At 43.3% G+C, this 482,216-nt stretch overlaps 4 protein-coding genes across 17 annotated transcripts; 3 read left to right on the forward strand and 1 right to left on the reverse strand.

Moving 5' to 3' along the window:
• Nucleotides 1-11,429: 11,429 nt before the first annotated feature.
• TRHR (thyrotropin releasing hormone receptor) lies at nucleotides 11,430-35,618 on the forward strand. Its single transcript, XM_030190205.1, has 2 exons — nucleotides 11,430-12,215; nucleotides 35,193-35,618. The coding sequence occupies exons 1-2, from the start codon at nucleotides 11,430-11,432 to the stop codon at nucleotides 35,616-35,618; spliced, it is 1,212 nt and encodes a 403-aa protein (XP_030046065.1).
• Nucleotides 35,619-97,726: 62,108 nt separating this feature from the next.
• NUDCD1 (NudC domain containing 1) lies at nucleotides 97,727-316,816 on the reverse strand. Its single transcript, XM_030218074.1, has 11 exons — nucleotides 316,716-316,816; nucleotides 302,939-303,098; nucleotides 271,843-271,997; nucleotides 226,166-226,351; nucleotides 208,532-208,715; nucleotides 202,112-202,279; nucleotides 175,707-175,914; nucleotides 162,771-162,912; nucleotides 143,110-143,235; nucleotides 114,827-114,986; nucleotides 97,727-98,177 (listed from the first exon to the last, which is right to left on the reverse strand). The coding sequence occupies exons 1-11, from the start codon at nucleotides 316,731-316,733 to the stop codon at nucleotides 97,882-97,884; spliced, it is 1,803 nt and encodes a 600-aa protein (XP_030073934.1). The 5' UTR covers nucleotides 316,734-316,816; the 3' UTR covers nucleotides 97,727-97,881.
• An 89-nt stretch (nucleotides 316,817-316,905) lies between these two features.
• On the forward strand, nucleotides 316,906-349,142 carry ENY2 (ENY2 transcription and export complex 2 subunit). Of its 7 annotated transcripts, none has more exons than XM_030218097.1 (6): nucleotides 316,969-317,064; nucleotides 317,169-317,321; nucleotides 320,473-320,558; nucleotides 323,254-323,324; nucleotides 323,931-324,005; nucleotides 348,891-349,142. In XM_030218097.1, the coding sequence occupies exons 3-6, from the start codon at nucleotides 320,491-320,493 to the stop codon at nucleotides 348,965-348,967; spliced, it is 291 nt and encodes a 96-aa protein (XP_030073957.1). In that variant the 5' UTR covers nucleotides 316,969-317,064; nucleotides 317,169-317,321; nucleotides 320,473-320,490; the 3' UTR covers nucleotides 348,968-349,142. The 7 variants fall into 7 exon arrangements, with proteins under 7 accessions (XP_030073982.1, XP_030073964.1, XP_030073974.1 ...); XM_030218130.1 differs by having other exon boundaries at nucleotides 316,977-317,060; nucleotides 317,169-317,323; XM_030218088.1 differs by having other exon boundaries at nucleotides 316,981-317,068; nucleotides 317,173-317,323.
• A 13,180-nt stretch (nucleotides 349,143-362,322) lies between these two features.
• EBAG9 (estrogen receptor binding site associated antigen 9) lies at nucleotides 362,323-446,478 on the forward strand. 8 transcript variants are annotated; one of them, XM_030218154.1, is made up of 8 exons: nucleotides 362,323-363,007; nucleotides 365,119-365,223; nucleotides 376,328-376,428; nucleotides 399,046-399,124; nucleotides 404,393-404,548; nucleotides 424,315-424,425; nucleotides 432,408-432,499; nucleotides 445,011-446,478. In XM_030218154.1, the coding sequence occupies exons 3-8, from the start codon at nucleotides 376,346-376,348 to the stop codon at nucleotides 445,129-445,131; spliced, it is 642 nt and encodes a 213-aa protein (XP_030074014.1). In that variant the 5' UTR covers nucleotides 362,323-363,007; nucleotides 365,119-365,223; nucleotides 376,328-376,345; the 3' UTR covers nucleotides 445,132-446,478. The 8 variants fall into 8 exon arrangements, with proteins under 8 accessions (XP_030074014.1, XP_030074033.1, XP_030074050.1 ...); XM_030218173.1 differs by having other exon boundaries at nucleotides 365,122-365,223; XM_030218164.1 differs by lacking the exon at nucleotides 362,323-363,007 and adding an exon at nucleotides 363,049-363,086.
• The last annotated feature ends 35,738 nt before the right edge of the window (nucleotides 446,479-482,216 follow it).

Consider the following 482,216-nt stretch of genomic DNA (forward strand, 5'->3'; position numbering starts at 1 on the left):
AGGCGTGTGCTCAGACACTGACATCATAACGCAACTTGAACGTGTTACAGCCTTGCTTACTGAAAATAACTCTGTGGTAAAATCATTTCAGGAAGACATATCTACTACTACTTAACATTTCTAGAGCGCTACTAGGGTTACGCAGCGCTGTACAATTTAACAAAGAGAGACAGTCCCTGCTCAAAGAGCTTACAATCTAATAGACAAGTGAACGGTCGGTCCGATCGGGGCAGTCAAATTGGGGCAGTCTGGATTCACTGAACGGTAAGGGTTAGGTGCCGAACGCAGCATTGAAGAGGTGGGCTTTAAGCAAAGACTTGAAGATGGGCAGGGAGGGGGCTTGGCGTAAGGGTTCAGGAAGGTTGTTCCAAGCATAGGGTGAGGCGAGGCAGAATGAGCGGAGCCTGGAGTTGGCGGTGGTGGAGAAGGGTACTGAGAGGAGGGATTTATCCTGTGAACGGAGGTTACGGGCGGGAACGTAAGGGGAGATGAGGGTAGAGAGGTAGTGAGGGGCAGCAGACTGAGTGCATCTCAAATGAAAGAGAAATTTAACTACATTGAGGGGCGCTTAGAAGAAGCTAAAGGTAGGATCGGTAGTCTTGAAGACAACCGCATGCTGTGCTTTAGTATCCACAAAATGGCGCTAAAATTTAAAGCAGCTCTGGAAGTTGCTGGTAACAGGAACTGCCACAACAACATCTGAATTTTGGGCTTCCCTGAGGGAAGTGAAGGTACAGATTAAATTCCTTGAATTTCTCATTCCTTTGATCCTTCAGATTGAGTTTACCAGTACATCAGGCTCAGTCTCTGGCTGTCTTCAAGTCTAGGCTTAAAGCCCACCTCTTTGCTACTGCTTTCGACTCCTAACCATGACTCTCTTACTCAACACCCTCACTTATCACCCCTACCACTGCAATTTCCCCACCCCTAGCTGTCTGTTTGTCTGTCCAATTTAGATTGTAAGCTCTGTTGAGCAGGGACTGTCTTTTTCATGTTAATTTGTACAGCGCTGCGTAAGTCTAGTAGCGTAATAGAAATGTTTAATAGTAGTAGTAGTAGTAGTAGTGTTTGAATTAGATAGGGCCCATAGGGTGCCTTCTCATATAGGCCTGAATCAGAAAGGCTCACAGCCTATTATTGTAAAAGTTCTTCGGTTTACCCAAGCTCAAGAAATTCTCCAAACAACCAAAGCTAAACACCCAGTTTAATTTGAAAGACAACCACATAACATTTACAGCTGACTTCTCCAAAGATACTACTCTTAAATGGAACGCATTTCTGAATCACAGGCCATGTCTTAGAGAACTAGGCGCAAAATTTGGCCTATTCACTATAGCCATCATGAAAATTATATACAAGAACAATACAGTCATATACCCGACCCTAATGATCTAGAAAAATGTATCAACGGTCAAGTCTTCCAAGATGGTACCCTCTTGGAAATTTGAATATCAGTATCAGCATTGCACCTGATTCAGCATATCTGGGTTTTAAAAAGTCTTACACAAGTTCCTAGAGGAAAAGTCCATAGTCTGTTCTTGAGATGGACATGGGGGAAGCCACTGCTTGCCCCAGGATTGGTAGCATGGAATGTTGCTACTCATTGGGTTTTTGTCAGGTACTTGTGACCTGGATTGGCCACTGTTGGAAGCAGGATACTGGGCTAGATGGACCACTGGTGTGACCCAGTATGGCTGTTCTTTTTGTAAATCCCTGCTGCTTCTGTCCTGTTTAGGTGAGTTTATCAAATACTGTTTGTCGTTCAACCGGCTGCTTACCTTAAATCACCAAACAGTTCCAAATAACTGGGTACATTAGACTAATCTCATTCTTTTAGTTCAAAAACCAAGAGAAGGAAAGAAACTAAATTAATTTTAAGACAAGAACCAGACAGATGTTATAGCAACAAATGCCATTTTTTATTATTATTAACAGGTCTAGGAATTTTTAAATAAACAAATTGTTAATTACTTTGAACAATTTTACTTTCAATGTTACCCTTATATAACATTTTTACAGGTGCAGTTAGACCTTCCAGTCAAAAACTGGGTACAGAACCAGAATATTAGATGAGTATTACTAGTCAATTGATTTTCTATTTTACTGTTAACTTTCTCTAAAAAAATGTTTTCTTTCTAAGAAATGGCTCTTTCAGGCTCATTTTTGAAACAGAAGGACACCCATCTTTCGACACAAATCGAAGCTGGCTGGTAACATAGTAGATGACGGCAGAAAAAGACATGCACAGTCCATCCAGTCTGCCCAACAAGATAAACTCATATGTGCTGCTTTGTGTATACCTGACCTTGATTTGTATCTGCCATTTTCAGGGCTCAGACCGTAGAAGTCTGCCCAGCACTAGCCCCGCCTCCCACCACCAGCTCTGCCACCCAATCTCTGCTAAGCTTCTGAGGATCCATTCCTTCTGAACAGGATTCCTTTATGTTCATCCCACGCATTTTTGAATTCCGTTACCGTTTTCATCTCCATCACCTCCTGCGGGAGGGCATTCCAAGTATCCACCACTCTCTCCGTGAAAAAATACTTCCTGACATTTTTCTTGAGTCTGCCCCTCTTCAATCTCATTTCATGTCCTCTAGTTCTACCGCCTTCCCATCTACGGAAAAGGTTCATTTGCGGAATAATACCTTTCAAATATTTGAACATCTGTATCATATCACCCCTGTTTCTCCTTTCCTCAAGTCTTTCAAAAGCTTTCCTGCAGCACTCCATTATTCACCCTCCTCCATTGAGAGAAATGACCATTTAACTCTACCCTCTGTTTTCTGTCCAATAACCAATTCCTAATCCACACCAGAACCTTGCCTCCAATCCCATGCTCTTTAATTTTATCAGGAGTCTCTCATGAGGAACATTTTTTAAAACTACATCAACTGGCTCACCTTTATCCACATGTTCATTCATGCCTGAATGAAGCAAATTGGTGAGGCAAGAGTGCCTCGGCTGAACTCATGCTGATTCTGTCCCATTAAACCATGTTTGTCTACGTTGTCTGTAATTTTATTCTTTATAATAGTTTCCACTATTTTGCCTGGCACCAACATCAGGCTTACTGGTCTATAATTTCCCGGATCACCCCTAGAACCCTTTTTAAAAATCGGAATCACATTGGCTACCCTCTAATCTTCAGGTACTACAGATGATTTTTAACGACAGGTTACATTTTACTAACAGCAGATCAGCAATTTCTTGCTTGAGTTCTTTGAGTACCCTTGGATATATGCCATCCAGTCCAGGTGATTTACTACAGTAGGATTTATCAATTTGGCTCATTACATCTTCCAGGTTCACCAAGGTTTCTTTCAGTTCCTCTTCATCGTCACCTTTGAAAACCATTTCCAGTACAGGCAGATCTCTTACATCTTTTTCTGTAAAGACAAAATGGAGGTGTTAACTTTCCTAATTTTGAATAATATAACTATGCTTACAAAAATGGTATGGAATTTGCATTGCAAACCATACGAGGAGAGACTTGCCGACCTGAACATGTATACCTTAGAGGAAAGGAGAAACAGGGGTGACATGATACAGACGTTCAAATATTTGAATTGAAGAAGATCTGGAAGCACAGATACATTACTCTCCATTTCCAGAGGAATATACTGACATATAGTGATATAGAGATGCACTGAGGGATGACTGCCATCTCCTTATCAAAGCTCAATGAGTCCAAGAAAAAATTGTCCAAGCTGTCTGAGCCAGATGACTCATCCCACTGGTGCCCTCTATTTCCCACACCTCACATGGTGCATCCCATTGGGCTTGCTTCCTCTGTGACTTACTCCTGACCTTCCATGCCTTATAGCCTTCTTTTCCTTTTGCCTCACTACCTTCCTGGATGACCCTTCCCTGGCAGGATGAACATACTCACCAGAGCCCTAGCTTGCCATGGTGGAAGACAGAACCAGAGTCTGCTGAGTGTCATCTCCTGGTACTGTATTCCCAAACTACTCCCTCACTGCCAGCTCTGGTCTCCCCAGATTGTCCCTGCTACATCCTGAGCCTGTAGGCAAGTATTTCTTGCAGTTCTTCCTGCAAAAGCCACAGAGTGGATAGACTACCTGTGCCTGTGGCCCCTTGCCCCCAGGACTGCTGTGAGCTAGGTTCCTGCACTGCCACTGTATGTAACTGGTGCCATGTAGTAAGAGTATCTCCTGTGTGGTAAATGTAGAGCAAATGCTGGACATGTTCACTGCATTTACCATGGTGCTAGATTTTTCAAGTAACACACAGTAAATGCAAAAACTAAGGGGTCCTTTTACTAAGCAGCAGCAGGGCTAACGCGTAGGTAGCATGTGTCGAATTGACCCTACCGCAGGGTAGCGTGGGCATTCTGCGGTAGTTTTGAAGTTGGCACGTGCTGTTTCCAGTAGTAGAAAATATTTTTCTATTTTCTACCACGGGGGCGTTCCCCGCGGTAATAAGCAGTGTGGCCACATTGGCGAGCGCTACCCGATTATCGCACAAGTAGCTCATGAGCCCTTTCTGCTAGGTCAATGGGTTGCTTAAAGTGTTCAGGCAGTAAATAGTCACGTGCTACTTTTAATTTTAATGCACAGCCATTTACTTCACCATTAAAAATATCCCTTTTTCCCAGCCATGGTAAAAAATGGCCCAGCATGCGCCAATTTCACACATCCAAACTACTGCAGGCCACTTTTTACCACTGCTAAGTAAAAGGGCCCCTAAATTAGTTGAATAAAAAAGGATCATCAACAACTTGGTTGTTGACCCTTGTTTCCACATATCAAGTCCAAAAATATTTACTGGTAGCAAAATTTAAAGTTCTTTTAGATATAGCTTGAGAGAAAATTATGGTGCACTCCAGTGAAAGTCCAAAGAGAATCCACGTGCGTGGAGAACTCAAAAAGTCCCATGGAGAAACTCAAACAGAAAGGGAAGTGGGGGTGAGAACCAGGCTATACAAAGACAGGACCACTGAAGTGGTGAAATGAAGCAAAGTTTATTGAAAAACAAACTGACTTGACACAACATTGTGTTTCAGCCAGAAGGCCTACATCAGGAGTCTTAAAAACTTGGTTCAAAAATGAAAGTCCAGAAGTAATAACATTGAATTGCAATGGTCTTCAAAAAGACCTTTGTTGTGAGGTGTAGCTGGATCATGAATTCTACTCAGCTGCAATTCAATGTTATTACTTCTGGACTCTCATTTTTGAACCAAGTTTTTAAGACTCCTGGTGTAGGCCTTGTGGCCGAAACACAACGTTGTGTCGAGTCAGTTTGTTTTTCAATAAACTGCTTCATTTCACCACTTCAGTGGTCCTGTCTTTGGATAGCCTGGTTCTCACCCCCACTTCCCTTTCTGTTTGCACTCCAGTGAAATGCACAACTTCAGGACTGAAGTTCGATTTGTACATAACCAGAGCATGCACGCAATCGATGTGTTCCTTTCTGAGCTGTCTCCGTTACCACACGCAGCCAGGGTAGCACCATTTATTTATTAATAGGGGCAGTAGACAATTTGTTAAAATGTCAGTTAGGCTAATCACGCATAAATGTAATCAAACCAGTGTAGCATCATTTATGAATTGGTAGCACAATAAGGGTGGAAGCACACAAATGAAAGGACACTGAGTGGCCAGGGCAGTTGAACTACCTGAATGTGCACATAAACGGAGTGCCAGTCAAGTGCGTGTATATAAATGGGATCAGTCAAGCAGAACAACACTTATAGCTGATGTGTTTAATGGAAGAATTGCTCATTAAAATTTATGGTTTAAAAAATTTTGTGTAGATAAACAAAATACAGCACTAATTTTTGAAGCAGATAAACATCTCAAAATGGCCAAATAACATTCATCTGCCAAACAGGTACACATCACAATTTTTAAAAGGCAGAATTTGAACATTTTCCACTGCAGTTTGGTAAAATAGCAAGGGTGGGGGCCGTTGGAGGCGTGTTTCTGGTGGAACTCCAGGGCGGGCCCAAAATGAGAATGTCTTTTAGTGATAACAGAATGGGAAGAAACATCTAAAGCAAAAAAAGATGATGAAACAATGTGACAAGGCAGTGGCCATGGCCAGAAGGATGCTAGGCTGCGTAGAAAGGGGTATAACCAGCAGAAAAAAGGAGGTGCTGATGCCCCTGTACAAGTCGTTGGTGAGGCCCCACTTGAGTATTGTGTTCAGTTTCAGAGGTCACATCTTGCTAAGGACATAAAAAGATTTGAAGTGGTTCAGAGAAAAGTGGCAAAAATTGTATGGGGTTTGCATCGCAAGACGTATGAGGAGGACCTGAACATGCATATCCTGGAGGAAAGCAGATACAGGGGTGATAATATACAGATGTTCAAATATTTGAAAGGTATTAATTTACAAACAAACCTGATCCAGAGATGGGAAGATGGTAGAACTAGAGGATAAGAAAGAGGTTGCAATGGGGGGGGGGCGACTCAGGAATAATGTCAGAAAGTACTTTTTCACGAAGAGATTAGCAGATACCTGGAATGCCCTCCCGTGAGAGGCGGTGGAGATGAAAACGGTAACAGAATTCAATAATGCATGGAATAAACACCTGTTTAGAAGGTGTGGAACCAAACAAGCTTAATGGTGATAAGATGGCAACACCAGTAATTGGGAAGTGAAGCCAGTGCTGGGCAGACTTCTATGGTCTATGCTCTGAATGTGGCTGGACAGATTCAGTTTCCGTAACTGGGGAACAAGGCCAGTGATATGCAGACTTCTGTGGTGTGTGCTCTGAAAACGTCAATGGCTAATCGAGATCAAGTGTACGTATCGTACCCTATACTAGTTTATCTTGTTGGGCAGACTGGATGGCCTGTATAGGTCTTTACCTGCTGTCATCTCCTATGTTATGTTATCTACACCTGTTTAAATCATGTCCAAGGTACAAAAAGGTGCCCTGATTTAAGCAACTGACCACTGGAAGGATGAAGGCATGAACCCCCCCCCCCCCCTCCTTCATCCCCCAGTGGTTACTGACACCCCACCCCCCTAAGAAGTGAAAGTGACAGTGGATACCAGGCTCTATGACAACTTCAAGTAAAATGGCCAGCAGCAAGCAAGTGCAAGGAGTAGCCTAGTGGTCAGTGTAGAGGACTTTTGAACAACAGGACCCAGGTGTAATTCCCACTTTAACTCTTTTATTTCTGTACAAATATGTAAGCCCTCATTGAATATAAAAATATCTACTGTACCTGAATTTATAAGATACCTGTGTGGTAGCTATTGTAGTGGTGTACCTTTAGTTACAGCAGTAGGTTTCTATCTGTTCCTGGAGGGCTCATAATAACATATAAAAGAATTAAGGTGGGAATTGTACTAGGGTCCAGTAGTTTAAAGTCCACTGCATTGACTACTAGGGTGCCCCTCTGCTCTGCAGGGACGTTTGTGTGGCCATTTTTGTACAAATGATACCAGGCAGACTTTTTGTGTCTGCTTTTAGGGGAGGTTCATATTTTGGAAGTTTCATTTTAGAAAATGGCTGTTCATTTTGGATGTTTTCAGCACAAGAACATCTGCCTCATGTATTTTCGAAGACGAAATCCCATTTTTCCTGCTTGAAAATGGTTGTCAGATGGATGGATTTTTTGGATGTCCCAATTCTGACTTGGACCTTCTTTCGAAAATGCCCCTCAATGCATTTATCCAATGTGCACATAAGTGGAATGGACTGTACTACAATTTTCCTTGGAGAGAGAGCCCACTGGACTCCCCACCATCCTCCCCACAAAACTGAACTGCTGATTACTTCTGATTCCACATGGTCCTCTGAGATCGTTGAGATCTGTAAACCAAAATCAGTCAGTCATGCGTCCTTCGTCTATAGCAAGGCTTGACTCTAATCAGGAATCTGCTTTTTATTACCTTGCTCCAGCATGATAGAGTTCCCTTCCTGCCCATTTTTGACTAGAACCAAGTCTCGAAACTTTTAAAAAGGGGCTGAAAATTTATTTTTTTTATGTTTGCCTTTTCTTAAATGTGGGTTACTTGATTGTTTTCAGGTCAGATCTGCTATATGTTCTCCATTCGTTTTTGGTTTTATTTTGTGGTTTTTTTAATCTACTGATTGGTTGTATGGATAGATTATAAACTAAACCACTGTATTGTAAACTGCTTTCATGGGTTTCTTTCCCAAAGGACAGCATATCAAATGTGATATATAAATATATACTAGCAATCTAGAAAGCACATATGCCAGACTTATCCCTCAGAAATCTGGTAGCCTTAGAACCCTCCCCCCACCATCCCATCAGTAGAAAGGCAGCAGCACTTCTTTCCTGTGTGCTGCTGGCTTCAATTTGATATTTGAATGCATGGCCACTGTTCCCTCTAAGCTAAGCAGGATTTCTCCACTTACAACCCTGCCAGTGGGTGGTACGGTTACCCTATCACATTTTATTTTCAGGAGTGAGGAACAGGCAAGCTCTGCAGGATTCCAGAGAAGCTGCCTGTCCCTTGCAATTGAAAACACAATATTGGAGCATCACTGCCACCACCACTGGCAGCAATGAAGTTAGAAGACTCCCGCTCAGCTTACAGGGAACAGTGTGCATGGAACCCCTCATCTCCTGCTGTCCTCACATGTTCAGATGTCAGATAGAAGCCGGCAAAAGGAGTCACATCCAGGTAAAAAGTGCTGCTTTTGCCAGTGGGAGGAACTGTGCAGTGAGAACAATGCAAAATTTTGATTATGTGCTGTGAGGACTGAATGAACTCAAAAGTGTGCCGGATAATAAAAAAAGCTGAGAAGCGTTGTGTAAGGTTCAGAAATTTTATGCAGATCTTAATTGGTCTGGGGAACGTCTCATTAATATCCACTCCTTGCTGAGTACACTAAAGTAACAAATTCTACCAGACAACTAAAATCTGCTAATTGTTTTCTTGGTGAATGTCACTGGTTCCTTGCATTTCATTCTGATATTTTCTATTGCTTGTGAAGACTGAAGGGATGCTTTTCACCTCACTAATCATATGCAGTTGCATATAGTCACTTTTACACACTGTTATAAAACTACATTTCACCAGTTAGTTCCTGGTGTTTTAATGAGAAGTGAAGAGTGACTGTTCATCCTTTCTGGGAGGAGTGATGCTGTAGGAGACAGAGAGAAAAACCCATTCTGAAATGCAACACAGTCAAAAGACGGTGCACAGATATTTCAGGTGCTTCTAGACTGGAGAATGTTTCATGGGTTTCCAGTGTGGCTTTCTGGTGAGAGCTTTCCTAGCCCCCCTAAATTGAGAGTAGCACCTAGTTGCATTGGAGCACTGAACTAAGAGAGAAAAAATAAATACATTTCCCTCTGTGTTCTTATCTAAGTCTTGGCAGTTTTAATACTGCGTTGTGATTGGCATGTCCAGAGCATGCAAAGGTGTTGTACCATCTTATTGACTGTGTCCTTGTGAAGCATCCTGATTTTGAAAAACAGCTGTCCAGGGTTAGGCAAGATTTTCTTCCAGTGCTGGGCTTATTTTCCTTCCAATAATCCTGAAGCAAAAGAACGGTTTCCACTTCAAGGTAAGAAAAAAAAAATCTTTGTGTTTTGAATTGTGATGCTGGCAGTTGAAACTGGAGCAAAGGGGCTATGTTAAGAGAAAGCTGGAGAAAGTACAAAACAGTAGAAACCTCTGAACATTTTTCTGTTGTATTTTTGTCAGTTCTAGTATTTGGTAACTTGAGAAATATCAGTTTGTGAAGAATCCAGCTGCCTCCAGGATATCCAGTATTTAGAGTACTGTTCTGCTTGCTCTAGTCATTCACAACTTCCTCATTCCTGTAAGTTAAGTTTATCGGTGCTAAATTGTGAACTAACTGCATGGCTTCACTTATTTCTAAGAAGCAATGGTGTATTTATACCAAATCTGTAAAGTCTCTCTCTCTTCTGGGGGATTTATTTCCCTTAAGAGGGAAAGGTTTCATCTGCTAACAAAATTATCTTTTTACTTCCATAATCCATCTGTTGTCCTTCCCCTGCCTTTTCTGTAATATATCCCAGAGTAATAATATTTTTGGCAGACTGTGGAAAGATCAAATGGATTAAAGATTTTGTGAGACATTCAGTAAAGCAGGCAGAGCTTAAGTTGTTTAAATTCTGCTGAGATAAAATGGACAGCAGTTTCCATAGTAAAAGATTTTCAACAGGAGTGAACTGGTAAAGCAGCTGATAGATGTTAGATGAGTTCTTGGTCTGTATGAAATGGTGAATGTCCTCACTTCAAAAAAAAGAAAAGAAAAAAATGAGATTGTGTTCTGCTCACTAGCATGAAGTGAATTGCAAGATCTAGCATTTCTAAGTGTACGTTTTCTCTCTTGCTCTATTATTATCTGTGTGCAAATTAACATATTTTCTTACATGTTTACCATGTAAATGACTACTACTACTACTACTACTACTTAGCATTTCTATAGTGCTACAAGGGTTACGCAGCACTGTACAAGTTAAAACATGGGGAAGGACAGTCCCTGCTCAAGAGAGCATACAATCTAAAGGACCCACTTAATAGGGCATGGTGCTATTGGCAAAGCAGGTATCAGCAATTGCCTGGTCACTAGGGTATATTTATTTGTTCCATGTCAATTTTCACTCTACTGTCTGTATGCTCCTAGATGAATCATTAAATTAAGCTTACTTCATTGTATATTAAATATGCGCCTTTGTAGCATATATGTGCAATGTGTTTCAGTGAAGCTCAAATAGAGTTTGGGGCAGCTGAGGAAATGCAGTAGGTAGTGCTTTAATTCAGCTCAAAAAGCACAATTGCTTAACATTGTATTTTGTTACCAGATTTGCTATACATTTTTGTAAAAATTCAGACTTAGTAGATGTGCTTATCCAGTTGTTATGCTTATCACGTTAACTTCTTTAGTGTGCTTCAGAATCTGAACTGTGCTACCATGTAAAACTGTGACTAAATCAACGCTATAATACAACACCCAAACGAGAGTGATAGAGCAGGCTTTACAACTGTATGTTTCTTTGCTACAGGATAGTTGATCACTATATTACAGAGATTTTTAAGTGCACTCCTACAGTATGAAATATAGAAAACTAATTGTGCCATCCTTAAAAGTTAAATAAAGCGATAAAAACATGTTTCATATTGTGGCTATCCAATTAGCTTTTAGTTGATTATCATTATTCTAATTTAACACAAATTGTAGAACAAGATATGATCTACTAAAAAGAACAACAATTCTGGCATAAAGATTATTGATAAAGGAGATATTATAATGCCATGCTAATGCTAAGTTCGCAGAGTCTGTACCATACTGTTGATACTACTTTATCACTTTTTTCTTCCAGGAAGAACTATTCTTTGTTTTTTGTTTTGTTTTGGGGGGGTTTTTGCACAAAAGTACTGGGCCGCACAGAAAAGATGCCTTATTGATAAAGTCCCATTTCTGAGAACGCTTCAAATCGGTGAAGATGGACAACGAGACTGTAATGGAATTCAACAATCAGACACTACTTCAGGACAGAAAAGGTCTTGAGTACCAAGTGGTCACTATTTTCTTGGTCATCCTGATCTGTGGACTGGGCATTGTGGGCAACATTATGGTAGTTTTAGTTGTTCTCAGGACAAAACATATGAGAACACCAACCAACTGCTACCTTGTGAGCCTTGCAATAGCTGACTTGATGGTATTAGTAGCTGCAGGTCTACCTAACATCACAGACAGTGTCTACGGCTCATGGGTGTATGGATATGTTGGATGTCTCTTTATTACATATCTTCAGTACTTAGGCATCAATGCTTCTTCTTGCTCGATCACTGCGTTCACCATCGAAAGATATTTAGCAATCTGTCATCCAATCAAAGCCCAGTTTCTATGTACCATCTCCAGAGCCAAAAAAATCATTATTTTTGTCTGGGCTTTTACATCTCTTTATTGTTTGATGTGGTTTTTCTTGCTTGATCTCAATACAAGAATTTACAAAGACGCCATCGTTGTGAACTGTGGTTACAAAGTGCCCAGAAGCTACTATTCTCCTATTTATTTGATAGACTTTGTTGTATTTTATGTTGTGCCAATGACATTGGCCACAGTCCTCTATGGACTCATTGCCAGAATATTGTTCTTGAATCCCATCCCATCAGATCCTAAAGAAAGTTCTAAGACTTGGAAAAATGAGTCAACTCATCACAGCAAAGCTTATAACTCCAAGATGTCCAGTAGGTGCTCTAATAGCACTATTTCTTCTAGAAGGCAGGTAAGAATGTTAGGCAAACTATAAATGAACATGAAATCATATAATTTTGAGCTTGTGTTTTATATAGAAAAGTAAAAAAAAATTGAAAAACATTTTAAAAAAATCTGTATCCAAACAAAAAGCACTTGGCATTTAGAGTAAAAAGTACAACATTTATTTATTTATAACAACCACAAAATCATGTACTTATTAAAAACAAAAACAATGAAGGTACAGAGGTACATTGACGCAATATACTTACGACCGTAGAGCAGCCATTCTCAACCCAGGCCTCAGGACACAGCTAGATGCTTGGGTTTTCAGGATGTTCATGATGAGTAGGCATGAGATAAATTTGTATACAATAGAAGCAGTGCATGCAGATCTGTCTCATGTATATTCATTGTGGATATTCTGAAAACCTAGTACCAGTAGTAACATAAGGCTGCTGCTAGAGGTCGCAACAGCCATTTTGAGTAAGGATCCATGACAGGCGGGAATGAGTGTGCAACTTCCTGCCCATAGGATCCCAGTAGACCACCAGGGATGCTAATCATCATCTGACAGTCCCTTATACATTGGGTTTTTCCTTTAGGGGTCCTTTTACTAAAAAAGTAGGCCTGGTGTGTCTGGGGTTTACTGACTTTGAAGGAGCGGGAGGAGACCTGTTTGTACTTGTGGGTCCCATCTGATATTCAGCTGGGACCCGCATAGGTTCTGGCAGCTCCATATGCTGAATTAGCCCTGGATATTCAATGTCAGTGCCCGGACATGGCCCAGCATTAAATATCCAGGGCTAATTGTACCCTTGGCAGTCAGCGTTTAAAACTATGCCCATTGTCACAGGCTGAATATTGACTGGATTAACTTAAATGCTGGTGCAGATGCTTAAAATATGCTGTTCACTACGGCTGCTGAAAATGACCATCACTGAAGGCAAGTTCATAACAGGGTGCACATTAAAAGCCTAGTCTATAAAGGAACACAGTGCCTATGTTCCTTTATAGAATATAATCACTTGAAAGGGTACTGCAAGTCGAAAATGGTAGCACATCCCAACACCACACACAACTCTAAATTAATAACTCAAGGTATGACGGACCATCAAAAGGTGACCAAGAATATATACACCAAAACTCGTCATCAATCCCAAAAAATGCTTGCAAACTTTACCCAAATATAATAATCTTATCTCAAAAATTAATGTTTATCAAATTGTATATCAATTACTGAATTGTAAAAATGCCGCATTTAGGAGTCCTTTTACCAAGCTGTGTTAGAAAGTGGCCGGCACTGCGATTAGCAGGTGGGTTTTCCGCATGCTGCAACCACTTTCTAGCGCACCTGAAAAATGGTCGTGATCGTTTTTGGGTTTTTTTTGGCCACGTGCTAATTTCCGATTAGTGAGTGACCATTACTACCGGGAGCCCTTACCACCACCTATTTAAGAGGCGATAAGGGCTCCCAAGCTACTCCTGTGCTAATTGAGTAGCATGCAGTAATGTGCCCGCACTACCTGATTAACTCTTCCGTTCTCCGATTCCCTAATGTGGCTGTGCCACATGAACTTGATCTTACCACAACATCACCCTGCATTTGTTCACACCGGAGCCTGCAAAGGCCTCTCTGGTACTATGTAAGCCACATTGAGTCTACAAATAGGTGGGAAAATGTGGGATACAAATGTAACAAATAAATAAATGCCTACTCTCCGCCCCCAAACATGGTTCCTGCAGGAAAAAATTTAAAAATAATTTTACCACAGACGTAGCGCCTGCTGATGGTCAAACTACTGTGGGACGCCTCAGCGCATCACATGGTAGTGCCCTTTTACCATGCGGTAGGCCCATATTAAGCCCACCGCGCCTTAAAAAAGGACCCCTTAGAGAGATGAGTTGGAAAATAACCATAAGGTGACCAATTTACAAGTTGTACTACAGGCCATAGTAACTCAGGTGGACTATTGTAATGTTGTTTTGTTTTACGTGCCAAGCAATTGCATAGACTTAGATCATACAAAATGCTGCTGCCAAATTAATCTTAGGAGGCAAATTTACTGATCATGCTACTCCTTTTCTGATAAAAAAAAAATACATTGGCTTCCAATAAAAGCAAGAATCGAGTTGAAACTATTGTCTGTTTTTAAAATTTTGTATGGACTTGATTTTGACTATCTCCGTTCTTTGATCTCTTTATATTCTCCAAGCAGATCCTTATGTTCATCTCAGGAAATTTGTCTGCTTATTCCATCAAATATTCTTTATTTATTTAAAATTTTGTAGCCCGCACATCTACCATTCTGAGCGGGGGCCAATTCTTTGAATCTTTGTTTTTTCCACACTGGTTTAGGTGATCGCCTTGAGCAGTAAGATGTAAGAGTGGAGGAGTGGCCTAGTGGTTAGGGTGGTGGACTTTGGTCCTGAGGAACTAAGTTCGATTCCCACTTCAGGCACAGGCAGCTCCTTGTGACTCTGGGCAAGTCACTTAACCCTCCATGGCCCCATGTAAGCCACATTGAGTCTGCGAAAATGTGGGATACAAATGCAACAAATAAATAAACTACCCTCATGCAGGATAAATGAAACCTGATTCATGTTGGCAACTGGTTACCTGATTTTTGCCATTTGAAAGCTACATCTTAAGTTAAGTTTTTAAAATTCAATAATTGATATATAATTGGATAAACATTCAGTTTTTGAGGGATGATTATTACATTTTAGTAAAATTTGAAAAACATTTTTGATGACTGATCACGGGTTTTGGTACATATTTTCTCTTGCACAAATGAGTTTGAAGAGCTAATCATCTTCTGACGGTCCCTCATACCTTGGGTTATTCCTTTAGGGATCTTTTTACTAAGCTGTGGTAAAAGGAGGCCTGTGCCAGCATCAGCGCATGTTTTTTGACATGTGCTGAGACCCCCTTTTACTGATTAAGTTCCAGCACTACAAAAATAGGACATATTTTTGTAGCGCCGGAAATAGCACGTGCTAGGGTTGGGAACTACTGCCAGGATCCTGCTGTAGCCCAGCGGTAATTCCAGATTGGCGCACGGTAAGCCCACAGTGGGCTTACCGCTGCTTAGTAAAAGGGCCCCCTATAGAATTCAAGCATAACCGGGTATCAACAAGCCTAGTAATGATCACTTACGCCAGCCGTAGAGCTAGTGCAAATGGCTAAGTAAAGCAACAAACTAGATGACTTTCAGTATTTTCTAAGTTCTGCATGTAAATGGAGCCTGCCTATGTCCTGCCCGTGTTTTGCCTTATTTAACTGCACCTGAATGTTACACACTTCCAAACTAAGGTCGGTCAAGGCTGAAGAGTCACCATGAAAAATATCTTTCAGACTCAGTATCTCCTTCATATTATTTTGAAAAGAAATTCCTTGAACATCTTGTGATGACATTCTAACTGAGAAGAAATGTCTAATATAATATAATATAATATGGACATTTATATTCTGCTTTACCCAAAAGGCTCTAGGCGGATAACAGCATTTATTAAAAATGAGACAGAACTCATTGAGTTACAGTTAACTTGCAGTAATTTAAAATCAACAAATATTCATTACTTCATACTGAATAATCCTTCAGATATTGAGCAAACAGGAAAGCCTTAATCACTCTCCTGAATGCTGAGTAACAAGTGATGTTTCTAATATCTTTTGGTAAGTTATTCTATAACTCTAGACCGCTTCCAATTCAAGATCTGTGCCTTGTAGCCACCTTTCAACAAACTGTAACAGGAGGAATATTAAATCTTTCCTCATGATTAGGATGCAAAGTTCTGGAAGATGAATAGAGAGAGACTATATTATGAAGGTCATTAGGGACTAAGCCATGTAGAATTTTAAAAACAAACAGTGACTTGAATTGAACTCTTGCCCAAACTGGCAACCAGTGCAACTTAACCAAAGATCCAATTTAGGTTGATTATTAGCCAGTAGCAGACTTAATTTGTATCTTGGGTGTTAGATTTTAAGGACTTTTTCACACTCGTATACTTTGGTGTTATTGATGAGTTTACCTCCCCAAGAATTACTGATTTTATAAAACAATACCAGGAATTTCCCATTAAGGTAGCCGTCTTCACCAGCATTCACAAGTGCCCCCCTTCTTTTCTGGCTCTAATTGCTTACTTCCATTACTCCTTTTTATATATATGGCATTTCCGGTCAAGTGAAATCCACTGATAAGCTGTACTACTGCTAGAAATTAAATTCATTAAAGCAAGACAGCACATGCCAATCAACGTTATTATTCAAATGTGTGCATCATGAATATCCATTATTGCAGTAATCTATTAATAAAATCTCCTCCATGAAAGCCAGCCTTATATAGTACATTTCAGCTCATGTTTAATCTCTAATGTAGAGAATTTGAGCTGTGCAAGTTCCAAGGCTTTTTTGTCCTCTAAAGATACATACAGTGTTGCTAGGATTAACAAATTGGTTACTTGCGTGGAGAAATGCAAGTCATATGTCACAGCAGTAATTAGTGTGATCGTTTCTTTTTCCATGGGAAAGAAATTGTTTGTGAAAAAGATACAGGGCCCAATATTTAAAACAATTTAACAATGAAGAAGAAACTCCTGCCCATTTAAATCACGCGAACAGGTTAGGAGGCGATATTCAATAGAACTTAACTGGCAGTGCCACTGAATATCTTCTCTGACTGCTGCAGCACTGTCCAGGCAGGACCGCAGGAAGATATTGAACAGAAGAGGGGAAAGAGGAAAACCCTGGAGAACTCCACAGAGATTGGATCATGCTGAAGAGAGAACATCTTTTGCAATGACTCTATTGGACCTGCTAGTCAGGAAACCACAAAACCATTTCAGACATTTTCCAAAATACCAATTTCCTTCAAGATCTGTAGAAAAATAGCATAAGCTACCAGATCAAACGTCGAGGAGCAATAAGGCGCTCTTTCTTTCACTTAGTAAAGCCCTGGCATGATCCAATAAAGAGCCTATTACTATTTCTGTACTGTAGGTAGAACGGAAACCTGATTGGAAACATGCTGGATGTTGAATGTATCAAGGTATTGTTCTAATTGCAGAGTTACCAGTCCCTCTATTAATTTAGTAAAGAGTGATATTGAAGCTTGGGGCCTATAGTTGGAATCAAGGGTATCGGGTTGTTTTAGATCCTTCAATATTGGGGTAATTACTATTTCACCAAGTGCTATCTTTGCCCAGTTAACTAAGTGGGTATGGCTCTGAATATTGGGTGTACCTGCCACTCACTTCGATATTCAACACATGGAAACAATCACAAAGAAAGTACAAATACACTATAAGACAGACCAAAAGATTATAGTATAAAACTAAAATAGGGACAGATTACAAAGACACGAAGAAATTATACCAACTCATGAACAAACTCCTAGACACCAATCTGGGCACCACATTGAATACAGATATCCCATCTGCAGATAAACTTGCTAAGTATTTCAATGAAAAAATTGTAAACCTACGCAACACGCTACCTCAGGACAACATTGACGTCGAAAACTTCCTTAATGAGTTGGACCCAACCACTGGAGAATACCCGGCTGACCGAACCTGGTTAAATTTTGCCCTCCTTACCGTCGATACAGTTGCACAGGTGATCAGCAGGTTCTCCATCGCTCACTGTAAACTAGATACCTGCCCCAACTACCTAATGAAATCTGCCCCTAACCGCTTCATAGTAGACCTAACATCCCACCTAAATTACATGCTACAGCAAGGTCTCTTCCCTAAGGAAAATGGCAATATCCTACTCACCCCTATACCAAAAGACACCAAGAAAAAAACAAATGAAATTACCAACTATCGTCCAGTAGCATCCATCCCGTTGTCAGTCAAATTGATGGAAAGCATGGTAGCCAAACAACTTACAGATTATATAAACAAATTCTCAATATTACACGAATCACAGTCAGGTTTTCGCCCCTTCCACAGCACAGAAACAGTATTATTCACTCTCCCAGCTAAATTCAAGCAGAAAATAGCAATAGGCAAAAACATCCTTTTCCTCCAATTCGACATATCTAGTGCATTTGACATGGCAAACCACAACATATTAATAAGACTACTAGATCAGTTTGGGATTGGTGGAAACATACTTAGCTGGATCAAGGGCTTCCTAACCACAAGAACATATCAAGTAAAATCAAAATCAAACATATCATCACCATGGAAAGCAGACTGCAGAGTACCACAAGGATCACCACTATCACTGATCCTCTTCAACCTAATGATGACCCCACTAGCCAAGTCCTTATCCGACCAAGGCCTTAACCCCTTCATCTATGCAGACGATGTCACAATATACATTCCTTACAAATCTAAACTGACAGAAATCACCAATGAAATCAAGATCAGCTTGAACATCATGGACTCTTGGGCAAGTGCATTTCAACTAAAACTCAACAAAGAAAAAACACACTGTCTTATCCTCTCATCCCAACACAGCGCGGATAACCCCACAATTATCAACACCTCAGATTACACCCTCCCTATCTCATACAGCCTGAAAATCCTCGGTGTCACATTGGACCACTACCTAACACTAGAGAGCCAAGTGACATTCACAAAAAAGAAAATGTTCCACTCAATGTGGAAACTCAAACGCGTGAAACAATTCTTACTGAGGCAAACATTTTGCAACCTGATACAATCAATGGTACTAAGCCATGTAGACTACTGCAATGGAATTTATGCGGGATGCAAAGAACACACATTAAAGAAACTTCAGACTGCTCAGAACACGGCAGCTAGGCTTATCTTCGGAAAAACGTGATTTGAAAGCGCAAAACCCCTCCGCGAAAAACTACACTGGCTCCCAATCAAAGTATGCATTGCTTTCAAAATCTGCACCCTGGTTCACAAAATTATCTATGGTGAAGCCCCAGGATACATGACAGACTTGATCGACCTACCAACTAGAAACACATCCGAATCAACACGGACGTACCTAAATCTGCACTACCCAAGCTGCAAAGGACTCAAATACAAATCAACTTACGCATCCAGCTTCTCCTACATAAGCACACAACTGTGGAACGCATTACAAAAAGCCTTGAAAACTACGTACGACCACCTAAACTTCCGGAAAAAATTAAAAACTAACCTGTTTAAAAAGGCATACCCTACCAATCCAACATAAATGCCTGATCTCTGCAACAAAACTAAAGTACGTAATGGACATAACACAACTCTTCCGTTGTACGATTCCCTAATGTGGCTGTACCACATGAACTTTATCTTACCACAACATCACTTTGTATTTGTTTACACCGGAATCTGCAAACGCCTCTCCGGTACTATGTAAGCCACATTGAGCCTACAAATAGGTGGGAAAATGTGGGATACAAATGTAACAAATAAATAAATAAATGCTGGTACCTGGATATAACCCAGCACTGAATTTCCAAGTCTAAATTAGCCAGTTGCAGTCCGCATTTATTAAAATGCAGACTGCCACCAGTTCAATATTGACCCAATGGTAAATATTTGATATTTGTGATAAACTATCCAGCTTATAATCGAAAGACAAAAACGCCTATATTGCGACCTAAATCGGGAGATAGGCGTTTATCTCCCAAAAATGAATAACGCGGTATAATCGAAAGCCGAACTTGGACATTTTCAACTGCACTCCATCGCGGAAGCGTACAAAGTTGACGGGGGCGTGTCGAAGGCATGGTGAAGGCGGAACTGGGGCGTGGTTATCGGCCGATCAGAGATGGGCGCCTTTCGCCGATAATGGAAAAAAATATGCGTTTTTAGCGAGAATTTAGGGCACTTTTCCTGGACCCTGTTTTTCCACGAATAAGGCCCCAAAAAGTGCCCTAAATGACCAGATAACCACTGAAGGGAATTGGGGATGACCTCCCCTGACTCCCCCAGTGGTCACAAACCCCCTCCCACCACAAAATATGCCGTTTCACAACTGTTTATTTTCACCCTCAAATGTCATACCCACCTCCCTGGCAGCAGTATGCAGGTCACTGGAGCAGTTATTAGGGGGTGCAGTGGACTTCAGGCAGGTGGACCCAGGCCCATCCCCCCCTACCTGTTACAATTGTGCTGCTTAATGCTTATTAGTCGTCCAACCCCCCAAACCCACTGTACCCACATGTAGGTGCCCCCCTTCACCCCTTAGGGCTATAGTAATGGTGTAGACTTGTGGGCAGTGGGTTTTGAGGGGGATTTGGGGGGCTCAACACACAAGGGAAGGGTGCTATGCACCTGGGAGCTCTTTTACCTTTTTTTTTTTGTTTTTGTAAAAGTGCCCCCTAGGGTGCCCGGTTGATGTCCTGGCATGTGAGGGGGGACAGTGCACTACGAATCCTGGCCCCTCCCACGAACAAATGCCTTGGATTTATTCGTTTTTGAGCTGGGCGCTTTCATTTTCCATTATCGCTGAAAAACAAAACCGCCCAGCTCACAAATTGTCGAATAAAACATGGACGTCTATTTTTTTCGAAAATACGGTTCGGTCCGCCCCTTCACGGACCCGTTCTCGGAGATAAACGCCCATGGAGATAGACATTTTCGTTCAATTATGCCCCTCCACGTCATCCATTTCTTTTCTGTTCTTTTTTACCTATTCCTTATCCATTCTTTAGTACTGTTCTCAGTTCAGACCTTGTGGCAGTTACAATTCAAACAACCTTACTGGCCAGACTGGATAGACCATTTCAGTTTTTATCTACCGCTATCTAACCCAAACATTCTGGTTTTCACGATATCAATATATTTTTATTTATTTATTGAGACTTATTAACCACCATTATGAAGACATTCACCTAAGGCAGTGTACAGCAGGTATAGTTTAACATAAAGTTTACAATTTTGTTAACAGCATAATAGGAAAAATGACCAAACATAAACAAAAATACAATAAATGAGGTAAACATGGAAACAGCAAATTGAAACATAATAGGACTAATATGAAACAGGATCAGAAATATGCATATTTAACAGCACTGTAGAACAATCATATAACAGAAATATGAAAAATGTCTGTATAACACAAACAATGCCATAATAGACAGCATGGAAGAACATTCATTTAACATAGATAAATACAATGTCAGCATGATACCAATGAAACATCTACTAATCATGCATTAGAATATATAAACATCATAACATTTGAATAACATAGATATGATGCTAATGCTTTTCCTACAATATAGCATAGTTGAGGGGCCAAGTGCAATAGATATATGGGAACAAGATGGGTAGTACAGAGTCAATTGGGATAAACAGAGTGGTATAGAATGAATAAAAGTGAATTGATTTTTTTTACTCTTTCAAAAAGTACAAAGACTAGGGGACAGTCAATGATAATACTTTTAAGATGAATAGAAGGAAATATTTCATCACTCAAAGAAAATTTAAGCTCTGGAACTCATGGATGTGGTTACAGCAGTTAGTATAACTGGGTTTAAAAAAAAAGTTTCAGCAAGTTCCTGGAGCATGTACTGCTTCCCCAGGACTGAGTTGAGAACCTGTGCTTGGGGAGGTGAAAGGCTGGAGTCTTTGAACATCATCATGAGTTTCAAACGAAGTCTCCTTGGACTGTAGCTGGTATAGGAATCTTGGATCTGAGATTAAGGAGGATAGTCACTGATTAGAGTGAGTATGGAATAATCATATTCCTTTTATCTGTCACATTCTCAACCTCTCACTTTCCAGTGAAACTGTCCCTACTGCCTTTAAACAATGCTGTGGTCACACCTCTCCTTAAGAAGCCTTCACTCAACCCTACTTGTCCCTCTAATTACCGACCCATCTCCCTCCTCCCTTTTCTCTCCAAATTACTTGAGCTGCCTTGATTTTCTCTCCTCACATGCTATTCTTGACCCACTACAATCTGGTTTTCGCCCTCTCCACTCAACCGAAACTGCGCTTACTAAAGTCTCCAATGACCTATTACTGGCTAAATCCAGAGGTCAATATTCCATCCTCATTCTTCTTGATCTTTCCGCTGCTTTTGACACTGTCGATCACAGCATACTCCTCGATACCCTGTCCTCACTTGGATTCCAGGGCTCTGTCCTTTCCTGGTTCTCTTCCTACCTCTCCCTCCGCACCTTTAGTGTTCACTCTGGTGGATCCTCTTCTACTTCTATCCCTCTGCCTGTCGGCGTACCTCAGGGTTCTGTTCTTGGTCCCCTCCTCTTTTCTATCTACACTTCTTCCCTTGGTTCATTAATCTCATCCCATGGCTTTTCCTACCATCTCTATGCTGATGACTCCCAAATCTACCTTTCTACCCCTGATATCTCACCTTGCATCCAAACCAAAGTTTCAGCATGCTTGTCTGACATTGCTGTCTGGATGTCTCAACGCCACCTGAAATTAAACATGACCAAAACCGAGCTTCTCATTTTTCCCCCCAAACCCACCTCCCCACTACCCCCCGTTTTCTATTTCTGTTGATGGCTCTCTCATTCTCCCTGTCTCCTCAGCTCGAAACCTTGGGGTCATCTTTGACTCTTCTCTCTCCTTCTCTGCTCATATCCAGCAGATTGCCAAGACCTGTCGTTTCTTTCTTTACAACATCCGTAAAATCCACCCCTTTCTTTCCGAGCACTCTACTAAAACCCTCATCCACACCCTTGTCACCTCTCGTTTAGACTACTGCAATCTGCTTCTTGCTGGCCTTCCACTTAGTCACCTCTCCCCTCTCCAATCATTTCAAAACTGTGCTGCCCATCTCGTCTTCCGCCAGGGTCGCTTTACTCATACTACCCCTCTCCTCAAGTTGCTTCACTGGCTCCCTATCCATTTTCGCATCCTGTTCAAACTTCTTCTACTAACCCTTAAATGTACTCACTCTGCTGCTCCCCAGTATCTCTCCACACTCGTCCTTCCCTACACCCCTTCCCGTGCACTCTCCTCCATGAATAAATCCTTCTTATCTGTTCCCTTCTCCACTACTGCCAACTCCAGACTTCGCGCCTTCTGTCTCGCTGCACCCTATGCCTGGAATAAACTTCCTGAGCCCCTACGTCTTGCCCCATCCTTGGCCACCTTTAAATCTAGACTGAAAGCCCACCTCTTTAACATTGCTTTTGACTCGTAACCACTTGTAACCACTCGCCTCCACCTACCCTCCTCTCCTCCTTCCTGTACACATTAATTGATTTGATTTGCTTACTTTATTTTTTGTCTATTAGATTGTAAGCTCTTTGAGCAGGGACTGTCTTTCTTCTATGTTTGTGCAGCGCTGCGTACGCCTTGTAGCGCTATAGAAATGCTAAATAGTAGTAGTAGTAGTAATCATAGAGCTATTATTCTAGGGCCCGAATTTTAGGGATATCATATTTTCTCCCCCCAAAAAAGAGAACACATGCCCCGCCCCTGCCACACCACTGATCCACCCCACCACACCACCACCCCCTGTCACATACCGCCCTGCCCCTTTCACACCCCAGCGCGCCCCCCTGTCACACCCCTAAATGTGTCCTATCCTCCCCTTACCTTACTGTACAGCCCTGGTGATCTAGTGACCTCTTTGGGACAGGAAAGAGCGCCCTCTTTCCTGCCCGGAGCAGCTGCAGATTGTGTTGCTGCCTCCCGTACTGGCGCCATTAAAAATGCCCACAAATCTGGACAAACGGGTAGGCTGGCAAAACCCACCCGGTTGCCCGGCTATGTCCTCAAAGAGAGGACATGTCTGGGTAAAACCAGACATATGGTAACCCTACCAATATTCAAAACTCCTGGCTGGTTATATAGAGGGGTATAATCAAAAGGGACGCCCTCGTCAGGGACGCCCTTTTTTTCCATTATGGGTCAAGGACGTCCATGTGTTAGGCAGGCCCAAGTTCTGCCTTCGCTATGCCTCCGATACGGCCCCTTGAACTTTGGTCATGCCTGCGACAGAAAGCGGTTGGGGACGACCAAAATCGGTTTTCGATTATATTGATTTAGACGACCCTGTGAGAAGGACGCACATCTTCTGATTTGTGTCAAAAGATGGGCATCTTTCTCTTTCAAAAATTAGCCTGATAGTGTTTTAGCACCTAACTGCAGATATTCAATGGGAAATAACCACTTATCTCCTGCTGAATATCCGTGTTGCTAGCTCTCTAACCAGCTTTATTGCATGATATAGCTGGTTAGGCATGGATATTCAGCGTCAAACTGGCTAAGTTTAGTGGTTAAAATAGACCGCATAAATAGCAGGCCTATCTTTAACCGCTAAGCACTTAAGCAGCTAGCGCTGAATATCTGCTTAACCAGTTAAGTTTCCACAGGCAAAAATGAAACCATATATTCAATGCCAATTGCTGGAAACAGTCTGGCATTTAACACCAGCAGTGGACAGCAAAAGCGCTGCTTGCCACCAGCTGAATATTGGGGGGGGGGGGGGCTAGTGTTTTTTCTAGTTTATTAAGTTCGATACTATTTTAGCTTCTTATCTATTGTGGGACTGCAGTACTATTGCAAGATTAAATAAAAAAAAAACATTAGCTGAATTAACAAGAGACATTCCTATGTCTGGACATTGATAAAGGGAAGAAAATAGCACACAGATCTGATTTTTGAATAATTTCCAACCATTTTACACCTGATCTACATCCCAGAATGTGAGGGAGTCTATAGGACATTGTCATATCCCCTTAAGAACAGTCCCTCACAGAGTCAAGGCCACTTTAAAACTCTAGTCCAACCCAAAGGGGGAGCCGGGACAGGAGGGCATAGTCCAGGAAGTATAAAAGGTTGGGCCAGAGCTAGGTTAAGGAGGCCCAGAGGAAAACACGTAAGGTGTCAGAAACAGCTGATAACGCCAGGAACTTCCTTGAATGAAGGCGCTACTCCGGTGCTGAAGAACTAGAGGCTCTCTTCGGCTGGCGGGCCAGCAAACAAGGTACCTGAAGCGGGGGGGGGGTGGCAATGGTGGGGGAGGGTTGGTGGTGGGAGGGGGTTCAAGGGGGTCGTCGGGAGGGGGATGCAATATGGCGGTGGCGGTGGCAGCTGGGGGGGCGGCGGCGTGGGGGGGCAGCTAAACAGTGCCCCCCCCCACCTAGGGCTGTGGCCCCCGCTCCTGGCGAGGTCTGGCTACGCCCCTGGTGTTTACAGAACTAGCTTTGAGTATTATTTCCTCCTTTTCTGTGAAGTGAACAGGAGCCCTTACCCGATACCTTTGATAAATATTATTTGCTTTCATTGTACTTTGCTGAGTGTGTGTGGCTTGTGTTACCTGGTTCCATGGCTCTTCCTCGCTCATGTTACCACACAGAAAAACAGAAGGTGCAAACATAGTATCTGTTTTGTTCAACTGAGACATCTACAAAGCTTGTTTTTTATTTTTTTGATGAAGCACATTACCATCCTAATGCATCATTGACACTTCCTTTTTTTCTCTTCATTATTCAGACCACCATTTTTTCATACTCTGCTGCCTTGTGGCATAACTCACTGAGAGTACTGTCCATACAAGTCACACATCAACACATAGGTGTCATAAATGTCATTTTTTATTATCCCATTCAGTTGTGCAAAATAAGATCTTAAGAGGCAATTTGTGTAGTTTATATGCATTATTTTTCATAAATAAGTTTGCAGCGACACATTCTGTATTTTGTTTTGACAGTTACCTTTGATTCTGTTTTAATCAATTTTGCAATTTGTCTCACTTAAACGTCATGACTTTTTATGCCTTTATAATTTTTAAAGCTTTGGCCATTCAGTGACGTCAGCCATACTTGCTGACTTCAGGCACTTATGCAGAGCATTCCTCCAGTGAATCTTCAAAACTCAAAACATTGAACGCTGTCTGTGTCGGCTGGAGAAGCTGAAATAAACGTCTCGCTCACTGGAAATTGAAGATTTCTATAGCAACCATTGAAAGACTATTTATACAGTCTTTCTATAAAGGTTTTGTTTCTTTTTTTTTTTTTTTTTTTTTAATTTCTATTTATTAATTTCAAATATACATTCATATAAAAATAAATGCAGAAAATCAGGAAATAAAAAAAAAAAGAAAAAACATAATAGCATACACCCTGGCTATCGTTACCGTAGTCAAGGGTAAATAGCAATGTTATAGTTACTTAGACCACAATAATATTTGATCAAGATATAAGGTAATTAATCACAAAAGCAAAAAGAAAAAAAAAGTACAATAAGAGAGTAAGAGCTAGATCACTGTCTGCGGTTTTAGCTAACTTCGGTTGCTATCAAAGCAGATTCGCCGCCGCTTTCTTTTACTATTATGAACTGCTTTAACTTTTCTGGGTCAAAGAATACATAATAAACCATTCTTGAAGAAATAAGGCATCTACATGCAAATTTTAACTTAAAAGTTCCACCTAATGCGAGAATCCGGGGCCTAAGTCCCAGAAATTCCCTTCTTCTTCTCTGAGTAGATTTACTGATATCAGGAAAAACTTGTATCTTTGAACCCAGAAACAGAAGAGACATAAATTTGAAATATAGCCTAAGTATATTGTTTCTATCTGTTTCGAAGGCAAAGGTTGCAAGGAGAGTCGTGCGTTCTGTGATGGTTTCTAAGGACGTTTCAAGGAATTGTGTTAAATTCACTGGAGCCTCCACAGAAGTAGTTTTGGCTCCAGTAATATAATACACTTTTACAATTGGAAGTAAATCTTCTTTTGGAATTCCTAATACATCAATAAAATACTTTTTTAGCATTTCCATTGGAGGTGTTAAAGGACATTTAGGAAAGTTCAAAAATCTTAAGTTGTTTCTCCTTAGTTGGTTATCAAAATGTTCAATTTTTCTTTGAGCATTGTCTCTATCAGAAACTAAATTACCAACAATTGTTTGCAGTTTTTTGATTTCAAGTGAATTAAACTCACTCTTGTCTTCTTGCTCTTTAACCTTCGATTCCATAGTATTCTGTTGTTGTTTAAGGCCATGTAGTTCAAAGTTGAAAGAAGTTGAAGCTTGAAGCAGAGACGAATTCAATGCCTGGATAGCGTCCCAAAGAACCTCTAGGGTAACAACTGCCGGTCTTGTAATAGCGCCAATATTCACTGGTGGAGCCATGATAGGAGAGGGCGAGGAAACAATACTTCCCGACCTCTCGTCTGATGTATTCCTATCTGGCGTCGAAAAAACAACAGGGCCGCCTGTAGCCTCGGAAAACACCAACTCTGGCTCTCCCGTCGGTCTCGAACCACCACCAGGTCTCGGCGGAGCAGTCTGTTGGGGCGGGCTTAATGACGCCCCTTCTACGCTAAGATCCCCCGGATGGTCTGGGGATCCAACCATGGCAGGAATCAAAGCGCTTCGCGCCTGGAGTCCAAACGCTTCCAAAGTCGGTTGTCGGAGAGTTAAAGTAGAAGCGGGGCTAGAAGCGGCTTTAGCCCCGCTTTTTCCCTTTCTTTTCCCCATTGACTGGGTTCCGGAAAGATAAACACTCCGAAAAAAAAGGACTTGTGGTTCGGAGCTCTCAGGAAGCGTTCCCTCTCACGGACGCCATCTTGATCCGTCAAGGTTTTGTTTCTTAACAAGGTTCCGATTGATAGAACATTCTCAATATAAATATTCAAACGACAAGAGAATACACACATGGTGTAAAGACTCCTGATGCAGGCCAGTTTGGCCGAAACACAGCTGTGTCGAGTCATATCACCTTTCAATAAAACATTGAGTTTCAATATATATATTTTTTTGTGTCGTCTTGATTTGTTTTGTACTTTTTTAGATTCCTATTTTTTGAATTTTATTTTTTAATTTTCCTATTTTTAATTTTGGTATTTTGGTATTTTATTTTACTCTTTTTTTGTTTTTTTATTTTTATTTTATTATTTATCATTTTTTTTGTGTCATCTTCGCTGTTTTTCGCTATTGAAACTGTTTATGAACAACTTTCAAAGCTGAATGTGAACAAAACCATGGGGCCCAATGAGATACACCCCAGGATACTGAGAAAACTTAAGATCTAACATGCGAGTATGAGTAGAAACTTGAAGACATAATATGCATTACCTAGAAGAGAGGAGGGACAGGGGAGATATGATACAGACATTTAAATACTTGAAAGATATTAATATACAAACAAATCTTTTTCGGAGACAGGGAAGCAGTAGAACTAGAGGGCATGAATTGAGGTTGCAGCGTGGTAGACTTACAAGTCAAACAAAGAGAGTGGAAGGCACCAGGACAAAGCCCAAGATAAGCCATAAAGACTCAGGGGCCCTTTTACTAAGTAGCGTAAGCGTCTACACACACCCAACGCGTGCCAAAGTGGAGTTACTGCCCAAATACCGCGTGGTTCTTGCGGTAATTTCATTTTTGGCGCATCTCCGATACGCACATCTGAAAAAGATTTTTTATTTTCAGGCGCGCATAACGGATGCGCGCCAAATGGCATTTGACACCCGTAGGTCATTACCACCCAGATTCTTTACTGTTAGGTCAGTGGCTGGTGGTAAGGTCTCAGACCCAAAATGGACGCACGTCAATTTTGATTTTGCCGCACATCCATTTCTGGCAAAAAAAGGCCTTTTTTTACAGGCACTCTAAAAATGGATCAGCGCACGCACAAAACCCGCGCTTACACTACCATTTTTCAGTGCACCTTTGTAAAAGGACCCCCCAGTTTATTCCTTGAGAACAATAGATGTATGCACAATACAGGCTTCGCATGCAGTATACAGGATGCACTTAACCACAAATTCTCAACACAGGCCGTATTCCGGTACTTATGCCTTCATCAGGAGACCTCATAAGAATATGAAAATACAAATCACAAAATACAATTTATGTAAACATGGAAAAGTTAACGTGGAAGCAGCAGAGAACATGTGATGCTGACTAAATAAGAAATACATAAGTCAAAAAACAAAGTATAAAAGATGAGAGGAAATGTGAAAAATAAATACTAGCAAACCAGAAGCAAACAAGAGCCCAAACCAGGTATTGAACAAAAGAGTGTTGCACAATGTATGTAGAATGTGTGAGAAACCAATAAAAGTGGAACCTGTGTCCTAAAAATAGCTTTACTCGAGCTAAATCTATGTGATAACCAAGTAACATCAGGAAAATGTTTTTCACGGAGAGGGTGGTAGAATGCCCTCCCAGAGGAAGTGGAGGAAACAAAATAGTAACAGAATTCAAAAAAGTAGGCAATAAAGACAAGGGAAAGAGAGTGGTGCTTCCACTAGAAGCCAAAGAAATATTAAGGGGTAAATATTCATACTAAAAGGGTGTTATCTAAGTGCTCGACTTTTTGTCATTACTAAAATAAGCAGGGTGTTAGCTAAGGGAATGTTTTCTTCTGGGGAAAAATAAGAAGAAAATAAAGAGGAAGAAACATATATTTTTAAATTAAGGATTAATACATTTTAAAAAATTTTGAATAAAATAAGAAAATTATCATGAGATTTTTAGACCACTGATGAATACTACAACCCCAGTGAAAGACACTAAAATTTAAGCATTTGGGTGTTTTGAGGCCTTTTCCTCGTTTTAAGAAAAAGAAGTAATATATGTCTTTGTAGTATTACTGGACTCGTCAATATTGTGTTCCATTTGATTTTTAGAGCCACAGTTATCTTTCTTACTTTTTTTGATCATTTTTTGGCCAACACTGGCATTATGCCTGGATATCCAATGCCAGGCCATGTCTGCACACCAGTGCTAAATATCCATGTTTATGCAGCCACTATCTCTGATGCAGTTAAATGTGATATTAACCGCCTAAGCAAAACTGGATAAAGATGTTTTATGCAATCTGATTTGTCCAGTTAACTTAGGGCCCTTTTACTAAGCTGCAGTAGAAAGTGCCCTACACTAGCGGCAGGGCCATTTTTGCCATGCGCTGAGGCCCTTTTTACCACAATGGGTAAGAAGGCCCCAAAAGAGACATGGCCATGTGGTAAGATTGCTCTTAGCGTGTGGCCATGTGGGGGGGAGCACTTACCACCACCCATTGAGGTGGCAATGAAGGCACCTGCGCTAAACCAGCGGTAACCCCTAGTGAATATATTTTTAAAATATTTCCATTAGTGCCAGAAATGCCATCCACTGGGGGTGAAATTACCGCTGGTGCCTGCGTTGGGCCAGCGGTGTTTCCGGAATGGTGAGCGGTAAACCAGCATTGGGCTTATCGCTGCTTAGTAAAAGGACCCCTTTGGTGGTTAAGTGCTGATTATCAGTACTTAGCTGCTTAAGCACCAACTCTGTCCCTGGACTACCAGTTTTCAGTTTAGCAGTTAGTACGATATTCAGCGGCATTATTATGCACCACTGAATACAGGCAGATAGCCCTGCACAAACAATTTAACAGTTAAATCTTTTTGAATATTGACCTCTAAAAGAATAATAATCTTCACTTATAAAATTAAAATTAAATTGGACACATTGCAGAGTATTGTAGTAGGTAAAATATGCTTTATTCTCATTGTTTGAGTATATTTTCCTGTGCTAAATTTTCAGTTCTTAACAGTATATTTGAAATTCTTAAATTGCATTGACATTGTTTTGTCATGATCTTGACATCAAAACAAGGTTTCTAGAGATTTAAAGTGGAGCATTTGTTCCATTTTGACACTGTAATAGGATCTCTGTAGATTGCAGCAAAATTGTGCTATGCTGTACTGACAGTGCAGTAGAATCATTAAGGTACTGGAATTAATATCAATTGTTTTGACACTCTGTACGTATTTGTTTTGTGATTGTAATTTTTTACAGAAATAAAGCATATTGTTTGTAAAATAGCACATGCCCAGAAGAGATGATAGTGTAGGTAACAGGCTTTTTATATTTAAAAGAAATCATTTTTGAGTCTAGATTTATTTGATTATTGTGTTAATTTGTTTACTCTTTCCTGTCATTCTTTTGTGGTGCAATCTGCTCTGGACCTAATGAACTAAAGTGGAATATATAAGGATGGAGTTAAGTTACATTAAATGTACTGCAATGTCCCAGGAAGATAGAGAAAAAAACAAATAATAGATGGTGAAATATGGTTACACCCAGCTTCAATCTATACAGGAAGCACAGAAAAGGCACAAAAGGAGGAGTGGCACTATATACGCCTAGTTTTAGGTGGTCATTAAATTGTTAAATAAATAAATAAAATGTATAAACACAACAGAATGAGGACTTACATAAGTACATAATTGTTGCCATACTGGGACAGACCGAAGACCCATCAAGCCCAGCATCCTGTTTCCAACAGTGACCAATCCAGGTCACAAGTACCTGACAAGATCTCAAAACAGTACATTTTATGCTGCTTATCCCAGAAATAAGCCGTGGATTTTCTCCCAAGTCCATTTTAATAATGGTCTATGATGTAAGGAGGAGGCACTGGAGGATAATCTAAAAAAACAGAAATGAAGCTTTGAGGGGCCCTTTTACTAAGTGGCGGTAAGCACACCGCAGGCCCAAAGTGGACACTGACTGTAGTTCCACCCCCAGCATGCAACATTTCCAGTACTAGTGGAAATATTGGAAAATATTTCTGTAGGCACTAACCCGGCAGTAATAATGCAGTGTTGCGCACTACCCGGTTACCGCCGGGTTAGTGCCGTAGCCCTTACCGCCACCTCAATGGGTGATGTGTAGGACGTCAGACTCAGAAATAGAATGAAGCCTTGTGCCGGAAGAAGAGGACCTCGGCTGGTGGGGGTTGGGGTCCCCCGCCAGCAAAGGTAGGCGACAGCGGGTTGGCGGCGGGAGGAGGGGGGTCGAGAGGGTCGTCGGCAGGGGGCGGGTCAAAGTTGTTGTTGGTGGTGGTGGTGGTGGTGGTGGTGGCGGTGGGGGGGTCAGCGGTGCTGGGGGGGGGCTAAAATGTGCCCCCTCACCTCGGGCTCTGGACCTCCCTCCCGCCGAAGTCTGGCTACGCCCCTGTAAAATCAGCAGCACTTAAATAAACAGTGCCACTGAAGATCAGCTGTGAATGCTGAGGTGCTATCTGGGTAGTGACGGTGTAGTCTGTGAGCAGAGTTAGAATTGAGCATGGTCTTACCCATTTAGCAGCATTTTTCAATCTTTATGCACTTAGGACCTGTTTTACAAAGCTGCGGTACCGATTCCCGATGTAGCAATGACAGGAAGCCCATTCAATTCCTATGGGCTTCCTCTCATTTGCCACGTGGGAATTGCTAGTGCGGCTTTGTAAAAGAAGCCCTTAATTATCAAGGCATCGGATTAGGCCCAGCATTAAATAACCAGGTATAATTCAACTCCTGCCTGTCAGCAGCTTTAAAATTGCTCACTGCCATGGGCTGAATATGGGTCGGGGGGGGGGGGGGGGGGGATGATAAGATACTTCCATAATCAGGGAAGAGATCTAGTAAAGTGTATCTCAGTAGGGTAGCAGGAGCTATGTGGGAGAGTATATGAGGAAATGTCCCCATAGGTGTTAATTTTGTGCATGCTATGAAAGAAATGAACATCATCTCCATGCCAGAGTATATCACATATCTACCCCTGAGTAGTCCAGTGCAGTGTTGTGAGGGACTAGGGATATGTATCTGTAGTGTGCATTTGTATATTAATGTGACTTGAAATATTTAGGAGCCTTTTACTAAGGTGTGGTAGGCCTAGTGTGCAGTAAAAGGGCACTGCCACAAGATGCGCTGAGGTGTCCCACGGTAGTTTGGCCATCAGTGTGAGCTACTCCCACAGTCATAGGAGCCAACTTTTCAAAATTATTGGGGGTGCTAAGCCTAATGGAAATAACCCCTCCCTGGAACCATACAAGGAATTTTCTCAATATTGGGGGTGCTCAAGCACCCACAGCACCCACAGAGTTGGCTCCTATGCCCACAGTAATTTTTTTTTCTCCACAGGAGGCATGTCTGGGGGTGGAGAATAGGCATGCCTACACCAATCAGATAGCGTAGGAACATTACCGCATGCTACCCGATTCACATGGGAGCCATTATCAGGCTTATTTTCGAAAGAGAAGGATGCCCATCTTTCGACACAAATCAGAAGATGGGCGTCCTTCTCACAGGGTCGCCCAAATCGGTATAATGGAAAGCCGATTTTGGGCGTCCCCAACTGCTTTCCGTCACGGGGTCGACCGAAGTTCCTGGGGGCGTGTCGCAGGCATAGCAAAGGCGGGACTTGGGTGTGCCTAACACATGGGCATCCTCGACCCATAATGGAAAAAAAGGGCGTCCCTGATGAACACTTGGAGGACTTTACCTGGTCCTTTTTTTCTTACGACCAAGCCACAAAAAGGTGCTTGAACTGACCAGATGACCACCGGAGGGAATCGGGGATGACCTCCCCTTACTCCCCCAGTGGTCACTAATCCCCTCCCACCCTCAAAACATTTTTTAAATCTTTTTTTGCCAGCCTCTATGCCAGCCTCAAATATCATACCCAGCTCCATGACAGCAGTATGAAGGTCCCTGGAGCAGTTTTAGTGGGTGCAGAGCACTTCAGGCAGGCAGACCCAGGCCCTTCCCCCCCTACCTGTTACACTTGTGGTAGTAAATGTGAGCCCTTCAAAACCCACCAGAAACCCACTGTACCCACATGTAGGTGCCCCCCTTCACCTATAAGGGCTATGGTAGTGGTGTACAGTTGTGGGTAGTGGGTTTTGGGGGGGGGGTTGGGGGGCTCAGCACACAAGGTAAGGGAGCTGTGTACCTGGGAGCTTTTTCTGAAGTACACTGCAGTGCCCCCTAGGGTGCCCGGTTGGTGTCCTGGTATGTCAGGGGAACCAGTGCACTACGAATGCTGGCTCCTCCCATGACCAAAGGGCTTGCATTTGGTTGTTCCTGAGATGGGTGTCCTTAGTTTCCATTATCGCCGAAAATCAGAAATGACCAAGTCTAAGGACGACCATCTCTATGGATGACCTAAATGTTAAGAGTTGGGTGTCCCCGACCATATTATCGAAACGAAAGATGGACGCCCATCTTGTTTCGATAATAAGGGTTTCCCTGCCCCTTCATTGGGACGTCCTGCGAGGACGTCCTCAGGAAAACTTGGGCGCCCCTTTCAAATATGCCCCTCAAAGCCTCCTAAATAGGTGACAGTAAAGACTCCTAGTGGTAATGGCCACGTGCTAATGGGGAAATAAGCACTTGGCCATTAAAAAAAATGAATGCAGCCATTTTACTGCCACGCTAAATATGACCACAGCACACACGGCTTAGCAAAAGGACCCCTTAGTGAGTGTTAAATCAATTTACTATATGTTAAATTAGAAATTAACTTATGTTAATTTCATTAATGCACATTAAATAAGCTGGATAGCTAACCTGCTTGCATGTAGGACAGCTTTTTTCTATCCTAGATTATGTGAATGCTGATCTAGATAGCAGCACTGGAAAATCACCACCATATGGATAAGTGCCAGCTGTTCTCCAGCACTATCTAGAGAGTCCTGTTGAATATTGGGACACTAGAACTTATCCATTTAGCAGGTTCTCCTAATGAAAATGATAAAGGAGATAGAACAACCCCTCTATGAAGAAAAGCTAAAGAAGTTAAGGACTGTTCAGCTTGGAGAAAAGATAGCTAAGAGAAGATATACACTTAGAAAATCATGAGTAGGATGGAACTAGTAACTAGGAAATGGTTGAGGATACACTACATGAAATTATAAGATAGCACATTTAAAACAAATCAGAGGGGAAGTCACTGCTTAGCTCTATACATGAGGAATAAGTAATGGATCTACTCCTTGGGATCATGCTGGGTATTTGTGTGTGGGCTCTGGAAGAGTTTTGCACTTACACATGTACTTTAAATTTTCAAAATTGTGCGTACTTTTTAACTTGAAAAAAGTACATAATTTATGTGCAAGTATTTTTCCTGGGGTTACTTTCAAAGTGGAAATACTCATAAATATTCACTTGAAAATCTTGGAAAGTCCACGGACTAAAATGTACTTTCAACCAGTGAATTCGGTTATAAATTTACTCCCATAATTATTGCCCCGTAAGTTTTTTGATATATGTATCAATGCATTTAAATGTTCTTTATAATGTATTTCAAACATACACGGAGTAACGTTTATAAGTTCTCTTTCTGTTTTCCCCTACAGGTTACCAAGATGCTGGCTGTCGTCGTAATTCTGTTTGCATTTTTATGGATGCCCTACAGAACGTTAGTGGTAGTAAATTCATTCTTGTCTAACCCTTACCATGAAAATTGGTTCCTGTTGTTTTGTAGAATTTGCATTTACCTAAACAGTGCCATCAACCCTGTGATTTACAATCTGATGTCCCAGAAATTTAGGGCAGCTTTCAAGAAACTCTGCAAATGCACACAGAAACGATCAGAGAAGCCCACCAACTACAGTGTGCCCCTTAATTACAGCGCCATCAAAGAGTCATCGAATGGAGGAAGTCCTGACCATTTCAGCACTGAACTGGAAGATATCACTGTCACAGACACCTATTTGTCTACGACCAAGGTATCTTTTGATGATAGCTATTTATCTTCTAAGGTAACATTCAGCAGAACTTAAAGAAAGAAAGAAAGAACGACAAGAAACTGAGCCAGAATATTTGTGGAGGAAATTGTAGATGGGTGCAAGAGCAAGAGTTGCTTTTTCTGAATAGTGCTCATGATCAAGCTAGTAACAGAAAAGGTCTTTTTACAGGAACATTTTAATCATTTGTTTTGGAAGTGACTAATTACTTCTAGATATCTGCTTTCCATTCAGGTTATGGAGGGTGCGGAGGACATTTCAATATCCCCTCTCTATATATCTGTAGAATCACAAACATACTATATCTAAATTGTGGAAAGAGGTCAAAGAATACCTGATACACCACTGATTGCTAAAACTGCTGTTCCATACAAGGTATCACCACCACTATGGCATCTTAAGAAATGTACAAGTCATTTCATTGTTGTTTTGAGTAAAAGTGCCCAATGCTTGGTTTACATCATCTTGCTGTTTATGGATCTTCAGTGTATATCCTAATCCTTTTTCAATTCTACCACCATTTTTGTTTCCACCACCTTCTCTGGAAGGGCATTCTGAGAATCCATATCCCAAAATGTGGCTCCAGAGAAGGTGACTGAGACAAAAACAGTGATGGAGTTCAAAAAGGAGTACAATATAAGATATAGGATCCCTAGAAGATGATGGAGACCAGGCTTTGGGCACTTCGACTCAAAAGAGAATTAAAGTGATTTTTGCATCAAGGAATATATAACAGAGCAATAATAAGAAATAGAGGGGTCCTTTTACTAAGGTGTGCTGAAAAATGGCCTGCGGTAGTGTAGGTGCATGTTTTGGCTGCGTTCAGCGCACCTGTAAAAAATGCCTTTATTTGGGAGGCGCCGAAAATGGACGTGCGGCAAAATGAAAACTGGCTTGTGTCATTTTGGATCTGAGACCTTACCGCCAGCCATTGACTTAGCAGTAAGGTCTCACACATTAACCGGGTGGTAATGGTCAACCCACATTCAAATGCCGATTACCGCCCGTGCGCCAGAAAATACAAATATTTTGTGACGCACATAGTGTACGAGCATAAAAAATGATGCCACGCAGTAGCCGGGCGGTAACTCAGAACTGACACTTGTTGGGCACGCATAGGCGCTTACGTGGCTTAGTAAAAGGGCCCCAAAGTACTTAGTATGGGCATCCATACCCTTCACTGCCCCCTTGCCTAAATCCCTTACCCAAACAATATGCAACAGCAAAACAAGGTTCCAGCTCTATTACATTTATCCAGTATACAAGAATCTGTGAACACAGAACTTTTTATAAAATATGTATGGTCCTACAAACGTATATATTATGGAGCCATACACAACAAACACAGCCATTAAGAAAAAAAGTGTGGTCAAAAAAAGAGCAGCATCACTAGGCAGTTTGCATGTGTAAGTTTTGATTTATGCTTATATATGTAAGGCGTACCACTGACTCATTCAAATCATGGATTTTGGAAATCTGCACACCCACAAGGAGATGATTAGGGAACTGCCCTCTAAAGCTGATGCATTTTGCAATTGGAAGTAATTTTGAACACCAGAAGGTACGCACAGTTCCACCTCAATCTCTTCTCCAAACTCCAGGTTTCAACGAGAAGTTTGCCAAGTGTCATGAGTGACTCAAACAAATGTAAAAGCTGGTAGGAAATTTTTCCAGGATATACAAATATTGCTATTCTAAAATATACATTTTATCTACTATTTTAACACTTTGAGTGGCCTTCCATAATCTTCTTCAAATAATCAGTGACCATACCAATCAGACAAACTGCAACCCACAACAAAATAGAAGAAAACCCTTCTGAATCATCTGGATGAGGTCCACACTTTTTATACAACACTAATCATCCCTCCCCTCCATGAATCAACAGTGTATGGGGGAGAACACCACCTCTTGAATAGAATTTATTTTTTAGTAGGAGCTGTTCTCAAAGTATTCTTCTGATGCTTAACCACCAAATCCACACTCCAGAAGATGCCAGACCACGGTGAACCTCATGTCAAAATTCTGCAGCTCTCTTCTGGGGTCTCAAAAAAAGAATGACTGCGGATCAAATGTTCACCTCACAGCTCCTTGGCACTGCTAAGAATCTACAAAGACAAACTGAAAGCTCTTTAAGGGGAAACCATCTGCATGTATCAACCATGATAAACTACTTGGAACCTTAAAAGACAATTTGCTGATAAGGTAAAAACCATCAGCTCAATGGATCAAACTAAACATCAGATTATTACTCTGAAATTAAATTCTAACTCGGAGGGATAATATATTCTACTTCTTAAAAACCATTGAAAAAAGCCAATTCTTCAGGTCTAAAATCTTCCACAACTTCATCCCTATGCCCTTCCCAAGTTGATCAGTCTTACAACAGTGCAAATAGAGAAAGACTCTTGTCTCTGATAAGCAAATATAATCATTTAAAGAACCAGTATCCACTTGGGCCTTCTTTGATGAAGCAATTAATTCACTGATTCAGAATACCCCCAAAGAACAGCAAAAAATTAAAACACCCACAAAAATGTAACTTCATAGTCCAAAATCCCAGAGGTAGGCAGTGCTCCAAAGTTTCAAAGTATAGATTAGTTGATGATGCAAGGAAGAACTTTTATGACTTTCAGTTTGTTAAGAACTGGGAATATTTGAGAAAAGGGTGACCCTGTTCCAAAAGGATGTGTTCCACCTTAATCAGTTTAGAACTAGGCTGCTGCCACTAATGTGGAGAGTCACCCAGCAACATATGGTTCAGAGTAAGGACTCTTCAAAAGATACTAGTAAACTGCCCAAGTTCTGATATTGAGGCTATGGCAAAGGTAGTAGTAGTCTAGGTATAGACAAATGAATAACAGAGATAAATGATTCCATATCTTCCCCATCAACTGCTAAGTAATTTGTGAATACAGATTATATAAAAAAAAAATTGAGATTAAATTGTCTGTATGCAGATGCCGAAGGTAATATAGGTGGCACACATTAGCAGGGCAGTTGCTAACATTTTAATTGTGTTATATACTGTATCTTATTCTTTCACTGATTTTGATGATGCAACCCACTTTGAATCCTATTGTGGAAAAAAAGAGAATATACTGTAAGTGCCAAATTTAAAAATATATTAGTGCAGCTTGAATGGATGGCACTAAATGTAGATTTAGATATAACAGACATCTCAGATACCTGGTGGAAAGAGAACAACCAATGTGACACTAGAGTACAAATTACATTAAAATTATAGAGTGGGTCAAATTCATTGCACTATACATTGTATAAAGTCAAAAATCCCCATATTCAGCGCTATTTAACCAGCCAGAATGGCTGCTGACCGGTTAAAGAACGCTTAACAGGCTATCCACCGATGTTCAGCAGGAGATAACTGGCTATCCCCCACTGAATATCCCTAGTTAGCGGCTAACAGATAGCCAGTTATATCGGCCAACATAACTGGTTATCCACTGATTTTAAAATCTGATTCAGCAGCCATATTTGGCTGCGTATAAACATGGGATATCTTTGGTTGGTTTAAAGATAACCGGCTAAGGGCCCTGTTTACTAAGGTGCACTAGCGTTTTCAGCTAGAGGTAAAAATTAATGTGTGCTAACACTAGAGACACCCATATATTCCTATGGGTGTCTCTACCGTTAGCATGCACTAATTACGATAGTGCACCTATAGTGTAGCTTAGTAAATAGGGCCCTAAGTCTGAATATCAACTTAGCCGGTTGTCTTTAAATCGGCCAAACTTAAACCAGATATTCAGTGCCAGTCACCGGTAATGGTCCGGCTAAGGGAGAGTATAGCAATGGGAGTGTACTATCATTTTCTTGGACAGGATGAAGAGAGAGACAGTGAAAAACTAACAGAAATTAGGACAGTTAACTAGCTTGGTTTGGTTACACAATAATGATGAGAGAGCTATATTGTCTCAATATTGATTGCATAAATATCTTATCAGAACATGCTAGGGATATAACATTTCTAGATGCTGTAAATCGAACCATGGAAACATGATATCAGATAAAGGCCAAATGGCCCATCCAGTCTGCCCATCCTTCGTAACCACTAACTCTTCCTTTTCCTAAGGGATCCCATGTGCCTGACCCACGTTTTCTTAAATTCTGACACAGTCATCGTCTCCACGACCACCACCCGGAGGCCATTCCACACTTCCACCACCCTTTCCATGAACGAATACATTCTTAGATTCCTCCTAAGCCTATTTCCTCCTAACTTCATCGTATGCCCCCTCATTTTAGAGTTTTCCTTCATTTGAAAAAGGCTCACTTCTTGTACATTAATGCCCCTGAGATATTTAAATGTCTCTGCTTCATGGAGCAGCTAGTCCTAGAACTAATAAGAGAAGAAAGTAGTACATTTTTCATTGCAGCGTATTCATTAGTTGCAAAGCTGGCTAAATTGGCTAATCTTTGACAAGCTTCTGTAACCAATTTTTCACATATTAACCTGTCTCAATTCCAGAGATCTCAGAGAAGCTGTAGGCAGAAGACAAACCCCGGGGAGAGGGAACCAGCTCCCAGGCAGACGCAAATGGACAGTAGGGTGAATCTAAAACACTTTTGTCATTGCCTATGTCGGTTGCAGATTATCCTGTCAAGTCATTTACAAAAATAATTCAGATGAGTGATTCTAAGGGTATCCAAGCTTCTTACACGTCACCATTGAGGTGTAGTTTTAAAACACAGTTGTTTTTTATTCTAGGAAATAGATGTAAAACAAACTTGACATGGTGCATATTGTAGTATGATGTCAGGCATTCAGACATTTCCTGCTGCTCTCCACTTAAGCATACAATGCATTATTATACTCTAGTGCAAACCCTGGAAAGTTAGATTGCATAAAGTATTCATGCACTTTATAATACTAAAACAAATAGTGTCATACTGTTTGCCCTTCAATGGTTAACATCACCGATGCTTTTATGACTTGAATTTGAGTACACCTCTAACAAGAGATTTTGTTTTTCCTTTGAAGAGTGGAGTACTATTTATAATGTTGCTCAGTGTGAAACACTTTCCACTGCCAGGAATCCAGGCTGTTGCAATAAAAAAAAGTCAGGGATTTCTGTAGTAAATTGCTATGCTACTGCTAAATTTAATGATACCATTTGTAGTTTACCTCAGCTGTATCATTCTTACTCATACACTGGGGAGAAATGGTCTCAGAATGAAAGAAGAGAACTGGGTTTGTGTAGTATTGTGCTGGTCAGAAAGATGAATTGATCTTGGGTGGTTTTCTTGTGGAATAATCCAAGGCTAAATCTGAGCTCTCAGATTCATACAGATCATGGTGCAAACCATCATGATAAGAATGAATTTCTCAAGAAATAGTGCTAGGACATTTCATTTCTTTATAAGGGCTTTGAAAAAGAAGTTGACATGTTCTTAAGATACAGCTGTGTAAAATTTCACACTAAACTGCTTTCTTCGTAAGAATATAGAAAAAAAGAGTCCACAAATTCAATGTGTGAGTTTAAAAACATGGACGCCCACCCCACTGCCAAAACAATGTTAACAGAAGTTGAACAGTAAGAACTTATTCAGTACTGAATCGGGAAAGAGATGTGAAAAGCAGCACCAGGGGTCAGTTTTTACATATGCACCCACTCCAACACACACACACATCACACCACAGCACAAAGACCCCATGATTGCTTTTGCTTTTGACCTTCTAGCTTCTTCTGCATCGCCCTCCACCCGCAGGCTAGTGCCTGGGAGCCATGGCCACCTCTAGCCCCCTCCTTAGCAAAGGTTTTAGAAATATTTATTTATTTATTTATTAGGATTTATTTACTGCCTTTTTGAAGGAATTCACTCAAGGCGGTGTACAGTAAGAATAGATCAAACATGAGCAATAGGCAATTAGAGCAGTAAAAATATTCGAACAACAATACAAAGTATGGCATGGTATACTACTTGCAATGACAACACAATATGTACTAGAACATTATAATTGGTACTAAAGGGTAAGGCAAAGTTGTAACATATAGATGAGTAAGAAAGCAGGAAGAATTAGAATTAGTAAATGGCGCCTAAAAATATGGTGCTGAAAACCCCCCATTTAAGTGTCATTCTATAAGTCATGCTTAAAGTTCAGCATGGTTTATAGAATAATGCTTAAGCATTATGGTCACATGCAAATGTAGGTGTAACCATTTGCACCAATGAAAATATGGTTCAAATGCCTGTGCTAGAGCACCTCAATTCTGCAATTATTCATGTAATTCCCCTGGGGAATAGATCTAAATAACAGCATCCATCATTTTACATATACACATTTATGTCAGCCATTTTAGAAACATACGGGTCAATATTCAGCTAAATAGACTCGGATATTCAATGCTGGGCCATGCCCAGGTACTGGCATTAAATATCCAGATCTTAATTGAACCTTGAAGTTATTCAATGCCGATATTCACATACTTAATCACACAAAAGACTGGATTGTATTTATATGGTCCCATCTATCCAGTTAGGTATGCAGTCACCAGCACTCAATATGTCCAATGTCTGCATAACTTCCTGGTCTTCCCAACTTCACCCTGTACTGCACTGGCAGTGCCCACATTGTGCCAGGGCAGTCAGAGCCAATATTCAGTTGCACTGCCCAGTTGGTACCACTGAATAATGGCAGCTGGCCAGCTCAGCATGATTTAAATGAACAGGAGTCTCTCCTGCTCACTTAGAACATGCTGAATAACGACCTGTAAACATTTATTTTGCCTATGCTGTCACAAAGTTTGATATCCCTTGCCTGTTTTGTATTCGGGGGGGGGGGGGAGGGAGGGCATCAACCACTGGGGGACAGGAGTGGTGCAAGCTGCAGATGCACCCTTTTGCGACAAGCCTCCACCTGCTTCTATCATGCTTCCACCCCACCCACTCTTTGACATCAGCAAGGTAAGCCAATGGACGCGCACAACTTTTGTGCCCTGTACAGATGCACCATCCGCACGTAAGGGGTCCTTTTACTAAGCTGCAGGAAAAGGGGCCCTGTGGTAGTGGCGGAGGCCATTTTTATTTTTGTTACATTTGTACCCCGCGCTTTCCCACTCATGGCAGGCTCAATGCGGTAGGCAATGGAGGGTTAAGTGACTTGCCCAGAGTCACAAGGAGCTGCCTGTGCCGGGAATCGAACTCCATTCCTCAGTTCCCCAGGACCAAAGTCCACCACCCTAACCACTAGGCCACTCCTCCATTTTTCCTGTGTGCCAGGGCCCTTTTTACCACAGCCAGTAAAATGCCCCCCCAAAATTGCCACGTGGTAAGATAACTCATACTGCGTGGCCATGCAGAGGGGGGAGTACTTACCGCCACCCATTGATGTGGCAGTAAGAGCTCCCATGGTAACCCAGCGGTAATCGAGTAGTGCGCGGCGATGCACGATTACCGCTGGGTTAATGCCACACTAGGGAAAATAATTTCCCCATATGCCGGAAATGGCATGTGCTCCAGCTGGAACTATCGCCAGTGGCTGTGTTGGGCCAGCGGTTGTTCCATTTTAGTAAAAGACCCCCATAGCTATCTACAGCTCTTCTAAGGGATTAAGGTGGTGACCTATCCTAATCCTTCCAATGGTCCACTGCTCAAAATAAGCGCTTTTCTGAAACCTAGATGTCCTGGGTAGTAGGTCTTTTCAGATGTGCATTCCTCTTCTGAAACAGGGAATACACATTTATTTTTAATCCCACCAAAAACATGCCCAGTCCACACCTATTGCCATATACACATTTTTCAGTTTTAGACTTGTATATCCTGGATTTGTACAATTGGGATTTAAATATTTTTGCAGGGCTTTTTTTGAGGGGGTACTTGGGGGTACTGAGTACCGGCACCTTTTCCATTGGCTGTTAAAATTGACCCATGGACCCAAAGTTTTAATGAAAGAGCTCAGGCTCTATACACCAATTCTGCCTTGTCATAGACTCTGTGCCTGGTTGCAGGGGACCTGGCTATTGTGGGGTGAGTCCCTCAGTGATCACCCCACCCCTGAAGGGTGGCCTGGCATTTGAGTACTGGCACCTTTTTTGGTAGAATAAACGCACTGTATTTTTGCAATATAAACATCTAAATGCCAGTTTACGTAGATCTAAAATATTAATGGTGCTTATAAAATAAGCACCTTTAGCTCATATTTTTACATTCAAACCAGAAGAATACAGAAATTATTTGGTTATTTTTGTAAAATACCCAATTTTTGCCAATTAAAAGCCTATGATCTAAAGAAACAAAGTCATAGTACCATTCAAAATATAATATACTTCAACTTAAATTTCAGCTACTTTCTCTTTCTCAAAATTGATCAATAATAGTTTTTTCAATTCATTTTCAAGAAGGTTGGGTTGACTGCTATCCCTTGTCAGTACTGGTTTGTCAAAGCTCTGTGATCAGCAGGTATTGAAAGACCCTCCTTTACCTCCAAAAATGGCACGTGCTGCTTGTTAACTCAAAAACCAATACAATGGAAAAACTGTAAATAATTAATTCTGTATAAAAAAAGAAGGGTTAAAATTCCAAACTTTCCTACATATAAAAAGCAGGTTTAAAGGCACCAGTACCGTAAAAAAAATCTGTTAAGCAGCAGAAGTTTGGGCCGCATGCTCCTCATAATATTGAAGATTTGGCTAGCTTCCCATGTTTCCATGAAGTGCACTCAGTAAAGTTTACAGTGGAGGATAAAAGGGTATAATGAATTTTATTTCAGCTTTCTGATGATTAAAAAAAACAACAACTCAAAGGAGCAGAAAACCAAGCCCTGATGCATGATTTGCTTCTGCTTCTTCCAGGAGCATGTCAAGGAAGCACAAAACCGCTCAAGGCTCAAGGGCCTTGATTTTCACTCCCAATCCTCAAGGCCACCAACAAGTCAGGTTTTCAGGATCTGCCCAATGAATATGCATGAGAGATATTTACATACCTAATACCTCCATTGTATTTGTATGCAAATCTCTCTCATGCATATTCATTATGAGAATCCTGAAAATCTGACCTGTTGGTGGCCCTCAAAGATTAGGTGACAAGACCAAGGGTCTAGGCAGTGGCATAGGAAGGGGGGGCGGTGGGGCGGTCCACCCCGGGTGATGCCGCTGGGGGGGTGTCGGCTCCGCTGGTTCACTGCTCTCTCTGCCCCGGAACAGGTTACTTCCTGTTCCGGGGCAGAGACAGCAGGGAACCAGCGAGCCGACGCAGCTCCCAGCGACGTGCACTCGGGGCGGAGCAGCCCTCCCGCCCGTCTCCTTTGGTAAGAATGCGCTCGGGGGGGTGCACGCTCCGGGGGGGGGGGGGTGCATGCATGCACCGAGGGGGAGTGCGCCATGCTGCACCTGGGGGGGGGGGTGCGCAGAGGCGAACCACCCCGGGTGTCAGCTGCCCTCGCTACGGCACTGGGTCTAGGGCAGGGTTGTCCAACCTCAGACCTCGAGGGCTGCAATCCAGTCAGGTTGTCAGGATTTCCTCAATGAATATGCACTGCCTCCATTGTATACAAATAGATCTCATGCATATTCATTGGGGTAATCCTGAAAACCCAACCTGGCGAGGGCTGAGGTTGGACACCCCTGGTCTAGGAGATATTTTGTGGCTCATCAGTAAGCTGTTCCTCAGAAAATTCCTTTCATTAGATGAATTAGGACAAATTCCATATGCTCTTTTAACCTCCATTACAAATGTTTTTTTGATTTGATGTATTTGTAGACTTGTGAATCAAAAGTGTACCTTTTGGCAACTCCCTTGTGGTTCTTAACTTCTCATAACACCCAGTGATGACCGTCGCCTTTTGTATATTTTTCAACCGAGAGGAGCTACATGCTGGCTTTTGTAAAAGAATGGGTTTTACCTCTTCTTTAGGATTCTACAGGAGGAATGAGAACATAAGTGAATTTACAGACTCAACTCGCATGCTAAATCCTATTTTCATGTTCTTATGGGTTGGTTCTTGAGAAAGTTACAACATAATTTATAGCAGTAAATGAAGTGACTTATTGAGTTGTTTCTATGTTTGTGCTTCTGTTGCATCGACTGAGTAATTAAGTCAAATTGGTCAGCTTTCTGTTTTGCAAGCTTACAGCACACAGCTCAGACACACATTATTATCTGACACTTCACCTTGTTTCCTGAGCATTGAGTTTAACTATCTAATAAGTTGACCACTGTTGACCAACAGAAATCTTTAATACTGCCTGTTACTAGTGGGGTATCTATCGTTACTAACAGTGAACTCTGTTTTCCTAGTAAGTCGACTTGCCTTCAGTTTATAGGTATATCAGTTTGGATGTATATAGAAATAACATACAGTAATTAGCTTTCTACTTTTCTCACGTGTTTTCTCTGTTGTGAAACATGCTGGTATTGGTGATGGAATGCTCACTTTTTGAATTGTCTGTTTGAACCAGGAAAAAAATAGTCATACCTTAAAAAAAATGCATTTGTACTCTTTCTAGAATCATTACTGTTCTAATAAAGGTATTTTTTTTTAATTATCAGATGACCAAGGTTAATGGGGCTGTATGTCCAGGAGGAAATTTACAGAAATGAAATGCCCCCCTTAGGATGAGGTTAATAATCTCAACTCTCAGATTTTTTTTTTTTTAAATCAACAAATCAGCCGTAAGTTTTAGATTGCTTATTTTAGGAGACATCTAAGACATAATACTTGGGGGGGGGGGGGGGATGATATGTGTTTTCAAAGCAGGAATATGACAGAGCACAGAAATTCCAGCTCCCACTAATTCCAGCTCCACTCATAAGCACAATAGCTCCTCTCTCTCTCTTTATATATATATATTAGTATTAGGTCTCAAACTAAAACATGAAAAGAAGTAATCTCCCGAGTTCAGTAGTGAATAAACATTATCAAAAACATAGTGGGGAGATAATCATATGTGGCGTCGTTTAGCACTATTTGTTAATCTTAATATTTATAGAGAGAAAGTGCTTATTTAGAGGAAAAAGCCTCTAGAAGCCTCCAGTAAATACTGTCAGTTTAGTATTTTACTATGGAAAGCTGGGCTTCATCATCATTGGCTTCAAAAAAACCTCTATTCGTTCATTTTATTATGTTAGAATATCGTTATTTCTCATAATAGCAAGAACTGGCACTAGTATTTATCAAATCAGCTACTTAGCTTAAAGCAGAGTCAGTCGTTCTTAATTGCTGTTGGGCTTATCGAACCCCGACCTACGATGGCCGTCGTTTCGAAAGACCTGCTTCAGGGTACGGTGGTTCGTTATATCTAAAACATCAAATGGAAAGATTACTCTTAACATCTATTCATTTAAACATTCTTTAGACTTTGATAATGTTAACATACCTCTGCTATAATGTGCACTAGAACTGCTTGATAGAGACCCAAGATGGCTACTCCTTTTAAAGACTACGTCAGACGCCTTTAATTCTCATGACCAACCAGCTTAGAGTTTTAGGGGGCATGTCTCATTCAACTTCGTTAATTTAAAGAGATATTGTTCTTTAAAGGATCAGTTTTTTTAGTGTACCAAAAATTATTTTGATTTTCTAACACTATAATTTCAAGATGGTGTTTTCGAAAAGGGTCATTTAGAAAAGATGATTTTATTCTATTTATTGGTGTTGATTATTAGAAAAAATGGCTCCACTCTATTTTACCGTTCAGTCCTTTAGGTATCAAAGAACTTAAACGGAATATCCAACGCTGTTCGTTTTGTAACAATATAAATCTTTTATTTCTACCTATCTTGTTTCTTAATTCTGTAATTTGTTGTAACACAAAACATTTTAATTGTTCAAACGTGTGTCCTTTCTGGGTGCAGTGGTTAACTAGAGGTGTGTTGATCTTCTTAATAGTTATTGTGCTCCTATGTTCTATTAGACGGACTCGAAGAGAACGTGTAGTCTGACCTACATAAATTTTGCCGCATGGGCAGACTAGACAATATACAACAAAGTCAGATTTGCAATTCGTGTTTACTTTCAGAGTATATTCTTTAGCTGTCTGTGGGTGCACAAAACTCTTAATTTCTAGCATAATAGGACACATATCGCAATTATTGCATCTTTTATGTCCATTCCAACTTTCTATTTCGTCATTGCGTGCTGGCAACACTGATGGACAGAGTAATTCTTTTAGATTTTTTGAACGGCTATATGCAAAGCATAATTTCATATCGGTGAAAACTGGTAGAGTGCCTAGAATGTTCCAATGATTCTTTATAATCTTAGTAACTCTGTTAGCTCCGTTAGTATGCCTCAGAATGCAGGTCATATAATCTGTATCTTCTATATCTGATTGTATATTTACTTTCGGTTGAAGAAGATGGTCTCTATGATTGTATTTCGCTCTCTTGTAAGCTCGTTGTATCGTTTTTTTTGGGTATCCTCTATCTTGCAAACGTTGTCCTAGAAGTTTAGCTTTTTCCTGGAAGTCTTTGTTATCTGAGCAGATTCTGCGGTATCTCAGCATCTGGAAGAAGGGTAGGCTGTCTTTTAATGGTTTTGGATGACAGCTCCTATATTGTAGTAGACTGTTTACGTCAGTTTTCTTTCGAAAAATTGTGGTCTGAAAAGTCGAATTATCTTTTGAGACATTGACGTCTAAACAATCAATTTTGTCTTTGTCACTTTGGTATGTAAATTTTATATTGGGGTGACATTGATTTAAATATAGAACAAATTGTTTTAGTTGAATTTCTTCTGCCTGCCACAATAAGAATATATCATCGATAAATCTAACCCATAGTCCCACATGTTCCCAGAAAGCACTCAAATAAACAAATTTCTCTTCAAAATATTGTAATAACTGTAATCCCGGTAGCAAACCTTCAGGGGTGGTAGACTCCCTTTAGCAGTCCACAAACAAAGTCCTTCCAGACAACACAGCTTTTAGTTCCAAACCGTTTGTAACGATAAAGATTTTGACATCCATTTTAACCCATGTGAGCTTTCAGCTGAGTATAAATTGATTCTCTTCTATGATATGTAAATAAACCACATACAATATTGGTAATGAACTGTGTTCTACTGGAAATTATTATTTTGTCCTTTGTTCAAACAATAGAGCACCGATGTATTAAAGAGCATTTATTTGACATGAAGGGTTTTTAACTATTTCTGGAGGGAACTACAAACCATTATGCTATAGGTAATGATTCCAACCAACCTGGGCCTAAATGTGTTATTTCTCTCTTGAAGCTAACTTGTCAATGATATAATTGCATGACTTTGCACTGAGTCTGCTATTTTTCACTGGTCCTTTTACAAAGGTGGGCTAGTGATTTTAGGGCACGCTAAATGCTAGCAACGCCCACAGAAATATATAGGCGACTCTAACATTTAGTGCATGCTTATTTTTAGCACGCGCTAAAAATGCTAGTGAGCCTTTGTCAAAGGACCCCTTAAAGTTTCCAAAAATCAGTCAAGTTTCTGATTGAAATATTGTAACTTTGATTTTTAAAATCACAGACTAATGTAGTATGGTTTCTACGGGGTCATACATACTACTACTACTACTATAAATCATTTCTATAGCGCTACCAGTCGTACACAGCACTTCACAATTGAACATGAAGAAAAGACAGTCCCTGCTCAAAAGAGCTTACAATCTAAATCAGGACAGACAGACAGGACCAATAAGGATAAGGGTAAGACAGACAGAAGGACACTTAGGGAAAGGGACTATTGAAGAGAGGAAGACAAGATAAAGGTTACGAGCAAGTGGCAAGTTAGGAGTCAAAAGCAGCATCAAACAGGTAGGCCTTTAGCCCGGATTTGAGATCAACAGATAATTTATTTTATTTGTTTTACAGGTTAACCAGACATATTAACCTGTTTGAAATTTACAGACCTTAACTTTTTACCAGAAAACTCATTCAGTCAAATTTTATTTATTTAAATAAAAGATGGCCAAAGGAAATATCAGGGGAATGGCTTAAAGTTTTCAAGAAATCAAATTTTTAAAAAAAATTCCAAATTTGGATTCATGATTAGTTTTTCCTTTCAAATTCAGAAATAAAAGTTATACTTAGCTGCAGGTAAAAATTCTTAGACATTAAGGGGCCTTTTTATCAAAGGGTGGTAGGGGTTGCGCCGGCTTGGTGTGCAGTGATTCAGCCCTAATGTCCGATTCATCTAGGAGCCTGGCGATAATTCCGGCTTTCCCAGCACTACAAAATACACTTTAATTTTCTAGTGCCGGGACTGTGCCCGGTTGTAATCAGGATTACTGCTGAGTTACTGCCAGAGCCCTCACCAGTAAGGGCTCCAGCAGTAAATGATCGTGTGGCATGTCCATTTACTGCCTCCTGTGGAAAAAGCCACTTTTACTGGTGGCGTTAAAAGGTGACCTCAGTACGTGGCAATCCCACGTGCTGACACCACCGCGGGCCATCTTTAACCGCCGTTTGGTAAAAGCGTCCCTAAGTATGAGGAGACCAGGTTCCAGGGTTCATTGCACTCTAACTCCAGGAATAGTTCTGAATTCATTCTGTAACAGTGTGTGGCTTCTAAATATCTGTGTAAGCTGTGAAAAACTTCTGGAATTCTTTATGCTATTTTAGAATATATGTTGATTTACATATTACTTTCATCTAGAAGAAAAATGATCTGTTCAGACAAGAATGCTTTTCTTCTAAAAATACAATAAATGCAATTTGTTAAGATTCTTTGTGATAGGCCCTTTTTGTCTGTTTTAAAACAGTTTGTATAGTTGGTAATAAAGCATGCAATGAAAATGGTCCACAAAGGTGTTTTAATCTAAAAATGTTCATTTAAAATATATTATCTTGATTTTTAATTTGCCACTAAACTATCACTTTAAATTGGCCAGAAACCCTTGACACAGACCTGTATATTTTGGAAAAGCCATATAAAATATATGGAGGTACTTTTATAAAAAATTTTCAAATTGTAGATCATGTTTTACGCACAGGGAATGGGTCTTATAAAACTGTAAAGTATAAAAACCAAGAGGTCCGGAATGCTACAATCCCAATATATCTCAAGCACAAAAAGCAGCAATGATGAGCCAGTAGCTATTTCTTAAAATCCTTTAATAAATCCAAAACAACCTTATAATAAGTGGAAAAACTAACCCTCCTGTTTACTAAGCTGTGTTAGCGGCTGCCGTGTGCTAATGCCGACACAGCCCATTCACTTTGAATGGGCTATGTTGGCATTGCTGCACGGCTTAGTAAACAGAAGTCCAAAAACCTTTTTCATTAGTCCATTAGCCCAACATATTTTAGCTACTGCCTGCTTCATGGGCAATTTTAAAAGGTACAATGGATAAACACTCCGCCTAGGCAGGTGCCTATAATTCCTCATAAGGTTGTACTCACATGGATCTTCAGCCTTCAATACAGAGCTCAAAACAGCTCCCCAATGATACGCAAGTGCAAATCTTTTTTTTACTTGATTCACACTTGTGTATCGTTGGGGACGTTTTTTTGAGCTCTACATTGAAAGTTGAAGATCCCTGTGAATACAATCTTATGAGGAATTAGAGGCAGTCACCTAAACATGTTGTGCTAATAGACTAATGAAAAAGGATTTTGGACTTAGCATTTTCACTTATTATACGGCTGTTTCTTATAAATCTATCATAGAACAGAAAAGGCTGCGAGCTAAATTTTCATTTATAGTAATGTCTGGATTAGTCCAAATGTCAAACCACTCCTATGGCATCCAGTACCACCACATTTAGTATAGCATTGTTTTAACATATGGACCACCATCAGCTCAGTCATCCTAATATAATTAATTTCTTCCACTTTATTCATACACAAGATTCAAAGCTTCTAATATTCTTCTTTTTTTCAAAGTTTTATATCAAATAGTCATTTAAAAATCATCTTCAGCTCAAAATTTGAACCAAAAAGTTGCTTATCTTTACATGCAGAGGGGAGTTGATGCTGATACAAATTCATGCTTTGCCCAGATGGGCTGTTTGAGGGCTTCCCGTGCAATGGAGATTGAATCAATATACATTCACAACATGTATTTTTCACAATATCATAAAAAGATGGTATATTCATATCAAATATCCTCCCTAAAATCACCATACCTTTTGCCGTGTTAACCACTGGCAATGCTTCCCCTGCATTCAACATGGCCATGGTGTTTTTTTGCATTTAAATCCACAAGTTAATATGACAAAGGACACTGAATCCAAAAACGTGTCAAAGCAGTGTCATCCACTCTATCTCCCAATTGAGACCAGCAGGGTCCATCATATTCAATTTAAATATCCAGTTCTGTTCCTTATAATTAAGACAGTATTCTAAATTACCACCCTCCCATCCTTCAGTTATTGAATCAATGATGCACCAATGAATGTCAGCTACAGTATGTCCTTTGTTCAACCAATGGGTAACTAGCGAAGCTTCTTCATTATGATGTATAATTTTAGATTTGTATGCATTCAAGTGAGATTTTATTGCTGTACAACTTCTTCCAACATGCACTTTGTCACAAGAGCAAAGGATAACATAAACAGTATTTTTCAATGCACATGTGGTATCAACTACAGATACAATTTTTAAACCGGTCTGGGGATCAACCCACTCAGGTCCATCAAGTGTACTTTCACACCATTGGCAATTGTCACATCAACTGTGTTTTGCACCCTCAAACCAAGTATACATAGATCATCCATGTTTAATCTGTTCTCCCACAGTTTGTCCTCTCTGTAATGCGATAATAGGATGTTCCTAGAAACAGGGGTATAGTTTTAATATATACCAATGTTTATGTATCATTTGAGATATACTGCCTGAAATTTGGGAATAAGGTAATACACATGTTAATTCGTCATCAGAATTATCCCTCTGATATTGAAGTAAATATTCTCTTTGTGCGTAACAAGCTCGTTTATGAGCCTTCTTGACAACTCTGACTGGGTATCCCCTCTGTATAAAGCTAGACCACAAATCCTGGGCTTGCTGATTAAATTCTTCATTATCCGAACACATACATCACAATCGAAAGAATTGACTTATCAGAAGTCTGGCCTTAAGGGGAGAAGGATGAAAGCTATGATATTTCAAAAAGTTATTCCGATCAACTTTCTTCTGATACAATGTAGTGGACAATCTTCGATTAAAGTTTGGTAACCTGTATATCCAAAAAATTGATCCTTTAACGATCATAAGTAAGTTCAAACTTCAAATTAGGATCAAGTTCATTAAGCCGCTGTGCAAATTGTAACAGATGCTCTTCCATACCTTTCCATATGAAAAAAAATAATATCCAAGCACCATTTCCATAGATAAACATTCTGAAGCTTAGTAGATGGATATAATAGTTTCTCTTCAAATTTCGCCATATAAAGTATCGCTACGGAGGAGGCTAACTCCCCATAGCAATATCATGTACTTGTTGATAATATTTTCCCTCAAACCAAAAATAATTGCAGTTAATAACCAGTTCTGCTAATTCCATCAAAAATTCTACCTAATGCTGGGACGAGGGTTCCTTCTCTGTAATAGATCTTTAATGACAGTTAAAGCAGAAATTTGAGGAATATTTGTATACAGAGTGGCTACATCCGTGATAGCAAAAAACAAACTCGCATGTATATCTGTTACTTCCTGTAGAATACATAGCATTTGAGTGGTATCCTGCAAATACAATTTTAGCATTTTAACTTAAGGCTTCAAAAACTGATCCAATAGGATAGAAAGAGGTTCAAAACTAAATTAGTTGTAGATACAATTGGTCGTCCAGGTGGCTTATCAAATGGAACAAAGTAAATGTGAGTAGTTGGCGTTGAGGCCATTAAGAATGTTGCTTCTTTCTTAGTTAACATCCCGACTCTCCTCTGCACTTAAAGATAAGTAACTTTCATGTATCTATAAAACAAATCTTATGGAGAAATTGATTATACCTGTAGGAAATTTAATATACGAAAATTCAACGTTCTAGTTGAGTTTTCTATGCTCTCCAGTTTTCTATGAATCACATTTTTATCCAAAACCAAGGATGCTTGAACTTCTTTTATACTCTAATTTCTTGCTCAAGCCTTTCTACCCCTTGATTATTCTGGAGGTCTCCAATTTCACCTTATGCACGGATGCTATTCCCAGCCAAACTTCATCAAGGGTAATTTCCTCAGGTCTTTCCAGAGGAGGAACAGCCAGGATATTGATTTGTCCCCAGCGCTAACTTCAGTCTCTACAATAGCACCTCCACCAACATTCTGGGTTGCTCTCTCAACGACTGGGATGGCTTCCCTCCAGCCACGAGCTCTAACACTTCCATTGGCATTCCCAACTGAGTCTTCTCAGCCTCCTGGCCTGCAGATGGTACATTAGGTGACAACAGGCTCAGTGAGAAATCACTGCGCAAGAAGGAACTACTCTCTGTCCAGTCAGCTGTAGTGGAAATGCCCTAATCCCCCCCCCCCCCCCAGGCTGGCAAACTCTGGAATCATGCATTGATCAGCAAGAGGTAGGTGTAGAAGTAGGAAGGGGCAATTTATTCTTAATCTCTTTTCTCTTCAGCATTTTAAGAAAATTATTATGAAGAAAAACACATCAGCCTGAGGAGCTCTAAACCAGTGTGGCTATTCAAAGGCCATCTTACCCCTGCTGTTCCAAGTATTTTCTATTGCAAGTCCTGAATTAACATTCACATTAATGTGTGGTTCCTGCTCTCAGTTAACACAGAAGCACTTAGCACCTCCTATTTAGGAGGCATTAGGTGGATCCGCGTTAACTTGGCAATTAGACAGTGTAACCTTCCAAAAGATGATGAACCCAGAGGCAGGGAGGAGTAGACACTCCCCCCACCACCATAACTCCACTTCTTCCCCCAACAGTAGGGAAGATGTCAACTGCCGCATCCCCTCCACCACTATTCCCTCTAAGCTGAGCAGGAATTCTCTAACTGTATTGCTGCCAATAGGAGGTGATGCTTCAATATTGTGTTTTCAATCAAGAGGAACAGGCAGGTTCCATGGATTCCTGTAGAGCTTGCTTATCCCTCACTACTGAAAATGTGATAGTAAAACCCCATCCCCTACTGGCAGAACTGTAGGGGGATGATTCCCACTCAGCTTAGAGGGAACAGTGCCCTCCACAGCCAAGCCAATACTTCATCCTGCTAAGATCAGGTGCTCAGTAACACTGCAGGGAAAAGCACTTTCAGGTTATAGCAAAGTAGCAGTGGTATTCAGCAGTGCCCCATTCAAATTTTGTCCTGTGGAGCCACTGGGACTGCCCACAAACACTGAAACATCTGCTTGTGACTTCACTCCACAAGGTTCCAGGATTGCCTGAATCATCTGGTGCAGCTCAGCAGGTCCGAGAGGGTAAGTCCACAGCTTTACCTCCCTTTCCCCATAGGTTAAGACTCAGAATCACAGTAGAGTTTAGATTAGTTTAGTTTATTTACTTTGATAATACTGCCTTTCATAAAATCAAAGCGGTTTACAAAATGATAAAAACAAACCAGAAGGAAAAGAGCAGAACTACAACTAAAAATAGGAAAGCAGAGATTAAAATCAAGAGAGGTAAAATTAGCTAAAATAGAAAGCAAGGACAAATGTGGCTGCCAAAGCACGCTAGACCAACTCATCACAACTCAAGGCTCTTCAGCAACAGCTCCTTCCAGGCTCCATCTTGGTTCCCAGGTTTGGGATACACTGGTTTCTCCTCAGAAGCTTGTCTGATATGGATAGCCCTAAAGCATAGCTCTCCAACCCATCAAAAAACATAAGGCCCTCCACCACAACAAGGTGTATCAATATTTTATCATAAAAATTAAGAATTTATCTTTAGATTCAATATGTTTAAAAAAATGTTGTCAAAATTCTTACCGGAATATAGATGACTTCAAGAGGTCAACAGGATATCATGTTCTAAGATAGTCTGCATCAGGGTGGATAATCTCCTGAAACAAAAACACCAGATAAATCCAATTTCATTTCATCCTTAGAGGTATACTTCACAGGCATATGCAGGTCTACCCAAAGGGGGAAAGCAGGGACCTAGAAACCACGGCTCAAATATATGCAATCTGCCTGCTGCGCTTGCATGCACCATGCCCAGACATCTATCCAAAGTAACATTTATTAAGAAATGCCACACAAATGCTAGCATGGTGCCTAAGTGCTATTTTGCAAATACCCACTTAACTTACATAGGGGGGGGGGCCTTTTACAAAGCAGCGGTAGGGCTACTACATGTGTAGGGCATGCCAAATCAACACTACCACCCAGTTAGTGCAGCTTGGACTTGTACTTGATGCTGTTGCAGTTGGGATAATGAAGGGTAAGATATGAACGGGAGAGTCTGAATGTATTCCGAAACGGTAGGATGATAAGATCTATCATATAGCCAGGTACTTCACATATAGGATTTTGTGAACTATAGAGCAATCTAAGTGCTATCATTTACACCAACTCGATAGCTGATATAAGTAGTCCTGCCTACATTATAAGCATGTATTTGTGCTGCTATGCTAGTATCCAATCAAAGAAAGTAGGTATCCATTTTCCACTATGGAATTGACGTCATATAGGTGACCTAGATTTCTTCGTCACTAGATTCTTTCAGACACCCCTTGGGTCATAGCAGGCATTAGCTAGCCAGCCGCCTTATACCGCATTGCTCAGTTTCTGCAGGTTTTTCTTAGGAGAGATATATAATATATTGTGTTCATTGAACAAGAGCTGCAACAACACCAAGCTATGACAGAATTCTGTAAGCAACAGATGTTCATTTAGTTAATGTGTTTGTTATACCGCCCTTCACAAACCATATCAGAGTGATTTACAATATATAGAAAGAACTGACTCAAATTAAATGAAACAATACAAAAACAAAAATTAAAAAATAGGAAGGGTTGGACAACACAACAAAGTTCCACCAATATTTAATAATAGACAATCTGTGACACACAAGGAACATTCTCTACAAAAACAATCTTTCAACATAGAATTGTACTAGTTCCAATTAATAATGGTAACAATCATACATTAAAAGCTTGCCTAAAAAACATGTCTTTAATCCAGCTTTGAACTTCTAATAAGACCCTTCCTTCCTTAAATCTATAAGGAGTGAATTCCAAAGCATTAGAGCTACACAGCTAACAGGCAGATGCTCAAAACTCCAGTGCTGGTCAGAACAGCCCAATCAGCGCTGCAAAACAACTCACTAATGCTCAGTGCTAATTACATGCAAATTTAGGCAGATGTCAGTGCTGAACATTAGGGAGCTGTTTCCAGTTTTGCAGGAGAATTGTGCCTGGGTATGCACTCAAGGCACAATCCTTCCACAAAAGAGGTTTGACAGGTCTGGGTTTTTCACCTGGACCTGTCAAACCTAAAAGCCCTGGTAGTCTAGTGGACCCTCATACCCCTCATCCCCCCTCACCAACTCCCCCACCAACCCACCTTCCCAAACACATAACCCCCCATGATCCACCCCACAAAACACACGAAACGCAAGGGGGCCTTGAGGTCGATGGACCCCCATACCCCTCACCCCCTGCACATAGATCCCCCCACCAAAAATACCCTGGTGGTCCAGTGGAACCCTCGACAGGCCTGATGTGACTCCCCTGAAAGCTAACCCTGGAGGTCTAACAGTGGGATCCCCTCCAACCCAACCCCCTTCCCTCATACCTTAAAGTTGGAGGAGGGAACTAGCACTCACTCCCCTCCTCTGCATGCACCACCTCAAAATGGTGGCGCCCTGCCTGATGCACCTTAGGATGCACTGGACATGGCTTAACTACCATATAAGGGTAGATAAACCCCACCCAGCACATCCCAGGATGCACCAGGTAGGGCGGAGTGCTGCCATTTTGAGGTGGCACCTGCAGAGGAGGGAGGGAGTGCTAGTCTGTCCTCTTCCAACTTTAAGGTATGAGGGGAGGGGTTGGGTTGGGGGGACCCCACCGCACTGCTAGACTACTAGGGCTAGCTTGGGGGGGTTCATGTCAGAACTGTCAAGGGTCCCACTGGACCACCAGGGAATTTTTGGTGGGGGAGCTATGAGCTTGGGGGGTGAGAGATCTGGGTGTCCATGACCCCTTGTGTTTGATGGGGTGGATCAGTGTTGGGGGGTTATGCATTTGGGAGTGGTTCACTGGGGGGACTATGTTTTTCGGGTGGAAGAAGGATCTGGGGGTCCACTGGGCCACCAGGGCTATGTCGGCCAGTCTCCACCATTCCTCCCCTGCTTGGCAAACAATAATGCCAGCTTGGAGCTGGCGTAGGGGTTTGCCACAGGAGCACTGCACTTGTTTGCTTTGCTGCCTGCTGAGCTTTTGGGAGGAATGTGGGAGACCTTCTTTTGCATGTATTTGCATGCAATTAGCGGTCAAGGCTGGCAAGCTCATTGTTTCACACACTCACCAGCTCTGATCGTCGGGCACCAGCAAATGCAGACACTAGTCCAGCACTAATGGCCTCTAGCGCCCACATTTGCTTTTGAGCATTGGGCCCTAAATACAGTATTTTGGTATGAATCTAACCAAATTCTCTTATGAGATGGAATGGTCCTGGAGAAGATTGCAGCACATGAGAGGGTTGATAAGGCAATAATAGGGTATGGAAATAATCTAGAGTCTCTGTATAGTAAGCCCTGTGAGAAAGCAATAAAAGTTTGAATTTGATCCTCTCTCACACAGGAAGCCAGTGCTGTCACCTCTTACAGGATTCAATCTAAGCCTCAAAAAGAGCTCAATTGGATATCAAAATAAATTTCATGGTACACATAACAAGAAATGATATCCCTAAATGATTCTGATGTAAACAAACAATTTTAAATAGGAGGAAAAAACCTCAAATTACAAGGGAACACTCCGTCATTGATATCACCAACATTAGGGAGGTCCCTTAAATCATCATGGGTAAAAAACCTCCTTCTGTTATCTCAAAAATGAATTTATATATAAGGCTTCTGCTCTACTTCTGACAACAAACCGTCTATATTTATAGTACGGATCACTGCACTTATCTTTAATCTACCTTCAGCCCAACACCCTCCACGGCCCGACTTTGGCCTCAGTTTCGAATCCTTCCTCAGGGTCCGTGGTGTCTGACTGGCAAAATCTGTAGATAAAGTGCACAATATAACACAACATCAGCTAAATTTTCTCCATAACTTGGCTTCAAAAATTAGTACTTAACTCAGTGATCCTTACAAAGTGCTCTATTGTCAGTCTGCTCACGCTTCACAGTCCAGTGAAAAAATGGCTGTGATTTATCTATGTCAATCAAATGATGTCACTCTGTAGTTGCGTGCTGATTCAAAAAAATTTATTCCATCTTGGTATTCATACCAAATGGATATAATGTATGTAACCGAAACATCCAGCGCTGTTCTTGTCTCAAGAGGAGGAGTTTTCGATCACCTTCTCTCATCTGCCAACTCAACTGTTGAAGTACAAAACATCTTAGACTCTCAAAGGAGTGTCCTTCTTTGTTACAATGAGCTGCTAGAGGTGCTGTCGTTTCTTAATATTAATGTCACACTTATGTTCAATTAACCGAATGGACAATCTTCTAGACGTTTGCCCAATGTAGAGTTTATTGCAATTGCAAATAATGCAATAGACCACCCAATCCGACAAGCATGAAGTGCTTTGTTGCAAAATATATTTTTTTCTTTGATTGGGGATCTACAAATTCATTAATATCCAGCATAATGTCACACATATTACACCCTCCACATCGTTTGTGTCCACCTTCTTTCTTGTCTACACGACGGTTTTCTTAAAGCTGAAGGGGCCAGAATTTCTTTTAAATTTCGACCTCTGCTATATGCTAATCTTAATGTGCTGTGTTCGAAACCAGGTAATGTCTGAATGACATGCCAATGAGATCTCATCACTGCAGCAACTTTATTCACCATTGTAGAATGACGTAACACACAAGTCATAATATCCTGTTCTTCTTCATCATTAATCTTTTTGGGTTCAAGAAGGTATTCTCGATTATTATATTTGGCCCTTCTATAGGCTTCTTGTATCACTTTTTTAGGATATCCCCTTTCTTTCAATCTAATACTTAAATCTTTTGCTCTACTTTTGTATTCTGATAAATCTGAGCTAATACGCCTATAGCGTAAAAATTGAGAGAAAGGTAAACTCTCTTTTAGTTTTTTTGGATGGCAGCTATCATAATACAATAAAGTATTTCTATCTGTTTCCTTCCGGAAGATAGTCGTTTGAAATCCTGTATCCACTTTATTAACCAAGACATCCAAGAAGGACACTGTCTTGGATTTAATGGTGTTAATTATCGATAAAACACGAGACACAATGACACAAATAAAAAAAAGATATAGAGGTAACTGAAGTCCTCTTGAAACAGAAAGAATCTCTAGAGATGTTTAACAAACAACAAGAGGAGATTAAGCATAAGATGGATCATTTAAGATATGAAATCCAGCAAATGAAAGTAAAAACGTTTCGTCGGGATGAAAAGGATTATGAGAATAAATCAGTATATCCATGGCTCTATAAAGACAAAAGCGAACAGAGACCTGCCTTTGAAGGAGGTAGTTTCAGGTGTGGGGGAAGAGGTCATATACCTTGAGACTGCCCAGATATTCCATGGATGTGAACCTGGTAGCCACTCACAACTGCAATTTTGTGGAAGCTTCCCATCCGTGAAGTAGAAATTGTGTACTGCAAGCTGAGCTAGAAGGAGATTGGGTGGCAGAGCGGAGATTGGGTGGCAGAGCCGGTGGTGTGAGGCAGGGCTATGGATTGGGAGGTGGGGCTAGTGCTGGGCAGACTTCTACAGTGTGTGCCCTGAAAATGGCAGATACAAATCAAGGTCAGGTATACACATAAAGTATCACATATGAGTTTATCTTGTTGGGCAGACTGGATGGACCATGCAGGTTTTTCTCTGCCGTAATCTACTATACTACTATGACACCCATACCAAGCACTGCAGTGGTAAGACCCTTGTCTGGAGAGAGATACTTGATCGCCTGCAATTGAATTACAAGCGAACTGTGACCCACCAAAGCGCTGATAAGGAAGGCTAAGAGGGATTTCGAAAAAAAACATTGCGTTGGAGGCAAAACACATAGTAAAAATTTTTTTAGGTATATTAAAAGCAGGAAGCCGGCAAAAGAATCGGTTGGACCACTAGATGACCGAGGAGTAAAAGGGGCGATCAGGGAAGACAAAGCCGTAGCAGAGAGATTAAATGAATTCTTTGCTTTGATCTTCACCGAGGAAGATTTGGGTGGGATACCGGTGCCAGAAATGGTATTCGAAGCTGACGAGTCGGAGAAACTTAATGAATTCTCTGTAAACCTGGAGGATGTAATGGGGCAGTTCTACAAGAGTAGCAAATCTCCTGGACCGGATGGTATTCATCTCAGAGTACTAATAGAACTGAAAAATGAACTTGCGGAGCTATTGCTAGTAATATGTAATTTATCCTTAAAATTGAGCATGGTAGCAGAAGATTGGAGGGTGGTCAATGTAATGCCAATTTTTAAGAAAGGTTCCAGAGGAGATCCGGGAAATTATAGACCGGTGAGTCTGATGTCGGTGCTGGGCAAAATGGTAGAGACTATTAAAAGAACAAAATTACAGAGCATATTCAAAAGCATGGATTAATGAGACAAACCAGCTTATAATCGAAAGACAAAAACGCCTATATTGCGACCTAAATCGGGAGATAGGCGTTTATCTCCCAAAAACGAATAACGCGGTATAATCGAAAGCCGAACTTGGACGTTTTCAACTGCACTCCATCGCGGAAGCGTACAAAGTTGATGGGGGCGTGTCAGAGGCGTGGTGACGGTGGGACTGGGGCGTGGTTATCACCCGAACAGAGATGGGCGCCTTTCGCCGATAATGGGAAAAAAGGATGCGTTTGTAGCTAGAATTTAGGGCACTTTTCCTGGACCTTGTTTTTTCACGAATAAGGCCCCAAAAAGTGCCCTAAATGACCAGAGTACCACCAGAGGGAATCGGGGATGACCTCCCCTGACTCCCCCAGTGGTCACTAACCCCCTCCCACCACAAAAAATGATGTTTCACAACTTTTTATTTTCACCCTCAAATGTCATACCCACCTCCCTGGCAGCAGTATGCAGGTCCCTGGAGCACTTGTTAGGGGGTGCAGTGGACTTCAGGCAGGTGGACCCAGGCCCACCCCCCCCCTACCTGTTACAATTGTGCTGCTTAATGCTTAGTCGTCCAACCCCCCCAAACCCACTGTACCCACATGTAGGTGCCCCCTTCACCCCTTAGGGCTATAGTAATGGTGTAGACTTGTGGGCAGTGGGTTTTGAGGGGGATTTGGGGGGCTCAACACACAAGGGAAGGGTGCTATGCACCTGGGAGCTCTTTTATCTTTTTTTTTGTTTTTGTAAAAGTGCCCCCTAGGGTGCCCGGTTGGTGTCCTGGCATGTGAGGGGGACCAGTGCACTACAAATACTGGCCCCTCCCACGAACAAATGCCTTGGATTTATTCATTTTTGAGCTGGGCGCTTTCATTTTCCATTATCACTGAAAAACAAAAACGCCCAGCTCACAAATTGTCGAATAAAACATGGACGTCTATTTTTTTCGAAAATACGATTCGGTCCGCCCCTTCACGGACCCGTTCTCGGAGATAAACGCCCAGGGAGATAGACATTTTCGTTCAATTATGCCCCTCAAAGTCAACATGGATTTAGTGAATGGATATCTTGCCTTACCAATCTACTACATATCTTTGAAGGGGTGAACAAACATGTGGATAAAGGTGAGCCAGTTGATATTGTGTATCTGGATTTTCAGAAGGCGTTTGACAAAGTACCTCATGAAAGACTCCAGAGGAAATTGGAGAGTCATGGGATAGGAGGTAGTGTTCTATTGTGGATTAAAAACGGTTAAACCATAGAAATTGTAGGGTTAATGGTCAGTATTCTCAAAGGAGAAGGGTAGCTAGTGGGGTTCCCCAGGGGTCTGTGCTGGGACCGCTGCTTTTTAACATATTTATAAATGACCTAGAGATGGGAGTAACTAGTGAGGTAATTAAATTTGCTGATGACACAAAGTTATTCAAAGTCATTAAATCGCTTTTTTCGGCACTGATTTTTTTTTTTGTATAAGTGCTCATGCCTAAATTTCTCCTGTGTTGAAATTTTGCTGCCAGCTAAAAGATAAGTGATGTCCTATGCTAAATGGGAATTGTTGACTGTTTGAAAAATGCTTGAAATGAAGTTAAATACACTGAAGCAATTTAAAAATTACAAGTGGATCAATGACAATTTGCGCCGCAACCATTGTTTCAAAAGAACGTATGTTCATATGGTGTGAGCTGCAGTAGATTCTGAAGATCCCCTTAAAAAATGTATATAAAAATGTATAAACAAAAATAATATATTGATTGCACTCATTGATACCGGCATGAAGAAGTTCTGAGATGTTAAATACTACATAGAAGTTCAAAATATTACTTTAAAGGTTATTGTTTGGGACAATGTATGCACTATGCCTAAAGTTAGGCATGAAAATGTAGGCAAGCTAGAATTCCATCATGGCAGTTGTGCGCACAACCTACCATCATAGAATTCACTCTTAGCGTGCATTATTCCAGCGCCTTAATTTTGGTGACCTTTTGAGAATTTACCCCACTGGGTTTAAATAGTACAAACTCATCTAGGTGTTAGGTTGTCTGCACATTTTAGTAGAGCTCTGTGAAAGGAAGTACGGGGATATACAGAGATAGGACAATAATTCTTTCCAGTCTTTTTGGTTTAGTTTTCAAAATGCTTACAGGAAATTTCAGAACACAAGAACATGGATAAAAAAATATATAGGGGCCCTTTTACTAAGACACACTGAAAAATCGCCTGTGATAGTGTAGACATGTGTTTTGGGTGCACGCAGAATCATTTTTCAGCACACCTGTAAAAAATACCTTTTTTAAATTATTGCCGAAAATGGACGTGCAGCAAAATGAAAATTGCTGCACATCCATTTGGGGTCTAAGACCTTACCACCAGCTAGTGACTTAGCGGTAAGGTATCATGCGGTAACCGTGCGGTAATCGTCTACACGCGTAAAATGACAATTACCGCCCGGTTTTTGCCTTGCGCCAGAAATTGAAATTATTTTCTGGCTCATGTAGCGGACGCGCGTCAAAAATGAAATTATCGCAAGGGCCACACAGTAGCCGGGCGGTAACTCAAAATTGGCGCGCATTGGGCGTGCGAAGGCACCTATGCGGCATAGTAAAAGGGCCCCACAGTTAAGGCTATAAAATATATTTAAGATTACTAGCAAAGGAGCAGCCAGGAGTCCTAAAATCCATGGATAGTTCTAAAATTATTATTTGGCCAGTATAATGTTATTTGAAACACTCACGTTACCACACAGGACTGCCAGTACTTTACTCACAGAACAGTATGAACTAGTTGCTCTGATTAGCACTCAGGCATAGAAGAGTCCTCCTGCTTTGATTACCAGCCAGTACCAAAGGGGACTGTAATTCTAGTGAACTCACCTTTTCTTTAAGAAAGACACTGATATCCAGTGCAATTTTTCTAGTGAAAAAGGTGCCGGTACTCAAATGCTAGGCCACCCTTCAGGGGTGGGGGTAATCACTGAGGGACCCTCCCCACAATAGCCAGGCCCCCTGCAACCAGTCACAGAACCTATGACAAGGCAGAATTGGTGTGCAGAGCCTGAGCTCTTTCATTAAAACTTGGGGACCATGGGTCAATTTTAGCAGCCAATGGAAAAGGTGCCGGTACTCAGTACCCCCAAATACCCCCTCAAAAAAAGCCCTGCTGATATCAAACAAGAAACTTTGATTTGAGAACTGCAAGGAATGTGAATTGCCAGCCTCAGGTAGGAAATTATTGTATTATACATATCTTTCAAATCAAGTACTTTGAAAAACAGTTGGCAAGAACAGTCAAAAACTTTAGTTTTAACTTAATTCAAGATTTATGATCAGCTTCTTCAGCTGTAGGCTGTGCAAGGGAGATAAGTGCAGGCAGAAATAAAGCATATAGACATTAAAGAGAAAAAGCAAGGGATTGTGATTACCCTGCTAGTCCACTTGGATATGTGGAAATAAAAATCCAGCAACCAAGTTGCACATGACACCTTTTTTACTGGACTAAAGGTTTCTTTGACAAGCTTTTCAGAGCTATCTTCTCTCCTTCAGGTCAGTGAAGAAACAATGCAATAACACTCGGTTTAAAGAGTACAAACTCATCTAAGTTTTAAATTGTCTGCATATATTAGTACAGCTCTGTGAAAGGAAGTAGGGGGAATATGCAGAAGTGATTAATTTTCTTGACATACAGATATGGTTTAGACCAGGATAGACTGCTGACTTCTGTATATCGTAAGGCCACGGATTGAACAGTACAAAAGTTTTCATCCCAAGCGTTTGCGTGACAGTATCCCTGTGGGACAATTTCTTAGTGTAAAGCAGCTGTGCAATGTCTCTATTGAGTCTTTTTGTATCAGTCTCATTCTTATTTCAAATGTTTTCTGAAAACTATATTAAAAAAATTCAATATATAAACCTTAATTTTATACAGTTGTCTGTGTAGGATTTATTTGTTGCATTTGTATCCCACATTTTCCCACCTATTTGCAGGCTCAATGTGGCTTACATAGTACCGTCAAGACGTTTGCCCAGTCGGTTGATAGCAAATACAAGGTTGTATAGTGATCGAATGAGGTATATGTGGAGGGTCAGAAGGGATGAAGATTGTGTGTTGTCCAGTACGATCATTAGGCATGTTGTGTTTCTGGGTGAAGAGGTTTATGTAGGATCGTTGGGGTAGGCCTTTTTGAAGTGGTTGGTTTTTAGTGATTTCCTGAAGTTCATGTATTATTTTCACAGCTTTTGGGAGGCCATTCCATAGTTGTGTGCTTATGTAGGAGAAGCTGGATGCGTAGGTTGTTTTGTATTTTAGTCCTTTGCAATTTGGGTAGTGTAGGTTTAAGTATGATCTTGACGACCTGACTCTGTTTCTTATTGATAGATCTATGAGGTCTATCATGTATCCTGGGACTACACCATATATAATTTTGTGGACTAAAGTGCAGATTTTGAAGATGATCCGTTCTTTGATTGGGAGCCAATGCAACTTTTCTTGAAGGGGTTTGGCACTTTCAAAGCATATTTTGTTGAATATCAACCTGGCTGCTATATTTTGGGCGGTCTGAAGTTTTTTTGTTAGTTGTTCTTTGCATCCCGCGTAGATTCCATTACAATAATCTGCATGATTTAGGACCATTGATTGAATTAGGTTTCGAAAGGTTTCACTTGGGAAGAAAGGTTTTAATCGTTTGAGCTTCCACATTGAATAGAACATTTTCTTCATTACAGAGTTTACTTGGCTCTCGAGGGTAAGGTTACGGTCGAGTGTGACGCCAAGTATTTTCAAGCTGTCTGAGATAGGGAGGGGTGTGTCCTGGGGTTTTTATCATTGTGGGATGTATAATGTAACATCATCAGCATTGATAAATGGGTTGAGGCCTTGGGTGGATAGGGTCTTGGCTAGTGGAGTCATCATGAGGTTGAAAAGGATCAGGGATAGTGGTGATCCTTGCAGTACTCCGCAGCCTGGTTTCCACGGTGACGATATGTTTGTTTTTGATTTCACTTGATATGTTCTTGTGGTTAGAAAACCCTTAATCCAACTGAGAGTGCCACCACTAATTCCGAAGTATTCTAGGAGTCTTAGCAATATGTTATGGTTAACCACGTCGAATGCACTTGACATGTCAAATTGGAGGAAGAGAATGCACTTGCCTATTGCTATTTCCTGCTTGACTTTGGTTAGGAGATTGAGTAGTACTGTTTCAGTGCTGTGTAGGGGTCGAAATCCTGATTGTGACTCGTGTAGTATAGTGAATTTGTTTATGTAGTCATTGTTTGTTCACCAGTCCTTCCATTAGTTTGACTACTAATGGGATATATGCTACTGGGCGGTAGCTGGTGATGTCGTTTGTTTTTTTTTCTTGGTGTCTTTTGGTATAGGGGTGAGCAGGATGTTGCCTTTTTCTTGAGGATAGATACCCTGTTGAAGCATGAAGTTTTAGTGGGATGTGAGATCCATTATGAAGCAGTGGGGGGCAGATTGTATTAGGTGGCTGGGGCAGGTGTCCAGTTGGCAATGGCTGTTTGAGTATTTTTTAATCGCCTGGGTAACTGTGTCGACGCTGAATAGAGCAAAATTTGACCATATTCAGTCAGCAGGGTATTCACCAGGGGTTGGGTCTAGAACATTAATGAAGTCTTCTATGTCCATATTGTTCTGAGGTAGGGTTTTGCATAGGTTTACGATTTTTTCATTGAAATATTTAGCAAGGTTGTCTGTAGATGGGATGTCAGTGTTGGTTGTGGTGACCGGTGTTGTGTCTAGTAGTTTGTTCACGAGATGGTATAGTTTCTTCGTGTTTTTGTAGTCCGGCCCAATTTTAGTTTTGTAGTACGACCTTTTGGTCTGTCTAATTGCATATTTGTATTACCTTTGTAGTTGTTTCCATGCGTTGAGTGTGTGTTCGTCTTTTTTTTTCCACGCATGTTCCAGTTTCCTAGATTGTGTTTTTAGTTTTTTCAGTTCTTCATTGAACGACGGTGTCGAGTTGTGTCTACGTGAAGTTCTTATTTGCAAGGGTGCTATTTCATCTAGTATGTGTCTGCATCTTTTGTCCCATTCCCATACTAGTGGGATAGACACAACTGGGTGGTAGTTGGTGAGATCGTTTGTGCTTTTCTTGGTGTCTTTTGGTATTGGGTGAGTAGGATGTTGCCATATTCCTCAAGGAAGAGACCTTGTTGTAACATGAAGTTTAGGTGGGATGTGAGGTCTGCTATGAAGCGGTCGGGGGCGGATTTTAGTAGATAACTGGGACATGTATCCAGTTTGCAGTGGATCTTGGCGAACCTGTGAGTCGCTTGAAGTGCCGTAGCGAGGGCGGCTGACACCCGGGGTGGGTCGCCGCTGCGCACCCCCCCGGGTGCAGCACGGCGCACCCCCCCTCAGCGTGCACCCCCCAGATCACATTCTTACCACTGGCATAGGAAAGGGGACGGGTGGGAAGGCCGCTCCGCCCCGAGTGCACGTCGCTGGGAGCTGCGTCGGCTCCGCTGGTTCCCTGCTCTCTCTGCCCCGGAACAGGAAGTAACCTGTTCCGGGGCAGAGAGAGCAGGGAACCAGTGGAGCTGACACCCCCCCCCAGCGGCGTGCACCCGAGGCGGACCGCCCCACCGCCCCCCCCTTCCTACACCACTGGTCACTTGTGTAACTGAATCGATGTTGATGAGATTAAATGTTGTCCAGATACGGTCAGCTGGGTAACCATCGGAGGTTAGGTCCAGATCGTTGAAGAAGTTTTCGATGTCGATGTTGTGATGGGGAAGTGTGCTGCGTAATTTTGTTATTTTTTCATTAAAGTAGTTAGCAAGTTTGGATTTTGTTATTTTTTCATTGAAGTAGATAGGAAGTTTGGAAACCTCAGAGCTGTATCAGACTTTATACAACTCACCTGTCAACCACCCTTGAAAATATAAACACAAGAAAACTCTTCTCTCTTAATTACTATAATCAGGATAAAGTGGTAGCCATTAAGAGAGGACATAATTACCAAATAAGCTTAATGAGTCTGATTTTAAAACATATGCAGTGGATCTCTCAGATTAGTGGAGTTGAAGGATACCCCGGAGGCCAATGAGTAACATTATTTGTAGGGTCTGTGGCCAAAAAATATATAACTGTCCTCAAACTCTTTTCCTATAACAAACAGCCAGTAAATGTCCCCTTACAATGAGCTGATAGTGTTAGCTGTTAATGATAATTAGGCACAGTGATTCAAAAGTCAGAAAGGTAACCGGGAGGCTTATTAGCTATAATCAAAATTCCGTTTGAATGGGCTTTCTAACGATGTACACGTGTATACAAAAGAAGGGATAAAAAAAGAATAAGACAAATAACCCATAGAAGCAAAGTGAAGCAGTTACAAAGAGAATCAAATAGTTTCATTGAGTTGATAATTTCTTTGTCTCCTCTGAGCAGTAATTTGCACTGAATAGTATAGTGGTAGAAATCCCCACCCCCTCTTATAGTGCCTTTCTTCTTTCTTTGGTGTTGGTCTGAAACACCTATCTCCTCTAATGGATAGTGTGACCCTGTGGGCAAGATTTTAGCTCAATATTCTTCTTTTCTCTTTCTTGCACATGGCAAACAGTCCCTCTATGCTCTAATTCCTTTAGGTTCACTCTATCACTCCTTTGTGACTCCATTTTTCCAGTGCTATTTTTTTCTTTTTGGACAATTGGGTCCTATCTCCTGTTATTTAAGGTGGCAGCACTAACCAGCAACATTACTTCTATCTTTGTGGTCCTTTCCCTGACAAGACAGGCAGCATCTTCACTTTGTTTGTTTCTCTCTCTCTCTTTGGAGGATTACGATCAATTCTCCCTGACGACCAGTTCCTCCTTCTTTAAGGCACCTAGTACCTCAGGGGTTCAGCTGTGGATCAGACTAGGAACCCCTGTTTTTCTCTCCTTCCTCAGCAGGCAGTCAAGGCTCAGATGAGCCCCAGTGTGAGGTAACCTACCTACCCCTGTTCTACTTGCTGGACCACCTCCAGGGAGGAGGAGACAACACTCTTCCCTTGACTCAGTTTTACACTTCCCTCCAAAAGCTTGAGTTTCAGTTCTATTGAGCCGTTTCCTCAGAATAGACCTCCTATTCAGATTTGATTGGCACCTTTCTAGAGTATGGACCCAGAACATTCTTCCTGAAATGACAAAGGAAAGTAGATGCTAGCTTTCTGGAAACCCTCATATGATGCATTATGGGACCTGCAGTATGGATTTTCAATAGGTAGAATCATGGACTATAAATCCCACCGCTGCTTTGGAGTATAAGATCAAAACCAGGATTGGACAAAGTCTACCTCCTGGAACTGGGTCACTTAGCATTCCTGCACTGGATAGTCTACTAATGAATTGCTTCCAGTGGTTCCTGACATACCCACAGCAGTTTCTTATAGAAGAGACCCAGGTGGGCTTTATTGCCTCTTTCTGAAAGGAAAACCCTCATGCAGGATTATACCCCCTGATGGACTAAAGCATCCCCTTCTTTATAATCTGAAGAAGTTTGTAAATGTCATAATCTTCAGGTTTGGGGTGCTCTCACATGTTCCAGATATTCCTAAATCTGTGGCTTTAATCTGAATTTCAAAGCCTCTTGCTTTCAATTCTCTAACTTCTAGTATTCCGGTCCAGGGGCTACAGCTACTTATGTTTAATTCATTTCTAGCCCGCCTTGGATAAAGGCGGGTTACAACATAACATACATAATTAAAACAAACAAATTACAGAACAACAAGAATGCAGTGAAATAAGAGCAGTCAGTAAGGCTCATACAAGTCAGCACATATCATAAGCTTTGCCCAGCGAATACTATTTTAACATTGCCTTAAAAAAGGTAACATTTGTTTGCAATTTTAGGGCCAAAGGCAATATGTTCCATTCCATTGGTCCTGCCACAAGTCCCTGCATGCAATGGGGTAAGGCCAAGACTGGATCAACACTGTCAGGCGAATCTGGATCTAGTTGCTGGCAAAGTTCATTAAAAATTGGTCAAGGCTAGCTTCACACTACAGTGACAAATGTTAGACATTTTTAGAAGTTCTCTTATGCCAACGCCTGCTTTATCCATATTGATCTGTCAAAGACCCCAAGTAAACCTTCTCCTCTTCTGATCCATGAAAATCCTCATACTCCTTTCTGGTCCATACATCAGAGCTGGACCTGATCTTCTATTGCTTCCTCCTCTCTGGAGTAAGGTTGCCAACTGGATCCAGATTCACCTGACAGGTTTGTCCAGCCTTACTTTAGTCTGTTGCGGGGGCGTAGCCATACTTTGGCGAGAGAGGGGTACAGAGCCCGAGATGAGGGGACACATTTTAGACCCCCCAGCGCCACCGCCCTTCCTCCTTCCCTTTCGACCTCCCTCCCGCTACTGCCAACCCTCTCCTGCCACCGTGCTGGTGGGGGTCCCCAACCCCCTGCCAGCTGAAGTCCCCTTCAGCGCTGGTCTCCAAGTCCGATGCATTCATTGATCTGGATTCTGTTTCTGTGAGTCCTGACGTCCTGCACGTTCCTAAGTGCATGACATCAGGACTCACAGAAACAGAATCCAAATCAGCAATGCGCCAGAGACCGCTGCTGAAGAGGACTTCAGCTGGTGGGGGTTGGGGACCCCTGCCAGCAAAGGTACCTGTTGGCGGCGTTGGGAGGGGGGGTCGAATGGGGCAGGGGAGGGGTGGCGGCAGGGGGAGTGAAAGCAGGGAGGCCAGGGCCCAATCTGCAGGGGCCCATGCCCCCGTGGCCCCACCTATGAGGCTCCTCAAGAACCCAATCATCCCTTCTACTCCCTCAGCCTCTTGGGAGTTGTAGTTTTTCCTCCCTTTCTGCTTGCTCAGGGCCCAGTATTTTCTCACCAGTTCTTTTGAATTCCTTTAATGCTGATGGAATGGGAACTCTATCTCAGTAAGAAGTGTTAAATATATCATAAAAATAAAATGATATAAATCTCAGAATGCATTTAATAAATGCAATAGTCAACAAAAATGTATAACACTAGAATATTTAATAAGTATAATTACTTAAAGATTTAATCATAAAAATACAAAAATATGGGTTCTACTATAATGCCTGATAATACTTGCAATTAATAAATCCTCCCTACCAAACTTCTTTCTTTCAGTAAATATCAGGCCCCTACTCAGAGCAAGGCAAGTTAAATGATTGACAAATGCCCTAACAATTTCTTGGCATGACTATAGAATGAGGGAATGTTGAAAAAAACATGCCTTGCATTAATTATATGCATTGCACTTGTGCCTCATCATGAAAGCAGAACTGTAAAATAACCTAATTACAGGCAAGTGCATAGCCAGATCTGAAATTTGGGGGGGGGGGGGGGGGGGGAGCCTGAGCCTAAGGCTCCCTGCCCCACCCCCCACCCCCCATACCTGGGCTGGAGAGGATCCCCAAACCACACCAGCAGAAACCTTCCTCCATCACTGTTCACCGCCATACCACATGCCCTGCTTCCCCCCCCCCCCCCCCTCCATGGCGCGTGCATGCTCAATTTCACTAAAACTGAGTATATGGGGGGTGGGGGGAAGCAGGGCAGACAGTATGGTGGCAAACAGCACTGGAGAAAGGCTTCTATTGGTGGGACTTGGGGACCCCTGCCAGCCAAACCAGCAGACCTTGGGGATACAAATCCAATTTGGGGGGGGGGGGGCAGGCCCCTGCAGCTACACCATTGATAACAGGAAGGAGACATTTTGGCCCGTCCTGGTTTTGAATTTGCATTCCCAATGCTTTGTATTATTTGTAGACCATAATTCTACCATTCAAATCAGTGCAGGTCCAATAATGCACAAAAATAAGATTCTCAGAAATCCAGGACCAGCCCTCCTGGAACTGGGTAACTTGCAATGTTTGTAAAAGGGGGCTCAGATGTGTACTGGAATAGGAAGCACTATCACTCCCTTAATGTACAGGTCGTCTGTAACGGCAACTTAAGAATACTGAATATGGTAACTAGGTTCCTAACATCTTGCCACAGTTTTGCATATTTTGCATTATTCCCAACATAGATAGTTGCTAGGTACCTAGTGGATAGGTGAAACAAATACAGTGGTGGAAATAAGTATTTGATCCCTTGCTGATTTTGTAAGTTTGCCCACTGACAAAGACATGAGCAGCCCATAATTGAAGGGTAGGTTATTGGTAACAGTGAGAGATAGCACATCACAAATTAAATCCGGAAAATCACATTGTGGAAAGTATATGAATTTATTTGCATTCTGCAGAGGGAAATAAGTATTTGATCCCCCACCAACCAGTAAGAGATCTGGCCCCTACAGACCAGGTAGATGCTCCAAATCAACTCGTTACCTGCATGACAGACAGCTGTCGGCAATGGTCACCTGTATGAAAGACACCTGTCCACAGACTCAGTGAATCAGTCAGACTCTAACCTCTACAAAATGGCCAAGAGCAAGGAGCTGTCTAAGGATGTCAGGGACAAGATCATACACCTGCAAAAGGCTGGAATGGGCTACAAAACCATCAGTAAGACGCTGGGCGAGAAGGAGACAACTGTTGGTGCCATAGTAAGAAAATGGAAGAAGTACAAAATGACTGTCAATCGACAAAGATCTGGGGCTCCACGCAAAATCTCACCTCGTGGGGTATCCTTGATCATGAGGAAGGTTAGAAATCAGCCTACAACTACAAGGGGGGAACTTGTCAATGATCTCAAGGCAGCTGGGACCACTGTCACCACGAAAACCATTGGTAACACATTACGACATAACGGATTGCAATCCTGCAGTGCCCGCAAGGTCCCCCTGCTCCGGAAGGCACATGTGACGGCCCGTCTGAAGTTTGCCAGTGAACACCTGGATGATGCCGAGAGTGATTGGGAGAAGGTGCTGTGGTCAGATGAGACAAAAATTGAGCTCTTTGGCATGAACTCAACTCGCCGTGTTTGGAGGAAGAGAAATGCTGCCTATGACCCAAAGAACACCGTCCCCACTGTCAAGCATGGAGGTGGAAATGTTATGTTTTGGGGGTGTTTCTCTGCTAAGGGCACAGGACTACTTCACCGCATCAATGGGAGAATGGATGGGGCCATGTACCGTACAATTCTGAGTGACAACCTCCTTCCCTCCGCCAGGGCCTTAAAAATGGGTCGTGGCTGGGTCTTCCAGCACGACAATGACCCAAAACATACAGCCAAGGCAACAAAGGAGTGGCTCAGGAAGAAGCACATTAGGGTCATGGAGTGGCCTAGCCAGTCACCAGACCTTAATCCCATTGAAAACTTATGGAGGGAGCTGAAGCTGCGAGTTGCCAAGCGACAGCCCAGAACTCTTAATGATTTAGAGATGATCTGCAAAGAGGAGTGGACCAAAATTCCTCCTGACATGTGTGCAAACCTCATCATCAACTACAGAAAACGTCTGACCGCTGTGCTTGCCAACAAGGGTTTTGCCACCAAGTATTAGGTCTTGTTTGCCAGAGGGATCAAATACTTATTTCCCTCTGCAGAATGCAAATAAATTCATATACTTTCCACAATGTGATTTTCCGGATTTAATTTGTGATGTGCTATCTCTCACTGTTACCAATAACCTACCCTTCAATTATGGGCTGCTCATGTCTTTGTCAGTGGGCAAACTTACAAAATCAGCAAGGGATCAAATACTTATTTCCACCACTGTACACCACAACATGCTGTGAAGTGTTCCTATAACTATTAAGGATTATATTTCAAACTGATGGAACAATGTAATCAGGCACAATGGTTTATTAACACTACATGGAGTCTTTGTGAGATGTTATTGAGTTTCTGCAGTAGGTTGTGAAAAAGGTGGATATAGCCAAGAACTGTGATTGTGGGAGCTCAAAAATGCCTGGTGCACATTTTCACAGAACACACCAGGGACATTTTATGTAGCTAAAACTAGGACTGTCTGGCGGCTAGTGAATGAACAGGAAAATCTGTGATGTCATCTGACACTTCAACAGGATAGTTCCTTTCTGATGTCATCTGTCACTCCAGCAGGGTAGCTCCCCTGGGAGGATGGCGATGAACCTTTAATAATAAGGACAACATTATAACTGCAGATGACAGCAGGTAAAGACCGAAATGGTCCAGGTAGTCTGCCTAGTTACGGCTGTAACTACTACTCTATGCGGTGTTCCTCATCATGCCTCTTCTGAGGATTGTGACTGCCTCCTAGGCGCCTGTTACTACTCAGTGGAGGAGTGGCCTAGTGGTTAGAGCACTGGTCTTGCAATCCAGAGGTGGCCAGTTCAAATCCCACTGCTGCTCCTTGTGATCTTGGGCAAGTCACTTAACCTGCCATTACCTCAGGTACAAACTTAAATTATGAGCCCTCCTGGGACAGAAAAATATCCAATGTACCTGATTGTAATTCACCTTGAGCTACTACTGAAAAAAAAAGTATGAGCAAAATCCAAATAAATAAATAAACTTAGGGACCCTGTTACAAAGGCACATAAAAGCCTACGTGCATCCAGCGTGCACCAAATCAGCATTACTGTGTGCCCTGGGTGGTAATTCTGAATTTGGCACATGCCAAAAACACACAGTAGAAAATATTTTCTATTTTCTACCGTGAGGTGCTTACCCAGCAGTAAACAGCAGTGGGCGCATGCTGCATGGCTATTGCCCGGGTAGCATGTGAGAACTTACCGCTAAGTCAATGGGGGGGGGGGGGGGGGTGGTAAGGTTTCAGGCTGAAAATGGACACATGCTGGTTTTTATTTTGCCGCATGTCCTTTTTATGGCCCCTTAAAAAAAAAGCCCTTTTTCCAGGATACGGTAAAATCTGGCCCGGCCTGTGCCCAAAAGGTGCGCTCGTACTGCTACAGGCCACTTTTTGCCACAGCTTAGTAAAATGGCCCCTTAGAGTTACATTTTAACTGTGGAACGCATTACCAAAAGCCTTGAAAACTACGAACGACCATCTAAACTTCCGGAAAACACTAAAAACTAACCTGCTAAAAAAGGCATACCCTACCGATCCAACATAAATACCTGATCTTTGCAACACAACAAAACTAAAGAACGTAATTGGACATAACACAACTCTTCCGCTGTACGATTCCCTAGTGTGGCTGTGCCACATGAACTTTATCTTACCACAACATCACTTTGTATTTGTTTACACCGGAATCTGTAACGCCTCTCCAGTACTATGTAAGCCACATTGAGCCTACAAATAGATGGGAAAATGTGGGATACAAATGTTACAAATAACAAATATAGCCAGGGGGGGAGAGGGGTAGATTTCTGGCATTGAGGCCCCACAGTAGACATCAGGGCACAGCTCTGCATGCTATGTGGTAGCTTAATCAGCTATTTAGCATGTATTTTAATATGCTGTGCCCTGATGTCTACCTCTAATGTCTACCATGGCTCCACAGAAGCTCTTTCAGCATAGGGCAGCCATTAACAAGCATTAAAGGAGTGATGTAGCCTCCTGCAGTAGCTCTCTGCATGGACCCCATTGTTTGTCATGTTCACGGGATTCCTGACACCATTAATAGGCTCCTACCCAGTGAAACAGCACCTGGGCTTAGATATCCCTGAAACTCACACCCACTGTCTGCAGAACTGTAAATGAATCCAGTCAGTGACTTGGCCCTCCTGTCTGCTCCCACAGCAAAAACAAAGGTGAAGAGAACTGTGTTTAACCCCTGCTAGGAATTAGAAGATGAGGAAAATGAAGCATTGTTGATAAAAGAAATGAAGTACTTTGTAAATAAACTGTGATACTGTTGCTGTTTTGTTTTGCTGCCTCTGCCACTTTGAAACATTGTGATCTGTATTTTGAATAATTTAGGGAATACTTGATTCAAAGAATGCAATATCTGGATTCAACTGAGTTACTGAGTGGCGTATTTTAAAAATTTGAGAACTACATATTCAGTCTCCTGGATTATTCCAGTCCTTGACCTGGTCCTGTTCTCTTCCTGACAACAAATAAATCTGTTTATGTAACCACTTGGGGTATGAATTAGGCAATCATCTAGGTGAGTACACAAGCTGGTTTAAATGTAAAAGGGCCTATTCATTCTTAAAGGATGATCTTTGAGGTAATGCCTTTGTATCACTCCATGGTGCGACTGCACCTTGAATACTGCATGCAATTCTGGTCATTGCATCTCAAAAAAGATATAATGGAATTAGAAAAGGTACAGAGAAGGGCACCAAAAATGATAAAGGAGATGGGATGACTTCCCTATGAGGAAAGGCTAAAGCGGTTAGGGCTCTTCAGCTTGGAGAAAAGGCAGCTGAGGGGAGATATGATACAGGTCTATAAAATAATGAGTGGAGTGGAATGGGTAGATGTGAATCACTTGTTTACTCTTCCTAAAAATTCTAGGACTAGGGGACACACAATGAAGCTGCAAAGTAGTAAATTTAAAACAAATTGGAAAAAAATATTTCTTACTCAATGTGTAATTAAACTCCCAAATCTGTTGCCAGAGAATGTGGTTAAAACAGCTTAGCGGGGTTTAAAAAAGGTTTGGGATCTTGCAAAGTACTTGTGACCTGGATTGGCCACTGTTGTAAACACAGGATACTGGGATTGATGGACCTTTTTATCTGTCCCAGTATGGCAATGCTTATGTTCTTAAAATAGTGCCAGAAAAAGACATGAAGACTTGTTATGCATTTTGATTTGTAGAAGCTTTACTGTGTTGAAAATTTTATTGAAAATTTTATTATATGCATTGCCTTATGGAAACGTTTAAGAATAAAACTGTTTTGAAGGCCTAATATCTTTCTTTAATTCTATCTTCTTATATCAGTAAAACCTAGCAATAGAGAAACTTTTTTTCCCCTTTGTAAAGATTATTCTCTGGGCACAACATAGTCCACCTTGCTCTTGACCAAAACTTATGCCAAAGTAGGTAGGGTACCAGCACAAGGTGATGAGCCACATTACCAATGAGAAATCTCACTGTGAAAAATGATGCTTTCTTTCTTCACTGATCTTTCTGCTTTTTTTTCACAAGGAAATGTGGAGAATGAAGAAACAGAATTAATTTTCCCCTGCAGTTAACACTGAGTCTTTCAGTTAATAGTGCTTCAAAAAATATCTAAAATCCATTCATATCATTCAGAAAGCAATATTATATTCAGTTTCCAAGGACAACAATGTGCAATGAAGCATGACACCATATTAATGATGCTGCTTATGAAAGTGAACAAATATGATACTTTTACAAGGTTTCTCCCCAGTCAAAAGGTATTAAGCTCAAGTGCCGCCAGGAAGCCATAGATCAAAATTCACAAAAAAGGTCATTTCACCCAAGTTAGTTATTTTTTCGGTTTCTGGAAAACAAAAGATCACATCCTTTATTAAAAACCATAGTTCACATGCTATGTAAATATCAGAAAAGTCACATAAACTACTCTCCTCAACTCTTAGTCCATCTTTCACTCTCACTCCTATAAGAGATCTGGTTTGTAACAATATGTATGACTTGCATTCTTTCTGAATATGCAACTACTTTTTTTAAAATAATTATTCTTTTTAATTTTGCAGTAGTAATACAAAATATTGATTACTGAGGGGTTCTTTTAATGGCTTGTGGTAGTGTAGGCGCGGGTTTTGGGCACGCACAGATCCATTTTTCAGCACGCTTGCAAAAAATGTCTCTTTTTTTGCCAAAAATGGACGTGCGGCAAAATCAAAATTGCCGCGCATCCATTTTGGGTCTGAGACCTTACCACCAGCCATAGACCTAGAATTTGGGCAGTAATGACCTACGCACATCAGATGCCACTTGGCGCACGTCCGCTACACGTGCCAGAAAATAAAAAATATTTTTCATACGCACGTACTACTACTACTACTTAACATTTCTAAAGCGCTACTAGGGTTACGCAGCGCTATACAATTTAACAAAAAAGGCCAGTCCTTGCTCAAAGAGCTTACAATCTAAAAGACAAATGTACAGTCAGTCAAGTAGGGGCAGTCAAATTGAGGCAGTCTAGATTTCCTGAAAGGTATAAAGGTTAGGTGCCGAAAGCAACGTTGAAGAGGTGGGCTTTGAGCAAGGATTTGAAGATGGGTAGGGAGGGGGCTTGGCATAAGGGCTCAGGAAGTTTATTCCAAGCATAGGGTGAGGCAAGGCAGAATGGGCGGAGCCTGGAGTTGGCGGTGGTGGAGAAGGGTACTGAGAGGAGGGATTTGTCCTGTGAGCGGAGGTTTCGGGTGGGAATGTAAGGGGAGATGAGGGTAGAGAGGTAATGAGGGGCTGCAGACTGAGTGCATTTGTAGGCGAGAAGGAGAAGCTTGAACTGTATGCGGTATCTGATCGGAAGCCAGTGAAGTGACCTGAGGAGAGGGGTGATATGAGTATATCGGTTCAGGCAGAATATAAGACATGCAGCAGAGTTCTGAACAGATTGAAGGGGGATAGATGGTTAAGTGGGAGGCCAGTGACGAGTAGGTTGCAGTAGTCAAGGCGAGAGGTAATGAGAGCGTGGATGAGAGTTTGGGTGGTGTGCACGTAGCGGATGTGCGCCAAAATTGAAATTAATGCAAGGTTGTGCGGTAACCAGGAGGTAACTAATAACTAATGGACAGCTTATACAATTTGCTTAATTTAACAATGAATACAACCTACACGTGTCTGAAAAATATTTTTTATTTTCTGGCACATGTATCATTGCAATATGTTTTGTCAGGCGGCGTTAGGGCCATTTAAGTCACTTAGGGGTCCTTTTACAAAGGCATGCTGAAAAATGGCTTGCGGTAGTGTAGGCGTGGGTCTTGGGTGTGCATCAATCCATTTTTTAGCGCAACTGTAAAAAAGGCTTTTTAAAATTTTTGTCAAAAATGGACGTGCAGCAAAATCAAAATTGCCACATGTCCATTTTGGGTCTGAGACCTTACCGCCAGCTATTGACCTAGTGGTAAAGACTCACGTGGTAACCGGGCGGTAATGATCTGCGCGCGTCCGATACACACGTCCAAAAATAAAAAATATTTTTTGGGACGTGCACCAAAAATGAAATTACCACAAGAGCCTCACTGTAGCCAGGCAGTAACTCCATTTTGGCATGTGATGGGCACGCGTAGACGCTTACACAGCTTAGTAAAAGGACCTCTTAATGTGACTTAAGGCCCTAATGCCTCTTGATGAATTTCCCCCTTAGCATACTTCATTACACGGGCAAGCATGTCTTTGGGTTCTTTCTCCTTAAATGTCAGTAAATGCTCTCTATGATTAAAGAGGCCCTCTTCCTTGCTTGTTTCATAAGCTTGTGAGGTTAACCTCTCTCAAGTAGTTTCTATTCTAATAGCAAAGAAGAAGATCGATACTCATTTGCAGAGTGGCAAATTCTGCTGTAGCTCAAAAAATTGAGAAAATGTAAGGCTCAACTTTGAATGAGTAGGGTGCATGCTACTAAAATGGAGCAACGTCTTCCTATCTGTTTATTTTGTGAACACAGTTGTAATAAATTATTTATTGCATTTGTACCCCACATTATCCCACCTTTTTGCAGGCTCAATGTGGCTTACAGAGTGTTGTTATGATATAGTCATTACGTGATCTTAAATACAGTCGATAATAGGCTGAAGTTAGGTGATTTAGATGCAAGGTGCTAGGTAGGGTATTGTGAAAGGTGTTTTTTGGTGCACCTGAGTAGTTTGAGGAATGATTTATTAAGGATGACTTTTGTAGGCTTTGTTGAAGTGATGTGTCTTCAAAGATTTGTGAAAGCTGGTAAGATTGTCCATAGTTTTCAGGGCCAAGGGTAATGCATTCCATATCTGTGTGCTTTTATACGCAAAAGTAGTAGCGTATGACTGTTTGTATTTAATTCCTTTACAGCTGGGGAAGTTAAGATTAAGGAATTTGCGGGCCGATCTTTTGGCGTTTCTAGGCGGTAGGTCCACTAGGTTTAACATATAGAGTGGGGCATCTGCGTGGATGATTTTGTGGACGGTTGTGCAGATCTTGAACTCAATTCGTTCCTTGAGTGGTAGCCAATGTAGTTTCTCTCTTAGAGGTTTCGCCCTTTCGTATTTAGTTTTTCCAAAGATGAGTCTGGCTGCTTTGTTCTGGGCTGTTTGGAGTTTTTAATGGTCTGTTCTTTACAGCCTGCATACAAAGTGTTACAGTAGTCCAGATGACTTATCACTAATGACTGTACTAGGGTACGGAAGATGTTTCTTGGGAAAAAAGGTTTTATTCTTTTGAGTTTCCACATCAAGTGGAACATTTTTTTCGTTATATTCTTCACGTGGGTATCGAGTGTGAGGTATCGATCGATGGTGACTCCAAGAATTTTCAGATTTTCTGAGATAGGAAGTGTGCAGTATGGTGTGGTTATGGTAGGGTAGTTGTTTGTGTTGTATTGGGAAGTGACTAGACATTGAGTTTTTTCTGCGTTCAGTTTTAACTGGAATGAGTCCGCCCAAGAGTGCATGATTTGGAGGCTCTGGTTGATCTCATTGGTTATTTCGTTTAGGTTATTTTTGAACAGGATGTGGATCGTGACATCATCCGCATATATGTATGGGTTAAGGTTCTGATTGGCTAGAAGTTTGGCTAGTGCTATCATCATAAGGTTGAAAATAGTTGGCGAGAGGGGGGATCCCTGAGGAACTCCACATTCCGGTATCCAAGGTGGTGATCTGTCATTATTCATTGTTACTTGGTAGGATCTGGTGGTGAGGAATCCTTTGAACCATTTGAGAACTGGGCCTCCGATTCTGAAGTATTCTAACAGGTGTAGTAATATTCCATGATCCACCATGTCGAAAGCACTAGACATGTCGAATTGTAGTACGAGTATGTTCTTGCCGGTTGCAATTGTTTTTTTGAATGAATTCATTGCAGACAGTTTCAGTACTATGATTTGATCGAAATCCTGATTGGGACTCATGTAGAATTGAGTGTTTGGTTAGGTATTCCGTGAGTTGTTTCGTCACTATGCCTTCCATCAATTTTGTTATGAGCGGGATAGAAGCAACTGGTCGGTAGTTGATTAGGTCCATTGTGCTTTTCTTAGCATCTTTTGGCAGTGGAGTGAGAAGGATATTTCCCTTGTCCATGGGGAATAGACCATTTAGGAGTCTGTATTTTACATGGTTTGTGAGGTCTTTTTTTAATTGTTCGGGGGCGGCTTTTAATAGGTTAGTAGGGCAGATGTCAAGTTTGCATTGAGATTTGGCATATTTTCTGAGCCAGTGTGTGAGTTCGTCTACTGAAATCAAGTCAAAGTTGGTCCATGATCGATTGGCTGGATATTCCCCGGGTTTTGGGTCTAAGCATTCAAGAATGCTTGTGTACTCAGTGGTATTGCTTGGTATCATGCGTCGGAGCTTTATGATTTTTTCCTTGAAATAGTTCACTAGGTTGGTTGCCAATGGGGTTTCTGTGCTATTCGAAGTGACCTGTGTGGCGTTTAGAAGATTGTTTACAAGTGAAAAGAGTTTATGCGTATCCTTATAATTTGGGTCTATTATAAGTTCTGTAGTACGTTCTTCTGGTTTGTCTGATTTTGTATTTGTATTTTCTTTGTAACTGTTTCCACTCTTTGAGTGTGTGTTCGTCTTTTTTTTTTGTTGCTCCAAGCTCTTTCTAGTCTTCTAACCTGTGTTTTTAGTTCTTTTAGTTCTTCGTTAAACCATGGGATTGAGCTTTTCCTATGTGAGGTTACTAAATATTAACCCCCACATCTAAATAAATAATATTAATACAGCACAGAAACTTTTTCCAGATCACTTCCTCCCTTCCAGTGACTAGAGCTGCCTTGCAGTGCTCCACCCACACTGTCTTCCCATTGGTTGGATCCTACTTACAATTTCTGAGAGATTTACATGGACTTCCTCCCATTTTCTGAAAATATCTCTCATGCATATTCCTTGTGGAGAGCCTGAAACCAGACTGACTAATGGTTTACTCCAGAACTGCCTTGAGAAAGACTGCTCTATGGCCTCTAATGAAAGAATCAAACAAGCGAAAATGCTCACAAAGTTTGATGAAACCACCTATCATGGAGAACTCATTGATAAAACATGGCCCAAGCCAGAAACAGCTTCAGAAGCAGCAAAGGAAAACTTATAAATAAGAATACAAACATTTCTTAAACCTTGTTTAAGAAGACTGTTAAATACCACCATATAATATCCATCTGAATTTGTAGATTAACCACAAGTAAATTGTAACAGGAGATGCTCATTATTCTTCTTCGTGGAAAAAAAAAAACTACTTGATTGTGAATGAGCATTACTCTATTGTGATTTTTTTTATTTGCTCCCACCAGCAGAGAAAGTTATATATCAGTCAGCCTAGTTAATTACATTTTCTGACAAGCTCTTTGTTAAAAACCAGCCTCGTAAGCATTTGCCAATTTACATTTCTCAAGGTATACTGCATGATTTAATTTAAATGATACAGTAATTCTAAATGTACTTTGTAAGACAAATTCTAAGGGGCCCTTTTACTAAGGCATGGCTCCCTGTCCGCTTCCGCATTCAGTTTAAACTTCTCATACTGACCTTTAAATGCATCCACTCTGCAGCCCCCCATTACCTCTCCACTCTCATCTCTCCCTACATTCCTCCCTGTGAACTCCGCTCACTGGACAAGTCTCTCTTGTCGTCCTCCTTCTCCTCTACTGCTAACTCCAGGCTTTGCTCCTTTTGTCTCGCGGCACCTTATGCCTGGAATAGAGTTCCTGGACCTATACGTCTAGCTCCATCTCTACCTGTTTTCAAATCTATGCTGAAAACCCACCTTTTCTCTGCTGCTTTTAGCTCCTAGCCACAATTGCCCTCCCCTTGTCCCTTCCTCCCTTCTCACCCATTACTTCCCTCACCCGTAACTGTCTTGTCTGTCTGTATTATTTAGATTGTAAGCGCTTTTGAGCAGGGACTGTCTCTTTGTATCAGGTGTTCAGCGCTGCATGTGTCTGGTAGCGCTATACAAATGCTAATAATAATAATAATAGGCGCTCTATGCGCGTACAATGTATGTCAAATTAGAACTACCGCCCAGCTACCACATTCCCCGGGCAGTAATTCTAATTTTGACATGTGTCCAAAACGTGAGACAGAAAATAATTTCTATTTTCTACCACGTGGTACTAACCAGGCGGTAATCGCCAGTGTACGTGCTCTGATTACCGCCCAGTTAACGTGTGAGATCTTACCACTAAGTCAATGCGTGGTGATATGGTGTGTGGCCCAAAATGAACATGCGCTGATTTTTATTTTGTGACACCTCCATTTTCGGGCAAAAATACAGCTTTTTTTGCAGGTGTGCTGAAAAATGGACCTGCACGCGTACAATACACGTGCTTACACCAGCACAGGCCATTTTTCGGCAGGCCTTAGTAAAATGGCCCCTAAGTTCTTCATTTTCACTTTTTTTTTTTTTTTGGTAAATGGGTAACTCATTAGACATTTTTTCACAGGCCTTCTGTCAGTTTCCCTTGAACTACTGTACAATGTCGCTAATGACATTTCTGTCTCATTAAGCTGGGCTTTGACTATTTTTTCTCAGAACCACCATTTGAATGTCATTCTGCCCAGGGATCCAGCTAATGTCGAAGCTCTGAAAGTTTATAATATTGTTAGCTGCAAGTTTTATAGTTTACCTCAGCAGCTTCCTTCCCTTCAAAGAGACAATTTTGACTGTCGAAATATAACAACTTATGAAAAAAGGATTAATAAACTGGTTTTACTGCAAACAACTTTGCAGTAAAACCAGTTTATTAATCCTTTTTTCATGTATAAAGCCTGTTGTACATGTAGGAAAGGATTACTGTATAGTTATCCAGTCAAATAAACACCATAAAAAGCAAAACAATTACAATAAAAATGTATATTCCGCTACAAACCATTCTTGGATCGGTGTAGATTACAAATCAAAAGTACTAGACCATCACTAGGAAATTTACAACATAAAATGACAATAACACTTTATCCACATTATTAAAATCATCAAATATTTAAAAGTACAGAGATATTTTTTTGAAAATAATAGGCAAGGAAAGAATGCATCTACTTTTAGGAGATCTGCACATACCATCCCCAAGGGTGGAGTCTGGGCAGAGCAGAGTTGGAGTTGGTTTATAAAATACCCCAGAACATGTGTAGAACACACACACACATTTGCATATTTTAAACAGGGCTATAAATGTATATTTTACATTAGCTTTCAGTGACTAGTGGAAGAGGAAGGCTTTGAGGATGCTCCAGTGAGGGTGCTTCAGTCTGTTTTATTTGGTTGTATTATAATATGTATTGCAAATCACTCTGATATTTTCAGGAAGGGTGGTATAGCAAATGTTTTAATAAACTTTTTTTTTTCACAGCTGGTGTAAATTTGCGCATAGACATTTGTTTGCTTTGGAGCTGGTTCTGGGTGCCTAGTTTATAAAGACACGTCGAGGGACATAATCGAAAGGGATGCCCAAGTTTTGCTGAGGATGTCCTCGCAAAACATCCCGTGGAGGGGCGGGGAAACCCATATTATCGAAAGATGGATGTCCATCTTTCGTTTCGATAATACGATCGGGGACGCACAAATCTTGAAATTTAGGTTGTCCTTAGAGATGGTTGTCCCTAGACTTGGTCGTTTCTGATTTTCGGCGATAATGGAAACCAAGGACGCCCATCTCAGAAATGACCAAATGCAAGCCCTTTGGTCATGGGAGGAGCCAGCATTCATAGTGCACTGGTCCCCCTGACATGCTAGGACACCAACCGGGCACCCTAGGAGGCACTGCAGTGGACTTCAGAAATTGCTCCCAGGTACATAGCTCCCTTACCTTGTATGCTGAGCCCCCCCCCCAAAAAAAAAAACCCACTCCCCACAACTCCCCACTACCATAGCCCTTACGGGTGACGGGGGGGCACCTAGATGTGGGTACAGTGGGTTTGTGGTGGGTTTTGGAGAGCTCACATTTACCACCACAAGTGTAACAGGTAGGAGGGGATGGGCCTGGGTCCGCCTGCCTGAAGTCCACTGCACCCACTAAAACTGCTCCAGGGACCTGCATATTGCTGTGATGGACCTGAGTATGACATTTGAGGCTGGCATAAAATATTTTAAAAGATATTTTTTGAGGGTGGGAGGGGGTTAATGACCACTGGGGGAGTAAGGGGAGGTCATCCCTGATTCTCTCCGGTGGTCATCTGGTCAGTTCAGGCACCTTTTTGTGCCTTGGTCGTAAGAAAAACAGGAGGTAAAGTCATCCAAGTGCTCGTCAGGGACGCCTTTTTTTCCCCCCATTATGGGTCGAGAACGTCCATGTGTTAGGCACACCCAAGTCCCGCCTTCACTATGCCTCCGACACACCCCTGTAAACTTTGGTTGTCCCCATGACGGAAAGCAGTTGGGGACGCCCAAAATTGGCTTTCAATTAAACCGATTTGGGCGGCCCTGTGAGGATGCCCATCTTCCGATTTGTGTCAAAATATGGCCGTCCTTCTCTTTTGAAAATGAGCCTGATAGGGTCCTTTAACAAAGGTGTGCTAGCATTGTTAGTATGTGCTACAAATAAGCATGCGCTAAACACTAGAGACGCCCATATATACCTATGGGTGTTTTTAGTATTTAGTGCACACTATAAACGCTACTGCGCCTTTGTAAAAGACTCCATAGGCGTTAATGCTACTTTTATAAAATGGCTTTTTCCAGCATTGACATAGGTGCCCTAAAAGTACAAGTGTACTTTTCAGCTATGTGGGCTACTCAAAAGTTCCCCCAAATATCTTGTATAAAACTTTAAAAATGTATTGTTTATCTGTAGCCTGGGTGCCTAAAATGTGGCACCCAATATCACCTCTGGTCAGACTAACCACTGCCACTTCAGCATGATGAAGAGCTCCTGATGCCAAGGCCAACCTGGACCCATGAACTGTAGGAGTATTTACCTGCGATCTCACCTTTGCTGGTCTTGGCCTATACAAGCCGAACCATTCTGTTATAACAATATGAACACTTCTGCCTGTGGCCTGCATACATCTGTATTCATCAGAAACCAGCTTTGCTACAAAAGGAAAATTACTGCTGAGCATACCATGATGACTTCATCCAAGGACATATTTGTTGCAAACTAGCCCAGTTATCTCCTGGGAAGAATGGAGGAGAGACACACTGCTGGCTCCAGGAGTATGAGATCCGACAGGGAGGTTTGCATGCCATCGATAACAGTTTCTTTGCTATAACAAAGGCCTCTCTTCATGACCATGAAGCTGGCTGGACTTTATTACACCGTCTGTGAAGGTATCATCTAACCCTTGGATGCCAATGTGGGCAGATGGTAAGACCAGAAGACTTGCAGGAGGATAGAAGGCTCTGAGAGAGCAAGAGACTGATTTCCTAAACACCAGTCAACAGCATACCTTGTAACAAACTCACAAGGTGAGCTCAGCTACAATATATGGTTTGATTGACCGTGTGTCAAAAAGTTTCAACATAGTGGTAAAATGTCTTCTCTCCCACCAAATTGGACCCACAACACAATTGCAGATTTGGTTCATTCCAGGATTGCAGTCAAATGGTTCATTTAATGGTACACAAACAGAAAATGGTCTCACTTGTTGTGTCTACCATTAGGTTTTAAAACAAATACAAACCCCTAATATTAAAGCACCATTCACCTGATATTCATCCTGCAGCATCTGAACTGCTCACAGCCGCGGGCCACACTGACCCTGGATGTTCAGTGATGGGGCATGCATGGCTCCCAGCATTGAATATCCAGGTATCAACAGTTACCTGGAAGTTAACCAGGCACCAGTTGATATTCAGACTAGTCCCCAGTTAACTTAAGCGCATAATGTTAAGACAACCTTTTTGTTGTCCTAACTTTATGTGATTACTTAGCCAGTTAGCAGACTGAAAATGACTGCTAATCAGTTAAAAAGGTGCTCCACCCCTAGCCTACACCTAACCTAACAGATTAGGAGAGGACCAGTTAGCAGCAATATTCAACGGCACTAACTGGTTAAGGGGTCCTTTTACTAAGGTGTGCTGAAAAATGGGCTGCGCTAGTGTAGGCGCGTGTTTTGGGTGCTCACAGATCCATTTTTCAGCACACCTATAAAAAAGGCCTTTTTAAAATTTTTGGCAAAAATGGACGTGCAGCAAAATAAAAATTGGCGCGCATCCATTTTGGATCTGAGACCTTACCGTTAGTCATTGACTTAGCAGTAAGGTCTCTCATGTTAACTATGCAGTAATTGCATACATACATCAAGTCACAGTTACCGCCTGATTTTCAGACGCACGTCAAAAATGAAATTATCGCATGGGCCATTCAGTAGCCAGATGGTAACTCCAAAATGATGAGCACTGGGTGCAAGTAGGCACCTACACAGCTTAATAAAAAGGCCTTTAAGGGGTCTTTTTACAAAGGCGTGCTGAAAAATGGCTTGCAGTAGTGTAGGAATGGGTTTGGGGGCGCACCAATCCATTTTTTAGCGCAGCTGTAAAAAAAAGGCTTTTTAAAATTTTTGCCAAAAAGGACAAGTCCATAAACCACTACTAAATGGACTTGGGAAAAATCCACAATTCCAGGAATAACATGTATAGAATGTTTGTACGTTTGGGAAGCTCGCCAGGTGCCCTTGGCCTGGATTGCCCGCTGTCATGGACAGGATGCTGGGCTCGATGGACCCTTGGTCTTTTCCCAGTGTGGCATTACTTATATACTTATGTCCATTTTGGGTCGGAGACCTTATCGCCAGCCATTGACCTAGCGGTAAAGAATCTTGGTGGTAATGACCCACGTGCATCAAATGTCACTTGGCGCGCATCCATTACACACACCAGAAAATAAAAAATATTTTTCAGGTATGCGTAGCGGATGTGTGACAAAATTGAAGTTACCACAAGGGCCACATGGTAACCGTGCAGTAACTTCAATTTGGCGTGTGTTCGGCGCACGTAGGTGCCTACACGGCTTAGAAAAAGGGCCCCTCAGTGTTGCTGAATATCAGTTGCCAGGTCACTAAGCAGGGTTTAATGAGGCAGGAGTCAGCTAATGCCGTAATTCAAGGACTGCACAAATTTAAATCTGTTCCCTACATTTAGTCAGTGTATCTGGGTTTAAAAAAGGTTTGGACAAATTCCTGGAGGAAAAGTCAATAGTCTGCTATTGAGACAGACATGGGAAGCAACTGCTTGCCCTGGGATTTGTAGTATGGAGTGTTGCCACAATTTGGGTTTCTGCCAGGTACTTGTGACCTGGCTTGGCCACTGTTTGGAAAACAGGATACTGGGTTAGATGGGCCATTGATGTGTCCAAGTATGCCTACTCTTATGTCCTTATGTAAGCCCTAACACAAACTTAGCATGTGGGGAAAATGCTTACTGTAAAATGCATTAAAGTGTTTTGTGGTAATTTTGCCATTTCTGCCTGCTAAGCATGTGTTAATGAATTTTTTTTTAAATATTTTTTGGAAGGGGGCGAGCTATAGGTGGGGAATGGGTGTGTTTCGTTAACCAGCTAGCATGTTCCAATTACTGCATACTAACTGGTTAACGCAAAGGTAATGTGGGAGCACTTAGCTCTGATGAAATAGGAGGTGGTAAGTGCTCTCAAATTTTTTTTTTGCAGGTCTTACATTCTTACGGAAAAATTAGCATGCGACCTGCAAAAAAGAAAAAGCCCTATTTTAGGGCAGCATTTAAAAAAAATAGGCTTAGTGAATTGAAAAATCTCGCATTAAACAACAGTATACCCATTTTCTAACGCATTTTAGTAAAAGGCCTCCTTTGTTATTAAATTAAAAGATTTTGACTTGCATCAAACACAAACCAGTATATAGCAAGCATAAAAGTGAAACCTGGCCTTTGTTTCTAACTAGTGCATCAGACTGATAAATTGTATTTATTTGCCATATTTCTATTCCAACAACCCAGAAATCTAGATTTCAGCAGATTACAGTATTAGAACATTCAGTACAGTACGAACCTAAAAACACAAAATACAAGAACACATGACTAAGCCAGTGCACACGTAATGAAGATATTTCTGCAGCTCAGATTAGAAGTGAAATTAAAATAATGGGCTTTAATGTTCTCCTAGAACAGAAGATAGCTATCAACTTGGTGCAATTCAAGAGGTAACTCTTTACACAAAAAGAACAGCTATGGAAAAGGACGTCACCTCACACAGGTTTCTGGCAACCTTCACAGGCAATCTCCAAGCTGAGGCTTCAACAAAGATTGCAAAGTATGCAATGGGGTGCTACAAACTGCTGACATTTTATAAACAAGCCCTATTTACCAAAGTGCAGTAAAGTTCTGCAGTTATTTTGTATGTTAACTGCCAAATAAATTTGTGGTAACTGCTGGAGGCATTCCAAGAAACTTGCCATACAGTTAATGCAGAGGAGCTGTTTTTATTGCATATTTACTACACTGCAGGTAAAAACATGCAGTTATCTACGCCTATTCAGTAAGTGGTTAAGACATGGTTGGGCTCATTTTCAAAACAGAAAAACATCCAAAAAGTAGCATAAATCTGCATTTGGACATTTTTCTCACAAAAACGTCCAGATTGGCATTTTCAAAACCAATTTTTAGACATTTTTCTATGAAGTCCGTCAGAAGTGCGTTTAAATCACAAGGGGGCATGTCAGGGGCATGTTAAGGGTTGGATTTGGGCGTTCCTAACTCTTAAGATGTTTTTCAGCCATAATAGAACAGAACAAAACCATCTAAGACTAACACTAAGACGTTTTGAGCTAGACCTGTTTCTATAGCAAATAAGGCACAAAAGGTGCCGTAAAAGACCAGATGATGACTGGAGAGAATCAGGGGTGACTTCCCCTTACTCCCTACCACCCCCAAAAAATGTGGTTAAAAACATTACTTGCCAGCCACTATGCCAACCTCAGATGTTATACTCAGGTCCACTAGAACAGCATGCAGATCCCTGGAATAGTCTAGTGTTGGCTGCTGTGCACTGTAGACAGGTGGACCCAGGCCCATACCTCTCCCTACCTCTTACACTTGTGGAGGAAATTGTGAGCCCTCCAAAACTCACCAGAAACCCACTATACCCACATATAGGTGCCCCCTTCACCCATAAGGGCTATGGTAGTGGTGTACAGTTGGGGGTAGTGGGTTTTTGGGAGCTCAGCAGACAAGATAAGGGAGCAATGGTGAGATGTGTACCTGGGTGCATTTTATGAAGTCCACTGCAGTGCCCCCTAGGGTGCCCTATTGCTTTCCTGAGGTGTCAGGGGGACTAGTATTCTAAAAATGCTGGCACCTCCTACATCCCAATGTGTTTTGCACTTGGACGTTTTTTGTTTGAAGCTGGACTAAAAAACAAAATGTCCAAATCACAAAACCTTCTTCAAAACAGTATGTTTGAAAACAAAAGATTGACGTTTTCCTTTTTTGAAAATGACCTTATTTCCTATTCAGATTTTGGACTTTTTTGCAAAACGTCCAAAGTCGGACTTAGACGTCATATCAAAAATGCCCCTCCACATCTACTAGGGATGGACAATTGTTTTAAATGAATGTCATTCTTCATTAAGGCCACAAAAACAGGAAAACATTTGAGTGGGAAAATATCCAAATATAATGCCTTCACTCCTACACCATTCAAATGCAGTCTATTTTCTTAAAGCATACACTTATGCACAGCACTTTCTTCCATATCTATAAAAATATTTGGACACACTGAGGGGCGTAATCGAACAGCGCCGGCCAAATAGATGGCCGGCCATCTTCGGGGCCAGCTCAGCAAGGGGGTGGAGCCAACCGTATTTTCAAAATACGGTTGGGGCTGGCTAAATCGATTGCCGGGTGTAGAGGAGATGGCCGGCTTTGTTTTTCAGCCATAATGGAAACCGGGCCCAGCCATCTCAAACCCGGCGAAATGCAAGGCATTTGGTCATGGGAGGAGCCAGCATTTGTAGTGCACTGGTGCCCCTGACATGCCAGGACACCAACCGGGCACCCTAGGGGGCACTTCTAGAAATTAAAAAAAAAAAAAAAGTAGCTCCCTTACCTTGGGTACTGAACCCCCCAAATCCCCCCCCAAACCCACTCCCCACAATTCTACACCATTACCATAGCCCTAAGGGGTGAAGGGGGCACCTACATGTGGGTACAGTGGGTTTTGGGGGGGTTTGGAGGGCTCAACATTAACCACCACAAATGGAAGAGGTAGGGGGGGATGGGCCTGGGTCCACCTGCCTGAAGTGCACTGCACCCACTAAATACTGCTCCAGGGACCTGCATACTGCTGTCAGGGAGCTGGGTATGACATTTGAGGCTGGCATAGAGGCTGGCAAAAAACATTTTTAACCCTAGAACGCATGACGTTAAAAATATACATATTAACGTCATGGGGGCCTTTTAGGCCCCCATGCACATAATGTAGGAAAACACACTTAACTTTCACAAGTTTATTTCAAAATTGCTCAATAAAATATGAATAGTGGACAACATTTTAATTATAATTTTTCACAGAAAACACCAAAAAATCTTTTTTTTCCCAAATTTCACGCAAAGACATGAAAACACACAAAAATGCATAGAAATCTATAGCAAACTAGCTGCAGCTACATTTTTATTCTAACTTTCTTTTCTATTATATTAGTCTTCCAAACAATTCTGACATGTTATTTTTTCAGAAGAGTGTTCTTTGCAAACAGTTTCCTTACAAGTGGAACAATATCGCTCAGTTTTCCTCTCTATGTTTCTTGGACACATGAAACAACGCTTTCGTTTTCTTTCTCCTGGCTCTGGAGTAATCTGAAACTGTACGCCACACCGTTTCATTGCTTCTTTAGTTTTCTTTGGCAAGCATTTCAAGTCGCTTCGCTCTATCATGTGAGGTATTACAAGTTCATGACAAAGGTCCTTCAAGAATAAGCGTCTCCTGTCCTTCCTCTGTGCATGAAATTCAGGATGAGTTTCTGTATAAATAATGAATGAATTTAGGGCTGCTACATCAAGCATATTTGAAAATAGTACTACAGGCCATCGTTTTGTTTGCCTCTTACACGAATATTCTCCCACCATCTCATCCATTTTATCTACACCTCCTTTTGTTGCATTGTAATGCAGGATGATTTCTGGTTTCAATTTTTGGTTATTGCTGTCAACACTGCAATCGTGATGCATGGTACTGAGTAAAATTACAGATTTCTCCTTCTTTGCCTTGTAAGATACCAAAGTCGCTTTGTTATTGAATCCAAAGACACTCTCATAAAGTGCTCGCTGACGATTGTGTTTGAGTGCTGCTGGAATTTCTCGTCTGTTTTGCTTTATAGTACCAACAAGTGTAATAGCTTTTGCAAGCAGAAAATTGCCTAGTTCAACATTGGTGAAATAATTGTCCATGGTGATGTTTCTACCTGAATTGAATATTGGAACAGCAAGAGTTTTGACTATTTCAGACCCCAGATCCTTCTGTACTGGTGCACCAACCTCTTTGCCACAGTAGATTACGCCATTTATGCCATAATAATTTGCAGAATCACACATCCAGAAGATTTTTATACCGTACTTGGCTGGCTTGCTGGGCATGTATTGTATGAATTTGCAGCGTCCTCTGAACGGTACAAGTTGCTCATCTACAGTAACATTAGTACTAGGATTGTAAAGTTTTGTGCAATTTTTGATAAATATGTTCCAGATATAACTGATAGGGGCTAATTTGTCTGTTTCAAACCTCGCTGCACGAGTTCACTTATCATCAAAGCGAATGATCCTTCTAATTTCCTCATATCTGCCCACTGACATTGTCGCCTTATAGTGTGGATCAGAAAGTGGGTCCAGAAATAATTCTCGTATTGGGACATCATACGATTTTTGACTCCCTGCCAGCAGGAAAAGTCCAATATATGCATAAAGTTCCTCTTTTGAGATATTTTTCCAGGACTTATTTTTTGCTGAAGCGATACGTCTTCCTTCTAGGTTTGAACATAATAGGACCTCTTCTGCAATATTGTCAGAAAAATAAGTACAGAATACATCTTTAGGGGTAAAGTAACTGGGACTTCCCACAGCTCCTTGAGCCTGTCTCACAATATTGTGTATTGGAGTACGTCCGACTAATGTAGGATTACTGTCCCAAAAAACATTCGTTTTGGATGTTATACTTATCACTTCTTGAGGATCCACTAGATTCACTTCTTCATCATCAGAAGAATCACTGGATGAGGATGTTTGATTAGCTGGTGGCAGATATTCTTCATCAGACAAAGATAGTTCACTTTCATCATCGCTTTGAAACATAATCGCTTCAATCTCTTGGTCAGTCAGACACTTGGAGGAAGACTGTGCCATTGCTGACTAGATGTTAGAAAATGAAACAGATTTCCTCTCAACAGCTTATCTTATCACAGGTCCTTCAGCAATTAGCTCACAGTGTATACTGTCCTCAGTGTTCAGAGGACCTGAGGTGATGTCATGGCCTTATCACTCCCTCCAAAAATCACATGACATCCTCACATGTTATTATCCACACCCTGGCCCCTCCACCAGCATTACTGAGTACAAATAAAGTAACTTGAGACACAAACACTTCTGAGAACATGATAAAAACAGCGGGGGCCTAAAAGGCCCCCAATTCGTACAGATGTAGTTTTCACCAAACAAGCATTGTTACACCATAATGCCTATGAAAAAAAATTATATGAACAACTGGATATTATCAACAATGACATACTTGAGTAATACCTTGAGTTTCAAAATTCTAACTAAAGTAATTTTGCAGATAATAGCAAAAATGTAAGCATGGGGGCCTAAAAGGCCCCCAATATGCGTTCTAGGGTTAAAAAATTGTTGGGTGGGAGGGGGTTGGTGACCACTGGGGGAGTCAGGGGAGGTCATCCCCGATTCCCTCTGGTGGTCATCTGGTCAATTGGGGCACTTTTTTGTGACTTGGACCTAAAAATAAATGGACCAAGTGCAGCCGGCAAAATGCTCATCTGAGCCGGCCATCTTTTTTCCATTATGGGGTGAAGCTGGCTATCTCATAACCACGCCCCCATCCCGCCTTCTGTACCCTCCCTTAAAGGTTGGCCAGCTCCGCAACGAAAAGCAGTTGGGGCCGGCCAAAATAGGCTTTCAATTATACCGATTTGGCCGGGATCAGGAGATCGTCGGCCATTTCCCGATTTGTGTCGGAAGATGGCCGGCGATCTCTTTCGAAAATAAGCTCAACTGCTCTCCACTTAAATTGGTGACCTCAGCGATTCAACCTTCTAGTGTATAACCACTATTGCAAGCCTATCCTGCACCCACTGCTTCAATGGTACACCCAGCTATCAAGATTTAATATGTCTTAAATACTTTAATCTTTAATTATTTTGTACTCATCTTAAAGAAAAATGCCAGACGGGGGACCTGGCGTCTGACATGCATGTTTCACCTCCGTCCCCTATACCTGTTGTAGCGCCACTTCAGCTATAATTTTTCTTTTAAGAGGAGTACAAAATAATTAAAGATTAAAGTATTTAAGCCATATTAAAGCTTGTTAGCTGGGTGTACCGATAAAGAAGTGAGTGCCATTAAGCGCCAGATTCAGGAAGTGACGCTCAAAACTCAGCACCACAAAATGCCTGTTATAGTATAGCACTGAGTGCCGATTTTGAGCTACGCCTCCCAGTGATGATCCTAGGTCGGCTGCCACCCGTGGTGGATCGCCGAAGCGCACCTCCCCCCGGGTGCAGCACGACCCCTTCTCCTGGCGCAATGACACCCCCCACATCAACCCCCCCCCCCCCCCCCCCCCGGTGCATTCTTGGCTGCTGGGCGCAGCTGCGCGGCTCTCGGCTCCGCTGGCTCCCTCTGCCCCAGAACAGGAAGTAACCTGTTCCGGGGCAGATGGAGCAGGGAACCAGCGGAGCCGACAGGCACGCGGCTGCTCTCTGCATCCTTCCAGCGGCGTGCACCCGGGGCGGACTGCCCCCACCACCCCGCCCTTGGTAGGCCGCTGATGCCTCCTGAAACAAGGTGTCATTCTTAGCGCCCAATTTAGGCGCACATCCCCGGTATTCCATAACACTGTTGCAAAGTTTAGAAATGTCCCTAACCCACCCATACTTCTCCCATGGACACTGTAACCAGGTACCTTTCTTGTGCAGCCAAGGACAGAACAATCTCCTCCAGCCACAGGCTCCCGGTACAATGAAAAAATAGATGTCCATCAGTAACTTCAAGGACTTTTATTCCATGCAGGTTTCTAATACACAGTTCCAACAGCAGCATTCACCTTCAATCTTAAGCACATATAAGCCACCTGAAAGTGTGTGGCCAATAGTCCCCTTTAAGCAGCAGGCTATCAGCACATACCAGGATTCAATACAGGCTTACAGTCAGCTCCAGTCTGGGCTCTTTATCCAGTGCACAAGAAACAGTAGTTCAATTCCCAAGACAAACAGTTCTTTCAGTTCATCATCACAGTTCAGTCACCAAGCAGCAGTCTCTACCTTCTATCCTCTTTACCTTCAGGAGAGTTCAATATTTTAGGGACTCCCTCTACCCAAGGATTTTCAACTGCATCAGCTTCACAGTGAATTCAATACTTTTGGGCCTTCCTCTCACCCAAGGAATTTCAGCCTACTTCAGTACTTTAGGGACCTCCCTGCCCAAGGGTTTTCAGCCTGCAACTACTTCTCTCCTTCTGCTTCTCTCTCCTGAACTGAACTGCTGAGGCTCCTTCCCACCTGCCTAATCAATCCCTGGCTTCAGCTACCACAACCAATCATTCTCCTTCCATTAGCTTCCCCACACCCATACCAGCTGAGTTAAGCATTAGACTAATGAGACCAATGATGAGCTCCTGCACACAGGGTTTCCTAACTCTCTTTCCGCCTAGTGGCAGCCACTCTACACAACCTGCCAGCTTACACCCAGGTCTTCCCCGATTGCAGCTAGGAGTCCAGTCCGGGTTTTTCATCTCACCCTCTGACTCCTTGCCTGCAATGCCTTCTGGGACTTGTATTTCAGACTGAAACTGCCTTAACCCAACTACCCTGGATGTGACTTTATCATAACACACCCCTTTTTGGGTCACGCACTATGAGATTTGGGTGCACGTTGTTATACAATAGCACATAGCAAGATGTGCATGCAATTCTAAATTGGTGCCGATTAGTACCAATAAGCAATTATCTACACTAATTGAACTGTAAGCTAATTTTGTTGGGCATCCATCTTGAACGGGCACCATATATAGAATCCGGGGGCAAGAGTACATGCTATCTCCACATAGTGCACCATCCTTTGTGATAGTACACGCATGCATGACAGTTTGCACATATGCATGCTATCTGAAAAGAGTGAGCACTATTTGCTTTTAAGAAAAATACGAACTCAGGGGCGGGGGGGGGGGGGGGGGGGAAGCACACACAAAAATGAAAATTCTCTGCGTGCCCATCCCTAGTATCTACCTCCTGATAGCCGTAAGATGTATTCCTTGCCCATTCCCAGCCCCTTTTCATGTTAACTGTTAATGCGGAAATTACCATGTGCTCTGCCACATTAACAACTACTGCAGCTTAATAAATAGGTGCCCATGTTTTTATTCATCATGTCAGTGACACTTCCTTTATTTGTTTATTTTTAAGTACCTAGGGAGCTCTATTATATGGAGAAAGCATTCTGAACCTCTACAGCTTAAGTGATAGTTGATAAAATTATATAAAACAGCGTCTTTGAAAATTCATATGCATGATCATTCTTGATTAAAACGTATGCTGATCCAACTAATGGCATCAGAAATAAGAATTCCAGTTGAAAGAATGAGAATTAATCAATTTTGAAAGTACATTTATCTAGCCCACCAGAAAAATGTCCTTTGATGGCCAGATGCATCTCTCCTTGCTTCCCACCAAGCTTATAAGTACACATTTGACTTGAAATATCTCTCTTGTATTATTTAACAACAAGAGTGGAATATGGCTTAAGAAAAAAAAAAAGAAGATGATAGTAAGCAATATGAAAGAACTCCAAGAAATAAATCTTGTACATCTTTACCCTAGTAGTCAATCCATAATTTAGCACAGTGGGACAACATGAGATACGAATTTGCTTGGAACTACTTACACTGTATTGCTCAAGAATACTGCTAACCAGAATGGATTTATGTTTATTTTTCTGCATCCCGGTACACTAGCAGCAGAAATTTGGTTGTAAATGAGGAGTTAAACCCATAGAGAAAGACTGGATCATTAGAAAGTGTACTGAAAGGTGCTGAAAATCATCTTGCTTTAATTCCTCTAAAGAAGAGAAAGAGGATCTAATTGTAAAAGAGTAAAAAGGAAGTAAGGGACCAGCATGACACAAAAAGGATAACAGTGCAGAATCAGGTGCAGAGATCTGGTTTCCACATTGCTATAGAGCAACTTATCTGTCTGAATTAAGCTCAATTTAGTGAAAATGCTTATGACTTCAAATATACAGTGGAAAACTTTAATGAAAAAAAAAAAAGGAATGAAATAAATAGAGCATGTCAGATTGTGCAAACTTAGCTAGCTTCTGGCAACTCATTACAACTTAGTCTGCTACAGTATAATGAATGCATTGGTATTTTATGCAAAATACAACATAATAAAACAAGCCACAATAAATGCATGTAAAAAGATTTTATTTTGACCCTCTAAAGATCCAAGTGATAGACAGTTAAATCAATTCCACAGTAAAATAAGACACACAGACATATAAGAACATATGGTCAGAAGATTGTTCCAAATCTCTTAAAACAAAAACTTCAACCATAATTAATTATGATCTGCATTTACCTTTATAAGAAATAGGTTTTTTGCTGTTAACACAAACAATCTTTGATTTGTAGCCTGAAAGCCCAAGATAGGAGTAGTGGTTTCCAGGCTCGCTACCTGCTGCTTAGCAACCTGTCCTACTTGTCTTCCCTCCTTCCTATTATACAGCACAGTGGGCACAGGAGTGGGCTGACGATAGATGAATATCCTGCGCATACACTCACAGAGAGCAGCATAGGAGTGGTTTGGAGCACAAGTGAAGAACTTCTTTCCTTGTTTTGATGCTTGGACATAGCCTAAAAACACAAATCCACATAATAGTAAGAAATTTTACAAATCCACGTCTCTGTCTCAACAGTTCTATTTTATTTATGTTACATTTGTACCCCCTGCTTTCCCACTCATGGCAGGCTCAATGCAGCTTACATTGGGCAATGGAGGGTTAAGTGACTTGCCCAGAGACACAAGGAGCTGCCTGTGCCTGAAGTGGGAATTGAATTCAGTTCCTCAGGACCAAAGTCCACCACCCTAACCACTAGGCCACTCCTCCACTAATTAAAGAAGTAATGCGGGATAGAAGTAATAATACAGGTGTGTACCTGCAGACACTAATTCAACTTCCTAAACCACAGTTAGAAAAGTAAATCATGTCATCAGATTGCAAAAAAAACAAAAACAAACTTCTTTTATGTAATATATGGCTTCTATAGCACTAGATGCTCAGCAACGTTTTTTCCTATCCCACTGGCCCCATTGGAAAACCTCAAATTGTACAGGAGTTTAATAAAGAAGGAAGAGCACCAGATGGAAGAGAAAACAAACAGCTAAACGGAAAGACGTGAAAGAACCACTATGAGTGGAGGAGAAGAAAAAAAAAACCCCAAAATGGCAGTGAAGAGGCAAAAGGAAAGTTGGATAAAGCGGAAAAGACAGAAAAGGGAGATGAAGCAGTAAAATGAGGGTAAAAGAAAAGGACAAAGAAGAACAAAGGGAGAAAAGCAGCAGCAAAGGACATAGATAGGAACAGACTGACAAACACACAACACACACACAAAACTCTCATGAGGCAAAGAGACTACACAATAAAAAGGGGTAAATAGTGGAGAATTAGAAAAAGAGTAAATTAATGAAGGAAAATAAAGACAGAAATAGGAAGAAAATGAAGAATGAAGAAAGACTAAAAAATTAGGCAGCGAACAGAAAAAGCAAAGGAAAAAGCCAAAGATACACATTAAAGATTGGAAAAAAAAGTAATCATTTTCTGCCAGTTTATGGGGCTCTTTTATTAAGCGGTAGTAGGGCTACCGTGTGGGTACCGTGTGGAAAGACAGCACTACCACCAGATGCACCCAGTGCCCAGCGGTAGTTTTGTATTTGCTGTGTGCCATTTCCCACACCAGAAAATAATTTTGTATTTTCTAACGAAAGGGAAGGGGAGTAGCCGTATCTGATGGTAACTGGGCAGTGCCCTGTGCTTCCCGATTATTGCCAGGTTAGTGCATGAGCCCTTATCGCCTACTGTATAGGAGGCAGTAAGGGCTCAGGCAGAACCCAGGATTTGCATAGATTTAGACTCTTCATGCATTTATTTGTTACCAGCCTACCTGCCTGGTTTTTTTTATTTGTAAGATGCCTGATGTCACTGTTTTTTTTTTTTTTTACCTTGTTCCTATTATTTATTTTAGTTACACACACTGCCTTGTTTTTATAAAGAAAAGGTAGTTATCAACTCAAACATGGCAACAATACCATCTTTGATTCTTCCTGTTACCCAATTACAGAACCTGCCATCACTTTTTACACACGCTAGTTAAAAATGTGATATGAAATAGCACGTTTTTAAAATATCCCCTATTTATTACAGGAAGGTTATTGTAATACTAGTAAATAAGGCCCGTTTCTTACGGAGATGAAACGGGCGCTAGCAAGGTTTTCCTTGGATTGTGTATGTTTGAGAGAGTGTGTGTGAGAGTGACTGTGTGAGTGGAGGAGTTGGGGGGTCATAGGGTGTGTGTGGGTGATTGAGGTACATAGGTGTGTGTGCGAGTGAATGAGTTGCTGTCTGTGCATGGCACAGTGTCTGTGTGTGTGAGAGATGTTGATTTTGCATTTGACAGTTTTGTGTATGATGCTGTTTGTGAGGAAGGTTGCGCCTTTTTTGGGGGGGGGGGGGTTGAGTCTCATGGAGTGTGTAGTTGTGTGTGGGTGTGTGAGAGAGAGATGTTTCACTTTCTGTATTGAGGGGTTTGGTGGAGGGCAGTGTGTCTGAGTGTGAAAGAGAGATGCTGTGTGCGCACTGCAGTGTTTGTATGTTGTTGTGGGTGGTTGCGAGTTTGTTTTTTTGTATGGGTGTGAGTGCTTGATTCAGATTTTGCATATTAGATTTTTTTTTTTTTTTTTTGCATGAGGGAGGGATGGAGTGTGTTGCAGCTGGGTAACTTGTCTGCTTTTGCTGTGGTGTCTGGTTTTGGAACTCAGCCTGTCCTCCTTTATAGTATGCCTTGTTTTTTTCTTTTAAAAGAAAGGGGGGGGGGGGGGGTGAGGAAGAAGACATGCAAATGCCCTGTTTTTTTCCCATTCAGTACAGCTAGCAAGAGCTAATGATGGCTGTACTTTGGCTCCTGATTGCTGCTTTATTCTCTCCCACACTTTGTATTTTGTGGAGAGAGAAGTAAAGGTTTTTTTTTTAATGTTTTTTTTAAGTACTTCTCTTCTTTCTGTTGTGTTCTGCTTTGTCCCAGGGCAGTATAAGGATCGGGTTTGACGGCAGCGCTGGGGTTTTGTTAGGGGGGGGGGGGTGTTGCTGCATTGTGTGGGTGTTTGGGTCCCAGGGCAGTATAAGGATTGGGTTTGACGGCAGCGCTGGGGTTTTGTTAGGGGGGAAAGGTGTTGCTGCGTTGTGCGGGTATTTGGGGATGTTTTTTCTGGGAGTCTGTAGCGATTGGTAGGCAGGAGTACGGAAACACGCTACGCGTGTTTCCCTACTCCTCCCCCTGTCTGGGTGTTAGAATGCGTTTTCTTTTGGGTTTACGGTGTGGGTCGGCATCTCACCGTGTGTGAAGGCTGCGGCCTCCTCCGCGTCGGCTCCCCGGATGCTTCGGTGTGTCGCGCACCCTCCCCTTCTGTTCTCCTGTCCGTCTTGCTGTAGAGCGCCGTCCACGTCCCTTCACTGTTCCCCCGGCTGTGAAGGTTGCGTCTTCCTCTGCATTTGCTCCCCTGATGGTTCCGTGTGTCGCGCACTTTCCCTCTTCTTGGTTTCTGTCCGTGGCTGGCGTCCGTCTTGATCTCTTCGGCCATCCGCGTCCCTTCTCCGTCTTAGCTCCGCCTACGACATCATCATATTTGACGCAAGGGCGGGGCACAGACATGGTGTGTTGTAGGGCTTCACCACCATGAACTTACGAACCCTTGTGGACAGGGAGTGAGCTGCTGGCTTTCGAACGTTGTCCTCAGAACGTTGAGGGAGCGTTTTATTATAGTAGATGTTCATTGTGTAATATTCATGATAATTGTAAACTGGTTAATATATTCAAATCTGTATGCTACAAGTGAGTGAGAACATGGCATATGAAAGATTCTAGGTACCATAAAGCAAACAAAATGTCATTTGATGAATTCATTCAAAGCAATTTGAACAACAACAAAAAAAAAATGCAGATGTGAAACAAAGTCATGGATATATCTTTTTTATTTCCTGGACAAGAAGTTAATACTACATATGGTACATCTATAGTAAAGAAACTGATTCAGTTAAAGCTCTACTGACTATTAGGTTTGAAGGGAAGAGAAATGGGACTTGATATACCGCCTTTCTGAGGTTTTTGCAACTACATTCAAAGCAGTTTACATATATTCAGGTACTTATTTTGTACCAGGGCAATGGAGGGTTAAGTGACTTGCCAAGAGTCACAAGGAGCTGCAGTGGGAATTGAACTCAGTTCCCCAGGATCAAAGTCCACTGCACTAACCACTAGGCTACTCCTCCTCCAGGCTTCTTTTGCCTGTTCTTGGTCATCTGATAATGAGACAGGTATGGATGACTGCAATGTAAGTGGGAGACCTGTGAAACTCACACATTAAATGCATAGCCAGCCATCCTTTGACAAGAAAACTACAGGTCATGACACTAATCAATGTACTCTCAACACCAAGAACAACACTTGCAATTTTCACCAGCTGAGCAAAATCCCTTTTTTTTTCTTCTTCGTTCTTTGACTTGCAAGTGATATGCTGTATAAAAACATCAGTGTGTATGTGTGGTGACAAAGCGAATGGTCATCATTCAATACACCACCAAGGTCCTGATTGAGAACCCCAACCATGGCCCTTCAGGCTTCAACTTATTACACTAGAAATGAAATTTATTGAATAAATATCACACTGACCAGAGCTGTTGTACTGTAAACTTTCATGGACAGAGCCAGTGTCAGGACTCAAATAGTTGTGAACAGATGATAAATGCCTGGTGACAGATAAGCTACTCTGGCCAAAATATTCATGCAACAATTATAATATACAGAAAATGTTGCAGCTTTTAAAATGGCTTTATAATGCAAGAACAAATTATTGCTGTGCACAGAATTCTTCCAGTTGGAGTAACCTAAAATAAATCTCTCTGTTCATGTATCTGGGCTGGTGTCAAGGACTGTAATTTTGAAATTACATTATTACAAAAAGATGCTTAACTGAACTGTTTAAAAGGGCAGCATGAATGAGCAGCCTTTTTGAAGAAATTCTCCCATGGCAATATACAGTACGAACAAGCTGGACATAGGCAAAAGACAATTATAGCAATAAATATTCAAACAGCAGTACATATTATGGCATGGTACCTACAATGTCAACAAAATACACATTAAAATATCTTCATAGAAAGCAAAGGGTATAAGTGGTGGTGGTGGTAATGGGGGGGGGGGGCACATTTACCACCACAAGAAATATGGTTTTGATTTTTCTCCATAGTAGAAAACCACCATTGCTCTCTAGGATTGAAAGTTAAAGCAGATGCTCAAGGCTCCACACCCATGTCAGCCATGGCAGCAGAAGCCAGGAGACAACCCTGCTGGTCAGTACGGGGTGGGGGGGAAGGAAAAAAAATTTTCTGACTCAACTATAAGCCGAGACCTCAATTTATGGTGGTTTTTTTTTTTTTTTGGGGGGGGGGGGGGGGGTCCAAAAATCTTGGTTTATAGTCGAGTATATACGGGAACAGTCCATTTGTATATACCATTCACTTCACATATAGCTTCCATATAAAGAAGCTCTCACACGTAGACTTACTCAAATCAAGAAAGAAGCTTCAGGAAACTCAACAGATCTGTTTGTTTTTCTGAATACATTTACATATGACATTTCCAAATTTCTTCATACTTTCATGTTTGTTTGGGGTTTTTTTTTAAAATAATAAAGGGTCACTTCTAACAACAGTTTTCAACCAGTATATAAGTACATAAGTACATAAGTAGTGCCATACTGGGAAAGACCAAAGGTCCATCTAGCCCAGCATCCTGTCACCGACAGTGGCCAATCCAGGTCAAGGGCACCTGGCACGCTCCCCAAACGTAAAAACATTCCAGACAAGTTATACCTAAAAATGCGGAATTTTTCCAAGTCCATTTAATAGCGGTCTATGGACTTGTCCTTTAGGAATCTATCTAACCCCTTTTTAAACTCCGTCAAGCTAACCGCCCGTACCACGTTCTCCGGCAACGAATTCCAGAGTCTAATTACACGTTGGGTGAAGAAAAATTTTCTCCGATTCGTTTTAAATTTACCACACTGTAGCTTCAACTCATGCCCTCTAGTCCTAGTATTTTTGGATAGCGTGAACAGTCGCTTCACATCCACCCGATCCATTCCACTCATTATTTTATACACTTCTATCATATCTCCCCTCAGCCGTCTCTTCTCCAAGCTGAAAAGCCCTAGCCTTCTCAGCCTCTCTTCATAGGAAAGTCGTCCCATCCCCACTATCATTTTCGTCGCCCTTCGCTGTACCTTTTCCAATTCTACTATATCTTTTTTGAGATACGGAGACCAGTACTGAACACAATACTCCAGGTGCGGTCGCACCATGGAGCGATACAACGGCATTATAACATCCGCACACCTGGACTCCATACCCTTCCTAATAACACCCAACATTCTATTCGCTTTCCTAGCCGCAGCAGCACACTGAGCAGAAGGTTTCAGCGTATCATCGACGACGACACCCAGATCCCTTTCTTGATCCGTAACTCCTAACGCGGAACCTTGCAAGACGTAGCTATAATTCGGGTTCCTCTTACCCACATGCATCACTTTGCACTTGTCAACATTGAACTTCATCTGCCACTTGCACGCCCATTCTCCCAGTCTCGCAAGGTCCTCCTGTAATCGTTCACATTCCTCCTGCGACTTGACGACCCTGAATAATTTTGTGTCATCGGCGAATTTAATTACCTCACTAGTTATTCCCATCTCTAGGTCATTTATAAATACATTAAAAAGCAACGGACCCAGCACAGACCCCTGCGGGACCCCACTAACTACCCTCCTCCACTGAGAATCCTGTAACAGCTGCTGTCAGTGAGAAGGATAGATACAAGCCACAAAGGTAACTTTCTAAAACCAAAGGTGGTGATTTAATTAGTTTCAACCCAGCAAACACTAAGCCATACTTTTCTTGTGACATGCAGAAAGTTTGTTACAGTACATAAAATTCAAGTGAAAAACAGCAGTAGTGTTAAGTGACTTTTCTTTATCCCTTCTGTTACTAGCTACAAAAGCAACCATAGTTTGTTTATAATACTTAAACAGAAGAACAGTCATTACACTTTCACTTCTTCACTTTGGGGCCCAAACAGAAAACAACAGAGTACAGCCTTCACTCTACCTTGAAATTATTGTAAAAAAAAAAAAAAAAAAAGTTACCATGGCATGCTATAATCAATGAGCATGCAAATTACTGCTGTGTTAACATCATGGTGGTAATCTGCAGCTCATTGCTAAATGTCACCTTTCCTGTCAGTGCCTGAATGGTGATTGACTCAGGCACTTACAGGAAGGGTAACAATGAATTTTAAAAAAATGTCTCTACCTTTCCCCCATCCTGACAAGCCTGCCTCCGAGAGTGAAATAAACCTATCTGATGTCTAGTTGGAACCCTAATCCCCTCCCCCCCTTACCCGAAGGTGCCATCTTCAAAATGATAGTGCCCCGATCGGATGCACTGGATGGGGTCAGTTTACCATTTAAGGGAGAAATCCTAGAATTCACTGTGTGGGGCAGGACACAGCAGGATAGTTAATGACTGCACTAACATGCATTCACCCAAGCTGAAACCCTTTCTGCATTGTTGTCCTGGGATAAATCTGTGTTAAAACTGGGGTAGCTGTGTGAGAATTTTTCTGCATGAGTAAATCGGATTACACATTTAGGAAATGAAGATGGATGACTGCCTGTGGGACTATATGCTATAACAGAGTACCTCGGTAACTGCCCGCTGCAAGGCTTAGGGTGTATGTTTCCCTGTAAGACACTCTCGAAAACCTGTGTTTGGGGAAGTAAGAGAGATGAAGAAACTACCTTTATAAACAGCAGCCAAGGAAAAAAATCTGAGGAAAGGCACTGCTGTAATCCATGGGGCAGAGGTAGCTGCAAAAACTCCAGGAAGCAGACAGCTCCAGCTCTGAGGAGGCCCAAGGAATAGAAGGAAATGTAGTCCTTAAAGCCCTGTTCTTTCAGGTACACTGGAGGAGCTGTACCTAGTGAGGAAAGTCAACCCAGGGGAGGGGCTTGGGAAATTCCAGGAGCTAAGGAGGGTTGATGCTATACTCAGATGCCCACTAGAAGGAGCCTGATGACACAAAGTTATTCAAAGTCGTTAAATCGCGGGAGGATTGTGAAACATTACAAGAGGACCTTATGAGACTGGGAGACTGGGCGTCTAAATGGCAGATGACGTTTAATGTGATCAAGTGCAAAGTGATGCATGTGGGAAAGAGGAACCCGAATTAAAGCTATGTCATGCACCAAGAAAGGGATCTAGGTGTCGTCGTTGATGAAACCTTCTGCTCAGTGTGCTGCTGCGGTAAAGAAAACAAATAGAATGTTAGGTATTATTAGGAAAGGAAAGGAAAACAAAAATGATGACGTTATAATGCCTTTGTATCGCTCCATGGTACGACCGCACCTCGAAAATTGTGTTCAATTCTGGTTGCCGCATCTCAAAAAATATATAGTAGAATTAGAAAAGGTACAGAGAAGGGCGACGAAAATGATAAAGGGGATGGGATGACTTCCCTATGAGGAAAGGCTAAAGCAGCTAGGGCTTTTCAGCTTGGAGAAAAGGTGGCTGAGGGGAGATATGATAGAGGTCTATAAAATAATGAGTGGAGTTGAACGGGTAGATGTGAAGCGTCTGTTTATGCTTTCCAAAAATACTAGGACTAGGGGGCATGCGATGAAGCTACGAAGTACTAAATTTAAAACAAATCAGAGAAAATATTTATTCACTCAACGTGTAATTAAACTCTGGAATTCGTTGCCAGAGAATGTGGTAAAGGTGGTTAGCTTAGCAGAGTTTAAAAAAGGTTTGAATGGCTTCCTAAAGGAAAAGTCCATAGACCATTATTAAATTGGACTTGGGAAAAATCCACTATTTCTGGGATAAGCAGTATAAAATGTTTTGTACTTTTGGGGGATCTTGTCAGGTATTTGTGACCTGGATTGACCATTGTTGGAAACAGGATGCTGGGCTTGATGGACCTTTGGTCTGTCCCAGTATGGCAATACTTACGTACTTATGTGATAGGCAGTTGTAGATACTATGACCCTCAGGGAAGGGCCAGACAGACTGGCTTGATGATGCAGGTAAAACCCAGCCCAAAAGGAAGAGGAACTGTGAATTATGGGAAAGATAGTTCCTAATCAGGCCAGCAATAAGGGGAGCCAGTTAACTGACCTAATTCCAGAACTAGGACAACAGGATGGGGTAAAGAATCTTCCTGAAACCCAGCTGGGATGTATAATAGAGGTCAGAGGCAAGAAGGAAGAGAGTGAGATGGATTGGGCTGAGAACCTCGGGGCATGGACCCTTACATAAGGGAAAGGGGAAGCAGGACAGAAGGAAGCCTGTTTACCTAGAAAAATCCATGGGTAGAAATTACCCAGAACATTGAACCCTAAACCTAGTGCTCTAGAGCTAGAAAAGTGAAAACCAGGACAAAAGTTCCACAGACCAGATGCTGTACAAAACAAGCAGCTAAGGGTGAGCTTGATGCAAACAGAGTCCATAAGCAAGAGGACTTCTTTTTATTCTGCTGTGTTTTGATGTTTGTTGGAGGCTGAAGATATTCCCCTGTGGGGGAGGTGATTTTGGTCAGACTTAAAAGTATGGACTAAAGGCAGAGAGCAACCGGGGCTGCTTGAGAAGATTGCTCAGCCTTAACCCCAGCTGTGCAATCAAGCAAGTAATGTTACAGAAGAAACCTGCAACATGAGTTTTTGGATTAGTGCTACAGACCAAAGAAGGAGAGCAATTTACAGGATTTGCCAAAGCCTGTTTCTAAGAGGCCCGAAGAACATTATGAATCTAGACTTTTAGAGCAAGGATTTATTTGTGCACTATATTGAGAGGTATTTCTGTTTAAAATCAATTGCCAGTATCTGAATACCATGAATAGTGTACAGTGCTCTAGGTGTCACCAGCTACTCTAAAGGTTAGCTTCTTGAAAGCAGCATTTTCTCCACTGTGTACAAATTTTGTGAGCAATTCCTAGTCATCATAAATTGATGTTCCTGGAAAGGCTCTCTGGAAAAATACTATTAGAAAATACAAACTACTTAAAGTTGAGCAAAAAAAAAAAAAAGAAATACTTACATCTCTAAGGTCAACCTAAATTTCACGATTTGGGCGTCCCTGACCGCATTATCGAAACGAAAGATGGGTGCCCATCTTGTTTTGATAATACCGGTTTCCCCACCCCTTAGCCGGGATGTCCTGCGAGGACGTCCTCAGGAAAACTTGGGCGCCCCTTTCTATTATGCCCCTCCAAGTATTTCCCTGTCCCTGGAGGGCTCACAATCTAATTTTTATACATGAAGCAATGGAGGGATAAGTGACTTGCCCAAGATCATAACAAGCAGAAGTAGGATTTGAACTGGGAGCCCCGGATATCAAACCTAGTGTTCTAACCACCAGGCTACTCTTCCATTTTACAAAGCTGGGATATATACATCTAAAACTCTAAAACATGCATATATCATCTGGGCAGGCCTAAAAAATACATTTATATACCTCATTTCAGAAGTTAAAATAATGATATATTTTGATTCCTACCAGACAGAACTTAACAAGGATCTGGGTTTCCTATCACATAACAAACCATAAAAATGTACTGCTTTGTCACCTTCTGATTACTCATCCACCTCTCCCTGTCACTCCTTCCCTCCCATCTCCCAACCTATCCCTCAAGCCTGTCATTAGAATGCTTTTCAATTTTCATTATACATATTTCGATATTGTCATATTTTGCTCACAATTGACCTGAAGGCAGTGGCTCTGCCTTTGAAAACTTGTCAAAAAATTGAAAAAAAGACCAAAAACTGCTAAATCGAACCAAAAATATTTGCCTGTGTGCATCCTTAATGGCTGCTGTTCATGCATTCAGGACATTTTTGGGAAAAAAATATTTAAAATATTTAGGGCCTTGTTTACTAAGCCAGTCCAATAAAAAAGGTTATCATCTTATTTTCCGCTCTTTTGTTTTATTTCTATTTATTACATTTAAAGTGGGCAAACACAGCAACCACATTACTTTACAAAGACAGATTACAAATTACTAATAGATCTGCAAATTTATTTTTTAGTTATATCAATGCTCTCGGGTGTACACCATCTGGTCCAGGTTATTTGCTACTCTTTAATTTTCAATTTGCCCTATTACATCTTCCAGGTTAGCAGGGAATGCAAGGAATTGTTACAGTTCCTCTAATTCATCATCATTAAATACCATTTCTGGCACAGATATCTTCCTCAATGAAGACAGAAGCAAAGAATTCATTTAGTTACTACTTACTACTACTACTTAACATTTCTAGAGCGCTACTAGGGTTACGCAACACTGTGCAGTTTAACAAAAAGGACAGTCCCTGCTCAAAGGAGCTTACAATCTAAAGGACGAAATGTCAAGTTGGGGCAGTCTAGATTTCTTGAATAGAGGTATAGTGGTTAGGTGCCGAAGGTGACATTGAAGAGGTGGGCTTTGAGCAAGGATTTGAAGATGGGCAGGGAGGGGGAGGTTTGAGTAGCTTCGCCAGACGCGCTGCAGAGCTAGGAACTGTAGCCGTTGTTGAGAGTAACTTACCTATCATACGATGGGTAAGAGGAGAGGTAAAGTCCAGGAGGTTCCCTCCGTCCCAGGTGGAACGCCCCAGCTTCATCAAACGACGCTGGACCGGTTCGCAGACCTTCTGGTCCCGAGATGGCGTCCACTCCTTCTGCCGGTACCTGCGCGCTGTCGCAGGATAGCAGTGTAGATGGGGCTTCCCTGAGCCCCGTCGAACGTGCAGCGCCCACACAGCCTGGAAGGGAAACTCTTCTAGCAAGCCCTGTCACCTTGACCCAAGGAGGAGAGCAGGCTGAACAGGGAGGGAGTTTGCAGGACAGGAATGCTGGTGCAGAGAACTTGAGAGGACCGGGACAGATAACAGCCTCCGCTGTTTTGCAGAAAGCAGTGAGTACCCTGGAACAAGTATCTAAGGCCCCTCTACCAGAATTTTCAGTGGGAGTGATAGAGAAACCGGCCGTAATGACCTTAGAGTCACTTTGGGACTTAACTTCTAAGACCCAATCTGCCTTGCAAACTTTAATCGTTAAAAATATGGAGACAATTAAAGTTTTGTCTGAAACTGCGTTGAATCCGATACAAACTACTGAATTCCAAGCCTCTGAAGTTAAGCGACTGACTGGAAAAGTAGAGAGTATTGAACTTACGGAACAAATCTTAATTAAAGACAAGAACTTCACTTCAAGACACTTGGAACATTTGGAAAATTATTCTAAAAGATTGACTCTACTACTACTACTACTACTTAACATTTCTAGAGCGCTACTAGGGTTACGCAGCGCTGTACAATTTAACAAAGAGAGACAGTCCCTGCTCAAAGAGCTTACAATCTAATAGACAAGTGAACGGTCGGTCCGATAGGGGCAGTCAAATTGGGGCAGTCTGGATTCACTGAACGGTAAGGGTTAGGTGCCGAACGCAGCATTGAAGAGGTGGGCTTTAAGCAAAGACTTGAAGACGGGCAGGGAGGGGGCTTGGCGTAAGGGTTCAGGAAGGTTGTTCCAAGCATAGGGTGAGGCGAGGCAGAATGAGCGGAGCCTGGAGTTGGCGGTGGTGGAGAAGGGTACTGAGAGGAGGGATTTATCCTGTGAACGGAGGTTACGGGCGGGAACGTAAGGGGAGATGAGGGTAGAGAGGTAGTGAGGGGCAGCAGACTGAGTGCATTTGTAGGTAAGAAGGAGAAGCTTGAATTGAATGCGGTATCTGATCGGAAGCCAGTGAAGTGACCTGAGGAGAGGGGTGATATGAGTATATCGGTTCTGGCGGAATATGAGACGTGCAGCAGAGTTCTGAACAGACTGAAGGGGGGATAGATGGCTAAGTGGGAGGCCGGTGAGGAGTAAGTTGCAGTAGTCCAGGCGAGAGGTAATGAGAGCGTGGACGAGAGTTCGGGTGGTGTGTTCAGAGAGGAAAGGGCGAATTTTGCTGATGTTAAAGAGGAAGAAGCGACAGGACTCTAAGATTTATAAATTTTCCTAGGTCTCCCTTAGTTATCCCAATTCAAATGGTAACAAAATACTTAATGGAGACTCTGGGAATGCCTGAGAATGCATTGCCCCCTATAACTCGTGCTTTTTATCTTCAAGCTGATGGTAAAGCATCAGATAATTTATAAAAACAGGGTGCAATGAACCTCACCGCGTTCCTTGAATCCTCTCTTAAGGTTATAACTCAGAGAATTACCCTTTTGGTTACCTTTGCGTTGGAAATAGATAGGGACGCAGTTCTTAAACTTTCCTTAAGACATTTGGATTCTGAGTTTTTGGGTTCAAAAATAAGGGTTTTTCCAGATTTGTCAAGGGAAACTCAAAAGAGGCGAAAGTTGTTTTTAATGTTGCGCCAAGAGTAATTGCAATTGGAGCAGATATGCTCTTGAGATTCCCTTGTATCTGTAGAGTTAAATTTCAGTTAAAACAATATCAGTTTTTTGAACCAAAACAGTTGGAAGATTTCTTAATAAGTAGAGAAGAGGTCAATGTACAAGTTTAGTCACTGTATGGCAGGCTTCAGGGAACTACTCGGGAATGAAACTACTTTTGATTTAATTGTTAAGTGAAACTACTTGTTAATTCAGTATGTATATTTCTGTTCTTGGATCAATTACCTAATATTGTGGACGACAGTAGAATATACTTGTAAAATGGATTTTGTTTTCATATTTTGAATGAATTTCAAATTTGTGTAATTTCACTCATATGTATAGTATGAATGATAAAAGTAATAAAGATAAATTTAAAAGTTAAAAAAAAAATTTCATTTAGTTGCTCCACTATGGCCTTTTCCTTCCTGAGTGAATCTTTTTGTCCCTCAATAATTCATGGCCTGATTCTCTTACCATCTTCTTACTTTGAATGTACTCTAAGGCAAACTTCTTTTTAAATTCTCTCTTTGCCTTCCTTATCTAACGTGCTATTCCTTATGCTGTTTCCTACTATTTTCATTTGGATTCTTTTTCCTTTTTCTGAAAGATGTTCTTTTAGCTCTAATAGCCTTGTTCATCTCACCTTTTAACCATGCAATATGTTTGGCCTTCCTTCCGCCTTTTTTTTTAGTTCATGGAATATATCTGATCTGGACTTCCAGGATGTTATTTTTGAACCTCATCCTAACCTAATGTAAACTTTTAACTTTGCAGCCACTCCTTTTAATCTTTTTTGACTATTTCCCTCATTTTATCATAGTCTCCTTTTTGAAAGTTAAATGTGAACACAGTAATGTCCAGTTATTAAATCAATCTGATTATGTTATGATCACTGTTGCCAAGTGGTCCCAGCACTGTACCTCTTGCACCAAATCCTGTGTTCCACTAAGGGCTAGAATTGCTGTCCCTCTTGTCAGTTCCTGAACCAGCGGCTCCATGAAGCAATCCTTTATTTCATCTAGGAACTTTACCTCCTTAGCATGCTCTGATGCTGCATTTAGCCAATCAGTTTCAGAGTAACTAAAATTACCCACTGTTACTCTGCTACCAAATTTGTTAGCTTCCTTAAATTTCCACTAACATTTCAACATCTATCTGTTCATTGTGACTAGGTGGATGGTAGTATAATCCGATCACTATTCTTTAACCCTTTATACATGGGATTTCTATCCATAAGGATTCAAAGATGTATTTTGTTTCCTGCAGGACTTTTATTCTATTTGCCTCAATATCCTCCAACATATACACTCAACCAATTTGCTCTATCCTATCACTGTGATATAAGTTGTACCCTGGTATGACAATGTCCATTAGTTATCTTTCTTCTATCAGGTCTCAGAAATACTTATTATACCTACTTTTTTTTTTTTTAGTGCTAACTCTCCCATCTTGTTTTTTAGGCTTCTAGCATTTATATACAGACACTTCAAACAGTTTGTTTTGTTTCTATTAACAATTTGCTCAGAAGCTGATTGATAATTTGCTCTCTTTCAAGTCTTTCAAATCCTTGGCTCTGTGTGCCAGATTGTCAATAAAGCAAATAGAATGCTAGGTATCATTAGGAAAGAAATGGAAAATAAAACAGATTATAATACTTCAGTATCAGTTCATGCTGCAAGCTCGTTGAGTATTATGTGCAATTCTAATTACCTCATCTCAAAGACAACATAAAAACTAGAAAAGGTCCAGAGAAGGGCAACACAAATGAGAAAGGAGATGGAACAGTTCAAGGAAAGGTTCAAGCACTTAGGGCTTTCAGTGTGGAGATGAGACAGCTAAGAGGAAATACGATAGTAGTATATAAAATCTTGAGTGGGGTGGACTGAGTAAATAGGGCATGGCTTTTTCTCCTGTCAAATACAGTACCAAAACCAGAGGAAATTCTATGGAGCTAAAACAAACCAGAAGAAATAATTTTTCACATGATGCTGTGAAATTTGTTACCGGAAGATGTGGTAAAAGACATTAACATAGCTAGGTTTAAAAAGTCTCCTTGCTAAAAGTATACAGGTTCCTAGAGGAAGGGTCCATAAATATTACTAGATTGGTAGGCTTGGAAAAGCCCCTGCTTATCCTTGGGTTTAACTAACAAAGGGTAGATCTATTCTTTGGATCCTTTTGGGTGCTTCTGACCTGGACCAATATGTTGGGCTTAATAAATGTCGTCTGATCCAGTGTGGCATTTCTTCTGGTCATATAGTTATTCCACGCCCCCATCCACCCGTTTCCATTTCAAGAACAATAAAAACTGGTACTTATGTGATAGGCAGGGAATGGGACGTTACTCATAAATAAAAACTAAAAAGTTGAAGTATATTTTGTATTTGATTATGCATTGCAAACTCTATTGTGTATTCTTTGTTATGTACTTGGCACATTGCTATGTGTAATTTTGTATTGAGAATGTGTTAGGTACGCTATGTTCAGAATTAACAATGTTCAATAAAGACTTCTAAAAATTTAAAAAAAAACAACTGTACTTGTGTAGGAGAACAAATGGTTTAACATAACATGGTCTTGTCCTCAAAATTCTGTAAAACAGAAAAATGGCATTTATCTACAGTTTTAAATCATGAAGAATGATTATCTTTATCCTTACTGATCCGGCATTTCTGAGAAGGTACCTGAATCTCTGGGGCCAATTTCTTTCAGTCACTAGTACAATGAATTTTAATGTTGCATTTTTAGGAACAAGACTTCCTAGTTCTGCATCATGTTTTTCATTGGAAGATCCATATTAACCCAGTCCTATAACAATTAACATATTTTCAGAACTTTCAACTGGAACTTTAGTTAAGCATCATACATTCCCCACTCCCCACAATATGGGCCCTGCTGCAGATAACTCGAGCTATTCTTTAGTAAAAGACCCCTCTATGTTTTTAATCCTGTCTTGAGCTCACCCCTACAGATATCTCACCAGTCTGAGGTACTTCGATACATACACACTGATGGGCCAATCAGATACCATTCTATGGGCTCTGTTTACTAAGCCGTGTTGTAGGTGCGAAAACGTTTTAGCACATGTTAAAAATTAGTGTCCGCTAATGATAGAGACAACCATTATATTCCTATGGGTGTGTCTATCTTTAGCGCGCACTAAAAGGTTTGTGCGCCTACAGCGCGGCTTAGTAAATAGGGCCCTATGTAAAGTAATTTGTGCTACAAAGTTGAATATGGCTGCTAGGGATTTGTCTTCATTAGTGCATAAAAAATATGAATTAACTGATTTGCCCATGTTAAAAAGTTCTAATGATTTTGTTTTATAAAAATGAATATCTGAAACAAATTGAAAAAAAGACTGAAAACTGCAAAATCGAACCAAAAATATTTGCCTGTGCGCATCCCTAATGGCTACTGTTCATGCATACAGGATATTTGTGGGGGAAAATATTTAAAACATTTAGGGCCTTGTTTACTAAGCTGCGCTGTAGGCGCACTAGCCTTTTTAGTGTGCACTAACGCTAGAGACACCCCTATATTCCTATGGGTGTCTCTAGCATTAGTGCACACTAATTTTTAGCATGCGTTGAAAATGCTAGCGCACCTTAGCAAACAGGGTCTTTAGCACTTAAGTGTTTAATTTATACAGATGAATACTACCACAGCATGTGTACTTTATAAATATTGCACAGGACACATATGGTATAAGTTTAGTCTAATAAAGCAGGCAAAGCAAAATTTCAGTCCATACCTAAAGCATTGAATGTTGCAATATGTTCCCACATGTTGTCCTCACAGCCTGCATGGGGCTGCCACAAAAGGGCATCAACATCATGCCGCAAACAGAAACAGGGCATTTCTTCAGGGCTGGTAACAACTGAGAATAAGTATGGGTTGCTTCCAAGGTTCACCTAAAAAATGACAATATATAAAAACAACATTTTGTTTCCTTAACAAACATAGTCAGTGCAATATAATGACATCAGTGACTGGTTTACATCATTTGTCAAGAAAGATGTTTTCATATAAAGGGTAGTGGATATCTGGAAAATCTTTCCAGTTGAAGTAGTGGAAACCAAAATGATGGCTGAATTCAAAAAGTAAGGTCCCTAAATGGCAAGTGGATGGAAACCGAGCATTGAGCACTTTAGCTCAGAACAACAGTAAAATGCCTATTTGTATTTCTAAGAACCACACAGTGGCAGTTGCAACCCTCATCACTTTACCATGAAGAATAGATAGGCTATTTCAGTATTTATTTGCCATCATCTACTATGCTAATAATTTCCTTAAACTCTGGTGTGAAGTCTGGGGAACTCTTCTGTAGAGTCCATATTGTGGAAGAAATAAATTAAATGGCTTTCACAAGATCCATGCTATAAGTAGTTCCTATTTTTTGTTTTTCTTAACTACTATATGCTCCAGGAACATAAGCATAGGGGAAATTTGGACTTACCAGATAAAATTCCTTTCCTTGAGTCCTGCCAGACCAGTCCAGATGAATGGGTTATGTCCCCCTGCCAGAAGATGGAGCCAGAAAAATACAGCTCAGAGCTGACTTCCTTCCCCTTATAAGGGGGCTGATGCTACCTTTAGCTTTCCAGTATCCTATATCAAAACTTAGAATACTGAAGGCAATAGAAAAATTATGTTCTTACCTGATAATTTTCTTTCCTTTAATCATACCAGACCAGTCCAGACTAATGGGATGTGTCCATCTACCAGCGGAAGGAGACACTCCTTAAGGGTATCGTGCAGCCTGGAATGTTCAGTATTTTGAATAGCCAAGCAATGGTGCCCTGAAGTCTAGAAAAAAACACAGTCAATACCAAACGGGCAAACTCTTGGAACCAATATGCAGAACTTCACTGTTCCTGCTCAGCCGAAGGCAACTACAACCTCCTCTCACAGTAAAGTAAGCAGGAGGGAATGGTCCATACCAAGCTTGCCCAAGCACATAGAGATCTACCCCTGAATCCGTGGAAAGAACTCCGTAGCCCAAGTAACAGGAGTCATACAGAGCTGGCACAACAAGTGGCAGGAGATTGAATAGAGAAGATGAAGTAGGCAGTGCTGTAGGACATCCCACCGTATTGAAGCGTCGTGGAACAGCCAGGGATACCTAAAGGAAACAACACTCTGACAGACTTTAGATAGGGAGGGCATCTGGACTGGTCTGGTATGATTAAAGGAAAGAAAATTGTCAGATAAGAACATAATTTTTACTTCCTTGTCATCTATACCAGATCAGTCCACACTAATGGGATGTAGCAAAGCAGTTTCCCAAAGAGGGCGGGAGAAAAGAAGAATGCAGAAGGTTGAAAAATCAGCAAAGCTAAAAACACAGCAAAAACTGATCAGCAGAAAAGGATTCGAATATCCGAACCACCAGGCTACCAAAATGGAACAGAGTTAGACACTAGAAAAGGAAATGAAGCCGTAGGACATAAAACAAACGTCCTGAGCAAAAGAAAAACTATGTACCCCTGTCCCGAGAGTAGCAAAAGAAGTAGCAAAGATACTCATGCCAAAGGACCCCCCTTGGAAGGAAGGCAACAGTTGTATCCGAGGAACAAGGAGAAGGACCGTCTTTCCTAGACCAGGATCCACTTCTTCAAACCCTGGCAGGACATAGACTAAAACCCAAACCTGCCAGTCTGCCCTGAGTCAAAGATGGTCGGAGGAAGCAACCCTAACAAGTACTATGAGTACGCAACCCCAAACAGTGCGCCACACTTCATAGAAGAAAGGAAGCAAGGCCCAGGAACCACCCAGACCTGCGCCCAGAGAGAATCAAACTCCATAGAACGAGAGACTCCAGAGTCAAGAGAACCAACTAACTGGAGCGCTAGTCTCTCCAGGAGAACCATAAAGAAAAGGGCAGCAGCATACCAAGGTACCCCTAAACCAGCTCGCTCTAGACTTAGGGATGAAAGAACAGAGCCAAGAGAACAAAAGGAGACAAAAAGAAAGAGAGTCAAGAGCCACACTGTGGAGAAAAGACCTCCAAGGTGCCAAGAAGTCACAAAAGGAGCAAAGACAAATTCAAACTCCAGCAATGGAGAAGCTTTCCGCCAGCCACCAAGAGGCTAAGGCAAGAAAAGGTGCCACAGGAAAGGTAGCTAACAGGAGACAAGGCAGCCTTGTCTAGCAATCTAAACTGTGGTATGCCACAGCTGCCGAGAAGTTACTCTATCCAACCTGCAGAGAAGAGCTGGGGTTGACCAACAAGGTGAAACAGTGCCCAACAGGCAGAGGTGAAAATACGCTCCACAGTCAGAGACTGAATTGTGCTCACAGGACAGAAACGAAGATGCTCATCAGGCACAGTAGGATCCTGTTTTCAACAAGAACAAATGGATTTGCACTCAAAGAACACAAAATGAGCCACGCACCATGGGCACAGGAGTTGCACACCTTTGGCAAAGATAGAAATGCGCTGAACAAGCAGAGAAGAAGCTGAGAGTGACAGAGGATGAGCAGTGCCCCACTGAAAGCGCTGGATGTTAGAGGTACCTGCAGAACTGAAGCTGCAGTAGCGATGGAACTGTGTATAAAACGCAGACAAGGAGCTGTGCCCCAGACGCAAACAAGGAGCTGCGCTCCAAACACTGGCAAGGAACTGCGCTCCAGACACTGGCAAGGAACTGCGCTCCAGATGCTGGCAAGGAGCAGCGCTCCACATGCCAACAAGGAGCTATACTTCCTATGCAGACATGAAACTGTGCAGCACCTGCAGTCACAGAGCTGTGCTCCACATACCGCCCTGGAACTGTGCCCAATCTGCAGAGAAGAGTTGCGCTAAACACACAGAGGTGGAGCTGCACTCCACACACAGACATGCAGCTGCATTCCATATGTAGAGAGGGAGCTGCACACTACACATAGACAAGGAGCTGCGTTCCACAGGCAGATACAGAGCAGTGTTCTACACGCAGACACAGCACTGCACCCCACACTGAGACCTGCAGAGGAAGAACTACACTCAATATGCGACAATGGAGCTGCGTTCAACATGCAGAGATGAAAGGTTGCCGAATATGCAGCGAAGGAACTTCACTCAACATGCCATGATAGAGCTGTGCTGAACATACAGGGATGGAGCTAAAGCCAATCTGGAACTGTGGAAATGTGCCCACCATGCAGCGATGGAGCCGTGCCCAACACGGAACGGTGGAACTGCATGGAACAATGAAGCTGTGCTCAACATACAGCGATGGAGCTGCGCTCAACATGCAACGATGGAGCTGCGCTCAACATGCAGCGATAGAGCTGCGCTCAACATAGAGTGATGGAGCTGTGCTCAAAATAGAGACATGAAGCTGTGCTTAACATGCAGCGGAGAAGTGCTCAACATGGAGCGACGGAGCTGTGCTCAACATGGAGCGACGGAGCTGTGCTCAACATGCAGCGATGGAGCTGTGCTCAACATGGAGTGATGGAGCTGTGCTCAACATGCAAAATGCATAGATGGAGCACCGGGGAACAGCCAGAGAAGAAGGTGCTGCCAGGAGGCCAACAATAAAGGAGCACAACTTGTGGAAATGCAGACCTGGTGCTGCATTCCCCTGGCCCAGAGGGACTAAAACTACAAGAAGAGAAGGCCCTGTGCCCTAAGAGACACTCTCAGTCTCCAAGTGATCTCTGAGCAACAATGACCGCCCTCCTACCAACCGAAATGGAGCAGCAGTCAATGTAAAGAAAAAACTCCCGCCAAGAGGGAGGTAAGCACCACAGATCTGGAATCCTCAGACCATAGGAAGGGCAGCCGTAAGGCAGTGAGGAAGAAACAACTCTCGCCAGGCCAGGAACAAAGAGGAAGCTTGCCACTTACACCAAACAGAGGAAAAAACAGCTAAGGGAGAGTCGAACTCCAGACCCAGAACACAGCCACTTCCCTGCAGAAAAGTAGAGAAAAGTGCAGAGCTAAGAGGTGATAATCCAGATGCACGGCAATAGATCTCCTCAGCAGGAAAGAATTGCGCCCCTTACAGAAAAAGGAAGGAGTGCCAAATGTGCCAGGAGGCGCCTGAAACTAGAAAAGGCAAAATCCACCTGTGCCAGGCGAAACTTCCCGCCCAAAAGCAAAGGAAAGCAAGGAAAAGCTGTGGCAAACTAGTCCTAAAAAGGCACATTCCCGTAAAGAGACACTGAACTGAGTCCAAGCAAAAAAATTGGCAAGAGTGGCACTCCCGAGGGTACTCAGAAGAGGGATATGAGCTAGCAGTTGCACACCAAGGGCAACTCAGACCATCGCCAGAAGGAAAGTACCCTGCAGACAAACCAGAGCAGACAGGAGGGATCCATGGGGCGAAAGAACCAGAACCTTCCTAAGGAAGGCAGGAAAAACTTCTGCCAAAACAAGAATCAAATAGCAGGGGTGTCTCAAGCAAGATGCCTGAAGCAGCAGAGACCGGATGGTCTAAAAAGGAACTGACCAACGGCCGCGCAAGGCTGACAGGAAAGAAAAAATGGCCCTGGACTAAAAAGACCAAGCCTGCAGCCAAACAGAGCCAGAGAGACTTCCCCCACTCTGGAAACAGCAGACTAAGACCTCCGAACTGCAAAGGTTCAAATGTCCAGCAACAGGGCCGCCCTCTGAACCAGCTGCCGACTAGGACCGTGAAGAGGAGAAAAACAACTGAGTTTTGTGATCCAGACACGAGCCGTGCCCCACAAAAAATTGAAGCAACTGGTACAAGCTCGGAAGGGTCCACGATCAGAATCAGACGTCGGCCAGATAAATGCAAAGAAACTTCGCAAGTGGCCCACTAGAATACGTTGCCAAAGGCGAGAAACAGCGAAAACACTGTGAGGGAAAAAAATAGCTCAACAAAACCTGAGAGAGCAGAGAAGCGAAGCCAAACGCAAGTACAGCACCCGCCAAAAAGAAAGGAGGCCCCGAGAAGAAGGAACTAAAAAAAAAATCAGGTGACAGGCAAGAGAGAGAAGGAAAAACAAAGTTTCTTCTTTTTTTTTTTTAAACAACCTTCTTCACTAGTGACAGGAATAAATAAAGGCTTACCTCAGAGGCAGAAATTCAGATATACCTATCACCACAGAAGACAAGAACCCCACAGGGGAGACAAGTTACTCCATGCCACAATCAACCATCATCCTGCTAGAAAGACAGCCAGGGGAGGTAGGGGAGGGAACCAGGATCACTTATCATCACCCTAGCTGGCAGATGAGGAACTCAGGACCACTGAGTATCATCTAAAACTAGCCCCAACACAGCTTTCAGCACACCCCTGGCTCCACTGTCACCAGAAGAATCTGGGACAGGAGCTACCAGCCAGCAATCCAGAGCTGCTGAACGATCTGCCCACCATCCGCTAGAAGACAGAGAAAATACTGAACATTCTAGGCTTCACCATACCCTTAAGGGGCGGTTTACTTGGAACTATTTTCTCTGTCTCCTTCTTTTCATAGATGGACACAACCCATTAGTCTGGACTGGTCTGGTATAGATGACAAGGAATATTACATTTTGGGTTTTCAATTCACCCCCAAAGCAAAACCTGGTGCAATCAAAATCATGGTCACTAACCCAGGGATAATAATTCTGTACACCAAGGAAAAGACTAACTTCATAGTGGCCTACAACATACTCTTTGTTAGGTTTCTGAATTTGTCAAACTGAGAACTCTTGACTGCTTTCCATGGTTGAGGTCTGGTCTGGCAGGACTAAAGAAAAAGACGCCCATGTGTTAAGAATGCCCCAGTCCCGCCTTTGCTATGCTTCTGACATGCCCCCATGAACTTTGGTTGTCCCCGCGATGGAAAGCAGTTGAGGACGCCCAAAATTAGCTTTCGATTATGCCGATTTGGGCGACCCTGGGAGAAGGACGCCAATCTCCCGATTTGTGTCGAAAGATGGGCGCCCTTCTCTTTCGAAAATGAGCCCATAGGAATCTCAATCGTTAATTCACATAGTCACCCAAAGGAGGATCTCACTCACCTGCCTTACTTACAAAAATCACAGAGTCTGTATCGTGATAAAGGCAGCGCTCTTAAGGGTCAAGAACCCTGTACAGCTCTAGCTGGGCAAGTGCCATTGTAAAAGAGGCTATGAAGTTGTTAGTGTTACCTGGTGGTGAACAAAGTTCCTTCATGGGCTTCCAGGTGATGCACGCCGCATCGTTGTCTATAAGAGTGCAAGACGACACGGTGTATTCAGGGGAATTTCTTTTTTAAATTTGGGTGAACGGGCCTTTGGCAGTGTGAAGTCTGGAAGCCTGATATGAGCTCACACAGAGGTCTCGAAAACAGGAGGGGGAGTGTCTGTCACACAAAGCAGCAGCGCTCTGTCTTGACAGATGAGTTGGAAAGGGGATTTCCTTTTGGAGGTGTTGAAGAAACAATTAGCTCGGCTATAGGCAGTTTGATCTTACACAGGCAACCCTGTATAAAAAAAAACACTTTTTCTGCTCATACTATCCCTGTGTTGTAGAATTCACAGACCAGGATACGGCTGTGTGTGAGTGTGCACGCCCATGCTGCAGGGCACAATCTCACACAGTTGTCTCTTGAAAACAGGAGGGAGGCCAGCTCTTGCAGGCACAGCCCATGGGCTTCTGCCCCTGTGTGAACAGATCTGAAAGCCTAACCAGTCAGACCCCTATGGCTTCTTATGTAAGCTAAAAGCAAGGAGGAGGACAATGGTCAGTCTATTCTTTTGAAACCTAAAATGGCTATCATTCAGTAAAAACAGCTTTAAAAGTAAACACAAGGTATCCTTTTGAAAGAAAAAGACTTAAGAAAAAGAAAACAAAAATGTCTATTTTCTTTCCTGTGAGAAAAAAAGGTTAAGCTGAGCATGCACAACTAAATTATGCCGAGGCTGTAGGGGGCAGTGTTTGGGGTTTTTTTTTAACATCACTTTCTGTCACATGACCCTATCCAAGATGGTAGCTAGTAGTAGAAACAGGAAGTGATGTGAAACATACAGTAGTGGCCACCATTTTAAAAAAGGGACATGGTTGTGATGTCACTTGCATGACATCACCAAAAGGGGCAGGGTTTGTGGTGGGACTGCAAAAAGGGGTTGAGTTTAGGGAGGGGCTATGCAAATAAGGTGGGGAAGGGGGGGTTATGCAAAATAGGCATTTGGGCAGTCAAAATGCCATATCCAGTGACATCATCTAAGGGGGAGGGGACTGGGCATGGCTTGGGCATGTCCTCATTTCTGATTGACTGAACATTTGGAAGTGGGTGTGTCACCTGTCAAAATCAACTAATTTTGATAAATGCAGGTGAAGTAACACTACTGACATTTTTCACAAACTGGCCCAAATCTGACTTAAACATCATATTGAAAATGCCCCCCTATGTGTTTTTGCCTCCAAGGCAATCTTCTTTTCAAAGCCTCTCTTTGCCTTCTATATCAGTGCTTTGCATTTGACTTGCAATCCTTATGCTGTTTTCTATTATTTTCAATTGCATCCTCCTGTTTTCTGAAGGATATTCTTTTAGCTCCAGTGGTGTTCCTAGCTTGCTACTACTGTGCCTCCTCCCAATGCATCCCCCACCTCCCCCCCCCCCCCCCCAACCTTTCCCCATCTTGTTGGTTGCTGAAGCAGCCCCTCCATAAAGCATTCATTCATTTCATCTACAAACTTAACCCCCCTAGCATGCCCTGGTGACATTTATCCAGTCAATATCAGTTTTAGATCCAAGGCATGTCATCTGAAAGTTTAAAATTTGTCCCATCTGTCTTCAGCTTGCTAGTATAAAAGAGGAGGGATGGTGCTGGAGAATGGCGGGAGGGGAGAGAGAGGGGGACCTAGAAGGGCAATGCTGGAAAAGAAGTCAAATAGGGATATCGAAAGAGCAGATGCTCAACCTGGGAGAATGATAGGGACAGGGGATATAGAAGGGAGATGCTGGATAGGATGAAGATGGATGGCAGAGGGAAGATGGATGGTGGTTGTTGAGAGAAAAGAAATGAACAGGAGACCCTGCAAAGACAGGGGAAAAAAAACAGAAAAAGCAAAAAAGAGACACTGCGAATGGAAAAAAATGAAAATGCTCAGACAACAAAGGTTTAAAAAATGTATTTTATTTTAAATTTGTTAATTGGAATGTTATCTTTTGGAAATGAACATCTTTTGCTTTATGAACTCATAGACTCACCTTACACTTAGATTTTGCTGCTACATATGGTTCTTTCATTGTTTGAATTTGACTTTGTGCTTTTATTACATATGGTTTTTTTTGTCCTTTCCGCCTTGGATAAAGGCAGTATATAAATGAATATTCTAGTCTATCTTTGATATCTTGCATTTCAGTTTCTACTTCTTTGTTTGCTGTATATGCAGAATCTGACTTTCTGAAGTTCTAGTTCAATCTTTTACCTTAAACTCTCTATCTGTGGTGCTTTTTTCATATTTGTTGAGGGTCTATCTGTGTTTTGTGTTTTCTACTAAGGTGCAATGTTCTGTTAGCATATGGGTGGGAAACTTTTATATACAGAGGATCACATGAATATCGATACTATCCCTAGCCGGCCACAACAGAAATTAACAAATGCACCATATAATTCACTGATGAATGAAAGAACATAAGTTGTTACAAGAATGGTCTGTCTTTCCAAACAATTGCTAATACTGTCAAACAAGTCTTGTCCCACTGTTTCTTTCAACAGTTCCACTGACAACAAAACCCTGGTTAATGATGTTTGTATGGGCCGTTTTTTATGCATACTTCTCGTGGTCTCGCAGGCCACATAAAATGTAATGACGGGGCCGCATATGGCCTACCTTTGTGCTAGAATGTAGTTTATGCGTACAGATATGAAGCAGTTCCGGGTTGTTCTATTTTCTCACTAGGCAGTGTACTGGTGTTTTAGGGCACAGTGTAATACTTGCAGTTCTGTCTCTGCGTGAATAAGATTGCTGCTCTTTGAGTTCTGGGAGTTAGTACTATTATGAGATGGTAAGGTTCAAAGTATATTTTTCAACCCATCTGTGCAATAGCAGATGGGGTTTTAGAGATTTTGCAGGATCTGAAGTGTGTTGAGGTGGTTATTTTTATAGCAGACTTGTGTCAGATCAGGTTTAAGTTATGAGACACTGCCTTGAGGGGTCCTTTAAATACTGCTGAATTATTTCTATAGATCTGCATGTTGTCAAATGCTTGAAATAATAAAGCTGACAATATGTAATACATCACTCATGATATAGAAATCCATGTTTAGTTTCACTTGAAGGCATTACTAGTCAATAGGGCAGCCTCAGTCCCTTCATCACCATGCCAATTTTATATTCCAAATGCACGAGAAAAACCTCACTCATTGGCCTTCATTTTCACTGTTTAGAATGAACCACCAATAGCATCTTTGCACTCTGGTCCAGCATCTTCCTTCCTTCCTCCTACCACCACTGCTTCCAGCCCCCCCCCCCCCCCCCAAAAGAAGAAGACAGTACAAAGTGTGAAGCTGCTAACTAGGCTACACTGTTGATGGTTCTGCCCCCTTCTGATGTGGGCTTCCTGTTTGTGAGGGGTAGAACCAGCAGCCATCAATGGTGTTACCTAGACAGTGGCTCCACACATTTATGCTTGTTATTTTTATTAGGTCAGAAAGTGGCTTGGTTAGCAGGGGACTAAAGGGCTGCTGGGCTGCAGGGGGGGGGGGGCATCCACAACACTTTTCTCAGGACCCCATAGGTGGTTAAAGCAGCCTTGGTCTTACCTTTGACTTGTACAAAGAATTATCACATTTTTTCCCCTATTGGTTATGGCTTTGGCCATCCCCTTATGAGAGTGATAAAATCTACTATTTTCAGATCAGCAGCTATCAACCCCTGAGGTATCTCTTCCAGTTAATACACATCAGTATCACTTCCCTCATTATTTAATACCTAATTGAACTGCTGCATCACAAATGCAAAATTCTGGACTTTTTAAGTTAAACCTTAACTGCTAAGCACTTGATCACCCAGCAGGCTTTTACACATTACTTCTCATTCTGGTTTGCAGATCTTAGTGTCATCTGCAAAAAGGAAGAATTTTCCCACTAAACCATTACTCACAGACAATGAAGAGAACCTGTTCATGATTAATTCCTGAGGAATTACACTAATCACCTTTATTTTTTTTCTGAGTGAATTCCATTTACCAACAAACTGATGAAAAAGTTTCTATTTAATCCAATCCACCATGCTTGTCTCTACCCCCTGGGTGCTTTATTTTTAAGCTTTTTATATGGGATAGTATGAACAGTTTTGCTAAAATCCAACCATACCACATCTAGTACTCAACCATGATCAAATTCTTTGGTTACGAAATAAAAGGAATTGATCTAATTTGTCCAACAATTTCCTTTTGGTAAGCATATATGACTTCAGATAATTCCACAGAATTTCCTTTAACAGAATCTCTAGCAACTGATCTATAATTGACTTATTTACCTTGAGCCCTTTCCTACTTATCCCTTTTTTAGTTCTCTATATCTACTACTTTTGTAAATATTTCATCATATTAAATGTTAAGGTTTAGAAGTAATATCAGAGACATTTAGGTGTATTTTCAAAACACTTAGACTTAAAAAGTTCCATAGTAACCTACAGAACTTTATAAGTCTAAGTGCTTTGAAAATGAGCCCCTTTATCATCCATTATTACCACTTTTATGAAGAGGAACAAAACCTAACCGTCTCCAGTCTTTAGAATCATGCCCATCTACAAATATTGAATGAACAGACTTCTCAATGGACTTACAGAATTGTATGAGCTCTTGTAATATCTTAAATCATATCCCAACCAGCCGAATAGCTTTACCCAGTATTCTGTACATGGTGCATCTAGATCTGTCTCAACCATCATGGTCAGCAAGCTTTAAATTTTCTTACCAAAACAATGGTCCAAAAAAAAAAAAACTCAAACAAGAAAAGAAAAGAAAAGAAAAACAACACTTCCACAAACAAATCAACCGAAAACAAGAAGAGTGGAAATGTCAAGAGAACATTGTTCCAGGTTGACAATAAATTTATTCACAAATGTATGATGAAAAAATGAAAAATGCGTGCCAATGCATGTAGTAATCCAGAAGATGCATAATCACATTTCTATTAACATATGCTGTACAGATGGACCCTACGTGGGCGGTGTTTTGGCAATCAAGCATTCTTCAGAGTCCTTACTGTATATAGAATTATATAGATCAAAAGAATTATAACCAATTAATGCATGTAGTGAACAACCGTATACCCAGTGGGCTGCTCTGAATATGACGTGCATGGGAAAAAAAACTGTAGCGCAATCTGTTGCTAAAGAGCCAAAGCTATGAACATGTATATAGAGCCTTTGAGATACTTCTCTGACTTGCCTTCTTTCTACCTAACACACTGCTTTCCTTATTTTCACTGTCACAGGTAGTCTTGTGAGACTCCTATTTTTATGTTTGTCTCTACTAATTTCATTTGCTTGTTAGGGTAGACAAATTGTTTCAATTAGCAACCTCTGTCATATAGTTTAGACTCTTTTCTGAATCACTCATGTGGTGACAGATGTAGATTTCACTATAGAACATAGTATTTTATTGTTCTACAGAGCATCAGCCCTAAACATATTCCAAGCTCCTTCTTTACACCAGATCCTTAGTTGTTTATTAATGCTTTTGACATAATATAGCTTATTTTTAACTTTACAAACAATCGAGGTGAGGCACCTAAAGCATTCAGATCAGGGTAAATAAATGCTCAAAGAGTACACAGAGATCTACTTCCAATCAAGCTAAGTTTGTTTAACATAACTATTTAGCTTTCTGATAACAGAATTTTGAGGTTTTTCTGGCCGATGATGAGGAAGTCCAACCCCGAGTGACTTTCATTTTGTGTCATGGGGTTTCTCGAGGCCTTTTCCTTTGAAAGTCTCTAGCAGTCGCAGGAAGTACTTGCATATAAAGCTACACATTTGGTGGAGGACCTATTTAATATTTACCCTTATTTTTAACTTTACCACAGAGAAGCCAAACCTTGGAAAATACTATGAACCTTGTCCATTCCTTACATCAATACTTCTCAACCCAGTCCTCAGGGCACAATAAGTCTGTGAGGTTTTCAGGATATCCACAATGAATAAGCATGAGACAAATTTGCATACCATGGAGGCAGTGCATGAAAATCTATCTTATAGAAACTTATTTTAGATATCCTGAAAACCTGACTGGCTGTGTGTGCCCTGAGGACTGGGTAAAAAAGCACCGGCTTAATGCCTTGATGAAGTATGTACATATACTGATTATATGCCAGAATAAAAGAAGAACAGATGTACAAAGGATGAATGGAGGAGAGGGGGCAAGAAGGAAGAGGAATTTTGAAACACTGATAGACCATGGACCATGCAGATCTTTTTCTGCCGTCATTTACTATGTTACTATGAAAGAGCAAGCATTAAAAATGAATTAGGTATTCTGATCCTTTGTTTTTCTGCCATAGTCAGAGATGCAATTACAGCCAACAAAAAGAGCAATGCTTCTTCCCCCTTCAAACTCTAAAAATACTACTACTAAGAAACCTAAAAATTACACAGGTACTGCCTTCATCATTTGCAAGCCAGTCACCATAATTTCATGCTTTAATTTCTTTTATAAAAATACCTATATTTTTATAAAGATATTTTATTCTTAGTTTAAGAGTCATACCTCCCTGTTCACTAAGCCGTGCGGCAATGCTGACACAGCCCATTCAAAGTGAATGGGCTGAGTCGGCATTAGTGCACCACAGGGGGGGGGGGGGGGGGTTAGTTCCCATCCACACAATCTGGGTTAAGAAAAGGGAGTGAGACGGTCTGTTCTGAAACAAAAATGAATTAGCTTGAAGGAATTGTGCCTTTTTTCTTTTCTAATGTTTTGCAGTAAATTAAACTGTGCTTTAAAGTGTGGAATTTCTAATACAGAGCACAAAAAAGTAATTTTTATTGAAATGTCTAGCAGCAGTTTCTAATGGAGTAGCATGCTGGGCTGCTCTAATTTACTGCTATTTTTTTTAGCATATTATTCTTTTCATAATTCTGGGGCTTCAGGGAAGAACAACACTTCATTTATTAGAAATGCCTCTTAAATAAATAAGTACCAATCAATATGTTAGAGCGAGTAAAAGTTTTAGGATTAAGAAAAGACCTATAAAACCAGTTTTGCCATACACTCTACTGGTGTTATAATTAGAAATGACTGCAATTCTTGTTGCTTTAAAATATACTTTTTTTTTTGTAAAACCCATGACAACCCCTCCCCACCAGAAAAATAGTTGTTTCCATGCTACTCTGTAAAGCCTTTGCCTCACTTTCCTTTTAATAGCATGAAGTGTCCTATGTTATAAAGTCCAAAGGTGACTATCAGGCTTATTTTCGAAAGAGAAGGGCGCCCATCTTTCGACACAAATCACAAGATGGGTGTCCTTCTCACAGGGTCGCCCAAATCGGCATAATCGAAAGCTGATTTTGGGCGTCCTCAACTGCTTTCCGTCACGGGGGCGACCAAAGTTCACGGGGGCGTGTTGGAGGGGGAGCCAAGGCGGGACTTAGGTGTGCCTAACACATGGGCGTCCTCGACCGAAAAGAAGGGCATCTCTGACGAACACTTGGACGACTTTTACCTTGTACTTTTTTTCTTATGACCAAACCACAAAAATGTGCCCTAAATGACCACCAGAGGTGGTCACTAACCCCCTACCACCCTCAAAAAAAATTTTTTTAATACTTTTTCCAGCCTCTATGCCAGCCTCAAATATCATACCCAGCTCCATGACTGCAGTATGCAGGTCCCTGGAGCAGTTTTAGTGGGTGCAGTGCACTTCAGGCAGGCGGACCCAGGCCCACCCCCCCCCTACCTGTTACACTTGTGGTGGTAAATGTGAGCCCTTCAAAACCCACCACAAACCCACTGTACCCACATCTAGGTGCCCCCCTTCACCCATAAGGGCTATGGTAGTGGTGTACAGTTGTGGGTTTTAGGGGGGGGAGGTTTGGGGGGCTCAACACACAAGGTAAGGGAGCTATGCACCTGGGAGCAATTTCTGAAGTCCACTGCAGTGCCCCCTAGGGTGCCCGGTTGGTGTCTTGGCATGCCAGGGGGACCAGTGCACTACAAATGCTGGCTCATCCCACAACCAAAGGGCTTGGATTTGGTCGTTTCTGAGATGGGCATCCTCAGTTTCCATTATCGCCGAAAATCGGGGACGACCATCTCTAAGGTCAACCTAAATTTCGCGATTTGGGCGTCCCCGACCATATTATCGAAATGAAAGATGGACGCCCATCTTGTTTTGATAATACAGGTTCCCCGCCCCTTCGCCGTGTTGTCCTGCGAGGATGTCGTCAGGAAAACTTGGGCGCCCCTTTAGATTATGCCCCTCTATATGTAACTATCAATGTTCTATTTATTGTAGTAAAACAAAAACAGGCAAAAATGTAAAAATATTTTAAATAACTTTACATGACCAAAATCATTATATAAATTTCTAGATGGTTCAAAATTTCAAAAGATAACTATTTCAAATGAAAATGTAAAACATGAACATACTTTGTATGATGTTTTAATTTGCGGTTTTGTTGTGAACGGCAAGATTTTGGACTTGCAGATTCCTACAAATACAAAGGTTACATGAAATGTAATGCCTCCGCTTCCATAATTCATCAACTGATGGCAGCACCCATCTGCTCACTTTTTTTTTTTTATCTCATCCTTTTCCTCAGTTGGTGAGAAGTGTCTGTATGAAACAGAATCATGCAATGAGCATTTGGCAAGATTTAAGAAACGAGCTGTGAGAATTTCCGATTGTTGAAGGAGGCCCTCCAACTAAAATTCACCACCACCTGTAAGGTGTTCATGGTGATGACTGTGTTGATGCTGCGTTGCTGGGCCAAAAAATGTAAAGACTGTGGACTAGGAAAGGCTGAATTGTGATTAAAAACTGAAGTGGATGACCCGTGAACGAGTCTCATAAGAGAAAGATTGATGATCTCATAAAAAAACAACTGGAGGATCACTCAAACTTTGACACATGATTGAGAAGAATTTGGAAGCACAAGAAGGAAATTTTGTTGCAACATGACAACACTAGGCCTCACACAGCATGGAACGCCACAGAGGCAATTGCGAAAACGGGTCTCATAGTCTCACTCCATCTGTCATACAGCCCAGACTTACATGTAATTTCCATCTATTTCCAAAAGTGAAGGAATACTTCAGGGGCATATGTTCTACTTGAATGAAGAGGTGGAAAGGACTGAGCAACTGGTTGAAGAGACAAGATGTGCAGTTCTTTCACAATGGCTTCCAAAAACTTGTCCATTGTTGGTAAAAATGCATGGCAAATGGTGGTGACTATGTACAAAAGTAAATACATGTAATACAAAAAGCAAGTTTCAAGCATTAATAATAAAAATAATAATAATGATTTTTTTTATATAAGTTTTTCATTTTACAAACAAGATTATTCTTTCAAGGTTAAACACTTGAAACAGAAAAGCGTTATAGACTATCAAATTAGTTACAAGAAATAATATCACTAAAGATAATACATATACATTATAAAGCTATGAAGTTTTAGCGCTCAAGTCCACAATAATTGGATCCAAGAAGCAATACAGAGGCATTCAAAAAGGAAAATTAGCAACAAAGCTCATTTAGGCAATTATTACCTAGTACAAGACAGACATTTTAATATTAGACTCCAGTTGGATTTTTGGAGGCCATGAAGGTTGTCAAATGCGAGGGGTCCGTAAACACATATTTTATCATATTATACCGCACTATACATTTACAAGGGAATGGTAAATGGAATATTCCTCCCAACTGGAGAACTGGCGGTTTCAAAAGTAAAAATTGCTTTCTCCTTTTTTGTGTCTCTTTCGAGACATCAGGAAACATACTGATTTTTAGTCCAAGAAATAATTTGTCCTTATTTCTAAAGAACAATCTAAAAAGCCATGCTTTATCAGGTGTTAAAGCCAAATTGGCTATTAAAGTTGCAGGTTTAGCTTGTTCTGTTTCAGATGTCTCCAGTATTGCTGATAAATCTAAAGTATCACTTTGTTGTTGTTGCTGAAGCAGCTCTTTTTTTTGTGGAACATAATAAACTTGGTTAAATGGTGGCAGATTTACTTGAGGAATTTCCAAAATTTCTTGTACTGTACGTATCTTTTCAACATATCAATCGGCTTCACCATTTTGACCATCGGAAAATTTATAAACCTTAAGTTATTATGTCTCGTATGATCAGTGCTTTTTTTCTGCTGGTACGCAACGGTACGGCGTACCGGCACCTTTTTTTTTGCTCCCCCCGCCCCGTGAGTCCATGTCCCTCACGCAGTGCCAGCCCCGATTTCCGGCCGCTGCTGCTTCTCCTGTTGAGCAGCAGCGGCCGCTACACAAAGAAAAAGATTTTTTTAAAAAACTTCAAACCTGGCTGAAACGCAGCACCGGCACTGTAGACAGCCATTAGGCATTGGCTGTTGCCCCGCAGCCGCTCCTCCTCTTGCCTCTACGTCACTGTGCTCCTCCGGGGTCTTCCTCCAGGTGCAGTGACGTAGAGGCAAGAGGAGGAGCGGCTGCGGGGCAACAGCCAATGCCTAATGGCTGTCTACAGTGCCGGGTTGCCGCGTTTTAGCCAGGTTTAAATTTTTTTTTTTAATCTTCTTTTTCTTTGTGTAGCGGCCGCTGCTGCTCAACAGGAGAAGCAGAAGCGGCCGGAAATAGGGGCTGGTGTCGCGTGCGTCGTGACTTCGCGCCATTCGCGGGAAACTTGGCAGGGAGAGGGAAACCAACAGAGGGAAGAATTGGGGAGAGAGAGAAAGAGGGAAAACAACAGATGGAAGGACTGGGGAGAGAAAAAGAGGGAAAACAACAGAGGGAAGGATTGGGGAGAGAGAGGGGAAAAACAGATGGAAGGATGGGGAGAGAGGGAAAAACAGATGGAAGGATGGGGAGAGAGAGGGGAAAAACAGATGGAAGGATTGGGGAGAGGGGAAAAACAGATGGAAGGATGGGGAGAGAGAGGGAAAACAGATGGAAGGATGGGGAGAGAGAGAGAGAGGGAAAAACGGATGGAAGGATGGGGAGAGAGAGAGGGAAAACGGAAGGATAGGGAGAGAAAGAGGGAAGACGCTGGATGGAAGAATGCAAAAAGAAATAGGAGAGACACTGGAAGGATGGGGAGAGAAAGCAGAGCTGCTGGATGGAAAAGGGGAATAGAGAAAGACTGGAGAATAAGAGGAAGGGGCATGGGGAGAACAAGGGTGAGGAAAAGATGAAAAGCCACAGGTAGATGAAGGAAATGAAAGAATGGATAGTAAGAATGAATTAAATCTGGACAGAGAGAGAGAGCCTGAAAAATATTGAAGAAAGCAAAGAAAAAGGAGACAAAAATGACAAATGGCACAGAAGAGTTAAGCGAAAACAAAGGAAAGGAGAATCACAGACTGGGACCAATATGGAAAGAAAAACAGTCACCAGACAACAAAGGTAGAAACAAATCATTTTATTTTCATTTTAGTGTTTGTAATATGTCCAATTTGAGAATTTACATTGGCTGTCTTATTTTGCACTGGGTATACTGGAGCTGTAAGAGCTTACAGAGATTATTTATAATGAAAAAAAATCACGTTATTTTTTTCTCCTATAGTACTGTAATATTTTCAATGATGTCTGTTTATATGCGCCATAGCTGGTATAGGGGGTGTGGTTAATGTGGGTGTGGCTATCATAGGGGTGGAGCCACATGTGGTGACCCCACCCATAATGAGTACCAGCACCTTTTTTTCTACAAAAAAAGCACTGCGTATGATTATCATAAGTTTCCATCTTTCTCCTCAGGTTTAAAATGTCTTTCATCATAAGAGATTGTAAATTTTCCATATGTAGAATCTTTTTATCCATATTTTCTCCCTTTTTAATAACTGATTTTAAATCAACTTCATTTTTATCCAATCTTTGTTCAATCTTATTAACTTTCTCAGATGTAATATTTGTTTGATTAGTAAAGGTTTGAACAGATTGGGATATTAAATCCCATAAGGAATCGAGGGTTACCTCTGCCGGTTTTTCCAACCATTTGGAGGGAATATTCTCAGTCTGTTCCAGACTCCTCTGCTCTTGTACTACTTCCATTTCTCCTGACCCTCGTCGCTTGTTCCACAGGATTTGTCATCCCGGGGATTTGCAATTGGCTCGCTGTCTCTCCCCTAAGTTGGTTCAGCGCTTCACTCGATGCGCCCTCTAAGCTCAGTGGCGGAGGCCCCATCGATCCTACGGAAGGAGAGCTGGTCAACTGAGGTTGCGGGGGTGGAGTTCTCTGGTCGAGGCTTAACGTGATGTCTTGCCTGAAAGACGCCGAAAGTGCCTCCATCACGCCGGCGTCTGTCAAGGGTCCGCTCCCGATCAGCTCGTTCTGTCCTGGAGCCCTCAGATATCGGTCAATCAGACTGCAAGGTAAAGGGAGGGGAGGCAGGGAAGTCGGGCTGCCGCCTTTCGTCGTCTTTTCGGCATATTTCAGAGAAAAGAAAAAGAGGTACTCCACGTAGCTAGGTAATGGTGGCCATCTTGGATCCGTAGATCTGATTCCGTTTCAAGCATTATTTTCATGTTTTATTCATCACAATACCTTCATTTAAACAAAAGTTATGGATGTGGAGGATTACTTTTCATTTAATCCTCATACTTATGCTCCATTTTTTCTGCTTTAATGATTAAAATCAATGCTTTTTATGAGCATGTTCCAGCGTGGCTTATATAACCAATTTAGAAATGCATCAGTTTTACTTAAAAGATTTAGGTGTTGAAGGATGTAGAAAATTAGTACACAGCTGCAAAATTTCTGCTGAGTACTGATGAATAATTAATTTCCTAATGTGTCCAGGGATTGTCACAACTGCCATATAAGGTTCTTAGCAAAAAGAAAAGAAAAAAAAGAAAAAGGCATTATGTTTGCTCATAGGTAGTTTGAAAAGGTTTTAACATGCTGAAAGCTTTTAATGGGTTTGCTCAAATTCTATGTCACCATACAATATAGAATCTATATTTATTTAGATTTTTTGCTCACACCTTTTTCAGTAGTAGCTCAAAGTGAGTTATATTCAGGAACACTGGATATTTCTCTGGCCCAGGAGGGCTCACAATCTAAGTTATATGTATATAAACTATAATATATAATATATATAGCTCAAAGTCTTTCATTAATTGCTTTTCTGCTGTGATAATACAGAATTATTTGGCTTAGAGGGGCATAATCGAATATCACCGGCGATCTATTTTGGCGGTGGCACAACAGCTGGCCGGAACCGTATTATCGAAAAAGATGGCTGGCCATCTTTTTTTCCAATAATACGGTTTAGCCTGGCCAAATGCCAGAGTTTTGTTTTTCAGCGATAACAGAAAAAAATGCCGGCCATCTCAAACCCGGCGAAATCCAAGGCATTTGGTCATGGGAGGAGCCAGCATTTGTAGTAAACTGGTCCCCCTGACATGCCAGGACACCAACCAGGCACCCTAGGGGGCACTTCTAAAAATGTTTAAAAAATACACAAATAGCTCCCAGGTGCATAGCTCCCTTACCTTGGGTGCTGAGCCCCCCAAATCCCCCCCAAACCCACTCCCCACAACTCTACACCATTACCATAGCCCTTATGGGTGAAGGGGGGCACCTACATGTGGGTACAGTGGGTTTTGGGGGGAGGGGGTTGGAGGGCTCAACACTTACCATCACAAGTGTAACAGGTAGGGGGGGTGGACCTGGTTCTGCCTGCCTGAAGTGCACTGCACCCATTAAAAACTGCTCCAGGGACTTGCATACTGCTGTCAGGGAGCTGGGTATAACATTTGAGGCTGGCATACAGGCTGGTGAAAAAAGGTTTTTATTTGTATTTTTTTTGTGTGGGAGGGGGTTGGTGACAACTGGGGGACTACGGGGAGGTTATCCCTCATTCCCTCCGGTGGTCATCTGGTCAGTTGGGGCACCTTTTTGAGGCTTGGTTGTGAAAATAAAAGGACCAAGTAAACCCGGCGAAATACTGCTTAACACCGCTTTTTTTCCCCATTATCCGTGAAAGCCGTCCATCTGGTAGCCATGCCCATGCCCGCCCATATCCCGCCTTCGATTCACCGCCGACACGCCCCCTTGAACTTTTGCCAGCGCGGCAACGGGAAAGCAGCGATGGTGTCAAAAAAACCGCTTTTGATTATACGGATTTTGCCGCTTTTGAGAGATCGCCGGCCATCTCCCGATTTATGTTGGACGATCGCCGATGATCACTTTCGAAAATAAGCCTGTTAGTGGGTTCTAACATTACATCCGTAGAAATAAAAGGTCCAAAAATTTCCACAAAAGTTCAACGCAACATACATAGTAACATAGTAGATAACGGCAGAAAAAGACCTGCACGGTCCATCCAGTCTGCCCAACAAGATAACTCATATTTGCTGCTTTTTGTGTATACCCTACTTTGATTTGTACCTGTGCTCTTCAGGGCACAGACCGTACAAGTCTGCCCAGCACTATCCCCGCCTCCCAACCACCGGCTCCGGCACAGACCGCACAAGTCTGCCCAGCACCATCCCCACCTCCCAACCACCAGCCCCGCCTCCCAACCCCGGCTCCGGCACAGACCGTACAAGTCTGTCCAGCACTATCCCCGCCTCCCAACCACCAGTCCCGCTGCCCACCACCGGCCCTGGCACAGACCGTACAAGTCTGTCCAGCACTATCCCCGCCTCCCAACCACCAGCCCCGCCTCCCGATCCTGACTAAGCTCCTGAGGATCCATTCCTTCGGCACAGGATTCCTTTATGCTTATCCCACGCATGTTTGAATCCGTTACCGTTTTCATTTCCACCACCTCCCGCGGTGAAATTAGAACCAATTAGAAAATCATAAAGATGTTTGAAGGGGCATGCCCCTTTGTGGAGCAACTACAGTCCCTGGCAGGTAAGAAATAAAAGCATTATGGATGTGATGACATCAGCCCTCTCTCCCCAGCTGGACAATATGAAATTTGAACACTGCCGTCCCCCCCCCAAAAAAAGCATTTCTGAATATCACACTACATTTATTTTTGTAAACACAGTGTAACACAGGCCAGATGTTTGATATTCATCTAGGCAGTGCATTTTTTCTAGCAAAAAAGGTACCGGTACTCAAATGCAAGGCCACCCTTCAGGGGCGGGGTGATCACTGAGGGAACCACCCCGCAATAGCCAGGCCCCCTGCAACCAGTCACAGAATCTATGACAAGGCAGAATTGCTGTGTAGAGCCTGAGCTCTTTCATTAAAACTTGGGGTCCATGGGTCAATTTTAGCAGACAGTGGAAAAGGTGCCGGTACTCAGTACCCCCTCAAAAAAAAAAAAACCCTGCATCTAGGTATTTGCCTAGTATGGACTCAGGAGCACAAGCACTGCGTGGTACATCATAATATTTTTATTTCGGGGGCTGGGCTAGGACTGGAGGTCTCCCCAGGAGGCTACAAAGGCACACTGCATAATCTTCTCTCCCAATAATGCAGGCCACACCGCAGGATCTGCTCTGAACTATATAACTTTTATTGAAACTTATTAAAGTCACTTAACTCCAAGGGACAGTAGCAGCAGAGACAGGATTAATGGAGAGGCTTCACAATTATGTATACTTATCCTTATTACTTCATTGTTTTATCATTTTTCTCCTCTTTATGCATGAAAACCTGTGAAAATTCTTCCCTGTCTCCTCCAATAACTTTCTCCTTCTACAATGTAACAATCAGCAGCTTTAAACTTCCTAACTGGAACACACAGTTCAGTTGATATCAAGAATCAAAGGCTTCTGAATCCTTGATGGATTGCAAGATATGGGAGGACTTTCCTTTTCCCAGAAGGTTGCTGGTATAAGGCCATAAATACTTGCTTCTCTTAGCCTTAGGATGATACTGAGAATCCCAGACTGTAGCTAAATTCTCAGGATGCCCAAGGTGTGACATTAATTAAGGGACATAGCTCTCTCCCTCTCAAGCTTAGGCTGAAGCTAATACCCTTCTCATCACCTAGGAGCAGGCCAGAGGTTTGGGTGGCATTTCCAGTTCCTTGCCATGTTTGTAATCTATGAAGCTTTTATTGTGTTCGTTAGCAAGAACAGCTTCCCTTAAGGTCAGGGCATATGGCTGGCGTGTACTTCCTTACTCTTGTTCAGGTCTGGGAGAATAGAGCCAACAGATAAAATCTGGGCTCTCCGATTTATATTTTCTGACTCTTCCCTCCAGACTCAATTCCCTCTAGATTCCTAATTTAGAATTTCTAAAAATCAGACATTAGGTAATCTAATGTAATGTATCATTTATATTCCTCCAATTCCAAATGTGGTCCAAAGTGGATTATATACAAAAATATATTCACAAAAGCTATTTATATTATATGCTTCCAAACAAATTAGCCATTATACATTACTAAAAGACACTGTAAATTTGAAGACAATCCAGTGCAGGAAAATACTAGGAAAAAAGAAACTATCTGAAAAACAATTCACATTAATGGGCTCATTTTCGAGCAAAAAATGTCATAAGGTGGCAGGAGTACGTTTCTCTCTAAAAAATGCTCAAGTTGCGATTTTTGACACCCTGATTTTTGATGTTTTGCTCCACAGTTCGTCCAAATATTAAGGGGCGTGCATTGGGCGGGACATGGGCGGCACCAAAAGTGAGACTTTTTCTGCAATAATGAAAACATCTAGGGCCAAAATCAAGATGTTTTTGGCTAGACCTGTTTCAATCACGAAGTGACCAAAGGTGCTCTAAATGTCCAAATGTCCACTGGAGGGATTTAAGGCATAACCCCCCTTCCAGACCCTTAAGATGTGACAGTGACAGTACATACCAGGCTCTATGACAGCTTCACATATGATGGCCATTCCTATTAGAGCAGCAAGTAGATAAGAAGAGGGAATGGAAGGATATACTAGGATATATGAATTGGTTGGAATATGTTGTGGCTGTGGTGTGCGAATGTGCTGATAACCCTGGGGGGAAGCTGGGCGCCCCGGGGCAGGAGTGGAATGTACATGATCCTGTTCTGAATTGGCACTGAGATCCTGGCTAAGTCATCAAGTCAGACGATACATGTTGTCTCATGGAATGTGGGGGGCATAACATCCCCCATGAAAAGAACAAAAATTTTAGCTGTTTTAAAACGACATACAGCAAATACAGTCTGCCTACAAGAGATCAGACTGTTGGCGGAAGAACACTTAAAATTGCAAAGACAGTGGGTGGGGGAAGTGTTTAGCTCACCAGTAGCAGGCCGTAGAGGAGGAGTGGCCATACTATTCCATAAATCACTGGCATATCAATCAAAACTCTTATTCAAAGATTCAGTAGGTTGATATGTAGGCCTGCAAATCAACTTACAGGGGAAAAACATATTATTGGTGGCAGTTTATGCGCCAGTGGTTTTTGATAAAACATTTTATCCACGTTTATTGGCCGAGTGTCAGTGATATGGGCACCTCCCATTGATTATAGCAGAAGATATGAATTTAGTATTCGACGCAAATATAGACCGCTCAGGCGCGCGGGGAGGACAGATAGTCTCAAGCCCATCGGTTTTGGAGACTTTTTGCACTATGTTAGATCTGGTGGACCCCTGGAGACTGTTACATCCTGATGAAAAAGATTACACCCATAGATCACGAGCTCACCAGACACTTGCACGTTTAGATTATATCTTGCTATCACAACAATTGTTCTCACAAGTACACACAGCAGTGATAGGACCAGAGGAAATATCGGACCATGCCCTGATCTGGGTTGAACTTCAGCCAGCAAATGCTTATCAACAGACCAGGGGATGGCGCTTCCCAGTGTATTTATTCCATTCTGCAGACTTTACTAAATACTTACAAAATAAATGGCAAGATTACATGAAGGCAAACCAGAGCCATGCGGATGATCCAGTGTTGTTCTGGTCTGCTGCCAAGGCGGTGCTCTGCAGAGATATAATTGCCTATGTGAGTGCACGCAATAAGCGCATCCAGCAGGGAACTGTAGTCCTAGAACGAAAATTGCGAGCTGTTAAACGCAACTATACACGACGCCCTTCCCCCACATTGTTCGAAACACTTACGGCCACTAGGGTGGCCTTGAATAGTTTGATACATGAGAGGACACATATATATCACAAATACCAGTTTCATAAGTATGGTGAGAAAGCTGGAGGTCTATTAGCATGCTTAGTAAAGCACATTTCATACCGGCTTTATGTAATGAAAAAGGATTGATTGCCACTAATTTAGAGGAATTTCTGAGATTTTTCTCCGTCTCTTTACAGGTCTCTATGATTCTACCAAAGAAGATAGTAGGGAGGAAGCAAAGATACAAGCATACTTGAAGGCCTCGGGTCTACCTAGTCTGTCCTTAGAAACAGTACAGACTCTCAACCAGCCGCTGTTGGCAAAAGAAGTACAAAAGGCGATTAAAGCTTTAAAGCTTTTTTCGGCCCCACGGGCCGATGGGTTCACGGGAGAGTTTTATAAACTTTTGCAGAATCAACTAATATGTCCCCTTCTAGATTATTATGATACCGTGATAGAGATTGTAAGCTCTTTGAGCAGGGACTGTCTTTCTTCTATGTTTGGGCAGCACTGCGTACGCCTTGTAGCGCTATAGAAATGCTAAATAGTAGTAGTAGTAGTAGTAGAAGGGAACTGCCCCTTTATGCCAACACTGTCCTTATCACACTAATACTGAAGCCAGGAAGAGACCCCACACAGGCACATTCATATCGACCAATTTTGCTAATAAATGTGGACTTAAAGATATTGTCAAAGATACTGGCAGGTCGACTGGCGCTCTTTCTCCCAACATTGATTGGAGAAGATCAAGTTGGTTTTGTGAGAGGTCACCAGTCAGTGATAAATGTCTGGAAACTATTAACAGCAATGATACAGGGTCAAACGACTGGTACTCCACAGCTGGTTGTGAGTCTAGATGCAGAGCGGGCCTTTGACCGCGTGCTATGGCCATTTTTATTTGCCATACTCAGGTGGGTTGGACTCTGGGGCTGGTACTTGCAGGCAATCCTAACATTATACACAGACCCCAGGGCGAAATTACTGGTAAATGGAGTAAAGACCCCTGATTTTTCAATTGGAAAGGGAATGCGGCAGGGATGCCCGCTGTCCCCCTTTTTATTCCTACTAGCGTTAGAACCCCTTCTATGTACAATCAGAATGGCGGAGGAGATAACTGGAGCTCATATCCGAGAACACACAATAAAAGTGTTGGCATTTGCAGATGACCTGTTGTTGACATTAGAGGACCCACAAAACTCGCTCACGCATTTGCTACAGGCTATTGAGGAGTATGGAACGCTATCTGGTTTTAGACTAAATCTGCAAAAATCTTTAGCGCTTCCATCTTCTCCAGAACTAATTCGGGATTGGAAAGAGCAATTTCCACTACAGTGGGCTACCCAACAGATTAAATATTTGGGAGTTACCATTCCAATAGACCCACAGAAGCTATATGATAAAAATGTAAGGCCTTTATTGAATTCTACAAAACAATGGTTTCGCCTCTGGTTAGCTGTTGGGACGGGTTTCACTGTTTAATATGACGCTGACTCCTCGGTGGTTTTATGTATTTCAGATGTTACCATTATTTTAAAATGACGGAAGGAGCATCAATTGAACAGGGCCACTCAGACGTTTTTATGGGGAGGGAAGCACCCTAGACTACCGATTATGGTACTACAGAAACCCAGGGCGGGAGGAGGACTGTGACTTTTCAATATTCGTTATCTAACTATAGCATGCTCCCTGAGACACATACGGGACTGGCTGACAGGATCGAGCTACTTTAGTCAAAGGCGCTCTTTCACCAGGGGTACATATGAGTTAGCTTCTGCACACCATTCCACGCAGTTCAAATGTAGTGATACATCATAACCCAATTTTCCTTACAGCTAGGGCTGCCTGGAGGTGGTTGTGTAGGAGACAATTCTTCTGCTGCAGCAACTCCATATCTGGAGATATGTCGAAACCTGGACTTTCTGGTGGGCACGACTTCTTTGGTTTTTTCCCGCTGGAGGAGGCTGGGAATATTGTATTTGTACCAGCTGCTAAATGAAGAAGGGAAATTAAAACCCTTGGTGGACTTACAAAACAAATATAAATTGGACTGCAATTCACATTTTGCCTACATACAACTTCAGCACTATGTCACCAATTTAGGCTGGACGAATTTCACTGAGGATGTGCAAGATACGTTGAATGCAGCTCTCACCTTGGGGTCCAAGAATGATGTCCCCTTGCGATACCATCATAGGTACCTACAAGACTCTACTGAGGACTTGGACTTTCAAAGGTTAGCACAGGCATGGACATTAGAATTAGGAATAACACTGTCTGAAGAGCAATTCAAACATTATGTCCTGAACATATCGCGTTGCACACCTTTTAACTACTTGTGGGAGCTACAATATCGTTTTGCACTTCACTTGTACATCTCTCCCTAGAGGGCGTATAGAGCGAAGCTAAATCCCATGGGGGAGTGTCTAAAGTGTCTACATAGTCCTGCTACACTGAGTCATATGTTTTGGACATGCCCACAGGTACATAGATTTTGGAGCCAGATAGTGACAATAATATATTCTTATTGGGGCCGCAGGATTGAAATGCATCCGTTACTTTGGTTTGATGTGTTCTGATATTCTAAACCTGCACCCCCGGGGTTTAAACAATTTTTACAAAAGGCTATTTGGGTAAGAAAATGATATTGGTGTGTTGGCGGGAACCTTCATCCCCTACAGTTGGAAAGTGGCGCACACAAATGATAAGATTGTTACAGATTGAGCATTGTGGGGTTGGGGTCGCTTCCCTTTCGTCTGCGAGGGGAAAACGCTTTCGACAGACCTGAGAATGTTTTTGGGACACATTGTAGCCTCAAGCAAGAAGCAGAATTTTGAACCAGCTGTAAATAATATATATCTATCTCTTTCGGAGATACAAGGAGAAATGGGTGGAAGAGGAGAGGACGGGAAGGTATTGGGATTGGGAAGGAAGGGGGGAGAAAGGAAAGAAGGGTTGTGGGGTAAACTGGATAAGTTGTAAAATGTATGGCCATGTAAATTGCTTGTTCCTGTCAAATATCTTGTTTGAATGGTTTAATAAAGATGAGTTAAACATTAAAAAAAAAAGAAAAAAAAAGCACCATGCTTTGGCCTGGTCATGATTTTCATGCCAACAGCAGTCCTTAGATGAACCTGTGACTTTACTACAGTCTTCCAAAGAATTCTTTTGCTTAGCCATGACTTTGAAAAAGATTTACAATAACTTGGTACTATGGAATGATGTGTGTTCTGGTGGGAAAGTAAGAAAATACATTTTGCACACCTTGCAAGATGAAACAAGTAAGTTCAAAAAGCCTTTGTCAGAAGCAATATATCACTCTCTAAGTACATGATCTCTTTTGTTTGATTACTAATAAACCAAATGGCTACAGTAAGTAGAAGGGAGACCTGGGATAATCAATTTTTAAATCTTTAATTGTAACCTGTTTATAAAGTTAAAGATCCATTTGAGAGATTAATTTCTCAATCCCAATGACAACAGAATATTGAACGCTAAATTCTACAGTAAACTATATACAGAAGTGAAGAGAATGGATAAGTGGTGGGAGTTTAAGCTCCAAGGGATGTGCATGATAGGTGATTACCCATCATGCAAGGAAAAATACATGGCAACAAACGAAGAAAGAACATTTTGGAGTGCTATACGGTGTGACTTCATATTACAATTTTGGCTACTTGGAGTATAAAAATATATCAGCACACACGCAATTTCCGTAAATTCTAATTTTTTTTCCTAAATCAGGTTCTTGAAATTCTCTGTCTTAGAATATGACTTTTTTGTAAACTAGGTGAAATGTCATTTTCTTTTACCTATATACTCATGTTTACATATTTTAATCTACAGGTCTATCCACAGTCCTAAGGGATTTTCCATGACAGTTTGGCCAACAGGCTTCTCAGGAAAGAAAGCATGTAAAATTATTCTTACTAATTCAAAAGAGCTTACCACATCAGTAGGTTTCAAGGTATTGCCATCAAATCTACACAGAGTGGTGCTGTCTTCCAGGAAAATGTCGCATTCCTCTAACTCCTGAGCATTACAAGGAGGCTTCTCTTTGTTAGGGTCAGGATTCTGAAATTCATATAATGACCTTGTAAATTAAACTTCCCATTTATTTATAATGTCCCTAGACTGAAACAAAATAACCAAACTGATCTACAGCTTGTTATATGATACAGAGACTAATAAGTGATACACTAACTGGAACAGAGGTATAACAAGAATGTCCTAGCCATATATATTTAACTTACGGCATCTATACTGCAACTATTCAACTAGAGCACAGACATGAAGTTGCAAAAAAATATGAGGCAAAAAAGTATGCATATCATGATGGAACAATATATTGGTTCAATTATTTTGGCAAAAAATAAAAATTGTGCTCTCAGCAAACAATTACACTACATTTATATGTTTATATGAACTTCATGAATTATTATCAACAACCAAGTTACTTACTTGTAGTAGGTGTTCTTCATGGATAGCAGAATACAAGTACTCTCAACATCGATGATGATGTCATTGACAGAGGCTGACAAGGGAAATGCTACTCCAGGATCATTTCTAGAACTGTTTCAGGTGGCTCATCAGACATGTGTGCTACTTCACCACCTGCTGCAGTCATCTGGGAATGCTGCAGTCCATTCTTAAAGCTTATAATAGAATACAACTCCAGAGGAAGGTAGGACAGTACATGAGAGATTTGAAACCTGCTGTCCACAGAGAACACCTGCTACAAAGTAAGTTACTTGGTTTTCTGCAAGGATAAGCAGGAGAGCAAGTCCTCACAACATGAAACTCCCTAGCTACAGGGCTACCTTCAACATAAAAATGGGTAAAATAATACAACTAATGCTGGGGTTTACTAAGCCGGTATCGAGGCTGGCTGTACGCTAGTGCCAACATAACCCACTCACTTTGAATGAGCTATGTCGGCAATGCTGCACCGCTTTGTAAACAGACCCCTAATAGTGTTACAACAAGAAAACATCAACATTTGTTTAGTGTAGCAACAAGCCCTTTGAGTATTTTGTTTTCTGGTTTTTTTTTTTTTTTAAAGAAGGAAGCCTGGAAGTGAAATAAATGGGCCTATGGGGGCTGGAGTTTAGACTGTAATCTCCAAAGACATTTTGAAGGACTGACTGTCCAAACCTACTATTACATCAGGAGTTTTGTTCCATACTATACTGGGATATGATTATATGAACAGATGTTCGTGTCCATGGAGGCTGACCTTAGGTGGGCCACCAATGTCGACATAGGTCTAACATTATGAGCTGTAACATGACCCTTGAGCTTCAAATCTGCCTGGGCATAAGTGAAGCTGATACAGTATTCAGGAAAGCAAAGATGCAAATGGAAGAAAAAATAGCCAATACAGTAAAATGGGGGGGGGGGGGGGGGGGGGGGGGGAGGGGGGACAAGACATTTTAAGATATGTTAGTGATAGGAGGAAGTGCAAAAGTGGCATTGTGAGACTCAAAGTTGAAAGAGAAGAATATGTAGAAGCTGATAAAGATAAGGTGGAATTGCTTAACAAATATTCTGTTCTGTCTTCACAGCAGAAGGGCGGGGAACAGGACTGCAGAAGACAAACACAAATAGTACTGGAGGGGTAGTAGTCCCTGATCAATTTTCATAGGACTATGTTCATGAGGAACTGACTAAACTAAAGACGGAAAAAGCAATGGGGTCATAGTCTTTTCCACTTAGTTTTAAAAACACTATACCACAGTATTAACAGATAGAATCTAGTAGGCACTGCAGGATCTAGTTTAGTATTAAGGGAGAATAAAAAGAGAGAGAGGGAGAGAGAGAGAGGGAAAAGCAGGCAGGACCTAGTTTAGTATTAAGGGGGGAATAAATAGAGAGAGAGAGAGAGAGAAGCAAGCATCATTAACTAGTTGCCATAGAGGCTCATTTTCAAAGCACTTAGCCTCCCAAAGTTCCATAGAAACCTATGGAACTTAGCGTCCCAAAGTGCTTTGAAAATATGCCTGATAGTGTACAAACCCTTTTCCCATAGTTTTAAACTGAAATTTTCTCTAGAAATAGGCATTTTCCCCATAGTTTTAAACTGAAACCTTTTCTAGAGGTAGAAACTAAACAGCCAAAAACTCTTGTTCTAAAAGGCAGTTATTTTCTGTTCCTTGGCTGCTGGAGAGGTAGCTCATCCAGCGACCTCAATTAAGTGTTAATTAAGGTGTGGGGAAGTAGAATACTTGCATAGGTTGCTGAGTCAGCTTCAAAGAGCCTGTTTTAAAAAGGCAGGTGACCCTCAGGGGGAGGGATGCTGGCTTCGGCCTAACCCCTGGTAAGCCTTTCCTTGGCTGAGAGGTGCCCAGCTGTACCACTGGCTGCCTTTCAGGTGCTGTGGAGGACTTGCAGCTCATCTGCATATCCTTACAGCCTTCTCCGGGGTGACTCCCAGGTCCACCCCGATCCACTCAGGTCCTCAGCTCTAGGTGCCCAGCGCTCCCACCAGGTGCTGTGGAGGACTTGCAACCCTTCTACATATCCTTACAGCTGTATCTGGGGTGACTCCCAGGTTCACCCCGATTTTTCCAGGGCCCTCGATCCAGGTGCCCAGGGTTTCCAGGTGCTTTTTGGCAAAGATCAGGCGACCCTCAGGGGGAAGAATGCTGGCTTCGGCCTAACCCCTGGTAAGCCTTTCCTTGGCTGAGAGGTGCCCAGCTCTACCACCGGCTGCCTTTCAGGTGCTGTGGATAGACTGGGTAAATGTAACTTCGGGGCACGCTAGGGAGGTAAAATTCCTTGATGAAATCATATGATCGGATTTGATATTAGCTTTGAAGTAAGTATACATAGGAAATCAAATACATTAGCACTTAACTTTAAAAAAAAATTAGAGGAGCGACTGCGAGGGTCAAAAATTTACATCAGGCATGGATGCTGTTCAAAAACACCATCCTGGAAGCCCAGGCCAAATATATTCCACATATAAAAAAAGGAGGACAGAAGACCAAACGACAGCCGGTGTGGTTAAAAAGTGAGGTGAAGGAAGCTATTAGAGCTAAAAGAAATTCCTTCAGAAAATGGAAGAAGGAACCGACTGAAAGTAATAAGACACAGCATAAGGAATGTCAAGTCAAATGCAAAGTGCTGATAAGGAAGGCTAAGAGGGACTTAGAAAAAAAGATTGTGGAATTAGCAAGATGGCCGCCTGAGTGGACGTGCAGGAAAGAGCTCTGGAAGTCTTCTAGTAAAATTGCCAACCGAGAAACCGCGGCCCCGGAATGGGGAAACGGAAAGGAAAACTCGGAGTGCCTTCCTCCACAGGCAGGGTTGACTCACCTCTCATGCGGCAATTGACGCTTGAAGAATCAGGGCTCCGAACGCCGGGAACCGGAGTGAACGCTTTGGGAGGTCCGGGAGAACAAATTGACCTAAGCGTCGAGGGAGCGTCTTTGAGCCCTCCTTCGATAACAGTTCCTCCAAGACCGGGAAGTGAAATCGCGGGGCAGGCAGCGCAGCAAGCCGAATCCGGAAGTCGGTCTTCCGCAACTGCGAGTGGGGGCCCTGCCGCCGCGTCGACACCAGTGAGTTTGTTATCTCAGACAGGAATGTCAGAAAGAAGTCCTGGTGTACCTTCCATGTCTCTTGGAGTTTTGAATAAACCAGCGACTGTTACAATGGATTCCTTATGGGAAGCAATACAGGGACTGAATACCAACTTGCTGCAAATAACAGGTATTTTTAGAGGTGAAGTAACGGAGCTAAAGCAATCACAGCATGACTTAGAAGGAAAAATTGCAGAACAATCTACAAAGATGGAACTACTTGATAATGATCTTAAAATGGTGAATTCCTCTATGCAAGTATTGGTGAAAGATAGCGATTTCCAAAAGCGAAAAACAGAATACCTGGAAAATCAGATTAGGGGAAACAATCTACGTTTCCTTAATTTCCCTAAAACGCCTCTTATATCAGCTCTAGATATGTTTAAAAAATATCTCAATGAAGTGTTGGGTATTCCCTCTGAGGGATACCCACCTATTACAAGATTATTGTACATCTCTGGGGCTCGAGAGACTAAATTGCCTGTTAACCCCCAACCTGATTTGAACTTAACAGAATTTTTAGAATCCTCTTTGGAAGTAACGACTGAGAGAACAACGCTTTTGGTTACTTTTGCTCTGCAGTTGGATCGAAATAATATCTTTAGGCTTTATTTTCGTCACGCTAATTCACCCTTCCTGGGATCAAAAATACAAGTGTTTCCAGACTTTGCCCGAGAAACTCAAAGAAAAAGAAAGAAATTTTTGTTGTTAAAAGAAAGAGTTTTACATATTGGTGGGACCTTCATGTTAAGGTTCCCCTGTAAATGTTATATTTCTTTGAACTCTGTTAACTATATTTTCTTTGATCCTGAGAAGTTATCAGATTTTATTTCCTCCAAAGAAACTTTGCAGTAGTTCCTGATTGCAGACGCGAATCCCAGCTGCGTTCGCTTTGGTTCTGTCCACTTGATATTTACTAATTTACTTTATTACATTTGATTTGGTATTTCCTTGATCTTGGATCATTATTAGTGGACAAAAAAAAAAAAATTAGAGGTATTTTTTTTTTCTTCACATTATGTTCTATTTTCTTGTAATTGTTTTCTTTCTCTAAAGATGTATTTATGTTATTCGCATAAATGATAAAAGAATAAAATATGAAATTATTAAAAAAAAAAAAAAAAAAAGATTGTGTTGGAGGCAAAAAACACATAGTAAATTTTTTTTTAGGTATATTAAAAGCAGGAAGCCGGCAAAAGAATTGGTTGGACCACTAGATGACCGAGGAGTAAAAGGGGCGATCAGGGACAACAAAGCCATAGCAGAGAGATTAAATTAATTCTTTGCTTCGGTCTTCACCGAGGAAGATTTGGGTGGGATACCGGTGCCGGAAATGGTATTCGAAGCTGACGAGTCGGAGAAATTTAATGAATTCTCTGTAAATCTGGAAGATGTAATGGGCCAGTTCTACGAACTGAAGAGTCACAAATCTCCTGGACCGGATGGTAGTCATCCCAGAGTACTGATAGAACTGAAAAATGAGCTTGCGGAGCTATTGTTAATAATATGTAATTTATCCTTAAAATTGAGTGTGGTACCGGAAGATTGGAGGGTGGCCAATGTAACGCCGATTTTTAAAAAAGGTTCCAGAGGAGATCCGGGAAATTATAGACCGGTAAGTCTGACGTCAGTGCCGGGCAAAATGGTAGAGACTATTATTAAGAACAAAATTACAGGGCATATTCAAAAGCATGGATTAATGAGACATAGAGGCATATTTTCAAAGCACTTAGCCTCCCAAAGTTCCATAGAAACCTATGGAACTTAGCCTCCCAAAGTGCTTTGAAAATATGCCTAAAAGTCAACATGGATTTAGTGAAGGGAAATCTTGCCGCACCAATCTACTACATTTCTTTGAAGGAGTGAACAAACATGTGGATAAAGGTGAGCCGGTTGATACTGTGTATCTGGATTTTCAGAAGGCACTTGACAAAGTATCTCATGAAGACTCCAGAGGAAATTGGAGAGTCAAGGGATAGGAGGTACTGTCCTATTGTGGATTAAAAACTGGTTAAAAGAGAGAAAACAGAGTGTAGGGTTAAATGGTCAGTATTCTCAATGGAGAAGGGTAGTTAGTGGGGTTCCCCAGGGGTCTGTGCTGGGACCGCTGCTTTTTAACATATTTATAAATGACCTAGAGATGGGAGTAACTAGTGAGGTAATTAAATTTGCTGATGACACAAAGTTATTCAAAGTCGTTAAATCGCGAGAGGATTGTGAAAAATTACAAGAGGACCTTACGAGACTGGGAGTCTAAATAGCAGATGACGTTTAATGTGAGCAAGTGATGCATGTGGGAAAGAGGAACCTGAATTATAGCTACGTCATGCAAGGTTCCACGTTAGGAGTCATGGACTAAGAAAGGGATCTAGGTGTTGTCGTTGATGATGCATTGAAACCTTCTGCTCAGTGTGCTGCTGCAGCTAAGAAAGCAAATAGAATGTTGGGTATTATTAGGAAAGGAATGGAAAACAAAAATGAGTATGTTATAATGCCTTTGTATTGGTCCATGGTGCGACCGCACCTCGAATATTGTGTTCAATTCTGGTCGCCGCATCTCAAAAAAGATATAGTGGAATTAGAAAAGATGCAGAGAAGGGCGACGAAAATGATAAAGGGGATGGGACGACTTCCCTATGTGGAAAGGCTAAAGCAGTTAGGGCTCTTCAACTTGGAGAAAAGGTGGCTGAGGGGAGATATGATAGAGGTCTATAAAATAACGAGTGGATTTGAACGGGTAGATGTGAAGCGTCTGTTTACGCTTTACAAAAATATTAGGCCTAGGGGGCATGCGATGAAGCTACAATGTAGTAAATTTAAAACGAATTAGAGAAAATGTTTCTTCACTCAACGTGTAATTAAACTCTGGAATTCATTGCCAGAGAATGTGGTAAAGGCAGTTAGCTTAGCGGAGTTTAAAAAAGGTTTGGACGGCTTCCTAAAAGAAAAGTCCATAGACCATTAATAAATTGGACTTGGGGGAAAATACACTATTTCTGGGATAAGCAGTATAAAATGTTTTGTACTTTTTTGGGATCTTGCCAGGTATCTGTGCCTTGGATTGGCCACTGTTGGAAACAGGATGCTGGGCTTGATGGACCTTTGGTCTTTTCCAGTATGGCAATACTTATTTACAGACTGAACTTAGGGAAGCTCTAGTGGCTCCACTGGCTGACCTTTTTAATACTTCTCCAGAGTTGGGAGTGGTCCTGGAGGACTGCAGAAGAGCAGTTGCGGTCCCTCTCCACAAAAGTGGAAGTAAGAAAGAGGTTGGGAACTATAGGGCAGTAAGTCTGACTTCTGTGGAAATAAATTAATGGAAATGCTTTTAAAACAGAAAATAGTAAAGTTTTTGGAATCCAATGGATTACAGAACTCAAGGCAACATGGTTTCACTATGGCAGATCTTGTCAGACAAATCTGGTTAATTTCTTTGACTGGATGACCACAGAGTTTGATCGAGGGAGAGTGCTAAATGTGGTGTATTTAGATTTTAGCAATGCCTTTGACATGGTTTTGCATAGATGACTAATAAATAAACTGTGCCCTCAGTATGGGCCCTAAAGTGACTGACTGGGTTGGGAGCTGGTTGAGTGGAAGGAGACAAAGGGTAGTGGTAAATGGAACTCATTTTGAGGAAAATGATGTTATCAGCGGTGTGCTGCAAGGTTCAGTTCTTGGGCTGGTTCTTTTTAACATTGCTGTAAGCAATATTTCTGAGGGCTGTCTTTTCAGATTATACCAAAATCTGCAGACACTCCAATGATGTGGATAACACGAGGAAAGACTTAGCAAAGCTGGAGGAATGGTCTGGCATTTGACAGCTGAAATTTAATGTTAAATAGTGCAGTGTCATGCATTTAGGGTGCAAAAACCTCAGGAAGAGGAATGGCCAGTAGCAAAAAGGAGGTGATGATGCCCCTGTATAAGAATCTGGTGAGACCTTATTTAGAATATTGTGTACAATTCTGAAGACCGTACATTCAAAAAGATGTAAACAGGATGGAGTCAATCCAGAGGGCAGCTACTAAAACAGTCCATGGTCTTCGTCATAAAGCATATCAGGCCAGACTTAAAAATCTCAATATGTATACTTTGGAAGAAAGGTGGGAGAGGGAGATATGATAGAGACATTTAAATACTTATGTGGCATAAATGCACAGGAGGCATTGCTAATTCAAAGGAAGATGTGGAACGAGGGGGCATAGGATGCAAGTGAAAGGGAACAGACTCAGAAGTAGCCTGGGGAAATACTTATTCATGGATAGGGTAGTGAATTCATGGAACGGCCTCCCAGTGGAAGTGGTAGAGATGAAAACAGTATCTGAATTCAACAGAGCTTGTGACGAGTACGTAGGATCTCTAAGGGAGTGATAGGGAGAGTAGATGGCATGGATGGGCAGACTGGATAGGCCATATGGTCATCTGCTTACATTTTTCTCTGTTTCTATGAAAAACGCAGGAAAGGAAGTGTCCAAATTCTGCTGTGCCAACCAAGTGACACCACTCCTGAGGAAACCTCAAAAAGCGCTGGTCTTGTGTAGGAAAATATCAGCACCCCAATGATGTCAGTAGGCGACTTTGCAGGATGCCAGATGGAATCACCAAGAACACTCCCTACTTTAGGTGATCCATAGAGAATTACCCCCTTTGGGCAAACTGGAAGTGTGGTTATTACTACTTAATTGCTTAAATGGTGATCAGCTAGATGTAAATCAATGGTAGAATAAGCTGTACTTGTTTTAGAAATATGAGGGAGTAACAATAGCAGTTAGATACATGATTGTGTCAGTGGAGAAAAGACTCACACATACAGTCACTGAATTAGTAATCATTAAACTGTGATGAAACATCTGTTCTGTTTGCTTGTTCTTTATGTTAATTATTATGAGTTGTATATTAATAATCAATATAGAAATCTGAAATCAAAAACTCTGGAAAAAAGTTCTTGTAACTCTTAGTGCTCAGGTCCACCCAAAATTTGGGTGCATGGCCATAGGTGCCCAATATAAGAGGCTTGGGGAGGCTAAGCTTCTCAACCCCAACCATAACTTTCCTGACCTCCCTCCTGCTACCATCATTGCCACTGCTACTGCTTCTCTAGACCAGTGGCAGCAGTAGCAAAACAACATAAAGCAGTCACGGGGTCAGAGACAGAATGCGTGTGACTGCCAACCTTGCTACCTCCAATCTCAACTTCCTGTTTTGAGGCAGAGCCGGCAGACGTGCATATGCACTGCAGCCCCCTAATTGCTTTATGTTGTTTTTCCACCGATAGTGCTAGAAAGCAGCAGAGGATGCAGTGTTGGAAAACGGAGAAACAGAAGATGTTGGGGGTGGACATGGAAGTGGGACAGCAATAGAGAGAGAAGGGAGATGCTGATGGAAGGGGAAAGAGGACAGAGTTAGTGAAAGACTGAGGAATAAGAGGAAGGGGAATAGGAAAGCCGAGGTGAGAAAAAGAGATGGAAAACTATAAGTAGATGCAGTGTTTTTGTGCCGGTACACACCGGTACGGCGTACCGGCACCTTTTTTTTCTGAGGGCTGGCTCACCAACTTTCCTCTCTGCCTCCTGCAAATCTAATATTTACCGAAGTCGCAGCGCAAACCGGCAGTAATGAAGACAGCAAGCAGGCAGGCTGGCCTGAGTCCTCATCGCTTCCCTGCCCTCTCAGCACAGCTCAAGCTCAGCGTCTCGCCTTCGTCGCTTCCCTGCCCAGTCTCAGCACAGCTCAGGCTCAGTGTCCCTCCTTCGTCGCTTCCCTGCCCCCTCAGCGTCCCGCCTTCCTCTGATGTAATTTCCTTTCCGCGAGGGCGGGATGCTGAGAGGGCAGGGAAGCGACGAAGGCGGAATGCTGAGAGGGCTGGGAAGTGATGAAGGCGGGACGCTGAGCCTGAACTGTGCTGAGAGGGCAGGGAAGCGACAAGGAGGTGAGCCTGCCTGCTTGCTGTCTTCACTACCACTGGTTCGCGCTGCGACTTCAGTAAATATTAGATTTGCAGGAGACAGAACGGAAAGTTGGTGAGCTGAGAGCCGGCAGGTGGGGATGGGGTTGGAACGATCTCAGGGGCAGGTGGAGGCTGGGGCAAGTCGCAGGACATGGAAGGGAGGGTGGGGATAAGAGGGAAGGGAGGGGGAGGATGGGGGGAAGGGAGAATTGCTGGACATGGAGGGGAGGGCAGAGAATCGGTAAACATGGATGGGAGGGAAGGATAGGGGCAAAGGAGAGTCGCTGGACATGGATGGGAGGGAAGGATGGGGCAAAGGAGAATCGCTGAACACGGAAGGGAAAGGAGGGCAGAGGAGAATCCTGGACATGGAAGGGAGAGAGGAGAAATGCTGGACATGGATGGGATGGGAGGGCAGGGGAGAAAGGAGACTCGCTGGACATGAGTGGGAGGGGAGGGGAGGGCAGGGAAGAGAGGAGAATCGCTGGACATGGATGGGAGGGAAGAATAGGGGCAAAGGAGAATCGCTGGACATGGATGGGAGGGGAGGGGAGAGAGGAGAGTTGCTGGACATGGATGGATGGAGGGGAGGGCGGGAGAAATGCTGGACATGAATGGAGGAGAGGGAAGACAGAAAGGAGATGCACATAGATGGAGGGGAGGGGAGAGAGGAGAAATGTTAGACAAGGATGGAGGGAAGGAAAGAGAGGAAGGAGATGCACACGGATGGAGGGGGAGAGGAGAAATGCTGGACTTGGATGGAGGAGAGGGAAGACAGAGGAAGAAGATGCACATGGATGGTGGGGAGGGGAGAGAGTTGAATGCTGGACACGGATGGAGAGGATGAAAGAGAGAGGAAGTGAGATGAACATGGATGGAGGGGAGGGGGATAGGAGAAATGCTGTACATGGATGGAGGGGAGGGGAGAGACAAAGTGAGATGAACATGGATGGAGGACAGGGGAGTGGTAAAGGAGAAATGCTGTACATGGATGGAGGGGAGGGAAGAGAGAGGAAGGAGATGCATATGGATGGAGGGGAGGGAAGAATAGGAAGGAGATGCATACTGATGCGGGAGATGCGGGAAAGGGAAAAGAGGAGAAAAACTGCACATGGATGGAGAAAATAGGCAAAAACTGGATCCACTCTATACCTCCTCCAGTCAAGTCTGCGGAGGACCCAGCTTTTACCTATGGATGTAGAGGAAGAAATGAAGAAGAAAGGAGGAAAGTAAAGAAGTAAATGGAAAGGAATCCCTGGAAACGGAGGGAAGGGAACAGATAGAGAGCAGCAGAATCAGAGACTGGGACCGACATGATCAGAAAAACAAAGTCACCAGACAACAAAGGTAGAAAAAAATCATTTTATTTTCATTTTAGTGTTTGGAATATGTCCAATTTGAGAATTTACATCTGCTATCTTATTTTGCGCTGGGTATACTGGAGCTATAACATCTTACAGAAATTATTTATAACGAAAAAATTCAAGTTATGTTTTTCTCCTATACTGGTATAAAATTTTCAATGATGCCTGTTTAGATTGTAAGCTCTTTGAGCAGGGACTGTCTTTCTTCTATGTTTGTGCAGCGCTGCGTACGCCTTGTAGCGCTATAGAAATGCTAAATAGTAGTAGTAGTAGTAGTAGTATATGTGCCAAGGGGTGTGGCTAACATGGGTGTGGCCCCGCCCATAATGAGTACCGGTACTTTTTTTCCTACAAAAAAAAGCACTGGGTAGATGCAGTAATGGGAAACGATACCTTTTTATTGGACTAATTTGAATACATTTTTGACTAACTTTTGAAGAACAAAACCACCTTCCTCAGGTCAGGACAGGATAGCATAACAGCAATATACTATCCTGACCCGAGAAAGGACGTTTTGGCCTCTGAAAACTAATTGAAAAATGTATTAAGTTAGTCCAATAAAAAGGTATCATATTATTTTCCATTTTATTTGTATTTGTTAATTTGTAATGTGATTAGAATGTGTCAATTTTTAATTTTACATCTATCTTTTTTTTTAATTCTTTATTTATTAATTAACAATCATAATATACATTTATGAGTGATAATACACAAAATAGAAAATCTTCCATCAAAACAAGAATACAATCAATTACTCTATAATATTCTACTATCGTCCATCATATTTAGGTAATTGATCCAAGAAAAGAAATTTCCATACTTAGTTATTAAACACACAAAGAAATTAAAATAAAAAAGTAGCTTAATTCCTGAGTGGTTCACTCCAGTCTACCATACAGTGTTACATATGTGACTAAACTTGTACACTAACCTCTTCTCTGCTTATTAAGAAATCCTCTAACTGTTTAGGGTCAAAAAATTGGTATTGTTTAGACTGAAATTTTACTCTGCATATAGAGGGGAATCTCAACAGAAAATCAGCACCAATTGCTACTGCCCTTGGTCGTAACAGTAAAAACATCTTGCGTCTCTTTTGAGTTTCCCTGGACAAGTCAGGAAAAACTCTAACTTTTGGACCAATAAACAGAGAATCCAAATGTCTTAAGGAAAGTTTGAGCACTGAATCCCTATCTATTTTCAACGCGAAGGTTACCAGCAATGTGGTCCTTTGTGTTATAACTTCAAGAGAAGACTCAAGGAATGTAGTGAGATTCATTGCACCTTGTTCTTGTAAATTTTCTGATGTTTTAACATCTATTTGAAGGTAATAAGCTCTAGTTATAGGTGGCAATGAATTCTCTGGCATTCCTAGAATCTCTATTAGATATTATTTAACCATTTGAATTGGAACAACTAAAGGGGACCTAGGAAAATTTATAAATTGTAAAGTCAGTCTCTTAGATTGATTTTCTAAATATTCCAGGCGTCTTAAAGTAAAGTTCTTCTCTGTAATTAAAGTTTGTTCCACAAGTTCAAGTTTTTCAGTTTTTTCAGACAGTCTCTTAACCTCAGAGGCTTGGAATTCACTAGTCTGTATCTGATTCAACGCAGTCTCTGAAAGAACTTTAATTGTCTCCATATTTTTGAAACTTAACGTTTGCAATGCAGATTGGGTTGTAGAAGTCAGGTCCCACAGTGATTCCAAGGTCACTACAGCAGGTTTCATGACTTTCCCCACTGAGAAATCCGGTAGAGGGGCCTTAGAAACTTGCTCCAGGATACTCACTGTTTTAAGTAAAACGTGAGCAGCTGTCAATCCCGGTCCTTCCAAGTTATCGGCACCAGTTGACCTCTCCAGCAGGCTCCCTCCCTGTACATCCAATTCTCCTCCAAGGGCCATGGCGACAGGACTTGCAACGAGAGCGACTCTTCCGGGTTGTGGAGGTGCCGCACGTTCGACAGGGCTCAGGGAAGCTCAGGGTTGTTTAATTTTTGTCTACATATATTTCTATTTTAAGTTTGTGATTACTTATGCCAATGGTTCCCAAAGCTGGTCCTGGAGACACCCCAGCCTGTCAGGTTTTCAGGATATCTACAATGAATATTCAAGAGAGAAATCTGCATACAGTGGAGGACCAGGACTAGGTTTGGGAACCACTGACTTATGCTAAATGTGTTCTACATGCATGAAAGAAACTAGGTTTTCTGTTAGCACTGAATGTCTGTGCAGGATCAATCTGAAGTAATTCAGCTTCTTTAGTTTTGCAACAGGTGTTTTAATGTTCTAGTGACTGCTGCAATGTTTACGGTGCTATCTTTTCTTATGTAGGCCTAGCGGTGTGACTCCTGGAACTTAGTGCTTCGATAGTATGGTAGAATAGCTCTGTAGGCCCCAAGTGTTATTTGTAGTGTTTTGTATTACTTCACAATATTCTTGGTTCTGAATTTTAAATTTGGGTTTAGATCACACTTTCTCAATAATAGCTCAAGGCAAGTTACATTCAGGTACAGCAGGTATTTTCCTGTCCCTGGAGGGTTTACAATCTAGTTTGTACCCGAGACAATGGAAGGTACAGTGACTTGTCCAAGATCTCACAGAGTGGCAGTAGAATTTGAACCCTGGGTTAGTTGGTTATCAGCCTGCTGCTCTAACCATTAGATACAGCTAATACATATTCCAAACATGTTTGTTAACTCAACAGCAAACTAAAGGCTAGCAGACCTGAAGCCTGGTTGCCATATGGCAACCTACTAAAAACACTGATAGGTAAATTACTTTATTGTTCCCATTAACCACAGGATGTCACAAGAAGACTAGAAGCTGTACACAAGCTAACAGGAAAGCTGTGCCCAAGCTAACCAGTCATATGCTAGAAACTCACTCTAAGCAAACACAGGAGAACTAGTAAAGCTGTACACAGGCTAACAAGCAAAGCTGTGCTCAAGCTAACTAGTCATACGCTAGGAACTCACACTAAGCAAACATAGGAGAACTGGTAAAGCTGTACACAGGCTAACAAGCAAAGCTGTGCCCAAGCTAACTAGTCCCACAGACGTGACACAGGATTTCTGTTAGAGTGCTGTTTGAACACCATTGTTCACATGGCCAATAGGAAGATATTGGATTGGGGAGTTAGGGCTAACTGGGAATCAACTGTTAAAGTATCTGCATATATTTCCAGAATACTGCAAATATTTTTCTGTTTAATATATATTATTGTGGTGCATTATTTTGATATATAATTCCCGAGCATGTATTCAGTGTGCATAATATCATCAATAACAGATGTACAAGGAGGGGCAGCTGGTACAAGTGAAGGGGTCCTTCCCTGCTGCGTTCAGACGTGCCCCTATTTTCCTTTTACTGCTAAAGTGAATCTAGCTTCTCTTTGGGATTCTGCCAGGTACTTGTGACATGGATTGATTACTATGGGAAGCTGGATACTGGGCTAGATGAACCACTGGTATGACCCAGTATGGCTTTCTTATGTTTTAACATAGGTGTTGTTCCCCCCCCCCCCCCCCCCTCCACTAAATAATTTAATTTTTCCAACCATACACCATCCTATCCTGCACCAGCCCCATCCACCTTAGCCACTGATCACCTATGCTCCTTGCTGTGGCTAGCAGGGATTCCTGAGCACCGCCAACTGAAGACCTCCTCCCCTGGTGGTCAGAACTCTTTCCAGAAGTCCTGGCCACCAGAGGAGGTGGTCTTCAACCGACAGGGCTTAAAGATCCCAGCCAGCTTAAGCACCTGTATTTTGTGTTCAGGGGTGGAAGGGGTGGACAAAAGATTTTCATGTCCACCTACTTCGGGCTCTGGCCTTTCTCAAATTAGCCATTAGGCTATACCACTGCATTAAAGAAATAGATAACGTGGAATTCTGTCTGGGGTGCTCAGTTACAAAAACAGGACAACAAAGAATACAGTAATCGTTTAAGTTTTTTTAAAAATCTCACAATTTGCCAATAGCACTTATTTAATATCACATGGCAGAAAACATAAAACAAGCAGATACATCAAAGTACAAACTATTCTTGAAGCTGGCAAGTCTGAGGAGGGAAAACATGTGATAGGAGAGAGTCCCCAGCTCATTACCTTGTTGTAATGCACCTCAGAAGTCCAGGGTCAAGTTCAGCTGCCAACATGATATTAAACCCAGCTCTGACCCTCCCATACCTAAGATGTAATTACATTACTAAAAAAAATACAAACCCACTCACATCATCATCATAGTCACATATCTAATATCACCCATTTCACAAAGCCAGAGCCCTCTACACACAACAGTCATATAATTTGTATAGCACACACAAATATTTAACCAGTCACCCAATGTCTGAATTACAAATGTCACCACAAAGAAACAGGAGAACAAAAACAATGAACAACTTCCGGCATCAGTTGATCAGATGGTGCTCAGACTAAAGTCACAAAATGCTAAGATAGACCTGCCGAGGCATCACATGGACAATATCCAGATGTTCTCATAGTGTATCAAGCAACTGCTGTTATGAACAGAATCAAGAGCTCACTGTGCAAAATCATACTATGTCAGTACTGGAGCTGAAATGTTACTATGCCAGTACTAATCAAGGTCTTTATTTATTTACTAGTAAAAAAGGTCCGTTTCTGACACAAATGAAACGGGTGCTAGCAAGGTTTTCCTCAGAGTGTGTATGTTTGAGAGAGTGTGTGTGAGTGACTGTGCGAGAAAGAGAGAGTGAATGTGCGAATGTGTGTGTGTGACAGAGAGAGAGTGAGACTGGCTGCGAGTGTGTCTGTGAGAGAGAGAGAGAGAGAGTGTGTGTGTGAGAATGAGAGTGTGTGCCATGGGTCCCCCCTCCCTCCCTCCGAGTTCCAGGGTCGTCCCCTCCCTCCTTCCGAGTTCCAGGGTCGTCCTCTCCCTCCTTCCGAGTTTCAGGTTCCCCCTCCCTCCGAGTTCCAGGGTCGTCCCCTCCCTCCGAGTTCCAGGGTCGTCCGTCCCCTCCTTCCCTCCGAGTTCCAGGGTCATCCCCTGCCTCCCTCCCTTCCTCTGAGTTCCAGGGTCATCCCCTCCCTTCCTTCCCTCCGAGTTCCAGGGTCATCCCCCTTCCCTCCGAGTTCCAGGGTCGTCCTCCCCCTCCCTCTCTCCCTCCCTCTGAGCTCCAGGGTCATCCCCTCCCTCCGGGTTCCAGGGTCGTCGTCCCCTCCCTCCCTCCGAGTTCCAGGGTCATCCCCTCCCTCCAAGTTCCAGGGGACCGAGTTTCAGGTTCTCCGCTCCCTCCCTCTGAGTTTCAGGGTCCCCCTCCCTCCCTCCCTCCCAGTTCCAGGATACCCCCTCCCTCCCAGTTCCAGCACCCCTCCCTCTGAATTTTAGAAGTCATCACTTACCAAGTAGGGGTTACGGCGGCCGTCAGCAGCGGTAAAAGGCATGTAGGCTCAGCCCTTCTCTCTCTCTCTCAGCTCTGGTCCCGCCCTCATTTCCTTTTTCTGCAAGGGCGGGACCAGAGCTGAGAGAGAGAGAAGGGTTGAGCCTGCATGCCTTTTACCACTGCTGCCGACCGCCACAAACCCGACTTGGTAAGTGAAGATGACTTTTAAAATTCGGAGGGAAGGGGCCTGGAACTGGAAGGGAGGGAGGGAGGAAGGGAGGGACGATGACACCCTCATGCGTGTGACATCGCGTTCCTTTGCCTGGCAACTCTGCAGCGTTCCCTTCCAGTGATTGGTCACTGCTGGTTGTGACGAACCAGGAAGCACGCAAACATCAGGACAGGAGATGGATACAGCAGGCAGCACGAACCCTTCAAATCCTCCACTGCCACGGAGTCAGCTTCAGAACGTTGGAGGTGCTTTTTATTATAGTAGATTTATTTTATTTGTTACATTTGTATCCCACATTTTCCTACCTATTTGTAGGCTCAATGTGGCTTGCATAGTACCGGAGAGGCGTCTGCAGACTCCGGTGTAAACAAATACAAAGTGATGTTGATGTAGGATAAAGTTCATGTGGCACAGCCACATTAGGGAATTGTTTACCTGGTGGTAATTGGGCAGTGCCGTGTGCTGTCCTGTTACCGCCATGTTAGCGCAGGAGCCCTTACTACCACCTCAATGGGTGGCGGTAAGTGCTTCTCCCTGAAATGAGTTACCAGTACAGTCTTTAGCAAATAACATATGACAGCAGGTATCCAGCTGGGTCAAAGATACAGCTCTGGAATGTCCCAAGTTGAACTTGGCCTATCTGACCATTGTGGTAAACGTTCACACATATGTGGTAGAGGCATATGCATTGGGGCTTCACTGCTTCCCTCTTGGCCTCTTCAACCTAACTGTGCTCTGAGCTTTTATACTCCTTGGATCATGCCCTCCTGGCTCTGCCCCTCCTGTGTCACTTCCCCCTAGGCAGGAATGTGAGGTTTAAGATAGTTCTGCCAATGTGAGAGAGTATAATAAAAGGGGAGTGGCAGTTTCCTATAGACTCCCTCACAAGGCCCCTTATTTTGTTAGTGATTTTTACAAGTATTAGGGTGATACAGTTTTTTGCCTTGTTACCTTAAAGGTCCTAAAGTGGTTCACTTACCGCATTTCTTTTAAAAAAAGAGAAAAACAAAGATAGCTTTTTACCTGGTGTGGTAAAAGGGGCCTCAGTGCGCATCAAAAACATATCACTGTCCATTGTCTGCTAAAATGGGATATTAACAACAGTGAACTCCTCTGTCAGTGCTCGTGATTGAGAAGGTGAAAGTAACCAGTACACAACCTGGCCAACAGGGAAAGCCAAATAACTATGTTTCAGCTTCACTCCTTTACCGAGCCTTGCTGGTCAATGATGTATTCTTGCAGCTTTCCCGGATCTTCAGATATGCAGGTCTGGTTATGTACAGTTATGTACATGCGGGAAATAAAATGAATCTAGTAGTCATGTTGCTGGAGACTTTTAACCATAGTCTTAAGTCCAGCAAGATTAAGATGGTATTTCCCTCATATTTGATAGGTGCACTTTGAAGGACATGGAGAGCCTGTGGATAATGGAGGAGCTTCACACATTCAGTCTTGGGTATCTGGTCTTGCTCACCTTATATGAGGGAACTTGATGACCTTACTTGATTTCCAGAGGACAATCAAACTCAATTTTTAATAGCTTGGGGGGGAGGGATGTTGTTCCCAAAACAAGATTGGATCTGTGCCTTTTCACCTTCAGGTATGCCAAGAAAGCAGATAATATTGTGGCGAGAGCCATTGTTAAACTGCCTCTCTAGAACAAGATTTACTTTACTTCGCTTTATACGTCAGCTTTCATCTCCCTTTGTGCAGTTGTTTTTCTGCTCTAAAATATTAGCTCTTTGTGCCAATGAAGTTAACTGACCTGTGATGTCAGAGATTTTGATCTAGATTCAGTAAATGTCGCTCAAAACTCGGCGCTGAAAAAAATTGGTGCTCAGTGCTATTCTACAATGGGCACGCAAAGATGAGTGTCTGTAATAGAATAGCACTGAGTGCTGATTTCAGTGCCCAAACTTGGGTGCCAGGACTTACACCTCCTAAAACCAATTTGGGTGCACATCCCCAGTATTCTATAACAATGCACACATATTTTTGGAACGCCCTTGACCCACCTGTGAACCTCCCATGGTCATGCCCCCTTTTGGGTTGCGCACTATGAGCACACATTGTTATAGAATAGCACGTAGCAAAATGTGTGCCCAATGCCAAATTGGTACCAATTAGCACCCAATTATTTGCTCCTTTGCCAACTTTATTGGGCGCACATCTTGGATCAGCATCATGTATAGAATCTGGGGGTTTGTGCTTCATTTTACCACAGGATTCACCATTATCAGGCACCAGATAATTGACATATCTGATCTCCTGTAAGACTAAATGCAAAAGGCATCATCGGTTTTTCTTGTTGGAACCATTTTCATGCTGATGGAGGGTTTATATTAGTGCGTTTTACTGCTGAGAATGAAGAGGAGGGGGGGGGGGGGAATCATCATTCTGAGATAGTTTGGACACTGACATCATTACAGGTATTTCACCGTAGTCAGCTTCACATTAGAGCTGGTCAAGGAACAGAATTTTGCTGATTAGGGCTCTGCTCCTGAGGTGCTTAGTCCTTAAGCTTGCTACTGCAGTCTCCATGGCCATCTAATTTTATACAAGCTCTTTTCTGCATATGAAACAGGCTTTACAAGCAGAAAAACTTTTGACAGTTACACTGCATGGGTTAGTTTCAGATGTCAAAAAGCACACAACGATTTCTATAATTTAATTTCAATTACTTCATTTTTGTCCAGAGAAGGAACAAGGTGTGCAATATCATATAGATTTCCTTTACTACTTAAACAAATCAACTTCAGCTTAAGAAAGGCTGTTCATCACTCAATTCAAACACGGAAGGGCACATTTAAGTCTATTCTGAACCACTCTGAACTTTCTCTACCCAGCATTTTACATTCAGTCTGTCATAAGAATGATCATACAAATCAAGAATCTGAATAAAGTGTGCTCTGAAATATGATTAATGAACAAAAATCAGGATTTCTAACTGTTTTATAAGTTTTCTTTTTTTAAATTGAGAAGTGTAATTCTGGCAATCAGGATTCCAAGTATCTCAAAAACTCAGTTCAAAGTCTACTAAGGAGTTTTCTAAGCCCCCTGTTTGCATAATACAATCATCAATGAAGATTTCCAAAGTGTTTCTTGATTCATACACTACATACCATGTCTTCTGAAGTGAGATGAATGAGACATTCTGATGCAGCAGCGCACTTTTCAGGGCTCATAACGTACTCTCCTTGTTTGTCACCGACTACCAGCTCAGACCACTCATATCCATCTTTCTTCATGAGAGAAATCTCAACACTGAGATTGAAAACAGGAGAAAAGAAGTGAGCAGTAATAGAAAAACAGTGATGAATTCCAAGGCTGATCAATGCAACTGGTCCAAGAGATCAATAATAATCTCATTACAAATCATATGTTAACCTAATTTGATTACAGCTAAAATTATTTCATTCATTCTTAAATAAAATAAAACTCCGTGAGGAGTAGCAACAATGCTTGCCCTTCTGGATTTTACATTAAAAACTAAGTATATTTTGATTGTGGGGAGCAAAAGGGAGAAAGAAAAAGGTGGGTGAAATAGATAGAAACTGGAAGTGAGGATATGTAAAAAAAAAAAAAAAAAGCTTTTTTCTCAGTTTTGTAGTAAGACCTATGAGAAACCACAAGAATGGTTCATGTAGTACTTTGGAGGAATTCTGAGTGCAGCTTTCAAAAACACTGTATTCTTTCTCTAGTGTGTGTGCGTGCACCTGTGTGTAGAATTCCTCCAGCATAAAAGCCTGGCTCCTCTGTATTCCAGGTCTACACCCCCCCCCCCCCAATGTTCTCCAAGCCCTCCCCAGCAGTCGCACTCTCCAACAAACTTGAACCCCTCCCTAACCTTGATATCCCTCCCCCTGATTGCCCATGGCAGGTTCAATACCTAGTTTGCTCTGCCCTCTTTCCACAATGGACACTCCCTAGTCTTCTTATCTGTCTCTTCATCCCCCAGTAAGACCTCCAGTTCTCTCTCCATCCCTCTCTCAAAACCCTTCCCAGGTATACAATCCCTATAGCTCTCTCTCAAACCCCCCTCCTCTCCTGTAGGGACACCCAGAACCTTTTTCTCACACTTCCCCCACCTCCTCAAAACCTCTCCTACTCCCCAACACACACACACACACACTCATAACTTTCTCTCATAAACCCCTCACCCTCCACACATGATGCAGCACACCCCCCCCCCACCACCATAGTGCTTTCAACCCCCCCCCCCCCTACCACCACTCACAGAACAGCTCTTTCTCAAATTCACTCCTTCTCCACAAAACTCTGCTCATAGCTTTTTTTTGTGGATCCTCAAATACACCTCTCCAGCTCTCACTGCCCCCCAGCAGCCCTCCCCTATATTTCTCCCTTCCCTCTTGCACTAGCTCAGATATGCACACACAAACACCCCTCATCTGTGCCACTCAACTATTTCCCTCCTTCTCTGTTCCCCTCACCCCTCCAGTATATACATCTCTCTCCCCTGGCTTGCCTTCCTCCTCCCTTGCAGTACCTTTGCTGTGCAGAACCTACCCCTCAACTTGTCCCCTTCATTTCTTGTCTCTCAAGCGCTTTTCAGTGCAAACAGAGAAGGAAGAGAGTGACTGCATGTCATACACAGGGGCTCATTTTTGAAAGAGAAAAACATCCAAAATGTATCATAAAGCACCATTTGGACATTTTCTTCTCAAAATGTCCAAATCAGTATTTTCGAAACCTATTTTGCAGGTGTTTATCTATGCAATTCGTCTGCAGTGCATCCAAATCACTAGGGGTTTGTCGGGGTCATTTTGAAGGCAAGATTAGGATGTGCCTAACACTTGGATGTCTTACAGCCATAATGGAACAAATGTCCAGAACTAAGACGTTTTGGTCTAGACCTGTTTTCAGAACGAATAAGGCACAAAAAAGGTGCCCTAAATGACACCCCCCCCCCCCCCCCCCCCAAAAAAAATGTGAATAAAAATATGACTTACCAGCCTCTAGGACAGCCTCAGATGTTAAACTCAGGTCTATTAGAGTGGCCTGCAGGTCCCTGGAGTAGTGTAGTAGTTGGTGCAGTGGACTATGGAGTGGGGGACTCAGGTCTATATCTCCCTCTACCTATCACACTTGTGGTGGAAACTATGACCCCTCTCAAAGTCACCAAAAATCTACTGTACCCATATAAAGGTGCCCCATTCACACATAAGGGCTATTGTAGTGGTGTACAGTGGGGGACAGTGTGTTTTGGAGGGCTCAGGGGACAAGATAAGGGAGCAAAGGTGAGATGTGCACCTGAGAACATTTTCATGAAGTGCACAGAAGTGTCCTCTAGGGTGCTTCATTGCTCTGCTGGGATGTCTGGGAGACCAGACTACTAAAAATGATTGCTCCTCCTACATCCCAAATGGATGTCTACATTTTGTACTTATTCTTTTTTTTTTTTTCAAAAATGGACCAAAACACAAAACATCCAAACCACACAAAACAGTGTTTTTGAAAACAAAAGATAGATGTTTTTCTTTTTGAAAATGACCTTCTTTCCTATACGGATTTTGGACGTTTTGTAGAAAATGTCCAAAGTCAGACTTCGACATTATACTGAAAATGTCCCTCACAGTAACACAGATGGCATATAAAGACCTGTACAGACCATCCAGTCTGCCCAACAAGATAAACTCATTACTAAGGTATGATGTGATAGTTTACATATATTCCTGATCTTGATTTGTCTTTGCTATTTTCAGGGCATAGATGGTAGAAGTCTGCCCGGCCCTGTCCTTGTTCTCAGGGGCGTAGCCAGACCTCAACCACTGCCCGAGGTGGGGGGGGGGGGACCATTTTGGTCAGCCGCCCCACCGCCGTCCCCCCTGCCGCCTTGCCACCCTGCCACTCCCCACCCACTGCTGCAGAAAATGCCTTGGCTGGCGGGGATCCCCAACCCCCGCCAGCTGAACCCATGTCCAGCGATGGTCTCCGGTGCCGCCATATTGCCTGCCCTGCTCTGTCTTCCCTTCAAGACCTGCACGCTCCTTTTAGTGAAATTGAGCATACTCAGTTTCACTAAAAGGAGTGTGCAGGACATGAGGGGAAGCCAGAGCAGGGCAGGCAACGCAGCAGTGCCGGAGACCGGCGCTGGACAAGGCTTCATCTGGGAGTTGGGGACCCCCACCAGCAAAACCAGGAGCCCAGAGGAAATTGGGGGGGGGGGCAGGCCCCCATGGCCCCATGTAGCTATGCCACTGCTTGTTCTAAAACTTCTGAAGTTGACTTCACCTCCTCTGCTATGCTGGCTCTGACTGCTGAATTTGAATCATGTTGTTTTATGGTACCCCACATGGTTCAAAGTCAGCAGTCACAGCCAGCACAACAGAGGAGGAGGAGGAGAAGGAGGCAGGCACAACCTGATAGTCAGCAGTTCTTTTCCTCCTCTACTTGTGCTGAGGACCACTGGAAGTAAAGAAAGGAGGAAGGCAAGGCGGGGGATGCTGAAGGATGAGTATTCGTGGTGGTGGAGGGACAACAGTGCCACACTTACAACTGCCTCCTTGCTTCCTGTGAACAATTCTGCATGGCAAAAGAAGACCTCTGCATGGGAGAATACTTTTGCACAATTCTGTATTGCTCAGTTGTGCAGAATTCTCCCAGGAGCAATGTGTATCTAAATGCTAAATCAGCTCTTTCTTCATCAAAATTCAATTTAAAATGGACAAAACACAAGACTCATATTAATGATGAACAGGTGAAACTATCTGCTCATAGCTCCTTCTGTGAGACTTCAAACCTCATGACAGCCTGAGATGAAGCACTTAAGCTTTTTACTGGTTACATTGGGGGGGGGGGGGGGTGTAAGGTGAAGGCCAGAAACTGGAGGCAGCAAGCCTAAAGGTAACCACTCTGTGTTCTACACTCACCTCCTCCCTCAACTACCTGAATCTACAGTAACATATGCCTGAAGGAAGGGGGTAGAAGCAGGAAGCAGGATTGTAGTCAGACACCCAATTTTGGGTGGGCCTGGGCCCAAGATGGGTGTGCTCCGCCTTGTACCACAAGTGATTTGGTCTCTGCCTCTCAAGCCTGCATGCCATATGGTCTCTCAAACATCCCCCCCCCCCCCCCCCCCCCCCGCATACCTTTTAAATAGCAGATTTTCACTGGCAGCAAGCAGCAACTAATACACACTGCTCATGTTAGCCCCACAGCCTTCCCTCTTATGCAACTTCCTGTTTCCGCATAGGTGGGAATATATCAGAGGGAAGGCTGTGGGGCTGGCGCAAGCAGAATGTATCAGTCACTGCTCATTGCAGGCAAAGATCTGCTATTTACAAGGTATGCAGGAGGGACAGTTGTTGGGAGTTTTCAGCTGGTGGGACTTGGGGATCCCTGCCAGCCACATAGTAACATAGTAGATGACAGCAGAAAAAGACCTGCACAGTCCATCCAGTCTGCCCAACAAGATAAACTCATATGTGCTACTTTTAGTGTATACCTTTCCTTGATTTATATCTGCCATTTTCAGGGCACAGACCGTAGAAGTCTTGCCTAGCACTAGCCCTGCCTCCCAATCACCAGCCCCGCCTCCCCCCACCGGCTCTGCCATCCAATCTCGGCTAAGCTTCTGAGGATCCATTCTTTCTGAACAGGATTCCTTTATGTTTATCCCACGCATGTTTGAATTCCGTTACCGTTTTCATCTCCACCACCTCCCGCGGGAGGGCACTCCAAGTATCCACCCACTTATACAGGGGCATTAAAACCTCTTTTCTTCTGCTGGTCACACCTCTCTCTATACAGCCTAGCAACCTTCTAGCTATGGCCACCGCCTTGTCACACTTTCATCGCCTTCAGATCCTCAGATACTATCACCTCAAGATCCCTCTCCCCGTCCGTACATATCAGACTCTCACCGCCTAACACATACGTCTCCCGTGGATTTCTACTCCCTAAGTGCATCACTTTGCATTTCTTTGCATTGAATTTTAATTACCAAACCTTAGACCATTCTTCTAGCTTCCACAGATCCTTTTTTATGTTTTCCACTTCCTCCCGGGTGTCCACTCTGTTACAAATCTTAGTATCGTCCGCAAAAAGGCAAACTTTACCTTCTAACTCTTCGGCAATGTCACTCACAAATATATTGAACAGAATCGGCCCCAGCACCAATCCCTGAGGCACTCCACTACTCAACTTTCCCTCATCCGAGTGAATTCCATTAACCACCACCCTCTGGCGTCTGTCCGTCAACGAGTTCCTAATCCAGTTCACCACTTCAGGTCCTAGCTTCAGCCTATCCAGTTTATTCAAGAGCCTCCTGTGGGGAACCGTGTCAAAAGCTTTGCTCAAATCTAAGTAGATTACGTCTATAGCACGTCCTTGATTCAATTCTCCAGTCACCCAGTCAAAGAATTCAATGAGATTCGTTTGACACGATTTCCCTTTGGTAAAGCCATGTTGTCTCGGATCTTGCAACTTATTGGCTTCCAGGAAATTCACTATCCTTTCCTTCAGCATCGCTTCCATTACTTTTCCAATAACCGAAGTGAGGCTTACCGGCCTATAGTTTCCAGCTTCTTCCCTATCACCACTTTTGTGAAGAAATACCACCTCCGCCGTTCTCCAATCATAGGTATGCTGCTACTGGGTGGGCCTGGGCCCACCCAAGCCTACCCTTGGCTATGCCACTGGCAGGAAGTGTTCGCTAAACTTTCTTTTGTCCCTCCCCCATCCCCACTCTTCCAGACAGACCCACCCTGGACACCTCTCCAGCCTCCCTTCCATTGCAACTCAACTATGGACACCTCCCCAGGCTCCCCTCTACTGCACCCCCACCCTTCCTGGCAAACTGTCCCCAGACACCTCTCTACTGTCCCCTCCATTGCATCTCTCCTCTCCCTGCAGATCCATTTTGGACATCAACCCAAGCTCCACGCTTTGCACCCCCTTCCTCCCCTCCCTTGCACCCCAACATCCTCCCTGCAGATGCACCTCTCCCTAGTCATGTCACCACCTCAGAAGCCTTTCTCAGACCACGCCCATTCCATACCCTCACTATGCACCCGATACCCCTCAACTTTGTTTCTTAAAAAGGCACACATATGCATCCTGCCTTGCACACTACACCACTGCCAAATCCACCCTACCCTGACATGCCTCACTTATACATACTCCTACACATTACACCACCATTTTGCCTCCAACATTCACAAAGCACAAGCTCTCTCACCTCAGACATCTCACCCACAGCAAACATACCACACTATCTTAGGTATCCTCTATACACCTTACATGTAAACTACTGCTACTACTTAACATTTCTAAAGCGCTACTAGGGTTACGCAGCACTGTACAATTTAACATGGAAGGACTCTGCCCAATATACTAAAACCCAGGTCCTTCAAATACTCCTACCACTGATACCAACGTACACATTCTTTCCCAGATACTCTTCTATTTCTACACATATCTTCCCTTCCACCTCCCTAATCTAGAGCTCTGAAGGGAATCTTCCCCCTTAGTTCCCACTACCTAGGAAGTGATGTTATATGTTTTCTACCTAGGGCCAATTCAAACCTAGATTCACCACTGTTTATTCTGTTTGTTGCCTTTTAGTCTTTACAATCTGACGGAATGTGGGCAAACAATTATATATAAGGGGTCAAGAATGTTTATCCAGGTGGAAAATAACTCTGCAAAAACTTAATGGAATGATAAATTTGCATAGGGTAAAAAGCAAGGAAAAGATATACTGGGGGCAATCTTATCTATAACCATTGCTAAAATGTGTGTGTATTTGTAATCTTATCGAAACTTGTGGCATGCTTTCAGTATGTACTTACCAATTGTTTATCATTGGGTTATTAATTATTTTAATGGTTATTCTTTTATTTTTACTTTATTTACTTTGCAGCTCATATTTAAGCTGTTCTTTTGGGTTGTTGAACTATGATTATTAAGTGTAAGGCAAATAAATGTTTTTGGTTGGGTAAAATTAATTATTCATATTAACTGGAACACATTATTCTCTTTGTTGAAGCGATAAGATTACCTAATAGGCAGGGAAAAATTTAATGTGGATGTGGAGAATCACTGGCCAGCAGAGGTTTCATACTTGGCTACTACTCTCATCTACTACACAATTTTCACTCAATCACTGCAACATAAAATTATTTTAGTCTTCTGTGGCAGAATTCGGTGCTGGAGGAAAAGGAAGTTAGAGCGAGAGAGAGATAAATTGGAGGAGGGAGATGGCAAAAGTTGGTGACAGTCACAGCACTCCACTTTCTAGGCCACACTGGAACACAGTACATCAACAAAAATGGAAGCCTTTGCTTAATTTTGTGAGAAAGCAACACGAGAAAAATCCCATTTAGCAAACATATTAGCAAAATAGGGAGTGAAAGATTTTCCAGGAGACATACGAGATAATGGAAAACTCTTGGAAAATGTGCAACAGTGTTCTGGAAAATCACAGAAAATCAAGAGTTGCAAATCTCCTGAAAAAAAAAAAATGACAGACATATGGCGAGGGAACCTGGGATTGATCACAAGTGCATCAGACAAACCACAACAGCACAACATGAACAAATGGATGTTGCTTATAACTGGGTCTGAATTTGTATTGTTGCAAACATACAATTATTTAAAATGATCACTCTTCTGTTTGCCAGTTTCTGAACCCTACAGTGAAGAATGATGGTGCAATAATACGAGATTACTAACTTAAGATGGATATTTTACACTGAGAGAAAAACTTAAGAACAAATTAAAGGACAAGTACATTTCCGTTATATGTGCTGAAATGCCCGACAATGAAGGTCACTATGCACTCAATAGTTTATTCATACTACTGATCCACACAGATACTGCTGGAAAGGCATTCACCTATCTTGCTGATTCACACTTCAGGAGAAAACAAACCATTGCATAGTGTCTCAAGCAGCCATTTTGATTGTGTCAAATGTTAGGACATAGCTTATAACAACTTTGTCTTTGCCAAGGAAATTGCCGCATACATGAAACAAAAACGAACAAAAAAAAATCACCGAGGGGTACTGTATGAACTGTTTCGTGACAGCATCATCAATCTAGTATAGGAAAGTTTTCAAAAGCCATTTGGGGCCATCAATGCAGTGGTACAGTGTTTCTCACAAATGTTTAAATGACAGGGTTTAGGAAGATGAGGTACTGTGTACAAACTGAGCACCAAATACATTATATGAAACTCAAAAGGTGGCTATCAGATAAAACCCAAGGGGTCCTTTTACTAACGCATGCTTGCTGCAAATTAAAATCCACTACCATGGGGTATGCTGAGATGTCCTGCGGTAGTTTTGTGTTCAGCACACACTAAAAATAGAAAATATTTTTTTAGCATTGGGGCCATGTTTTATGGTGGAGAGTAGATGTGCCCAGAACTAATTGGTTACCTCAATTTCATCACCACGCGCTAACTGATTAGCACGAGTCCTCACCGCTTAGTAAATAGGTGGTGGTAAGGGTGCCTGCACTAATAGTCACGTGCTAATTGGGAAAATAGCGTGTGGTCATTAATACAGAAAATGGGAAATGCGGCCATTTCACAGCCACACTAAAAGTGGCTTCAGTGCACAGAAAAGCTCTGTGCCACCAATACCGCAGGCTACATTTTAGTGCTTCTTAGTAAAAGGGCACTCAAATGTTTTATGGTGAAAACTACCTTGTGTTTCACAATGATATTAGAAACATAGAAACATGATGGCAGATAAAGGCCATATGGCTCATTCTGTCTGCCCATCTTCTGTAACCCCTAACTCTTCCTTTTCCTAAGTGATCCCACATGCTTATCCCATGCCTTTTTAAATTCTGACACAGTCCTCGACTCCACAACCTCCACTGGGAGGCCATTTCATACCTCCACCACTCTTTCTTAGATTACTCCTAAGCCTATATACCCTCTGAACTTCATCGTATGTCCCCTCGTTCCAGAGCGCTCCTTCAGTTGAAAAAGGCTCTCTTCCTGTACATAAATGCCCTTGAGATATTTAAACATCTCTATCATGTCTCCTCTCTCCCTCCTCTCTTCCAGCGTATACATGTTGAGGTTAATAAGCCTGTTGCTATACTTTTTGTGTTCAAGACCGCTTACTAATTTTGTAGCTGCCCTCTGGACTGACTCAATCCTGTTTATATCTTTTTGTAGGTGCGGTCTCCAGAACTGCACACAGTACTCTAAATGGGGCCTCACCAGAGACTTATACAATGGCACTATCACCTCCTTTTTCCTGCTGGTCATCTCTCTTTTTATGTACCCAAGCATCCTTCTGGCTTTGAACAATCTTTTTAAAAAAACACAGACCATGTACATTTGCTTTAGAGAACATGGAGGAACTCCTGTTTTTCTTTCTTCAGTTTTCATAAGATAGCAGTCAAAGGTATCTTGAGGCTAAAGATGTCAGTATAAAAACAGAACAAAGCAGCCAGTTCATGCACCTGTTCCAGACACCTGTTGCTATTTCAGCTGAAAAACTGAAAAAGTACATTAATGAGTGTAGGAAGACTGCAATTAAATTCCTGAAATATAGTGTCTCATAATAAGGAGGACTACGCTACAATTCCTGACTTTGATGATATCTCAGTTGAGAAATTTGCTTTGTACACTGCAAAAAGGGGCCCCTGGTACAATCCAGAGTGCTCAAGAAGGGGAACTGACATTGCCGTGTTTTGATCATGAACAGCTGACCTAGAGGTAGGAGTGATGAGTAAGGTAATCAAAGCTGTGGATGACACAAAATTATTCAAAGTCATTAAAACAGCTAGGGATTGTGAGGATTTACAGAAGGATCTTATGAGACTAAGAGACGGGGGTATCCAAATGGCAGATGAAATTTAATGCGGACAAGTGCAAAGTGATGCAAAGAGGGAAAAAATAATCCCAACCATAGGTACAAATGTTGGGCTTTCAGTGAGGATTCTCCAACCATGAAAAAATTATTGGAGTCAGTGTGGATAATCTATCTATATCTATACATAAAGAAGACACATGTGTGTGTTTGTTTGTTTGTTTGTATCCAGACTCCTCCAACCCCCGAAGAGCTACGGCCACCAAACCCAGCATGCAGACTCTACCTGCTGAGGTTATTGTTTAGTTTGAAGCAATTCGATTCACGGGGCACTCAGGGGAGGTGGAGCAATACCTCCATCCATTAAATGAATAGGCTGCAGTTCGGAAAGTTCTTTCTTGCTGTTGCTAAGCGACAAACTGCTTGAGACAGGGTGAGGACACAGAGACTGGTGGGGAGAAACATGTACAACAGCTGTGCAGGTGTCCCTCGCTCACTCTCTAATACACTCTTCCCTAAAAACTTCAGTACAAGGCAGGTTCAGAGACTGGTGGGTAAAGGGTAGGAAGAAAGTATTGGTGTCAGAATGGGAAGTGTGTGTGTGTGTATGTGCATGACTTCACTACCCCACCAGGGGAAAAACTCCTCAAAAAGGGTGGGAAACTGAATTACACCAAACATTCTACCAGCACTTCCTTCAAGAAGAACTGGCACTGCATACTAACTAAGCACCAAATACATTATATGACACTCAAAAGGCAGCTATCAGATAAAACCCAAGGGGTCCTTTTACTAATGCGTGCTTACCGCAGGTTAAAATCCACTACCACGGGGCATGCTGAGGTGTCCTGCGGTAGTTTTGTGTCCAGCATGCACTAATAGAAGAAAATATTTTTTTAGCGCTGGGGGCATGTTTTGGGATGGAGAGTAGATGAGCCCAGACCTGTCAAACAAGAGAGTAGATGTGCCCAGACCTGTCAAATAAGTGCGGGAGGATTGTGTATGTAGAACAGAAGCAGTTCCTGCGGTTCTAGGTCAGTTCCCACTGAACCAATTCCCACCACACCAGGGAGGACAATTCCCACTCATAACCCCAAAAATTCAAAACACACTAGGACAAGTATTCTCCCTCCCCTTTCTCTTCCAGATCATTTGGGGGACCAGTACCCCCTCACAACCCCCTACAACATTATCTTTTACACATACCTTTCCCCTTCTAGACATGCTAGGTTTCATCCTAATTCATATTTAATCTAGGATCTAAATGTCATAAACAACTAAATAAATAGATAAATACAAACTACAGTTCATGTGGGGGGCAATGCCCCCCAACACCCCTAAAATAAGTTTAACCTAATTCAATCGCTCAAAATGACACACTGATTATGATTTATAACAAATTACTTCTCTACCTATGAAACGTTATTCCATTATACATCCTCTATGTATATATGTATGCTGCTCTAACCTCCTAGTTCCAGATGCTGAAGAAAAAAAAAAAAAAAGCATCGCTAGGACTTATGGGACCAGTTACAAAAAAGAAACTATGGTCAGTTAAAAAAAAAAAAAGGCTAGGAAGAATAGGAAATAACTGGCGGTGTGTGGGAAGTCCTTGGTGGGAATTGTCCTCCTTAGGTGGGAACTGTCTGGGGGGGGGGGCTTGTCCTAGGTGGGAATTGTCTCGGGCGGAATTCATGGGTGGGAACTGTCCGGGTGGGAACTCGTTTGATACCATTCCTGGAGTTTATCAACTACTTGCAAGGTCTATAAAAGCAAACAAACAAAACTAAAGGTCAACAGTCTAATGATGGGTTCTCCAATATCCTCTAATTGCTCCTGAAAAACTGCACAGATCCCAACAAGCACCCTAAGCCTCACAAGTATTCCTGTCTTTGTTCACCACCGTGGTTGAACTCACCAGTGTTTTCGCAACCAATTTTAATTTCACTAGTGGGCAAGTGTTTTTACTAATGGCACTTTCCAGTGACAAAATACACTGCAGCCAGGCTACAAAATCTGATATTGTTTACACTATGAAAATGTGATATGACTTTAACCACTGTATTCAGGTCCTAAAGATAATTTTAAGACTAACATACGGATGATCAAAAGTAAACGCAGGTGCTAGAGGTTCTTAGCGCCATACTAGCGCCTGCGTTTGCTACCACCCCATGATCAGAGTCCCAGAGCGCGTGAAACGTGCTCACGGGATCTGAATGCAACAGGGCTCTTAGCGCAAATAGCATGCAAATGCATGCTAAACTTATTCATCCCCAATGACCAGCGCGCCAAAGATTGGCACACTGGCTGTGGCAAACCCTACCCCAGCTTCAAGCTGGCGTTAGGGTTTGCAGACCATTGGGGAGGAATGGTGAGCCCTGTCCAGCATGCATTTGCATGCTAGCAAGTCCCCATTCCCCCCAACGAAAGGGGGCTGCTGGTCCAGCGGATCTCCGGTCCCCCCCACCCCCCCCCCCCCCAGTGTTTCTAAAAAGTCCCTGGTGGCTCAGTGGGCGACCAATGACCCCATCCCCCCCAACGACAGAGGGCTGAGGTCCGGCAGACCTCCAGTCACCCCAAGCCCCCCCCCCCCCCCGACACAGTTCAGGGAGGGCTAAAGATCCGATGGGTCTCCAGCCCCCCCCCCCCCCCCCAGCATTAGCAAGTGGTCCCTGGTGATCTAGTGGGCCGCTGTCAATTCCCCTACCCCCTACCCCGCCTGCTTGAGTTGGGGGGACCGGAGGACCGCAAGACACCCAGCCCCTGTTTTGCCTTGCTCAGAGTAGGGGTAGTTGGGGTCAGGTGGTCCCATGGACCTCTAGCCTCAGTGTTTGACAGGTCTGGGCTTTTGACAGCCCAGACCTGTCAAACAAGTGCGGAAGGATTGTGCCTGAGTGCATGCTCAGGCACAATCCTCCCGCACTTCTACCCCATGATCAGAGATAATTGCGTGCTTATATCTGCAAGTCATTATCTCTGATCATAGGTCCAATAACGCCCCGATCTGTTCCACTCTATTTTTAGAGCGCTATTTGGAACAGTGCGGGGCTTTTGATCATCTGCTTGTAATTGTAGAGAAACAAAGTAATTTCTGCAGTTATTTTAAATGGCCATAGGTACTTACTTCCAAAGTGCTACCACACATATTTCTATTCCTTGGTTTTGCTAGTGATCTCTAATAGCAGCTTGCCAACTCAGCATATGTTGCTTCATAACAAGAGTTATAAAATATTTGTTGCAACAGAAGACATACAAGAATATTACCTCGCATGATTCTTCATTATCCATGTACTACTTTCATGATCAATAAGTGAATGAAGCTGTCCTTCCAAAAGGGGCTCCTGCTCCTTCAATCTCACACTGATATGATTGGGAGAAAATTGTATCTGTATATCTCCCGGTGCAGTAGCTTCAGGAAGCTGAACTGTTACTGTCACATCTTCATCAGTTTGCTGCCAGTAATAGAGAGGTTCTACAAAGGAAAAAAATATAAAGATCCAAGATCAGTTACTAAACACACTAAGATTCTCTCCCCTGCCCCCCTCCAACCAATTTGCGATTGCCCTCTCCCCCTGCCCCCCCTCCAGCCACCCCGCGATTCTCCTCTCTCCCCTGCCCCCCTCCAGGTACCCAGCGATTCTTCTCTGTCCCCTGCCCCCCCTGTAGCCACCCTGCGATTCTCCTCTCTCCCCTGCCCCCCCTCCAGCCACCCAGCGATTCTCCTCTCTCCACTGCCCCCCTCCAGGCACCCAGAGATTCTTCTCTGTCCCCTGCCCCCCTGTAGCCACCCTGCGATTCTCCTCTCTCCCCTGCCCCCCCTCCAGCCACCCAGCGATTCTCCTCTCTCCCCTGCCCCCCCCCCCCCCCCCCCGCAGCCACTTTGCGATTGTCCTCCCTCCCCTGCCCCCCCCCCCTTTGCTTGCTCTTCTTTGAACCTTTTCTAATTTCACTACATATTATTTGAGATACGGCGACCAGAACTGTCAGCAATACTCAAGGTGCAGACGCACCATGGAGCGATACAAGGGCATTATAGTATTTTCGGTCTTATTCACCATTCCTTTCCTAATAATTCCTAGCATCCTGTTTGCTTTTTTGGCCACTGCTGCACACTGAGCAGAAGATTTCAGCACATTATCTACAATGACACCCAGATCTTTTTCATGAGTGCTGACCCCCAAGGTGGACCCCAGCATCAGGTAACTATGATTCGGACTATTCTTGCCAATGTGCATCACCTTGCATTTGTCCACATTAAATTTCATCTGCCATTTGGATGCCCAGTCTTTCAATTTCCTAAGGTCGTTCTGAAGACTGAAGGAGACCCAGGTAATGATGGAACAGGGGGTGAGGGAGGGAGGCATATCTGGGGCAGGGGAGCTAGGGGTGGAGGCAGAGATGTTTTGTAGGAATATTCGAAGGGAGGCGGTTTTTTCAAATGAATACAAACTCTGGAATGAAAGGGCATAGGATGAAGTTAAGAGGTTACAGGCTTAGGAGTAATCTAAGGAAGCAATTTTTCATGGAAAGGGTGGACACGTGGAATAGCCTCCTGGTGGAGGTGGTGGAATAGCCTCCTGGTGGAGGAGGTGGAGTCAAGAAAGTATGGGACAGGCACATGGGATCTCTTAGGGGACGAGGGTGATGGTGGTTGCTGAGAATGGGCAGACTAGATGGGCCATTTGGCCCTTATCGGTTGTCATGTTTTTGTGTTTCTAGGTTTGGACTCATTGGACTTGAATGTTTCAGATACTTTGGAACCATCAGACTCTGAAATGGCTACTGCATCAACTCTGATACTGACATTTGCCTTAAAGTCAGATAAAGATTTGGTTTTGTGTTTGTGCACTGCCCAGATCTGGCTCACAACTTTACAAATTATTTATATGGGGCAGTATACAACTTGGTATTGAGAAGATTTGGGAGCAAGAACTGGATCAGGGACTGGATGTCCAAAAACTGAAAAAGATACAGTTTATGACTATGCACATTTCTGCTTCAAGGACTATTCATCAAATGTCTTATTTTCTGAATCATAAGGCATTTCGGACTCCTTACAAACTGGCTAAAATTACATCTTCAAATCATAATAGAGGCTGACCGATTAAAAGATACAGGGGCTGTTTAAATGGGACATGCAGGTCATGAACCATAAAATAACTTTACAACAGTAACTGAGAATTATGAGCAAAGCTAGACCTCTGTGAACAGGCTATGAACAGGTTAAGAGTCACTGAGAAGCTAAATAATAAGAATTACACAAATATGTGAATCTCATGTCAGCTTGCCCTTCTGTTGGAGAGACAGGCAGATATGGAGTCATAACAGAGATGTGTGTGGCAGGAGAATGAAGTAATGTAAGGGAAATATGCTGCTGACCATGAAAGCAGATAATGAAGACGACGTAACTTTGGGCGCTGGGAAGATGGTTTTTGTAAAGTAGGATACCTTACTGACCTTACTTATGATAAACAAATATGTTATGAAGAACTTTGCTTCTGTAAGATAGAATTTACTAGAATATGCTGGAATATGTTAGAAAATGCTGACTTTGTACTTCCAATACTAGTCTATGGGAGAAAAGGGTATAAAAGGAGAATCATGGACAGAGGCAATCAGAGAGCTAATGTCAGAGGTCACATTTGTGTCCCGGTTGCTGTCTCATATGCGAATTAATTAATTATATTACGTATTCTAATTGTAGTCCTGATTGGTAAGTGTAATAAACAATTACTGATTATTCTCATATTACTATAGCCTTCTGTGTCTTTCTCTCCACCTGGTGGCGTTAGGACCATAATCCCTGGAGTGCTGGACATTCCAGGTTACAGGTAACTAGTACCTTTATACCTGGGAGAGGGCAGAAAGATAAACATTTGGTAGCAGAGGATGGTTGTGTGAACAGGGAGTCAGATTTTATCCTACCCCGCACACAGGTAGAAGTGGGGAGTCCCTCTTCTAAATTGTTAGCAACTTTTGTTTTTGTTTTTTTAGCTAATTTGTCATTCAATTTTATTTTTAATTCTTATACCTTATTACAGATTAAGTGTATCCGCCTTCGGGCGAGACTAAATTTTGAGGTGTCTTTAATTATGCTTACTACTACTACTTAACATTTCTAGAGCGCTACTAGGGTTACGCAGCGCTGTACAATTTAACAAAGAGAGACAGTCCCTGCTCAAAGAGCTTACAATCTAATAGACAAGTGAACGGTCGGTCCGATAGGGGCAGTCAAATTGGGGCAGTCTGGATTCACTGAACAATAATTGTTAGGTGCCGAACGCAGCATTGAAAAGGTGGGCTTTAAGCAAAGACTTGAAGACGGGCAGGGAGGGGGCTTGGCGTAAGGGTTCAGGAAGGTTGTTACCCTTCTACTGAATATTTTTATGGAGAATTAGCAGAATTTGAGTAAACCCCATTTTTTGATTTAAAAAGCTGCTCAAATTTTTACGTCTACAGACAGTGTGAACCATTAAGTGTTGTGTGTCCAGCTTAGGGAATTGTAACAGAGAACATTTGAACACTGTTCTTCAGTGTTTCTATTATGGTACAGACTACAGAAAAAATAGATGTAAACCTAAACAGTAAGATACACTGTTAGACATATTGCAGTGAAAGATAAATTGCATAGGAGATAAATTTAAATGTGCTGCTCCAGTGTTTTGCTTCCGTTTTCTTAAATAACTGCAGTTCATCAGGCTTCCCATTTACAAAGTATGTGCTCCCTGCTCAACTCCTCAATCCCCTAAATCAAAACAATTTAATAGATTTGTTTTTAGCTCCACTTTTAATTGAATTGCACCAGTCATTCTTTCGTTATCAACTTCCTTTTGTTTATGCTTCTTGGAAGAAGTTATCTAATTTTTGCTATATGTAGGCGTACTTTTTCTCCTTCTCTCTTCTTTCAGAAACCTAGCCACATTTAACTGTTTATGTTCAGGGACTGTATATTCATTTCTATTTTACAGCACTGTAGAACATTCCTAACATCCCCGTTTTTGGATAACTAACATTAACTGTTGTTTAGATTAAGATGAACTTAACATATTTTGTGTATCTTGATTGCAGATGTTTTGTGCTGCCCCAGGACAAATTACTGGTGGAATGATAAAAATAAAAATAAAAAAAAAGATAAAATTAATGCGATAATATCCAGAGTGATGCTAGTTGACGTTTAAGGTAGGATGGTAGGCATGAGTCTATAACATGAGCAGTTCAATGATTTTGAATTAACTGCGACTCGAATATGAGACCTTGCCTTTAACCTCCACCTAAGTGTCTCTCCCATACCACTCTACTGGTGTTAAGTGTTGGCCCCAGGACAAAGGCAGTATACAACATTTGTTTTTATTTCCTTCACTTTCAACTCATTATTTTAGAAACAAGTGGGATGATTCAAAATACCATATAGACATTTTCTGAGTTCCAGTACATTGTTAAATATCTTTACTTACCTTTGATAATAAGTGAAGTTTATGAGTGATATACCGAGGAAATCATAAAAGATCTCAAGTTATATTGTGCTGAGACATGGTATAGAACCTCTTAAATAGGTATGCCCCTGCTGACATTGTAAATAATTGAATTATTGCTACTATGTACAGAGTTAGTGCTATATTTACATCACTTAGGAATTAAGGTTAATCATCTAGAAATAATAATGTCAATGACATTTTTTGAAATGTATTTAATTTATATAATGAAGGGCATAAGTTTTGTAGAAATCATGGCTATCAGTTTTGAGCTTATGCCAATAAGATTTGTGCTTATATCTTTGAGTCTTAGTGCAGTATTTTAAGAAAATTCTTTTATTTAAGGTTGCCTTAGGAACTTCTCATCCCGTTTTCCCTATATTTAATAATGTTGTCTCCTTGCCTTCTTTATCAATTGTTATTTAAGCTCAAATGGAGGCACCGCATACCAGCAATATCTTATTTTGTCTGCATGGTGAAAAGTTTTTCAATCTTGTATTTCTTCTTTTTTTCCATATTTTTATTAAAGGTTTTTTTTTTCAAAACATAAAACAGACAGAAAATCAAACAATATCAACAATCCATGGCAAATATAAGAAGCCGAAATAAAAGAATAGAGCATTATCAGCATTCCATCCTTAGATACCAGCATGAATATATAAGATCAGTTAGTGCCAGGAGGATCTTGACAAAATAAATCTAAGCGGGCCCAGGTCTTTAAAACAGACTTAACTCTATGATGTTTGTGAGCCAGAATCATTTCATATTTTCTGATCACACATACATAGCTCCACCATTCATTATAATTTAAACGTACATTATTTTTCTAATTGGAGACAATTAAATGCAAGGCAACAGCTAACAGGATGTTGAACAATTTCTTATCCGATTCCAAAATAGAGACAGTAGGAGAAGAAGCTCTCAGAATCACTATTTCATAAGAGTTTGCTGTCGACACAGGCAGATGAAAAACAAGACACATTTTTGCCTAAATAAGTTGCCAGTATGTTCTTACAGAAAAAAACCATGTGTGCTAGTGACCCATCTGGTCCTTGACAAGACCAACATTTGTAGGTAACACTTTTAGTGATCCTTGCTACTCTAGCAGGGGTCCAGTAGGCTCTGTGGAATATAAAATAAGAGGATTGGGATATCGCTGCTGATTTAGTAGGACGCATTGAATTAACTCAAAAGGTATACCAATCAAAGTCAGATGTGTCTAAACTCAAATCCTTTTCCCAAGACAGCCTTAATGGAGCAACAGTATCAACATATAAATCCTGAAGTTTTTTATATAATAGAGATGCCTTCCTTCTACCTGTTGCAATGCTACGGCAGAAGGAGACAAAATCGGAAGGAGTAGTTAAATGAGAATTAGAGACCTGAAAGGTCAAAATATATCGAGCTATGTCCTGCCACACTTGTGAATCTATTAAGGAGACATCATATAATGTAGATAAAGCATCCGGTGATAACAGATTACCAGCAATATATAGGTGAGATAATAACCATATACCCTTTCCCGTCCACTCCACCCTTTGAGACTGCAGGAGAACCGTGGGAAAGGCAGAGTTATACCAGAGAGAGACATCTTCCAGTGAGTTAGTGCTATATCCAAGACCAGCTCTAAATGTACAGATAGTAGAAGCAGAGGCTTTTAACAGCCTAAGGTGTTTGGTATATGGATACAAATCTGTGTAAGGGAGAAGATTTAAAGGGCAAGGGTGCACCAAGGCTGCCTAAAAAATATGCCACCTGGGCATGATGGAACTCTTGTTGAGAGCCTTGGATATTTGTAAGAGGGCTAACAGCTTGTCACAAGCATTTATTACTGTTTGCTTTGGAATGAAGTGAGAAAAAGTGCTGGAGTTATTGTACAGACAGGGAGACTATTTGTCCGGGTTTCTTGTGACATCTCTTAGTAGGGGAAAGAGGGATTTTAAAAAAAATTTTGTTTTTTTACAAATAAGGCACAAAAAGTGCCCGAAATGACCAGATGATCACTGGAAGGAATCGGGGATGACCTCCCCTTACTCCCCCAGTGGTCACTAACCCCTTCCCACCCTCAAAAAACATAATTAAAAATATTACGTACCAGCCTCTATGCTAGCCTCAGATGTCATACTCAGGTCCATGACAGCACATGCAGGTCCCTGGAGCAGTTTTAGTGGGTGCAGTGCACTTCAGAGAGGTAGACCCAGGCCCATACCCCCCTACCTGTTACATTTGTGGAGGAAACAGCGAGCCTACCAGAAACCCTCTGTACCCACATACAGGTGCCCCCCTTCAACCGTAAGGGCTATGGTAGTGGTGTACAGTTGGGGGTAGTGGGTTTTGGGGGGCTTAGCACATAAGGTAAGGGAGCTATGTACCTTCGAGCATTTTATGAAGTCCACTGCAGTGCCCCCCCTAGGGTGCCCAACTGCTGTCCTGGCATGTCAGGGGGACCAGTGCACTAGAAATGCTGGCTCCTCCCATGTCCAAATGGCTTGCATTTGGATGTTTTAGACATGGACGTCTTTGTTTTCGAAAATCGCCAAAAGTCAAAGATGTCCATCTCTAGGGACGGCCAAACCCAAGGACGTCCTTGGTATTTTCGAAACGAAAGATGGACGTCCATCTTTTTTCAAAAATACACTTTTCCCCGCCTCCGGATTTGGATGTTTTACAAAGACGTCCAAATCCCAACTTGGACGTTTCTTTCGAAAATGCCCCTCTATGTAGTTTAGATACCTTTGCTACCCTGGAACTGACACAGAACAAAAAGATAACCAGAACTACTCGCCTGAAAATTTCTGTCCTAGTTCCAAATAGAGACTGAATAAGGTTGTTTTGTTTTTGTTTTGTTTTTAAATTTTGGTGTACACTATCTCCCTCTGAGAGTTCATTCCATGCATCCACAATGTTTTCACTTAAGAAATAATTTTGGATGGTGCTCCCATGTCTGCCCCATCAAATTTTATACTATGACCTCTTGTTCTAGAGCAGCCTTTTCTCAAAAAATGTTTGCTTACCATGTCTTATTTAACCCCTTAATATATATATATATTTTATCATACGCAAACCCTGCACCATTTTGGTACCTTGTCCAGGGATGAAACACCATTCTCTTTATATCCATTCAGAAGAATGATCTCCAGAATTCCCATCAATGAACTGTGCAAAGGAATTATCTTATACTTTCTATTAGTTATGCTTCTCCCTATGCACTCCCTAGCACCCTTCTGGCTGAAGCCACTGATTGATCAGATAATTTAGGATGATTGCAAAGTAGCAAAACAAATCACCTTCCTAGATTGCCCTGCTGGTTGGTATATATTTGGATTTTATATTTAGTGGCTCACCTTCCCAAACAAGAGATGAAAATGAGTTATATTCGGGGAAAGTAAGTATTTCCTTGCCCTAGACATCTGTTCATCTAAGTTTGTAGTTCAGGTAATAGAGGATGAAGTAACTAGCCCAAGGCCACAAGGAATACCAGCGGAAGAGGGAAGATTCATAGCCTGACTGCACTTGTTCCCCCATATACCAAATTCTCACGCCCTATCAAGTACTGTGTTCCTGTTCAATTTTTTTTTACCTTAAATGTACTTTTTCATATTAAATGCCAAGCTTTAGATGAATCTGCAGACTTTCTTATGCCATTTCTTATAGTGTCCCTCAAGGGTATCTACTTTGTTACAGAGCTCAGTGTCGTTTGCAACTTTTCTCATATTCATCCCACAATCTCACCCACAGCATGTTGAACAGGGTCTCCATTAACCACCTTTCTTTTGTTAGAATTAATTCCATTTACTACCACTCTCTACTGTCTGTCACAATTTCTAATTTAGTTTACTATCTTGGGATCCACCCTTAGGCTTCTCAGTTTATTTATGAGCCTCCCATGTGGCACAGTATCAAAAGCGTTGCAGACATCCAGATAAACTACATTCAATGTTTGCTCATGATGGGGGTGAGAGACTGGTGTCAACAAACAGAAGACGTTCTTCAGGAGATCACAATCTGATGACCTCTAAGAAGCAAAACAGTTTGACAAAGCTTTATGAGGTAAGACTCAAAACCTCAAGAAATATTTTTTTTAATGGAAATGGTAGAGTGGACGCCCGAAAGGATCTCCCAGACATGACAGTGGAAATGAAAATGGTAATGGAAGTTTACAAAGTATGAGATCACATGAGAAAAAATGAAAAGAAGCACTAGGGAAACGTAGCAAGTTTTCTACATAGAGGTAATTTGTACAGAGCCACAGTTAGAGTCCAAAACAGAAGCCTGGGGTTAACCTGCACACTTCATTGGCTCCCTATCCATTTCCACATACAGGTCAAACTCCTCTTACTGACTTACATGTGCATTCACTCTGCAGTTCCTCAGTATCTTTCCACTCTTATCTCTCTCTATACTCCTCCCCGGAAACACCATTCATTGGGTAAACATCTCTTATTTATACTGTTCTCCTCCACTGCTAACTCCAGCCTCCGTTCCTTTTTTCTTGTTCACTATATGACTGGAATAGGCTTCCTGAGTCAGTACGTCACGCTCCGTCTCTAGCCATATTCAAATCTAGGCTGAAAGTCCACCTTTTTGAGGCTGCTTTTAATTTCTAACTCCTATTCACTTGTTCAGAACCTATGTCTGTTTTAATCATTACCACCATAAGTAATTCCCTAATCCCATGTTTGTCTGTCTTGATTAGATTGTAAGCTGCTGAACAGGGACCCTCTCTTAAGTGTTTAGTGTACAGTGCTATGTATGTCTAATAGCACTATAGAAACAATAAATAGTAGCAGTAATAGTAGTTACCAATCTAAAGAGAAGGCACAGCAGTAACCTACTTAAAATGAAAGTTACAGCCCAAATTCTCTGCTGAGTAGACTAGATGAGCCCCTTTGATCTTCATCTGCCACCATTTACTATGTTAAGCCACTTACAAAAGCCTGTTGAATGTTAGGGTGCACAGTGTGAGGCATAGTAAGGATACATCATATAAAACTCATATGCTAGGCTGGCCTTACTTATTAAGCACATAATTTAGATGAAGATAATATCAGATTTGGAACTAAACCATTTTTTCCATCTGTACTTTAACAAGAATGTTTACTTTAATTTGTCAAGAAATTCAATTTCTTACTTCATCATCTATAAAATCACTGTCAGATTATTTTCAGCTCACAGGCTTCAAATCTTGTATTGTTAAGTTTTTATAACACATATTACATTACAGAAATATTATTCTACAAGGACTTCTATCAGCAAGAGAAGATTAGCATTTCATAGACTGTGTTAGAATAATACGTTTATCTGCAAATTCTGCAGAAAGATTTTAAACCCACAGAAACCTAGAAATGCTAGTTTGACAAGTTTGTGGACTACTGGTGTTTTGTCTCCAGATATATGAGAATTGAAGGAGATGCTGTCTGTTTTATAGCAGTTTGTAACTCTTGCGGACAATATGCCCCATACTAAAAGGAAGGGGTTGACGAGGATAGTTCCCCCACCTACCTCGACTCCTTCATTGCCTCGGACGGGACTAGAGCGTTTTTTCAGCCCGATTTCCCAAACAAGCAGAGATGTGGATCCCATAGCGGGGCTCCTTGGGGAAGTGGAGGTCCCGCTGGGAGAGGATGTATCTCTTTCTCCACCATCTACTTGTAAACCTCCCTGCCCAGCATCGATGGCGAGTACCGATGTGGATCAACGCCCTACCGGAAGTGTATCGGGTGAGATCCACGGTGAGGGTCGGGAAGTTCCACAGAAGACGCTGGGAGCAGAGGTCGTAGGAACCTCAAGGAAAACGCAGGAGGTAAATCTTGAAATGATTTGGGTAAAGCTGAACAGAATGGATATGACTTTACAACAAACATCGGGTGAAGTCAGTAACTTTAATAAGAGATTTGGTGAGTTAAATGCAAAGGTAGACCTGCTAAAAGAAGAAACAGCTGAAAAACTGACTGTTATTCAAAAGAATGTAAACTCTTTACAAGAATTTAAAATAAATGTGGTGAAAGATAATGTTGAACTTCGGAGACGAATGGAACAAGTTGAAAACTTTAATAGAAGGCTAAATCTACGTTTACTGAATTTTCCCAAACTCCTAGGGATTACTCCTCTAGATCTATTTAAGAGATATTTGAACGAGGTGTTGAAAATGCCTCTGGAAGCTATACCGCCTGTTAATAAGTTATATTATATTCCTACTCCTAAAGGAGAGATTGGGAAAACTCAAGAAGCTCAACTTATGAATATAGACCCTGGAAACATTTCAGCTATACTTGAACAAACACTTGATGAGACAACAGAAAGGTCTACATTGATAGTGTCTTTAATATTTGAACAGGACTTGAATAACATAATGAAACAGTATTTTAAGAATTTAAAAACCTGTTTTGGGGGTATTAAGGTACAGATTTTTCCTGATGTTACAAAATCAACTCAGCAGAGGAGGAAAGCCTTTTTGGCATTGAAATCAAGAACTGTTGAGATAGGAGGGATGTTTTTCCTGGCCTATCCATGCAAGTGCCTTGTGAGACTGGGTCAGGTTAAATATACATTTTTTTCACCAGAAGCTCTTAAATCTTTTCTAGATTCTAAACAATTGTAATACTACAAGGGAATATTACGCCACCTAATTATTTTTTGTGAATTATTGTTATATTTTCCCCATAACTCTTTTCGTCTCCTTCAAAAATGAGGTCTAAGGAAGCAATAATTATCATAATTAATTAAGAAATTATACTATTTTTGAAGTAGATTTACTTCTGTAAGAAGTTTTCTTAAGGAATGTTATTATTTCTGTATAAATTTTATGGCTGTATTTCAATAACAAGTATATTCTTGTTAAAATGTAAAAATTTAATAAACAAATTGAAACAGCAGTTTGTGACAGAGCCTGCTGAAGAACATATTACATATTGTCACTCTCCAGGGGTGGAATCTGCATACGGATCCTGCTTAAGTGTCTGCGATGGAGGATTCCTCCAGCTTGTAGTGGTTCCCTCTGGATTCAATAGAAATTCCACGTATAAATACCTGGCTCAGACTCAATAATCAATTAGTTTTGCTGTTATTCAATCCAAAAAGTATTTCTTATTAGCCATTCGAAACCATAAGTTCCACAGTACACAAGTTAGGATAATGAAAAGGAGGTTTAAATTTCCTCCCTTCCCCTTTGATTGCAAACAAGTCCATAAAATGTTTTTCCTCCTGCAGAGTGGTTTCAAAACTCACCAAAGACCAATACTGTGCAGACAACAGACAAAGTTTAAAAATGTTCTTATGCACACAGGCTAGCAACATTATTCACCGTTTAAGTCGCACAGCCTTAGCATAAACTTATCATGAGTTCTAGCAATGGCATTCCAATCAACTGGAAAACAAACAAACAAAACCCCTGTAAGGCTGAGAATTGCTTTAGTTTTACAGTTCATTCACATAAATCTTCCCTCATTCTATTTGCCCTTTGGTAAGGATTTTCTCTACTCCCCTTGTCAGCTAAGCAAGCTACAGAGCTTCCTCGAAGCTAACAGTCTTTAAAACAAATAAACAACAACAACAACAAAAACACACCAGCTGCAAGGGGAGTTAAAAAAAACCCCAAAACAAAATTCACTACCAAGCAATTATTGTCCCCTTTCTGTACCTTGTTTCCTTGAAGAGGCAAATGGAAGGTCCTACCATCTTGGCTTCAACATACTAGCCAGGTCCTTCTACTGATCTTCCAAACAACAAAACTGTTTCTTGTACAAAACAGAAACAGAAAAAAGCAACACTGGGCCTTCAAGGATGGAGATAAATGCAGTTCTTTTTTTTTTCGGAAAATGACCCGACACGGGCCGTGTTTCAGCGTACAAACGCCTGCCTCAGGGGTCTAAATTAAAAACATATAGATATAAAAATCATAAATCATTAAAAGAAAGCAGACTTTACATATATAGAAAACTTCTATAAATTAAATGTCAATTTCACAAAAACAAGAAATGTGTTTAGACAAATGAGGACCAAATTATTTAAGAGAAAAATATATAATTCAAAATGGAAACCACTACCATATAAAATAATTAAAAGAATAATATAATACAAAGGGGGACAACTACTATGAAAAAGAAAAATAAATGAGAATCTTACCAAAAGTCCTTATGGATATAATCACAGAAAGTTGGAAAGAAACAAACAGACAGGGTATATTGCCTAATATAAAAAAGGGGGGGGGGGGGGGGGGGAAGGGTAAGGGGATTTGAGAAAAATTGTGTTGTTCAACGTAAACAGAAATAATTATTTTATTACATTAATATGTGATATTAAGAGGAACTTTAAAAAATCCAATTCTTATATGTTATTAGATGCCTTGTGAAAAAAACCCAGATCAGGCAAGCATGATGTAAACCCAAAGATTCAGTCTGACCATGTAGTCATTAACAAACGCTGTCGGTGAAAAAACCACCAATACTGAGAGCATGCGTGTTGCAGTGCTAATACTGATAAAATAATGTAAATGGAAAATCAACGTCATGTGTTCTGTAGGTCCTGGCAGCTATGTAAAATAATTTTTTATGGGTGTTGCCTATATTAACCTTTACTTATATAGGGAAAATATGAATAATATTAAGCAAAAAGGATTGAAACAAATGTGTCAAGAACACTAAGACAAAAACAATTGTATCATTTTTTCTAGACAGTATCAAAAAGAACAGATACAATGGAAGAGTGTATATAGTGTACATGTGTTTTGTAAAACACTCGAACAAAAAGTTATAATCTATGCTGGTATGTGAAAGTATTTGTGAATGAAAATAAATATGTAACAAATATAATAGGAATCTAAAACTCATAATACATGCTTAAAAAAGGTTCAATTATAAAATGTCCATAAACACATGGCATGCTGTATGTTAATAGCATAGAATCATCGATACAAACATATGTCATCCAGCAAAGTGAAAATATTGCGACTATAGTAGAGGGCTCAACATCATGTTTTATATATAAAGATAAATGAAACAAGATGATATGCTAGGCATTAGTAGCATAAAATCAGCAATACAAGCATATGACATCAGACAAACTGGGAGGATTAAGCATGTTGAATTCTGCTGTTATACTCATCAGGAACTGAACGCTGGTCTTTGTGTTTGACGTTCTTCTCATGTACAAGTCTACCAACATTTCCTCAGTTATGCAATTGATGTGTCATTTTTAACAGACCAAATCTTTGAGTTTACATCATGCTTACCTGGTCTGGGGTTTTTTTTTCACAAGGCATCAAATTTTTAAAAGTTCCTCTTAATATCACATATTGATGTAATAAATTAATTATTTCTGTTTACGTCATCCAGGGTTTTAACTTCAAATCCATTGAGCCACCGCTGATGCTGGTATCTTAGCTGAATCACAAACTCGCTGTGAGAATCATCTACCCCCTTTTGCAAAGTCTGGAACTTTAGTCTTTAGGTCTTGGGGGTAATGGCATAACGGTTCAACAAAGCTTTGCACACCTTCTCAAACTAGGAGCACGTCTCCATAGACAGTCTTTGGAATGCCTCAAGTGCTCAACCATTGAGCTTTCCTCCCAGATAGCGCACCCATTCTTTCTGAGGAATCTCATTGAGGTGGAAAATTTTTCCAAAGGCAGTTAGATAGCCATCTATGTGTTCTCTGGTATCATCAAACTGTGAAAAAAAAAGTTGAATCCAATCCAAGCTGTGGATCCTGCATCGGGCCTTGGCGAAGTGGTTGGGCTGGAGCTTTGGATGTGAGCCATTTCCATCTTTAATTTCTACAGCTGTAACTCCCGCTCCTCACGCTGCTGTTCCTGTTCCTTTCACTGCTGTCACTCGTGCTCTTCTTGTTCCACGCACAGCTGCTGCTGTTCCCGATCTTCATGCCGCAGCTGGTCTAGCCATTGTTGCTTTAGCATGTAGATCTGCCAGATCTCAGCTGGTGTAGCATCTGGCTCTGCCAACTCACGGGCCTCTGCCCACAAGGGGTCTGCTCTCCCCACAGGAGAAATCTGTGCAGGCTGGTCCTGCAGCTTCTCCCCACTTAGGTCATCCAGTTGCCCTTGTGTTAGGACAGGCATCTCCCAGTGTCTGAGAGCTGCTACCAGTTGCCATCAGCACACTCTTTGAGGCAGATGCACTAAAGCTTAATGAGCCTTTAATGACCCTCCTACGAGGAAATTTTGATCCGTTGCATGCATCAAAGGGCTTTTACCGAGGAAGCTAGCAGCTAACGAAAACGGAATGGAGATGAGCAATTAATGTAAAAACCCCATTGAAACGAGATGCACTAACCTTTTCTGATTGCCTTTACGCAGGAAAAAGGCAGGAAATCTAACGAGAGGTCTGGACCTCTCGTTAGGACAGCTCTGTGCCAGGAAAAATCGTAAAGTGAAAAAATAAATAAACTTTGAGCCAATCCCAGCGCATTAGCAGAGCTAAAAGCGCTGTGATTGGTCAAAAGGACGTAGCATTACATATGTCCAAAAGAGCTGTGTTTAAGCTTAAAGAAAACGTGTCAGAAAACACATGAAATAAAAAAAATAAAAAAAGGATCGGGAGGGGGCAAGGGCGCTCATCAGGAGCGTCCTGTATGGACGGCCATGCCCCCCCCCCCCGCTGCTCCCCACTGTCCGCCACTCCCCCCCCCCCCCCCCCCACACGAGAAAGCAAAATTCTAGCAGCCCCGGTCCCCCTCCCTTCCTGTTCTTCTGCTTTGCAAAAGCTAACTCCGCCTCCCATCATTCTTCCGCCCCCGTGCCCCGCCCCCGCTGCCCCCCCCCCTCTCTTAACACTACCAAAACAAACAACAGCAAAGGGACCCTGTTACTGCTGCACTTGGGTCCTGCAGTCCATTTGATTGCAGAAACCTCACAATCCTCTGTTTTAGAATCATTTCTATTAGTTTACTCACCACAGATGTCAGACTAATAGGTCTGCAATTCCCAACCTCCTCCTTACTCCTACTCTTGTAGAAAGGGACCAAATCTGCCCTTCTCCAGTCCTCCGGGACCACTCCAAACTCTAAGGAAGCATTGAAGAGGTCAGACAACTGCCGCCAAAACCTCCCCGAGTTCTTGGAGCACCCTCAGGCCCCATCACTTTGTCTATTTTTAGTTTAACTAGCTCCTCACAAACACAGTCTTCTGAGCATCGGCTCTGGTCTACCGAACATCCATTTCCATTAGCAATTGTTTTCTGCGACCCTGCCCCCAGCCTTTTATCCATGAGCACAAAATAGAAGTTATATAGTTCACCATGCCATTTTGGCACTTCCTCCTACCATTTACATGTCTAAAGAATGTCTTGTCCTCTAGTTTCATCGTAGCAGCTATCTTTTCTTCCATTTTTTATGGATTTTGCTCATACCTTTTTCAGTAGTAGCTCAAGGTGAGTTACATTCAGGTACATTTGACGTTTCTCTGTCCCAGGAGGGCTCACAATCTAAGTTTGTACCTGAGGCAATGGAGGGTTTAGTGACTTGCCCAAGATCACAAGAAGCAGCAGTGGGATTTGAACCAGCCACCTCTGGATTTCAAGACTGGTACTCTAACCACTAGGCCACTCCTCCACTCCATTTGTTTCTTTGCTTTCTTGACAGCTTTTCCAGCTTCTCTGAGCTTTTGCCTGTCTTCCTCTCTCTCTGTTGTTTTGTAACTTATGAAGGCTAACCTTTTTTCTCTTACCTTGTCAGCTACTTTAGTTGTGGATCTTATATGGGAATTGTCCTTCATTATGCATAGATCTCTCATACTAAGCTGTAAGACCTTAAGTTTACCATTCATCAGAAAAGCAAGAAGCATGTTGCCATGGAAACAATTTATACTATCAGAAACAGATCATTATAACCTAATTTAGAGTACGCTAGCAAAATAAAATATTCCTTATGAAAAATAATACCTAAAACCAAATTTCTTTGTGTTGCTCTGATGCAGATGAAACACTGTTTTTCTCAATACCTTGAATAATAGCAATATTTTTAAAAGGATAATTTACAGCAGCAAGGAAATCAAAAATTTCAAACTGCCTTTCAGCACTGAGTGCTTATTAGAAACAACAAGAAAGGGAATGGAACTTGATATACTGCCTTTCTGTGGGTTTTTCCAACTACATTCAAAGTGATTTACATAGTATATACAGGTACTTATTTGTACCTGGGCAATGGAGGGCTACTCCTCCACTCCAGTGGAGGTATGGGGTGAGTCTTTATATATGAATGTACTAGCCGTTGAGCCCATTAAAACGGGCTAGTATGGGGTTTTTCCAAGGCCCCCTCCCCTCGCCGCTGCCAGCCCCCCCCCCCCCCCCGAGGTCACTGCCACCGCTCCCCCCACCCAGAGTCGCCGCCGCTGCCCCCCCCTCAACCCGGCCCGGGCACTGTCGTCGCTATTGAACTTACATCAAAACGCACCAATCAGCTGATCTCCCGTCGGCCCCTCCCTCCCTCCCTCTTGGAATCATGTTCTTGTTGTTGTTCCGCCCCTTCTGCTGTCTCGCGCTCGCCGTTCCTGCGTTGCTCTTTAACATCGTGGTTGTCTTCTCTGCTTCCTAAGTGTCTCGTCACCCAAGTCTCTGCATTGGCTGATCCCCAGATGTTTTTTGCGCTTCTGGCCATTGGTTATGTTTTCTGACGTCGCCGCAGTTGCTCCGCCCACAATCGTTGAACCTCTGCCCATTGGTTTTGATCCTTGGCTCCTCCCCTGATGTTTGAGCTTCTGCCCATTGGTTAAGTGACTGCAAGTCGCCGTAGTTGTTCCGCCCACATTTGTTGCGCCCCTGCAGATTGGTTTTCGTTGTGCACGTCGCCGCAGTTGCTCCGCTCACAATCGTTGAGCCTCTTCACATTGGTTTTCGTTGTTCAATTCGTCGCCGCGGCTCCGCCCATTGACATCACGCTACTGTTCATTGGATATCATTCCTGTGCTTGTCTTTGTGGCTCCGCCCAGCATCATTTTGCTTTTTGTCGTTTGTTATGCTAACGCCACGCGAGGGGAGCTTTAACGCATGCACGGAATGTTGAGGACATGCTCTCTACTGCGCATTTGCAAGTGAGTACGCCACTCGCCATTTATATGTTTGATTTCTGTACAGTGTATACAGGCATGCATGTGGTAGGATGAATGTGTATGAGAGGGACGATACATTTTCCATTTCTCCTTCCCCATGTTCTTTCCCATTCTCCTCCTCCCCCTCCTCCTTTGTTGTCTCTCCCCTTTTTCACCAACCCCTGCAGTGCAGCACATCCACCTGTAGGTATTTCTATATCAGATAATCACTCACAGCAATTATTCTGGACTCGCTTGCTAAGGATATGCGAGTACCTAATGTGGCCCTGAGAATGTTGTCAGGCTATTTACCAATGCCAAAATGAAATATATTACTGTATTATATATACAAATAATTAGCAATATAGCCAAGCAAAATGAAACAAAAATAATACTGTGTACACTACCAAATATACTGATTATTACACCAATAGACATATGAAAAAAAATATTACATATATATGTATGTGTGTGTGTGCGCACGTAAGTGTTTAACTACATAACTATAATATATCCTGAGAAAACATTTCCAACTTAGCAGCAAAGTTAAGCTACTGACCACCAGTCCTTGGACAATCAGTCAGTCACAGGCAAAAAAACAAAGCTAACTAAAACCTGAGCCATAAAAAAAAAAAAGTCATGAATACAGTGGTGTGCTGGTAAATTTTTAACAACAGGCTCTCTCCCCCGTCCACCACTGCGCCCCCCCCCCCCCCCCATCCACCTCTGTGCCCCCCCAAAAAATTGCAGAGCTGGCTATAGCCGGGGGGGGGGGGGGGGGGCAATGCATTACTCTCTCCAGGAAAAAAAAAATTAAATGATCCCAGGTTCCAATCTAATTCATGTTTAATATGGGATAAAATGCCGTAAATAAATATAAACTTTTAACGTTCAGCACCTGATTCTCAAAGTGGACATATTCCAAACACTATAATGAAAATAAAATTATTTTTTTCTATCTTTGCTGTCTGGTGACTTTGTTTCTCTGATCATGCTGGCCCAGTATCTGATTCTCCTGCTCTCTATCTGTTCCCTTGACTCCGTTTCCAGGGCTTCCTTTCCATTTATTTCTTTTCTTTCCTCCTTTCTTCTTCATTTCTGGTCCTCCGCAGACTTGACTGTACAGTGGATCCAGCTTCTGCCTATTTTCTCCATCCATGTGCAGTTTCTCTCCTCACTTCCTTTTCCCTCATCTAATCTCCTTCCTCTATCTTCCCTCCATGTCCAGCATTTCTTCTCTCTCCCTCCCCTCCATCCATGTCCAGAATTTCTCTTGCCCTCCCCTCCATCCATGTCCTGAAACTCTCCTCTCTCCCCCCCCTATCCATCCATACCCAGCAATTCTCTTCTTTCCCCTGCCTCCCTCTACCCATCCATGCCCAGCAATTCTCTTCTCTCCCCTGCCCCCTCTACCCATCCATGCCCAGCAATTCTCTTCTCTCCCCTGCCCTCCATGCCCAGCAATTTTCTCTCCCCTGCCCTCCATGCCCAGTAATTCTCTTCTCTCCCCTGCCCCCTCTACCCATCCATGCCCAGCAATTCTCTTCTCTCCCCTGCCCCCCTCTATCCATTCATGCCCAGCAATTCTCTTCTCTCCCCTGCCCTCCATGCCCAGTAATTCTCTTCTCTCCCCTGCCCTCTCTACCCATCCATGCCCAGCAATTCTCTTCTCTCCCCTGCCCCCTCTACCCATCCATGCCCAGCAATTCTCTTCTCTCCCCTGCCCCCTCCACCCATCCATGCCCAGCAATTCTCCTCCCTCCCCTGCCCTCCCGCTCCCATCCATGTCCAACTATTCTCCTCCCTCCCCTGCCCTCCCGCTCCCATCCATGTCCAGCGATTCTCAGTTGCCCCCATCCTCCCCTCCCGCTCCCATCCATCTTTTTCTATTACCTCCGTTGAAGTGCCGCATTATTTAAAGCCCTGCTGCCCGTCTCTAGCCTTCCCTGTTTGCTTCTGATGAGTTTGTGCCCTCAGTCCCGCCTTCGCGGAAAAAGGAAATGACGTCAGAAGGTGGGACTAAGGGCATGAACTCATCAGAAGCAAACAGGGAAGGCTAGAGACGGGCAGCAGGGCTTTAAATAATGCGGCGCTTCAACGGAGGTAATAGGAAAAGATGGATGGGAGCAGGAGGGGAGGGTGGGGGCGAAGGACAATCGCTGGACATGTTTGGGAGCGGGAGGGGAGGTAAGCATGGCCTGTGATGGCGCCCTCCTGCCATGCTTACCTCGTGTAATGGAGCCGGCTCGCCCCGAAGAACAACCGGCTCACAAGATCTGTCAAAATTTAACAAGCGGCTCTTGCGAGCCGGCTCCAGCACACCACTGCATGAATCTCACCCTTATGGTCCGTCGGTTTAGAGTCCAAAGGGGATGATGAATTGGCTCTTTCTGTCCAGGCTCCAGCAGATTCCCTGTGAGCCTTTCAGTCTGGTTTTTAGTCCAATAACCCTGCTCTCTGAGCAGCCGGTTACACAATCTTTGGGAAAGCCACAGAGCTGCTTCTGAACTTTACTTTGTGCAGTGCTCATCACAAGAGTTCAGTTCACGGGTATTTGGGAAAATTAGTCTTCACCTCTTCTGAGAGAGAATTATACACCATGAAATCTTCTTCTCTTCTGCCTCTCCTTCTCTATCTCATGCCTAGCACTGGCATTCCTCTGGGTAAAGTGACATTCATGGACCAATCACCAGCCGTGTACCTCTGTCCAGCAGATTATTCACGGTCATGACAATGACGGGCCTTGTGATTCCAGCAAGCATCTCTTATCAGACATAAGCCTGGCTGTACCAAACTCCCCTCCATGGCTCACAGATATACCATAGATTCTGTCTCTGTGAAAACCGCTCCTCCCCCTCCCCAGGAGATAACTGGAGGCTAGGTTGAAGTAAACAACGTGTCCTTGGATTAAGCCAGCAGCACATCTATTGCAAGAAGTAGTTTTCCTTGATGAAAGCTGTTGTATTCAGGCCTCATGCTGCAGAATCCATATTGCTTCAGGAAAGGATAGTTCAGGCCTCAAACCAGCAAAGGTGAGACAGCAGGAAAATACCCCTACAAAGCAACAATGGTATGGCCAGATGCACACTGCAAAATGGGATATGAGAGAAAGCAAGCAAGTGCTGCATATTCTCGGGTTCCTACCTAGGGGGGATGAGGGAAGAGATAGAGGTTTTCAGCCATCACCACTGATCCTGATCCTTGGGGTGAGAGTCCTAGCCTCCCTCCCTCCTAGCTGCTCTATTTCCTGCTGCTCCTCCCCATCTTTGGGTGGGGTAGCAGGGCTTGCTCTCTTCACCACCTAGATTTTCAGTTTGATACCACTTCACCTGACTGTCAGATGGTGGGATCTGCCCTCCTAAAACCTCGTTGCTCACTTTTACCACTGGCTGCCATTTCCACCATTCTTCTGGTGGCATAGCTGCTCTCTTCATCATGCTATTGCTTCTTCTTCCACCAGTTGGCTCCCTTAAATTTTTAGGTGGCAGGCCTAGATTCCCTTACATTCCTCTGCTAGCTATTCCTGCTTTTCTTTTGTTAGTACAAATGGTCCCTTGGTAACAGGCTGCAAAATGTGTCTAATAAGGAAGACCTACACACACACACAAGCATTAGAACAATATAATGAACTTTTCTGTTCAGTTGAATTGAGGCTAAAAATAAAAGTTCAAAATCAGATGCTATTCATTTTTCAGACAGTGACTCTGATTAGAGACAGAAACTACAGCTCATAACATAACATAATTAATTTATATACTGCCTAGACTGGTTAGCTCTGGGTGGTTAAAATAAGTAAAACAATAGCAAAAACAATACATGCCCATTACAGTAATAAAAACAATATAAAGAGCAATATGAACTCTAATTCAAATATGTTTCACAAATAACCAAGTTTTTAAAAGTTTGTCAAAAATTAAATAATCTTGTTCTAATCTAAGGGTCAATGTTAAGAAATTCCACGGTAATTATGCTGATCCCTGAAATAATCTTGTATGTCTGGACACTAAGGGTCCCTTTTACTAAGGCGTGTAGGCGCCTACATGTGTACAACGTGCGTCAAATTGGAACTATTGCCCAGCTACCGTGTGCCCTGGGCAGTAATTCCATTTTTGACGCAGTCCAACACATGGTGTAGAAATTTTCTATTGTGTCACTCTTACCCGGAGGTAATCGGCACTGTGCGCGCGCTGACGATTACTGCCAGGTTAACGCATGAGACCTTATCGCTAAGTCAATGGGTGGCAGTAAGATCTCATGCTGAAAATGGACGTGTGCAAGTTTTAATTTTGCCGCATGTCCATTTTCAGCGCATCCAAAACACGCAACTACATCAGCACACGCCATTTTTTGGTGCACCTTAGTACAAGGACCCCTAAGGGCCCTGCTTACTATGGAGCGCTAGCGTTTTTACCGAGCACTAAAATTAGTGGGCGCTAAATGCTAGACACACTCATATATGGGCGCCTGACAGTAGGGGAGGAGAGTGTGGTGGGGAACTTATGGACACTTCAGCTCTAGCCCGAACACCAAGAGGAGGTAAATTGCAAGCTGTGGCAGCTGCCTTGTTTTCCCAACTGAAAGGCCCTTGAAAGAGCATGTGGGGACAACTCAGAGCAGGACGTGGAGAGAAGCCATAAGGGAACGTGGAAACTGATGTCATGTTGAAACTGTGAAGGACTGTACCTCTCGCTTCTACCTACCCTCCTCTCCTCTTTCCTCTACACATTAATTGATTTGCTTACTTTATTATTTTTGTCTATTAGATTGTAAGCTCTTTGAGCAGGGACTGTCTTTCTTCTATGTTTGTGCAGCGCTGCGTATGCTTTGAGCACTATATAAATGCTAAATATTAGTAGTAGTAGTAATATATTCCTATGGGTGTCTCTAGCATTAGCGCCTGCTAATTTTTAGCATACACTAAAAACACTAGCACGCCTATAGCACAACTTAGTAAACAGGGTCATAATTTAACAAGTTGAGTTAACAGGAGGTGCCACTCTATTCAAATGCAAATCTCATAAAATGTGTTGAATACAAAAAGAAAGATAAATCTGAGCAAAACCATTCAATGTTTTGAATGATAAACATAAGGCTTTAAATTCAATTCTGTCTAACATAGGGAGCCAGTGTAATTGTCGCAATAAAGAAGAGATTTGATTCAGTTTCTATGACTCATCACCACTGAATACCATTTCTGGCACGGGTATCTCTCCCACATCTTCCTCAGTGAAGACTGAAGCAAAGAATACATTTAATCTCTCTGCTATAGCCTTGTCTTCCCTGAATGCCCCTTTTACCCCTCGGTTATCTAGCAACCCAACCGATTATTTTGCCAGCTTCTTGTTTTTAGTATATCTAAAAAAGTTTTTAATATGCGTTTTTTCCTCCAACACGATCTTGTTTTCAAAGTCTCTCTTTGCCTTCCTTATCAGTGCTTTGCATTGGATTTGCCATTCTTTATGTTGTTTCCTATTATTTTCAGTTGGATCCTTCTTCCATGTTCTGAAGGATTTTCTTTCAGCTTTAATAGCTTCTTTCACCTCACTTTTTAACCATGCCAGCTGTCGTTTGGTCTTCCTTCCTCCTTTTTTAATAGGTGGAATATATTTGGCCTGGGCTTCCAGGATGGTATTTTTGAACAGCATCCAAGTCTGATGTGAATTTTTGACCTTTGCAGCTGTTCCTCTAAGTGGAAGTCAAGTCTAGTTGCATTAATAATGCTGCTTTTCCTTTTTCTAATATCTAAGTTCTGAAATTAATGCTAATAAACAAGTCTCATTACTGTCTCATTACAAAATACAGACTGCTTTGGGTCTAAGATATTAAGGTACTTATTTTATAAGCTCTATTCATGTTTTGCAAGTCTGAAAACTGGCATTTACACATCAATTTTATAAAGCCAGAACATGGACATCTACAGCAAGGGGGAGTGGTGTGGGTGTAATTTGGGTAGAACTAGGGAGAGGCCAAAAGATGGATGTTCAGCTCTAATTGCAGAAGGGGAAGAGATGGCCATGCTGAAAAAGATGGGACCTGCTTCCTGGCACATCCAAATTACAAAAAGGTTCTCTAATTTAGCAGTTCTCCACTGAATGGAGATAAAGGATGTCACAGTAAGTATTTTTCTGTCCCTGGAGTGCCCACAATTAAAATCAAAACAAAAATTACAAAAAGTTGCAGTGGGTCTTAAATTGGCAACTTCTGGATAACTGCTCTCTCAACTGGCTACTTTAACCATTAGGTTATTCCTGCACATGAACGTCTGTGTGGCCATTTTATAATACAGATGTTCCTGTGCTGCCCCATTCAGGTGTTCCTCGTTTTGCCCCATTCATAATCTGGACGTTTCAGTTTGTAAAAAGGATGTTCATGCTGGATGTTTCCAGCACATGGACATCCATCTCGCATGTATTTTAGAACAGGCTGTATCCTGTTCTAAAATACATGTGAGATGGACGCCCATTTGTAATGTACTGATTGGGACGCCCACATTCTGAGTTGGACGTCTTTTCTAAAATGCTCCTCTAAAGGTCCAAAGATATTCTTGTAATTGGGCTAATTTGAATAAACCATGGACAATAGTAACAAAGCTTCCTTTTTTAAACAGGGAGTCACTTGTCACAAGTCACTAGACTCCTCTCAGCTTATTTACAATAAATACTAAGCAAGGAATTTTATCTTTAAAAATGTATTCCACCTTATATATATTTTCCCATTCACTTGTGAGCTCACTAGTTCCAACAGGAACCCTCCACAATCAGACACAGTGAAGGCTGTTACTAAGTGTTCTTTACTCAGCAGGAATGTTCCAACATTCCCTGAGGGCTCCCTTCTTCCTCAAATATAAATATTTCAAAGTAGTACAAGTTTTAAGGCTTGGCAGGAAGACATTAGAGGCTGACCGAAACAGGTTCTCTCAGTTTCGGTTGAAACTGAAAATGGTACTGAAACTGTCTGAATACTGCCAAAACCGAAACTGCAGCTGAAACTGATCACCTAGTTTCAGCTGAAACCGAAAACTTAAAATATGATTGTGTGAACATGAACCAATGAGGTCTACTGGGTATATAGTCAGAGCTTGCAGTCAGCAGCCCTCTGCTAAACCCATAGATTATTTATTACCCTACAGACCCAGGAATTACAAGCACAGGCTGCCAACTGGGAAAGCCACTTTAACACGGTCTTCACAAAAAGTCTGGCAGATTTAGGTTCCTGAGTCAATGCAGATGTAGTTAAATATCCTCTGAGGCAGGACCTTTGTGAGAACATGTAAAAAACAAATCATGATTATCAGCTTTTTATGCTTACCCAGACCGTGCACAAATAACAAGAGAAAGTAGCATTGAGAAGTTTCCTGTTTTGTATCTAGTTATAAAACTGATTAAAAACAAGCATGATATAGATTCTTCCTAAAATAGGGTAAAGGAGTACACTACAGACACTATACCAACCTGATGCACAATCCAGAATCAAAACGCCCATTGATGTTACTGAATGTGATGACTATATGCTCTGAAAAATTACAATCAAGAGCAATACATTTCTTAAATTATTTTCTATTATATAAACTTCATATCATTTCCCTACTAACACTATAAGCTGACCAGTACTTGATCTTGAAAACAGTCTTCAGGTTCCTTTCTCACAGAATCTAGTTCTGCACGTTTGATTAAAACGCTGCATCGTCATCATACCCAACAGAGCATGGAAATTCTTTATATGTATAATAATTCAATAATGAAAGACCATATTTTACCTCTACACAAAACAGCCTTCACACACATGGACCTCAGTTAATGAAAACTGAAATTAAAAGCCATAGTGCTTATACAATGGCTGACTTTGTGCCATGTTTGGTGACAGCTGATTTCATAGCTCTACAGAGAGGCTAATTCCTAAGTAACATCATCCCAAATTTAGAAACTTAAATTCCTGCTAAACCTTTGTATCAAACACATTTATTAGGCGCACTCTACTTACCATATAAATTGTTATGCAAGATCATAATAATAATAATAATAACTACATTACTTGCAATCACATTACATAACAAAAAAATGGAAACAGTAGCTTCCCCCCAGACTACCTTACAATTCCTTGCGGTGTAGTCTGAGCAGGAGTGATCCCTAGTTGTTCTTGTCCATGTCAGCTCTATTCTCAAAATGGATGCTGTAACCTCCTGCGGCGGTCTTACGAGATTGCCACTAGAGGTCATGGCAGCTATTTTGAGAGCAGAGACAGCAAGGGCAGGAGCAACTGGGGATCACTCTTGCCCTGACTACACTCCTAGACTGCAAGGAATTGTAAGATAGGCCTGAGGGGTGCACCTTCAGGTGAGCAGGAGGGGAGAAGGCAACTTCTGCTTGGAGGGAAGGTGGAGGGAGGGAGACAAAACAGGACAATGTACAAATTTTCGGCTTCCACTGAAAACACATGGTCTGTTTTGGCCGAAACCAGAGCCAGTTTCGGCACTGTAACCGAAACTGAAATCAAAATTCGGTCAGACTCTAGAAGACATTCAAACACATATACCCACTCACTAAGGTGCTTTCCTGCCAACTACCTAACTACTCCAAAATGGCAGTTTAGAATATTCCCTGTCACCATCAGCTGTCAGGAAGCTCAACAGAGGCTCACGTGCCTGGCAACATCAATGTGCTCCCAGTTAAATTACATTTTCTCCCCCCAATTATTCCTATACCTTGTCACGGTCTCAGGATCTCCTTTCATACAATTTATTTGTACTCAGTCCTTGCCCCTGCACTACTTTTCCACTGTATGGTTCTGTACTTGCTGCCGGCACCAGCTCTTGCCCATGCACACCCCTTCCCAGGGTGCATATACTACTGGGTTCTCAGCAAGGCTTTAACAGCAACCTTGAGCTTCCTGGGGAAGCCTCCTCAGGCTTTCCCCACTCTGCGATACCAGCCGCCACAGCTCCCAAAAAGAAGAGTTTACTATCATACTGAAAGGAAGCTGTCTATCTGTGAGTGGTAAAGGATGTCAAGCAGAATGTAAGGTAGACAGAAGAGTATGAACTTGCTTAGCAAGAGGGAAAGAATCAAAGTCGTCAATGAACAGGATTGGAGGAAAGGAATAATCTTAAATAATATCTGCATTACAATACATCTACTAATATATGATCGGGGCACAATTACCTTTTTTTCCATCTTTGATTTCCTCAAGCTCTTCTCCATCATCAGTTATAAATCTGAAGGGCTTATAAGAGACAATCATCAAACCATCTCCACCTGATTCTATCGCTACGTAGTGTGGAACAGACTTCCCATGTAGCATTCTGTGTTTGGAGATTTCACACTTTTCAACTAAAAAAAACAAAATAAAAAAGTTAAATTCGACATTTCCAACATTTACAAAATATATGATTTTACTCCAATTTGTTTATCAAGAATGCATATTAGTAAAAATGGTTACATTGAATAAAATGGGACCTGTAGTAAACAATGAATGTTAATGCATAGTAAGATAGTTGTGCACTTTAGTAAACCAAGAACCTGGTCTAAATATGTGCTTCCTCGCCTCCCCCCACCACCCAAGAAAAGTGAGCGTTGTTTCGCCCTTAGTGATATGGCAGGAAATACTTCACAAATGCTCCCTCAATTAAGTCCCTCTGTCTGTGCAACAAGTGAAAGCAAGAGGAGTAGAAGACGCATACTTTTCACATAGTTCAACCTTGGTAACTTAGGGTGCTGCTAAGCCACTTACCCAAGGAAGTTTTTGAAGGATATTTGATTGGTTGTTAAAAAATAAGGAACAAACATTGAAGGGACCTTTGTCTCAACTATAGTGGTCTTGCAAGGAAACTGCTATTAAATTTCAGGAGCAGGATAATATGTTGTGACAAGGCTACATCCCCGATGTATAGAGTGAAGCAGCAGAACCATGAACTACATATCCCAGAATGCATTTCCAGTCCTAGCAGTGAGATCCCAGGGGATAGGCAAGCTGGCCATATACCGTCTCTGACCACAAGAGGGAGGGTGAATGAAGGAACCAGTTCCCGGGACCAGCAATTTGTATATCATGCTGCCCACCTGTAATAGGGAGGGGTGGGCTGAGAAGCAGGAGGAGGATTGGATGGAAGAGGGAATTAATCAGCCTGAGCAGGGGAAGAAAGCAGAATGGAATGGGAGCTTGAGAGCTGAGGAAGGCAGCCCCTGAAGGTTTGGAAACCTACATGGTTTTGGAATTTATTTTGGTAAACCCTGCTTAAGTAGAGAAGCCTGTTTTCTTTTGGGAAACCTGATTATTTTGAGAACCTCTGAAGTTGGAAGGCTTGTTTATGAAGGAGGGCTGCCTGGTGGGAAGAGGGGTTCAGTTCAGGAGGAGAGGAGCAGTGCAGGCTGAAATACCTTGGGTGAGGAAGTCCCAAAAGTATTGCACCTCCTGGAAGTAAAGGCTGCTTGGTGATTAACTGTCTGGAGGGGAAATCCTGCTTGTGGGACAAGTACTATTTGTTTGTTACTGGCTGGGACAAAAAAAAAAGCAGGGATTTCCAAAGGGCTCTGGCATTCCCCTCAGGGAAGGGGGCAAAGTCTTTGTGTAATTGGCTGATGTACTCAGCAAGGCAGAACAGCCCTGCCTGAGAAGCAAGTCTCTACTCTGGAGTGAAGTTTTGTTTATGAATCTGGAAAATAAAGGAATATTTTTGAAGTATTTCCTGGTGGCAGTTTTGTGAAGTTCTGGCTATTCATGGGAGGCAGCTTCCTCCCCCATACTGGAGAAGTGGGCCCGTTTACAATGTTAAAACTACTCTAAAAGTTGGAAGGTCAGATGTATGCAGATCGATCAACTGGAACTGCTACTATTAAAAATAGTTTAATTTTGCATAATTGACTGGAGACTATGGAAAACTTGGTTAGGGCGAAGAACTTGAGGATTCTGAACTTTCTGGTGATTCAGCTGCTCTCTCCTTTTAAGCTCCTGAAAAAGTATTTCAAGGAAGTGCTGAAATATTCTTATGCTGACACTCAGGGGTGGAAGGTATCACCATGGGCTACCATTATGATGTGTTTTTTTTTCTGTTAACCCTGGTTATTAACTACTAGGTCCCATTGTATAAAATGGGACCTGTGCTAAATAGAACAAGTCAGTGGTAAAATAAACTGTTTTAACTGTAGGTACTCTACATTAGTAACACCCCCTCCATTGAGTGTTTCAAATATGTATTACCGATGGAAACTTGTAAGGCAGCAGAAGAAGGGGGGGGGGGGTGCATCTATAGAGGGGGGGTGTGCATTATATCTCCTCTGTGGATGGCGTGGAGTGTCCTAAGTTCCAGGAAATTTAAAAAAACAATATTACTACCTGAGCAAGCCTACTGATTACTTTTCATTCTAAGCTAGAAAAAAATTCTACTATGAAATTGTATATTGTGAAAATTAAAAAAAAAGTTTCCTTTCTGTGGACAAAAAATGTACATGTTCACAGATGTGGCTAGAGCTACCTAACTTTGCAGGAAAGTCCAACATTATTGGAAATGGGAGTTTAGGGGGGGGGGGGGGGTTAACCAATGCATTTGGAAAACCATTGGAGAAATCTGTTTAACTTGTACATTTGAAATGTTTCCATTTTTGTAGTCCGCAGATAGTTTAAGAGGACCACAGTTTTGTTTTTCTGGTACTCCTCTCATGAACAGTTACTTACCCTTCCACTGATGTGGTCCACAAGCACACACTTCCTATCTCCTATTTCCTTAATTGAGATTATAATTCTACTACATAACATTATTGTATGTATTATAAAAAATAAAGGAAAACAAAAAAATGGTATTGTTCCATCCTCTTACCATTTTGGCTATGTTTCTCTGAACCTTTTCTAATTCCATCATATCTCTTTTGAGGTGCAGCAACTAGAACTGCACACAACATTCAAGGTGCAGTCATAGCACAGAGTGATGCCAAGGCATTATTTTATTCTCCATTCTTTTCCTAGCATTCTATTTGCTTTCTTCGCTACTTCTGCTCACTGAGCAGAGGATTTCAACGTGCTATCTATAATGATTAGTAGTAGTAAGAAATACATAATCACACCTTCAGTTCACTGTAAACAATGCAATATACAAATTCTGGAATCACTTCAGAAATAGCAACAAAACCAATTTATCAGGTACTTTTTTTTAAACAAAAAAACCCAACAAAATAAATATTCTGAACTTATAAAGCAAACCTGCCCTACTAAAACAGCATCATTCCAAATATTCCACTAGGATCCTAGAACACTAATATATTTTCTACTGTCTTTTCCATAGACAAAATCAGGCACACGAGCGGGTGATGTCATCTGATGATACCAAGGCTGAATAGCTCTGCAAGCATTCATTAGAACTAGTGTAAATTTCTCAACATGCGCAGTGCTTCCTCCATTGTGGTCACCTCAGTCTCTTAGTTCACGATCAACTCTTGGGGAGGCGGGTGACACTGTGTACCTGATTAATCTTGCTGTTGATGCTAAGCAACTCTGCTTTTTCTGTCGAGCAGGATTGAATCAGGAACCCAAGTGACTTCCAAGTTCAGGGCTATTCTAGCTTCCTAGATTTGAGGCGTTTACGTCTGCAAATCACCAAAACTGGCATCCTTTCTGTGGCCAGACCTTTGGCATGGAATAGGTTACCACTGATATTGAAGTCCCAGCAGAACACTGTATTTTTTAAACTGATGCTGAAGTGTCATTTATTGGATCAACTTATTGACTTGTAATGCTTCACTATATTTCCACTGCTCCTTTTGCACTGTACTAGTTCTATTGTGTTTGTTAGTAGTATGTATTTTGTATTTTAGATAATGTATGTTGGTTTATTACCAACCTTGGATAAAGGTGGGAAATAAAATAATGTCAGTGCTACTTGACTAAACACACTTTGGACGATATTCAGTGCTATTTAACCAGTCAGGAATGGCTCCTGGACGGTTAAATAGCACTTAACTGGTTAAGCACTAATATTCAGCATGAGATACCTGGTTATCTTCACTGAATATTAGCACTTAGCAGCTAACTGGCTATATAGCGAAAATACATACCTGTAGCAGATATTCTCTGAGGACAGCAGGCTGATTATTCTCACACGTGGGTCGACGTCCATGTCGGCCCGGGCAGCAGCATTTTGCCATAGCAAAAACAAAAATGTTTTGCTAGAGTCTTCTGACACACATGCAGCATGCACCGAGCATTTGCAGACTGACTTCCCACCCGCCGCGCGAGCGCGTACCTCAGTTAAATCAAAAAGCATAATTAAAAATAACAACTCCAAAGGGGAGGTGGGAGAGATTGTGAGAATAATCAGGCTAATGTCCTCGGAGAATACTTGCTACAGGTATGTATCTTTGCTTTCTCCGAGGACAAGCAGGCTGTTTATTCTCACACGTGGGGTATCACTAGCATCCAGGCTCACTTAAAACAATAAACATTGGTCAACTGGGCCTCACAATGGTGAGGACATAACATAGGTGGACCTGAATATATATAGCTGAGAGTGCAACCTGGAACAGAATAAAACAGGGTCTACGGGGGTTGAGTTGGATTCTAAACCCAAAACAGATTCTGCAGCACAGACTGCCCAAACCGAGTGTCGCATCGGGTATCCTGCTGAAGGCAGTAGTGAGATGTGAATGTGTGGACTTATGACCATGTTGCAGCCTTGCAAATCTCTTCAATGGAGGCTGACTTTAAGTGAGCCACCGACGCAGCCATGACTCTAACATTATGAGCTGTGACATGGCCCTCCAGAGTCAGCCAAGCTTGGGCATAAGTGAAGGAAATGCAATCTGCTAACCAATTGGAGATTGTGTGTTTTCCGATGGCGACTCCCCTCCTGTTGGGATCGAAAGAAACAAACAACTGGACGGACTGTCTGAAGGTCTTCATCCGCTCCACGTAAAAGGCCAATGCTCTCTTACAGTCCAAGGTGTGCAAGCTGCTCTCACCAGGGTAGGCATAAGGTCGGGGAAAAACTGTTGGCAAGACAACTGACTGATTCAGATGGAACTCCGACACCACCTTCGGAAGGAACTTAGGGTGCGTGCGGAGGACTACATTGTTGTGATGAAACTTAGTATAAGGTACATCCACTACAAAGGTCTGAAGCTCACTGACATCAAAGGGCAGGGGTAGGCGTGGCTTGGTGGTGACATCAGAGGGGGCAGGGCTTCGGCATGTCCTCACTTCTGATTGGCTGAGAACACGGAATTGGGCGTGCCACCTGCCAAAGCAATTCATTTTGACCAATGACGGTGAGATTCACTACTCCCTAATTATAAAAGCATATGAAAGCATCTAGACCAGGGAATCATGTTTCTTCTTGAATATGGTGGAAGGGTCTGAATATAGACAAGCTTTAAGACTACCTGCAGTGCTCTTGTTTTCTATTCCTCCATCAGCAGAAGCATCAGAGAGGATATGCTCAGCCTATGGAAGGACACATTATAGAGGCTTTCCCAGCCAATTGGCTGTCTGCCTGTTTCTCTGCCCCCCCCCCCCCCCGGCTGACATCATAGGGGCTTTCCCCAGCCAACTGGCTGTCTGCTTGTTTCTCCGCCCCCTCCAGCTGACATCATAGGGGCTTTCCTCGAGCCATTGGCTGTCTGCTTGTTTCTGTGCCCCCCCTCCATCTGACATCATAGGGGCTTTCCCCTAGCCGATTGGCTGTCTACTTGATTCTCTGCCCCTCCCCAGCTGACATCATAGGTGCTTTCTCCCAGCCGACTGGCTGTCTGCTTGTTTCTCTGTCCCCTCAGATGACATAAGAGGGGCTTTCCGCAGCCGAGTGGCTATCTGCTTTTTTCTGGTCCCTAAGCTGTTCTCTGCTCTTCCACACTGATTTGCTATTGAAAAAAATTCTCCTCCTTACTGAAAGACCCCCCCCCCCCTCAGCTGACAGCATAGGGGCATACCTCAGACAATTGGCTAGATTGGCTATCTGCTTGTATCTCCATCCCTCTAAGCTGTTCTCTGCTCTTGGACAAGTTTTGTTATTGAAAAATGCAAGCAGAGTGCTGCTCCCAAAAATTTCCCTCACATAACGACAGCTCCAGACCTGCCGGAAAATTTTGCACATTAAAAGGTAGGTGCTCCTTTCTGTGCATCAAACAGAAACATCTGTGCATCTCACGGAATGCTCATTTTAATACTAATGAGCTCTTTGTAATACATTTGCATTGGATTATCACTAGCAGCTACGGCACATGATTAAAGCCACACAGAACCTCTTTGTGCATTAGACACTAAATAATGTTTGCTTTAGACCGGCTCCAACTGGTCTAAAGAAAACGCTGCAAACACAGTAAACTTTGTGCATCGGGCCCTGAAGGTCAATAATAATCTATAGTTCTGAGGTGGCAGTGGGAGAAAAAGAGTGAATTCTGATTAAGAACTATTTTTCTGATTTCAAACATGGCTCCTGTTCAATTCCTTCTCCCACTTTTGCATAACTGAAAACCCATTAGCTAGACATAAAACAAGGACAATAGAAGTTCATTTGCAGAGCTGGTTGAGACTAAGGTGAAATGCATCTCATTATTAAATTAATTCTATATAATGCAAAAGTCCAAAACCAAACTTACCATCATTCTGCATAGTTGTAATAGAAACCCATTCCAAAGAGACATAGAATCCACTCCCTCTTGTATCCAATTCATCTTTTTCAATTCGAAGCAAAATTACCTCTACAGTATGAACATCAGATTTCACAACTGAGACACTGTGAACTATAATAAAAGGATCCCCAAGTTCCTGATTAAACAGAATCTACAACAAAAAAGTAAATAAATTAAATGAACTGTACAAACTATGAAAGACTAAGGGCCCTGTTTACAAAGGCGCACTAGTGTTCTTAGCACGCACTAACCATGTAGATGCCCATAATATTCCTATGAGCGTCTACTCAGTTAGCACGCTCTAAAACCGCTAGTGAGCCTTGTAAACAGGGCCCTAAGAATGTAACAAGTCATTTGCATAACATTCAAGCAATAACTGGAAATGAGGGTCAAAAAACAAGTTGAAGGCGATAAGTTAGTCCAACAAAAAGTCATCTGTCTAGCTTTGGAGAATTATCCTCTGTTCATCAAATCACTAAACAGTGAAGTTACACTGAAGAGAGGATAATTCTGGCAAGCTAGTAACACATGCAGTAAGTTAGTCCATTAAAACACAAAGCATCTGACACATGGGTTTTAACCAACATTTAACCAACATTTTCATACAACCAAGAGGAATAAAATAGTAAGTAACCAAGAGGAATAAAATAGTAAGTAACTATTACTCTTTGCTCAGCAGTAGCTGGTAAATTGACCCAAACTTGATTTTTTAAAAATAGGACCACAGTCTGTTGAATATGTGCAGAGAAGGAGTCGAAGATGACCCCTATTATAAAAGATTTAAAAGAATCTATTTCATCACCTGCAAATTATTAACCAATTTATTTATTTATTTATTGCATTTGTATCCCACATTATCCCACCTCTTTGCAGGCTCAATGTTGTTTCCATTCCTCTCTTTGTCAAAATCATGGAGGGGGTGGTGGCAGATCAGTTGTCACAATTTTTGGATTATTACAATACTCTACACAGTTCACAATCTGCGTTTTGTTCCAACCATAGTATGGAAACAGTGGTAGGATCTTTACTAGATAAAATTAAAGTTAATTTGAGAGAGGTTTAAAAAAGTTGTAATAATGTAATTTGACCTCTCAGCTTTCAACTTCGTGATATCCTTTTAAGGGTTTTGGATGGAAATCGGTATCACTGGATTTGTTTTGGATTGTTTTTGTGGATTCTGAACTAGAACCTACAGAGTAAAGAGGAATGATGTTGTGTCAGGGGTTTGGAAGATACCCTCGGGCTTATTTTCGAAAGAGAAGGACGCCCATCTTTGAACACAAATCGGAAGATGGGCGTCCTTCTCACAGGGTCGCCCAAGTCGTTATAATCGAAAGCCAATTTTGGGCGTCCCCAACTGCTTTCTGTAGCAGGGACGACCAAAGTTCCCGGGGGCGTGTCGGAGGCGTAGCAAAGGTTGGACTTGGGCATGCCTAACACGTGGGCGTGCTCAACTCATAATGGAAAAAAAAAGGGTGTCCCTGACGAGCATTTGAACGACTTTACCTGGTCCAGTTTTTCTTACAACCAAGGCACAAAAAGGTGTCCGAACTGACCAGATGACCACCGGAGGGAATCAGAGATGACCTCCCCTTACTCCCCCAGTGGTCATTAACCCCCTCCCACCCTCAAAAAGAACTTTAAAAATATTTTGTGCCAGCCTCTATGCCAGCCTCAAATGTCACACTCAGGTACATCGTAGCAGTATGCAGGTCCCTGGAGCAGTTTTAGTGGGTGCAGTGCACTTCAGGCAGGTGGACCCAGGCCCATCCCCCCCTACCTGTTACACTTGTGGTGATAAATGTGAGCCCTCCAAAACCCACTGTACCCACATCTAAGTACCCCCCTTCACCTGTAAGGGCTTTGGTAGTGCTGTACAGTTGTGGCAAGTGGGTTTTGGGGGGCTCAGTACACAAGGTAAGGGAGCTATGTACCTGGGAGCTTTTTCTGAAGTCCACTGCAGTGCCCCCTAGGGTGCCCGGTTGGTGTCCTGGCATGTCAGGGGGACCAGTGCACTATGAACGCTGGCTCCTCCCACGACCAAAGCGCTTGCATTTGGTCGTTTCTGAGATGGGCGTCCTTAGTTTCCATTATTGCCGAAAACCAGAAATGACCAAGTCTAAGGACGATCATCTCTAGGGATGATCTAAATGTCAAGATTTGGACGTCTCTGACCGTATTATCGAAACGAAAGAGGGACGCCCATCTTGTTTCGATAATACGGGTTTCCCTGCCCCTTCGCCGGGATGTCCTACGAGGACGTCCTCAGGAAAACTTGGGCGCCCCTTTCAATTATGCCCCTCAAAGCCTCCTTTAATCTTGCTTCAAATGTAAAGATATAGCCGCTAAGAAAGGTGAGTCCTTTTCAGTTTCCAAATTTTAGAAGTAAAATGTCAATCACATTATTTAATTCTTTTGCTTTTCAAGCTGCAAAATTGTGGAGAACTGTTCCAGTATACTTTTTGGATACCTTTGATTACAGAAAATTTAGAAATTGCTTAAAAACATTCTTATTTCAAAAACTAGTGGGGGGGGGGGGGGGTCACGTGATGCAGCCGACCTAGGCAGACGTGCGAGTGTAGGGCTCCGACACTTCCCGCCCTAAAATCTGCTTAATTTCTGCTATTATTGAGCACCACTACAATATTTTTTCCTCTTTGGTGATAGTTTTACCTCCCAGGCTCTGCTGATGTACTTTGACAGGAACCACCCACGATCAGGGTGGTATGCCAACAAAGATCCCACAGGCACCTTGTGACAAGCAAAGGCTCAGCTCCCCTAAGATGACGGAGACCCCAGCGATATTCACCATCCCCGCTGGGGAATGGGTGCAAAAGATCACACGTTCTGTGGCAGCCACTTTAGAGGACCGCCTGAACAAATTCCAATCTGCTGGAGCGATTCAACCAGAAAAGCCTTTATTGGGTCCCAATAAAGGCTTTTCTGGAGCATCTTACCCTTGAGTGTGGTGACTGATCTCTTGACATTGGGCCCTCTCCACCCCCTTTTTTCTGTTGTGTTCGATTGCTGTGGGGAGTGTGAACCCCACTCTGTTTTTCTGGGAGCGATTCAACCGCCATGGTCAACGCATTACAGAAGTAGAGAGGAGAATCTCTGACCATGAGGACAGGAAGACTCGTCTGGAGAGTCAGGTGGAGGCCTTGCAAGCGGTGACATGCACTCTTCCTAGAGTAACCAGAGGAGCAGGAGAACCAGGGGAGATGAAACAACCGGCGTTTAATCAGTCTCCCAGAGAACGTTACAGATGAGAGTCTCTTTAAGATGTTCAACACATGGCTGCCGGAAAGATTGGGCCTCAAAACTATGCAGAGGAAGTTTTCCTGTGAGCGCACTCACTGCATTGGTAGCAAGACTAAGGGGGAGCGGAGACCTCGCCCAGCTACTGCTTGCTACATCAACTGGCGTGAAAAATAACAGATACTGTGTGCATACTGGAAAGTGGGATCTTTGGAGTATGAGGGTTTACAAATCGTGCTGTTTAATGATTTTTCCATCAAGGTAGCAGCTCAACACAAGCTCATGTCACCATTTTGCTCCACTCTTCACCAGAAATGCATCCAATTTACTTTGATCTATCTGGCAAAACTACAGGTACGGCAGGATGGCCACATGATAACCTTGTAGACAGTCGATGAGGCTAAGGTTTCTATTGAGGGTCTGAATCGCCCTGACTGAAGTTCTTCCCTGTGCCTTCATTTTCTCTGCACAATGTGGATGCAGTTATTTTCTCATTTAAATCTCAGACTCCGTAGGCTGAGTGCATGACTCTCTTGGCCATTACTTGGCTATGGGACAGCAGAAATGTATCTCATTATGAGAGAGGTCCTTTGGCTTCCAGATGTAAGACCTTATGAAGCATAGGGGACCTTTTCGGTACCAGACTGTGGGCCTCCTTTGGGGTCTATACTCAGGCAGATCAGATCACAAAGCAATTTGTCAGACTTTATTTTGAGTTGTATGCCGGGAGGGAATTAGATCAGACAGGGCTAAAGAGTTTTTTTGAGGGGCTTCCCTTGCCTTGCCCACCCTCACTGAGGTTCAGACTCTTCATCTTAGTAGACGACTTACTAGGGATGAGTTTCTTCTTAGAATTCTAAATCTTAAGCTGACTAAAGCACTGAGACCTAATGGGTTTGGTCCAGAGTATTATCGCCTTTTGAGCAATCTAGTGACGGGCCCATTGAGGGACATGTGCAATGCACTGGCTATGGGAGGGGCAGAGGGGCGGGAGAACATGGTCCATGTGGTATTACTTCCTAAGCCGGGAAAGGATTGGACTCAGGTGGGTTCGTACCAGCCAATCTCTCTCTTGAACCAGGATGTTAAACTTTTGGCAGCCACTTTGGCTGGGCGCCTAAATGCCTTTCTTCCCTGGCTTGCTCACCATGATCAGGTAGGTTTTGTACTGGGCAGATATGCTTCCATGAGTTTGGTGAAGGTATTGACTGCCCTGAACGAACATAAGGAAAAGGGGGGTTCTTCAGCCATTGCGGGTCTTGACATGGAGATGGCTTTTGATAGCATATCCTGGGATTATTTATTTTGGGTATTAGGTCAATATGGAACTACGGGTACGTTAATGACCTGGATCCGGGCTCTATATAAGGACCCTAGGGCCTGCTTGCTAGTCAATGGGAGTCTCTCTGCTCCCTTTGCTCTTCAGCTAAGCACTCGACAGGGGTGCCTGTTATCCCCGCTTCTTTTTCTTCTGGCCACTGAACCTCTAGCCATTAAAATTCGACAAGATGTTGATATCCAAGGGTATCCAAGTGGGGAGACAAGAGTGTAAACTTAGCTTGTTTGCAGATGATTTTCTTCTTTATCTTAATCAAGCTCCTAGGCACCTTGAACCTGCTCTAAAATTGGTCCGTACCTTTGGCTTAATTTCAGGCCTACAGGTCAACTATGCTAAATCTGAACTTCTCCTTTTAGATGGGGGCCTGGAGTTGCCCTGGCATGGAACTCTCACTATACCACCTACTAAAAAAACAATGAGGTATTTGTTTACATCAGTACTAATATGGTGATTATGAACCGATACAATGTTCAGCATCATTTGGAGGTTATCTCTGCATTATATCTGAAATGGCAGGACTTGCCTCTCTCATTGTATGGCCGGGTAGCAATGGTAAAAATGGTCATGATACCAAAACTGTTATATCCCCTTCAAACCATGCCCCTTTGGCTGACACACAGGGGCGAGCTAAAATTCCGCTCGGTTATTTCTAGATTCATCTGGCAAGATGGAACACCTCGTATCAGCATGGCAAAGGTGACGATGGAACACTCCTGGGTGGATTCAATGTACCTGATATTAGATTCTATAATGTGGCTGCTATATTGCAAGGCATTTACAGGCACAGAGAAGTTCTTTCCCTCAGGGTAGGTGACTGGGTGGAGCGCTCCATCATGTTTTTTTAATTTGATTCATGGACAGGGTGGTCAGGATCCCCACTTACTCTAAATTTTAATTCGTGACCTCAATGCGTAAGGTGTGGCAGTGGTGGCGGAGAAAACTGGGTAAAATATAGGAAGTCTCCCCCTTCCTGCAACTAGAGGGGAATACTGACCTTCCTGCGGGTTATGGCTCTTCTGTGTTTCAGCAGTGGATGAGGGAAGGTTGCACTTCTTTGGCGGCCTTACGTGATCTGGGTTCTGGTTCTTTCCCTGCGTTCACTCAAGTACAGGAGAGATGGCACCTTCCACGTACATGTTTTGTTTCTTATCTTCCAGTGTGTCATTACTGGACTGCATTGTATCATCAATATCAGGATGTGCGGGATTTTGGGAAACTGGACGCCCTCTCCGCTGCGCCTGACACTCTTAACAAACTGTCTTACTGGTATGGAATAGTGCAAGCCACCATTGAGCTGGGAGGGTATTACGCGACTACGGGAGCAATGGTCAGCAGACCTCGGGCAGACTTATACAGAACAGCAGTTTTTGGATCTTTTTCGAACTCTATGATTTTACAAAATCAGCTGCCCTTCAGGAACTTCAATATAAGTTTCTGCACAGAACATACATTTCTATGGCCCGAGGTGCTTCTTATGGGCTGTAGCCAGATGGGGCATGTGTTAACTGTAAGCATGTGGAGAGCATGATGATGGGGTGCAGGAAGGAAGGAGGAGATGCCACTACTGAAGAGTGCTGCCTGAGGCCCCCTAGGTGTGTGAGTGCATTCTGGGAACTGTGGGACCACTGGAAGAGTGGCCTCAGTAACCTAGAAATCACTGGGGATAATTTGAGAGCAGGAGACTCACTCAGAGGTGGCTGTGACCCAGTCAGTGGGAGGAAGGTGCTAGTGTAGAGCACAAGTGGCAGGTGCAAGGAGACGTGAGCTATGCTGGGGATAGACCCTCTAAGTGGCCACGGGGTAACCCCAGACGGGTGGCTAAGCGTTTCATCACAGAGGGGGTATAGGTGTATGAATACTAGGGGTGGCTGGGATGTGTAGATGTGGGATTTTTGATTATGTCTGTAGGTTTGCTTGTTGAGGTTTGAGTCTGGTTTTCAAATTTAAAATCACAACAGTCAGGTGACACATCTTGGGATGTTGGGATTCTCTCTTGTTTTTCCTTGCCTTCTATTTGGAGTGAGTTTGCTCATGTTCCTATGGTTCTATTTCTTCTTAATGTAATTGCCTCATTTTCGTTTTTCACTGACAGTTGCAATAAGATATATTTTTATTTATTTATTTATTTGTTGCATTTGTATCCCACCTTATCCCACCTCTTTGCAGGCTCAAAGTGGCTTACAATACATCATGAGTAGTGGAAGAATGCTAGTAGTTAAACATTTAGTATTGCAGGATCTTGGTCAGCATGATGATAATAAACAAACAAAACAAACCAAACAGAGTAATAGTATACAAGCAGATATTATAAAACAGTTCTGAATATAGATGTGCGAGTTGTGTATATTCACATTTGTTGATCTTTGTGGTACGCTTTATTAAAGAGATGGGTCTTCACTAATATGCGGAAGTTCGTTCTTTCGTAGATCGATTTCAAGCTGCGCGGCAGTGCGTTCCATAACTGTGTGCTCAATGAATTTAGTTGGACAAACTGTTTCTCATTTTAATACTATATTGTAATTCCAGGGAATTTTCCCAGTTCTTTTTTATTTGCAATGAACCTGAATTCTTTTAGGCATATGAGGAATAGAATAAATATGCTAGTGGATGCGGTTAAACACAAACTCCCTTTGTATCCTGGCCCTATATGATTTACATGAAAATGTATACAAGAATGACTACAGGCCCTGTATACTAAGGTATGTTAGAGTTTTTAGTGTGTGTTAAAAATTAGCATGCTAACGCTAGAGACACCCATAGTGCAGCTTAGTAAACAAGGCCCTAAATGTAAATATGAAATGAGAAACCAAGGAGGGAGCTAGTGGACAGAATCAGAGCTTGCTGCTGCCCCCTCCCCCCCCAACTAAAAGGTATTCGGTTATAAAATCTACCCAGAAAAGGGATGGTAGATACTGGCAACTAGTTTTCCAGCTTGCTCTGATCAAGGGTGCTCTTTTCTCCAGTACGGTGCACACCACTGCTCTATTTTAGTGCTGTTGACAGCTGCCTTTCCAGAAGAAAGGCATTCACAATTTTACAATAAACAAAAAAATTACATTAAATTTAGCTTTGGCTAAATGTATTACTCTTCACAGGAAAACAGCCTAGAACAAGCTGATTTCTTCTTATACCTAAAGTTATTCCAGCATTTTCTACAATGTATTACACACTGAGATTTGTCTATCAGACTGACCCTGTGGAGAGCAGTATAAATGTGTTGAGCTTGCTAGGGAGCTTGAACTTAACTCATGTAGTTGAGACATCCAGGGAATAAAAAAACATTTAACCATGCTACATTATTTGCTTCTTTCATCCTGCAATTAGAACATGATTTAAATCTTAAATTTTATTTTAGGAATTGTTAAATATTCCCAAATATGAAGGGAATATATATCATTACTAAACAAAAACAAATGTTTCTTCAGGGTAATTTTCCACTCTGGACATGAGCCATATATAAATATGCAGATGTGGGAGAGTAAGTTGTAGATGTTAAAGAAGGATCTGTATTATTTTAAGCTTTCAAAAAAAGATTTAAAATATTTTGTATGTTTCAGCAGTCATGCAAGTTCTTAATTAAGAACATAATCTCATGTAGGTACCAGGGGCGTAGCCAGACCTCGGCGGGAGGGGGGCCAGAGGCCGACGTAGGGGGGCACTGTTTAGCCACCTCCCCCTGCCCCCCCCCCCGCCGCCGGATCAGGTACCTTGTTTGCTGGCGGGGGTCCCCAAACCCCGCCAGCCGAAGAATCTTCTTCATCGCCGGTCGACTCCGGCGCCTTCGTTGTGGGATCATCTGTTTCTGACGCCTTACACCCTGCACGGGGCTACATGCATGGTGCAGGACGTAAGGCGTCAGAAACAGATGATTGCACAACGAAGGCACTGGAGTCAACCAGCGCTGAAGAAGACTCTTCTGGCGGGCTTTGGGGACCCCCACCAGCAAACAAAGTACCTGATCTGGCAGTGGGGCGGGGCGGGGGCGGTCAAATGTAGAGGGGGCCAGGGCGTAATCTGTGGGGGCCCATGCCCCCATGTAGCTATGCCCCTGGTATGTACTTCCTTTTTGCTGCAAGTTATGTATTGCAGCAAAAAAGAAGCACAACGGAACCTTCAGGAGCAGATATAGACTGCAGTTAAAAAGCACAGACGTTGACATGGGATCCACATAAAACAATAATAGTAGCCCCAGGCAATTTCAATGGATGCTTAGCTATTAAACCATAAAGAAATATCTTCAACTCTCCTATTTCATTTCTTGTCTTTTGACTATAGAACAATCTCTGCTAATTTATTTATTAGGATAAATGTTCATAGAATCTTAAGTAAACAGGATGTATGATTGAGGTGATGTCCAAAACCTTTCACGCTTGACTGGAGCTCTTCCTGGCATATAACTTACCTTGCTTCTACTTTAGTCCTGCTGAGTAGCAAAGTAACAAATCAGCCAGTAAAAAGACTGAGACACCTAATGCACAGTGCAAATGGATTTCACTCACACACAGCTATGCACATACTTATTTGTGTTTGTTCAAGCTCAGTGTAGCTTTCTTTCAGTGAAGGAGAGTAGACTTTGGAATGATCAAATATTACTAATGTCTTTTACATTTATGGGAAACTATGGGGTCCTTTTACCAAGCTGCGGTAAAAGGGGGCCTGCACTAGTGTCAGCATGTGTTTTTGATGCACACTGAGGAATCCTTTTATCACAGCGGTAAAAGGCTGTATTATTTCTTGACAATAAATGGTTGTTTTAGGGGGGGAGCACTTTCCACTACTCACTGAGGTGGTGATAAGGGCTCCCACGAAACCGGACGCTGCCCGATTACCGCCAGGTAAGCACCAGTGCTAAAAAAATAGAAAATATTTTTGTAACGCCAGAAATGGTGCACGCAAAGGGTGGGAACTACTGCTGGGCTCCTGCAGTAGCCCAGTAGTAGTTCCGGACTGGTGCACGGCAAGCCCATTGTCGCATATCAAACCTTTAGTAAAAGGGCCTCTAAGTCAATATAACTTTTTATTCTTTGCTTATCTAAAATCATCCCTGCTGAGCAGCTTAAAGAACTAGGTAGAAGGTGAAATCACAGAAATTTTGTGCTACTAATTGATGCAAATCCAAAGGCCCTCCAACAAACTCTTTGGTTTAAACCATTGTAATTTGCTTTGATACCCAGAAAATATATTTAAGCGAGGCACTTTGATCCTGTCACTCCTCTATTTCTTGAACTGCACTGGTTACCTGTTTTACATCATGTCTAGTTTAAAATTCTGCTTCTTACTTTTAAGACACTGCATTCTAAGTTGCGGTCTAGTAAGGTTACAGAGTAAATTAAACTGCTGTAAAAATATTGATTAATAATCTGTGAGATTCTGTGTGTGAGTGGCTGGTGATGAATGCAAGTTATTATATTTATATTAAATGATTTGTAATAAATAAATAAATATTTGATATGTATATCTAGAGTTTAGTTAATGAGTTAAAATTTAATGCCAAGAAGTGCAGAGTGATGCACTTGGGGTGAAGAAATTCAAAGGAGATGTACCAGACAGGAGACAGATTCATAAGCACAGATCAGAACAGGGACCTTGGGGTGATGGTGTCTGAAGATCTCAAGGTGATGAAACAATACAAGACCGTGGCCACGACCAGAAGAAAGCTAGGCTGCATAGAGAGGGGTATAACCAGCAAAAGAATGGGGGTTTTGAAGCTTCTGTACAAGTCACTGGAGAGGCCTACTGCTTGATATACTGTCCTCACTTGGATTTCAGGGCTCTGTTCTTTCCTGGCTTTCTTTTTATCTCTCCCATTGCACTTTTAGTGTATACTCTTGTGGATCCTCCTCCACCTCTATCAGTTGGTGTATCTCAGGGCTCTGGCTTGGGACCTCTTATTTTCTCTATCTATACTTCTTCCCTTGGTGCTTTGATCTCATCCCATGGCTTTCAGGATTACCTTTATGCTGATGACTCCCAGATCTACCTCTCCCCACCAGAAATTTCAGAAGGAATCCAGGTCCAAGTATCAGACTGCCTGTCTGACATTACTGCCTGGATGTCTCACCACCATTTGAAACTAAACATGACCATGACTAAGCTTCTTATCTTTCCCCCTACACCCACCCCTCCTCTTCCCCCATTCTCTGTCTCTGTGGATAACACTCTCATCCTCCCTGTCTCACCAGCTCATAACCTTAGAGTCATCTTTGACTCCTCTCTCTTCCTCTAAACATTTCCAACAGACTGCTAAAACCTGTTGTTTCTTTCTCTATAATATCACTAAAATTTGTCCTTTCCTTTCTGAGCACACTACCAAAACCTTTATTCACAATCTTATCACCTCTCACTTAGACTATTGCAACTTGGTTGTCATAAGTCTCCCACTAAGCCTGCAAAAAGGTGGGAAAATATGGGATACAAATGCAACAAATAAATAAATACATTGAAACCTTCTGCTCAGTGTGCTGCTGTGGCTAAGAAAGCAAATAGAATGTTAGGTATTATTAGGAAAGGAATGGAAAACAAAAATGAGGATGTTATAATGCCTTTGTATCGCTCCATGGTGCAACTGTACCTTGAATATTGTGTTCAATTCTGGTCGCTGCATCTCAAAAAAGATATAGTGGAATTAGAAAAGGTGCAGAGAAGGGTGACGAAAATGATAAAGGGGATGGAACAACTTCCCTATGAGGAAAGGCTAAAGCGGCTAGGGCTCTTTAGCTTGGAGAAAAGGTGGCTGAGGGGAGATACGATAGAGGTCTTCAAATCTAAGCTAAAAGCCCACCTTTTTGATGCTGATTTTAACTCCTAACCCTTATTCACTTGTTCAGAACCCTTATTTTATCATCCTCACTTTAATATTCCCTTATCTCTTGTTTGTCCTGTTTGTCTGTCCTAATTAGATTGTAAGCTCTGTCACGCAGGGACTGTCTTTTCATGTTCAAGTGTAAAGCGCTGCGTACTTCTAGTAGCGCTTTAGAAATGATAAGTAGTAGTAGGTCTATAAAATAATGAGTGGAGTTCAGTGGGTAGATGTGAAGCATCTGTTTACGCTTTCTAAAAATACTAGGACTAGGGGGCATACAATGAAGCTACAATGTAGTAAATTTTAAACAAATTGGAGACAATTTTTCTTCACGCAGCCTGTAATTAAACTCTGGAATTCGTTGCCAGAGAATATGGTAAAGGCGGTTAGCTTAGCAGAGTTTTAAAAAGGTTTGGACGGCTTCTTAAAGGAAAAGTCCATAGACCGTTATTAAATGGACTTGGGGAAAATCCACTATTTCTGGGATAAGCAGTATAAAATGTTTTGTAATTTTATGGGATTTTGCCAGGTATTTGTGACCTAGATTGGTCACTGTTGGAAACAGGATGTTGGGCTTGATGGACCTTTGGTCTTTCCCAGTATGGCAATACTTATGTACTTCTCAGCCCTGACAGAAAGACACACACACACAGAACCAGAGGGAAGGCAAACTCAGGCAAAAAAACAGCTGCAATACCTTTGCCCTGCTGTAAGCCTATTTATATATGAAACACCTTTTTCCAATCCACACCTGCGAGTTGTATTATTGTGCTACGAAACCCACTGTCCCTAAGAAGTGGACCCAGGACCAAAAGTAAGGAATCCCAGAACCAGATGAGAGCCGCCAAAGCTGACTTCTGACCTCTAGAGAGCATAACTCATACCGGGCTCAGTGAAACATCACTGCCCAGTAGTACAGCGGACTCTACCCTGACTGCCGTAGCGGGAACACCCGGAACTGGCCGAGTCGCAGCTAAGCGCTACTCAACAGTACGCTGCCCTGCTTCCACTGAGACCAGCGTAGAGGTCGGAGGGGGATTCCTCACACTTCCCCACCTCTTAGGCATCAGAATTAATGTAAATAAACTGCGAGAAGAAGTAGTAAAAGGGAGAGGTACTGAGAGCACAGCTACAATGTGCCAGTGTCGGTAACCATCTTGGATCCCAGTAGACTTGTTACTATGAACAGATTGATCATCACTGCTCGGACAAAGGCACTGTTCTTGACTGAAGACTCGTCCAGGCAGTAGTGTGACCAGACGAGCATAGAAAACTAGCATTTCCTCTATTTAGATTTACATTTAGATATGTATTTATTTTAAAATAATTTGTTATATCGCCTCAACTAACTAGTAGACCTACTACTACTACTTAACATTTCTAGAGCACTACTAGGGTTACGCAGCACTGTACAAATTAACAAAAAAGGACAGTCCCTCTAGGCATTTTACAATATAAATAAAATATATACTAAAAAGAAAAAGAACTACAATATCTGAAAGTAAAAACATTCATTCCAACAAAAGCAAAAAAACTAAAAAAATAGGACAGAGTAAGTGCAGGGGAGGAAGGGGACTGGGGCGAGGATAAAGAAAGGTAAAAGCAGGAACGAGAAAGAGGGAGGGGAGGTAAGAAATGTACAGCAAGCAGTGGTACTAGCAGCAAACAGCCTTATGGGAGATTATATGCTTGGCAAAACAGCCAGGCCTTTATCGCCGGCTTGAATTTTTTAAAGGGAAGGAGTTCAAATGGAAAGGGGCTGCACAGTAGAAGGCATGGTGTCTGGTAGATTCGAAAGTGGCTTGCTTAGGGTTGGGCAGACTGTAATAATTGAGAGATTGCAACAGATACATGGGTGAGTAAGGGATGGTAAGGTTAGCTAAGTATTATGGAAAACCCATCCTAAAAGCCTTGAAGGTAAGGGTTAGGAGCTTATGAATGATTCTTTGCTCAATGGGGAACCAGTGGTACAACTGAAGTAAAGGTGAGACATGGTCGGATCTTTTAGCATGACAAAGTAACTTAACTGCAGTGTTTTGTAGTGTTTGATGACATTCTAAGGAATAGTAAGGGGATCCTAGATAAATTATATTACAGTAATCAATCCTAGAAATTAGTAAAGAGAGGACCAGAGAATGAAAAGTGGCATAATCAAAATACCTTCTGAGTAATCGTGGTTGCATCAAGAAGAAAAAAACAGTTGTGCACAGCTAGTTATCTGGGGGGACGATGTTGGTCGTGAATCCAAAATAACGCCTAAATAGCGGAAGGAGTCTACTGGTGAAACAGAGGTTCTGAAAACTATAGAGGAATGCCTGGTGTCGGTCAGCTACCAGTAAACCAATATGCTATCATTTTTTCTTTGTTCAGTACCAGCCTATGATCTAGCAGCCATTTTTGGACTGTGTCAAGGCAATCTTGGAGAGGATGACTAGATAGAGACAATGGGTTAGTAGGGAAGCGAAGAAGAATATCGTCCACATAGAAGTGAGAGAAAATACCACAAGATTAAATGAGAGCTGCAAGAGGACTAATGAATAAATTGGAGAGGAGAGGAGAGAGGACAGATCCTTGTGGTACCCACAAGTCAGGAGGCAAGGAGAAGCTTTAGATGAAAATGCAACCACCTGATAGGAGCGACCAGAGAAAAGAGGAGAACCAGGAAAAGACCGAACCAGACAACCCCAAAGAGGCAAGACTTGACAAAAGGAAAGAATGAGTTACCAAATCAAAAGCCAAGGATAAGTCAAGTGAGATAGCCAGAACAATGTTATGCTTATTGAGACGAGTATGAATTTATCTAAGGAGTGCTGAGAGGACAGTCTCTGTGCTTCATTGGACCCTACCTGTCCTTCCAACTATCACCCCATCTCCCACCTCCCTTTCCTATTTAAGATACTTGAACATGCTGTTCACCGCCATTGCTTTGACATTCTTTCATCTCAAGCTATTCTTGATCCACTTCAATCTGGCTTTCGCCCCCTTCATTCAACTGAAACAGCGCTTGCTAAAGTCTCCAATGATCTGTTCCTGGCCAGATCCAAAGGTCTCTATTCTATCCTCATCCTTCTCAATCTATCTGCTGCTTTTCACACTGTTGATCACAGCCTACTCCTTGATATGCAGTCCATACTTGGATTTCAGGGCTCTGTTCTTTCTTCTTATTTATTTATTTTTATTTGCACATTTATACCCCACGTTTATCCCACAGTTTATCAGGCTCAAAGTGGCTTACAATGCACTGATAGGCTATTGCCAGATCAGAGGTGACACGGTTACAATTAATTTTGAGATAATAAAAGAAACAGGACAAAAGAAAACAAGGAAAGGAGAAGTGAGACTAAAATGGTCTGTAGATATGCTGTTAGGAAGGACTTCAGGGTATATGGTGAATCCATGGGGTAGACTGAACCTCTTTCGGCTGGAAGAGATGGAAATCGACCGGACACACCAAGATGACCTTGCATGATAAGAAATGGAGTTGAAAGCCTCTCCGTATCTCTCCCAGTGTACCTTTAGTGTATACTCTAGTGGATCCTCCTCTACTTCTATCCCACTGTCAGTTGGTGTACCTCAGGGATCTGTCCTGGGACCTCTTCTTTTCTCCATCTATACTTTTTCCCTTGGTACTCTGATCTCATCCCATGGTTTTCCAGTATTATCTTTACGCTGATGACTCCCAGAGCTACCTCTCCACACCAGAAATCTCAGCCGAAATCCAGGCCAAAGTATCAGCCAGCCTGTCTGACATTGATGCCTGGATGTCTCAGCACCATCTGAAACTAAACATGACCAAGACTGAGCTTCTTTTCTTTCCCCCTAAACCAACCTCTCCCCCCCCCCCCCCTTCTCTATTTCTGTGGATAACACTCTCATCCTTCCTGTCTCATCAGCTCGTAACCTTGGGGTCATCTTAGACTCCTTCTCTGCACATATTCAGCAGACTGCTAAAACCTATCATTTCTTTCTCTATATCACCAAAATTTGCCCTTTCCTTTCTGAGCACACTACCAGAACCCTCATCCACACTCTTATCACCTCTCGCTTAGACTACTGCAACTTGCTTCTCACAGGTCTCCCACTTAGCCAGCTCTCTCCTCTTCAATCTGTTCAAATTTCTGCTGCACGACTAATATTCCGCCAGTGTCGCTTTGCACATATTAGCCCTCTCCTCAAGTCACTTCACTAGCTTCCTATCCATTTCCGCATACAGTTCAAACTCCTCTTATTGACCTATAAGTGCATTCACTCTGCAGCTCCTCAGTACTTCTCCACTCTCATCTCTCCCTACATTTCTCCCCGGGAACTCCGTTCACTGGGTAAATCTCTCTTATCTGCACCCTTCTCCTCCACTGCTAACTCCAGACTCCGTTCCTTTTATCTTGCTGCACCACATACCTGGAATAGACTTTCTGAGCCGGTACGTCAAGCTCTATCTCAGGCCGTCTTCAAATCTAAGCTAAAAGCCCACCTTTTTGATGCTGCTTTTAACTCCTAACCCTTATTCACTTGTTCAGAACCCTTATTTTATCATCCTCACTTTAATATTCCTTTACCTCTTGTTTGTCCTGTTTGTCTGTCCTAATTAGATTGTAAGCTCTGTCGAGCAGGAACTGTCTCTTCATGTTCAATTGTACAGCGCTGCGTACATCTAGTAGCGCTATAGAAATGATAAGTAGTAGTAGTATTGCTGAAGTGAGCTCTGAAACCAAATTACTTGTGATGAAGTACCAAAGATTTGTCAATGAAAGATGAAAATTGCGTATAGTCTGTCTTTTCTAATACATTTGAAAGGAAATACAGATTTGATACTGGATGGTAATGAGCCAGAAGCTGGGGGTCCAAGAAGGGTTTCTTTAGAATGAGATGGAATAGAGCAGAGTTACAGGATGCTGGAACTTGACCTGTTAAAAGACTGTTGTTTATTAATGATAACATCTTGGGGAGCAATTGTAATTCAGTAATTTTCAGCCAACCTAATGGAAAAGTATCAAGACAACATGTGGTCATTCACACAGAGCAAGTGTCTTGAGAGAGAGTGTAGGGATTGGGGCTGGAATGAGGACCATGAAGGGGAACCTCCTAGAGATGCTGTTCGTGGAGGTTCAGTAGCAGATGACTGGGAAGATGAACCCAGATAGGTGGACGAACAGAGAGAACAGGCAGGGTGCTAGCAAGTAAAGAGCTAATGAGATTCAAGATTTTAGTGGTAAAGTATTGAGAGAGATGTTCTGCTGAAGGACTTAAGGATGTGCTAGAAAGTTTCCCGCCTGCCTGTGGGCGGGACAACAAAATAATCATGGAAAACAGAAAAGATTTCCCTAGTTGAGTTTGATGACTCCCTTATATTTGCAGAATAGAAGAGGGTTTTAGCCTTCTTTAACTGACAGTTATAGTTTTTAAGCTCAATCTTAAAAGTACACAGGGCAGAAGCAGATCTGGTTTTAATCCACTTACATTCGGCCTGCCATAGCTGCGTTTTTTTTTCTCTCAACCCAATATGGTACTAGGAATTTTTATTTTGGGAGGAGGGGGTTTTAGATGAAGTTATAGGAGAAATCTGGTCAAGGGCTGTGAAAAGTGTAGTGTGAAATGAATAAACTTGATTATCTAAGGTTAGAGACTCAGTCAGAAGGAAAGGAAAACACTGATGAGGATAATGACGATGGATCTATTCAAGAAAAGTTATAGACCACTTTTGTGAAGCCGAAGGAACAGATGGGGGCAGGGAAAGTGGGAGAGAAAATTGAATAAACGAGTGGTCAGACCAAGGGACAATGGTAGGAAACATATATATTGGCTTAAGCTTGGAATCAGATAGGGAAAGAATTAGATCTAAGGTGTGTCTACCTTGATGAGTTGGGAAAGAAATCCATTAGTTGAGGCTGAGAAATGTGAAAAGTTAAAAAAGACATATGGTTAGAAAAAGGCATAACAAAAGAAAGAACAATTATCCATACAAGCAAGTCAAAGACAATCTGAAGAACAGTATTCAGTGAGCAGTGTTGCTTTGACGAAACAAAACCTAGGAAGAAGATCCAAAAAAGGATGAAAGCCTATGAAGAGCAGAGTCAATATTCCGACAACCTACAGAGCATTACTTCTTTCAAAGAAAATAGTCTAAAGCAACAAAACTGCTGGCCATTTCATTATTTTAAGTAAAATTTACATTTATAAGCAAATATGGTACCATAAATTTTACCTCCCACTTTTCAGTTGTACTGCCTCCACGTGTATTTGTTCTGAGAAGGTACAGTCTTCCTGTTCCATCAGAAAGAGTAGCCCAAGTTGAAGATGGAAAATGTATAGAGGCACAAAGGCGATCATCATATGCTGTCAAATCAGAAGGTAACCTGAATACTTCTCTTGGTTTCCCTAAGGCAGTGTCCTAAAATAAGAACATAAGAACATAAGTGTTGCCATACTGGGACAGACCGAAGGTCCATCAAGCCCAGTATCCTGTTTCCAGCAGTGGCCAATCCAGGTCACAAGTACCTGGCAAGATCCCAAAGGATAAAACAGATTTTATGCTGCTTATCCTAGAAATAAGCAGTGGATTTTCCCCAGTCCATCTTAATAACGGCTTATGGACGTTTCTTTTAGGGAATTATCCAAACCTTTTTTAAAACCCTGCTGACTGCACAGGACGATGAAAGAAATGTATGATTTTATATATATATATATATATATATATATATATATATATATATAAACACACACATATACAGTGTCATTCAATGTACTAGGTCAAAGTACTTAAGTAAAACTAATGTATGTTTTAATACTAAAGAACAGTAATGAACACATTAAAAAATTTACTTAAGTAAAAATGTTAGTGCCTAATATAATTATTTTTGAGTAAAAGTACTGAGACTACAATGAATACAACTACTACTAACATTTTTTTTACCCCAACAACTCTATTGCTCTACAATTCAATCCACTTTGCTTTTAGTATAACTAAATTTTGAAAATGACTGTCATGGGGAAAGTTCTCCAAGTGGGCTAGTTTAGCGCATACAGAGGGTCTTTTACAAAGCTGCACTTGCGTTTTTAGTGTGCGCTAAATGCTAGAGATGCCCATAGGAATACATGGGCATCTCTAGCATTTAGTGCACAATTATTTTTAGTGCGTGCTAAAAACGCTAGCGTGCCTTTGTAAAAGGGGCCCACAATGACAGGAATGAACCTCACTCCTAAGCCAGGGCATGAGGAGTATGATCTCAGTCTCTCAAATTTACTGCTAATGTTTGCCGTAGTATTTGCACTGTGCCAAAGAGAGCTTCTTTCTTGAGTTCATAAGATGTAACATGTATAGGCAACTTATCCAGGTGCGCTTGGAAGTTCTTTTTGATCAAGCCTGTCATTCATGTAGGTGCACTTGTGAGTCATTATTAAACCAGCATAGCTAAAAAGGTGTTCAACAACTGCAATAGCAGGAAGTGGCGTGTCCAGTCTGATAAAAAGTTCTTTCAAAGTGGCAAATTAAGTACTATCTAGCATGTTATGTATTATTTGGGTATTTCTGGTAAAGTTTATGCATGGTTTAAAGAGTTTTTGATTAATCACAGCTATTTTGTTTTGAAAAAGGCTCACTTAAATTTGTTGAGTTATTTGTACTACTGTTTCATGATGAAAAATATGTTATTGATTTATCTCATTTAGATTTGGCAGTATGGATATTTGCTCGTATTACACTGCTTTGAACCTTTATAGGGATGTGGCGGTAAATAAATGCCACATTAGATCAGATTATAACTAGGTGGTTTAATTAATGTCAGGGATAGGCAATTCATTTCTTTGTTTCCCTTCCCCCCCCCCCCCCCCCCCCTTCTCTGGCTTAATATAGATCTCTCAGATTTATATCCTTGGATTCCCCTTACAATGGTCTAAGATTTCCTTTTTTCTTAAATCTCTTTCTGATACTGAGTTGTATTAGAAAATTATACGATTTCTCTTTGGAGTGGAGGAGTAGCCTAGTGGTTAGTGCAGTGGACTTTGATCCTGCGGAACTGAGTTTGATTCCCACTGCAGCTCCTTGTGACTGTGGGCAAGTCACTTAACCCTCCATTGCCCCTGGTACAAAATAAGTACCTGAATACAAGTAAACCGCTTTGAATGTAGTTGCAAAAAATCTCAGAAAGGTGGTATATCAAGTCCCATTTCCCTTTAAAGATGTTTGTCTTATGTTATATGGTAAAATTGCATGAAGAGAAAAAAAGTTCCTTCAAATCAGACCAGGCAGCAGTACTACTGATGTCTTCTGACTGGATCTGCAGGTACTGATCAAAGGAATCTGTCTCAAACACTTCGTGTCTATATAGCCAAGAATGCTTTATCATCATCATTATCATCTGCATTAGAAGAAATGCACTCTAATTCATCACTCGCAATCATCATCATTATTGTCATGATGTCCAATTATAGAGAAGGCTTTCACAAAGTTATAATCATTGTCATTTGTTGTTCTAACAAGTTTTCATCTGATGGCAAACTCAGTATGAATGTTTTTGAGAACTGATGCAAGAACATCAAATGTATGCAAACCTTTCAATCTTCAAAGCCAGACAAGGAGACTTCTCTAAAGACTATCAATCTAGTGGATAGTCTCCCAAATGTAAAATTTCCCATGGGATGACCAGCAGCTTGTTGTGGTATGTCTGTTCTCCAAGAATTCCAACCAGCTTCATCTCCACTTCAGATGACACAACTCATCACTGTCCTGTTTGGCTGGACACCAGTAGCCAGTTCAACAAAGATAGGCAGTTCCACTGTTCTCAAAGGCTACATTCGCTTTACAGCAAAACTTGAAATGAGATGATCCATCGTTTGTGTAATAAAATTTGCAATAGCAAAATTGTATTCCAGTTTTTGCTGTTTTATTTGGTTTACTGAGGAATTATCATTTACATCTTGCTTCTGCTTTTATTTTTTATTTTTAACTGCAAGCATCAGACATAAGTAAATTAGCAAAAACTGGTGAACTTACTACTTTGGTAAAAGTACAACTGTTTCCTGTACTTCTTTATAAGTAACAAAACTTTTACTTAAGTACAGTAACTAGTTACATTAGTTACTAAAACGAGAGAGAGAGAGAGAGAGAGAGAGAGAGAGAGATCCAAAAATACATCTAAACCAAGGGTTCTCAACCTAGTCCTCGGGTCATACCTACTCAATCAGGTTTTCCCACAAAGAATATGTATGAGATAGATTTATTTATTTAACACATTTATACCTCACATTTTCCCACTAGTCACAGGCTCTATGTGGCTTACACAATACCGTAAGGCAGACTACAGTTCAGTAAAATACAGTTAAACAATGTAAAGTAAGGTAGTGATCGTATAGGTATCGTATAAAACAACAAAGATAATAAGAGATAAAAAAAGATCAACAAGGTCCAAAAATTATGCAGTGACAAAAAACATATTTCCTTCTACTCCTATCTCCTACCACAGGGTGACAAGGGTCAGAATAGTTTACAATGTACTATTTTAGAATTATCAGTGCTGTTTACAGGTCATTAAAAAATAAAATAAAGGAAAGAGAGACCTCAAAACTTCTGCAGCTTTAATTTGGATGTCACATATAATCATTGGTCTCCGAGAAAAAAAACTTGCATTGCAATAAGTGAAAGTGTGCACCAACTAGAAAACTAGATTTGCATACAATTGGAGGTGGTACATGCAAATTTATCTCATTCATATTCATTGTGGATACCCTGAAAACCAGATTGGTTGGAGGATTCCTGAGGACTGGAAAGTGAAAGGGAGACAGTGAAAGTGATGGGGATGGGTTAAAGGAAGAGAGCGACTGATATCTGTGGTCTCTCCATTTCTTGTCTAATATCCTATTGAAAAACCTCATATTTTAATAATGTACTTTTTACATGAAAATTCACATAACTAATACTGCCATAACAATGTGCAAAGTTCTGTATTTAAAAAGGGAACTAGGCATCATGAAATGTTCACACATCTTTAAACTTACAAAAGATTGTTTACAAAAGATCACTTATTCTAAATAATCTATGACACTTAATTACAGTATTAAGGCAAACACTATACTGCACTATTACTAGCATAACATTGATAGGCACAATTGGAAGCAGATATTTTGATAAATAACCTTGAACAATAAAAATATGAAAAAAGAAAATCTTGCTTTTTCTAGGCTCATACCAACTGGGTTTTTTTATTTTTATTTTTTTTACCACAGCAGTCAAACACTGTCCCCTTAAAAGCAAAGAACCACCTACACAGTACTGCTTGCTTCCATTCACCTGGGATCGGAAAGTCTGTTCCTTAACCAGGATCTCCAAGGTAACAGCACATGAATGGAGAAAATAACAAAAATACTGAATATTTACCTGACTGCCATGTGTACTGAATTAATTTACAGACTACTTTTGTAACTAGGCATCAATCTAATTATGAATGCACTAGAACTATCAAACAATGGTCCATTAAATTTTATTAAACCTCCTCTCTTTCTAGTCCCATTTGAATACCCCCTAAGTAATATACATATTACATAAATATACACATACATATCTTATTGTGGATTGTAACTGGCTAAAAAATACATTTTTTTAAAAAGAGTAGAATTAAATAATTACATGCTCCAAAGTGGGACCACTGCATTTTAACATATTTATAAATGATCTGGAAAAAAATACACAAAATTCTTCAAATGAGCATAATCAGCAGACTGTGAGAAATTGCACAGCAGACTGTGAGAAACTGCAAGAGAACCTCACAAGCTAGGGGCTGGGTATCTGAATCACAAAATAAATTTCATGTGGATAACTGCTAAATGATACACATAATACACATAGGGAAAAATAATTTACTATTGTACAGCCAAAATGCTTTCAAAATAAATGTAGTAAAACTTTGCTAATTACGGGTCACTGAGAACAAAAATGACGTTTAGAACTGTTTATTGTTTCTAGTTTTCAAGATATGCTACTTGGGCAGAATATATGACTCTTGACTTGTGAATGGCAGAGGATAAGTGAATTAGAAATGGAATGGGATCTCAGTTTAAACTGGAAATAACTAAAATACATCTTTGACTGCATCTGTGAATAAATCCATTGTTAGGCTTGGACAGTACTTGCTTTTTAAGCAAAACAATGAATGATGCAATCTGAATGTGTTATTGCATCATACATGATATGAATTGTATTGTGCTATTCGTAGAAGTCATGGCTGATGTGACCATAACTCAACTTACATCACTCTACTGAACAAATTGCCTTATCAGCTCCAGAGATCATCAAGGGCTCTGTTTACTAAGGTGCACTAGTGTTTTTAGCACGTGCACAAAATTAGGACGTGCTGTGAAGGCACCCATAGGAATATTGTGGGCGCCTACACAGTTAGCGTGCGCTAAAAGAACTAACACACCTCTAGAACGGCTTAGTAAACAGGGCCCATAGTGTTATGCTCTCTTTGCCAGTGTTTGATTTTGCAAAGGGACATATTTATGTTTAGTGAAAGAGATCCCGCGTACTTCTTGAACAGTGCAGATAACTTGTACTATGTTTGTGATGAAGTACCTTTTGCATCACAAAAGTGGAGTATAACCCCTGTAGTTAACAGATTCTACCACCTTTATTTTGGCTGCAAAACTGGAGATCAGGACAAGAGCCACAATACTTGTGCAACAAATCTTCACCAGTGGTTGAACAGGAAAAGAAAATCTATGGTGTCCTCTTACAAAGGCGTGCTGAAAAATGGCTTGCGGTAGTGTAGGCGTGGGTTTCGGGGGTGCACCAATCCATATTTTTTTCTTTATTAACTTTTTATAATTTACAAGATAAACTTATAAATGGCAATACAGCGGTAATTATTACAGAGGTTGCTATAATAATCAGCACAAACAAAAAATATATCCAACCTTATCTAATATTAGCATTCTCCAAAAAGTAAAACAAAACATTTTAGAAATAAATTTTGCTTTCTTAGACCACAATCCAATTTTGGAGAGGAGAAACTGATTTAAGGAGAAAGATAGGTAATATTACTTTATACCTTTCAGGAAATCTAGACTGCCCCTATTTGACTGACTGTACATTTGTCCTTTAGATTGTAAGCTCCTTTGAGCAGGGACTGTCCTTCTATGTTAAATTGTACAGCGCTGCGTAACCCTAGTAGCGCTTTAGAAATGTCAAGTAGTAGTAGTAGTAGTATTACTTAAGGATAAATGGCCTGGCTCAAAACCCCCAGCAATATATATTTATCCCTTAATTACTCAACACACACTATTTGGGCAACTTTTTACTTTCTATGAACGATTTAAGCTGATCTGGCTCAAAAAAGATGTATTTATTTCCCAAGTATTTAATACAGCATTTACATGGGTATGCCAACAAAAATGTAGCTGTACTTATTAAGAAAAAGAACCTTTCAAAAAAATGTTTTAAAAAAGAGGAGGTTTATAGAAACGCCTGTGATGATGAAGTTGTAGCCTTTACCCCATTTATATTTGTGGGAGTGGCTTGTTTTTGAGGCGTTTTCCTCCTTTAATCGAAGAACTCTGACTTGCACACTGATAACTGTGTTCTGTATTTATAAGTACAGTGAATGAATGGAACCAGTTTCCTTTTGATATATTTTTAGTTTATATCAACAAAAATGTAGCTCCCATTGCTTTAACCTCTTCTCTGTAGGTAACAAAAACTTTTCTATGGTCTTGTGTAGATCTAATCACATCCGGAAAAATCCAGATTTTTTTGACCGCAAAATGTTTTATGGGAATTTTTGAAATATAGTCTTAATAAAGCATTCATGTCCTGTTCAAAGACAAATGACACCAAAAGGGTCTTTCATATGGTTACCTCTGATATAGATTCTTCCAACAAGGCAGATATATCTTGTAAGTTCAATTCAGAATTTCGATTATTTTCAGTTGGATTCACCTTGGAATGCTTAGAGTCAGGCAGGTAATAGATTTTGTTGATTGATGGTATTGCAGTTTGAGGGTATGCCAAAACTTCAAGCAAATATTTTTTTCAGAAAATCAATTGGTGAAATTCCAATTGAGACAGGAAAATTTAGAATCCGCAAATTTAATCGTCTATTATCATTTTCAAGATGTTCCAACTTTAAAGAAACTTTAATTTTATCCTTTATCAGGGCATCCATTACCGTTTTCAAAGAAGAGATTTCAGATTTCTGAGTAGATAATTCAGTTTTAACATTTTCAAGAGCTGAAGTTAAAGAATCTATTTTATTTACCAGTAAAGCCGTTTCTTGCGAAGTTTTTGTAACCACAGCAGTAAGTTGTTGAATAGCTGACCAAATAGTTTGAAGAGTAACCACTTGTGGAGCAATATGCTCCGTGTTCATAACATCTGCTTCCTGGGGTACAGCACACGTCTGAGGGCCTCTGGTCACCGACTTCTGGTTCCATCGTGTCCTCCTCACTCGTCAGAAGGATTGCAGGACAAAGCGGCGGATTAAGGTCCGGTGGGGACAGTTTCAGTTGGCCTCTAACACACCGAGTGTGTAATTGGCAACCAACCAATTCAAGTGAAGACAGGCTAACCTATAGCAGGATGGGTAAAAGACACTGGCCTAAGGGCCAGGACAGGAGTTGCCCAGAAACAAACCCTAATGAAGGGGAAGTGGTACCTAAAGGAGAGGGTGCCATTACAAGCCAAAGAACTGTCAAAGCTACGAGAAGGTATGGTAGCAACTGTTACCTTCACTGAAGCAGAAAATTTGCTACAGAAGACCCTCCATACATAGAAGACCTGCTGTATGAGGAGTTACCTGTAGAAGTTGGTTTACCAACAGCTCAGCAACTGTTACAAAGAAGGCCGTGTTTGGATAGCTGCAGCTTTGCAACCAACGGTTGAGATTGTCTGGAAGATCACTGAAAAAATCCTTTGTATGGCACATCAGGAGTTGGAGAGTGTAATGTCTTTTCAGAGGTCTGAAGTAGAGGGTATTCCAGTAGATCATGAGTGGGATACATTTTCTTAGCTTTCAGATGTAGAGATGCAGCGGTATGTGAAACGTTTTGCTAAAGGTTGCTGTATATTGGATCCATATCCTGCAACCCTGCTGAAAGTTGTACCAAGCCACCTTTTCGAGTGGCTGCTTCCTTCAGTGAATCAGTCACTCACTGCAGAGTGGGGCCTTTATGAAGCAGATAAGATTGTTCTACCACTACTGTTGAAGAATTATATTTTAGATAATCAGTATAGTAGAAATAACTGTCCAGTGGCAAATTTAGCCTGTATAATTTTAGTCAAAGAAGGCATTGTTGATCAATTACAGGAATACCTGGGGGCCCATCACTTGTTAGATCCAATGCAGTCTTGATTTACATCACAATTTAGTACAGAAACGGTTTTGGCAGCTTTATTGACTGAGATGAGACTGTCACTTGATAATGGGTATTCCTTAAGCAACTGGATTTATCCACTGCATTCGATTCGGTCCATCATGAATGTCTGATGGATAAGCTAGGGAATCTTGGAGCTTTCAGGAAAGGTATGGACTTGGTTTTCTCTGTGGTTTTTTGTTTGTTTTGTTTTATTTTTTTAAATAGAGTTGTTCAGGTCAACTGGCAGGGACAGCAATCTCAGGACTTGAATTTGATACAGGGTGTACTGTTTTGGGATCTTGCCAGGTACTTGTGACCTGGATTGGCCACTGTTGGAAACAGAATGCTGGGCTTGAAGGACCTTTGGTCTGTCCCAGTATGGCAATACTTATGTACTAACTATCTCCCATCCTATTTAATACTTTGAGTGGTTTGGGGAGCCTACTTCAGTCAGTGGACAAGAGGATTGCCTGGTGACTTGCCTGCCTGGTGCGAAGGTGGCGGACCTCACACATCACCTAGATAGGATTCTAGATAGTGCTGGGGAGGAGTCCGCTGTCTTGGTACATGTGGGTACCAATGACATAGGAAAATGTGGGAGAGAGGTTCTGGAAGCCAAATTTAGGCTCTTAGGTAGAAAGATCAAATCCAGATCCTCTAGGGTAGCATTTTCTGAAATGCTACCTGTTCCGCGCGCAGGGCCCAAGAGACAGGCAGAGCTCCGGAGTCTCAATGCGTGGATGAGACGATGGTGCAGGGAGGAGGGTTTTAGATTTGTTAGGAACTGGGCAACATTCTGGGGAAGGGGGAGCCTATTCCGAAAGGATGGGCTCCACCTTAACCAGGGTGGGACCAGGCTGCTGGCGTCGGCATTTAAAAAGGAGATAGAGCAGCTTTTAAACTAGAAATGGGGGGAAGGCCGACAGTTGCTCAAAAGCGCATGGTTCGGGAAAAGGTATCTTGCAAAGATACCTCACAAACAGGGAAGATAGGGTTTCTGGATAGTGAGGTTGCACAACAGACCGTGGTAGGCTAGGTGCCCTTAAATACAACTAAATATCAGACAAAAGATGGCAAATCAATAGCGTCAGGTACTAAGCATCATGCAAATAGGAACCACAAACATACTCTGAAATGTTTATATGCAAATGCTAGGAGTCTAAGAAATAAGATGGGAGAGTTGGAATATATTGCACTAAATGAAAAATTGGATATAATAGGCATTACTGAGACCTGGTGGAAGGAGGATAACCAGTGGGACACTGTCATACCGGGGTACAAAGCATATCGTAGTGACCGGACTGGTGGAGGGGTAGCATTGTATATTAACGAGAGCCTTGACTCAGATAGATTACAAATTCAGCAGAACACAAGTCACACCTTTGAATCATTGTGGGTTGAAATTCCATGTATAAAAGGGGAAAAACGGTGATAGGAGTGTACTACCGTCCGCCTCGCCAGGACGAGCAGGTAGACGCAGAAATGATAAAAGAAATCAGAGACACGAACAAAATGGGCAATGTGATAATAATGGGTGACTTCAATTATCCAAATATAGACTGGATAAATATAACATCGGGACACGCTACAGAGGTACAATTCCTTGATGAAATCAAGGACAGCTTTATGGAGCAGCTGGTGCAGGAGCCGACGAGAGAAGGAAAAATTCTAGACTTGGTCCTTAGTGGAACGCATGATCTGGTGAGGGACGTTATGGTACTGGGGCCGCTTGATAACAGTGATCATAATATGATCAGTTTTGATATCGACCTTGAAGTAACTGTACACAGAAAGTCAAATACGTTAGCGTTTAACTTTAAAAAAGGAGACTATGATAAAATGAGAAGAACGGTAAAAAAAAAACTTAGGGGGGCAACTGAGAGAGTAAAAACTGTACAACAGGCGTGGACGCTGTTCAAAAATACCATCCTGGAGGCCCAGGCCATACATATTCCGCGAATTAGAAAAGAAAGACGGAAGTCCAAAAGACCTGGTTGAAAAGTGAGGTGAAGGAAGCTATTAGGGCTAAAAGAAACGCCTTCAGAAAATGGAAGAAGGAATGGAGTAGAGAGAAAGAGAGAGAGACAGACTGGACTGGGGGGTGAGGGTGGGGAGAGAGATGCTGGACCAACAGAGGGAGGGAAGGAGAGATGCAGTGGCTTGCCTTGTGAGGGGTAAAGAGAGGAAATACAAGCAGTAGGCAGACGAAAAACCCTGTGTGTCTCAGTCCAAATCTGCCTGCGTGCACCACCTGACTGACTGAAAATAAAACAAAGGTAAACCAGGCCAGTGGGAATTTTGGCTCATGTTATCACTGGTGCCCTAAACCAGTGCCTCATCAGGTCCAATGATTAAACCAGCCCTGTATCTATCTATCTATCTATCTATCTATCTATCTATCTAACTGAATGCTGATGGCTAATGGCTTCATCAGTTTGCCCTCTACAAACCTTTGAGACTTCTAAGGTCCTCTGAAGGAGCATCACTATCTGCACACTCATCAAAAGATGCGATACACCCCAGTGAGCCTTCCCAGGAGTAGCCCACACACTTTGGAACTTATTTCCAAAGTAGCTACATCTAATTCAAGACCTCTCTCTACTTCAAGAAGCAGATAAAAAGCCTGGCTCCTCTCCCAAACTTTTAATACACGTGGTGACTGACTATCCACTCACTTCACACCTGGACTAGCTTGCTGCATAACCTCTAATTTAGACCAGTTCCTCAAACCTTATTCAACTCAGCATATAAATTTGCTTTTACTTTAGCCAACTATCTATATTTCTCAATTCACCTTGCACTACTCATCTTATCCCACCTATATCTCTCTACTGTACTTGCCCCTTTGGCTACATATTAAGATGTTTCATTGTACTGTACAAACAGCACTAGCCTATCTATGTTATTTGAATGTTTTAATGCATGTCTGTTAGGTTTTTCATTGGCACTGTGCTGACACTGTATCACATCCATGTTATTTGAATATTGCTCCACGCTGTCTGCTATGGTATCATTTGTATTGTACTGACATTTATCTACAGTGCTGTTAAATGTCTATATTTCGGATACTATATCAAGTTAGTCCTAATACTAGGTTTCAATATGCCATCTCCAAGTTTACCTCATTGATTGTATTTATGTTTATATTTGGTCATTTTACTACTGTTATGCTGTTAAAATTATGTTTTCCGTTAAACTGTATCTGTTACACACTGCCTTGGATAAATATCTTTTTAAAGGCAGTTAATCAAGCTGAATAAATAAGTAAGTAATTATCCTGCATACATATTCAGTAGAGAGAGCTGAGCACCCCATCTGTCTTCAACTGTGTGATTTATGAAATTTTATGCCAAAGCACTCAAGGAAAATCCCTTTTGCCTGGAAAGAACTTGTTCCTTCCAGGGCTGTGGAGTCGATACAACAAACCTTTGACTTTGATTCCTCTATTTTTCTATTTTCCGCCTTTAACTCCGCCTCCAGCTCTAACTCCTACTGATATTATGCTTTAAAGTTCTAAAGTACTAGTAAATATAACTTTAAATTCATGTAGAAGCGCTGCAGGCAGCAGCAGAGCGATCTGCTGCTGCCTGCAGTGCTTTCACACGGAGGTGAGAGGCGCTGTCAGGTCAGTGCAGGGGGCCCGGCACGGAGGGGGGAGGGAGCGGCGGCGAGGAGGTTTGCTGGAAATCTCGCCCGTTTTAACGGGCTTAACGGCTAGTATAAGTATAAAATGATAAATTTTCCATATCCTATATAATAATTTTCACCTCCAACGTTCTAAAGTAGCTGCCTGTGTCCATGGCTCCTGGAGTTGCTGAGCCAGGCTGACGTCCTTCACAGCTGATTCCCAGGCAGGGGGAGGAGTAGGGAAACACGTGGAGCAAGTTGCTCCGCATCTTTCCCTACTCCTCCCCCTGCCTGGGAATCAGCTGTGAGTGTGCCGCTCAAACACGCCCTCGGCGCATCACCCAAGCTCCCCCCCCGGCACATCAAACACCCCCTCCCCCCCGAAGCACAACACCCCCCCCCCCCCCCCGAAGCACATCAACCCCCTCACCACCCGCAGCTGCCATTGGTAACACTGTCTGGCCGCTGCTGCTTCTCCTGTTGAGCAGCAGCAGCTGCTACGAAAAGAAAAAAAAAGCAATAAATGTTTTCAAACGTCTAATGCGGTACCGTAAACAGCCATCAGGCATTGGCTGTCAGCTCTGCAGCTGCTCCTCCTCTCGCCTCCACATCACTGCCCCTGGAGTAAGACCCCGGAGGAGCACAGCGACGTGAGAGGCGAGAGGAGGAGTGGCTGCAGAGCAGACAGCCAATGCCTGATAGCTGTCTATGATGCCATGTTTGAGGTTTGAAAACATTTATTGCTTTTTTTCTTTTCGTAGCGGCCGCTGCTGCTCAACAGGAGAAGCAGCAGCGGCTGGACAGCGTTACCAGTGGCAGCTGCGGGTGGCGAGGGGGTTTGATGTGCCAGGGGGGGGGGGGGGGGGTCCTGAGACCAGAGAGGTGGGGTACACACTCACTCACTGTCTTTCACATACACTCTCTCTGACACTCTCTCTATCACACTCTATCTCTCTGTCACACACACACAGTCACTCTGTTTCTCACACACTCTCTCTCTCACACACACACACACTCTGTCTCTCTCTCATTCTCTCTCTGACACACACACTCCATCTCTCACACACACTCTCTCTCTCAAACATACACACTCCGAGGAAAACCTTGCTAGCGCCCATTTCATTTCTGTCAGAAATGGGCATTTTTTACTAGTATTATAATGTTTTTAAACTTTTACGCTGGAGTCAGTGTTGGTACATTTTTACTGACACCAACTCCGACTCCACCCAAAATTACTTCAGATTCTGACTCAAGATTGACTCCACAGCACTGGTTCCTTCGGATAAGTGTGTGTGTACATTGATCCAAGAAGGGAGAGGACCGGGAATGTTCTGTGGGGGCCCTGGGGTATGAATCCATCGAAGGACCACCACACAATTGTGACTAAAATTATCTAAGTTTTTTTTTTTTATTGGACATTTCAGTTACCACTATAAAAAGACTAAAACTCAAGAGATTCCAATTCTTTTAAATTAAACACTGAAATCATCCCTTAGTCAGCAAATCCCATTAAAGAAGACCTACCCCTCTTCCAACCTCATATTACAATTCCCCATTTTAGAACTTTGTTTTCTATCCTTGAAGTAAGACTCCTCTTGTGATCTTAAGCAAGTCACTTATCAAAAATCATAAACTAGATGGAAGCTATTATCCCAATGATCAGTCCGCCCCTGCATACAGTTTATTCTAGCTCCAGACTCCTAGGTATACATATTTATTTCTTAAATACATCAGAAAAGTAACTTGTTTTCACTAAGTTACTTCCATCCCATTCTTTCTGGAGTTAGAAGAAAGAGCTGACATTAACTGGGTCTCTGAGGCAAGTAAGGTACCTGTCCTTGCCTGGTGGTATCTTTCCTTAAGGAGCATACAGTTTACAGTAACTATGAGTCAATAAGAGCAGGGCCTTCGAGGGCTGTACCTGGCAAAACCAGGAGGCCACAGGGCCTTCCCTCCAAGGAAAGTCCCCTCTCCCCAAATCCACCCCCAGAAACTTCTCGTGATCGAAGCCATCAAGCAGCTTTACCTGTCAAACCAGAAAGTCCAGGGTAAGTGAGGCATATCAGACCCCAGAACCAAATTAGCAGCGATTCTGTCCACCTCTTTGTGACTGATGTGGGTGCCCTGCTCTTCATCCTCCAGAACCTGTGGCACCTTGGGGTTAGCAAAGAGCACCACTATGTTTTCATGTTTTGCACTTCCTGCCTACTCTGATCAAGGGAGAATAGCAGGAAAAATGAGCTAAAATTGAACCCAAAGAAGTCTGAAATTATTTTCTCATATCAGGCATCTTCCCTTCTATTGCCCATGCTCACCATTAAGGGAACACCTCTTCCTTTCAAGGATTCTGTCAAGATTCTGCAAGTCACCCTGGCTCAGCTTACTTTTCATACCTATATTTTACATTTTTAAAATTAAATTCTTTAATATACCACCTTTCTGTGGTATAATCAGAATGGTTAACATATTGCAATCAGACTCTTTACCTATCTCTAGTAGCATTTTTTTGAGGGGGTAAGCAAACATGTGGACAATGGGGAGCCGGTTGATATTGTATATCTGGATTTTCAGAAGGCGTTTGACAAAGTGCCGCACGAAAGACTCCTGAAGAAATTGCAGAGTCATGGAATCGGAGGTAGGGTATTATTATGGATTAAGAACTGGTTGAAAGATAGGAAGCAGAGAGTAGGATTGCGTGGCCAGTATTCTCAGTGGAGGAGGGTAGTTAGTGGGGTCCCGCAGGGGTCTGTGCTGGGTCCGTTGCTTTTTAATGTATTTATAAATGACCTAGAGATGGGAATAACTAGTGAGGTAATTAAATTCGCCGATGACACAAAATTATTCAGGGTCGTCAAGTCGCAGGAGGAATGTGAACGATTACAGGAGGACCTTGCGAGACTGGGAGAATGGGCGTGCAAGTGGCAGATGAAGTTCAATGTTGACAAGTGCAAAGTGATGCATGTGGGTAAGAGGAACCCGAATTATAGCTACGTCTTGCAAGGTTCCGCGTTAGGAGTTACGGATCAAGAAAGGGATCTGGGTGTCGTCGTCGATGATACGCTGAAACCTTCTGCTCAGTGTGCTGCTGCGGCTAGGAAAGCGAATAGAATGTTGGGTGTTATTAGGAAGGGTATGGAGTCCAGGTGTGCGGATGTTATAATGCCGTTGTATCGCTCCATGGTGCGACCGCACCTGGAGTATTGTGTTCAGTACTGGTCTCCGTATCTCAAAAAAGATATAGTAGAATTGGAAAAGGTACAGCGAAGGGCGACGAAAATGATAGTGGGGATGGGACGACTTTCCTATGAAGAGAGGCTGAGAAGGCTAGGGCTTTTCAGCTTGGAGAAGAGACGGCTGAGGGGAGATATGATAGAAGTGTATAAAATAATGAGTGGAATGGATCGGGTGGATGTGAAGCGACTGTTCACGCTATCCAAAAATACTAGGACTAGAGGGCATGAGTTGAAGCTACAGTGTGGTAAATTTAAAACGAATCGGAGAAAATTTTTCTTCACCCGTGTAATTAGACTCTGGAATTCGTTGCCGGAGAACGTGGTACGGGCGGTTAGCTTGACGGAGTTTAAAAAGGGGTTAGATAGATTCCTAAAGGACGAGTCCATAGACCGCTATTAAATGGACTTGGAAAAATTCCGCATTTTTAGGTATAACTTGTCTGGAATGTTATTACGTTTGGGGAGCGTGCCAGGTGCCCTTGACCTGGATTGGCCACTGTCGGTGACAGGATGCTGGGCTAGATGGACCTTTGGTCTTTCCCAGTATGGCACTATTTATGTACTTATGTACCCTGTACCTAGAGCGATGGAGGGTTAAGTGACTTGCTCAGGGCAAGAAGGAGCCACAGTGGGAAATGAACCCAATTGCCCAGGTTCCGAGCCATCAGACTACTCTTCTACTCCATATGTCAAATCCTCAAGTTTTTGTTTCACTCTCAGTACGGTCATGACATGACTTTCCTCTCTCCATATTTTACTTCTAGCCATAATCATCTCCAATCTAGATTTTCCAACTCTCTCCTCTTAAGACACCCCAACATCCAACTACATATATTACATCTTGCCCAAAACATAGCAATTACGTTACTCTACAGTCAAAAGATATCCAACCATGTCACCCCTCTTTTTCAAAGCTTCTTTGACGTTTCAACTCCAGGAAAACGGTCAACTGCTGAGAATGAGATTTTTAATTTTGTGGCAAAATATGCAAAGAGCTTGAATTTTACCTTACTATTATGTGATGTTAATCTGCATTTAAATAGTAGAATAGATTCTAGAATAAGATCTTTTTATTCATGTTTAGATGATTTAGGTTTTTCTTCCTCACTTAATATTGCAACTCATGAAAAGGATCATCAGTTAGATCTATATACATCCACTACTTCTCTATCAAAAGACATTGGTTCTCCTTAATTTCAAGAGGCCATTCAGGTGCCATGGTGTGATCATTTCTTACTCCAGTTCTCGCTATTATGGCTTGAGAATGCAAAATATTCGTGTAAGGTTGATTCTCAAATTTTAAAAACTTCAAAATGTGGAGAATCTTTTGAATGACTGGAAACAACTGGGCACTATAATTCTGGAAAAATTAGCCCCTATTAAGACCAAGTCAAACAGAGGAAATCATAAGTACATAAGTACATAAGTAGTGCCATACTGGGAAAGACCAAAGGTCCATCTAGCCCAGCATCCTGTCACCGACAGTGGCCAATCCAGGTCAAGGGCACCTGGCACGCTCCCTAAACGTAAAAACATTCCAGACAAGTTATACCTAAAAATGCGGAATTTTTCTAAGTCCATTTAATAGCGGTCTATGGACTTGTCCTTTAGGAATCTATCTAACCCCTTTTTAAACTCCGTCAAGCTAACTGCCCGTACCACGTTCTCCGGCAACGAATTCCAGAGTCTAATTACACGTTGGGTGAAGAAAAATTTTCTCCGATTCGTTTTAAATTTACCACACTGTAGCTTCAACTCATGCCCTCTAGTCCTAGTATTTTTGGATAGTGTGAACAGTCGCTTCACATCCACCCGATCCATTCCACTCATTATTTTATACACTTCTATCATATCTCCCCTCAGCCGTCTCTTCTCCAAGCTGAAAAGCCCTAGCCTTCTCAGCCTCTCTTCATAGGAAAGTCGTCCCATCCCCACTATCATTTTCGTCGCCCTTCGCTGTACCTTTTCCAATTCTACTATATCTTTTTTGAGATACGGAGACCAGTATTGAACACAATACTCCAGGTGCGGCCGCACCATGGAGCGATACAACGGCATTATAACATCCGCACACCTGGACTCCATACCCTTCCTAATAACACCCAACATTCTATTCGCTTTCCTAGCCGCAGCAGCACACTGAGCAGAAGGTTTCAGCGTATCATCGACGACGACACCCAGATCCCTTTCTTGATCCGTAACTCCTAACGTGGAACCTTGCAAGACGTAGCTATAATTCGGGTTCCTCTTACCCACATGCATCACTTTGCACTTGTCAACATTGAACTTCATCTGCCACTTGCACGCCCATTCTCCCAGTCTCGCAAGGTCCTCCTGTAATCGTTCACATTCCTCCTGCGACTTGACGACCCTGAATAATTTTGTGTCATCGGCAAATTTAATTACCTCACTAGTTATTCCCATCTCTAGGTCATTTATAAATACATTAAAAAGCAACGGACCCAGCACAGACCCCTGCGGGACCCCACTAACTACCCTCCTCCACTGAGAATACTGGCCACGCAATCCTACTCTCTGCTTCCTATCTTTCAACCAGTTCTTAATCCATAATAGTACCCTACCTCCGATTCCATGACTCTGCAATTTCTTCAGGAGTCTTTCGTGCGGCACTTTGTCAAACGCCTTCTGAAAATCCAGATATACAATATCAACCGGCTCCCCATTGTCCACATGTTTGCTTACCCCCTCAAAAAAATGCATTAGATTGGTGAGGCAAGACTTCCCTTCACTAAATCCGTGCTGACTTTGTCTCATCAGTCCATGTTTTTGTATATGCTCTGCAATTTTATTCTTAATAATAGCCTCCACCATCTTGCCCGGCACCGACGTCAGACTCACCGGTCTATAATTTCCCGGATCTCCTCTGGAACCCTTCTTAAAAATCGGAGTAACATTGGCTACCCTCCAGTCTTCCGGTATTACACTCGATTTTAGGGACAGATTGCATATTTCTAACAGTAGCTCCGCAAGTTCATTTTTTAGTTCTATTAATACTCTGGGATGAATACCATCAGGTCCCGGTGATTTACTACTCTTCAGCTTGCTGAACTGACCCATTACATCCTCCAAGGTTACAGAGAATTTGTTTAGTTTCTCCGACTCCCCCGCTTCAAATATTCTTTCCGGCACCGGTGTCCCCCCCAAATCCTCCTCGGTGAAGACCGAAGCAAAGAATTCATTTAATTTCTCCGCTACGGCTTTGTCCTCCTTGATCGCCCCTTTAACACCATTTTCGTCCAGCGGCCCAACCGACTCTTTGGCCGGTTTCCTGCTTTTAATGTATCTAAAAAAATTTTTACTATGTATTTTTGCTTCCAACGCTAATTTCTTCTCAAAGTCCTTTTTTGCCCTCCTTATCTCCGCTTTGCATTTGGCTTGGCATTCCTTATGATCTATCCTGTTACTTTCAGTTGGTTCTCTTCTCCACTTTCTGAAGGATTGTTTTTTGGCTCTAATGATTTCCTTTATCTTACTGTTTAGCCACGCCGGCTGACGTTTAGTCTTTTTTCCCTTTTTTCTAATACGTGGAATATATTTGTCCTGAACCTCCAGGATGGTGTTTTTAAACAGCATCCACGCCTGATGCAAGTTTTTTACTCTGCGAGCTGCTCCTTTCAGTCTTTTTTTCACCATTTTTCTCATTTTGTCGTAATCACCTTTTCTATAGTTAAACGCTAGCGTACTTGATTTCCTAGTTTCACTTCCTTCAATGCCAATATCAAAACCGATCATATTATGATCACTGTTATCAAGCGGCCCTCGTATCGTTACCCCCTGCACTAGATCATGAGCACCACTAAGGACTAAGTCTAGTATTTTTCCTTCTCTTGTCGGCTCCTGAACTAGCTGTTCCATGAAGCTGTCCTTGATTTCATCAAGAAATCTTATGTCCCTTGCGTGTACAGATGTTACATTAACCCAGTCTATATGCGGGTAATTGAAATCCCCCATTATTATTGTGTTGCCCAGTTTGTTTGCGTCCCTGATTTCCTTTAACATTTCCGCATCCGTCTGTTCGTCCTGGCCAGGTGGACGGTAGTACACTCCTATCACTATCCTTTTCCCCTTTGCACATGGAATTTCAATCCACAGTGATTCCAAGGAGTGTTTTGTTTCCTGCAGAATTTTCAAATGTAGTTGCAGAAAATGAGAGAGGAAGTGGAGGAAAGATCCATCAGAAGACAATAAAACAAACTGGAGAGAGCAAATAAATAATTATAAATGTTTCTTGACTGTCAAGAAAATATAATTTTATTCTAAACTGAGAGGAACAGATCATCCAGATATTAAAAAAAAATTATTTTCACTCTTGGAAAATCTAACCAACATGAATAATGTTATGATCTGTACAGCCTCGACTACTGCATCAGCTTTAGATTTAGAATCCTATTTTGAAAATAAGATTCTTCTGAATAGAAATCAACTACCTGACAAACCACTCTGGGCCTCAGAAGAATCTTTTATTGACTCAGGTATTCCTGCAAACAGACTGCTTGATTGATTTCAGAATATTAAATCTCCAACCACACTAAGGCTGATGTTGAAATATGCTAAATCAGTGTAGATTGCTGTCTTCCATAATTATGTAAAACACCAGCCTTGAAATTTGTTGGTTAAATTTTTATTTGGAGAGAGGACTGTTTCCCACTTTAGGGGGGGATATTGTTTTGACTGCAATATTCAAGAACCAAACAGTAACCTTTCCGAGGTCAGTAACTATCGGCCTGTGGCATCTATCCCCTTGCTTATCAAAATAATGGAAGGGTATGTCACAGAGCAGTTAGTTGATTATTTGAATCAACATGAACTTCTTTATACAACTCAATCTGGTTATAGAACAAATGATAGCAGTTGTGGGCACTTTGGTGGCCCTCAAAAAGTGCATACTCAGTAAAGGACAGAATGGCGGACCTCAGTAAGCGCATATTGAGTAAAGAACAGAATGCTATTATTTTACAATGAGACCTCTCTTATGCATTTGATTTACTGGAGTGGCAGATTTTAACTGACATTTGCCAACGATGTGGTATTGAAGACATAAGTGTTGCCATACTGGGACAGACCGAAGGTCCATCAAGCCCAGTATCCTGTTTCCAACAGTGGCTAATCCAGGTCACAGGTACCTGGCAAGATCCCAAAACAATACAATACATTTTATGTTGCTTATTCCACAAATAAGCAGTGGATTTTCCCAAGTCTATTTTAATGCCTTATGGACTTTTCTTTTAGGAAGCAATCCAAACCTTTTTTAAACCCTGCTATGCTGCTTTTACCACATTCTCCGGCAATGAAATCCAGAATTTAATTACACACTAAGTGAAGAAATGTTTTCTCTGACTCATTTTAAATGTACTACTTTGTAGCTTCATTGCATGCCCCCTAGTCCTAGTATTTTTGGAAAGAGTAAACAAGTGATTCACATCTATCTATTCCACTCCACTCAGTATTTTATATATCTCTATCATATCTTCCCTCAGCAGTCTTTTCTTCAAGTTGAAGAGACAAGTCATTTCAGCCTTCCCTTTATCATTTTCGACACCCTTCTCTGTACCTTTTCTAATTCCACTATATCTTTTTTTGAGATGCAGCGACCAGAATTGCACACAGTATTCAAGGTGCGGTCACATCATGGCGTGATACAAAGGCATTATAACATCCTTGTTTTTATTTTCCATTCCTTTCCTAATAATACCTAACATTCTATTTGCTTTCTTTGCTGCCACAGCACACTGAGCAGACAATTTCAAAGTATCGTCAATGATGACTCCTAGATCCTTTTCCTGGTCAGTGACTCCTAATGTGGAACCTTGGCTGCAGGGTTTTCTAATGAACCGTTGTTACATGGTTTGGAAGGACTGAGTCTTATCCGCCAAATGGAAAGCATTAACTGTTATCCCCCAGGAGTCACCACTTATCTGATGCTATTTAATCTGTTAATGAGATCACTGGGGACGCGTCTTGATAAATCTAAATTTTTACATTTCATTTATGCAGATGACATTACCGTCTTCTTATGGTCTTTATTCTGGGCTGAAACTTTGTCTCGCGTACAGTTATGTATGTCAGTTAGTGACGCTTGGATCTCTTCCCATCGCTTGAAACTAAAGAGAGAGAAAAAACTAAATTTCTCTGGATAGGTTTAAGCGATGATGAGCGATATGTGCTGTACTTTACAGTTGATGGTACCAAGTTTTCTTTAGAAGTACAGTACAGTCAAAAATACTAACAATTGAATTTCACAATCTCTTAACATTACAACAACAGGTTAAAATAGGATGCAATTCCACACCTTAGTTCTCCGCTGGTACGGTATGAGTTGCATCAGGCTGAGCGGGAGTGGCAGAGAAACAGGGATGCAAACTGTAAAAATAGTTATATGGTAAAGTTGCAAGAGTACCGAGTGATGGTGGGTAAAAAACTTGAGTGTATTGCTTGATACTGCACTGTCCTTTTCCTCAGATTTGTTGTGTGGTGAAAAGATCATATCATAAGTTGCGTTACTTAGGAGTCCTTTTACTAAGCCACGATAAAAAAGTGGCCTGCAGTAGTGTAGATACATGTATCGAGTACTCGGTGGGCCAGTTTTTACCACATCTGCAAAAAATGGCTTTTTATAACGGGATGGGAAAAGGGCACACGGCCAAAACCAGCCTGAGCCCTTAACGCCACAGATTGATCTAGCGGTAAGGGCTCACATGCTACACGTGCGATGACCAGTTGGTGTGCGCCAACTGCCAAATAATGCCAGAAACGAAGTGTGTGGGAGGAAATAAATAAATAAATGATCCATGCGTTATGGGCACACCCCAAATCTAAAATTAGCTCCAGGGGAGAGCGGTAGCCTGGTGGTAATCTCGTTTAGGCGCATGTAGCACCTAATGCGCCTTTGTAAAAAGGCCCCTTAGTAAATTACGACAACTGATTTGTCAGAGTGATTTTTGTAGGGTGCTTCAGAGCCTGGTTCTGATTGGTTTGGACTATTACAGTATCTGTTATGTGGGACTGCCTGCTGTGCGTATACAGGATTTGCAGGTGGTGATGAATTCAGCTATACGTTTGTTATATTGACTGTCAAAGTATGATCATGTTACACCCTATTATCAGGAATTGAATTGGTTAACTATGCAAAACAGAATTAAATTTAAATTGCTGATAATGGTTCACTACGGGTGCGATTCATCTCAGTATTTGTCAGATTGTCTCCATTTATATTATCTGAAGTGAATGCTTCGATCAGACAATACTTGTTTGTTAAAAATTCCGGATTTTCCACTGTTTCGTCTAGAGGATAAGTACATAAGTAATGCCACACTGGGAAAAGACCAAGGGTCCATCGAGCCCAGCATCCTGTCTTTTTTTCTGTTGCAGGACTGACAGAGCAGAACAAATTACCTGCAACTCTCAAGACACAAAAGAACTCAGGATTGGTTAAGAGACTGCTTAAGCAACATTTGTTGGGACAGGTTAAATAGTGCTTTATGTAGCTGATAGACATAGTATAGCGATCAGTATTGTATTTGTTGATTTCTGTAATATATTATTATGTGTGTTTCAGCTGTACACCGTTCTAGGCAAGGGCGGTATATAAATTGTAATAAATGAAATGAAATGTATCGACCATTTTGAAGAAGATCTATATTGTTCTTAGAAAGCTTAGGGCCATTAAAAAATATTTTTCAGTTGAGACATTTAGATTACTCATCCAGTTGCTTGTTCTAGTCAGATAAGATTATTGCAATTTTGTTCTTATAGGTTGTTCCTCAAATTTAATTGACCGAATGCAAGTCAAGCAGAATATGGCAGTCAGGTTGATTTTTAATCTACCATGATTTCCTCAGTAAGAGATTATTATTTACAATTACATTGATTACCAATTAAGGAACATATTTATTTTAAGGTGCGCATAATGGTGATTAAACTTTTATTTGGTAAAGTTCCACCCTACATGGCAAACTTAATGATCCTGTTACACAAATCTAATGCATGTAATCAGTTCTTGTTGCAATTTTCAGCTGCTAATGGTCTGAAATCAGTTAGACACATTTTATTGTCACTTTATTATCAAATGGCTTCTATATGGAACTCTTTACCTTTGACTATACAGGACATTTAGGAAAAAATCTAAAAACATTTTAGACTTATTGCATTGGTAGTAAATATTTATGTTAGGATAACTTGTTTTTTTATGTTATTCCCAGATATACTGGATCTGGTTTCTTTGTAATTCGCCTCGAACTAAGTAGGTGTTTGGCAAGCTATAAGACATGTTATAACTTAAATTGAACACTGGCTTCTTGTACAATATATAATCCCTACAAAGTTATGACATTAAGATTATAGAATACCCTTAGTGCCCAACTAGACTTATGTATGAATCTGCAACATTCTGGCATATAAGCACTAGTATTCTATAATCTCAACATAAATGGCACATTTAGTTGGTAACGATATGGAATTAGGGGGATAGTACGCATATGCATGCACTATTGGGAAAGAGTGTGCCTTTTGTTCATATAGTACACCCTCATTAAGAAAAGTGATCACTATAGGCAAATAGTGTGCACTATTAACGACATTCAATTCTGAAACAAAAATTTTAAAAAGGAGAAAGTAAACCAACATTTTTTTCTGGCTGCCCATCCCTAGTCTATTTCTACTGAAAGTTCCTGTCTTATTTCTAGGTGATTGAGAGTTCAAATTGCAATAATACTCATGAGTCTTGTGGTATTCTTTTCAATGTGCCTCATTTCTTCCTGGTTTTCCCCTACTGTGATTTTACAATTGTTTATAAAAATAGCTTCCTGTTATCTCCTCATTTCTTTCTGTGTGCTTCATAGTTTGTTTAATATGGCTTCTTTACCAAAGCCACCATATAAAGCTTTATAAATGCTTTTAATCAAGGCAGTTTTGATTTTTCTTTCCAATTGCGAAGCTATTAAATAAAGTGCTTTAAACTAGTTGATTTCCTCTCTTTTTTGGGTGAAGGGGGAGAAGTGGGTGGCTGATTGAAGGAAATGGACTGCTAGGACTGTAAGCTTGGCAGACAGTTACGTTTCATAATTTATTTTTGTTGTTCCTTTTTATCCATTCTGTATACTTTGATTTATCGTTGAAAGCATTTCAGAGAAATCTATTAACAACACAGTCATCAAAAATTTAGGAGAAATATTTTGTTTCTTAATGGGAAGGGGATGAGAACAGAGGAAATAATGTTTACTGTAATATTAAAAAAGAAGAAAACCTGTAACAAACTAACAAAAAAACATATACAGATCTGCTCTTTAGAATAAAACTTGCTTGCTGTTAGATTAGAATGACATCCAAAAGAACTATTGTTACCAGGGTTAAAATTAAAATTTAGTTTTAAGCAAACTGAACGTGATGCAAGAGTTTAATCAACTCGATTCAATAACAGCATCCGGGAAATATCTCCCACAAAGAAGGACTATTTGCATTGGATAAAGATGAACAAAAATTTTCATTTTTTGAAATTTGGAACAGCACATTCAGTTTGTTCCAATTAGTTTCTCTTTTCTCACAGGAGATAAATGTCATCTTCCATGAGCTGAATAGGGTTCGGTATGTTTTATCACATTTCTATAATAGACATAGTACAAATCCAAGATGGAACAGGGTAGAAGCACATCATGCACAGCAAAATTGCAATCATTTGGGTGGTTATTTTAGAATTCTTATTCACAATTTACACAAGGAAACATCCACATGTAAGTGGCAACTTTTGAAAGGGCTCAATTTAAACCTAGATATCTATAATAAGCATAAAGTGGAAGAGGTGCGGTTTGGGCATGGCCTGGGTGGGTCAAAAATCTACACATCTATTCCCCATTTTATAAATGGAATAAACATGTAAGCTCTATTTCTAAATGGGAAATTACTGCTGCTCCCTGGCCCATACAGGTTTTTAAAAAGAGCTCATTTCGACCAGTCCTGTACAGGATTATCCTCAACTCCTATTTATTTATTTCCCTCCTCCAATTGAAAATAAAGATTGCAGCCTTTGGGGGTCTTTCACTAAGGCGCGCTGGCGTTTTTAGCGCATGTTAAAAATAGGCACGCGCTAAACGCTAAAGATGCCAATGTATTCCTATGGGCGTCTTTAGAGTGTGCCTATTTTTAATGCGTGTGCCTATTTTTAATGTGCGCTAAAATGCCTGTGCGCCTTAGTAAAAGACCTCCTTTGTGTTTAATTAGCAGTGTTCACAAGTAAAGGTTTGCAAAATGGCTGACTTACACATGTAAGTGCAAACACCAATTTACATGCTGCTGATTTTTCCCACGTGTTGCCAGCAAATACAAGTGCACTCTTGCAGGTATTTTAAAAAAGACTCTATATGTTGGTAAATCCTTTTCTAAAATATCACCAAATTGAGTACGTCTCAACTTGGACGTCTCAATTCTGATGTCTATGTTCTATGTAAAAATGAGGCTTATAATATCCAGGTAGGTGGCCACCTAAATTCAGAGAAGGTGGTTTAATATAAGAGAAAAAGAGGGGTGATACAGAAGTCGAAGTCTTGGACTTAAAGAGTATCAACTGTTAAAAACTCAAAATGGCACTCAAAGGGTAAAATAATCTTTGACAGGTGGAAAAGCAGTGGGCTAAACTAAAAGAAGCTATAGAAAGGACAGCAAATCTCTATACTAAGAATGAACACAAAATTAAGAGGAAAAAAATTGTATCGTCTAACAAGGCAGCTGAAAAGGAACAAATACTGAAATAAGATCAGGCATCTCACAAAGGAGAGCAGAAACTATGAGACACCTAAACTGACTGTTGTGAGGAGAAAGACTATTAAAGGAAAGGAACAAATTCAGTAAGATGCATGATTTGGGATAACATGAAAACAGGACGAGAGTTTGATAAAAATGTTAAAAAAAAAAAAAGATCCATTTCTTTGATTGATTGACCAGATTAGATCTAAGCAATGAACATGGTATACTTGAACTTCAGTTCTACTGATCCAGACCTGTACAGGGCACTAATAAACTGAACAGTTGAGGGATGGTTTCCAAAGTGACTGACTGGCTTAAAGGTTCAATGACAGACAGGTGGTGGTGGGGTACAAATGCAACAAATAAATAAACAAACAAACAGAGCTCACTTTGAAGAAAGGGTAATTGACGAAGTATCTTAATGATCAACCCTGGGGCCAGTTCTGCTTAATATCTTTGTAAGCAATATTGTATGAGAGCTATTAAGCAAAGTTTGGCTTTATGAACTAAGATCTGGAAAAGAGTAGACACTCCTGCTGGAACAGACAGAATGAAGAGCGAGTGATCCAAATTACTCCTAGCCCAGGACTGGTGCTTAGAAGATGAAGTCCGTGCAAAACCTTCAGTCATACATTTGGGGTAAAGAAATTCAGGCCAGCAATATTGCTTGGGGTAGAAGGTAAGCTAATGGGATCATTTCTCAAACTAGCTGACAATAGGTGAAATATACAACAGAATGGATCAGTTTGTCTCTGCCCAAGCTTACCCCCATACAACTGCCAAACTCACTGGTGTAACTGCATTCCTCCTCAGAGCCATGAAGATCAACTAAGCTGTTAAAAGCGCTTGCTTCATCCACTAGCTTGTGCAGGCCATTCTCATCTGAAGACGGACAGCTGAAGTCCATGACCACTGGAGTCTCTCAGCTGAGTGCACACGCACCCTAGAGCATACATATGCACCCTACTGGTTTCTGACAGACTATTTTCAGTGGGTATATTTTATGTATGCTATTTTGCAAACCCATATTTGTGAATACTGCTTATTAAATACAGAGTCTGCAACCTTTATTTTCAATTTAGATGGAACATAAAGAACAGGGGATTAAGATATCCAAGCACATTACATACATAGATTTTGTATTTGAGTACTATTCTGCCAGCTCATACTGGATTATAAATGAAAACACTTGAGAAGAAAGTAGGTATTCTCCGAGGATAGCAGGATGCATATTTTGACTGATTGGTGACATCATTCGAAGGAGGCCAGCACAGAATCACTCTCCAGTGACCATTCCAGAAGCTTTTGAGAGCGGCTCACTGCACATATGTGCGCCTTCCTGAACACCATCACCATGCAGAACCAGATCAAATACCTTATTTGACAGAATGTAATTCCAAGGAGAGGAGAAGAGAGGAAGGCAGGGCAGTCATAATTTGCATCCTGCTGTCTTCAGAGGACATCTGCTACAGGTGAATAACTTCACTTTCTTTGAAAACAAGCAAGATGCAGTGATTCTGTCTTATGGAAATTAGCTAACAGGCTGTCAGAAACAAACAAAAAAAAGGGGGGGGGGGGGGGAATAGGCCTGCATGGCCTGGAACTGTATTCAAGTAACAAATAACAATATATATTTATTTTTTACTTTTTGAGATCCTAGAATTGAAAACAAATGGGTCTGAGGAGGGGGAAGGGAAAGGTGGCATTAGATTCCACAATTCAAATATATTCTGAAGGACCGTCTGTGCAAACCAGCTATTGTGTCAGGAGGAGTTCTTTTCTAGACAGTATTGAGAGGAGAATGTATGGACCAAAGTCCATGATATAGCACTGCAATGAAAGCTGACATTGTGAGTTGTGACATGACCCTCTAGAGCAGGGGCACCCAACCCCAGGTCGGGTTTTCAGGATTTCCCCAATGAATATGCGTGTGATCATTTGCATACAATGGAAGCACTGCATGCAAACTGATCTCATTCATATTGACTAGATTGTGGCCCCCCAAGGACCAAGTCAGCCCAGCCTAAGTATAAATAAAAAAAGATGCAGTCTGCAAGCCAACTGAAGAGTCTGGCTGATTTTCAAAGCGATTTAAGTGGTCAGGAGCCTCTCCTCCCTACTTAAATCGCTTCCCACCGCCCAAGTAGAGATATTCAGTGGCACTTAACCAGAGAGTGCTACTGAATATCTCCCAGCTGCCCAACAAAAAAAGTGAACAGTTCAGGGGCAGCGCTGGGAAAGAGCCAGGGGTTATGTGTGTCCCTGCCGATATTCAGTGCTGGGGCCCGTGTAACAATCTAGTGCCTCTGCAGTCCCCCCCCCCCCCCGATCCCCTTCCTGGCACCCCACATAGCCACCCATCCCTCCTACCCCCTCACCACAGCCCACCAGACTGAAAGTGCTTCTGCCCCCTCGGAATACACCACTCCCCACCCCAACTCCTCCCCCCCCCACCCAAGGTCAAGGTAGGCTCCCCTGGCCCTACCTTATGTTTGTGGTGGTCCATGGCAGTGGTTGAAGGCAGAAGCAAGTCCCCCTAGCTCCTGTCCCTTGCAACTGGGCTTTGTAAAATGGCTGCTGCGACCTCTTACAGTAAAGTACCATGAGCTGCTGCGAGAGGTCACAGCAGCCATTATGCAGAGGCTCGCCACGAGGGGGACTCACTCCTGTCCTCAATGACCACCCATGGACCTCCAGGGACATAAGGTAGGCCCAGGAGTGGGGGGCAAGGGAATTTTAGAAGCACCAGATTACTATGCGAGTCCTGGATGATATTCAGCCAGGTCCACAACACCATGATATGCGGGCCCCAGCTGAATATTAGCTGGGACTGGCATAGGATCTGGCAGCCAGTCCACCCATATATACTCCCCAGTATTTAGTGCTGGTGCCCGGACATGGCCCAGCACTGAATATTGGGGGCTACATTAGCCGATGATGGTATGTGTTTATGAAAACAATCACCACCGCTGGCTGAATATCGGGGGGGGGGGGGGGGGGGGGGGGGAAGGTGGAGAAGCGTGCTTACTAATGGCAGCCCCCATCCTGTTAAGAGTCAAAAGAAACAAAAAGCTGGGTGGACTTTCTATGGGCTTTAGTTCACTCCAGATAGAAGGCCAAGGCTTTCTTGAAGTCCAAAGTGTTCAGTGCACTTTCACCTTGATGGACATGTGATTTCGGGAAAAATGTTGGCAGTACAACTGACTGGTTAAGATGGAATTCAGACACCGCTTTAGGAATGAACTTACGATGAATGCACAAAATCACTCTATTATTGCAAAACTTAGTCTAAGGTGGATCAGCTAATAGGGCCTGGAGCTCACTGACCTGCAAGATGACATGAGGTGCTTCAGGTGACAGGTATCAAATGGCTCAGAGGGAGCTTTCATTGGCTGAACTATGACAATGTTGATATTCCATGATATTGTGGGGGGTCAATTAAAGTCCCTCATGAAGTGAATAACCAAAGGCTGAGCAAAGATGGGCTTACACAGTGATAAGCTCCAATTGCACTAAGGTGGACCCTCACTGAATTAGTCTTGAGACCTGACTGACAGGTGTAGCTAGTATTCGAGCAGTTTTTGTGTAGTACAGGAAAAGGGACCTAGGGCCTTGTCCTCACACCTGATGGCAAACTTCTTTCACTTGAAACCATATGATCTCCTGGTGGAATCTTTCCTAGAAGCAAGCAGGACCTGAGAGACACTCTCTGATAAGCCCAAGAAGTTAACTTCTAACCTCTCAACATCCAAGCATAATAAGGATGGATGACTGGAGATCAGGATGTAGGAGGGACCCCTCATTCTGAATGATGAGAGTTGGAAAAGCATTCCAATTTTTAAGGGTCTTCAGAGGCTAGCTCCAGAAGTAGAGGGAACCATATGTGCTGTGGCCAGTAGGGTGTGATGAGAATCATGGTCCCCCAATTCAAATTGAGTTTCAGGAAATTCTTCACTATGAGATTCATTGGAAGATATAAAACAGTCTTCCCCCAATCGAGGAGAAAGACATCTGCAGCAGGTCTGCTGTGCGATCTCAATTTGGAGAACTGAGGGGGGCCTTGGTGTTGAAACGAATGGCACAAGATCTACTGAGGGGGGTGCTCCACTCTCAAAAAGATCTTCTGGGTAATGCCCATGTTTATGTTTATTAGTATTTGATATACTGCCTTATCTGATAGCACAGGCCAAAGCAGTTTACAATTTAAAATTTTTAAAAAAGAGAAAAGAAATGTCAGGAAATCTAAAATCAATAAAAGGGATCAGGGGCCCTGAAAAGTAGAGGCTTGACATATTCAGACACCAGCAACACTATCCATTACCCTAAAGGCTGGTCACCAAACACCAATTCACAATAATGTTTAAGAGATAATTTAAACTTTTTAAAAGATGTTCATTTAGAAGTGAGGGTGGCAAACTATTCCACTGTTTTAGGCCACGAAAGAAAAAAGCTGAGTTCCTAATGGATTTGTAGTGTACATAACTTGGGGCTGGGAGGACTAAGTGGTGGGCATCAAGGGATCTCAGTAAACAAGAAGGGGTGTAAGGAATAGTCAAGACTGACAGGCAATATCAGATGCCTAAGTAATAGACTTTGTGAGACCACTCATGATCCGATTCAGCCTGCCCGCCAGACAGTTAATTTTCTCTGCCAGGTAAGTGTCTCTACACATGATCCCATTGGAGATGGCCCATTTCCACAATCCAACTGCTTTCTGTCACAGGAGGTACAATCATGTGCCTCCCTGCTGGTTGATGCAATACAGGCAACCTGGCTGTCTGTTTGGATCAGGATAATCTTCTGCCCAGTGTGCGGTGGTGGCAAAAACAGCAAATAGGATGCTAGGAATTATTACAAAAGGCATGTTGAATAAGAGCAAGAATATTGTAATGCCTAAATGGTATGGTAAATAAGACCAAGAATATTACAATGTATAGCTCCATGGTGCGACCTCACCTTGAGCATTGTATTCAATTCTGGTCACCACATCTCAAAAAAGATATAGTGGATTAAAAAAGAATCAAGGAAAGATCAAAATGATAAAGGGAATGGAACTCCTCTCATATGAGGAAAGGTAAGGGCTCTTCAGCTTAGAAAAGCGATTGCTGAGGAGGGATATGATTGAGGTCTACAAAATCCTGAGTGGTGTAGAATGGATAAAAGTGAATCAATTTTTTACTCTTTCAAGAAGTACAAAGACCGGGGGACACTCATTGAAATTACATGGAAATACTTTTAAAACAAATAGGAGGAAATGATTTTTTTACTCAAAGAATATTTAAGCTCAGGAACTCGCTGCCAGCGTATTTGGGTTTAAAAAAAGGTTTGGACAAGTTCCTAGAGGAATAGTCCATAGTTTGCTATTGACATAGACATGGGGGATGTCACTGCTTGCCCTGGGATTGGTAGCATGGGATGTTGCTACTATTTGGGTTTCTGCCAGGAACTTGTGACCTGGATTGGCCACTGTTGGAAGCAGGATACTGGGATAGATGGACCATTGGTCTGACACAGTATGGCTATTCTTAGGTTCTTATGTAAGCATTCCAAATAGCTTGCAGCTCAAGGAGATTGATTTGGTGCTCTCTCTCCTGAGCAGACCACTGATCTTGGGAATGGAGCCCATCTACATGCACTCCCCATCCCAGGGTGAATGCATCTATCATAAAGACCTGTGGGGATGAGGAATTTGGAATGGTAGTCCTTTGTCCAAATTGCTGCAAATTGGCCACCAAGTCAGAGAATCCTTCAGGGAAAATGTGACAGTGTTTACACCAAGCAGGTTTCTTCTGGCCTGAATCCACTGGAAAGACAGGGTCCACTGAGGAGTGACATGGACAGTGGAGGCCATGTGGCCTAATAGTCAACATCTAATTAACTGATACCTGCTTATTCTGGCATACTTCCTGAACTACTGAGGTGAGAATGCCTCTGGGCTGGAAGGAATGCGCTGGCATGAGCTGTATCTAGTAGGGCTCTAATGAACCCCAATTATTGGGACAGGCTAAGATGGGACTTGGGTAGTTTATGACAAACTCTAGTAGCTCCAGCACCCAAATGGTTATGTGCATTGTGTCCTTTGCACCGCCCTCTGACGTGATCTTAACTAAACAATCATCTAGTTAGGGAAACACATGCACCCCCAGTCAGCGTAGTGACACTGCAACTACTGCTGGAGAATTTGTGAAAACTCTGGGTGCTGCTGTGAGGCCATTAGATCATGATACTGGTAGTGGTGTTTCCCTAATTGGATCTCAGATACATTCAGTGACTGAGGTGTATCTGTATGTGGCTTCAGGCATCCTCGAAGCCCACAGAGCATAGCCAAACCATCCTGACTTCTGCTTTACCAGGTTACTTGTTCAGGGCCCTTATGGCTAGGATGGAATGGATTCTGTTCTTAGGTGGTAAGGAGAACCCATTTACAGCCCATATGAGGGCCGGGGAAGGGCTGCCGCCCCCCAGGATCACCGCCCCCCCCGCAGAATCACCGCCCACACCCGCAGAATCGTCATTGCCCCCCGCCCACCCGAAGTACATTGGCTGGCCCTGCCAGCTGCAGGCAGCGCAGCTCCTTCCTCTGCTCAGCATGCCTGTCCTTGGGGCTACTTTCCTCAGGTCGCATGTGCTCGGTCTCAAAACTGAGCATGCGCAGCCTGAGGGCCCAGCAGCTGCTAGGCAGACAATGAAAGAGGGGCCCGGCGCCTGAGTTCTTTCTCTCCTGCTCCTGTCAGGACACAATCACCCGTGGTCCCGTCAGGAGCAAGAGAGAGACCACCGGCGCCGGGGCCCCCCTTGGAGGCCCAGGCCTGGGAATTTTGCCCCCCATGCCCCCCCCCCCGTATGAGGGGTCTTTTTCACAGTGATGCTTATTCAGTGCTCATGAGTCACTTTGAACTTAAGTATACTTTCTTCTACTAAGGAAAGCACAGGGAGGTTTCTAACCTGTTCAACTGTGGCAGCTTTTGTTCATAAAAGCTGGAGCCCCTCAAGCTGCTAAACAATGGGGGTTTAAATGTTCTCCAAATTATAATCATATAAAATTATACGATCCTGTTCAAGATCAGCCGCAGGGAAGTTCTTAAAGCAGCTATAACAGGTGATTTGGAACTGTTTCTGAATGTTCCAAATTACAGTAAATGAAAAATATTTCTGTACAAATGGAAGTCCACAAAATTTGTAGAAATATTTATATTCTTGTTATAGGTGAGTGGGTGCTGAGAAATGATGCACCAAAGAGCAGAACAGCGGTAGTTGGGTTGAAAGTTCTTTGGTAGTTGCCTGGTAACACTGGTACTTTGAAGATTGAAGATATGCAGTATAAAGAGCAGCAGGAAAACAACTCAAGACCCTTACCAAAGGAAGGGAGGATGGAAAGTCCTGCAAAAAGGATCCTCTCATCTTCACTGATTTCCTGTGCATCTGGATATACTGTTTCATTGAGTGACCCTTGCCCAGACTCAGTGACCCTGCCTCCTCTCCTCTTCCTTACTGCAGCCAAAGAGTAGAATTTCCTATGGCTGTTTATATGGTCTGAAAAATAACTTTTCTGAAATATGGTTTCTGATTACCTGAAACAATTTTATTGTTGATCAAAGATATTTCCAAATCACTATTATAAGAGATTTGTAAAAGGGGTTTTAAGATTGCAAAACCTGGCATTGGCCACTCTCTTGTGCTGCTACTGGAAAATTGCCACCCTTATTATGAGTTAAAAGTCAATCAAAATTAAATTTTACAAAATTTAGAAAGAAGAAATCTCTTATTTCTAAAAACTTTATTTTGTGCAGTTTCCTTAACTGTAACTTGCACTGGAACACCGCATTTACAGAAAAATACAACCGATTCTGAACTTTCTTTTGTCAGGAACACAGACAATTGCTGTTTTATCCTTTCTAGAATTAGTTACTCAGAACTGCCTCAGCATATTAGTACATTCACTACCTCCTCCAGAAAGTTTTAGCGATCAAAGTACATACGTAGTAGCAATAAAATATGTACACTGCCTTGAACATTTTGCTCCATTTATTGCATCAATACATCAGACTTGAATGCATTTAAAAGATTAACTTTTTTAACTCATTAACACAGCAAGATGCCACACCTTTCAAGTGAAAAATGTTTTAAACAAAGCATATACTCAAAGTCAAACCGGAATGCAACACTGGGTAAGTCTCCACCCCATGCATCATTACATGATGGAAGCACCTCTGCAACAATCGTAGCTGTGAATCTGTTAGGCTAGGTCTCTATCAATATTGCACACCTATATTTCTCAATATCAGACTATTCCTGACAAAAATGTTCATGCTCTGCCAAGTTCCTTGGGGTGCATTTGTTGGACAGCAATCATTAAGTCATATAGAACATTTTCAACTAGATTGAGATCAAAGCCATTCAAGGACATTTATCTTTTTGTACCCTAGCCATTTCACTCTATTCCTAGCTGTGCACTCCAGGTCATTGTAAGCTGAAAGGTGAACTTCTTGGTCAGTTTCAAATATCTTGCAGAAGATTCAAAAGAAACTGAGGTCCTGTGATTCTGACAGACTTCTTAGGAAAACTTTTTCATTTCAGCCATCTTAGAGAAACTTTTTAGCTAATCTATCTGTCACGAAACGCCTAGCCACCCGCCTGGGGCTACCCTGCAGCCACTTAGAGAGTGTATCCCCAGGACAGCTCAGGTCAGTCTGCACCTGCTGCTTGTGCTCTACACTAGCACCCTCCTCCCACTGACTGGATCATAACTGCCTCTGGACGAGTCTCCCGATCTCATATTATCCCCAGTGATTTATAGGTTTACTGGGGCTACACTTCCAGTGGTCCCACAGTCCCAGAAAGCACTCAGGGGTTATTTTACTAAGGTGCGCTGAAAAATGGCTTGCGGTAGTGTAGGTGCGAGTTTTGGGCGTGTGCTGATTCATTTTTCAGCATGCCCATAAAAAAGGTGGTTTTTTTTAAAATTTTTGCCGAAAATGGACGTGCAGCAAAACAAAATTGTCGCTCGTCCATTTTGGGTCTGTGACCTTACCGCCAGCCACTGACCTAGCGGTTAAAGTCTCACACAGTAACTGGGTGGTAATGACCTATGCGAATCTGAAAATAAAAAACTGTTTTCGGCCATACGTATCGGATGCGTGCCAAAAATTAAATTACCACGAGAGCCACGCGGTAGCCAAGCAATAACTCCCATTTTGACACGCATCGGGCACACATAGACACTTAAACAGATTAGGAAAAGGGCCCCTCACAGTTCCAACACACAAATCACCTGGATTCTTTATCTAAACAAGCAGAGTCAACAAACTAAACAGGTTTATTGTCACACTGGAAAAATGACCAAAAAATGTGTAATCAGCAATAACAGGTAATGGAAATATCGAACAATTATAAAGCTATCTGGACACATGGTTCTTGTGGGAACAGATGGTGTAGGTCCAGGTGGAAGCATCTAACCATGTAATGAACAAGGAGCTAGACGACTTAACTAGCCAGCTCAGAGAAACTTCCCAAAGGAGATACTCCTTCAATGAACTGAACCTCAGGGTGGAAACCAGCCTAACAAAGTTCTGAGGAGTACTGAAGAACAACCACTTGGAGCCCAGAAGCAACCTAACCAGAAGGTCCAGGTCATTAAGCCACATTGCGCCTGCAAATAGGTGGGAAAATGTGGATACAAATGCAATAAATAATAAATATCTGTATACTTCCTAGAAAGCACATGGGGAGATCAGGGCATATAGCTGTTCACCAGTTATCAAATATAACTGTTTTTTTTCCAAGGCTTCAGCAAGGAGCTCTCTCTCTCTCTCTCTTTTCTCCCGGGCTAAAACTGAACTCAAAACCAGTAAAGTCCAAATGAGATGAGCTCCTGGGCCAATCAGAGCCCAGTCAACAAGATTTCAAAATAAAAACGGTTACATCACTACAAGGCACTTTCAATTATCTATGTGCTAACTAAGAAAGAGGGTCAGTCATAAACATGCACCATGTGCTGGCCAAACTAGAGAAATACACTTCAGAATCAAATTAAGGCAGGAAAATATCCAATACATTTTACAGGCTTAAAACACACAGTTTCTTCACACTAAAAATCCAACCCATAAGTGAGCCTAACAAAGGGGTTTTTCCTCACTATATTTCTCTATCCATTTTTCTAACAAATACATCCCTATAACTTGATGCTGCCACCACTATGTTTCACAGCTGGTATGTGTTCTCTGGGTGATGACATTAAAACGGACAAAACTTTGACACATGGCTACAGTATTTTCAAAGTGTTCTCTGCACACTGCAAACAGATTCAAGATGGGCTTGGATTACTATAATTTGCATATTGGAGTTACAAAAAATTTGACTCATAACTACAACTCGTTAAAACCACAACAGAGATTATAATAGGAAGAAAGAAGCTTGAGTCTTCCTTTATTGATTCAATTATGCTAATTCGCACTCTAAGGATACTGTGTATTTATTCATTCATTCATTCAAAATGTTTATATTCTGCATTATCTTAGGATTCTAAGCTTAAGCTTTTGTTCACAGTAGAGGTACTGTGGGGACCATGGCCATTGTATTTACATAAATATGTTCCCTTGTATGTGCTAGCCTGTCTATTGTGCTCCTTAAAAGACTGGTGACTTCCATCATTTAAAGTGCAGACTGTACCCTACAGGAGTACACAAAAGGAATCAACAAAAGGAAATAGGACTAGCCTAATAGTTAGTGCAGTGGCCTGAGACCCAGGAGAACTAGGTTCGATTCCCACTGTAGCTCCTTGTGACTCTAGGCAAGTCACTTAACTCTCCACTGTCCCAGGTACAAAAAATAAGTACCTGTACATAATACGTAAACTGCTTTGATTGTAACCACAAAAAGGCAAGGCAGTAAATCAAGTCCCATCCCTTATCCCCTTCCCCATGATGTATTAGATTGAACTGACTTATATTTTTGGAATTAATTACTTGCTTTTTCCAATCCAAGCTCAAGATCAGGTACACCAGTTGCTTCCCTAGAGATTAATTATTTTAGATTTATAAAACATCTTAAGATATGGCTTTTTAACCAAGAACCTAGGTTAGAAACACAAAGTTGTATGGAAGGGATGCGAAAGATTGAGCTTCTGATTTGTGTAAGACTTAAATGCCCTAGTGGTGAGTTGCTTTTACTACAATTTTGATGAAATTGTGTCACACGGCATTCAGGTTTCACACTTTAACCAGCAACTTAGGGAATTCATAAGTAAATAAATAAATAAATAAAGTTAAGAAAATGGGAAAAAGTTTCAAGAGTTTGTATGGTGGTAAACAATCCGACACTTAAAACATGAACCTTTTACACAACACAAGAGAGATGACAAGTTACTGTGCAGTATTAAGGCCAACTTTTAATTTTGATGTTTTAAAGGTTTTATTGCACAGGAATATATACTTAAATAGAATATAAATAAAATCTGCAGCTGCTGCCAGATATAAAGTTCGCTATATGTTAAATGTTTAAAAGTGCTTCGATTTAAATTGCTGACGTATCTAACAGTTTAACAGTGCTACTAACAAATCTCTCTCGTAGTTAACCAGACTGTTTTCAGAAACTACCTTGAAACTTTCAGTTTGACAAATTCAAATCAACAGGAGATGCAATCCATGATGTTTGTCAGATAAGTGTTCTTCTTGTTTTAACCTTCAATCTTTCAACCTTTCTTATCTTATTTCAGCTTTCTTTAAGACTGATTCTTTGTGTTTTTCTATTTTTCAGGTCTCATCCACCCATCTGTATCACAGATTTTACTCTCACCAGGTAAGTATAAGTATAGTACTCCTCCCCAGCACTAACAAAGACCTTTGTGATATTCCGCTTTAGAGTGTACTTTGTGTAACGGCAAGACACTTATCTGTAGAACTCTCTTGGTCCATGTTGTGGCCATTGCTTGCGGAGGATCCTTGTTGCTCCAGTGATGTTCCTTCACTCATCGCATCTGAGGTCTGGTTCCCTAGCTCTTTAAACAACTGAAAGTAGGAAAACCAACTTCCTCTCTTTTCCTTTAAAGTCAGGCACAAAGAAAATAATTTTCTCTGCAGGAGATTCCTATCTTTACACTAGTTTTCCATTTCTATGGAGCATGTAGCTATAGTCTCGGCCCAATCATTCAACCCAGCACTCTCCACAGTTTCCCTGCTCACTGCAGTAAAATGCTTTAATCCTTTATTTAAGTCAATCCACCTTTCCAGCAAACTTTCTTAGACAATATTTGCGTTTTTAAACAAGCTCCTACATCATGATTAACACCCATACTGGTTGGACCGTTCTCAGGTTTAAAACCAATCACTGCAGATCTCTTCCTCAGCACAAATACAAGCACCAGTTAATTAAACCCAATTTAAAATAAAAGTGAGCTATTTAAACTTTTTAATTTCTGTTTTTCAAAGGCCAATCTTCTGGCCAACACACTTCCTCAGGCATTCAGCCTTATGAGGATCTCCTTTACCTTTCTAAGCACTTTTCTCACCTTTGCCCTTCACTCACTCTGCAGAGCTACACAAGACACATGTCCACTCTCCTCTTCCAAATCCGGATCTCCTCTGCAACCATCCCAATTCCCAACAACTGTTACCAAGCAACAGGGACTTAGCTGGGGGCCACCTGACCCTCCTTAACCAATCAGCCATCAGCACACAGAACTTTTTTTTTGTAATCATGGAACGCTGAGTAAATCTCCATTTTGAAAGCTATTTTCACTATTAACATTAATGGGAAAAATACTTTTCTAATAAAATACAGTAAGAACTGCACAGATTTTCAATAGAAAATAACCCAGAAATCCATGCAGTTCATAAAATCCAGATCTTCTTTTCAAAATTTAAAAACAGCTTCTTTTTTTTATATATTTTTTGCCAAAATTAACTTCAATGCACATCAAAGCTTTTCAAAATTCACAAGGAAAATTTAAATAATTTTCCTCTTGCGACCACAACCGATGGACTCCAAAAATTCACATTTTAAAGGCCCCAGACCCTTAACACCATAAATGGTGGGAAAAAAACACTTGAATATTTTTTAAAGGGTCTACAATACCTGAGCCTGCCTTTTAAAAGATCTTCAAAACCCCCAACCCACAAAAAGATTTTTTTAATGGTCTCTGGAGCCTAAGCCCAAAACACCTGTCAAAATATACAATAACAGTTGGGTAAATAAATTTGAGGTCAGGAAACCTATTAACTGGCTCTTGTGCCGCTCCTCAGGCTGCCCTCATCAATGAAACACTTCCGGGTTGACGTCACTAGCTGCCAACGTCTGCCTGTGACCGGATGCAGCAGCCCTCCGGGCAATAGCAATAACTGAGGGCCCAGCTTCATTAGATGCCTGCCGAGCCCCGATGGACATAGCTGCGGCATGAATGAACAACACACATATGTGGGAGCTTCAGCAGGCCAGGCCTAAAGCCGCCCATTTTCCTTCTGGTCTGCCTCTTCCTATTCGCTGCATTTGAAGCAGTGCGCCTAGTCATCTTTTTGCTCCCTCTAACCCCGACTCAATATGAACCTGAAATAGGTCACAACGGAACTGGGACAAGTCCGGACCAGCTCCAGATCAGCCTACAAAAATATCCGAAACTGACTCTGGACCAGTCCAGCAGTATCCCAGGATTACCTGGCTGTTTTTTTTTTAATTTTTATTTATCCTTTAAATTAGTATTAACAAACAGAATATAAATGCATTTTAAATGAAATTAACAAATAATTGTGCATACTAAAATTCTGAACTATTCCAGACATCATTATTCTAGGTTTTGTTTAATATAACTTTCCGTGAGCATAAAAAAAAATATCCTAAAAGCATCAGGCTAGCTATGTTTAGAAAACCTGCCTTTTTATGACACTTCGCCAAACTTCTGCATATCATTGGCAGTGATAGGATAATCACAGACTTAAACACATCAACAATAACAGAGATTTTCACAACAGTGACAGAGATAAATAAATTGGTATTTTATTTGACAATGCAAATCAAAACAAAATTTCTTTATTGTGAATAACAGAACACACAACATTGAATAAGATAAAACATGGGCCCTGTTTACTAAGCCGCACTGTAGGCGCGCTAACGTTTTAGCATGCGCTAATCCTAGAGACACCCATATATTCCTATGGGTGTCTCTAGCGTTAACATGTGCTAATTTTTAAAAAGTTAGAGCGCCTACAACGTGGCTTAGTAAACAGGGCCCTATATGTGACAAAGTACCAAACACCAGTAATTCAAAATAGAAAAAATTATACAAAGAAATAATAAACCCAAAATCATGCACAATATTTTAGTTCAAAGCAAATTCAACTGAAGAGCTTGCGAAAATTAAACAAAAAGAAAAAATTAAGCTTCTCCCTTAATAGTAAATTTTCCTTTTCAGTTCTAACAGAAAACAGTTAAAGAATTTCATAATCCCAGCCCAACAATAAACAACACAATTATGAGTTACACAAGACAGGTCACTCTACATGAAGGGACAATCAATTCTAAGGATCCTACTAATCCAAGATGATAAAAAAGTTCATAAGGAACCAGTAAGTCATTAAATAACTCAGTCCATCAGTAAAAGAGCCTTAAAAATCAATGCACTATAATATGGGAGAGAAAGACGCTTTAAAACGTACGGTCTCAAAGTTGTGGGAGCATTCATGGGCAGATGATCAAAAGCCCTATGGTGTTCCAAACAGCGCTCTAAAAATAGCACTGGAACAGCGTGGGGCTTTACCGCCCCTATGATCAGAGATAATAGCATGCAAATTTATGTGCACTATTATCTCTGATCATAGGGTAAAGTGTGGGAGGACTATGCCTGAGCACGCACTCGGGCACAATCCTCCCACAGTTGTTTCACAGGTCTGGGCTTTCAAAAGCCCAGACCTGTCAAACGCAGGGGCTAGAGGTCCACGGGACCACCAGACCCCAAACACTATGGCCCTGGTGCCCTAGAACCCCCACCACGAGCCAAGCGACATGGGGGCTGGAGGTCCAGCAGATCTTCAGCCCCCCTGATCACCCCCCAAAAGTTATGGGGGGCTGGAGCCCTGGTGGCCCATGAATGAACCCCTCCCCAACTTAGTGGTCTGGCCTCCCTCCTCTTCCATTGGCACCGCCTCAAAATTGGCGGCACCTAGCCTTGCCCAGTGCATCCTGGGATGCGCTGGGCGGGGCTTCACACCATATAAGGGAAAATGGTATCCAGTGCATCCTGGGATGCGCTGGGCAGGGCTCCACACCATATAAGGAAGCAAACTCCCTTATATGGTATGAGTCCCCACCCAGTGCATCCCAGGATGCACTGGGCAGGGCTGGACATCTCAAATTTTGAGGTCTCCAGCCCCCCCCCCCCCCCCCGAAGTTGTGTTGGGGGTTGGGGGACTGGAGGTCCACTGGGGGTGAGGATCGGAGTTCCTGCTCCTGTGGGGGCTGCTGCACTGGGGGGAATGGGGAGGCCTGCTAGTATGCAAATGAATGCTGGACAGGGCTCACCATTCCTCCCTAATGGTCTGCAAACCCTAACGCCAGCTCCAAGAGTAGGGTTTGGCACGCTACTCGCTGATCATCGGGGAGGAATACATTTAGAATGCATTTGCATGCTACTTGCACTAACAGCCCTGTTTTGCATGCATTTGCATGCTAGTTGCGTTCAGAGCCTGCAAGCATGTTGTTTCCCACAGGCGCTAGTATGGTGCTAACAGCCTCTAGCGCCTGTGTTTGCTTCTGATCATCAGCCCATCAATGATTAAACTGCTGTTGAAAAAAGCTGGGGGTCAAATGATGGCATAGAGCTAAGTGGAGGCCCCAAGGATCAGCTCCGTTCTGACTATAAAAATCCAAGAAAATAGCAGCTTGAGGGAACCATCTGAGTAAACACCAACTACAAGAGAGTCCTGAAGGATTAGAGACTGGAATGTGGCCCTTGGGACGACAGCTTCACTGGTAATATCACAGAAATCACAGCATGATGCAAGGGACAATGCATGGCAACTAGATTCCATGATGGCTGCTGTTAGAGCTCGGTCAACCTTCACACTGAATGAGGCAGTGGTGCAGATGTTGAGCATGAATTTAACAGCTGTCATTGAAGATAAATTATCTAAAATACAAGCTGCAATTGAGAATCTCAAAAGACACTATAGGCAGAGGAAAGATCTCTGCTGAGTCGAGGGCACAGGGCAATTCTGTTACAGTTTGATTTGTCCTGTGCCTTCAACTGAGTAGACCATGACATATTGTTGCATGTTCTCAGTTCGTTAGGAGTAGGAAGTAGTGTATTGGATTGGTTTGGAGGTTTCCTACTGTGTTCGATATAATTTTACAAAGTTGCGTGGTAATGCTGAGACAGCCCATTCAAAATGAAATTGGCATTAGCGCCCCAGCAGCCACTAGCTTGGCTTAGTAATCGGGGGGGGGGGGGGGGGGGGGAGGGGGGGGTTGTTTTTAATTTTCCCTGTAGGATGTATGTTGTATCCCTCTTTTCATATTACAATACATAGTGGATTTTTAAGCCTTTTGGTTTACCCATATGTATTTCCATTTTGTCTGTTTTTGGTGCCGTTTTTACTGCATATTTATACTTTTAGGAAACTTTCATAGGTTTTACCTAACTCCATGATTCATTTTTTTTTTGGGTGGGGGGCACAATTCTTAGTTCTGCCATATTATATCCTCATTTTGTTCATTTTTACCCTGTTCATTTTCTTTCTTAATTTCTTTTGCTTTCCTTTTCTTACTGTTTTCTTTTTACAAACTACATATACTAATTTAGTAACGCTGTGGTTCACAAAAAGCTTGTTTTTATCCTAGCCTTTGCTATTGATAAGGCCCAAGGATTAGGTTATATTTTTATATCCTATATTTATATTCTGTTAAGGCAGCATAGTATTTCTTAAATAAATATTTTTTTCATGTTGATTCATTTTTTGAGAAGTATTTCAGTATTTCTCACATTAATTTTAGCATTTTGTCTCTTCACTTATTATGTACTTGTCGTTTTCATACAGCATGACACATATAGTTCTTTTTATAACTAGTTTTAAATTACCTATGGGTTTAGTTAATATATATTTTTTTCCTTTCCATCATTTCTTATTTCTCATTCAGGGGTCTTTGGGGATCTGTCTTTATTATTGTCATTCTGTCAGTTCCTATGATTATTTTCTAGTTACATATAGTTTTTTTTCTGGTAATTCACCATTCTTCTTTAGTGTCTTTTTGGATTTGCATTTGTTATGTTAAATTGTTGAGCATGTCCTACAGAGTTTTTTTTTTTAACTGATTCATATCTTATATAACAGTTTTGTTTGGACCTCTTACAATGATATGCAATAGGCATATGGATTGTTTCTTATATGTAAATAGTATATGTGCCATTTCTAATTATGAGTTTACTTGTTATTCATTAGCCTCTCTTATTTATTCCACTGTTTTCCTTTTTATAGTGCAATTTTTTTTATTGAAAACTATAGCAATAACAAATGCAGTAACATGAAAGCTGCTCCTACAATTCTGCTGTCACCACCCACTCACTCTGTATCATCAGTTCTGGGCTGGACTGGCTGAAAAGGCCGTGTACCAAGGGGGAAGACCCTGAAGGGCCTCCCCTTTGGCATGCTCTTACAGGTGGCCTAACCTTTTATGAATTTGATTTTGAGTGCAGATGCTAACATTTGTTAATGGATGAATGATCTCTGTTAAATTCACTTATCCATGGCTTAATTTGTGGACAAAAGGAAGTGGAACTGGGGGCGGTGCTAGGTTTGGACATGAACTGCAGAGGCAGGCCAGGGCCAGCCCAACCCAGAACCGATGATACAGAGTGCGTGGGTGGTGACAGCAGAATCGTAGGAGGAATACAGGCACACAGCACTGAGATAAGAACAGCAGCAAACACACACACACACACACGAGAGCCAAAGAAATCTCTCCAAACAGATCCCCCACCAAGACAAAAATTGCTGGTTACCTGGGTATCAAAATAATTTGATGTTTTTGAGTACTTAGTCACACAAAAATAAACCCTAGTTATAATTAATTTTGTTATCAGAGTGACTTAGTGGATCATATCTTTAAATCTAGGAATTCAAGCCCTCAGATTAATGCTCTCATGGTTATCATTTAGTATTTTTTTTATATTTATGCACTGGATACCTGCACGTTTTGCAGCAACATTGTACCTCAATGTATAAAAATCAGTTTTTTGCTGCCATCTAATTGAAGACTTGTTCTTAAATATAAATAGCAGAAAAATAAATCAACCTTGCCGATACTCCTCAGGAGAAAGTTAGTGAACAGATGACATACAACAATACCAGATGTCAAAGTAAAGCAGCAATTCCTACTGCAGCTTTCATGAGATTACTAGCATAACTCTGGTCAGATATCTGTCAAAGATAAATACACCTAAACAAAGTGAATACAATTTCTATTTATGTTTTACATCTCAATAGAGGGCTATAAGAAAGAAATTAACTTTTTACCAGTAAAGAGGTGTTGTCAAGCAAGCAAAAATGCTCTAGCAATAAACAACTCTAGCTGTCACTTTCATTGACGAATGTTGCACACCGCAGCTCAATCATTTAGAAAAAATAGCACAAGAAATACTATTGAACAAATTGCATACAAGAGAAGCTAGCACCCATATTTATGTGGGTAACAGATACTACTTAACGTATACTATCCAGCGTCACTTTTTTGTACTGTTAATTACAATAAGTTGTTAGCTACATTGAACCTGATCTATTGGGATAATGTGGGATATAAATGAAATAAATAACTAAATAAATACCATTATGTTTTCTAAATCACTGCTTCCGTTTCACAGTCCTAGCAGGCTTCCTTTGCCAGAAAAAGGCCCCCTGACACACTAAGGGGGGGGGGGGGGGTAATTTACTAATACTTAACAGATGCTAATGCTGTTGAAGTGTATTTGCCACACAGCCCATTTTATGCAGTGGGCCCTAAGGGAAATAAAACATCCAGTATTAGCCCACACAGTTAGTGCATGACCCCCCCCTCCCCCTATGTTAATTGGTGAAACAGTTCCATTTTCTTACCATTATTATGGTAATGACTATCTTCTGATCACAAAACTAACTCTACATCAGAAGAATATATGGCGTTTTCTATTTCTACTGAAAACTTTCAATTGTCTTTTTAAAAAATCGACTCTGTTTTTAGAATGGTAGGGACAGTTGTGCTGCCAAGTAATACAACTAGTTTTGGAAGCTAGCCATGACAATAAGGAAACATACCACTGAGATCTTGAATATTTATAGGACAGGTAGGATGATATCTCATTAAAACATAACACCTGTATCCTATTACAAATGTAACAGTTGCACCAACTTCCAGGGGCACAGGCTCATTACTTGTGCAGAAGCTCCTATTAAGCCCCAGGTAGTAATTTGGGCAATTGTGGGTAATTAACAGATGAGGACAAGAGCAACATCAACTGCATCTGAATCTCAGAAGGTAAACACTCAATTTATGGTCAGGAACATGAGCCATTTGATTTTCCTGTTTATGACCTTCTATTAGCATTCTCTACTATTATTACAAATTTATGGCACTTCTGACAGTTTTTCAGCTATGTGCTTAGTAAGGATGTGCATTCATTTGAAACATTTCATTTGTGACCTGTCCTGTTTTATTTTTGGCATTCTTTTTTTCTAATTTATATGTTATTGTGCACTTCTCAGAACAGTTTATCAGACAGAGCGGTATATCATCAAATGTAATAAATGATAAACGATGTTGTTTCATGTTATTTTTTTTCTGTGCAATCAATAATGCACACTATTGAAGATGTTGCCCCGAAATGGGAAAAATATAAAAGAAAATCCTCCAAAAAACAAGAAACTAAACAAAATGTAAATTTTTTGCCCTGCATACTCATAATGCTTACCAGAGTGACAGATAAATTCATAACTCTCCCAAGCTGATCCACATAGTAGACACTGTCTGGGTACCATGAATCACAATGAAGGTAATTGTACATGCCGAAAGTACGCATGTGGTCCAGGGTATATTGATCATCTCGGAGATTCACTTCTGCAACAGCTGGGAAGTAAAATAAGAGAGAGAGAGAGAGAGGGAGAATAAGAATGTATAAACTTTATAAGTTGCAAGAATTTAAAAAAAAAAAAAAAAAAAAAGACGGTCATGCTTTTTTGTAAAAATGTTTCTTTCCTGCAGTAGCGTAGCCAGAGTTCAATTTTTAGATGGGCCTGGAGGTGGATTGGGTGGGCACGTGCCTCGCATTTCCTCTCCACTCGCTATCTCCCCCCCAAACTGTTTCAAACCCAGGGCATTTGGCAGTGTTCTTCCAGATGCCAAGAGCCCCCTGCACATGGTCATTTTTATTGCCCTGAAGCGCCGTTCTCCCTCCAGCACCGGCGATTCCCATAGTCAGCCTTCTGCCAGAGTGCGTCGTCGGGGCCTCTCCTCAGGCACACGTCCCACCTTTGCGGAAGACAGGAAGTTGCAGAGTAGGCGGGACGCGCCTTTGAAGAGGCCCCGATGACCCACGCGGACGGGGAGAGCGGGCAGAAGAGGCAGGAAAAGATTGGAGCCTCGCTTGGGAGAGCTACGCCACTGGTTGGGTTGGGGCTAGTTAGGGTGGGCGGGCCTGCAGCAAAGGTGGCTGGGCCTGGGCCCATCCAGGCCCGCCCGTGGCTACGCCCCTGCATAGCTTTATAAACTTACTAAAGTTGCAATGATCATAATGCATAGTACCTGTGAGAACAATAGTCAGTAGTACAGCTGAGAGGGGGGGGGGGGGGGGGGGAGGAAGGAACCATTCTACCTGTCAATCCTTGATTCACTGCTCAAACCTGACTGTGTTGAAAATTAACCAGAAGATTTTTTATCACCACTGGTGGCAGATCACTTAATTACTACACTTAACACTAAATTCTACTTTTTACACTAGGTGCCGCGTTGTTCCTTCAGCACACCAGATATTGTTTTTAACTACAAGATTCCAAATGATATTTCTGTCAGCTCTGTTAACCAAGAACTATAACACACAGTAGCACAGTACATGTCAGCAGTGACCCACATGGTTCATCTAGTCTGCCCAACGATGACCTCTGTGCAGAAACTATTAAAATTTAACAAAGTTGGGTGACCACGTGTTAGGTCGGAGCCACAGTGTCTCTTACTTACTCAGTTGCCTAGTTGTTATGAGGAAATGCAAAGGGAATCAGTCGAGTTGGTCCTCAGGAGTTCCCATTGATGAGTTTGTATCCCATGGGAGAGAATTGCGGAGAGGTCCAGTGGAGAGCCTCCTAGGGTCTAAATGCCCATGGAGAAGAAAGGGATCAATCCGTTGGGAATGAGATCACAGTCTGGACCCAAAACCATGTGCAGCGAGCTCTCCAGTCCCTGTGAACCAGCACCTGTGCCCCAATGATCAATTCCCCGCACTGTTCCAAAACAGTGCCCTAAAAAATAGCACCAGAAAAGTGCAGGGAATTAATTCTCCAATGATCAACGCTAATAACATGGAAATTTAAGCACATTATTAACGTTGATCATCCTGGGAAAGTGCGGGAGGCTCACACTTGTTTGACAGGTCCAGGCTGACAAAAGCACAGACCTGCCAAACACAAGGGATTGGAGGTCTGTGGGACCCCCAGACCCTCCTCCAAAAGCAAGGTCTTAATGGCCTAGTGCTCCCACAAGCTCCTATACACCCCCTAGAACGGCGACACGGGTGCTGGAAGTGCAGCGAGCCTCCAGCCCCCTGACCCCTCCCCCAACACAAGGGCATGGGAGCTGGAGGTGTGGTGGATCTCCAGCCCTCCCTAACCCCCCCCACACCCCAAAAAACATACCTGGTGGCCCATGTAGGATGCCGACCCAAACCCCACCCTCCCCGGTGGTCTAGTGTCTAACCTCATACCCCCACCGATACCTCCGCAATGGGAGTAGCACTCCCTCCTCCTTCCAGGGCCACCTTCAAAATGATGGCACCTTGCCCTGCTCAGTGCATCCTGGGATGCGCTGGGAGGGGCTTCCCTACCATATAAGGGAGAAAAAGGAAAGCCCCACCCAGCACATCCAAGGATGCATTAGGAAAGGCGCCTCCAGATGGGTTAGGTCGGTATCCCACTTGGGCCACCAGGTATGTTTTCTTGGATGGGGGGGTTAGGGGGGCTGGAGATCCACCGCACCTCCAGGCCCCTGTGTCACCGTTCCGGGGGGGGGGGGGGAGCTTGTAAGAGCACTAGGCCACCAGGGCCTTGCTTTTGGAGGAGTGTCCTGGTGTCCCATGGACCGCCAGCCCCTGTGTTTGACAGGCGTCCCACTGTAATTTTGTGATCAGCGCACACTTCCCATGTGCTAATAGATTTTATTTTTTAGCGCGGAGGGCGGAGAATAGGCATGTTCTGTGCTAATCGGTTACAAAATAGGTAGCAGTAGGGGCTCACACACTAATGGGAAAATTAGCATATGGCCATTAATTCAAAAAATAGCAAAAGCAGACATTTTACCCATGTGGTAAAAACGGTTTTAGCATGTGGGAATGACCCATATAAGGACTTGCTAAGGCCACTTTTTACTGTAGTTTAGTAAAAGGGTCCATAAAAAATTTTAAGCTTAGTTTGGAAGACTAGTTTCAGCTGTGATTTTTATGACATATCCTATTACGTTCTCATCCTAGACCCGTTCTTCACAACCCAGTCCTCTGGACTCACCTAGTCAGTCAGGTTTTCTGGATTTCCACAATGAATACACAGGAGATAAATATGCACGGAATGGAAGTAGCAAATGCACATGTATCTCATGCATATTCATTGTTGATATCTTGAAATCATGACTGGCTAGGTGTGTCCCGAGGACTGGGTTGAGAACCCCTGTCCTAGACTAATGAAATTAAATATCCAAATGAACATTTGATATAAGCACTACAATACGGAGACACATTTAGGTGGGGGGGAGGGGAGCTTGTTTTCCTAGAAAGAATAAATTAGGTCTTACCTGATAATTTTCTTTCCATGTGTCCTTCCCACTATTCCAGAACCTGTGGGATAGTTATGTCCATCAACCAGCAGGTGGAGAAGAACTGAAAACTGAGACATCTCTCTCTTGGCATCCAGTCCAGCTCCTCAATATTTATGTAGACAAGCAGTAAAGGACTGGGACCAGCCAAATTCCCAGACAACAAAGATAGAAATTTTTATTTAATACTTTGTAAGGACTGATATGTACCTGCTTTGTAAAATGTACAGGAGAAAATGCATTTGTTTGTTTTTTTACCAGTACTGCACTGTTTATAGAGTCTGGCTTCCTTGGACAGAGAGTGTGTGTGTGTGGGGGGGGGGGGGGGGGGGGGGGGTCTCTATTTCAATTTTTTTTGTGGCTCCCAATTCTGTACTAGATTGGTAGAGTGGAATGTTGTCACAATTGGGTTTCTGCCAGGTGCTTGTGATCTGGGTTGGCCACTGTTGGAAACAGGATACTGGGCTAGATGGACCATTGGTCTGACCCAGTATAGCTAATCTTATGTTTATATAAATGAGGGTCTGTCCATGTTTTGCATGTGTGACTGAGGTGAAGGATTCTGCTAGCATGTAGTGTCTGTGTAGGAATGTGTAACAGTGCAGTTTGTTCCAGTTTCCCAATAGTAGGTATATTGGTGCTCCACAGTCCAGTGTAATATATATAGCACCGTCTTCTGATAGGTGGGTTAGGGCTGTTATAGTATGGTAAGTTTTGTATTCCAGGGCAATCCTGGAGAACCCCTTTGCCAGTCACCACACAAACAAAAGCCCATCTGATTTAGACAAGATGTCCAGCAGTGGAAGGAATGTGTGTGCTATTCTTGAATATTTTTACATTGTAGTTAAGAAGACAGGTTGCCTGCTCTGGCCAGTCCAGGGACCTCTTCTGCATCCTGCCTCCTGATGTAACCTACTGTTTCCTTGTAGGCAGGATGCAACAGAGACAGCCTGCATTAATCATTGCCCGCCATAGCACCTGAGCAACAACACAGACACTGCTGTCTAGCTGACACCAACCGGCTTATTTTATAAAAGTCTGCTCCCCCTGAGATCAAAACCTGGCTATGCCTCTGGTATGCAGCACTGTCCCTGTCTTCCCGCTCCATTCAGCATTGCTACTGCCTATCTCTCTTTCACCCAACCAGCACTCACCCTCCATGTTCTATGCAGTATTTTCCTCCTTTCTGTCTCACTCCAGCACATCCAGCATTACCTGTCACTCTCCCTCTGGCATGCAGCACTGCTCCTGTCTCTCTTCTCCTCCCCCTGAACATTTAGCATTGCCCATGCCTATCTCTATTCGCTCCATCCAATACTGCCCCTCTCTCCCCCTATGCAGTACTGCCCCTCGCTACTGTCTTTTGCTCTCCAGCACATCTAGCATCCAGTATTTAACTATCTCTCTCCCCCTACCTAGCATTGCATTCTTTCTCCCCTTCTTTCCAGTCTTGCCCATTTCTCTTTCCCTCCCATTTCATGCATCGCCACCATACAGCATAATATCCCTCTCATTGCACCTCACCAGGTCCGTGCTAATATACAAGCAGGAAGAGGCGTAGGACCGCGGCACTCTATCTGCAACTACTGCTTCCTGTGCCGGCCCAGAGGTTTATCTCAGAGGAGGTGAGACTGGCACAGGAAGCAGTAACGGCAGGCAGAGAACCACAATTCCGCACCTCTGCCTTGCTTATTTATTAGCGTGGACCCAGCCAGGTGCAATGGGAGGGATATTGTGCTGCATGAAATGGGAGGGAGAGAGAAACTGGGTAAGACAGGATGGGAGAGGGAGTGAGTCCAGGAAATGCTGCAGTTGGGGCTGGGGAGGCTTAGCCTCCCCAAGCCTCTTATATGGGGCACCTATGAGCAAATCATTCAGAATCAGAGGCTGAAAAGTGTGTCCATCCACTTGTGGAGATAAACAATTCTGAGGAGCTGAACTGGATGGCAAGAGAGATATGTCTCAGCTCTGTTTTCAGTTCTCTACCTCCACCTGCTGGTTGATGGACATAACTATCCCACAGGTTCTGGAATAGTGGGAAGCTACATAATGGAATAAAGGATTAAAAGAACAGCACAAGCACAAAAACAAAATTGGTGTTTAAGGCACCCAAGTCTGGTCAGGAAAATATATAAGGTACGTCAAAATAAGTTTCCTATACACAAAAAACAAACTCTAAGTAAGAATATAAGATTTGCCATACTGTGTCGGTCAAAGGTGAGGGCAGAATTAATCCTTTGGCAAGCACAGGCAAACAAATAGTTGGGTCTTCCATGTGGTTCTAACTACAGAGGAAAAGTGGATAAGAAAGTTCACAACAGATAAGGGCAATCAACAGTGAAATAAGGAGAATAGACTTCTGTGACCACTCCTCTATTTTTCTATCCGACTCCTAATGATATTAGGCTTTATAAAAATGTATATACCCTCCTCCTTGTACACCATCTTGTTTGGCATTTTGCAATGCCAATCATAAAACATTAAAAACCCCAGTTAAAATATCATCAAGGAAACAGCAGCACTTGCACTGCTTTCCTAAACCACAAATCCAACTCCTTCCCTCTAAGTTCATCAGGCAACTTATTCTATTCCCATACAGCCTTTATCTTAAATGTCCTCTTACAAAAGTGCATACGTATTGCCATACTGGGACAATCAAGGTCACAAATACCTGGCAAGATCCACATAGTGGATTTTCTCTAAGTCCAATTTAATAATGGTCTATGGACTTTTCCTTTAGGAAGCTGTCCAAATCTTTTTTAAACTCTGCTAAGATAACTGCCTTTACCACATTCTCCGGCAACGAATTCTAGAGGTTAATTACACGTTGAGTGAAGAAAGATTTTCTCAGACTCATTTTAAATTGATTATTTCTCCATACCTGCTTTCTCATAGCAGCTGCATTAGGAACCACCAAAAGTCAAAAAATATATACAAGTATAAAATGATAAATTTACCATATATTATAATGTTGTAACTGTTATTCTGAAGCTAAAGTCTGTACATTTTTACCAACTTTGACTCCCGACTCCACCCAAATTTTCTTCAGACTATGCTTCACAGCCCTGCCTGGTAAGCATCAAAAAAATCTGCCTTGGATGCCAATAAATTTGCAATCTAAGAGGGCCGAACACAGACCCCTGCAGAACCCCACTATCTAACATTCTCCATTGAGAATACTACCGTTTTATCCCCCTCTCTGTTTTCTATCCTTTAACCAATTTTTAATCCACAAAAGAACACTACCTCCTATCCCATGACTTTCCACTTTCCTCTGGAGTCTTTCATGAGGTACTTTGTCAAATGCCTTTTGAAAATCCAGATAAGCAATTTTGACTGGCTCACCTTTATCCACGTTTGTTCACCCCTTCAAAGAAATGTAGTAGATTGGTGAGGCAAGATTTCTCTTCACTAAATCCATGTTGGCTTTGTCTCACTATCCATGCTTTTGAATATGCTCTGTAATTTTGTATTTTATAATAGACTCTACAATTTGCCCGGCATTGACGTCAGGCTCACCAATCCGTAATTTCCCAGATCACTTCTGGAACCCTTTCTAAAAATCAGTGTTTCATTGGCCATCCTCATCTTCCAGGTTTATAGAGATTTGATTCAATTTCTCTGACTCAATTATATCTCACTAATACATATTAGGTATACCCAACAAAAATTAAAAGCCAGAGAATCAAATTAAGAGAACTAATAACAAAAAAGGAAAAATGTTTTGTTAAATTATATAATTTTATATATATTTTTATAAAAATTTTTAATAAGTGCTCAGTTCACATATCAAACATATAAATGGCAAGAGGCGTACTCACTCGCAAATGCGCAGTAGAGACCCTCTCTGTCCCGCCCCCACGTCAATACGTGATGACGGGGGCATGACAGAGAGGGAACCGCCGTCGCCACCGCTCCCCCCCCCCCAGGGTTGCCGCTACCGCTCCCCCCACCCACCCGGAGTCGCCGCCGCCGCCCACTCTCCACCCGGCCCAGGTACCTGGCTTCACTATTCAAACCGCCGGAACGCAGCACACAGCTCATCTGAGCTGCCGTTGGCCTTCCTTACCTGCCTGTGTCCCGCCCTCGCCGACGTTACGTCACACGAGGGCGGAACACACGCAGAGAAAGGAAGGCCGATGGCAGCTCAGATGCGCTGTGTGCTGCGTTCCGGCGGTTTGAATAGTGAAGCCAGGCACCTGGCCCGGGTGGCGGAGGGGACTCTGGGGGGGGGGGCCTTTCAACCCCCCCTTCCTTTACTAGCCTGTTTTTATGGGCTCAACGGCTAGTCAGTCATATAATAAGTGACTGAGCAGAGAACCATCATTGCACCACGTGTTCTCATACGTGCAGACCCTGCAAAATCTTGTAAAGCATGTCCTGCAGTGAAAATGTTAGCACAAAAAAAAGTAGGGATGTTCAAGTAGTCTTCCAGAAAGGACCCAAGGGCTCACTCAAAAATAGATATATGGTCAATTTTATTGGTGTCGTCAATATGTCAGGTTTTTACATACAAAAAGACATGACATGGACTCGTGTTTTGGAGTCTGACCACCTGTGTCAGGAGTCATTCGATCATTTGAAAATCTTGCTCTATCACTGTGTACTATAAAACATGAGCCAAATAGCTCCAATTGCAGCAACAGGAAATAGCAGCAGCTATATCTTTACAGCCTCATGGCACATCATCGGGCACTGGTGCCAATGCAAAACATGAGTGATTCTTTTGAAAATCTTGCTGTATCATGCACATTTTGCATTGACAGCAGTGACCGATGATGTGCCATAAGGCTCTAAAGATACAGCTGCTATTTCCTATTGCCACAATTGGAGGTATTTGACTCATGTTTTATAGTACACAGTGATACAAGATTTTCAAAAGTTCGAACGACTTCTGTTGTAGGTGCTAAAACACGGATCTATGTTGAGTCCTTTTGCATGTAGAACCCTGACATACTGACGACACCATATACCTACCTTTGATTGAGCCCTTGAGTCCTTTTTTGGAAGGCTACTTGTCCATCCCTACTTTTTTGTGCTGCTTGTGCATCCGTGGGGGTTGCTTTGCCTTCTTTCTTCTGTAGTGAAAATGTTAGCAACCTATCACTGTGTAATGTAATGTGCTCTCATCTAGTTCTGGTTTCTGTGCTTGAAAGCATTTGAAATGAGGTTTACTGCTTCTGCATCCCATGTATGTGGAGTTAATTCCTTAGGGTGGGAGGGTGGAGCCTAAGCAATGAATACTATATAGCACTATGCTTACAATCTTTTTTATTTTAATCCTCTCTTTCCAGACCTAATTTAATTTTAAATTATGTGCATTATAACAGTCAATACTAAGAGAAATCAAAGACAGCTGGATGCCACCAGGCTGAGCTGTACTTAAAATCGTAAGTTAAGAAGCTGTTATTAGAAAAATAACAGCTTCCTAAATGAGAAAAACACAGAACAGGCTCAGTATATTTTAGATAATTAAGAAGAAACGTACAGATAGTTTCACTAAATTACTTTCAGAGCAAGAGAATTATTACCATCTGTTCTACATAATGATAGCTAGAAGAATGATAATCATTTTGACATAGCAACAGATTTACAAAAGCCTGTTAAGTGTCTTCACTCTAGACAAGCCTGGTCCTTTCTTTTGCAAATACTTTCTGAAAACTACTGTGTTATACCTGGAACTATGTAAACACACATCATCCTCTGATAAAAAATGTTTGCAATGTATTACCTTACAAACTAAAGCAAGACAGGAGATAATGGCACAATGACTTAATGAGACATCAGTGAAACTGATCAGACAAAAGAACTGCACAACTGTAAATTGGTTAACAAGAAAGGAGCAAAAAATGTACCACAACTTTTGGATACATGCAAAATCCTAAGAAAATATTTAACTTTATGAAGTCAGCCACTCAGAGCATATGGGCAGCTAAAATTCTAATCAACAACTCAGTATCAACTGTTGTCATTGAAGTATGATCTATCAGTTCTCTCTTATGCTCAGCTTTCCATTTTCACCCATGTTTCCAGATCTTGACCAGCTTTTAATGATTTTATCCTCTACCATATTATTCAATACAAAATTAACAGATATGGCAACAAAGTTTCTGAGTACACCAACAGCAGCCGCACTTTCTTTTTCACCAGCTATTCTTCCACCTCCCATCTGCTTGAGATCATGTCCTTACAGTTAATTTTCAGCTTTTACTCCTGGGGAAATTCTATGCACAATCTTTGAAAATTCTGTAAAACTCTGCATTGTTTATTTGTAGTGTTTCTAAACAGAATTTCACCATCATAAAACCTGAAATTTCCTTCTGTCCTTTCCCTCCTAGTTCCATCTCTCCCTCTAACTCCCAGCAAGATGCCTAATTCCCACCTCTCATTCCCCTTCTACCAGGCATTCACCCCCACTTCTTATTGTTGTTTTTCCTCCTCTATCCTGCTATCATTTTCTGTCCCACTCCACCCCTCCCCCATGGCACACCCTCAAGCTTGATTCCACCCCCCCCCCCCCCCCCCCCTACACACACAGTCTCAGCTTGTTGTCCCCCTCTCCTCACCTCCCAGGGGAAAGAGCAGATGCTGATAGCAGCTTTGCAGAATTCTGCGGGGGGGGGGGGGAATTCTACACAAATTCTGTACTGGACAGTTGCACAACCTTGGCTGACTTCTAATATCCGCTACCTACGTTCCTGTACCCGCTCTGCCGAACGCCTCTGGCAGAAATCTCGGGCCCTTGCTGATTTCTTACACTTTAAGTTCATGCTGACCTCCTTCCAATCTGCTCTTTTACATGCCAAACAGGATTATTATATCCAACTGACCAACTCTCTTGGCTCTAACCCTCGACTTCTCTTCACCACATTGAACTCTCTCCTCAAGGTGCCCCCTCCCCCAACTCCCCCTTCATTATCTCCTCAGACCCTTGCTGAATTATTTCACAAGGTTCAAAAGATAAACCTTGCTTTCTCTACCTCACCACCTCTCCCTCCACTAGTCCGTTCTCCTCTCTCTCCTTCCCCTCATTCCCTTTCCTCCTTTCCTGAAGTTACTATTGAGGAAACTACACTTCTCCTTTCTTCCTCAAAATGTACCACCTGTTCCTCTGATCCCATTCCCACCCACCTTCTTAATGTCATCTCTCCTGCTCTTATTCCTTTTATCTGTCACATTCTCAACCTCTCACTTTCCACTGCGACTGTCCCTGCTGCCTTTAAACATGCTGTGGTCACACCTCTCCTTAAGAAGCCTTCACTCGACCCTACTTGTCCCTCTAATTACCGACCCATCTCCCTCCTTCCTTTTCTCTCCAAATTACTTGAGCGTGCTGTTCACCGCCGCTGCCTTGATTTTCTCTCCTCACATGCTATTCTTGACCCCACTACAATCTGGTTTTCGCCCTCTCCACTCAACCGAAACTGTGCTTACTAAAGTCTCCAATGACCTATTACTGGCTAAATCCAGAGGTCAATATTCCATCCTCATTCTTCTTGATCTTTCCGCTGCTTTTGACACTGTCGATCACAGCATACTTCTCAATACCCTGTCCTCACTTGGATTCCAGGGCTCTGTCCTTTCCTGGTTCTCTTCCTACCTCTCCCTCCGCACCTTTAGTGTTCACTCTGGTGGATCCTCTTCTGCTTCTATCCCTCTGCCTGTCGGCGTACCTCAGGGTTCTGTTCTTGGTCCCCTCCTCTTTTCTATCTACACTTCTTCCCTTGGTTCATTAATCTCATCCCATGGCTTTTCCTACCATCTCTATGCTGATGACTCCCAAATCTACCTTTCTACCCCTGATATCTCACCTTGCATCCAAACCAAAGTTTCAGCGTGCTTGTCTGACATTGCTGTCTGGATGTCTCAACGCCACCTGAAATTAAATATGACCAAAACCGAGCTTCTCATTTTCCCCCCCAAACCCACCTCCCCGCTCCCCCCGTTTTCTATTTCTGTCGATGGCTCTCTCATTATCCCTGTCTCCCCAGCTCGAAACCTTAGGGTCATCTTTGACTCTTCTCTCTCCTTCTCTGCTCATATCCAGCAGATTGCCAAGACCTGTCGTTTCTTTCTTTACAACATCCGTAAAATCTGCCCCTTTCTTTCCGAGAACTCTACCAAAACCCTCATCCACACCCTTGTCACCTCTCGTTTAGACTACTGCAATCTGCTTCTTGCTGGCCTCCCACTTAGTCACCTCTCCCCTCTCCAGTCGGTTCAAAACTCTGCTGCCCGTCTCGTCTTCCACCAGGGTCGCTTTACTCATACTACCCCTCTCCTCAAGTCCCTTCACTGGCTCCCTATCCGTTTTCGCATCCTGTTCAAACTTCTTCTACTAACCTATAAATGTACTCACTTTGCTGCTCCCCAGTATCTCTCCACACTCGTCCTTCCCTACACCCCTTCCCGTGCACTCCGCTCCATGGATAAATCCTTCTTATCTGTTCCCTTCTCCACTACTGCCAACTCCAGACTTCGCGCCTTCTGTCTCGCTGCACCCTACGCCTGGAATAAACTTCCTGAGCCCCTACGTCTTGCCCCATCCTTGGTCACTTTTAAATCTAGACTGAAAGCCCACCTCTTTAACATTGCTTTTGACTCGTAACCACTTGTAACCACTCGCCTCCACCTATCCTCCTCTCTTCCTTCCCGTTCACATTAATTAATTTGCTTACTTTATTTTTTTTTTTTTTGTCTATTAGATTGTAAGCTCTTTGCAGGGACTGTCGTCTTTCTTCTATGTTTGTGCAGTGCTGCGTACGCCTTGTAGCGCTATATAAATGCTAAATAGTAGTAGTAAGTCCCCCAAGGGTAAGCATTCTTCCCTAACACCATATATCAATGCATACATTTTATATATACCCTTGTTACGTAAGCCCATGCTTCACTTCTGAATCCTATAGAGGTGTTACAGCAAAAGCTTTTCAGCTCACTTTGGATCATTTCCAGACTTTTTCCCAGTATTTAGATATTTTTCCAGTCCATTTCAAACTGTGTGTAAAACTGAATGTGTATAAAAATATCTTTAATGCATTTAACACACCATAGTAAACGATAGAGGAAGACCTGCATGGTCCATCCAGTTTCTACAACAAGACAGCCAGAGCTGCACCCATCACTCTCTGCGGTTACACTACTGAGATCTTGTGATTGTATGCCAAGCAGTATAGCATGTGTAACTAACTAACTTCGTGACTGAACACTGGCATCACAACCAGGGCAGTCTGCAATTTCTCATCATGCCCATCATATGTGGAGGGACATTTTCTAAAGGACATCCAAGTCAGAATAGATATGCCCAGGTCATAACGTCCAAAACGGATGTCCATTTCACAGGTATTTTCGAACAGGAAATACGTCCAGATTTCCTGTTTGAAAACATGTGAGATGGACATCCATGTGCAGGAGACGTCCAGCATGAACAGCTATTTTACAAACTGGAACATCCACATTATGAATGGCAAGAAACAAGAGACAATATGGCAGCATTCTTAGCAAATGGCCAGATGTCCCTGCAGAGGGGTAGCCTAGTGGTTAGTGCACTGGACTGTGAACCAAGGAATTTCAGGTTCAAATTCCAAATCTTATTTTGTAACTGAGCCCTCCAGGAACAGAAAAATACCTACTGTACCTCAATGTACACCACTCCTTCAGCCTTGTAGGAGAATTATATATTTTGGATCAGAACACAGAAATCTGCTCAGCCTTGGCCTTCCTTCCCAATTATCCAACTACTGAAATTGCCTCCAACCGATCCTGATCGGTCTTTGCCATTTTTGGGACACAGATCCTACAAGCCTGCTTAACACAGGTCTTCCTTCCCAACTACTGGAGTAGCCATCTAAGCACCACCATTATAACACATCAACAACCCATGAGATCATTTAAGTTTTGTTTTGATTTCATCCTCTTCTATATAAGGATCTTTTGTTTATCCCATGCTTTTTAAAATTCCGTCACTGTTTTTGCCTGCAGCAACTCTACTGGAGGCTATTCAAGGTATTCACTTACCTCTTTATAAAAAACGTATTTCCTCCTGTTACTCTAAGGTCTACTAACCAACAACCTCAATTTGTGCCCTCTAGCTCTAACACTTACTTTATACAAGTAATGTTGACTTAAGAGTATGTTCTTTATGCATATTATATGTTTGAACTGAAATTGGAAACCGAAGACACATCCCTAGTATCCTACCACTGATATGAATTAAGGACTCAGCTGCTAAGAAATATTTGTATTCCTAAGAAACTCTTTAGGGTCCCAGACTCCATAGCTAAACTGTCTGCAGATGCCTACTTTCTGACAGATTCTTTACCACATTATTTCCTTTTCTCTGATCTTTATAACTTTATCAGCAAATATAAATATAACATAGTAGATGACGGCAGAAAAAGACCTGCACGGTCCATTCAGTCTTCCCAACAAGATAAACTCATATGTGCTACTTTTTGTGTATACCTTACCTTGATTTGTATCTGTCATTTTCAGGGCACAGACCGTATAAGTCTGCCCAGACCTATCCCCGCCTCCCAAACACCAGCCCCGCCTCTGCTGTTGGTCATCATTGTATGGTTTTTCCAATATAGTCTTTCATCGTCAACAATTTCTTCCACCGTTTACAGTAAATTACCCTCCTGATATCTCTCATTCCTAATTTCAGTCGATACTTCTTACAAAAAAATTTGAAATATAATTTTTAAATTGTAAGGTACTATGGCATTTGTCAAGTTCTTCAATTTCATCATGCTTTTGGTTTTAAAGTATCTTTCTTTTGCAATTCTAGAACCTTTACAGTTTTTCTGTTTAACTCGCTATAGTTGGCTTTGTTCTCATCACTCTCTTTCATTTCCTCTCTGCTTTCACTACAGATAGACTATGTTGCTGCTTCTTTAGCCAAATTCTATTTGTGCTATTCTCAAGATTGTTCTATTCAAATCTACTTGAATGTGTTATGGAACTTATTTATACAACCAAAGCGATCTATATTTATTATATGCAGGTACTTTCTCTGTCACAATCGAATTTTCTGGATGTTCTTGAAACATTGTGTAATCCTCCATTACCCCTCAGGCAGGGCTGCTGGTTAAGCTCCCCTGGCCTGGTACCAGGATCCACAAAACAGATTGTACTTCAGTCGAGCTGGGCATAGGCCGGAGCCAGGCTAAATCCAGGTAGGTCAAAAGGCTCATGACCAGCAGAATTGATGAGTAACTTGAACTTTCCTTTTACTGAACAGCAGTGTAATATATATAGTTCAAATGCATATAGAGGCCATAAGACAAATCCAAGTAACATCACATTTATCTCTGGCCCATCCCAGATCAGGGTTCTTTTGAGCACTGGCAGTATCCCCTCTAGTGGCTCCTCCACTCTCATTTCCCTTCTGCCTTTGATGTCTTTTCCTACCAGGCACTCCCTTCTCTTAAGGCTCCCCAAACCGGGGAAACCGGCTGCAAGCACCTTTTCCCCTTGGGACAAGGATCTCATCCACCAGTCATTGCAAATTTATCCCACTGAGTTCCGGGACATCCCCCTTGGTGCTCAGCAGGGGCAGGTAAAGACCCCATTTCCACCAACTCAACCCTTTTTATCCTGTCCACTAGGGCTAGAACTCTCTGTACCCACACACAAGACTAGTGGCTTCACCCCTCATTGTCATAGTGACCCCCAAAAGAATTCTCCCATCTTCAGCTTTCAGCCAAGGTAATTTTTCTTAGGGGGGGTCACAATTTTAAACTCCAATTCTTCACCACAAAAGAAAAGTGGTAAAGTGGTGTTAAAGCCCCTCTACAAGTTGTTGATGAGGCCCCACCTGGAGTACTGTGTTCAGTTTTTAGAGGTCACATACATAGTAACATAACATAGTAGATGACAGCAAATAAAGCCCTGTATGGTTCATCCAGTCTGCCCAACAACATAACTCATAGCATAAGGTATGATGTGATACTTCTTGTGTAAACCTGATCTTGATTGGTCCTTGCCATTTTCAGGGTATAGACTTTAGAAGTCTGCCCTGCAGTGTCCTTGTTCTAAAACTTCTGAAGTTGTTATCAAAGCCCCGCTCCAGCCCATCCAAATCTGTCCAACCATGATCAGGGCACGGACCTTAGAATTCTGCCCAGCACTGGCCTTATATTCCAACTCCTGAAGCCGAATCTGTTCAGCCACAATCAGAGCGCAAACTGAAGTCTTCTTTGAATCCATTACTTCTAACAGGATTCCTTTGTGTTTAACCCGCATATTTTTAAATTCTGTTACTGTTTTCATCTCTACCACTTCCCACAGGAGGGCATTCCAGGTATCTACCACCCTCTCCATGAAAGCGTACTTCCTGACATTAGTCAGCCCCCCCCCCTGCAACTTCAATTCATGGTCTCTAGTTCTACCACCTTCCTGTTTCTGGAAAAGCTTTGTTTGTAGATTAATGTCTTTCAAATATTTAAATGTCTGTATCATATCACCCCGTTTCTCCTTTCCTCCAGGGTGTACATGTTCAGGTCAAGTATCTCCTCATACGTCTTGATACGCAAACCTCATACCATTTTTGTTGCTTTTCTCTGAACCACTTCAAGTCTTTTTACATCCTTAGCAAAATACAGCCTCCAAAACTGAACACAATACTCTAAGTGGGGCATCACCAATGACTTGTACAGGGGCATTAACATCTCTTTTCTTCTGCTGGTTATACCCCTCTCTATGCAGCCTAGCATCCTTCTGCCCATGGCCACTGCCTTGTTGCATTGTTTTGTCACCTTGAGATCCTCAGACACTATCACCCCAAGGTCCTTCTCCTGAGCTGAGCTTATCAAATTGTCTTCTCCTGGCAGCAGGTAAAGGAAAGAGCCAAACACCCCAAGAACAGAATGATGGCACAAGAAAAAAAGCACCAACAGACCTTGAAGGCGGCATCCTCCCTGCCTCCAACTTTTCAACTTCAGTGGAACAAAAGGGAGGCCGACAGAACTCTCAGTTGCTGTCTTAGATCCACAGAAAATGTTTTAAAACCAGTTCTAGATTAAAGTTCACAGTCCCAGTCTGGCACTAGCGGCCTATTAATACATGCTGCAGGGAGAAAATTCTCGTCAAAATATTCAGTCTGTTCTGCATAAAAAAGGTGACGAAGGAGAGAGAAAAGAAAAACATCTCCTACTAAACAACCTATTCACTGAACTTCTTTATCAATCATAAGATACGTACTTTCCAGAAAGCACAAAACAAAGGCTGTCAATGTTTCCAATACTCATACAAATATCTCATAGTAGAACAGAAGCACTAATTAAAAACTAAACACAATAATTATGTTTGTTGCTGTGGGGCATCCACTGCCACAGTGTTACACTTGGATTCAGCAGAAGCCCTAGTACAAGAATTCAACATTTCCCTCTGCCACCAACAAATTCCATGTTATCTAGGGAATTCACCTCAGTGGTTCCCAAACCTGATCCTGGAGGCACCTCAGCCAGTCATGTTTTCAGGATATCTACAATGAATATCCATGAAAGAGATTTGCATGCAGTGGAGGCAGGATCAGGTTTGGGACCCACTGCTTTAAATACTTCTAAAAGCAAAACACTTTTCTTAACCTGGCTTGTCAGGATAATACATTTAACAAATAAAAATAAATACAATTATTTGCAACTGACTAGGTTCCACATTCTGTTTGTTTGTTCTGTATTGCCACCAAGTGGAAGACAATAGTACTGCATAGCACTGCCACACAGCAAAGGCAGAATATCCTGTGGTAATTTCTACTTTAAGGCTAATGTAATAAAGGGCATAAGCCTTGTGACAGGCATAGTGCATAGCTCAGTGACTGATATAGGAAGGACTCCTGCACACACACAAAAAAATGCACAAATTACCAGCCTTTCATATAAAATGAAAATGAAGGCAACAACCTTTACCTTTCAATGCAGGAAAGAATGCACAAGCCCCTAAGCTTGATGCAAGCTTTTAATGCTGGGAATTCAACTTCTGAGCTGAGTAGCGTTAGTTTTTCTGTTCTGCCAGTATGATTTACCTGTGACTTCTCTTTGGCAGCATCTGCCTCTTCAGGTTGGAGCTAGAATTATAGCTAGAGAATAAAGAAACAGGAAGGAAGGGACCAGGGCAATTAAGTACAAAGGAGAAAAAGAGAGAAGGATCAGGTAATCTTGGCTCAAATCATAAATTAATCCTCAACGTTTACAGCACTTGGATCACCTTACAATGGTCTTTACTGTACACATATAGCATGATATAGAGTGACAAACTCTCCCTCTTATAAAACAAATCACAGTAAAGATTCCATATGATTTATTTGGATTAAGAAGTACAATTATGTTGAAACAGTTTTATTGGCAATAAACAGTGAGAACAAGAACCATACAAAAGGTAAACACATGTTTAAAAAAAAAAAAAAACAGCAGGACAAAGACAAACCAGCAATATAAATGCTAGCCTACCAATACAGAACAGTGTAATCACCAAGCGTTTTTAAGGGAAAGGAAAATGGGACTTGATATATCGCCTTTCTGAGATTTTTGCAACTACCCTCAAAGCAGTTTACATATATTCAGGTACTTATTTTGTACCAGGGGCAATGGAGGGTTAAGTGAGTTGCCCAAAGTCACAAGGAGCTGCAGTGGAAATTGAAGTCAGTTCCCCAGGATCAAAGTCCACTGCACTAACCACTAGGCTACTCCTCCATAGCCCACCCAATAAAATATCTGTACTTTCAATATGAGTATACACAGGTCAGGAGAGGAATCCCCCGCCCCCCCAAAAAAGAAAACAGGTGAGAACTCTCCTGTCCTGAGCTCAAATCAATCACTCTCCCTTCCACAACTACCCACCACAACTCCCCCCCCCCAACTGAACAAAATTATCATGAGATCTTGCTCTTATATCTCCAAATAGGAGAAATAGAAAAGAGAGATAAAATTCATAAGCACGAATCTCATAACAAATGCAATGTGCTCAAAACAAAGCTTCATGCCTTATGATGTAACGATTGGATACAATCATTCCAGACAGATAAAATGATTTTTGTCCTTTAAACATAAGGAGAGCATTCCGTAATTCCAATAGCATTATGCTATTGAGTTGCAGCCTCCATTGCCAAAATGAGGGAGCAACCTGTCTCACCCAATGCTGTAAAATACATTTTCCCCACCACAAGACACGCTTTCCACACAAATAAACGTTTACCCCACCCTTAGAAGATTAAATGAATAAATGAATCACACCTATCCAAATGGCACCCAAGGAGAACAATCAGTCCTATGACCCACCACCTTCATAAGGTAGCTAAAAAGGTGTTCCAAACACCAATATACTACTACTACTTAATATAGGAGGACAACTCCACAAAGCATGAAGAAGAGTAATCTGAGAGCCTTGACATTTAAGACAAACTGAGGAGGACAAGACTCCCATATGTCTCGCTTGTCACTGAGTAAAGTATCCTTGAAGGAGCACCCAAAATTGACATTCTCTCAAATCAGTGGCAATGGTGACAGATGGAATACTGGCTACAGTATGACCAAGATCCACTGTCGTCTCCTCCCCCAAGTCGGCCCTCCACTTACTCAATATGATCCCAAATCCCTCTTACCCTGTCTCTAAGCCAACTGATAATGGAACTCTGAAACTGACAGCCAATCCCCTGTAGGTGAATCCAGCCAGTTCCATAATGATCTACTAAAATGGGTTCGGAGCACTGCTCTTGAGATGACTTGATTATAATGCTGTAACTGAACGTAAGCAACTTCATCAGTGGGTCTGACGCAAGACGTTTGGAGCAAATCAGAAAAACTCAGTAAAATGCCATCTGCTGACAACGCATGAGTTAAACACTGGATCCCCCCCTCCCGTTTCCAATACAAAAACACTGCGGAGTCCACACCTGGGAGAATTACCTCAAATCGGAAGCAAATCTGAACTGTGGATCCTGGTTCCAAAATTGTGCAACATCCCTCCAAACTGCCTACAAAAGGACCTAGGATCAAACTGCATTTCAAGTGCTTGGGGAAAGATGTAACAGACATATGCAGCAAGGAGACAGACCAGGGGGTCAGAAAAGCTCATGAGATCGGAGTATAGTCAGAAGAATCAAAAACCCAGTCTTTTAAATGACACAAAAGACATGCTCTATTCTGTTGCTCCAAATCCGGTAGTCTGCGCCCTCCATCAGACCAGCGGCTTTAAAGGTATGGAAGCTTCAGCTTAGGCTTCTTCCCACACCATAAAAGCTAGTCAGGAGATGGGACAAAAGCCTAATATCCTTTTTAAGAAGATATAATGGGAGTAACTGCAACATATACAACATCTTGGGGAATAAAGACATTTTGTATAAGTTCATCCTTCACATAAGAGAAAATGGTAGGTTGTGCCATTGTATAAATTGGGTCTGAGATAATGCTAACAGCTTTTGCACATTAAGACGATATAATTGAGAAACAGCTCCCATCAAATAAATACCTAAATACTTAAAATATCCATCTGCCCACTACAACAGGAACCTCCCAGACCACCCTTGCATCATCAAGTCATCTGTTGACAATGCCTCCAATTTGAGATAATTTAGCTAAAAACCAAAAAAAATCCCCATATTCATGTATACTTTCCAACAAAGCTATCAGGGAAGCTAGGGGATCAGTGAACAAGCAAATCATCAGCAAATGCCGCAATCTTGTACACAGAATGGCCCAATTGAACACTTTGATCTCTGGATTAGTATGAATTTCTCTAATCAAGGGATCTAGGGTTAGGATAAAAAGTAAAGGGGGACAAGGGGCATCCCTGCTGAGTTTCCTGAAGAATTAGGAAAGGTTCCGATTGTAAGCCGTTTACACACAACACAGCCTGGAGACTGGTATATAAGGTATGCACAACCTCCTGAAAAAAAATGGCAAAACCATATGCATCCAAAGTGGCAAACAGAAAATCCCACTGAACAATATTTCTGTGTCAAAGCTAACAAGTATTGATGGGACATTGCGATGAGCTACCGCTTCCAATGATGTCAAAGTTCAACAAACATTCTAAACTGAACATCTCCCTTGGACAAAACCTACTTCAGAATCTGCAATTAAATGGGGTAACACCCTGGAAAGTCTATTGGCCATAATTTCAGCCAGTAATTTAGCCTCATAATTAACAAGGGACATCGGCCTATATGATTCCACTGTATTGGGATCTCTCCCGCTTTAGGAAATGCCATAATCTGGGCTCTTAAGACTATCAGAAAGCTCCATCTGGCTTATCATCTCACTAAATGCTGTCATCAGAGGGGTGGAGATTTCCTCCACCAACAGTTTATAAAATTCTGCCCTGTACCCGTCCAGACCTGGATACTTACAAAGTGCACTTTGAGTAATCGCAAGTGCCACTTCTCATTCCATAACAGGAGAATTCAACAAAACACAACCTTGAGTAGAGACAGCTGGTAAGTCTGTAGTGCACAAGTAAGTAGCACCTTCCAAGCCCAACTCTAGGGGCTGTGTGTAGAGACCCATATAAAAATCCTGAAAAAGCCTCAATATTCCCTCATCATTCCTAATAAGCACCCCAGGTCTAGTACATAAATTGGTCACCCTATGGAGCCTGATTTTTGCTGTGGCTAGGCGAGCCAACAATTTACCTGATTTATTACCAAAATTGACACAGTTGACATTTATAATACAAGATATACTTCTTAGTCTGCTGATAAAGGAGTTCATTAAGAGCAGCCTGAGAAGTCAACAACTGAGCTTTTAGCCAAAGCATTGTCTATCCAACCAGACCTGTGCCTCCAAAGTCAGAATGATCCTATCTTGCATTATCTTTTGATATGCATAATAGGCTATTATATCCCCTCTCAAGACCACCTTCGCTGTCTCCCAAAACAAACTGGGTGTAACGGTATGGGACTGATTAAACAAAACATAATCAGCCCATTTATGTTTGAGAAAGAGAGCAAACTGTGGATCTGTATATAATTGCAGGGAGAACCTCCAAGACACAAAAAGCCTTCGAGAGCCGAGACCACCTCAATTCCATCCACACCATGGCATGATTGAATACTTCATAAGGCCCAATTTCTGCCTCTGATACCCGAGACCAGAGAGCATTGGAGGGTAGTAAATAATCTATTTGAGGCTGCATGTCATGGGCTCTAGAGTGATGGGTATAATCTCTGTCAACTGGATGGAGTACATGCCACACATTGATTAAGTCCAACAAATTAAAGCATAGGGTCCCCTTTGGTCTTGTCAATGTGAACAACAGCCAAAGCCCTCTACTTGTCCATCATAGGATCAAACACCTTATTAAAATTGCCTCCCAAAATGAGGGGAAAACCCTCAAAGGCATGGAGGAAACAGTAGACATTCCCATCCCCAGAGGGTTTATAATCTAGATTTGTACCCGAGGATAAAGTAAGCAAAGTCACAATTGTCAGTAGATTTGAACCTTGACATACCTAGTGCTTCTCTAACCACTAGGCTATGGCTTGTAACATACATCAAAGCTTTACTCGTCTCACTATGCCATACTTCTCATTTTAGAATAGCTGTTTTTTCAGTATTCATACAGATCATTTTTTGTCCTTTGATACATGTACTGTTCCTGCAATTCAAAACCCTATATAGGGTACCATGCAGATCTAATCAGCTCAGTACTTTTTGTTACAAAGTGGCATATGTAGGCAAATCTGCTCCCAGAGAGGGAACAGATTACCAAATCACTCGGGAGGCACACCCCAAGCTCTCAGGACCCAGAGAAGAAAGGAGAAAAAGAAAAAAATCAGGCCACCATCCTCTTGCAACTGGGCAGGACTCTGGACTGGTCTGGAAAGACTCAAGGAAAGAAAATTAGCAGTTAAGAAGTTTTTTCTCTTTAATTATCTTCCAGACCAGTCCAGAATGAATGGGATGTAACATAGCACCCCACTGGACCTGACAACACTTAACCACCTTTGCTCTGAGCACTCCATCTGGTGAGGACATCCAGTCTGTAATGTTTGGAAAAGGAATGCAGCAACAACCATGTTGCTACCCTGCACATCTCCAGTGGTGAGACATGAACTTTAGCCCTTGATGTTGCCATTCCTCTAATGGAATGGGCCCTTCAACCTTCAGGAGGCTCTCAAAAGGTATGCTAAGGAGACTACCTCTTTAAGCCAGCATGCTATCATGACCTTTGTAGCAGGCTTACTCTTCCTAGGTCTACAAAACAGCACAAACAATCTGACTTATGAAATTCATTCAACACCTTCAAATATTACATCAAAGCTGGAGATCAGAAGTCCCACAATCCTCTTTTGGTCCTTGAATGCTTCTCATCAGCAGTCAGTGCACTGCCCATATCACGTCACTTGCACATACTGGCAGGTCCCTTTATATCCAGGTATCATCGCCATCCAGACTGCTGCAGAGGGACATGTTCCTCCTCAACATCTGATATAGCTTCCACTGTCTGATCTGGGTCCTGCTCCCCCAGGAGTGGCACAGCAAGTGAGTGAGGCATGGGTGGGTGGGGTAGAAGCTGGGGTTGGTGGAGAGAGCAATGGTTCCCCCTTCACTAATGGCAGCAGGTTCCTTTGCCTCTCCTTACTCTATAACCACTTCCTCCTCCAACTCCTCAGGCTGTAGAGCTGGGGCCAGGCCTGTAGTTGCACCTTGAGGGGGTCCTGCAGCTAAAATGGAAGCAAGGCAGGTATTAGAATCATGGTCTGTGTAAGCTATGCAGTGAAATGGATATCGTTCTTTAATAAAACAGCTGGTGTTCTGGTGCTATCCTCTCAAGTCGCCAAGACACTTATGGTAACAGTTTTAGCCACACCTTGTGCCTTGAAGCCCCTATCCTACCCAAAACAGACCTCCTGTTGGCACAGGGCAGCAATTAGCGGTGCCTTAGCGCAGGCCTATATTTACAGGGCCTACACTGCACTGCTGCTTCTTTAATCTCCAGGACAGCCTATGAAAAGGCGAAGGGGGGCAGGCCTGGAAATGGGAAGGGAAGTGAAGCTGGTGAAAGCCCAGGTGCACACTACAGCTATGTTGGAAGACTCCATATTCTCCCAACCCTGGGTGGCTGCCTGGTCCATCTAGTGACAGGGGCAGCAGAGACAGTCATTTATGGATGTCATCAATGTGTGGGCATATTAAGAGTGCATTGTTACTTACCTATCCCTCTTTCAACTGCCATTGTACCCACTCCAGATATTCAGGCCTTTGCTGCTGCAGGTACCTGTCCTTTTTCTTCACTGCTTCAAGCTGTTTAGAAAGGGAGACGAAGGAGGAGAGATTATTTTTACCACAGGGGGTCCCTTCCTGATACATGACCTGGCCCTCTTGAGGATAGAAAAGGAACACTTCTCATCTTAGCCTGTATCTGCTCTTTGCCGCCCAGTATGGTCTAATGGGATATCACTGGCACAATTAGTAGTGGTGTCCCTGGACATGTGCTGCATAGCGCTGTTCATAATGGTAGTTGTTGAGCATATATGTGTGGTTTTTTTTTATTTTTTGTTACATTTGTACCCCGCGCTTTCCCACTCATGGCAGGTTCAATGCGGCTTACATATTGTATACAGGTACTTATTTGTACCTGGGGCAATGGAGGGTTAAGTGACTTGCCCAGAGTCACAAGGAGCTGCCTGTGCCTGAAGTGGGAATCAAACTCAGTTCCCCAGGACCAAAGTCCACCACCCTAACCACTAGGCCACTCCTCCACGACTGTTCCCGTTTCACCTACCTTTCCTTTAACCTAATGGATACTGACCCGTCACCTCTCCCCCAACCCCCCCCCCCCCCCCCCCAGGCCAGTTTATTACCACTGCTTCCATATCATTTCTTCAGTTTGGTGGCCACTTTGCCCCCACATATTTATCCTCCAAAATCAGTGCTATGGAGCACAGGACCTGTATCAATTCCTATTATCTGGTGCACGGATTGACGGCCATAGTGCAGCCTAGTGGAGCAGTGAGATGGCAGAAATTTGACCTGTGCTTCTTGAGTCCTTGATGTCAGACTGTGTCCACATATATGGCATTAGTGCATATATATACTTGTGTCAGCGCTGATTTAAGAGATGTATCCTTGCAGGATGTTGCTGGGCCACATGCACCTTGTGCATGCAGGTTCTGGCCTCTCCCTTTCTCTGCCCCTGTGCAAACCTGCAATGACCTTTTTTTTTCCTCAGCACAGATTAGGTTTTGGTGATATGTCACTGGCTCATACGGTACTGCTATCCCTGTATGCCATTATAATGCATGCATACAATTTCTTACTTATCTGTTTCCCTTGCATATCAAATTTTCACACATTTTCCCAGCTCTGCCCCTTTAATTGAACTTACCTCTCTGAGAACGACTGCCTTGTTGTTAAACTTGCACTGTAGTCTGCCACTCCTTGCACATCCTCACAGCTTTGTCTAGGGTGCCTACCAGCTCTGCCCACATCCAATGTTTTGACTCACAACAACTCTACCCCCACGATCTGTATATGACATACATTGAGGCCACATTAAGGGCAAACCACACTGTTGGAGATGGACCAGGATGATGATGTATGCATTTGGGTGCTTCCACAGGACACTAGGTGCCCTTTACAGAATTGCCTTTACAATTTCCAGATATACTCCCAAAGAAACACTTTCAACGCAGACACAGATACAAACCAGAGCTACCTGTGCCCTAAGGGAAGATACAGCCTGCAACTGAAGCCTGTCTGGAGGAAGGCCAAAATCACCAAAGCCTCTGCCTGATGTGGCACTAGCATTCAACTCTAACACAAGGTTTCACTCGCCAGACCTACAAATATGCCAGAGGTCAACGTCCTATGTGTTCTCGGCAGCGTAGCTATCACTGCTGCGGAGTAGCCCTTCCACCCTGACCCTTATCTTTTAAGGGCCAAGCTGTAACCCAAAAGGGATCTGAATTTTCCATGAGAATCTATCCCTGCTGTAACAGGCCCAGAATTTAAGGAAACTGCAGTGGCTTCCTTACGAACAACCTCATCAGGTCAGTGTACCACTGCTACCAATGCCAATTTGGGGCCACCACAATTACCAGACTCCAATGTTTGGCGATCCTGCATAGGATACAGCTGAGAACTAAACATGCACAGCATCTATTCCCTTTGTCAGCTGAAAAACTGCTCATCTTTTGCATTCATGAGAGACTCCCATCAAGTCATACATCAGCGGATTCCACCAGTCCACTACCACCTGAAAGGTCTAGATCCCCAGCTCACACTCACCTGGACCCAGAACATTCCAGCTGAAAAATCCCAGATTCATAACTTCTACAATGCGTGCCACGAGCATAACAAGACAATCTCTGTACATACCTTACACTCTTGCTGACATATGTCACTGTTGTAGCATTGTCTGACATGAGGCACACTGCTGTCCCAACCACTAGTGGGAGAAAACTCTGCAAAACCAATCGAACTGCTATGTTCTCCAGCCAATAGGTAAGCAGGAAGACTTCCTGTGCAACCACCAACCCTGTGCCAGCTGTACTTGAACATGCTTCCCAACTGGATAGACTGGCATCTGTTGTGACGACTACCTAGTTTGGAAGCTCCGGGTTCATTCCTTTGAAGAGGTACGTTGGAACCCGCCACTATGCCAGCTCCCTCCGAATTAATGACTGCAGAGAAAAAGTGAAGCTCAAACTCCTGTGACCAAGTGAACTGCCTGGACAACAGTGACTTCTGAAGAGGCCTTATACGCATAGTTGGAGATAATTCCAGGCTCTCTGTGCCTCCTGGACACAAAACCTCTGCAGCTGCTTTAACAACCTAGCCCATATTTCCCTAGTCAGTTACATCTTGCTTCTTTTTTCTTTCAGTGCCATAACTTGCCTCCAAATATTCCAACTAGCAGGCAGGATTCAAACTGCTTTTTGCCATTAAAGATTAATCAAAAATTATTATATTGTGATCATGCAGTGGCACCAACCAAACAATAGCCAAATTGATTCCATTTAATCACTGTACACAAACATATCAAACAACTTAGACTATAAAGGAACTTCAAAAACTGCAAACAATACCAGTTCACCAATATTATTTTTTGGAGTACTTATCTTATGTGTTGATTGTGAATAAACAGTTTCCAGAAGAATTGTTTTCTTTTTGCTTTTTTTTGTCTGTCTTTCCTGTCTTTGAGTGTAGTCAAGAAAATAACTGGTCCCCCCTTCATGGACCATGTTTCACTTTAGTTGCTTTAGGGAGACCAACAAAAGACAACTGGAAACTCTCTCACACTACTACTAACATTAAAAACAAGGTGAACACACAGATTTTGTACTGTATATAATTTTACATTGGAGGTTTTCCTTATGTTATCACTTTTTCTCCTTTTGCTTATTATTTAATTTCCCCTTTGCCAGTGTGATTAGAAGATTATGAGCAAAGGGGAAGGGGATAAGACTTGATATACCGCCTTTCTGTGGCTAAGAAAGGCGGTATATCAGGAAAATGGTTAAAAAGAAACTGCCAGATATTTTTTCAGTACAGACTAATTTAGCTACTGTGCTACTATTTTATATTCCAGTGCTTACATTGTTCAACATTCCTCATGTCATCCTGCATTCTATTTTTAAAGGATGCCTTCTGAATATAATGGTCTGAATCAGAGTACCATGTAGCTATGCTGGATGATATCTGTTCTTTTCACCTTTTTTTCCAACTTGTGAGATACCACTGTAGAAGCCCAGATAAAGTGCACTTTTAAGCTGTCTTATGCAGACTTGTAATCCTTATTAACTGCTTAATAACCCTATAAGGAAAGGCTAAAGTGGCTAGGACTCTTCAGCCTGGAGAAAAAAAACGGCTGAGGGAAGATATGATAGAAGTCTATAAAATAATGAGTGGAGTGGAACGGGTAGACGTGAATCAATTGTTTATTCTTTCCAAAAGTACTAGCAATAGGGGGCACACAATAAAACTACAAAGCAGTAAATTTAAAACGAATTGGAGAAAATATTTCTTCACTCAACGTGCAATTAAACTCTGGAATTCGTTGCCAGAGAATGTAGTAAAAGCAGTTAGCTTAGCAGGGTTTAAAAAAAGGTTTGATGGTTTCCTAAAGGAAGAGTCTATAGACCATTATTAAAATGGACTTGATGGAAAATCCACTGCTTATTTCTAGGATATACAATCTACTAGCAATGGCACTGTTCAACTGTGACTTGGTAACAATACCTCACACAATTCAGCAGAACACATACATGTATGCAGTCAGTAAAGCATTATGTCTTAAAGTAGGGAAGTCTCATAGGTCGCTTGGGTCCACTTGCACTCTCTTCAATGCCCCTGTTTTGCGACAGTTGTAATCATCGACTTACCCTACCACCCTCCTTAGTTACTTCTAGTTTATTTTTTACTTTTTTCTCCTTTATTACTTTTATAAGTACCCATGGTATGGTTATACTGATACTGCATACTCATTGGGAGCTTTATATATGAACGGTCTAACGATTTGACAAGGCAGTGCTTATAGATATGAAAAAAGCTCCACTTAGCTTTTAGTTTGAAGTGCGAGACTATCCCCGACAGGTGCCTGTTTTGCACAACTCAGCTTTCTCAAGGGGTTGTTATCGCACCAATCAGCAAAATAGCCTGTCAATACTCGAGCTTTACTCGACTGCATACATAATGCTTTACTGACTGCATACATGTATGTGTTCTACTGAATTGTGTGAGGTATTTCTAGGATAAGCAGCATAAAATGTAATATACTGTTTTGGGATCTTGCCAGGTACTTGTAGCCTGGTTTGGCCACTGTTAGAAACAGGATGCTTGGCTTGATGGACATTTGGTCTATCCCAGTATGGCAATACTTATGTACCTATGCACTTTTCTTAAGCTCCTCATAGTTAAAATTAAATGCTACCCTAATGCAAGAATGGGCAACCACAGTCCTTGAGGGCCACAACCCAGTCAGGTTTAGGTTTGAACAATTTTTATTGATGATTCAACATTATTAACAGAACCAATAATGTAACCTTTGAAAAATACAACGCATTAGGGTATACTCATCCATATCATTTATCATCAATGATTTTATCATCCCCCCCCCCCCCCACTACTTACAGTCACCCAGTCAGGTTTAAAAGATTTCCACAATGAATATGCATGAGATCTATTCATATACAATGGAAGCAGTACTTGCAAATCAACCTCATGATAATTCATTAAGGAAATCTTGAAACCCCAACTGGGTTGTGGCCCTCGAGGATTGTGGGTACCCACCCCTGATCTAATGACTATGTAAACGTTGACTGCATTATGATGACTTTTACCAAGTGACTGCACCTTGCACAAGGTCTTGCATTTCACTAAGAACTATATGTAAGGTAGCCTAAACCTCCCTCAGAACCCCTCCCCCTCCCGCCCCCTGAATTAGATTGGGTTAACAAGCACATTTGAAAACTATATCACTTCTAATCTTTCTAGGAGATTTTTTTTCCTTATATAGTTATGCACCCACTTCCTGATGGGGAACAAATTTATAAAGGGATGGAGGTCAATGTCTATTTCTCCTCAAAAGTCTCACTGTGTATAAACCAAACATGTCCATCAGCATATCATCTCCACACAAGCCTCAAATATAACAACAAATCTACCTGCCATATTAGGAAATTGATGAGAAAATTCTACATCAATCTTGGAGCAATGGAAGTGCTTAATTATACCTGGATCAGTTGTTGCAGGCATAGGAGCCAGCGCTATGTGTGCTTGAACACCCCCAATATTAAGCAAACTCCTTGATTGTGTCTAGAAGGTGTAAATTTCTGTTTGGGGGTGCTAAGCCTATCATTTTGAAAAGTTGGCTGCTATGGCTCCAGGCGTAACCAGTGTGACCCCACCCCCATCCTGAAAAAATGCCTCTGCTGTGGATGGGAGATGCAAGGATTTTTGGGGATCATTATTTTCTTTTGTTACATTTGTACCCCACGCTTTCCCACTCATGGCAGGCTCAATGCAGCTTACATGGGGCAATGGAGGGTTAAGTGACTTGCCCAGAGTCACAAGGAGCTGCCTGTGCCTGAAATGGGAATCAAACTCAGTTCCTCAGTTCCCCAGGACCAAAGTCCACCACCCTAACCACTAGACCACTCCTCCACTGGTAGAGCTGGTCTGGTGGGTGGAAATCACAGAAATCCAGCCTTCAGAGGTGGAACAAAGAAGATACAAAAGGGACTGTGGATAGTGGCTTGAGGGCTTTGGTTGAAATCCCTGCTGAGACCCTCAGAACAGAGCAGGAGTCTCGGATTTGAATAGGTGGACTTTGGAGTGGCTGGTTGATGGAAACAGAGTTTGAGTAGGGCCCCCGTTGAGAGGACTTGTAAGAAAGAGTGTCTGGTGGAGAAAGACACCCCAGGTGGGAGGGACATGGGTACAGAGAAGCCCCTCTCCGGGTAGGATTCTTTCCAGCCAGCCAGAGGATCCCAAACCCGGGATGGGACAGACTTTTAATGGACTTTGACCAGATGTGACTTTGGATTCTTATTCACAAACTGAAGAAAAGAGGGTTGGTTTATGAACCGTTGTTGATTCATGTGACAGAACAATGTGTTTTAAACTTATAAAATTGCCTTTTTAACTTGAAGTGCATTTCTCTAGTTTGGCCAGCAGGTGGTGCATGTTTTATGTTAAAGCAGTTATAGAAAAGTGCATGACCTCTTTTAGTTTCACTAAAATTCTGTATCTTCCCAAATGAAGAACCACTCTGCGATGTAACAACGCCTTCCATTCATTATATCACCGGTTTCTCGGCAAAGTGTTGTTGCATCGCAGAACGGTTCTTCATTTGGGAAGATACGGCGATTTAAACATCAAAGATCTTGACGTCTTCTCTAAGTCAAGCATTTTCACCATAATACAACATATTTGTTTGACCCCTGAGGCAGGTCTTTGTGCCGAAACACGGCCGGTCTGGTCGGTTTTGACTTCTACAATAAAGACTCTTATTTGATATCCTTTTTGAGTCCGCCTCACTCTTTTGTTTTGTTTGCTTGAAATTACCCAACAGTTGTTGCTGGCTATTGTTTCAGCTTCAGCCCGGGAGGAGAGAGAGAGAGAGAGCTAGTTGCTGAAGCACTGTAAAGAAACAGTTATATTTGCTAACTGGTGTACAGCTATATATGTCCTGATATCCCCAGGTACTTTCCAGGAAGTATGCAAATGTCTAGTTAATGTTATAATTGATCCATATTTCAGTTACCTGTTATTGTTTGCTGATTGCACATTTTTTTTGTTAACTGTTCTAGTGTGACAATAAACCTGTTTAGTTTTGTTGACTCTGCCTGTCTGGACTGGTAAAGAATCCAGGTGGTTTGTATATTGGGTCTGTGAGTGCTTTCTGGGAACTGTGGGACCACTGGGAGTGTGGCTCCAGTAACCTAGAAATCATTGGGGATAATTGGAGAGCGGGAGGCTCGCCCAGAGGCAGTTGTGACCCAATCGGTGGGAGGAGGGTGCTAGTGTACAGCACAAGTGGCACGTGCAGGCGGAACACCTACGCTGGGGATAGACCCTCTAAATGGCTGCGGAGTAACCCCAGGCAGGTGGCTAGGGGTTTTATGACAATCCAGTAAAAGAAAGTTTGTTTACTACTGAGACTGCTGGTTGTTATTTGAAAGTGAACACTTGCATCCTCCAGGGCGGGAATACCCTTTGGCCTACCGAAGACTTTCTTCGGCCCCAGTCTGTGCTCAGCTCATCTGAAATACAATTTGTTTTGTGAATCCTAGTCCTGGGAACAGTGAGCTTAGCTGGCGGCCATGACTGAGGGGTAAACCGGGGTTACACCAGTAATAAAATAAACACAGGTGAATGTTTAAAAGTAACTCCAGCATGAAGTGTGAACGCAGATAGAAATCAATTTCCATTTAAGCGTGGCACAACTCACACCATAACAGAGAATAAAACAGAAATAAACAATGCAAAGCCAAAGCAGAAGTAGACAGATTCAGAGTCCCAAGTGGCAAAAACAGATGTACTGGCAGCACTCACCCGCTTCTAGCTCCACCTTATAGCAAGGCAGCGGGTCCAGGGACAACCGGTAACTCTCAAATTTAGGGTCCAACAGCTGCCGGTCCACAGACAATGAGCGATTTGCAGCTTCCATGCCTACCACGTTTAGCTGGGACACTGTGTGCGCCTGACCATCATCCTAAAATGAGAAAAAAAGCAGCTTTAGTAAACCAAACCACTAAACAAGCTAAGAATGAAATGAATGGTGAAATATATTCATACCTGTTAATTTCCTTTCCTTGAGTCCCAATATACCAGTGGTTTATATCTTTTCCTGACCAGCAGATGGAGGTAGAGTAATCTGAACTTCTTCAATAACATTACTAGTGTAAGGGAAGGTGCCTACTGGAATCCTTCAGTATTTGTTTTGCTCAAGCAGTAATATCCAAACAAACAAAAAAAAACAACTTTCCTTGTAGGGATAACCCTGCAGAACATTATAATTAATAACCATAATTCCCTGCTTCGAGCAAGAAAGGAAACAATCCTTAATACAGCAGTATTCCAGGAAGGGTCCCAGACTGTCTAAGTAGGACTCAAGGAAAAGGAAATTAACAGGTACGAATAAAATGTCAACTTCCTTATTGTCCCATTAGAGCAGTCCCTTAACAGTAGGGGATAAGACAAGGTTCTCTGAATGAGTGTCATGCCAAAGGAGACATCTCATATGTCCAGGTTGACTATCTTGTAATGCAACAATGGCCAGTTGTCACTCGGCAGATATCTCCATGAAGAATGGTATGAGCCTCTGCCCAGGGTGCTGCCCAGGCTCAGGTCAAGTGAGCTTGCAGCCCCACCACAACCTTGCATCTCACTAGGTAGGCTGCCTTCCCCTTATGCAGCCCCTGAAACAGGGCAAACATCTTGTCAGGCTTTTGAAAGGGATTAGTCACCTTCAAATAGCCTAACACCCCTGTCCACTCGTCCAGCTTATGGATCTTGTTGAAGAAGTCACTACCATTATTCTTCTCGAAGGCTGGCAGAACCACTGAGTGAAATGAAAAGGAGAGATCACCTTGAGTAAAACAGATGGAATAGTCCCTATCGAAATAGAGTACTCCAAGAAAGACAGGTAGGGATCCTTACAGAAGGCCAGTATGGCTGAAAAAGGCACTACTAGTAACACCATCTTCAGAATAGAGTACTGCAGGCTAGCATGCTTCAAAGGCTCAAAGGAAGATGGGAGTCCACCAAGGACACTGAGGATAAAATACGTTCCAATGAGAAAGAGCAACTCTCAAAAGTAGGGCTGAGATGTTTGACCCCTTTTAAGAACATCACCACAAGCAGGTGAGCTGCCAGGGACGAGCTCTGGACTTTGCCCTAGAAGCAAGAGAGCCGCCACCTGGATAAAGAGTTAAGGACTGATCTACTATTAGTGATCTGTAATATGTCATTACCATCATCCATGGTACCTGAAGACTGGATAATGCTCAATATAACATGTGGTTAACGGTTAGCTGGTTGATGTAGTGTATCTAGATTTTCACAAAGCTTTTGACAAAGTCCCTCATGAGAAACTCCTGAGAAAATTAACAAGCCATGGGACAGGAAGAAATTTTCTGTTAAGGATTGGGAACTGGTCAAAAGATAAAAAAATAAAGTATGGTTTAATGGCCATTTCTCTCAATGGAGAAAGATGAACAGTAGAGTACCCCAGGGATCTGTACTAGGACTGGTGATTTTTAACAAATGGAATAATGACCTGGGTCAACAGATTGCAAGACCTTACAAAATTGAGTATCCGAATGGCAGATGAAATTTAGGGCCCTGTTTACTAAGCAGCACTGTAGGCATGCTAACCTTTTAGCACGCGCTAATGCTAGAGACCTATATATTCCTATGGGTGTCTTTAGCATTAGCGCACCTACAGCATGGCTTAGTAAACAGGGCCCATAATGTGGACAAATGCAAAGTGATGTACATTAGGAAGAATAATCCAAATCATTGTTAGCTAATGCTAGGTTCTACATTAGGAGTCACCACCCAAGAAAAAGATCTAGGTGTCTTTGTGCACAACACATTGAAATCTTCTGCTCAGCGCACAGTGGTGGCCCGGAAAGCAAACAGAATGCTAAGAATTATTAGGAAAGGATGGAAAATAAGACAAAGAATATTATAATGCAAGCTCACCTTGAGTATCGTGTGCAATTCTGGTCACCGTATCTCAAAAAAAAAAAAGATATAGCGGAATTAGAAAAGGTTCAAAGAAAGGCAACTACAATGATTAAAGGGCTGGAACTCCTCTCATACGAGAAAAGGCTTAAGAGGTTAGGGCTCTTCAGTTTAGAGAGGAGACAGCTGAAGGGAGGACATGGTAAGAGGACCACAAAGTCCTGAGTGGTGTAGAAAGGTTAAATGTGATTTGACTGTTTACTCTTTCAAATAGTAAGACAAGGGGACACTCCATGAAGTTACATGGTTAATACTTTTAAACAAACAGGAGAACATTTTTTTCACTCAATGAATAGTTAAGCTCTGGAACTCATTACTGGATGATCTGGTGACAGCAATTAGCATATATGCATTTTTTAAAAGTTTTGGACAAGTTCTTGGAAGAAAAGTCCATAAACTATTAAAGGTAGACATGGGGAAAGCTACTATTTACTCCTGGGGTTGGTATCATGGAATCTTGCTACTCTAGGATTCTGCCAGATACTTGTGATCAAGTTTGGCCACTACTGGAAGCAGGATAGTGGGGTACACAGGCTATCGATCTGACCCAGAATGGCAATTCTTATGTTCTTACGGGCTAAATCAAACGCCAAACCCTACTGAAGGAAGACCAAAATAGCAGGCACGGCGCTTTCCACAGTAATGCACACCTCTCAGAGCACCAGCTTTCAAACAGTCTCCACATATAAATGCAACCGACGGGGGAACTCGGTTGTAAGAGAAGTTTAGTCAGCTTGAGACCGATACCCCTGACAGTATGATCCAACTGAGTAGTTCCTGATGAAGCCCTGTTATGGGTGAATCAAATCAGGCCCTGTTGAAAATCAACAGTTGAAATGTGGGGTTGTCAAGCCAGCATTTATTAAGCTAAGTTGATGCATGCTATGCTTTAGCTTGAACAGTTTCTGTTACTCAGTTATTCTTAAACTGTGTGCTCTATTATGGGCAATTTTGCATGAAGAATGTGCGCTCTATTATGGGCAATTTTGTATGATGCTCTTATATGGGCAATTTTGAATGAGACTTCTAGACGTTGAGCTGGACCCTCATCTACAACTGGACCTGCATGTGCGAGCGGTCACCAAGAGGATGTTCTATGCAATGTGGAGGCTGCGGCGTATACGGTTCTGTCTCACCAGAGAGCTCTTCCGCACTCTCGTCCACTGGCTTGACCTGTCTCACCTAGACTACTGCAGTGGGATATATGCGGGCTGTCAGGAGCACCTACTGAGAAAGTTCCAGACTGCCCAGAACACCGCTGCGAGACTCATCTTGGGAAAATCGCGCTTGGTTTCTGCGCAGCCTCTGCGTCTCAACCTACACTGGCTACCAGTACAAGAACGCATCGCTTTCAAGATCTGCACGTTAACACATAAAGCGAATGCTACATACCTGTAGAAGGTATTCTCCGAGGACAGCAGGCTGATTGTTCTCACTGATGGGTGACGTCCACGGCAGCCCCTCCAATCGGAAACTTCACTAGCAAAGTCCTTTGCTAGCCCTCGCGCGCCCGCGCGCACCGCGCATGCGCGGCCGTCTTCCCGCCCGAAACCGGCTCGAGCCGGCCAGTCCAGTATGTAGCAAGACAATACACTTCAAGGGAAGACACAACTCCAAAGGGGAGGCGGGCGGGTTTGTGAGAACAATCAGCCTGCTGTCCTCGGAGAATACCTTCTACAGGTATGTAGCATTCGCTTTCTCCGAGGACAAGCAGGCTGCTTGTTCTCACTGATGGGGTATCCCTAGCCCCCAGGCTCACTCAAAACAACAACTTTGGTCAATTGGGCCACGCAACGGCGAGGACATAACTGAGATTGACCTAAAAAATTTACCAACTAACTGAGAGTGTAGCCTGGAACAGAACAAACAGGGCCCTCGGGGGGTGGAGTTGGATCCTAAAGCCCAAACAGGTTCTGAAGAACTGACTGCCCGAACCGACTGTCACGTCGGGTATCCTGCTGCAGGCAGTAATGAGATGTGAATGTGTGGACAGATGACCACGTCGCAGCTTTGCAAATTTCCTCCATGGTGGCTGACTTCAAGTGGGCTACCGACGCTGCCATGGCTCTAACATTATGAGCCGTGACATGACCCTCAAGAGCCAGCCCAGCCTGGGCGTAAGTGAAGGAAATGCAATCTGCTAGCCAATTGGATATGGTGCGTTTCCCTACAGCCACTCCCCTCTTGTTGGGATCAAAAGAAACAAACAATTGGGCGGACTGTCTGTGGGGCTGTGTCCGCTCCAGATAGAAGGCCAATGCTCTCTTGCAGTCCAATGTGTGCAGCTGACGTTCAGCAGGGCAGGAATGAGGACGGGGAAAGAATGTTGGCAAGACAATTGACTGGTTCAGATGGAACTCCGACACAACCTTTGGCAGAAACTTAGGGTGAGTGCGGAGGACTACTCTGTTGTGATGAAATTTGGTGTAAGGGGCCTGGGCTACCAGGGCCTGAAGCTCACTGACTCTACGAGCCGAGGTAACTGCCACCAAGAAAATGACCTTCCAGGTCAAGTACTTCGGATGGCAGGAATTCAGTGGCTCGAAAGGAGGTTTCATCAGCTGGGTGAGAACGACATTGAGATCCCATGACACTGTAGGAGGCTTGACAGGGGGCTTTGACAAAAGCAAACCTCTCATGAAGCGAACAACTAAAGGCTGTCCTGAGATCGGCTTACCTTCCACTTGGTAATGGTATGCACTGATTGCACTAAGGTGAACCCTTACGGAGTTGGTCTTCAGACCAGACTCAGACAAGTGGAGAAGGTATTCAAGCAGGGTCTGTGTAGGACAAGAGCGAGGATCTAGGGCCTTGCTGTCACACCAGACGGCAAACCTCCTCCAATGAAAGAAGTAACTTCTCTTAGTGGAGTCTTTCCTGGAAGCAAGCAAGATGCGGGAGACACCCTCTGGCAGACCCAAAGAGGCAAAGTCTACGCCCTCAACATCCAGGCCGTGAGAGCCAGGGACTGGAGGTTGGGATGCAGAAGAGCCCCTTCGTCCTGCGTGATGAGGGTCGGAAAACACTCCAATCTCCACGGTTCTTCGGAGGATAACTCCAGAAGAAGAGGGAACCAGATCTGACGCGGCCAAAAGGGAGCAATCAGAATCATGGTGCCTCGGTCTTGCTTGAGTTTCAACAAAGTCTTCCCCACCAGAGGAATGGGAGGATAAGCATACAGCAGACCTTCCCCCCAATCCAGGAGGAAGGCATCCGACGCCAGTCTGCCGTGGGCCTGAAGCCTGGAACAGAACTGAGGGACCTTGTGGTTCACTTGAGATGCGAAGAGATCCACCAGGGGGGTGCCCCACGCCTGGAAGATCTGTCGCACCACACGGGAATTGAGCGACCACTCGTGAGGTTGCATAATCCTGCTCAACCTGTCGGCCAGACTGTTGTTTACGCCTGCCAGATATGTGGCTTGGAGCACCATGCCTTGACGGCGAGCCCAGAGCCACATGCTGACGGCTTCCTGACACAGGGGGCGAGATCCGGTGCCCCCCTGCTTGTTGACATAGTACATGGCAACCTGATTGTCTGTCTGAATTTGGATAATTTGGTGGGACAGCCGATCTCTGAAAGCCTTCAGAGCGTTCCAGATCGCTCGCAACTCCAGAAGATTGATCTGTAGATCGCTTTCTTGGAGGGACCACCTTCCTTGGGTGTGAAGCCCATCGACATGAGCTCCCCATCCCAGGAGAGACGCATCCGTGGTCAGCACTTTTTGAGGCTGAGGAATTTGGAAGGGACGTCCCAGAGTCAAATTGGAGCAAATCGTCCACCAATACAGGGATTCGAGAAAACTCGTGGACAGGTGGATCACGTCCTCTAGACCCCCGGCGGCCTGATACCACTGGGAGGCTAGGGTCCATTGAGCAGATCTCATGTGAAGGCGGGCCATGGGAGTCACATGAACTGTGGAAGCCATGTGGCCCAGCAATCTCAACATCTGCCGAGCTGTGATCTGCTGGGACGCTCGCACCCGCGAGACGAGGGACAACAAGTTGTTGGCCCTCGCCTCTGGGAGATAGGCGCGAGCCGTCCGAGAATCCAGCAGGGCTCCGATGAATTCGAGTTTCTGCACTGGGAGAAGATGGGACTTTGGGTAATTTATCACAAACCCCAGTAGCTCCAGGAGGCGAATAGTCATCTGCATGGACTGCAGGGCTCCTGCCTCGGATGTGTTCTTCACCAGCCAATCGTCGAGATATGGGAACACGTGCACCCCCAGCCTGCGAAGCGCCGCTGCTACCACAGCTAGGCACTTTGTGAACACCCTGGGCGCAGAGGCGAGCCCAAAGGGTAGCACACAGTACTGGAAGTGGCGTGCGCCCAGCTGAAATCGCAGATACTGTCTGTGAGCTGGCAGTATCGGGATGTGTGTGTAGGCATCCTTCAAGTCCAGAGAGCATAGCCAATCGTTTTGCTGAATCATGGGGAGAAGGGTGCCCAGGGAAAGCATCCTGAACTTTTCTTTTACGAGATATTTGTTCAGGGCCCTTAGGTCTAGGATGGGACGCATCCCCCCTGTTTTCTTTTCCACAAGGAAGTACCTGGAATAGAACCCCAGCCCTTCTTGCCCGGATGGCACGGGCTCGACCGCATTGGCGCTGAGAAGGGCGGAGAGTTCCTCTGCAAGTACCTGCTTGTGCTGGAAGCTGTAGGACTGAGCTCCCGGTGGACAATTTGGAGGTTGTGAGGCCAAATTGAGGGTGTATCCTTGCCGGACTATTTGGAGAACCCACTGATCGGAGGTTATGAGAGGCCACCTTTGGTGAAAAGCTTTCAACCTCCCTCCGACAGGCAGGTCGCCCGGCACTGACACTTGGATGTCGGCTATGCTCTGCTGGAGCCAGTCAAAAGCTCGCCCCTTGCTTTTGCTGGGGAGCCGCGGGGCCTTGCTGATTCGCACGCTGCTGACGAGAGCGAGCGCGCTGGGGCTTAGCCTGGGCCGCAGGCTGTCGGGAAGGAGGATTGTACCTACGCTTGCCAGAAGTATAGGGAACAGTCTTCCTTCCCCCGAAAAATCGTCTACCTGTAGAGGTAGAAGCTGAAGGCTGCCGGCGGGCGAACTTGTCGAATGCGGTGTCCCGCTGGTGGAGAGACTCTACCACCTGCTCGACTTTTTCGCCAAAAATGTTATCCGCACGGCAAGGCGAGTCCGCAATCCGCTGCTGGATTCTATTCTCCAGGTCGGCGGCACGCAGCCATGAGAGCCTGCGCATCACCACACCTTGAGCAGCGGCCCTGGACGCAACATCAAAAGTGTCATAAACTCCTCTGGCCAGGAATTTTCTGCACGCCTTCAGCTGCCTGACCACCTCCTGAAAAGGCTTGGCTTGCTCAGGGGGAAGAGCATCAACCAAGCCCGCCAACTGCCGCACATTATTCCGCATGTGTATGCTCGTGTAGAGCTGGTAAGACTGGATCTTGGACACGAGCATAGAGGAATGGTAGGCCTTCCTCCCAAAGGAGTCTAAGGTTCTAGCGTCCTTGCCCGGGGGCGCCGAAGCATGTTCCCTAGAACTCTTAGCCTTCTTTAGGGCCAAATCCACAACTCCAGAGTCATGAGGCAACTGAGTGCGCATCAGCTCTGGGTCCCCATGGATCCGGTACTGGGACTCGATCTTCTTGGGAATGTGGGGATTAGTTAATGGCTTGGTCCAGTTCGCAAGCAATGTCTTCTTCAGGACATGGTGCAAGGGAACAGTGGACGCTTCCTTAGGTGGAGAAGGATAGTCCAGGAGCTCAAACATTTCAGCCCTGGGCTCGTCCTCCACAACCACCGGGAAGGGGATGGCCGTAGACATCTCCCGGACAAAGGAGGCAAAAGACAGACTCTCGGGAGGAGAAAGCTGTCTCTCAGGAGAGGGAGTGGGATCAGACGGAAGACCCTCAGACTCCTCGTCAGAGAAATATCTGGGATCTTCCTCTTCCTCCCACGAGGCCTCACCCTCGGTGTCAGACACAAGTTCACGGACCTGTGTCTGCAACCTCGCCCTGCTCGACTCCGTGGAACCCCGTCCACGATGGGGGCGTCGAGAGGTAGACTCCCTCGCCCGCATCGGCGAAGCTCCCTCCGCCGACGTAGTCGGGGAGCCTTCCTGGGAGGTGGCCGCGGTCGGTACCGCACGCGGTACCGACGTCGGGGACCTCAACCTGGGCGATGGGCCAGCCGGCGCCACGCTCGACGGTACCGGTGGCGCAAGCACCGCCGGTACCGGAGGGGTAGGGCGCAACAGCTCTCCCAGAATCTCTGGGAGAACGGCCCGGAGGCTCTCGTTTAGAGCGGCTGCAGAGAAAGGCTGAGAGGTCGATGCAGGCGTCGACGTCAGTACCTGTTCCGGGCGTGGAGGCTGTTCCGGGCTGTCCAGAGCGGAGCGCATCGACACCTCCTGAACAGAGGGTGAGCGGTCCTCTCGGTGCCGATGCCTGCTGGGTGCCGAATCCCTCGGCGACCCAGAGCTCTCGGTGCCGACACGGGGAGGAGACCGGTGTCGATGCTTCTTCGATTTCTTCCGAAGCATGTCACCGGAGCTCCCCGGCACCGACGAGGAGGACGTCGAATCCATCCGTCGCTTCCTCGGGGCCGAGACTGAAGAAGGTCGATCTCGGGGGGGCTGTACCGCAGGAGCCCTCAGGGTAGGCGGAGACCCACCCGAGGGCTCACCGCCACCAGCAGGGGAATGGACAGCCCTCACCTGCACTCCACCCGATGCACCACCGTCCGACGACATCAGCAGACGAGGTCCTGGTACCACCGACGTCGATGCAGCTATCCGATGTCTCGGCGCCGATGCAGAGGCCCGATGCCTCGATGCACTCGATGCAGGGGCGGCCGAGGAAGAAGGTCTGGACGCTGACGACGTCGATGCACTCGAAGATCCCGGTGCCGATGCCGACGAAGAGCCCGAGAACAACACGTTCCACTGGGCTAGTCTCGCTACCTGAGTCCGCCTTTGAAGCAGGGAACACAGACTGCAGTTCTGAGGGCGGTGCTCGGCCCCCAGACACTGAAGACACGACGAGTGTCGATCAGTGAGCGAGATAACCCGGGCGCACTGGGTGCACTTCTTGAAGCCGCTGGAAGGCTTCGATGTCATGGGCGGAAAAATCACGCCGGCGAAATCAAAAGCCGAAATGGCGAAATTTGAAGCACCAAATTTAGAGGGAGAAAAAATCTCGACCGAGGCCGAAAAGAGGCCTACCCCGACGACGAAAGAAAACTTACCGGGGCAAAAAAGCTGGAAGTACGGGGAGGATTTACACGAAACCCGGCGGGGGGTTTCCGGAGCACTTCCCGACTAGGACAAAGCTTTCCCGAAGGAAAAAAACACGTTCAAAACAAATTGGACGCGCGAGGTCGACTTTCCGGGGCTCGACACGGCGAAAACACGACCGTACCGAGTGCGGACAAAAGAAGACTGGCCGGCTCGAGCCGGTTTCGGGCGGGAAGACGGCCGCGCATGCGCGGTGCGCGCGGGCGCGCGAGGGCTAGCAAAGGACTTTGCTAGTGAAGTTTCCGATTGGAGGGGCTGCCGTGGACGTCACCCATCAGTGAGAACAAGCAGCCTGCTTGTCCTCGGAGAAAATAATTTACAGATTGGCACCGGAATATATGGTCCCTTTGATTGAAATGCCACAAAGACAGCTCGCTCCTTTCTTCAACTACATTACCCATCTTGCAGGGGAGTCAAATACAAGCTTCTTTTTGCCTCATCCTTCCACTACTCCAGTCCGAAGATTTGGAATGCTCTACCTTTGCATTTAAAATCGCAAGCTGATCACTATCTTTTCAAGAAGTTGCTGAAAACGTTCCTCTTCAAAAAAACATACTCTATCAGTAACTCTGCTGTTTAGTCCTGTATCCTGCTGCTAATGTCACCACCTTATTCTTCTACAGCTTTCATGTACTGTACTTTTTTTTTTTTTTTAATTGTAAGCCACATTTTGCCTGCATTTGTGGGAAAATGTGGAGTAGAAATGAACCATAAATAAATAAATATTTACCCCATGAAAGAAACTTGTTCACGGGCACAAAGTCTTTTACAGATAATAGTGCCTTGTTGACTAGACCTTGGCAGGAGCCTTGGTTTCTGGGGTATTTCCCACTTTTCTCATTTCACACAACCCTTTGGATTGTGTTTGACTGTTTTTCAGTTCGTAACACAGTTCCCATTGGTCCGCCATGGGGATGACGTCACAGGGTGGACCAATGGGAAGTGAGAGGTAAGGGAACCCATCAGCAGACACCGGAGGTGAGTAAACAATTGCCCCCCTCCCTCCCCTTTCCGAGTTGCAGGATGCCCCCTCCCTCCATCCACTCCCCTCTGAGTTCCACGCCCCCCTCTCTTCAGAGTTCAACGCCCCCCCCCCCTGCCTCCCTCCCTCGAAGTGCAAGCAGGACCTGTCCTCCGACAGCCCCTCGCCTTCCTGCATGCCGGCTCTAATTTAAAAATTGTTACCTCGGGGTCCCGTATCAGCATTGAAGGTGAGCGGTGCTTCACACTGCCTTCCCATCTGTCTGAGCTCTGCCTCTGGTCCTGCCCACCCTCTGCTGCTCCTCTGTCTCTGCTTTGCTCTTCTGTGAAGTGAGCACTGCCGCCGTATTTTTAAAATGGCTGCCAAGACTGCCGCCGAAGTCTCGGCAGCCATTCTGAAAACCCGGCAAGATTGCCCGCAGCACAGAAGAGCAAAGGGAGACAGGGGAGTGGCAGAGGGCAGGAAAGAGTGGGACTCTTGCTTGACCCCGCAGAGGCCACTACTCCACCAGGGCAGCCTTCAAGGATCAAAGCAGGTTTTCTTGGGAGGGCTGTAGTGTAGCACAGGGTAAGCATGGCTGTTTCTGGCGCCCCCTCGAATGTTGGTGCCACCCTGCTATCCATACCCTGCTTACTGCGTTCCGCCGGCCCTGAGTCTTTTGTAGTACACACTTTATTTGTTCAGGCACTCAGAGCCAACACAAGAGATAAGCAGGCATCTGCCTTCAAGCTAACCAGGTGTAGCCAAATGTAAAACAGTATTTTCCCTAAAATACTTTCAGGGGTTCCAGTCCAGATAAATACTCTGCCCACTTTGGCAATCAGGCTAATTTCTTCAGCCAAAGCTCCAAAACGGATTGAGCAGTGCACGCAGAGCTTTTAAAGTAAACAAAAGAAAATGAGTCCAGCATAGCTCTGCAGCTGTTATAAGTTTCCTCAAAATGTAACTTCAAAGAAACATAATTCCACTGTATCTTTTTTGAGATAGTGACCAGAATTGATAATTTTGTTAACAGTATAACAACAGTAAAATAACCAAGAATAAACATAAATACAATATATCAGTGAGGTAAACTTGAAAAAAGTAGATTGAAACCTAATAATAGAACTACTATGAAACAGTATAAAAACGTACACATTTAGCAACACTGGCATTCAAATACCAGAGATATAATACAATGTTAGCATAATACTAATGATACGTCTAATAAGTATGCATTAGAACATTCAACTAACAGATATGATGCTAAAGAATTTCTACAACACGGCTTACCATACAGCTGAGGGACCAAGAGCAAATATATGATGGGAACAAGTTACTTGGTACAGAGTCAGTTGGGATAATTTGATGGTTAGCTAAACTGAAGGCAAGTTTGTTGTATATTTAAGCAAGAGATAAAGAACTGATCTAAGTTAGTGTGTGTAGCAAGCTAGTCCAGGAGCAGAATGAATGTACAGTCAGTCACCCTATGTATTAAAGGCTTGGAAGAAGAGCCAGACTTTCCCCTGCTTCCTGAAGTAGAGGTAGTCTCAAGCTCTATGTAGCCCCTCTGGGAGTAAATTCCAAAGCATGGGGGCTACTCCTGAGAAGGCTCGCTGGTGGATATCACATCATACAATTTCTTTTGACAAAGGTATAGATAGTCATGATCCTTGAAAGACCTTAAGGTCCTAAAGGTGTGTAAAGGGCTAACTTATTCTTTAAGTACTCTGGCCCATTTTGTCTAAGGACCTTGAAAATCAAACATAGAGCTTTAAATTCAGACCTGTAAGGTATTGGTAGCCAGTGTAGCTTTTGAGGAAGGGTGCTATATGGTCACGCCACTTACAGCCTTCTCTCAGTCATGCTGCAGCATTCTGAATTAGTTGGGGCTGATACAAACTCTTTTTGGTTTGGCCAGTAGTATAGTCGTGATGTTATCATGCCATGAACCACTGTGGTCAGACTCGTCTTTTCAATATATGGAGAGAGATTTCGTAGCTGCTATAGGTGATAGAGACAATTTTTGAAGGTTGTTTGAATTTGTGGTATCAGAGTGAGTGATGAGTCTAGCAGTATCCCAAGATTCCTGACCTATGATTATAGGGGGGGTTCATACTTTCCAAGAGGTATTTTGAAGTCCAGTATTTGTCCACGTGTGGTTGGTACCCAAAGAATCTCTGTTTTATTTGGGTTCAGGCAGGCAGGCAGTCAGTTTACTCAAAGCTGTGGGTAGATCTGGTTCACTGGGTATGAGTAGATGCACATCATCAGCAGAGATGTAGAATTTTGTACATTAAGGGTTCAATATAATTCTCCCTGAAGAATAATGGTGCATTACTTTGAACAAAAAAGGAGAAGTGCAAATACTCACGCCTGTCCAATCAATAATTTTTAACCAGCCAAGCCCCTAAGAGAAAAACTACACTGGCTCCCACTCAAAGAACACATCACGTTCAAAATTTGCTCCCTAGTTCACAAAATCATTCATGGAGATGCACCAGCCTACATGTCAAACCTGATAGACTTACCACCCAGGAATGCCAAAAGATCATCCCGCACATTCCTTGATCTGCACTTCCCTAACTGCAAATGTCTAAAATACAAAGTAGTGCACGTGTCAAACTTCACCTACTGAAGCACACAGTTATGGAACGCACTGCCGTGCAACTTAAAAATGACCTACGAACTAACGAACTTCCGCAAACTACTGAAGACCCATCTCTTCAGCAAGGCTTACCACAAAGATAAACCAATGTGAATATACATAAATCTCCACATGTAGTTAGAAATGTCTTATAATATCTGCTTGTCATACTACTATCATGTCTTATCATTGTTACCAAAATTTTTCTGTAACACTAAATGCCTATTTTTCTATTATTTTTCCACTATCCATGACGTATTGTAAGCCACATTGAGCCTGCAAAGAGGTGGGAAAATGTGGGATACAAATGCAATAAATAAAAATAAAATTTAAATTGCTACAGTCATTATACATGGATAAAATGGTATGATTTGCGATTGCCCATTAGTCTATTTTAAAGCATGGAAACAGACGTTAATAAATAAAAACAAACAAACCAAAAGAAAAAAGTGATACTTTTTGTTATTGAACTAACAATCTATATAAGTGGTAACTCTGTCAACTTTTATTTAATTGGCTTAAATTATATTCCGAGCAGTTTAATTTCATCCTCTACCTATAACCTAGGCTGGCCCCTGGTCTGCCCTTAACTATGCCTCCAAGTCTAAGAATATGTTTTATATATAAAATTATTTGTAAAACCGGCGCAAGTTAAAAAAAACAAAACAAAACTCCCAATGCATTAACACTTACCGCTTTGGTGTTAAACATAGCCCTGTGCAACAAGTCCTCCTCGCTTCTATAATTCTGCACAGCCGGATTTCCTCTGTCTGGACTGTGATGCAGTGATGATTAGGCGGCTCACGCTGACATACGCATGGGGTCGGCGACACCAGAAGTCATCACCTGGTTTACTGGCGCTTGGATATGACGACCTTCACGTGCAGCGTCACGCAGTCGCAGGCTGCTAGGTTTTAGTGTGAGAGCCTTCAGCCTTGCTATATATCAACTAGGGGCGGGCAGAAAGTAAGTGCGACTGCGTTGAATTATTGAAAGGAGGAGACAGCGGTGTTTGGTGTTTTGGAGAACTGAGTCTGGGTAGGTAGGTGGTCACCGAAAGGCTCTAAGTTACATTCCCAGGGGAATCCCACTACGTTCCGGTAAAGCTCTTTACTCCAACATGATTTTTTTTATTTTTTTGTTTAGATAGCCCGCGACAGGTTACAGGCCCCACGGCCGCAGCTTTTCTCTGTTTCCAGGAAGGCGGTGGGACGCCTCGGAGAAAGAGAAGTTGGTTCATAGCCAGGGGACGGGGCACCGGAGAAGAAAAGTTGCGGGATTGTTGGTGGACAACCTCTGGTGTGAGTTTGATTGGGGGGGGGGGGGGGGGGTGAGCAAGAGGTGGCTCCTCTTCCTGCGTGCCGGCTCTAATTTAAAAATTGTTATCTCGGGGTCTGGCGTCAGCATTGAAGGCGAGCGGCGCTGCACACTGGCTTCCATAGTGTTGCCAGATGGAAAAATGTCACGCCCAAACCAGCCCAAAACCCGCACAAAGTCAATTTGCATGTGAATGGCATCATTAATAAATAGTAATGAGTCAATTTGCATATAAATGCCATCATTAAAATAACATCATTGAGCCCGCCTCCGTGGGGCTTCTACTGGCCGTGGGAAAACTAGCCAACCCGAAAAAACCGCCAGCGGGGCAACAAGAAGCTGCCCAAAAATCCCGCAACCCGCACGTGGTGTGAAAAAGCTGCAGCAGGGCACAGAAAGGAGCCCAATTGGGTGGGAAAACCGCCCATCTGGCAGCACTGGTCTGAGCTCTGCCTCTGGTCCCGCCCTCATTTCATGTTTCCGGAAGGGCGGGGCCAGAGGCAGAGCTCAGACAGATGTGAAGGCAGTGTGAAGCTCTGCTCGCCTTCAATGCTGACGCCGGACCCCGAGGTAACAATTTTTAAATTAAAGCCGGCAAGCAGGAAGGCGAGGGGCTGTCGGAGGACAGGTCCTGCTTGCACTTTGAGGGAGGGAGGAGGGGGGAGTGGAACTCGGAGGGGGGTGTCCTGCAACGCAAAGGGGAGGGGGGCCTGGAACTCGGAGGAGACGAATGGAGGGAGGGGAGGGAGGACATGGAACTCGGACTATAGGAGGGGGGCGGGCCCATGGAACTCGGACGACAGAGAGGGAGGGGGGCGTGGAACCTTGCTAGTGCCCGTTTCATTCCTCTATGAAACGGGCCTCTTTTACTAGTAGAATATAGTTCCTTATGCTTTAGGAATTCCAAAAGGAAGCTCTGTTTGGCATGTTGCAATTGTTGAGGTGTGCACAGGTACTATGTTAGATTGAGATGATCTCACTCCTGGGGAAGTTCTACACACCTGCATAATGTAGAATTAGTGCAGAATTCAGCATGGTGGGCAAGGATCAGCAGCACCAGTTCTGTAGGTTAAGAAGAAGCATCAGTGTTAGCCCATATAGCTGGAGGGAGGTAGAAGTAGCAGCAACAGCAGCACCACCATTTAGGCTGGAAAGAGGGAGGATGGTATAGTGTAATGCCCCTATTTAATTTTTTTTTTAATCCTTTTTTTTTTTTTACCTCTGTTGAGATTGGTTACTAAGTGACTGAGGTCAGCAGCCTGTGGTAGAGAGAGAAGAAGCAGAAGCAATAGCAACTGTATTGGTCTGCATTCATAGCTGTTAGTTTTTGGGGGGAGGGGCATAGAAAGAACACAACATAGCCATTTGCTGCCACCATAAGGACAGCTGTGATAATAGAAAATTTAAGGACAGAGAAGTCCTGGGAGAAGTAAACCAAAATTATGGTATCACAGAGCCCCTTTACATTAGTTCTACATGAGGAAAGGAGGAGGTGACCCAGCAACATCGAGCATGGAACTGGTTAAGAAAAAAGGCTGTAGCCTGGATCATATATCTGAATAGAGGAAGAAGCACTGGTAGAGGGGAGAGATTGTGAGGGAGAGACAAAATTTAGAAACCTGAGGAGGTGGGGGCAGGAAGAAGCACAAAGCTGTGGGATCTTTCTGAAAGATGGGGGAGAGAAAACTGGGAGAGCCAAACCTGTGGAGATGCACGGCTAGAGAGTGTGGGAGTCAAGTCTCGTAGATTAGAGAGCCATGTGTTGAGGGAGGCGAGACCATGGAGAAGGGACTGGGGAATCAACGTAGTGAAGGACAAGCTTAGGTAGAGGATTGAGCCTGGGGCAGTAAGAGAGAGCTAAGGAGCAGGGAGGTAGGGAAGGAGATAGGATATGAGTTGAAAGAAGTACATCTAGTAGTGCTATAGAAATGATAAGTAGTAGTAGGGGAGATTCAGGCCAAAGTAACATATAGTAACATAGTAGATGACGGCAGAAAAAGACCTGCATGGTCCATCCAGTCTGCCCAAGACAAACTCATATGTGTATACCTTACCTTGAATTTGTACCTGTCCTTTTCAGGGCACAGACCGTATAAGTCTGCCCAGCAGTATTTCCTGCCTCCCAACCACCAGTGGGGATATGATTGAGAATGGGAGGTATAAAGTTGGGAAGGGGGGAGAGTATAAACTAGGGGCTTCAAGTCAGGGGAGACAAAAGGTTGGGATGGTGGAAGGCCTGGGACTTAAGATTGTGGAATTCTGTGTATTAAAATATTACAAAGTGCATCTGAGCAATTCTGTATTACATTTTAAATTATTACTAAGACACTGATTATAGTTTTAAGTTTATTTTGTACAGAATTTCCCCATGAGTGATCATCTCCATCATAGCTTTGCTAAAAGGGAGGTTCATTCCTGTTATGGTGTGCGTAAATCTAATCTCATTTAGTTCTGTGGTTCTCAACCCAGTCTTTTGGACACATCTAGCCAGTTAGGTTTTCAGGATACCCATAATGAATATGCATGAGAGAGATTTGCATATAATGGGAGGTCTCTTTGAAAATCACAGAAAAGTGCTCTGAAATGGGACACGGTCAAAGCTCTTTCCTCTTCTCTTTTTTAAGATTCCAGTACAATAGAATAAACGCAGAATAGGATGGTATGGGCTTTCTCCCATAATTTTCCATGGAGTAAAATAAAAATTCACCGAGTCAACATAATGACAGAACATGCCTAATAGGCCTCCTGGACTTCAGTTTTGAGCAAGAGCAAATGTGCTCAGAGCTGAGGGCTCAGGGTAGTAAATAAAATCAAATTATCTAGGCAGGTGAATAAGAGCAGTGTTTAAAAACCTTCTGAGTTCTTCATATCTTTTTTTTTTTTAAGCCCATTCAGCTTGTGAAATGCCTCAAATGGTGACTTTACTTTAAATGCAGTCAGTATTTAGGAAACCTCACTGTCTGACTGCTGTTTGCCAAACAGAGGTTTGGACCTTTTGTGGGGAGGGGGGCAGAATTGTGAAAGTGTGTGCTGAGGCAGTTCTTGCTACTGTTACTGAATTCTTGATTGTTAGGTGTTTAGCTTTGATCTCTTCTAGTGTAGTTGTAGATTATCTCTGTTTGTTTTTCCACAGATAATCCAAGTTGACAAAATGAATAAAGATGCACAGATGCGAGCAGCCATCAATCAGAAACTGATTGAGACAGGTGAACGAGAAAGGTAAGTAGTGGGACTGCATTTTGATTAAAACATGATTAAAGTTGGGGCATAGTCAGCTGTTCATGGGGGACATAGGAATGGACGGGTGGGCATGCATTTCCTCTCCCTCCCCACCCCCACATTAGATATCATACCTTTGCTGCACTCTTGAAATAGTGATTAACCTGAAACTATATACACACCGAGTGGAACTCACTGTTGTTTTCTGTGAGATTGGTAGCTAGGGATTTTCACATGTGAGAATAACTTGACCTACTTGTTCTTACAGAAAGCAAAGATACTTACCTGTAGCAGGTATTCTTTGAGGACAGCAGGCCATTAATTCTCACATACCCTCCCACTTCCCCTTGGAGTTGTCTCATATAGCTATTGTATTGTACTGAGCTCTTGCAGCAGGCAGGAAGGCCCTTGCGCATGCGCAGCATCCAGGACAGCAGGCCATTAATTCTCACATACCCTCCCATTTCCCCTTGGAGTTGTCTCATATAGCTATTGTATTGTACTGAGCTCTTGCAGCAGGCGGGAAGGCCCTTGCGCATGCGCAGCTGGGATGCTATCGTGTGTTCTTAAAGTTGTAGTACGCTGTAAACGTGTTCCACGCCGGACGACGTACATGACATCGCCCACATTTTGTTTTGGTCACGTGAGAATTAATGGTCTGCTGTTCTCAGCGAACACCTGCTACAGGTAAGCATCTTTGCTTTCCTTTCCTTAGGCAACTACAACAACGTCAACATACAACTTTCACTAAATTACATGTAGAAATAAATGCAAAGAAAGCAGGCCACATCTGATCTGCACGAGCAAAATAGTCTTTGACTCTTCTATATACTCACAGCTAGTGTGCTTCCACAGTACAATTCCTGCTCTGCTTGGAGGGGGTTGGGTACAGTTCTTTTTCAGCAGTGGGAAAAGATCACAATAGATTCTTGATTTTTCAGTATCAATCTAGTTTACCACCTCACGTTTCAATCAGATCAACCTCTGACTTGGTCTCAGATACTGCATGTCTATATGCACCTTCTCCAGGAGGAAGTTGCACTCTTTCCTCAGTCAAATGCAATAGAGGCTGTCTCGATTCAGGAAAAGAATTAGAGTTTCTACTTCAAGTACTATTTGATTCCCAAAAAGAGAGGAGAATTGTTTTCCATATTAGACTTCAGGTACCTCAGCCTATTCTTGTGCAAAATAAAATTCAAAATGAGCACCCCACCACCAACCATGCCCTCTTTTTGAATGAAGGCAGACTAGCTGTGCTCGCTGGATCTCGGAGATGTTTACATTCATCCTAGTTGCAGAAAATGCCTCCATTTCCTTCCACAGACTCTCCATTACAAATATGAAGTACTCTCCTTCAGTTTGTCATTAGCTCCCAGCTTTTTCACCAAATTTCTCATAGTATTTGTTCACCTGCAGAAGCAGAGACATCTTTCCATACCCTGATAACTAACCTAGGATGCACTGGGCAGGGGCGGGGTGCCGGCATTTTAAAGAGGGCAGGCCCAGAGGCAGGAGGGAGTAGGCATTAATGGGATGGGGACCTGCAGTAACCACGGGCACGGGGTGGGGATGGGGACAGAACCCATGAGGATGGGGACAAACTTTGTCCCTGTGTCACTTTCTACGTTGAAGCCTGTTAATGAACTGGACTGTTACTTATTATGTTTGATGCCGATAACAATATTTTTATTTTTTTGGAAAAACAAGCAAACATTACCAGCACATCTTCTAAGAAGATATCTTCTATTGCAGGAGGGACTGTGTAAGACAGGAGAGCTAGACTCAATCCTAAGATGATTGATGACTTCTTATTCATCCACAGATTAAAAAATCATAACAGTGCTTCATAGGGCATATTTCTTCCCTCTAAGGCATTCAGAACGGGTTGTATTTTGTACCCTTGGACAATTTAACAGGGTGGATTAGGATTCCTTGGGGTAGTAGAAGTCAGCTATGGTTGGGGTAGGAAGGGTAGAGGGTGATGGTGGTGGAAGGGTTGTTATAGCTGCTAGTTGTCGTTATTGTTTTCTGTTTAATTTATACACAACAGTTGTACAACATATTCTTTTTTTATACTTCAATAAAAAGATTTAAATATAAAATCATAAGTGTTCGAGGCTTCTGCAGATGAGAACAGAGCCCACAGGGATGGGATGGGGACAGGGACAGAACCTGCGAGGACGGAGACGGGGCCTACAGGAACAGGACGGGGATGGAGACGGGGCCTGTAGGGACGGAGACATAACCCAAGGAGATGTCATTCTCTAGTAGGCATCTCTCCTGCCTTCTACAGCAAGGTATATGGAGGGGTTTGGGGGGTGGGATTCCACAAGACCACAGGGCCAGAGGTGATTAGGGGGCCAGGCTTAGGGAAGGGGTTGAGAGGAAGGGGCCATGGCATGCTACAGCATGCTTTATTGTTTTTGACTTTGCTGTCAGTGACTGAGCCAGTCAGCACTCACACACTGACAGGAAAGTTAGCTCAGAGTTATGAGCAGCAAATTACTGCCGCAATTTTAATTCAGCTTGAATTTGCACGCTCATTACTCAGATCATGCTGCACTGTTTTTCCTGTGCTGGATTCGTGGTAGAAGGAATCTTTTGAGCAATCCCCCCTTTAGTCCTTTGCCACAGCAGTGCTGTGTTTTGCAACATGTGATTGAATATATATTATATTACTTAAATGTTTTCACAGACTTAAGGAGTTGCTGAAAGCAAAGCTAATTGAATGCGGCTGGAAAGACCAATTGAAAGCACATTGTAAAGGTAAATTATTTGATCCTATTCATAAAATACCGAGAAATAATAGCAGCATAGATATTTTTTTCAGTCAGAGTAACCTGAATACAGTAAATGCAACAACCTTTTTTTCTGTACATTATCTACTTAATAATTAGTCTGCCCCGGCGGTATTAGCTTGCTTTCTGTTTAATTTATTGTGCAAGCTCCTTTTTTTTTTTTCATTTTGTTGGAAATAGAATGCAAGACTTCCAAGCAAGCTCACTTAGACATTTTTACTTTCTCATACTAAAACATCCAATCTTAAGTCTTCTTCCAAGTTAAATATTAAGTTAGGCATCTGCTAGACTTAAAGAAGAAGAAATAAGTGCTGAAAAATGTATGGGGGCGTAACTTTAGATAGGCTATGGTCTGCCCGCTTTGTAATCGGGCCCACCCAGTCAGCAGCACAGGCCATTGCAAACTGGAAGCAGTACCAACATCTGAACTGCCTAGTTCCCCCCAGTGTTGTCCTTGGGCCCCCACCAAAAGAATCAGTCCTGGCAATGCCATTGAAATACATTAGATTATTTGTTCTAATATGAATTGCTGGATCATCTGTTTAATAATGATGTAAAATATTCCCCTCTGTAGATGTGATAAAAGAAAAAGGATTAGAGCATGTTACTGTTGATGATTTGGTTGCAGAAATCACTCCAAAAGGCAGAGGTAAGACAAACGATGAGTGCCTGTCTATTATATAAATCTTGCTCCAACGGATTCATTTGTAGAATTTGAAAATAATATAGGACCAAGTTTATAGGACTTTGTCAAAAATGGTAAACTAGCTTATTTTCGAAAGGGAAGGACGCCCATCTTCCGACAGAAATCGGGAGATGGGCGTCCTTCTCCCAAGGTCGCCCAAATCGGCATAATCGAAAGCCAATTTTTTTTGCATACTCAACTGCTTTCCATCGTGGGGACGACCAAAGTTCACGGGGGCGTGTCGGCAGTGTACCGAAGACAGGATGGGGGCGTGGTTAAGAGATGGGCGTCCTCGGCCGATAATGGAGAAAAGAAGGGCGTCCCTCACAAGCATTTGGTCTACTTTACGTGGTCCCTTTTTTTTTTTTTCATGACCAAGCCTCGAAAAGGTGCCCAAACTGACCAGATGACCACCAGAGGGAATCGGGGATGACCTCCCCTTACCCCCCCCCCCCCCCCCCCCCAGTGGTCACCAACCCCCTCCCGCCGTATAAAAAAATTTTAAAACATTTTTTTTCCAGCCTCTATACCAGCCTCAAATGTTATACCCAGCTCCATGACAGCAGTATGCAGGTCCCTGGAGCAGTTTTTAGTGGGTGCAGTGCATTTCAGGCAGGCGGACCCAGGCCTATCCCCCCCCCCCCCCCCACCCACCTGTTACACTTGTGGTGGTGAATGTGAACCCTCCAAAACCCACTGTACCCACATGTAGGTGCCCCCCTTCATCCCTAAGGGCTATGGTAGTGGTGTACAGTTGTGGGTAGTGGGTTTTAGGGGGGGGTTGGGGGGCTCAGCACCCAAGGTAAGGGAACTATGCACCTGGGAGCATTTTATGAAGTCTACTGTAGTGCCCCCTAGGGTGCCCAGTTGGTGTCCTGGCATGTGAGGAGGACCAGTGCACTACGAATGCTGGCTCCTCCCACGACCAAAGGTTTTGGATTTGCTCGTTTTTGAGATGGACGTCCTCGGTTTCCATTATGGCCGAAAACTGGGGTCGACCATCTCAACCTAAATGTTGAGATTTGGGCGTCCCCAACTGTATTATCGAAACGAAAGATGGACGTCCATCTTGTTTCGATAATACAGGTTTTCCCACCCCTTCGCCGGAACGTGCTTAGAGATGGACACCCTTAGAGATGGTCGTCCCCGTTCGATTATGCCCCCTCCATGTGTGTTTGATCACTGCAATGAAATGGATGTGGATGCTTGAGAAATAGTCATTTGGAAGTAAAGTGTTCATGCATTGCAAATATTTAAGGTTCATCCTTCCTTAGGATCTTTGCTGGAACAGTTCAGAACATATGGGTGTCGTGTCCATCAGTCAGTAGGAGGAAACGGAAAACTAAAAAAGGACACCATGCATTATACTTCAGTATTTTCTTTTTTTTTTTTACTTTGTGCATTTTCCATAACCTTGTACAATTAGGATAAGATCACAATTCCAACACATGGTAGGCTAGTTATATAAGTAATACTTCTCCGAGGACAAGCAGGCTGCTTGTTCTCACTGATGGGTGACGTCCACGGCAGCCCCCTCCAACCGGAATCTTCACTAGCAAAGGCCTTTGCTAGCCCTCGCGCGCCCATGCCTTCTTCCCGCCCAAACCGGCTCGTGTTCGTCAGTCTTCTTTTGTCCGTGCTCGGGACGGTCGTGTTTTGCGCCTTTTCGTGCCCCTCAAAGTTGGTCCCCCCAGGAACGCAATCTGCAGATCAATCACCTGGAGTTACGAGCGGTCTGGAACGCTCTGAAGGCTTTCAGAGATCGGCTGTCCCACCAAATTATCCAAATTCAGACAGACAACCAGGTTGCCATGTATTACATCAACAAGCAGGGGGGCACCGGATCTCGTCCCCTGTGTCAGGAAGCCGTCAGCATGTGGCTGTGGGCTCGCCGTTACAGCATGCTGCTCCAAGCCACATATCTGGCAGGCGTAAACAACAGTCTGTCCGACAAGTTGAGCAGGATTATGCAACCTCACGAGTGGTCACTCAATTCCAGAGTAGTGCGCCGGATCTTCCAAGTGTGGGGCACCCCCTTGGTAGATCTCTTTGCATCTCGAGCCAACCACAAGGTCCCTCAGTTCTGTTCCAGACTTCAGGCTGTAGGGTGAGATAAATAATACCTAGGGCAACAAGTACCCACAGATTACTTATACCAAGATTCCCTGATGCATAAGTCTGCCTAACAGACTCACTAGCTCTGTCTAGGGTGAGATACAGGAATCTTGCTTCTGGCACCTCTCCAGGTGTTTTGGTGTGTAGAGTGAAAAAGAAAGACACAGCTGATAGATATATATATTAGCTTTATTATGGATAAGAAAATAGAAATACTCTGCGCTAGCTTATGCAATAAAAATATCCCTTACTGATATGAGCACTACCGAAAATATATTGTCTAAACTACACTCTGATTATCCTGAGACTAAGTACAGTAATGATTAGAACAGTACAAATGATAACCTAATAATCCTTATGAAACTTATCACATCTTATGCAAAATACACATTAGCTGCTTTCCCTGACCAAGAGCTGACATAAACCAGTCGTACTTAGATAAAACCACTGCCTAACCCCAGACCAGGAAATATATCACTGTGATCTTACCACGCTGTCGTGATGACGGCTTCAGATAAGACCGGAGCAGAATCTCCCCAGACGCTATTTTAGCTGTCGGTGTCTTAGGTAGTGCAGGTCTTTATTAGCCCATGTAGGTTCCCGTCACTCCTTTGGTTATCAGAGCCAATATCTCTGCCACAGGTATTTGCACCAGGATGCAGGTCACGATGTTGGTATCATACAAAGTCTCTGGCTCCCCCCGAGCCTTGCTGGATCTCTCAGGTCCTCTTACCAGTTGCCCCTCTTCCAAGGGTCTCCGACTCACTTCTGTTCCCGCTTTCCCCGTACCTCCCGGTCAGGTGACGGTAGGAACCAATCATGATCTTGTCCAGTTCAGTACATGGCAAGAAGAGTTCTTTGTTTTGTGACCTTGGAGAATGGTAACTTCTGGAGCCATGTCTGCCTCCCTACTCCGTTCTCAGGGTGATAGAAGGGGGTGTTTAGAACACAGACTGTCCTTGGCTTTAGCAAGCCTGTCAGTGATTTTCCACAAGCTGAAGCTGGATCTTGCTGACACAGAGATGTTGCAGCAGCCATCTTATTATACCAAGATGTCATAGGCTTGTATAGGCCCAGACCAGCATAGGCTAGATCACAGGGAAATACCCCTACAGATTCCCCCCCTTGGAGATGGAAGTTACTACAAAGGAGTAAAAGCCTTCTCCAACCTAACTAATAATACAGCTAGACGGGTTGACATCAAGACTCATGGTCAGGACCAAAAATTAAGAACTGTAAATGTCAGTAACTCAAAACTAACACTCTGGTAATGATAACTGGAAGCAAATAATTCAAATACTTTATGAAATCATAGCAATGTTCAAAAGTATAGCAAAACTAAATAGCAAATCACTGATACTAGAACAAACATAGGGTGTTAGCAGTTATGTCCTACCACATGAAAACATAATCAAAAATCAATTATCATACTATTATAAAATGCATGGCAAAGCATAAGCAAATCAGTCCTTAATATGATAGTAGACTAAAACTGTTGCATCGTGGAGAATTACTCATGGGTGACCTCCACAAAGTCTAACAAAGTCAATGATATGAGAGTCTTTAGACTGTAAAACGACATAATGTCCAAACCATAGTCAATAGGGTGGACCGTGATGAATAATGAGGTGTGAATGGACAACTTCTCACATCAAGAAGACATCAAACAGGAACAAAATGGTCCACGTAATGGTGATGATGAAGAAAGTCTTCAAACATAAGCATTGGACACAGTTCAAAAAGAAAGTCAATGAAATGTCCCAAAAACAAACAAACACACATCCAAAACTTCACTGTCAGGAACACTGGATCGGTTGAAATAAAAATAAAACCAAACAAATTCCCCCCCAACAAGAAGAATGATTCTTGGCCAAAGAAAAACTCCAACAGTCATGACTAAACAATGGAAATCATGAGGAACAAGGGGAAGGGATGTTGAAAACCACCAATGGATTAGGAAGCAGGGCGTCAGGAACATCTTGTAGAACGACATCAGGAACAGGAACAGGATCAATCTGTTTGGCAACTGCACCGGATCTTCAAGGTTTTTGTTTTTTCTTTGTAGCTGAAAAACAAAAGAAGACGAAGCTATTCTGCTTCATGGTTAGTTTGTGTCATTTCAACAATGCATGTATCTGGAACCAAATGACTTGGATGACATGGTCTCAACTGATTGATGTGGACCCATTTAAGGTTATCTTCACCTTGAGAATTTTTCCTGAGGCGAATTTGGTAAGCCACAGGTGAAGCTTTTTCCACTATAGGGAAAGGACCATGCCAACTGGGTAGAAACTTCTTTTCTTTAACCTTATTTCTGGCAAAATTGAAATAGAATACCTTGTCGCCAATTTGGTACTCTTTGGAGGTAGTCCCTTGATCATAGTAGGCTTTTCTACCTCTAGCGCTACTTTCCAAGTTCTTCTGGGCAAAGGCAAAGGCACTTTGCAAATGTTGATGCAAATGGGTGACATACTCATGAGAGGAAGTAGCACTGGACAAGTTCACATCATTAGTCCTGTAAAGCAAATGAATTGGTAACATCATTTCCCTACCTGTCATCATCTCAAAAGGTGACACTCCTGTAGACCGATGGGGTGTGGCACGTATGGCCATGAGGACCAATGGTAACTTCATGTTCCAATCCTTACCTGAGGATGACACGTACTTCTTCAGAATGGTGATGATGGTCCGATTAGCTCTTTCCACTTGGTCTTTCACCATAGCGTCAAACTCTGAGAAAGGCTGGTTGGTTGGAATTTCCACCTGCTCTTCAATGTCCTCCTGCAGAGATGAAGTTTCAACCGCATTCACCACTCTAGACTTCTGGGGTAAAGACATCTTTCTGGACAAAATCAAGTAGTCGTCTTCCATCTGCACTTGCGAACCCGTTGCATCATATGGCCAAACAAACTCCAGCGAGATGAGGCCTCTGGGAGAGGTGAACAGACATTCAGGTGTCTCCCCCCCCTGGCAGGTGTTCCAAGAGGAAGGCAGCCTGCCAACAATGGGCAAACTTACCTCGACATCAGGAAAAGAGTCTCCCACTAGAAATCCAAAAGGGTCTCCTGCAGACACTTCTACTTCATCAAACTGTGGATTGGTGACTAACAGGTGAAAAGTCTCACCAATTACCTCTAACCATGGCAGAACGCCGGTGGACAGCCCTAGGTCACGAAAATGAGCATGAGGGTTGAAGAACACCACTTTGTCCAACAGACGCTGTCCCTGGGCAAGACAGAGCTTGATGGAAAAGTCCCTCACTCTAGCTGGAATGGTCACATTTGTATCACAGACTACTTCACAGACCTGGGGTATGGTCTGTCCAGACTTCAAGCTAACAGGCGTTACTTCAGATTCCACTGGGCTGCCATCAAGTCTACTCCACAAGACCAGGTTCACCAGATCCACATAAACTCCCAGTCGCACAAGGCAATCGGAGCCCAGATATAAGGGCTGTGGTAGGTCTCTCACAACAGAGAAGTGGTGGGTGAACGACTTCTGTCCTACAGTCAAAGGAAGGCTACACAGTCCCACGAGCGTCTTGGCACCTTGTCCAGGTACCTGCACAGAAGTGGGCGAACACTTACTGAAGTGAAGTTGCACAGACTTGCGAAGACAATAAAACAGAGTGTCACTGATGAAGGAAACGTCACTAGGCAACAGCAACGTGGACTGGAGTGTTTGGATGTCAGCTATCTGGACAGGAATGGTGTAAGCATCATCCTTCTGTTGAATGTCCATCAACTTGCGAGGATGCGGTGAGTCTGGACTGGAAGTGGAAACAGAGGCCTCGTGGGCTATCTCGGCAGCAGCATCTGGGGAGTCACCGGTATGAGTCGAGTCAGTCAAAACAATTTCCAAATTGTCATCCTGGAGAACAATGTCAGCTATCCGGTCCGTTTGGATGCGGATAACTTCACCACGCTGTTCATCCCCCCCTGGTGCACCACACAACTGGAGCTCCCAGGTGTGAGGGTCTTCTGACTTCCGGAAATTCATTAGAATTGGGGAATCCCTAAGCCCCACGGAGCTGGAACCACTGACTCTGCTCATATGCTTTACTTTCCCATATGGGAGGGGACTTGCGACTTGGGCCCAGATGACTTCATGGCGATAATCCAGATCAGTCTGCAATCTCTTCAGAAGATCGTTCCCAATTAAGAATTCTTCACCAGCACCAGTAGTAATGATAGCAGGGTGTTTGACAAACAACTCGCCGAACTGCAAGGAAAGCCAAACCCGTCCCACAGTACCGATGCTTTGATTGCCATAGGCCACCAGTGACAAGTCACACGGGGTGACACGCAGCGCCTCTCCACCTCCCCCCAGAAAAGCCTCAAGTTTCTGAAACATGCCCTGGGTGATCAACGTCACCTCTGAGGCGGTATCCAGTAGACCCTGACAGGAAAATTTCTGTTGAATCAACAGAGCTAAGGTATATCTGTACCCTTTAGGAATAAGTTTACCAAGAAAATACCTGTTTTCCTCATTCGAGTCCTGTAAGAGAGGCCCTCTCGGGTTAGAGGGCTGGGCATCAGCATCGGTCACGGAGGACTCCTCACTGTTGGACGACAAAGCATTCACATGAACTGTGGACCTGATGGTTGGTGAAGGAGGGTCCGAGTCTAGTCATGCCAGGTCTTCCTCACAAGAAACCGGATCTTCCAGTAATTCAACGGACTTGACACTCGGCCTAGGCCCTGTAATTGGCCCGGAAGATTTCTCTTTGGGCTTCTGAAAGTTGCCTCCTTTGTTTGGTGACGAGGATGGGTGGGGTGCGGCTGCAGGATTTGTTCGTTGAAGTTGCGCCATCAGTTGCTCAATCTGTGCTTGTTGGGTCTGGATCTTTTCCGCTGCCCACTGTCTCTTGTTAAAACGCTTCCTTTTCGGGTCCTGTTGTTGGCCCTCCGGCGCAGTCGGAGGCGTGGTGCCCTTTTGCTGGTAAGATTGGGTATTGCCAACCCGGGCGGGTGTAGAAGGACTTGACATCTTGTTTTCCAGAGAAAGCGTGGATGTAACAGCACAAACACTAGGTGGAGCCACTTTGCTGCGATTCTTAGGAACTACTTGGGTGGTCGCCGCATCAGGCTGCTCGCGACACATATCAAAAAGCTCCTCCGCCCGCTTTAGCAGAAGGGAAAAAGGTTCACTTTTCTTTCCTGCTAGAGACATTTTCACTTGATTGGGCAGACCTTTCACAAAAGATTCCTAAATTCCCCAAACTCAAGCTCTTTGGCCTCTGGGTCCGCCCCCCCCATCGAAAAATGTGCGCCTCAGGCGATAGGACCATTCATGTGGACTCTCATTCGGCCCGCAGCGCATATTATATGCTGCCCTTTTGGCCTCGGTGGGGTCCGCAAACAGTCCATACCGCTTTTTCAACGCTTGTTCCACGGTGGAGAAATCATTACTCTCAGCCAAAATTGCCTTTAAATACGTTTGGCACTCAGTCGCAAACGTCCACTGCAGCAAAGCTCTTTTATCTGCGTCGGCCTGAACCTGTAAGAAATTGAAAAGGTCATGCACGCTATCCAGATGTGCGTAGATTGTCACCTCAGAAGACTCTTTAAAAGGTGTAATCATCGCCCGAAGTGTTTTCATTACTTGTGAATACTGGTCCCTAGATAAAGGAATGACTTTGTGTGTTTGAGTGGAGTTCCGCTGCTCTCCAGTAGGGGACTTAAACAGTGGTGCTGTGGTGCTGCTGATGTCATCAAGAGGTGCCGTGAGCTGCGCCCTTCCTGGGCGGAGCATAGGCCCAATTGTACCGGTGCCCTCCTCAGGTGTCACAATAAGCTGTGACCTTCCTGGGCGGGGCCTAGGTGCAACTGTCCTGTTAACATCATCAATTTGCACAGTGTTCTGTGGCCTTACTGGGCGGAGCCTAGGCTCCTGCATGCTGTCGAAGGTCTCGGGAACTAGGCTGCTGTACCGGGGTGGGGCTGTCAACTGACAAGGGTTAGGCTCCAGCTCTACTTCATTTCTCGGGGACCATTCAGGCAGTTTGAACTGTTCTAGCATAGGACTGGGCGACCTAGAGTCAGCCCTATTCTGTGATTCCATGGGTGTAGCAGTAGCCTCTTCCATAGAGTCATATACCTCCTGCTGGACCGTATCTAGTTCTGTCCTATACTGAGTTAATGCCTTTACACACATCTCTCTGTCCTGCTGAGCCTGTGACAACTGTAGTGAAAGCATATTATTCTTCTCCCATAACTCCACCCGTCCTTCTTCTGCCTTGTGCCAAGCCTGCCGGGCAGAGCTGACACTCCCTTTTTCCTGTTTCAACTCCCTACTCAAGGCCGTAATCCTATCCTCATATGTTTCTCTCACTTGCTCTTGCCGGGAGTGAAAATGATCAGCTTCTTTCTTTCGCAAACTTAAAGTCTGCATCATCTCCTCCAATTGATAAGATTTAGAAGCAAGGGAATCGTTTTTCTGCCTCATATCCTTCTCCAAGGACTGGGCAGTCAGTTCCCAATGCTCTTTATCTTTCTCTAGGGCTGCACACTTTTCTTTCAACACTGCACAAGTGGAACATGGAACATTTCCCTGTGGACCTGAAGCACCCTCCCCTCCTCCAGCCGTTGCCTGAGAAGTAATGCTCTCTAACCTCAATTGTAAATCCAATCGTTCTGTTTTCAGAGCATTAACTTCATCACGCAGTTGTTGGAGTTCAGTTTGGAGGTCAAAGGTACTACAAGCTGCACTTTCGTTCTTAGCTAGTAGGGTACAGCCGAGCTCCACTAGTGCTGCCACAGTCAATCTATTTTTAACCTTCAACACTGAATGCAATACAAAATCATATGCCTTGTGACTTTCAGGCGAGTTTTTCCTAAACAATTTCAACAGAGAGTTTATAGAATACTCCGGTACTGCCTTATTAGACTGTCTTGCACTAATTAAAACTTCGAAAACAGTGACTTCTAGCGCGGAGAGCATATTGCTAGGTGACGTCATACTGAAGAACTGAAAGCTGCTAGCAAGTAACACAACTAGTACTGAAAAAAAAACCTTATCTCACTGCTAGGTCGTAAAGCTGGCAGAAGCAGCAGATTTACGACTACCAGTGTCTATAGCACGCTTCACAGACACTTTCCAGTGCACACACAGAGAGAGAAATTTAAAGTTCAGAACTATACAGCTAGGATTTCTTTCTTTCTACAGAAAAAAAAACAAACGGATTCTTTCCTCAGCTCTTTGAGATCCCGCCACGAGCTCCCATTTGTAGGGTGAGATAAATAATACCTAGGGCAACAAGTACCCACAGATTACTTATACCAAGATTCCCTGATGCATAAGTCTGCCTAACAGACTCACTAGCTCTGTCTAGGGTGAGATACAGGAATCTTGCTTCTGGCACCTCTCCAGGTGTTTTGGTGTGTAGAGTGAAAAAGAAAGACACAGCTGATAGATATATATATTAGCTTTATTATGGATAAGAAAATAGAAATACTCTGCGCTAGCTTATGCAATAAAAATATCCCTTACTGATATGAGCACTACCGAAAATATATTGTCTAAACTACACTCTGATTATCCTGAGACTAAGTACAGTAATGATTAGAACAGTACAAATGATAACCTAATAATCCTTATGAAACTTATCACATCTTATGCAAAATACACATTAGCTGCTTTCCCTGACCAAGAGCTGACATAAACCAGTCGTACTTAGATAAAACCACTGCCTAACCCCAGACCAGGAAATATATCACTGTGATCTTACCACGCTGTCGTGATGACGGCTTCAGATAAGACCGGAGCAGAATCTCCCCAGACGCTATTTTAGCTGTCGGTGTCTTAGGTAGTGCAGGTCTTTATTAGCCCATGTAGGTTCCCGTCACTCCTTTGGTTATCAGAGCCAATATCTCTGCCACAGGTATTTGCACCAGGATGCAGGTCACGATGTTGGTATCATACAAAGTCTCTGGCTCCCCCCGAGCCTTGCTGGATCTCTCAGGTCCTCTTACCAGTTGCCCCTCTTCCAAGGGTCTCCGACTCACTTCTGTTCCCGCTTCCCCGTACCTCCCGGTCAGGTGACGGTAGGAACCAATCATGATCTTGTCCAGTTCAGTACATGGCAAGAAGAGTTCTTTGTTTTGTGACCTTGGAGAATGGTAACTTCTGGAGCCATGTCTGCCTCCCTACTCCGTTCTCAGGGTGATAGAAGGGGGTGTTTAGAACACAGACTGTCCTTGGCTTTAGCAAGCCTGTCAGTGATTTTCCACAAGCTGAAGCTGGATCTTGCTGACACAGAGATGTTGCAGCAGCCATCTTATTATACCAAGATGTCATAGGCTTGTATAGGCCCAGACCAGCATAGGCTAGATCACAGGGAAATACCCCTACAAGGCCCACGGCCGACTGGCATCGGTTGCCTTCCTCCTGGATTGGGGGGAAGGCCTGCTGTATGCTTATCCTCCCATACCTCTGGTGGGGAAGACTTTGTTGAAACTCAAGCAAGACCGAGGCACCATGATTCTGATTGCTCCCTTTTGGCCGCGTCAGATCTGGTTCCCTCTCCTTCTGGAGTTGTCCTCCGAAGAACCGTGGAGATTGGAGTGTTTTCCGACCCTCATCACACAGGACGAAGGGGCGCTTCTGCATCTCAACCTCCAGTCTCTGGCTGTCACGGCCTGGATGTTGAGAGCGTAGACTTTGCCTCTTTGGGTCTGTCGGAGGGTGTCTCCCGTGTCTTGCTTGCTTCCAGAAAAGATTCCACTAAGAGGAGTTACTTCTTTTTATGGAGGAGGTTTGCCGTCTGGTGTGACAGCAAGGTCTTAGATCCCCGCTCCTGTCCTACACAGACCCTGCTTGAATACCTTCTGCACCTGTCTGAGTCTGGTCTCAAGACCAACTCTGTAAGGGTTCACCTTAGCGCAATCAGTGCATACCATTACCGTGTGGAAGGTAAGCCGATCTCAGGACAGCCTTTAGTTATTCGCTTCATGAGAGGTTTGCTTTTGTCAAAGCCCCCCGTCAAACCTCCTACAGTGTCATGGGATCTCAATGTCATTCTCACCCAGCTGATGAAACCTCCTTTTGAGCCACTGAACTCCTGCCATCTGAAGTACTTTACCTGGAAGGTCATTTTCTTGGTGGCAGTTACTTCAGCTCGTAGAGTCAGTGAGCTTCAGGCCCTGGTAGCTCATGCTCCTTATACCAAATTTCATTATAACAGAGTAGTCCTCCGCACTCACCCTAAGTTCTTGCCGGAGGTAGTGTCTGAGTTCCATCTGAACCAGTCAATTGTCTTGCCAACATTTTTCCCCGTCCTCAATCCTGCCCTGCTGAACGTCAGCTGCACACATTGGACTGCAAAAGAGCATTGGCCTTCTATCTGGAGCGGACACAGCCCAACAGACAGTCCGCCCAGTTGTTTCTTTTGATCCCAACAGGAGGGGAGTGGCTGTGGGGAAACACCATATCCAATTGGCTAGCAGATTGCATTTCCTTCACTTACGCCCAGGCTGGGCTGGCTCTTGAGGGTCATGTCACGGCTCACAATGTTAGAGCCATGGCAGTGTCAGTGGCCCACCTGAAGTCAGCCACTATTGAAGAGATCTGCAAAGCTGCGACGTGGTCATCTGTCCACACATTCACATCTCATTACTGCCTGCAGTAGGATACCCGACGCAACAGTCGGTTCGGGCAGTCAGTGCTTCAGAATCTGTTCGGGGTTTAGAATCCAACTTCACCCCCCTAGGCCCATGTCTATTCTGTTCCAGGCTACACTCTCAGTTAGTTGGATAAGTTATTAGGTCAATCTCAGTTATGTCCTCGCTGTTGCGAGGCCCAATTGACCATGTTTGTTGTTTTGAGTGAGCCTGGGGGCTAGGGATTCCCCATCAGTGAGAACAAGCAGCCTGCTTGTCCTCGGAGAAAGCGAATGCTACATACCTGTAGAAGGTATTCTCCGAGGACAGCAGGCTGATTGTTCTCACAAACCCGCCCGCCTCCCCTTTGGAGTTGTGTCTTCCCTTGTCTTTGTCTTGCTACATACGGGACTGACGAACATGAGCCGGTTCGGGCGAGAAGACGGCCGCGCATGCGCTAGCAAAGGCCTTTGCTAGTGAAGATTCCAGTTGGAGGGGGCTGCCGTGGACGTCACCCATCAGTGAGAACAATCAGCCTGCTGTCCTCTGAGAATACCTTCTACAGGTATGTAGCATTCGCTATATTGTTAGAAAGAACCAGTGTCTGCTACTAAAGCTTCCCCACCCCTGAACAGTTCGTATGGTTTTATAAGTTCACAGATGATGTAGACCAAGTATAATTTAAGTCCCATATTTTCTGATGTTGAGCTAAACGCCCTTTATTCAATGCTGTAAGCTTGGACATTAGCTTAAAGTAGTCCAGTTTTTCCAATACCACTGCAATGTCCGGCAGCCGGGGTTTTTTCCAGGAAGCTGCTAATACCAGCTTACCCGCCACAAACACCTGTGTGGCAAATTGATGTATATGTTGCTTAACTGCCTGTGGCTTGAAATGTAGTAGACAATATTTCATTTTCATCTGATATTTAACAGTAGTCACTGAGCATATAAAATCTACAATATGTTCCCATTACCTGTGTGCATATTCACATGACCACCATATATGGCACATATCGCCTTCATTTCCACATTCCCTCCAGCATTGGGCAGAGTCCGTTCCAAACATCTTAGCTAAACGGCTGGGGGTGTAGTATCAGCTATATAAAATTTTATGCCCATTTTCTATTAATGCACTAGATACTGACACCCTAAGCAATGATTTAAAGGCTCTTGCCCAAATTGTAGGATCATAAGCATTCCCCATCGCCAGCTCCCATTTATGCGTGTAATGTTCCACTGGAGAATGCCGGGACAGGAGGGCCCTGTATATTCGGGAAATACCCCCTCTACCTCCTCCACTCGTCATTCCCTTTTCCAGCTGTGTCTCAGTAAGTTCCAATTCCTCTCTTGCTTTGCGTTTGATAAAATCTTGTACCTGATAATATTGGAATGTCTGCAATGGAGAAAGCCCATACACCCGGCTAAGCTCTGAATATGAGGGGAGTACACCCTCCTCGCACATTTGTCCCAGTTCGCACAATCCCATATTTTCCCATTCCACATATGTAGTGTCCAATCCACCTGATCCAAAGTGAGGGGCAAATCTGAGGTATGTATGTTTAAAGTAGGTGTGCTCTGGGAAAAATTGGTCTCTGATCTTATACCAAATTGCCAGTGAGCTCTGGATAAGGAGTGGGCTTCTCCCCATCAATTCCCTGATTGTTCGTTTGGGCAGCCATGGTATTGCTCTAAGAGGGTATGGTTCAAGCCAGCTCTGATCTATACCAACCCAGGTTTTGTCCGGGTTCTGGAGCCAAATTGCTAGGATCCTTAAGGGTGCTGCGCAATAATAATCATAAAATGAGGGGACCCCCCCATACCCCCCCCCCCTTTCTCGGAATTGATATATCATTTCCCATCTCACCCGGGGCGGCCTTTTCTTCCAGATGAATGAAACACTCTGCCCTGCAGGCCCCGGAAGAAAGCATCTGGTATTTCGATAGGTAGAGCCATGAATAGATATAACAGCCTCTGGAGTACTATCATCTTAATGGCATTAATTCTGCCCATCCAAGACAATGTCAGGCCTTCCCAGCGCTCTAACTCCCTGAAAAGATCTCGTGATTTATTAGGGAAATTATGCTCAAATAAATCTGCCACCTGGCGCGTGATATTAACCCCCAGATATCGGATATACTTGTTAGCCCACCTATAGGGAAATTGTGTTTTCAAAGTTTCTAAAGTTGTCTTAGGTAAATTTATGTCAAGTGCTTCAGACTTGTCGAAATTGATTTTAAAGCCCGACAATGCCCCATATAGTTGTATTTCGTCTCCCAGAGCCGAAAAGGCCGACAGGGGATCCTTCAAGGTGAGCAAGATATCATCTGCAAACAGAAGTATCTTAGTCTCAATGCCTCCCCCTCTTATGCCCCTGATTTGTGAGTTTGCTCTAATCCTGGCTGCCAATGGCTCCATCACCAGAGCAAACAGTAGAGGCGATAATGCACAGCCTTGTCGGGTTCCCCTGTGTAGAGAGAACGGGCGGGTCAAAGCTCCGTTAACTCGTACCACTGCTGTTGGGGTCTTGTATATGAGATGTAACCATTCTGCGTATCGCCCTCCTATACCCGCCCTCTCCAGTACGGCAAAGAGAAATGACCAGTGAACACGGTCAAAGGCCTTCTCCGCGTCTAAACACAGTATACACAAGGGAGACTGGATTATATGAGCCCCCTGAATTACTTGTAGTGTTCTGCGTATATTGTCAAATGTCTGGCGATTGTGGACAAAGCCTGCCTGGTCTTCGTGTATAAGTTGTGGGAGGTGCTTCTGCAATCTGGTGGCCATAATTTTAGAAAATATCTTATAATCTACTCCTAGCAAGGATATAGGTCTGTATGAGCTGCATAATTGAGGGTCTCTACCCGGCTTGGACAAGACCGTAATCAGATTGAAGAGGAGAGACACGGCTAAGTGGGAGACCTGTGAGAAGCAAGTTGCAATAGTTTAAGCGAGAGGTGATAAGTGTGGATGAGGGTTCTGGTAGTGTGCTCAGAAAGGAAAGGGTGAATTTTGGTGGTGATATAGAGAAAGAAATGACAGGTTTTAGCAGTCTGCTGAATATGTGCAGAGAAGGAGAGAGAGGAGTCGAAATGACCCCAAGGTTACGAGCTGATGAGACAGGGAGGATAAGAATGTTATCCACTAAAATAGAGAATGGGGGAAGAGGAGACGCGGGTTTAGGAGGAAAGATAAGTTCAGTCTTGGTCACGTTTAGTTTCAGATGGCGCTGAGACATCCAGGCAGCAATGTCAGAAAGGCAGGCTGATACTTTGGCCTGGATTCCTGCTGAGATTTCTGGTGTGGAGAGGTAGATCTGGGAGTCATCAGCGTAAAGATGATACTGAAAACCATGGGATGAGATCAGAGTACCACAGGAAGAAGTATAGATGGAGAAATGAAGAGGTCCCTGAGGTACACCAACTGACAGTGGGATAGAAGTGGAGAAGGATCCACTAGAGTATACACTAAAAGTACGCTGGGAGAGATGAGAAGAAAACCAGGAAAGCGGAGCCCTGAAATCCAAGTGAGGACAACATATCAAGGAGTAGGCTGTGATCAACAGTGTCAAAAGCAACAGATAGATTGAGAAGGATGAGAATAGAATAGAGACCTATGAATCTGGCCAGGAACAGGTCATTGGAGACTTCAGCAAGCGCTGTTTCAGTTGAATGAAGAGGGCGAAATCCAGATTGAAGTGGACCAAGAATAGCTTGAGATGAAAGAATGTCAAGACAACGGCGGTGAACAGCACGTTCAAGTATCTTGGATAGGAAAGGGAGGAGGGAGATGGGCGATAATTTGAAATGTATGAAGTCAGAATGGGCACAGGATTTCAGCCAAAGGCTTTCTGCAGAGCACGCATAGGAACGTAGGTAGCGGATTCTAGAGGTCAGCCAAGGCTGGGCTTTGGTATACCTTACAGAACGGGGAATGGGAGGAGCAAGCATATCCAGAGCAGAGGAGAGAATAGTATTATAGGAAGAGACAGCCTCATTGACAGACTTGGATGACATAGTGGTAGAGAAGAGATTTGAAACGCTGGAGGACAAGAGTAGAAGGGTCAATAGCCTGAAGATTCCTAAATGTATTGGTTAAGATTGGACGGAACTGGGGAGGAGGGTGTTTAAGTATGAAAGTTATCAGATGATGGTCAGAGAGAGGAAGAGCTGATGCATAGAAACTAGAGAGTGAGCAGTTTGAGAAGAGGATAAGATCAAGACAGTGGCCATTCTGGTGAGTGGGGGTAGTGGAGCACTGTTGAAGATTGAAAGAGGATGTTAAAGCGAGAAACTGAGAAGCATAAGAGTCAGAGGGATCATTAGCATGAATGTTAAAATCCCCAAGAATGAGGGAAGAAGATGAAGGAAAGCCAGCCATCAAAGTCAGTGAGAAAGGAAGAAAGAGACATCAGGGGGTCGATAAATGACTGCTACGCAGAGAGGTAGAGGAGTGACTAGACGGATGGAGTGGCCTTCGAAGGAAGAAAAGCAGTGATACTGAGGTGGAAGAAGAGGTTGAAATCTACAAGAGGATGAAAGTAGTAGCCCGACACCACCTCAGCGGCCAACTGGGCGAGAAGTATGGGAGTAAAGATAACCTCCATGGCATAGGGCCGCAACTGAAGCAGAGTCTTCAGGGCAAAGCCAAGTTTCAGTTAGGGCAAGCAGATGCAGAGTACGAGAGTTAAAGAGGTCGTGGATGTAGGAAAGTTTGTTACAGACAGAGTGGACATTCCACAGAGCACACGAGAAAGGCAGGGAAGAAGGGGGGAGGAGAGGAACAGAAATTAGATTGGAGACATCACGGTGTGACCTGCACAAATAGGCTTCCAGGACTTTTTTTTGAAAGTCATGGTGGTGGCAGCAGCCTTCCTAAGGCATGAGAGGATTGGTTCATCCCTTTCTGGACAACTGGTTGATCATGGCTTTTCTCATCAGGACAGTGTGCAGGCAACCTCCAGAGTGGCACAACTTTTGCAGTGTTTGAGATGGATAATTTCAACAAGAGTAGGTTTGAGCTCTCTCAGAGCTTGCAATACTTAGGTGTCCTCTTCAGCATTCATGTGGGAAAGTGTTCCTTCCTCACCGTATGATCCAGAAGCTCCATTACCCAAGTTCCTCTACAGTTGCAGCAGAGATGTCTGACAGCCTGGGATTACATGAAGGTGCTGGGCCTCATGACTGCAACCTTGGAGGTGGTGCCTTGGGCAATAGCTCATATGAGACTCCTTCAATTATCTCTGCTCAGTCAGTGGTCTCCATGACACAGGACCATGATAACATCTGCTGTGAACCCCAGAATGACTTGGTAGCTACAGTTCAGCAACCTGTGGAAGGGAATGTCATTGGCAATCTCCGGTTGGATGGTAGTAACCACAGATGCTAGTCTGTTAGGGTAGGGAGCCCATTGCCAGAAACAAGTGACTCGGTGGGTGGTGGAGGGGGTTGGTCACCCGCTGAGACAGCCTGATCCATCAACCATTTGGAATTGAGAGCATTATACAAGAAACTGGTGGCTTTTGCCCCATCCCTGCAAGGGAAACCAGTCTGGGTCTTCTCTGACAGTGTGTTAGCTGTGGCCTGCATCAACAGGTAGGGGGGCCACAAGGCATGTCGTTAACCGTGACAGCTTGCCTTTCTTTTACTGCAGAGAGCACCATCTTATACCACTTTCAGCAGTACATATAGCTGGGAAATTGTGCAAGAAGTCCATTTAAAGATTCAGACACTCTCTGTATCCCAGGAAGTGGGAGGTCCTCTCTGAGAAGGTTCAATCTAATGATGGAAAGATGGGACATCCTAATTCTCAATCTGATGGCAACCAGGTCGAATGCCAAGGTTCTCTGCATCTTCAGCCAATGTCAGAGTCGAGTTTTTCCTTCATGGTCCTTGATCAGCCAAATAATTTGAAGAATTGCCTCCCATTCAGGTTGGATGGTACTAGTGGCTTCAAATTGATCCCAAAGATCTTGGTATATAGATCTGATAAGGCTTAAAATAAATCAACCCCTTAATTTTCCTCTGTACAGAGGCCACCTGTGGCAGGGGCCAGTTTTAATAGAGGATCTGTCCATCTTTGGTTTTATGGCTTGGATCTTGAGAAGTCAAATTTGTGGTATAAAGGGTACTTGGAAGCAGTCATTGTGACCTTGCTGCAAGCTAAGAAATGTTCTGCATTGGTAGCGTCTAGAGGACCTTTTGTAGATTGGTGCTCATAAAGAGCTCTAGATCCCACATAGGCATCCCTGTCTCATATTCTGATATTTCTGTAGCATGGTCTTGCAAAGGATCTCATCTTGGGCTCCCCGAGGGTTCAGGTTGCAGCATTACCCTGTTTTAGAGGCCATGTATAGAATGTTTCCTTAGCCTCTCACCCTGATGTACTTTGTTTCCTTAAAGGGGTTTTTGTACTGCAGTAAGGTCTGTATGCTTGCAATGGAGTTTGAATTTGGTCCTTTTGGTGCTCCAGAAAACTCCCTTTGAACCACTCAAATGGGCCACTCATAAGGATCTTACCTTGAAAGCAGTTTTTCTGTTGCCAATTAACTTTGGTTCACCAAGTTTTTGAATTACAAGTGCTTTCCTGCAGAGACCCATTCCAGTGGTTCATGGAAGTGGGAGTCTCTATTCATACAGTTCCTTCCTTCCTCCTGAAGGTTGTCTCACCTTTTCACTTAAATCAGACTCTGGTTCTTCCTTCCTTTCTTAGAGAGGATTATTGTACACAGTTTACTTACTTGAGGCTTCTGGATGTTCAGAGACTTTTGATGAGATACCTGGAAGAGACTAACGAATTTTGGAGAACTGATAGATTGTGTTCTGTTTGGTAAGGTCAGAAAAAGGTGAAGCCATATCTAAATCAACAAGAGCTTGTTGACTGAAAGAAATTATTTCATCAGTGCATATACTTACAGGCAAGCAGCCTTCCTCATCCTTGAAGGCACATTCTGCAAAGGGTGGTGCATCCTGGGCCGATCTAAGAGCAGTATCTGTCAGATATTTGTAGAGGGGCAACATGGACCCCTCTCCATACTTTTTCAAAACACATCGATTGGATGTCTCTGCTCAAACCAGCTACCTTTAGAGCTTCTGTGATTGTAGCAGGGGTCTCTCAGTCCCTCCCAGCATGAACACTGCTTTATGTTCTGCACCTCCTGAACTGATCTAACCTGCTAAGTTTCTTTCTTTTAGCCCCACCAAGTTAGTCCAGGTTACTGCACTTATTCAGAGACAAGGTTTTCCTAGGGTACAAATTGACTGCCTCACAGTTCACGTTTCTGTTCTTGTTGTTGAATCTTATGTGTTGGTTTTGGGTTGTTTGTTTTTTAATTCAGTGATATCTGATTCTTCAGTTATCTAGGGGAATGAAGGTTGGTTGGTTGGTTTCTATAGTTCTGACAGGGTTCCACTGCTTTGTTACATAAAATACTGAAGTGTTGGAGCTGCATGGTGTCCTTATAGGGCAGAGTACACCTCCATCTGCTGGCTAATGCATACAACATCAGCATGTTCTGGATTGATTGGGTGGGACTAAAGGAAAGAAAATTGGCAGGTAAAATCAAATTTTTCCTTTGCTGCGACCTCTGTACTGTCTGACCACATGAAAAGGGACATGTTTGCCTCATCTGGGAAGGGATTTTCCTTACAGTCTTACCAAAGTCATTTAGAATTGGATTACAGTGCTGAGGCCAGTTCTTTTTTTTTTTTATTATTATTATACTTTATTCAAATTTACATTTATGCAATACAACATAAATAAAGAACTGAGGCCAGTTCTTACCAAATAATATTATATCCTGAGCCAGGTGCCAACTTTCAATTGGCCCATTATTGAGAGAGAGAACATACCTTTTATTTTTCTTTTCTTTGAAAATCTTTGAGTCTTGTGACAGGCTGCATCCTTTTATTCTGGCCCATTGTATCATAAATGCTTTTTGTGGTTGTCTCTGACCTTGTAGTAGATATATTAGTCAATATTCATACAGTTCATATCAGATTGATTGCTGTTGTGATATTCTTGTCTGTCACTGTGCACGTCTTTAACCCATTCACTCTTACACATTATACATGGGGCATAGCTACCATAATGCTTCTGGCCAGCTATAAATATGACCCAGTCTTCTCTATTTAAAACCATTTTTGATATACTACTTGGCCCATTCAGTGATAAATGTTTAGGTTATGAGTTGAAATGAACACCACAAAAGAACTTCTGTACCTGAATAACCTATCTTGCAGACATTTTTAAATTTGTATATTACACTAGGGACCAAACGTACTAAGCATTTATTTTAACATAGATGTAAACTGCAAAACAGTAATAGATGCCACCATGAGGTAGAGGGTCATGGACTTGATATACTTGCTGGTGATGTCTTCTGGACGCATCCTTTGTGTCGGTGCAGTCCACCTAGCTAAGTAACCCATTTGACTCACTTCGCATGTGCGGGAGTTCCTGTGCTAGGTGCAGCTTCTCCTATCTGCTTCAGTTTCGTTCCTAGCTTCTAATTGATACTAGCAGGGATGGAAGGTGAGCAAGTGTGGCTGCATTCCCCTGCTGTCTATGAAGAACCTCCATTACAGGTAGTCAACTCTGCTTTCTCCTGAGACGAGCAAGGGAGATACAGGCACACTTGCTGTGATTTACAAGCTACAGTGATGCCTAAGTGATGGAGAAAGACTTCTGGTAGTCTTTGGCACATTCTCTGGTATATTCTGTGGTGTAGAGATCCTCAGCGAGAGTGTAAAGTCTGGAGGACCAACCGAAGACTAGATCCTAGGAAGTGGATTGGTCAAGACAGTAATACTTGGCGAAAGTGTGTGATGAAGCCAAAGTGGCAGCTTTAGATATGCCCATGGGGGGGGGGGGGGGGGGGGGTTCCAAGGAGGGTGATGGAGGAGGCCACTGCCCTGAGGCAGTGAGCGGTGACCCAGCCAGGCGGATGATGTCCCACCCAATCATAACAGAAATTGATGCAGTCTGAGACCCAGGAGGATATAGTTTGCTTTGATACTGGAAGGCCTGGGTTGTTAGGATTGAATGTGATGAAAAGTTGTGTGGACTTAAGGACATCCTCTGTTCTGTGAATGTAGTAGCGGGGGGGATTGAATGCAGTCTGGTGAGTGGAGGTCGCTTTCTTCTGGTGTAGCATGGAGACTGGGAAAAAATGAGGGCAGAATGATAGATTGGTTGAGGTAGAAGTCCATGATAACCTTTGGCAAAAACTTGGGATGGGTGTGTAGAACCACCGTCACTGAAGAATTGTGTGTAGAGGGGAATAAGTGACAAATGCCTGGAGTTCACTGACCTGTCTGGCAGAGGTGATGGCTGTGAGAAATACTGTCTTCCATGTAAGGTAGATCAATGGAACAAGGCCCAGGGGCTCAAAGAGCTCATGCATGCTGGTGTTCAAGACAAGGTTGAGGTCCCAAGAAGGTGTTGGAAGCCAAAGGAGTGGGCATACGTTGTGTTGGTCTTTTGTGAAACAAGATATGAGGAGGTGCTCATGATAGGCAGATACATCTGCGAGTTGGAAGTGCACTGAGGAGGTCTTTAATCCTGAGTCATTGAGATGAAGGTAGGTGAGCAGTACAGGGATTGAGCAGGTTGAAAGATTTAGAACTCTGGCCTGTGCTCAGTGGCTGAAATGAGTCCATTTTACTCTGATAAGATTTCCTGGTGCTTGGCTTTGTGGCCGCTAGAAGGATGGATTTCACCTCCTGCAAGACTGGAACCTGGTCAAGGATGTGGCCTTCAGTCTCCATGCTGTCAGGGAGAGGCTGCAGAGACTGAGATGGAGGAGATGACTATCCTGTTGTGTGATGAGGTTTGGGTCTATCCCTAGAGAGATGGGCTGGCATTTATCATAGAAAGGAGACTTGGGAATCGGATTTATCGAGGCCATTGAGGTGCAATCAGGGTGACGTCTGCTGAATCCTGGCATATCTTCTGAAGGACTCTTGCGATGAGGGGGAATGGTAGCAAGGCATAGAAGTTGGTGTTTCCAGAATATAGTGAAAGTATCCCAGGATATGCTATGTTCCCCACCCCCCTGGATGGATTGAGCAGTAGAGTGCAGATTTGATATTGTGTGAAGCCACAAAGAGGATGACCTGAGGGAACCTCCAGATGTTGTAATGGCAGGGTAGAGGGACCATTTGTGGGGGTTCGCGTGTTGTCCTGGAAGGCTGTTGTGGCCTGAAGGGTGGTTGGAAGGCTCAAGACTAAATGCCAGATGCGAGTGGCTTCCCTGCATAGACAGAGGGATCCTGATTCTCCCTGTTCGTTCAAGTAGAACATTGTTGCTTGATTGTTGGTTTGGATGAGGACTTGCAACCCATAGGACAAAAGCTTTCAGAGAGTGGTATACTGTATTCAGCTCCTGTTGTTTGATGTGGACAGTTCACTCTTGAGACAACCACAGTCTTTGCATGTGGATGTGTTGCAGTTGTGCCCCCTCCCCTTCCCCCACCCCATCTGAATGAGTAGATGTCGGTCGTGATTGTGAGGTAGAGAGCGAGCATATTGAAAGGGCAGGGGAATGTTGCTACCAGTGTAGGGAGCATTGGAGAAATGCAGGAATGTTGATGAGCTTGCTGAGAGGTTGCATTTGTTGATTCCAGTGACGCTTTAGGTGCCACTGGAGTGGGTGCATATGAAGTCTGGTGTGTGGCACTAAGAGGATTGTTGCTGCCATGTGGCCTAGCAGCCGTAGTATGTTGCATGCTAAGGTCCTGCATGTGGTACAGAGGTGGTTGCCAGCGGTCATCAGGCAGGCAGGTAGGTCATTGCTGACATGGTATCTAAACAAGCCCTTATAAAAGTGAGGTATTGAGTCAGCATTAGATGTGACTTTTGGTAGCTGACAGTGAAACCTAGGAATTGCAGGGTAATTCGAACAGTATGTTGTAGTTTGCTCTTGAAGTGGGCTGAGAGGAGCCAATTGTCCAAGTAAGGATAGACAGACATAAAGGCCCTGTCTTCAGAGGTGAGTTGCTACCACTGCTAGGCACTTGGTGAAAACCCGGGGAGCTGAGGATAGACCGAAGGGAAGGAAGTGGCAGCTGAGGAAGGTGAATCTGAGGAATTTCCAGTGTTGTGGGTGAATGGGAGTATGGGTGTAGGCGTCTTAGGTCGAGGAAGACAAGCCAATCGTCAATTTTGAAAGTGAGGCAAGGATGACCATTCTAAACTTGCCTCAGTTTAGGTGAAGGTTGGGGTTGCGAAGGTCAAATATCAGTCTGAGACCACCTAACTTCTTGAGGATGAAGAAAAACCTGGAGTATAATGCTGTGCCCCCAATTTTCTGGAATAGCATCGTGCTATCCATCATGAACTTTTTAAAGAATGAGACGGCAGGGCCTTGGGGTTACTTAGATGAGGGCTGCGGAGTAATGCGAGGTATTTCAGCCATTGAAGCAGCCTTTGTGTGGTGGGGGGAGCCTCCAGCGTTAGGGAGCCAGGAGCGCTTGTCTGCAGAAGTGAAGGGTTTGGAGAGAGCTCAGAGGCATGCTCACTGGATTTAGATGCCTTTTTTGGGCCTTACCTGGCTTCCCACAGTCTGCCGGTTTGTGCTTCTGCTTGGAGGCGCAGGCAGGAGGGATGGAAACTGTTTGCAATGCCAGTGCATGGGTCTTTGCGATCTGTCAATGCTGGCAGTGTGGGGGGGGGTAGAGCAACAGTCCAAGAAATGTTGGTCGTGCCCCCCTTCCCTTGCTGCTGCTGCCACTGGCAGAGAAGGAGCTGCTGTTGGAAGGGCGAGAGCAGAAGGCTGCAGGCTGATTTGGTGCATTACCTACCCTAGTGGTGCCGGCACTGTGGGGAAGGGAGTCTGTGCTGCTGCTGCTGCTTAAGCCATTGGAGTGAAGTTTGCAGTCGGGCCCTATGTGGTCAGCAAAATCTGAGTGACTGGCTTAAAAGCCATCAAAGTCAGCTGGAGTTCCGATAAGAGCTGATGTTGGGGATTCGGGTAATTCTTTTTTTTTTTTGTTGTTTTGTTTGTTTTGAGGATCCATGAAGTATTTGAAATTGAAGAGAGCTGCGACTTTTCAGAGCGGGAGAAAACAAAACTGAAGCGGATAAGGGGAGCTGCACCTAGCGCGGGAACTCCCACACCTGCCCAGTAAGCTAAAGGGCCTACTTACCTGGAGGGAGAGCACTGACACACAGGATGTGTCCAGAAGACATCACTAGCAAGTGTGCTTGCATCCCCCCTGCTTGTTTCTGGAAAGTATAAAAGATAGGAAGAGACCACAGCTCACTTCCTAAGCAAAACCTGCCACCAGCATTGAGTGAGCCTGTTGGTATCTTTTGCCATCACTTGCAAAGTTGAATGGAATAAACCATTTATTTATGTTTATAACCTACTTATCACCTAAGCAGGGTTTAAACAAATATACTTAATACCTGTTAACATCTTATCTTTGACAGTACTGCATTCTTAACTCACAAGTAAGCCTGAACAAATAAGGTTTTAGTTTTTTCTTGGTAATCAATAGAAGTAAAACAAAATAAAACATGGAAAAGAAAATAAGATACCTTTTTTATTGGACAATAATATTCTGTATTTCTCATTCCAATAATGGCGATCGCCATTGCGGCATAATGTAAGCCACATTGAGCCTGCAAATAGGTGGGAAAATGTGGGATACAAATGCGGCAAATAAATACCATTCCATTTCAAAATGCACTGAAACATGTCACTGTTGTCAGTTGTTCATTTACCCTTTCTGAATACAATTGTGTACATCTGTGTGACTAATGAACCTGGAATCACTGACTATACCTTTGTTGCAATTCAGGTTCTTCTGTTCTGATTGCTTACAGTGAAATCTTGAATGAAACTGAAGATACTTTTAAATCCTAGGCCTTTCTAATGTGAGAGCAGTGGTCATTTGAATCTTTATGCCTAAGAAACAGCTTGACCACAGAACTGACTATTTTACAGCAATTGGTTTTTTGTTTTGTTTTTTTGCCCTAGACATTTATTGACCCTACCAACAAAAATATTGAGGCCATCTGTAGGCAACAGCACATACATACATTGTTACCACCAGTGTGCTTGGTCTTCTTGAAACCAAATTAATATATTCTATGGTATTTGTTTTACTTACTGTCACTTCTCTTATTTCAGCTCTGGTACCAGATAGTGTGAAGAAAGAACTCTTGCAAAGAATAAGAACCTTTCTTGCTCAGCATGCCAGCCTCTAATTTAGAAATTAATGTCCACTTATACCATTTGTTTTTTCCTTATAAGGATGTCAATGTAAATTTGTAACTATTTGCAGTTTTTGTTTTGTTTTTTAATTCGAGTGACCTTTTTTTGTGAGTTAAAACTGTTTTCTTAAGCATCACATTTTAATTAAAAAAAAAAAAAAAGTTTGTACATCCCTGTCTGGTTTGTAATTTGATTCTGTAAAATGTAAAGTTCCTTGTTTACTCCAGAAGGACAGTTTGTAAATATAGACATTTTTATTTGAGAACCATTTGCATCACAAAACAGATAATGTTCAGTCAGTAGTATTGTTAAAGTAGCATTGAACATTCAGTTCATCTTTTAAGATGGAGGAGTGGCCTAGTGGTTAGGGTGGTGGACTTTGGTCCTGAGGAACTGAGTTCAATTTCCACTTCAGGCGCAGGCAGCTCCTTGTGACTCTGGGCAAGTCACTTAACCCTCCATTGCCCCGGGTACAAATACGTACCTGTATACAATATGTAAGCCACATTGAGCCTGCCATGAGTAGGAAAGCGCGGGGTACAAATATAACAAAAAAAAAAAACCATATTCATTAATGTTCAAATTCCACCTAATCTTAGACAGCTGACTGCAACTAAAGAAGCAGCTTTTAAAGCTGCTAATAATCCAACTCAGCCCTCAGAGTATTGCCAGCACAACACCTTGAAAGCTGCAAGCCTTTCAACAGAGTAACTTAGGCTTTTGCAGAGCTTCCAAGTTATCCAGCTCAAGAAGAGAGATTTTAGGCCATTTCTGGATTTGACTACCGTTCCTGATGCATTATCAGACCTGCTACATTGACTTCAGTGAATAGATTCAAAGACAGCGAATCCCACATTACTTTAGGATGTAACTTCAAAACTAGGACTGGCCTTTTATTCAACCAGATCACTACCACAGCTGGAGAATGACCCATTTGTGAAAAGATTAAACAATACTCTTGTGGATTGCAGACACAGCTGCTTATTTCCTTTACCACTTCAGGTGGATCAGACTCGCCATATAAGAAGTGTTACTGTTTAATTTGTGAACAGGGATCTAGCAAAGCTTGAAGAATGGTCTATAATTTGGCTGCTTAAGATTTAATGCTTTAAAAATGCAGGGTCATACTTTTTGCGCTGCAAAGAACCCAAGGAAGCAGGACAGTATGGGAGGGGGAGTGCATGAAAGAAAAGCAGGATTTGGGGGTGATCACATCTGATTATCTTAAGGTGGCCAAACATGTACAAAAGGGGATGGCAAAAGCAAGAAGGATGTTTGGGTGCTTATGGACAGGAATGGCCAGCAGGAAAAAGGAGATGATAATGCCTCTGTCTAAGTCTTTGAAACCCCATTTAGAGTTCAGTATATGGGAAGCTTGCCAGGTGCCCTTGGCCTGGATTGGCCGCTGTCGTGGACAGGATGCTGGGCTCGAAGGACCCTTGGTCTTTTCCCAGTATGGCATTACTTATGTAATTCTGGAGACTGCACCTTCAAAAAGATAGAAACTGGATAGAGACATAAACGGGTCGTATTGCTTTGGTATTGCAGCCTGCTCTCGTGATCACCATAGACTGTTCACCGAATAAAATACCACAGATTCTTTTTTTGGATTCATATTGGGTAAATGAAACTCTTTATTCAAATGGAGAGTGTATAAATCATTATTGCTTCAGTCTATACAATGATTAAGAAATATACATGCTGACTGAGTCAAATTAGGAGATATGCACACTAATTAAACCATCCAACTAAAAGAAAGACACACACACACCACACACACCACACACAGCTGGGAGGGTCCATTGCAGCGAAAGCTCAGAGTCTCCTCATTGACCAGGAACAAACCTTCTGCACGACATGTCTGCCCACAGATGAACCTCAGAGTCTCACTGCAAGGAGGACCCCTTTTTTATTAAGCTCTTAGCTCATGTCCAGAGCTAAGGAAAGTTATAGAATACTTCTAATCTTAGGTCTGTGGGAACGTGGTCACATACTCTCCCAAGTGGGAAACAAGTGCCATCCTCCCCTTTGCATACCAAATTAGTTAGAGCTGTGTCTTATCTTCTGCATTCCAACTTATTTTTGTATTTACAAGAAAAGTTATTTTCGGTCAAAGACAAGATTTCAGAGTGTATTATCGGACAAAAACAGGGTTGAAAAGCAATCCTTTAAGATAACACTTAATCATTTTTAAACAGAATTACTTCTAATCAACAATACAGACCCCGAATGCACTGGTAGTTCAAGACAGGGTTGAAAAGCAATCTTTAAAATTCACTTCCACTACCCGGGTGCCTACTAAAATGGTCAGTGATCTTTGTCATAAAGCATATGGAGATAGACTTGAAGATCTCAAAATACATACCTTGGAAGAAGCTTGCTGTAGCAGCAAGAACTAATGTTAAAACAATTTGTCAAGTACATCTGAAACAAAAAGTCCATGAGGAAGTCAGTTGGATTGCTGGATGACCAAAAGGATAAAGGAGTACTCAGGGAGGATAAGGTCAGTAACAGACAATTGAAACTGAGGATGTTGTGGTCATACCTTTTGCCTCTTTTTCTCTTAGAGTAGCCATACCCACAACAGAAGCCACTTTTGTGATGATTTCGATCTACTAAAGCACATTACTATAAATCTAGAAGATGTAGTAGATAAAAGTAACAAATTCAAAGACCAGATGAAATTTACCTCCGATTTCTGAACTAGGTTACAGGTTATTAATAACAGGATATCAATCATTTAAATGGTCTTGATATCCGAGGACTGCAGAGTGTCCAATACCACATCATATAAAATTCAATTTTTAAAAAGGGTTTGCAGTTTGGCATGATCTAGGACAATAAAGACCAGTGAACCTAATGCCAGGACTAGAAAAAATAACTGAAGCTATAATAATTTTTTTTTTTAACCCAAAGAACTATAGATAGACATAGCTTAACTGTAATAAGTCAGCATGGGTTCTGCAAAAGCAAATCTTGCCTCCAATTTATGAGATATTTTCAAAGGGTAAACAAATGGATAACAGTAAGCTGGTTGATAGTATATGCCAGGAGTGGGCAACCTTTATACACAGAGGGCAGCATAAATACTACTACTAATGATCATTTCCATAGTGCTACTAGATATATGCATAAATGTCGGTACTATTTCTATCATGCCACAACATTATATAATGTCAGAACTTGAAAAGCACAGAGCAACATAGTCCTTCTCTGTTAAATAAATAAGAAATAAGAAAAAATAATCAGCTTATTTTGAATCCATCTAAAATCATTGCCTGCTGGATTACTGGCAACTGCACTTCTCCTTCTCTCAGCCCTATACTACATGATCATCCTATTGTTCTGGTAACACATTTTAAATATCTTATTATTCTTGATCATGAATTATCATTTAATCAATACATCGCATCCCTTGCCAAAGCATGATTCATCTCTCTTCTGTCAATTCAGAATTATATGTCCATTACTTGATCTTGCTTTCCAGGATGCTATTCTCTATGCTCTCTTGATGTCACAATTAGATTACTGTAATATAATTTACTCTGGTGTTCCACAACATTTGATCTGTCATCTTCAAACTATTCAGAATACTGCTGTCCATATTTTCTCAACATATTTGACCTTATTTATTTTATTTATTGCATTTGTATCCCACATTTTCCCACCTTACTTATTCAACAACACTGGTTACCCATTTGTTCCCGCATCCATTTCAAGATTCTTACACTCGCTCATAAGGCTATCTATCCAACAATTTACTTTGGTTCGGTTTTACCTACCATCCAGGTCTCTCCATTCAGCTAATGATTTATGAGTACATGAAATCTACTACCAGACAACAAGGACTCGAGCTTTTTTTTTTTTTTTGTATTGCACCTTTCACTATGGAATTCCCTTCCTCAAAACCCGAGACCTGAACCCTCTTATCAAAGATTTAGGTTCTCTTTGAAGATCTATTTATGTGAGAGAGCTTTTAACCTATGAGTCGGCATCCTTCAGGATTCACTGATGCTTGCAAACCCCTTTTGTTCTTGTCCTGTTATTAGTTGTTTTCAGCTGTTGTCCCTATTTTCCGAGTCTCTTTTGTTTGTCAGGTCTTTCCCCATGCTTAATCCTATATTGTTTCCTTTTCTGAGTGTGCTTTTCTGTCATGACATGGCATTCTTTTCCCTTGTTTTTAAAGCCGATTTTAACCATTGTACACTTCCCTGTTATTGCCCAAAGGAAGAGCAGCAAATCGATGAAATCAACCATCAAAATTTAACTAAAAATGATGGGAACAAACTGCTAGTGTGGCTATTCTGAAATACAAAATTTCAAGTCGCCAAAACTCTGGTTAATAATATTTTTCTATGTATATTTCCCATGGTCTCGCAGACCACATAAAATTCAATGGCGGGCCATAGATTGCCTGACATTGGTATATGCAGATTTTAAGAAGGCATTTGACAAAGAGGGGCATTTTCAATATGATGTTTAGTCCAACTTTGGATGTTTTGCTCAAAATGTCCAAAATTCAAGTGGGGGAAAATAGCCATTTTCAAAATAGAAAATGTCTGGGGGGGGGGGGGGGGTTTAAATGGCTATTTTCAAGATTTTTGTGTGCTCTGTGCATTTATCTTTTTGGTCTATTAAAAAAAAGAAAAAAAGTCCAAGTGGAAAAACTGACAAAACCAAGCCATCGGCATGTAGGAGGAGCCAGCATTCTTAGTAGACTGGCCACACAGACAACTCAGGAGAGCAATGGAGCACCCTAGGGGGCACTTAAATTCTCCCAGGTATACATTTCACCATTGATCCCTTATCTTGTCTGCTGAGCCCCCCCCCCCCCCCCCCCACAAACCCATTACCCCCAACTATACAGCACTCCAATAGCTCTTATGGGTGAAGAAGTTACCTATAAGTGGGTTTCTGGTGAGTTTTGGAGAGCTCACAGTTTCCACTACAAGAGTGGGCCTGGGTCCACCTGTCTGCAGTGCACTTCACCCACCATTAGACTACTCCAGGGACCTGCATGCTGCTCTAGTGGACCTAAATATAACATCTGAGGCTGGTAAGTAATGTTTTTAATCAAACTTTTTTTGGGGTGGGAGGGGGTTAGTGACCACTGGGGGAGTAAGGGGGGGGGGTCATCCCTGATTCACTCCAGTGATCATCTAGTCATTTAGGGCAATTTTTTGTGGCTTATTCGCTAATTTAAACAGGTCTAGACCAAAACGTCCAACTTATAGCCCTGGCTGTTTTTGTTCTGTTCCATCATGACAGAAAAATGTCCAAGTGTTAGATGCACCCCCTTGTGATTTGAATGCACTTCTGATGGACTTCATAGAAAAAGTCTAAAAATTGGTTTCAAAAAATACCAATTTGGATGTTTTTGTGAGAAAAACATACAAATGCAGATTTATGCCACTTTTTGAACATTATTCTCTTTTGAAAATGAGACCCAACGTCTCTCATGATTGACTCCTTAGGAAATTAAATGTGATTTGAGACAGTGCTCACGTGTGGAGTGCAGGCTGGCTAAAAGGCAGAAAACAGAAAGTAGGACTAAAGGGTAACTTATCCATAAGGAAAAGGGTCAGTAGTGGAATGCCCCAAGGGTCTTTACTTGGGTCCTGTGCTTTTAATATGTTCATAAACAATCTGGAGATGAGTGATATGATCAAAGAGCACTTTACTAACATACGTTAGAAACTAACTCGTGCAAAATGCAGCTTAAAAGGGTTTACCACTCAGATGTCCTGCAGTAAGTTTGACACTTGCACGCGCAAAATAATTATTTTTTTTCCATTGAGGGGGTTTGTCTGGGGGGGAGGGGCATAGAGTGGGCATTTCTACATCAATCAGGTAATGCATCTACTTTACTGCACACTGATTAGTGCAGGATTAGCTCATGAACCCTTACTGCCTACAAAATGGGTGGCAGTAAGTGCTCATATGTTAATTCTTTTTCAATGGTAACATTAGTGCATGGCCATTAATTGAATAAATAGAACATTGTCCAGTTTACTGCTGCAGTAAAAGTGGGCTTGCTTCATGGGAAAAACCTGCATAAGGGTGAACTAAGGCCACTTTTTCCCACCGCTTAGTAAAAGGGCCCCCAAATTTGTAGATCACAAAACTATTCAAAGCTGTTAAAATGGCAGAGATTGTGAGGATTTGCCAAAGGACCTTGAGAAATTAGGAGATTGTAAGTCTAAGTGCTTTGAAAACAAGCCCCCCAAAGTTCCATAGATTTACTTTGTAAGTCTAAGTGCTTGAAAATGAGCCCCTATATAACTTTGTAACTTGAAATGCTTTGAAAATACACCTCTGGGTGTCTAAATGCAGATGAAATTTAATGTGAGAAGTGATGTGCACAGGGAAATCAATTCCAACCACTGTCGCAAAATGCTGAGTCCTGAGTTAGTAATTGCTGCCCAAGAAAGGCCTCAGTCATTATGGATAAGACGTGGAAATTTTCAACCCGGTGTGCCATGGTTGCTAAAAAAGCAAACCATCAGAGATTATCCAAAAAGAATGGTGAACAAAGCTAAGAATATAATTAAGCTGAGACTGGCCTTTGAACATTGTGTGTAGCTCTGTTTGCCCCATTCCAAAAAGGATATAGCAGAACTAGAAAAGGTTTAGAGAAGACTAAAATATTTTCTTTATGAAGAAAGGCTAAACAAGTTTCTTTATATTATAGAAACCTTTTTTTTTCCAGGTGTATTAAAACTATAGAATTTGTTGCCACAGAAAGTGATCAAAGTGACTAACATAACAGGGTTCTGTAGAGGTTTGGGCAACTTCTGCTAAAAAAAAAAAGCTCGTAAAAAATTTAGCCAGATAGAGTTGGAAAAGCCATTGCCCCTTCCTTGAAATGAGCTGAGAAACTCATCTTTTTGGGATCTGCAGGGAGCTTGTCAGGTACAGGATAAGATCTTGGTCTAAATCAGCATAGGTTATATTCTTACATTTAGTGTAGTCTTTTTCTTTTATATATATTTATATATATAGTTTTATTGCAGGTTGCTTTAGGCTAATAAAGAAAAAGTATCAGTATTTATTTTCAACAATGTATATCTAATCTAATATGGTTGTTTATATCTACTTGGCTTAAGGTGGATTACAGAAGAATAAGAAAGTGGGCTACGATCCTACAATTACATTAATCATATAGAGTGCCAACAATGGATTTAAAAAGTTAACAGTTTAATAAGTAATGGTTAAACAGGTGAGCTTTCAAAAGATGCCTAAACATAAAATAACAATCAACCATTCTTAAACTGTACAGTAATTTGTTCCAAAGGTCAGGTCCATTGTCTACAATTGATTTTTTTTTTCTTGTTATAGCTTTCTGATGCAGAAGATTAGAGGGGATTGTTAATCAAATTTATTGTGAATAATGCAAAAATCTAGCAGACAAAGTGAAAATTGTTGTACAAAGATAATCTGGTGCCAACTATGTAAAAATTTAAAAGCAAATAATAAAAGTTTAAAATGAATTCTGGCCTTCACAGGGAGCTAGTGTAATCTTAAAAGAAATGGAGTAGCTTGATCGGTAGATCTGCCCCCAAAGACCAATTTTGCCACTGCATTCTGCACAATCTGAAGTCTACACATCTGCATGTCTGGTATTTCCAGCAAAACAATGTTACAGTAATACAATTGACTCATAATAGTGGCCAGAAATACTGTTTGCAATTGAGATGGATCTTTAAAAAAAAACGGTTTAATTTTGATGTAAAAGTTTTAGGTTAGCAAAAGTTTTCCTAACGATTTCATTTATGTGTTTTCGAAGCTTAGTTTGAGTCTGTCACTCCAAGAATCTTAATATCTGACTGGAGGGAGATTTCAGAGGTAGCTAATTTTAACTTGGATGTTGCAATGTCAATATGTTGTCCTCCCACCCATAAAATGTTAGTTTTCTCAGGGTTAATCTTCAGACCGTTAATTAACATCCATTGGCACATTTTTGCAAATACCCTGATCATAAAAGCGAAAGTTTCCTGTAAAGTATGTTTGACTGGGAACAAAATAGAAATGTCTGCATAATAATAATACGAAATCTTAAAAGGACTGAGCACCTTAAGCAATCCACTTAAGCAAACACAGAACAGAGGGCCAGATGCACTAAACCTTAACGACCCTCTAACAACCCTTTAACGAAGGAAATTCCTAACCGTTGCATGCATTAAAGGCCTTTTTCCAAGGAAGCAAGCAGCTAAGGAAAACGGAATACAAAAGAGTAACTACCATTGTAATGTGGGCGATTCGGGATGCACTAACAATACCTACGATCACACCGAATCATTTACCGCGACATATTAAACGTATGGTCAGAGCAGTCATAAAGGCCTGAGCTGTCATCTCCCCGCTGCCCCGTGCACCATAAAAATCAAAGCTGACATGTTTAAACAGAAAAGTGAGATAAAAAAAATAAAAACACCACAAACACTGGCTCCCCACTTTCCCCTGCATAAAATATAAAAGTCTTACAAACATCAAAAAATGATCGGGAGGGGGCAAAGGCGCTCATGAGGAGCGTCCTGTATGGACGGCCTTGCCCCCCCCCCCCCCCGAGATCGCCGCTGTTCCCCGCTTCCGCCCTTTACTAAATTAAAAACAAAGTAAAAATCTAAACTTTTGCAGCACCGGACCCCCCCTCCCTTCCTGTCTCGATCTTCTCCTTTTCCCAACACTGCTCCGCCTCCTGCCATCCTCCGCCCCTTGCCCCGCCCCCTGAGTTCATCGCCGCAGTTCCCCCCCTCCGCTTTACCGGCCGTGCAGCACCTCTCACCTGTGTGTGAAGGCGCTGCACGGGTTGAAACGGATCGTCCGCTTCTGCCTCCACCGTCTCTTCTTCTTCCTGTGCCTGCCCTCCTCTGACGTAAGTTACCTACGTAGGAAACTTACGTCAGAGGAGGGCGCGCATAGGAAGAAGGAGATAGACGTCGGTGGAGGCAGAAGCGATCGACAATCTGTTGTTTTATCCCGTGCAGCGCCTTCACACACAGGTGAGAGGAGCTGCACGGCCGGTAAGGCGGAGGGGGGGAATGGCAGCGATGAAATCAGGGGGCGGGGCAAGGGGCGGAGGATGGCGGGAGGCGGAGCAGTGTTGGGAAAAGATCGAGACAGGAAGAAGGGAGGGGGTGCCCGGCGCTGCAAAACTTTAGATTTGTATTTTCAGTTTTTAATTTAGTAAAGGGCGGAAGCGGGGAACAGCGGCGATCTCGTGGGGGGAGGGCAAAGCCATCCATCCAGGATGCTTCTGACGAGCGCCTTTGCCCCCTCCCGATCCTTTTTTGAGGTATGTATAGTTTTGTAGTGATGCAGGGGGGAGCGGGGAGCCACATGTTTGTAGGGTTTTTTGTTGTTGTTCTGACGTTTGGCTGCTCTGCGCATGATTTAGGGGCCAATTACCGACGGGGATTACGAATCATTGATACATTGTACTTTTCAATACCGCACCGAACATGTGCGACTTGTTTTTTTGGTGCATGCTTCGTTTTTTTCAAATTCGTTAGGGAGTTTAACGTTTTTGACTTTTTTATATTTGGTTGATGCATCTAGCCCAGAGTTGGAGAGACTGGGGCCCCCCATGACATATGGGGGGATTTTGAGACAAGCTTATTCCAGGTAACCTGTAACATTCTGTCTGTGTATGAAAAAAAAAGCCTCAGAACTAGTTCAAGGCTTTTGTCTGAAATGCCAAGTTCAGTTAATCTACCAAACAGTGGACAAAACTGCTACTGAGTAAGCCAGGGGAATAGCTACCTTTAAGCAAGCCTGGCAAAAAAAGCCCAAGGACACCCAATGGTAGCAACTGCCTGCTGCTAGAACTAAGGTAGAGATATCTCTCTTGACATGCATTCAGCAGGTGGATTAAATATGAATAAGTACAATAAGCAAATTAAGCCAAAATATGAACATCAATGAAATAGCATAGTTGTAACATGCTTCAAACATGAAGCATCTCAAAACAAACATGACAAATCATTTGAGCAGAAGTATGAAAAGCATTACAGAGAGGATGCTGATAAAATATTTTACATTTACAAGAAGGAAAAAATTTAACAAAATATCTTTGTATTTTTTAATAATACTGTGTTCCACCACATAAAAACCCTGAACAAATAAGACCATTACACTCTGTCAAACACCTTCTCTGTATCCAGGGACACTGCGATAGTGAAAGTAAATTGCACAAAAGTCTGGAGTTGTTGGTATTGGGCCTCTTTGTCATAAATCCATTTGATCTGGGTATATTAATGTGGGAAGGATGGAAGAAAGTCTAAGGGTTATAATTTTAGTGTATATCTTATTATCCAAATTTATACGTGAAATAGGCCTATAATTGGTTACACAGGCTGGATCTTTGCCAGGTTTTGGCAAAACTACAATTTTAGCTCCAACAAAAGAACCAGCAACCTTTTGATCATTGACAATATGATCATAGAAAATTTGCAAAAGAGGAGAAAGCTCTAAAGAAAAAAATTTATAGATCTCGGCGGATAGGCCATCAGAGCCTGGTGCTTTACTTAGGGGAAAGGATTTTATGGCTGAAACAATTTCGGATAAAGTAATCGGGGAGTCTAACATATTGATTTGTGATTTAAAGTAGGATGTTTAAGTTTAGATAAAAAATTAATCAATGTCTTCTACTGATGCAGATGATTTAGATGAGTATAAAGATTTATAGAACCAGCTATATCAGTATCTTTAGTGGGATCATTTAAAGTGGAAATTCTATGCTTGGTGTGTTTGCCGATAAGAAGCTAGCATCTGACCTGCCTTACTTTGTTCTGAATTACTACGAGCTCCAATAGAAATATTAAGTTGCCCTGCCTGTTTAACACAAATAGTTATATTGCTTAAGAAGATCACATAGTTTCTGAAAGGTGACATAATTGTTTTTTTGAACATATGTTAATTCCAATTTTTTTATTTCACCATCTAAGTCAAAGTAGCATGTTGTTGAAGTTGCCATTTAATGTAGAAACTAATTATAGATCCTCGAATAGTTGCTTTGAATGCATCCCACCACATAGGAAAGATGTCACTTAGGGGGTCTTTTACAAAGCACCGAACGCTAAATCAGGACTACCGCTGACCGAACATGGCCGCTGGCAGTGGTTCCACCCCAAGCGCGTACCATTTTCGGGGGAAAAAGAAAACCCCCAAAATGGCTTCCATGGCGGTAATCGAGCATTACCACATGCTGCCTGGTTAGCGCAGGAGCCCTTATCACCACTTCAATGGGTGGTGATAAGGGCTCCCTGCCGCATGGCCACGCTGTAAGAGTTCTCTTACAGCATAGCCATGTTTGTCTGGGTGCTTTTACCCGCTGCGATAAAAAGCGCCCTGGCGCACAGGAAAAATGGCCCCCACTGCTAGCTCCATAGTAACCATTTTCAAGGATAATGAGCATAATTCTTGTTTGATATTGACAACATCTTCTTTAATCTCCAACAATGACCCTTTCTTTTCAGATATTAAATCTTTTGTTTGTGGGATCACAAACATAATGGATTGCAATGTGATTTCTTCTTCCATGTCCAGCTGTTTTTTTTTCCCCAGGAGATGAAGGTTCTGGTTTCTGGTGTTTACTTCCTTGACCTCGCTAGTAAGCATGTTTAAGTTTAGTATTTTTCGACACAGCCATGAGCAGTGAAAAAAAAAATCCACAAATTAAAAGATTTTGTTATGGTCCGACAGTAGGGTGCTGAAAAAAATTGTTGGAAGAGAGCCAAGCTGAAGCTCTTTGCTGCCATTTTCCATGCTGCTCATGAGTGACCCCGTTTTTTTTTCATTAAAGTTGGATCCAACTTAAAGAGAAAAATCCACGAAGCTGGAGACACAGCCAAGGAACCATTGGCTCTGGGGCAGACTGAGCCAGCATAGGACCCGAGCAAAGGAGGGAAAGTTGAAGCCCCATGTCAAAGGCAGCAGATTCAGGGCAGCACATAAACAAAAGCCAGATCCTTCACAGACCTGATTGAAGGAGGTATAGAAGGATCCAAAAGATGTGACTTTTGCCAATACCCTCCATGTATATGCAGCATTTTCCCTCGTTTTCCTTCCATTCCCCTCTGTCCATGTGGATATTCTCTCTTTTCTTCCCTCCCATCCCTATGCAACACCCTTGTCTTCCTTCCTCTTCCAAACACATGCAGCATTTCCCCTCTCTCTTCCTTCCCCACCATTCATATACATTTCCCATCTCTTATCAATTCTATTTAGCATTTCACTTGTCTCCTCTCTCTTCCATGCCACCCACCCATCCAGCATCACCCACTCTCAGCTCCCCACCTCCCTCAGTACAACATCGCCCTCTCCCCTAAGTCCAGCATTTCATCTAAACCTCTCTCTCTCCCCGTCTCCCGTACTTCTTAGGCCGGGCAGCCCTAGCAGCAATGGGAAAAGACCAGCACTGGCCCACCAGCGCTAACTTCTCCGCCGAGGAGCCTTCGACTTGAGCCCAGCCCATATGCTCAGTGATGTGAAGGCCCTGTTGGTACCGCCCTCTCTGACGTGTAGCATATGCAACAGAGAGTGCGGTACCATTACTACCAAGGCCTCGAGCGGCAAGCATGGTAGTTACTGCTGAATAGTGAACCTGGTCCTTTCCTTCTGCTGCCGGGGCCCAGAGGTGGCAGAGGAAGAGAAAGATCAGCCTGAGCTCGAGCCTGCAGCCGCCCCCTTTGTCCTTTCAAACAATGGTCCAAAGTGGAAGGCTAAATGCGTGAGATGAGGGGGCTTTGGCGTGTGAGATGGAGAACAGAGCTGATTGTGTGTTGTCACATGCCAAATGCGTGGTATTGTAACAGGAGACAAGAGGCAAATGGTTCCAGAGGCATGACAGCTTTTATTAGCTAGCTGACACAGTACTAAGTTCAGACTCAGGATACTGTGCCCCGAGCGTCACCTGACACTCGTTCTTATACACTCTTATCAGTAGTCATGCGCAGTTACAGACAGAGGATCTTACACAAAACCTAGGAAACGAAACTTATCTTTGGCTTTGCACACAACCCTCTATTTCCAACACTGGTCTCTTGTCTATTCACAGTTATTTAGCATTGCATATACCATATAAGGCAATATACTGATAAGCAGCACAAGTTCCAGCTGTTTCCTCTGAGCTAACTGTCAGCTTGCAAGCCTTACATTTCAGAAAAGGCACAGAAGGAGAGAAAATGTATTTCACAGAAAAAGCAAAGTTAATGGCTGCCATGTTACAAGTTACAGCTTCTTTTAGCTAAGCACAATAGATTGTCCTTTACAGCAAAATCTAACTCTTGTATAAAGTGACTCCAGTTTCAGCAAAACAGTCAAGCTGCCCCCCCCCCCCCACCCCTTTTTACAGTATGTCTGCAAATCTATGCATATCTGTTTTTATACATAAAATGGTTTGTTGAACCGGTGCGAATTACAAAAGAAAATAACCCCGGCTATAATATTTAACGCTGACCGCTTTGGTGACAAACATATATCAGTATCTTTAGTGGGATCATTTAAAGTGGAAATTCATCAAGTCCTATAAGACCATGCTTCACACATTCAGCACTGCCACTCTGTCTCTGCTCCAGTTAATAGAGCCGCTGACATAAGCATGGTCCACCAACATCAGATCTGTCGTCGCCTGATCTACTGTCTGACGCTTGCCGCTTAGGTGTGATGTGACGACGACCTCCACGTCTAGCTGCACGTGGAGGTCGCCACAAGCATGCGCAAGGTATCGTCAGCTCGGGCAGACAGTTAGTGCGGCTGCGCTGAAGTATTGAAGAGGAGACAGTGGTATTTGGACGTTTTGGAGAACCCTGGTAGCCGGTAGATGGTTACGGAGAGGCTCGTACACTCCCACAGGGGAACTACTTTCATTTCCGCAAATCACGTTCCTGTGCAGCTTTCTACTTCCCTTGAACAGATCACCTGCGACAGGCCGACACAGCTGTTCTTCTCTGGCGGCGTGACGCGTCCCGGTCCCGCCTCCACTCCTCTGACGCAATTTCCTGTTTCCGGCAAGGCGGCGGGACGACTCAGAGGTAGTCCGGAGAGAAGTTGTTTTATAGGGATCGGGGCACCGGAGAGGGAAAGCTCCGGGATTGTTGGTGGGCAATTTTGGTATGAGTTTGACTGAGAGGTGACGGGTCGCGGACAGGAAGGAGAGAGATGGTAGACCCGGGGAGGGAAAACCGGTTCTTGAATGCTTGTGACGAGGGGTGTTCTCAGTGTGAGGGTAGCCGAATGCGTGTGACATGCTATATTTGAAGATGTGCTTTGCAGTCCTTTTTTTGTTGTAATTTTCTGTAGACCTGCAACAGGGAGCTATGCAACCACTGTTTCCGTACGACAGTCTCCCTTTCCCCCACAAACTCCTACCTTGTTCCTGCAGACTCTATGTATTGTACGTGGCATCCCTCGCCCCAATTTTCTTCCCCTCGTTACATCACTTATTTTTCTTTGCCATGGATCCCCATGTATTTTTTTCATGTTCTGCTCACCACTTTGCTTTTATTGTTGTATGCTTTCCTTACCTTACCCCAATATTTTGTGGAATTCCTCCCCGCCCCCCGTAATTCATCGGCATTCCTTTTGATTCTCAATGTTCCCTTCTGAGTACTGATCCTTTTCCTCACTATGGAGGCGAGACCTTTTGTGAGGTATTAGAAGGAAAGATTGGTTATGTTTTCTTTTTCTTTATAACCCTTGTCTATTGGTCCCTTTCTTATTTACAGTCACCCACTGAAAACATTTGTGGATATTTTTATATAGTACGGTCTCTTCAGAATTGCATGCATCCAGTAGCTAGTATTTTATTATTGAATTGGCTGATATTAACATGGTCATGGTGAAAACGTTTTAAAAAATAAAACATACACTCGACTTTATGGTAATAATTTCTAGTTTATTTATACCATTCTCTCCTTTTTTTTTCATTTGTGATTTAAGAACTGGATCTTGCTTATCTGGTATCTATAGTTTGGTGTATTTATTTTTCTACTATCTTTAATATTTATATGGTTTCTCAGTATGTTGTTGTTCTTTTAGTTTAAAACAAAAAAAAGTCCTATTTTGTTTCATCCTTGTGGTTTCATATAGATCATGGTATGACCTCCTCTTAAGTATTGCGTTCAATTCTGATTGTATCTCAAAAAAAGATATAGCGGAGTTAGAAAAGGTTCAAAGATGAGTAACCAAAATGATGATAGGGATAGAACTCTCATATGAGGAAAAGCTAAAACTGTTAGGTCTCTTCAGCATGGAAAAGTTAGCTGAGGGGAGATATGATTGAGGTCTACAAAATCCTGAGTGGTATAGAATGGGTAAAAGTGAATTGATTTTTCATTCTTTCAAAAAGTAAAAAGATCAGGGCACATTCAATGAAATTATATGGAAATACTTTTAAAATAAATAGGAGGAAATATTTTTTTTCACTCAAAAAAAGTTACAATCTGGAACTCTTTGCCAGAGGATGTTAGTGTTGGAAGCTACTGGTTGTCCTGGGATTGGTAGCATGGAATGTTGCTATTTGGGTTTCTGCCAGGTACTTGTGACCTGGGTTTGCTAGATGGACCATTGGTCTGACCCACTATGACTGTTCTTATGTACAATGATAGAAGAGCAATATTATGATTCACCTAAAGTTGTTACTGTTGTTTTTTTTTTTCTTTCCTGTTGCTTGCTCAGTGCCATTTCTGTTCTACCTGTTAAGAATGTTTCTTAGTGAAACCTGGGAGACCTGGAAGTGATAACACCCTCTGATGGTGGCCCCACTTCAGTTAATCAGACTCCTTCATCAATCTTAAGTTACCAGGGGACAGAGAAAAATATCACACATACGGAAAAGGGGGGGAAAGAGATAAAGCAGACCTTTCCATAAAACCTAGAAAGGTTTTATTTTTTATTATTTTGTACTTTCTAGTTTACTTTGTTTTTGACAGTTTACTGTGGCTAGAGAGATGCAGAGAACAGACTTGTCATTGGAGTGTCTTCCATTGCTCAGCTGATCACCATCTTTATACCTGGAAGGCTCATTTAGGGATTTGATTCCCCCCCTTTTTTTCACATACTTGTAAATCATTTATGTAAAAAGCAAGTCATTCGTTTGGTTATTGCCTTATTGTTCCATTTTTGTCTTTTGATGTGGTGGCAGCAGGAAACTGTCTCTGTACATTGATGGTGGAAAGCAGCAAATTTGAGAAAATAGATGAAAAGAAATTGGATTGGATAGTGAAAGGACTTAATATTGCACAGTATTGTAAGTATATCACTTCTGTGACGCTGTAAAACTAAGTATACATCACCTGTAAGATCAGATCAGGATCAGTTTGCAGATGGACTGTTGATAGAAATCAGTGTTATGAATTGCATTTGTCCTTTGAGAAGTTGCGGAACCCTTTTTCAGCTGCTATCATTTTGGAAGTAGCTGAGCATCCAGACTAAGATGGCCTTTCCAGGACACATGCAGTCTGTAGAGATCTGTGATAAAGATATTTTTGAATCTTATGTCTCCCCTGACATACAGCAGTATCATTAGCCATCTTTCCTTAAAGAAAGTGGACTTACATAAAAGCAAAACTGGCAAATACCTGTCCATATTGTTTTTCTGAATGCACGAAGAATAACTAATTATAATAGGTAACTTGACTACCGGTTGTTAGTTGATGACTCCTAGTGTTGACAGCAGCCACCAGAAAAAGATTGTACCTCCTAGAGACTATGGTCTGTGCATTGCAGCAGTTCAGATCCCAGCCAACTTGTAGATCAAGCCATGCATTAGTTTTGCCCAAGTAGCTCTTGACTGTCTGTAGTAAAACCAGGACTCCAGTTTTCTACAGCGTCTTGGCAACTGCTTCAAATCTTGTCCCTTAGCCTACTGCAAAGATGTGGGCACTGCTAGATTCCATGGACTTAATGATGATGTCTTGGCTCCCTGCCACTGTGAGATGGATACCTTACCTCCCTACTTGATTCTTCTGCACACAAACTGGCCTGGCTTACAGTCTAGTTCCCCTACTTTTTCCCTTCCCCTGCTGTTACCATAGGGTGCCAGTACTTCTTGCTGCTTCTGCTACAGTTCTTTCTGGTGTTCGCACCACTGAACTGAGAAAAAAAACAAAAGCCATGAAACACTGGGAGGGAAACAATGATAGCAAATATAAACCCTGTCTCAATCCTGTCCTTCTTGAACTGGGCCACCATTGTATTGGGGTGTGGGGGCTAAATCTTTTACTCTTCTTCACTTAGTTTCTTTAGCCCTGAGGTGAGTTCTCCAGTAGGAAGGGGAAGGAGTGGAGGTTTAACTTCCAGATCCGGGGTGTAGAATATGTAGCTTAGCATTTTTAATAAGAATTTGTCCTGAATGATACACTATAATTTTATCATCAAAACTGGTGCAAAAACATTACACAGAATATGCATTCTCCAGGTTTCATTTTCTTTTACCTGAGATTGAATTCAAAGTTGCCAAGTTACCCATTCCAGGAGGGAGACTTTTTGGCCAGTCCTGGATGTGTGCCAACCTCATCCTAGTGCATTATGGTACCTGCAGCACTGATTTCAATGGATAGAATCATGGACTACAGATACTATGCTGCTTTGGGATATTAAAATCAGGGCTGGCAAAAAAATCTGCCCCCTGGAATGGGTAACTTGGCAGCTCTTCCAATTTGTGTTTGGTTCTCGGGAGTGTCCCACGGCTCTGTGAGAAAGCAATTTGTGCTCCATTGAACATAAGAAAAGTCAGACTAGGTCAAACCAAAGGCCACTGACTCCAGTACCTTTGTCTTGGGGACTGTTCAGTCCAGATCACAAGTACCCAGCAGATCCCAAAAAGTGAATCAAATTTTTCAAAGCTCATTTCCAAAGATAAGTGATGGCTTTCCTAAGTCTACCTGGTGGCTATTTTATGGACTTTTTCTCCATGAACCAGTTCAGATCTCCTTTGAATCCCACAATTTCGGTCATCTTGACCACATCCTCTGGTAAGAGAATTCCCTGTGTAATAAAGTGCTACATAGAATAAAAATCTTTACATTTTATTTTAGTGTTTGATCGGATAAACAACCATGATACCCTGCTCTTGAATTTATAAATTTCTGTTGTTTTCCACATTGAAGAGCCTTAACCTGTTTAGCTTTTCTTCATAAGGGACATGTTCTACCCCTTTATCATTTTTCTTTCCCTTTTCTAGTTCTATGTCCTTTCCGAGATAGCTACTAGAACTACACACAATATTCAGGTGTGGTTGTATTAGGGACCTATACAGGGTGTATTGACTCAGTTTTCCATTCCTTTTCAAATAATTTCTATCATTTATTTGCCTTTTTTTTTTTTTTTTTTTTTGTAGCTGTGGCACACTAGGATGAAAATTTCAACATGTCCACAGTAAACCCATGATATTTTTCTTGGGTGACGACTCCTAACTCAGAACCTGTAGTTGGAATTATTTTTCCCTAATATGCATCACTTTTGTATTTGCTCGCTAAGGAGCCATTGTCCTGTTTCGTTATTGTGTTTTGACTGTTTTTCTTCTATTGTTTAGTGCATTATATGCTGTATTTAAGTAAGTTTCTCTACGATTTCTTTGGTGTATGTTAGTATTTTTGAATAAAACTTTTTAAAAAATTGTAAATGAGTGAGTGAACTGTTATTAAATTTGCAGATGACAAACTATTCAACGTTGTCACAACACATGCAAACTGTGAAAAATTGCAGGAAAACCTTAGAAAGCTAGAAGACTGGGCATCCAAATGGCAGATGAAATTTAATGTGGCCAAATGCTAAGTGATGCACATTGGGAAGAACAATCCAAATCACAGTTACCTGATGCTAGGTTCCACCTTAGGAGTTAACACCCAAGGCAAAGATCTTGGTGTCATTGTAGACAATACGCTGGAATCTTCTGTCTAGTATGTGGTAGCAGCCAAAAAAAAAAGCAAGGAATGCTAGGAATTATTAGGAAAGAAATGGTAAATAAGACCAAGAATATTATAATGCTTCTCTTTCCATAAATGTTGCATTCAATTCTGGTTGCCATATTTCAAAATAGATATAGCGGAATTAGAAAAATGTTCAAAGAAGAGCAACCAAAATCGTAAAAGGGATGGAACTCATATGAAGAAAGGCTAAAGAGGTAGGGCTCATCATTTTGGAAAAGAGATAGCTGAGGGGGAAATGATTGAGATCTACAAAATTGAGTGCTATAAAACAGATAACAGTGAATCAATTTTTGAAAGAGTTAAAAAAAAAAAAAAAGTACAAAGACCAGGGGACACTCAATGAAATTACATGGAAATACTTTTAAATATTTTTTCACTCAAAAATTGCTATATACAAATAGGATTTATACTCAATGTGTAATTAAACTCTGGACTTTGTTGCAGAGAATGTGGTAAATGGAATTCACTCGGATGAGGGAAAGGTGAATAGTGGAGTGCCTCAGGGATTTGTGCTGGGGCCTCTTCTGTTCAGTATATTTGTGAGTGACTGCCGAAGGGTTAGAAGGTAAAGTTTGCCTTTTTGCAGATGACACCAAGATTTGTAACAGAGTGGACACCCCGGAGGGAGTGGAAAATGTGAAAAAAGATCTGCAGAAGCTACAAGAATGGTCTAATGTTTGGCAATTAAAATTCAATGCAAAGTGATACACTTAGGGAGTAGAAATCCACGAGAGATGTATGTGGGGGGGGGTTTTCTAACAAAAATGCCAGTACTCAGATGCCAGGCCATCCTTCGGGGATTGAGGTAATCATTGAGGCATCATCTCCACAATAGCCAGGTCCCCCTGCAACCAGCCACAGAATCTATGGTAAGGCAGAATTAGTGTGCAGAGCTTAGGTTTTTTTTTCATTAATACTTGAGAACCATGGGTCAATTTTAGTAGGCATTGAAAAAGGTGCAAGTATTCAGTATCCCTGAGTACCCCCTGAAAAAAAACTCTGCTCCGAACTTGAAAGTATTGAAAAAATCAGACAGTGGAATAGCCGTACTAGATCAGACCAATGGTCCATCTAGCCCAGTACCCTGCTTCCAACAATGGCCAATCCAGGTCACAAGTACCTGGCAGAAACCCAATTAGTAGCAACATTCCATGCTACCAATCCTGGGGCAAGCAGTAGCTTCCCCCATGTCCATCTCAATCAGGCTGTAGACTTTTCCTCCAGGAACTTGTCCAAACCTTTTATATACCCAGAGATTGTTACCACATCCTCTAGCAGCGAGTTCCAGAGCTTAACTATCCTTTGAGTGAAAAACTATTTCCTATTTGTTTTAAAAGCAATTCCATACTATCATATACATAAAAAAAGGATCAGGTGTTACCGGGTTATTGCTGACAGATGTTCTTTATTGTTCTGTCATTATTGCTCGTTATGTAACTGCTTGATGTGTTTGTCTAGATTTGTTGTTCAGCTGTATGTTGTGGGGTTATCTTTAATCCTGAATAAAAACCATTAAACCTTAAAAGCATTTCCATACAATTTCATTGTGTCCCCTGGTCTTTGTACTTTTTTGAAGGAGTGAAAAATTGATTCACTAATACCTGTTGTACATTACTCATGATTTTATAGACCTCAATCATAACCCCTCCTCAGCCATCTCTTTTCCAAGCTGAAGAGCCCTAACCTCTTTAGCCTTTCTCACTGCAGCTGTTTGTGACCTTGGGCAAGTCACTTAACCCTCCTTTGCCCCAGGTACAAAAATGTAGATTGTGAGCCCTCTAGGGACAGATAAAGTACCTGCATATAATGTATATAGCGCTGCTTATGTCTAGTAGCACTGTAGAAATGATTAGCAGCAGTAGTAGTTCCATCCCCTGTATCATTTTGGTCTCTCTTCTTTGAAACTTTTCTAATTCCACTATATCTTTTTGAAATACGACCACCAGAATCAAATCAAATGCAATACACAAGGTGAGGTCACACCATGGAGCGATACAGAGGCATTATAATGTTCTTGGTCTAATTGGTATCCCTTTCCCAATAATTACTAACATCCTGTTTGCTTTTTTGGCCGCTGCCACACACTGGCCATTAGAATTTAGCATATTGTGTACAATGTCTCCTAAGGTAGACCTTAGCATCAGGTAACTATGATTCGGATTATTGTTCCCAATGTGCATCACTTAAATTTAATCTGCCATTTGAATGCCCAGTCTTCTAGTTTCCTAAGGTCTTTTTGCAATCTACTATAATAAAACGCACCCTCAACGTTCTGAGGACAAAGGTTCTGAACTCACAGCACAACGATAAAGGGTTTGTAAGTTCATGGTGGTGAAGCCATCCCACTATGACTTTGTGCCCCGCCCTCGCATCAAACGTCATGACGTCGAACGAACCCTTTAACGTTTGCTGTGACTTCAGAACCTTTGCCCACAGAACGTTAAGGGTGACAACGAATGAATTGCAAACAAGCAGGGGGTGGAGTAGGTTTTCCTACTCCTCCCCCTGGATGTCCAACATCCACCCCCCGTGCCGCCCCCCCCCCCCCCCCCCCCACAAAGCCATCCACGAAAAACCACAAAAAAAAAGAAGCCCCGCTTCCACATGCTGGAGGTGCAACACCCACCCCCGCGCCGCCCCCCCCCCCCCCCCCATCAACCCACGAAAAACCAGGCAACAAAATAAGCCCCGCAACAACATGCAGATGAAGCAACACCCACCCCTACCCACCCACCGACACGTAGCTTTGCCGCCGGGGAACCCGAAACCCCGCAAGAACAAGTCCTGTCTTCTGACTCCGGCGTGATCTTCAGCATTACTAGCCTCTGCAGGCAGGGCTTCTGTGTGTCTGATGTCCTGCACATACAGGACATCAGACGCACAGAACCCCGCCCTGCACAGGCTAGCAATGGTGAAGATCACGTCGGAGTCAGCACAGCACACAACAGAGGACTTCTTCTGGCGGGATTTTGGGTCCCCCGCCAGCAAAACTACGAGACGGTAGGGTGGGATGGCGGCGGGTGCATCGCGCGGAGGAGAACACTCCGAGGAAAACCTTGCTAGCGCCCGTTTCATATGTGTCAGAAACGGGCCTTTTTTACTAGTTTTTTCATAATCCACATGTCTTGACAACTTTGAATAGTTTTGTGTCATCTGCAAATTTAATCACCTCACTTGTCGTTCCGAATTCCAGATCATTTATAAATGTTAAATAGCACTGGTCCCAGTACAGATCCCTGCGACACTCCACTATTCACCCTCCTCCATTGAGAAAAATGGCCATTTAACCCTACCCTCTGTTTTCTGTCCAATAACCAATTCCTAAACCTAATTCTGTATTCTTCAGTACTCCTGGATATATCCCATCTGGAACCATCACTTTGTTTATTTTAACTAGCACATGAACACTGCCTTCTGAAAACCATTCAAGGTCTACCATTTCGATTTGTGTGTGTTTTCAGCGGTCTTAAATCTGTTACTAAAGAAAAGAAATATTTGTTAAGCAGTTCTGCTGTATCCTTGTCCACTTCTACATATCTCTTTCACCTTTGACAATCCCAGTTTTGCAAATCCCACTAACAGTTGTATATCTTTTGCATCTACAGTAGATTTCCTTTGCGGGTTCATCCCAGATAGTAGTTCAGACTTGATCATGTTATGGTCACTGTTTCCCAGGGGATCCAACAACGCCACCTCTTGCACTATGCCCTGCATGCCACCAGGGATCAGATCCAAAATGGCTACCCCTCTCGTCGGTTCCTGGACCATCTTCTCCAAGAAGCAGTCGTTTATTACATCTAGAAATTTTATCTTCCTGGCACTCGTTGATGTAACATTTATTCAGGGTAATTGAAATCAGCCATTATTATTATGAGGATTTATTTACCGCCTTTTTGAAGGAATTCACTCAAGGCGGTGTACAGTAAGAATAGATCAAACATGAGCAATAGGCAATTACAGCAGTAAAAATATTTAAAAAACAATACAAAGTATGGCATGGTATACTAGCAATGTCAACATAATATGTAATAGAACATTCAATAGAAATCAAACAAAATAAAACATGGAAAAGAAAATAAGATACCTTTTTTATTGGACATAACTTAATACATTTCTTGATTAGCTTTCGAAGGTTGCCCTTCTTCGTCAGCTCGGAAATAAGCAAATGTGGTAGCTGATAGTATATATAAGGGAAACATCCAAGCATTTCATTGATAGTCTAATAGGATGGGTGTGGGTAGGTGAGAGGAGGGTGATAAACAGAAAAATACAACTTTTTGGTTTATAATGGGCTAGAAAACCCAGATCCTTGTTAAGTCCTGTCTGTTGGATGTCAAAATATTCAATCATTCTGACTTCAAAGGTCTTAACATTCCTGTACTGTTTTAAAGTTATCTTTCAGGATTCTTACTGTGAAATCACTGGTGCAGTGTTCTGGTCTTGTAAAGTGCTGGCCCACAGGGGTGGGAACCTGACTGGCACCAGCTTTCTTCATGTCATGTCTATGTAAATTAAATCTTGTCTTAAGCATCTGGCCTGTTTCTCCAATATAGCATCCTTCATTACATTTTTTACACTGAATGATATATACCACATTGGAAGATGAGCATGTGAAAGATCCCTTTATGTTGAATATCTTTCCTTTGTGAATGACTGTGGGGTCCTGTGAAATGTTTTGGCATAGCTTGCAGCTGGATATATTACAGGGAAATGTGCCCTTCTCTTCCTTTTCAGTCTGTGTTGAGAGTTTACTTCTGATTAGCTTGTGTTTTAAGTTGGATGGCTGTTGGAAGGCCAGCAGTGGTGGGGATGGGAATATCTCTTTCAGTAATTCATCCTCCTGGAGTAGAGGCTATAGATCTTTTATGATTTTCCTCAGTTTCTCCAGCTCTGGGTTGTATGTCACTACAAGGGGGATTCTGTCTGTGGCTTTTTTTTCTTTGTACTGTAGCAGATTTTCCCTGGGTGTTTTGAGGGAGGAGGCAATATTCTTGGAGATTATTTTGGGGTTGTAGCCTTTCTGTTTGAAGGATGCAGTCAGGATTTCAAGGTGTTTGTCTCTATCCCCTGGGTCAGAGCAGATACGGTGGTATGTTGTGGCTTGGCTGTAAATAATGTATCTTTTTTTATGTGAAGGATGGAAGCTGGAGTTGTGGAGGTAGCTGCATCTATCTGTGGGTTTCTTGTATATTGATATTTGTATACAGCCATCACTGATTGAGACCATGGTGTCCAAAAAATTGACTTTTTCTGGGGAGTGGTCAATTTTGAATCTGATTGTAGGATGGTATGTATTGAAGGAATAGTAAAATTGTTTCAGCGTTTCTTCCCCCTCCGTCCAAATCATAAAAATGCCATCGATGTACCGGTGATAATTGGTATTGAAGGGTAAGGCAAAGGTGTAACACATAGATGGGTAAGAAAGTAGGAAGAATTAGAAAGTATGTTGACTGATTTGAAGAAAGTTGCACATTATTATAGCGTTGCCCAGTTTGCCAGCTTTCCTAATCTCTGTAAATATTTCTTTCTACGCCTGTTCTTTCTGTCCTGGCAGACAGTAGTACAGCCCTTCAAGAATACTCCTTCCCTTCACTCATGGAATTTCTGACCTTAATGATTCCACTCTGCTATCTGTGTCATGTGGAATGTTTATTTTATTTGACTCAATTCCCTCTTTAACATATAGCGCAAACTCCCCCTCCAATTTGATTCTCTATCATTGCGATACAATTTGTACCCTGTTAACACAGTGTCCCATTGATTATCCTCTTTCCACCAAGTCTCGAAGATGCCTATTTTATCTGCCTCATCATTTAGTGCTGTATATTCTAACTCTCCCATCTTATATTTTAGGCTTCTAGCATTTGTATACAGGCACTTCAAATTGGATTTTTTCCTTTGATCTACAAGCTGCTTAGAAGTGGAAGGGGATAGTGTGCATCCTTTATCCTGCTCTCTCATTAAGCACACTTGGCTTACTTTCAGCATGGTTGAAACCCCTCTACTGGGACTCCCTAAATGTCCTGTTTCAATAGTATCCTTCAAGGATACTCCACACTGAACCGTGCGCTCCTGGGAGACTGTCTGCTCCCCCCCCCCCCCCCCCCCATTCTAGTTTAAAAGCTGCTCTATCTCCTTTTTAAAAGTTAGCGCCAGCAGCCTGGTTCCATCCCGGTTAAGGTGGAGCCCATCCTTTCGGAACAGTCTACCTCTTTCCCAGAATGTCGCCCAGTTCCTAACAAATCTAAATCCCTCATCCCTGCACCATCGTCTCAACCACGCATTGAGACTTAGGAGCTCTGCATGCCTTTTGGGTCCTGTGCATGGAACAGGGAGCACCTCTGAAAATGTGACCCTGGAGAACCTGGACGTCATCTTTCTACCTTAGAGCCTAATTTGGCTTCCAGAACCTCCCTCCCACGTTTTCCTATGTCATTGGTATCCACATGTACCAAGACAGCCGGCTCCTCTCCAGCACTATCTTAAGATCCTGTCTAGCTGATGTGTGAGATCCGCCACCTTCACACCAGGCAGGCAAGTCACCAAGCGATCCTCACTTCCACCAGCCACCCAGCTATCTATATGCCTAACCCTTCCTCCTGGGCAAACGTTCTTGAAGACGCATCCTCGGTGCAAGAGGATAGTACATCCCCTGGTGGGCAGGTCCTGGGTATAGGAGTACTTCCTACTTCACCAGGGTGATGCTGTCCTATGAGACCTCCCTCATCCAAGGCAGCACAGGTGTTGCCGTATTAGAGGTGGGACTTCTGTACAACATCCCTGTAGGTCTCCTCTATGTACCTTTCTGTCTCCCTCAGCTCCACCAAGTCTGCTACTCTAGCCTCAAGAGAACAGACCCGTTCTCAGAGAACTAGGAGCTCTTTGTATCTGGCACACACATATAACTGCTCACCAACTGGGAGATAATCATACATGTGACACGCAATGCAAAATTACCTCAGGTGCCGATAATCAGAAGCAAATGTTTGTGCTAGAGGTTATTGCCGCCATACTAGCTCCCTTGTTTAATCCCATCCCAAGCATGCGTGTGAAATAGCGGGATCGCAAGCTCTGACCGCAAGTAGCATGCAAATACATGCTAAACAGTACTATTCCTCCCCAATCTTAGTGGGCAGCAAGCCAAACGTTGACGCTGCTCCTGTGGCAAACTGTACGACAGCTTGGAGCTGGCATTAGGGTTTGTGGAGCATTAGGGAGGAATGGGGAGCTGTGTCTAGCAAGCATTTACATTCCCCCCCCCCCCCCCCCAAAAAAAAAAAAAATCCCCTCCCCAACACGCTTGGGCTTGTGATCCACTGGACCTCCAGACCCCCTAACCCCCCTCCAGATATTGTTCCCTGGTGGCCCAGTGGCCTCCTCCCCCCCCCCCCATCATGAGGGCATGGGGGCTGCAGCCCCCAACCCCTCCTGACACCCAAAAAAAAAATCTCTGGTGGCTCAGTGGCCAACTCTATCACCACGCACCTTGTTGGTCTAGCGGTCCCTGACTCCCCTCCCCCCGTACCTTAAATGGCGGAAGAGGAGCGCTGCATCCAAAATGGCGGTGCCCTGCCCAGTTCATCCAGGTGTGGGGGGGGAGTCTAGGGCTGCTAGCCCACCAGGGCGAGTGAGGGTAGGGTTGGCCACTGAGCCACCAGGGAGTTTTTTTTTTTTTGGGGGGGGGGGTGTTGGGGGGCTGGAGATCCACTGGACCTCCAGCCCCCTCTTGCCTTCATGTCGACAGGAGGGTGTGGGGCACTAGGCCACCAAGGCCTTGCTTTTGAGGCGGGGGGGGGGGTCCAGGGGTTCCCATGGACCTCCGGCTCCTGTGTTTGACAGGTCTGGACTTTTGACAGCCTGGACCTGTCAAGCATGAGAGGATTGTGCCTGAGCACATGCCGAGCGCACGGTTCTCCCGCACTTCCCCCAATGATCAACGGTAATTACGTGCCTGAATTTGCATGTTATTAGCGTTGATCATTGGGGAGTTAATTCCCTGTGCTATTCCAACACTATTTTTAGGGCGCTGTTTCGGAACGTCATGTAGAATTGATCATTGGGGCATCAGTTTGCAATGAGTTCCTTTTATAATAGTAGAGGTTTCTGTGGTCTGTAGCTCTGAAATTCTGACTCAGAAGAGCCAAGAGGATTTTAAGTATGTTGAGTAGCTGAGCTAGAACTGTTTTTCACGTAACTTCACCCAATGAATGAGAAGAGTAATAATGCATTTTCTTTTAAATATAAGATGGAAGTGTAAGGTCTTTTTGTCAAATGTGTTGAATTTGTACACATTCTGTGGAAAATTGTTTTGGTCATTGGAAGTGCTGGTTGGGACATGCCAATTCAGTAATAATTGTAATTTATTTAAATAAAATATTTGTAGATCATTGCATCTTTTTAAACTGTATTTTACTCTTTTAGCAGGCAAAGCTTTTCGCCATGACAGTTGCTCAGTTCCGCCTCTTTAAGATTTGTACGTGCCTAGCATGGGTTCTTTCTTTTATTAAGAGGCTAATATGCAGGTGAGTGACATCTTCCAGAGTCTGTCCAGCTATCCACTCTGTATATAATTAAAGAGAAAGTGATGAATTTTGAGCCAAAAATAAGAGCTAAATGCAATGATTTGCATCTGTTGTGAGAGTTTCCTACTGCTCCTGGGAAAGGTAGATATAGGGGCTCTTTTGCTAAACGGCATTAAGCCCTTAATGTGCACTCTAACTTGCACATTACCGAATGTTTAAAAAAAAATTTCAGAAGGGTGTGTCATGGGTGGAGAGTGGGAGTTCTCACGTTGTCCAGCAAGTGCATTAATTGACTTATCCAATTTGTACTCTGTCTCTCACAAAGCAAGAAGTGCTGTACTGAATAGGCTTTAGAATGTTTCTTAAGTGGACACTGTTGGCTGTTTTGAGGTTCTCTGCTTGGGAAGGGGAGGGTGGATTGTGATTATTGAGTGTTATTCTTTCAAGATGGCCAGGGGTCATAAGAACCCAGATGCCAGTCATCTCAGTTGTTTGTTTTGGTAAGAAGGGATAAGGTAGGGTGGGGGGAGAGGGTCATTTTCAATATATTCGATAAAGTTGAGCAGTGCACAGGGTTGCAAGGTTGGAGAGTAGTGGGAGGTTTATCACAACAAAAAGAGGATTGTGTTACCCAGTCGTTGCTGTAAAATGTTTTTGCTTATTATTCTGTTATGCTTGCTCATTATCTTGTAACTGTTTGATGTTATTGCTTGGACTTGTTGCTTGATGTTGGGTATATTTTATTTTGATCCTGAATAAAAACCATTAAACCTTAACTGACTTATCCAGTTAGTGCGCACAGATCCTGTCGTGGGAGCACTTACCACCACCTATGTAGGAGCCACTGAGTGTTCCCACATTAACTCTGTGCAGGTACTGTGTGCTAATGACATTGTCATACAACCTGCAGTAAACATTAAAAACAAAAGGAGGAAGTGACGTCACCATCAGAGATGGCTGCTTGATGTTTGAGCTCCGTCGGGACAGCAGTGAAAACAGCGATTTTCCCCCAGCGAAACCGCGATCGCGAATTTAGGCGGTCAGAGTCCGGAGATCGATGGCGACCCGAAAGCGCCTGGAGAAATTTAAATATAGCGCTGATCAGCGGGACGGAGCGGCAGCATCGAGTCGCACCCCGCGCAAGGCGCGAGACAAAATGGCGGACGCGGACTCGGGCTCTGATACGGAGGGGCTGATGGAGCAGCAAGAAAGCGATACTGAACTCACGAAGCAGGAGGTAACGCGCTGGTTTAAAGCGCTTAAAGCTGAAATGGCGGCAGTGAGGAAAACAATCAAGGATGCAGTGGTGGACATCCAGAAAGAGGTGAGGGAAATTGGCAGCAGGGTGGAACAAGCTGAGGAAGCACTGGAGCACGTGGAGGGAGACATCTTGGAGATGAAAAATGAGATTGGCTCCCTGCGTGCAGAGAAAGATAAAATGCAGCTGGATCTTGAGGACTTAGAAAATAGATCCAGAAGAAATAATTTAAGATTCAAGGGGGTCCCAGAAACGGATCAAAATATGGACTGCACTAAGGTGGTAAAAGTAATTTATGCCTTTATCTTGGCATCTGAAGGAGATGAGCACATGATTGGAGACGGGACTGAGATACAATTTGATAGGGTACACAGAAGCCTGGGACCCCGAAGAGATAAGCAGCCCAGAGATATAGTGGCATGCTTTAAGGATTATAAGACTAAAGATCTGGTCTGGCGTAAGGCACGATTGATGGGTGAAATTCCCTGGGACAATCAAACAGTGCTAGTATTTCAAGACCTGGCCCTGGGCACGCTGCAACGAAGACGAGAATTTCGGGACTTGACCAAGTTTCTTCAACAGGCTAATTACAGGTACAGATGGGTTTTCCCGTTTGGCTTGCAGCTTACAGTAGAGGGCCAAACGAGGCGGGTGACCTCGCTGGTTGAAGCATGGAAAGTGCTGAAGGAGCTCGGCTGTAAGAATTTGCCTCCTGAAGGAGATACAGGAAAACCAGGAAAAGTAGCAACCGAGAAGAGAGGATCGTCGTGGCAAAAGGCGGGTTCTCGCAAAGGGCCGGGCTCCCACAGGCCAGAAATGGACAGAGTACCCTGATGGAAAGTATGAGAGACTACTGGTTTCAGTTCATCACAGTTATAGGTTGTTGAGTAGCCCTGGAGGGTTGCCAGACAGGGTTTGCAATAATTTTCTTCTGTTATGAGTTCAGAGAATGGATGTCTATTACACTGTTATAATGTAATGAGTTTGGGAAAGGAGGAGCGGAGGGAGAGGGAATAAGAATTTTGGGGGAGGGGGGAAAACAGAGGGGGAGGAGGGGGAGCCAGCTCTGGCGAGGGGTTATTTCCTTACAGTACTAGGCTGGCGGCAAATGGTACCGCTCAGCAACAGGGGGGCGGGAGGGGGGTACAGGGAGGGAAAGGGTTGAGGGTGGGAACTTGGAATGTGAATGGGTTAAATTCGCAGAGGAAGAGAAATTTGGTATATCGGGAGATACAGAGGAGTAGATGGGATATAGTCTTGCTGCAGGAGACACACATTAGACGCCGAGAGGCACATTTATTACATCAGAGGGCTTACAGTGAATGTATTGCACACTTTGATAAAAGAGGGGAAAGGTGGGCGGTTTAGTCATTTATATTCGGAAAGGGATTCCATTTGTAACTGATGACATTTATAGAGATGAATTGGGGCACTGTTTAGCGGTCAGAGGGCTCTTATATGGGAAATCTGTGACAATTGTGAATATCTATGCACCTAATTCAGGTCAGGGAGAGTTTTTTGAGCATATAAGGGAGGAGCTTCTTCAATTTCAAAGAGGTGGGATGATTATGGGGGGAGATTTTAATTTATGGAATACATCTATGGATCACTCTAAGGGACACATTACAGTACACAAGCCTTATACTCGGAGTTTGAGGGCACTGGCCTCACGATTAGATCTCCTAGAGGTTTGGAGACTTAAACATCCGACCCAGAAGGCATATACATTTTTTTCTCACTCTCAGAACTCATGTACACGTATTGATATGATTTGGTGTAGCCGGGTCTTATGGGAACACGTCGTGGATGCAGATGTGGGGTCTATCTCAGTCTCTGACCATGCCCCAGTAGAACTTGACTTGAAGGGGTTGGGAGAAGAGGACAAACAGAGATTTTGGAGGCTTAATGAGGGAATTTTAGGCGATAAACAAGTATGTGAGGACTTACGCAAGGTAATTCAAGATTATTGTAGTATGAGTGACATGGGGGTGGTATCGGAGGGCACACTCTGGGATGCTTTAAAGGCGGTGGTACGGGGTCACCTAATTAAATGGGGCGCCAGGAAAAAACGGGAACGGGAGGCGAAAGAACTAGAAGCTAAGGAGAGGTTGGCCTACTGGGAGCGTAAGCATCAGGAAGGGGGGTTAGGAGAGGAGTTGCGGGAGGAACGTAAATGGAGGGCGACCTTGGATCAAATACAGGTTGAACGGGTGGAGTTCCTGAGGAAACGTCTCCAGCATAAGTTTTTAGAATTTGGCAATAAGTCAGGGAGGATGCTGGCTAACTGTTTGAGACACCGTCAACGGGACTCGCTGATAACCAAAATTAAAGGGCAGGGGGATCAGATCCTTTATAAGGATAGAGATATTAGGGATCAATTTTTGAAATTTTATAGTACACTATATACTAGCACTATCGGGGTGGAGGGAGGTGAAATTAGAAAGGAATTGTGCTCTCTTAGGTTGCCCAAGTTATCTCGTGAGGATTGTGAAAAGCTAGAGGCCCCCTTTCATTTGGAGGAAATTAGGCAGGTTATAAAAGGACTTAAAGGAGGGAAGGCCCCAGGACTAGATGGATACTCTGCAAAGTTTTATAAAATCTTTGCTGGGGAGGTAGGGCCGTTGTTGGTAAGGGTGGGCAATGCTTGTTTTCAGGGCAGCTCCCTCCCATCTAGTATGCATGACGCTGGTATATCGCTCATACTGAAACCAGGCAAAGACCCTTCCGCATGTGGGTCTTATAGACCAATTTCACTAATTAATTTGGTTGTTAAGATTCTCTCCAAGGTCCTTGCGAACAGACTAGGGGGGATATTGCCCAAATTAATCCACCCAGATCAATCAGGGTTTGTGGCGGGGAGACAAGTAGCCGATAATATACGTCGTACACTGCATATTATTTGGGAGGCTCAACAGAAGGGTCGATCTATGGCTTTGCTAAGCACAGATGCTGAAAAAGCCTTTGACAGGGTGGAGTGGCCCTATCTATGGGAGGTATTGGGGCATCTAGGTTTTGAAGAGGGGTTGATAGGATGGTTGCAAAGGTTATTTGAAGGACCCTCAGCGAGGATCAAGGTAAACGGGGGGTATTCTAATGCATTTAAGATAGGGAGAGGTACGAGGCAAGGCTGCCCACTATCTCCCTTGTTATTTGCGATATCGATTGAACCGCTGGCGCAAAGGATAAGGGAGATGGGTGACATAAAAGGGATGATAGTAGCGGGCAGGGAACGCAAGCTGGCATTATTTGCTGACGATATTCTGTTTTTTGTTACGAGTCCCCTGACGACTTTGCCAAACTTGGTGAAAGAGCTTAATCAATTTGGTAGGACTTCAGGTTTTAAGATAAACTATGACAAGTCTGAAATTTTGGGGGTGTCTATCCCACAGGGTCGACTGGTAGAAATGCTCCAGGGGTTCTCATTTCCCCTAAAGAAGGGCAATATCAAATACTTAGGGGTCCAGATACCCTCTGAGTTGAATCAGCTATATTCACTAAATTATGGACTGTTGTTTCAACAAGTACATAGAGATATGGCGGGATGGCAGGATAAATGGCTATCCTGGTGGGGGAGAATAGCTACAGTACGAATGAATATCTTACCCAGGATTTTGTTCCTGTTCCAGACTTTGCCTGTGCAGGTACCTAAAAGGGAAATAAATAAGCTTCAGGGGGAGATTATGAAATTTATATGGGGGGGTAAAGCTCCGAGAATACATAGGAAATTGATGTGGAAGTCGGTAGACCTGGGGGGAAGGGGGGTGCCCAATTTGGAATGGTACTTTTGGGCTGCACAGGTAAAGTTTGTAGTGGCATGGAGTCAGGAGGTTCCATCGGTGGTGGCTAGTTTAGACCAAGAGATGGTGCAGGGTTATAAGTTGAAGTCGGTTATATGGGCTTCAATAGAACCGAGGGTATACGGTCAAATGACAACAAACCCATTTGTGAACCATCTGTTGACCTTGTGGGCCTCTTTCAGAACCAGGTTCTGGCTAAAGAGGAAAACTTCCACACTGGCAGGTATAGGTTGGGAACCGGCTTTTCAAGTGGGAATGGGTCACCAGGTTGCAGGGTGGTGGGAAGAGGAGGGGTTGATTTGTTTCAGGGATCTCCTGGATGATGGGGAGTTAAGACCCTTGGAGGAGATCCGGGAACAGTGTGGGGGAGGTGCGGGAGATACTTATTTTTATATACAAGTCAAGCATTATATGAGCCAACAAGGGTGGTTGAGGAGGGACCCGGAAGAATATGAGGAACTTGAAAATTTGTGGGGATCATTGGGGAAAATGAGAAGAGTTATATCTATGTTGTACAAATTGATTAGAGGTAGATCTTTTGAGAAATGTGCTTATATGATAAAATGGGAACAAGATCTGCAACGGGAGTTTACAGTAAATGAGAGGAAGGCTATAGTAGTAGAAGTCAAAAAAGCTTCAAATTGTGTGTTGTTAAAAGAAAATGCTTTTAAGATATTGTCGCGGTGGTATTATACCCCGCATCGATTACATGCTATGTTCTCCTCGGCATCCTCCCTGTGTTGGAGGTGTGGAGATGAGGAGGGGACTTTCTTGCATATTTGGTGGTCGTGCCGGACTCTACAACCATTTTGGAAGACAGTAACGACAAAAATTTCAGAAAGCACGAATAAGCCGTTCCAATGCACGCCGCACTGGTGTCTTTTGGGTCTCGGTAACAGAAGAGGAACTAAATGGCAAAGACGCCTTAAGAGGATTTGTTTAACAGCGGCTAAGAGTGTCATTGCAATGCACTGGAAGAAACAGATGGCTCCCTCAGAGCTGGACTGGACTCTGAAACTTTCCCTGGTCGGGGAATTGGAGCAACTAACGGACAAAAGGATGGGAAGGTACAACCCTTCTTCTGAACTGTGGTCTCGATTTCAGCAATTAACCCAATAAGGACAGTTGAAATAGAGCTAGGAGGGGGGGGGGGGGGGAAACATGGGGGAGAAAAAATGAATGCGTTTACATTGTTGTATTGTAATGATGCTTAATAAAATATTCAAACATTAAAAAAAAAACATTAAAAACAAAAGTGGGTTTAGCCTGCAGAAAAATCCCACATTATCAATTGTTAAGCCCAGATTCCAGCACTTTTTAGTAAAAGGGCTTTATAGTTCTTTATTATAGCTGTAGATTTTGTCTTAGCACTGATATTTATGCTTATGATATTTGTGATTATGGTCTGAGTTGTGCCTGAGGCAGTAGAGAGTTGAGAGGAGTTGTCCAATGTCAAAAGGAAGTGCCAGTGGGAGAAATGGAATTTGAACCTTATCTTCCCTTATGTTACTTCACAGTATTCCAATCATGTCCATTAACCAGCAGGTGGAGATAGAGAACCCGAGCTGCTTCATATAGTCTTAGCCAGCCAGCCCAGTTCTCCAGCAGGTGGATGGAGGTACTATTCAGCTCCTGGTTCTGAGGTCCTTGCTCCTGGTCCTGTTGGTCAACTGGTTTCCCATTTGGCCTTAGCAGGTAGCACCGTGGCTGGAGTTATATCTGGTAGTGCGAGATCCCTGACTCTAGTTCCAGCGGAGCCTTTCTCTCTCCCTTTTGCTGTCTGGTGGTGCCTGTGCCACAACTTAAAGTGAATTCCTTAAAACTTAAAAAAATAAATAACGAAAAGAGGTTTGCTGGGAACAAGAGCAGGGTTGCTTCCGATTTAAGCTCCTGTGTGCAGCACTTGTTAGGGTGCTGCAAGGTAAGAGTGGAGAGCCTCGGGAGCCTTTGTGGAGAGGGTGTGCTGAAGCGGGAGGGAGAGACCCTTCCTCAGAAGCATGGTACTGGCTGAGCTGAGTGGAAGCAATAGCGATTGGGCCTCTGTGCCGATTTTTAAAAAGTGTAATAGCTCCAGCGGAGGTAGTGAAACGTTGCTCTCATTGTGGAAGCCACTCGGGCTGTTGCACTGTGTGCAAGCCATCAATGCAGAGGGGTGTAGGGGAGTCGGAGGCTGAGGTTGCTGCATGTTAGGTGAGTCAGCAGCGGGCTGGATTGACTGCATTGGGCTCCCCAGTGTCAGGGCAGCGTGATTCCCCTCTGGGTGAGGTGGGGCACGCAGCAGCAGGAGCTGCACAGTGTCCGGCTCTTCCTGCTTCTGATGGGGCTTCACAGAGTGGGTCTTTGCACTTAGCACTGTTGCAGGGAACTCCCTTTTCTCCATAGTTCATCATGTTACTGCACCAAGCTTTTCTGCTCAAGCAAGGAGTCCAGCAACCTGTTTCTGATGGGGCTTTAGCTGCGCCTTAAGCCCCTAAGAGATCATGGTTGGATTTTCAGGAGGAGCCGTTATTTTAGGTGTTTCCACTGTCAGAGGTGGCATCCCTTTGCTCAGAAGGGCCCTCTTTGACGAAACCCTTGGAGGAGGGCAAGCTCCCTCCTGAAGAACGAGACAGCTTGAGGGTGCTCCAGTTGTTTCACAGGGAGGAACTGAGCTTTTTTCTGAGGTGCTCGCAGCCCTCTTGATTGAGAAGCCCTCCCTGACACCTGTTGTTGGGGGAGGGAACAGTCCTTGACTATTATGAGGACATCTGGACATTCGGGACTTGATTTCAGCAGAGTGGATTGTTCCGGACACTAGCATGCAGGTGGGGAGGGCCTTGGCATGCCTTTATCCCATTCCAGAGGAGAAAGACAAACTGGGGCTGCCGGTGACAGCAATCAACAAGAAGAGTATGCTGCTGGTTGAAGGGGTCAGCCCTTTGAAATTTGCAAGACAGGAAGTTGGAGCATGCCTTGAAACGAGTTTGAGGCAGTGGCCCTGACGCTGCAGGTGGCAGTTTGCTCCTTATTTTTGGTTCAGGCCTGTCTGCCGTGGCACCAACGAGTAGGGTTGAAGAAGTAGACATCCCATGCCACACAGTTGAAGACTGGAATAACCTTTCTGGCAGACGACTTGTATGACATTAGCGGTCACCACAAGATGGCAACTCTGGTTGAGGAATTGGGCGAAGGATGTAGCCTCTACAACTCGCCTGGTGAAATTGCCTTTCAGAAACAAGTAGCTGTTTGGATAGGACATAGTAACATAGTAAATGACGGCAGATAAAGACCTGTACGGTCTATTCAGTCTGCCCAATAAGATAAACTCATTTTACATGGTGTATATGTATACCCGAGTTTGATTTGTCCTTGCCTTTCTCAGGGCACAAACCGTAGGAGTCTGCCCAGTACTGTTCTTGTACTAAGTTCTGAAACTAACATCGAAGCCCCTTAAAATTTACACTCCAGCCCATCCCTATCCAGTCACGATCAGGGCATAGACAGTAGAAGTCTGCCCAGCTCCCGTTTTGTTTCCAATTACCGGTGTCTCCACCCAATCTCCGCTAAGATTCCACGGAACCATTCCTTCTAAACAGGATTCCTTTGTGTTTATCCCATGCACCTTTGAATTCCATTACTGGTATCATCAACACCACCTCCCGTGGGAGGGCATTCCACATGTCCACCATCCTCTCCGTGAAAAAATACTTCCTGACATTAGTCCTGAGTCTGCCCCCCTTCAACCTCAATTCATGTCCTCTAGTTCTACCACCTTCCCGTCTCCGAAAAAGGTTAGTTTGCGGATTAATACCTTTCAAATAAATTGCTAAGCCTCAGCGGTTGCCTGAGTACAAGCTGAAGACTTTGTCTCGCTCTACAAGGCTGGTGCAGGCAAAGTTTTGGGATAGCAGAAAATACTGGCCGAGCTGGTAGGCCTATGGTCAGGAGTTCCACCAGACTTCTTTTCGGGGGGACAGGAAATCCATCCCGCAGGTTACAAGAGCACCTAGCTCCGCTCAGCAGATGCAATAATGTCATGCTGGCGCTCTCCTCCCTTCCAGTTGGAGGGTGGGGGGGGGGGTCTTCAAGTGTTCCAGGAGGAGTTGGCCACAATCACGTCGGACCAATGGGTGCCAGATGTTTTGTGAGACAGATACGAGTTGGAATTCTCCTGTCCTCTCTTCTTATAGCCTCCATGTTGAGGGGGTCCGAGGCGGCTCAGATAGTAAGAATACAATCACCTCCTTTTTGCAGCTTCATGCAATCGTGCTAATTCCTACCGAGGGACAGTGCAGGTACTCGGTATACTTCGTGATACCAAAAAAGGAGGGTACAGTATGGCCAGTTTTGGAACTCAAGGGTCTGAACCACTGCCTCAGTGTGTTTCTTTTTCTCATGGAAACACGGAAACACTGTGGTTGGTCATCACATTAGTTCAGGCAGGAGAGTTTTTTTTACCACTCTTGACCTCAAGGAGGCTTATCTGGACATTCCCATTTGGCCACTGCATTAGCAATTCTTGCGCTTTGCAGTGCTCAGCCCTTTGCCTGGCTATGTCCCTAAGGACATCTTCCAAGATGATGATGCTGTCAGCGACCTTTCTATGGCGCCAGGGAATCCGCCTGTATCTGGACAACTGGCTGATTCACATGTCCTCTTATCAGGACAGCGTGGATCGTTCAGCTTCTGAAACTCTTGGGCTGAGTAATCAACTTTGAGAAGAGCAGACTCCCATCATAGATGTTGGAATATCTGAGTGCTGTTTGACACTCAGAGGGAGCGAGTTTTTCTTCCGGACCTCAGGCGATCAAAGCTGGTGTCGTAGATCCATCTGCTCCTCAGCTGGAGCAGGCCCTGGGTCTGGGTCTATGAGCAGGTCCTGGGGTCCGTGACAGTGGCTATGGAAGTTGTGCCCTGGGCACAGGCACATTTGCTTGCATCCCCTGCAGGAATCCATGCTCAGTTGCTGGTCTTCGGTTTCTCAGAATTAGAACCTTTTGGTTGCCATGGTCAGCCAAGCAGAATATGCATTGGTGGTTGTCCCCGCAGAATCTCTGTTTGAGTTCTGTTCCCCTCATGCTGTGGGAGGTGGTGACCACAGACACCAGCCTTTCAGGTTGGGGAGCTCATTATGGTGTTCACCTGCCCTAGAGGACCTTGTTGACAGAGGAGTCTCATTGGCCCATCAAGCACTTTTGAGCTGTGGACGGTTCACAGGGCGCTAAATTCCTTTGCTTCGCTGTTGCAGGGGTCTCCAGTGCGGTTATTCTCCAATTACATGACGACGGTGGCCTACATCAACAAGCAAGTTGGAATACACAGCAGACCTGCTGGAGGTGGAGGCTGGACTGCTCATGATCTGGGCAAAAGAGAATCTTTGACTCTCAGCGGCTCATTGCGGGGTCTACTACTGCTACTATTTAGCATTTCTATAGCGCTACAAAGCGTACACAGCGCTGCACAAACATAGAAGAAAGATAGTCCCTGCTCAAAGAGCTTACAATCTAGTAGACAAAAAAATAAAAAAAACAAATCAATTAATGTGTAGAGGAAAGAGGAGAGGAGGGTAGGTGGAGGCAAGTGGTTACGAGTCAAAAGCAATGCTAAAGAGGTGGGCTTTCAATCTAGATTTAAAGATGGTCAAGGATGGGGCAAGACGTAGGGGCTCAGGAAGTCTATTCCAGGCATAGGGCGCAGCAAGACAGAAGGAGCGAAGTCTGGAGTTGGCAGTAGCGGAGAAGGGAACAGATAAGAAGGATTTATCCAGGGAACGGAGTGCACAGGAAGGGGTGTAGGGAAGGACGAGTGTGGAGAGATACGGGGGAGCAGCAGAGTGAGTACATTTATAGGTTAGTAGAAGAAGTTTGAACAGGATGCGAAAACGGATAGGGAGCCAGTGAAGCGACTTGAGGAGAGAGGTAGTATGAGTAAAGCGACCCTGGCGGAAGACGAGACGGGCAGCAGAGTTTTGAACCGACTGGAGAGGGGAGAGGTGACTAAGTGGGAGGCCAGCAAGAAGCAGATTGCAGTAGTCCAAACGAGAGGTGACAAGGGTGTGGATGAGGGTTTTGGTAGAGTGCTCGGAAAGAAAGGGGTGGATTTTACGGATGTTGTAAAGAAAGAAACGACAGGTCTTTGCGATCTGCTGGATATGAGCAGAGAAGGAGAGAGAAGAGTCAAAGATAACCCCAAGGTTTCGAGCTGAGGAGACAGGGAGAATGAGAGAGCCATCAACAGAAATAGAAAATGGGGGAGTGGGGAGGTGGGTTTTTGGGGGAAAATGAGAAGCTCGGTTTTGGTCATATTTAATTTCAGGTGGTGTTGAGACATCTAGACAGCAGTGTCAGACAAGCACGCTGAAACTTTGGTTTGGATGCAAGTTGAGATATCAGGGTAGAAAGGTAGATTTGGGAGTCATCAGCATAGAGATGGTAGGAAAAGCCATGAGATGAGATTAATGAACCAAGGGAAGAAGTGTAGATAGAAAAGAGGAGGGGACCAAGAACAGAACCCTGAGGTACGCCGACAGGCAAAGGGATAGATGTAGAAGAGGATCCACCAGAGTGAACACTAAAGGTGCGGAGGGAGAGGTAGGAAGAGAACCAGGAAAGGACAGAGCCCTGGAATCCAAGTGAGGACAGGGTATCGAGAAGTATGCTGTGATCGACAGTGTCAAAAGCAGCGGAAAGATCAAGAAGAATGAGGATGGAATATTGACCTCTGGATTTAGCCAGTAATAGGTCATTGGAGACTTTAGTAAGCGCAGTTTCGGTCTCTGAATGTAGAGGCCCCCTTCTACAGGTAGTATCTAGAACTGGGGGAGGGGGGAGGGAGTCTGGGGTGATGAGGACATCTGCCAAAGTGCTAGTTTTTCAGTTGGAGGGAGCTGGGGTCTCTGGGCCTCAATGCGCTTCTTCAGCAGTGGCCAGACATGGGGCTGCTGTATGTCTTCCCGCCATGGCCGATGGTCGGAATGCTGTTAACCCTCTACTCAGTGTGCGGCAGCAGCTAAGAAAGCAAATAGAATGTTAGATATTATTAGGAAAGGAATGGAAAACAAAAATGAGGACGCTATAATCCCTTTCCATATCATCAAGCTGATCAATCCATAGACTGGTGGGTTGTGTCCATCTACCAGCAGGTGGAGATAGAGAGCAAACTTTTGCCTCCCTATATGTGGTCATGTGCTGCCGGAAACTCCCCAGTATGTTCTCTATCTCAGCAGGTGGTGGTCACACACAGCAGCAGCTCTGGCTAGGCCTCCAAGCCTAATCCTTAGGTTTTGTTGAGGCCTGGGGTTGAGGGCTCTTTTGAGCAAGTGCAAACCTGGTGGTGCCAGGTCCCTCCTTTTCTCCCCCCTCCCGCTGGCTCCGTTTAAAAAAAAAAAAAAAAAATTTTAAACGTCTTTAAAGGCGTTTATTTTGACGTTTATTTAAACGTTCATTGCATCTACTCACTGGGACACCAGTTCGTTACAGCTCGGAGCGGCAAGCAGGTAATTTTACCTTTTTCTAGCGGGCAGGGGGTTCCCCGATTCTTCTCCTCGTGGCATATGGCGTCGGAGGGCGAGGGCGCAAAGGGTCGCTCCCCGGATCGCTGGAGCGCTTCTAGAGGGGATGCGGGGGTTTTACAGCCTGATTCGCCCTTGATGGGTGACAGTTTAGTGACCGATGAATGTCCCGGTCCTTCCTCCGGCGTGGCGGTTTTTCCCGCCATAAACGCCCATCCCCCGCTCCTCGCCTCCGCCATCTTGGCCGGCCACGCGGCTCGGACGGCTTCTTCGGGGGCCACCCTTGAGGTTGGAGACATTAATGCCATGAACGCCCTTAATTTGGGCGACGGCACAAAACCGGCTAATGTTAAGAGCCGTTCTTCCCGCGCGGCTCCTTCGCGTAGTTTCGCGCCGGACGCCATTTTGGATGCGCAGCATGTCTCTCCCCCGCTATTTCGAGCGCCGGTTGAGAGTGCGTCTAGGGCTGTTGCCCAGGCTGCGGAAGTGCACAGTCTGGGGGGTTTCTCCCCCGAGTTTGTTTTGCTGCTGCATCAGGCCTTCCTCATGCACACGCTGCCCCTGCTCCCTCGTCTGGTAAAGAGGTTGAGGTTCCCAGAGGCAAACGCCCTCGGGTTGATTCCCAGGCCTTGGAGGAATTTGTCTCCTCCGATGTAGATGAGGGCAGCGTGTCTGAGGTCTCCCAACGGTCCTTTGCGGATTCCTTGGAGGAGACGGATCCCCGCTCGGTTGGAGCGGATGACCCCTCTGCAGCGCGGCTTTTTAGCCCAGAGGATTTGCCCAACCTGTTGTTACAGGCCATGGACACTTTGAAGATTTCCTCTCCGGAGGACGTCTCTCCCTCAGCCCCTGTTGGCTCTGCCATTATGCTGGGGACGAAGCGCCCGCCTAGAACCTTCCACGTGCATGATGCCATGCACACCTTAATTTCGGCTCAATGGGATGCCCCAGAAGCGAGCCTTAAAGTGGCTAGGGCTATGTCCCGCCTCTATCCTTTGGCTGTGAGTGAGCGTGAGGCCTATCTGTGGCCTACCGTGGATTCTTTAATCACTGCGGTGACTAAGAAAACGGCGTTGCCGGTGGAAGGTGGCACGGCCCTAAAGGACGCCCAAGACAGAAGATTGGAGGCGGCCTTAAGGTCGTCCTTTGAGGCGGCTGCTTTAAGTTTGCAGGCCTCAGTTTGCGGCTCCTATGTGGCCAGGGCGTGCCTGACTATGGTGCAGCGGGCTTCCCCCTCGGATCATTCCTTGAGGGCGGATTGGCCGGCCATGGAATCGGGCTTAGCCTATTTGGCAGACTTGCTGTATGATGTCTTGAGAGCCTCAGCTAAAGGCATGGCTCAGACAGTCTCTGCGCGGCGGTGGCTTTGGCTGAAACATTGGTCTGCTGACCACGCCTCTAAATCCCGCCTGGCTAGATTGCCTTTTAAAGGCAAGCTGCTCTTTGGGGTCGAGCTGGACAAAATCGTGACCGATCTCGGCACGTCTAAGGGCAAGAAGTTACCAGAGGTCAGGGCTCGGGCTAGTGCTCGTCCCGGTACCTCCAGAGGACGGTTTCAGGAAGCCCGTCGGTACCGCCCGGGCAGGTCGGGTTCTTCTGCCCCCTCTTCCTTTAAGAGGAATTTCTCCCCCAAGCAGCATTCCTTTCGCAGAGACCGCCGTCCCGGAGGTGCTCCCTCCGGTCCTCCCCCAGGGTCTCGTACCCAATGACGGGGTCTTGGTCCACGCCCCAGTGCAGATTGGAGGACGGCTGTCCTCGTTTCTGGGCGAGTGGACCACAATAACTTCAGACGCTTGGGTGCTGGAAGTCATCAGAGACGGCTACAAGCTAGAGTTCTGCCGACCCTTAAGAGACGGGTTTGTACTCTCTCCCTGCAAGTCTCCGGTCAAAGCTGTGGCAGTGCAGCAGACTTTGGACAATCTGATCCGCCTGGGTGCGGTCGTTCCGGTGCCAGAAAGTCAGCTTGGCAAGGGGCGTTACTCCATTTACTTTGTGGTACCAAAGAAAGGAGGTTCTGTCCGGCCTATCCTCGACCTCAAAGGGGTCAATCGGGCCTTGAAAGTGCGGCACTTTCGCATGGAGACTCTCCGCTCTGTTATAGCGGCAGTGAAGGCAGGGGAGTACCTGGCATCCTTGGACATCAAGGAAGCATACTTGCATATTCCCATCTGGCCTCCTCATCAACGCTTTCTGCGTTTTGCAGTCCTGGGCCGACACTTCCAGTTCAGAGCCCTCCCTTTCGGGTTGGCTACTGCTCCGCGGACCTTTTCCAAAGTAATGGTGGTCATAGCGGCCTTCCTGCGAAAGGAAGGAGTACAAGTCCATCCTTATCTGGACGACTGGTTGATCCGAGCCCCCTCTTATGCAGAGTGCGGCAAAGCTGTGGACCGGGTAGTTGCTCTTTTGAGCTCCCTGGGATGGATCATCAACTGGGAGAAGAGCCAGCTGCGCCCGACTCAGTCCCTGGAGTATCTGGGAGTTCGATTCGACACCCAAGTGGGCAGAGTGTTCCTGCCAGACAATCGGATTGTCAAACTTCAGGCTCAGGTGGACCAGTTCCTAGTAGCCTCTCCTCTTCGGGCTTGGGACTATGTGCAGCTGTTGGGCTCTATGACGGCCACGATGGAAGTAGTGCCCTGGGCCAGGGCTCATATGAGACCACTTCAACACTCTCTGCTGCAGCGCTGGACTCCGATGTCGGAGGATTATGCTGTGCGCCTTCCCTTGGATCCAGCAGTGCGCAAGGCGCTGAGCTGGTGGATGCAGACAGACAAGTTGTCTGCGGGAATGCCTCTGGTGACCCCAGAGTGGATTGTCGTCACGACGGACGCCTCTTTGTCGGGCTGGGGAGCCCACTGTTTGGGAAGGACAGCGCAGGGGCTCTGGTCTCCTGCAGAGGCAAGGTGGTCTATCAACCTCCTGGAACTCAGAGCCATTCGGTTGGCGCTTTTGGAGTTCATCCCGGTACTGGTGTTGAAGCCTGTACGGGTCCTGTCGGACAATGCCACGGCTGTGGCCTATGTCAACCGCCAGGGAGGTACCAAGAGCGCCCCTCTAGCCAAGGAGGCTATGAGTCTATGCCAGTGGGCAGAAGCGAACCTGGAACAGCTGTCAGCGGCCCACATTGCCGGAGTCATGAATGTCAAGGCGGACTTTCTCAGTCGCCATACCTTGGAGCCCGGAGAGTGGCAGCTATCTGCTCAGGCGTTCTTGGTCATCACGAAGCGCTGGGGCCAGCCGAGCCTAGATCTGATGGCGTCATCGGCCAATTGCCAAGTGCCGCGCTTTTTCAGCAGAGGACGGGACCCTCGATCCCTGGGAGTAGATGCTCTTCTCCAACAGTGGCCGACACAAGAGCTTCTCTATGTGTTCCCGCCCTGGCCCATGTTGGGCAGGGTGCTAGACCGGGTGGCAAAGCATCCCGGCAGGGTAATCCTGGTGGGTCCGGATTGGCCCAGACGTCCCTGGTATGCGGACTTGATCAGGCTCTCAGTCGACGATCCTCTGCGGCTGCCAGTGGAGCAGGGCCTGTTACATCAGGGTCCCGTGGTGATGGAGGATCCCTCCCCCTTTGGTCTTACGGCCTGGCTATTGAGCGGCAGCATCTGAGGAAGAAGGGCTTCTCAGACAAGGTCATCGCCACTATGCTGAGAGCGAGGAAGCGCTCTACTTCTACTGCTTACGCCAGGGTTTGGCGTATCTTTGCAGCGTGGTGTGAAGCAGGCTCACTTTCTCCTTTCACTGCTCCAATTTCTTCAGTGTTGGCGTTCCTGCAAGAAGGTCTGGACAAGGGTCTGTCGCTCAGTTCCCTTAAAGTCCAGGTAGCGGCTCTGGCTTGCTTCAGGGGCCGCCTGAAGGGTGCTTCCCTGGCTTCGCAGCCAGATGTGGTGCGCTTTCTCAAGGGAGTTAATCACCTGCGCCCTCCTCTGCACTCAGTGGTGCCTGCGTGGAATCTCAACCTGGTGCTAAGAGCATTGCAGAAGCCGCCTTTTGAACCCTTGTCTAGGGCATCTCTGAAAGACCTGACGTTGAAAGCAGTCTTTTTGGTGGCTATCACTTCAGCCAGAAGAGTTTCCGAGCTCCAGGCGCTCTCTTGTCGAGAGCCTTTTCTGCAGTTCACTGAGGCAGGAGTGACTATTCGCACAGTGCCTTCCTTTCTGCCCAAGATTGTTTCTCGCTTCCATGTGAATCAGCAGCTCTGTCTCCCTTCCTTTCGTAGGGAGGACTACCCAGAGGAGTACTCTGCTCTTAAATATCTGGATGTGAGACGAGTCATCATCAGATACTTGGAAGTGACCAATGATTTCCGGAAATCGGATCATCTGTTTGTCCTGTATGCAGGTCCTCGTAGGGGTCTGCAGGCTGCTAAGCCTACAGTGGCAAGATGGGTCAAGGAAGCCATTGCAGCGGCTTATGTGGCCGCGGGGAAGGTGCCGCCTATCCAGCTGAAGGCTCACTCCACAAGAGCTCAGGCGGCCTCGATGGCAGAGGCCGGTTCCGTCTCCTTGGAAGAGATATGCAAGGCGGCAACTTGGGCTTCGGCCCATACATTCTCCAAGCATTACCGCTTGACTGTGGCTGCTCGGGCGGAGGCCCGGTTTGGAGCTTCAGTGTTGCGGTCAGGGATTTCTATGTCCTGCCCTGGGTGAGTACTGCTTCGGTACATCCCACCAGTCTATGGATTGATCAGCTTGATGATATGGAAGGTAAAATTATGTATAATCATACCTGATAATTTTCTTTCCATTAATCATAGCTGATCAATCCATAGCCCCTCCCAGATATCTGTACTGTTTTTATTCTGGTTGCATTTCAGGTTCAAGTTCAGTCTTCAGTTACTTCAGGAAGACTTCGTGTTCAAGTTTTTTCACTTGGATTCTTCAAGAGTTAAGACGAGTTTGTGTTACAGTGAGCTGCTGCATTCCTCTCCCCTCCGTTTTACGGGGCTGGATTGAGACTTAAAATTCTGCCGGCACTCCCTCCCGCTTCGTGCGGCTGTAGGGCAGTTTTGTACCCCTCCCGCTTCGGCGGTGTTAGGGTCAGTCAGCTCCTCCCGCGGTTGCAGGATAAGCCAGATCCCCCCGCATCGGCGGGTGTGGTGTCCCTCCCCCGCTCCGCGGGGATGAGCTGGACGGATTCCCCTCCCCCACTTGTGTGGGGATGAGCTGGGTTAATTCCCCTCCCCCGTTTCGGCGGTGGTGAGCTGGGCAGAGTGTCCCTTCGTGGGTGTAATTCTCTAAGTGCTGAGTCCTGCGGATGGAGCTTTGATATCGACATACTGAGGAGTTTCCGGCAGCACATGACCACATATAGGGAGGCAAAAGTTTGCTCTCTATCTCCACCTGCTGGTAGATGGACACAACCCACCAGTCTATGGATTGATCAGCTATGATTAATGGAAAGAAAATTATCAGGTATGATTATACATAATTTTACCTTGTATCGCTCCATGGTGGCACCTCACCTCGAATATTGTGTGCAGTTCTGGTCACTGCATCTCAAAAAAGATGGTGGAATTAATAACATTCTTTATGACAGCAGATAAAGACCTGTATGGTCCATCCAGTCTGCCTAACAAGATATGCTCATTATACATGGTATGCGATACTTTATAAGTATACTTGAGTTTGATTTGTCCTTGCTATTTTCAGGGCACAGACCGTTGAAGTCTGCCCAGCACTGTTCTTGTACTAAAATTTCTGAAGTTAATGTCGAAGCCCCTTAAAATTTACACTCCAGTCCATCCATATCTATTCAGTCACGTGGAAGTCTGCCCAGCACTGGATTTGCTTCCCAATTACCGATGTTGCTACCCAATCTCTGCTAAGATTCCGTGGATCCATTCTTTCTAAACAGGATTCCTTTGTGTTTATCCCATGCATGGTTGAATTCCATTACTGTTTTCATCTCCACCACCTCCTGCGGGAGGGCATTCCATGTATCCACCACCCTCCCTGTCTGTGAAAAAATACTTTCTGACATTACTCCTGAGTCTGCCCCCCTTCAACCTCAATTCATGTCCTCTAGTTCTACCGCCTCCCCGTCTCCGGAAAATGTTTGTTTGCGGGTTAATACCTTTCAAATATTTGGACGTCTGTATCATGTCACCCCTGTTTCTCCTTTCCTCCACGGTGTACATGTTAGGTCGGTATATTAGAAAAGGTACAGAGAAGAGCGATGAAAATGATAAAGGGGATGGGGCTACTTCCCTATGAGAAAAGGCTAAAGTGGCTAGGGCTCTTTAGCTTGGAGAAGAGACGGCTGAGGACAGATATGATAGAGGTCTATAAAATGAGTGGAGTGGAACGGGTAGACGTGAATCGATTTTACTCGTTCCAAAAGTACTAGGACTAGGGGACATGCAATGAAGTTAAAAAGTAGTAAATTTAGCAGGGTTTAAAAAAGGTTTTGATGACTTCCTGAAAGAAAAGTCCAAAAGCCATTATTAAAATGGACTTGAGGAAAATCCACTGCTTATTTCTGGGATAATAACTCACAAAATATATATAGGAGAATATTTTCAGAAACACTTAACGTATGTGAAGTAGGGTCTCATACCTTTAAACACGGCTACTATTCACATCACTCCCATGGTGAATCTCTGCTCCTGCATCAGAATATAATCATTGACTCGTACCTCCACCGTCCTATGCTTAACTCACACTACAATAAAATTAATCTACTGTAGGGTATATACAAGACACTTAGCAGACTTGCGCTCCTTTATAACCAGTGTGCCTGTGATTGTGAGTTAAGCATAGGACGGTGGAGGTACGAGTCAATGATTATATTTTGATGCACAAGCAGAGATTCACCATGGGACTGATGTGAATAGTAGCCGTGTTTAAAGGTATGAGACCCTACCTCACATACGTTACTTAAGTGTTTCTGAAAATATTCTCCTATATATATTTTGTGAGTTATTATAGAAGTGGAGGAGAAAATAAAAGCCATATAGATTCTTGACAAGTATTTCTGGGATAAGCAGCATAACATGTATTGTACTATTTTGGGATCTTTCCAGGTACTTGTGACCTGGATTTGCCACTGTTGGAAACAGGATGCTGGGCTTGATGGACCTTCAGTCTGTCCCAGTATGGCAGTACTTACGTACTTGACTACTCCAACCCTGTCATTTTGATTTTGTTGCAGGTGCGCAAGAGATTAACCACTGCTGTTTACTACTGAGGGTAGCACACCATTGACTGTTAGGGTCCACCACCCTTTCCGTACACCACCACCTCTACACGCTCTCACATCTTGGCATTTCTGCAAATGGGAGTTCACAAAGGCTTGGTGTTAGGCTCCTTGAAGGTACTAGTGGCTACCTTAACTTGTTTCAGGTGCTGCCTGTAGGGCACGTCATTGGTTGCACATCCAGATGTGATCCACATCTTGAAAGGGGTGGGCCACCTTCAGCCACCCTTTCATCTCCTTGTCCAGAGTGGGATCTTAACCTAGTTCTGCAGGTTCTTCAGAAGCCACCTTTTGAGCCAGTTAGAAAGGCCATCTTGAAAGATCTCACCCTGAAGACGGTATTCTTGGTGGTGATAGCTTTGGCACGTTGGATTTCAGAGCTCCAGGTGCTATCATCACAGAGAGTAGGGTGAATTCATACAGTTCCTTCTTTTTTGCCAAAAATGGTGTCTGTGTTTCATGTTAATTAGTAAGTGGAGCTCCCAGTGTTGTTCAGGGAAGAATTGGGGGGGGGGGGGGAAGACTCACTTCACCTCCCAGACATCTGCAGGGTTCTGCTTCGTTATCTCAGTCACAAATGACTTCCAGAGATCAAATCGCCTTTTTTTGTCCTTTTTGGAAAGCATAAATTGGGCCTGATGGTGCCTAAACCCACCATTGCCAACTGGTTGAAGGAGACCGTTGCTTCCACGTATATACTGGAGGGTAAGCAGACCCTTTTGACAGCAACATGGTCTACGCTTTACAGAGAATTATTGGGTGGATATTGGAACCTGTGGGGTAGCTGTGTTTGTGGTGTCGGTGCTCTAGGTGGTAGGGCCAGGGTCCCACCCTGTTTAGAGATTGCTTTTAGACATCTCCCATGTCCTGGAATAGTGGGAAGAAATGGAAGGAGAAATTAGGGCTTACCTGACAATTTTATTTCCATTAGTTCTTCACACTATTCAAGTATTCCACCTGTAAATAGGAGCAGACGAATATGAATAATGCAGTGCCTGCAATGCTGTCATCTCTCTTCAGGGGTTCTGGGGAGCCACAACTTGTGCAATATATATTTTTTACTTGTGTTGATTTAAAGTTGTTGTTTAGTTCTTGGCCTTGTTTTTACTGCTTGTCTAAGTAAATACTAGAGAACTGGGCTGGCTGGTAATATATGGAGCAGCTCAGTTCTGAGTTCTCTGTCTCCACCTGCTGTTTGATGTAAATGATTATCCCCACAGGTCTTGGAAATAGTGTGAAGAACTAATGGAAAGAATCAGGTAAGACCTAACTTCTTCTGTTTCTTGGCCTGCTGTTCTAACCTTTAGGCCAGTGTTTCTAGGAACATAGAAAATAAAGGCTTATCCAGTCTGCCCAGCCATATCATCTATCCCTTCTCAACCCAGCCCTTAAGGCATACCTAATCCCATCAGGGTTTCAGGGTATCCACAATGAATATGCATAAGATAGATTTATATGCACTGCTGCCTTGGTATGGAAATCTGTCATGCATATTCATTGTGAATATCTTAAAAATCTGATGAGACTAGGTGTGCCTCAAGGACTGGGTTGAGGAGCATTGCTCTAGGCTGCTCCTCCATGCCTGCTTGACTTTCCAGCTTAGTGCCTTGAGACAGGAGTGCCTTCTAATTCATAGGACTAGGGAGAGAAAAGTGATATTTGAAAGAAATTATTAGTTTTCACTGTGCTCCAGTATCATTAAGGTATTTGTTTATGGTTTATTAAGATTTGCTATACCGCCTTAGTTGCAAAGCAAGTCTAGGTGATTTGCTATTCACTGACATGCTACTTTTACATTCAAGACTTTCCACTTTTAAATTCATTAACAGGTAGTATGCAAAAGTAATGGCCTGGTCATATTTAGTACCCATTCTGCTAATTCAACCCATTTGTTTATGAATTTCATTGATAGCAGTTGCCCTGTGCTGCTGTGATAGAAATCTGTGCTGTACTTGGAGTTCTCTGATTTTCCAGGACACAGATGTGACGCATGTAGTTACATTTGTTTTCTTTGTACCCCCAATTATGGATTTTACTTGAGTATGCTGAGAGTTTGGCAACCTGTTTATCTTCTTAATTCAAGAACTGTCACCCTCTCTATTCCACTGTAAACTTTTAATAATAGTACTACCAATTACAAGAATATTACTGAATACCCAGTGGGCTGTTATCCAAATAATTCCACCTGCTTCCCTTTTTCCCTTCAAATTATTGGCAAATTCAGAATATAAAGGGTGGGAAGACAGGTTCTTTTATGAGTAAATGTTGTTAGTTCCACACAGGGGCGTATCTGCGTGGGGCCACAGGGGCCTGGGCCCCTGCAGATTTCGCCCTGGCCCCCCTCCCCGCCGTCAACCCTCCCCCGCTGCTTACTTTTGCTGGCGCCGAGGTCCGACCCGCAATCTCCGTTTTTCGTCTTCCTCCGTGGCCATGCTTCCAGGAAGTAACGCTGCAGTGCTGATTCGTTGAATCCAGTTCGGCGTCTGACGTCAGACGTCGAACTGGATTCAACGAATCAGCACTGCAGCGTTACTTCCTGGAAGCATGGCCACGGAGGAAGACGAAAAACGGAGATTGCGGGTCGGACCTCGGCGCCAGCAAAAGTAAGCAGCGGGGGAGGGTTGACGGCGGGGAGGGGGTGGAGAGAGGCGGCGGCGGCGGGGGGGGGGGAGGGAGGCAAAAATGTGCCCCCCCCTCTCTGGCTGTGGCCCCCCCTACCGCCGGATTCCAGATACGCCCCTGGTTCCACATGATATGCATTTTAATGGGAAGAATATTAAGGAAAATGTTTCTGGATCTTTTCAGAAACAAGCCTCAACTTTGGGGTTCTGTTCCACTGACTTTGAAACTGAAGGTGCGTTTTGTTTCTGTTTTAGGTCAGGAAGAGGAAGGAAGTTAAGTGGCGACCAAATAACTTTGCCAACTACTGTGGATTATTCATCTGTTCCTAAGCAGGTTGGTTGTATATGAAAATGACAACATGAATTTTGATCAACAATAGCTGTATCTAGCAGCTAGAATGCTTCCAGTACTGCACTCTACAGTATAATTTTTTTTAAAAAGTAGAACAAACTTGTACAGCTTGTATACTCCAAACACAGTGAAGGTGACAGAAACATGGAAGCTAGATGATTTGAAAAATATGAGAAGTTTATTAAAACATCCAATGACTCGGCACAAGTCGTGTTTCGGCCACTATGGCCTGCCTCAGGAATCTAAAAATAAACAATAATAGCAAACATCAATAAATAATATCAGATGAATAAAATGGCACATACATTATATATGACAAGAAAGACCATATTATGACATGTATAAATACATTCCATAAAACATATACAGACTGAGAAGACAAGACCGATCCAAGATGGCCACGGTATGATCGGCGTCAGCGGACGAGTTGCAATCCGGCTCTAGTAAACACTGGAAAGAGAGCCTTACCTGCCGTTTGCGATGGGTAAGAGACGGGGGAAGGTCAGGGAGATTCCCTCTCTCCCTGGAAGTAGACCCCCGCTCCAACAGTCGACGCTCGAGCGGTTTGGAATCGCCTCCGGTTCAGAAGTGACATCTACCCCTGCTGCTGGAGCCAGCGTATCAGAGCTGGCCGACAGTGTCAACGGGGCTTCCTTGAGCCCTGTTCTGTGTGCAGCGCCCCCTCAACCAGGAAGTGAGCGCTTCGTGATGAGTCCTGCTGCTCAAACCCCGATGGGAGAAGAGAGCATTCAGGGAGGGAACCTACACGAAGCCGGAACAAATGCTGCCAGCTTGAATATACCAGAGGGTAGTTCTGCTCCTGTAGTTTCTACTACAATTGTGAGTATCCTGGAACAAACTGCTAGAGCACCTCAACTGGTTTTCGAGGGAAAAGAAAAACCTGCTGTAGTGACGCTAGAGTCACTTTGGGAACTGAATTCTTCCACTCTCTCTGCCTTACAGACTTTGATAGCAAAGAATACTGAAAGTATCAAGGCCATAGCCGAAACTGCATTAAAACAATTACAAATTAATGATTACCAAGCCATGGAGGTTAAAACTCTATCTGAAAAATTTGCAAAAATGGAACTTGTGGAACAATCTTTGATTAAGGACAGGTGTTTTGCCTCTAAGCGCTTGGAGTATTTGGAGAACCAATCAAAGAGACTTAACCTGCGTATTATAAACTTTCCAAAATCGCCACTTATTACTTCAGTACAAATGGTTAAGAAATATCTAGTGGAGGTTCTGGGAATGACTGATAGTTCATTACCACCTATTACAAGAGCATATTATTTACAGAGTACTGGTAAAGTACTAGATAATTTAAATCCTTCAGGTGGAATGAATCTAACTGAGTTCCTAGAATCCTCTCTGGAGGTGGTCACGCAAAGGTTAACTTTGTTGGTGACATTTGCCCTCGAGATAGATAGAGATGCAGTGCTCAGGCTGTCCTTGAGACATCTAAATTCTTTATTTTTGGGCTCAAAAGTAAGGGTTTTCCCGGACCTCTCCAGGGAAACCCAGAAGAGACGAAAGTTATTTTTATTACTGCGTTCAAGGGTAGTAGCACTTGGTGCAAATTTTCAATTAAAGTTTCCTTGTGTTTGCAAGATTCTATACCAAACAAAGCAATTTCAGTTTTTTGAACCCAGTCAATTGGAGGATTTTTTGAAAAGCAAAGAGGGTGTGATTGTGAGAATTTAGAACCAAATGTAACACTGTATAGCAGCCTGGAATAGGTCATTCTGAATATGACGCAATCTGTTGACAATTATAATTGATTGAGCTTTGTTATATTAGCTCATAAATATATATATTTTCCATTTTGGGTCAATTACATTTATTTGTGGACGATAGTCATTATTTGCTTTTTAGAATTATGATTTTGTAATTAAAGATGGTATTCTTGCATGTATCGTGTAATATTCAAGATTGATTGAATATTGTATAATGAAAAAATTTGAAAAATAAAATAATAAAAAAATAAAAAAAAAACATATACAGACTACATAATTGTTTTTTTATATATATAATCATGTGAAAATGCACTTTGTTCATAACATATCTGCTTGATCACCATTAAAAAGTAGTACTCATGTAAAATATGTGTGTGTATATAATATACATAATATCTCAAAATGGAACTATAACAAACAAGCAAAATTTATATCTAATATAATAATTTGCACCTCCAACGTTCTGAAGCTGTCTCCATGGCAGCGTGGCAGTGAAGCCGTGTAGTGTTCCTGGGGTTCGTAATCGCACTCTGGATCACTGCCCCGCCTTCGAGGGAAGGGAAAGAAGGAGAAACGCGACGTCGGAAGGAGAAGGGACCAACCACAGGCAATCGCACTCGCTCTCACTGCCCTGCCCTTGGAGGGCAGGGAAGGCTGCATAGTAATGCGACGACCAGAGAACAGAGGACCACAGTGGCACGAACGACACAAACCGCCTGACAGGACTCTCCATTTCAAGACACTTGAACTGTGAGGTGTGGAGATCAAAGGAAGGAGGCAAGTGCAGACAACGGAAAACGAGGCGCCAACGTACTCTCAAATCACAAACTTTCTCTCTCTGACACGCACTGTTTCTCTCTCACACATACCCTCTCACACAATACTCACTCTCACACAGCGCCTGCCCCCCCGCCACCCCCTCCCAATTCGCTATGCAGCAAAACCCCCTCCAAGCCCCCCGCCACCCCCTCCCAGTTCAGCAACCCACGGTCTGCCCCAACGCGCATGCACCGCCACACACCTGTGCTCCGACTTCGCCCTACCCTTTCACACTTTCAACACACACCCCCCAGTAACACTGACCCTCCTCCAAGCCCTCCGCCACCCCCTCCCAGTTCGCTATGCAGCAAAACCCCCTCCAAGCCCCCCGCCACCCTCTCCCAGTTCAGCAGCTCACGGTCTGCCCCCAACGCGCATGCACCGCCACACACCCGCACTCCGACTTCGCCCCACCCTTTCACACTTTCAGCACCCCTCCCTCTAACATTCACACAAACACACACACCCGCGCTCCGAGTCCACCCAACCCTCTCACACTTTCACCACAGACCCCCAACAACGCTGACCCCCCCAAGCCCCCCGTCACCCAGTCCCAGTTCACCAGTCCCCACACCCCCCCTCTAACATTCATACAAATACGCACACCTGCGCTCCGAGTTCACCTCACACTTTCACCCCCCCCCCCCCCAACAACGTTGACCCCCCCCCCTCCAAGCCACACACGCCAAACATTCCTTCAACACGATGGATGGAGGGGGCAGGGGAAAGATGCTGCTCATGGATAGATGGATGGAGGGGGCAGGGCACAGATTACGTTTGCTGCACATACTACACTCTCTCACACAGACACACACATTATGTCTCCCTCTCAATCACACACTCTCTCTCTCTCACACATACTTATTCACTCTCACACATACTCTCTCTCACACAGAGCCTGCCACACCACCCCTAGCAACGCTGAACCCCCTCCAAGCCCCCTGCCACCCCCTCCCAGTTCGGCAGTCCCACACCCACCCTCTAACTTTCACACAAACACACCCGCGCTCCGAGTTCGTCCCACCCTCTCACACTTTCACCCCCCCCCCCCCAAGCAGTGCTGACCCCCCCACATCTCATTCTGCAGCATGATAGTACTCACAATACACCGCTGAAAATTATTGATTACCATCAGAGCACATTTCTCCTAACACTTCCCTTAAAAACATTAATGGCAGAAGGTCATTACCTTGCTAGCACCTGTTTCATTTCAGTGAGAAACGGGCTTTTTTTTTTACTAGTGTGTGTGTGTATATATATATATATATATAATGTAAAAAAGGAATACCTTATGGATGTTCTGAATACGTAAGCTTTTCAAATCTAACAATATATATATATATATAATGTAAAAAAGGAATACCTTATGGATGTTCTGAATACGTAAGCTTTTCAAATCTAACAACAAATAATAACACATCTCTAGAGGATGAGAATATATTTAGGTGAAAATGTATTAAACTAAAAAACTTAAGCCTAAAGGATGTCGGAACAGCAAGAACCTACCTAACCCTTCACTACCCCAATTGCAAAGGTATAAAATACAAATCTTCACATGCTTACAGCCTCTCGTTTATAGGTACATAACTTTGGAACTCGCTACCCAAAGGCATGAAACTCACAGAAAACTACCTACAATTCAGAAAAACCTGAAAATACATCTTTTCAAGAAGTCTTTCCCCCCTGGATCTGCCTAATCCTACACCACCATACATCACAAAAAGTTCAGAAATGGAAAACAATAATATTAACCTCTCTCACAATATGCTAATATATCAACCTAAGTGTTTATTGTACTTCTGTATTATGTACTAGACTTTTACACATCTAAATTTTGTAACCGCCTTTTTAGCAATATGTAAGCCACATTGAACCTGCCATACGGTGGGAAAATGTGGGATACAAATGCAATAAATAAATAACTAGAAAAAACTGATAAAATCACCATACTATCAAGTATCCAGACTAAGCCACATGCTATCCAACGTGCAGAATGAATAAAAGCTAATGAAAGGTAAACCATACAGAGTGATGACCAATGAGAACTACCATCTAATATATATAACATGAATCATGTCTAAAGTAAAAGTACACTGTTAACAGCAAAGCAAACATAGATCTTGGACAAAAAATACCACTGAATAACCATAGGGAACAATAGATGTAAATGAAAAAAACAGTTGAAAATAGTCATCTACTGTCTTATGTATGTAAATAAAACCATAATATAACTATGAAACGTTATGAATGAAGTGTATTTTACATAATTAAATATATTTTTTAACATTTGTTATATACTCTGTGCTTTATGGATGTGTTTTATTTATTTACGCATTTTATGATATGGTCCTTTTTGCCATGAATAATGCATGTATATATGTGTGTTTTGACTGTGCCATTTTGTTTATGTGATATTATTTATTGATATTTGTTTGCTGTTTATTTTTAGACTCCTGAGGCAGGCCGTAGTGGCTGAAACACGACTCGTGTCATTGGGTGTTTTAATAAATTTCTCATATTTTGCTCATCTAGCTTCCACGTTTTTGTCACGTTCACTGTGTTTGGAGTATCAGTGTGATTGTGAGGGTTCTTGTTCTTCTGTTTTTTGTTGACAGCTTGTATACAGGCATACGGTAAATATTTGTTCATGTTTTCAAATAAAGTGATACGTTTGATGTTCTTTTGTTTTCAGGCGGAATTAGAAAACTGGAGCTCCTGGGATGAAGAAGCCCCAACAAGTGTAAAGGTTGAAGGTGGGAATGGCAATGGGGCAACACAAAATAATTTAGAAACCAATGAACTGGACTTTTTCAAAGACATGGCACCAACTATTAGGAAAACTCAGAAAGTAAGTTACCTAGCACCGGTGGTAGAAGAATGTAAAAGAAAGAAATGTTCACTGCTTATTGTGCTCCTTTGACCTTTCCTTGATCCACCTGTTTTTCTGTTGTCAGTAAAGCCTCAAATAACTGCTACAACTTGGCTCAGACACAGGCCATAGTGGCATCTGTGTTTAGGCCTAGGTTGCAGCATGAAACTCCAAATTCAAGGGACCCGAGGTTTTTTTCCCCCACCTTCTATCTACCACCATAATTTGGTGCAATGTGTGGATCTGTTTAATTATTCTCTTGGTATTTAAGTATAGCAGGTTTGGTAAATGTTTTTTTGTTAAAGTTCACATCCTGGTCTCTGGTTGGCATACTGTATTGTTCTCCCACACTTCCACATGTGTAATCAGAGCCTGAAACTATAAAGGCAGGAAACTTATTTTCCTCCAGTTAGAGATTCAATACATTTATCTGAAACGTGATGGAATGGACACTTATATATACACTCCCGCTGTATATAATATGTTCTCTTTCTATTCCTTTTGTATTTCTTTGATAAAATAGTGTGGTTGCCATATTTTAGTCCATTTGACTGCACAGAAGTAAAGTTAATAAATGAAAAAGATAAGGTGCTTGCTCCCCAAAACCGGTTAAGTAGAAGTTTTATATTTGAGTGCTTATACTTGTTTTATGATGAAGATATATTAAGCTAGTCTAATAAAAAGACATCCTCTTTATATTTTTGAGAGATTTTTGTTTATATTGAACATATTTCTTTGATATTTATTAAGCACTGACAGTATATAGGGACTAACATGGCAACATAGAATATGCTGGAAGATTAAACACTATTACTCAGGGCTTCCCAAACCTGTTCTGGGGATTACATAGACAATCAGATTTTCAGAATACCCACAATGAATATACATGAGACAAATTTTGAAGGTATGAGGCGATGCCCAAGTTGCCGCCTTACAAATCTCTTCCAAGGAGACGGACCCGGCCTCTGCCATCGAGGCCGCCTGAGCTCTAGTGGAGTGAGCCTTCAGCCGGATAGGCGGCACCTTCCCCGCGGCCACATAAGCCGCTGCAATGGCTTCCTTGACCCATCTTGCCACTGTAGGCTTAGCAGCCTGCAGACCCTTACGAGGACCTGCAAACAGGACAAACAGATGATCCGACTTCCGGAAATCATTGGTCACTTCCAAATATCTGATGATGACTCGTCTCACATCTAGATATTTGAGAGCAGAGTACTCCTCTGGGTAGTCCTCCCTACGAAAGGATGGGAGACAGAGCTGCTGATTCACATGGAAGCGAGAAACAATCTTGGGCAGGAAGGAAGGCACTGTGCGAATAGACACTCCTGCCTCGGTGAACTGCAGAAAGGGCTCTTGACATGATAGCGCCTGGAGCTCGGAAACTCTTCTGGCTGAAGTGATAGCCACCAAAAAAGACTGCTTGCAACGTCAGGTCTTTCAGAGATGCCCTCGACAAGGGTTCAAAAGGTGGCTTCTGCAAGGCTCTTAGCACCAGATTGAGATTCCACGCAGGTACCACTGAGTGCAGAGGAGGGCGCAGGTGATTAACTCCCTTGAGAAAGCGCACCACATCTGGCTGCGAAGCCAGGGAAGCACTCTTCAGGCGGCCCCTGAAGCAAGCCAGAGCCGCTACCTGGACTTTAAGGGAACTGAGCGACAGGCCTTTCTCCAGACCTTCTTGCAGGAACGCCAACACTGAAGAAATTGGAGCAGTGAAGGGAAAAAGTGAGCCTGCTTCACACCACGATGCAAAGGTACGCCAAACCCTGGCGTAAGCAGTAGAAGTAGAGCGCTTCCTTGCTCTCAGCATAGTGGCGATGACCTTGTCTGAGAAGCCCTTCTTCCTCAGACGCTGCCGCTCAATAGCCAGGCCGTAAGACCAAAGGGGGAGGGATCCTCAATCACCACGGGACCCTGATGCAACAGGCCCTGCTCCGCTGGCAGCCGCAGAGGGCCGTCCACTGAGAGCCTGATCAAGTCCGCATACCAGGGACGTCTGGGCCAGTCCAGACCCACCAGGATTACCCGGCCCGGATGCTTTGCCACCCGGTCTAGCACCCTGCCCAACATGGGCCAGGGCGGGAACACATAGAGAAGCTCTTGTGTCGGCCACTGTTGGAGAAGAGCATCCACTCCCAGAGCTCGAGGGTCCCGTCCTCTGCTGAAAAAGTGCGGCAATTGGCCGATGACGCCATCAGATCTAGGCTCGGCTGGCCCCAGCGCTTCGTGATGTCCAAGAACGCCTGAGCAGATAGCTGCCACTCTCCGGGATCCAAGGTATGGCGACTGAGAAAGTCCGCCTTGACATTCATGACTCCGGCAATGTGGGCCGCCGACAGCTGTTCCAGGTTCGCTTCCGCCCACTGGCATAGATTCATGGCCTCCTTGGCTAGAGGGGCGCTCTTGGTACCTCCCTGGCGATTGACATAGGCCACAGCCGTGGCATTGTCCGACAGGACCCGTACTGGCTTCAACGCCAGTATCGGGAGAAACTCCAAAAGGACCAATCGAATGGCTCTGAGTTCCAGGAGGTTGATAGACCACTTTGCCTCTGCAGGAGACCAGAGCCCCTGCGCTGTCCTTCCCAAGCAGTGGGCTCCCCAGCCCGTCAAAGAGGCGTCCGTCGTGAAGACAACCCACTCCGGGGTCCAAAGAGGCATTCCTGCGGCAGCTTGTCTGGCCTCAGCCACCAGCTCAGCGCCTTGCGCACCGCTGGATCCAAGGGAAGGCGCACAGCGTAATCCTCCGACACTGGAGTCCATCGCTGCAGCAGAGAGTGCTGTAGAGGTCTCATATGGGCCCTGGCCCAGGGCACTACTTCCATCGTGGCCGTCATAGAGCCCAACAGCTGCACATAGTCCCAAGCCCGAAGAGGAGAGGCTACTAGGAACTGGTCCACCTGAGCCTGAAACTTGACAATCCGATTGTCTGGCAGGAACACTCTGCCCACTTGGGTGTCGAAACGAACTCCCAAATACTCCAGGGACTGAGTCGGGCGCAGCTGGCTTTTCTCCCAGTTGATGATCCACCCCAGGGAGCTCAAAAGAGCAATCAACCGGTCTGTAGCTCTGCCGCACTCTGCATAAGAGGGGGCTCGGATCAACCAGTCGTCCAGATAAGGATGGACTTGTACTCCTTCCTTGCATAGGAAGGCCGCGATGACCACCATTACTTTGGAGAAGGTCCGCGGAGCAGTAGCCAACCCGAATGGGAGGGCTCTGAACTGGAAGTGTCGGCCCAGGACTGCAAAACGCAGAAAGCGTTGATGAGGAGGCCAGATGGGAATATGCAAGTAAGCTTCCTTGATGTCCAAGGATGCCAGGTACTCTTCTGCCTTCACTGCCGCTATAACAGAGCGGAGAGCCTCTATTCGGAAGTGTCGAACTTTCAAGGCCCGATTGACCCCTTTGAGGTTGAGGATAGGCCGTACAGAACCTCCTTTCTTTGGTACCACAAAGTAAATGGAGTAACGTCCCTTGCCAAGCTGATCTTCTAGCACCGGAACGACCGCACTCAGGCGGATTAGATTGTCCAAAGTCTGCTGCACTGCCACAGCTTTGTCCGGAGACTTGCAGGGAGAGAGTACAAACCCATCTCTTAAGGGTCGGCAGAACTCTAGCTTGTAGCCGTCTCTGATGACTTCCAGCACCCAAGCGTCTGAAGTTACCCTGGTCCACTCGCTCAGAAACGAGGATAGGCGTCCTCCAATCTGCTCTGAGCCATGGACCAGGGCCCTGTCATTGGGTACAAGTCCCTGGGGGAGGACCGGAGGACGCACCTCCGGGACGGCGGTCTCTGCGAAAGGAATGCTGCTTGGGGGAGAAGTTCCTTTTGAAGGAAGAGGAGGCAGAGGAGCTCGACTTGCCCGGGCGATTCCGACGGGCTTCCTGAAACCGTCCTTTGGAGGGACCGGGGCGGGCAACACTGGCCCGAGCCCTGACCTCCGGTAACCTCTTGCCTTTAGACGTGCCGAGATCGTTTTGAGGTTTTCATGCTGCTGGGAAAGGGAGGACATCAGTTGCTCAGGAAAGCAAGTGTAGTGGGCAAGAAGACTTACCTTGGGAGTCAGAGCAGTATCTGACTCACCCTCTTTTTGGGCCTGGCATAACAAATTTCATGCACTAATGATTTTTGGACCGGGGCGGGCAACACTGGCCCGAGCCCTGACCTCCGGTAACCTCTTGCCTTTAGACGTGCCGAGATCGTTTTGAGGTTTTCATGCTGCTGGGAAAGGGAGGACATCAGTTGCTCAGGAAAGCAAGTGTAGTGGGCAAGAAGACTTACCTTGGGAGTCAGAGCAGTATCTGACTCACCCTCTTTTTGGGCCTGGCATAACAAATTTCATGCACTAATGATTTTCGAAAGTAATCGGGCTAAGACATCGCCCAAGTGCAAGAAATTGTTTCTGTCCACTTGGGAGGTTTATATCCAGTCCCTACCCCATAGGGCCTGTAGTAATATCCTCAACTCTTTAAATCCTGACGTGGTGTTTTTGGTTTTTTTTTAGTGTGTAATAAGGGGTTTATTTTGTAATAGGAGGGATAAGGGATGTGTGGTTTAGTTTGTTCCAGGTATTATAGCTTTTTGTCAGGTTGGGGGAGGGGGTGCTGTAAGAGACCAGGCCTCACCCCCCCCCCCCCCCCCCCCCCCCCCACACACACACACACACTTTTTTTTATCTGCTTTAACTTCTGTTGCTTTGATGTCCATTGTTTCTTGGTGGTTTGTTTTTTGTTTGAACATTTTAATAACAAATTATTTTAAAAAATGGGGTTGTATTGAACAAAAGTTAGTGAAGCATTGATGCTAACATTTAGCACTAGATAACATTGCAGCTTATTGCTAGACCTCTCAGCATGGTCTCTTCACCTCACATTCTAAAGCCACCTACATTAATTAATGTGTTCATTGGCTCAAATAGAGGATAGTTCTGTAAGTGGGCACCTCCTTTTAGGCACCCCAATGCCATTCGTTGAGTGCCCTATTCTGTAAAAGAAGCTGGGCACTAAAATGCCATTATAGAGTACTAGTGTAATCTGACATCAATGTGTCCACAGTAGGACCTGGTTTAACTGCAGCTTCCAAAATATAAGTTTTAGGGTGACCTAAATAAACGCCCTCTTTCGTTTACACGCTATGCTGTTTATGCACATCCTTACAGAATAGCACAGAAGTGATGGTGTTCTGTACATTTATGCAGTGGTGTACCAAGGGCGAGGCTGTGGGGGCGGTCCACCCCGGGTGCAAGCACGAGGGGGGATGCTCCGCTCCTGACCCAAAGGCCGCTGGCGCCGCAGTCCCCAGTCCGTACCTGCCTAACCTCACCTCCTTTGACAGCCCCCTTCTCTCTGCCACCTGTGACCCGGTCCACTGCATTTTAAAATCTCTGAATCGGCAGTGCAGCGCCTCACGTCTGCCTGTGAAAGAAGCGGATCACCTCTCTGACCTTCTCTCACTGTGTTCTGCCCTTCTCTGATATAACTTCCTATTTCTGCGAGGGCGGGACACACAGAGAAGGTCCAACGAGGCGATCCGCTTCTTTCACAGGCAGACGAGAGGTGCTGCAAGCTGGTGCTGCACCGCCGATTCAGACATTTTTAAAATGCAGTGGGCCGGGTGGCAGAGAGAAGGGGGGCTGTCGAGGGAGCTGAGGATAGGCAGGTGGGGGGGGGGGGGCTCAGATGGAAGAAGGGGCTGGAGATGGGGTCTGAGAAGGGGGCAGTAGGGAGAATGGGACCATGGCAGGGTCAGGTGGGAGAATGGGTCTGAGGCTGAAAACGGAGGAGGGGGGCTGGTGGGAGAAGTGGGCTGGGGCTGGAACTCGGGGCAGGTGAGATAGTGGGGCTGGAACTGGGTGCTGAAGGGGGGGGGGACAGATCCTGAATGGAAGGGAGAGAGAGGGAGGGCAGACCCTGGATGAATGGGAGAGGAAGGGCAATTGGTGGATGGAAAGGGCAGACTGGATGGAAGGGATAGAGAGAGAGCAGACAGTGGTTGGAAGGGGGAGAGAGGGGGGCAGATGGTGGATGGAAGGGGCAGGGGGAGAGAGAGGGCAAACGGATGGAGGGGCAGGAGAGAGAGGGCAGACACTGGATTTCAGGGACAGTGAGAGAGAGAAGGCAGTCACTGGATTGCAGGGAGAGAGTGAAGACAAATGCTGGATGGAAGGGAGAGAGTGAAGAGAAGATGACGAAAGCAGAAACCAGAGACAACAAACTGTAAATATTTTTGGGGGGGTTTTTTTTGCTTTAGGATAAAGTAGTATTGTAGCTGTGTAAATAAATGTTTATAAATAGAACATGGAAATATGGTAATCTTTTTATTGCACTAATTTTAATGGATTAGGGTGTATCTGTGTTTGTGAAAAAGACATGGCTTTCAGTTGGCATTGACTGTGTGGGATCGACGATCTGTACTAATCTGTCTGTTTTCATTTTACAATAGGTGAATTGATGTTCTAGTGCTCACTGCAAGTGTTTAAGATGCTTTCCTTTTCCTTGTGTGACTCGTAGAAATGTCTGCTTATGGTATGGCAGAATTGCTCTATAGGTCCTGAGTGTTTTGTATTCTCTGTATGCCTATTACTGGATTTTGGAGGGGGGGGGTGGGTGTTTAAAAAAATGACTGGCTCCGGGTGTCAAATACCCTAGGTACGCCACTGCATTTATGCGCGCAAGTAGCACTTTAATGTGGGTTCCCAGTTATAAAATTGCGCTTACAGTGGGTAAGGATTTCATGCTTTAGCTTGTGTAGCGTAGGGAGTGTTTCTTTACTCAGGGAGTGCAGTTTACACAGTCATTGGAAGGTTTTTTTTGTGTACTGTTAAGTGGTTGGAAAAAACCTTTATAAGTTATTTAATACAAGTCCTTTATTTAAACATTTGTTCCTTGTGTGATCTATCATTGTGCTTAAAGAAGGTGGAACAAAAAAATTAACCCCACACAAATGATACATTTGGAATTATTTTGATGTGATTAGTTTTGCATTCTGACCCAGCTACCTAGCAAGAGTGGGAGAAGGGTGCAACTGTAGTAGGACTTTTATATTGAGGTACTTGTATTTGTTTGTTATGATGATGTATATTACAGCTGTATGTCTTTAGCCATTGGCCTTTTTAAAAATATTAATGTATATGTTCAATCATTGTGGACCTGTAGCATTAACGGAGATTGTACTGCAGCTGTATATTTACACTACAGAAGCAACACTCGGCAGAATGGCTCCATTTTGTTTTGTTTAGATCCTTTGTCTTTGCTGCTAATCTAACAGAATTCTGCAGGAAACTAGGCATCAAGCTCTACAGTAGCTCAATTTGCTAGTAAATTCTTCCTCTGCATCTTACTGAAACTGGCATTTGCGTGCAGTTGGTTTACTTTGTCTGTAGCAAGATGGATATCCTCTTTTATTTCTGATGTGTAATTCTGATTTACTGTTGAATCAGCATCACTTTACTAGTGTCTGTATATTTTTAGTTTAGAGCAATGATGTCTATGCATCTATCTGTACACCAATTTTCTGTGATTCACTCAGCTAATGGGGAGGAGTAGCATGAGCCTTGCAGTCTTGGCAGAAATGGAGTCATAGGAATTGATTTCAGCTGTGGAGATCAAAGAACCCCATGCTATTTTTCTGCTTTGTGCCTCATACTTAGTGGGAGAAAGAAGGGGGAAGGAGGACAAACAAATCCAAAGTGGGTAGAGGAGGAAGAGGAGAGGAGAGCCAAAAGGAATGTAAAGAACTGGCAAGGAGTAAAAGATAAGGTGGGCAGGGGAGTGAGGAAGATGGAATGAGAATTAAAGGAGAGTGAGAGAAAAATGAAAGAATGGACATTTGAGGACTGAAAAGCTGATAGGAGGAGGTGAGACTGAAAGGCTGTAACAGGGAACCCCACTTAGTCATCAGGGTGGAAATGAGATAGTAGTATGAGGGGAAAATTTACTTCTTGCCGCACTGTCCTCATTTGGGTTCCAGGGCTCTGTCCTCTCCTGGTTCTCCTCTTATCTCTCCAACCGTACCTTCAGAGTACATTCTCATGGATCTTCCTCCACCCCCATCCCGCTCTCTGTCGGAGTTCCTCAGGGATCTGTCCTTGGACCCCTTTTTTCAATCTACACCTCTTCCCTGGGCTCCCTGATCTTCTCATGGTTTCCAATATCATCTCTATGCCGACGACACCCAGCTTTATCTCTCCACACCAGACATCACTGCGAAAACCCAGGCCAAAGTATCGGCGTGCTTATCCGACATTGCTGCCTGGATGTCCAACCGCTACCTGAAACTGAACATGGCCAAGACAGAGCTTATTGTCTTTCCACCCAAACCCACTTCTCCTCTCTCTCCACTTTCTATCTCAGTCGATGGCACCCTCATCTTCCCCGTCTCATCTGCCCGCAACCTCGGAGTCATCTTCGACTCCTCCCTCTCCTTCTCTGCGCATATCCAGCAGATAGCCAAGACCTGTCGCTTCTCTCTCTATAACATCAGCAAAATTCGCCCTTTCCTCTCTGAGCACACCACCCGAACTCTCGTCCACTCTCTCATTACCTCTCACCTTGACTACTGCAGCCTACTCCTCACTGGCCTCCCATGTAGCCATCTATCCCCCCTTCAATCCGTTCAGAACTCTGCTGCACATCTTATCTTCCACCTGGACCGATATGCTCATATCACCCCTCTCCTCAAGTCACTTCATTGGCTTCCAATCAGGTACCGCATCCAGTTCAAGCTTCTCCTACTAACCTACAAATGCACTCAATCTGCCTCATTACCTCTCTACCCTTATCTCCCCTTACGCTCCTACCCGAAACCTCCGCTCACAGGACAAATCCCTCCTCTCTGCACCCTTCTCCACCACCGCCAATTCCAGGCTCCGCCCTTTCTGCCTCGCCTCTCTCTATGCTTGGAATAAACTTCCTGAGCCCATACGCCAAGCCCCCTCCCTGCCCATCTTCAAATCCTTGCTCAAAGCCCACCTCTTCAATGTCGCCTTCGGCACCTAACCATTATACCTTTATTCAGGAAATCTAGACTGCCCCAATTTGATTGTCTGCACATTTTGTCCATTAGATTGTAAGCTCCTTTGAGCAGGGACTGTCCTTCTTTGTTAAACTGTACAGCGCTGCGTAACCCTAGTAGTGCTTTAGAAATGTTAAGAAGTAGTAGTATATCGGAAATTTTGGCCACAAAGTTAATCGTGTCATTTGAAACTTTGCTGACAGAAATCGAATTTGAATCAACTGGCACAAACTGGTGATGATCTCTTGTGCCAGCTATTGTGAAACTAGCTTTCCATCTTTCTTCTTGTAGCATCCTGTTTTCTTGGATTTCTTCAGTCGGAACATACATATATTTAATTCCATGAATGTTTTTGTCAAAAAAGTTAAACAGATCTATTGGTGTCAGTATTTGGTCGGTTAATGGTCGCCGGAGGCCAAACGTTTAGTCGTGCCACCAACTCCATCACATGGTGACTTGCCATGACTCGTGCCAAAAAAGTTCCATTCGGCCTCAATTTCAAAATCATTCTTGTGATTGCACAGATTGACAAAATTTTTGTATTGTGCTGCTGAACCGTCACTAAAGTAGTATATTCTTGTAATCTTCGTTTTATTCGTCAAAAAATCAACTTCCGAATGAACATGTGCACGGAAACCGTATCATGTTGCATATGATCAGAAATTATGCAGCAGTTGACAATTTGCAGCACGCCATCTTTATTGATATAATAAGCGACGAATGGATGCACTGTGCATTGTGAATTCTCCCAGTGAAAGCCTTGAGCAGCGTCTTGGACAACAAATGAGTAATTCTGCGCAAAATCCATCAGTACGATAAGTTTGGTTTCTTTTAGGCCAGCTTTTAATGACTTCAAATATTTGCTTTGATGTTTTGAAATGATGTGGTGGCCAGTCAGTTTCCAAATTTTGCTAGCGAGTTTTTCAATAAAGTTGTCAACAGTGAGAACATGTGTTTCGAGCGTTTCATGGTCAGTATGAACCCATTGTTTGAATTCTATTAATTCTTCTGAGTCCCAGTCCTCAAATATTTCTTCCAAATATGCTATCCGTGCCTCTTCACCAGGACAGTTTTGGCATCGCTGCAACATATAGTCTTTGGCGTCCAGATCTCAAACGGCCTTTCCCATGAGCATCTTGTAGTCTTCTTTAATGTTGGCACCTTGTAGCATAAGCTTAACATTCTGATGGATGGTGCAGACACAGATGGAATGTGTGCCTGAGGCACTGACAGTAACACACCACTTTGGTCTGAGCTCACAGAATTTGGAAAAACCAATTTCAGCACCATATTTGTTTCGATATGCTACATACAGTTCTTTCAGATTGCACAGTAGCAACCGCTTTTGTTTTTGAACCTTGATGCCATCAAGCCGAACAGAAACAGAATCTTTTTTACCTGCTAAATTCATCATCCTCGTAGAAATCTCGAACTTTGTCGGCGATTGCCTTTGGTAGCAGTTTGCCAACGTTTGCATCCGGTAGTGCACAAATGCCTCTCTCTTGCTTTAATTTTCGTGCTGTTTTAACCATAAGTTCTGAAACGCTAAACGTTTTTGCTGTCATTGGTATTGACCAACTCTTTTGGGCCAAAGTCAGTAATTGAATTTTCATGGATCTATTGGATATTTTAATTTTCATTTTCACATCTTCGATTAGGTCAGTGTAATCTTGGCATGACAGGCATTCCTTAGCAGCCGACTTACAATCACAGCGGTTTACATATTATATACAGGTACTTATTTTGTGCCTGGGGCAAAGGAGGCTTAAGTGACTTGCACAGAGTCACAAAGAGTTGCAGTGGGAATTGAACCCAGTTCTCCTGGTTCTCAAGTCGCCACACTAACCACTAGGCTACTCCTCTACTACAGGCCAGACTAACTGGCCTGCAGTTCTCAACCTCATCTTTACTTTTGCTTTTGTGGAGAGGGACCACATCTGCCCTTCTCCAGTCCTCTAGGCCTACTCCCAATTCTAGAGAAGCATTAAAAAGGTCAGACAACAGAGCTGTCAGAATTTCCCTACGTTCCTTCAGTACCCTTGGATGTATGTCATTTGGCACCATCACTTTTGTCCACCTTCAGTTTAGCTAGCTCCTCAAGAACACAGTCCTCTGAAAAATTTTCAGGGTCTACCACACTTCCATTCTTATTTGTGTTTGTCTTCTGTGGTCATACTCCTGGCTTTTCATCTGTGAAAGCAAAATAGAAATACCTAATGAGCAATTTCCCATTACCCTTATCAGCTTCTACATATTCCTTCCCTTCACCACTAAATCTCACAATGCCACTTTTGCACATCCTTCTAATCACTAACATAGCTTAAAAGAATAAAAATAAAAATAATTGTGTCCTCCTACTTTCATATTAGCCATTTCATTCCATTTGCATCTCTGATTTCCTGATTACTTTACCATCTTCTTTTAACTTTTCCAGATATTGTAAACCACTCTGAATTGTTTGTTTAAAGAGGGTGGTTGGGTTCCAGTGATGTCATTGATAAGATGGCAGCAGCTACAGCCTAAGGCTCTGTCTCTGCTCTGATAATTAAGGTAAAATTTTAGCTTTTACGTTCCCAAATTTGAGTTCACTCCTGTCGTGCAATTGGAGCCTGGTCTGTACTCGCAGCGGGATGCTTCGGGAACATTTTTCCCTCTAGGGATGGGCATACCCTCAATACAAAGAAAAGCCTACAGGTCCTGTTAAAAGAATTAAAGTTAGATCTGCAGCAGGATGCGGCTCAATGATTATCAAAATTGAAGCTACTTATCCAGGATCTCCATGGGAGCCTAGAAGACCTTGGAACCCACGTGGAGAAAACAAAGCAGCAATTGGAGTCCCATGAAGAGAACTAGCAGGATTTAGACGACTGAGTGACTGACCACACAACAACATTGGCTCAATTTACTGAAAAACTTGACATCAAAAATAGAACACGTCGGAGTAACATTCGATTGCGTGGAGTACCGGAAACAGGTGGTGGGGAAGACTGTTTACAGCTTGCATGCGCCATTTGCTCCCTCCTTCAGACCGCCACAATGCAATCAGAGAGTACCGCAGATTTTGTGCTGGATAAAGCTCACAGGACTGTGGACCCTACCCGCAATGATAGGTCCCAAGACATAATAGCCTGTTTTCATTCTTACCCTTGGTAGCACAAGGCAGGTGGTGTGACTTAGAAAAATGGAAAAATTGAATTCTTCCAGGATTTATAAAGCACATTGCAAAAATGTTGCAATTTTCAAGAAGTTATCTATTTAATGAGACAGGAGCAAATAAGTGGCTCTTTCTCTTTGGATTATATTTCATGCTAAGTGGGAAAACTTACAGAATAAAAACTCCATCAGAAGCCCAGGACCATCTAAGGCAGGCAGGCTCATGGAACGAAGCAGAGCCAGAACCTGCTTTGTCTTCGCAGGAAGGACTATGTTGGCACAGGGTCCCTGAACGAGCCCACCGTCTTAAGGGACACTCCTCAGAGCTTCCCCAAACTTGATAAACATTTTATTGTTGCTTTCTTTTTTTGAGACTACTACTTATCATTTCTACAGCGCTACTAGACGTACGCAGTGCTGTACACTTGAACATGAAGAGACAGTCCCTGCTCGACAGAGCTTACAATCTAATTAGGACAGACAAATAAGGGAATATTAAAGTTGAGAACTTCTTCAATAAAGAAGAGAAGAGAGGACGAGAATTCAAACACCTCAAAAATATAAATAATGCACAGTATATTATGTTACGTTACAATGAGCTTATATTCCATGACTCTTAAAAGCTCTGCGTGGATTACAGACTTAAAAGAAAGAACGGGATATACAGAAAATCCAGGAGCTACATATTTATAAACAAAAGCAAAGAAAAGTATACCTTCAGTAGAACATATTTACAAAATTAAAATATTTTAAGATCTTTTGAGACATCAAATAATTTTTAAGTGTTCCGAATACTTCAGGGTATTCTGAATATTTCTTTGCTAGATTTGTCTTGTGTATTACTGCTGCCAAGTAGTGTTCATTAGGTTGCTCCAAATCTCTACTCTATTTAACCTCTCTTCCCATTGTGGGCAGACAGTTTCTTGGCAGCCAAATTATTCAGGGACCATTGAAGTCTATTCAGATAGTCCTAGGGTACTGGAAAATTCTGGTCAAAGCTAATCATCTCTTGGTGGTCCTCTGATGTAGCTATTATGAACAGGTCTGTGGCCCACAATTACTGGTCCTGAGGCTAATAGGAAGCTGTTTCCACCCTGATGGCTATCCATTTCTGATGCATTGGAATATTGTGTAGCCCAGAAAAGGTAATGGCCATAAATAGCAGATGTCCCAGAGTCAATCATGGCAGTTTCTCATCTCTTCTGATTCTTCAAGGACTGCCATGCTAGTATTAACCTATACATTGGTCTTGGAAGGCTGGCAAATCCCATCCTCCAACACTCTGTCCCTCTATTGGAGTTGAGGTGGTTTGTTTCCTGCTGCTAAATCTTTTATTCAGTTCTCTAGTCTGTGTATACTACTCATTGGTACCAAGCTTACCCACTGACTAGGTACAGTTCCTCTTGGTGGCCTCTCTCCTTTTCAGACATTGATTTTATTAGATTTAGTAATCGCTTTTCTAATTACCCCAAAACAATGAATACCCTAAAATAGAGCCCAACGTACAATTATGTCACAAAGTGTTTTCCTATCAAGGAACATGCCACTATCTCTTCAGAATATCAGACAGAAGGCTTCTTTCTGCTTTATAGATGGTTTCCTAAAAAGCCATTGACTCATTACTCTCAATTAATTTACTGTTTGAAAGTCAGCAAATAATTCTATGCTCAAAGACTTTTCTTTTATGTAATGTTATATGTAATGTTTTTAGCTTATGTAACGCACTTGTAAAGCACAGGTGAGACATATGGTCCAATTGAAATAAGTAAATAAATACAGAAGAAGTATATACTTTACTGAATTGCTTGTGCTGCAGGCATTTTGTTTAAACCCTAAATATTTGCAAAGATGTCTCAAATCTGCAATATTCACTTTGAGGCACTACATACATAGGGGGTAAATAAACTGCAGTAAAATATCTCATTTCGTTACCACAGATTAGTGACTCCTGCAGTATGTGAATAATTCAACTAGCAACCAACTTGCAAGCTGCATTTTATTTTGCTGGAGCATCAGGCTGCAAACGCATGGCCAGAGTCTCCCAGGAGCATGTTTAAGAGACTCGTATAAAAGAAAAAGGTCCTATATGAACCTGCCTGCCCTGACCCCCAAGCCAAGCCCTCCACTCCTCCAGGACCTACCAGGGGTTTTCTGATATCCACTGGCAATTCCCAGTTGCTCCTGCCCCATTCAGCTCAGGTAGTAACCTTGTGGTACTACTGCTAGTGGTCAACCAATGCTATTTTGCACCCTGAGACCAATGAGACGAGAGCAACTGGGGATCAGTAGGTCCCAGGGATTGGAGGGGCTATGGGGGGGGGAGGAAGCTCGACTTTTGTTCAGGGTCTTTAAGGAGGTGCCCCAGAGCATCAGGCTGCATGTTAATGACTGAATTTTATGGGGAGGAAGAATCATGTTGGCTCAAAGCTGGTGTTTTATTTTTCCACAAATAGCTTGCAAAGTTCACGGCAACTTTTTCTATTTGATTTGCATAATAATGAGGTGCTTTACAAGTATTCATGCTTTGTATCTCTTTAGTGTGCAACGTATTATTGTAAAATAACAGAATTTTGCCATATAAAGCGCATTAAGAAACAAATTCCCTTAACACATTTTAGTAAGTGCCCCCATAATTGCTTGTCCATCACCACATTTTAATCAATGTTTCCTAAATATACAGAGCACTAATTCAACACAAAACATCTTATTATATTGACTCACAAATGTATAATACAAACTAACTTAACTAGTATAACCTAGTAAGCTGCCCAACCAGTTTCAGCAGTAAGACCACTTCTGTGAGATACCAAATAGTACAGGTACAGCTGTGAAAGGCAGTAAAGGTGTTGATAGTACAATTCTCTGCTCAGAATTGAATGTCTTTTGAAAAATCAAGATTTTAGAACCCTAGTGGAAGGACGGTATATCTCCAGCCTCAATTCTTTAGGCAGAAAATGCCAGAACTTTGGAGAAAGATGGGATTGGGTTTGAGTTCTCTGGTTTCATCTCCCAAGTTCCAAAAGCTTCAGGCCTTGTCACTAAATGACATTCAATAAATTGATGGTTGATCTGCCATCACAAGGTCACCAGTGACTCCAGATCTTTGCAAGTTCAAGTGATATCAGTATATTTTTTATTGGGCTGACTGGCTTCATAGAGATCAACTTTATTCTTCTCTACATATATGGCCCAGCTGTGAAATTCAGTGGTATAGTCCAAAATCAAATAGTTTCCTTGTTATAAAATTCTCCAGCTATTCTCAGCTAACTGTACCCTAACCAGTTCCCCAAACATACCTGTGTCATGAAAGTTATAAACTGCTCCAGATTATCCAACAGCTGGCTGCCTTGTTCTAATAACAGAGTTACCCAGACTAGGACTTCTGTGTTAATTTCAGGAAGTCCATCCATGTGCAAGGGCAGTGCAATCTGAAAAATAGTCTCCACTGATTTAAGAATACTTTTGACAGCCTTTTGAGTTCCGTCAAATTGATCAAGGACTTGTTTCTGAAGTTCTTGGGCCATACAGAGCTGATGTTAGACATGCAGAGGCCCAGGGCATAAACTTGCAAGGGAGCCACAAAGCCCACCTGCAAGCTGTGTTTCCTTTAGCTTCAGGCAGCCTTGGGGCCCAATGCCAGTTGACTTGTTTGTCACCCCCGAACACCCGCTCTGGGACCATAAACAGCATAATGAGGGGATAGTTCAGCCAGGGCTTTCACATCACCTTGCCCCATAGCCATCCTTTGTTGCATGGGTTGTATCTATGCTGCACGAGATGTATAGCTGAGACCAGTTATTTAAAAATATTAATATGGTCCATAGCTGCATGCCTAGGGTAGGCATCTGTTACATTTTGGGCTGGTACAAACTGTCAAATGTGGTTAGGAGCATGGGTAGGTGAAACACACTGAGGAGACCAGTCAAGATTGTGGGACTATTAAAAAAAAAAATGTTCATGGATCTTCTTGGAGCTCAAGAGTTCCACCATCAGAGCTTCTAGTACTTCTCAGTCAGTTTGGGCAGGCTTAGGTGAATGAGTCACAATCTTGAAAAACTCTGGTGCAATTTAGGCAACAGCCCAAATAGAATTTTTCAGGTGAATCAGAAGCCAAATGCAGGAACAGGGCTATAGGTGAGAGATTCCAAGATCCTTAGCCGAGATTGGGAGGCGGGGCTGGTGTTTGGGAGGCAGGGCTAGTGCTAGGCAAGACTTCTACAGTCTGTGCCCTGAAAATGGCAGATACAAATCAAGGTAAGGTATACACAAAAAGTAGCACATAAGAGTTTATCTTGTTGGGCAGACTGGATGGACCATGCAGGTCTTTTTCTGCCGTCATCTACTATGTTACTTATTACTAAGTTAATGATAAGGAAGTGCAAAAGTGGCATTGTGAGACTGAAAAGGTGAGGGGGGGGGGGGGAATATGTAGAAGCTGATAAAGAAAAGGCAGAATTGCTTAACAAATATTCTGTTCTGTGTTCACAGCTGAAGGGCTAGGAGCAGGAGCACAGAAGACAAACACAAATAGGAATAAGAGGAGTGGTAGTCCCTGAAGGATTTTCAGAGGACTGTGTTTGTGTGCAGCTGGCTAAACTAAAGGTAGACAAAACGATGAGGCTGGATGGCATACTATCCAAGGGTACTGAAGTAACTTAGTGAAGTTCTAGCAGCTCCACTGGCTGACGTTTTCAATGTTTTCTAGCGTCTGGACTGGTCCCGGAGGACTGGAGAAGAGCAGATGTGGTCCCTCTCCACAAACGTGGAAGTAAGGAAGAGGTTGGGAACTATAGGCTGCTAAGTAAATTAACAGAAACACTTAAAAAACATTAGAAAATAGTAAAACATTAGAATAGTAAAAGTTTTGGAATCCAATGGATTACAGGACCCGAGGCAACATGTCTTATTAGAGGCAGGTCTTGTCAGAGAAATCCGTTCTTTGATCAGGTGACCAGATTTGGATTGAGTGAAAGCACTAGATGTGGTGTATTTAGATTTTAATAAAGCTTTTGACACTGTTCCGCATAGATGACTAATAAATAAACTGAGTGCCCTTGGTATGGGCCCTAAAGTGACTGACTGGGTTAAGAACTGGTTGAGAGGAAAGCAATAGAGGTTAGTGGTAAATGGAGGTCATTCTGAGGAAAAAGATGTTACCAATTATGTGCCGCAAGGTTTGGTTCTTGGACCAGTTCTTTTTAATATTTTTGTAAGCAGTGTTGCTGAAAGGCTGTCTGGTAAGGTTTGCCTCTTTGCAGATGATAACCAAAACCTGAAATAGGATAAACACCCTTGATTGTGTGGATAACAAGAGGAAGGACTTAGTGAAGCTAGAGGAATGGTCTGGAATTTGGCAGTTTAGATTTATTGCTAAAAAATGCAGAGTCACACATTTGGGCTGCAAAAAAATAGAGGGAATGGTACAGTTTAGGGGGTGAAGAACTGGGTGTGAGCGTATGTGATGATCTTAAGGAGGCCAGACAGATAGAAAAGGATGCTTATGTGCATAGAGAGAGGAATGGCTAGTAGGAAGTAGGAGGTAATAATGCCCCTATGTAAGACTTTTGTGAGACCTCATTTAGAATATTGTGTACAATTCTGGAGACCACACCTTCAAAAGGATATAAACAGGATGGAGTCTGTCCAGAGGGCAGCTACTAAAATGGTCAGTGGTCTTTGTCATAAAGCAGATGGGGACAGACGTAAAGATCTCAAAATATGTATACTTTGAAGGAAAGGTGGGAGAGAGGAGATATGATGGAGATATTTAAATACCTTTGCAGCATAAATGAACATGAGGAGAGTCTCAATTGAAGGGAAGCTCTGGAACAAGGGGGCATAGGATGAGGGTGAAAGGGGATAGCCTCAAAAGTAACCTGAGGAAATACTTCTTCATGGAAAGGGTTGTGAATTTGTGGAACGTTCTCCCGGTGGAAGTGGTGGAGATGAAAACAAGATCTGAATTCAAAAGAGCTTGTACAAGTACATAGGATCTCTAAGGTAGTGATGGGAGAGTAGATGGCATGGATGGGCAGACTGGTTATGCTATGGTGTATTTATCTGCCTATATTTTTCTGTGTTTGTATGATTTGCTGCTTTCCCTGTTTGGCAGAGTTAATTTTATTAAAACGATCCTTTTGCCATAATGGCTTTATATCTTACAGAACGTGTTGCTAGTAATTGGCTAAAATCATATTTGTTTTATGGAAAGGAAGGAAACAGGGCTGTTGTTACCCAAGCTGGGGTCCAAGGCAGGAATAAAGAAATGGACCCTTTCATACAATCTCCTCTGCTGTTATTACAACACATAATAATACAACATAAAATGACTTTAATTTTTTATCTACTTTCTCCTATCCCTATACCTTTCCGCCCCACGTATCCCTCTCCATTTACTGTGCTTGCCTGTTTGTTACTTAACTGTTATAACCCACATTGAGCCTGCCAGCGGTGGGAAATTGTGGGGTATAAATGATATAAATAAAGAAATAAGTAAATCGAAATACTGTTCCTTACCATCTTACCACCATCTAAACCAAATGCTTTACCCAAGCTCCCTATACCCATGATATGCCTTCTCTTCTCCTTTCCTCTTCCCATTCTCCAACCCAGTCCAGCTATTCACACATGTCTCTCTGTTTCCCACCCCCTACACACATATTCACTCTCCACCTCCTTATCTCTTGCCCAATCCACATGCATTTACTAAGGCTCACCAATTCCCACAGCTGCACCAACACCTGTAAGTCTATCACTGGCTGTCTGGATGCTCATACATGCTAGTGTGCACTCTGTTAGCCAGCAACAGATATCAATTCTGACCTAGGTACATATAATATGTGAGAATGTATATAGATAGAATAGAGATGACAGTGAAAAAATTAACCAGCCCATCACAATCTGCCCAGTTATTTATTTGTGGCATTTATACCCCACTCTTTCCCGCTCGATAGCAGGTTCAGTGCGGCTTACAAAGTATGGTACAAAGTATCAAGGAGATAATACAAGTATGGAAACAATGTATCACAGAGATTCTGTTCATACTACTAAGGGTCCAGCCCTTCTGCCCCCCAAAAAATCCCCAAATCTCCATTGCACCTGTTGAACATATAAGTATCTTGTCCATGGGTTTTTGAGCTGAAACTATTATATAATGTCCAAAAATACACAGGCAAATATTCATTCACCGGCCACAGTGGAGATGGGGGATACTTTGTGGGTTGTAGGGCTGAATCCTTAGTGTCAACAGACTCAAGTAGGAGAATATAGACCAGATATGGTTCGTGAATGGAAACGGAAAAGTATTTTAATCATGGGGAACACTCAAGATTTTATGAAAATAACTCTGCTCGTGTTTGTGTAATAATAATGATACTGAAGAAGAGTTGCCCTTATATGCAAGAAAAGATATGGAAAATCCTATCTTAAGATGTATTGTTTTTAAGAAAAGATATGGAAAATCTTGTTATCTTAAGATATATTGTTTTAGGCTAATGAAAAGAATTTATAAAAATGTTGAGTATTTGGATACGCTTTGAGAGCAGGTAATAACATATTTATTTGGTTTGATCTTTCAGATAATTGTAAAAAAACGGGAGCCATTAAGTTTTGCAATCCCAGATGGCAATGCAGTATTTTCTAGCAGACTTGCAGCCACAACTTCAGATGTTCCGTTTATTCACCAGTCTGTGAGTAGATTTATGCTGGCTTTCTTTTCATTCTTGAATAACCAGTCTTTTACTTAAAGAATATTTTGGCAAGTTTGAGTATCAAGACTTTTGGTAAAGAAAAATGCAAAGCTACATACTGTGTATATAGTAGCAAGCACATTTAATGCTTGGCAGGAAGTGATTTATTTTTGACTGTTGTTGCACACTTCAGGGACATTGAATCATTCAACTTGTGTATTCTTGTCCAAAAGCTTTGAAAACTGAATAGCTTTCAGGTAAAGTAAAGCTTGGAGTATAATAATGGAATGGGGATCAATTTTTATCATGACTATAAAATTTCTGGTACAACACACTGCTGCAAAATAGCTCCCTCTACTGATGTAGTCCTTGGTGCCTGGAGCATAGGGGAGTAAGCCTATGGTCACAGCCCTGCCCAGTAGGATAGAGCTCGAGTACAAGCAGTCCCAGTGGTCCCTGCAAGTGAAAATTGCATTGCTGGAGGGAGAGAGAAAAATAGAACTGCTAGGGTAGGGATGAGAGTCCTAGTCTCGACTAGAAGTCAGTCTTGGTCTTGAGCAGAGCTTTCTCTGGTTCCACCTATTGAGATTGAAAAGCGGTGACTTGAGCATTCTTTCACAAAACATTATCATCTTCAAGTTCAAGTTAGGGGGAAGATGCAGCCTTGAGAGCCAGAATTTTGGCAAGTGGTCTGTCATTATCCCACCCTACTTAGTAACTGCTTTGGTACATCCCAAGCATCTGGACTGGTCTTGTGGGACAATAAAGAAGGATAAATTAGGTCTTACCTGCTAATTTTCTTTCCTTGCATCCCTTCAGACCAGTCCAGAACCCTCCTTGTTTGTATATATATACACTCTGTTCTTTGCTTTTGTATCAGCAGAGTCTCTGTTGTTCTAAACAAAGGGTGGTATATTAAATCAAATAAATCTTACAACCATAGTAGACTCTTGGTTAAGTTAGGTTCTGTTCCAGCTGTTTAACATGTTGAAATATTTTTTAATAATAATAATTTATGGATAAATGCATTCATTTGTTAATTCTAAAATTTGTTCTTTGTTGAAGAGTTCTTAGTTCCTTGATTTTGTGATTAAGTTCTTCTCCGAGGTCAAGCAGGTTTATGTATTCTCACAAATGGGTGATGCCGACCCGCGTCACCCGGTCTGGGACTTGTAGAGTTTTGTGGAGCGTGACATGCTCCACTGCGCATGCGTGTGTGCCTTCCCTCCTGCCGTGTGAACGTGGTCTCCTCAGTTCTTTTTCTACCGTGGTGAGGAGAGGGCATGCTTCTTTTGCGGTCTCTTCACAACGCTCGTCCTAAAGTGCTTTTTCATGCCTTTTGTCGATTTTTTTTTTTTTCCATCCAAAACTGTGTTCCCAATTGTGGAACCCCCTTTTTTTTGTCTTTCACTTTTTTAGCTTATTTTGCCCAGTTTTAATTTTTTTCCCTTCCATGTCCACGAAGGTTCCCAGTGGCTTTAAGCACTTTACCCGGTGCAGTCAGATGATCTCTGGGAAGGACACCCACTTTTGGTGTCTACAGTGTCTGAGGCCCAACCAGAGCCCCACTAACTGTGTTCTCTGTCTTCGCCTGAAGAAGAGGACCCAGATTTCCAGAGAGGCTTGGCAAGAGAAGATTTTTGGAGCCAAGTCCGGTTCCTCAACATCAGCATCGACATCGAGTGTTGCGCTGGAAGCGTCTGTAATCATGGTTGCTGTTGTACCCTTAGACACTGGGAGCAGTGAAGCATCGAGTGGCTCTCCACCTGCCTCTAGGCCTCCTGCTGTGCAGGGTCCCCAGGAACGTCCATCGTCTGACCCAACCCCGAAGCGATGTATGAATTCGATGTTGTCCTCGGCACTGAGGAGCCTCAGTGACATGCTCTGGGCGAAGGCCAAGAAGCATCATCATCAGTCGCCCTCGACACATGGTGCCAGGAGCTCCAGGGCATCGAAGGATTTGGCACCTGAGAAGTGTCGGCACTAGGAGGACTGCACCCCCTACATACAGGAGGTGCTGATGCACCATTCTCCCAGCAACCAAGATCCAGCTCCCGCATCGAACCCAGTGGTTCTGCAACCTGCGCAAGAGCCAGCACACCAGCCTTTCCCAGTGTCGGCTCTCGTTGAGCTCATCTGGGCCTTGCTCCTTGAGCTGCTGAGATGCAATGGGTTGCATCGGGGGTGCTTGCGCCTACCTTGCCTACCGTTGCGTCCTCACGGCACTCAGCCTGCAGTGCAGCCTCCGACACCAATGCCGCATGCAGCTCCGGTGTCGACTTCCACCCAGGTTGGCACTCCATCAGTGTCGGTGGAGGAAGCGGAGTCGAGGCGGGAACCAACTTCTCTCAATGCTGTTCTAGAGGGAATGGTTCTTCCACATCAAGGCAGATTTGGTCTCGACACTCCCATCAGGATTTATTGTCTGACACCGAAGAGGAGCACTCATGGGATTCACAGGGGGATCCAAGGTACTTTTTCTCTGATAAGTCCTATGGAGTTCCCTATGAACCCTCCCCACCTGAAAGGAGAAAGTCTCCTCCAGAGAGCCTTTTATCCCCTTCTTTTGTTATTGAAGTGGCTGATGCTATTCCCTTTCCTTTGGAAGTGGAGGATGAGCCCAAGGCCAAGATGCTCGAGGTCTTGGACTGTACTTCTCCTCCTAGGGAGGCTGTGACTTTCCTTCTCCACAAGGTACTCCATGAAGTCCTCGTTCGGATCTGGGAGTCCCCTCTTTCAATCTCAGTCATGCCTAAGAAGATAGAAACCTAGTGCACCTGGTTTTGATAAGCCTCAGTTGCCTCACAATTCCATGATGGTGGAATTCGTTCTCAAAAGAGCCAGGAATTCCAGGGACTATGCCTCGGCACCCCCAGGTAGAGAAGCTAGAACCTTGGATTCTTTTGGGAGGAAGATGTACCAGGCTTCAATGCTCATCTCCCGAATACAATCATACAAGCTCTTCACGAGCATTCGCTTGCAAAACTCAGTGCGCAAGTAGTTGGACCTGGCTGAGATGCTTCCTCCAGAGTAGCCCGAGTCACTTTGCAAGTTGGTAAAGCAGCAGAATTTGTTTTGAAAGTTTTTGGCCAGGGGCACTTATGACACTTTTGATGTGGTATCCAGGATCTCTGATCAGAGTATAGCAGTGTGCAGGCTCTCATGGCTGCATGTTTCTGACTTGGAACATTCTGTTCAGCAGAGGTTCGCAGATGCCCCATGTGTGGGGGAGGTGGGGATAACCTTTTTGGAGAGAAGGTTGAGGAGGTCGCTACATCAAAAAACATACTGATAAATCTCTTCTCTCTCCCGCTGGGTGCCTTCTGTATCCACCTCCTCAGCTAGGAGAACTTTTGGCAAACCAAGGAGGAATACCTATTACTATTAGAGGTGTAGGTACAACCCCTTGGCTTGCCAGCCTGTTCATTCACATCAACAACGTGTGCCTAAGGCCCCCTGCTGCTCCCCAGTCAAAGCAAGGGATGAGCTCTTGACTGGCTCCAGCAGAGAATAGCCACAGTAAAAGTGTGTGGCCCAGATGACTTGCCAGTCAGGGGAGGCTGAAGTTTTTCCACAAAAAGTGGCCCCTTATAACCTCTGACCGGTGGGTTCTTCAAATAGTCCGTCTGGGATACACATTCAGTTGGTATCAAAAACCTCTAAACTGCCCACCGAGAGCTCATTCATTCTTTTCTCAGCACAGGCAGGTACTTGCAGAGGAACACTCAGTCCATCTGAAGGCCCATGTGGTTGAGTCTGTTCCACCAGGGGAGGAAGGGCGGGGATTTTATTCCAGTTACTTCTTCTGCAGAAGAAAACAGGGCATGTGTCCCATCCTAGATCTAAGGGCCCTGAACAGATTTCTAGTCCGAGAAAAGTTCAGGATGGTTTCCCTGGGCACCCTTCTCCCAATGATTCAGAAAAACGATTGGCTGTGTTCTCTGGATTTAAAGGATGCATATACTCACATCCCAATACTTCCAGCCCACCGGAAGTATCTTCGATTTCGGTTGGGAACACATCACTTTCAGTACCACGTGTTGCCTTTTGGCCTTGTGTTAGGTCCTAGGGTCTTTACCAAATGTCTAGAGGTAATTGCAGCATCGCTACTCAGACTGGGAGTTCATGAGTTCCCATATTTCAATGATTGGCTGGTGAAGAGCACCTCTCCGGATGGAGCCCAGGAGTCCATGTGAATGACTATTCAGGTACTTGAGCTACTAGGGTTTGTTTTAAACTACCCCAAGTCCCATCTTCGCCCTGTCCAGTGATTTGGAATTCATAGGAGCCCTGTTCAATACACAGAAAGTTCAATCCTACCTGCTGAAGACAAGAGTGGACATTCTTGTCTTATTCACTTTCAAGATTCAAACCTCTCAGCAAGTCACAGCTCAGCAGATGTTTGTTAGGTTACATGGCTTCCACAGTGTATGTTACACCCATGACACGTTTTCACATGAGATCAGCTCAATGGACCCTGTCTTCTCAGTAGTATCAAGCTACAGGGAGCCTGGAAGATGTCCTCCCTCCAAGTGTCCCCAGAGCTTGTACGCTCTCATCAATGGTGGACCATTCGATCCACTTTGACGCTGGGACTTCCATTCCAAATTCCTCAGCCACAAAAGGTGCTGATGACAGATGCATCTCTCCTGGGATTGGGGGCTCATGTAGATGGGCTTCAAACCCAAGGTGTTTGGTCCACCCAGGGAACGAATCTTCAGCTCAGTCTCCTGGAGCCTCGGGCGATCTGGAATGCTCTAAAGGCTTTCAGAGATCGGCTGTCTCATCAAATTGTACGCATTCAAACAGACAATCAGGTTGCAGTGTATTGCACCAACAAGCAGGGGGGCACCGGATCACACCTTCTGGGTCAGGAGGCCATCCAGATGTGGCATTGGGCTTACCAACATGACATTTTCTTTTGAGCCACTTAACTGGCAGATAAAAATATACCCTGGCCGACAAACTAAGCAGGATATTACAACCACACGAGTGGTCTCTCAATATGGGCATAGCCCACTACAGCTTCAGATTGTTGGGGCACCCTCTCTGTGGGTCCTTTGTCACTCAGATGAACCACAGAGTCCCTCAATTCTATTCCAGGCTTCAGTTCCATGACGGACTAGCGTCAGATGCCTTCCTCTTCAGTTGGAGGGACAGGTCTTCTGTATGCGTATCCTCCCATACCTCTAGTGGAGAAAACTTTGAAACTCAAGCAAGACCATGGAACCATGATTCTGATCGCAACATACTGGCTGCAGCAGATATGGTTCCTACTTCTTCTGGAGTTATCCTCTGAAGAACCGTGGAGATTGGAGTGTTTTCCGATCCTCATCACGCAGAGCGAGGGGTCTCTTCTACATCCCAACCTCCAGTTTCTGGCTCTCACAGCCTGGATGTTGAGAGCCTAGAATTTGCTTCCCTGGGTCTTTTGGAGGGCATCTTCCAGGTCTTGCTGGCTTCCAGGAAAGACGTCACTAAGAGGTTCTATTCGGATGCTATTCTTTCAAATGGAGGCGGTTTGCTGTCTGGTGTGAGAGCAAGGCCCTAGATCCGCTTGCTTGCCCTACACAGACCCTGCTTTAAATACCTTCTACACCTATCAGAGACTGTTCTCAAGACCATCTCCAAAAGGGTTCAACTTAGTACAATTAGCGCTTATCATCAACGTGTAGAAGGTAAGCCCATCTCTGGACATCCTCTAGTTGTTTGCTTTATGAGAGGCTTGCTTCTGTCAAAGCTCCCTGTCAGACCTCCACCAGTGTCATGGGATCTAAATGCCATTCTCGCCCAGCTGATGAAAGCTCCTTTCGAGCCACTGAGTTCCTGCCATTTGACGAAGTACTTGACCTGGAAGGTCGTTTTGTTGGGGGCTGTTACTTCATCTCATAGGGTCAGTGAGCTTTCAGGCCTTAGTGGTGGATGCACCTTATACTAAGTTTCATCACAACAGAGTAGTCCTCAGCATGAACCCTAAGTTCTTACCGAAGGTGGTGTCAGAATTCCATCTGAATCAGTCAGTTGTCTTGCCAACATTCTTTCCTCAACCTCATGCCCATCCCGGCGAAAGTAGCTTGCACACCTTGGATTGCAGGAGAGTATTGGCGTACTACATGGAGTGGACCAGGCCCCACAGACAGCCCGCCCAAGTTTTTGTTTCTTTTGATCCCAACAGGATGGGGGTCGCCATCAGGAAATACACCATTTCAATTTGACTGACAGAGTGCATTTCCTTCACTTATGCCCAAGCTGGACTGGCCCTAGAGGGTCATGTCACGGCTCATAATATCAGTCATGGTTGAGTTGGTAGCCCACTTGAGGTCAGCCTCCATTGAAGAAATTTGCAAGGCTGCGATGTGGTCTTCAGTCCACATATTCACATCACACTACTGCCTTGAGCAGGATACCCAGCGCGACAGTCGGTTTGGGCAGACAGTGTTGCAGAATCTGTTTGGGGTCTAGAATCCAACTCCACCCTCCTAGGACCATTTTATTCTGTTCCAGGCTGCACTTTCATTCAGATTTTATATAGTTTCAAATTAATCTGTTGTTATGTCCTCGCCATTGCGAGGCTCAGTTGCTCCATTTTTGTGAGCCGGGATGCTAGGGATTCCCTGCTTGTGAGAATACATAAACCTGCTTGTCCTCGGAGAAAGCGAAGATACATACCTGTAGCAGGTATTCTCCGAGGACATCAGGCTTTATATTCTCACAGTCCCTCCCACCGCCCCTTGGAGTTGTCTCCTCAATTATTTTACTTTATTTTTGCTGTAGTATTAAACTGAGGAGACTGTGTTTGCATGGTGGGCGGGAAGGCACACGTGCATGCGCAGTGGAGCATGTCTCCTCAGTTTAATACTACAGTGTCTACTTAGTCCCAAACCAGGCAGTCTAGGTCGGCATCATCCACTTCTGAGAATATAAAGCCTGCTGGCTTCGGAGAATACCTGCTACAGGTAAGAATCTTTGCTTTTCTGCTTTGTTGTGAACAATACTGCCTAATCGGAGGGGCTGCACAGGGTTCTAAATTGCTGACAGCTCATTACTTCTCAGTCTCTATCTGCTGGCATGGGGGCATAACCCAAGCACCTGGACTGGTCTGGAGGGATTTAAGAAAAGAAAATGAACTGCTAAGACCTAATTTATCCATTCATGATGTTTAGAAGCAAGGGAGTATGGGCAGCAAACTGCTCTGAGCTGGCCACGTAGGAGACAGAGAAGATAAATGGAGAGCTAAGTGAGGAAAGGGTAGGTGAACCTGGAGAAATGATTGTGAGGTTGAGGAAGTGTGAGAAAACAGGGCTGAGCAAAATGAGGAGGCTGTAAGCAGGGCTGAGCAAAATGAGGAGGCAGTAAGCAAAGGCAGAAGAAGTGGGACCAAAGGTTCTGGAGGTGATATGAATGGGGCCTTAATGGGGTGAATGAGTATGGGTGAATGATGGTGACTGCAGATAGTTCCCTCTGTCAAGTATGAGCAGACCTGATATTGGGAGCAGTGTTTTTCATCTTTTGGTTAAAACAGGTTTGAAATGGTTTAACAGGATTTCCCTAGTATTTTATGTAAGTTATTACTTAACATGCAGTGGTTACAGCAAGCTAATACTGTACTACATCTTTATGGGGGAAAGTGTTTTTCCTCCACAGGGTCTAGAGAACAATTTTTTTTGTCTTCCACTGGATCTCAAAGAAATTTTTGAAAATCACTGCAGTAGGAGATGAGGTAAGGTGGATGGGATATGTGGGAATCGCAGCCTATCATGTTCGTAAATCTTGGTCCATTTAAAGAGATGCAGTGTCAACACTAATGCTGTGTGCCTGGCTTTCAATGTCATTGAAGCTTGGTACATGAAGGTGCTGTGCCTAGTATCCAGAACAGTTGGGTAGTGCTGTCAGCATCCTAACATGACCTTTTTCACTCTGCAGATTGTTATGGGGTTTCTCCCTTGCTGCTTCTGAGATGCTCTTTTTTTTTTTTTTCTTAGGCTGAATTGGGAGATTTAGAAACGTGGCAGGAAAACACAAATGCCTGGGAGGCAGAGGAGGATGCTGCCTGGCAAGCAGAAGAAGTTCTAAAGTAAACTTTCTAAGCTTAGACATTTAGGGTTCCTTTTACTAAGCTGTGGGAAGCACTAACACGTGCTTGCCACAGCTAAAAATGCTTTAATGCGGGGCACACTCAAGCTTGTGAGCCCTTACCGTCTACAAAATAGGTGGCAGTAGGGGCTGTCACGCTAATGGGAAAATTTAATACGGGGCCATTAATAAAGGACATAGAAAAAGCAGGCATTTTATCCTGCAGTGGGAATGACCTGCTTAAGGACGTGCTAAAGCAACTTTTTACTGCAGTTTGGTAAAAGGGCCCCATGAGTAGATAGCTATTATCCCCTTTATTTAAAAAAAAAAAATCAGCCAGCTGTTCTTGGAGTCAATTTTGTGTACTTTTCTTAAAGCTAAAAAAAAAAAATTGAAATATTTACTATCTGCATTTTAAGAGACTAATGCTTGGCGAAATAGATATTTTTGTCAATTATGCTGTAATTTTGGATGATTTTTGAATTCTTTGGTTTGCACACATGTACATATTTATTCTCTGTCATCTTGCAGTACCTTTCAGAATACATTTATAAAATGCTGCAAGAAATGGTCAGGCCTGTTCTAAATTGAAACATCAGCTTATGACCAAAAGATGAAGAAGAGGGAGAATTTGTTTTCCGAAAGGAGGGAAGCTTATACAATCATTCTGGCTGCCAGCCTGTGTTTGTCCCCTACTAATAGCTTTCCTATTGGTTTTGCTGTCAACATCAAGAAATATCAGTGAGACAGCTGTGCAACTTTCGAGCGAGAACTTATCTATACAAAGTTGTATATTTACTATCGCTGAATGTGCATACAGTGGTGGAAATAAGTATTTGATCCCTTGCTGATTTTGTAAGTTTGCCCACTGACAAAGACATGAGCAGCCCATAATTGAAGGGTAGGTTATTGGTAACAGTGAGAGATAGCACATCACAAATTAAATCCGGAAAATCACATTGTGGAAAGTATATGAATTTATTTGCATTCTGCAGAGGGAAATAAGTATTTGATCCCCCACCAACCAGTAAGAGATCTGGCCCCTACAGACCAGGTAGATGCTCCAAATCAACTCGTTACCCTTCAATTATGGGCTGCTCATGTCTTTGTCAGTGGGCAAACTTACAAAATCAGCAAGGGATCAAATACTTATTTCCACCACTGTATGTGTGGACATTCAACATTGTTCATATATAGTTATTAGTACCAACTTAACTTCATGGCTTTTCTTATGGTCCTAAGTCCATTAAGCCCAGTGGCCAGTCTGGGTCACAAGTACCCTGCAGGTCCCACAGGTAGTCATATAAATTTATACCTGTTATTCATATATCCATATTAAAAACTTAGAAAATGATGGCAGATAAAGGCCATATGGCCTATACAGTCTACTCCACCATACCATTTACTGTTTTATTTCCTACACCCAGAAGGCCTTTCCTCAGACCATTTTTTTCCTCAAAATATTTTACCAAATGCCACTGGGGGACTATCAGTCACTGTTGTCAATGACACCATTTACTATCGCATACAATTTTTTCACATTCTTATAATCGGTTCCTATTTGGCGTCTATAAAACTTCAATTTAGATTGTCTTATTTTGATCTTATAATCTTTTAATACTTTCTTCCACACTTCCTTATTTTCCTCCATTTTATATTTTTTCTACCTTTGTTCACTTCTTCTGCATAGTCTTTTCAGATGCGCTAGTGTTTTTAGCTCGCACATAAAATTAGCATGTGCTAAAAGCTAGAGACACCTGTCTTTTTAGCGTTTAGCACACGCTAAAAACGCTAGCACGCCCTTAGCACTACTTAGTAAACAGGACCTTAAGTTCAATATTGAACCAGAGTACTACCTTTTGTTTAATTCTTTTTTTTCCTCATTTTCTTTGGGGCTATTTCATCTAAATACTTCCACAGTTCTTTCTTCCCACTCCAGCAAAAAATTAGGAGACTTAACATTCAGAGACTACAAATTATGATACATTCTGAGACCACAAATTATGATACATTCTGTCCCAAAACGTTTTACCATCAATCTTGCCTCGACTTTAATAGCACTTTCCTTCCACTTAAGGGTAAACTTTGGCCTATAATGATCTGACCATACCACTTCTTTCCAACCATAATCCTCTTAAAACTCTTGAACCTCTGAAAACCTTTATGCTAATAGGTCTAACATATGGCCTTTTACATGAGTTGATGGAACAGATGAACACTGGAAATCCCACAATTGTAGGAAATCCTTACAGTCTTTAGTGTTCTCACTTAAATCATCTAAATGCAGATTTACATCTCCAATTAATATTACATTAAAACTTGAAACACACATTCTTGAGAAAATCCATGAAATCCTCCTGAGCTTCTTTCCATTTACTAGGAGGGTTTCTGCCAGGTACTTGTGACCTGGATTGGTCATTGCTGGAAGCAGGATACTGGGCTAGATGGACCATTGGTCTGACCCAGTATGGCTATTCTTATGTTAGGATGATAAAATACAATGCAGCATAAATGTCCTTTCAAAGACTCATCCCACAATTTACAAGTAATAATTTCCAAGTAGGGAGAAATAAATTCTGACATTAATTCCATATTAAAAAAAGATCTATACATCATTGCTATGCCACCAGCTCTCTTTTCTCTAGGCAGATGGATAATCTTACAGCCTATGCCAGCGGTTGCCAGCGGCTCCCAAACTGTGTGCCGCGGCACCCTGGTGCGCTGCAGCAAACTCTTAGGGGTACCCTGGCAAATCTTGACCTCCCTCCAGCCACCACCCGAACCCATCCCTGCCGCTTCTTTAGATCATCAGCAGCAAAACAAGCTGCAGCCACACAGGGCTGGACTCTTCATAAATGCGCTGATGATCCTGCCCCCTTGAACATCAGTTCCTGTTCCGGGGCACATCAGGTAGCGCATGTATGGAGCTTCTGGTCCTGCATGGCTGCAGCTTGTTTTGCTGCTGCTCATCTGGAGAAGCAGCAGTGGCAGGGAGCCTGAAGTGGAGTCGCACCCCCCCGGCTGCTCCAGGTGAAGGTAAGCAGTGGAAAAAAATGCATGTTTGGGGAGGGGAGGGAGGCAGTAGAGAACTGTGTGGCTGGGGGAGTGGAGGCCTATGTGGGGGTGGGGGGGGGGTGCCCTGAATTGAAAAAGTTTGAGAACCACTGGCCTATGCTATATGAGTCCCTCAAGTTTTTGCAGACCAAATGTATGACCTTGCATTATTTAACATTAAATCTTAGCTTCCAAATTCTAGACCATTCTTCAAGCTTTCCTGGATCCTTCTTCATGTTATCCACACCCTACTGCAGATTTTGTTGTCATTCACAAAGAGGCAAACCTTAGCAGTTAGCCCTCCCACAATATCACTTTAAAAAATGTTAATTGGACCAAGAACAATGCTTGCTGTACACCATTGGTAATGTCTCTTTCCTCGAGTGAGCTCCATTTACTTTGTCGCCGTGGGATGCAGGGGTGTAGCCAGGCACCCAATTTAGAGTGGGCCAGGGCCCAAGATGGGTGGGCAAAAGAACTCTGCCCTTGCCCCACAGGCGATTCGGTTTCTCAGACACACTCCACCCACTCCCCTCCCCACCCCGTTTACCTTTTAGCAGATTTTCGCCAGCAGCCAGCACAGACTGATATACACTGCTCACAGCGGCCCCAGAACCTTCCCTCTGATGAACTCTTGCCTATTCAAAAACAGGAAGTTGCATCTGAAGGAAGACTATGGGGCCAGCGTGAGCAGTATGTATTGGTTGCTGCTCACTGCCGGCAAAGGTCTGTTATTTAAAAGATATACGGGAGGGAAAGTTGTTTGGAGTTTTGGGCTGGTAGGACTTGGGGATCCCCGCCAGCCACATCTTAGGTGTGCTGCTACTGGGTGAGACGGGGCCCACTTGTGGCTACTCCACTGCTGGGATGTAAAGGTTGAAGGACCTAAGCAAGGGGGGGAGCAGCATGCAGCCTGACAAATTTTATGAGGCCCACAAGCAGATCTCCCCTGTCCCTTCTGGTCCCGCAGGACCTAAGAAAAGAACCTGGCACAGCTCGCTCAGTACCTGCAATTTACTTTGGTGCAGAAGAGCCTAGGCGCCATACGCATGAAGGACTTCCTGGTCTCGCCCCCTCTGATGCATTCCATACATACTGTGTGTGCATCAGAAGGGGTGGGACCAGCAGGTCCTTCATGCATATAGTGCCGAGGCTGTTCTGCACCAAAATAAATTGCCGGTACTGAGTGAGCTGGGCTAGGTACTTTTCTTCAGTCCTGTGGGACCCTTGCAGTGAGTGAAGGAAAGGGACGAGAGGTGATGTTGGAATGGGGGAGGAGGAGTGATAGAGGGAAACTGGTGCACATGGATAGTGGGGCAAGGAAGAGAGAGGAGAACTGCTGCACATAGATTGTGGAGCAGGTGGATGGAAGGGGGGAGGGTAGGAAGCAGTGATGCAGGAGACCGTGGAGGGTGGGGAGGTAGATGTGGAGGGTGGGGAGGTAGATGGGGAAGAAGAGCTATGAAGGAGACTATATGTGGGCAAAAACTTTGTGGGGGAGATTTTTTGTGGAAGAATTTTGTGTGTGGGGGGGGGGAGTAGGATGAATTTTATGTTTGTGGCCCCCTAGGGATAGTGCTGATGTTCATGCAGCCCTTCATGTAAAATGGTTGCTCACCCCTGGTCTAAGCCATTGCGCTCTTTCAAAGAACCAGACTGTCCCAGGACAAAATATTTGAGTTCTTATTAATAGCAGGGGAAGGTGGAGTGTGGTCAGTGGCGCTTAAAGAGGATCCACTAGGAGTTAATTATAGAACTTGAGGACTCGAAGCTTGAGATCCACCAAATACCACATGTCTATCCGTGGGGTATTTAGAAACCAGTGTGAAAACTATTGGACCTTTCAATTTCACTTTGTGTTTTCCCATAGAGGCTGCTCGACCCCAATACAACAAACTCAGTTCAAAAGTACAAGGAGGAAACAAACTCGCTGAACTCTCACCGGCTCTCCAAAGGAGCTCCCAAGGAGCACAACCTAACCTCTCGGTATACTTCTGCTACCATTTGCCGTACTGCGGCTTGATTTTAAAAGCTCACAGCTTGGGCTAATGATATCAGCAGGAAGCACCTCCTTGCTTGTAAGGTGTAGGGTCCAGGTTCTCCTCCTGCATCTTTAAGCCACTGCAACTCCTTCATGCCCTAAGTTTTACTCATTGTGGCTTGGGTTGATGATATCAGCAAGAAACACCTACTTGCCTGGAAAGTGAATTCTGGGTTCCGTGTTCTTGTTCTGCACAGGTAAGCCACTGCAGCTCTTCCATGCCCCCAACTGCAGCCTTTTAAATTGATATTTCAGCAATCCACAATACATGTTGTTAAATTAATCTAATCTAGTTGTTACAAAGTGTGTATCAGGGTTGCCAAATCACCAGAGTTTTGACATAATTTCAAATGCAAAGGAAATCCTCATTACAGGTGTTGATCCCCCAACAAAAATCTGCATCTGACAAAACTAAGTTCTAGAAAATGGTGGCAGAAGAAGAAAATACACCTCTTCAATCTGCCCATCAAAACAAACCGTTTCTGTCTCTACAACCCCTTCTTCCTCCGATGTTCTGTGCTTGTCCCATACTTCGTTGAATTCTGATACTGTTATTTTGTCTGTCACTTCAACTGGAAGGATGTTCTGTGCAACTACTACTATTTCTTTAAAGAAAGGAATCCTATTTAGAAGGCATAGACCCAAAGGAGCTTAGCGGTGATTAGATGGCAACACCAGTAACTAGGAAGCAAAGCCAGTGCTGGGCAGATTTCTGTGGTCTGTTCCCTGTTCGTGGCTGGACAGATTCAGCTTCAGTAGCTGGAGAACAAGGACAGTGCCGGGCACACTTCTGCAGTCTGTGCTCTGATCGTAGCTGGACTGATTTGGATGGGCTGGAGTGGGGCTTCAGTGACAATTTCAGAAGTTGGAGAACAAGGACAGTGCCGGGCAGACTTCTGCAGTCCATGCCCTGAAAATGGCAAGGACAAATCAAGATCAAGTATACGTATGTAGTTTCACATCATACCTAATGCTATGAATTTATCTTGTTGGGCAGAGTGGATAGATTGTACAGGTCTTTATCTGCCATTTTCTACTATGGTACTCCTGCATCTGTCTCCTTTCACTCCCATCCTGTAGCCCCCAGTTCTAGAGCCTCTTTTCTATTGAAAAAGTCCTAACTCCTACCTATTTATACTTGGAGGTATCTCTCTTTCCTGTTTCTCCTCCAGGGTATACATTTCTAGGTCTTTAAGTCTGTTCCATTATGCTTTAAAATGAAGACGGTGAACTATTTTAGTAGCCTTTCAAGTTTAAATCATCTCTATATGGTTTGTATGTTTTGATGGGTTGGTGGAATTGCACACAGTACTCCAAATGAGTTCTTACCAGACACACATCATCTCCTTTTCCTGCTGGCTATTCCTCTCCTGATGCAACAATCACACTTTCTATTTTTTTTCCATTACCTTATCTACATGGGCATCTTAAAATCATCAGTAGGTTTGTTCCTAGGTCCTGATCTTGTTTTTGTGCACAGAAAAACTTCATCTCGTATACTGTTATGCCTTTGCAGCCCAAATACGTAACTGCATTTTTTATCATTAAATCTTAGCTGCCAAACCCTAGACAGTTTCTCAAGCGTCACTAGATCCTTTATGTTTTTTGACACCTTCCAGGATATCTATCCTGTTCTGGAATTTTATATCATCTGCGAAAAGGTCAACATTTCCCAACAGATCCTCTGCAATATTGCGTACCAGTGGACTATTCTTTTCAATATTTTTTAACACCTCTTTGATTGGAGTGAACTCCATTTATCACTAACCTTTTTGTCATCTCCCACTCAATTAGTTCCTTAGTGTGTCACTTTTGGGCATATAAAGTGGCCTGTTTCAAGGAGGCTCAGTTTAATAATTACCTTGCTGAAAGCCCACACACGTGTGTATGTGTACCTTCTGCAAGTTCACATTTAACACAGCATTTGGTTTCAATGGCCTTTAGTTTTCAAGCTCATATGAGGTGTGTATAGACATTCTCTGTCAGATTTTTATTTATTTATTACTTGTACTTTCCAAACAACTCCATCCACCAGCTATCATACATTTTGCAAGACTACTTTGGAAGTCTTCCAGTGATACTTTCATGTTCAGACTCCTTTCTCATATTCTAATTGTGTCTTTTAAATATATCCTTTGTCTAATATGCTACATCCTAATACTCTCCTCTCTAGGGCACCCAGTCAAAGAAATTAGAATTGTCTAACAAAACCCACCTCTGACAAAATCAAGCTGCCTCAGAACTTGTAATTCTCTGCTAACTGTATACTGCCCTGCAATGGCAGAAGTAAATCATCTTATGCTCAAAAGAAATTAAATGCCTTTCTGTAATCTAGGAAGTGTGTCCCATCATAATATGTATTGGATTTCTGCATAGCCCCTTCAGGATCCCCAATATCTCAAAGGCAAAGGCAGTAAGTTCTGCATGCCTGGTAGATCGCTACATTCAGCCTTTGCTCAGCAAATTACTCTTCCTTCTGCTGCGATGGCACATTTATCTCCGGATTCTGTAAATGGTGTGCAAAATTGTGCACTATCCTGATATGTGCATAAAACTAAATGGGCTACCAAGCCAATTAGCACCAGTAATTGGTTGCTAATAATCAATTTACTGGCGTGAATGGGCAGCAATTTAGATATGCGGGCACATCCTGATAAGTGCTAAAGATCCGTTTACAACTCAAGAGGGTGTGGCCATTGGTGGGGCAAGGGAGCGTCAGAGGTGTTCTCTAAAGATGCATGCAGTACGCTTGCCTAAATTACATGCCAGGATTTACACCATTTTAGTTGGTGTAAATTCTTGTGCCCAAAGTTTGGTGTGGAAATCGGCTCTTAAGTGCTATTTTATAAACAGTACTATTTATAGAATAGTGGTCTGCGTTGATTATTTTTTTTTTTTTTCCAGCACCACTTACTGAATCTAGTCCTTAGCCTCTATGCAGAAACACGTGATGTTTTGGTGGTGGTTTGGTTAGCTCCTGTCCATTGGAATCATGTCCAACAATATGTGAAGATTAACTTTCTTTGCATAAATTTAAGAAATTAATAAGACGTAGTTCAGATTGCTTGTGTTGTGGTTGTGGAGTGTGGTTCTTGAGATAAGTGGTGCACCTGAGAGTATTAAGATAAGATTATTTTATGATTCTACTTGTTTTAATAGATACTTGTGGATGAGTGACTTTTGGTTGTCTCTTTACTGTTCTGATTTGGAGTTCTTTTCTTTTGTCATTTTATTGTTCACTTCCTGTCCTTTGTTGAATAAGTGAGGTATATATCAAACAAAGGTAAACATAAACTTCCTTCTTTCTACCATTGCAAACAGTATAGGTACTTTTTAAATATTGACTGTCAAATTTTCATGGCATGTCAATAAGGTTCATGATAAGGGTAGTTTTGGGGTATCTACGTATTCCATGAATACACGTATGCCACATAATTTTGATTTTTGAATTTTATTAGATTTAGTTGGTATTTTCTTTAATAGTAGCCCATGGTGAGTTGAATTTTACTACACTATCCCTTTCAAATATCAAGGTGGCCAAGAGGAGTTGGCCATAGGTAATTTTTTTTACCAGATGTATATGCACATTCCAGAAAGAAGGTTCCATTAGTTCAGTATGGAAGTTATAGTTTCTATTTTCTGTGAAAAATATTTATTACCTGAAGTGGATTTAAGCTAGACCCAAAATCTGATTTACTGCTATTATCAGTTAGCAAGCTGGATGAATCAGCCACGCCAATGGGTAATGTTATACAACATTGTTGACAAGGAAATTATACTTTTTCTAAGAAGTCATTATCGCTGTCTCAGGTTTTCTCATCCATTCAGGCATTTAGATGCAGTTCTATAGTATCTCTATCCAGTGGTGTACCTAGCTTGGTTACCACCAGGGGCAGAGCACCCCTCCTTAGGCCTATCACACCCCCTCCTCTGGTCCTCCCTCCTCCAAGCAGTAAGTGTGTGCATTGAGCAGTCATGGAGCTGCTGTCAGCTCTGCTGATCCCCTGCCCCTATGATATCAACTTCCTGTTCCAGGGCAGGGAACCGGTAGAGCCGACAGCCATGCGCCTGTAAACTGTGGCTCCATGACTGCTCAATGCACCCCCTTATTGGCTGCACCTGGGGTGGACCGCACCCAGTGCCCTGCCCTTGGTACACCACTGTCTTTATGTTACTTTTAAGAGCATTTCTATAAAGTAATACATAAATGTTTTAGTGTGTAACTACACGGGGCACTTGCCTTATTAGTTAGAATAAAATGTAGTTAATTCTTTAGTCAAATTGTAAACTTAGTTGTGCTGCTAGACCATAGAATTTCTTGTTAGATATTGTTTGTTTATTTGTAGTGTTGGAGAAAGAGAGAAACCTCATTCCCAACCTATGACACTGACTGCGGGAAGTAGCAGAAGGCAAACAAAACTAAACACAAGAACTGACAGAGGGAACTGTTGGGACACTGAAAGCACAAGCGTGTTTCAAAACCTACCCTTGAAAGAACCCCTGCAACGAAACCCAAATCATGGATTATAAATTAATCCCTCATTATAGTTTACTATACCGCCATTAGCTAACTCACAGATCATAGCAGTGTACAATTTCTAAAAACAAGAAGAAAACAGAAAGGAATACACTATGAATAGGACAGACCGGAAGGAACTCACACAAGAAAGAGATCAGGTCAGAGAGGAATAGAGAAGGGAGGAGAACAAGGAAAAACAGAGTTAAAGGTCAGGCCAAGAAGGAATAGGGTGAAAAAGTATGGAACAGAAAGAGAAGTATTACAGGAACCAGATGAAAAATGATTAATACCTTAGGGCAAATCAAATTTCTGATGAAATAGCCAGATTTTTTTAGGGCAGTTTTAAACTTTTTGAATGATAAATTCTTCATGAATCGGGAGTGGCATAGAGTTCTATAAGAAAGGTGCTGCAAAAAAGAAGGCCTGATGGTGGGTTGACTCGAGCTGGGCAACACGGGGGCAAGGAAGACAGAGACTTTGGTCATTGATTGAACAAAGTAGCTGTGCAGGGGAATAAAGGATAGTGAGATTAGATAGATATTTGGGGTGACCTAATCGATAAGCTTTAAAAGCTAGTGTCAAGTGTCTTAAAATAATTAATTTTTCTATTGGGAGCCAGTGGGACTTGATAAGGAGGGGGAGACCTGATCATATTTCTGAGCATGATGGAGTAAATTAACAGCAGTGTTTTGAAGAGTTTGAAGTTTCCTGAGAATTGAGTGGGAGCAACCAAGATAGGTAATGTTACAGTAATCAAGCCTAGTGACAAAGAGAGGAAGTATCAGAGAGTGAAATGTGTCGATCAAAGAAACCTATGGATTGAACGGAGTTGATGAAGTATGAAATAAACCTATCTAACATAACCCTGAAATATGTTGTTAGAAACTAGCTTGGGAATTCAAATTGACACCAAGATAGCGGAAGGACTCCACTGGGTGGAGGGTGTGCTCAAAGAAAGTTAGGGGGAGAAAGAGCTCCCGTGAACCAACACACTACTGTCTTTTCCTTTATTAATACTAATCTGTGAGAAAGGTAGTCTTGTAAAGGTTGAATGGACGGCGATATAGGGTTAGTAGGATAAATCAGTAAGATATCATCTGCATAAAAATGAAAGGAGACCCCCCCCCCCCCCCCCCCGAAGTTTGGGTGAGAGTTGCCAAAAATCTCATGAAAAGATTAAAGAGAAGGGGAGAAAGAATTGATCCTTGTGGGACCCCACATGCAAGAGGGTGGAAGCGCAAGAAGAAGATGACATTTGAACCTGGAAAGAGCGATCTGCCATAAAGGAGGTGAACCATGCAAGTACTGTACCCGATACACCCAATTCCTCAAGACAGGAGAGTAGAATAGAGTGGTTGACCAAATCAAAAGCTGCAGACAGATCAATTGAAAAAGCCAGAACTATGTTATGTTTTTCTAGATTAGAATAAAGTTGTTTTTTTGTGGGTTTTTTTTACATTTGTACCCCACGCTTTCCCACTCATGGCAGGCTCAATGCGGCTTATATGGGGCAATGGAGGGTTAAGTGACTTGCCCAGAGTCACAAGGAGCTGCCTGTGCCTGAAGTGGGAGTCAAACTCAGTTCCTCAGTTCCCCAGGACCAGAGTCCACCACCCTAACCACTAGGCCACTCCTCCACTCTAAGTAAAGCAGCTAATACTGTTTCTGTGCTAAAGTGGGACCTAATACCGGACTGCTTAGGATGGAGTGCAAGTGTTTTATCCATAAATGATGAAACTTGAAGGTAAACTATTTTTTCCAGAAGTTTGGACAAAAAAACATACATTAGAGACAGGATGGTAGTTTGCAGGAACTTGGGGGTCTTTAAAAGATATATATGTGTGTATGTATGTATATATATAATATATTTTTAGAATTGGGCGGACTATCACAGATTTCCATTGACTAGGGACTTAACCAGAGGAAAGGCTATGATTAAAAAGTAGGAAAATTTTAGGCTGTAGTTCCAATTCAGGAACTTTAAACCATTGAGACGGAAATGGATCAAGAGAGCAAGAGCTAGTTTTTATTGACTGAAGAACGTTAAAAGAGAAAGAGGCGTCTGAAGCTAGAAAGGGAAACTAGTATCACAAGGGAGGGTGCACCTGTAAGTGGAATAAGAGGTAAAGAAGCCTGTACATTTGAAAGGGGTCCAGAGGGTAAGGAAAAGGAAGGAGTAGATGGAACGAATCGGAGAAGGTTCGCTATTTTTGACAAAGAATTGTGCTAGGATCTTAGCCGGAGGAGCTAATTTATCCTGGGTACTCAATGAAGGAGCAGTCAAGGAATAAAACATTGAATATAATTCCCTTGATGGATTAAGGTCCTTCCTTAAATGATTAGTATAATACTGCTTTTTAGCCTTTCTAAGGTGGAAATTGAAATTTCCATCTTCCCATTCTGAGCACAGTGTACCTTACCTCATGCCTCTGGCAATTTTGCTCACTTTATGCTTCTTCCCTGTTCAGACTATGGTAATTTGCATACACATTAAACATAGTAGATGCAATGAGTGGGGGAGAGGGGATTGGGGGACAATATGTTAAAAATGGATCACTTTTGTACAGTTTTGAGTGCTTACTCTGTTTCAAGTAACTTTAATAAACTAAAATAATATAGTTGCATCTTTTTTTTATATTTCATGAATATTCATTGTACTTGTATTGAAAAATACAGCTGACTATAGCATCTCTAGGACATAGGGCTTCCCAGATGTGTCCTGGAGATGCTAGAGTGATGATTGTAAGCTCCGTAGAGCAGAGACTATGTAAGTAACTGTTAGTAGTAGGGGTTGTATCAAAATCCTAGATTTTGGGCTTCATATAGATTCTGAATCCTATTTAATACAATTCCATTAAATGTTTGGAAATAACTGTTTGTTTTCCCTTAAATTTATAGGCAGCAGAAGCTGGTTGAGAGGGAAAAGAGGACTGCTGAACAGCAAAGGAAAAAAATTGAGAAAGAAGCACAAAGGCAAATGAAAAAAGAGCAGAATAAAATTGGCGTGAAGTTATCATAACACATGCTCTGTGACTGTGACCATGCCAGCCAGCTGGAGAGTAGGGTCCAGTGCTACAGCAAGAGCAGCCCTACATACTGATTTAAAAGCATTTTTAGAACCGAAGAAATTTTCAAATCTAATATATGCTTCAGCCAAACTACCTGGGAAACCTGTATCATAATTCCAAGAGTGCTTTCTGTTCTGGGATCATGTTTCCTGTGACTTTTGCATTACCACAGCCTTTGTCATACAAAAGCAGTGGTTACCCTGGAGAGACTGTTTCCACAGGACTTGCCTGTCCGACTAGGGCTGGGCACTTAATACTAAAATGGGTGTAAATATTGTAATTCAGTGGTGGAATATCTTCTATTATTCTATAAAGAGTTTTAAAAGAAATCTGTAAAAAGGTAAAAACTGTAAGAATAACATATGGTTTCTTTGTTTTAAAATGCCACAGACCTGTTCGCATTTTTGTGTTGATTATTTTAATAGTGTTATGCCGAGATTTGGTTAAATCAGTTTGTAGTATTTATTTTTTGATCATTTGGGATTGCTGAATTTCTGCTATGTAATGGGAGCACAAAATGTGTGTTCTGAGCTTTTCGTAATGGACTTGATGGCCTCAACGTTTCCATATATACATCTAAACTAATAACAATAGCTTCATCTGCTCTTCTGCACAGCTAGTTGTTTGTGCAGCAGGCAGTTACGGATATAGCAAAATGGTTTAAGTCCTAGGTCTGTCCCACTTGGAATAATAATGGTGTTCTGTACTACTACTGTTATTTCACAGCTGTAACAGTTTGCCACTAGGAAGTTAACTGTTTGTGCCTCTTTAGGGGCAAGTTTCAAATCCTTTGTCTAGGAATAAAGCCTATCTACACAGGACCTTTAACATTCTGCTCACCTGCCACATTAACAATTGCTGTTTAGCAAAATGAATTATTTTGATATACTAAAGTCCTCATCTCCATGTGAAGCAGCAGTCCAAAAAAAGAAACTGTTGGAAATAATTTGTAAAGGAATAATTATATAATAAAAACAAAAACAAAGTAACATTGTAAATGTGAACCTAAGTGACCCATTAAGTCTGCTTAATATAATATGTGTCCTCTTGATAGATGGGGTTGTGTTTCAGAATTTTATATACACAAAACCAAGATGTAAGGGTAATGGGATTTGATACCGCCTTTCTGTGGTTCAAGCAAAGCAGTTTATATTAATTAGATGCAGGTACTTTCTCTGTCCCTAAGGGACTCTCAATTAACTGCTTGTGTAATTTTGTCCATGCTGATTGCAGGCACTCACTAGCTCCCCTCTTGACCATGTCAGGGCCGGTCTTAGGCAGAGGCGACCAAGGCAGCCGCATAGGGCCCCACGCCTAAGGGGGCCTGTAGGGTGAGATAAATAATACCTAGGGCAACAAGTACCCACAGATTACTTATACCAAGATTCCCTGATGCATAAGTCTGCCTAACAGACTCACTAGCTCTGTCTAGGGTGAGATACAGGAATCTTGCTTCTGGCACCTCTCCAGATGTTTTCGTGTGTAGAGTGAAAAAGAAAGACACAGCTGATGATAGATATATATATATTAGCTTTATTATGGATAAGAAAATAGAAATACTCTGCGCTAGCTTATGCAATAAAAATATCCCTTACTGATATGAGCACTACCGAAAATATATTGTCTAAACTACACTCTGATTATCCTGAGACTAAGTACGGTAATGATTAGAACAGTACAAATGATAACCTAATAATCCTTATGAAACTTATCACATCTTATGCAAAATACACATTAGCTGCTTTCCCTGACCAAGAGCTGACATAAACCAGTTGTACTTAGATAAAACCACTGCCTAACCCCAGACCAGGAAATATATCACTGTGATCTTACCACGCTGTCGTGATGACGGCTTCAGATAAGACCGGAGCAGAATCTCCCCAGACGCTATTTTAGCTGTCGGTGTCTTAGGTAGTGCAGGTCTTTATTAGCCCACGTAGGTTCCCGTCACTCCTTTGGTTATCAGAGCCAATATCTCTGCCACAGGTATTTGCACCAGGATGCAGGTCACGAGGTTGGTATCATACAAAGTCTCTGGCTCCCCCGAGCCTTGCTGGATTTCTCAGGTCCTCTTACCAGTTGCCCCTCTTCCAAGGGTCTCCGACTCACTAACTTACTTCTGTTCCCGCTTTCCCCGTCCCTCTCGGTCAGGTGACGGTAGGAACCAATCGTGTTCTTGTCCAGTTCAGTACATGGGCAAGAAGAGGTCTTTGTTTTGTGACCTTGGAGAATGGTAACTTCTGGAGCCATGTCTGCCTCCCTACTCCGTTCTCAGGGTGATAGAAGGGGGTGTTTAGAACACAGACTGTCCTTGGCTTTAGCAAGCCTGTCAGTGATTTTCCACAAGTTGAAGCTGGATCTAGCTGACACAGAGATGTTGCAGCAGCCATCTTATTATACCAAGATGTCATAGGCTTGTATAGGCCCAGACCAGCATAGGCTAGATCACAGGGAAATAACCCTACAGGCCCCGCGCGGTGCGCCTCAACTCTGCCTCTGCTCCGACCTCCGCTCACCTCGGACGACCATCCACATCATTCATGATGATCCCGCGGCTCGGCCGCTCCGCTCCCACCACCACCGGTGCGGCGCCCACCCCCGGCTTGGGCCCGCTGAGCCCACCGTCAGCTCCCGAGTCCCTGGACCCCGGCGAGGCGGCGACAGTAACTTTGCAGGCTTGCAGCGAGCCAGGAGGCAGCGACGGCCCTGCCCCCGACGGCGACAGACAGTTGCAGCGCAATGGTTCACTTCCAGGCTCCAGCTTTTCACTTCCCGCTCAATGTCCCGCCTTCTGATGAGGTATTTCCTGTTTCCGCAAGGGCGGGAGTCACTGAACGGGAAAAGCTGGAGCCTGGTCCGAGGTGGTCAGCCATCGTCGCGCTGACTGTGGTGCGAGCGAGAGCACGTCCATGCAGACTCGTGGAGCCGAGCGAGGCGAGCAAACTAAGCAACAGACAGGGGAGGGCTGCCTACAACAGTTGTGCCAATCCAGAGGCAGGCAGCGAGCCAGGTATGATGATAGCTTTTTTTTTCTAAATTAGGAAGAACCTTTTGAAATTAAAGTACTGTCTGTCTCTGTGGTGGTTTTGGTTTGAAATGTTTCAGCTATGTCCACCATTTTGTCAAAGGTTTTGCCTGGGACCCTTGCTTCCAGTGACAGTGAGCCACAGTAGTCCCCTTCTTCCCCTTTCAGTCCCTCCCCACCTTTACCCATAGATATCCTTTTAATCATCTTTTACCTCCCTTCTTCAATGCACCTTCATTTTATTAATTCTTCTTTCTGAGCCTTACTCATCCTCCCCTAAGTGGTCCCATATGCCTCATCCTTCCCCAGGGTTCACCCCACCTGTACTCCACACTACACCTCAGTCACCCTCCACCCTGCCAGTATCATTCATTCTCTCACTAGTGCTGCCACACATCCCCATCTATCTTCCTCCCTTAGTGCTCTCCCACTCCAGATCCCATTATCCTTTCCCAATATTTATGTCCAAGCCTCTCATCTTCCCAGTAGCCTGTATTAGTCAGCCTTAGTCATCCTTGCTGCAGTGCTCCCCTAACTTCATTCATCCTTCCGCTCTCATTCATCCTGCCTCCCCAGTTTTTCCCCTTTTGTTAGTCACTTAATTTCTCCACTGCTTCCCCAGGTATCTCCCTTCTACTCTCCACATCCAGTGACTCTCCCCTCTTCACCTCCCTCCAGCATCTCTCCCTACCCTATCCCTCTATGTCCAGTATCACCCATCTCTCTTTTCTTCTCCATGTCCACTGTTTCCCTTTTGTGTCCTATTCCCTTGCACCCCGGCTGGTGGTCTAGTATCTTCTCTATGGGAAGGTGAGGTTTCATGATAGCATTGTGCTTATTATTTCAATCAGTTTTTTTGTACAAGTTTAGCTTCATTTGTCTTTATTTGAAATTTCATAAATAAAAAAATGTTCTAAAAATGGAATAATCTTATCAATGGGGCGGAGCTAGGGTGGGGCGGGACTAGGATGGGGCCCCACCAAATTGGTCTGCACAGGGCCCCGCACTTGCTAAGACCGGCCCTGGACCATGTCTTCATATCTTTCCCAAAATCCATCACAGTGTTGACCTTCCCATGTTTCTGTAATCCTGATGCAAACATGCTTCTTGCATTTACAGTTATAATAGCTGTTCCATCCAGGTTACTGGCATACTTTCTTTAAGCAATCTTACTATTTCTATTTAGGGAAGAGGTGGGCAACCTTGATACACAGATGACTGCATGAATGTCAGTGCTGTCCCCTATGGGAAGCAATGTTTTCTAATGTTGGAACTAGAAATGTACAGTGCTCCTTATGAATAAGTAAAATGTTAACTAAAAATTATGGAAACAACTTGCTAGAATGGCTATTTTGAAAATATGTGTAAAATGCTGTATTTAAAATCACAAACTCTGAATAATAATGTTTTCTGTGTATGCTTCCCATGGTCTTGTGGGCCACTGGTTGCCCACCCCTAGTTTAGGCAGCAATACATTGGAATACCAGTGGTCCAGGTAACATGAGTTACGTGGGCAGTTCTGTTTGCTCTATCTCCAAATAATACAAAGAATGGCAACAAAGATATCATCAGCTTCTTATAAGGACAGATTTGATAAAATAGGGCTCTTCAGCTAGGAGAGCAGAAGGCCAAGAGGGATTGAAATTTATGAAAGTAATAGGCAGTGCTTATTTGCCCTTTTAGGACTGGAGGACACTCCATGAAATGAACCAGTACACTAATTAAAACAAGTTTAAACAAGCATTTATTCAACTATTGTACACTAGATATATAGAATTTGATACCAGAGAATGTGGTTAAGGTGTGAACAAATTGCTGAAAGACAGATCTGTTACATATATACTTGAATATAAACCCATCCAAATTTTAAAGAAAAAAATGTTAACTTGTATATATTTCAGTGTTCTTCCACTTTCATTTTTCGTTCTCTCCCCTGTAATGTCCGGTGTTTCCCTTCCCTGTAGTGTCCAGCATTCCCTCCTGGTAGTGTCTTCCACTGCAAGCACATGTAAACTGGCAGAGTTCTCACCAACTCCCTCCCCCTGGATGAACTCCCCTCTCAGACCTGCTCGTAGCCCCCCCCCCCCCCAGGAGCTGCCTGGGGGAACCTACTGGCAGATCTGAGAGGGTGGGTTCATCCAGGGGGAGGGAAGAACTAAGTTCAAGCTGTGCCTGTTCGGGGGGAGGGCTTTGGTGAAAACGTGGATTGTTTAGGGGGTGGCAGCGGCTCAAGGGGAGGGATACTAGTGTGATGGAGGGAATGGTAGGAATGCTGGACAGCACAGGGGTGAGAGGGAGGGAGGGAGGGAGGTCTCGACTATAATCAGATTAAATTTTGATGCCTTTTTTTGGCCCAAAAAATCTCAGTTTATATTCGAGTACATAAGCAATTATTAACCAAGTGCATTGGGAAATCACCACCTCTTCCTTCAAAGCAGGGATTGCCTCTCTGCAATCTGTTGAGAATTTCTAAATGAAATAGACGTTGATGTATGAGAGAGAATACAGGATTTGATAGGCCACGGTCTGACCCAATGTGGCATCTTTTTTTTAATCTGGCTCACAAATTCCTTCTTTCAGCTCAGTCAGAACCAGTGCTGAGATCTTTGTATCAGGAGCTTTCAACTACCCATGGATTTTGCTTCTATTTTATTAAGCCGTACTGCTCATTGTTCTTGGTCTAATCAGTCTAGCAACAGTTTTGATTCTGGGAGCCAGACAGAGCTGCTTTCTAGTTTGAATGGAGATTTGGTACCATCTTAGCACTGCACTGAATAAATGCATACAAAGTGCTAGTAACTGTCAGAGCAAAGCTGCAACCAAGTCAGCAGGAGGTAAATGGAAAAAGTATGTCTTACCTGATAATTTTCTTTCCTTATAGTCAGTAGCAGATTAAGCCAGAAAGTTTTGGATTGTGACCATCAGATGGAGCTAGAGAGTGCTGAACTGTCATAGCTTGAAATTCTCCTTGGTCAATCAGTATTTCTCTTAAAGCAGAAGGAAACAGAATTATAACATTTCTACTTCACCATAGGGAAAAGTGATAAATCAAGAACTGCAAACATGTAAAAGCAATTACAATAGCCCATCTAAATAAAAATGCAGCAACAAGCTCTAAACAAAGAGAACTAACCAATAGGAACCGCTGGAAAAACAGGGTGGGCCTCTGGATTCATCTGTGACTAAAGGAAATATCGGGTAAGATATAACTTTTCGTTCCTTAGGGTCAGCAGGCAGACAAAGCCAGAGACTTATGGGATGTAACAAAGCAGTCCTTAATTAGGGTGGGAACCTGAAGCTCCTGCGAATAACACCAGTACTCCAAAAGACCAAGTGCAGACATTGAAACAGTAGCGTCTGGAAAAGGTATGCAAGGAAGACAATGTTGTCCTACATAGGAGAACAGACTTCTGCCCAGGAAGTTACAACGGCTTGGGTAGAATGCACTCAGAATCTGGCCAGAAGTGGTTTACCCGCTAGTAAGCACTGCCATGATAGCCTCCCTTATCTAGCAAGCAATCATAGCTTTGGAAGCCACATTACCTTTTTGAGATCCTGAGCAATGCGTGAACAAACAATCTGACCAGCGGAACTCTGTCACATCTAGATAGTGCAGGAGTACACGGTGAATGTCAAGCAGCGGGAAAGAAACAAAGGTTGAGATGAAAGGCCGAAACTACCTTAAGAAGCACTGTCATCTCTTCAGGAGAAATCAGGAGGATCTTGACAGGACAAAGTCTGGAATTCTGAAACCCTGTTTGGGTGTGGATTAGGAATTGGTTATTGAAGAGGGTTAAATGGTCATTACTCTCAATGGAGGAGGGTGAGCGGTGGAATGCCGCAGGGATCTGTGCTGAGAATGGTACTATGTAACATATTTATAAATGATATAGAAATTGGAATGAGTGAGGTGATCAAATTTGCAGATGATACACAACTATTCAAGGTTGTTAAAACACATGCGGCCTGTGAAATATTGCAGGAAGATCTTAGGAAATTGGAAGACTGGGCATCCAAATGGCAGATGACATGTAATGTGGATAAATGCAAGGTGATGCACATTGGAAAGGATAATCTGAATCATAGTTACCTGATGCAAGGGTCCACCTTGGGGATCAGCGCTCAAGACAAAGACCTGGATGTCATTGTAGATAGTATGCTGGAATCCTCTGCTTACTGTGTGGCGGTGGCCAAAAAAAACAAATAGGATGCTAGGAATTATTAGGAAAGGGATGGTGAATAAGACCAAAAACACTATAATGTCCTTGTATCACTCCATGATGCATCCACACCTTGAGTATTGTGTTCATTTCTGGTCACCATATCTCAAAAAAGATAGAGCGGAGTTAGAAAAGGTTCAAAGAAGAGCGACCAAAATGATGCCAACTCCTCTTGTATGAGGAAAGGCTAAAGAGGTTAGGGCTCTTCAGCTTGGAAAAGAGGCAGATGAGGGGAGATATGAATGAGATCTACAAAATCATGAGTGGTGTAGAACGAGTAGAAGTATATCGATTTTTTTTACTTGTTCCAAAAGTACAAAGACTAGGGGACACTCAAGGAAGTTATATGGAAATACTTTTAAAAGAAATAGGAAGAAATATTTTTTCACTAAATGAAGAATTCAGCTCTGGAACTCTTTGCTGGAGGATGTGGTAACAGCAGTTATTGTACCTGGGTTTAAAAAAGGTTTGGAGGAAAAGTCCATAGTCTGCTATTGAGGCAGAAATGGGAAGCAACTGCTTGCCCTGGGATTTGTAGTATGGAGTGTTGCCACAATTTGGGTTTCTGCCACTGGGCTTGGCCACTGTTTGGGAAACAGGATACTGGGCTAGATGGACCATTGGTCTGACCCAGTATGGCTACTCATGGCTGATACCTGAATCTCTGATTAAAATTAGGCCGTCCCAGATGATACCACCTGGTATCTGTAACACAAGGAAGAGCCTGACCTGACCTAACTTGAGCAAACGTTTAGACTTGTCCTTAGGAAGACACTGAGTCTTTAAGTCACCCAGATCCTTGACCAACTTCTCTAAGTCCTCACCAAGCAGCAGCTTGCCTTTAAAAAGGAGCTTAACCAGCCGCTATTTGAAGTGGCATCTGTTGCCCAATGGTGCAACCACAGCAAACAATGGGCTTTGACAATCAAAGACATCTGCTTGGCCGATGGCCAAATCAAGTCTAGGAATACAACAAATATGCCATCCCCGTCTCTACAGCTGGCAATTCAATAGGAGGCTGACTATCAGACTCCTGAAGAAATCTGAAATCTGTTGCACCCAGCTAAGGCGTGCCCTACATGCCCTAGCAGTATACCAGCTTCAGCTAGCCGCCTGCAGAGAGAGAGAACACTTGTTAATTATCCGAGGAAGGCTGTGCTGAGTCTACTACTACTACTCATTTCTATAGCGCTACTTGACATACGCAGCACTGCACACCTTTAATGCAGGTACTTTGTCCCTAGAGGGCTCACAATCTGTGTTTTTGTACCTGGGGCAATGGAGGGGTAAGTGCCTGAGGTCACGAGCTGCAGTGGGAATTGAACCCAGGTTGCCAGGATCAAAGCCTGCTGCACTAACCATTAGGCTACTCCTCCACTCCAGTCTACCAGTTGAGGCCAAGTTTGACTTGGAGTGGCTAAAGAGATGAAGGTGAACAACTGAGAAGGAACAGCTGAAGTGGTCTGATGTGGAATATGGCCCCTGGAAGAACGTCTAAGATAAAAGACCATTGTACCCAGAACTTGAACATATTCCCAGATCCTGGGACATGGAAGGGAAGGTAGAGTCTGACTTGGGTGTGGATTGTTTGCTGAGAAGCAACAGGAAGAAATGTGTCTTCCCTAAGCCTATGTCAAATACTCCAAGCTTTGTGTTGGAAACAGCTGAATCTTAGTGAAATTGAATACCAATAGTAAGGCTTGAAGAAGAGTAGCTATTTGAAGGAAGGCTGCTCCTACTACCAAAAATTACCTTGGTGATGTGGAAAGGCTGAATGGCATGGTCATAAATTGATAGTGTTCTCTATGGATTGCAAATCACGGAAATCTTTTATGGGAAGGTCAAATGGGAATATTAAAGTACGCTTCCTTGAGATCCAGGGAGGTTAGAAACTCTCCCTGCTGGACTGAAACTATTACAGACTATAATGTTCTTGTTGTGAAAGGTTGAACCTTTGTTGCCTCTGTTGAAGTCCAAACCCATGTGGAAGGAATCTCCTTTCTTTAGACCTACAAAGTAAATGGATTAACTTCCCATTCCCCAATCACACCTGGGGCCAGCCTCTACTGTGCCTAAATGAAGAAGTGTTTGTAAGGTGGCTTGTAATGGGCTGGAGCTTGCATGGAGATGCCAAGAGAAAAAAAATCTACAATGGAATGGGAGGTATCTTGCTATTATGAAACCCGAGGCATGAACTGTGACCCTATCATTGGGAGGTGCTGAAGGCAGAGGTAGACCTGGAGTTTGAAGCTGAGTTCTTTCTGTCATCATGAAAGAAGGTTTGTCTTTCTTGAAGTGGGAACCCTGAAACTTAGATTTGTGTGCGCTGTAGCACTTGTCTTCATGAAACCTAAGATGAGACTGAGAGAAATTGAAAGAATTGGTAGAGTTGTTCTCTGGCGCTCTCTGAGACTTGGATTGCCCTAGGTCTTTAACCATCTTCTCTAGATCTCTACCCAAATGTTTACCTCTAAAAGGTAGCTTGCTAAATTAAAGTTAGAAGTCACATCAACTGTTCAGTGCTTTACTAAGAGTCAAGAATTGGTGTGGCTGTGCACTAGCACAGGCTGCGTATTGGAGCTAATTGTGTGCCTAAGAGCCAGAGCTTGATGGTGCAGCAAAATGTGGCTCTTTGTACCATTGTGCACTATTGATTTCAAGCTGTAGTGAGACTTGAACCAGCAATCTCTGGATTTCTGTGCTTATTCTCTGCTGTTTGCTTTAACCTTTAAGCTATTCCTCAACAATGCAGTAGCACTGTGGTCCCCCAAAATTAAAAGGTGCAAAAGTGCCAATTGATGCACTTAGAGTCACTATATAATACAGTGAGTGGTTCTGATGGTACAGTGGTGGCTGGTATGCAATAGTTTTGTCCAGGGCCAGGGTACAATACAAGAGAGCAGAGCTGCTGTGGAAAAGCAACTCTGTTAACCTTTAGCATGGTAATGGAGTATTGGCTGTCCCAGCCATGAAATAAACTGCTTGTCAAGGCAAACAAGATGGGAGAGTGAAGTAAAATATGCCCCATTTAAAACAGAGCTGAGTTCCACAGCTGCTAATATGCATAAACCAGCCTTGACCCTGTGACCTTCAAGTTGAAAGCCATCCACCTTCCATAATAAATGATTCTGCTGTAACCACTGCACCTGGAGAAAACCCAGCATGGCAACACAGAGGATTTGTGGAGACCAGGAGCATTATGGGAACAGTGCATTAGCCTCAGGCGGGGAGAAAAAAATGAGCCATATCATTTCTCACAGAACCATGGAGCCAACAGCACTAAGCTTGACTCTATACTAAACTTGTTTGTAAAGATCTTGAAAAAGGAATAGCTGTACTGCCAATGTAAATAGAGTTCTGGTAACAAATTTCCATGTATGAAAGGGAATTTTCAGTGTGTTAAAACTGAAGGCACTTGAACCTCTCCAAATCAAAGATATATAAGAATATGAGAACACTAAATAGATCCTGGGAAAGGGCCTAACACCCAGAGTGTACTTCCCTGCTGCTGTTTGCTGTCTCCAAGCCTAGGAACAGCATTTAACCAACTCGGGAACTATAAGTACAATCTTTAGTCACCACAGGCAGGTTTTTTTTTTGGTGACTTCTGCCACCAATGAATCCACTACAAACAAAGCTTTTTCAGCTGAGATGTGGAAACGGGGTAAACATGTGACACAGCCTTGCCACCCAACAGATAGAATCTGGGGTGATCCATTGAGCTGTGATGATTTCTTTCATAGTCTCATGCACCGGAAAAGACTTAGGCAGTCTTCAAGTGCTTGCCATTTAAGAGTATCAGATGCATGTGTAGCAGGTTCAGAAGATGAAATATTAAGAACCTGGAGAGCCTTAGTTATAAAGAAAAGCAACTCTTCCTTATGAAACGTCCACACCACTGTGGGCTGTGTAAATAGCTCCCCCTTCTCCATTTCCTCCTCAGTTTGTGCAGAAAGGGACTGCCTTGATATGACTCCCTCAGATTGAGAAGGAGACAGGGAAGCAATAAACTCTACTTCTGAGCTGGAGTGCAAATGTCTCCTCTTTGGGGCAGGGTCCATAAATGGAAACTGAAGCAGGGAGCAAGCCAGAAATCTCCAAAGATTGAGCTAAAAAGTAACTGCCATTTCCCGTACCGACTACTTCAACATATAGGCATTATGGAGCAGCAGAATGATTGCGGGGGGGGGGGGGATTAGAGGACCCCATCGCCAAAGCAACCCCCAGAGTGGCTGACATCTGTGTAAGGACCTCCGAAGCAGTGCTGGGTAAAAGCCATCGGCAGCGCTGCTTCTGAATCATGCTGCTGTAAAATGGCTGCCAGATCACTTTCAGCCCTGTGAGAATAAGCCTGTGTCTCTCGCACACAGGAAAATAATGAAGCCTCCCCGAACACAGCCCCCCTCTGCCAGAGGAGAGCCTGCATAGTCACCTGGACACTGCCCCGATGCTGCTCTCCGCTACCAACAGTGGAAGCAGCATTTGACAACTTTGGCAGCCATCGCAAAGAAAACAAAAGTAAAACTGCAACTGACCCAAAGTTGAAAGAAAATTTAAAGATACATTCACCCCGAGAGAGCCAGCCATCAGGAGTCCAGCTGTTGAATTCAGTGCTGCTGGGAAGCACACTCACACTCTCTCCACTACTAAGCCCTTTCTAATGGCCCCAAACCAGTCTCTTCTGCAACCAAGGCTGTGGGCTTTAAAGAATTATGCCCCAATTTGTTTTTTCTTTTGAGTGAGGAAGGAGAACGTAGGAAGTGCTGGAGAGGGGAAAAGGGTGGGGGAGGGACCTGGTATCACCAGGTTTACCCCCTAAAGCCATCACCGCTCAGCCACGCACCCCACAACTCCACTGAACTGAGAGCCCCAGAACAGAAGCCACCATCAGATGAGACCAGGAGCTTGTGAGAGACCGTCCATCTGCCTGCTGGAGATAGAGAATACTGACTGACCAAGGAGGAGCTTTCTTTCCTATAAGTCAGTTCAGTGCTCTTTATCTCCACCAACTGGTAGATGGTCACAACCCACAAATCGCTGGATTCATCTGCTGCTGACACTCAGGGGGGGCGGCGGGGCACGGGGGCGGAGGATGGCGGGAGGCGGAGCTGGGAAAGAGAGGAAGGGAGGGGGGCCGGGGCAGCCTTAAGTTTTGATTTTTGTTTTGATGCAGGGGGAAGCGGGGAGCAGCGGCGAACTCGGGCGGGGTGGCAAGGCCGTCTATGAAGGACGCTCCTGATGAGCGCCTTTGCCCCCTCCCGAGCTTGCCATCCTATAAGGTTTGTTTGTTTTTTGTTTTTCCAAGCCCGCACAGCCACAATGAGAGGTCCAGACCTCTCGTTAGATTTCACAGCATTTCGTTCGGTTTTCTTGCATTAAACCAATCGGAAAAGGTTAGTGCATTTCGTTACAATAGGGTTTCTACACGAATTGCTCATTTGCATTCCGTTTTCGTTAGCTGCTACCGCCGTCGGAAAATGGGCTTTAGTGCATGCAACAGTTAAAAAATTCTTCGTTAAAGGCTCATTTAAGGCTCGTTAAAGTTTAGTGCATCTGGCCCTAAGTAAAGCCTGATTCCTCCTGCTAGCTCCCCTGTGGAGAACTTTGGGGATTCTGAGAGGAGAGATGAGTGACATTCTCAGTAACACTCGCAGCAGATGATAAGTACATAAGTACATAAGTAGTGCCATACTGGGAAAGACCAAAGGTCCATCTAGCCCAGCATCCTGTCACCGACAGTGGCCAATCCAGGTCAAGGGCACCTGGCACGCTCCCCAAACGTAAAAACATTCCAGACAAGTTATACCTAAAAATGAGGAATTTTTCCAGTCCATTTAATAGCGGTCTATGGACTTGTCCTTTAGGAATCTATCTAACCCCTTTTTAAACTCCGTCAAGCTAACCGCCCGTACCACGTTCTCCGGCAATGAATTCCAGAGTCTAATTACACGTTGGGTGAAGAAAAATTTTCTCCGATTCGTTTTAAATTTACCACACTGTAGCTTCAACTCATGCCCTCTAGTCCTAGTATTTTTGGATAGCGTGAACAGTCGCTTCACATCCACCCGATCCATTCCACTCATTATTTTATACACTTCTATCATATCTCCCCTCAGCCGTCTCTTCTCCAAGCTGAAAAGCCCTAGCCTTCTCAGCTTCTCTTCATAGGAAAGTCGTCCCATCCCCACTATCATTTTCGTCGCCCTTCGCTGTACCTTTTCCAATTCTACTATATCTTTTTGAGATACGGAGACCAGTACTGAACACAATACTCCAGGTGCGGTCGCACCATGGAGCGATACAACGGCATTATAACATCCGCACACCTGGACTCCATACCCTTCTTAATAACACCCAACATTCTATTCGCTTTCCTAGCCGCAGCAGCACACTGAGCAGAAGGTTTCAGCGTATCATCGACGACGACACCCAGATCCCTTTCTTGATCCGTAACTCCTAACGCGGAACCTTGCAAGACGTAGCTATAATTCGGGTTCCTCTTACCCACATGCATCACTTTGCACTTGTCAACATTGAACTTCATCTGCCACTTGCACGCCCATTCTCCCAGTCTCGCAAGGTCCTCCTGTAATCGTTCACATTCCTCCTGCGACTTGACGACCCTGAATAATTTTGTGTCATCGGCGAATTTAATTACCTCACTAGTTATTCCCATCTCTAGGTCATTTATAAATACATTAAAAAGCAACGGACCCAGCACAGACCCCTGCGGGACCCCACTAACTACCCTCCTCCACTGAGAATACTGGCCACGCAATCCTACTCTCTGCTTCCTATCTTTCAACCAGTTCTTAATCCATAATAATACCCTACCTCCGATTCCATGACTCTGCAATTTCTTCAGGAGTCTTTCGTGCGGCACTTTGTCAAACGCCTTCTGAAAATCCAGATATACAATATCAACCGGCTCCCCATTGTCCACATGTTTGCTTACCCCCTCAAAAAAATGCATTAGATTGGTGAGGCAAGACTTCCCTTCACTAAATCCGTGCTGACTTTGTCTCATCAGTCCATGTTTTTGTATATGCTCTGCAATTTTATTCTTAATAATAGCCTCCACCATCTTGCCCGGCACCGACGTCAGACTCACCGGTCTATAATTTCCCGGATCTCCTCTGGAACCTTTCTTAAATGATGAATTGTTTGGATCAGACATGCCACCATTTCCTTTGTATTTTTTTCCCCTTTTGCTGGCATGAATTAAGGAAGAGGATAAGGGCAAGAAACCAGTTTTGTTTGTTTTTAATATTCTTGAGGGTGGGAAGGAAGGTGAGAGGGGAATAAAGGGGAAAGACAATCACTTGAAATTTGTGAGGAGGAAAGGGGTTTCTGTATGCATGAAGGAATAAAAAGAGCACAAACACCTCATGAAGCCAACATACCTAGCAACTTAGCAGTATAGTGTTAATTGGCTGTGTTTAGCTGGGAAACCCAGCAACATATGAAGCCCTATTTTGCATAAGGGATCTAGATCAGACATGAAACATCAAAGTCTGGATGTTTGCATTTTCCAGCCTATTTAAAAAAAAAAAAAAAGGCACACTGACCATAGAGCCTTTTGTAAATACAGTGCTTAAGTGCAAGGGTCTGGGACCAAAGAAATACATGCAGTTAACTGGAGCGTGCACTTAACCGTTGTGACCCAAAGAAGCTTGACATCTGATAAACATATGTACAGTACTGTTTATTATACGTACAGTATAAAGTCTCCATTAACTGACGTTATACAGTCTCCGTTAACTGACGTTAGGCTTACTTGAAGTAATCACATTATTATTATTATTATTGTTACATTTCTACCCCACATTTTCCCACCTATTTGCAGGCTCAATGTGGCTTACAGAATGTTGTTATGACAGAGTCATGACAAGATATTGGATACAATCAAAAGTAAGCAGAAGATGGATGAGGAGTTAGAGAAGATGGTGTTAGACTAGGATAGTTTAGGAGGTGATTTGTGTCTTCAAGGGGTCTTTTTGTAGGCTCTATTAAAGAGATGTGTCTTCAGAGATTTGCGAAAGTTGCTTAGATTATCCATAGTTTTTAGAGCTGGGGGTAACCCATTCCATATCTGTGTACTTCTGTAGGAGAAGGTAGTGGCGTATGCCTGCTTATATTTAAGTCCTTTACAACTGGGGAAGTTCAGATTGAGGAATTTGTGGGCTGATCTCTTGGCATTTCTGGGCTGTAAGTCCACAAGGTTAAACATGTTCAGTGGGGCATCAGCGTGAATGATCTTGTGTACGATTGTACAGATCTTGAATTCGATACGTGGAAGCCAGTGGAGTTTCTGTCTTAAGGGTTGCGCACTCTCGTATTTGGTCTTTCCATATATGAGTCTGGCTGCGGTATTCTGGGCTGTTTGGAGCTTCTTAATAGTCTGTTCTTTGCAGCCAGCATACAGAGTGTTACAGTAATCCAAGTGACTAATTACCATAGATTGTACCAAGGTACGAAAAATGTTTCTCGGGAAGAAAGGCTTAACTCTTTTGAGTTTCCACATCGAGTAGAACATTTTTTTTGTTGTGTTCTTCACGTGGGTATCGAGAGTGAGATTTCGGTCGATGGTAACTCCAAGAATCTTCAGGTTTTCTGATATAGGAAGGGTGCAGTATGGTGTGGTTATAGAGGAGTAATCGTTTGTGTTGTATTGAGAGGTGAGTACTAGGCATTGAGTTTTTTTCCGCGTTGAGTTTTAGCTGGAACGAATCTGCCCAGCTGTGCATGGTTCTGAAGCTTTGGTTGATCTCGTTGGTGATTTCGTTAAGAATGTGTTTGAATAGGATGTAGATCGTGACATCATCTGCATATATGTAAGGGTTAAGGTTTTGATCGGCTAGAAGTTTGGCTACAGGTATCATCATTAGGTTGAAGATGGTTGGTGAGAGGGGGGAACCTTGAGGAACTCCGCATTCTGGTATCCATGGAGGTGATCTTTTAGCGTTTATTATTACTTGGTAGGATCTGGTGGTGAGGAATCCCTCAAACCACTTGAGGACTGGGCCTCCGACTCCGAAGTATTTTAGTATATGAAGTAGTATTCCGTGATCAACCATGTCGAAGGCGCTTGACATGTCAAATTGTAGTACAAGTATGTTCTTCCCAGTAGCAATTGTTTTTTTTAATGAGTTCACTGCCGCCACTAGTAAAGTTTCGGTGCTGTGATTTGATCGAAATCCTGATTGTGACTCATATAAAATTGAGTGTTTCCTCATCAACCCTCCAGACCGGTCAAGACGCTTGGGTTATGCTCGCCTACCAGCAGAGGGAGACTGAGAACACAAAACTTGAAACTATGTACTTATAACCTGTGCCTAGCCATCTATAGCCAGTATTTTCTCAGTCTCAGCAGAGGGTAGACAGGCAGCCTGTGCAGCTTGCCCGATCTGGATAGGTTTTTGAGTTAATTTTCAGAGTTTCTGGGCTATTTCTGGTGGATCCCTGTGCCTGGAAGACTTTGGTGTGCTAGGGGTTGCGGGTCCGCTGGGGCCCGTCATTGTCCCCTTTGGGGTGTCACACCCGGGTGGCCGGGTCCCTCCCCCGGTCTGGCTCTCCGTTTGGGCAGCTTTGTGCCTCGGCTGCAGTTTGTATACTGCAGCCTTGAGTGCCGAATGGTGTTAGCAGCAGCAAGGCTCAAATTAAAAGCTGCAGTAAAGTTTGATTGAAAAAAAAAAAAAAAAAAAAGTCAGGCCCAAGCTGGTGAGAGCTATTGGAGCTGCACTCCGGAGCCTCGGAGCTGTTCAGCTGTGAGGAAGGCGCTGACTTTTCCTGCTCGGGTGAGTTTCTTGGTTTTTACAATCGGGGCACTTGTTTGGCGGTCAGCTGGGCTTGCAATAATGTCGGGGAAACCGCTGAGGTGCCGGTCATGTGCGCGTCGGGGCGTCGACGCGGTGGGGAGCGTTTGCCGGTTTTGTGGGGAGCCGAAGCCTCAATCCGCCGTCCCGCCGGTGTTGGCGGCGGAGGTTCCCGCGGCTAGCGTCTCGGAGGTTACGGCGCCTTTGAATAGCGGCCCTGCGGCGGTTCCGATTTTGGCGGGAACCGCCGCCATTTTGGATTTGGCGCTACACGGGCCTGAGAGAGTCGGAGTACTGCCGGGCAGCCAATTTCCAGCGCTTTCGGGGGGTGATGCCTCAGGTAGGATCGGTTTTCCCCCGGATTTCATTTGGAGTTTATATCAGGCTTGGCAGGCAGGGCCGTCCCGAGCCGAGCCCCTTAGCCTTGGAACGGGGGGGGCTGGCGCGAAGAGACCACGTGTAGAGTGGTCTGAGGATTTTGAGGGTTTTTCCCATCCGGATTCGGAGGGTGACTTTAGCCTCCTAGAAGAGGAGGAGGGGTCGTTGGCTGGATATGATAAGGAGCTTGCGCTGCCTGGGGAGGATCCCTCGGTGGTGCGCATTTTTCAGCGAGATGAATTGTCGGATCTCATTGATCAGGTGGCTGCGACCCTCAAATTTGATCCGGCGGCAGCTCCGTTAGAGGCCGGAAAGCAGGATCCGTTGGTTAAGGGGATCAGACGGGTGTCTTGTTCTTTCCCTATGAATGCGGATCTGAGGGAAATGATTACTCAGGAGTGGCAGGCGCCGGAGGCGCCGTGTAAGGTGGCTCGGGCCATGTCTAAGCTTTATCCCCTGCCGCAGGAAGATAGAGATTCGCTCAAGCCTCCGACCGTGGATGCCGTGGTTACGGCAGTGACTAAGGCCACGGCGATTCCGGTGGACGGGGGGGCTGCGTTGCGAGACCCTCAGGACAGAAAATTGGAAACTTTCCTGAAGCGCAGTTTTGATTTGTCGGCCCTGGCGTTACAGGCGTCGGTCTGTGGAGGTCTGGTGGCGCGGGCTTGTTTCCGCTGGGCGGAACGGCTCTTAGATAGCCCGCCAGGGGACAGAGGCTCTTTGACTCAAGATCTGGCTAAGTTGGAGTTGGGCTCCTCCTTTTTGGCGGATGCACTGTATGATTTGTTGCGGGCCTCGGCGAAGAACATGTCTCTAGCGGTGGCAGCTCGTCGGGCCCTGTGGTTGCGAGGCTGGATGGCGGATGCTGCGTCCAAGGCCAAGCTGTGTTCGCTCCCGTTTAAAGGCTCTTTGCTGTTTGGTGAAGAGTTGGATAAGTTGGTAAGAGGTCTTACTGATGCTAAGGTTCCTCGGCTTCCGGAACTTCGCCCTAAGGCTTCTAGAGGATCCGCGGGTCGCGGTCGTTTTCAGGAAGCAAAGCGGTATCGGCCGGGTAGGTATTCTGGTGGGACTAGGGGTCGTTTCTTTCAGAGAACTCAGTCCTTTCGAGGTGGCCGTCGTGGAGGGCGAGGTTCCTCTTTGGGAGCGTCCGGTGCGTCCCGTCCTTCTCAATGATGGTTTGGGGGCCCAGTCTCTGGTTCGCGTGGGGGCTCGCTTACGCTTGTTTTACCAGAGGTGGGTCCAGATCACGTCAGACCAGTGGGTCCTGCAGATAATCCGAGACGGGTACGCGCTGGAATTCGACAGGCCTCTGTCCGACTTCTTCCTAGTGTCTCCCTGTCATTCAAGGCGCAAGGCGAGAGCAGTCCGCGATACTCTGTCACGTCTGATAGCTTTAGGGGCTGTGGTCCCTGTTCCTCCAGCGGAGAGAGGAAAGGGATGTTATTCCATATACTTCGTGGTACCCAAAAAAGAGGACGCTTTTCGTCCCATTTTGGATCTCAAGAAGGTCAATGCAGCCCTAAAGGTTCCTTCCTTTCGGATGGAGACGTTACGCTCAGTCATTGTAGCGGTTCAGGAAGGGGAGTTTCTGACTTCTCTAGATCTGACGGAAGCTTACTTGCACATTCCCATCCTGGAGGCGCATCAGCGTTTTCTTCGCTTTGTGGTGCTAGGGAGACATTTTCAGTTTTGCGCGCTTCCCTTTGGACTGGCCACCGCTCCTCGCACCTTCTCCAAGGTGATGGTCGTGGTGGCAGCAGCTCTTCGCTTGCAGGGCATTTTGGTGCACCCGTACCTAGACGACTGGTTGATTCGGGCCAAATCAAAGGCGGAGAGCGAGGAGGTCACCGGTCGGGTGGTGTCCTTTTTGCAATCTCTGGGCTGGGTTGTCAATCTGGCCAAGAGTCACCTAGTGCCGTCGCAGTCTCTCGAGTATCTGGGAGTCCGGTTCGACACGAAGAGAGGCCGGGTGTTCTTGACTCCCTCTCGCATGTCCAAGCTGCAGGCTCAGATCCGTCTTTTCCGAGTCCAGAGGGCGCCGTCGGCGCGGGAGTATCTTCAAGTGTTGGGTCTGATGGCCGCATCGATAGAGGTAGTTCCTTGGGCCAGAGCGCATATGAGGCAGCTGCAGGGTGCTTTGTTGTCTCGTTGGTCCCCTCAGCTTCAGGATCTGGAGGAGAGGCTCGCTCTGTCGGAGGTTGTTCGTCACAGTCTCAGCTGGTGGCTCCAATCTCCGAACCTAGTGAAGGGCATGCCGTTGGCCGCTCCTCAGTGGGTGGTGATGACCACGGATGCGAGTCTGTCAGGCTGGGGGGCGCATTGTCTGGGACAGGTGGCCCAGGAACGTTGGACAGTGGAGGAGGCGTGTTGGTCCATCAATCGTCTGGAGACGCGTGCAATTCGGTTGGCTCTTCGGTCATTTCACTGTCTGTTAGTCGGCAAGGCTGTCAGGGTTCTGTCCGACAATGCCACAGCCGTGGCATATGTGAATCGACAGGGAGGAAAGAAGAGTCCAGGGTTAGCACTAGAGGCGGCAGAGTTGCTGGTGTGGGCAGAGGCACATCTGCAGAGTCTCTCGGCGGGACACGTGGCAGGGGTGGACAACGTGAGCGCGGATTATCTAAGCAGGCACACGTTGGATCCCGGAGAGTGGGCTCTCCACCCCTCCGTGTTCGAGCGGATAGTGGTTCAGTGGGGTCGGCCGGTGTTGGATCTCATGGCGTCGTCCGCCAATGCGCAGGTCTCTCGGTTTTTCAGTCATCGAAGAGATCCTCGAGCCGAGGGCATCGACGCGTTGGTCCTTCCGTGGCCGACTCAGCAGTTGCTCTACGTGTTCCCGCCGTGGCCGCTGGTAGGCCGAGTGGTTCAGCGGATCGGTCGTCACGCGGGATTAGTAGTCCTGATAGCGCCCAATTGGCCCCGGCGTCCGTGGTACGGAGATCTGATGCGGTTGCTGGTGCAGGATCCGATTCCCCTGGGGCCTCGGGTGAGATTGGTGCAGGGGCCGATCGAGATGGCCGACCCCTCTCCATTCTTGCTTACGGCCTGGCTCTTGAAAGGCACCGTTTAAGACATAAGGGTTTCTCGGCCAGGGTGATTGCTACGATGTTGCAGTCTCGTAAGAGGTCTACTTCCTTGGCATATGTGCGGGTGTGGCGCATTTTCGAGAATTGGTGTCAAGAGCGGGGCTATGCCCCATTGCGCGTGTCAGCGGTTGAGGTGTTGGATTTTCTTCAGGATGATTTGGACAGAGGGCTTTCGCTCTCCTCTCTGAAGGTGCAGGTTGCAGCCTTGTCTTGTTTTAGAGGTAAGGTTCGGGGAGTATCCTTGGCGGCTTCTCCGGACGTGGGGCGGTTCTTGAAGGCAGTGAAGTTGCTCCGGCCGCCTTGCCGCCCGGTGGTTCCGCCTTGGGATTTAAATTTGGTCTTGGAGGCTCTGGTGGCGCCCCCGTTTGAACCTTTGCCTTCCATTACGTGTAAGGATCTTACTTTAAAGACAGTCTTTTTGGTGGCTGTTTCTTTGGCACGTAGGATTTCGGAACTTCAGGCTTTGTCTTGCAGAGCGCCTTTCCTGTCTTTTGCCAAAGAAAAGGTGACTTTACGCACGGTTCCTTCCTTTGTTCCTAAGGTGGTGTCTTCTTTTCATGTCAATCAGGTGATTTCGTTGCCAGTGTTGGGTGATCGTGCCGGGGATTCCGCGCAGCGTCGTTTAGCTAAGTTGGATGTGCGGCGCGTGTTGCGGTCCTATTTGAGCAGAACACAAGATTTTAGATCCTCGGACAGGTTGTTTGTTTTGTTTGGAGGTCCCAAGAGAGGAGAAGCTGCCTCCAAGGCCACTCTGGCTAGATGGTTGAAGGAGACTATTGCTTCGGCTTATTTGTTGAAGCGTCGGCCGGTGCCCTCTTTACTTAAGGCACATTCTACGCGGGGAGTAGCAGCTTCATGGGCGGAAAGTAGTTTTATTCCGCCGCAAGAGATTTGCAGGGCTGCAGCGTGGTCCTCTATTCATTCCTTTGTGAAGCATTACAGACTTGATGTTCAGGCGAAAGAAGATGCTCGGTTTGGAGCGGCTGTGTTGTCTTCTGCTTTACGAGGGTCCCGCCCTTAGTTGGGATACTGCTTTGGTACGTCCCAAGCGTCTTGACCGGTCTGGAGGGTTGATGAGGAAGGTGAAATTAGGCCTTACCTGCTAATTTTCTTTCCTCTAGACCCTCCAGACCGGTCAAGAGCCCGCCCGTTCTTTTCGCAGAAGGATTCAGCCATCCGTTCTTTTCGCAGGAGTATTCCTCAGCCGTGTCTTTGTATAGCAGTATTTTGAGCCGTGTATATGGATAGCAGTATTTTGAGCCGTGTTCTGCTAGGACTATTCCTTTAAGGTTTTGTGTGGTCAGAGAGAATTCTTTGACTCTAAGACATTACAGAGCGGGACGCTGTGACGTCTCGTCTGTTTTCAGCACACTGTTGGTACTTGTCCTTGGGTTTTCCAGGTACAGGGGTTTCTAGTTTCAGAGTTGTGTTTTTATTCTCTGCTTTGCTAAGTGTATACTGGCTATAGATGGCTAGGCACAGGTTATAAGTACATAGTTTCAAGTTTTGTGTTCTCAGTCTCCCTCTGCTGGTAGGCGAGCATAACCCAAGCGTCTTGACCGGTCTGGAGGGTCTAGAGGAAAGAAAATTAGCAGGTAAGGCCTAATTTCACCTTAGTTAGGTAATCATTGAATTGTTTTGTGACTATGCCCTCCATTATTTTGGTTATGAGCGGAATAGATGCAACTGGTCGATAGTTAGTTAGGTCCATTGTGCTTTTCTTAGCGTCTTTTTGCAGAGGGGTGAGTAGGATGTTTCCTTTGTTGGTGGGGAATAAACCGTTTAGGAGTCTGTGGTTTATTTGGTCCGTCAGGTCTTCCTTGAATTGTTTGGGGGCGGCTCTTATTAGGCTAACAGGGCAAATGTCTAGTTTGCATTGAGACTTGCTATATTTTTTAAGCCATTGTGAGAGTTCATCTGCAGAGATTTTGTCGAAGTTGGTCCATGAACGATCTGCTGGGTATTCACCAGGTTTTGGATCAAGGCATTCAAGGATGCTTGTATAGTTGGTGGTGTTCGAAGGTATCATTCGTCTGAGTTTTATAATTTTTTCGTTAAAGTGCTTCGCTAGGTTGGTAGCAGATGGGGTGTCTGTGTTATTAGAAGTAATGTAATCACATAAGCCACATTGAGCCTGCAAAGAGGTGGGAAAATGTGGGATACAAATGCAATAAATAAATAATCAGTCATAGTCCTCTGTACACTCTTGTGTCTGTGAGTTCCATAGACTATGTCATAGCACTGACATCCAGTGGCCTCCAGATAGGCCCGCACAGTGTTGAGACTCTCCAGCACTCTTGCAAAAGTGACAGGAGGTTGTTGAATTTTGTCAGCATGTGCCTCGCTGCTCATTTCATCATCCATTATCCACCCTTCTCCATTGAGAATACTGACCATTTAATCCTAGGAGCAGCCTAGTGGTTAGTGCAGTGGACTTTGATCCTGGGGAACTGAGTTCAATTCCCACTTCAGCTCCTTGTGACTCTGGGCAAGTCACTTAACCCTCCATTGCCCCTGGTACAAAATAAGTACCTGAATATATGTAAACCACTTTGAATGTAGTTGCAAAAACCTCAGAAAGGTGGTATATTTAGTCCCCTTTCCATTACGCTCTGTTTTCTAGCTTTTAACCAGTTCTTAATCCACAATAGAATACTACCTCCTATCCCATGAATCTCCACTTTCCTCTGGAGTCTTTCATGAGGTACTTTGTCAAATGCCTTTTGAAAATCCGGATACACAATATCGACCGGCTCACCTTTATCCACATGTTTGTTCACCCCTTCAAAGAAATGTAATAGACTGGTGAGGCAAGATTTCCCTTCACTAAATCCTTGTTAGCTTTGTCTCATTAACCCATGCTTTTGAATAAGCTCTGTTATGTTAACTGCTTGCACTTAAAATTACAAGCGTTTATTTTTGCTGTCACACTAGTTTTCTATACAGGAAAATAGGTGCCTGCATTTTTTTTTTTATAGAATAGGCTCCTACCACATATCTGCTGAGCATCTATAAGTGCCCACTTATAGAACTGCCCTTATTGTGCCTATTTTCACATTATAAAAAAAGTATTCCAGAAAATTATGGGCCCGATATTCAGCCAGCAGCAATCAGCATTTTGCTGACCACCACTGGCATTAAACCCGGAAATTCAATGCTGGACCATGTCCAGGTACTGGCATTGAACTTCCAGGTTTGTGGAGGTAGCTAACACATAGAGGCATATTTTCAAAGCATTTAAGACTTACAAAATGCTTTGAAAATGAGCCCATTGCCAGTTTAGTGCTATATTCAGCACTGAAATGGCTATGGGTTACTGCATAAGGACAGGACTTACTTTTATGTAGTTAACCAGTGTGTTGGAGTATAATACTTATGATATGATACTTATGCTGACCCAGAATATTTGTTTTCTGACATGCAGAATGTTTGTTTTGACCTGTTGCTACCAGAATATTTGTTTGACAGGTTGCTACCACAACGCTCCATTGTGGTGGGTAACTCACTACAGGACTGTGCTGAGAAACAAGTCCAAAGGCTGGTGTTTTCATCAGAGGGTGCCTGGGAGAGAGGAATGCAGATTGGCCACTCATTGTTCTGTTCTAGGCACACTTGCTTGTGAGCTGTTATAAAAAGAGGGGAGGCCCTGGCTGAAACAGAAGCTCTGTACCTGGTTCGAGGGACGCCTCGCTAGTGCTGGAATTTTCCCACAGATCTCTGGGCGGTCATCGGTGCTTCCCCGATTGATGTTGCAGCTCAGATGAAGGCTACAATCCTGTGGTGATGTATGTTTACTGCTGGAATTTTCCCACAGATGTCTGGGCGGTCATCGGTGCTTCCCCGATTGATGTTGCAGCTCAGGTGAAGGCTACAATCCTGTGGTGATGTATGTATACTGCATAAGAGCGTTATGTAATATGTGGGTGCCTATTGATGTGTGAACTGCATAAGAGCGTTATGTAATATGTGGGTGCCTATTGATGTGTGAATAAACAATCTTTAAAGCAATATCCGAACCCTTGATTTGCTACAACCAGTTAAACATCCCTCAGATTAGCCAGTTTTCAGTTCAGTGTTAAGCAGATAGGTGCCGCTGAAAATAACCTGTTTAGCCTCGAAAACCAGCCAGGAGCCATTTCTGGCTGGTTACATCGCTTTGAATATTGACCCCACAATGTGTAATACTGACCAATTAAAGAGCCAAGCTTTTAACAGCAATTTGTTTTAATTTTAAAGATAATACAAATTACAAGAGGGCTAAGCTCAATTTCCCCTTCAGTCACTTATTTAAAGTTCTGGCCTAAATGAGCAGTTTGCTGTTACTTATACATGCCTTGGGAATGGTGAAATGAGCAATTAAAAAAAAATTCTATAACAGGGCACCAAGTGTAGTGAGGGGAAGCACCTATTCTATAAGCGCAATTCCATTATAGAATACCAACACAAACCTGTACTGGTGCGCCTAAATTTACGGGTGACCATTTACGCTCCAGGTCTATGGCTGGCATAAATGGCCACACTTGAGCACCATGCAACATGTATAACTTATAGTATTCTATAAGTTGCATGTGTAAGTTGGAGACACGCCATGTATATGCACCCTTGCAGTTATGCTATAACACTTACATGTGCAAGGCATGGGAAACTCTTTAGAATTGCATTTTTATACAAGGCAAAAAAGCACCAAAAGCTTCAAATCTAGAACAGGTCTTTTAATCAGATGTATAAATCAACGCTGTACATCATTGACACGATACAGGCTGTGTTTCGGCACTCAACACATGGATGTTGAACAACCCCTGATGCAGGCACTGAGTGCCGAAACACAGCCCGTGTCGGGTCAATGATGTACAGCATCGATTTACACGACTGATTAAAGGACCTGTTCCAGATCTGAAGGATCTTGGAGCTTTTTTGCCTTGTATTATTTGTTGTGTGCTTCGAATCCCTCTCTACTGCTTAGTATTGCCTTTATAACATAGGTTGGGAATGTAATGTTTTGGACCATCCAAACCAGATGTCTCCATTGAAATCTGTGCACTTGCGGCAATTCTATGTGTAAATAGCAACATTCTGCAATTGGTATATGAATGTGTATTTTGAGGTAACTGTTTCATTTTGGGGCCCTTTTAAGTAAGGCGCATAGGCACCTACAATGTGTGTGTCAAATTGGAACTACTGCCTCCATTTTTGACATGCGTCCAAAACATGCGGTAGAAATTTTCAAACACGTGGCACTTGCCTGGCGGTAATCGGAAGTACACGCGCTGGCGAGTACCGCCCACTTAACATGTGAGACCTGATCACTAAGTCAGTGGGTGGCAGTAAGGTCTCATGCTGAAAATGGACGCACGCATTCACTTACTCCAAAACACACATCAATTAGTAGAAATAGAAGGTAAAATTATGTATCATACCTGATAATTTTCTTTCCATTAATCATAGCTGATCAATCCATAGACTGGTGGGTTGTGTCCATCTACCAGCAGGTGGAGATAGAGAGCAAACTTTTGCCTCCCTATATGTGGTCATGTGCTGCCGGAAACTCCTCAGTATGTCGATATCAAAGCTCCATCCGCAGGACTCAGCACTTAGAGAATTACACCCACAAAGGGACACTCTGCCCAGCTCACCACCGCCGAAACGGGGGAGGGGAATTAACCCAGCTCATCCCCACACAAGTGGGGGAGGGGAATCCGTCCAGCTCATCCCCGCGGAGCGGGGGAGGGACACCACCCCGCCGATGCGGGGGGGGATCTGGCTTATCCTGCAACCGCAACCGCGGGAGGAGCTGACTGACCCTAACACCGCCGAAGCGGGAGGGGTACAAAGCTGCCCTGCAGCCGCACGAAGCGGGAGGGAGTGCCGGCAGAATTTAAGTCTCAATCCAGCCCCGTAAAACGGAGGGGAGAGGAATGCAGCAGCTCACTGTAACACAAACTCGTCTCAACTCTTGAAGAATCCAAGTGAAAAAACTTGAACACGAAGTACTCCTGAAGTAACTGAAGACTAAACTTGAACCTAAAATTCAACCAGAATATAAACAGTACAGATATCTGGGAGGGGCTATGGATTGATCAGCTATGATTAATGGAAAGAAAATTATCAGGTATGATACATAATTTTACCTTCCATATCATCATGCTGATCAATCCATAGACTGGTGGGATGTACCGAAGCAGTACTCACCCAGGGCGGGACATTGAAATCCCTGAACTCAACACTGAAGCTCCAAACCGGGCCTCCGCCCGAGCAGCCACAGTCAAGCAGTAATGTCTGGAGAAGGTATGGGCCGACGCCCAAGTTGCCGCCTTGCAAATCTCTTCCAAGGAGACGGACCCGGCCTCTGCCATCGAGGCCGCCTGAGCTCTAGTGGAGTGAGCCTTCAGCTGTAAAGGCGGCACCTTCCCCGCGGCCACATAAGCCGCTGCAATGGCTTCCTTGACCCATCTTGCCACTGTAGGCTTAGCAGCCTGCAGACCCTTACGAGGACCTGCAAACAGGACAAACAGATGATCCGATTTCCGGAAATCATTGGTCACTTCCAAGTATCTGATGATGACTCATCTCACATCCAGATATTTAAGAGCAGAGTACTCCTCTGGGTAGTCCTCCCTACGAAAGGAAGGGAGACAGAGCTGCTGATTCACATGGAAGCGAGAAACAATCTTGGGCAGGAAGGAAGGCACTGTGCGAATAGACACTCCTGCCTCAGTGAACTGCAGAAAGGGCTCTCGACATGAGAGTGCCTGGAGCTCGGAAACTCTTCTGGCTGAAGGGATAGCCACCAAAAAGACTGCTTTCAACGTCAGGTCTTTCAGAGATGCCCTCAACAAGGGTTCAAAAGGCGACTTCTGTAATGCTCTTAGCACCAGGATAAAATTCCACGCAGGCACCACTGAGTGCAGAGGAGGGCGCAGGTGCTTAACTCCCTTGAGAAAACGCACCACATCTGGCTACGAAGCCAGGGAAGCACCCTACAGGCGGCCCCTGAAGCAAGCCAGGGCCGCTACCTGGACTTTACGGGAACTGAGCGACAGGCCTTTCTCCAGACCTTCTTGCAGGAATGCCAACACTGAAGAAATTGGAGCAGGGAATGGAGAAAATGAGCCTGCTTCACCACGCTGCAAGGGTACGCCAACCCCTGGCGTAAGCAGTAAAAGTAGAGCGCTTCCTCGCTCTCAGCATACTGGCGATGACCTTGTCTGAGAAGACCTTCTTCCTCAGACGCTGCTGCTCAATAGCCAGGCCGTAAGACCAAAGGGGGAGGGATCCTCCATCACCACGGGACCCTGCTGTAACAGACCCTGCTCCACTGGCAGCCCCACCAGGATCATCCGGCCCGGATGCTTTGCCAATCGGTCTAGCACCCTGCCCAACATGGGCCAGGGCGGGAACACATAGAGAAGCTCTTGTGTTGGCCACTGTTAGAGGAGAGCATCTACTCCCAGAGATCGAGGGTCCCATCCTCTGCTGAAAAAACGCGGCACTTGGCAATTGGCCGATGACGCCATCAGATCTAGGCACGGCTGGCCCCAGCGCTTCATGATATCCAAGAACGCCTGAGCCGATAACTGCCACTCTCCGGGATCCAAGGTATGGCGACTGAGAAAGTCCGCCTTGACATTCATGACTCCGGCAATGTGGGCTGCTGACAGCTGCTCCAGGCTCGCTACCGCCCACTGGCATAGATTCATGGCTTCCTTGGCTAGAGGGGCGCTCTTGGTACCTCCCTGGCGGTTGACATAGACCACAGCCGTGGCATTGTCCAACAGGACCCGTACTGGCTTCAACGCCAGTACCGGGATGAACTCCAAAAGCGCCAACCGAATGGCTCTGAGTTCCAGGAGGTTGATAGACCACTTGCCTCTGCAGGAGACCAGAGTCCCTGCGCTGTCCTTCCGAAGCAGTGGGCTCCCCAGCCCGACAAAGAGGCGTCCGTCGTGACGACAATCCACTCCGGGGTCACCAGAGGCATTCCTGCAGACAACTTGTCTGTCTGCGTCCACCAGCTCAGCGCCTTGCGCACTGCTGGGTCCAAGGGAAGGCGCACAGCATAATCCTCCGACATCGGAGTCCAGCGCAGCAGCAGAGATTGTCGTAGTGGTCTCATATGAGCCCTGGCCCAGGGCACTACATCCATCGTGGCCGTCATAGAGCCCAACAGCTGCACATAGTCCCAAGCCCGAATAGGAGAGGCTACTAGGAACTAGTCCACCTGAGCCTGAAGCTTGACAATCCAATTGTCTGGCAGGAACACTCTGCCCACTTGGGTGTCGAATCGAACTCCCAGATACTCCAGGGACTGAGTCGGGCGCAGCTGGCTTTTCTCCCAGTTGATGATCCACCTCAGGGAGCTCAAAAGAGCAACCACCCGGTTCACAGCTTTGCCGCACTCTGCATAAGAGGGGGCTTGGATCAACCAGTCGTCCAGATAAGGATGGACTTGAACTCCTTCCTTCCTCAGGAAGGCCGCGATGACCACCATTACTTTGGAGAAGGTCCGCGGAGCAGTAGCCAACCCGAACGGGAGGGCTCTGAACTGGAAGTGTCGGCCCAGTACTGCAAAACGCAGAAAGCGTTGATGAGGAGGCCAGATGGGAATATGCAAGTACGCGTCCTTGATGTCCAAGGATGCCAGGAACTCTCCTGCCTTCACTGCCGCTATAACAGAGCGGAGGGTCTCCATGCGAAAGTGCCGAACTTTCAAGGCCCAATGGACCCCTTGAGGTCGAGGATAGGCCGTACAGAACCTCCTTTCTTTGGAATCACAAAGAAAATGGAGTAACGTCCCTTGCCAAGCTGATTTTCTGGCACCGGAACGACCGCCCCCAGGCGGATCAGATTGTCCAAGGTCTGCTGCACTGCCACAGCTTGACCGGAGACTTGCAGGGAGAGAGTACAAACCCGTCTTTTAAGGGTCGGCAGAACTCTAGCTTGTAGCCGTCTCTGATGACTTCCAGCACCCAAGCGTCTGATGTTATTGTGGTCCACTCGCCCATAAACGAGGACAGCCGTCCTCCAATCTGCACTGGGGCGTGGACCAAGGCCCCGTCATTGGGTACGAGACCCTGGGGGAGGACCGGAGGGAGCACCTCCGGGACGGCGGTCTCTGCGAAAGGAATGCTGCTTGGGGGAGAAGTTCCTCTTGAAGGAAGAGGGGGCAGAGGAGCCCGACCTGCCCGGGCGGTACCGACGGGCTTCCTGAAACCGTCCTCTGGAGGTACCAGGGCGAGTACTAGCCCGAGCCCTGACCTCTGGTAACTTCTTGCCCTTAGACGTGCCGAGATCGGTCACGATTTTGTCCAGCTCGACCCCAAAGAGCAGCTTGCCTTTAAAAGGCAATCTAGCCAGGCGGGATTTAGAGGCATGGTCAGCAGACCAATGTTTCAGCCAAAGCCACCGCCGCGCAGAGATTGTCTGAGCCATGCCTTTAGCTGAGGCTCTCAAGACATCATACAGCAAGTCTGCCAAATAGGCTAAGCCCGATTCCAGGGCCGGCTAAACAGCCCTCAAGGAATGATCCGAGGGGGAAGCCCGCTGCACCATAGTCAGGCACGCCCTGGCCACATAGGAGCCGCAAACTGAGGCCTGCAAACTTAAAGCAGCCGCCTCAAAGGATGACCTTAAGGCCGCCTCCAATCTTCTGTCTTGGGCGTCCTTTAGGGCCGTGCCACCTTCCACTGGTAACGCCGTTTTCTTAGTCACCGCAGTGATTAAAGAATCCACGGTAGGCCACAGAAAGGCCTCACGTTCACTTTCAGGCAAAGGATAGAGGCGGGACATAGCCCTAGCCACTTTAAGGCTCGCTTCCGGGACATCCCATTGAGCCGAAATTAAGGTGTGCATGGCATCATGCATGTGGAAGGTTCTAGGCGGGCTCTTCGTCCCCAGCATAATGGCAGAGCCAACAGGGGCTGAGGGAGAGACGTCCTCCGGAGAGGAAATCTTCAAAATGCCCATGGCCTGCACTAACAGGTTGGGCAAATCCTCTGAGCTAAAGAGCCGCGCTGCAGAGGGGTCATCCGCTCCATCCGAGCGGGGATCCGTCTCCTCCAAGGAATCCGCAAAGGACCGTTGGGAGAACTCAGATACGCTGCCCTCATCTACATCGGAGGAGACAAAGTCCTCCAAGGCCTGGGAATCAACCCGAGGGCGTTTACCTCTGGGAACCTCAACCTCTTTACCAGACGAGGGAGCAGGGGCAGCGTTTTGCATAAGGAAGGCCTGATGCAGCATCAAAACAAACTCGGGGGAGAAACCCCCCAGACTGTGCACTTCCGCAGCCTGGGCAACAGCCCTAGACGCACCCTCAACCGGCGCTCGCAAGAGCGGGGGAGAGACAAGCTGCGCATCCAAAATGGCGTCCGGCGCGACACTCCGCGAAGGAGCCGCGCGGGAAGAGCGGCGCTTAACTTTAGCCGCTTTGGTGCCGTCGCCCAAATTAAGGGCGTTCATGGCATTAATGTCTCCAACCTCAAGGGCGGCCCAAGAAGAAGCCGTCCGAGCCGCGTGGCCGGCCAAGATGGCGGAGGCGAGGAGCGGGGGATGGGCGTTTATGGCGGGAAAAACCGCCACGCCGGATGAAGGACCGGGACATTCATCGGTCACGAAACTGTCACCCAACAAGGGCGAATCAGGCTTTAAGACCCCCGCATCCCCTCTAGAAGCGCTCAAGCGATCCGGGGAGCGACTCTTTACGCCCTCGCCCTCCGACGCCATATGCCACGTGGAGATAAATCGGGGATCCCCTGCCCGCTATAAAAAGGTAAAAATTACCTGCTTTCCGCTCCGAGCTGTAACGACCTGGTGTCCCAGTGAGTAGCTGCAATGAACGTTTAAATAAACGTCGAAATAAACGCCTTTAAGGACGTTCAAAATTTTTTTTTTTTTTTTTAACGGAGCCAGCGGGAGGGGGGAGAAAAGGAGGGACCTGGCACCACCAGGTTTGCACTTGCTCAAAAGAGCCCTCAACCCCAGGCACTCAACAAAACCTAAAAATTAGGCTTGGAGGCCTAGCCAGAGCTGCTGCTGTGTGTGACCACCACCTGCTGAGATAGAGAACATACTGAGGAGTTTCCGGCAGCACATGACCACATATAGGGAGGCAAAAGTTTGCTCTCTATCTCCACCTGCTGGTAGATGGATACAACCCACCAGTCTATGGATTGATCAGCATGATGATATGGAAGCTAGTTTTAGTTTTGGCGCACATCCATTTTTGGCCACAAAAAAAGGCCTTTTTCGCAGGTGTGCTGAAAAATGAACCTGTGCACATCCAAAACATGCACCTACACAAGCGCAGGCCATTTTTCGGTGCACCTTGTTTCTTCTGTCCTTTTTAATTTTTTAGTATGAGCAAATTCATAACCGTATTACTCAAATATAAATCCAGGCAACATTTTCCTCTTAAAAAGAAAAAAAAAAGATGCTAACTGGAATGTAAACTGAGTGTTTATATTCCAGCATTTCCTTCCCTCCTCCAGCAGACCTCCCACTTACTCACTTCCTCCCCCTTAACAGGCAAAGCTCATTACTTCCTTACCCCTTCCCTCCTTTCGAATAGACAAACTCCCCTCCCGGACTACCATACCACCCTGGTGGTCTAGGAGCACGCCGACATCTGCAGGAGTAAGTGGGAATTGCTCCTACCCCACCTCCATATTATAAATGGCTGTAGTGACTTTCAGTGGCAATCTTCCCAAATTTAGGGGTCCTTTATTAAGGTGTGCCAGAAAATGGCCTGCGCTGTTGCAGACGTTTGTATTGGACGCGTGCAGGTGCATTTTTCAGCGCACCTGCAAAAAAGGGCCTTTTATTTTTTTGGCCGAAAATGGACGTGCGACAAAATGAAAATTAGCACACATCCGTTTTGGGCCTGAGACGTTACCGCCACCCATTCACTTAACAGTAAGGTCTCACGTGTTAACTGGGCAGTAATCGTCAGCACGTATACAATGCCGATTACCGCCCGGTTAGTGCCGCATGCCGGAAAATAAAATATATTTTCTGGTATGGAAAAAATGAAATTACCGCCAGGGCCACGCGGTAGCCTGATGGCAGATCTGAATTGGCGCCCGTTGGGTGCATGTAGGTGCCTACGCAGCTTAGTAAAAGGGCCCCTTAGTCATTGGCAAAATACTTCCGTGACTGGTCTATATCATGTGCACTATAGCAGAACTACTCAAAAATGGCAAAATAAATTCTAAATTTTTTAACCTATCTGCACATAATAGCAGCAACTTCTACCAGGACTTTTTGTGAGTCAAATCTTGATCAGTCCCATCTGCCAGCGAGGGCCTTGTTTCGCAGGCAATCCCGCTGCTTCAGGGCAAATCATGGACTGATCTAGAATCAAGATAATAGTATCCTCAGTATTTCTTATTCACAGACAAACAGTATAATAACAAAAAGTTATTCAACTGGAGTCCTGCTCTTTGCTTCTCATATACTGCTTAGCCTATCATACAATGGCCGCTTGGTGTTAAGGTAAACTGACAGGTGCTGACTTTGCATTCACTTACTCCAAAACACACATCAATTAGTAGAAATAGAAGCAATCTCCCTATTTAGCCCCGTGGGTTGTACTGCTTGAAGAATAAAGATGCAATGTTGTTCCCGCGTTGAAGCACACATCAATTCCCTCTCACATTCATGTCAATATAGCGAGTGCAAAACAGAGTAGCTCATGAAGACTGTTACAGATACCTAGAACGATTTCACTCAATTGAACAGGCAACTAATCAAAGCTGAACTACATGGGGCAACCCTCATTGAATACTGTAAGAATGAATATATCCCACAAGGATTACGTACTATTAAAGAGCCTACTCTCTTCTCCGAAGATGTTACATTTACCACCAAATGTCATTTGATTTTAAACAAGTGCTCATTAGATCTGATGGTACTTATTACTGAGCGAACAAGAGACGAGGTTGCGATTATTAAAACTCAATTAGAGGATACAGTACAATGAATTTAAAAAAAGATTCTAGTGTAGAGGAATTAGGTAAGATGTTCGCTGAGTGCAAAAAGATGATGATCAATTTCAGGCAGATTTACAGACCTTGAAATTAAAAAAGTTTATTCTGTTGTCTAGATTTATAGACAATTTTCTTTTTTTGGAGAGCTACTAAGGAACAACTAGAAGAATTTGTATGCTGGCTGGATAGAAGTCACCCTGCGATTAAATTCACTGACATAAAGCCTAAGATTTTGTTTCTAGATATAAACATTTTCAAATATTTAAATACTGTAGAGACAACTATTTACAGGAAACAAACTGACAGGAACACATTTTTTGCATTTTTCTAGTTGTAACCCTGTAGCTCTAAAGAGTTTTCCCAAATTTACCCAATTTTTATGCTAGTGGCGCATTTGTTCTCAACTTGATTATAAAGCTAAATCATTAGATCTTAAGAAGAGACTACTAACTAGAGGATATCCAAAATCTGTAGTTAAAACAGCATACAAATGTGCTTTATATGACAGGGATCTTCTCTGTCAAGAAAGGATGAATGTAAATAGAACCACTGACTCTGTTACTTGGGCCAATATCAAGAGTTTTGAGGAAACACTAGGATGTAGTGTCTACATTACCAGCTTTTACCAAACTTGATTTAAGGATTGCGTACTGAAGAGGTCATAATTTAAAGGAACAATTTTGCCCTTCTCAAATGAAATCTACAGGATTGGAGAATGCTGGTTTGACTTGTGGCCATTCTCCTTATCACCATTACTCCATTTGCATCATCACTTTGGCTATATCCAGGTTTACCAATCCCATGGATAGTAAGGTTTATCAATTAAGACATTGCACTGATTGTGAGTCCTGTTTTGTTGTATATTGTATCATTTGTCCCTGCAGAAAAGTCTATGTGGTCAAACTTCCCGTCAATTAAAAGCACAGATTATGGAACACAGAAGCGTTTTGAAATGTTTATTGCGTTCATGTTCAGCTAGTTTCGGTGTTCATGTTTGACAATCACGATTTGTATTAAATGCATGACAAAAATCTGTTGTGTACTTATCTACCATTTCATCATTAAAAATGTAGAAATATAAAGGTATAGAGGTGGGAGGGAGAAAATGTAAACTCTTGATGACAAAGCAGAAGACTTGTATTGAGGTGTATACAAATGAGGAATTACTCAAATGTTGCTAACAGAAATGTTAAGTCTTTGTCTATTCTGTTGATCATCAATAAAGATTGTTGAAACATGAAATGTTTATAGCAAGAAGCTCCATTGGTTGAACATTCTTCACAATATGCTCACAAATTTGATGAGCTATGCTGCTTTGCAATTGACTATATTGACGTGAATGTGAGAGGGGATCAACGTTGTCTGCTTCAACGACGGGAACAATGGTTGGATCGTTATTCTTCAGTCAGTACAACCCATGGGGCTAAATAGGGAGATTGATTGGTTCTATTTCTACTACTTGATGTGTGTTTTGGAGTAAGTGAATGCAACGCAGTTCCTGTCCATTTATTTATTTAATGCCAAGCAGCCATTGTATGATATAGGCTGAGCAGGATATGAAAAGTGAAGAGCAGCACTTTTGAGTGAGTAACTTGTTATAATACTGTTTTAGTCTGTGAATAAGAAACATAGAGGATACTATTATCTAGATCAGCCCATGATTTGCCCTGAAGCAGTGGGATTACCTGCAAAACAATGCCCATGTCGGCAGATGAGACCTCAGTAGTTTGATACAAATGATCAAGATTTGACTCACAAGACATCCTGCTAGAAGCTGCTGCTATTATGTACAGATAAGTTCTCAATAGATATTTTGAACCTATTTTGGGTAGTTCTGCTATATTGCACATGATATACACCCAGTCACAGAGGTTTTGTTTTTGCCTATAACTGAATTTGGGAAGCAGGAGAGTGCACTCCAGTACATCTCTGAGGCTTTTTTCCTCCGTTGACTTGGTCTAGCTTGCTTGGAACATAAAGATTAATGCTCATTTTTAGTGGGGTGATTTGATATTGGAGTCTCACGCCTCTATAATTTTGTTACTGTTTTTTCTTAACCCGTAGAGACATCAGTGCTGTATAATTGTCCACTACTTATTTTATTGAGAATCAGATGGAAAATATATACACTGATCCCGTTTGTTCACTATTAATTTGTTTTTGTATTTCATTATTTTTAAATTGTATTTATTATTGTTTTTACATATATGTTTCTAGACCCCTGATGCAGACAACTGTGCCACAACTTGGCCAAGTTGGGTCTAATCTCAAATTTGGATTGGTGATAACCTTGGCTGCTTTTCTTTCCTTTGACCACCTTTGTCCTTTTGGTTGCTATACACACTGAGAAGGTTCCTTCCCGTTTCCTTGGTTGGATACACAGATGTATGCCATCAATATGGGTCAATGCTGCTATTTAGTGGTAGAATCGCCACACATGGTTTCTAAAATGATCTCCGATTTAGCTGGTTAAACTTTGACCAACTATATTTAGCAAAACTTTCTGCATAAAACCTAAAAGATAACCAGCTACCTTTACCTAGCAATCTTACCTACACTATGAGTTAGTTTTTGAACACCAAACTCTTTTATAATATTTGGTTTTCAATTTAAACAGAATCCCAAGAATGATAAGATTAACAGCCAGGGATATCTAAAGATTTTCCACAGATAGAACATATTTGATGAATCTGGTTCAGTTTATAAGAAAATGCATTTTGTCAGAAAATTAAGAAGAGATGCCGGTCCATTAGGTTTCGGGGGGCTATCAGAGTCCAGGCCCTTGGGAACCACTGTGCTGCGGCTTACTTAGGGAAGGGGGGATGAAGGGGGTTATAGGGATTTAGCTGATAAAACATTTCACGTTCATGTTGGATTGTTTGTTATATCCCATTGAATGTATACATTTGCGTGGGCAAAGGATGGGTTGGGGGGATAATGTTAAAACAAAAAAAAAAGTTGATGATGGTTTTCCAACTGTATGCTTAGTTTTCTGGCTATTTAGTTAGTCATATACTGGATACATGAAATTTTGTGTGTACTTTGTTTGAGTGTCATCAATAAAAATTGTTGAAACATAGAAGAAAATGCATTTTATATTACCTCTAATTCCTGTGAATCAAAAATGCTCTCTTGTTTGAATTTTAACCTTTATTATAACTTTGCACTGCTTTATAATTCATTTGGGGAAAACCCCATCATACCATGAAAAAACATCAACTTCTAGTTTGAACATGCTTTGATAAAGGATCACAGAACCATCACTAACCTCACCAAATAAGAACAAAATAGAATAAATGCTTATCACACACTTACAAGCATATTACTTTGGCTAGCACAAACATTCTGACCCACCCAAGCATTTACTCTAAGGTCCAAATCAGACAAAATCCTCTAGCTATAAAAAAAAATGCTTTACGCTCGCTGAGGTCCTGAATGCTAATTTGGGGGATTTCTAAAGGGGTCAGTTGTCAAAGACCCATAGTAACATAGTAAATGACAGCAAATAAAGACCTGTAGAGTCCATCCA

This window comes from Microcaecilia unicolor, chromosome 1 (assembly GCF_901765095.1).
Source record: "Microcaecilia unicolor chromosome 1, aMicUni1.1, whole genome shotgun sequence".
Taxonomy (NCBI): Eukaryota; Metazoa; Chordata; class Amphibia; order Gymnophiona; family Siphonopidae; genus Microcaecilia; species Microcaecilia unicolor.

What these genes read in the sequence shown, in the direction of transcription:
- TRHR (XM_030190205.1), top strand. Translation starts at nt 11,430, where the DNA reads ATGGACAACGAGACTGTAATGGAATTCAACAATCAGACACTACTTCAG. An exon ending in CTATTTCTTCTAGAAGGCAG is followed by an intron (nt 12,216 to 35,192) that starts GTAAGAATGTTA and finishes TTTCCCCTACAG; the next exon opens with GTTACCAAGATGCTGGCTGT.
- NUDCD1 (XM_030218074.1), bottom strand. An exon ending in TACAACTATGCAGAATGATG is followed by an intron (nt 202,280 to 208,531) that starts GTAAGTTTGGTT and finishes TGTTTTTTTTAG; the next exon opens with TTGAAAAGTGTGAAATCTCC. An exon ending in AATCAAAGATGGAAAAAAAG is followed by an intron (nt 175,915 to 202,111) that starts GTAATTGTGCCC and finishes TTTCCTTTGTAG; the next exon opens with AACCTCTCTATTACTGGCAG.
- ENY2 (XM_030218122.1), top strand. Translation starts at nt 320,491, where the DNA reads ATGAATAAAGATGCACAGATGCGAGCAGCCATCAATCAGAAACTGATT. An exon ending in GAGACAGGTGAACGAGAAAG is followed by an intron (nt 320,559 to 323,253) that starts GTAAGTAGTGGG and finishes ATGTTTTCACAG; the next exon opens with ACTTAAGGAGTTGCTGAAAG. An exon ending in AATCACTCCAAAAGGCAGAG is followed by an intron (nt 324,006 to 348,890) that starts GTAAGACAAACG and finishes CTCTTATTTCAG; the next exon opens with CTCTGGTACCAGATAGTGTG.
- EBAG9 (XM_030218154.1), top strand. Translation starts at nt 376,346, where the DNA reads ATGACAGTTGCTCAGTTCCGCCTCTTTAAGATTTGTACGTGCCTAGCA. An exon ending in ATTAAGAGGCTAATATGCAG is followed by an intron (nt 376,429 to 399,045) that starts GTGAGTGACATC and finishes TTTCTGTTTTAG; the next exon opens with GTCAGGAAGAGGAAGGAAGT. An exon ending in TTCCGTTTATTCACCAGTCT is followed by an intron (nt 424,426 to 432,407) that starts GTGAGTAGATTT and finishes TTTTTTTCTTAG; the next exon opens with GCTGAATTGGGAGATTTAGA.